General features: G+C 47.3%; 6 protein-coding genes across 11 annotated transcripts; 4 read left to right on the top strand and 2 right to left on the bottom strand.

Moving 5' to 3' along the window:
- Positions 1–63,738: 63,738 nt before the first annotated feature.
- trmt44 (tRNA methyltransferase 44 homolog) lies at positions 63,739–102,510 on the bottom strand. Its single transcript, XM_038792144.1, has 11 exons — positions 102,127–102,510; positions 97,708–97,831; positions 95,092–95,311; positions 93,698–93,766; positions 85,616–85,723; positions 81,386–81,457; positions 77,885–77,991; positions 76,975–77,158; positions 73,378–73,774; positions 66,206–66,322; positions 63,739–64,039 (listed from the first exon to the last, which is right to left on the bottom strand). Exons 1-11 carry the CDS (start codon positions 102,473–102,475, stop codon positions 63,816–63,818), a joined length of 1,971 nt encoding a protein of 656 aa, XP_038648072.1. The 5' UTR covers positions 102,476–102,510; the 3' UTR covers positions 63,739–63,815.
- A 104-nt stretch (positions 102,511–102,614) lies between these two features.
- acox3 (acyl-CoA oxidase 3, pristanoyl) lies at positions 102,615–315,764 on the top strand. 3 transcript variants are annotated; one of them, XM_038792145.1, is made up of 18 exons: positions 102,615–102,862; positions 131,841–132,049; positions 132,941–133,174; positions 148,562–148,636; positions 158,579–158,668; positions 161,600–161,743; positions 165,590–165,678; positions 197,406–197,502; positions 208,436–208,618; positions 209,767–209,889; positions 214,126–214,246; positions 243,188–243,310; positions 245,182–245,292; positions 279,779–279,894; positions 304,860–305,034; positions 310,747–310,814; positions 311,701–311,787; positions 315,438–315,764. In XM_038792145.1, the coding sequence occupies exons 2-18, from the start codon at positions 131,885–131,887 to the stop codon at positions 315,555–315,557; spliced, it is 2,121 nt and encodes a 706-aa protein (XP_038648073.1). In that variant the 5' UTR covers positions 102,615–102,862; positions 131,841–131,884; the 3' UTR covers positions 315,558–315,764. The 3 variants fall into 3 exon arrangements, with proteins under 3 accessions (XP_038648073.1, XP_038648074.1, XP_038648075.1); XM_038792146.1 differs by having other exon boundaries at positions 131,857–132,049; XM_038792147.1 differs by lacking the exon at positions 148,562–148,636.
- A 36,325-nt stretch (positions 315,765–352,089) lies between these two features.
- On the bottom strand, positions 352,090–398,059 carry htra3b (HtrA serine peptidase 3b). 3 transcript variants are annotated; one of them, XM_038792148.1, is made up of 9 exons: positions 396,989–398,059; positions 392,302–392,401; positions 388,502–388,727; positions 384,774–384,968; positions 382,951–382,983; positions 382,489–382,603; positions 380,930–380,987; positions 372,453–372,548; positions 352,090–354,645 (listed from the first exon to the last, which is right to left on the bottom strand). In XM_038792148.1, exons 1-9 carry the CDS (start codon positions 397,428–397,430, stop codon positions 354,477–354,479), a joined length of 1,434 nt encoding a protein of 477 aa, XP_038648076.1. In that variant the 5' UTR covers positions 397,431–398,059; the 3' UTR covers positions 352,090–354,476. The 3 variants fall into 3 exon arrangements, with proteins under 3 accessions (XP_038648076.1, XP_038648078.1, XP_038648077.1); XM_038792150.1 differs by having other exon boundaries at positions 392,302–392,406; positions 396,989–397,131; XM_038792149.1 differs by lacking the exon at positions 396,989–398,059 and adding an exon at positions 393,799–393,900 and having other exon boundaries at positions 392,302–392,406.
- A 68,874-nt stretch (positions 398,060–466,933) lies between these two features.
- On the top strand, positions 466,934–505,377 carry gar1 (GAR1 homolog, ribonucleoprotein). Of its 2 annotated transcripts, none has more exons than XM_038792152.1 (7): positions 466,934–467,214; positions 494,281–494,496; positions 496,645–496,799; positions 500,588–500,647; positions 501,013–501,124; positions 503,041–503,205; positions 504,781–505,377. In XM_038792152.1, the coding sequence occupies exons 2-7, from the start codon at positions 494,295–494,297 to the stop codon at positions 504,795–504,797; spliced, it is 711 nt and encodes a 236-aa protein (XP_038648080.1). In that variant the 5' UTR covers positions 466,934–467,214; positions 494,281–494,294; the 3' UTR covers positions 504,798–505,377. The 2 variants fall into 2 exon arrangements, with proteins under 2 accessions (XP_038648080.1, XP_038648079.1); XM_038792151.1 differs by lacking the exon at positions 466,934–467,214 and adding an exon at positions 467,294–467,415.
- An 11,074-nt stretch (positions 505,378–516,451) lies between these two features.
- On the top strand, positions 516,452–529,363 carry rrh (retinal pigment epithelium-derived rhodopsin homolog). The gene is made up of 7 exons (XM_038793054.1): positions 516,452–516,760; positions 517,159–517,349; positions 521,250–521,349; positions 524,626–524,779; positions 526,426–526,594; positions 528,245–528,423; positions 528,505–529,363. The coding sequence occupies exons 1-7, from the start codon at positions 516,628–516,630 to the stop codon at positions 528,608–528,610; spliced, it is 1,032 nt and encodes a 343-aa protein (XP_038648982.1). The 5' UTR covers positions 516,452–516,627; the 3' UTR covers positions 528,611–529,363.
- A 10,273-nt stretch (positions 529,364–539,636) lies between these two features.
- Positions 539,637–576,307, top strand: LOC119963290 (leucine-rich repeat, immunoglobulin-like domain and transmembrane domain-containing protein 3). Its single transcript, XM_038792154.1, has 4 exons — positions 539,637–539,902; positions 547,580–548,049; positions 563,372–563,677; positions 575,052–576,307. The coding sequence occupies exons 1-4, from the start codon at positions 539,787–539,789 to the stop codon at positions 576,101–576,103; spliced, it is 1,944 nt and encodes a 647-aa protein (XP_038648082.1). The 5' UTR covers positions 539,637–539,786; the 3' UTR covers positions 576,104–576,307.
- The last annotated feature ends 409 nt before the right edge of the window (positions 576,308–576,716 follow it).

The raw sequence follows: 576,716 nt of genomic DNA on the forward strand, positions 1-576,716 counted from the left end.
AACCCATTTTGCACGGCGTCCAATTCTCTTTTCCATTGAGGTCAATATCATCCCCTTCCCTCTGATAATAAACACTGAGTTGCAATAGATTATCTGTGATCTAGAAACTGGCTCTCATCATGCCCATTTCACGGGCATAAAACAGAGGTTAAAATATCCAGTTCGGCAGTTAGCTGCGTTCACATGTTGTGCAAAGAGTGTGCCACTTACCACAGTGGCAACGATAGAAAAAGAGGCATCCATGGCTCTTTTATTTATGCAAATTCAGAACTTAATGCCTCTTTCATGGACTCCTACGGAGAGTTGGTTTGGGCTGAACATAAGCAGAGTTCTCCTTTTGGTTCTACTGCAAAGTTGAAGATCACTGTGCATTGCCCCAATCACAATCTTCTTCTCAATCCCATTCACCCTCACAATTGCCTTCTTCACTTCCAGCAATAGTGACTACAGTTCAAAATACTTCACTGACTGTAAAGTACTTTGGGATATCCTGAGGTTGTTAAAGGCATAATGTAACTACAAGTCTTCTTTTCTATTCTTTCCTTCCAATCATTTCTCTCCTTTCAATCACCTTTGTGACCAGCCAGTACACAACTGAAGGTCACAGCCAGTAACATAATGGGTCAAAGTGCCATATCGTCAAAGTCATTCGGCCCATTAAGTTCATGCCAGCTCACAATAGAACATTCCCATTCCCACATTTTATCCCCATAGTCTTGTGGGTGCTTGAAGTCAGTGAACGCATTTTCACATGATTTCTCCCACACATGACACAACAACCCCAACCTAATTCCATGCTGCTCAATGCAGCATACTCAATCACTCACTAAACAGCACTCCCTTGCATACAGGACCCCTGCTTAATAAATAGTTTAGCCTGAGGCTTACCACTCTCTGTCTACAGATATCTCCAGCTATTCAGCTATGGTCGGTACATCACCCAAACACGTTCTCCTTTCTCTCTTGCACAGTAGAAGGGAGCAGTGCAAAGCAAGCAGGGGAGCAGGAACTCCTGCATCTCCTGATCCCTCCAGAAGTGATGGTTCCCTGTATTATGGGACTGGACTTCAGGGGTGTATGGACATATTGCTTGTGCCCCTCAAAGAAATGTTGGATGCCAGCCGACCCATGTTAAACAAGGCCGCCCCGCAGCAATAACATGGGTTATGGATGTTATTAGTGCCAGAACACTGCTGGAACTGCAAGCACGATTGACCTTCAACTATACATTTAGAAATAGCAGATGAGCTGCTGATTTTGGCGCCCTCCCACCTCCTGCATCTTGGGGGACAGCTTCTCAACTCCGACCTCACCTTCATCCTGCTATCTGGCATGATCAGCAAGCTGCTGATGGTGTGAACATGGACCGCCCTTGTCCTCACCTTAACCTAATCCGTCACCACTACCTCTCCTTCTGAACTCCTGTTTCCAGGTACACAAGAGCTTCTGCTTTCACAGCAATGGGAGCCCAGAAAAGGGCAGTAGCAGAGCATTGATTAAAAAAGGCCCTGTAACACAAGCAGCCACCAGCTCAGATACTGTCATTGTGTGTATGTTAGAAGCTAATATATAGTTTGGATCAGCACATGATGAGCAGTTAACGTTCTCTCTTATCTTCGTGGAGGTGTAGCCCTATAGCAATATAAAATCTATTATGCAGGGAATAAACACAGCCAACATTTCCATTCCGATGAATGCATGCAGGGATGCGAGGCAATCTGAAAGGAATCGTGCAGTAGAACAAACAGATTGCACGCAACAAAGAGAAATTAGATGCAACACTGAGCGTGAGTATCACAGAATCACAGAACATATAAAGTGCAGAAGGAGGCCATTCAGCCCATTGAATCTGTCCCATCCCTCTGAATAGGCATTCTGCCTAGTCCCGCTCCACTGCCATATCTCCGTAACCTGGCACAGTTTTGCAATCCAATTCCTTTTTGAATACCTCGATCGAACCTGCCTCCACTAACCTTTCAGATTGGCTCCAACCACCTTCTGGGTGAAAACATTTTTCCTCACTTTTACTCACTTTTACTCCGATGCCAATTATTTTGAATCTGTGCCCTCTGATTCCTGATGCTCTCTTGAGTGGAACAGTTTCTCACTATTGCCCTATCCATACCCCTCAGGATCTTGAATACCTCTATGAAGTTTCTTTTCTCATAGGAAAACAATCCCGATCTCTCATAACTATCCGCATAGTGACAGTTCTTTATTCCTGGAATTATCTCCTCTGTATTCTCTCCAATGGCTTGGCATCCTTCCTCGAGTATGGCGCCCAGATCTGGATGCTGTCCAGATGAGGCCCACCCACGAGTTGTAATTTTGTTTGATAACTTCTTATGTGAAACCTTATTGAAAGCCTTCTGAAAATCCTATACACCACATCCATTGGTTCCCCTTTTCTCTAATAGTTACATCCTCAAAAAACGCCAGGCTGCAAGCAGATCACAGCTAAATGAGGATTCATTTGTCACTCATTTGAAGTGAGGTGGCAGATCAGTACTGCTTCAGAGGACTATGAGGACCTCAATGAATCAGTGGGTAGGAGAGCACTGAGTGGGCATGCACCATGTAGAATCATAGAATTTACAGTGCAGAAGGAGGCCATTCAGCCCATCGAGTCTGCACCAGCCTTTGGAAAGAGCACCCTACTTCAGCCCACACCTTCACCCTATTCCCGTAACTCAGTAACCCCTGTAACCCAGTAACCCCATCTAACCTTTTTAGACACTAAGGGCTATTTAGAATGGCCAATCCACCTAACCCGCACATCTTTGGACTGAGAGTAAACCAGAGCACCCGGAGGAATCCCACGCAGACACAGGGAGAACTTGCATAATCCGCACAGTGACCCAAGCCAGGAATTGAACCTGGGACTCTGAAGCTGTGACACATTGGCTGGCTGGCCAGACAGCCAATCCTTTCATTGTCAAGAAGGAAGAATGAGTTTAGCTCCAACTTACCTTCTCTACAGCCTCTGTTCCATCTTCCCCTCATGAAGCAGACCCGGAGGCATTGACACTCGTCTATATATTAGGTGAAGCAATTGCGTGCACCTGTCATCCCAGTGAGCATGGGCCAGCATTCTGACACAGTCACATGCTCACAAAACACTTTTGAATACACGACAGATTACTGCCAATCATTTTCTAATAGAAAAGGTTCCATAAATTTTACTGAACTGTCATTACTGTCTAATTATTTAAAGAATGTTAATGCAGGGCCAATCTTGCTGTTTATGCTTCTTTGAGAGTGGACATTGCAGGCATTGGCAGGATCTCCATTGTCTAATTTTGGTATCTTGATGTCACATCAACTGTGACAACAGGATAATGCTATTTCCACAGGATTGGGCAGATGCAGGCAACGCACTTACACCAGCCCATATCAATGGTAAATGCCGCACAGACTGCAGGATTAGCAGCGCTATGCAAATCAATTTCATACCAATATTTCTATTTTATATTGACACATATTTCATTTCACAATAGGTCTTTTGTTGTCAGGCACTGGATGCTAGGCCATTACCATGATAGGGGATGAACTGGGAGTTATAGGTAACCATCACTTATGCATGCTCATGTGTTTGTGTTAAATTGACGTGCATTAACTTGATAACTCGGTTATACTGCAAAGTGAGAGAATCAGATACCATTTTCCCAGTACATGCCTTCTTATCCTGTCCCTTTTCCTGAACTCCAGTGTTATCGTCTTCCCATCAGCATTTCTAAGGACAGGCAGGTAGAATGTCTGCTGGAAACATGGGCTCACTGCTCTTGCTAAATATACATTCAGATTATTGCGAGCAAGCTCAATGCCTGGATACAGCTCGAGCAGAATCACAGCACAGTTTCTTTTAAATTAAATTAGACCATGTAAAATGGGTGCACTGCTCATTACTGTTCCACCGAAGGACACAAATAACTGCACTGAGGAATAACACCAATTCTAATTTAATTCATACTTGCAATCCAATTATCAATAAAGCATTGAATTATCATTTTATTTTTTATTTTATATATTTTTGGCTGCTTGTCTTTACCTCTGTATGCAAATAATATAGTTAACATGTGGAAAAGAAAATTTACTCTGATCACATCAAAGCATCTGTAAGCTGTAATTAATTCAGCCAATACATTAGCAATTTGATGTCCAGGTGAGGCATGAACAACAGCTCTTTTTAAAATCTACTTACTTAAATTTATCACAATCTAGCACTGCCGGATCTGTGTTATTAATATTAGGGTTTCAAAAAATACACCATTCATTTCACAAAACTTTATAACTTGTATTTTTATTCAGAAAAATATTGTTTGGAACATAGAACAGTACAGCACAGAACAGGCCCTTCGGCCCTCGATGTTGTGCCGAGCAATGATTACACTACTCAAACCCACGTATCCACCTTATACCCGTAACCCAACAACCCCACCCCCCTTAACCTTACTTTTTAGGACACTACGGGCAATTTAGCATGGCCAATCCACCTAACCCGCACATCTTTGGACTGTGGGAAGAAACCGGAGCACCCGGAGGAAACCCACGCACACACAGGGAGGACGTGCAGACTCCGCACAGACAGTGACCCAGCCGGGAATCGAACCTGGGACCCTGGTGCTGTGAAGCATTTATGCTAACCACCATGCTACCGTGCTGCCACGAGTTATTGAAAACAATGTGATTCTGCTCCAGAAAGGTACTAAGGTTATAGCTCCACGGATGTTTGAAAGGACCTGGGGAGGTATTTGGCGTGTGTATAAGGATAACACTTTACACTTTATCGGCTGAGTACCTTTCATGCTCGTCAATGTAAAGAGAATAGAAAAACATTCAAACTGGTTATAAATTGTCAGTGGGTGATACATCTCTGCACATTAACACTGACTTTCAATTGAAAAGGTATTCCACATTGTACCTGATTATTGCTGTCTCCTTCATTCTTCATTACAGCAAGTGGCTGAATTTTCAGATTTGCCGAGTTCTTGCCAAAAGTGCTTTGAGACAGAACTTCCACCCAGTGGAGTGATCCTGCCAAATTTTGTGAGGCAAATCTGATTTTCCGAATGAAGGCAGACTCCTATCATTATTAACAGTATCCAGTGGGATCTCGCCTCCTGTTATGGCAACGTAGAGAGGGAATGAGAAATGTGAAGCTGCTACATTATCCATATGGCTGCAGCGGTGTTCCCTCAGAGGGCAGGCCACTGATTTATAATTCAACTGCAGAAGAATTGAATTATGCCGAGTTGGTGTCTGAACACGTGTCGTCCAAGCTCGCTCCGAAAAGAAAAGAAAATTAATTAATCTGAAGGATTTGCTTTAAAGACCAGCAATTCCAAGATTAACCATAGAAACACAGAAAATAGGCGCAGGAGTAGGCCATTCGACCCATCGAGTTTGCTTTGTGATTCAATGTGATCATGACTGATTCTCTGGGTGCGATTCTCCCACTGCATTGCGCCCGACTCAGGGCAGGCCCAAATCGGGCTTCATGGCAGGCGCAAAATCTCGCATGAGTCACCCAACTCGTGGTGTCTGATGCGATCTGGATCACCCCCTCACTGAGCAATAAGGTTTATTTAAATATGCCGGCGCCGCATTCATCTGGTGCCCAGGATTCAACCGCCATGCTTGCGAGGCTTCAACTAGGTGTCGTTAATACTAATTTCCATAATAGTCGACCAGGCGTGGTGGCACCTTAGTAGATCGCTCAGGCCATAACACACCCACCAGCACTCAGGCACCTTGGCACTGCCAGCCTGGAACCATGGCAGTGCCAGTGAGGCACCGGGTACCTTTACACTGTCAGGGTGCTAGGCTGGCAGTGCCAAGGTGCCCAGGTGCCAGTTGGCACAATGATGGGTGGGAGCCTGGGAGGTTCCTACCCATGAAAGGGGGGGAGTGAGGGCGGGATATGAAGAGGCCGCAGAAAGGTTGAGGCGTTGAAGCATGGGGGTTCTGAAAGCAGGGGATCCTTTCAAAATGGCGCCCTGATCTCTGAGGGCCTGGTCCGACTGGCGAGTTCGGTTCCCCATTGCTGGAAAAATTTCAAAGTGTGGCCTCAACGGGGAGAAATTCCCAAGACACAAAAAAACTGCCATTGAAATCTTAGCATTGCAGCAGTAGCAAAACACCCCGTCAAACATGCCCAAAGTCGCACTTTGAAATTTCTTTGGTGAATCGCACCCTCTGTTTCAAAGAGAAATTCTCCATATCCCTGCATGCCTTTATCATCTGTCTAGTAACACCGTAATCGCAAAACGCCAGCCGGCAGGAAATCGCGCATCAGCCACAAATCAAGGCCATGCTCCGGTGCCTCGACCGCGGCATGAATGCGTTCCACGATGTGGTCATGCAAATTGTACAGCAAAGGCCAATGACAAATCACTTATGGGCCCAACCCAGTATTCTCTGGGCCTCCACATCCACCAGGCGGAAGTAATGATGGCGAGGCCCTCTTGTGGCATTTAAAATCAGGTAACAGGCCCCGTGGCAGCTAAGGGGAAGAGAGGAGGTAAGACATGTTCCCAAAGGCACAGCTGTGGGCCGCCAGTCCTGCCGCTGGCTAGGGAGCAAGGGGGTGACCATTCAGAACTCCCATCCCTCCCCAATGAACTCAATGCATTCTATGCTCATTTCGAGCAGGAAGCTAACAAAGCGTTGTCAACTGCCCCAACAGCATCGGACACACGCATACCTACCGTCACAGCCTCAGGAGTCAGATTGGCCTCCTTGAAAGTGAACCCACAGAAAGGAATAGGTCCTGAAGGAGTCCTTAGTCATGCACTCAGATCCTGCACGGACCAACTGGCGGGTGTGTTCGCAGACATCTTCAACCTCTCCCAACTCCGTTCCAAAGTTCCCATCTGCTTTAAGAAGACCACCATTATACCAGTGCCAAAGAAGAGCCAGTCAATGTGCCTCAATGAGTACCATCTGCTGGCCTTGATATCTATCATTATGAAGTGCTTCGAGAGGTTGGTCATGAGACACATGAACTCCACACTCCCAGAATGCCTTAATCCACTGTAATTCGCATATCACCACAATCGGTCCACAGCAGATACTATCTCCCTGGCCCTGCAATCATACCTCGAGCATATCAACAACAAGGACTCCTATTTATTGACTACAGCTCCACCTTCAATACCATAATCCAAACCAGGCTGATATCCAAACTCCAAAACCTAGGACTTGGCTCCTCCTTCTGCAACAGGATCCTCAATTTAATAAAAAGGATAAAAGATGAACATATAAGGAAATAACAGGATAACCGTCTACCAGACTAGCTTGAAGGGGTGGTCCAGAGATGAGACCTCTCAAAATTGAATAGCTAGGATAACACTTGAATAGTTTTACATAAGTTAGTTTATTAAGGATTGAGATTAATCATAGAAAGTATACCCAGTAATCATTATTAACCATTAAACCTGCATTTTAGGACATAGCAGTAATACGCATTTAAACCCTTGTTACAGGCATTGGGCACCATGCATGATGGGATTTAAGCTAGCTAACTTGCACACATTTTTGAGACAAATGGGATTGTGCGGTCAGCAAATTACATAGTCAACTCAGTAAACAGTTTTTATCAGTGGCCCCACAATACTGCTCAAACAAAAGAAAAGAGGAAACCAGCTTTGGCATCCTGCCCCTGGATGAACAATGTGGTGGACAGGAACTCACTGTGACACGTCGGATGGGAATGTCAAAAAAGCAACTTTAGAATGGACACAAGATCCTGGTAAAGAACAGATGGCAGGATGGGGTTAAATCATGAGCTGATCACAAGTCATCATTTTGCTTAAAGTAAATTTTACTGGATAATATAGAAGTAACAGCTCCAAGGATTGGATCAAGTCCAACTGGTGTGGGCTATTGATTTTTGGAAAATCCTATAATTAGTGTGTCTTTATCAGTGTTAGTCCAAAGATTCCAATTTAAAAAGAAATGTATCTCAAAACAGGCAGCAGGACGGGGATTAAAAGAACACAAGACAGAGAGACGCTATCCCAACAACAATACCCAACACCTTTGTGCGCTCCCCTGGGTGAGGGATTGGCTCCAGGGGGAATGGGTTATCGCTGTAGTCGTGGCTAATGACACCTATCCAGAGGTCACAGACAAATGCAGAGAGCGTCTGCCCATGCCACAACTAGGAGCATAGTCAAGCGGTGCAAGTGTGTCCTGAAGATGCGATTCAGGTGTCTCAACCAGTGCAGAGGGGCTCTCCAATATAGTCCAGGGAAGCGTCCCACATCATGGTGGCCTGCTGAGTCCTCCACAACATTGCGCAGCAGAGGTGCAATATGTTGGAGGAGGAGGATGAACACCAGGCCTCGTCCGACGAGGAGGGGAAGGGCCTAGAGCCCGGGTAGCCACAGGAGGCCGCACAACGTGTGCACCAGGCTGCCATGCATGCGATGTTCTAATTGTCTCCAGGCTCACCGATGAGGGGGCCTGGCCTCTAGCAGCTCAAACTTCCCATCCCACCTTCACATACCACCCTGCCCCACATCGGCCAGTCACCCCCCCTCCCCTCACAGTCAACGGTTGTGTACTGGGTGGTGTGCAAACATATTAAGACCTTTATTCAGGAGATATTCGAATGCTGTGTGTAGTTGATGTTTAACCATCAGCAACACTGGTGAAACTTGGGTTGTTGAGTGCACAGTATTCCTGTACGTGAGCAGAAATTGGATCAAACGTTAGACAATAAACCTTGTTGTCTAGTTACCTTCACCAAATGTTTCATCGTCTGTACAAGTCATTCAGCCAGCCCATTTGTGGCAGGACGATAAGGAACGGATTGGATGTGTTGAATTCCGTTCAGCTTCTAGTAGTATATAAACTCTTGCAAAATGAACTGCAGCCCATTATGACTCACAAGTTGTACAGGGTAACTGAATCTGCCCAAGATTTCACCCTACTGATCTTCTTACCGACTGTTGTCTTCATGATGGCAACCTCAGGCCAGTTTGAGTGAGCACCGACTAGAATGGGAAACACATGCCCATCAAATGGCCCGGCATAATCAACATGTACCCGTTGCCAGGCTCTTCTGGCCATTCCCACGGATGTAATGGAGTTAATGGCGGCAAGTTCTGCACTTTTGTGCACACCAAACACATTCCTGCCTTCTCCTCGATTTCGGCTTTTACCCCCAGCCACCAAAGTAGCTGCTGGCTATCTCCTTCACCCTTACAATCACGTGGCCTTTGTGCAATTGATTCAATACACATTTTCTTATTGGTGGTGGAATTATGACTCTTATTCCCCAGAGGAGACAACCTGCCTGTATGGATCATTCACGTCTTCGAGTCCAATGTGGCTTTGTCTCAGGGTTTGCTCCTGAAGGCTTTCCTTGAAGCACCATGTCCATGACCTCTGACAGTACTGGATTATTTCTGGTATGCTTCGTAGCTTGTCCTGCGAATACAGGATTGTTATCAACTTGCTGTTATATTACACTTTGATGTAATATGTCGTTATTCTTTGTTTTGAGATCCAGAATGGTTTGATGAGTGGATGATGAAGAAACCAGCAATCTTAAGATTGAAGCAAAACTAATAGATTGAATAACAATTAAATTAAATAGAGTTTGCACACTCTACTAAGCTATTAATAATTTATTTATTGTCACAAGTTGGCTTACATTAACACTGCAATGAAGTTTCTGTGAAAAGCCCCTAGTCACCACATTCCAGCGCTTGTTCGGGTACACGGAGGGAGAATTCAGAATTCTCAGCTGGTACGGGAATATGAACCGGCACTGTGGGCCTTGTTCTGCATCACAAACCAAGGCCGGGATTCTCCCCTACCCAGCGGGGCGGGGGGTCCTGGCGTAGCGGAGTGGCACCAACCACTCCGGCGTCGGGCCTCCCCAAAGGTGCAGAATTCTCCGCGCCTTTAGGGGCTAGGTCTGTGCCAGAGAGGTTTCCGCCACGCCGACTGGCGCCAAAACCGGCACCAACGGCCTTTGGCGCCCGCCACCCAGCGCCTTTCGCCAATCCGCGCATGCGCCGGTGATTCAGCGGCTGCTGACGTCACCACCGGCGCATGCGCGGTAGGGGGGCCTCTTCCACCTCCGCTATGTTGGATGCAGTGGCGGCGGTGGAAGAAAAAGAGTGCCCCCACGGCACTGGCCCGCCCGCCGATCGGTGGGCCCTGATCACCCCGAGCCCCCCCAGGATCCCGGGGGCCTGCTCGTGACTCCAATCCCGCCGGCACCAGAGGTGCTCCAATTCCTGCCGGCAGGAGAGGCCTGTCAGCGGCGGGACTGTCGCGGACCGGAGAATCGCCGCGGGGGGCACGGAGAATTCCGGCCACGGCGGGGGCGGGATTTACGCCGGCCTCGGGCGATTCCCCGACCTTGCGGGGGGTCGGAGAATTCAGCCCCAGTTGTCTAGTCCACTGAGCTAAACCAGCCCCCAATATTATTAATCCAGTAATCTATAATCTAATATTAACTAACGATGTACTCAGTGTGGCATCTAGGTTGCGCAGATGTTCTACTTCATTCTTTCCAGTAACCAAGATGTCATCTAAGTAACACCGGACTCCATCTAGTCCGCTTAAAATTGGGTCCATAGCTCGTTGGAACAATGCTGGTGCAGAGGTGACGCCACATGGTAGTCTGATATATATCGAAATAACTCTTTGTGTGTCAGAATCATCAATAACTGTTGTGAATCTAGTTCCATGTTCATTTGAAGGTATACTTGAATATAATGTTGACCTCCAGCCAACCCAGCGAATAAGTCATCATTCAAGGGCAGAGGGTACTTTTCTACACTCAGTGTTGGATTAATGGTGACTGTAAAATCATCACAAACGGGTACAGATCCATCATTTTCATGACAGGTACGATCAGCATGGCCCAATCACTCCTGTTCACGGGTTCAAGGGCTTCCGTTTTGACCAGACGTTCTAATTCTGCCTCTACCTTGGGTCTGATTGTGTACAGCACTTCCCTAACCTATAAGCATCTGACCTGACTTTCTTCCTTGATCTTCAGCTTTGCTGTGATATCCTTCATGCTTCCCACATCAACTTTGAAGACAATGGCAAGGGGGCAGCACGGTGGCGCAGTGGTTAGCACTGCTCCCTCACGGTGTCGAGGTCCCAGATTCGATCCCGGCTCTGGGTCACTGTCTGTGAGGGGTTTGCACTTTCTCCCCGTGTTTGTGTGGGTTTCCCCCCCCCCCCCCCCCACAATCCAAAGATGTGCACAGTATGTGGATTGGCCATGATAAATTGCCCCTTAATTGAAAAAACTGAATTTGGTACTGTAAAAAAAAATAAGATAATGGCATTTTCTTCAAGATTTTGGGTGGACCTGATTCGGAATCTGCCATTAAATTTAACTCAACTAAGTTTAAACTGATTTTCTCCAGCAAAGTTCTTCCCATTAGTGCTGGATAATTCCCTTTGACTATGTGCAAGGACAATTCTGCTGTCTATCCATTTAATGTACTGTTCCTTCGAAACTGCCTCTCAATGGAACCACTTCACTAGAATAAAACTATCTTCGAGGGTTTCAGACCAATATGTCAGAGTAATTTCTGGTGCCAATGAGATGGCTGCCCCAGTGTCCACCTCCATCTTCCCCGGCTGACCGTCCAGTAATGAGTGACCCAGCAACGTTTCTTTTCACCAACAGTAAATAGCCAGTACATTTAACGGTAGTTCAACTTCGGACTGTGAATCGAGTTCCTTCTCACGTCTTTTTGTACCATGTAGATACTTTTTCCTTTATTCAGTTTTTCATTTCATTTATTCAGTTCCTGCTTTTTGCAACTTTTGCTTGAAGCTTGTTTCTTTTCCCAACAAACGTATTCAATTTGGCCTTTCCTGCCACGATTCATGTACATGATGGGCGCAATTGTTCCACGTCGTGTGGCTGGCAAAGATCCCTTTGCACTGGAAGCATCACGGGAGTGGCCCAAAATGGGCTTTGCGCCAGGTGCCGAATCACACCTGACCCGCAGCGCCCAACACAATCTGGATCACACCGTCACTGGGCGTGATCCACATAATTACATTTAAATGAGTCATTAAATATGCACAGTCGGTTTGAGGGCAGTGTATCCCAGCTCCTGGGCATCACAGGCCACATCGACAATACCTCACTTGGGCGCCTATTAGTACTGGTCTCCACAATCAGAGATCAGGCATGATGGTGACTCCGGGGATGTCAGTGGCCATTTAAGTACCCCGGGTGTCTGGAATAGGACAGGACAGTGCAGGTTGGCACTTCTAGGGTGTTGGGCTGAGCCTGGTTGCCACGTTGGGAGTACCAGGGTGCCAAGAAGTCAAGTTGGCAATTCCAAGGGGTGGGTCCTGAGAGGAGCCATTCCCATGAAAGAGGTTGGTGAAGAGGGGTTTGAAGGGTGGGAAGATGTAGGGGTGCCATGAAGGTTGGTTGGTGAAGGGGTTCCTGAAGGGGGAAGGCCTGAAAGGGGGTACTGAAAGCAGAGGCCCAAAAGATGGGGTGGCCCTCAGCGAACCCCATAGCAGGGTATGCTCACTGAGGGGGGAGGGGTGGTGCCCTGATGCCCACAAAAAGGGATGAGTGTGGAGAATGTCGCCCCCATGCCTGGCTGGTGGGGGTAGGGTTCACGATTACATTTGTTGATGGTGTGTTGGGGATGTTGCCCCTCGTGGGTCGAAGGTTGGGGGTGTTGCCCATGTCTGCAAGGGAGGTTTCATTGTCTGTGGGTGGAGGGTATGGGAAAATCTCAAGCTCACTGTGAGATCAAGGCACCTTTTCAAAATGGTGCCCCGATCTCTGAGGAGCCGGTTTGGCTGGCAAGTTTAGTTCTCAACTGCAGAAAAAATTGTAAGTGTGGGCTAGACCTGGGAGAAACTCCCCAAGGCCAACAAAATGATGATGTATGGGTGAATACAGGTTGGTTCACACCCAAAAAGCCAGCAACAATCACCCCGCCAAACTCGCCCAAAATGACTTAGTCAGATTTGGGATGAATTGCGCCCGATATCTTTGCAGCAACAATCTGTTGCTGGGTGCCTGGTTTTTGCACACCTAGGCAAGTGCGAGTCTGTATTCAGGATTCGGCTGGCATCTTGTGAATTCTTCTGCTTGAACTCAACTGTTGAGTTTCTTTGGCTGCTAATTCCATGGATACAGCAAGTTCCAAAGCTTTCTTTAAGATCAGTTTGACTTTGGTTAACAACCAGTTTCGAATAGCTCCACTCCTGAAACCACAGACTAATCTATCTCTGATAGTATCATTTTACACGTCCCCAGATTTGCAGTGTTCATCCAGTCTTTTCAGAGTAGCTACAAGCTGTGTAATCGATTCACCTTTGTTGTGCTTATGAAACTAAAACCTTTCTGCAATGGCTAAGGGTTTCAGTGAAAAGTGGCCCTGCAATATTTCCATTATTTCATTGCATGTTTTTGTACCTGGCTTTTCCAGCTGTACCATCCTCAGAATGGTAAATATTTTCCCCCCATTATACTCTGCTACTGTCTTGTTCGCTTAAACAAAATAGTCAAATCTCTCTGCATATGAGCCCCATCGCTCTGTATTCTCATCAAACAGTCTGATAGCACCAGAAACTCTCATCATTTTAGTCCATGGGAGGATCTGGCATGTGCACAGTGCACCGTGAATTGTTAGCACTACCTTGCTTCCGTCATCCTCAAAACGAGGCAAATCTGAGCTCAGCTTGTTTTCCTTTCGTGTTTTACAAAACCCCTGCCTCGAAATTTGTTGTTGCAGGGTCATTGCTGCTCACAGCTACTAAGTTCATCTGGAGTGGGACAGGTGGAGATCTTCTTTCCAAAGTTGTTTTTTTCAGAATCCTCAATGATTCTTTGGTTCCTCTGGCGGCTGCAACTGTTGTTTTGGCTCCCCTGTCGCCGGGTTTTGTGTTGTGATGGTTTTAATTATTCATTTTTCTTTTCAGGTGCCTACAAATGCTGTTCACCTACCTGTCGCCAGTTTTTATGTTGTTTTAAAATTAATTCTGCAGGCCTCAGAGGTTCAAACAAATGAAGAGCATTATTCAGGAGATATTAACACTACAGGCTGCTATGTTACGCTGCCCATTTTCCCGTGCAAACGGCCAATGGCATTGTGATCGGTCTCTCAAAGTTCCCCTGTTCCACTGCAAGACTGCTGGTGAGGAAACACTAGAAATCAAATGAATACACAAGTGTATCTTCTAACTGACGCATATTCTGGAAAATATTACCTCAGCTTCCAAAGCCTTCATGTTATTGTGAAATTAAAATATACCACAAGGCAATATATTTTGTACTTAACATGTGGTTTCCATTACAACTCTGTTTTCTGCTAATACTCAATTGGTAATGTTTATCTCATCTAACCCAAGCTAGCCATCTGTCAATGTGCACATTTTTGAATAATGTACATAATGTTTCGAGCATCGCCGTATCATTGCCAGACTCCTTGGAGTATTTTTCCTCCCACTGCTCCGATTATACAAAACAAACAAGATAAACAATGAAATTGTTTTCAGTACATCGTAATTCATTGGTTTGGGACATTAGCATTTGACTGGATATGAATCACATATGCATGGCAAGTGACAGCATGAGAACATAGAAGGGTTAGAACTTTGGAAGCAACAATGAGAGATTTAGTGCTGGGAAGACCCACGCCTGATATACATAGGAATCAATATGGAAATGCAGGCCTTGTACCCATTTCAGGACTTTTCCATGAAATACAGTTTTCCCAGAGTAGAATAACAGTGGAGCTAGGCTGAGTCATTGAATTTATTCAAAGGAAAGTTACATTTTTGATGGAAAAAGGGGTCAAGGATTATGGGGGGGTTGGAAAACGGTAAAGTGGTGTTGAGACCACAACCAGGTCATCCATGATCTTATTGAATGGTGGAGGAGACTCAAAGGGTTGGATGACCTACTCCTAATCCTAATTCCTATGTTTGGAAGAGGTGGCAGACCTGCCCCATTCAGCATTTCCTGTCTAGAAGTACCAGACGCACTGGGCCTTAAAGGTACTGGTCCACTAAAATCCCAAGCTGAAGTTACAATTTAGAATCATAGAATCTTTATAGTGCAGAAGGAGGCCATTCAGCCCATCGAGTCTGCATCGACCCTCCAAAAGACCACCCTACCGAGACCCACTCCCCATCCCTGTAACCCCACCTAACCTTTGGACACTATGGCACAATTTAGCACGGCCAATCCATCTAATCTGCACATCTTTGGACTGTGAGGAAGCCGGAACACCTGGAGGAAACCCACGCAGACATGGGGAGAACGTGCAGACTCCACACAGACACCCAAGGTTGGAATTGAACCCGGGTTCCTGAAGCTGTGAGGCAGCAGTGCAAACCACTGCGCCACCGTGCCAGCCTGCACTACACGCAGCCAACAAAAAATGTAAGTAGTATTTTCACAATGACCAGGAGGAATATGAGGGCCCTTTCTGGCTCAACAGCGCTACTCCAGGTTGCTGCAGGTCCGTGCTCAACATTCCTCCCATTTGCCACTCCTCTTTCACCTTCCCTCCAGGATAACCATCACCCAGGCCACTGTCTCCAAGGCACGCATCCCAAATTCCCACAGCCACATGAGTGAGAGTGACAGGAGTTGGCAGATCACACACACATATTACAATGAGGTTTGAATACTAATTCAGTTTAGCCATTGGCTTCCCATTCCGTGCACATGCAGGAGGTGTCAGTTATGCGTCTGAACAGAGATCATTAAAAAAAATTAGCCCTCTGGAACTCTTTAAACACTTCAGATAGACATAGGGTGCGATTCTCCAAAATGGAAACTAAGTGTTCGCACCGTCGTGAACGCCATCACCTTCATCATCCTCACATCCTGGCGCGGACTGGGGGCAGCGCCAACCCGCGCATGTGCAGTAGCAAAGCACCAACCAACGCATGTGCGGTAGACTCACAGAACGCTCCAGCCCCGACGCAACATAGCATGGGGGTTCTGGGGCCAGAAGCGGAACAAAATAGGCCCAGGGGTGGGGGGAGGCAGGCCCGCCGATTGATGAGCCCCGATCGCGGGTCAGACCCCATCGGAGGCGCCCCCCCGGTGAAGGAGCGCTTTCCCCCGCCCCACAGGCCGCCCCCGACCCTTCGCGCAGAGTTCCTGCCGGCAGCGACGAGGGCTGAACGGCGGCGGTGGGATTCTGCCGTTTCCGCGCAGCCGTTCGGCCCATACAGCCGGAGAATCGGCGGCCCAGCCACGGACAGCGGACCGCAACCGGCGCCGCACCAAATGCATCGGCGCCGATCGTCCACACTTCGGAGAATCGCGCGCCAGCGTCGGGGAGGAGTGGCACGGTTACGGCGATTCTCCGGCCTGGCGCGGGGCTGGTAGAATCGCGCCCATAGTCTTCAAAGCAAAACGTCTTAAAAAAGAGTGGGAACCACACATTCTTAAGCCAATAAATGTGACAGTGATGCTATTTGTCCAGCTATTCTTCCTTTATCAAATTTTCCAAGGGCACAAAGTTAGTACAGCTTCAATGGGAAGAAACTAGATGCAGTCAATCCACTCTGAAACTATTGCCTATGTAGCAAATTTAACACAAATGCCCAGACCTTTTGGTCAGCGGTGTTGCCACAGCAGTCATGGACACCCATCTGGTTCACTAATGGCCTTTAGGGAAGGAAATCTGTCGTCCTTACCCGGTCTGGCCTATATGTGACTCCAGATCCACAGCAACGTGATTGACTCTTAAATACCTTCAGGGATGGGCAATAAATGCTGGCCACAGTGACGCCCCCATCCCAAGAACTAATAAAATAAAACCCCACAACCTCTGGACATCGAGATGAGAGTGCTGCCACTGCAATACAGTCGATACCCTTCTTCTTCTCTGTCATCTATTCCTCGTTCAGTAGCTCTTTAATGGCATCTTGAAAACTCCCATATGAAGAGCTCGGAATTAACTATTCTGGCCTTTAAAGCTTTATTTATTATATTAGTTGATTGCAGAATGCTAACACCTTTTCAGGCCAATAGTGGCATTTCAAAAGCCTAAAGATTATTTCTCAAAGAATAGTTTAGTAATTAGTTTCAAAATACATATGCCTTTAACTACCTTTGGCATTTATATCATTTCACAATATGTCTGCAAATGAAGGGAAGGGCACTGTCGGCCCGAATGGCCTCCTTCTGTGCTTATGATTCTATGACGTGCCAAAATGGACTTTATTTAATTGTCTTGTGCAAAACGGATGAAAAACACAACAGAACGTTTGATGCTCTAAAAGTGTAAGCAGTTTCAGTAAAATCTTCATTATGGGTCTTTCCAAGATGGCAGCCACTTCCCTCTGATCGTGGATAGCATGCTAACATTTGCTGAAATAAAAGTGATCAAAAGCATTTCATTTTAAAACAAGGTGCTAAATGATTGTTTGCACATTTCCCCCATAATTCACCCACCTTCCTTAGAAAGGAAGAAAAAGTGTATGTCAGATTTACTGAGTGAATAATATCTTTTTGATTGACAATTTCAATTGGTTTGGCTTTTAGAGCACTGATATTGTTGGATATAGATTCTACAGAGAAATACAAGATTACCCAACACTTGATCAAAAATATTCTTCACACATGGAAATTTCACCCTTCAGAAACACAGCAAGATTATAATGTGATGATTTAACATTCTGACCATGCTACAGAAAATATTCATTTACAATTGAAGGTTATTGCAACTGTAGATGAAGAAATGGAGTCAATGATAACCACAAATTCCTTAGAGATGTTCCAGCATCATCTCCTTCTGCAAACCAAACAAGGGACAGCTGTGGTGTCAGCTCCTATTGTTGAAAACAAACCAAACTGATCATAATTTATTCATGAAGTGAATGTACAAATAGGGACTGTTGAAAAAATAGACAAACAACAAGGATAAGAGATGCACTCATCAAAACTCATTCTTCTGATGTTCCCACATTGCATATAATTGTACATTGAATAATACCAATGTTTCACCTCTATTACCTCAGTTACTACATTTGTCTAAACCTTTTAAATTGAGAGCAGAATTTTTATCGATTTCTGGTATAAACTTAATTTTCACTCATTTTTGCCCATATCTTTTCATTTCCAATGTAATGCCTTTCCTTGTACTGCCATTTTATCCCTTTACTACAATTTAATTTAATATTGTATTGTTACAACACCCAGGGCTAATGCACAGTCAATTCCAGCCACACTTGAGTTGCAACATAATTTAAATTAATAAATTAATTCTTCAAAAATACCCAAAGACTTTGGTCTCTGGCTGCCCAGTCACCATTTGTAAAGTTAAACACAATTGTTTTTTATTCATAATTTTTTAAATAATTATGAGTAAATAGGCAGCAAATACAACTGGTTAACTATTATCTAATTCCTAACCCTCCCTTCTCCCCCCCCCCCCCCCCCCCCCCCCCCCCCACACACACAAACACACACTGAAGACAAACAAACACAGAGGGGAAAGAGGGGTGTGGAGATAAACAAAAAGGATAAAAGTCTTCAGATATGCATCTTCCAGTTCAGCTTAGTCTCGGCCTTCATTCAGTTGGAAGTTTTTGCTTTCAGTCTGTAATGGTATTCACGATAGATTTATCAAGTTCTCGAAACTTCTTTGGAGGTTCAGAAAACAGTGGTAAAGCAGATTTTATGGAGGAAGCGAGGGAGGGACAGTGAGAGACTCAGGCTCTTGCTCGCAACAAAGGTTAGACTCGGCGATTTGCAATCTTGATGTTGCATTTTACTCTGAGTTGAATTTCCACTCACACATCCATTGCATCATCAAAGTCTCCAACTGTCACTGCTGTAAGCCTTATCAATCCTGCTCTGCCTCTGCTCCCTGCAGCTACAACCCTCAACTGTGCTCTTGTTGTTTATAATCTTAACTTACTCCAGTGATTTCCCTGACAGTCTATCATCTTCCTCGAACATAAACTTGAGCTCACTTGCAATTTTGCTACGCTTATCTGAATTTGCAACAAGCGCCATTCAGCCATCATCTCTGTGCTCACTGACCAACACTGGCTTCCAGTCTAGCTATAGTTTTCTTTCCAATTAAGGGACAATTTAGTGGTGTCTAATCCACCTTCCCTGCATATCTTTGGGTTGTGGGTGTGAAACCCACACAGACACAGGGAGAATGTGCAAACTCCACATGGACAGTGACTCGGGGCCGGGATCGAACCCGGGCCCTCAGCGCCATGAGGCAGTAGTGCTAACCACTGCACCACCGTGCCGCCCCAGTCTGGTAATAGTTTGGTGTTAATATTCTCACATTGTTTGAAAATCCTTCTGTGACCTTGCCCTCACTATCTCTGTACATCCTCCAGACCTCCTGTCTCAGGAACTCTGCTGAGTGTGCAGATCTTTGCCCTTCTCCAATCCTGGACCCTAGGACATCCATCATTTTCCATAATTAGCAGTTGTGAGTCCTGACAATTCTCTGGAAATTCCTCCCTCTATCTCATTGCCTCTCTATTTCTTTCTCCTTCTATAAGACACTCCTTATCTGACTGTGTCACTTCCCAGAGTCATAATCTCGTAGGCGATTTGCCTAGTAGCTGCAAGTTTCCCTCCAGAGATATCAGTGCCATTGGAGTGAAGGGAGAGGCAGGGGAGAAGGTACAAACCATTCCCTCGATTTAATGATGACACCCTCAGAGCCCTCCTTCGTGCAATGTTGAACCGACGTGACGAATCTATGCCATCCAGCGGGAAGCGGAGGCATGCGAACAAAACATGGGCTGCCAGGGAGGAGGTAGCTAAGGAGGCCAACAGTGTTGGGTTGGTGCCAATGCCAGAAGAAGCTGAATTACCTCATTAATGCATCCAGGGTGTGTAAGTCGTCAATGCGTGCAGCTTTGTGCCAATGTGCTACACGGTGTCTTCATAAATGCAAGAGGAAAGTGAGTTTAACCGGAGTTCCAAGACAGCATGATACATTAAAGAGCAAAGATGGTATCATGCTCTTAAAGCTTTGGTTTAGTCAGAGAGTGGGGAACTTGGCAAACTGTGCAGGTGAGAGAGGAGCATAGCATCTGGACCGCCATGCAATTTTCTACTAATGTGCCCAGCGGCATGTCATCAGATTTGAGAGTTTGGACAGGCTGCCGGGGTAGGGGGGGGGGGGGGGGGGGGGGGGGCATGGTGGTGGTGCATCTCATGGTCTTCCCTCCATTTGAAGAGGAGAGTAGTGGCACTCGCTGGCACAGAACCATCCAGAAACATTCACAGGATGAGATTTGAGGAAGGCCTGGGTCTGGTGAGATGGCAAATGGCAGAAACCGGTAGAAAAGGGAAGAGGGGCAAGTGGGAGGGGGATGGAGGTTTGGCATGAGGCAATGAAATTTGTTTATATTTTTCTGAGACTAAAACCCTGGGAAGCTTCATAATCAGAATCAACCCCCTTACTTCTTCTCTGTCACAGGTGAAACCACCTCCGTGAACCCTCCTCCAGATTCCATGCTGCCTCTCCCCTCCGGGAAGGAGGAAGAAACCTCGCAGGATGCAGCATCATATCCTCTCTCTGTCTCAAGCACCAGGGGTGGGATTCTCTGCCCCCCCCCCGCCGGGTCGGGGAATCGCCAGGGGGCAGCGTAAATCCCGACCCCGCTGGCTGCCGAATTCTCCAGCGCCGAGGATTTGGCGGGGGGGGGGGGAACCGCGCCACACCGGACGGCAGCCGCTGGCAGACGCCCCCCCAGTGATTCTCCAGCCCGCGATGGGCCAAGTGGCCGCCCGTTTTTGGTTGGTCCCGCTGGCGTAAATTAGAGTAGGTACTTAACGGAAGGACCTGGCTGCGCGGGCAGCCTCCGGGGTCCTCGGGGGGGCGCGGGGGGGATCTGGCCCCAGGAGGTACCCCCACAGTGGCCTGGCCCGCGATCGGGGCCCACCGATCCGTGGGCGGCCTGTGCCATGGGGGCACTCTATTCCTCCGTGATGGCTGACGCAGAGATGATCCCCCCTGCGCATGCGCTGAGATGACACCAGCACACGCTGGCGCTCCCGCGCATGCGCCAACTCGCGCCGGCCGGCGGAGGCCCTTCGGCGCCGGTTGCTGTGGCGCCAAGCCCCTTCCCCACCGGCTGGCGCATCGCGAACCATTCCGGCGCTGGCCTAGCCCCTGAAGGTGCAGAGGATTCCGCATCTTTGGGGCGGCCCGACGATAGACTGGTTCACGCCACTCCATGGCGCCGAGACCCCCCCCGCCCCGCCGGGTAGGGGAGAATCCCGCCCCAGAATAGGGTTAAGGAAAATCTCAAGGCTTTTTACACGTACATAAAAAGTAAGAGGGTACCAGGGAAACTGTTGGCCCACTGAAGGACAGGGAGGAAATCTATGTGTGGAGCCAGAGGAATTGGGCGAGGTACTAAATGAATACTTTGCATCAGCATTCACCAAAGAGAAAGAATTGGTGGATGTTGAGTCTGGAGAAGGGTGTGTAGATAGCCTGGGTCACATTGAGATCCAAAAGGACGGGGTATTGGGCGTCTTGAAAAATATTAAGCTAGATAAGTCCCCGGGGCCTGATGGGATCAACCCCAGAATACTGAAGGAGGCAAGAGAGGAAATTGCTGAGGCCTTGACAGAAATCTGGATCCTCACTGTCTTCAGGTGATGTCCCAGAGGACTGGAGAATAACCAATGTTGTTCCTTTGTTTAAGAAGGGTAGCAAGGATAATCCAGGGAACTACAGGCCGGTAAGCCTTACGTCAGTGGTAGGGAAATTACTGGAGAGAATTCTTCGAAAAGTTAAGTCACACGGGATCAGAGGTGAGCTAGGTCATAGCAGGCAGAGAGTCGCAATGGAAGGGTGCATGTCTGATTGGAGGGCTGTGACTAGTGGTGTTCTGCAAGGATCAGTGTTGGGACCTTTGCTGGCCGTAGTATATAAATGATTTGCAGGAAAATGTAACTAATCTGATGAGTAAGTTTGTGGACGACACAAAGGTTGGTGGAGTTGCGGGTAGCGATTCTGTCGAGACCCTCAGCCATCGCCGTCACCTACTGCATGACACCTTGGACACCTTCAGTAATGGTGATGATGTCGTGCACCAGGCTCTCCACTGCGATCGCCACCCGAGCAGTGTTGGCCTCAGTGCCACACATTGTTGCCGCTATTTCCTGCGCCAATAGCCTCTGGGACTCCTCCAAGCAGCTATGAACCTGCTGGAGTGTCATTGACATCTCCCTTTGAATGTCCCAGTCACTCCCTCAGATCTCCATCAGCTCCGGGATGACCTCTTCTGCTGTGGGCTGGTTTAGCACACTGGGCTAAATAGCTGGCTTTTAAAGCACACCTAGGCAGGCCAGCAGCACGGTTCAATTCCTGTACCAGCCTCCCCGAACAGGCGCCGGAATGTGGCGACTAGTGGCTTTTCACAGTAACTTCATTTGAAGCCTACTTGTGACAATAAGCGGTTTTAATTTCTTCCGCAGGCTCAGCATCTGACTGGGTCCTGGGATCCAGCAGACCTGACTGCTGTCTCACCTGGGGGTTCCTGCCTCCACCTGTTGTGCATCAGCAACTGTGTGGTGCTCACCAGATTGTACCCCAGAAGCCTGCCCACTAACGGTTCCCATCGAGCTGCGTGTTTCTGCGCTGGTGGAGTGTGGGGATGGCAGCTGTGAGGCCTAAATCATGGCGTACTTGGAGCTCTTCTCTGAGGTGTTCTCCTGGGAGGCAAGAGAGGGGGCCAGGATGGGCCGGCGCAGTTGGCTGGATGACCTGCGGGAGAATGTGGTCAGTGGGAGGGATGGGTCAGTCAGTCGGGAAGGCAATAACAACTCACGGGGGCCCGGTGGTTCCTCACCTCTGCAGCGTCCGCCAGCCTCCGTGTTGGTGACCGCTCTGTCCTCAGCCACCCCAGTCACCTCTAGGGCCCACTCCTTGAAGTTGGTGAGGATTCGTATGTCTGACACACCATCGACAGTCTAGGCCCTCTCCCGGTGATTGTGGGAGAGCTTTTCCTGAGGAGACACAAAGAGGGCAGAACAATACTTTACACTACCTCAGTACACGTGACAATAAATCAAATCAATCAATCAATCATTCAGGGCTTTTTGCCCACCTGTAAGCTATGAATAATGAAGAAGTCACGACTGTCGCCAGGGTACATGATGCAAACTTGCATGATCCACTGATGATAATCAGAGACCAGCTGCAAGTTCACCGAGTGGAAGTCCTTCCTGTTGATGAAAGTGCAGGGTTATCCAGCTGGAGCCTTTATGACAACACGAATATAATCAACCTCTTCCTGCAACCTGGGGAAGTCTGCAATCACCGAAAACCCTCTGGGTCTATCCAGTTAACTTTGCTTATACAATGTGAAAGAGTCAAGAAGATTTAATTCTCTGCCCTTTGAAACATGACATCAGTGAATGCATTGCTGCAATGGTGTGCAGCAGGCTCTGTTACACCTCTGAGGTCTGCACTTTCTACCTGAAGTGAGCCTGTAGCAAAGACGTTAAGCATGACATTGGCCTTCGGAGCTACACTGGGAGCCATTGGGTGCCCCACAACATAGTTGGAGGCGATCTACCCTGGGAGGATGTCACAGAGTGATGTGACTGTGACTTTTGATAGCCTGAAATCCTCTTGCATTGTGTCTCTGACACCTGCCAAGAGAACATACATACAGTGCAGAAGATGGCCATTCGGCCCATCGAGTCTGCACCGACCCACTTAAGCCCTCACTTCCACCCTATCTCCGTAACCCAATAAATCCTCCTAACCTTTTTTGGTCAGTAAGGGCAATTTATCATGGCCAATCTACCTAACCTGCACGTCTTTGGACTGTGGGAGGAAACTGGAGCACCCGGAGAAAACCTACACAGACACAGGGAGAACATGCAGACTCCACACAGACAGTGACCCAGCGGGGAATCAAACCTGGGACCCTGCCGCTGTGAAGCCACAGCGCTATTCACTTGTGCTACCTTACTGCTCCTGATAGCTGAGTCTCCGCCTGTATACTCAAAGTGCTGCATATGCTCTTCTACGCCTCCACTGAGGATATATGATGCCTTCATTACCCACTGGATCTGGAATAGCTCATGCATCTTCATGCCACAATAGTGCATCCTGAACCACCTATTCTGCCACGGAGGTTGCGTCTCCCATCAACACCACAATGCCGGCTACTTTAATACCTTGAGTGATGGTCAAGAAATAAATAGAGCACTCAGCAGAGCACTCTGCAAGCAGATAAAAGACCTTTAATTACCATAAGTTTTAAATGGAAACTGCTTCTTGATTGAAGCATTTCAGACTTCAGCAGGAACAGAACTCAGAATTATTAGGATGAGACTCAGGGCTTAGCTGAACATTTTAAACCAGCCTTAACAAGCTTGCTCACAACAAAAACAGAAGCCCCACATGAACCCTACAAAACAGGGCTGGATTCTCAATTCTGGAGACTAAGAGACTAAGTGCTCCTGCCAGTGGAGACTCTCTCCAGGAGCCCAGGTGCAATTCCCTCTCCATTACCATGCTAATTTATGCATGGCAGGGAGTTCACTGGTTCTGTCAGAAACACAGGGCGAATGTGAATACTCCACACGGACAGTGACCCAGAGCCGGGATCGAACCTGGGACAGCAAAAATGTTCATAAACATTGTGGTGCACATCAAAGCAGGGCAATTGAGATGCATTCAAGCATGAAGGGAAAGATGGATTCTACAATCCACCAAGCACCTGTCTCTGAATTAATCAAACTGTCAACCACTGGTTAATGCAATGCATTGCTGTTCAAAATTGAATGGAACATTTGCGTTTCAATGACTGGCAAGGGATGTGTGGCCCTTTTAAGTGTACCTAGCAGTGAGGAAGCATCAGAAACTTGTAGCAGCTACTGCTGGAAACACTTTTGTCTGAGGCAGCAGATGTAAGGGAAGGGTAAATGAAAATGTAGTGATTTTTCACTGTTTTGCCGAGGCTGCTCTTGAACTTTCAGGCAGGGGTATCTGATGAGGTGCTCTGTTGGGGAGTGACTAATGGGGGCTTTTGGTTGGGGGGCTCTGATGGATGTTTCTGATGGGGGTCTCTGTTGGGGAATCTAACGTGGGTGTCGATGAGAGGTTTGGGGTTGAGGTTGGTAGTTCAGGCAGGGGTTGCAGGATTTGCATTGGGGGGGAAGGGGGCCTTCCGATAAACATTTTGGGCCACCTCAGTTATACACCGACCCACTTTACCTGCAGTGGGCTCCACCGTCTCAGGGCCACACATAGGCAAACTTGCATCAATTCCCATCGGGAGGATATCCTGCTTTTGGGTCAATGCATAACAGGAGGGAGTGAAGACTCGGGCTTCCAGCCCATTAACTGATGCAAATGGTGGTAAATCACCCATTTGCATCCTCCTGCCAGCTGATGCCATCGCCGGCAGGGTACCAGAGCATTAGAACGGGATTGGTGTCTGGCACTGATCCCGTTTTTAGGCCAACTATCCATTCCCCGTCAGATCAGGAAACGCATTACCTGCATCGGGAAATGGAGAATCTAGTCCACAGACTCTACAAGAGTATTATCACTGAGGCAACTGTTATGGGCCAGGGTTAAGAGAACCCCAAAGTGTATCATGGAGTTCACCTGACCCACAACTTTTAATAGATTGTGGTTTGGGGAGCACACGGCCCACTCTACAGGTGTGGTACAGCAGAAATGGAAAAGTATTTTTTTAAGGCAAAACAATGTTTATTCTATGAACACAAGTTAACCTTTTTAAAACATAGTGAACACCTTAGCAACCATTATTGAATGGTAGAATTCTAAAGAGTATTGAAAGTCAGAGAGATCTAGGTGTACAGCAACACAGGTGGAGAAGGTAGGCAAGAAGGCATATGGCATGCTTGCCTTCATTGGCCGGGGCATTCAGTATAAGAATTGGCAAGTCATGTTGTAGCTGTATAGAACCTTAGTTAGGCCACACTTGGAATATAGTGTTCAATTCTGGTCGCCACACTACCAGAAGGATGTGGAGGCTTTAGAGAGGGTGCAGAAGAGATTCACCAGGATGTTGCCTGGTATGGAGGGCATTAGCTATGAGGAGCAGTTGAATAAACTCGGTTTGTTCTCACTGGAACGACGGAGGTTGAGGGGTGACCTGATAGAGGTCTACAAAATTATGAGGGGCATAGACAGAGTGGATCGTCAGAGGCTTTTCCCCAGGGTTGAGGGGTCAATTACTAGGGGGCATCGGTTTAAGGTGCGAGGGGCAGGGTTAGAGTAGATGTACGAGGCAAGTTATTTACACAGAGGGTAGTGGGTGCCTGGAAATCGCTGCTGGAGGAGGTGGTGGAAGCAGGGATGATAGTGACATTTAAGGGGCATCTTGATAAATACATGAATAGGATGGGAATAGAGGAACACGGACCTAGGAAGTGCAGAAGATTGTAGTTTAGTCGGGCAGCATAGTTGGCACGGGCATGGAGGGCCGAAGGGCCTGTTCCTGTGCTGTATTTTTCTTTGTTCTTTGTTTGTTTTATCAATTCAAATACAACCCCCAAAGAATATAACACTAAGTAACCCTTAAGCTGTCCTTTTAACATCCATAAGGCTTAAAACAAACCTTTAAATAGAAGCACATCAGGTTAAAGTCACTACTGAGAGCTGTTATTAGTTTTAAATCACCAAAGGATCAATTTACAGTATTTAGATTACACAGAGAGAGTACTACCCCTTCTGGCTGTGGCTGCAGCTATCCAGCTCTGAAAATGAAACTAAAACACCCTGCAGCAAACAGCCTAAAACAAAAGTTAAAAGCTGACAGACAGCCCAGCTCCACCCACACTCTGACATCACTGATAAACACCCATTTCTTAAAAGGTACATTTCTTAAACACCTATTTCCTAAAGGTACTCTCACATGACACAACATATCTTTGCTGCCAGTTAGGTCATTAATGAACTAAAAAGGGGCAGCACGGTGATGTAGTGGGTTAGCCCTGTTGCCTCACGGAGCCGAGGTCCCAGGTTCGATCACGGCTCTGGGTCACTGTCTGTGTGGAGTTTGCACATTCTCCCCCTGTTTGCATGGGTTTCGCCCCCAAAACCCAAAGATGTGCAAATTGGTGGATTGGTCACGTCAAATTGCGTCTTAATTTGAAAAAATGAATTGGGTACTCTAAATTTTTTAAAATAATAAAATTAATGAAATAAAATGCCTACATAAATAAAATTTAAATAATGCAAGCGGGCTCCTGAATTTTAAGCCTGCCTGTATTGTACAAAACTGGCAGAATGAAGTGGGGAAGGCAAGCAGCACAAAATCATTTTAAAAAAATTAGAAGTCCGGAAGACATTACAATAATTATTTTGCTCTTCACTCCATTCTATTTGGCTCTGCTCCTTCCTGTAGACCAATACTCACATTACATGGGGAATCATTTTAACTTACTGCGACTTTTGACATAACAGGTAATGATAGATTAATTATTTAAAAAATCACCAGTTTTTGTCAGGATAGTTCTGGCTAAATGTTTGTGATCCTCACCTTTCAACCATGAATAATTTTAAATCACCCACAAGGTGTTTACTCCCACACCCTCCACCCCATTTTCCCTCTTCCCACGATATTTGAATCATATTCCTAACCAAAACTATTTAACTATTAGACCACAAGATTGGGAATTTGAGAGACTTCTTCAATGATTATGCTTGAAATAAAAGTTATTTTGATTCTTAGTCTGTGAAAGGTTTACTAATTTTGAAATGATGCCCTTTGGTTCTCTGAACACAACTCAAATTAAATATCCTGCTTAGATCTGTATCATCTATCCTTCTCAACATCAAATCAGGACTATATCGTCCCTCTATCATCTTGTGAATCTCTCCTCATAATCAATGTTGGTAAGCCTTTGAAGTGTATCTTTATAATTTGTTGATGAAATGGCAATTTTGATTAGTTTTCTTCCTGGAATTTGCATTTATATAATGCCTTTAATGTGGAATCCACTTCACTGTTGACGCTGAACCAAAGAAAATGTCAGAGGTGAATTTTGAGGGCTGTCTTAAGGGAGGAGAGAGCAGTGAACATGCAAAGTTGGTTAAGGAGGTGTTATAACCCCCACGGGGATTACCTGATTAATCTCCCTGTGAGCCTCGTGGAGTACAAGGGGCGGAGGCCCGGCAGCGCGATAATTAACTCAGTACCTTAAAACTGGCCCAGGTAGGAGCTGAGCGACAGAGTAGTAACTGGGACTGTTACTTGTAAATACTTTTGGTCATAAACCATTTGCTTGACTCTCCTTTCAGGATTCCTCTGTGACTACCAAAGGAGGGAATTCCAAAATATTAGACTTAGGCGGCTGAAGGTACAGCAGCCAGTAGTGAAGGGCAGGGTGGGATGCTTAAGAGGCCGGAACTGGAGGAACAGAGGAAGGAGTCAGGAGCTTTGCGGGTGCGGATGGAGGCGGGGTCCAGTAAGGGGTCGGGGTTGCAGGCGCTGGCAATGGCACCGCTGCCGCTAGCCCCGGGGAAGTATTCAGGGAATCGGTTGTGGCTAACCGTGAAGAGGATCTGGGGGCAATTCCGACAGCACTTCAAGTTGAGGAAGGGGTCGAGGGTGATGCCAATAAGAGGAAATCATGGGTTTGAGCTGATAAGGATGGATGTGAGGTTCCGGCAATGGGATGAAAAAGGGGTAAAAGAAATGAAGGATCTGTTTCTGGAGGGGAAATTCACAAGTTTAGAGGAGTTGGGAGTGAAGTAGGGGCTACAGCATAAGGAAGGCTTTAGGTACATGCAGGTGCAAAACTTTTCCGAGTTTCCTGGTGGAGCTGCCTACCTCGTTGCTGGAGGAGGTGCCAATGCGGTTGGGTGGGGGAGCGCGGGGAGGGGGGTTGGAGAGTTGGGTTTTTGTGGTAGGATTATGGGAGAGGATAAGGAATCTATTGAAGGGATTAGGGCTAAGTGGTAGGAAGAGTTGTGGATGGGGCTGGAGGAAGGATTATGGTGTGATGTGCTGCGAAGGGTCAATGCCTCGACCTCGTGTACGAGGCTGGGGTTAATTCAGCTAAAAGTGGTGCATAGGACGTACTTAACAAAGTTGCGGATGAGCCGGCTGTTTGAGGGGGTGGAGGATATTTGTGAGCGGTGAGGGAGGGGCCCAGCCAACCATGTCCATATGTTTTGATCCTGCCCGAAGTTTGAGAAATATTGTGGGTCATTTTTCAGCACCGTGTCCAAGGTTCTACAAATGGAATTAGAGCCGGGTACCCTAGAGGCCTTTTACGGGGTGTCGGGCCTGCCAGAGTTGCAGATGGGAGCGGGGGCGGATGTCTTAGCCTTTGCCTCGTTGATCGCTCACAGGCGATGTCACCAGAGATGGGGGGGTTGTTCATTTCGCATTTTGGAGACCTGGTTGCTGCCAAGGAGTGGGTGGGGTAGGGGGAGGGGCGAGTGTTGGGCACTGCTTGAGTAAAAATGTTGAAAATGTTGAATAAAAGTATTTTTTAAAAAAGAACTGGAGGAACAGATCATTTGTGTTGGGATTGTAGGGCGAGAGAAGATTACAGTGACAGGCAGGTTCAGGACCATTTAAATATGAGGATGAAAATCTGTAGCATTGGGGGAATCAGGAGCCAATGCAAATGAGAGAAAATGGATGCTGGTTGAGGAGGTGTAATGTAGGACAGAATACAGGCAGCAGAACCTTGGATGCGGTGTAGTTTATGCAGAGGGATACTTGTCAGACATTGAGGAATTCCAGAATTTGTGAACCAATTAATGTGAGATATTTCCTTTTGTTTATTACCTTGTGAGGCACCCTCAATTACGACGCGAGTGCGATGTCGGTAATCAAAAGGCTTTAATCTACAGAGAACTGAACAGCATCCGAGAGAAGTGTGCTCACCACATGGAGCCTTATTCTATATACTGTTTCCTGGGGGTGTAGCCAGAGGCGGAGTCCCCCCAGGGTTCCAAGCATCTTAAAGGGGCAAGGTATTAAAGGTCAGGTACCGTTTACAGCAGTTATTAATACTGTTCATCACATTCACCCCCTGTTTAAAAAAAAACAGATAGTCCGTCGGCGGGTGAAGTGTAGTTATAAGTTCAGTCTTTGTGGTGGTCTGATCGTCCGTGCTGACTTTCGCTGCTCCGGTGGTGGCGCCGTGGATGCGGTCGGTTCCGATGGTGGTATATCCGGGAGCACGGTTTACTGAGCCTTTACCCACCTTGGAGGGGGGGGTATCAGGGGTGATTAGGGTGATCAGTGCCGGCGCCGGCTGGGGGGCAGGGGGCACTATGGGGGGGGGGGGTGCTGTCGGAGTCGGCGGTCGGTGCGGGGCGGGGAGCATCGGTAGAAGGGGGGGGTCGGTGGGGAAAACATTGGGGTCGATGGGAGACTCGGTGGGGTCGGTGGGAGAGCCAGCGGGTGCCAGGTCTCGCAGGGAGACGGTATCCTGCCTGCCGTCGGGGTGCTCGACGTAGGCGTATTGAGGGTTTGCGTGCAGCAGGTGGACCCTCTCAACTATTGGATCCGTTTTATGGCTCCTCACGTGCCTCCGGAGTAGGACTGGACCCGGAGTTGTCAGCCAGGGTGGAAGCGAGACCCCAGAGATGGACTTCCTAGGGAAGACAAACAAGCGATTGTGAGGGGTCTCGTTCGTGGCCGTACAGAGGAGCGACCTAATGGAGTGCAGGGCATCGGGTAGGACCTCCTGCCAGCGGGCAATTGGGAGATTCCTTGACCGTAGGGCTAGGAGGACAGGCTTCCAAACTGTCGCGTTCTCCCTCTCCACTTGCTCGTTTCCCCGCGGGTTATAGCTGGTCATCGACTTCAGGAAGCAAAGTACTGTACACACCCCTGTCAGCATCAACGGGGCCGAGATGGAGATGGTTAGCAGTTTCAAATTCCTAGGGGTGCACATCACCAGAAATCTATCCTGGTCCACTCACGTCGATGCTATCACCAAGAAAGCACAACAGCGCCTATACTTCCTCAGGAAACTAAGGAAATTCGGCATGTCCACATTAACCTTTACCAACTTTTACAGATGCACTATAGAAAGCATCCTATCGGGCTGCATCACAGCCTGGTATGGCAACTGCTCGGCCCAGGACCGCAAGGAACTTCAGAGAGTCGTGAATACCGCCCAGTCCATCACACAAACCTGCCTCCCATCCATGGACTCCATCTACACCTCCCGCTGCCGGGGGAAAGCAGGCAGCATAATCAAGGATCCCTCCCACCCGGCTTACTCACTTTTCCAACTTCTTCCATCGGGCAGGAGATACAGAAGTCTGAGAACATGCACGAACAGACTCAAAAACAGCTTCTTCCCCACTGTCACCAGACTCCTAAATGACCCTCTTATTGACTGACCTCATTAACACTACACCCTGTATGCTTCAACCGATGCCAATGCTTATGTAGTTTTAATTGTATATCTTGTGTTGCCCTATTATGTATTCTCATGTATTTTCTTGTATTTTCTTGAATTTTGTTTAATTCCCTTTTCTTCCATGTACTGAATGATCTGTTGAGCTGCTAGCAGAAAAATACTTTTCACTGTACCTCGGTACACGTGACAATAAACAAATCCAATCCAATCCAATCCAATAGCTCGTCGTTCTACTCGAGGTGATGCCCTTGCTGAGCAGGTATTGACGCAGCTCATCGCTCATGAACGATGTACCCCGGTCGCTGTGGATATAAGCGGGGAAACCAAACAGTGTGAAGATGCTGCGCAGTGCCTTGATCACGGAGGCCGAGGTCATATCGGGGCAGGGACAGCAAAAGGAAAGCGGGAGAACTCATCGATGACGGTGAGGAAATAGATGTTGCAGTTGGTGGATGGAAAGGGGCCCTTTGAAGTCCACACTTAGTCGCTCAAAGGGCCCAGAGGCCTTTATCAGGCGGGCCTTGTCTGGTCGATAGAATTGCGGTTTGCATTCCGCACAGATCTGGCATGCCTTAGTCATGGCCTTGATCTCCCCTGTGGAGTAGGGTAGGTCGCGGGACTTGATGAAGTGGGCAAGCCAGGTGACCCCCGGGTGGCAGAGGTCATCGTGGATGGATCTCAGGCGGTCCAATTGCGCGTTGGCGCACGTGCCGCGGGACAGGGCATCTGGGGACTCGTTGAGCTTCCCCGGGCGATATTTAATATCGTACGTATAGATGGAGAGCTCTATTCTCCACCTCAGAATTTTGTCATTATTTATTTTGCCCCGTTGTGCGTTATCGAACATAAAGACGGCCGACCGTTGGTCGGTGACGAGGGTGAACCTCCTACCGGCTAGGTAGTGCCTCCAGTGTCGCACGGCCTCCACTATGGCTTGTGCCTCCTTCTCGACTGCTGAGTGCCGGATTTCCAAGGCGTTGAGGGTTCGGGAGAAGAACGCTACCGGTCTGCCCGCCTGGTTGAGGGTAGCAGCAAGGGCGATGTCTGATGCGTCGCTTTCTACTTGGAAGGGAACGGCTTCGTCCACCGCATGCATGGCGGCCTTGATGATGTCGGCCTTGATACGGCTGAAAGCTGACTGGGCCTCAGCCGTCAGGGGAAAAAATGTGGTCTTAATGAGTGGTCGGGCTTTGTCCGCATATCTGGGGACCCACTGGGCGTAATAGGAGAAAAGCCCCAAGCACCGTTTGAGTGCCTTGAGGCTACGGGGAAGGGGAAGTTCCTTAAGGGGACGCATGCGGTCGGGGTCCGGGCCTAGGACCCCATTGTCCACGACGTAGCCGAGGATGGCGAGCCGGGTTGTGTGAAACACGCATTTCTACTTGTTGTACGTGAGGTTCAGGGCCCGGGCAGTCTGGAGGAACTTCATCAGGTTTGCGTTGTGGTCCTGCTGATCATGGCCGCAGATGGTGATGTTGTGCAAGTACGGGAAGGTGGCCCGTAAGCCGTACTGGTCCACCATTTGATCCATCGCCCTCTGGAAAATGGAGACTCCGTTTGTAACACCAAAAGGGATCCTGAGGAAGTGAAACAGCCGACCGGCTGCTTCGAAAGCTGTGTAGGGGCGGTCCTGTGGGCGCATAGGGAGTTGATGATAGGCCGATTTAAGGTCGACCGTGGAGAATACCCGATACTGGGCAATTTGATTCACCATTTCCACTATGCGGGGAAGTGGGTACGCATCGAGTTGCGTAAAGCGGTTTATGGTCTGGCTATAATCCACAACCATTCGCTGCTTTTCCCCGGAGCGGACTACCAATGCTTGAGCCCTCCAAGGGCTGTTGCTGGCCTCTATGACCCCCTCTTTTAGTAGCCTCTGAACCTCTGACTTGATGAAGGTCATGTCTTGGGTACTGTACCGGCGACTCCTGGTGGCGACGGGCTTACAGTCGGGAGTGAGGTTCGCAAAGAGGGAGGGTGGCGCAACTTTGAGTGTTGCCAGGCTGCATACCGTGAGTGGGGGCAGGGGCCCGCCGAACTTCAGTGTCAGGCTCCGGTGGCTGCACTGAAAGTCCAGACCAAGCAGCAGGGGGGCACAGAGGCGAGGGAGGATGAAGAGTTTAAATTGGGTGTATTCAGCGCCTTGAATTGCGAGGTCAGCGACACAATACCCCGTGATTTGTACCGAGTGGGACCCCGAAGCGAGGGCGATAGTTTGGGAGTCGGGGTGGGTGCACAGGGAGCAGTGCCTTACCGTGTCTGGATTGATAAAGCTCTCTGTGCTCCCGGAGTCGAATAGGCAGGGAGTGTCGTGGCAGTTGACTTGAACCCGCATCATCGAGTTCCACAGGTGCTTTGGCCGTGATTGATCGAGTGTGATCGCTCCTAGTTGCGGGCCGTCAGAGTCGAACTCACAAAATGGCCGCACCGGAGTCACAAGATGGCCGCCGCCGCCGGTCGAACGTGTCGGGTTTCAAAGATGGCCGCCGCCAAGATGGCCACTCCCATGACTCGTACGAGGTTGATGACGCGTTGGAAGTGGGCGTGCCCGGCCGCAGCGCGGCCACGTTGCGGGGTCTGTGAGACCGGGAGCTTGATTTCTGGGCCTCGTGAGGGTTTCGTTTGTGGCCTTTGGGCCCAGCCAGGCAGACTTTAGCGAAGTGCCCTTTCTTCCCGCAGCCGTTGCAGATCGCGGAGCGGGCCGGGCAACGTTGACGTGGGTGCTGGCCTTGCCCACAGAAATAGCATGGGGAACCCCCAGAGTGAGCGGATCGCCGCGCCGCACAGGCCTGTAGCGTGGCCGAGTCTGGAGGGGATCGAGAGGGGTTCGCAAGGTCCGCGGAGTACATACGGAGGTTACGGTGGGCCGTTTCGAGAGAAGAGGCGAGCGTTAACATGCCCTGGAGATCCTTTGTCATGTCTTCTAGGAGCTGTTGCCGGATGTACGAGGACCTGATACCGGACACAAGGGCGTTGCGAATAAAGTTCCTGTGGTCTTCTGCCGTCACTGCTTTGTGGTTGCAGTTCCTCGCGAGCGTAGTGAGTCTTTCCACTAACTCGTCCAGCGTTTCCCCGGAATGCTGGCTGAAGGTTGAGAGCAAATGTCTGGCGTGTACCTCGTTAGTAGGTTTTATGAAGCGTTTCTTCAGTATTTCGATCGCCGGATCATAGGTCGTAGCGTTCTCGATTACGGCGGAGAGTCGGTGGCTCACCTGGCCATGTAGTAAACGCAGCTTGCGAGTGCTGTCGACATCAGTCGTTGAGGAGTCCAGATGGTCCTCGAAACAGCGGAGCCAATATTTAAAAATTTCCAGGGCTTCCGGCGACCTGGCGTCCAGGTTGAGTTTCTCCGGTTTTAGAGCGCTGTCCTTTTTGATGTGTCTGTAGATTAAATTGAGGCACCCTCAATTACAACGCGAGAGCGAGGTCGGTAATCAAAAGGCTTTAATCTACAGAGAACAGGACAGCATTCGAGAGAAGTGTGCTCGCCACATGGAGCCTTATCGTATATACCGTTTCCTGGGGGCGTAGCAAGAGGCGGAGTCCCCCAGGGTTCCAAGCCTCTTAAAGGGGCAAGGTATTAAAGGTCAGGTACCGTTTACAGCAGTTATTAATACTGTTCACACCTTGATAAAGAAACCAAACCCTAAGACAAATGGTAAATGTTGAAAATCGTCTGAAAACAAATATGAAAAGCACATCAGTCAGCATTAAAAGAGAAAAACAGTTTCAGGTGAAAGCCTGTCCTAGATCTCATGATTTAGTATTTCCAAATCTTGAGCTTATATTAACCTAGTTGTTTTTAACTGACACCATTGTTCTTGAAAATGGTTTTCTTTCTCATTAATAAATGAAATCCCATTTAATGGAAAAATTTGAGGAGGTTTGCCCAAGTTTAGCTTTATATTAGTTGTGTGAATCATAGAATTTACAATATAGAAGGAGGCCATTTGACCCATTGGGTCTACAACAGCCCTTAGAAAGAGCACGCTATCCAATCCCACACTTCCACCCTATCCTCATAACCCAGTAACCCTGCCTAACCTTTTTGGACACTAAGGGCAATTTAGCATGGCCAATCCGCCTAACCTGCACATCTTTAGACTGCGGGAGGAAACCGGAGCACCCGGAGGAAACCCGCACAGACATGGGGAGAACGTGCAGACTCCACAGTACCGAAACCGGTAATCGAACCTGGGACCCTGGAGCTGTGAAGAACAGTGCTAACCACTATGCTACCATGCCGCCCAAGCTCCAAAAATAGACTGGAGAACAATACAACAAACTCTGTGGGTGGAATTTTCTCATAGCGCCCACACCGAGACCAGAAATTCCATCCTGAGGTCAAAGGACTTTAAATGGCCCCGACAAATTTTCAGTCCTGTCCTCGACGAATCCCACGACGGGCAGACAATTTATCCCTGTGGTTCCATATCCTGGAAATATGCCAAGGAGTCAGATGAATAATTAACCCATTCGACCCTCACCTTCGTGCCTTAACTAAGAAACCATCACTGTCTCCACATCTCGCGGCCACCTCCATCTCTCCATCAGCAACCAAGCTGTACTGGTGCCAACCTGTCAAACTCCGGGGCTTCTTCCTCCACTGCAGTCAGGGTAGCCATGGTTGCAGATCCACCCCCAGTTTCTCTGCCTCTCCCTAGGATTTTGGGATCTCTGCTGTTGCAATGAGAAAGGCAGAGAGGTGTGTGAGAACTAACCTGATTGCTGAGGATAGAGGGGCGAACATTGGGGAAGGGTGGTTGTGTGGACCGGGAGTGAAAGGGAAATAGGTGAGTGTGAGTGAGTGTTGTCTGTTGAGATGCAGAATTCAGGAGGAGATTGGAGTGAAAGGAATATATAAGGTGTGTCGGTCAGAGGGGTTCTCTGAAGATCATAGATCATAGAATTTACAGTGCAGAAGGAGGCCATTTGGCCCATCAAGTCTGCACCGGCTCTTGGAAAGAGCACCCTACCCAGGCCCACACCTCCAACCTATCCCCATAACCCTGTAACCCCACACAACATTAAGGGCAATTTTGGACACTAAGGGCAATTTAACATGGCCAATCCACCTAACCTGCACATCTTTGGACTGTGGGAGGAAACCGGAGCACCCGGGGGAAACCCACGCACACACGGGGAGAAAAACAGGCTCCACACAGACAGTGACCTTAGCCAGGAATCGAACCGGGGACCCTGGAGCTGTGAAGCAATTGTGTTAACCACAATGATACCGTGCTGTGAAGGGGAAGGCCCGCGAGGTGAAAGAGTGATGACTGCTAGCTGAGAGTTGTAGGACACTCATCTTGCCAGACCTCATAAGATAAGTGAAGCCTTTCTGGCACAGTAACCAGGTGCTCGGCACCACGCTTTTACTGCAAACATCTTCTGTGCCTTGAGTGCACACAACGGCAAGTGGTACAAATCAGAGAGTCAGGTTTCCGACCAGAAAATGGCTCTGCCTTTCTGGCAGGGACTGAGCTGAAAAGACTCCATCCATTGACTCTCCATAGGGGTTGCCTGACCTCCTAAGTATTACCATTCATTTTCTTTTTATATTTCAGATTTCCAGCATACATGGTATTTTGTTTGTGACTGAATAGCGCAGCTGCGAACCAGCAGGGCAACTGATGGATTAGTTGTCACAGAACAAACTAAATCTTCTGGCAGAATAGTGCAGAGGCAATTTCCTAAATGGGATATTATTAATTTTTATTGCCAATTAGTGGCTTCAATTGAGGACAAATTGATTCTTTGTTGACCCTCATAGGTGGCTATGCAGCAAATAAGCATGATTTAATAAATTACCTGTGTAGATTCCATCATGAAATTCAAAGGTGGCCACTCCAGTTTTAATTACACTGTGACTGCCGTATTTTATGAGTCTTTGTAGAGAAAAATGAAATTACTTATGCATATTACAACCTTCCAACTATTTTGAGTTTGACTATTTCAGATCATAATCACCGCTCCCATTTTTCTGACAGCAGCAATTGGTAGCAGTTCTACTTTATTTACATCTCCTCCAGACACATCTTTTGCTTCTTTACTTGATTTAATGCCATTCCTTTTAGCCATGCCCCATTATCCCCTTTTTGCCAGTACATCTTCCTTGCTTTCGTTCCTATCAGTCCTTTGCTTTTGTTCTTTCCTCGCCTTCCCCTCCACCTTTCCCACACAACCATCATTCCCCTGTCTCCACAGAAGCTGCCATTTGTGGGTGTCTCCCCCCCTCCCGCCCTTCCAAGGATCCCCTCCCCTGCCTGGACCCAACCCAAAACTACGGTTATTTCACTGGCTTTTTCACAGTCACGGAAATACTTCTGCAGAAGAACCTTAGTTCTCGTCATTCAATTGAAAAACCTAGTACCTCTGACAAGACGATGCAACTTAAAGACCTATATGCAAATGCTTCACTCTCGTGGCCAATCAGTTAGAACTTGGTGCATTAATGGCAGGATTGACGCCTGTGCAATGCCGAGCTTGAGAGTTCAAGCCAAACCGAGAGGAACTTCTGTTGAAATCCACTTTTAAATTCAGTTAACAAACATAGGGCTGCCTGCTGTACATTTGAATAGAGTTCCTTTTAAAAGACTGCTTGGAGATAGAAAGAAAACTGGTTAGGAAACAGCCTGCAGTGTATTGTCTGTGTCAGACTATTGTTTAACCTGCCAACCTTTGGCAAAAAGCTCTTGTCCTGTTTACAAGCAAATCTGTAACTCACTGGTTTCAGAGAAGCTGTTGGTCTGTTCACATCCCACTCTTCAATTGAACTCAATAACTGAGTGCTTCAGCCCCTGGCTCCTCCCATTAACTGCATCACCTCACTAAGGCCAAATGTCTCTATCTGTATTCCCCAGGGAACCTACTCCATATAAACAAAATTCCATTAGCCCAATTTCAGGTAAACAAGGTTGGAATGAATGACAATTTCATTTTATTATGATGCTTTAATTGCACCACTGTAGCCAAAAAGCTGGCTGCCTTTCAAACCAGGAGTTTAAAAAACATGACTGCAGCAGTTGCATACAAACCTTAACTCAGGCTTTTAACCATTACTGCACCAGATATATATAATACAGTTTTTATATGAAATTCCTACATTCATCACAAGTTGTACATCTGTTTGCTTGACTAGCAACAGGGTTGATAAACACATTTTGTGGACATGGGGACCTTGGACTTAATAAGACCATAAGACGTAGGAGCTGAAATAGGCCATTTGGCCCATCAAGTCTGCTCCGCCATTCAACAAGATCATGGTCTATCTGATATCATCCTCAACTCCACTTTCTTGCCCTATTCACTTAGCCCTTGGTTCCCATATTGATTAAAAATCAGTCTATTTCAGCCTTGAATATACTTAACGACCCAGCCGCTGCAGCTATCTGCGGTAAAGAATTCCACAGATTCACTATCCTCTAAGAGAGGAAATTCTTTCTCTTCTCTGTCTTAAATGGGCAACCTCTGACTCAAAATTATGCCCTTTGGTCCTCGACTCCCACAAGGGAAAATAACCTTTCAGCATTTAGCCAGCCAAGAACCCCAAGAATCCTATATGTCTCAATAAGGCCTCCTCTCACTCCTCTAACTGCCAATGAGTACAGGCCCAACCTACTTAACCTCTCCTCGTAAAGAAATTCCTCCATAACCGGGATCATCCGAGTGAATCTCTTCTGGACTGCCTCCAATGCCAGTATGTCTTGCCTCAGATAAGGGGACCAAAACTGTTCACAGTATTCCAGGTGTGGTCTAACTAGTGCCTTGTATAGTTTTAGCAAAACTTCTCTATTTTTATACTCCATTCCTTTGAAATAAAGGCCAATATTCCATTTGCCTTCCCTATTACCTGCTGAACTTGCATGCTAGATTTTTGTGATTTGTGCACAAGAACCCCCAAATGCGTCCGTGCTGCAGTTTTCTGCAGCCTTTCTCCATTTAAATAAAAATCAGGGGCGGGATCCACCCCTACCCGGCGGGGCGGGGGGGGGGGGGGGGGGGGGTCCCGGCGTAACGGAGTGGTGCCAACCACTCCGGAGTCGGGCCTCCACAAAAGTGCGGAATTCTCCACACCTTTAGAGGCCAAGCCCTCACATTGAGGGGCTAGGCCCGTGCCAGAGCGGTTGGCACCACACTGACTGGCGCCCAAACCTGCTCCAGCGGCCTTTGACACCCGCCGCCCGGGCTGGCCGAAAGGCCTCTCCGATTCGCGCATGCGCTGGTGCGTCAGCTGCCGGTGACATCACCACTGGCGCATGCACGCTGGGGGATTCTCTTCCACCTCCGCCATGGTGGAGGCCGTGGCGGCGGCGGAAGAAAAAGAGTGCCCCCACAGCACTGGCCCACCCGCTGATCGGTGGGTCCCGATCACGGGCCTGGCCACCGTGGGAGCACCCCCCCAGCGTCCGATCACCCTGCGCCCCCCCAGGACCCCGGGGGCCCGCTCGCGCCGCCAATCCCGCCGCCACCAGAGGTGGTTCAAACCACGGCTGCAGGAGAGGCCTCCCAGCGGCGGGACTTCGACCCATTGCAGGCCGGAGAATCACCGCAGGGGGCTCGCCGATCAGCGGGTGGTGTTTCCCACCCCCGCCAATTCCCGGGTGGCGGAGAATGTCTGCCACGGCGGGGGCGGGATTTTCGGCGGTCCAGGGCGATTCTCCGACCCTGCGGGGCGTCGGACAATTTCGCCCCTGCTCCTTCATTCTTCCTGCCAAAGTGCGTAGCTTCACATTTTCCGACATTATTTTACATCTGTCAAGTTTTTACCCACTCACCTAACCTGTATAGATCCCTCGGTAGACGCTTTGTGTCGTATTCACCACTTGCATTCCCACCCATTTTTGTGTCATTCGCAAACTTGGCAATAGTACCCTCGTTTTCCTTGTCCTAGTCGTTAATATATATTGTAAATAACTGTGGACCCAGCACAGATCCCTGGGCACGACAATAGTTACAGCTTGCCACCCTGAAAATCCCCTCTTATCCAAACTATTTATCTTCTTTCTTCGGTGCATTAACATACATACAGAGGGATCAGGGCGGGCGGTTCCACAGTTCCCTAAAAGTGGTAACATAGGTGGCCAAGGTGATTAAGAAGGCATATGGCATGCCACTTATCAATGTATGTCATCATGGATATGACCTGCCAGTTGGTGGCGCCAGACATGCATCATGTGACTGACGCAACTCAGCAGTTGGTGGTAGCACGGATAGTAGGACAGTCACACTTAGAATAGCTCCCTAGAGTCTTGAATAACTTTGTTTATTTATAGATCTGTTAATTATCTTCTCACGTGCTTAACAATAAATAATCGTTCTGGTTGCACACGTTCATGTTTTGTGTGTGTCTTCATCATCACAACCCCCCCCACCCCACAATTCTTTAGTGTGTTTCATTGTAAATCCTCCCCCGGCTGGCTGAACATATCGAGAATTTTCTGTTTTCATTTCCGATTTGCAGCATTTGCCGGATCTTGATATTGATGATTGATGAGTGGGACGTCTGTGTACGGAGCTGGGAGAATTTGCGAAACCGAGCGACAAGTTTAATTTGATGAGAGTAGTAATTTAGTGTAGAGGGAGGAGGAGGTTATAAGTAATTTAAACTGAGATGCTATACTAAATATGTAACTAATTGGAGTAAATAGTTAGATGTAATAAGATAAAATTAAGATCAACTAAGGGAAGGTTTCCAATTTTAAAGGGAACCAAATTACAGTAAACAATCATAATGTTATAATATGTTTAAGCTGACAAAAAGGTAATATGAGTGAACAGACTTTTAAGAAAAATATGGAACCCTTTGCCAACAATTCCTGTTCCGAGTGGGAATTTCAAGGCATTTCATGTGTCCTAGATAACCACGTGTGCCAGAGGGGCCTTCAGTTGCTTAAACGTGAGCTCGGCTTCAGGGTTTCCAAACTCGAGGAGCAGCTGGAGTTGTTGCGGGCCATACAGAAAACCTGGACGGCATGTTCCAAATGGTGGTCACCCACCCGGCAACTGCAGTGGGTTCAGGAGGATAGCAAGTGGGAGGCCTTCTGAAAAGGTGGGACGATACACGCTATGCAGAATCTTCCAGGGAATTGGCAAAGTGATCGGATTTTAGTGCTGAATACTGGTGAGGGTAATGTTATTTCAGGGGAGTGCAGTTTGGGCACGTCAATGGCACTGTGGCTCATGATTACACAGAGGGGCAGGCAATATATAGAGCATTCAATTAAGGATTAAATAGTGGAGCAGTAGACAGGCTTTTCTGCAACCATTGGTGTGGTTCCTACATGGCGTGTTAGCTGCATGTTGCCATGGTAAAGGACATTACTGAGAGAGGGCAGCATATTTTTTTTGATAATAGTCTTTATTAGTGTCAGAAGTAAGCTTACATTAACACTGCAATGAAGTTACTATGAAAATTCCCGAGTCGCAAACACTGCGGCCCCTGTTCGGGTACACAGAGGGAGAATTCAGAATGTCCAATTCACCTAACAAGCACGTCTTTCGGGACTTGTGGTGGAAGAATGAGAACAGCTAGAAATTGTGATCCATGTGAGGACCAAGGGCATAAGAAAGGAAAGGGTTGTAGTCCTGCAGACAGAGCCCCAGGAGCTAGGGAAGAAATGAAATAGAAGGGCTTCACAGATAGGAATCTCTGGATTACTGCCAATGCCACATTTTGGAAATATAAGAACAGTGGCTAAGAGAGGTTAATGTACGGCTGGAAAAACAGTACTCGAGGGAAAACTTCAGATTCCTGGGACATTCAACCCAGGTGGTTGTTACACCTCAAAAGTGTTTGGACGTACATGCTTGCAGGAAGGTTAATTAGTACTGTGGGGGTGGGTTTAAATTAATCTGGCAGGGGCATAGGATAAAACATCAGCGAGCAGAGACAAGGTGCAAAGAGGACTGGGAAAGAAAAATTATAATAAAGAATAGTTCAGAAATAGGAAGGGGGATTAGACAGGGATAAAAATGAGGCAGAAGATGGTCTGGAGTGCATGTACATAAATGCACTTAACGGGGTAAAGAAGGTTGGTTAGCTGAAATGCAAGTTGCCAAATGGAACTATGTTATTGTGTATTGAGATAATAACAACGGCCTGACTGAAAGAAGGGGAAGATTGGGAACTTAATTCTCCTGACTATGAGGAAAAATAAGAAAGAAAAAAAGAGCGGATGTGGCAATATGAATCAAAGCAACTATTGTAGCACTGGACAGAGATGCTGCAGTTGAGGGGTAAAAGGCTCTTGGTTAGGATTAAGGAACAATAAAGGAGCATGCTACTGGGTGTTTATTTGGTGTTTATTATAAGCCACCAAATAGTGGGATGGAAAATCAAGCAGCAGCATTGTAAGCATATTAGACACCAGAAATTGACAGTTGAGATATCCTGGACGGGATTTTCCGGTCACCGACACTGAAATTGTGTTCGGCGATCGGCTGGAGAATCCCCGTTTGCACTGAAATCTGGAGTGGCGCCGCTTTTGCGATGATCCGCCCCTTCGGGGAGTATACTGCACGTCGTATGGACGGCCTCAGGATGCCACCTGAGGCCTTCCCCCGATGCTCTGCTCCCGATGGGCCTAGTTCCCGATGGCGCGGAACTCTTCTGATATTTTTTTGTGTGGACCCCGCATGATGGCTGCCCCCATTATATTAGAGTTCAGTGCCGACCCATGCACCAACACCCACCACTCTTTTCCCTTACCCTACCATGCCAACTCACCCCAGTATCCACATGGATAGATCTCAGGACCTATGCATAGATGAAATAAAACAAAGAGCTATAAAATAAAGCGTGATGTGTCACTGCAGACTTCACTTTATTGAACAGAAACTATAATTCATAAAATAAGTACTATATTTATAACTTTCAACTACATAAAGCCTTGTAACAAAACATTTCACTCAAGTGTACATTCCCTTATCACAATGAACATTTAAATTCATTGTCCTTCTTCAAAGAGTCTATAACCTCCTGTGGCTGTCAATCAAACTGTGAAGTGACAGACACCTTACTGTGATAATGGACAATTGTGAAATCAATCATGCAGTTGAAATCCAGTAATGGAAACCCTCAGGCTTATTTCAGTAGGCAGAGTGAAACAGCAAGCATTTTTAGAAAAGAATCCAGAATTTTTTTCGAAGATATAAAGGGCAGGACTTTTATATCTTTTGACAGTTTAATATTTCCCTTTGAGAGGTGCTTTTGACAGTTGGTTTTGACAGGTCTGTTGACAGTTCCAATGATCTTGGCGGTAATGGGATTATGCACTTTTTACATATGCTTATGACTACCTTTAACAATTCCATGGCTCCAAAGAGCCGCGACCTCCACCAATGTGCACCTTACCTCCCCAAAGATGTCCCGGGACCAGATCCAAAGGATGCCCCCACAATCCAAATGAACCCACAAAATTCAGACCTGCCCTTACCAGATCTAAGCTGCACTCATTGAGTTTCACCCTCTAAGGCTACAAGAATCTGGATTCAGTGGAGGCAGTTGATGATTTAAATGGCCAGCTGCCTCTGTAAACTGTGTATGCATAAAACATGAACCACCTCCATTCCCATCCTTGTGAAAATAGGAAGTGGAAGTTCCAGGTGGAACTTTCAATTTTCAGGCATTTCTGATTGTTGCGCCATAACGGAGAGGTTCTCCACTGTGGTGAAAATCAGGGCCACAGAGATTAAAATGTGATAGAAGAAATTTATGACAAATAGAATATTCCTAATACAGCAGAGAATCAAGTTGAATACAGAAAGCACACAGATCGGAAAAAAGGAATATGAAGGGTAAAGGCAGAGTACGTGTAACAGTCGAGGTGTGACAGAAAATGTATATATATTCATCAGCTGGACTACTTTATAAAGGCAATTTCTTTCTGTGCTGTTCAAAACAGACAATTGTTGAGCTGACAAAATGTCTGTAGTTGCAGCAGTTTCAAAGTAACAATGACCACGTGGACAGTGAGTCTGCTGCAGCACACTTTGAACAAAGGCAAGCCTTCGCAGATCTTAATCTCCCGTAATGGTGAATGGCCGAAGCAAAAGCAATTCTAGCACAATGGTTTTGACAAAAGAAATTCAGTTTACCAACTTTAAACCAGTGTCTCCTAGGACAAAGCAATCTTGACTCCAATTAAACACCCAGATTCCAGCCATGGGAATATACATCCTTTCTCCAATATTGAGAAGGTATGGCACATGACGTGCCCCAAGCTGCACTGTAATATTCTCCAGTGGGACTGAATCAAGCAGTTCCTGTTTGACCTCCAACGTGACCAGAACTCCAGGCAATAGCCTGTGCTGTCTACTATCATTAAAGAACAAAATCAATTATGCCTGACTAAATTGATTCAGTTCTTTAATGAAGTAACAGAGAAAGTTGATGAAGGAAGTGTGGTTCCTGTTATGGTCTTTCAAAAAGTGCTTGACAGAGTACCACATAAAGGACTTGCTAGAGCTCTTGGGATTAAGGGTACAAAAGCAGCAAAGATATAGGACTGGCTACGCAACAGAAAGCAAAGATTAATGGGTTGTTTTTCAGACTGGATGGGTGTATACAACAGTGTTCCCAAGCCATCCATTTACTAGATGCAAGGCCTGACTTTCTCTACAGTAAACATCAGGCAGCTTTGGGGTTATCAGGTCACACAGCCTGTGAGTATTCAACAGATAACCCTCTGGAATTTTTCCCTGATAAACCCTGGTTCTAAATTCCACATTGCACCTTCTGAAACAACAGAGTGTGGTATACAAGAAACTGAAACAGGGATGCAAACACAAGCAGGGCAGTTATGATTATATAACAACACATGAAATTATGAAATACAGAAATTAAAATAAAAGAAGAACCTGCTGATAAGTACCTCATTAGCCTGTTTGAATCAGTTTTGGGCGGTTTTGGGATTGACACCAGATGAATGGACTTCACTTCCAGTTGAATAAAAATCCATAAGCACCACAAGACTGTAACTGATCACTGCATGGCTATCAATGGTATAATATATTGTGCCTTCAGTAAAATTCCACTCTTAAAGGTATTTTCCACATCTTTTGGAGTGCATAGGATCAAACATGATATAGACGAGTGTGGGATTCTCAGTTTCTGAGACAAAGTTTTGACGTCAACGCAGAATTCATAGACTGTCACGACAGAAAAACTAGCTCCACACCTGCACCAATCCCACTACACTAAGGGGCTCGGACCGGCGCCACATGTAACACAATCCATTCTAATGAGAAACGGTACCGGATTTACCGGTTTCGCGATTCACGCTCAAATGCTAACAAGCTGCAGCCACATATATATACTGCACTCCCCACACACTCCATCCCAGCCAACAAGATGGCAGTAAGGAGAGCGGCATCAAGGTTCACGGACGCATAGCTCAAGATCCTCTTGGACGCCATGGAGGAGAGGAGGGTGACCCTGTACCCCGTCTGAGAAGAAGGCTGCCAGCTGTCGCCGTTCACTGTGCCTGGGCGCAGGTGGCAGATTCCGTGAGCACCGTGGGCAACGTCGCCCGGACTAGCCAGCAGTGCCGGAAAAAACTGCACAACCTCCTCAGGGCGGCCAGGGTGAGTAGGCAACACTGTCCACCTGGCACTAACCCCAGTCCAGATACCCGTAACCCGACCCCCCCCCCCACTCCACCCCCATCGAGGACGGCCGAACCCCGACCCTGCACCACATGCCGGTATCCATACTGGCCATCATGGCCGGGTGCCCTGGCCACTGAGGCCACCAGCTACCCACCCCCTGGGCTGCATGCAACGGATTGTCCAACACTGTTGTTTCCTGTTTCCCCCCGCCTCTCGATGAGAAGGCCATGCATAACCGCCGGGATCGGGAGAAGACAGGAGGGGGACCCCCGGGCCTGCTGCCCTCATCGTAGCCGAGCAAAGGGCCCTGGACGTGACCAGTGGCCCAGAGGAACGGGAGGTCGCAGAGGTGGAGCACGGCCACGGGCGAGGAAGTGAGAACCCGCTTTGTTGCGGTTCCCTGTGGCACTGGTCAACCCTCCCCAACAATCCCCACCACCCTCACACCCACATCACCTTCACCCTCACACCACCCTCATGCCAGCAGCACCACCCACCCGCACACCCACCACTCCCCACCTCCCGGCCCACGGTCCACTCTTGCGCCTTGTCTTGTGACTTGCAGGACCTGGTGGAGATGGGGTGGATCCATCAGGCACCCCCCCCTGCCCCCAGCCAGTGCCAGTGCCGGAGCTCCCCAGTGAGCCGAACAGTGACAAGGAGAGCAGCTTAGACACCAGCCTTCCGCCCGAGACTGAGGACACCCCAGAGCTCGGGTCGGAGGATAGGTCACTGACTTGCCGTCACAGCTATCTCCAACACCCTCCACCATCTCAGAGACACCTCGGATGGGCAGTTTAGTGAAGAGGCTCCTGGGACACTATCTGTTGCGCACCACTATGTTGACCCGGTACACAGGAGGTGTTAGGAGCACCCGAGGGAACTGATGGTCAGAGAATCTAACCATCGCCCCTTGACATTTAATGGCATTACCATCAATGAATCCCCCACAATCAACATCCTGGGGGTTACCATTGATCAGAAATTGAACTGGACTAGCCACATTAATACTGTGGCTACCAGGGCAGGTAAAAGGCTATGAATCCTACAGTGAGTAACTCACCTCCTGAACCCCAAAACCTTTCCACCATCTATAAGGCACAAGTCAGGAGTGTAACGGAATACTCTCCACTTGCCTGGATGAGTGCAGCTCCAACAACACTCAAGAAGCTTGATACCATCCAGGACAAAGCTGCTCGCTTGGTTGCTCCTCCTTCCACAAACATTCAAACCTTCTACCACCAACAAACAGTGTTAGCCATGTATACCATCTACTGTATACCATGTATACCATGTATACCATGTATACCGGTGACTCCCGTAGGGGAGTTGCCGGAACACCGCAGCATCTCAGACTCCCCCCCTCCTGTCCCTGGTGCATCTTGTGGGCAATGGGCAGAATGGGTCGGCACCACATTACCCCGGACACCTGAGCAGCAGCCAGACCCTTCCAGGCCCAGTCGCCCCAAAAGACGCCCGCCAAAAGGGACCCTGGTCGCAGGGGAGGAATCACAATAGGCTGCCTCCACTCCTGCTGTACTATCTGGAGAAACACTTAAACATAGTGTTAGGGCCCGGAAGGCCACAAAGTTAGGCACCAGTTAAGTTGGCACGGGTACAGGGCACAGTTTAGTTATGGGGCTAAGGAACAAATCTGTATATATTCATTCACATCAAACACCTGTTGGCACCATTACAACCTGCCACGATGGTCCGATGGTTGTGAGCGTTGGCCTGGACTGGCCGGGGTGGGGGCGGGGGGGGGGGGGGGGGGGGGGGGCAGGGGGCGGGGGGGGTGAGGGTAGGGGTGAACACTGTGGGTGGCCCAGGTTTCCCACACCCCCGGCCGGCACCCCACCCCAGGGATTTAATGCGACCATGTGATGGAATGCTCCCCTAGACCTGAGGCATCCTGCCGATGATGGAGAATCCCACTGCCCGGGAATCCTGGTGGGCTCGGTCCACATTGAAGTGGATGTATTGAGCCGCCTGGGCCTCCTTGACGGCACGGATGCATCTGTGCACCGAGGTTTGTGGGATCCCGGACAGGTCCTCACTCAGCGCCTGGAAGGACCCCACCGCGTAAAGGTTCAAGGCGACCGTCACCTTGATGGCCACCGGGAGCGGGTGTCCGCCCCCATACCCTCGCGATGCCACATGTGCCATCATCTGGCAGACGTTTCACACTGTCTCCATGCTCAGCTGGAATCTTTGACGGTATGTCCGGTCTGGCAGGTCCTCGAATGACAGGCTGTGCCTCATGTGGCGCCTCCTTGGCACCTCCTCCTCCTCGGCTGACTCTCCAACCTGGGTGGCTGCCACCTGCTCCTTTCTGCATGCTTCACTGCTACCCGTCCCGCTGTTACCCGCTCCGCTGCGGTCCGCTCCGCTGCTGCAGCTTTCTCCTCCTCCTCAAGCAGCGCCCACTGGTACAGCCATCGGGCATCCCCCAGGGCTGCGGCAACCAGCAGGAAGGCCACCATCACTGGCTGATTTCCAATATCCATTGTTTGCAGGGGGTGAAAGGCTGAATGTGAGCATGATGCATACCCTGTGCCCAACCAGGTCCACCTGGCTACATGGTGACCTTGGTTGGCACTGCAGGACATGCCCTCACATGTCCCTCCCCCACCATCCCCGCAGCACCCTGGGGGCCTCTGACCTGGTGCCTGTCCCTGATGCCATGGGTAGCATTGGCTGGCACTGCCCCCTTCAGGGCTAGGCACCACAGTACCCTTAGGGCTACTGTGGGTTGGCCCTGCGCCTGGCTGCTGGGTGAGGGGCCTGTGGCGGGGTGGGGTGTGGGATGAGGTGCCCATACAGTCCCGTAGGGGGATCACCCCAGCCACTTGGCCTGTTTCCCCCATTCCCTCCCCCCCCCCCCAACGCCCCGGCTCTGGCAGGGCCCCTCCCACCCCAGCAGCATGGCCAGTGTCCCGCCCGGTAGCGCTTAGTCGCTCCTCTCCATGTCCAACCTCCTCCCTCTCTCCCTCAGCACCCATCACGATGGCTTCATGATTTCTGAAAGCACAGGTGAACCACGCCGTCGGGAACTCGGCCTGTCGGAGGTGGAGAATCCCGGAGGCCCCGGAGAATACAGGTCAGGCATGCTAATGACATGCAAACGGTGTTTACTGTACATGCGTTAAGGAAAGCATTGGCCCATGTCAAGTTGACGGAGAATTGCAATTTGGCGTCAAATCAGCACCTGCCGCAAATTTGCCGTCAGAACGATTCTCCGCCCAATCACCTTTCCCGATACCGCGTCGGCCAACGGAGAATCCCGCTCAATTTTTTTTAAAAAGGGGAACACCTAACTTTCCTTACTTGACAACAATGACTACACATCAAAAGTACTTAATTGACGGTAAAGCACTTCGGGGTGGCCTGAGGTCATGACGATGCTATGTAAAGACAAGTTTTTTTTTCATCGTGCCGAATTTTGTCATTTATTTCTGATATACACAAACAATACCTTTTCAAAAATCAGACCTACAGTGGTTGATTTTCCTGCCAATTCCAATAATGACTGTTTACTGATTTTTGGCACTGGAGTCAATTATATTAGAATGACTCATTTTACAAAAACCGGGGGGGGGGGGGGGGGGGAGAACATGGGGCCTTGCTTTGTACCCCTGGGCTGGTCGGTCTGTGAGTGACAACAGGCCTGCTTGGCCCTTTTGAATGGCTGGTTCTCATTTCCATGCTGCATACCGAGCCAACCATCTGGGGAGATGGTTTCCGCTAGACATGGAGTATTAAAATCAAGGTCATATCATCAAAGTCTGATGCAATGCCAGGTGTTGAAAAATACCATTATATCTTCACAGGGTGATTAAAGTACCAGTTGCATGTCTGATGTCCCTCGTTGCGAGGTTAGATCCCAGCAAAGACAACGGGAACCATGGGAAAAGTGCCAAGAATAAGGAGCCACCTCCTCACAGGGTAGAATATTAAAGCAGAGGGGAAGTTAACCTGTGTTGTGCTCTTGCACCCTCTAGTGACCAATTACAACTTTTCAGTTGGAGAATGATGCACAATACAAATCTAATAGAGAAGACAAGAGGCAGAATTTTTCCTTTTTTCGATTGTTGTAGAAGGCAATAAAAGCAGCATCATCGCCAGCGGCCCGAATGGCGGCTTTCACTGCCAAATTGCTCGGGACTTTGTCGAAAAGAATTGAAGATTGAAGGGGTTGACCACACGATGTCACACTGGCGGGGGCCACCAACATCTTAGTTTCTTAAAGATTGGGACATCCTTTTTAAAGGCCGCCCTAGTATTCAAGAGTAAAATTAGAACACCCACCTCTCACCACACTCCTCATCCCAAACCCCCCCTCCAGACGTGCAACATTCCCCCGCTCACACATGCAACACCCCTGGCACTACCGCGAGGAACTACTCCATGGGTCTTCCCTTTGGCTGCCCGGGTAGTGCAAGGGGGCAGTGCTGAGGTACTGCCCGGGCGTGACCCTCTCCCCCATGAGCGATGAACTCACCTGAGCTCCTCCAGCATGCCTTCATGCCGCTGTGAATAGATAATGTAACTGAGGGACCGGGGGGGGGGGGGGGGGGGGGGGGGGGGGGGTGTATATCAGGCATATCGGCCTAATAATTACATTCAAATTTATTATAATGGGGTTTCAGATGTTGAACGTTGAAATTCTCTTTATGTCCCTGGTGGGGATGGGGACAATCACGATGAGACTTGACCATGCTGTGAAACACTCTATGGGTATCTTGCGAGATTTTGCGCCCCGTCACCATTTACACCCGAAAAAAAAAGAAGTGTAAAATCCAGCCTAGGCTAGTAATTTCCTGGAGTGCCTACTCCACTATCGCAACATTGCTGGAAATGGGTTCCTGCTGCCCCTGCAGCAAAGTTGGAGCATCAAAGTAAATTTTCTGGTAGCCGCTAAAATGTTGCATTAGTTAATTTATTGCACCATTTCTTCAAAACTGACCAGAGAAACAAATTTTCCTGATTGACGTAACTAGTTGCTGCAGAGCCTGACAAACATCATTTCAGGAGACAACATTTTCCCAAAGAACTTCAATCAGCCACATGCTTTTGTCCAAATCAACGCTGCATCGCATTACTAAATGTGAGCAATCAGCTAAGGGGATCCAGGTGTTTTCCGCCAGAAGAAAGAGAGAAATAATCAACAAAATAATTTTCAAATGCTCACTGCAAAATTGGAGACATCTGTATTTACTAAATGATATTTGCTGATTTTGTGTCTGAAGAGCTTTGTTCAAGTGTGCTCAGTAAGTGGAAACAGTAATTACTTACAGCATCACAGCTTGAGAGAGCCATGAACATTCTTACATATTTTTTTAATCACACAAACAAAACGATCGTAATGCTGAAGCCAAGGCCATTTTTGTGAGGGCCACGAAGAATCCAGCACGAGTTGAAGGATAGAAAGAAATAACATTTATTTACAATAACATATATATATATACACAACAGCAGCAGCAGCAACTCCCTTGCTGCTCACTCTCCTCTAGCCGGTTCCAAACTGGCCACTTTATTTATGCAGGGAATCTGCTAATGATTTCTCCGCCTCATTGGGGAAGCTCATACCCCTAAAGGATTGTGGGATTGCCATTAGTCCCCAGCCAGTGGTAAGCAGGCAGGTTATAACATCCCTCCCCCGCAAAGTCCAAGTAATCCACCGAAGACCCTGGCGAAGGAGGGCGTCGAACTTGGTTTGCCGCAGGCCTGACACCATTTGCACGAGGCACTGGGTGGCGTGTAACAAGATGGAGAACAGCACTTCCGTGATGAACGGCGTAACGGTTGTACATCGACAGCCCATGGGCCTGAGGACACCCCCACTGAGGCGTCCTGCGTCTCCATCTCGGAGTCCGCTGCCTCCATCATCTCGGCGTCTCTATCTCCACACGGTTCTGCAACGACCTGCGCAGGCTTTGAGTGCGGCACCAGAGGAAGATTGTGAGGAATACTCTCCACTGTGTCTGGTCTCTGTGGCTGTAGAAATGAGCTCCGGAGGCGGGAATCTTTGGAAGGGATGGTCTTCTGGGCCGAACTTGGTCGACATGCTTGTGCTGGCAACGACCCTGGGCTTGCACCTGGTAAGAGATAGGGCCCCTTCAGCGAAAGATTATGCCAGGGACCCACTGGGCACCACCAGCAAAATTCCAAACAAACACTGGGTCACCTGGCGCAAACTTCTGATTCGGCCGATGCCGAGAAAAACCATGTCCCTGCCGTTCTTGTGTGCGGCGTATTTTTGCGCCATATTGAGTATGAGGAGGGGAAAGAGCCCCCCCCCCCCCCCCCCCCCCCCCCCCCCCCGGCAACCAGACTGGTTATGTGGAATGTTAGTGGCCGGTCAAAAGGGCCCGTACGTTCACACATGTGAGACAGCTAAAAGCAGGAGTGGCCATGCTACAGGATACACACTTGAAGCTGCGGGGACCAGGTTAGACTGAAGAAGGGATGGGGCGGACAGGTATTCCACTCCAGGCTGGACTTTAAAACAAGTGGGGGGTGGCCACCCTGAATAACAAAAAGGTGGAATTTGAGGTAGGGAAGATAGAGGCAGACCTGGGAGGCAGATTTATTATGGTTAGCGGGAAACTGGAGGGAATGGCAGTGGTGTTGATAAATATATATCCCCCAAACTGGGATGATGTCGCGTTTGTCAGGAAGGAGGTGGGAAAGTGCCCGGACCTTAACTCGCACCGGTTGGATATGGGAGGGGGGTGACTTCAACACGGTCCCAGATCCGAGAATGGACCGGTCGCGTTCTAGGTCAGGGAAGGTATCAGCAATGGGGAAAGAACTGCGGGGGTTCATGGAGCGCATGGGAGGAGATTCGAGAGGCCACGGAGTAAGGAATATTCATTCTACTCTCATGTGCACAAGGCATACTCCAGGGTAGATTTCTTTGTACTGGATAAAACGCTGTTGGCGGGGATGGAGGACACTGAGTATTCAGCAATTGTGGTGTCAGACCACGCGTCACATTGGATAGACCTGCGGGTAAGCACAGGAAAGTCCCAGCGCCCGAAGTGGAGATTAGATGCAGGGCTGTTAGTGGACGACGTGATCTGTGAGCGAGTGAGGGAGGCCATTCGGGGGTATATAAAGAACAACAACACGGGCGAGACTGTGGCTGGGGTAGTGTGGGAGGCATTGAAGGTGGTTATTCGAAGGGAATGTATTTCGATTCGGGCCCATAGAAAGAAGACTGAACGGGTGGAGCTGGACAGGTTGGTAGGAGAAATCTTACAGGCTGTCGGGAGATATGCGGAGTCTCTGAACAAGGAGCTCCTAAAGGAGTGTCAGAGACTCCAAATAGAATTTGGATTCCTTTCCACAGGTAAGGCGGAGGGACAACTGAGGAGGGTAAAAGGTGCAATGTATGAATATGGGGAGAAGGCTAGCAGGGTGCTGGCGCATCAGCTGAGGAAGCAGTAGGCGGCGAGAGAAATAGGGAAAATAAAGGATATGAGGGGGAAGGTAGTGATGGACCCGGGGGGCGGTTAATGACGTGTTCCGTGAATTCTATAGTCGACTGTATGATTGGAACCGCTGGTCAGGGAGGAGGGTATGAATCAATTCCTGGAGAGGTTAGAGTTCCCAAAGGTAGATGAGGAGCTGGTGGAAGTCCTAGGGTGCCCAATTGGGCTCGGGAGGTGATAGACGGATTGGGGGCGATGCAATCGGGCAAGGCCCCGGGACCTGATGGATTCCCAGTGGAATTTTGTAAAATGTTTTCTGGGCTACTGGGGCTGCTTCTGGTCAAGACTTTTAATGAGTCCAAGGAGCTGGGAGTGCTTCCTGGCACAGCAGGATTATGGGGGAGGACACATGTTCCCGGTGGCCGTCAAGGTGATGGTCGCTCTGAACCTCTATACCCAGGGGACCTCCCAGGCGCCAAGTGGGGACCTGTCCGGGTTCTCACAAACCTTGGTGCACAGGTGTATCTGTCCCGTCACAGAGACCAAGATGCCCAGGCGGCTCAATACATCCATTTCAATGTGGACCAAACCCACCAGGATGCCTGGGCAGCGGAGTTTGCCGCCATTGCAGGGATGCCCCGGGTCCAGGGGGTGATCAACGGAATGCATGTCCCCCACGGGCCCCTGCAGATAACAGGACGCAATACACAAGCTGAAAGGAGTTCCACTCAATGAATGTGCAGCTGATATGTGACCATCAGATGCGCATCATACACATTTGTGCTCGATACCCGGGCAGTGTGCATGACTCTTTCGTCCTGGCACACTCAATGATTCCTGACATGTTTGAGGCAGCCCCTGGCTGGGGGTTGGCTCCTGGGCGACACGGGTTATCCACTGCGGTCGTGGCTGATGATGCCTATCCGGACGCCACAGTCCAACACGCAGACCCACTACAACGGCGCCTCGACAGCGACTAGGAGCATGATCGAGCAGTGCGTCAGCCTCCTGAGATGTCTTTCAGGTGCCTGGACCACTCGAGAGGTGCTCTCCAGTATGATGCTGTGAGGACCGCCTGCATCGTGGCGGCCTGCTGCTTCCTTCACAACATTACGCAACAGTGGGGAAATGTTCTGGAGGAGGAGGTGGAACACCAGGCCGATGAGGAGGATGCGGGGGAGGGCGAGGGTGAGCAGGACACAGGGCCCAGGCAGACATGGGAGGCCACAAGGCATGTGTCAGGGTTAACGCATACGGGACGCTCTGATCGCCTCCAGGTTCCCCGACTAGGGGAGTGACCGTGGTGGTGAGGGAGGTGACTGGCCAGGGGCACGGACACCGCAGCCCACCCCCACGCCTCCTCACTCCCCCGCCACCACCTGCCTACAACTCTCTCTGTGATACATACCTGCTGCACGATGGGGTGGGGGTCCTGGACTGGCAGTAACAATGGGTCTGGTCTATGGGATGGAGGCTGATGACACTCTGCAATTAGCTCTGGTGCTCCGTATTGTTTGCCAACATCTGACTCCTACCCACGGTAGCACTTTCCACCATCCACCTGGGTGGTCCCATCGAATCCCCTGAGGTGGCGGTGGTGGGGACGGTCAGGGGGGTGGGTGTGGGGTGGGGGGGATGGTGTGTGTGGAGCCCGTGCCACCAACAAGGTCCGCCCATTTGCCCCTCCCCTCAACCCCCCGATGTCCGGCCAGCCCAGACCAGCCACTCTACACACCCATCTGACGCAGCACCGAGGCAGGTTGTAACAGCGGTAACAGGTCTTTCATGGGAACAAATATTTACAGATTTGTGCCCCAGCCCCTATAACTAAACTGTGCCCTGCACCCGTGCCAACTTAATGTATCTAATTTTCCTACCTGAAGGGCCCTAATGCTATGCCTAGGTGGTTCCCCAGATGATACAGTAGGAGTGGAGCAGCCTGCTGTGGTGCCTGCCCTGCAACTGGGTCCCAATTGATGGGTGTCTTCGGGGCAACTGGGCCTGGATGGGCCCGGCCGCTGCTGGGGTGTCCCGAGTGGCATGGTGCTGCCCCATTCTGACCTCTGCTCACCAGATACACTAGGGCCAGGAATGGGGGGGAGGGGGGGGGGGGGGAGAGAGTCTAAGGTGCTGCGGTATACCAGCACCTCGGGGGGGGGGGGGGGGGGGGGTTGTTTGGTTACGGGTATAGGGTGGATACGTGGGTTTGAGTAGGGTGATCATTGCTCGGCATAACATGAAGGGCCTGTTCTGTGCTGTACTGTTCTATGTTCTATCTATAGGGCACCAACCTCATTTTAATTAATTTCCATCGATGAGTATATTATTAGCAACCTCCACCCCATACCGCCACATGATCTGCCCTCACAAAATATTCACACCTTGCTGATGTCACATTGGTGTGGTTCCCAGCAGGTTTGGCCAGATGTGAGGCTGTTGAGGGGATCCCTTTGGGGGCGCAGAAGTAAGTGTAACCATCGGGGGGTGGGGGGGGTTGAGGAAGGGGGTGGTCGAGGGATATGCCTGGGCAGAGGCCTGACACTGCCCCGTGGCAGAGGTTGGCACTGCCAGGTTGACGCAGTGGGTCCTAATAATAGGAACCCCATGGGGTGGGGGGGGGGCAGAATTGCATTGATGTGTGTTGGGCGGAAAAGAGTACAGACTATACTTCCACGGTGCTGGTGGGGGTGATATACCAGCGATGAAAGCGAGGGGTGTGGTATAAGGGAGCAAGCAGAATGCTGCCGATTGTCAGAGGTAGGGGTGGGGTAGGGAGATCAATATCTCTGTGGTGAACATTTGAGGCTGTTAGCCAACGTCTTTGAATTGATCTCACGCTTTTCAAACTTTGCATGAGAACATACTTCATCTGAATTAGCTTGAATTTATAAGGCCCCACCCGGTGTAAACAAAGTAATGCCAGCTGCAAGACCCAGCTGCTACCATTTTGTAGCCATCGCAAAGCACCCTTGGGTTTACTGGCTTGAATGCCACGGAGTTAGTCAGTAAGCCTATTCAAAATGCTAATTCACAGAACATATGTTTCAGACAGCCATTTTTGATTTGAACTGGGTGGAGTTTTCATCTTGCATGTATGTTTTATCTTTGTGATAAACCTAGGGTGGCATGGTAGCACAGTGGTTAGCACTGTTGCTTCACAGCACCAGGGTCCCAGGGTCGATTCCCACTTGGGTCACTGGCTGTGAGGAGTCTGCATGTTGGGGTGCTCCGGTTTCCTCCCACAAGACCGAATTATGTGCTTGTTAGGTGAATTGGACATTCTGAATTCTCCCTCCGTATACCCGAACAGGCACCGGAGTGTGGCGACTAGGGGATTTTCACAGTAACTTCATTGCAGTGTTAATGTAAGCCTATGTGTGACAATATTAAAGATTATTATTATGAATAAAACTGCACCAAAAACATTTTTGAAGATATCAAAAAATATGTTTTGAATGGATATTTGTTTTTTAAATTTCAAATACAAAGACGCTGCCAAATTACAGTGGTTAATGGTAGATGGTATGTTTGGCGATATGCACATGAGATTGAGTAGAAACTTTGTGGAAAACATTTCAAAACTAGAGTTCAATATGCACCCAGGTCATTTAATGCACCAAAGGCAAAAACTACAGACCAGATTCTGGTACCTATTCAGGTACAACTGGTCCACCTGGTCTATTTAGTCAATGCTAAATAATTCCAAATATTTTTGCATTTAAAATTGTAATTAATCTAATTACTTGAGTTAAGCAACACAAACATTAGCAAACTAGAAATTATTGATATTCAAATTATTTGATTTTAAGAACTGAATTAAGAGGAATATATTATTAGTTTTAAAATTAGAAACTGCCTTTCCCCCCTTCTCAGGCTGAAATAAGAATTATTCACTCCTGTTATCAATTTAGTCATTCAAATTAAATCAAAAGCTCATAGATCCAAATACTGTCGTAAAGAATGGAGCAAAATTATCCACTGCTAACGCTTTTTTAAAAAGTGTCAACGATTTTGCAAGTCTATGGATTGCTTACTGTTCTGGACAGTAAACACTGTTTGAGCAGCTTCGATTTTCTAAGTGACATTTTCAAAGGGTCGCCTTGGGTATCAATAGGAAAACAGTGTAGCTCATTGACAGGGCACCCCATTCCCATTGCTCAGAATTATTTATGGCTATAACATTTCAATCAAAGAGAATGAAAAAGTGAGAATCTTCTCTTAACCCTCTTCATATCAACAGGGAGGAATCTTTAATTGGAAGAGACATGCATGCTAGTGCATTGCCTGCAGTGAGGAAGGGTAGGAAGCAGCATTTAGAAAAACTTGTGGCACACATCACAGGATGGAGGCTGCGTGGGGGACCGGAAAACAAAGACACCCGGGGGACACTAGCAAATTCTTATCTAATTCATTGTATGCATCAGAACAATAACACACAATACACTGAAAGATGCTTTTGTCCCATCCTTTTACTGTTGCTAAAACTGTCTAACCTCTCTTCAGTTATCTGGAAGTACAGAATATAACACCTCCAATATTTCAGTGAGGCTTTCTGAGAGATCCAGTCCATTCGATTGCAGTAGGAGCCAAGTCCTTTCAAATGAGAAGTTTCATAATCACCGTACTTCTTGCAAATGTTAATTGTTTTTAGTATTTTTTTCAGAAAGTAAATAAAAATTGAATATAACCAGGCAGTCGTCAGTTTACAGGATGATCAAACCTATATTTAACTGCAGGCATCTTAACCTTTCTTTGAAAGACAAACAGAACACCCAGTGCAACTCCTTCTGTACTGTACTTGACTGTAACTAGAAATAAGTCATGGTTTTTAGGTGGCATTGTGCCAGGTGAATGGATCAGTTTAATTGTATAGCCTTCTGCACCACACCAAAGGCAATGGGACGCCATTGTTTTCATTTAACTGCATAAAGAGGAATGCAGAGCACACACGGATTTTCTACCTGATGAACATTCCATTTTTTCTTTTTCAGACTAAACTACAAGCATACCAACTCATTATGAAACCACTTTACCAATAAACATTACATTTATTAAATACAGCAACTGCTCATCAACAGGTTACCCAACAGCAAGTTTAGCATTACCTTTTGGTGGAAGCCCTTTCCCATCTGCACCTTCTGCTTCCAAACCATCTGATTAAACTTGTGTTGAATTTCATTAAAAAATTACAGTAAAATTAACGATGCCCAGTTGCAGTTACTTAAAACAGCAACATATTTAGATTCTCATAGAAATTTGCCACTGACTTCAGTGTAATCGTTCTTTTAGGTGATGGAGTGATTAAATGCGGGATGCTCAAGGGGCCAGTATTGGAGGAGCGCAGATATCCCGGAGGCAAGTTGGAATGGGGAAGAAGGCAACAGAGATGGGTGAGGCCATGGCAAGAATTTCAAAACAAAGATAGAGTTTAAAATAAGATTGTTCAAGATACAGTTTCTCTTGATCTAATGGGGCCACTTAGCCTCAAGGTTGGGACAGCCCTTCAGAAATTCTACCATGTTTGTTTCAAGGGAACAGCATAGTTAATATTAATTATATGAACAATTTATCATTTTGACCTTTGTCTGATATACACTGTGTCATAATAAGAGTCATTAATCACTTTTAACTAAAAAAAATCGGACAATCAAATTTCAATCTTATTAAAAAGGAGAATTAAAGTGCTGGATATCCTGGAGTAGAATTTCCACTTAGAGCACAATTGAGAAATTGCTCACAAAGTCTGCTTGAAATTAGCCTGGTCAGGTTACACTTCAGGTTTCCGCTGAAATTAATTTGCATAATCAGAAAATCATCCATGGAATAGCAAAATCAGGCAGTATAATAGAGTTAATTGTTTCCATTTCTTGCTTTCCATTAAATAGTCCTCCTTGAAGAATTGAAGAGTGAGAACAAAACTGAAAAGGGACTCACCAAAAATAGATATTTTAGTAAGGGTATCCAATCCTTCATCGTGTTACCTCATTTAAAATCACTGAAAATTACATTAGAAAACCATATCACACCCTATATTTTTATTGATATATAGTTTCTTAGTAAATTAAATATTTTTGATAAACAAGAACTTCTAAAACATGCCTACTATAGACTGTACGTACCTCCCATGAAAACTGGCACAATTTGAAGAGCCTTCCCTGACCAGGGCAATCTTGACCTGGGGCTGTGGCCAGTTTTGTGGTCACAACTGGACTTTGATTTTTGAACCTTGAACCAATGCAAAATATCGTAGAAAATATGAACATAACTGATTTTGGCCGTAATCACTTAACAGTTAATCTGCTGGTCTTTTGCACAGGTATGGCCAAATGGGTTCAGATTGGCATTAATATAACTGGTGGATATACAACCTCCCCTCCATCCCCTTTTTGCGTTGGTCTGTTACTAATTCAACTGGCAAAACAGAGTAGGTATGCATTTTAAATACTGCCATGCTACCGCTGCTACCAACTGCTGATGAACCAACGTAGCGATAATAAAAAGAACAAAGAAAAGAAAGTACAGCACAGGAACAGGCCCTTCGGCCCTCCAATCGTGCGCCGACCGTGCTGTCCGTCTAAACTAAAATCTTCTACACTTCCGGGGTCCGTATCCTTCTATTTCCATCCTATTCATGTATTTGTCAAGATGCCCCTTAAACGTCACCATCGTTCCTGCTTCCACCACTTCCTCCAGCAGCGAGTTCCAGGCACCCACTACCCTCTGTGTAAAAAAATTTGCCTCGCACATCTCCTCTAAACCTTGCCCCTCACACCATAAACCCTTAGTAATTGACTCCCTCTACCCTGGGGAAAAAGTCTCTGACTATCCACTCTGTCTATGCCCCTCATAATTTGTAGACCTCAAGTCGCCCCTCAACCTTCGTCATTCCAGTGAGAACAAACCAAGCTTATTCAACCTCCCCTCATAGCTAATGCACTCCATACCAGGCAACATCCTGGTAAATCTCTTCTGCACCCTCTCTAAAGCCTCCACATCCTTCTGGTAGTGTGGCAACCACATTTGAACACTATACTCCAAGTGTGGCCTAAGGTTCTATGCAGCTGCAACATGACTTGCCAATTTTTATACTCAATGCCCCAGCCAATGAAGGCAAGCATGCCGTATGCCTTCTTGACTACCATCTCCACCTGTGTTGCCCCTTTCAGTGACCTGTGGACCTGTACACCAAAATCTCTCTGTCAATACTCTTGAGGGTTCTACCATTCACTGTATATTCCCGACCTGTATTAGACCTTCCAAAATTCATCACCTCACATTTGTATCATCATAAGATACAAATACAAATTAAAATTCACAACGCCATCTGAGGAGGCGATGGTGCAGTGGTATTGTCACTGGACTAGAAAACCAAGGACCCAGAACAATGCTCTGGGGACCCAAGTTCAAATCCCACTGCTGCAGATGTGAAATTTGAATTCAGTAAAAATAAATAAATAATCTGGAATTAAAAGTCTAATGATCACCATCAAGCCATTGTCGAAAAAAAAAATCTTGTTCACTAATGTCCTTTAGGGAAGGAAATCTGGCGCCCATATCTGGTCTGGCCTACATGTGACTCCAGACCCACAGCAGTCTGATTGACTCTTAACTGCTCCCCTCAAGGGCAATTAGGGATGGGCAATAAATGCTGGCACATCCTGCGATGCCCACATCCCATGAACGAATATGAATAAAAAAATAAATTCACCTTCGAAAGGTTGTGTAGAGATCATGCTAATGACAAATCGGCTTTCAATTTGTGGCTGTTCTTTACACAGAATTACAATGCATTTAAAGTCTGTCCCAGAGTTTCAAGTTGGCATGCGAGATAATTTAACTTAAACAGTGACATTGCTTCAGATTTTATTTTGTACTTTTTTGATTGAGATGTCACAATCAAAATCCACTTAATCCTGGCAACACTTTCACTGAATATAAAAATGGCCATCCTGGTTAAACTGAGGGCGGCAGGAAAATTTCATGAGGTGAGAGAGTTTGAAATCTGAGAAGCAACCATTCAATGCAAATCAGTTTGGTATTCTTTAAATAAAAGGAAAAACACTTGGGCTAAATGTTCCCATTTCTCAAGTCCATGTTGCAGGAAGTGGCTGTGCTACACACTTAAAGGTGACGATTGCAATCTGAGGACTAAGCATATCCTTGTAGATAACTTTTAAATGCACACAACAGGGATGATTTTCAATAGCTGGCCATTCGTCACCCGACTGACTGCCAAGGCCCGCCTGATCTTATTTTCAGACAGGCATATAATTGCAAGCAACCTGCTCACTAGAAACATGCAAGAGGCTGCAAGCTAAAATATCAGCATCCGACACGGGTTGATTTTTTAATCGTGGCAATAATCTCTATAAATTGATCTGCAACAGACCCATTCATGAGGTTAAGAAAGGTGGCAGAAACCTTTGGGAATAATGGATCCAAACTTACCCATTCTTCCCAAGCTTGTCAAACTTATCATTGTAGCATTGGTCAAATTGCTCATATAATGTCTAACTAAATAGTAGACAGTACCTCTACTATGACTATTTTTGATCACAAGGGCAGAAAGAAGAGATTTAAGTTCTGAAGACAATGTGGAGAAAAGCCACATAACTCATATTTGGCATCAGGTCTTGAGCTGCAAGTATGTGAGTCCTTTAACGTTGAAAGGAGACAACTGAGAGACATCAAGTATTGTAACTGGTGCAGAAAAGGTAAATCTGAGACAGGTTGAAGTTATAGTGTGGCAAGGAGACATAATGTGTAGAATTTCTTTACAGGCAGGATGAACTTCAAGGAAGGACAGTAGAGACAAAGATAAAACTTGAATAGTTCAACAGCTAGAAAATGAAATGAAAATCACATATTGTCACGAGTAGGCTTCAATGAAGTTACTGTGAAAAGCCCCTAGTCGCCACATTCCAGCGCCTGTTCGGGGAGGCTGTTACGGGAGATGCTGCAACAGGAGACCAGATATTTTTTGATATACAAGCGGATTTCTGTCTGAAACCTCTGTACAAGCTCTGATGATCATGATGCTGTACCCCAAAATTCAGCATTATCTAAAAGTTAAGCTTCTTTTATGTAAATATGGTGCAAATGATCCAGGACTGTGCAGCACCTACTCAGTACTTAATGTTTATTTTTCGGTTAGTATATAGCTGCCAAATTGTCTTTAAATGTAGAGTTTATCACTTACAAACTGATGACATATTGTTTTTAACAAGCAGCATTCCTTCACACGATCTCCAGGATTGTTCAGCAGCTAAGCTTTGTCACTTAATACAACAAATTGAAACTTAGTGAATAAGCTGAGTGGCACAAAGCTGCATTTGCTGATTATTGGTAAAATACTAACAAAAAGCATCCATCTTTAAGGTGTTTAAATATTTCTAAAAGGTGAAAACTTTCATACATGGTGCCTCAGTGGATAGCATTGCTGCCTCACAGTTCCAGAGACCTGGCCTCAGGTGACTGCATGGAGTTTGCACATTCTCCCTGTGTCTGCGTCGGTTTCCTCCCACAAGACCCCAAAGACGTGCTTATAGGTGAATTGGACATTCTGAATTCTCCCTCTGTGTACCCGAACAGGTGCCGGAATGTGACGACTAGGGGCTTTTCACAGTAACTTCATTGCAATGTTAATGTAAGCCTACTTGTGACAATAAAGATTATTATAACTTCAGACAATGGACAGATGAATGTTTAACACATAAATGTTTAACACATATATCCAAAGATTGGTATCAGTTACATCACTCTGCTGTTAGCAGACCTGCATTGAATGGCAGAGGTTGCTGTGATAGATAAAACCTAAACTCACCGCAGCAAGTTGATTCTTGTCTCTTTAGGATTAAATATCCGTTTAATGACACAATATGCATTAATCACTTTAAATCAATCTCATTTGTATTACAAATTTAAAGTTTGGAGTCTTATTCGTTTAGGAGATTTTAAGAGTAAAATTGTATATTTTTTTACTTTTCCTTTGTTTCTTTTTTGTCCCTCGCTTAATTCAATATTTTTTCTCTATTTCTGTTCTAGTATCTGATTCTACATTGAATTCACTCACTCTAATTTATAATTCCATTTTAGTCCTCGTGCTGGTTATTATACAGTTCTTCAATCTGATTGTTTAAGGAGATACTGTTTACTTAGGCCCCATTTCCCTCACTGCACCATTATCAGCTCACACTTTCGGCAACTTACCACACAAAAAGAATTAAAAACCAAATCTGCAAGGGATATTTAACTAATGACAAACCCGATTAAATACCCAGCTACAGCAACATTTTGCAGCACCATTTGTAATTAGGAATGAACAGGAAGCAGTTCATTTAAAAACAATATATTTTATTCCTGAACACCACATTTCATCCTAAATATCCAGGAATGTAACTCAAAAGGCACTAAATATTTTTTTTTCCATTTGCACGAGGTCGCACTTCTTCTATTCCATGTGCAAATGGGCACTTTTCTGCAGCTCGGGGACATCCATCAGGATGATTTAGAAAGAACCAGCAGAGACGTGTCTTAAAAGCTTCAGAAGGTAATTTTCTTTTTGCATCTGATGACATTGTTTTTGTTTGCTTTTCCTTTGACCAGTCACGAATCTGAACGTTTCCATGGAAAACTACACGCGGAAGAGAGAATAAACATTAATTACTTTTTTCTCTATTTTTAGGTTTTTACTTATACATTTTGTGATCCAATTGTACATAGTGCTTACATGGTGCATGTAAAGGAGTACACAACAAATTGAAGATTTGTCAGATGATCTTACCTGCAGCCACAACAGCTAATACAGTTATGGTGCCTTTGATGTAATAAGTACAAAGATTCTCCACAGGAGCATTATAAAACCAAGTATGATGCAAAACCACATACAAAGATACTGGATTATAAGGCTGGTCAGGAGCGTCTTAGAGGAGGACAGGGATAGATAAGGCAGGGGTGTAGGGAGGGTATTCCAGAGCTTTGGGCCCAGGCAACCGAAGTCAGAGCCAATCAATTAAAATTCAACACTTATGCAGATCCAGTCATCATATAAACCATTTTGTATCATGAGATTTGCTGTTCTAAAACCACTTCAGAAAGCAGCTCTGTAACATAAAATTAGCATTGGAGGTTTTAATAATTCAAACAGTTACTAACCCACATTGTCAGAAATTAAATAATGACACTAAAACTGTAATGGAATGAGAATGCTTCAACACTTTTTAAGCTGATAGTTATGTGAAAATCTTACAATTTCAACATATTTCAAAACCATTTTGTCCTACCCTTAGCCATTGCAACTGGTAGGGTTGAGCAAAACACAAATAGAGAGAAAGATAGAAAAAGCTATAAATATCTAGACTTTTGCCTACTGAAACGTACAAATATACAGTATAGATGTTAACTCCAGAATATCAATGGTTTGGTTGAGTGGGCAGAGAAGTGGCAAATGGAATTCAATCCAGAAAAGTGTGAGGTAATGAATCTGTTGAGAGCAAAGAAAGCAAGGGACTACTCAATAAATGGGAAGATATTGAGAGGGGTTGAGGAAGCAAGAGACCTTGGGGCATGTCCATAGATCCTTGAAGGTGGCAGGACAAGTGGACAAGGTGGTCAAAAAAGCATTTGGAATGCACTCCTTTATTGGGCGAGGTATTGAATACAAAAACAGGGATGTAATTACATAAAACGCTGGTTAGCTCACAGCTGGAGTTTTGTGTACAGTTCTGGTCACATTACAGGGAGGATTTAATTTGCTGGAGAGAGTACAGAGGAGATTTACAAGAATGGTGTCGGAGCTTGAAAATTGCAGCTATGAGGAGAGAATAGATAGGTTCGGATTGTTTTCCACAGACCAGAGGAGGTTAAGGGTTGACCTAATTAAGGTGTGCTGAATTATGAGAGGCTTAGTTAGGGTAGACAGGACAAATTTGTTTTCCCTAGCTGAGGGGTTAGTTTCCAGGGGACATAGATTTCAGGTGATTAGTAGAAGGATTAGAGGGGACATGAGGAAAAGCTTTTTCACTCAGAGGGTGGTGGGATCTGGAATTCACTGCCTAAGTTGGTGGTTGAGGTTGGAATGCTCAACTTATTTAAAGGGTATCTGGATCTACTTCTGAAATGCTGTAACCTGCTAGGCTACAGGCCAGGTGCTGCAAAGTGGGTTTAAAATGAAAGACTAGTTTCTTTTTTCTCTTTTTTTGGCCGGCAAAGACATGATGGGCTGAATCGTCTCTCAAGTTCCATTGGTTCTCTATGCTTCCAATTCAACTCTGAAAAGTTATCTTCAAAAAGAATCATTAACTTGCAGCCTGAATTTCCATAGTGCAACTGGTTAGTTCGAGAAAATACAAAAATGTTGTTTTTGGATACAAATTGCCAAAATGTTAGAATTATTAATTCTAGATATGACCAATTAGCACCACTAATTAGATCATCAGCACATGTTGACATTTGTGTAGGCTTGTAAGAAATCCACAGAACTATAGATGCATTATCCGGAAAACTGAATAGTAGATAGAAAAAAAGACAACTGTAACATTTATTTATTTTTATAAATTCAAATCTCTAGAATTGGTATTAATAGAAAAGCAAAATTCAAGTTCACAGAGAGAAAACAAATCATTGCTAAGCCTAGTCACAAAAAGCTTTTGTCTGGTTACTTCCATAAAATAATGTGCTTATGTGCATTAAATACAAACATAGAAACAACAATTACAAAGCTGCTGAGAGTGTATGTAAATCTGAGGGAGAAATCAGAGGGGTGGGGAGGTAGCAAGATTTTCCTAAAAGAAGCCTATACCTTCAAATACTTGATAATTGTTTCTTAATAGAGTCTTCAAACCGCCACATTCTTTTTTTAACTTTTGTAACATGTCGCAGTCCAGAAGATCTGCTACATTCTTCAGAGGCAGGCTTCCTGAGGAAAAGAAAATATTGGGAATGGAGATTCAAAGCATAAGACACACCTTTATTTATGTAATCATACAATCCCTACAATGCAGGAGTCCATTTGTCCCTTTGAGTCTACATGGATCCTCTGAAAGGACACCCTACCTAGGCCCACTCCCCCCGTCCTATCCCCATAAACCCACCTAACCTTAAGACACCAAGGGGCAATTTTAGTATGGCCAATTTACCTAACCTGCACATTTTTGGACTGTGGGAGGAAATCGGAGCACCCCGAGGAAACCCCCGCAGACACAGGAAGAACGTGCAAACTCCACACAGACAGTTTCCCAAGGTCGGAATTAAACCCAGGTTCCTGGCACTGTGAAGCAGCAATGCTAGTCACTGTGCCACTATGCCACCCCTATGCCTTGGGACATCCTATAGTGTTTGGGACATCCTAAAGAAAATGAAGAACTTGAAATAGTCACTGCTGTAATGTAGGAAACAAGGCACCCAACGTGCGAAGAGATAGCTCCCACGAATACCACCAAATAAATGATCAGGTCATCTATCTTGGTTCCATATGACACTTCTTCATTGCGCACTCCCACCTGACTGCCCACGCCAACCGTTTTATGAAACAGGTAATGTATTTTCAGGGTCAACTGGCTTGCTAACAAGTCTAATTGACTCTTGATTATCTATTTAAATATAGTGGGCTGGCTGCTGATCTCAGCATATTATGGGGTGAGCACAGGGTGTGGGAAGGTGGTGGGGTGGGCACCCATTATTTTATATGTCCACTGCAGAAAACACACTTTGATGGTGCAAGTAAAATGCAACCCAAAAATAACAGTTGAAAAATGTTCTCTTGTAACATTTCACCAAGATTGCAATTGTATCTACTCCCAAACCACCAGCATTCATCACATTGATTCAGATCATATCATTTAATATCAGGCAGCTAGTTCAATTAATTTAATACATCAAAATGCATTAAATCAAATATAAATTATTTTTTTCAAAAAACATTGGTGATAATTTCACTGTACTTGCATCCCACCGATATGGCAGCAAGGTGCTGGTTTCACAGTTCTGCAACCATTAACTTGAGACTTGGGGCTATAATCAAAATATAATTCTTTTTCTCAGCTCTTAAGTAGGCTGACTGATGAACAGGCAGCAATGGCAACCGATAAACTATTAATAGGAAGTTGGATAAGCCATAGTAAAGTTTGTTAGGCAGTCATACACACAGTAAATTCTTCCTTGCTGTCCCAGCAATGAGTTACACAATTGAACTCAATTGTTTAGGTAAAACACATATTTCAAAAATAAATGCCAAAGCTACAATTTCAATGGCAAGTTTATCTTTGTTCATTTTCTGCAAAACCACAGCGAAAAGCAGTTGAGGCAAACAGCATTTGTACAATTAAAGTGGATAAACATATGAGAGAGAAGGAACAGAAGGATATGGTAATATGGTTAGATGGCAGAAAGTGGGAGGGGGCTTTCGTTAGTATAAATTTTGGTATAGACCAGTTAGACTGAAAGGCCTATTACTATTCTGTGGACTTGATGCATGACCATAATGAAGCCTGGTGGAGGTCTTCAAAATTATGCAGACGTTCTATACAGGAGCTTCTGAGGAATTATATCAGATTAAGGCCTAGTCCAGAGCATGGGGTCGTAAATATTATTACCATAAACAGTTAAATATTGCTGATAAGAGACATATTTCTCAAGCTTTTCTTCTTGTACTTATCAGGATAAACACAAAAATTTCAAATGATCACAGCATTTTATACTACAGGAGAAAAGGGGTGCTGATTGGTTGGCAAGTCGACTCTGATTTGCCATGTACAAAGCAGTCGGAAGCTTTAGGCTCCCCAAATCTATGGGTAATTCAAAACGTGTCCAAAGCTTCAATATGTTCCTTTTGTTTACATGGGACAGGTCTTTGCTTATAAAAGAACAAAGAACAAAGAAATGTATGGAGTTTCTAGCAAGAGTAAATAAGCCATGCTATGAGCTCAACTCATTATCTTAAATTGGTTGTTTTTGTTGCTATTAGCACACTTAGTTCAGCAAGTATTGCCCAAATGCGGAATCATATTTAACAGTAGACTCTTTGTTTTGGGTTTTCAAAGTGCGGATTGGTCGAGTACGGACTTTATTTTGATTTAATCATCCAATCATCAGGATGCACAATTTGAGCGCACAATGGAGTGCATTCAGGTGTGTAAAGACATTTTTTAATGATGCTGAACAAAGATCTCAAAACACAATGGGCGCGATTCTCCGCTCCCCACGCCGGGTGGCAGAATCGCGGGAGGGCCGGGCGAATCACGACACGCTGCCCTGGCACCCCCCCCAAAAAATGGGATGTTGCGGAATCGCCGCTCGCCGTTTTTCACGGCGACCGGCGATTCTCCGGCCCGAATGGCCTGACGTTCCCGACCTGTTCACGCCAGCGGCAACCACACCTGGTTGCTGCCGGTGTGAACATAGCGCGAAAGGTAAGTTTGGGGCCTGTGGGGGGCGGAGAGGGGACTGAGCACCACAGCCGTGCTCAGGAGGGGACTGGCCCGCGATCGGTGCCCACCGATCGTCGGGCCGGCATCTCCAAGGGACGCACTCTTTCCCCTCCGCCGCCCCGCAAGATCAAGCCGCCACGTCTTGCGGGGCAGCGGAGGGAAAGATGGCAACCGCGCATGCGCGGGTTGGAGCCGGCCAACCTGCGCATGCGCGGCTGATGTCACTTAGGCGCCGCCGTCACGTCATTCTCGGCGCGCCGCTTTGATGCAAGCGTCAAGGCCCGGCGGCCGAGTTTCTCACTAGCCTCCTGGGAGGGGGGGGTGTGAATAGGGTGCGAGGAGCGGCCCCCGATGCCGCGCGGGAGCGGAGAATCGCGCCCAATATCTATGTAGCGGAAATATGTATGGGGTAGCAGGTTATGGCTTATTCCATTGATTCTCGTGGAAACCAACAAAAAGCAAGCACTGGTTATAGAAGCAATCTGATGGCTATTGCATCTATTTGGGCATACACAATCTCAGTACAGGTTCAGTAAATAGTGATGCATAGAGATTGCAATGGTATAGCGATGCAGTGTGAATGTTGATGAATTCTATCAGCAGCATGTTTAAATAATCTTATGTTAAATAAGGGGTGACCTGATAGAGGTTTATAAAATTATGAGTGGCATGGACAAAGCGGATAGTCAGATGTTTTTTCCCCAGGGTGGAAAAGTCAATTACTAGGGGACATAGGTTTAATGTGCGAGGGGGAAAGTTCAGGAGATGTGCAAGGTAAGTTTTATTTTACACAGAGGGTGGTGAGTGTCTAGAACGTGCTGCCAGGGAGGTGGTAGAAGCAGATACAATAGCGACGTTTAAGAGGCATTTTGACAAATACAAATTTTGTATGAAATTTTCATTCTGTGCTTTAGATCTGGGGTCTGCCAATTCCTTGCGGCTTAAAGATTTTCTGGGTGTCCACAAAATTATATTACTGATCAGGGCCGACCTTATCAGACATGTGGCAGCTTCACTCTGCTCATGCCTTCTAGCTCACCCCAAGCTTGCCTCTGGTCAATACAGTATATGAGTGCTGTATATAAAATTAACCTTTTTTGTGACATCAGGTCTTGAGTCATAACAAGTAGTGATAACAGGCAGCTTGATTAATCACACATTTTAAAGTAAGTTGTTTGAACAGTTTGATTTATACCTTATGTAGTATTGATATATCTGCCTTCGTGATTGCAGCCCAAATTTTCATGGGGCAATCCTTAGATGAGACATCAAAAATATATGTTTCCTAATTTGTATTGTGCTTGGCTTTATTTTCCTGTATACAGTATTGATTTACCCTTATATGACTGCAACATAGTGATTTGATGCTCTGCCAATTTGCAATTGTGAGCATACAATGAAGGTTTCACTAGACGTAGGAATATAATACAGGATTCTTTCCTCACTATTTGTGTAAATTAAGTATGTGTTATAAAATCAACACTTGTGTTAGTGTTATGGGCCAGTGTTTAGAGAACCCCAAAGTGTATCATGGAGTTCATCTGACCCACAACTTTTAATAGATTGTGGTATGGGGACCACACGGCCCACTCTACGGGTGTGGACAGCAGAAATGGAAAAGTATTTTTTAAAGCAAAACAATGTTTATTCCATGAACTCCAAGTTAACCTTTTTAAAACATACAGTGAATATCTTAGCAACTATTAATTCAAATACAACCCCCAAAGACTACAACACTAAGTAATCCTTTCAGCTTTCCTTTTAACATCCATAAGATTTAAAAAAAACAAAACCTTTAACAGAAGCACCTCGGGTTTAACTTTACTACTGAGAACAGTTACCACGTTGAAAACAGCAAATGGACATTCATAAGCTTGCATAGATTCACACATATTCTGCTGTGATTGCAGCTTCTCCAAAACTAAAATGAAACCAAACCCACCCTGCAGCAAAAAGCCTAAAGCGAACGTAAAAAGCTGACAGACAGCTCAGCTCCACCCCCTCTCTGACATCACTACAGTAATAAACACCCATTTCTTAAAGGTACATCCACTACAGCTATTTATATACACACCCATTTATAAACACCAATTTCTTAAAGGTACTCTCACATGACATTTGACTAGCCGTATAGGCATTTTTACAATTATGCGCATCAACTCAAATACTTATTTCGTGAAGGAGTACTTTAACATTAATGAGGTCACTGTTTACTAAGTATAGAAATGTGTCTTCTGTCCCTAATAACTGTAAAAATTGTGGTTGAACAAACTGTGTCTTAGCCATCATGCAACAATTATAATAATAATCTTTACTATTGTCACAAGTACACTTATATTAACATGGCAATGAAGTTACTGAGAAAAGCCCCTAGTCGCCACACTCTGGCGCCTGTTCGGGTACACAGAGGGAGAATTCAGAATGTCCAATTCACCTAAATAGCACGTCTTTCGGGACTTGTGGGAGGAAACCGGAGCGCCCGGAGGAAACTCACGCAGACACGGGAAGAATGTGCAGACTCCGCACAGACAGTGACCCAAGCGGGAATCGAACCTGGGACCCTGGAGCTGTGAAGCAACAGCACTAACCACTGCTACTGTGCCACCCCAGATGGCAAGTACAGTGACTAAACCATGGTGTACAGCAATGAATACAGATAACTTGTTCGTGATGTTATGGGCCAGGGCTTAGAAACTCCAAAGTATATTATGACGTCCACCTGGGGGCAGCACGGTGGCACAGTGGTTAGCATTGCTGCCTACGGCGCTGAGGACCCGGGTTCGAATCCCGGCCCTGGGTCACTGTCCGTGTGGAGTTTGCACATTCTCCCCGTGTCTGCGTGGGTTTCGCCCCCACAACCCAAAGATGTGCAGGTTAGGTGAATTGGCCACACTAAATTGCCCTTTAATTGGAAAAAATAATTGGGTACTCTAAATTTATAAAAAAAAAAAAAAAAAAATGACGTCCACCTGACCTACAACCAAGAGCCTTCCTTTCAGGTGTGACTCATTAGTCTTCCCAGACACTTTAATCAAAGCGAGCTTTATTCTAAGAACTTAGTTAATATAAATAAAACACGCAGCAGGAATTTTTATCAGTTACAAACATATAGACTCTCCCTTAGCCGTTCCAATTCAAAAACAAAATCCCAAAAATCAAAAACCCCTTTTCAAGGGCATGGCCCAAAACTCTGCATTCTCACTTGAATGAGACTGGCTTTCCCCGAGATTCTGACCCGTTCTCACCAGCAGGTTTAAACCCTTCCAGAAAGCAAACTGTACCTTTTAAGTTACCAAAGCAGGTAGCTATAATCTGTTTACTTCTGAAATAGTTTTTAAAATGAAAATAGAGAGAGACAGGCCAAAACACTTATTTCTCTTGTATGTAGTCCACAGCAGTCACACCGGAAGCAAAACCAAAACACCTCACACAGCTACAGCCCAGAACCACCCACACAATGACACCACTGAAGCCATCTGATAAAACAAAATCCTTTCTTAAAGGGACACTTCTATGACAGTGAAAAACAAATCCAAGAAATGTGTCCTAAAATTTAAATAAGTCCTCAGCAATATTATAATTTAGATTATGGGAACAGGCCTGATTACTAATACATTTGAAAACGGGCCATTCAATGAAAAATGTTTGAGAACCACGACTGTAGCTAATGTGTATTTTTGTATTAACGTCACTATCTAGTCATTAAAAATTACCAATTGCACTATATCCAGAAAAATCTGTGATCTAAAGACTGGAGCATTTCCCTGAAGCTATGCTTCCGCAGCACCTGAACATACAATAATAATAATCTTTATTGCCACAAGTAGGCTTACATTAACACTGCAATGAAGTTACTGTGAAAAGCCCCTAGTCGCCACATTCCGCTACCTGTTCGGGTACACAGAGGGAGAATTCAGAATGTCCAAATTACCTAAGCGCACGGCTTTGGGAAGTGTACATAAGCTTGTTATATGGTAACTAACCAGTACTAAATGTCATCATCAGTGATATTTCTCAAGTAGTGAAGCTCTTTGTTCTTAGAGCAGAAAAGGACTCGGAGAATCAATCGCCATAAAATATATTATTTTTAAAAGGAAAATTGATGGCACTTAAATGTCTGTATCCAAAGCATATAAATAAATTGCTTTTTAAAATGTTACATTAATTAAAAGTGCTTCTTTTTCACACACCCCACTCCCCAACATAACTGACAAGTTTAATTTTAGACTGTATGGAAGGTAAAATTATCATAATAGCCTCAAACGCCAGTGCAATCACCACAATGGCCAAATGGATGAATTAGGACAATAAAGCATGGCATTAGAAATGGACCTTTGGTTTATTTAAGTATCAAGATAGCATTAAGAGGTTTGCAAAGTGTTATTTTGATAATGTAACAAACATTGCATTCCTGTTAACTTTATAAACAAACATTGTCTCTCCAGTCAAGAAATCAGTAATAAATGTTAAAATTATGTTCTTACAGATCACCATAAGTCAAAAAAGAATAGCAAAGGGCATAGTGTTTTATAATGCAAAATCTTACCTCCTTTGTTCCAGTATCCTGTGCTGTCTTCACAGTTGTCCTGATTTGTTTTCAAAAGTGCTTTAGCTACCTGCAGCACAATGTCATCAATAAAGTCCCGAGGTAAAGCAGCACAATTTCTAACTTTCTCCACTTTCTCTCTAGGTTTGAATCCAGCAAACCACTTATTGAACACAGAAAAATCTGCTTCACCAGAAGTACCTTGCACCATGCCATCATCAACATTTGAACAATCCGCAATGTTATGGGCAAACTGTGAAGCAGTGTCTTTCACTTCAATACAATTGGTATTGGCTCCTGTACAAGAATATCTCTCCCTAATATATTGTGTTCGTTCTTCATCCAATCTTTCTTCGCCAGAGGCCGAATATGTCCTTTGATTACCAATCAAGCAAACCTATATCAAAAAGTGGGGGAAAATATGAAAATCAAATCTGTCTGTCTTATTATTCTACTTCTTACTCACCATTGAAAGGTACAAAGAATAAGAATCAGTGGTATCTCGGCTTACAGGCAGCACGGTAGCACAAGTGGTTAGCACTGTGGCTTCACAACGCCAGGATCCCAGGTTAGATTCCCTGGTGGGTCACTGTCTGTGTGGAGTCTGCACGTTCTCCCCGTGTCTGCGTGGGTTTCCTCCGGGTGCTCCGGTTTTCTCCCACAGACCAAAAACACGCAGGTTAGGTGGATTAGCCATGATAAATTGCCCTTAGTGACCAAAAAGGTTAGGAGGGGTTATTGGGTTGCAGGGATAGGCTGGAAGTGAGGGCTTAAGTGGGTCGGTGCAGACTCGATAGGCTGAATGGCCTCCTTCTGCTCTGTATGTTCTATGTACATTTCTTTCCACAGTATGTAGACATCTGGTGCAAATCCATTGGTTGCACCTGTATCAAAGTCCTTAAAAAATGTCAGGGCAACACCTTTGTCTTAATTTTAAAGTTCCAATGTACATCTCATTCCAACATTTTACTTGGCGTTGCTATATATCCCAACAGGTTTCCTCTCTCTAAATCTGCACTAGAGTTCTGATAAATTAGTAAGAAAACTGAGTTAAAAACTGAAAATCTGCACAATATAAATAGAAACATTCCCAAGAACTAGTAGTTTATAAGAGTAGAAAGCACTAATGTAGTGGTCAGCATGCTCCTGTTTGATAGTATATAAAAAATAAACCACCAATCCTCAAAATGCAAACCTCATCAGATATGAGATATACTAACTATAATAAATGTACTAATATACAGCAACACTCTTAATTGACAAAACTTCTCTTCTTCCATTGTATTTTTTGTTCAACCACTATTTAACCAAACTATTCAAACTAATTTAAATTAATTCAGCAGGGGGATGGGAACCTGAAATGTAGCTCCAGTGTACAGGAGGTTGAGAATCGTGAGGTCATGAGTAAGGTTTCAAGGTCGCAGGAGTGTACTGGCAGGCAGGCAGGGTGGTCTGAAGTGTGTCTACTTCAACGCCAGGAGCATCCGGAATAAGGTGGGTGAACTTGCAGCATGGGTTGGTACCTGGGACTTTGATGTTATGGCCATTTCAGAGACATGGATAGAGCAGGGACAGGAATGGTTGTTGCAGATGTTTCAGTAAGCTCAGGGAAGGTGGTAAAAGAGGGGGAGGTGTGGCATTGTTCGTCAAGGACAGTATTACGGTGGCAGAAAGGACGTTTGATGAGGACTTGGTAGTATGGGCTAAGGTTAGAAACAGGAAAGGAGAGGTCACCCTGTTGGGAGTTTTCTATAGGCCTCCAAAAAGTTCCAAAGATGTAGAGGAAAGGATTGCAAAGATGATTCTGGATAGGAGCAAAAGTAACAGGGTAGTTGTTATGGGGGACTTTAACTTTCCAAATATTGATTGGAAATGCTGTAGTTCGAGTACTTTAGATGGGTCAGATTTTGTCCAATGTGTGGAGGGTTTCCTGACACATTGTGTGGATACGCCAATAAGAGGCAAGGCCACATTGGATTTGGTACTGGGTAATGAACCAGGTCAGGTGTGAGATGTGGAGGTAGGTGAGCACTTTGGTGATAGTAACCACAATTCAGTTTGTTTACTTTAGCGATGGAAAGGGATAGGTATATACTGCAGGGCAAGAGTTATATCTGGGGGAAAGGCAATTATGTGATTAGGCAAGACTGAGGATGCATAGGGTGGGGAAGGAAACTGCAGGGGATGGGCACAATTGAAATGTGGAGCTTGTTCAAGGAACAGCTAATGTGTGTCTTTGATAAGTATGTACCTGTCAGGCAGGGAGGAAGTGGTCGAGCGAGGGAACCGTGGTTTACTAAAGTAGTTGAATCACTTGTCAAGAGGAAGAAGGAGGCTTATGTAAAGATGAGACTTGAAGGTTCAGTTACTAGTTAGCTTGGAAGGACCTAAAGAGAGAGCTAAGAGGAGTCAGGAGGGGACATGAGAAGTCTTTGGCAGGTAGAATCAAGGAAAACCCTAAAGCTTTCTATAGGTATGTCAGGAATAAAAGAATGACTAGGGTAAGAGTAGGGCCAGTCAAGGACAGCAGTGGGAAGTTGTGCGTGGAGTCCGAGGAGATAGGAGAGGTGCTAAATGAATATTTTTCATCAGTATTCACACAGGAAAAAAACAATGTTGTTGAGGAGAATACTGAGATACAGGCTAATAGACTAGACAGGCTTGAGGTTCATAAGGAGGATTGGCACCAACAAATTTTCATTCCCTCCGCTACCGACAGACAATAGCAGCAGTGTGTCCCATTGACAAGATGCACTGCAACAACCCTCCTCAGACAGCACCTTCCAAACCCACGACCACTACCACCTAGAAGGACAAGGCCAGCAGACACATGGGAACAACCACCACCTGGAAGTTCCCTTCCAGGTTACCTACCATCCTGACTTAGAAATATATTGCTGTTTCTTCACTGTCACTGGGTCAAATCCTAGAACTCCCTCCCCAACACCTACATCACATGGATTGTTGTGGTTCAAGGCGGTAGCTTACCGCCATCTTCTCAAGGGTAAATGAGGGATGGGCAATAAATGCTGGCCTAGCCATCAACACCCACATCCTCAGAATGAATTTTAAAAAGAATAAAAGGCCTGAAAAAAAGAAACAATTCACAAAAAAACGCTATGATTTTCTTCAGAATAACATAATAGATATTTTGTTTCAAAAACCCATTAAGATTTTAGCCAAGGATTTCAATGGATATGTAAAAACGATTATCTGGACAAGGAAAAAATGTTCCACTAGGCTTCGACAAATGATCACTAAAACATAGTATGCTTAACCTATAAAAACCTGACTGGGACTATTTTCAAAATGTATTTTCGAAAGAATTGGACATCCTACACATAGATATTGAAATATTTAACTTTCTATATTACAGAAAATCCATAAAGAAAGCCTATTATTCACCCCTGCAACCTTTTGTCATTGTAGTGCTTATTTCAATCAAGTAGTTTTAAAACAAATATCATTTGGGAATTTAAGAAAACAATTAAAATCCACCCCCATCATCTTAGCAAATTTCATGTATACATTATGAAAAAAACAATCATTTCAAACAAAGAAAGAAAATGCTGCAGAATGAAAATCCTTCACACTAACCCGCTTTGTGGACGGAATCCGAAGGCAGTCTTCCTCGACTTTAAAACCACAAATCGAACCCACTTCAGTAATGAAATCCAGGTATGCTCTGTATTGCGTGCTTTTGGTCTGTCTTCGACAGTACTTCCCATAGAAATCAAAGAAACAACAAGGCAGGACAAAGTAACGGCATGAATAGGATGACCTGCAGCATAAAACAAAATAAACTCCTGAGTATGTACTAGAAACGTTTTGTAGTCACATTCAGTTGGAAGGACTGACTACATAGCATTTATATTCATTTAATTCATCATAGCTGGGGCAGCATGTTGGCACAGTGATTTACACTGCTGCCTCATGGCGCTGAGGACCCAGGTTCGATCTCAGCCCTGGGTCATTGTCCATGTGCAGTTTGCACATTGTCCCTGTGTCTGCGTGAGTCTCAAGTCCCATAACCCAAAAAGTTATGGAGGGTAGGTAAAATGGCCACGCTAAATTGCCGCTTAATTTTTAAAAAAGTAATCACAGCAACCCCAAATTCATTTAAATTTGCTTTAAACTTTTCTCAATAATTTATTGTTTCCGAACACAGATATTAAAACAATGGTTCTGTTTACAGGTATAAGCCAACACAGCTGGAAAAAGGATGTTGAATCAATGCACATGCAAGCTACTTCTGTCGCAATGAGAAAGAAAAGGAGAGAAAAGAAAGGAGTTGGCCAGAGACACTTATAAACAATATTGTACATTTCAAGTGTGTCTCTGTTTTTAACCGTCTTCATTAAACATTTATTTGTGTTTACACCCCAATTGCAAGTATGAAGTTACAAGCATTTACTAATATATGGAAGGGTAGTCATCATTGCAACACAAACATGCTATACATTGCTACATTGAGTTGAAATAACTTTCTGAAAAATATGAAAATCACCTTGCTGCAACAACAGGGATCCATGGTGTTAGCTCATCTGAATGGTTGCCAATTATCCAGTCCACATCCGGAAAAAGAAAGTCATCACTTGGTGTAATGGCACATTCCTAGGAAAACAGAAGCAGCTTACTATTTTTATCTTCCTACAGAGGTATGGATTGTCTACTACTGCAAACGTTCAACACTACGTCGACAGCATTGGAGCCCTGTCTATCAGAAGGATGCATCTCTGACCTCTGCTGGTTTTCCAAGATCAAGGTCATTTGTAGTTATTAGGCAGCCTCCACCCCATAGCTTTTGTTGCAAATCTGCCTACGTTGGATAGAGTTCGGCCACAGCAGGTGCCTTGTTTTTGTTGATCAAAGAACGTTGAAATTTTATTTTAAAAAGCACCATGACTAGATAATCAAATCATGCTGACATGGACTGCATGGATTTGCCAACCCTTCAAAATTTAAGCAGTAGTGGTTACCAGGCATAAACGGGTGTTCTTAATGTCTAGCTTTATTACGGCACAGATGAGTTAAAATATTCCCATCTGTGTGACAAGTGAGATGACAGCATATGTTACCACAGGACTACCATTCTTCCACCTTAGAGATCAAATAGCTGGAAAGGAAAATCTAGGCCATATTCAAATCATAATTTCTGACATAAAACAGACAATGCCAGAAATTCAGTGGGTTTGGCAGCATCTATGGAGACAAACACGGAGTCCATATGACTCCTTAGGCCATTCTTTTGCATTTATCATAATTTTTGACAGTTGCTTCTTTGGGACGAGGTATTCCACATTGGTTACAAATTTGGTACTCGCAAGTACAGTATCTACTCCATAAACAAGCTGGAATCCACCATTCTTGCCTTCACTGGCGCATAAGTGTTTTTAGTTCCACACCAACTCGGTTGATTCTTAATTAACTGCCTTTTGAAGCATATGAAAACAGGGCAACTAAGAATTAGCAATAAATGCCCGCAATGCCACATCAAGGATTCATCTTCATAAAATGATCAAATTTAATTTGACTTTTGTTCTTTTTCAGTGCAGCTAGGAACCCTTTTTTAAAGAAAATTCACTCATCAGGTTGAGGAAAGCTATGGAACATTTTCAGGTGCTATGCATTAGCTTCAAGACCTCTCCACTAAAACAGAGCTGCAGAGTGAAGCTCCCTTCAATTTTCCTCAGTTTTATACCACAGCAGATAATTTTCCATTTCTCACAGTGAAATTGTCACTTAAGTGCCAATTTTGTGAGTGGCAACTAAACCTAAACAAAAACCAAGCTGATTTACAAAGAGCCCTTACAATCGAGTTAGGTTAGATCTGAACCCTAGTCTTGTAGGTGAAAGGCCAGTGTCTGATCCACTGTATTATCTAGTAAACCTTATACTCCAGGTTCCCAATGCACGTCACCCTTTAAATTCCTTTGTTAACCTGAAGGAAACAAAATTAACCTTTTCTGGATGGAGAAGCAGATGAGCTGCTTGTACACTAAAAAGCAGTATAATGGTCTCCCCATCCAATGTCAGATATTTATTTGAATTACCAACAGAATAAAATACTGTGTTCAGCCCCTACAATGTGACCTAGCTTGCACTGCTGTGAATTTTTTTCACATCTGACATTCTAAGCACTTTAAAAAAAATTTTTTTAACGGGATGTGGGCTTCGCTGGCTAGGTCAGCATTTGTTGCCCATCCCTAATTTCCCTTGAAAAGGTGGTGGTGAGCTGCCTTTTTGAACTGCTACAGTCCCTGTGGTGTAGGTACATCCACTGTTCTATTAAGGAGAGGGTGCCAGGATTTTGACCCAGCAACAGCCAAGGAATGGAGATATATTTCCAAGTCAGAAGGGTGAGTGACTTGGAGGGGAACTTCCAGGTTGGGTCCCCATGTATCTGCTGCCTTTGTCCTTTTAAATAGCAGTGATTGTGGGTTTGAAAGGTGCTGTCTACGGTGCCTTTGGAGAGTCTCTGCAGTGCATCTTGTAGATGTACACCCTGTTGCTACTGTACATTGGTGGTGGAAGAAGTGAATGTTTGTGGAAGGGGCTTCAATCAAGTGGGTTGCTTTGTTCTGGATGGTGTTGATGCTGCACTCATTCAGGCAAGTGGGAAGTATTCCATCATACGCCTGACTTGTGCCTTATAGGTGGTGGACAGGCTTTGGGGAGTCAAGAGCCGAGTTACTCGCCACAGGATTCCTAGCCTCTGACCTGCTCTTGTAGTCACAGTATTTATAAGGCCAGTTCAGTTCTGGTCAATGGTAATTTCCCAAGATATTGATAGTGGGGGATTAAGTGATGGTAATGACATTTAATGTCAAGGGGCAATAGTTTGATTTTCTTTTATTGGAAATGTTCATTGTCTGGCACGGGTGTTACTTGCCACTTGTCATCCCAAGCCTAGATATTGTCCACGTTTTGCTGCATTTGCACCTAAACTGCTTCAGAGTCTAAGGATTCACGAATGGTGCCAAACATGAAATCATCAGTAACCATCCGCACATCTGACCTTATGTTTAAAGGAAGGTCATTGATGAAGTAGCTGAAGGTGGTTGGTCCCAGGACACTACCCTGAGGAACTCCTACAGTGATGTCCCAGGACTGAGATAACTGACCTCCAACAACCACCTTTATTTGTGTTAGGTATGACTCCAACCAGTGGAGCGTTCTCCCTGACTCCAGTTTTGCTAGGGCTCCTTGATGCCATACTCGCTCAACTGCAACATTGACGTCAAGGGCAATCACTCTCACCTCACCTCAGGAGTTGATCTCTTTTGTCTATGTTTGAACCAAGGCTGGAATGAGATCAGGAGCCGAGTGATCTTTGCAGAACCCAAACTGAGGGTCAGTGAGCAGGTTATTGCTAAGTAAGTGCCGCTTGATAGCACTGTAAAGGACCCCTTCCGTCACTTTACTGATGATTGAAAATAGACAGTTAGAGTAGTAATTGATTGGGTTGGATTTTTCCTGCTTATTGTGTGCAGGGACATACCTGGGCAATCTTCCACATTGTCAGGTAGATGTCAGTGCTGTAGCTGTACTGGAAAAGCTTTGCTACGGATGCGGTAAGTTCTGGGGAACGCTAAATCGGTAGAGTTTTATACCGTGGACTTGTGGCAAAAAGATGATTGGAATAAAATTGTGGATGCCTCTTTTTGCAGAACTCTCAAAGGTAGATTTTACAAATTCATACCTCCCACCTCCCCCATGATTTGTGCTTTGTAAATCCATCTTGGGAAAGTTTTGCTTGGCATGCTGACCTCTGCAACCAAATTCCTCTATTCCAAAGAAAACTGGTATAAACACTAGAGTGATTTTTAAGGACAAATTATAAATACAGTACACCAAATCTAAAATACGTACTACTTTTGCCAGAAATCCAACTGGACCTGGCTTGAAGTTTACATCACTACACAAGAAAGTAAGCACTGCAGCTTTGAGTTTAATGTGTAAGCAAACGTATGAAGTATGAACATATACAAATACATATCCTACTTACCTTGAGACATGTCTGTGGACCATACATATCCCAAATTCTCCTCTTCCTCACATCTATGCCTCTACCAGGATGCTAAAAGGTAACAAGTTGAAACATGATTCAACCATTGTATTTTTTTAGACACTTAACACAACTTAACTAGCAATGTCTTATTGCATAATTTAATAGTTCCTGTTTCTTTTTTATGAGATAGAATCATGTGGTAACATTATTCAAGAAGGGTGGTAGGGACAAACCAGGAAATTACAGGCTAGTGAGTCTAACTTCAGTGGTAGAGAAACTATTGGAAAAAGTTCTGAGGGACAGAATTATTCTCCATTTGGGGAGGCAAGGATTAATCAAGGATAGTAAGCATGGCTTTGTCAAAGGGAGATCATGGCATACAAATTTGATTTCATTTTTCGAGGAGATGACTAGGTGTGTAGATGAGGGTAGTGCAGTTGATAGAGTGTACATGGACTTCAGTAAGGCTTTTGACAAGGTCTCGCATGGGAGACTGGCCAAGAAGGTAAGAGCGCATGAGATCCAGGACAATTTGGCAAATAGGATCCAAAATTGGTTAAGTGGCAGGAGGCAGAGGGTGATGATCTAAGGTTGTTTTTGTGACTGTAAGCCTGTCCAGAGGTGTTCTGCAGAAATCGCCATTGGCCCTTTGCCGTTTGTAGTGTATATCAATGATCTGGATGTGAAAGTGGGAGGTATGATCAGTAAGTTCGCAGAGGACACAAAAATTGGTGGTGTGGTAAATAGGGAGGAGGAAAGTCTTTGATTAAAGGACAGGCTGGTTAGATGGGCAGAATAGTGGCAAATGGAATTTAACACCGAAAAGTGTGAGGTAACGTATTTTGGGAGGACTAAGAAGGCAAGAGAATATACAATGAGTGGTAGGACCCAAAGAAGTGCAGAGGTCAGGGATGTGCATACCCTTAGATTCCTGAAGACAGCAGGACGGGTAGATAAAGTGGTTAAGAAGGCATAATGGGATTCTTGCCTTTATTAGCCAAAGCATAGAATATAAGAGGAAGGAGGTTATGATGGAGCGGTATAAAACGCTGGTTGTGTGCAGTTCTGGTCGCCACACTATAGGATAGAAGTGATTGCACGAGAGAGGGTGCAGAGGAGATTCACCAGGATGTTGCCTGGGCTGGAGTGTTTCAGCTATCAAGAGAGACCGGGGTTGGTTTCTTTGGAGCAGAAAAGGCTGAGGAGTGACCTGATTGAGGTGCATAAAATAATGTGGAGTATTGATTGGATGGATAGGAAGGAACCTTTCCCCTTAGCAGAGGGGTCAATAACCAGAGGGCATAGATTTAAGGTAAGGGACAGGAGGGTAACCCAGAGGTTAATTGAAATCTGGAATTCACTGCCTGAAAGGGTGGCAGAGGTGGAAACCCTCTCAACATGCAAATATTTAGATGAGCACTTGAAATGCCATAACACAGAAGGTTACGGGGCAAGTGCTAGAAAATGGGATTAGAGTAGATAGATGCTTGATGGCCGGCGTGGATATGATGGGCCGAAGGGCCTCTTTCCATCCTGTAAAACTGACTCTCTCGGTTATAATTCCAAGCTTTCAAAATCATATTTTTGCCTTTCAGACTGCACAGGTTTGCAATTCATAGTTAAATGGTATGGAAAAGCATTTATTGTGCTTAAGAATATATGAATCCACCATGTAGTATTTTCAGTAAGAAGCTGGATCACAGACACTAAAGTGTAGTATGATCCATTTCATATCGTAAGATATGAAATTGCACTATGGCAAGAGCCCTTTCTCATATTCAGTCAAATCATTATTTTTTGTCCCAGGGAAATTTGCACTTATGGATTTATGTGGAAAAATACAAAATATTCTGGATGGGCGTAACTTTGACTCAAAATGTAGGAACAGCAAGAGCCAAAGTTATGATTTTTGTTGTTGTATACTCTTATTTTATTCTTTCTCCTTGACACCTGGACTGTATTTTACATGCAATTTTTTAATGGTATCAAATCTGTTACATTAAGAGAAAAGCTTCCATAATTGCATTGTGAATACATTTGGATGGCGTAAAACTTTCTAGAACATCAATTAACTTAAGGAGGGAAGTAAAGAAGGAAAATGGTGTTTATTTTGAACTTTCTTGGGCCCTAATTGTTTGCACCAATTTCTGCTTATTTTTGCTGGTTTCCAGGGTACATTTCTGTCAGCAAGACCAATGTGGAAACAAAATAGGTTGTTTGTAGTCAGCAGTGCTATCTAGTGCAATTAAACTTTAAAAAGATCTACTACAATATTAGCAGTTTACCACCGTCGTTCTAAAAATATACCAAATTTATCATTTTTATTAGAATGCTGTTGGGCCAGATTTTGCTCTGCGCAGCGAACAAATGACTGGCTTACACTTGTCCATTGGCTATGGAGTTTTGCACGCCGAGTTGCATTACAAAAAGCAGCTAGGGCACCTTGAACCCGAGTGGACAGAGCAAATACTTCAATACAACCTTAACCAAGAAAATTGAAGAAGTTTTAATGAGCAGTGCAGTCTGAACCAGGAAGTGCAACTTATAATTGTAAATTCAAGGCCGCATCAAATACAGAAAGCAAAAGAGAGAGAGGAAAATATCAAATTGAGAGAGAAAAGTAAGTTGAAATAAAACAGAAAACTTAAAGAAAATTATAGACTTTTAAAAGTAATTCTCTAATAATTAAAATCTGCAGGGGTGAACTTTTAGATTTATTAAAGTTGCTTTTCAGTGGTTATTTGGCAGTGATTAAGACTTACTATGCTGTTAAAAGAATAGTTAGAATGAAATAGGTCTAATTTATTTTTGATATGGATCAAACTCACTGCAATGTTGTTAGTACAAGTACTTCACACTGTTCAGCACATTTGAATGGCAAACCAGACAGGGCAATTCCATTTTTGCTCAGCTTATGGAGGGGCACCATATCTTGGACTGCAAATTCTGGATTTTTACATTTAACTGTGCATCTCCACTTGTGACAAGTTGCTGATAAATAATGGTTGAGCACCATTTGTGTCACCTCTCCATTATAATTATTGAATTCAGCTATTGCAAATATTACTGTTTTCTCAATGTGTGTGACTTCATTTATTAAATCCACAGATATCTATATTTGGGTGTATGTGCACAGATGAACCTCAAGTTTAATGAATTATTCTCTAATACTAAAACATTCCTTGACTGAAACAAGGAGTGTTACAAATTGTACAATCATAAATGTTATAGCACAGAAGACAGCTTTTCGGCCCATTGTGTCTGTTCTGGTTCTCCTGAAGCGCAAATCGTGTACTGCCGCTCTCTCCATGTCACTGCACATTCCTCCTTTTCAGATGAAAAATGTAGAAAATGTGTGACACAGGAGGTCACTTTGCTGATCATATCTGTTCCTGGAAGTTACAGGATTTCAGGTGCATACCCAGACAACTTTTAAATGCGTTGAGGCTATCTGCCGCTATTACATTTGTAGGCAGTGAGTTCCAGAACTCTATAACCCCCGAGTGAAAATAGTTTTCCTCATCTCCCCACTAAGGTCGTTTAGGGAGGGAAATCTACCTCCCTTACCTGGTCTGGCCTACATATGACTCCAGACCCACAGCAATGTGGTTGACTCTTAAAAGCCACTCAGTTCAAGGGTAATTAAGGATGGGCAATAAATGCTGGCTCAGCCAGCAATGCCATCACCTGAATGAATAAAAAAAATCCTTCGACCAAACACTAAATCTATACCTCCTAATCACTGCCCTCCCTAAGGGAAATCATTATATTTCTGGATACTAATGAAATCAAGGCATTTGGGGATAGGGAAAAACTGAGGTATGAGGTAGATGATCAACCATATTCTGTTTGAATGGCGGAGCAGGCTCAATGGGTCAAATAGCCTACTCCTGCTCCTATTTCCTGTGTTTCCATGTCCTTACCACCCACTCGACCCAGATGCCTCAGAACCTTGTGCATCTCAATCAAATCTCTCTTCTGCCTCCTGTGTTCCAAAGAAAACAACCTAGTTTATCCAATCTTGCTACAAATTCCAAGTGGAATTTTAGATATCCTTCAAAACAAAATCAGGAAAAATAGTCTGTATCTACTATATTTTCATGAGAGCTTTCATTAATTAAATGACTACAAGTTGCATATTGCATTTAGTAGAAAATAACATCCAACAAATATCATAGTTATTACAGACAGCACGAAGGCTACTACATCAGTTCAAATTTCACTTACTCCTTCATTGATCAAGATATGAACTAGTAATCCATTACCACATCCCAAATCAATAAAAGACTGTTTGGCAGTCAGGCCTTTTTCTGCACGCTCATCTTCCCAAAGTACCTGAAATATGATCAGAAGCAACATTAAAACAATTTCATGTGCTTTAGGAAATGGGAACCATTCTTTTATTAGGAAGAAATCAAAATATAAGCGATTTTCTTTTTGCTACCACCATATTACATAAGCAAGCATATACTGAATAAAGATGTTTCTTCGTTCCACAAACTGTTTTCAACCTACTCTCCATTATATGTACTACTCAATTTTCTCAATATCCCTCATAAAAGGTAGAGCAAAGTCTCTCTATGCCCACTCCAAAAAGGTGAGCAACAATGATAAATCAAGTAAAACTTCACCAACTAGTGAGATCCTTTATCATCTTAAACATTCTGTAAAGTCAAGAGAATGCAAACCAAGTTTATACAACCTGCTTTCATAATTTAACCCGACCAAGCTCTGTTATTAGTCTGGTAAACCTGCAGTTCCTCCAAGATTAATATATCGTTAGGAAACCAAAGGTCGTTTTAAGGGATTTATTTATATGTGCATGGGCAAACATTAGAAATAAGGGTGTGAGTTAACGCGCAAAAAAAAAAGGGTTCTGTTATGGGCAAGTATAGCGTGGTCTTTCTTGGTGCCTGAAACAGCCTTTCTATCAAACGGGACTCATGTTATTTTTGGCCACGGTCTGGAATGCCCCGCCTCCAAATCCCCCCACCCCCATTACCCACCTTATGTCTTGGGGGTCCTCAAGACCTCATCATCCCACTTCGTAAAGGTAGGACACGCCTGGGTGCATGAGCAACCTGGCAGTGCCAATGTGCCCAGGTGCCAGGATACCACCCTGCCTAAAGCCCGACCACTCAGGGGCCTCCGAGGGAATGGGAGACACCCCAAGGTGCTGTTACGCCTGGTCCACGTTTGTGTGGCATTGTGTGAGCCAATGCTAAACGGCGCCATGGTGAGTCTCCCAGGTGCAGGGGTTAATTCCCTGGCCTCGGGCGTCGACGTATTTAAATGGCTCACTTAAATATGTTAATCTGGGTCTCGCTCAGTAGGGGCAAGATTCAGATCGCCTTGTCTCGTGAGGTCTTGTTCCAAGCGCCGCAAATAGAACAAAGAACAATACAGCACAGGAACAGGCCCATCGGCCCTCCAAGCCTGTACCGGCCATGATACCAACCTTTGCCAAACCCTCAGCACTTCCTTGTGCCATATTCCTCTATAACCATCCTATCCATGTGTTTGTCAAGATGCCTTTTGAATGCCATTAATATACCCGCTTCCACAACCTTCCCTGGCAACGCGTTCCAGGCACTCACCACCCTCTCAAGAGGTCTCGTCGCATTACCGAGTCGGGTGCGACAAGGCCATTCGATCATGTCCCAGATTATGGTTTTGGGTAGGTTTAATTTAATGCTTCGGTGTCTGGAAAGGACCTGTATTTGGATTCATGCTGGACAAAGATGTTTTTATGTATGGGGGTTGGTTTCGTTCCAACTGGGATTCTACTGTGATAGAGCTACTGCATGAAAAATCAGTAGGCCAACAGTGGCTTTAACAACTTAGAGGCCCTTGTAAGGTCAAACAAAAGCTTTCCTTTGTTCTTCGAATTTTAAACTGAAAAGCGAGGACAGTTGTAGATAGACAGCCAGAGAGGGAACATCTCTCACAGCTCTGCTAAAAGCGGTGGTTTTAGAAAGCTAGCGAGGGAACATCTCTCTTAAGAAAAGCCATACAATGGAGCAAGGTCACCTAAACCTAGTTTACAAAACAAGAGAAATGAAGAGGTTTCCAGGTGATTTGAGGTTGAAAGTACGAGAACAGAGGACTGCTCAGTAAAGACAGACAGAGCTCAGAGAAATGCTGAGATGCCAGAAAGACACATGAAGTGACTTTCAGGTTTATGAGATTTTACTAAAGCCTGTGGAACCTGAATTGAAATATAAGAATTGGTGATTGGATCTCAAGTGCATAAAAGCAGTCAAGACAGAGAATTCCTGAAAAGGGCTGGTGTAAAACCTGGAATGGATTCACTAGTAGAAGTGAAGCAGATGCTTTGTTCAAAAGAGTCCTTTGGAAAACGTGGAGTTGATTATGCAATGCAGCCTACGAATGGAAACCCTTTTTACGAAAATAGATTTGAAAGTGTGTTTTGGGAGTGGAAATTGGAAACTCAGTGACAATTATCTGGGGGGGGGGGGGGGGGGGGGGGGGATTCTTCTAAAAAAAAAGAGTAGCCAATTCATTTTTTTTCCAATTAAGGGACAATTTAGCATGACCAATCTATCTACCCTGCACATCATTTGGTTATGGGGGTGAGACCCACACAAACACGAGGAGAATATGCAAATTTCACATGGACAGCGACCCGGGGCCGGGATCAAACCCATGTCCTTGGTGCTGTGAGGCAGCATTGCTAACCACTGCGCTACCGTGCCGTCCTTATAACAAGTCATTTTAATCAAACTTGCGCCACAGTCAGATTGTCCATCCATTTTATACACCACCTGATTTTACTTTTCACTAACAACAACAAAAAAATTAAAATGAAAGTGATCTGAGATTATACAAGTTATCCCTTGGATGATAAATTGCATGGCTTTTCACAAAAAAAGGTATGCACAGGAAATGGCCATTTACTGACACAAATAAAATATAACTGCAGGTGTTGGAAAGCTTGCATTCCTCTAAATTATTGCTGTTAGAGTAAAGGCATATTTATAATGTGAAACAGATTTCTTTAAAATACAAAGAAGTCTAGCATGCATATAATTTAATGATGCAGCTCATGTAACTTACATTCCATACTGCGAACAGGTTTATAAATAGCAAAGCAGAGATGACAGTATAGGAGGTAGAATTTAAAAAGTCAAAACATATCTAAATCAATACATGGAGTAGCAGAACACAAGGGTTATTAAAGCAACTATGTACAAATTACGGATCTGTATATACGATACTTGAGTTCAGTATTTTTAGCAATTGGTAAGGCCATGGTAAGGGAGCGAGAGCATCAGGTAAAAGAGCCTAAAGTGATGTTGGCACAGTGGCAGGCTGTGCCTGAACTGCAGAATGAGGCTGTGTGGACAGCAAGACTGTGCCGAGCAAACACATCTTCAATAGATCTCCCTGTCTCAAATCTTACCGGCTCAAAGCCATTGAGCTTGAGTGTGAGTAGGTAAGTGTTATGTTTTATACTGCCTGCTGGTGTCAATGTGATCTGTAGTGACATCAGCCGAATATTTGCACGGGCTTTCAGCTCACCATCTTACCCTGCAGAAGAAACATCTCTTAATAAACTCTGCATTATGTTTTTACGAACTTAGAGTGTGCCACCTTTACATTTTTTCTTTGCGCTAACAATAAAAATATAACATGGAGACTCTGACACATAAGGGAGAGGAGAGTATTATCTGGACAACTATTAAATCACAGAATGGTTGCAGAACAGGTGGTGGCCATTCAGGCCATCAAATCTGTGTCCACTCAGTACAAGAGGAACTTAGCAAGTCCCACTCACTGCGGCCCTTTTCCCTCAGGTGTTTGACCAATTTGCTTCTGAAAGCTACATACGAATCTGTCTCCACCACCCTTTCTGGCGATGTATTTCAGATTGTAACAAAATGTCACCCTTTGCTGACCATTTTAAATCTGTGCCCTGTTTCTTAATGCTTCAGCCAATGGGAACAGCTTCAATCTATCTCCTCTGTCTAGATCAGTTTAGATTTAAACACCTCTACCAATCTCCTTTCAACCTCCTCTTTTCAAAGGAAATCAACTTCAGTTTCTCCAGTCTATCCAGGTAAACAAAGTCCCTCATTCCTGGAACTATTTTCAGAAATCCTTTTGCACACGCTCAACAGACTTCACATCAAGTGTGGTATCCAGAATTGGACACAGTACTCCAGCTGAGGCCAAACCAGTGTTCTATAAAGGTTCACGATAATTTCTTTGCATTTGTACTGTTATGCCTCTCTTTGCAAAGCTCAAGATTTTTTACACTTTTGTAACTACTTTTTTAACCAACTCTGCCACCTTTAATGATCTTTACAAATATACCTCCAAGTTTATTTGCTCGGGTGCCCCTATTAGAATTGTACCCATTAGTTTATATTGTCTTTGTTCTCCCTCCAAAATCCATCACTTTGCACTTCCCTGCATTAAATTTAACCTGCCACTTGTCTGCCTATTTGATTATCCTCTCTATGGCCTCCTGAAGTCTATCACTATTCTTCCCATTGATAACTATACCACATTTTGTGTCTTCTGCAAATTTTGCACTGTACACCCAAGTCAAAGATATTAATATAGTTCAAGCAGTGGTCCTAGTACTGACCCTTGGGCATTGTATACTTTCCTCTGGTCTAAAGAAGAACCATCCACCACTACTCAATTTCCTGAAACTCACCCAATTTAGTATTCATGCAGCCACCATCCCTTTCATTCCATGAGCTTTAACTTTGCTGACAAGCCTGTTCTGTGGCACTTTTATCAACTATCTTTTGGGTACGACAGCAATTGCATTATGTTCATTCTCTGTTACCTCATCAAAGAATTCAATCAATTTAGTCAAACATGATTTTCCTTTAACAAACCTGTGCTGCCTTTTCTTAAATAATCCACCCTTTCCAAGTGACTATTAATTTTATCCTGAATTATTGTTTCTAAAACTTTCCCATCATCAAGATTAAACTGACCTGTAGCTTCTGGGTTATTGTTCCGTCACTTTTTGAAAAAGGGAGTAAAATCTACAATTGTCCAGTCTGCTGGAACCACCCCGTACCGACAGAGGATTGAAAGACTGCGGCCAGCAACTCTGCAATTTCTACTTTTATTTCTCTTTGACTTCTCTCTGCAACAAAGCCGCACAGGTTTATGGCACAGAAAGAGGCCACTTAGCCCATTGTCTTTGCGCTGGATGAAAAACGAGCCACCCAGCCTAATCCCATTTTGGTCTGTCGCACTTCAGGATACAGCATTTCAGGTGCATATCCAGACACTTTTTAAATGAGTCGAGGCTTTCTGTTTCTAGTTACTTTTCAGGCAGTGAGTTCTGGACTCCTATAACCACCCGAGTGAAAAAGTGATCTCATCTTCCCTTTAATCCTTCTACCGATCATTTTAAATCTATACTCCTTAGATAAGGTAAATAGGCCCGTCCCATCTTCTCTATCCAAACCCCCTCACAATTTTGTACACCTCAATCAAACCTCCCCTCGGCTACTTCTGTTCGAAGGAGAAGAACCCCAGCCTATCAGATGCATCTCATTCAGTCCTGGGGTCTCATCAACTTTAAGTACTGCCAGCCTTTCTAGTACCTCTACTTTTATCAATTCTTAGTTCAGCTAATATCTCAACCTCCTCCTCTCATGATGACTTTGGTAGCATCCTTTTTCTTGGAAAAAAAATAATAAAGTGTTAATTTAGTACTTCAGTATTGCCATCTGCTTCCAAGTGTTGGTTTCTTTTTTGGTGCCTAATTGGTGCCTCTTACTACCTTTTCGTTATTTATATGCCTATAGAATACTTCTGGATTCCTTTTTATGTTAGCTGCCAGCCTCTTCTCATACACTGTCTTTGCCTGTTTCCTTTTTCATTTCTCCCTTCAACCTTTTGCATTCAGCCTGGTTCTCAGTTGTATTAACAATCTGATTTCTGTGGGACAGCTTTTTCTGCTTCACTTTACTCTCTATCTCTTTCATCGCCCAGGGAGCACTGGCTTTAGTTGCCCTACTTGTCTCATGGGGAGGGATGCACATTGACTGCACCCGAAGCATCACCTCTTTAAAAGCAGCCTATTTGATTATAGTTTTGCCTGCCAATCTTTGAACCCAATTTACCCAAGCCAGATCAATTCTCAAAGCACTGAAATTAGTCCTCCTCTAATCAGGTTTTTACCCTAAATTGCTCCTTATGCTTTTCCATAGCTAATCTAAACCTTATGATACAATGATCACTATTCCCTAAATTATTCGAATATTATTATTATAAATGCTCCCCTGAAGACACTTGATCCACTAAGCCTACCTCATTCCCCAGACCCAGAAATACCTCCTTCCTCAGTGGGCTGGAAATGTACTTGGAGGGAATGTAGTATATGTTTCCAGAATGATCCTGGGACTTCAAAGGTTAATTTATGAGATTACACAACAACTAGGTTTGCAGCGCCTGGAACGTAGGTTAAGGAGGTGAATTGATCAAAGTTTTCAAGATACTGAGGGAAACAAAATAAACTATTCCAGCTGATTGAGAAATCTAAAACTTGTAGCCAGACTTTCAGGAGTGAAATTAGGAAATACTTTACAGAAAGGCAGAAGTATGGAGCTCTCGTTTGAAAGTGGCAACTGATGCCAGGTCAACTGTATATTTTATTTCTGAGAATATCCAAAGGTATTAGGGGATATAGGGCAAAGGCGAGTATATGAAGTTAGGTTGCAGATTGGCCATGATCTCAGTGACTGATGGAACCGGCTAGTGAAACTAAATGCCTTACTTTCCTTACTTTAGGCTCCTAGGTTGAAACCGTAAAAAAAACTTTGAAGAATGTTTAAATCAGATATTGCTTGTTACTGAATTTCATGCTCATAACAGTTTTATATGTATTGGTGCGAGTAGAGTTATGTTCTCTGACAGAGGTGAAAGCTTTGAGCAAGATTCTGCTCATACATATGTAGTGTCTGTTGCAATATTTGGACATTGTTAGAGAAATGGTAAATAGCAAGAACGTGATTGATACACTGCAAATAATCGACTCCTTTTCACACTAAGTTGACCAAAAGCTATTGTTTATGCCAGATGCTAATGGTAAAATGTTGAAAAGTATGGGCACTGTAGTATAAACGACTGTAACAGAACTGGAGTACAAAATGAAGCAAACCTAAAGATCATAAATTTTCTTCACATCAGTGAAGTAGTGGCCATATGAAATAGCCATGTCAGTGGTTATGTGGAATAGCTTATTATCCAATATAGCTAAACACAAATAACCTCCTTCCTAGAAAATGTGACGTAAATGTCTGATCAGAAGAGGACTGAAAATTCAAAAAAATTCAATAAACAGATATAAATGATTCAACACTCAGAACAAGGGTTTCAGTACTAGGCAGCCCATAGAAAGATCCTCTGTGGGAAGTCCTCCAGAAATAAATATCCTGGTGCTGCATGAGAAGATTTGAGGAAAATCTACATAATTTTATCTTCAGTTTTGCTGAAAAAAAGACATTTATGTCAAAGCTTTCCGTCTTGCACACATCAGGATACTTGCAAGAATATAATGCATGGGAAATTAACAGATTTATATGGTATGAGAAGTGTGTCGATTGGTTGGTAGGTAGATTCTGACCTGAACTCTGAATTTACCTGTTTGACAGTGTGCTCATTCACTTCTTTCAGGGATTAAATAAATCGATGGGTAAAGTGCACAAGAAATTAACAGTAGGGCCAAATCTAGCAATTTGCCCCTCTCTAAAATTACCTGGGAATTTCCTCGTGAATACATGTTGTTTTCATCTGAAGTCTGCCAGTAAGTTGGAAGATAGAGATTTATTGATGTTTTCCTGGTTGATTCAATGATTATTATTTCCATGGATCACACTACAAATAATTACATAAGGGGAGGCAGTGGCATAGTGGTATTGTCGTTCACCCAGTAATCCAGAGACAGAGAGGCTTGCTCTGGGAACCCGGGTTTGAATTTCGCCATGGCAGATGGTGAAATTTGAACTCAATAAAAATAAATCTGGAATTAAAAGTCTAAAAGGCAACCTTGAAACCATTGTCGATTGTCATAAAACCCATCTGGTTCACCAAAGGAAATCTGTCGTCCTTACCCAGTCTGGCCTACATGTGACTCCAGACCCACAAAAATATAGTTGACTCTTAAATGCCCCGAGGGATGGGCAATAATGCTGGCCCAGCCAGCAGCAACATGCACATGAATGAATTTTTAAAAATTGCATAAATATGTAAACCAAAAACCACAACTCAGCCAGTGTATCAAAGTTTATGAAAGTTAGGTTCCAAACAAGTTACCAGTAGGTATGTTGCAATGGCGACATCTTCATATACAAATTTTTCAGGATTCGTAACTTCAGGCCAAATCTAATTAAAATTGAATCACAAAAAATATATTAAGGAAGGGGAGAAATTGGCATAAGTCAATGACATTGCAAAGCAGCTTTTAATTGTTTGACAGACAGGGGCATGGAGTTTCCTCTCGGGACCTAATTTGCAAAATGAAAGTAATCTGGGTTAGGCTTCAATGAAGTTCTGGTCATTGTGGGTACAGAGGTTAACACTGCATTCATGAAGTAGGAGGTGCCTGTGCACTTGATTCTTTATGCAACATGATGAAAGGCCTCAATGGGTAGACACCCTCATCTGATTTGGGGGCATGGCTAGATTTGTGGGCATGCACTTCTTTGGGTGAATAGCCTTTTCAATCTATGTAAAACACTGCAGATAATCTAGCATAAATTAGTTATGGGCACAACATTAACAAGTTCAAAATGTTAATAATAATCTTTATTGTCACAAGTAGGCTTACATTAACACTGCAATGAAGTTACTGTGAAAAGCCCCTAGTCACCGGTTCGGGTACACAGAGGGAGAATTCAGAATGTCCAATTTACCCAACAGCATGTCTTTCGGGACTTGTGGGAGGAAACCGGAGCACACAGAGGAAACCCACGCAGACATAGGGAGAACGTGCAGACTCCGCACAGACAGTGACCCAAGCCAGGAATCGAACCCGGCACCCTGGCACTGTGAAGCAACAGTGCTAACCACTGTGCTACCGCCCGGTAGAGAATATACAATGGAGAATATACAGTGGGTACAGATTATAAAATGCAAATCACTGCGTTGTGATATTCATCCCTTCAATTTATAGAAGTTTATTTCTACCAAATTACATGGAAATTTTTAAATGATCAGAACTACAGGGGGAAAGGAAACATTAAGACAGGCAGTTTGTGCTATTTTGTTTAACTCCATCTGGATCTCTTAGATATCTAAGTGGAAATTGAAGGTTGTTGTGGCTCAAAATTAATTTACAGTCCTTGCTTATGTGTCATTTTTGCACATCTGATCGAGGCCATGTGAAACCAAACATTGGTATATATACTGCATTATTAAGTAATTTGAAAAAAAACTTAGGGGAAGATAACCCGAGTATCAATCCAGGAAAATGTTATATCCACAATAACCCACAGAAAAATCCATAATTTTGGCTGGACTACAAGGAAATTTGCAAATCTGAATGAGGCATTACTGTTGTTTTCACCATCTCTTAAAGGGCGTCAGAGGTCTTGGCGTACACTGTTTGTAATCTCTAGATGAACATATTATATTGTGTGCAAGGAAAAAGGACAGAATTTGAATGAAAACAGAATGGTTATGTTCAGTTATTTTTCTCAGAATTGTACCTTGACCATTTCTTTGTATTTTGATTTTAGACGGTGGTAACATTTGCTATATTTTTCCACAGAAATGAGAGACAGTGTGCTCTTAAAATAACTCTTCTTGTTCTCTGTAGACCATTTCACAATCTTTGTAAGCAATACATCTGTAAGCCATGCTGTTTTGGGATACAAAATCCCATCTGCGACCCATTCTTCAGGACACAATATGGAAACAGAAATAACCCTTTAAGACAGAGAAAGAAACCAATAAAACATCACAGAAATATTAGTAAATAAATGCCAATTTCTAGATTAAAGTTAGTTTATTACAAACGGATGGTTATCCAAATAATTTTGGTAGAAAACAATAGCTTCTGCCAATCTTTCACTGAATTTTTAGCAGATGACTTTGAAAAGTTTACTCTGGAAACTGAAGTGGACGACATGATGAATCAGAACAGATTGCTGAAATGTCAGTGTCGGGTTCAATGGCCCTAGTCCCCACGAACGCTCAACCTCAGCTAGTCCCCACACCCACGAGTGTGGTTGGCCAAAACACCCAGCTAACCCCGATTCAAGGGCCTCCCGGGAAGCTTCAGCAGGCTCCGGGATTGTTATCACTACACGAGGCACTGAACAAAGGAAACCAGTTAACTCGGATAATGGTAGTGACCCAACAAACAAACCTAGTGGCAAGACTGGAACATTACGACTTGTCCATTACGCACCAAACGGATTACGGTTGAAGTGACCAAAACAACCGAAAACAATGTAGCAATCACTAAATCTGACTTTGGAACCCTCATGGAACTCTACCACTTTCAATTCCATAATTTTAATTGAATTTAAATTCCACCAGTCTCCGTGGTTGGATTTGAATACTTGTCCAAAAAGCCGAGGCCTATGGATTATTAGTCCAGTGACATTACCACTACATATCCATCTCCCCCCTCTTTCAATATTAATAGTCATTTAGTACTACAAAATTTGGGTATTACTGAAAAAAAGACACACTATTGAAGCTTTGTCTTGCACTCATTAGGAAAGCTCACAAGATAAACCAACAGTAAAAGGAACAGCAATTTATACTGCAGGAGTGGTAATTGGTTGGCAAGTGGATTCTGATTGGTAGGTGCACTGTCATGGAGAATGCAGAAGGGGACAGTTAATTGTTAAGCTTCTGTTTCAAATTCAAATATGTAGGCCATGCATCCCAATGACTGGTGGATCTGTGGGGCAGCATGAGGGCACAGTGGCTGGCACGTCTGTCTTCACAGTGCCAGGGACCTGGGTTCAATACCGACCTTAGGTGACTGTGTGGAGTTTACACTTTCTCCCCGTGTTCGTGTGGGTTTCCTCCCACAGTGCAAAGATGTGCAGGTTAGGTGGATTGGCCATGCTAAATTATACCTTAGTATCCGAAGGTTGGATGGGGTTACAGGAATGGGGCGGGGGAAGGTCCTATGTGGGATGCTCTTTCAGAGGGTTGTTCAGATTCGACGGGCAGAATAGCCTCCTTCTGTACTGTAGGGATTCGATCATTATCAAACAGCATGTTCATTTGGCCATTCGCAACAGGCAAAGTACTGACCATTCCCAGCCAACCCATTTGCAAAACTCAAGATAGTGTCCAACATTAGATGTGATTCCACAATTGGTCAACATTTGCGAAACAATCTTGATTGTGCTAAGTATTACACTGAAAACCTATTTAAGATCATCAGTTGGACTCGCAGTGTGGCTCACTTACACATACTAAAAACTCATTCACAAGGTCCTGTCCTTTGCAGACGGAAAGGGCATGTCCACACATTGCACCTTTTCAAACTAAAGAAAAGTTTGGTGGACAGCCATTAATCATAGAATTTACAGTGCAGGCCATTCGGCCCATCGAGTCTGCACCGGCTTTTGGAAAGAGCACCCTACTTAACCCCACACCTCCACCCTATCCCATAACCCAGCAACCCCACCTAACCTAAGGGCAATTTAGCATGGCCAATCCACCTAACCTGCACATCTTTGGACTGTGGGAGGAAACCGAGGAAACCCATGCAGACACGGGGAGAACGTGCAGACTCCGCACAGACAGTAACCCAAGCCAGGAATCAAACCTGGGACCCTGGAGCTGTGAAGCAATTTAGTACATGAATATAAAAGAAAAGAAAAAGAAAATACATAATAGGACAACACAAGGTACACAATGCAAATACATACACACCGGCATTGGGTGAAGCATATAGGAGTGTAGTATTAGTTGGTTCATTCCCCATGACGATGCCCTGACCAGAGTCGACCTACCTAGTCTGAACGTGAAACAAAAACTTGGCAGTTAACTGTTCCCTGTTGCATTCTCCATGATAACACTGTTACCAATCAGAGTCCACTTGCCAAACAATCAGCAGTCTTTTCTCATGCAGTATAAATGATTGTTCCTACTGTTGGTTGACCTTCTGAACTGTCCTGAAGAGTGCAAAATGGAAAGCTTTCATATCATGTCTCTTTTTTCAGTGAAACTTTCTATATTTTCGGCACAATCCCACTGAAGGGGACTTTTACCAATTTTCTTTTTAAGAAAGACGCAACTCACAGCCATTTTGTTTTTTCTGCAGCACAGGATTTGCTGTCTGGTTGAAGACTCACCATAACAACTCATCTCCTTCAATTTGTCGAAGTTTAAAACTGTAAATATTGCTCTTCTTGAATGTGCAACTTGTTGCAATATGCCCTTCTACTGGTATAAATGTTGCTGTGTTGTTTTCAAAATCTGCAAAGGATGTAGAAGCATTAATGTAAAAGCTAATTACTGCGAATGCTGGAATCTGAAACAAAAACAGAAAATATTGGACAACCTCAGCAGATCTGAGAGCATCGGTGGAAAGAAAATGGAGCTAATGTTTCGATTCTGGATGATTCTAAGTCAAGCGTGAGGGAATGCATTTTGCAAGGTCGAATACAGGTGTGAAGTATACAGTAAATGGCAGCAGAACCCTTTGGAGTATTCTCAGGCAGAGAGATCTGGGTGTATAGGTCCACAGATCACTGAAAGTGGCAACGCAGGTGGATAACGTAGTCAAGAAGGCATACATCATGTTTGCCTTCATTGGTCAGGGCACTGAGTATAAGAATTGGCAAGTCATGTCATGCTGCAACTGTAGAGAACCTTCTTTAGGCAAAACTTTGAATATTGCGTACAATTCTGGGCGGCAAACAACCAGAAGGATGTGGAGGCTTTGGAGAGTACAGAAGAGGTTTACCAGGATGTTGCCTGGTCTGGAGGTTATTAAATATGAGCAGGTTGGATAAACCCGGATTGTTTTCACTGGAACGACGGAGGTTGAGGGGCGACCTGACAGAGGTTTACAGAATTATGAGTGGCAGGGACAGAGTGGATAGTCAGCTTTTTCCCAGGGTGAAATTACTAGGGGACATAGGTTTAAGGTGCGAGATTTAGAGGAGATACGAGAGGCAAGTTTTGTTTTACACACAGGATGGTGAGTGCCTGGAGTTCGCTGCTGGGGGAGGTGGTGGAAGCAGGTACAATAACGACGTTTAAGGAGGCATCTTGACAAATACATTAGTAGGATGGGAATAGAGGGATAGACACCAGACGTGCTAGATATACATCAAGATCAGCACAGGCTTTGGGGGCCTGTTCCTCTGCTGTTCTTTGTGAGAGTTCTTGCTTCAGGTGATGGGGTCTTCAGTGCACCTTTTTCATAGTAGGAGTGTGGTTTAAATTCTCTGGCCTGCAGCCCATAATGACCTTCTTTGCAGTTCAGCAGTATATCTTACACTCAACTTTTCCAGGAAGGGCCTTTGGCTTCATAACAGCCTGTTCTTAGATGATAAGATTCTAGCCTCTGCTTGCAAACCTTTTCTAGAGAGAATTATCGGATTCGGAACATTTCCTGTACAGCCTGTCATGTTTCTTCTGTGAACAGATTAGTACAGATTTTCCGCCAGTTCAGAAAACACCAACTTTCTGACGCAAAACAGAGTGGGAAAAAGAGATTGTCTCTCTTAGCTGCCAAAGTGAAACTGAAACAGCCTCCGGTTCCTAAACCATTTCAGTGTGAAGAGATCCAATCACTGCCTGCTAATGGGCACGGCCCTGCCTCCTGGCCCATTCATTGGCCACCATCCAAGTCAATAAAAGTGAGTCATCACTGATGGCTTTCAGATTCTTCCTGCTTGATTCAAAGATACTGGTCGTTGCTTCTGTTTGAGTTAAAGGTACAGGTTGCATTAAAGTTACAGGCACAGGTCCAGGAGCAGTGCTCCAAATGCTAGTGATTTGAAACCTGTTGGACTTTAACCTGGTGTTGTAAGACTTCTTACTATGAATTATTTTGACAGAGTAAATATGTAACTATTTCCAGTGGCAAAGGCTTTGGAGGACACAGATTTAAGATCATTTGCATAAGAACCAGAGGCAATGTTGGGGGGGGGGGGGGAATAAAATACAGAACATGATGGTGGTCTGTAATGCCTTAAATAATGGCAGAGATTCAAAATGTATGCTAAAGGGGAAAAATGTGTATAGCTGTCGTGAAGGACCAGAGTTGTAGACTAAGAGGCAGCAAATTTTGCTTCTCAGCCTTTCGGCTAAAGTCAAGCCCGAGATTAGATGTAATGCCTGTCCTTGTCAGCTTGGATCTAGTATGACTCTTTTTTGGAGACCACGAATTGGATTCAATTTGAATTGATTTTTGGAGCAAGCAAGGAGATGGATTAAGGGCTTGCCCTGCCCACTCTGCACATTGACTGTAATTCTGAGAAAGAATTCAAATGTAAAGAGACAGCACAGGTATTACTGGCCACCTTTTGTGAGGAATAAAATAATCCCTTATTGTCACAAGTAGGCTTCAAATGTGAAAAGCCCCTAGTCGCCACACTCCGGCGCCTGTTCAGGGAGGCTGGTACGGGTATAATTTTATGATTCGGTGACAAGATTATGGAATTTTGCACACAAGTTGTTATTTGAAGAGCAATGCATCAAAATCTTCATCCTCAGACATAAAACTGGTCCATCCCCATCATTGGATGGCTGCAATCGTGCTTGCTCAGAGAATCTGCTCAATTATGACCAGGTGGAGTGACAGTGTGAAACAAAGTAATTTTACTGGCTTTGTCAGAATCATCCAGACTCAAAACATTAGCTCCCTTCTCTCTCCAGAGATGCTTTCAGACCTGCTGAGATTGTCCATTATTTCCTGGTTTTGCTTCATTTTACTGGCGTTTTATTAACATGTTCTTGAAGTGAATACAGAGACCGAGGCTGTATGTTGTTTCTCTGAATCTGTTTTTGTCATAAGCAGTGTTAAAAATTGGCTCTGTTTTTTGAGATTGCAGTTTCTTGAACATGCTGTGCCCAAAGTGCATTAATGAATGGTGGTTGACTGAGTTGATATATTTTTTGAAATATAAAAATTGAAGGAGAATGTTTCCTGGCACCCTTGTTGTTCAACAAGCAGCACGGTGACATAGTGGTTAGCATTGCTGCCTCACAGCACAAGCGACCCAGGTACAATTCCAGCCTTGGGTGACTGTGTGGAATTTGCATTTTCTCCCCGTGTCTGTGTGGGTTTCGCCTGGGTGCTCCAGTTTCCTCCCACAGTCCAAAGATGGGCAGGTTAGGTGGGGTTGCAGGGGTGTAATGTGGGGGAGTGGGTGCTCTTTCAGAGGGTCACTGCAGATTCAATAGGCCAAATGGCCTCCTTCCGCACTGGAGGGATTCTATGGTTAAACACATTGATCTGGACTCTCCGCAGTCCCTCGCCGAAATCGCATTTGGCACCGGGGCAGAGAATCAACTTTTACACCGAAATCAGGCCTGCGCCAGTAAGGCGATTCTCTGGGATCCGAGAATCAGCGTTTTCACAGAGTATTCTGCGCAGCTGGGGGCCCATTGCAAGAGGCGCGCCCAGAGATCCTCTGCTCCCAACCAGCCGAGTTCCCGACGGCGTGGTTCTAACCATCTATTGCTGTTCGGGAACCTCGTGTGACAGCTGCGGCTGCCCGGGGAGGGGGGGGGGGGGGGGGGGGGGGAGGAGAGAATCGGACACAGGGTGGGGTCTTATGGGGACCGGCGGACAGATCAGGCCGGTCAGATATTAGGGCCCGCGGCTGATCGGGGAGGGGCCCACATCTTGCAACTGCCTCCGCGGTCCGAGTCTGCCACACGCTCGGCGGGCCGCTGGAGGCCGCCGCTGTGCGCATGCGGGATTCGAAACCTATAGTGTTGCGTGAATCACCCTGGGTTTCAGCTCAAACTTTCTTCAGGAATCTTAGGCGTGAAATGTCAGCGTTTTTACGCCAGCGTGGGGACATAGCCCCATTTTGGGAGAGTCCAGCCCATTGGACGAGATTCTCCGCAAATGCGGAGAATCGTAAAGGCTGCCGTGGGACAGGCCGTGACCCATGGCAACCTTCACGCCCACTTCCGGGGCAGATTCCCTCCCCCGGCGGGGCTAGGAGAGCGGCCCCGTGCGTCACGGCCCTGACATCGGTCGTCAAGGCCGCACGTCAAGTGTCACACCGGCTGACGCGGCCGATGACGTCAGCCGCGCATGCGCAGGTTGGACAACGCCAACCCGCACATGCGCAGTTGCCGTCTTTTCCCTCAGCCGCCCCGCAAGACGTGGCGGCTTGATCTTGCGGGGCGGCTGAGGGAAAAGAGTGCGTCCGTTACGTGCCCACCGATCACGGGCCTATGCCCCCCTTGGCACGGCCATGGTACTGCCGTGCCAATCAGGCCCCCAGATGCCCCAAACGGGCATCTGGCAGCCATTTCACGACAGCAGCGAGCAGGTGTGTTTGCTGCCGTGTTGAAACAGGCGTGAAGACCCGGCCGCTCGGCCTCGAAGAATCGCCACTCGCCGTTGATTCGTGGCGTGGGGGAGATAGCGGGAGGGTGTGAAAAATGCCGCTATTCTCCCACCCGGCGTGGGGGGCGGAGAATCGCACCCAGTGTTTTCAGGAATATCCCAATCCGATTCGCAGGAAATCTGACCCATGGCGGGGGTATCAGCAGCTGCAGTTAGCCCCGATTCACTCTACCTTGGAAAACTAATTCCTTGCAGCTCTCCGCCTGTGTTTTGGGAATCACGGTCCGTAACATCACCTTGAGCCTGCCACCGGCCCGCTCCCCCACCACTGCGAGGAGAATCTCGTCCAGTTCCCCGCCGGACTCACGCCTCAGGCCTGGCAGCAGCTCCGCCAAGACCGGCCTCAGGCCGGCGGCGGAGCAGTGCGCCTCTCTCTCGGCCTCCAGGCGGCAGCCGCTCAGCCGCCGGTTCGCCACCTGCGGCTTCAGCGTCCACACGTCGAGCGCGGCCCAGAAGCCGGCCTCTGCAGCGCCGGCCTCCAGCCGCTTCTCCAGCGCCGCGGCGGCGGCCGCCGACATCATCACCGCCCGCGCGCTCGGTCACCACGGAAACCGGCTCCCCCGCCCGCCTGCCTGCCCGCCCGCCTGCCTCCGCTTCCGCCTCCTGCTCGGTGACGCGCGTGTGTCGGCAGTTGAAAGGGGCGGGGTCTGTCATCTCTGCCGGGTTGTAGTGGGAGGGGGGAGGGGTTGGATTTTGGAGGAAATACTTTGTTGATAGGTCTGGCAAAGGGCTAAATCGCACAGAGAAAGCTCCAGGTCCTTGGCCGGAGGGAGATCAGAGCGAGCTGTGCAGTGGTTGTGGCCAGACTGGATCCAGTGACTGAGAAATCGAGGCAGAGGAACTGGAGAGACATTGCAGATAACTGAGACACAACACAGGAAAGTTGGGATCTTCAGTATCGAATGAAGGTGACCGAGATGTTTATAGATCTATAAACTTATAGATGTGTGTCACGATAATGTAAAGAAAGAAAGCCCTATGCTGAAATAACACATTTATTAACCTCAGGACGTCCCAAAATGTTATATAACCAGTGATGTGTTTAACCTTAGTAGCTTCTGCACAAACGCAGCAGCCAATGTGCAGATAGCAAGCCCCCAGTAATGTCAATGTGATAATGATCAGCTAATTTCATAGAGTACGCACAAATGGATCTTTTTCCGGTTGGCAACATGTAAACGAGTGGTGTGTCACGGGGATCAGTGCTGGGACGTCAACTGTTTACAATTTATATAAGTGACTTTAATGATGGGATGGAGGACTGATTGCCAAATTTGCTGAAATCACAGAGATAGGTAGGAAAGTAAGTGGTGACGAGGCTACAAAAAGATAGGACAAATGGAGTATATTATGGGTGTCCATTTTGGCAGGAAGAATAAAAAATAAACATCTAAATGGTAAGAGGTTGCTGAGTTCTGAAGTGCTGACATGAGTGTCCAAGTGCATGAATCATTTAAGACTAGTACGCAGGTACAGTGGAGTTCTTGTGGCACAGTGGGTAGAGTGCCGGCCTCTGAGCCAGAAACTTCAAGACCCACCCCTAGAGTTGATGGCCATGAAAATTGTGGTCATAACGTGGTCAAACTGGGCCAACCTTTCAACGTGCTAATTGCTAGCGGTAAGACTTCTGGCCAGCCACACTTGATGTGGAGTGGCATTCTCTGCCCCGGGCAACAGACTTGGAACCTGTTCCGGGAAATAATGGCTGTGGAAACAGATGAAAGTCTGCCTTAGCACCCCTTGGTCCGAGAAGAGAATTGGAGTGCACAGCAAGTAATTAGGAAAGCTAATAGAATGTTATCAGTTATTGCGAAATGAATAGATTTAAGGTAAGGGGCAGGGGATTTGAGGATTTTGTTTCACCCAGAGGAATCTAGAACTCACTGCCTGAAAGGGTGGTGAACCCTCATGACATTTAAGAAGCTTTTAGATGAGCACTTGAAATGCCTTGCACACAAGTACAGACCAAGTGCTGGAAAAAGGGATGAGAATAGATCATAGAATCCCTACAGTGCAAAATAATAATAATCTTTATTAGTGTCACAAGTAGGCTTACACTAACACTGCAATGAAGTCACTGTGAAAAGCCCCTCGTTGCCACACACCAGTGCATGTTCGGGTACACAGAGGGAGAATTCAAAATGTCCAATTCACCTAACAAGCGCATCTTTCTGGATTTGTGGGAGGAAACCGGAGCACCCGGAGGAAGCCCACGCGGACAACATACAAACTCCACACAGTCACCCAAGGCTGTAATTGAACCCAGGTCCCTGGTGCTGTGAGGCAGCAGCGCTAACTACTGTTTCATCCATAATAGGTGTCGATAGGTGCTTGATGGCTGGTGCAGACACAATGGGCCAAAGGGCCTTTTTTTGTGATGAAAAACTATGACTCAATGAATTGGACACAAAAGTACAGAGTTATGCTTCTGTTATACAGAGCAATAGCGAGACCACATCCAGAGTACTGAGTACAGCATTGATCACATTATTTAAGGAAAGATGTAAATATATTGGAAGCAGTTCAACAGCTGACTAATACCTGAAAAGCGCGTGTTGTGTTATGAGGAAAGCTTGGGCAGGTTAGACTTGTATCCGCTGGAGGTTAGAAAAGTAAGAGGCGACTTTATTGAAACATATAAGATCGTGAGGGATCTTGACAGGGTGAATGTAGAGAAGATATTTCCTTTTATGGGAAAATCTAGAACTAGGGGTCACTATTTAAAAATAAGGGATTGGCCATTTACAAAGTTGATGAGGCAAAATGTTTTCTCTCAAAGGTTGTGAGTCTTCAAATATTTTTAAGGTATAGGTGGATAGATTTTTGGTGAACAAGGGGGTGAGAGGTTTTCAGGGGTAAGTGGGATGTAGTTTTGTGGTTACTTTCAGATTAGACATAATCTTATTAAAGTGAGGCAGGCTCGAGAGGCCGAATGACCTACTCCGACAACTTCTTCATATGTTTGTATGTTAATTGAGGGATAAAGTGTGGTAAGTTATACAAGTATCATCCTAGATTTGTTACACAAGTCTCTGGGTTGGGATTTGAACCCACAACCTTCTGTCTTTCGTGACTCCCTGCGGCACAGGTTGTGGCATCCTTATCTCTGAGTCGGCAAGCTGTGGGTTTAAGTTCCTATACGTGACCGAACACAAAGATTTGCTGACACTTCAGTACAGAACTGAGGGAGCGTTCATTGTCACATGTGTAATCTTTCAGATGAGATATTAAATAATGCCCGTTTGCCGCCTCGGGTGTTGTAAAAAATCATCCCCTGCCATTATGTTGAAGAAGGGTCAGGGAGTTATCCCGGGTGTCCTGACTAATATTTATCCCTCTGTGCACATCACAATATCACGTTATCTGGTCATTATTAAATGTATTGTTTGTGAGTGCTTGCTGCGTGAAATTTGCTTACATTGCCTATAGAACAGCACAGAACAGGCCCTTCGGCCCTCGATGTTGTGCCGAGCCATGATCACCCTACTCAAACCCACGTATCCACCCTATACCCGTAACCCCCCTTAACCTCACTTTTTAGGACACTACGGGCAATTTAGCGTGGCCAATCCACCTAACCCGCACATCTTTGGACTGTGGGAGGAAACCGGAGCACCCGGAGGAAACCCACACACACACGTGGAGGACATGCAGACTCCGCACAGACAGTGACCCAGCCGGGAATCGAACCTGGGACCCTGGAGCTGTGAAGCATTTATGCTAACCACCATGCTACCGTGCTGCCCCAGTGACTGCACTTCTACTACCTCACTGGTTCTAAGGCACATTGGGATATGAAAAGTACTATATTAAATGCAAATTTTTATTTCTACCTTCTTTTGGCTAACTTCTTTGGGTAGAAATGTTCATCTTTGTTTGATGCTTTGACGTAATGAGTGATATTTGGGGACAGGTAGGGACCAAGTCAGAAATTCTGATTTATACAGTCTTGACTTTCACAGTTCTATATCTTGATTCTCAGGGTGAAAAGCTTGATCTATAAATGTGACCCTGGCAAGCTCCCCAAATCTCTGTGAAAGTGGCTTTTTTGTTTTTGTTTTATTTTGGTGGTGTGTTTATTGGATGCTTTTGAGACTTTCAGTGAAACAGAAAGGAACAGGACAAGTTCTTTGTTTGCATGGAATCTGATGACATGCAGATTTCTAAAGATCTACCATTACACCGAATGATGTTCGTGTTGGTGATGAGAAGACTTAGGCGATTCTCTGGAAAGCGGGAACTGCCGCGAGCTTCCCAGCCTAGTGAGGCAAGCAATGTTATTCAATGTTAATTGGTCCACTTACTGAGGCATCATGGGCTTCTCTCCGCAAATGAAAGCTCACCCCTGATTCGCCGCCACCGAGCTCGCCAGCCCCCTGCTAACAAGGGTCGAGTAGCCCTTAAGCTGTACTTGCTCAGCCAGCTCATATCAATAATGCCCAGGAGACCAGCCCCAACATTCGGGGATGCAGATCTGGGGAGGCTTCTAGACGCAGTAGAGGCCAGGAGGGCTGTCCTGTTCCCCCGAGGATCCCGGAGGGCCAACTATCGGGCAGCCAGTGCCGACAAGAACAAGGTGGTAGCGGCTGCGAGCACCGGTAGTGTGACCAAGAAGACTGGCATCTAGTGCCGGAAAAAGGTCAACGACCTACACCAGGCAGCACGAATGAGTAGACACCAACGGTCCCTCCCCCGCGCCCCCCCTCCCCCCCCAACCAAGACCTTTCCACCCCCAGTTCTCCATGTGGCCCTCACTCCAACCTCCAACCGCCCCCCCCCCCCGCAACCTCTTTCACACCCATCCCCACCACTGTGAATCACTCGGATGGCTAACAATGCCCTCTCTGTGTCTACTCAGTAAAAGCTCTCCCACAATTGCCAAGAGAGGGCTCAGACCGAGAAGCGTGTCTTGGAGGAGATTGGGGTGGCCGAGAACAAAGCAATCACCAATGTGGTGACTGACGGACTCCGCAGAGGTGAGGAACCACCTGGCTCCACCCGGAGGACCTGTCAGACGTGAGTTGTTATTGCCTTACTGACTGACCCATCTCTCCCACTGACCACATGTACATTCTCCCGTAGGTCCTCCAGCCGATGGCCCACCCTATCCCGCCCCTTCGAGGAGAACACATCAGAGGAGAGCTCCGAGGAAGACACGATCGATAAGTCACAGCTGTCATCCCTACCCTCCACCAGCACAGATATACACATCGTATGTCGCTATATGAGCGTTGTTGTAGCGGGTCTCTGCGTTGGTCTGTGGCCTATGGATAGGTGTCATCAGCCACGGCCGCAGTGGGTAACCCCTGTTAGCCAGGAGCCAACCTCTCAGCCTGTGGGGGCGCAGCGCGGGGGGGGGGGGGGGGGGGGGGTGCTTTAAGATGTCGGGAATCGCCGAGTGTGCCAGAATGAAGGAATCGTGCACACTGCCCGGGTATTGGGCGCAGAGGTGTATGATGTGCAACTGATGGTCACAGACCAGCTGAATGTTCATTGAGTGGTGCTCCTTTCGGTTTGTGTAGAGCGACTTGTTATCTGCAGGGGCCCATAGGCGAACATGCATCCCATCTATTCCCCACCTGGACCCAAGGCATCCAGGCAATGACGGCAAACTCCACTGTTCGAGCATCCTGGTGGGCATCGCTCACATCAAAATGGATATATTGATCTGCCTGGGCATATAGGGCTTCCGTGATGGCATGGATGCACCTGTGCACCGACGTCTGTGAAATCCTGGACAGGTCCCCACTCGAGGCTTGGAAGGACCCCGTGATGTAGAAGTTGAGGGCGACCGTCACCTTGACAGTCACCGGTAGTGGGTGTCCTCACCCATACCCCTGCAGTGCCATGAGTGCCATCATATTGCAGATGTGTCGCACTGACTCTCTGCTCAGCCAGAGTCATCGATGGCATGCCCAGTCCGACAGGTCCTCGAATATCAGATGTTGCCGGTACACACGAGGCCTCATGTGGCGCCTTCTTGCCACCTCCCCTCCCCAGCGTGTTGGACGGCCGGCCCTCCAACATGTACGGCTGCCTCATGCCCCTCTGCAACCTCTTCCGCTGCTGCCCGCTCTGTTGCTGCCGCTTCCACCTCCTCTTCGAGCGGCTTCCACTTATACAGCTGCAGGGCATCCCACAGAGCTGCGATGACCGCCAGGATGCCACCATTGCTGGTCGAACTCCAAAAGCCATTGTCTGCAGCGGGTGAAAGGCCAACATATTAGCATGGTGCATACTCCCGTGCCCAATCAGGTTTTACGGGCTCTGCCCCGCATGTATTTCCTCCCCCCCCCACACCCTCACCCCTGCCCCGTTGGTAGCCATCACTGTGGGGGCCTCCAGCCCAGCGCCCGTCCCTGATGCCGTTGGCTGCCACTGCCCTCGCTGGGGACTGCCATGGGTGTGGCTCTGGGTGCTCCGCTGGTGGATGGCGGCCGGTTGGGCGGGGAGTTTGGGGGGGGGGGGGGGGGGTGGTGGAGCAGGGGTGGACACACCCATATGGCCAGTATCGCTGTGTAGAACCAGGGGCCGGGGTGGTCAGTGAGTGTGCAGCAATGTGACCGCCGAAATGGCGGTCGGTGCCTGTGGGGGGGGGTCTCCCCGGCTGATCATTCTGTTGCCACCCCCCCCCCCCCAACCCAGGCAGCACGGCCAGTGGCCGCCCCGGCAACCTGCAGTCTCTCCTTTCCTTGTCCTACCTCTTCCACCTCTCTCTCAGCAGCCACCGCACCAGTTCACGATTTTTAAAATCAGAAGTGAACCGTGTGGCTGGGAACATGGCCCATCGGAGGCGGAGAATCGCGGAGTACACGGAGAATACCGTGTCAGGCCCACTAATGATATGCAACTGCGTTTGAAACCTGCACGGCGCATTTATGCCATTTTTGGGGTGCCAGAGAATCGCGATTTGGCATTAAACCGATGCCTACCCTGATTTTGGCCCTGAAGGCTATTCTCCGCCCAATCACGTTTCCCCATTTTGGCGTAGACCGACGGAGAATCCCGCCCAGGATTTGACACAATATTAAACACGAATTTCAAAAATAAAGTAGGGGTGTGAAAATATACAACATGATGATCAAAACAAAAATAAATTGACAATTTAAAAAAGAGTGAACAGGATGAGTGGGTGCATGTCCAATTCATTCCCAGGCTCAGGGTGCTCCCTCACTCTCCTGCTGTGTGATTGGGTGTTGGGGTGAGGGCGAGTGAGAATCCTGAGACTGGGTGAGCCAGACAACATTCTCTCTCACTCTCACTCTCACTCACACACACTCAAGAACGCACACATACACACACACAAATATCACTCAAATAAACATTCGCTCATGCACACAAACAGGCATAATTATTTCCCATAAATACTCACTCTCTCACACACACACACTTTCACTCACTGTCACGCGTACCGCCCCCTTCTGTCATGTGTAACCTCCCCCTCTCTCACACGCACTTTTCCTCCTAATTATGCATAATCACTTAGGCATCATTATCTCCCATAGGTACTCATTTACAAGGGTGCCCACCCCTCTCCGTCCAGCATACCCACCTCTCTCTGTCCAGCGTACCCTCTGTCCAGCGTACCCTCCTCCCTCTGTCCAGCGTACCCTCCTCCCTCTGTCCAGCATACCCTCCTCCCTCTGTCCAGTGTACCCTTCCCTCACTGTCAGGTGTACCCTCCCCCCACTGTCAGATGAACCCTCCCCCACTGTCAGACGTGTCCTCCCCTCTCTGTTACACATTCTCTCCCCCCCCCCCCCCCCACCGTCATGGATTCTCACCCCCCCGTCATACATTCTCACCCCTCCCATCATGCGTTCTCTTCCTCCCCCCGTCATGCGTTCTCTGCCCGCCCCCTCTGGCACGTGTGCCCTCCCCCTCTGTCAAGTGTGCCTTCCCCCTCTGTCAAGTATGCCTTCCCCCTCTATCACGTGTGCTCTTTCCCCCTCTGTCACGTGTGCTCTTTCCCCCTCTGTCACGTGTGCTCTTTCCCCCTCTGTCACGTGTGCTCTTTCCCCCTCTGTCACGTGTGCTCTTTCCCCCTCTGTCCAGCGTGCTCTTTCCCCTCCATCACACGTGCTCTTTCCCCCTCCATCACACATGCTCTTCTCCCTCCGTCACGTATGCTCTTCCCCCTCCATCATGTGTGCTCTTCCATCTCCTTTACGTGTGCTCGTCCCCCCACCACACGTGTGCTCTTCCACCCTCTGTGATGCTCTCTCGTGCTCCCTCTCTCTCGCACACGTGTGCTCTCTCGCTCTCTTTCTCTCTAGCAATTCGATGTACCATATGTCACTGAGCTCTTTGCACGTGGCTAAATGTAGTCTGTTTCTCCAGAAAGAAAATAGTCATTTGAAGAATGGTACAGGTTTGTAGATTATTAAACCGGGTGATGACCAAAAAGTTTCTCTTGTGATCTTTGGATCATCTTTATGGGTAAGAATTTTCAGTTGCCAGGTAACTAATGTTTGATTTATTGCCATAATTTTTGAGTTACTCACAATAAAGTAAATTAAACATATATTGTCCTTTCCATATTCTCGGGAGGCTCTGGTTTGTTTTGTAGTGCAGTCGCAAAGAATAGTGAGAAATTACTTGTTAATTTGTTTTTGGTCCTATTGGTTGAAGGAAGAAAGATTAATCAGGACACCAAGAAAAAACCCCTGTTTCTCCTTAAATATTGGCATCGTATCTATTCGCAAAAGATTACTTCTGGTGGATGTAGCATTCCCTCAATGTCATCCCTGGTGTGTGCTTAAATCCTGGAACAGGGCTTCAACAGTGACCTTCTGATTCCACTTTGTCAAGTTGATAAAATAGTACATAAAATCTTAAGAATTTGACATGTTAAGCTTCTGCTCATGCTGAGTTTGTACTTTGTTTCCCTGAGCCCATAAAGTTCTGTTATCTTATTTCATTCCAGTTCTCTTTATTTTAGTTGTACTTTAGTACAAGCTGTGATTAATTTATCATTAATACTGTTTCAGGATCTCTTGTACCAGACAATACAGTCATTCAATTGCCTTTGTGTGTCAGATTAAATTTTAAATATCGCTAAAGTTCCCTTTTTATCGAAATGTGAAATAATGTTATTCTTTTGCACAACAATATTACCAAAATTGCATTTTCAAAAAAAATTGAGCTTCTTGCAATTTTGTTTGAAGGTGTTAATTGTAGAAGAAAACATTTTCCTTTTTTAAGAGAAATTTTGAGCTCAAGTGCCTTCTAAATTAAAATAACCTTTTCGAAACGGTGGAGAAACCAAACATTAATTTTTAAAAGGTTTTAAATATCAAATGGGTGTTCTATAATTGTTCTATAAGTGCAGATTTAGATACTGAGTGAGCCTTGTTGGTGAATAACATTTGCAGCATTGCCCTGTGAAATTGATGCTAAATTGTTCTCTGAACATACTTTTGAGATAGTGAACTTTTGAGATAGTGGAATCACTGTATCAAATAATATTTTGCATCTTTGCAAAATTCTTGCCAAAGAAATATCTGTAATTTGGTTATTTCTCATTCTACATAAATAAATAGGTAACTGACAAACAAGTACATAATGTAGGTTCATATCCACTCACTCTATGGTCACAACTGGAAGTCTGTTTTGAATATTATACAACAGAATGAAAATTTACAGCAGCGGTGCTCTGAGAGGCGCTGAAGGCGGTGGTGAGAGGGGAACTGATCTCAATCCGAGCCCATAGGGACAGAACGGACAGGGCAGAGATGGACAGCCAGTGCAGGAGATGATACGGACGGCTAGGAAATATGCCGAGTCCCCGAGGGCAGAGCTACTTCGGGAATGACGGACACTGCAGGCGGAGCTGGGGTCGCTATCCACTGGGAAGGCCTGTGAAGCTCAGAAAGGCCAGGGGCGTGGTGTATGAGTACGGGGAGAAAGCCAGCAGAATGCTTGCACAGCAACTTAGGAAGAGGGAGGCGGCCAGGGAAATAGGGACGGTAGTGGACGGGGCAGGGAACCGGGTTGGAGACCCAGCAGGATTAAACAGGGTATTCAGGGACTTTTACAACAAGCTGTATACCTCGGAACCACCCCCGGGGCCGGAGGGGATGAGGCGCTTCTTAGATGGGCTGACCTTCCCAAAGGTGGGCAGGGGGATGGTAGAGGGGCTGGGGGCCCCGATTAGAGCTGAAGAAGTAATGGGGGGCCTGAAGGCCATGCAGTCGGGTAAAGCCCCGGGGCCGGACGGGTATCCACTGGAGTTCGACAAAAAGTTCTCGGGAGGGCAGCACGGTGGCCTAGTGGTTAGCATAACCGCCTCACGGCGCTGAGGTCCCAGGTTCGATCCCGGCTCTAGGTCACTGTCCGTGTGGAGTTTGCACGTTCTCCCCGTGTCTGCGTGGGTTTCGCCCCCACAACCCAAAAATGTGCAGAGTAGGTGGATTGGCCGCGCTAAATTGCCCCTTAATTGGAAAAAATAATTGGCTAATCTAAATTTATTAAAAAAAAAAGTTCTCGGGGATAGTGGGGCCGGTGCTGGTTAGGGTGTTTAACGAGGCGAGGGACAATGGGGTGCTACCCCCGACGATGTCGCAAGCCACCATCTCGCTGATATTAAAACGGGATAATGATCCGGAAGCTTGTGGGTCCTATAGGCCAATTTTCCTGATTAATGTGGACACTAAACTGCTGGCGAAGATCCTGTCTTCCAGAATCAAAGACTGGGTACTGGACTTGATAGTGGAGGACCAAATGGGGTTTGTAAAGGGCAGGCAGCTGGTAGCCAACCTAAGAAGGCTACTCAATGTGATTATGATGCCCCCGGAGGGCAGAGATGTGGAAGTAGTGGTGGCAATGGATGCCGAAAAGGCTTTTGACTGGGTGGAGTGGGACTATTTATGGGAGGTGCTGGGATGGTTTGGGTTTGGGGAAGGCTTTGTGGACTGGGTTAGACTGCTATATCAGACCCCGGAGGCTAGAGTAAGGACAAACAGGACGACATCTGAGTATTTTGGACTATACCGCGGGACAAGACAGGTATCTCTCCATTGCTGTCTGCGTTGGCCATAGCACAGCTGGCAATTGCGCTGAGAGCAGCAAGGGGATGGAAGGGAATGGTCGGGGGGGGGGATAGAACACAAGGTCTCGCTCTACGCGGATGACCTGCTTTTGTACGTGTCGGATCCAGCGGCATGGATGGACGGGATTATGGAAATCCAAGGGGAATTTGGCCGGTTTTCGGGCTACAAGTTGAACATAGCAAAAAGCGAGATGTTTGTGGTGCAGGCGAGGGGTCAGGAGAATAGGCTGAGGGAGCTACCGTTCAGGCTGATTGGGGAAAGTTTTAGATATTTAGGGATACAAGTGGCGCGTGACTGGGGCAAGATGCATAAGTTGAACTTGTCTAGGCTGGTGGAGCAAATGAGGAGCGGGTTTCGGAGGTGGGATGTGTTCCCGCTGTCACTAGCGGGGAGAGTACAGACGTTGAAGATGATGATCCGCCCGTGATTCCTGTTTATTTTTCAGTATCTCCCTATTTTCAATCCACGGTCCTTCTTTAAAAGAATCAATAAAATCATCCTGGGATTTGTTTGGGCAGGGAAGTCCGCACGGGTAAAGAGGGGGATGCTGGAACGGAACCGTAGCGAGGGGGGACTGGCGTTGCCGAACCTCAGCAACTACTACTGAGCGGCTAACATAGCCATGATAAGGAAATGGATGGTGGGTACGGGGTCGGTTTGGGAGCGGGCGAAAAATGAAATGAAAATGAAAATCGCTTATTGTCACAAGTAGGCTTCAATGAAGTTACTGTGAAAAGCCCCTAGTCGCCACATTCCGGCGCCTGTCCGGGGAGGCTGGTGCGGGAGGCTGCTTTGTGCAGGGGCACCAGCTTGGCAGCCCTGGTCACGGCTCCTCTGCTGCTCCTGCTGGCCAGGTACTCCATCAGCCCTACAGTGGTGGCGGCTCTGCGGATTTGGGGCCAATGGAGGAAGCATGCGGGGGAAGTGGGAGTGTCGGTCTGGTCCCCAATATGTGACAACCACCGATTTTTCCCGGGGAAGATGGGCGGCAGGTTTCGAGCGTGGCGGAGGGCGGGGGTGGGAAGGATGGGTGACTTTTTCCTGGATGGGAGCTTCGCAAACATGAGGGCGCTGGAGGAGAAGTTCAGGCTGGCGAAGGGGAATGACTTTCGGTACTTGCAGGTGCGGGATTTCGTACGTAGACAGGTCCCGTCCTTTCCATGCCTTCCACCAAGGGGGATTCAGGACAGGGTAGTGAGGTAGGAGAGGGGAGAGTCTCGGATATTTATAAGAAGCTTATGGGAGCGGAGGACACATGGACCGAGGACCTGAAACTCAAGTGGGAGGAGGAGCTTGGTGGGGAGTTGGAGGGAGGCACATGGGCAGACGCTCTGAGGAGGGTAATGCAACCGCAACATGTGCCAGACTCGGCCTGATTCAGTTCAAGGTAGTTCACCGGGCCCACATGATGGTGGCCCGGATGAGCAAATTCTTTGGCCTGGAGGACAAATGTGCTAGATGTGGGGGAGGACCAGCGAACCATGTCCACATGTTCTGGGCGTGTCCAAAACTCAGGGGATACTGGCAGGGATTTGCGGATGTCATATCCCGGGTACTGAAAACAAAGGTGGCGATGAGTCCAGAGGTGGCGATTTTTGGGGTGTCGGAAGAGGGTGTCGGGAGTCCAGGAGGGGATAGAGTCCGACGTTGTGGCCTTTGCTTCCCTGATAGCCCGGCGACGGATACTGTTGGCCTGGAGGGACTCAAAGCCCCCAAAGACCGAAGTATGGCTGTCTGACATGGCAAGTTTTCTCGGCTTGGAAAAAATCAAGTTCACCGTACGAGGATCACTATCGGGGTTCGCCCGGAGGTGGCAATCATTCATCGACTTCTTCGCGGGGAACTAATCGTCAACAGGTGGGGGGGGGGGGGGGGGGGGGGGGTAGAATAGTGTAGAGTAGCGGGGAAGAATAGGCGGGTCTATTTGTGAGAGAGGAACTGTTATTTGCACTATGTTTTTATAATTGGTATTTGCACACTAATGTATAATGTTACTGTTTACAATGCCAAAAAATACCTCAATAAAATTGTCTGTTTTAAAAAAAAGAAAATAGGTCGGTGCAATTCATTTGTAACAACATGGATTGGTTGAAAGCAAAAAGTGTCTGACAATCTTGATTGAGTTCTTTGATTAAATAATCGGGGGTTTCAATGGGAGTAGCACTGTTGATTTGGATTTGATTTATTTGGATTTGATTTATACCGAGCTACAGTGAATAGTATTTTTCTATGTACATTCCAGACAGATTGTTCCATACATGAAAAAACATAGGACAGACATAAATACACAGTGTAAATACATAGACATAGGTATTGGGTGAAGCATATGGTGTGTTGTGCTACTCACTCGAGAAGATGTGTAGATGTTGAAGAGATCAGTTCAGTCCATAAGAGGATCATTCAGGAGTCTGGTAACAGCGGGGAAGAAGCTGTTTTATGAAACTGTATGAGCGTGTTCTCAGACGTTTGTACCTCCTGCCCGATGCAAGAGGTTGGAAGAGAGAATAACTCAGGTGGGAGGACTCTTTGATTATGCTGCCCGCTTTCTCAAGGCAGTGGGAGGTGCAGACAGTCAATGGATGGAAGCGATTTTGCGTGATAGACTGGGCAGTGTTCACGACTCTCAGTAATTTCTAAAGGTCTTGGGCTGAGCAGTTGCCATACCAGGCTGTGATGCAGCCAGATAGAATGCTTTCTATGGTGCAGCTGTAAAAATGAGTAAGAGTCAATGTAGACATTCCGAATTAGCTTAATTTCCTGAGGAAGTGTAGACGCTTTCTTGGTCGCAGCGTCAACATGGATGGACCAGTACAGCTTATTGGCGAAGTGCATACCTAGGAATTTGATGCGGAGCCAGCAGGCAGGGATTTACCTATGTACCTCTACTGTACGTGTCTGACCATAATACATATAATACTGCGAGTGGTGACTACCACATTCACCCCCTGTTTAAAAAAAGTCGGGCGGGGGTGGTGGAAAAAAATTGTAAGTTCAGTCTGTCAGGGGCCTTGACCCTCCTCTCCAATCACCTCAGTATCGGGGGTGATGTGGGTGCCGACTTGGTCACCTGTGATTCTGGGAGCATGTTGTCCTCGTCTTCGCCACCACTGACTGGAATCAATGGGAAAACGGATCCTCCTGGGTCGGGGGCTGCGGTGAGGTTCGCTGGAGGGAGGGTGAGTGGTGCAGGGGTAAATGAGGCAACTTGGAGGGGGGGGGGCGGTGTCAGGTCAGGGGCCGTGGGTGTGGATCCAGTGGGTGCCAGGTCCTGGAGGGAGACTGTGTCCTGGCGCCCGTCGGGGTGTGCCACATAGGCGTACTGTGGGTTCACGTGTAGGAGGTGGACTCTTTCGACCAAAGGGTCCGACTTATGGGCCCGCACATGCTTGCGAAGGAGGACGGGTCCGGGAGCTGTCAGACATGTTGGGAACGAGACCTCGGAGGTGGACTTCCTGGGGAAGGCAAACACACGTTTGTGACGGGTCTCGATAGTCACAGTGCAGAGGACTAGTCGGATGGAGTGGAGCGCGTCGGGGAAGACCTCCTGTCAGCGGGATTCCGTGAGGTTTTTAGACCACAGGGCCAGCAGGACGGCCTTCCAGACCGTCCCGTTCTCCCTCTCCACCTGCCCATTTCCCCGGGGGTTTTAGCTGGTCATCCTGTTCGAGGCAATGCCCTTGCTGAACAGGAACTAATGCAGCTCATCACTCATAAAGGAGGATCCCCAATCGCTGTGGATATAGATGGGGAAACCGAACAGAGTGTAGGTGCTGTGGAGGGCTTTAATGGCCGTGGCAGAAATCATATCGGGGCATGGGATGGCGAAAGGGAACCGGGAGTATTCGTCAACCACGTTCAGAAAGTATATGTTGCGGTTGGTGAAGGGGAGGGGCCTTTGAAGTCCATGCTGAGGTGCTCAAAGGGGCAGGAGGCGTTCACCAGGTGCGCTCTGTCTGGCAGGTAGAAGTGCGGCTTGCACTCTGCGCAGACTTGGCAGTCTCTGGTGACGGCCCTGACCTCCTCAGTGGTTGGGGGCCTTGATGAAATGGAAGAACCGGGTGACCCCCCGGATGGCAGAGGTCATAGTGGAGAGCCCGGAGTCGGTCCACTTGTGCGCTGGCACATGTACCGCGGGATAGGGCGTCAGGGGGCTCATTGAGCTTCCCCGGGCAATACAAAATCTCATAATTATAGGTGGCGAGCTCGATCCTCCACCTCAAGATCTTGTCGTTTTTGATCTTGCCCCGCTGTGTGTTATTGAACATGAAGGCAACCGACCATTGGTCAGTGAGGAGACTGAATCTCCTGCTGGCCAGGTAATGCCTCCAATGCCGCACAGCTTCCACAATGGCTTAGGCCTCCTTTTCGACAGACGAGTGCCGAATTTCGGAGGCGTGGAGGGTGTTGGAAAAGAAGGCCACGGGCCTGCCCGCCTGGTTGAGGGTGGCAGCTAGAGCTACGTCCGATGCATCGCTCTCGACCTGAAAGGGGAGGGACTCGTCGACCGCGTGCATCCTGACCTTGGCGATGTCTCCCTTGATGTGGTTGAAGGCCTGGCGGGCCTCAGCCGTCAGGGGAAAAGCTGTGGACTAAATGAGTGGGCGGGCCTTGTCCGCATAATTAGGGACCCATTGGGCATAGTAGGAGAAAAACCACAGGCATCACTTCAGGGCCTTGGGACAGTGGGTGAGTGGGAGTTTCATGAGGGAGCGCATGCGGTCGGGGTCGGGCCCTGGAACTCCATTTTCCACGACATAGCCAAGGATGGTTAAGTGGTTGGTGCAGAACACGTATTTCTCCTTATCGTTCGTGAGGTTAAGGCGTTTGGCGGTCTGGAGGAATTTTGGGAGGTTTGCGTCGCGGTCCTGCTGATCGTGGCCGCAGATGGTGATGTTATCTAGGTACGGGAAGGTGACCTGCAGTCCGTACCGTCAACCATTCGGTCCATTTCTCGTTGGAAGACAGACCCCATTAGTGACGCCGAAGGGAACCCTAGGGAAGTGATAGAGGCGGCCATCTGCTTCGAACTCAGTGAATTGGCAGTCCTCTAGGCGGATGGGGAGCTGGTGGTAGGCGGACTTCAGGTCCACTGTGGAAAAGACCCAATACTGCGCAATCTGATTGACCATGTCAGATGGGAGGGAGTACGTGTCCAACTGTGTGTCCCGATTGATGGTGTGACTGTAGTCAATGACCATCCTATGCTTCTCCCCAATCTTTACTACTACCACCTGGGCTCTCCAGGGGCTATTGCTGGCCTCAATGACTCCTTCCCGCAGAAGCCGTTGGACCTCCAACCTGATGAAGGTCCTGTCCTGGGCACTGTACCATCGGCTCCTGGCGGCGACGTGTTTGCAATCCGGGGTGAGGTTCGCAAACCAGGAAGGTGGATCGACCTTAAGGGTCGTGAGGCCGCATACGGTGAGGGGTGGTAGGGGTCCGCCGAATTTTAAGGTTAAGCTTTAGAGGTAGCACTGGAAGACGAGGCCGAGTAACAGGGCAGCGCAGAGGTGTGGGAGGACATAGAGCCGGAAGTTGCTAGACTCGATGCCTTGGACGGTGAGGGTCGCGATGCAGTACTCTCGGATTTCCACGGAATGGGTTCCGGAGGCCAGGGAAACCGAACAGGGTGAAGATGCTGTGGAGGGCTTTAATTACTGTGGCAGAAGTCATATTGGGGCATGGGATGGCGACAGAGAACTGAGAGTACTCATCAACCACATTCAGAAAGTATGTGTTGTGGTCGGTGGAGAGGAGGGGCCCTTTGAAGTCCATGCTGTGGCGCTCAAAGGGGCGGGAGGCCTTCACCAGGTGCACTCGATCTGGCTGGTAGAAGTGCGGCTTGCACTCTGTGCAGACCTGGCAGTCTCTGCTGATCCGGAGGCCAGGAAGATCTTCTGGGTGTACCGCAAGGGAGTAGCGCCTTACAGTTGTGGGGTGGATGAAGCTCTCTCTGCTCCCAGAGTCAAAAAGGAGCAGCACCTTACCGTCGTGGGGTCGATGAAGCTTTCGGTGCTCCCGGAGTCAAAAAAAGCAGGGCGTCTCATGCCCATCGATCTTCACCGTCGTCATTGTGGTCGCGAGGTTGTGGGGTTGGGACTGATCCAGGGTGCTGGAGGCGAGTTGCGGCAGATGCTGGGGGGTCCTGGGCTGGTCAGTGGTGGTGGAGGTCGCGGCAGGCGACGAACGGCCAGACGAGCTGGGGTCCTGAGGCGCCGAAGATGGCGGTGCCCACGGGCCGCACGTGGCTTGCGGCATCAAATATGGTGGGGCCCACGGGCCGCACGTGGCTTGCGAGGAGGAAAATGGTGGAGCCCCTGAGTCGCACGTGGGGGGTGCAGGAATGCCGGGCCTGGAAACAGCGGCGACCAACCAGTCCTGGCCAACAGAAACAAAGTGTCCCTTCTTTCTACATCCGTTGCAGGTCGCGCTCCGCGCCGAGCAGCGCTGCCTGGCGTGCATGTTCTGCCCACAAAAATAGCACTTGGGCCCCCCAGGGTTGGCTGGCTGACACACGGCGCAGGCTTGCGGTGAGCTGGAGTCGGCAGCTGGTGGGGCCCACGATGCCCATGAGGGTGCTGCGTGGTCGTACGACTGAACGTTACGGGAGGCCACTTCGAACGGGTTCGCAAGCTGCCTAGTTCCCTCAAGATCAAGAGTACCCCCTTCCAGTAGCTGCTGGCGGACGTACACAAATCTCATGCCCGTAACAAAGGTGTCTCAAATTAAAATTTCTGTGCTGGACTGCCAAAACTGCCTGGCAGTCACAGTTCCTACCCAGGATGTGCAGGGCACGCCAAAAATCGTCCAGAGACTCAGCGGGCAGTTGCTGTCTCGTGGACAGGAGGCGCCTGGCGTATACTTGAGGATTGGTCGAACGTAATGTCCCTTCAGGAGCTCCATCGCTTCGGAGTAAGTGGGCGCATCCCGGATGAGTAGAAAAATGTCAGGGCTCACCCGTGAATAAAGGACTTGGAGCTTCTGCGAGTCTGAGGGTTCCTCAGAGGATGTTCGGAGGTAGCTTTCGAAGCAGGCTAGCCAGTGGTCAAAAGCGGACATAGCGTTGGCAGCTTGAGGGCTCAGCTGAGGCGACCAGGCTTGATGCGAATATCCATCATTTTAAAAATCTTTGCTCAATAAATTGATGCACTATCAATTACCACAAAGACGAGAGTGGTGGAATAATCGAGGCTTTATTGAGCAAAGATGTTGTGTCTCCTGTAGTTGGAACCAGAATGGCTGCAGCACCGGTGAGCACACACATTAATACGGCGCCTACTGGGCGGAACCAGCAGGCAGGGATTTACACAAGTACATCTACTTTTCATGTCTTACCGTAATACATATAATACTGCGAGTGGTGACTACCACACCTATGAGGGAGGATTCTCCGGTCTCCGACGCCGAAATCCCGTTCGGCGATCAGCCGGGTAATCCACGTTTGCGACGAAATTGGTGGCAGCGCCGCTTTCGCGATGCTCGGCCTCCTCCAAAGCGGAGTACTCTAGGAGTGCGCTGTACGCCGTACCGTTGGTCTCAGGGTGTTGCCCGAGGCCCTCCCTCCAATGCCCCTTCCCAGACTGGCCGAGTTCCTGATGGCATCGGTCGCATGTGCTATTTTTTGTTGGGAACTCAGCGTGGCAGCTGCGGACTCAGTCCAACGCCACCACAGTCGGGGGATAGCCGATCTGCAGGCAGAGGGGACTTTCGCAGCGACTGGGGGCAGTATTGGGTGTGGTCCAGGGGTCGCGACTGGGGGCAGTATTGGGGGTGATCCAGGGGTCGCAAGCCTGGCCAAAGCGGGGGGGGGGGGGGGGGGGGGGGGGGCACGGACCCGGCAAATCTACGGCCATATTGGCAGCTAGATCCGGGTGCTGTATGCTCCTGCCTGCTAGCCTCCCACCAAACGGAGGGTCGGTGGCCGTTTTGCGCCGATTTTCTGGTCGTAAAATGCCACCGTTCCCACGCCGACATCAGGACATGGCCTGAAAATCGCAGAATCCAGCCCATGATCTTAAAAGGGCATTAACAGTTTGGATGACATGTCGGGATGTCGGACCAGCCGAGCTTGGAAACGGGTGCGGAGACAGATGTTGTAGCCTTCGCCTCGTTGATCACCTGAAGGCGGATCCTGATAGGTTGGAGAGCAACCTCTCCACCCTGATGCCCTGGCGTGGGGGGGAGGACGGTGGGGGGGGGGGGGGGGGGGGGCGGGGGGGGGGGGGGGGGTGATGGGGGGTGGGCGGTGGGCTAATGTTTAGGGTTTGGTGGGAGGATGGGATCGTTGTTATTGATATGGGGATTGACATTATATTCGTTACTGATTATTGTTTATTGTTGATGGGTGTAAATTTGGGAGAAAATATGACAAGGAGAATAAAATTGAATTTGGATGTAAAATTGACTCGGAGATAGAAAGCAGAGAATAATGAACAACTGTTTTGCAGACTGGAGAAAAGTGTCCAGGGTCATGATTATAATCAATATTCTTTGCAGATGGGGCTCTGAAATTTAGTAAACAGTGGGTGGGATAGTGCAAAGGTGCACTTTCATTGATTTCATCAATGAACACAAAAGGTATCAATAAATAAGAATTGTACTGCAGCCTCATGGCTATAGCCAACTCACAGAATCCCGATTGGTTGCAAAGGCCATGTGACCTTTACTCTGCTGTTTTACCCAGAAAGGGACAATCACCACAAAACGTCGCAGAGAAGGACTTGAACATTCAGGTGAAATGGACAGATACTTGGCAGTTAAATCTAATGTCGAAAAGTGAAGGGATGCATATGAGAGACAAATAAATTCCACTGCGCAATTTAAAAAAGGGGTACAGGATAGAAAGATCTATATACACAAATCTTTCCAAGTGCTAGGACAGGTTCATAAGATTGCTTTTTAAAAAATAACGAAAAGTATGCAGGATCCTTGACTTTTGAATATAGGTGCAGAGTGCAAAGGAAATTATACTAAATCTTTATAAATCATTACTTGGCCCTCAGCTGGAGTATTGTGTTGAATCTAGGAACCACAGTTTAGGAAGGACATAGATTTAAGTAATGGAGAAAGACCAGTGGGGAGATGAGGAGAAAATATTTGATACGAGTTGTCATGATCTGGAATTCACATGCTGAAAGAGTGTGGAGGCAGGTGCCGGCACAAACACGATAGGCCTTCCAAATGTAGTACATGACTTGCCAGTAGGTTCCTCCTCATCTTAGTCCTGCCTGACAATATTTTAATTAGCTGATCTCGTGGTTTCAGGTAAGATCAGCATCAGGGCAAAAGGAAAAACAAAAGACGTGCCCGGCTGTACTTCCAACGGCAGGACTTCAAATCTGAAAAACAAACATGCAATTTATTAGTTATAGGGTATCATTGTGAATATTCTTCATTCTTTCCCCATCAGCTAAATGTCAAAATATTGGATTGGAATGTAGCATGTGCATCTGAGGTTTATAAATGACTAAATTCGCTGGCTGCAGACTGTTCCACTAAATAAACTCAAGTTGTATCAATACCACCCACCCACTCAGAACAGGATGCAATGAACTTCTTGTTGGAGTTCCCATTTACATGCATTAGCATGTTATACGTGCGCATTAAAATGCCACCTCGCTGGAATTAAGTTCACTCTCCAAACTAAGTTCACCACCAACAAAACTTTAGAACATTCAAGTTACTTGACTGAATACGAGTGGCATGCACTTGATTGGCGAGCTTCATCTATTCCATTGGCGGGATTCTCCGACACCCCCCCGGGTCGGAGAATCCCAGGGAGGCAGTGGTAATCCAGCCCCGATGCCGGCTGCCGTATTCTCCGCCGCCGGTTTTTGGGCGGGGTTTACGCCACGCCGGTCGGGGGCTGTTAGCAGCGGCCGCCGGCAATTCTCCGGGCCCCGATGGGCCAAGCAGCCATCCGTTTTTGGCCAGTCCCGCTGGCGTGGGTTACGCATGTTCCCACACAGCGGGACCTGGCGGGTAAGTCAGCTGGGGTGGTCCTCGGCAGGGGGAGGGAATCTGACCCCGGGGGCCCCCCAGAGTGGCCTGGCCTGCGATCAGGGCCTACCAATCCGCGGGCGGGCCTGTGCCATAGAGGCACCTTCCTTCCATGCCAGCCCCAGTAGGGCTCCGCCATGGTCGGCGCAGAGAAGAGAACAACCCCCCTCCACATGCGGCAAAATACGCCGGCAGTTCCGCGCACGCGCAAAATCAAGCTGCCCCTTCGTCGCATGCGTGAGCTTGCACAGTCCCTTCGCCGCCAGCTGGAGCGAGTGGCGCCAACCCCTCCGGCGTCCACCTAGCCCCCGGAAGTGCGGAGAATTCCTCACTTTCGAGGGCTGTTGATGCAGGAGTGGTTCGCGCCGGTTCTCCTGCCGGCATGTGGACTTAGTCCCCAGAAGGGAGAATCCCACTGCATGACTTTGAAGTTCAACTTTTTGGGGTCCTCGCATAACCTCACTGATATTGAGTGCTGCGAGCAAAAGCTGTGCCAAGGCTGGACATGGACGGCAGGCTATGGGGGAAGAGGGGGGAGGAATTTCTTAGAGAATGGAGTCGGTTGTCTCGATGGTAGAGTCCTGGGGGGTGAAATTGGGGTGCTGGTAAACTTGGGCGGTGAGAGTTTGGTCGGTGAATAGGGGAATTTGGGGTAATAGGGTCCAGGGCAAATGGGGGGGGGGGGGGGTTTAAGGGTGAGTGAGAAAGGAATTGTGATATTCGGGGTGGGGAGGGGGGGAAGTTGGTGGGTGACGGGGAGGATAGAAAGTGATGGACCAATTTTGGAAGGTGAGATGCACCATTGTTTGAATCTGACGTTGATCATGCAGTTAGTGATGCATTAGCATCTCATACCTCCGCTTGTATGCCCTGAGGTGTGGTTGCTCACATCTGCCAACTTCTCCAGTACAAGTGCCGCTAGGACTCTGGAGGAATAATGTGGAGATCCTGCCCTTCATTGATTGAATGGCTATCTGGGTGTCATTTAAATATGATGCCAGGAACCTGAACTACATGAAGTAATGGCCGCTTCCTGCCCTCCCACCACGATATTTGCCAAACTCCTCGTGGATGCGGAACTAATGGGCTGAACAGTGGAAGACGGGTGTGTTCTGTACCCAACAGGAATCACACCGACTTTCCTGGACACCATTGATTCCACCCAATTCTCAATATTAACTGTATTTTGCTCAATAATATCAAAATTTCCAATAATTTTCAAAAGGCATTTACTAAGATAATACACCAAGGTTAACACACCAGTTGAGGGCACAAAGAGTTGGGGTAATATATTAGCATGGATAGATGATTCATAAACGGACAAGAAGCAAAGAGCTTGCATAAATGGGGCATTTTCAAGTTGGCAGGCTGTGATTAGTGGAGTGTTGCAAGGATCAGTGCTGGAGTCTCAGCTATTTTACATCTACATTGATGACTTAGATGTAGAGTCAGACAGTAATGTATCTTAAGTTCACCGACAATATAAAGCTATGTGGAAATGCAAGCTGTGAGGAGCACTGAAAATGCTCAGTGGGCAGCAAGGTGGCAGATGGAGTATAATGTGGCAAAGTGTAAAATTACTCAGTTTGGCTGTAAGAAAGAAAAGGAAAATATCTTTAAAGGGTGTGAAACTTGTTTATGTTCAGACACACTTGGGTATACTCGTACAAGGAACACAGAAATTTAGCTTGCGGGTACAGCAAGCAATTAGGAAAGTAAATGCCATGTTGGTCTTTATTGCAAGGGGATTGGAGCACAAGAATAAGGAAGTCTTACTATTGTATAGGGCTTTGGTAAGCCCACACCTGGAATTGTGCACACAATTTTGTTCTTCATGTTTAAGGAAGGATATACTTGACTTGGAGGCAGTATAGCGAAGGTTCACGAGATTGGTCCCTCAGGTGAGAGGATTTAACCTTTATTATTGTCACAAGTCGGCTGACACTAACAATGCAATGAATTCACTGAAAATCCCCTAGTTGCCACACACCAGCGCCTGTTCGGGTACGCAGAGGGAGAATTCAGAATGTCCAATTCACCTAACAAGCACTTGTGGGAGGAAACCGGAGCACCGGAGGAAACCCACACAGACATGGGGAGAACGTGCAGACTCTGCGTAGACAGTGACCCAAGCAGGAATCAGACCCGGGACCCTGCTGCTAACTGTGCTACCGTGCCATGGATTGTTCTGTGATGAGAGCTGAGTAAATTGGGTCGATGTTCTTTGGGATTTAGAAAAATTAGAAACATTCAATATTATGAATACGCTTGACTGTGTAGACACTGAGCCATTTCCCCTGGCTGGGGAATCAAAAACAGGGTGCACCGTTTCAGGATAACAGCCAATTATTTAGGACTTTTAAAAAAAATAATTTTTTGTTATGGGATGTGGGCATCCCTGGCAAGGCCAGCTTTTATTGCCCATCCCTAATTGCCTTTGAAAAGGTGGTGGTGAGCTGCTACCTTTCACCTCTGTACCTCATGTGGTGTAGGAATACCCACTGTGCCGTTAGGGAGGGAGTTCCAGGTAACAGTTAAGGGACGGTGATATATTTTCAAGGCAGGATGGTGAATGACTTGGAGGGGGACCTCCAAGTGGTGTTGTTCCCATGTGTTTGCTCCCCTTGTTCGTCGAGGTGGTAGTGGTCGTGGGTTTGAAAGATGCCGCCTAAGGAGCCTTGGTGAGTTCTTACAATGCAACCTGTAGATGGTATACACTCCACTGTTTGTTGATGGTGGAGGGGTGAATGTTTGTGGAAGGGGTGCCAATCAAGCGGGCTACTTGATGAAGACTTGAGATTAGGATAAATTTATTCACCTGAAGGTTTGTGAGACTTTGAATTCTCTACTCCAGAGGCTTATGGATGCTGTATTATTGAATGCATTTAAGCCTGCTGTAAGAATCTACCGTGCGGTTTAAGTGTAGTCTCGTATACACTTCAAAACTCAGGAGAATTTAAGTTACACTTCTTGGATGCAAAATAAAAATCTTTTATTGTGTCTCTTGATTATAATTGAGAGACTAAGATCTTCTTGTGGTTACAAATCAAATGAACCAAAAAGCACTTGTCAGCAAAAGACTTTAAGAGAAATAATTGGCTTAATGGTTTACAATAGATTTAACTTTCAAAAATACAGTAACGGTTCTTTGCTTAAAGCAAAACAGCTTGCGCGAACTTCAAGAGTGAGAGTGGAAAAATGAAAGTGTGAAGTAAAGATAGCGAGTAGTTAGATCTAGTGATCCTGGATGGAAAATTGCTTCCCGAACCTCTATGTTTAAGGAGAATGTTATCAGTCTGACTCCATCTGTCCCCACCCCTGCAATGTGCTGATTGGCTTGGATGGGTTTCAAATACATTTGGTTGGATGGTTAGTTGTCAATCATCAATGTGCAACATATATTCGGATATGTGGATCAGAAATTGGCTAGTTGAAAGAGTGGATCAGAAATTGGCTAGTTGAAAGTGTGGATCAGAAATTGGCTAGTTGAAAGAGCGGATCAGAAATTGGCTAGTTGAAAGAAGACAGAGAGTGGTGGTTGATGGGAAATGTTCAGAATGGAGTTCAGTTACGAGTGGCGTACCACAGGGATCTGTTCTGGGACCATTGCTGTTTGTCATTTTTATGAATCATGTAGAGGAGGGCGCAGAAGGATGGGTGAGTAAATTTGCAGACGACACTAAAGTCGGTGGAGTTGTAGACAGTGCGGAAGGATGTTGCAGGTTACAGAGGGACATAGATAAGCTGCAGAGCTGTGCTGAGAGGTGGCAAATGGAGTTTAATGTGGAGAAGTGTGAGGTGATTCACTTTGGAAAGAATAACAGGAATGAGGAATGTTTGGCTAATGGTAAAATTCTTGGTAGTGTGGATGAGCAGAGGGATCTCGGTGTCCATGTACATAGATCCCTGAAAGTTGCCACCCAGGTTGATAGGGTTGTGAAGAAGGCCTATGGTGTGATGGCCTTTATTGGTAGAGGGATTGTGTTCCGGAGCCATGAGGTCATGTTGCAGTTGTACAAAACTCTAGTACGGCCGCATTTGGAGTATTGCGTACAGTTCTGGTTGCCTCATTATAGGAAGGACGTGGAAGCTTTGGAACGGGTGCAGAGGAGATTTACCAGGATGTTGCCTGGTATGGAGGGAAAATCTTATGAGGAAAGGCTGATGGACTTGAGGTTGTTTTCGTTAGAGAGAAGAAGGTTAAGAGGTGACCTAATAGAGGCATACAAAATGATCAGAGGGTTAGATAGGGTGGGCAGCGAGAGCCTTCTCCCGTGGATGGAGGTGGCTAGCACGAGGGGACATAGCCTTAAATTGAGGGGTAATAGATATAGGACAGAGGTCAGAGGTGGGTTTTTTACTCAAAGAGTGGTGAGGCCGTGGAATGCACTACCTGCAACAGTAGTGAGCTCGCCAACATTGAGGGCATTTAAAAGTTTATTGGATAAGCATATGGATGATAAGGGCATAATGTAGGTTAGATGACCTTTAGTTTTTTTTCCATGTCGGTGCAACATCGAGGGCCGAAGGGCCTGTACTGCGCTGTATCGTTCTATGTTCTATATGTTGCATTCTAGTTTTCGCTGGTTTATTGCTGACTGTGCTTTTATCTGAATTCTGAACAATAGGGGTGTTCATGTAGTCATGGCGACCTTGGGTATAGCTGCATAGCTTTTGCTATTAAAACAATGGTCAGTTTATGATATCAGTAAAAATGTTGCTTAAGCTCTAGCTAGTTTCTTTGAATGTTTCAGATTCTGTGTTTTGCCACTGCAAATTCTGCAAGCTCTGTGTATTTGTAATCTAAATTATGCTTCAAGTTATATGATGAAATCCATTTTAAAATGGATTTTAAACTGGGCTTTAGTATTTACATTAAAATGGCTAAATCAATTACCCTTTTACCTATCAGAAAGAGCCAGTTTCCTTCAACTGCTGTAGACATATTTTCTGCCTGTTAGAGAATCCAGCTTTAATTTTTCAGGCAACGGACCTTTAATTAGTTATGACATGGAACTTCTGTCCATCTCCAGGAGAAAGTCCTGCATCATGGAGTTGCCAGCACTCCGAGCCACCGGGACTGGTAGCCACTGCTGGTATTGCAGGTGGCCACAGGAGAAGAGAAAAAATGGATGCTCCTGTGAATGCGAGTCTAATTCACTTGTCTCTCAGTCCGGAAGAAACGATCTCGAACACGTCCGTACTTTAGAATATTCTTTATTGCGATCGGGGCCGCTCTCTAGGTATTCCAAAGAACCACCTCTCTGAGAGTGCCAAAGTCTTGCTCAAAGCACCCTTCTTTTATATGTTTTTTTAAGGGGTTGTCTCTTACATTCACTTGAGCTTGCTCCAATACAGATTACAGCTTGTTTTTACCAAATGTTTAGTACATGACATGATTAATTTGTTATTGTCATATTTTCAATACATAATCTTACAGACATTGAGGTAGACATTTTGCGGTTGTCTATTGGCACAAAAGCGTATAGCAATTTTAGCCTAATTAGTAGCTTAATTGGTAAATGGTAGCTATAATTGCAAGCGGCCTCCATATTTTATATCTCATCATCCGGCCATTTGCCTTGTTTCTCAAGGCTGTGTGGCTTATAGTCACACTCCCTTACCTTGAACATCCTGCAATGACTTCAATAACATATTCTTACATATTCGTTTAATTTGTGATGTCCCACCTGGCTCTTTCTGTTTCTGGCTATTAACCCTTGCTTCACATCCTCACTTCCCTGCTTCACATTCTCACTCCGGAACCCTGGTAATTCCAGGATTACGCTGGGGCTGGCCTGGCCTTGAGGGCGGTTCAGTTTGGATAGGGCAGGCTGGGTGCAGGGAGGAAAAACATTGGGGGGAGCCTCTGATTGAGGTATTTGATCAGATGACTAAAAGTTTGGTCAAATAGGCGGGTTTTAAATAGTGCCTAAAAGAGGAAAGGAATATAGGGACATGAAGAGGTGTAGCGTATCCCAAACTAAACAACTGAAGGCAGGGCCATCAGTAATGGGGTAATTAAAATTGGAGATGCACATGAGATTGAATTTGAGGAACGTAGCTATCTTTGCAGATTGTGTGCGATTGGAGGAGATTGGACGTATATTTGACATACAGTGGCTTATTTTGAACATTTGTGCAATAGCTTCTCCAAGTTGTTTTTATTTAATATATTAGTGTTAGTTTTAGTTGAATAGATCATACTTTGTTGAATAACGAGCACATAACAGGAAAAAGCCAAGCACTGATTGGCTTTGAGGTAGTTGCTGGCTCTTAATAGTAACTTCTCATTTGCCCAGTGAAAATTGGTTATTTGTATAAACATGATGGCTGACAAAGTCATTGAAGACAGCCATTACTGCCTGATGAATATAAGCATTATCCTTACTATAGATATAAAATCTCACTTTCTGTTATGTCATAAGAACATAAGAACTAGAACTAGGAGCAGGAGTAAGCCATCTGGCCCCTTGAACCTGCTCCGCCATTCAATGAGATCATGGCTGATCTTTTGTGGACTCAGCTCCACTTTCCGGCCTGAACACCATTATCCTTAATCCCTTTATTCCTCAGAAAACTATCTATCTTTATCCGAAAAACATTTAATGAAGGCAAGGAATTCCATAGATTCACAACCCTTTGGGTGAAGAAGTTCCTCCGAAACTCAGTCCTAAATCTACTTCCCCTTATTTTGAGGCTATGCCCCCTAGTTCTGCTTTCACCCGCCAGTGGAAAAAAACCTTCCCACATCTATCCTATCTATTCCCTTCATAATTGTATATGTTTCTATAAGATCCCCCTCATCCTTCTAAATTCCACCGAGTACAGTCCCAGTCTATTCAACCTCCCCTCGTAATTCAACCCCTTCAGCTCTGGGATTAATTTAGTCAATCTCCTCTGCACTCCCAGTGCCAGTACTTCCTTTCTCGGGTAAGGAGACCAAAGCTGAACACAATACTCCACGTGTGGCTTCACTAACACCTTATACAATTGCAGCATAACCTCCCTTGTCTTAAACTCCATCCCTCGAGCAAAGAAGGACAAAATTCCATTTGCCTTCTTAATCACCTGTTGCACCTGTAAACCAACTTTTTGCAACTCATGCACTAGCACACCCAGGTCTCTCTGCACGGCAGCATGTTTTAACATTTTATCATTTAAATGATAATCCCTTTTGCTGTTATTCCTACCAAAATGGATAACCTCACATTTGTCAACATTGTATTCCATCTATCAGACCCTAGCCCATTCACTGAACATATCCAATTCCCTTTGCAGACTTCCAGTATCCTCGGCACTTTTTGCTTTACCACTCATCTTAGTGTCGGCTGCAAACTTGGACACATTGCCCTTGGTCCCCAACTCCAAATCATTTATGTAAATTGTGAACAATTGTGGGCCTGAGGGACACCACTAGCTACTGATTGCCAACCAGAGAAACACCCATCAATCCCCACTCTTTGCTTTCTATTAATTAACCAATCCTCTATCCATGCTACTACTTTACCCTGAACGCTATGCATCTTTATTTTATGCAGCAACCTTTTGTGTGGCACCTTGTCAAAGGCTTTCTGGAAATCCAGATATACCACATCCATTGGCTCCCCGTTATCTACCACACTGGTAATTCCACTAATTAGTTGGGCACGATCTGCCTTTTATGGACCAATGCTGCTTCTGCCCAATGGGACAATTTCCATCCAGATGCCTCGCTATTTCTTCCTTCATGATTGATTCCAGCATCTTCCCTACTACCGAAGTTAAGCTCACTGGCCTATAATTACCTGCTTTCTGCCTACCTCCTTTTTTAAACAGTGGTGTCATGTTTGCGAATTTCCAATCCGCCGGGGCCACTCCAGAGTCAAGTGAATTTTGGTATATTATCACTAGTGCATTTGCAATTTGCCTAGCCATCTCTTTTAGCACTCTGGGATGCATTCCATTAGGGCCAAGAGACTTGTCTACCTTTAGCCCCATTAGCTTGCCCATCTCTACCTCCTTAGTGATTGCAATCATCTCAAGGTCCTCACCTGTCATAGCCTCATTTCTATTAGTCACTGGCATGTTATTTGTGTCCTCCACTGTGAAGACCGACCCAAAAAACCTGTCCAGTTCCTCAGCAATTTCCTCATCTCCCACTATTAAATCTCCCTTCTCATCCTCTAAAGGACCAATATTTACCTTAGCCACTCTTTTTTGTTTTATATATTTGTAGAAACTTTTACTATCTGTTTTTATATTCTGAGCAAGTTTACTCTCATAATCTATCTGACTCTTCTTTATAGCTTTATTAGTAGCGTTCTGTTGCCCCCAAAGGTTTCCCAGTCCTCTAGTCTCCCACTAATCTTTGCCACTTTGTATGCTTTTTCCTTCAATTTGATACTCTCCCTTATTTCCTTCGATATACACGGTCGATTTTCCCTCTTTCTACTGTCCTTCCTTTTTGTTTGTATAAACCTTTGCTGAGCACTGTGAAAAATTGCTTGAAAGGTTCTCCACTGTTCCTCAACTGTTTCACCATAAAGCCTTTGCTCCCAGTCTACCTTAGCTAGTTCTTCTCTCATCCCATTGTAATCTCCTTTTTTTAAGCACAAAACATTAATGTTTGATTTTACCTTCTCACCCTCCATCTGTATTTTAAATTACACCATATTGTGATCGCTCCTTCCGAGAGGATCCCTAACTATGAGATCATTAATCAATCCTTTCTCATTACACAGGACCAGATCAAGGACCGCTTGCATTGCTTTCAGTGTGCATTATAAGTTGTGGATCCAGTGTTTTTACTTCCTGGATTGTCATGACAAAAGCTCTTTTATGCTATTATTTACAGGTCGAAATATTTTCAGTTTTAGATTAACACACGTTGGAACAGAGATGAGTGCAACAAATCCTGGAGAAGACCGCACTGAGGAAAATACCTTGGATTCACTGCTGCTGGATTTTCCCAGTGGTCCATTGGATTTATATCGGAAAAAAACTTCTTTTAATTGGAAGGAATTGGCCCTATTTTGGGATGGAGAAGAGATTATCAGAGCAAAGGTAAGATGTCAGAAAATAATGATCTGGGCCATTGGTTCACTTGGCATGGTGCAAAACCTGGGGACAGAAATTCTGCTATCCTAATTGCAGGAATTGAATTGGGGAGGGAGGATGATTTCTGTCCATTCCTGATCCCACTTTGTTGCAGCACAGTATTTTTGTAGGATTTGATTGTAATGAAACATATTGTCCTTCATAATTATTTTGACCTCCCTTCTGTAACCATGGAACAATTTGAATAAGGTAATCAATCTCTCTGGAATTGATTACTGTTCATTTCTCCTCTTGATCATTTGTTGTTAAGGTCCACAATTGTACCAGTGTCTATTCTCGGTTTGCATAAAATCTACTGGGTTATTTGGCACCGTAGACGGATTCCTGCAGAAGGCCAGAAATACCTTCTCTCCCAAAATGATCCACAATACCTGGAGAAAATTAATGAATGTGAGCAGAGAAGTGTTCATTTCTTACCGCTCCCATACCCTCAGGACAATTTCTGTTTTATTTTAATCACTGGACAAGAAATCTGAAAGGCCCAGTTTCTGCCTTTAACTATTTTTCTCCCTCACCTGGCCAATATTTTGAACCCCCGCTTTTTGTACCAAAATCAGCAGGAAATGCTCCCTCTGAAATTATTGGACTACATGTTTGATGTAAGTCACTCTTGATGATTTTGCAAATGTGTTTAAGTTGGTGTATAAGGTGTTTTTTTTCACTTTAAATAATTTGATAAATCTCAGTTGACATTCAATTTCTGAAGGCTACCATGTCAGTTCTCGGTGATTTAATTGACCGTCTGAAACTCAACATTGACAGTTTAATTTTGTGCACATATGGTACTTGGGCAATTGTAAAAATAAGATAAATTATTTTCCTTTTTCCTATTAATAGCAAGATGTATTCAGAACTTTGGAAAATGATCCACTTTTTGCTCATCAACCTGGAGAAGATCTGTCTGTGGAGAAATATCGTGAGCTGACGTTCATTCGCTGTAAACGACTGTTTGAGTATGACTACTTGACATTGGCAGAAACAGTACAAAGTCCTCTAAAGTTCATTGCAGTTGTTCATTGTTTATACATGTATGACTGTTCACTAGCTAGTATGTACAGTCTAAGTAAACAGGTAAGTGCCTTGTAAAAATTCATAATTCTATTTAGCTGCTTGACAAATTAAATATAATCTCTAGTTCTTTTGATACAGATTGAATATAGAAGTGACAAAAGCATGAAAGAGAGTTTCAGCAGCAATGGGCTCTGGATGGGGCAGAAATGGTCAATGTTATGGAGAATGGATACAGCGGGGCGGCGGAAGGATAAAGAGTGCGCGGGGTAAGTACCCGCTGCCCGCGATCGGTGCCCACCGATCGCGGGCCCATGGCACCCTTGGCACGGCCATGGTACTGCCGTGCCAATCGGTGCCATGGTTCCCCAGATCGCGACTTTATGGCCCTTTTTACGAATGGTCAGACCAGATGTGTTTGACGTTCATAAAAACGGTCGTAAAGGGCTTGGAATTTGGCCCATCGGCCAGCTGAGAATCGCTGCTCGCCGTAAAAAAACGGCGGGCAGCGATTCATGTCGGGAGGCGGGCATGGGGGGAGAATAGCGGGAGGGCGTCAGACCAGCATGGCCGTAAAAATTTACGCCGCCCACTATTCTCCGCACCGTCGTGAGTGCGGAGAATTGCGCCCGTGGTCTTTGTAACAGAGAGCATAATGGGACAGAAATTAAACTTGGTTTCAAATAGGAAGATTGATCTTCTCAATGTTTAATGAGAGGAAGTTGGGCTCATTTAGACTGGATATCGGACAAGCAGTCTGACATAGAGGTAACAAAGGAGTTGTGAGCGGTAGTGGAGAAGTACAACTGTGTGTTACTAACGTGCAGGTGAAAGCTGATTTAATATCTATGGATGATGTTGTCAAAGGGAAACATGAGGAAGAGACCAAGGTTAGATTTGTGGGGAATTCTATGAGTACAGTGTGGGGGTGGGAAGAGAAGACATAGCTGCTCGAGATGCCCTGGCTGATTGAATAAGTAAGAGTGGAACCAAATAAGGCTAGTGCCATGGACTTCATGGTGTGGTTGGATTATCTATTGTAAGAATATAGCCACTCGAGCTAATCTTATCAATCAATAGGTCCGAGTGTGTAGTTTCACAAGCTTTAATACTTTATTATCTTGATATATATCAATTAAGGGAGGGATACAAGTTCTATAGGCCACATACTTAACATAAATCAGCCTGCTGGATGGAATCTTGGATGCCCAGAGTTTGAATTTGAGATCCCAAGTCCAGCCCACTACCCTCAACACAAGTTTTTGACACAAGTTATGATGTAAACTCTTTGTCGGTCACATCGTAGAAACTAATTTGCCCAGTTCTGTTGCAGTGTCGACTTTACCTCTGCATTTGCCTATCATGCTCACCTTGTTTTAAGTATTTTAAACTTATATCATGTGTTATTTAAGGATCTATTGTTTACAGCAGAACAGCTAATTGTGTACAAGTTGTTTATATTTCTTAGACTTATTCTGCAAAGAGGGGTTTTAGATAGATGCGGTACCTTCAATACTAAACTCCTGATGCTTTTTTTTTGCCCTTGTCAAGTTAAAAGCCATTGTCTGCTATTACCGCACAATTGTCTCAAAGGTTGCAGAGAACTCGAGGAGGAGTAATACAACAATTATCTGTAACTTTGGTGAGGGCTGTTTCAATACTGTGGCAGAGTCAGAACCTGATTGGAGAGATATTCAAACGGAATAACACAAAAGATGGTCACAGAATTGGGAGTGATAGCACGAGGGAGCATGGAGATGTAATACTAGTTTGCAAAGACAAATTGACCAATGCTGGGAATTTTGAGGGACAGCAGTGTTGAGGCCTTTTTTTTAAAGTATGTTTATTAAGGTTTTACTTTTTTTGCAAACAATACAACAAAACAACAAAAATGATACATCACAGCAGGTAAAGAAAAACTGACCAACATGCATAAATACAGAGGGACAGGAGAACAGCAACGTAACTGGCTCGATACAATCATTAGACATAACTAGATGCCTCTGTAAGCCCCACTAGAGAACAAGGAAGATGTAGGAAGAATCCATGAAAACATGGTAAAATGGTGCACGCCTTCCCATGCAGCGATTGCTTGCAGTCACCATGAGAGTTCACGCCATGTTTGTCATGCACCAATAATATCTCCCTCAACGCCAGCTGCACCAGACGCACCAATGACACACCTCCTCATATACCAGACAAATTTGCACCCATGCAAGAACCAATTACAAATTCATTATGTCCATCTTTAACAAAAAAGGAAAAAATAAACAAAGAAAATATGTTAAAACCCCAGTTCTTAAGGGATTATTATGATCCTGGACCACACCCCCAACAGTTGCTAGGATACCGCACATAAACCCCGATATTTTATTTGTAAGACTGTGATGAAGGGATATTTCTCTGTAGGTGTGACTCCATGTACAAATAGGGATATAGTATGTTAAAATAAATATTATTACTCACAGGATTAAATTAACTTTAACATCATACTAGGAATATCTTTCAATTACCACTTAAACAATGTTTAACAATAGAATGAAACACTTCAACTCCTATTACGATCCCAGACCAGACCCCATCAGTGGCTAGGATACTGGACAGAAACCCCAATGTTTTATTTTCATTTTTATAACTGTGAGGAAAGGATACCTCACTCCAGGAGTGATTTCACAAAATGGGGATATGGTATATCAAAATAAACTTTATTACTAACACAGTATCAAGATCACATAAGAAAATAGCTTTCAATTACTCCTTGAAGAATGCTAATCAATACATTGACACAATAACCCTTAACTGCTATCTTTATTGCCACTCAAACACCAAAACCATCTCCGCAGTCAGTTCACTTTTACATAGTAAGCAGACTCAGATATATTTGCTTAAGAGATGTTCTTTGAGACCGTTTTAAGAGATAGACCTGAATCCCGTCAGAACAGTGCATGATCTCACCGGCCCTTGGTAAGAGCACCCTACCCAAGCCCAAACCTCGATCCTATCCCTGAAACCCAGGAATCCCACCCAACCTTTTTGGACACTAAGGGCAATTTAGCATGGCCAATCTACCTAACCTGCACATGGACTGTGGGAGGAAATCAGAGCACCCGGAGGAAACCCTTGCATACACAGGGAGAACTTGCAGACTCCGCACAGACAGTGACCCAAGCCGGGAATCGAACCTTCGATCCTGGAACTGCAAAGCAACAATGCTAACCACTGTGCTACCGTGGCGCCCTAGCTGAAGTCTTCAGAAACTGTGTTCGTGGTTTTACTTTCAGGAAAAATTTAACATTCTCTGCTAAAATATCTGATACTCAAGCTCTTCCCATTGGTTACGTCATCTTATCAAGCTGAAACACAATGGGCGTAATTCTCCATTCCAGCAGCTAAGTGCCAGTGCCAACGGAGAATCCATGGGTGGTTCACCACAGGAAAATCGGCGCGAATCCCTCACCGATCCCAGTATCGGTGAAGGGCTAGCACCGGCGCCTCATGAACCACCCATGGATTCCGTGTAAAATGGCCAGAGAATGGCCGGGTCTCAGGCCACGCACGCACAGGGCTGGCGGCCTGCACCGGTCACGCCTCAAACATGGCACCGGCTGTGCTGGAACACTAACCCGCTCACTCTGACCCCACAGCCCACCCCTTGGCCAGCCCCCACCAGTACCCCCAGCCCTAGCAGAAGCCCCCCCGGCCAGGGGCACGGATCCCGGATGAGTGTGGTGGCGCTGGACATTGTCCGCAGGTGGCACGCTGGTTTACTGACCGCTGGGACCACACGTGATCCATGTTGGTGAGAACTCGGCCCATTGGGGGCAGAGCATCATGAGTGCACCTGCTGATGATATGCAAACGGCCTTGCGACTGCGCGCGGCATGTGTCCCAATGACGTCGGTTTGGAGGGGGCGGAGCATCGCAAACCGGCAACAAACGAGCGCATGCCCCGATTCCGGGGTCGGACTCCATTCTCCGCCTGATCGCCAATCTTTATTTCGGCTTCGGGCTACAAAGAATCCTGCCCAATGTATCTAATTAACTACTCCTCAGGGAACCTTCTTCACGCAAACAAAAATCCATTAGCCCAAGCTTTTACATTGCTTTAATCATACATCTGGTTCCCAAAAACATACTTTTAAACCAGGATTTTTAAAGACACTATTGCAGCAATCAAACATACATTAAACCAGGCTTTTAACACTTACTGCACCAAATACATTATAATACAATATATCTGAAATTCCTAAATTCATCACATTGCTAACTGATATCTTTTTATCTCCAACCAAGCAAACCCATCTCTGGTCAAAACCCACTTTTAAGTTCAGTTAGCAAACCCAGGAATACTTGCTGTCTGGAGATACCTTGGATAAACTGCTTTGAGAGAGACAAATCCTGCAGGAAACAGCCTGCAGATTCTTCCCTGTGCAAAACTACTGTTTAACTTCCCAGCATTTGGCAAAAGCTCCTGGGAGCGATTCTCCGCCCCCCACGCCGGGTGGGAGAATAGCGGGAGGGCCTCCTGACATTTTGACGCCCTCCCACTATTCTCCCCCCGCCCCCGCCATGCCCGACCCACGCCACGAATCGCCGCTCGCCGTTTTTTTACAGCGAGCGGCGATTCTCCGAGGCCGATGGGCCGAGCGGCCGGATTTTCACGCCCGTTTCAACATGGCAGCAAACACACCTGCTTGCTGCCGTCGGGAAACGGGCACCAGGGGCGGGATTCTCCCCTACCCGGCGTGACGGAGGGTCCCGGTGTAGGGGAGTGGCGCCAACCACTCAGGGGTCGGGCCTCCCCAAAGGTGGGGAATGCTCCCCACTTTTGGGGGCCAGCCCCACGCCGGAGCAGTTGGCACCAAAAGACTAGTGCAAAAAACCGGCGCCCCCGGCAGCGGCGCTGGCCGAAAGGCTTTCGCCGGTCGGCGCATGCACGATGTGGGTTTCTCTTATTGCACCCAGGGCACTAGCAACGGAGTCTGAGCCGGGGGCCCCGATGACGGGCCTGGCCACCGTGGGGGCACCCCCCTGGGGTCCGATCGCCCCCCCACCCCCAGGACCTCGGGGGCCCGCTCACGCCACTGATCCCGCCGTTACCAGAGGTGGCTCAAACCTCGGCGGCGGGAGAGGCCTCCCAGCGGCGGGACTTCGGCCCAACGCCGGCCGGAGAATCACCGCAGGGGCCTCGCCGATCGGAGTGGCGAGATTCCTGCCGCCGCCACTTCCCGCGTGGCGGACAATCTCTGCCGCGGCGGGGGCCGGATTTTCGGCGGCCCCAGGCGAGGGTCGGAGAATTTCGCCCCAGATGTTCGTTTGGGGCATTTAGGGGCCCGATTTGGATGGGAGCACCGCGACTGTACTCTGGAGGGGACAGGCCCGCGATCGGTGCCCACCGATCGTAGGGCCAGCATCCAAAACGGACGCACTCTTTCCCCTCCGCCGCCCGGCAAGATCAAGTTGCCACGTCCTGCCGGGCGGCGGTGGAGAAAGACGGCACCGTGCATGCGCGGGTTCGTACCATCTGCGCGGTGAAGTTATCCGCGCATGTGCGGATTGGAACCGGCAACCCGCGCATGCGCGGATGACTTCACATTCTCGGCACGACGAGGTCGCGGCTGGGAAAGACGGAGGCCCGCTCCTAGCCACCCGGGTGGGACTGAATTAGGTGCGGGGAGCGGGCTCCAAGGCCGTCGTGAACCTTGGCCGAGTTCACGACGGCCTTCACGAATTCGGCCCCCTGCGGAGAATTCCGCCCCCTGTTTTGTTCAAAGCAAGTTATTTAACTGAAAACTCAACATCTGACTGCTTCATCCCTTGGATCCTCCCATTAACTACATCATCTCTAGCCCACTAACTTAGCTATGACCATCTTACTAAGGCTAAACACAATGGCCGGAATTTTACCAAAGAATTTCTTTTGTCATTTTGGGCGCGTTTGGCGGGGTGTTTCACGCTAAATTTTTGGGTGAGATCCAAACCGCTATTTAACCAGACAGTGATTTGTCTTTGTAACCCCCCCCCCCCCCCACCCAAGTGAGGACCCCCTGTTGCGGAATCACTAAGGGTCCCCCTTTTCAGGTTTCTCCACCCCCCACTTACAAGCTCCCCTCATCTTTCAAGACCCCCTTATCCGCCCTCAACCTTTCTTAGGCTCCCTTATACCTGGCCCTATTCCCCCCCCTTCATAACCTCCTTGATCCCCCCCTTTCATGGGCATGGTCCTGACCCTTGGCAGTGCCACCCTGGCACTGCTACTCTAGCACCCTGGCAGTGCCAGGCTGGCATTTCCAAGGTGCCCAGGTGCCAGAGGGAGAGCCAGGGGGCTACTCTGCCCTGTCTCCGGCTGCGCGGGGTCTTCAACGGCCTGGTGCCATTACGCCTGTACAAAATGGCATCCGTTCGAGGCCTCGCTGGGGAGGCCGTTAGCTTCCAGGTGCTGGCAGACATATTCAAATGATGTGTGTGGTTGAATCTTGCAAGAGGTCTCAAGCGTTACGAGTCTCGCGAGAGTCTTCTTGGGAAATTTAATAGCCTCGTGGCATCACCAAGTCGGGTGTGATGAGGCTGGTAAATCGCGCCAAATGTCTAATTATCTGCTCCCCAGGGAACCTTCTTTCTGCAAACAAAATTCCATTAGTCTATTAAGGTACAAAATATACATAGTTGGAATGAATTATGATCTTTTAAGACATCAAAATTGCATGTTCTGCGGCCAAAGAGTCTTTTAAACCAAGATTTTTTAAAACATTACTGCAGCAGTCACGTACACAGACTAACCCCAGGTTTTAACCATTACTACACTAGGTACGTATAATACACTATATATCTGAAATTCCTACATTCATCACAAGGAGTTAAATGTACAGAACTAACATCATTCCATATATGTGTGCAGAGAGGACCGGCAACAACATGTTCAAATTATGATCAATGCCTCCAGGACCTCCCAAGGAAAGCAAAGGAAGGAGAACTAGAACTACTAGAAACAAAACAAAAAAGGATGAGGATCCACCCATGATTCCATAAACCCATATGAGGGGAAGGGCTCCAACAACGTAGAAACATGGCAAACAGTCTGGGCGAGATTCTCCGTTTGGGAGACGAGGGGCTGGATTCTCTGTTTGGGAGACTAAGTCCCCACCGTGAAAACGGTGGTGTTTTACAACAGGAAAACTGGCCCCAGAGACCCGCTAAATAAGGGGGACCCCTGAGACCTGCTAAATAAAGGAGACCCCTGAGACCTCTGAAATAAATGGGTTCCCCCCCCCCACAGAACCCCTAAATAAAGGGACCCCCAGCCCCAGAGACCTCAATAATGAAACCCCCGAAATAGATCCCTCTCAGAGACACCCATTCCCCCAGAAATGATACCCTGAGAGCAGTCCAGACAGAGGCAGTGAAAAAAATTACTGCTGTAATAGGCAGCAGGGTAGCATTGTGGTTAGCATAAATGCTTCACAGCTCCAGGGTCCCAGGTTCGATTCCCGGCTGGGTCACTGTCTGTGTGGAGTCTGCACGTCCTCCCCCTGTGTGCGTGGGTTTCCTCCGGGTGCTCCGGTTTCCTCCCACAGTCCAAAGATGTGCGGGTTAGGTGGATTGGCCATGCTAAATTGCCCGTAGTGTCCTAATAAAAGTAAGGTTAAGGGGGGGGTTGTTGGGTTACGGGTATAGGGTGGATACGTAGGTTTGAGTAGGGTGATCATGGCTCGGCACAACATTGAGGGCCGAAGGGCCTGTTCTGTGCTGTACTGTTCTATGTTCTAATACTCGCCGTACACCTGCTGGCTCAGACCTAGGAAGCACCAAGTGTCAATTTCTGGAAAGAGAAACCAATCAGCTGTGTATAAACCCCTCAAATCCTTGAGCTGCAAGCCATTCATTCATTTCCCTTAATAGGTTGTAATTAACAACTTCCCCATACCTACAGCGGTCACTCAGCTTTACTCCATTCACCTTCTTTCACGATTGATTAACTCAAGTGCTTTAACTACAATGTTTATAAACATCAACCACTTCAATTTCCAGCTGACCACTTTAAAATCACTCAAGCGTGACGTGAGAGTAGGAATTGTTAGACTAAGCCAGATTCTGAGTTTGCGACCCATCAAGGGCTCCGCAGGGATGATTCCTGTTGTCACATGCGGCGTTGTGCGATAGTTAAAAAGGAACCACGCTAGCCACGTGTCCACAGACCCGTGGATTGTTTCTCTGTCATGCCTTGGACGTTGTAGAGGCCATCTTGCACACCTCCAGCCATTGAGAGTAGGCTTTCACAATCACAAGGAACATGGAACCTATGAACAGTCCTGCAAAACCTGCGTGTAAGCGCACCCATGGACGTCCTGGATGTTCCCATGGATGCAGTGAGGTCGCAGCGGGTGTTTCTGATGTTCCTGTCATCACGGGCAACTGCGCACAACCTTCTCAATCTTCCCATCGATACCGGGGGCCACCAGTTATTTTATTTTAGATGCACCTGGATGACCACTGTGGAGGTCTTGCAGCAGGGTTTCCTGGCCTCCGGTATCGATGGGGATATCGAGCATGTTGTGCGCAGTTGCCCGCACCAGGGAGGATGACCACCTGAGCTCCTCACAATATGGCGCCGTCTTCTATACTGAGCTCAAAATGGCTTCCTTCTTCCTGCCACTCATGAGGCAAAGCTTCGCCAATCCCAGGTCCCGCTGTGTCCATGCATGTACCTGAGCAGCAGTCACCGGCAAGGTGTCCTTTAAATTGAGCATCGCAATCACCTCATCCGCTACTGGTGGTAATGGGGTGCTCACGTCCAATGGCTGAGGACGTCGGCATGGGAAATTTGCATTCCTAGGCGGTGCAAGAAGGAATATTCGTATCCCGTGAGCAGGAGCACCCAACGCTGGATCCAAGCCAATGCAATCAGTGGCATTCCCTTGTCCTCCCTGAAAAGGCTAAGCAGCGGCTTGTGGTCGGTTATTACCACAAAATGTCGCCCATAAATGTACTGATGGAATTTCATTATTCCAAAAATTACTGCCAAACCTTCTTTCTCTATCTGAGCTTAATGTCACTCTGTCTCCGATAGAGTCCTTGAAGCAAACGCAATGGGTCGTTCCATGCCATCATCCCATCTATGCACCATCAGTACCACCCCTATACCATAGGAGGAAGCATCGCATTTCAATATTAGGGGCCTAGCTGCATCATAATGCATAAGAAGCTGCGTGGAAGACAAGAGCTTCATAACAGCAACAAAGGCTTTGTTGGCGCCTCAGCACCATTCCTTCTCCTTTCTCAATGGTACTTGAAACGGAGCCAACAGAGTGACCAAATTGGCAATGAAATTTGCGTAGTAGTTGACCACAGGCAAAAGCGACCGGAGCTCGGTGGCGTTCTTTGGGGTCCAGGGCCTCTATTATTGCATGAACCTTATCCTCATTTGGCGTTGACCATCTCTGTCCACCTTGTAACCGAGATAGGTCACCGCTTTAACGCAGAACACACCTTGCTCCTCTTCGGCCGGGCGATGACATGGGAAAACCGCCGGAGCACTTCCTGTAGATTACCCATATGTTCTTTTTCTGTAGACCTCGTAGTGAGCAAGTCGTCCAAGCAGACAGCCACCTTTGGGAGACCCTGCAAAATGTCCTCCATCACCCACTGAAAGATCGTCAGGATTGATAAGTCCCCAAAGGGAAGGTGGGTGTACTTAAACAACTTGCATTGAGTATTAATGGTGGCAAATTTTCTGGACTCTGGATCTAGCTCCACCTGCAGATGTGCATGGCTCATGCCCAGCAGCTTCAAGCTAATCTGGCAATAAATCCAATACTCAGGGCCTTGGGTATCGGTCCAAACGTGAGACTCTGTTCACAGTGAATTTGAAATCTCCGCAAAGACGGACAGTCTTGTTGGGCTTCAACACTGGCATCACAGTCGCAACCCATTTCTCAAACTGTACCGGGCATATGACCCTTGATCCTGCAGGCGCCGAAGTTCTGCCTCGACTTTTGCTGGCAAAGCATAAGCTACAGGGCTCGCCCTAAAATATCAGGGCTGATCCACATAAATATGGGCTTTGGCCCCTTTATTCTACCCAGAATCTCCTGGAACACTTTGGGATATTTACCCAGCACTTCGTGTAGGCTTCCAGTTCCAATCTGACGCATAACCGGTCTTGCCCCAACAAATTTGGTCCTGGTTCCTGCACGACAACCAACGACATCGAACTGACTGCTGCCCATGCATTACTGGAATCATGGTGGTCCCCATGATTTTTAAAGGCTCTCCAGTGTAGGTCTCCAATCTTGCTATGGTATCGCGAAGTGTCAGCGACATGATCCCTGTATTAAGTCGGCGAAACGTATGGAGGTATATAATGGAGGCGACTGTACCAATGTCCATTTCCATTGTCACCGGATGCCCATTGACTTGTAGCATGACCTGAACCGATGCAACATTTGGAGCCGTGACACAGTTTAGTTGCATCAGGCAATCCTCCCCGTCCGGGGTGCCCACATTCAAGGCCCTAGATGGTTGTCGTGGATGGTGTTCTGTGCACCCATCCTGTGGGGGGGGGGGGGGCTCCTTATTTAGGGGGGGGGCTCCTTATTTAGGGGATCTCTGGAGTGGACCTCTTTATTTATTTAGGGGGATCTTTGGGGAGTCTCTTTATTTAGGGGGTCTCGGGGGGGGGGGGGATTTCTCTATTTAGGGGGTTGAGCAGGAGAAAAGACAACAATAAATAATCGACAACAAAATCACAAGGGAGTAACGTCCAGAATTATTGAAGATTTGCAGGATGGCAACACCATCAGTGTCGTGTGTAAAGACCAAAGCCATGGCAGGATCAGCGAACTCTCCTCGGGGTCTCTCAAGGATTCCAACGAACTAAGCACCATCACTTCCATTATGTGCCACTCTGATGCCCACACAACTCCAGCTGAGGCCGGGGTGGGGGTTGGGGATGACTCAACCCGATCAGCCACCTCTAACCCCTCACCATGAGAATTGGATAATATAGGGTCAGTGGTCGGTGTGCCCAACTGACCCCATGCCTGAAGCTCGGATACATTGTGCTCTAACCTGATGCACCAGCCTCTAAATCAAGATTACTAAAGCCATGGCAGCCAATTTTCAAACTCAATTGGGAGCTCACCTCCCACCTCTCGCCAAGTACCAGGTTCACGGACACTCCTCGTCCAACTCCCTACCTCCTAAGCCCCGCGGGCTAGATGACACATCATGCAGCAGATCTTAATGACTTGAAGATGGGCCCTCGCCATGGAAAGTGCTCCTTCGAATGCATATATTCTCATGCGCCTCCCCAGGATACCTCGCAGATCTTCAAAATGAGCTCTAAAGACCTGCGCCACACAGCCAAGGTCCTCATCCAGAACAACATTCTCAATGCGGCTATCATCTGGATGCACACAGCACCGCTGGGGTGAAAGGACACTTACCAGCACCACGCCACTGCAAACTGGGTCCCACCTCAGCCAATTCCAATTGCCACTGTGAAATGAGGATTCTCTCCTCTTCACCAAACTCCAATCAGGATCCTTCAGGGACATAGCGTGAGACATATATCCCCAAAACAATATGTACCAGGATAAAGTAATATATTACAAGGTGAACAGAGCCTGAGCTTGCGAAAATGCAGCAGCTCCTGCGCTCACATCACGTGACCCCCTGTTTTAGCAGTTTTAAAATGAAAGAGCACCTGTAGAGAGGCAAGATTTGGAGTATCAGCTAGTGTGGATGTCAAGAAAGAAAGTCCTGTGGTCAATATTTCAATGAATGTAGGTTCAAAGAAGTGGTTCTCATGCACAAGATACATTTTTAGAGGGCATGAAGAAAGCTGGGGGAAGAACAATAATGTGAGAGACAAAAATCTGAGATTGGGTAGAATCATAGAATTTACAGTGCAAAAGGAGGCCATTCAGCCCATTGGGTCTGGACCGGCCCTTGGAAAGAGCACCCTAATTAACTCTCCAATCTATCCCCATAACCCAGTAACCCCACCTAACCATTTTGGACACTAAGGGCAATTTAGCATGGCCAATCCACCTAACCTGCACATATTTGGTGTAAAATAGGGACAGATTTGGCGTAATAGGTGAAAAGGCAACTTCAGCAGAGGCAACTGAATGGATAGTATTGATTTTAATAATGGAAAAATACTCATTTGTTTTTGGAGGTGAAGGTAAAGGTGGAAATGAGAAAGGAATTTAAGTCGATAGTTGATAGCCGGATCACCTATGCTCTTCAGGATAATCTTGCAGTAATGGAAGGTTTTGGAAGAGGAGCATGAGCTTGATGGTACAACTAGATTTGATTATGAATGGTTTAACCAATTGTGCACCAGATACTCTGAAGTCTGAGCTTGTTGGTAAAGTGGGAGAAAAAATAATGTTATGACGTTTCATAGAACATAAGATGCAGAAGGAGGCCATTCGGCCCATCGAGTCTGCACTGACCCACTTAAGCCCTCACTTCCACCCTATCCCCGTATCCCAATAACCCCTCCTAATCTTTTTGGTCACAAAGGGCAATTTATCATGGCCAATCCACCCAACCTGCATGTCTTTTGACTGTGGGAGGAAACCGGAGCACCCAGAGGAAACCCAGGCAGGCACGGGGAGAACATGCAGACTCCGCACAGACAGTGACCCAGCGGGGAATCGAACCTGGGCCCTTAGGGGCGCGATTCTCCGCCCCCCGCACCAGGTGGGAGAATAGCGGGAGGGCCTCGCGACATTTTTCACGCCCTCCCGCTATTCTCCCCCCCCCCCCCCCCCACGCCCGACCCACGCCACGTATCAACGGCGAGCGGCGATTCTCCGTGGCCGACGGGCCGAGCAGCCGGGCCTTCACGCCTGTTTCACCATGGCAGCAAACACACCTGCTTGCTGCCGTCGTGAAACGGACGCCAGATGCCCATTTGGGGCATCTAGAGTCCTGATTGGCACGGGAGCACCACGACTGTGCTCGGGAGGGGACAGACCTGTGATCGGTGCCCACCGATCGTCGGGCCAGCGTCCAAAACAGACGCACTCTTTCCCCTCCACCGCCCGGCAAGATCAAGTCGTCACGTCTTGCCGGGCGGCTGAGGAGAAAGACGCCAACTGCGCATGCGCGGGTTGGCGTTGTCCAACCTGCGCATGCGCGGCTGACGTCATCGGCCGCGTCAGCCGCCGTGACGCTTGACGTGCGGCCTTGACGACGGTCGTCAAGGCCGTCGTGACGCACGGGGCCGCGCTCCTAGCCCCGCCCGGGGGGGAGAATCGGCCCTGGAAGTGGCCGTGAAGGCTGCCGTGGGTCACGGTCTGTCCCACGGCAGCCTTTACGATTCTCCGCATCTGCGGAGAATCTCGCCCAAGTGCTGTGAAGCCATAGTGCTATCCACTTGTGCTACCGTGCTGCCGTAATTTCATTAGAATGTTGTTCTGAAACCCAAGATACAATATGGAATTCTTATGTATTTGGGACTGTTGTGGATCTCTTGACTTAAGTCACTTTAAGCAAGTCACTACTTACAACGAAATGTACAATGTGTACCTCTCAGCATACAAACTGGTATTTTGCATGCACTATTAGGTATAGTTTTCCAGTTTTCAGTCGGTAGATTGTTCATACTTTTATGAGACCATACTTCAAAAATAATTCAGTGTCTTTGAAACACTCTGAGAACACAATATGTAAATATAAGTAATTTGCTAATGTGTCATGACTTCCAAAAAGGATTTTTCAAAGAAGGAATTAGCTTGCTTTTATACAGCACCATTCATGTCCCGAGGACACCCCATATCACTTCATGGCTAATGTTAACTTTTAAAATATTGTCCCTGTTGTCAGAAATATAGTTATGAGAGCAGGTATAATGGCCAGGGTATTATTGGGAAGCCCACAGATTTGTACTAGAATCCCTCCTGTTATACCTAAATTGCAGTTTCAATGCAAAGTAGCTTAACTTAGTTTTCGGATAGCATGGATAGTTGGGACATTTTAATACTCCAAAATTATTATTTGGATCCCGGGCAAGAACCCAACTATTTGCAATTTGTAAAATTGTGAGGAAATATTACTGCACCACACGCGTGATAACACTGACCCATGGGTATCTTTGATGTTAAAGCAAACTTTAATTTAAGCATAGATTAAACTACATTAATAATAGATAAATAGCTTTACAGTTTATAATGGCTCTTAAGTGAAAGAAGAAAAAAACATGAACTTACTTACTAAACCTACCTCTGTATTCCAATTAAGCAATCCAATATAGTTCAAATATCACTCAAGAATAAAGTTAGCAACCAAGTTCTTACTTGCTTTTCTCTGTGCAAAATCTTTTTCAGACAGATCTGGCACCTCCCCTTAATTACATATTCTGTACTCAAAACATAAGGTATTCTTCTGTCTCTTCCCACAAGATGCCCCATGACTTGTTTAGCCAGGACCAAACACAATACCCTTCATAAATTATCTAGACCCCAGTTGTCCTTCAAACTTAAACAATATTACATTAGCAGAACACTTCACCTGCAAAAACAATGATCACCTCACTTTTATGACTTGTTAATCACGGCTTTAGCAGACATACTGGGCGAAATTCTCTGGGGAGAATCGCCTGGGGCCGCCGAAAATCCCGCCCCCGCCGTGGCAGTGATTCTCCGCCACCCGGGAATTGGCGGGGGCGGGAATCACGCCACTCCGATCGGGCCGATGTCCCGCTGCTGGGAGGCCTCTCCCGCCGCCGAGGTTTGAACCACCTCTGGTGACGGCGGGTTTGGCGCCGCGACCGGGCCCCCGGGGTCCTGGGGGGGGGGCGCTGGGCGATCGGACCCCGGGGGGTGCCCCCACGGTGGCCAGGCCCGCAATCGAGTCCCCCCGCTCACACTCCGGGCCAGTGCCCTGGGTGCACTCTTTCTCCTCCGCCGCCGCCACGGCCTCCGCCATGGCGGAAGCGGAAGAGAAACCCACATCGCGCATGCGCCGGTGGTGACGTCAACGGCAGCTGGCCGCTGACATCACCGCCGGCGCATGCGCTGACCGGCGAAAACCTTTCGGCCAGCCCCGCTGCCGGACGACGGGTCTGAAAGGCCACTGGCGCCGGTTTTTTGCACCAGTCTTCTGGTGCCAACCGCTCCGGCGTGGGGCTAGACCCCAAAGGTGCGGAAAATTCCCCACCTTTAGGGAGGCCCGACCCCGGAGTGGTTGGCGCCACTCCCCCACGCCGGTACCCCCCGTCACGCTGGGTAGGGGAGAATCCCGCCCACTGTCTGTGTGCATCTTAACCCGGGTTTTAATAACATTACTGCAAAAAATATGACATTTTCTTAGATTCGTCACACTAATTTCTTACATTTCTATTCATGAACTAAATAAAATCAAATGAATAGATGAATAATGATTTTTCAGTGAAAACTGCATTCATCAGAATTTGAGCTGTATTTCTATTAATTTCAGTTTTTTGGAGGGAGCGTTGTCAATTCCGGATCTAATAGGCATCATCAATTTTTAGAGAAGTTGCTCAATATGGAGGTATGTTTTTTGATCATTTGTTAAGTCAGTGGTTTCAAATTTATTGTGTTTGGTATGCATTGTAAATAAAAAACATACGAATTCGGAGCAGGAGTAGGCATCTCGGCCCCTCAGACCTGCTCCCCCATTCCATAAGATCATGGCTGATCTGATTGTAATCTCAATTCCACATTCCTGCCTACTCATGTTAACTTTTCATCCCCATGTTTATCAATAATCTATCTATCTCTGCTTTAAGAATATTCAAAGACTCTGCTTCCACCACCTTTTCAGAAAGAGAGTTCCAAAGACTCGTGATCCTCTGAGTAAACAATTCTCCTTGTCTCTGTCCTAAATGGGTGACCCTTTATTTTCAAACAGTGACCCCTTTCTCCCACAAGAGGAAACATCCTCTCCACATCCACCCTGTCAAGACCGCTCAGGATTTGTATTTTTCAGTCAAGGCACCTCTTACTCTCCAAAACTCCAAGCTCTCCTCATAAGACAACCCTCCTGTTCCAGTTATCAGTCTGGTAAATCTTCTCTGATCCGCTTCTAACACATTTACGTCTTTCCTTAAATAAGGAGACCAATAGTGGACTCAATGCTCTAGATGTGGTTTCTACAATGCTATGTGTGGTGTTCTTTGTGTTGCTTATTTCAGAATGGTTGGCATAGAGTTCACAAAGACCATAAAAAGCTACAAATTTATTAACATTACTCATTTGGATTTGGCACGTACTCCTAAAGAAGACACAGTTGATTATTACCTTTTATACACACATCTACAGCTAATCTTAATACTGATATAAACTATGATCTGCTCTCACTCACACTATTTGTACTTCTGACTCTCTCTAGATAACTCCTGCACATACTCTCCCACAAGGCTTAACATCACTGCCTTATGTACCTATAACTGTAGCTGTCTCTGGTGGCTACACTAAACACTTCATTAACCCTTGCAGTTCTTATAGTTATGATAATACGACACTATGTACAACCAAAGTATAACCTCCCTACTTTTCTATTCAGTTCCCCTCACGATACACAATAACATTCTACTAGCTTTCCTAATTACTGACTGTACATGCATACTAACCTTTTGTGATTCATACACTAGACACCCAGATTCCTCTGCACATCAGGACCCTGCAAACTCTCACTGTTTAGATAACATGCTTCTTTTTTTATTCTTAGTGCCAAAATTCACATTTTTTCGCACTGTACTCCATTTGTCAGATCTTTGCCCACTCACTGAACCTATCTATATCTCCTTATGTCCACTTCATAACATACTTTCCTACCAATCTTTCTGTCATTAACCTTATGTCAAGAACCTGTAGTGCCTAATAATCCATTGATCCTAGTATCGAATATACTCAATAATTTGAGCATGTGTAGCCCCTGGAAATCTAAATTAAAAACACTGGAACTTTCTACTTCAGAAAATTTTAAAATGCTGAACAAACATTTCTCACCATCTCAATCCTAAATGGCTGACCTCTTATTTTGAGTTTGTTAGCTCCAGTCCTAGACTCTCCAGCCATAGGAAACAGTTTCTTAGGATCTACTCTGTCAAGTCATCTCGAATCTTGGGCACAATTCTCCCACAAAATATAATTTTGGGTGAATTTGGTGCGGTGTTTCCTGCCGGCTTTTTGGGTGAAGTCCAGATCTGGATTTACCCACACTTAGTGTGCGAACTAGCGACTGTGGCCCACCGGAATTGGGGCGGGAGGCGGCCGGTAGATCCCGGAGAGGCCTCCCCCGGGACTCCTGACGGACGTTATGCCTTGCGAGATGTAACCAGATCTCGCAAGACATCGTGATCTGGGTCCTGCCCATTCGGGACCCAGTCTCGCACGGCTAAGTGAGTTTAAGAACCCACTTAGCTGTGCTGATGCCAGGTCGATTGGCCACCTGGCATCTGTCAGCCAGGTGCCGATCTGTACTGGTTGCCACAATTGGGATGGTATCTGGAGCGGGGTGGTCTCCCAGGTGATCAGAGGCCATCAGGTGGTCTGCCTCCGGGCAGGCTGGCACCCTGGCAGTACCGTCTGGGCACCCTGTCTGTGCCAGACTGGGGCACTACCAGGCTGGCAGTGCCAAGGTGCCAAGCCGGGATTGTGCCCATGGCAGGGATTGGGCCTGAGGGTAGCCTGCCCGTATGAGGTGGGCTGTGAAGGGGCCTTTGGACTCCCCAACAGGTGAGTTGGGGGGGATTGCATCGGGGGGTGGGGGGGTGGTCGAGTGATCGGTGCGCCATTTCAAAAAGGCGTCCCGATCTCTTCCTGCACTGAGGAGCTCTGCTCGTCAGAACTCCGAGCAGGAAATTACGCTAAATGCGGCCTTGGGGGATGTTCCCCAGTGGGACACGAAAACAAGACAGAATGGCTTTAGATAGTGGGGTTAACGCCTGGAACGACCCCGCTAATCCTGCCCAGAACGGATTCTGTTTTAATTTGTTTAGATCACGCTCTTCGTTTTTTTTGGGGCCTTGGGGAGTTTCTCCCTGGTCTAGCCCACACTTCAAAGTTTTTTCATCAGTCGGGAGCTGAACCCACCGGTGAGACCAGCTCCTCTGAGATCAGGGTGCCATTTTGAAAGGGTGCCCTGATCTGCAAGTGAACCTATGGACATTGCCACCCCCCCCCCAACAGACATGGACATTACCCACCACCCTAAGTGTGAGTACACTTATGTTATGGGCTTGCTGAGGGTCACCCTTTCAGACTCCACACCCCTCTTTTTTAAACACTCCCCTTCACCCACTCTTTCATAGGCATGGCCCACCTCAGGCCCTGACCCTGGAAGTGCCAATCAGGCATGGCAATGCCCCTGGCATTGCCAACAGGATCCCCAACAGTGCAAAGTTGGCACTGCCAGGATACCGATGTGCCAGAGCACTGCCCTGTCCCCGATCGTTTAGGGGGCTCCAATGGCCTCTGAGACCCCTGGAGTGGCCATCACGCCTGGTCTCTGCTTGTGGAGACCAGTACTAATCGGTGCGTAGTTGAGGCCTGGCTGGTGCAGCCGGTGACGCCTGAGCGGCAGGAGAATGTGACCTCAAATAGTCTGTTTACATTTTAAAATATTACCTGGGACTTCTGGTGGCGACCATGGAGTAAACAGTCGCATATTTAGCAGCTCCCGCTCATCGTGGTCTTTTAACGGCTTTTAAGCTGGATTTCCATGGGAATTTTTAAACATAAATGGATAAAAGCCAAAGGAGAAGAGGACAATCCCTAGTTTATGGAGCTGCGCCCAAGACACAATCGTAAAAGAAGAAATCAAAAGTTGATTGGGAGTGAAGTTCAGTGTTTGGTGGATGCAATGGCAGAGAAGCAGAGTTCGACCACGCCAGCTCAATGGACGATGGATCAGTGGGTTAAATATTTGGATGACAAGTTCGCCCGGCATCGTAAGGAGTGTGCGGAGGACCTAACCCAGGCGGTGGCCTCAATTAAGGAGGTGGTCGACCGGGTGGAGGTGTAAGTGACAACTCAGGGACAGGCGATCCAAAAGTTGCAGGAGTTAGAGGCAGAACAAGAGGAGCAGTCCACTGCGATGGCAATGGAAATTAATATCCGACAGGATTGGCATAAACGGCTGTTGGAGAAGGTGGAGGACCTGGAGAATCGTTCTTGCAGGCAGAATATCCGGATCGTCGGTTTTCCAGAGGGAAAGGAGGGAACAGATGCCGGTGCTTATGTGGGGAAGATGTTGGAGAAGATGCTTAGGCAGATGCGTTCGACAGGCTGTTAGAGGTGCACCGGGCTCGCAGGGTGCTCATGCGAAAGCCCCAGGGGCGTGAGGCCCCGAGGGCGATGGTGGTGAGGCTGCATCGGTTCCTGGACAAGGAACGCATTATGAGGTGGGCCAGGCAGACAAAACGCTTCATGTGGGAAGATTCTGAGATCCGGGTGTATCAAGATTTGGGAGCAGAACTCGCAAAGAGGAGGGCGAGTTTTAATAAGGTTAAGGCGGCCGAGTATACGAAGGGAATAAAATTTGGACTACTCTACCCAGCCCGTCTGGCTGACCTACGAGAACCGGGAACTATATTTTGGTTCGCCGGAAGAAATGGCGGTTTTCATGAAGGACAATAATCTGGTAGAGGCATAATGACTTTAAAATCTAGATGGTAGTGGGCTGAGTTAAAAGTTTTGTGTTGCTTTATATTTTTAAAAATCTCAGCCTTTCACTGTGGGAATCAGGGAAAAAAAAGGATGTCTCGGATTGATTTGATTTTGATCTGCTGCTGTATGTACCGTAAAAGAGTTTATAAGTATCAATGTTCTTGGGGTGGGGTGGGGAGAGGGGGGGGGGGGGGAGAACATAGAACAGTACAGCACAGAACAGGCCCTTCAGCCCTCGATGTTGTGCCGAGCCATGATCACCCTACTCAAACCCACGTATCCACCCTATACCCGTAACCCAACACCGCCCCCCCCCCCCCTCCTTAACCTTACTTTTTAGAACACTACGGGCAATTTACAGTGCAGAAGGAGGCCATTCGGCCTACCGAGTCTGCACCAGCCCTTGGAAAGAGCACCCTACTAAAGCCCACACCTCCACCCTATCCCCGTAACCCAGCAATCTCATCTAACCTAACGTCAATTTAGCATGGTCAATCCACCCAACCTCCACATCTTTGGACTGTGGGAGGAAACCGGAGCACCCGGAGGAAACCCACGCAGACACGGGGAGAACGTGCAGACTCCACACAGACAGTGACCTGGGAATCGAACTTGCCCTGGCGCTGTGAAGCAATAGTGTTAACCATTATACTACTGCGATGCAAAAAAAAAATTATTCTGTTGTTCTCGCCTCTGTTTGGAGGTGATGGGACTGATAAGATGTTGTAAAGGGAGGTGAGGTGGGCCTCTGCTCCCGCACCTTGGGGGATTCTTTGTTTGCTTTCTGTGTTTGTTGCTATTGTTTTGTGAACTTATGTGAAGAGGGGGGGGGAGGGGGGGGGGGGGGGGGGGTCCAGCAGGTGGTAGGATGCTAGGCGCCAGGGGCGGGAGCTGCTCGGCTAGCTGGGAGAGCTGGTTCACGGGAGCAAAGTGGGGGGAGAGCTGAAGAGAGACGTGGGAGAGGGGAGAGGACGGCTGACGACTAGGGGACTTTTAGGAGGTTGGAGATGAAGACCAGATGGCAGTGGCTGCCAGGGGGAGGGTCAGAGGAAGTGTGGGACATGGGCTAAGGGCTGGCCTAGGAAAGGTCATGGCTGATCGACAGGCGAGGGAGGGGGGGGCAGGAGCCCACCACACCAGACTGGCTATGTGGAATGTTCGTGGACTGAATGGGCCGGTCAAAAGAGCCGTGTGTTCGCACACTTGAGACAGCTAAAAGTGGGCGTGTCCATGCTACTGGAGACACACTTGAAGCTGGGAGACCAAGTTAGACTGAAGAAGGGATGGGCCGGACAGGTATTCCATTCGGTACTGGATTTAAAAACGGGGGGGGGGGGGGGGCATCCTGATTAACAAAAGGATGCAGTTGAGGTGCGGAAGGTAGAGGCAAACCGGGAGGCAGATTTATTGTGGTTAGTGGGAACCTGGAGGGAATGGCAGTGGTGTTGGTAAATATATATGCCCAAAACTGGGATGACGTCGCGTTTGTCAGGAAGGAACTGGGAAAGATCCCAGACCTTGACTCGCACCGGTTGGTTATGTGGGGGTGACTTCAACACGGTCCGAGATCCGAGAATGGACCGGTCGAGTTCTAGATCAGGGAAGGTAACAGAAATGGCAAAAGAACTGCGGGGGTTCATGGAGCGCATGGGAGGGGTTGATCTGTAGAGATTCGAGAGGCCACGGAGTAAGGAATATTCATTCTACTCTCATGTGCACAAGGCATACTCCAGGATAGATTTCTTTGTACTGGATAAAACACTGTTGGCGGGGGTGGAGGACACTTAGTATTCAGCAATTGAGGTGTCAGACCACGCGTCACATTGGATAGACCTGCGGGTAACACAGGAAAGTCCCAGCGCCCGAAGTGGAGGTTAGGTGCAGGGCTGTTAGCAGACAACGCGATCTGTGAGCGAGTGAGGGAGGTCTTTCGGGGGTATATAAAGAACAACAACACGGGCGAGACTGTGGCTGGGGTAGTGTGGGAGGCATTGAAGACGGTTATTAGAGGGGAATATATTTCGATTCAGGCCCATAGAGAGAAGACTGAACGGGTGGAGCTGGACAGGTTGGTAGGAGAAATCTTACAGGTGGACAGGAGATACGCGGAGTCTCCGAATGCAAAGCTCCTAAAGGAGTGTCAGAGACTCCAAATGGAATTTGGGCTCCTTTCCACAGGTAAGACAGAGGGACAGCTGAGGAGGGTAAAATTGGCAATAAATGAATATGGGGAGAAGGCTAGCAGGGTGCTGGCGCATCAGCTGAGGAAGCAGGAGGCGGCGAGAGAAATAGAGAAAAAAAAGGATATGAGGGGGAAGGTAGTGATGGATCCGGGGGCAGTTAATGACGTGTTCCTTGAATTCTATAGTCGATTATATGATTGGAACCGCTGGTCGGGGAGGAGGGTATGAATCAATTCCTGGAGAGGTTAGAGTTCCCAAAGGTAGATGAGGAGCTGGTGGAAGTCCTAGGGTGCCCAATTGGGCTCGGGAGGTGATTGACGGATTGGGGGCGATGCAATCGGGCAAGGCCCCGGGACCTGATGGATTCTCAGTGGAATTTTATAAAATGTTTTCTGGGCTACTGGGACCGCTTCTGGCTTTTAACGAGTCCAAGGAGCTGGGAGTGGTTCCCCCAACGCTATCACAGGCAACAATCTCTCTCATCTTGAAACGAGACAAGGACCTGGAGAGCTGTGGATCGTACAGGCTGATTTCCCTTTTGAATGTGGATGCTAAATTGCTGGCAAAGATCTTGGCCACCCAAATAGAGGATTGTGTCCCAGAGGTAATCGGGGAGGATCAGACGGGATTTGTGAAGGGCAGGGACCTGATGTCCTATATTAGACGGCTTGTTAATGTTATAATGATGCCAGCAGAGGGGCGCGATGTTGAGGTGGCAGTAACCATGGAGGCGGAGAAGGCTTTCGACCGGGTGGAGTGGAAGTACCTATGGAATATTTTAGGCAGGTTTGGGATCGGGCAGGGATTTGTGGATTGGGTCCGGTTGTTATATCAGGCTCCGGTGGCAAATGTAAGAACCAACCGAGTCCAGTCAGAATACTTTAGTATTCTTTAGATGGCCGCTCTCCCCATTACTGTTTGCCCTGGCCATAGAGCCCTTAGTAATGGCCGTTAGATCATCGAATGCCTGGCGGCGGATAGGGGTGGGGGACTGGAGCACAGGGTCTCTCTCTATACAGACGACGGGGGTGGAGGGTGGGGGGGTGGGGGTGGGGAGTGCAGCACAGGGTCTCTCTCTATGTGGATGATTTACTGCTCTAAGTCACAGAACCAGTGGGGGGGGGGGGGGGGGGGGGGGGGGGGGGTGGGGGGGGGGGGGGGGGGGGCATAAATCATGGAGATGCTAGAAGAATTTGGGCGGGCGATTTTCGGGTTACAAGTTAAATAAGGGAAAGAGCGGGATGTTTGTGATCCAGGCACGGGGGCAGGACAGGAGTCTGAAGGAGTTACCTTTTGAAGTGGCTGAGAAGAGTTTTAGATATCTGGGGATTTAAGTGGCTAAGGATTGGGGGTAGCTTCATCAGTTAAATCTGGGCAAGGAGATCGATTAAATGAAAAGGGACTTCCGCAGATGGGACATGCTCCCGCTGGCGGGGAGGGTCCAGACCGTGAAGATGATGGTCCTTCCGAGACTGCTCTTCTTTTTTCAATTATCTTCGGACTTTTGTCCCAAAGGCTTTTTTCAGGAAACTGAACGTGGCGATGTCGGATTTTGTGTGGGCGGGTAAACCCCGAGAGTAAAGAAGGCACTCCTGGAACAGGGTCGCGGAGAGGGGGGCTTGGCACTCCCGAGCTTTATTAACTATTACTGGGTGGCCAACGTATCGATGGTCAGGAAGTGGGTAGTGGGAGAGGGGTCGGTTTGGGAGCGAGTGGAAGCAGCATCCTGAAAGGGTACGGGTTTTTTTACTAACGGTGCCTCTGCTGTTCTCGCCGGCCCAGTACTCTACAAGCTCTGCGGTTGTGGCAGCCCTGAGGGTGTGGGGGCAATGGAGGCAGAAAATGAGATTGGAGGGGGCGTCAGTGTGGTCACCGATTTGTGACGACCATCGGTTTTCCTCGGGGAGGGGGGGGGGTGAATTGTAGTTCTTTGAGGAGGCGGAGGAAAGATGTGGGTGGTTTGTGGGTAGCCCGACGAACCATGTACATATGTTTTGTGCATGTCCGCAATTGAGGGGATTCTGGGAGGGATTCGCGGACATTATGTCAGAAATCATTATGTCAGGAGGGTAACGCCGAGTCCAGAACTGGCAATACTTGGGGTATCGGACGATTCTGGGGCCAAGGGGGAGGAGGGAGGCCGATGTCCTGGCCTTCTCCCATGTGGCCTGGAGACGGATTTTGCTGGGATGGAGGGACCCGGCCCCCCGAAGGCACAAATATGGGTTAGTGATTTGGCAGGGTTTCTGAGTTTGGAAAAAAATCAAGTTCGCCTTGAGAGGATCAGTTCTGGGATTCGCCCGGAGATGGAGATGTTCATCGATTTCTTCAAGGAAAATTGAATGTCAGCAGTACGGGGGGGGTAGGGGAAAAGGGAGGGGGAGGAAAACAGGAGGCATGGCAATGTTCGATAAGGACAGGGAAATTAGTATATGGGTAATTAAGGAATAGGGCGGGGTTAGTAGGGGTCGTTGTTTTCCGTTTTTTGTTCGTTTAGGTTGTTTTGCGTGTGCCAGCCCGCGTGGTTTTTTAAGAAATGTTAATGTGTTAAACTGTGAAAATTACAAATGCTTCAATAAAATATTTTCTAAAAAAAAAATATCGTTACCTGGATCATGTTGGATGCCGTGGATTGGGTGACTTGTGCGTGGTTGCACCCTGCGCGAAACCCAATTTTTGGGTCTCTCCCGCAATGCTCCCGGCATGCCCAGATCAGTGCTGTGCGCAAGGTGGTGGGAAAATCGTGACCCTTGTACATTTTAATGAGACCACCACCCATTCTTCTAAAGTCCTGAGAATATAGGCCCAGTCTACACCATCTCTCCTCATGGAACAGCGCTCTCCTCCGAAGAATCGATGTAGTGAACCTTCGAAGACACGTATATCTTTCCTTGGGTATGAAAACAAAAACTGCACAGAGTACTGCAGAAGTGGTCTCACCAAAGCCTAATGTGCAGCATTACTTCCTTACACTTGTATTCCAACCTTCTTTTAATTAAGATCAACATACTGTTTGCTATTTAAATTGCTTGCTGCACATGCATTTTTTTTTCATTCGTTCATGGGATGTGGGATTCGCTGGCTGGGCCAGCATTTATTGCCCATCCCTGAGGGCATTTAGAATCAACCACATTGTTGTGGATCTGGAGTCACATGTCGGCCAGACCAGGTAGGGTTAGCAGATTTCCTTCCCTAAAGGACATTACCAATGGGTTTTTAACGATAATCAACAATTGTTTCATGGTCATCATTCGACTTTTAATTCCAACTTTACCTACTCTGCAAAAGGTGACGCACTGAGGCCGTCCCAACAGTGTTTTGGAGGTGGCGAAGCATATGATTTCAGAGTAAAAAGGGATTCTCCGCCCGATCGCCGATTACGAGAATCCCGCCCCCTGTGTTTATAATGCACAGTATACCTGTCTGATGTAGCAAAGCCTGGGGACTAATGAAAGTAGCCTTGGAATCTTGCTCTCTGTTCTCTTTGTCTCTGATTTTTCTATCACTTTTTTCTCCCATTACTCTAACTTCATTTTGGTTCTCCACACCTTTTAAGAGTTCCCTTGAAATCCTTTTTGTGCATTTTTGGAAATACTTTTTGCTTGATGCTTTCTTGTTGCATTTATTTCTTGATTTAGATCTTTGGATGTTTTGCTTTGACTGAGTTGAGCCATGGCAGCAACGCTAGAGCTATGAGGACAACGGCAAAATATGATCCCAGAACTCAGGTTTGTCCCCTGGAAAATAATTGACTGCCTGTTTAGAGTATTTTATTTTTTGACTATTCTGAGCTTTATAGCTCTCTAATTGGGAGAAGAAATAATGGGCCATAACTTCTGAGCTACCCGGGTCGGATTGGGTGGATACCCCAATTATGCTCTGGGGAAACCCCTCTCAAAAGTTCACAGGAAAGGTTTGTAAGGCCCAGAGTGCAAACGTTCCCTCCAAACCATCCAAAACTGTGATTTAAATTACGATCTTTGGATGGTAGAGACAGGGCAATGGCAGAGAAGCAAAGTTCGACAACACCAATAGTTATAAAACTACCCCAATTTAAAGCATATTTTAAAAAAACATTGGGCGAAATTCTCCGACCCCCACGACGGGTGGGAGAATAGCGGGAGGGCCTTCCCGACATTTTTGCCGCCCTCCCGCTATTCTCCCCCCCCCCCCCGAAGTCCCGAACCGAATCGCTGCCGCCGTTTTTTTACGGCTGGCAGCGATTCTCAGCTGTTAGATGGGCCGAAGTCCCAGCCCTTTACGCCGTTTTCACGAACGGCAAACACACCTGGTCTTGCCGTTCGTGAAAACGGCGTCACAAACTCGCTATTAATAACCATGGCACCGATTGGCACGGCAGTACCACGGCCGTGCCAAGGGTGCCATGGGCCCGCGATCGGTGGGCACCGATCGCGGGCAGCGGGCCCGATGCCCGCGCACTACTTGTCCTTCCGCCGCCCCGCAGTATCCATTCGCGGGGCGGCTGAGGGGCAACCCGGCCCGCGCATGCGCGGGTTTCGCGCAAAAACACGATGACGTCACCCGCGCATGCGCGGGTTGGAGTATTCCAAACTGCGCATGCGCGGCTGACGTCATATGACGCGTCAGCCGGCGCTAACTCCAGCAAGCGGACTTAACGATTTTCGTTAAGCCCGTCTTGCCGGAGCCTACGGCGTCGGGCTGCTAGCCCCGACTGGGGACCAGAATCGGTCCCCGGTCGGGAAGGGGCGCGCTGCCGTAAAACCCGCCCGGGGTTTTACGGCAGCTTTACGATTTCTCCCGTTTTGGGAGAATCTCGCCCATTTTTTTGCTGTTCTGGGTCCAGGTGAACAATGGTATAATAACATTGATCCGACCATCAATTCACATGAAACAAGGAGTAGAAGTAAACTGTGGCTTTAATCGATTAGAACAGTGCCTGCCTGCAACTGCTCTGCCACTGAGAGCCGCCTACAGGGCTACTGCTCTTTATACCTCCCCTCAAGGGGAGGAGCCAGGGGCGGGGCCCACAAAGGCACCAACATAATACATCACAGGTAATACCTTACAATGGTCCATAGGTGGAGGGCAGGAGTGTGATACAGATATATTTATGGTGAATGGTTAATGCAGTACATTCACCACAAACATACTGAGCACATTTAATGTAATAAAATGTCCCATGATACCTCATAGGAGTGCTTTCAGACTAAAATTGACAGAAAATTCACATAGAAAATGGTCAGTCTCAGCTGATCCTTGGGCTTTGGAATGCTCAAACCATTAAAATAGTTCTTAACAATGTGATCAGTTAGTTATTTGAAAACAAGCTTAAAAAAAATTAAATATTAGTGTGGGATTCTCTGGTCCACCCACCGCGTTTTCCTGGCAATTACAATAATTACTGTAATGAAATATTTGTTATCCTGACTTGCTCTTTTCCCTTCATAATGGTTAAAATTAGAGAGAATTGTATCACTCCCTGATATCACCACCATCCTAAAACAGTAGAATCACTGAAGTTGGTGACCTGACAAAAGAAGCGGTTGCAGAGTAGGTAAAGGTGTTTTGTTTAGAATGTGGCTGTACTCCATATAGTTTATTTTGAAGGCGGTAAGATTATTCTAATCAAGTCACTTTTATGGCTTCATACTGTGCAGGGCACTAGTTTTATCTAAAGTTTACTTGTGAATTTTTAATGAAAAACATCATTGGACTGTTAATTTTGTACACTATTAATAATATATGAAAGAAAGAAAACTATGCCGAGGCAAAATAAGTAGTCTTGATTTAATTTCCATTGTAGGTGTTCATCTACCAGTCCATTGATAGATCTATTTTCAGGAACCTTCTACCCCCATAAGGAACCCTTTCCCCCCTTAAACCCCCTCCCCATTTTCTCCTCATCACTCGAGAAGGTGTTGAATCTAACCGTCAGTCTGGTCGACATGGCAGCCACCTGCTACTTGCTCAAGTGACCATTCTAAATGATGACTGCCGGTTAAGTTATTCAACTTTGGAGCGCAACCTAGCAAATTCAGACCTTGTACTCTTATATTGTCCACAGGAACCAGTGGAAACCATTTAGAAATGGGAATATATACAGATTTCCTTTGTGAGTGCTCTCTCTTTTATTTCTCTCTCTTCTATTTCTCTCCCTCTTCTTTTTTTAAACATCTTTTCTGACTCCTCCCTCTGCTCCCCATATCCCTCAAATTTTCCCCCTCATCTATCTCCCTATCTCTGTTTCATATATCTCATGGAATAGTATAACACAAAGAGGCTTTAATAAGGACACGGGAGTCCACAATGAGTAAAATAAGAAACAAAGTTTATTTACAAAAACGATATGTACACTATCCCAGTAGATCCCTACCCGGTTCCCTTCTAGTCGGTGCCTTACTGGCCGACCTTTTATACAGTGATTAATGAGATACCCGCCCCTAGTGGGGGAGCTTGTACTCCACGAGGAGCATGAGAAAGATGAGCACTCCCAGGCTTTCAGCCCATCGGGTCTGTGGTCAAGGAACAATTAGGGTATTTGACCTAATTTGTAATTGACATTTTTGTAGCTTATTACATACAGAAATCAGCAATAAATGTTCTTATACATTTGGATATGGAAACCAACAATAATATCAGTAGTTTTTACATGGGTCTTAATTTTTCTGGAATATTAGGAATTTATCATCAATTCTCCTGACTTTGAAGCAGCCAAGTTCTGGGTTGGAAACATGGGGAAAACTGCCACACATGCTGTCGTATTTGCACAACTCCACACCCCTGATGGAGTCTATCGAGGCCTTCATTCTTTTATTATCCAGGTAAGACTTTCTTTTAAATGAAACTCCTATTAGCGACTGTTTGCTTTTCCACAAAATATATAGGCAGCATTTATTAAAGCATGGCATAAATTTTACTTTAAAGATTGTTTAAAAAATGAATGGGAGAAGTCTGACAACTATAGAAACAGTGAAGGAAGTATTTGCTAGACAACAATCTATTTTGAACCTTATGTGTGCCTGATTTTCTGACTTTCTATCAATATGTAAACAGGAAGATATTGGTAAAAGTAAATTTGAGACAATTAGGGGCAGTAATAGATGAAATTATAATGAGATTAAAGAAATGGCAGAGATATTAAACAAATATTTTCTACCTGACTTCAGGAGGTAGAAGAAACAAAAAGCATTCCAGTAGTAGGGAGCCAAGAATCTAGCAAGAATTAAAAATTTAAAAGAAAAGAAATAGTACTGGTGAAATTAACGCAACTAAGGAGCAACCAAACCCCGATACTTGGCAACCTGCAAACTATGGTTTCATAAAAGGTTGCTGCAGAGATATTGGAAGCAATGGTTTTGACTTCCAGATTCAAGAACAGTTTACAAGGAATCAAACGAAGCAACATAATCTCGCTATTGAAGAAAGGAGGAAGAAAAAAAATGGAGATCTATAACCCAGTTAGCCTAACATCAGTTGCAGGTAAAATGCTAGAATCATCAGAACACTTAGAAACTCACAATATAATAATATAATTCGGCAGAGTCAACAAGAGTTTTGGAAAGGTAAATCGTGTTTGATGAATTTTGATTTGTGAGGATGTAATGAGTAAAACAAATAAGGGGACCCAATGAATGTAGTGTATATATTTACAAAATACTTGCAAGAAGGTGTCACAGAAAGGCATGTTACAAAAAATAGGATTCATGGGATTGTAGGTAGCGTATTAGTAGGAATCGAGGATTGGTTATTGGACAGAAAACAGAGTTGGAATAAATGGGACATTTTTGTGTTGGCAGGCTGTAACTAGTAGGGTATCATAAGGACTTGGGCCTCAGCTGTTTACAATCTGTGTTAATGAATTAAATAAGGGAACTAAGTGTAACTTAGCTAGATTAGTTGATTTAAAGAGGGAAATTAAGTGGTGCAGGCACCAAAGAGACTGCAGAGGGATATCAGCAGGTTGAGCGATTGGGCAAGAACGTGGCAAATGGACTGCAGTGGTGCAAATTGTGAATTTATCCACTTTGGTGCAAACATTTTTTTTAAATAGTATTTTTTGAATGATGAGAGATTGGGAAATGTTTGCATTGTTCTTGTAGATGAATCACCAAAAGTTAGCATGCAGGTATAGCAAGCAATTAAGAAGGAAAATGATAAGTTAGCTTTTATTGCAAAGGAATTGAAGTATTAGAATAAATAAATTCTACTATTATATATGGTATTGATGAGGCTACGTTTGGAGTGTTGTGTGCAGTTTAGTCTCCTTAAGTAAGAAAGGATGCATTTGCCCCAGGGAGGATGCAATAAATATTCATTAAACTGAATACGGGGATGGGGGAATTGTCTCATGAGGAGAGATTGTGTTGATGAGGCCTGTATTCCCTGGAGTTCAGAAGGATGAGAGGTGATCTAATCAAACCATATAAAATTCTTAAGGGACTCGACAGGGTAGATACAGAGGAAATGGCTGTGGAATCTAGTATATGTGGCCATTGTCTCAAAATAAGGAGCCGGCCATTTAGGACTGAGATGGGAGAAATTTCTTCACTTAAGAGGAAATGAAAAAATGAAATGAAAATCGCTTATTGTCACGAGTAGGCTTCAATGAAGTTACTGTGAAAAGCCCCTAGTCGCCACATTCCGCGTCTATCCGGGGAGGCTGGTACGGGAATCGAACCGTGCTGCTGGCCTGCTTGGTCTGCTTTAAAAGCCAGCGATTTAGCCCAGTGAGCTAAACCAGCCCCTGTGAGTCTTTGTAATTCTCAGTCGGAAAGAGTTGTGAATGATCAGTCATTGAGTATATTCAAGCTAGAGGTTGGTATTATTTTTGGATCCTCAGGGAATTAAGAGATATGGGGAGAGTGTGGGAAAGTGGAGTTGAGGCTAAAGATCGGCCATGATCTTGTTGAATGGTAGAGGAAGCTCAAAGCCAAATAGCCGCCTCTATTTCTACTGTTTACCTCCCTGGTGGTACCTAACATATGCTGGGCACCTCAGTACATTGGCTTGGCGATGCCAATGACATTACTGGGAACTCAGCAGCATGGGGAACTCAACAACTTTACAGCACTGTATGAAAACATAATATTGAATAAATTTGTTTCAATGAAGTCATGTTCTCCAATTACGTAATTTTTAAATGCTTGGGATACTAAATATGATAAATCCATTGTGGATCTATAGCCAGATGTGTATTTTATAAATGCAATTACTGCTGTTGAATATGTGCATTCATTAAGCAGTTTTATTGTTTTGATTGAGATTGACTTTCTAAATTGATGGCTAAATTGTTTAACAAAGAAAGCAATTTGTTAGTTTTCATCTATGGCCCAGATCTTCAGAGCAGCAGCAACAATGGCCGGTTTGCCAATGTGCTCAAATATTCCCCTGACTCAACGCTGCTCTGCATTTCACAGAAATCTGAAGCGCAGAGTCTCTTGGTGAACTCCATCAGAGCAGAGTAGGCAACAATTTGTTGGCATCGAGGGCAGCACAGTGGCTAGCACTATTGCTTCACGCCGCTGAGGTCCCAGGTTCGATCCCGGCTCTGGGTCACTGTCCGTGTGGAGTTTGCACATTCTCCCTGTGTTTGCGTGGGTTTCGTCCTCACAACCCAAAAGATGTGCAGGGTAGAGGGATTGGCCACGCTAAATTGCCCCAATTTATTTTTTAAAAGTGTGTTGGCATCCAGCACTTCTAGATCAGGGGCTGGATTCTACCCTACCCGGCGGGGCGGGGGGTTCCGGCGGGATGGAGTAGCGTGAATCTCACCGGTGTCGGGCCGCCCCAAAGGTGCGGATTTCTCTGCACCTTTAGGGGGTCAAGCCCTAACCTTGAGGGGCTAGGCCCGCGCCGGAGTGGTTCCTGTCCCGCCGCATGCACCGGAACGTCAGCGGCTGCTGATGTCATCCCCGCGCATGCGCAGGGGAGGGGGTCATGTCCGCGTCGGCCATCGCGAAGGCTGATGCCCGACGCGGAAGGAAAAGAGTGCCCCCCTGGCACAGGCCCGCGCGTGGATCAGTGGGCCCCGATCGCGGGCCAGGCCACGTGGGGGCACCCCCCAGGGCCAGACCGCCCCGCCCCCCCCCCCCCATGACCCCGGAGCCCACCCACGCTGCCAGTCCTGCCGGTAAGTGAGGTGGTTTGATTCACGCCGGCGGAAGAGGCACTACAGCAGTGGGACTTCGGCCCATCGAGGGCCGGAGAATCGGCGGGGGGAGGGGCCTGCCGACCAGCGCGGTGCAATTCTCGCCCCCGCCGAATATCCGGAGCCCGAGAATTCGGAGGCCGGCGGGGGCGGGATTCCCGCCGGCCCCCGGTGATTCTCCGACCCGGCGGAGAGTCGGAGAATCCAGCCCCAGGTGTAGGATGGATGGATTGAGAGTAAGACTTTGTCCCAATAACATGCCTCTGCTCCAATTTCATAGTAAAAGTGAGAAATGCCACTGAGTTCCCAGCCATCCTTGACATTTCTCAAATTAGGGATAATAGGCTAATGCACATTGGAATATTAAATTAATGAAACGTAGGACATTTACAGTTCGCATCTGCAGAAACCTTTCTGTTCATCGGTCCTGGTATGAACTTTGGTTTCAAATGCGAAAGACCAATTTCTGATCCACTGTCTTCTTTTAACTAGATTTCCTTGTAAATCAAAATGTATTTAGATCAGAGATCCGAAGACCCTACTTCCAATGCCTGGATTAATGCTTGGAGATATTGGAAAGAAACTGGGATTAAATGGGATAGACAATGGGTAAGAATGATTTATTTTATGTGACATCTGATTTTCATGCTCCTTGTTGGTTTTCTTAATCCTTTTTTTGTTAATCTCTGTTTCTTGCTTCCTAAATTTAATATGCAATGATTTGACACAGCAAACTTTTTACGTGGTATAAGCAAAGTACATAACCAATTCAAAATTAGGCCAACGTTTTGCAATGGGAAACATTGTTTGTGCTTTAACATAGAAATTCCAAGATGCTTTTGAGTGCCAAAATCAGACAAAAATGGATGTCATACTGAGAGTAGACAAATAGAGAGAAAGCAAGAACAAGCATTTATATAATGCTTTTCATAACTGCAGGAAGTCTAAAATTATCTGCTAACTTGAAATATTAATTGAAAAAGAAGTTTCTCTCTCACTGCAATTTGCATGTCTTACATACCACTTTCTTATTGTTTTATGTCTTCTCTTTTTTCAATATTTATCTTTTACTCTTCTTACTCTGGCTGTCAGACTTTTTTTTCTTGTTGTGATGTCAACATACATGTCTCTGAATCTTCTCCTCACTCCGTCTTACCTTTTTCCCTCTGTCACTTCTAATCTGTAGCTTTACACGTATATTTAGCTTTTTTAATGCATGTAGCAAGATGGTAAACACCTTTAAAGCCGAAGCTGTGCAATGGAATCAGGAAGTGACACATTGCTGGTAGGTGTTGGGAAAGTGAGAGTGAGGCGGAAGCAAGATGGTGGTGCGATTTGGCTTTAGCACATGGGAGGCGTTAGATGTGGGAGTAGGAACTAGGAGGAATTCTAGAATGATTACTACACAGAAGGATGCTAGTCAGTATGCCATAGCCACTCTGACTCTTTACAAGAGGAAATTGGCAAGACCCACTCTGCTGCCTTTTCTCTTACCCTGCAATTTCTTTCACTTCAAATAATTATCCAATTCTGCTTTAAAAGCCATGATTTAATTTACCTCCACCACGCTCTCACGTAGTGCATTCCAGATCCTAAACATTTGCTGCTCAAAAAGAGGTTTTTCCTCAGCCACCTTGGTTCTTTTGCCATTCCCCTTTTAATTTTGTGTTTTCTATCACTTATCTTCCTCACAGTTCACTAGACTTCCAACTTTATCATCCATTAGTTTTGAAATATTGCCTTGCACCTCCAAGTCTCGCTCATTAATATCTGTTCAGAAACGTAGGTCTAACAGAGAGGTGAAATATACCGTAAATGGCAAAACTCTTGGGAAAATAGAAAGTCAGGGAGATCTGGGTGTGCAAGTCCATAGATCTTTGAATGTGGCAACACAAGTGGACAAGGTAGTTAAGAAAGCATACGGAATGCTTGCCTTCATTGGACGGGCATCGAGTATAAAAACTGGCAAGTCATGCTACAGTTGCAGACAACCTTTGTAAGGCCCCACTTGGAATATTGCGCACAATTCTGGTCGCCACACTACCAGAAGGTTGTGGAGGCTTTGGAGAGGGTGCAGAGGCGGTTTACCAGGATGTTGCCTGGACTGGAGGGTGTTGGCTATATGGAGAGGCTGAATACATTCGGACTGTTTTCATTAGAAAAACGGAGGTTGAGGGGTGACCTGATAGAGATCTACAAGATTATGAGGGGCATAGGTAGAGTGGATGGGCCAGCACTCTTCCCCAGGGTGGAGGGGTCAGTCACCAGGTTTAAGGTCCGTGGGGCAAAGTTTAGAGGAGATGTGCGAGGCAGGTTTTTTACGCAGAGGGTGGCGAATGCCTGGAACGCGTTGCCAGCGGAGGTTGCGGAAGCAGATGCATTAATGGCATTCAAAAGGCACCTCATCAAACATATGGATAGGATGGGTATAGAGGGGTAAGGAACAGGGTTTTGGAAAAGATTGGTATCATGACCGGTACAGGTTTGGAGGGCCGCATGGCCTGTACCTGTGCTGTATTGTTCTTTGCTCTTTGACCCTGATGCCAACCCCTGGGGAGCTGTGCTATATAACGTCCTCCAGTCCAGAAAAAAACCACTGTTCTCCATTTCCTCAGCAAACATAGTATCAATGCGGCCTCTGTCTTTTTTATTCCATATACTGTAGTTTTGGAATAATTCTATGATGTGACACTTTTTAGAAGTTCATGTATACTATTGAACTGCATTACCGTCATCAACCTTCTCTACTATCTCATCAAAAACCTTAATTAAGTTAGTTAAACAGGATTTGGCCATAACAAATACATGCTGGGTTTCCTTAATTAATCCACATCTGTCCAAGTGACTGTAAATTTTATCCCTGGTTAATGTTTCTAAAAGTTTGCCATTACCGAGATTAAGCTGACTGGACAGTAGTTGCTGAACTTACCCTTGCGCACTTTTTTCAACTTAAAATGATTTCTATCTCCAAATGAAAATGAATGAGGCAGTTCAGGAAGGAACCACTTGAGGGCTTTGGGGGTGATCAGAGGGCATGGAATCTGAAACCCATTAAAGGGTGAAGGAGGGAGGATATTGGCGACTATTGGGTGAACTGGAGTGTCGGCACACTTGTTAGTAGGCTAGAAGTTTGCATGGTTGTAGGACCTCCAAGAAGTCTGAGGAAAAATGGGTGAGGACTGAAGTTCGGAAAAACTCAGGATGTTGTGGAATAATAAGAGAGCACTAAGGACACTGATGAGCAGTAATTTATAGCCCTCTGCCTTTGTGATTGGCAAGACTGGGATTTGGGATACTTTATGCTTTTAATAGGTCTGATGAATGGGCTAAGGGAGTGGGATAGATTTAAGGCTGACAACATTTAAAGGGAGGGTTTGGGAGAGCTGTAGGATTGCAATTCTGAGGGAGCATTGATATTATTTTTTCATAGTATCTTTAAAAAAAATTGTTGGGGTGGGGGGTGTTTCAGCTAATGTCCTTTTAAGGGAATCTGTTGTCCTTATCTGGTCTGGCGTACAGACCCATAGAAATGTGGTTGACTTTTAACTGCCTTCTGAAATGGCCTAGCAAGCTACACAGTTTACAGGCATTTAGAAGTAGCCAACAAATACTAACCTTACCAGTGACATCCTCATCCCATGAAAGAATAAAGAAAAAAAGCTGGAAGATTGAGGGTAGAAGTAAAAATTAAGGGGCTGGATTCTTCGTACCACGAGGCTGAAATCGTGTTCGGTGATCGGGTGGAGAATAGATTGCCTTGGCGAAATTGCGGCCGACGCTGGTTTGCCATGCCCCCCCCCCCTTGCAAACTGACGTAATCGTGACGCACGTCGCGCATCGATTCAACAGCGTTGCCGCATCATTGGTCGGCCTACCTGAGTGTGCACGTTCTCCCCGTGTCTGCATGGGTTTCCTCCGGGTGCCCCGGTTTCCTCCCACAAGCCCCGAAAGACGTGCTGTTAGGTAATTTGGACATTCTGAATTCTCCCGTATACCCGAACAGACTCCGGAATGTGGCGACTAGGGGCTTTTCACAGTAACTTCATTGCAGTGTTAATTGTGAGAATAAAGAGCATTGTGGCAATTGTGAATGATCGAGAACAAGAGGATTTAAGCTAATTGGCAAATGATGCAATAGTGACATGAGGAGAAGGTTTTCCATGCAGCGAGTGGTTAGGATCTGGAATGCACTTCCCGAGTGTGCGGAGGAAGCGGGGTCAGTTGAGGCCTTCAAGAAGAAATGGAATAATTATCTGAAAATAAATAATGTGCAAGGCTATAGGGAGAAGGTGAGGGAGTGGCATCAGATAATTGCTCCTTTAGTGAGCCAGCACAGACACAATGGGAGAACATTCAAAGTAGGAGCAGAAGTAAGCCTCCAATACCATACTCATCTCCTTTTGTGCTAGTTATGACTCCAGCCACTGGAGAGAGAGTTTTCCTCCCCTTCCCCATTGATTTCAGTTTTATTAAGGCTAAGTGCCGGCTCAAATGGAGAATTCACGGGCGTTTTACAATGCTAAAATCGGCGCCGAACCCGCACCGATTCCAGAAACGTGTGGTCGGGAATTTGGCCCATTGGGGACGGAGCATAGCCATGCGCCGCGCAACGCGATTATGCCACATCCGAGAGGGGGGAGCATAGCTGACCGGCGTCAAACTGGCGTCGGCCCTGATTTGGGCGTCAGAGTGGATTCTCCGCCCGATCGCCGATTACGATATCGGCAACGGAGAATCCCGCCCAAAATGTCTGCTAAAGGTGTGACATTTTGCAGGGGAAGTGTTTTGATAATAGATATTAAAAGCCATTTTACCTGTTTGCAGATAAATAGCAAATGAAATATAACAATTTGAGCCTGGCTAACCAAATCAAGGCAAATCTTATAACAAGAGATAAAATAATGGTGTGTGCTTTCAGTGCAGCTGGTGTGAGGGGCCAGGTCTGTCTGGACAAAATCGATGCTTCCAGGGCTCCAAGCTGAGCAGAAGGTTTTCAGCTTGGCCTTAAATGTCCTGTCTCAGGGCTCTACACTAAGATAAGGAATTAAATTTCATTTTCAACTGTATACACAAGTGGTATCTGAAATATATGAGTTTGCTTAATTGAAATGTAGAGTCAGGTTACAGGAAGCAAGTAAAGATGTCATAACTTAATTGTTGAGCTGTTTTTTTATTAATGTGCTTAATTCTGTGTTCAAATAAAAGTTTGTTTTAATATAAAATGCTGTCTATTGGTCAGTATTGAACAATTTCACACTTCCACTTGATACTCCATGTGCCAGATTTTTGCCCACTCACTCAACCTATCTATATCCATCTACAAACTCCGCAATAACATTTCCCCACAGGTTTACCAAATGCAATTAGTTGGGCTCTAATCCGGGATCTTAATCAAAATTGGGGCTCTGGTCCGGACATCTAACACTCTACTAAGCTTTGGTGAAACAAGCCCAGCCTTTCCAACCTATCCTCATACGACAACCTGTTCATTCCAGTTATCAATCTAGTTAACCACCTCTGAACTGCCTCCAACACATTTATATCTTTCCTTCAATACAGAGACCAGAACTGCACACAATATTCACTATGTGGTCTCACCAGTGTCCTATAATATGATTGATAATATCCTTATTCATATGTTCAATTCCTCTCGTAATAAAGGATAGCATTCCGTTATCCTCCTTGATCACATGCTGCACCTGCATACTAACATTTTGTGACAAGAACACTTCATTCCCTCTGCACTTCGAAAGTTGTTTTCCATTCAGGTAAAAAGTGAACAATTTCACACTTCCACTTGATACTCCATGTGCCAGATTTTTGCCCACTCACTCAACCTATCTATATCCATCTACAAACTCCGTATGTCTTCTTCACAACATACTTTCCTCCTCATCTTTGTGCTATCTGCCTTTGCTCCCGCCATCTAAGTCATTGATGTAAATTGTAAAAAGTTGAGGCTCCAGCACAGACATCTGTGAGACTCCACTCACCACAACCTACCAATCAGTCAAAGACCCATTTTAAACTGCCAGGGGCACTGCTGGAGTGAGGCTGGAAGTGCCAGGATGCCAAGGTGCAAGGGGGCCTTGGCATGTAGAGGGGAGGTTCCCGGGGCCTCCCCAAGGTTGGGGGTTGTGCGGAGTGTCACGAAAACAGGGGGGGCGAGAAGATCAGGGCAGCCGTTCAAAATGGCGCCCCAATATGAGCGAATCTCCCCGAGGCCAAAACAATAACAAAGTGCCATTGACACCCCGTTAAACATGCTGTTCGGCGGACTTTAATGCAAATCTGCTGAATTGCATCTCGTATGTCTACAGGCACCCCTCTATCCACAGCATGTGTTATTCCTTCAAATAACTCTAAGAAACTGTTTGAACATGATCTCCCTTTCATAAAACCACGCTGGACTCTTCCCAATTTCCTTCAGTTTTTCAAAGTGTCCAAGTATAACTCTCACACCAACCCCATGACAGATCTCAAGCTAACTGGCCTATAATTTTCTGTTTTCTGCCTCCCTCCCTTCTTGAATAGAGGAATCGCATTTCCTACTGTCCAGTCTGATGGAGACTTTCCAGATTTTAATGAATTTTGTAAAATTTACATCAACGCTTCTACTACCTCTTAGCCACCACTTTTAAACCCAGAATGAAGTCCATCGGGACATGGAAACTTTTTAAAAAATATATTTGTATTGCCATTTTTCCAACTTTAACAGCATAACACATAAAGCACATGATATTTACAAAGTAGGAGCTCAATGTGTCTGTTATTTACAATCCAGTTTGTGTCTTTTGTACAACGGTTTTTACAAATGGTTTCCCCAATTCCCCACGTTTCCCCTTCCCCTGTTGGAGGCATGTTCCCCCCCCCCCCCCCCCCCCCCACCCCCCGCCGTTCCCTTATTATCTACTATTAACTCCCCATTCTCACTCTAGAGGACCAACACTCACTTTACTTCCTTTTTTCCTGTTTAAATACCTGTAGCTAGCTTTCTCTCATAGTCTAATTTCTTTCTTCTGATAAACCTCTTAGTCAGTCTCTGCTGTTCTTATATTCTGACCAATCATCTGACCTGACATTCACCGTTGCACAGTTATATGCATTTTCCTTGTTTGATGCTTTCCTTAACTTCTTTAGTTAACCATGGGATGGTGGCTCCTCCCTTTAGAATTTTCCTTTACTGCACGAATATACTTATTCTGCGTATTCTGAAATAGCCCCTTATATGTTTGCCACTGCTTTCCTATTGATCTATCCCGAAGTCTAGTATCCCCATTCACTTCACCTAGCTCAAGTTTCATGCCCACATAGTTGCTCTTTCTGTGAATCTTTTCTGCACTCTCTCTAATACTTCCACATGTTTCCTAAAGCGTGGTGTTTGGAGCTAGACATATTACTCCAGTTGAGGCTGAACCAGTTTAACATAACTTCCGTGTTTTTATACTCAATGTCCATATTAAGTACTGAGGTGGAGGCAGCCAGCTGCCTACCTAGTCCCGTGGCCCTCGATGCCCCTTGCAGGCATCCTCTGAGGCCAGAGGGCCCCAGTTCTCTTGTCGGCTGCACATTCACATGCTGTGCCGCTTTGTCCCATGTACTGACCTGGAGACGCAGCCTCATCAGAGAGGTGAAACTCGGGGGAGCTGGTGGCAACCGTCGCCAGTCCGTGCGATGGGTCGGGGTTGGCACACGGTGCCCCCTCCTGCCGATTGGTGCCCATAGGGTCCTGGGGTTCACCTTGGGATGGGGGGGGGGGGCAGCAGGTTCGAACCCTGGCTGTCCCTGCATCAAATGGTTCTGCCAGCCCTGGCGGTCGCCTGATGCCTGCACCATCGTGTCGACACCCTCGTCAATGCTCCTCAGTGACTAGGACATGCTCTGCAGTGCTTTGGCCATGCCCAGCTGAGAGCGGGACATGTCTCGCAGAACCTCATCAAGGTCAGCATGGTACTGGGTGACATCCCCAGAAAGGCGGTTATTCAGCCATGTCTATCACCGACTGCGCGACGCCTTGGACACCTTCACTCATGGTGCCAAAATCGTGCACCAGGCTTTCCACTGCGGTCACCATCCTTTCCACTGCGGTCACCAGCCTAGCAGTGTTGGTCTCGGTGCCAGTCATTTCCAGTGCTATCTCCTGCAACCATAATCTCTGTGACTCCTGCAAGTGGCTATGGATCTGCTGGAGCGACGCTGACATCTCCCTCTGAATGTCCCGGCCCTCCCTATCATCTCCATCAACTCCGGGTAACCCACCTCCAGAGGCTCAGCATCAGGCTGGGACCCAGCAGCACTCCGACTGTTGTCTCGCCTAGGGGCTCCTGCCTCCACCAGATGTCCATCATCAGCAGTGTGATGCTCACCAGATTCTGCCCCAAATACCTGACCCCTAATATTTCCCACCGAGGTATGTGCTGATGGAGGGTGGGGATGACAGCTGTACCGCAACTATAACAGTTACATCCTCAGAGCTCCCCTCCGAGGTGTTCTCCTCGGAGTCAGGAGAGGGTATCTCCCGGGATGGGCCGAAACCGTCGGCTGGAGGACCTGCAGAAGAATGGACAAGGTCAGTGGGAGGGATGGGTCAGTCAGTAAGGCAATCACAGTACTCGCGTTTGACAGGTCCTGTGGGTGGATCCCGGTGGTTCCTCACCTCTGCAGCGTCCACCAGCCTCCACATTGGTGACCGCCCTGTCCTCGGCCGACCAGTCATCTCCAGGGCCTGCTCCTTGAAGGAAATGAGGATTCTGATGTCTGACACCCCACCGCCAGTCTCGGCACCTCTCCCGCTGATTGGGGGAGACACGGAGAGGGCATCGTTAACCACACGTGGGGGTCAAAGTGGCAGAAAATGGAGTGTGAAGGCATGGTTGGGTGGGGGCGGTTGGATGGCTGGGGGTCGCTTGGGCGGTTTGGGGGGGTGGCTGCTCCCTTGGTAGAGGGGGTTGGGCATTGGTGTCTGCTCACTCAAGCTGCCAGTGTAGGTCACGTGTTGTTCCTTGTATCTTAATAAAGCTCGTAGTCTTAAAGTTGAAGTAGCTGCTTTATTGTTAGTTAGTTCTCTCTTCAGTGCTTAACTTAAAGTTACATCTATGCTGCTAGTCTGTCTTGCTACCAGCTCCCGTTCCTGTGAAGTGTGTCCTGACTTCCTGTTCGTGTGTATTTATATCTCTCCCATGCTCCCTCTAGTGCTTGCTCAGTTGTATTGCATCTACACAGATATAAAATCACCACAGGTCATTGACCTTTTTAGAACATAGAACATAGAACGATACAGCGCAGTACAGGCCCTTCGGCCCTCGATGTTGCACCGACATGGAAAACATCTAAAGGCCATCTAACCTACACTATGCCCTTATCATCCATATGCTTATCCAATAAATTTTTAAATGCCCTCAATGTTGGCGAGTTCACTACTGTTGCAGGTAGGGCATTCCACGGCCTCACCACTCTTTGCGTAAAAAACCCACCTCTGACCTGTCCTATATCTATTACCCCTCAATTTAAGGCTATGTCCCCTCGTGCTAGCCACCTCCATCCGCGGGAGAAGGCTCTCGCTGTCCACCCTATCTAACCCTCTGATCATTTTGTATGCCTCTATTAAGTCACCTCTTAACCTTCTTCTCTCTAACGAAAACAACCTCAAGTCCATCAGCCTTTCCTCATAAGATTTTCCCTCCATACCAGGCAACATCCTGGTAAATCTCCTCTGCACCCGTTCCAAAGCTTCCACGTCCTTCCTATAATGAGGCGACCAGAACTGTACGCAATACTCCAAATGCGGCCGTACTAGAGTTTTGTACAACTGCAACATGACCTCATGGCTCCGGAACTCAATCCCTCTACCAATAAAGGCCAACACACCATAGGCCTTCTTCACAACCCTATCAACCTGGGTGGCAACTTTCAGGGATCTATGTACATGGACACCGAGATCCCTCTGCTCATCCACACTACCAAGAATTTTACCATTAGCCAAATATTCCGCATTTCTGTTATTCTTTCCAAAGTGAATCACCTCACACTTCTCCACATTAAACTCCATTTGCCACCTCTCAGCCCAGCTCTGCAGCTTATCTATGTCCCTCTGTAACCTGCAACATCCTTCCGCACTGTCTACAACTCCACCGACTTTAGTGTCGTCTGCAAATTTACTCACCCATCCTTCTGCGCCCTCCTCTAGGTCATTTATAAAAATGACAAACAGCAACGGCCCCAGAACAGATCCTTGTGGTACGCCACTCGTAACTTTTCCGGCCAGTTCTCCTGGTCGCTGCCTTGGGGATCACCCTCTGAGACCCTCGGGGGATCAGGACATCCCTCCTGGCCTCCACCGCGTGCAGGGACCTCCCCAGGTCAGCATACTCTAATCTTGGGGCTGGTCTCCTCAACGCCATTATTATAAGCCAGCTGGGGTTGGCTGAGCAAGTGCAGCTTAAGTGCTGCTCAAATTTGTTGGGGGGGGGGGGGGGGGCGGGGGAAGGAGGGGGAAGGAGGGGGGGAGAGAGCTGGCAAGCGCAGTCCTGGCAAATCAGCTGGCGAGCTGTCAATTGCAGCAAGAAGCCATGAGGCCTTGTTAAGTGGATCAATTAATGTTGAATGGCGTTGACGGCCTCGCTGGGCTGAGCACCGGGAACTCTCAGTGCTTCCCGCTCGCTACAGCACTTAGAAATTTTCCAGAGAATCCCGCCTGATGTTTTCTCTTGTGCAAGAATCTAGAACCACAGGTTATTCTTCAAAAATAAGGGGTCACTCACTTAAGACAGAGATGAGGAGAATCTATTTCTCTCAGAGGATCATGAGTCTCTGGGACATCAAGGAGCCTTAGTAAAATTTAAATCAATAGGTAATGGGGGGAAGCTCTCAGTAGCTGGAGTCACAACTAGTACAAAGGTGTAGTATTGGAGGCTGCTTCTCTCAACCCTGCAACATTGCTGCAGGCGTTCCTCAGGGCAGTGACCCATGTGCAACCATCTTCAGTTGCTTCATCAATGACTTTTTTTCATCATAAAGTCACAAGTGAATGTCACTGATGGGTGCACAGTTCTATTCACAATTTCTCAGACAATGAAATAACCCATACCCTAATGCAGAAAGACATGGGGCCAGATTCTCCGATTCTGGGGCCATGAACAGTGGCGTTTTAGGCCAGAAAAATGATCAAAACGGCTATCAATTCCTCGTTTTGCTGGGGGCTAGCAGGACGGCAGCGTAGAGTATCCGCCGAGCCGGTGGGAGAATTGCCACGTCCGTGGCCGCGCATGCGCACGGTGACAGCCTGCAGAGGCTGCGCCATGCTATGGCGGACACAGCCCGCGGACCCAACCTGCGGAATAGTGCCCCCCCTTTGTTGCTCCTTCTGGGTGAGTGTGCTTTACACTCAATTTGGCTGTTTTATTCCTTAGCTCTAGATTCGCCAGGTATCGTAATGATACCGCCACAAGATTCAAGTTCAAGTTCAGACCAATGACTCAGTACACCAGTTAGTAAGTTCAAACAATACAGGTGTATTATTACACAGTTATTTACTACTCATGCATATAAAACTAAAAGACTAGGCTATTCCTACCACTAACAGGCCAATACTTATAAGGGAACTGCCGTATCAGGGAAAAATGGCCTCTTGCTTTGTCCTGGATCCACAGGTTTCCAGTTGGTGTGGACTAAAGGGGTCAGGAATGTCTACTCTCGTAGCGTGCATTGTATGACACTTACTTGATGGTGGCTGCTGACCAGGCCTCCCCTTCTCAAGGTCTTCTGCTGCAAAGGTGTTCTGCTGGGAGGGCTGGCTGGTCAAGAAGAAAGAATCAGTCCTGGGACCTGACTTTTATAGGTCCCAGGGGCTTTGCGTCCTTCTGGGCGGACCCTCTCTAAACCTGCAATAGATTGGGTCTCTTCCCAATCGATTGATTTGAATTTCCCCAATAACGGGGCTGTTCCTCGATCACCGGGCGGTTCCTTCCACCTTATTGGTGTCCTTTGTCTCAGACTCCACTGGTGCCGGGATGTCTGACCTTCTATAGAATGTAGCGATTGCAGTTAACTGTTGTGTCCATTGTGCCTGGGAATCACCGTGAATCGCTCACTTAATATGCACAGCTTGTTAGTTACAATTCTGTCTGGTTTCTGTAGCAGCTAGAATACACGGGAAATCTGCAAACTGCTTGTTTCTTTGCCAATGTCCATTTTTCCCTGTAACCTTTGCGTTCTTCCATTTTGTGCGAGGAAGTGGCCAACCCAGGTGGCTACACTTTTGGCCAGCTCGCATGCCTGGCCCATCCCCCCACAGTGCCCCCAGCCCCGAATAATGTTCCCCCGCCCGCAGATCGGCCCTCTCCCGATTGTGCCATCATGCTGCGTTCTCAACGGATGAGATCATGAGCGACCCATGCCATTGGGTACTTTACCGGTTGGGGGCAGAGCATTGGGGGGGCGGGTCTCGGGCAATGTCCTGAGGCCGTCGATACGTGGCGCGGCGTACTGTCCGATTTGGTCAGAAACTAGGATTTTACAGCCGTTCGCCGAACTCGATTTCGGCCTCGGCGACCGGAGAATCCAGCCCAAGGTCTACAGCTAGCCTTGGGCTAATAACTCAAAAGTTATTCATCCTCATCACTTAAGTGCCAAGCAATGATTATCTCTGACAAGAGTCAAATTATCTCCCTTTGACATAAAACGGGACAACTAAGACCTAATCTCCCAGCGTTAATACTGTAGGCCACCTTTCACCAGAAACTTAATTGGACCAACTGCACAAATATTATGACCATGAGCAGGTCAGAATCCAGGGGCAGGATTCTCCCCTACCTGGCGGGGCGGGGGCCCCGGCGGGACAGAGCGGCATGAATCACTCCGGCGTCGGCCGCCCTAAGGGTGCGGATTCCTCCACTTTGGTGGCGGGGGGGGGGGGGGGGGGGGTGGCTGGCTGGCGGCAAAGGCCTTTGGAGTCACGCCAGCCGGGGCCGAAGGGATTCACTCGGCCGGCGGGAGTCCGCGCTTGCACAATGTGGGGGGGGGGTCTCCTACGCGTCGGCCATGGCAAAGGCTGACGGCCGCGTGTAGGAAAAGAGTGCCCCCACTGCACAGGACCGCCCGCGGATCGGTGGGCCCCAATCGCGGGCCAGGCCACCGTTGGGGCACCCCCCGGGGCCAGATTGCCCTGCGCCCCCCCTCCCCCACCACAGGATCCCAGAGACCACCTCCAGGTCCCGCCGGTATGGGATGTGGTTCAATTCACGCCGGCGGGACCGGCATAAAAGCAGTGGGTCTTTGGCCCATGGCGGGCCGTAGAATCACCGGGGGGGGACCGGCGCGGCGCGATTCCCACCCCCGCCAAATATCCGGTGACGGAGAATTCGGCGGCCGGTGGGGGCGGGATTCATGCTGCCACCCGGCGATTCCCACCCCAGGACTTATGTGGTACTGGTAGCACAGTAGTTAGCACTGTTGCTTCACCGCACCAGGGTCCCAGGTTCGATTCCCAGCTTGGGTCACTGTCAGTGCGGAGTCTGCACGTTCTCCCCCATTTTGCGTGGGTTTCTTCCGGGTGCTCCGGTTTCCTCCCACAAGTCCCGAAAGACATGCTGTTAGGTAATTTGGACATTCTGAATTCTCCCTCTGCGTACCCGAACAGGCACCGGAATGTGGCGACGAGGGGTTTTTCACAGGAACTTCATTGCAGTGTTAATGTAAGTCTACTTGTGACAGTAAAGATTATTATTAAATTATTAATAACCCATCTCCTGACTCTCCAGCTTTTCCACCACCGCAAAGCTCGTCAGAAGTGTGATAGGATATTATTCTGGCCTGGATGAGTGTAATTCTCACAACACTCTTGAGTCAACAAAAAGCATCCAAAAAAGCAGTCTGCTTGATTGGCACTCCATCCACCACCTTAACATTTACTTCCTCCACAATTGGTGTAAATGATGCAACATGTGTACTGTTGTACTGTGTATCAAATGCACTGCAGCACTGAGCCAAGAATTTGACAGAATCTTAACCTATAACCTCTACCAGCTAAACAAACAAGTGCAGCAGGCGCATGGAAACTCCACACAACATTTTCACTTGGTCCTTTATCACAATTTACTCATCCCTACCAAGTCAAAACCCTGGAATTCTCAACGTAGCCTAAAGAGCAGACGAGTGGCAGGTGGAATTTAATAGAAAGCCGAATGAGATGATGCATTTTGACAGAAGAAATAGGGTGAGTTGATATAGACTTAAAGGCACTGTTCTACAGAGTGTACAGAAACAGGGCGGAGGAAAGACTATTGAGAGTGGCTCGCAAAACATATGAGATCTTGGGCTTCATGATTGAGGTATTGAGTACGAAAGCAGGGAAGCAATGCTGAACCTTTATAAAGTAATCATCTGGCCACAAGAGCAGCGAATTTAGTTCTGGTCATGACACTTTAGGAAGGTGTAAAGTCCAAAGATGTGCAGGTTAGGTGGATTAGCCATGCTAAATTGCCCTTGGAGTCCAAAAAGGGTAGGTGGGGTTACTGGGTTGCGTGGATAGGGTGGAGGTGTGGGCTTAGGTAGGGCGCTCTTTCCAAGGGCTGGTGCAGACTCAATGGGCCGAATGACCTCCTTCTGCAAAAAAAATTATATGTGTATTTTGAGAAATTGAAGAGACAATTTACCAGAATGGGTTCCGAGATGAGGGAATTTAGCTACAAAATTAGGTCAGAGAATCTGGGAATCTTGGAACAAAAGAGGTTGAGGAGAGATTTGATAGAGGTGTACAAGATTATGGGCGGGATTCTCCATCCAGAGATGCCAGAATCGTGAAACTTGGCAAATCAAGTGTGAGCCGAAAATCATGGCCGGCGCCAGAATGCCGTGCTCCAGTGCCTCGACAGTGGTGTTGATGCATTCCACTCCACACGTACAGTAAACGCTGCAGGCACATCGTTAATGGGCCTGACCTGGTATTCACCTGGGCTTCCATGATCATCCACCTGGAGGAATCACCGACAGAGGGTTTTAAAAATCGGGAAACTGGTGCCTTGGTTGCTGAGGGAGAGAGAAGGCAGGGCATGTTCCCAGAGGTGCGACTGTGGGTTGCTGGTCCCGCCTCTGGCATGGCTGGCTGGGGAGGGTGTCGGTGCATCTGCCACAGCTGGCGAGGGGCAGTGCTGGGGTGACCCCGGGACCGGGATGGTGTCCACCATGGGCCACCATTGCCGTGGCCTGCGAGGCATCCTCCTTGCTGCCAGTGAGCGGCCACCATGGCCCGTATTGCGTAGAGCGACACAGGCTACATGGATTCAACCACACCCCCACCCACAATTGGACGCCATCTACCGACAGGACATCACGCAGCTCATCCAAGCGGAACATGCATCGTACGCCCTACAAGAGAGGGCTGGACGGGGGCCACAGGGCGGACCACTTGCATGGGTAGTGCCAGCCACCGGTACCCCTTCATAGGGGGCGGGTGCTGGATGGAGAAGCAGCGTGTCGTGAGCACACCTTATTATTAAAGCTCCGTTAGTTTTTGACCCTCCTTGCTTCCTAATGTCAGTTCTTCACAATGCACAATAATAGTACAATACTCCTTTACTCCCCACCTCCCCTTAGCCAATACAGATAGATTTAAAGGTTAATATGGAACACAACGTACATCTTAACCTACAATGGTCTCATTAACTCAAAAAGTCCCTTTAAGGCACATAACATGACTATTGTCAAATACATGCACTCCACTCTGAACCCAAGTTAGTATCTGTGGATTTCTCCTCAGAATCCCCCAGATAATGTGTTTCCAAACTCCATTTCCAAAAAACACGCTTTAAAATCTTCTCATAATAATGCTTTCCTTTTGCGGTTTGCATTCCGAAATCGAGACCAGATTTACAAATTAGTCTTAAATAAAGCTTCCGCTTCACCTTTCACAGCAAATCCAGGCCAGGATTTTACAACAATCACGTTGGGATTTTTTTTCTTAACCTCTGTGCAAGCTATCACAATTACTTTAACTCTAGATTCCCAGACTACTAAAATTACATCAAACGTTTCATCTACTGTCTTCTGTCCCACTTTATGTTTTTAAATATATTTTGAGTACCCAATTTATTTGTTCCAATTAAAGGGAAATTTAGCGTGGCCAATCCACCTACCCTGCACATCTTTGTGTTGTGGGGGCGAAACCCATGCAAAGACGGGGAGAATGTGCAAACTCCACATGTCAAGTGACCCGGAGCCGGGATCGAACCTGGGACCTCGGTGTCGTGAGGCAGGAGTGCTAACCACTGCACTACTGTGCTACTCTTTCTGTCCCACTTTAAATCTTGTTACTGCAATTGCAACTCAGAACACTTTGTTCACTCTTTCTTGAATTCTTTTGAACAATACTTTGGTGTCTGTTCACTTAACTCAAGACTTCTTGGACACTTCTCTGCATTTCTCTAGTTTACTTAACTAGCTGGAATTTAGATTTCCAGCATCTGTTTTCTTAACCATTACTCCATAATATGGCTTTTCTTCCAGCAAAGCTGAGAGTGATGTTCCCTCACTAGCCTTCTAAACCAACTGCTCTTACCAGATCTGAGAACCAGGTTCTCTCTCACTACCTTTCTCCAACTGCCCACAAATTAGATAAACTAAAACTTAAAAGCTTCTCCACCATTCAAGGCCCCAGTCTCTAAGCACAATAGAAACACATTTGGAACTTAACCAACCCTCAGCATGAATCTAACTATAAGTTTTACTCTTATAGGAACAGACACATTAAATTAAACCCACTTAAATCTATACTTTATTTCTAATGTTTACCAATTCAAATATAAATCCCTTATAAATTCCTTTATTTTCCTAACAGTGCTGAGTAGCCTCCTTCTATGCAATTGTTTTTTTATATATATATGTTTTTTATTGGGTTTTTGAACAAAGTATATTTACCGTTATGTACACAGGATAAAAGACATATATATATACACATGTATAGAAGAGAAGGGCACACCCAAACATACCAAAGAAAAGAAAATAGTAAATAATAAAATAAATTTAAAAATACAATAAAAAAATAAAATAGAATAACTGGTAGGGTATTGTGCACCAGCTCAACAGCAGCAACTCTGTACACCTGGCAAAATTATTTACAACACATAAGTGGCCGACTGTTGGTGGGGGGGGGAGGGAGGGGGGGGGGGGGGAAGACTGGGGAGGTAAATATACATTTGGGTGCCGGAGAAACAATTACAGTGGGCAATACTCAAATGGGTTTGGTGTTGGTGTCGTGCTTGCTTCTCCAGGACGGATCTCGCTGCTGATGGCGACTTTCCCCTGATTCTTGGCTACCTGGCTGTAGAAGCCAGGTATTTTAAATAGACTTAATATAGGTAAGAAGACTGTTTAAGACAGAAATATTAAATCCCAGTTTTAAAATGAAAGAAATATACAACTTCCAAACTCAGACATGTGTTTGGGAAAAACAGAACCACTGATAAAAACATCACATTCCATGTCTGAGTTTGGAAGTTGTATATTTCTTTCATTTTAAAACTGGGATTTAATATTTCTGTCTTAAACAGTCTTCTTACCTATATTAAGTGTATTTAAAATACCTGACTTCTACACTGGCTATTCTTCCGCTTGTTCGTTGGCCACAAACACGTCCCGGAACAATTGCGTGAATGACCGTGGTAGTGCCTTCACCATGTGTACTGTCACTGATTCACCATTATCTTCTTGAGGGTAACTAGTGATGGACAATAGATGGACAATAAAGCTGGCCTTGCCAGTGACGCTGACACTGTAAATTAATTATTTAAAAAGAAAATCAATTCTTTATGGATGGGAGCCAGGAGAGTACTGGGGTAGAAGAACAAGACTTAGAGTGGAGATAGAATGAGAATAGTGGAACTGTGGATAATGGGGAGTTTATGTAGAGAGATTAACAGGAAAAGAATTGGAGAAGATGGATTAGATTTGTATTCATTTAAAACTTACCCACTTGCACAACATTAATACTAGAATGAGCTTGAAGATTATATTTCTGGGGTTGAGAATATCATGGAATTGTGGATAAAGGCAGAGAGGCAGACAATATTATGAAGACAGTCTTAGTGATGGAGATCAAGTGGATCTCTGGTTCATATAAGGCGCCGTGGTTTGCACAGTTGGGAATTACATTTTAACTAAATTCTGTTGTCGCCTATGGAAAACGTTGCTGTGAAATCCAGCAATAATGCGAGCCATAATCATTAAATATTTGATAGAGACATACTTGATGAGGGGGGAGAAAGAAAGTCAATTTGTGGAAGATAAAAATGAGCATATACTTTTTATTTACTTTAGTTTTGCTTTCTTGGTGCCATTTCCTTGATTTGTTGTGTACACAAAGTAAATAAATAAACCTTATTCAAAAATAGTCTTCACCTTCAAAAATGTCTGAAAATGTTTTTTGGTATTTCTGATCTTAATATTCGTGTTTTCTTAAAATTACTTTCCAAAGTAAGTGTAACTTTACTAAATATAATTACCATTGGTACTTTCTATTCTGCATGACTCAATTTCCAAACAAGCGGGTTCAGCAAGAATACTTGGCTTAAAATTTTAGTGAACAATTTAATGCTGAGGTAATGTTTTAACTGATGTACCCAATATCTTTTTAAGTAGTAATGGACCACACGTTACTTTATACACATGGATAAGTTAAGCGGAAGCCTATGGCTTCACCACAAGGTGGCAACATTTATCTTAACTCCGAGTTCGTACTGTCTTCTTTCTAATGAGATGCTCAGCCTCCTTTCATCAGTTATCACTGCAGGCACAACTGTTGCTGTGAACTCACCATGCAGGGAATTAAAGGCATGAATACTGCTCCTACTACTCACCCAGTAAATTGTAACACCAGTTGTGGCCATCTAAAATGGCCACCTGCAAAGGGTAATGGGAGTTGTGGTCAAGCTGGGACACAGTGCACAGCCCCTGTGTATTGTGCAAAGGAAAAACCAGACCAAACTGAAACCTGCACCTGTTAAAGGTCAATCATCGATTTCCCCAGGACAATAGACTCAAATCAAGGAATAGCAACAGTAGCAGACTCCCCGGCGCCATCTCCCCTTATTTGGAAAGGCATATGCACTTGGAACAATAACAACTCGGACCCGCCCAGCCATCAAGGTACCGGCCCCTAATTGGCCGGTATTGATCAGAATGATTGAGACTCTATTGATCAATTGGAGCCTGAGGTAACCCCGCCCAAAAGGGTGAGAAAGAGAAGAAGGATAAGAAGCCCTACGCACTAGGGATCGGTCTGTTTTGGGATTGGCCTGTGCCCACACCAACTGCAACATAACGACCAGCCAAGTTCAAGACCCGCGATCGCTACCTGAGAGAGGCGAGCCGCAGCCGAGACGAGCCTAATGATTTCCAGCCGACACACGTGGGGACTCCGATCAGCCTTATCTACCCACACAGAGCCGGTCATCCAGAAGTTAAGTAAAGGTCATCTTAGTTATAGATGTAGTTTAATCCATAGCCGCGTGTATTATTGCAAAGAGAGATAAGTCTTGTGTTCAATAATAAACTGTCCTTTGAACTAACATACTGGTTGTGTGGTAATTTGGTCAATACAAGAAACATACTCGCTGCTTGTGGTTATTATTAGCAACAGGGTGTATGCATGCAATCTCCTTGATTTATTTGTGTTTGAGTAGACTAATATGGGGCATGCTTCGAACATGATGTTGAGAATGCATTGCATAATTATTGATTGATTTACCCTGGCAACATTCACTGCTGAAATTAATTAAATAATAACACTTGATACTTCGCTGGACTTTGATTTTTGGTGCCTAAAGCTAAATTTTGCAGGTATAATATCCAACATGCCGTTACATTGTACATATATACAGATAGATTTTGAGGCACAGAAAGTAAAATTTAGAAGAGAGGAGCACATGCTTAATTTACAGCCTGGATAATTTTCCTTCCCTTGACTTAATGAAATTAAAATTGGCCAGGCTGTGCTGTAGGCTTTGCTCTGCTCCCTTCTCTGCTGTACACAGGTGATGAATTATGCAGACAATAACACCAAAAGATTACCCCATAGTATCCTTATTCTTTGTGAGAATTAGGCAATGGAACACAGTGAAATGTCTGAACATCTGAGAAAGGACAAATGAAAATGGATAACAGCAAAATGGTTCAAGACTTGGCACTAAGAAGAAATTGTCCATATTAGGGTAATTTGTACTGGGTGAGTGCAAAGTCTGAATGGACAAATTACCTTTCTTGTTGCATGCTTCCTTTTCTGACAGCATATTGGACTTCTTCAGCTGTTCATTACTGAAATCTACAGTCTCGTGGATCGAGACTTCCCTCCAGATGGGCCAGGTAGGCACATTTTCTGACTGGTCACCAAGATAATCATAACCCTGAATTTCAACAGTTCAACGCTTGGATACAGTTTTCTAAATGTGGACTAGGAAACATTTCCCTCTTGGTTGTAGCATTCTCCCACCTGTATGTAGTCCATGCACAGCCTCTGGGCTCAATTCAACTAAATGGGTGTAAAGACCCATAGCGAGCCCGTTTAGCTGCATGTTTCCCGGCGCTTGCAACGCCGAGGAACACATGTCTATACAAGCAACTCTCATTGTATAAGGGGCCTCAGCGGAGAATACGCACTGACGGTGCACATAGCCCTGTTTTGTATACTGGGAGTTCCGCAGTGTAGCAAGAGATCATGACGTCCCGATCTCCGAGGCCCCCGAAGCGATCCACGACATCCCACAACTTAAACACACTATGGGAAGATCCCTGGCCTGAACACAGCCTGCTCAACATGCCAGTTTGGCACCTTGGCAGTGCCAACCTGGCATGCTGCAGTACCCATGCCAGCTGGCAATTTCACCTTGGCAGTGTCAGGCTGGCACACAGGTGGCATAGCCAGGGTCCCATGTTGGCACTATCAAGGTGCCCAGGTGGTGCCAGCAGTGCCAGGGCACCACCCTTTGATCATGCAGCTGGGAACCTCCGATTCCCTGGGACACCCTATGAGTTCCGTTCCGTCTGGTCCCCGTTTGTGGGGTCCAATGCTAAATGACACTCACCTGAGATTTCCAAGGCGAAGGGGATGAATCCCAAAGCCTCAGGTACCTTGGGAATTGAATCTGCACATTAGAGTGAGACTAATTGTCTTGCTCTAATATGCATATTTGCCAAAAAATGATCCTACCCACAATGGGCGGAATTTACATCACAATATCTCATTAGAATGCGTTGGATCTCGCAAGGTATTGTGAGCTAGGTAGAAGCACAGACGCCCTTCTTTTATTGGCCACATTGCACCACAGCAAGCTGACTTTTAGGCATAGTGTTTTTGAAAACTCACCACTATTCTTAGAATTTCCCCTATACCAAAAAGGGCCGACATTCTAAATGGTCAACAGGGATTCTCACTCCTTGACTCCGATGCAGGCTTCGGTGGATGCTATTCAGGTCAAACTATATTTTCCAGGTATCCCCCGGTATAACTCACACCTTCACCCAAGATTTTATCTACTTACCACTTAGTAGCATCAATGCCCTGGGTCCTGCATTGCTAAGTAAGTAAAGTAGACTTTAGGAATAACCACTATTTCAGGTTAAATTAAGTTATTTTATTATTATATTTTTTCTTTTAAAAGCTGCAAACACTTTCTTTACAGAAAGCTGAAAAGATCTTGCTTCTGGATCCTTCTGGTTGGTTGAAGGGACCTTCAGGCCCACCTTGACAATCAATCTTCTTTAAAGTCTGGTCTTCTTGAGATGTATAGCTGTTTAAGCTTGGCTGCTTGTCTCATCTTTCCCATAACCAAGCTGGCTAAGCTGAATATTCTTCTCTCCTCTCTCTGAGTTCTCCACTGCTTCTGCTTCTGCTCCTTGGGTTTATATTCTCTTTCTAACAATTATTAAATTTGTATTACCTTATTGTAAATTAACTTATTTCACTTTGATTGTTGAAAAGTATCTTTGATCTAAACATTCTAATACAACTAAGTATTCATTTTGGGCAAGGCCTCACAGATCTGATTACATTGTCCTTTGTGATGTTCAAAGTTCCTTTGTGATATTCAAAATGCTTTGGTTTCAAGAGGTGTTACTTTTAATTCCTGTCATTTCAATAGGTTAATTTTCCAATTGTGTCCCAGCTCATAATTTTGATTTTGATTTTAAATTATGTTTCTCGTAGACAGGTTGTCTCCAATTTTCTTTAATTTACCTGATATTAGCAAAATTTCACACTTAAAATTGACACCAAATTCAACTGAACCTAATCCTTTCCTTTCCAGTTGTTTACTAAGAGAGTTAATTTTAATGAAGGTGTGAAACATTGCTTTTAGCTGTATGCTAAAAATTCACTTGGTTATAACTTGAAAGACGTGCCTGTTTTAAACATTTGTCACTTAATTCAACTGAAACCTTCATCCATGCTTTTCCAGATGCTTCCTAAGATAGTTACTTTTAATGAAGGCGTGAACCATTGTTTTTAGCTTAATACAAGAATCCTGTGTGTTTGCTAAGCCTGCTTGAGAGAAAGAATCTGCATTTTATAATCTTGCTCTTTGCAGCTGCTATTAACCCTTAATGGGATCTTTCCCGGTATCCTCTCAGGTTTCTCTTAGACCAGATAGTGCCAGACCTCCATGTTTCAAATGACACATTTTTCCGTATTTTCAGCAACAAAAGCGTGGCCATTGGATCACGCCCTCTGTATTCCATTCGGTTTAGGCACCATGATGATCGGGGAGCTTCAAACACTAGAACTCACCTCTTACGGTCATTATGGGTGACACAGTAGTCAGCACTGCTGCCTCACAGCCCCAAGGACCCAGGTTTGATTCCTACCTCAGGTGACTGTGGAATTTGCACATCTTCCTGTGCCTGCGTGGGTTTCTTCCGGGTGCTCCGGTTTCCTCCCACAGTCCAAAGATGTGCACGCTAGGTGGCTTGGCCATGCTAAATTTCCCCTTAGTGTCCAATGGTTAGGTGAGTTTGCAGGGAATTGCGTTTAGGTGGGGTGTTCTTTCGGAGGGTCGATGCAGACTCAATGGGCCGAACGGTCTCCTGCTCTGTGATGGTTTTATGAAATTCTGCAGTATATACTCAATTTCCTCTATTCCTGTAACAACTTAGCTGGACTTAAGCTATATGGATGCTGTTCGATTGGAATGACGTCCCCCCATACCTACATCATGTATTGCTATCTGCATTCTACCTCATTTATTCCTGCAAATACATTTATAGGTATGCAGTAACTTTCAGTTCGCATCGGCTCTATTCTGGGAGATCACTCAACCACTGGTTTAAATTTTCCAGTACTTTCTCATATAGGGAAATCACTGTCAGAATTTGACCCCTAATCTTCCCCAGGCCTTTTTACTAATAAGACCTCCTGCTTGTTCTCATCTCCTCTAAACCATACTTCTTTAACATGTTCACATGACACATTCTATGCGATTGACGTCTATCTGGGATGCATAGTTTACCTCATTCAATTTCCTTTCAATGTGATATGGCCCAGTGAATCTAGCTTTCAGGGGTTCCCTGACACAGGTAATAACATGAGCATTCTTTCTCCTGTTGAAAAAGTACGAGTCTGGGTCCTTCGTTTCACCCATTGGTTTCATTTCCTGTTGGGCTGTCTTTGCAAGTTTTCTCGCCACCTCACAAGCCCCACTCAGTTGTTCCCTGAAATTTGTGACCTAGTCTCATGTATTTATAGTGACTTTTCACAAATTAGTTTCAATGGTCCCCTGACCCCATGCCCGTAGACCAATTTGAAAGGACTAAATTTGGTCGACTCATTTGGTGTATCCCTAATCGCATATAATAAAAATGGAATCCCTTTGTCCCAATCATGCGGGTAATCTTGGCTATAAGTCCTCATCATGGTTTTCCAGGTTTGGTGCCGCCTCCACCTCTTTAGTCCTCCCTGGGGCTCTCGATGAAAAGCTGGTTATTTGTACTGTTTGATCTCCAGGCTATTCAGGATCTCTTTGAATATTCCTGACATAAAATTTGACCCTTGGTAAGCTATATCTTTTTTTTTTTATTAAGGGGCAATTTAACATGGCCAATCCACCTATCCTGCACATCTTTTGGGTTGTGGGGGTGAAACCCACGCAGACACGGGGAGAATGTGCAAACTCCTCATGGACAGTGACCCAGGGCCGGGATTCGAACCCGGGTCCTCAGCGCCATAGGCAGCAATGCTAACCACTGTGCCACCGTGCTGCCCTGGTAAGCTATATCTTGATAAATAATTTGATTGGCTACCGACTCCTCTCCTAGTGGTAATGGTTCTGAAGGGTATGGCTTCAGGGAATCGGATGGATATATCCGTGGTGGTTAGCAAACATTGATTCCCACTTTGTGTTCTCAGCAACGGCCCTATGGAGTCGATCAGGACCCTTGTACAGGTTCTTCAAATGCTGGGATAGGGATCAAAGGTGCTGGCTTGATTACAGCTTGCAGTTTCCCTATTACCTGACAACGGTGACTACATCCTTGTATAGCCCTGGCCAATAAAACTGTCTTTGAATTTTGCCTGGGGTTTTCTTTATTCCAAGGTGTCCTCCCTAATGGAATCTCATGAACTATCCTCATACTCTCTTTCCTATTCTCGGAAGGTAATACAGTTTGGCGTACTTCTGCCCATTTTTCCTCTGCATTAATATGTGGTGGTCGCCATTTTCTCATTAATACGTTCTCCTGTACATAGTAACACTAAAGAATGCATTGAGCTTCCAATGCTGAATACGCATTCTGCTAGAGTTGTTTTAATTTTGAGTCACTCTGCAACCTCTTTGAATTGAACACATTGGGCTATTCTCAGTGCCTGTCCCATTCTCATTTAGATTGCCCTCATGATTGGGACAAAAGGATTCTATTTTTATTATATGCAATTCAGGACGTACCAAATGAATCTACCAAATTTAGTCCTTTCAAATTGATATACGGGCATGGAGTCAGGACACCATTGAAATCATACCTCCCCTCATCCCACCTCTTAAGGGAAAGGCATTCCGGGCCAGAACCCTTGCATGGCCAATCTGGCAACTGGATAACTTGGCACTGCCAGTCTGGCACCCTGGCAGTGCCAAGGTGCCCGGGTGGGAGTGCGAGGGTACCACCCTGTTCAGAGCCTGACCACGCAGGGGTCTCCAGTGACCAGGGTGACTGGGAGGGTTTCAATATTTTACTTACGCCAATATTTCACAGAACTACTTTATATATTGGATGGCACGGTAGCGCAGAGGTTAGCACTGCTGCCTGACGGTGCCAAGGACCCGGGTTCGATGCCGGCACCAGGTCACTGCCCATGTAGAGTTCACACATTCCATGTCTGCGTGGGTCTCACCCCCACAACCCAAAGATGTGCACAGTAGGTGGCTTGGCCACACTAAATTGCCCCTTCATTGGAAAAATAAAAAAAGGGGGAAAAAATGATTCTTTATGTTAGTATAGTTAGATCAGTCTGTATTTTTTCATTGGTAGATTTGCCTCAGTAGTTTCAAATTTATTTTCATTATAAGAATATTTAAGTTTCAGCTATTAAAATGTTGAAGTGTGAAGTTCAAGTGAGTTACTTGAATTGAATTGAATCACATAGACATGTACATGAATAACATTTATGTGATATATTTGTTAATTAGTTGACATTGCTCGTAGCAAATGTATGACGCACTGTTTTGTATGATGCACTGTTTTGTAAGGACAGAAACATATTGCATTCTGCTGCTAAGGTGAAGAATGCATTAGTCTATTGATCTGAACTTTATAAGCCACCATAGGCAGGAAAGCAAGCAGTTCAATGTGTAAATTTGGGCCCTGTGTTATCTGCAGCTTTACTTGTGTTCGCCTACTCCTGCCCCCAACATTATTTTAAGCGCAGTGAGACAGATGTTGTGTGGGCTGTTCGTCTGTGGCCCAATTGAGGCTCCAAGTGGGCAATTAATGCCCAATTAAGGGTCTCATTCTGCCATCCCTCTGATTTAACGGATGGTGGGAGACGCTTTAACCCTAGGACTGCTGGCCAGTTAAGGGGTAGTGGGGTGCCTCTCACTGGGTCTCCAGTGCCTCTGCTCCTACTCCCACTGCAACCCTTTAGTTGGCTGCCAGTTCTTTGAGGTGGAAGTAACTCCTGGAGCTGGATGGACGTCCAGCCTAATATACTATTTATAGGGCTGTCACCTGAAAAGTTAATGCGGGTGAGACAACTAAGCGGAGGCAGGAACGTTCCTGCCATTTACACTGCCATTTACATTGGAGTGTGGAAAGCCCACCCTTCAGCATGTATCCAGGCTATAAAATCTATTTTCTGTGGAGGAAATTCTGCTGAGTCAGGTCTTAATTTTTCAGATTATAGATCAAAACTTTGCTTTTTTTTAAAAATGTGATTGATATCATCTGTCACTCAAAAAAGTGCTTACAATGTGACTTTTGTATCAATTAAGTTTCTTAACAACTAGAAAATGGTAGTGTATTTATATTGGAGCCCTTCCCTAATAACTCTGAAATAGTGGTTGACTAAGTCATACAGTGTGCGGTGTTTGGAAGAACATCCAGTTATTACTCAGGCAGATCAGTGAACCATATTTTGTTTTTTTAACCCTTGCACTAAAGTACAAACAGGAACTCTATACTGTTGACACAAATGTGGTAACTGGCATCATGGACTAATCCACATATTCACTGCAATGCTAAACCACAAGTCTGAAGTTATTTCAATAAAACAGTTCTTTCCTTTCAGACTAAATTGCAAATTTGAGTATTTCTTTTAATTTCAATCTTTTTAGTTTACTCAGATATTTACCTATACACTGTTACTCTAATTCAGAGTTTAGTTTCAAATTCTGTTTACAGTAAGTCTAGAAATAGGATCCACAAACGGAAATAAATGAACAGGAAAGCAGGCTCCTGCACCCAATTTAATATGTTTCATACTATTCACCTGAGGAAGGAGCAGTGCTCCGAAAGCTAGTGTTTGAAACAAACCTGTTGGACTTTAACCTGGTGTTGCAAGACTTCTGACTGTGCTCACCCCAGTCCAATGCCGGCATCTCCACATCACATTAATACGAGTTATATTTACAAATGCTGCCACATGCTGAGTGAGGATGGAGGAGAGGATGTAGCGAGGCTTGTTACTTTTGTATTGTTACTTCGTATTAGTATACTAAAATAGGACATTATTATTTGAAGTCATGTGCTTTTCTGCCGTCTTGTACAACGCAATAATGTATAAGTTGGAGTATACAATTTGTGCTTGCTCAATACATTTCAATCTCAGCCAAGCCAACATCATGTGAATAAGATCAAAATGAAGTCAAGCTGGTCAAAGATTGAATCAATCTGCATTGCTGTTCCATTCACCCTTGTTGCTATTAATCTTCAAACTCTATAATAATTTATTTTGGGTGAAAAATACTTTCTCTAATAAATAGCAAAATATGAAAATATGTGATATAAATAAATTTGGTTGCTTTTGGAATGTATAAAAGTTGTGGTAGAAGAAAATTACCAACAGACAGGCATTATGAAGTAATAGCTCTGGGTTATTTTTCTCCCTCTCTTTGCCTGCTTCATTTGAACTTTTATCAGGTGGTTGAAGTTTTCAGCTCTACATATGGCTGTTTAAATTTTGTATGGCGACTGCTTTCACAACCAGCAAGTCATCTGTGGTCAGTGCAGCAATTATGTAACATTACTGAATCCTAGTTATTGGTTATTAGACTCATACATTGGACATAGGTATAAACAACAGCTTTTTTTGCACTTAATAAACGTTTAGTAGCAGCATCACAATCATTAATTATTATCTCCTGTGCAAACTATATTGAGGGCATCAAGAGAAATGATGGTTAGTACATGCACTGTTATGGACCCTGTCGGTGTACCAGGCAGCAGGAGAAAAATGGATAGGCAGATATACACATAAATACAGGCCCAAAACTGTATTGAAATAATAAGCTTAACTTGATGAAATAAAGGGAAGGATTCAGTAATATGTGAGTCAGCATCCACAAGGATCACATTTTGAGGGAATTAGTATTATGTAGATTAATCTTCAGTCATTCACATGTCCATGAATTTCCAAGATGTACTTCCTGTGCCTCTGCTTGGATAATCAAATAACTCCTCATATACTATTTAAACATTACTTTGAGTTATCTTTGAGTATATTGTTGAATAAATTCCTATTAATTATTTTAAGGATACAGTTTAATATTAGGAACTTGGCAATAGATTCTAATCCTTCAATTGTGTTTATGATCATTCCAAGGATCCATTCTTTGTGTTACTTCAAAATTGCATAATTCAGAGAAGAAAAGGAGGAGAATAAGGAAAAAATTAGGAAGTTTTCATTGAACAACCAGAAGTTGGAATTCATAGCAAATAACAGCTCAGTTTTACTGAAAATATGAAACGTTATATGCAGAAAATGAATCTGAAATACCAATACTTTGAAAATGACCTAATACCTCCTTTGACACAGAGGAAATGAGCAATTTTCCAAGTCATTGGGAGATGACGTCTGTCATGACTTCTGACTTTATTCCAAATTGCCATAGTACAACTACAATCTGGGTCTTGTTTCCCTACTGTCTTGTGTGTTTCTGTCCAGTAATCTTAATTTAACTAAAAGGTATATGCAACTTACTTTTTCTCCCATTTGCAGAGTAACTTTATACGTAAAATTTGGAGTTCTGACCAGCATAACAGTTTGTTTTTGAGAATATGCAATAGCTGTTTCCAGATGGTCTGCTTCAGTCACCATTAGAGTGAACAAATTGTTAAAATGCTGTTTGTGAGGATATGCCAAAATATTTTTGACAACGTTCAGCTCAACCTTGTGCATATAGTCGTACAATCCTTGAGGGAAACATTTTTGCCCGACGTATTTAAATATCATCCACATGTTTTTTTCTCTGCCAGAAGTAATTGGTGTTTTCTCAAATGCATCCAAATTCCTGTGGATTTTAATTTATCAGAATAAATAAACTTTTCAGAAAAACATTTGTGCCTAGAAATAATAAATTTAGATTTTACAGGAGAAACATAATTTAGGATAATTTCAATTGAAAGTACAACAAACGCATGCCATCTAGTTCCACTATTTTAATTGTGGAGGCAACGGAACCTCATACCTGCCATTGCACTGAGTAGGGATTAGCCTCTTTCCCAGTGTTGGATTCAATCCTTCTGGTGTTCCCTGCCCCGGACCCCAACCCCAAGAAGATTCCAACAACGAGGCAGCAAGGGATAGCGAAGGGAGTCCCTGATTCTCTTGTGCACAGTCCAGGCACGACCCTGACTTTCCATTACAGCTGTCTCCACCGCCCTCCACCATCCCAGAGACGGTCACCTTGGGCATTGGTGAAGAGAGCCTGTTCTGTTGGGACACTATTTGGTGTGCACCACACACATGCAGCGGTACATCGGGTGGAGGTAGGAACCCCTGAGTGGGAGGACAGTCAGATGGCGGCATGACCCCAGGGTCCCTGTCCAACAGGTCTCGGGCTTCTGGAAAAGGCGGTCCCATCGATAATGAAGATGCAGACACTGAGCAAGGGATCACATGAAATGAAAATCGCTTATTGTCACGAGTAGGCTTCAATGAAGTTACTGTGAAAAGCCCCTAGTCGCCACATTCCAGCGCCTGTCCGGGGAGGCTGGTACGGGAATCGAACCATGCTGCTGGCCTGCGATTTAGCCAAGTGAGCTAAACCAGCCAGGGACTGTCAACAATTATCCAGCATCTGCAGATGCAATTGGAAGGGTCCAACGGCCTGCACGGGCAGGAGGCGGTGCCGACATTGCATGCTACCCAGGCCAACAACACACGGGTAGCCCCTGTGATGGAATCCATGGGTCAGGATGTCCAAGACCTGGGGTATGGTGTGCGGGCAATGACCGAGGCACAGTCCCTGTGCTCCATGACCGCGAGCATTGAGACCCTGGTCGAGGCGAGAGCAGGCCTCCAGGCAAGGCCAGGTAGCAGGAGAGCCACAAGTGTTCGCTCTGGTCGCACTCCCGTCCCACACGCAGAAGTCCAGGGGACATCCGGCAATCCGAGAGAGGAGGAGGTGATGGGGCCCATGCCAGTCAGCCTGAAGGAGGTGACGGATCACTGCAGCCCCTCAGACACCCCCCATCCCTGGCGCATCAATGGACAGCGGGCAGAACAGGGTGGCACCATGCTATCTGGGACACTCGAGCGACTGTTGAGGCCATGCAGGTCCTCGAATAACAAAACCTGATGCAACGCCTCCTTCCCACCTCCTCCTAGCCTGTTGGGCAGCCAGCTCTCCATCCTCATTGGCTACCTCCTGTTCCTCTGGGGCTCCATGGCTGCACGGTCCATCCTGAACAGCTCCTGCTTGTACAGCCTCGGTGTATTTCCCAGGGCTGCGGTGGCAAGGATGAAGGCAACCATTCTGAAGTACATTATATTCAGGGGTTGAAAGGCAGACACGCTAGCTTGGTGCTTACCCCCATGCCCAGCCAGGTCCAATGGCTAAACGGTGGTCCTGACCTACCCCCACACGCCCCCTATCTCCCCCATTCCCACACCCACCCCTGGACGTTTCCCCGGCACTTTGCCCTCTGGACCACACCCCTGGCTTCGTCAGTGCCCAGCACCATGGAGGCCTCTGGCCCCAGCATCCCTCCCTGCTGGCAGGGCTACTGGTGGCTAGCACTATCCATGCCAGAGGTATGCTCTGCGCCGCCCCCCCGCCTCAATCCGGTGCGCTCCTGTAGGAGCTACTGTGGGCGTCCGCCTTGGGTGGATTGCGTGATGCCCTGCTGGCAGGTGGGGCACGCTTGTGATCGGGTTACGGGAATGGGGTGGAGGAATGGGCTTAAATAAGGTGCTCTTTCCGAGAGCCGGTGCAGACTCGATGTGCCGAATGGCCGCCCTCTGCACTGTAGACTCTATGATTTCTGTCTTGCAAGCCGCGGAAATGGCAGTCAGTGCTTGGACACCCCGGTCCCGCGGGGTTGGTCACCCTGACCCATGGCCCAGCCCCTGGTCAATCCCCCGCTACATCCAGCTACACCCTTCGGTCCTGGAAGATGCACCCCCACACCACCCAGCCAACCATGCCAGCGGCAGGACTGGCAGCCCACGGCCGTGCCTCTGTGAACATGACCTACCTCCTCTTTCCCTCAGCAGCCAAAGCGCCTGTTTTCCGATTTTTGAAACCACAAGTGAACCATTTCTCCTGGCGGAGGCGGAGCAGCACGGACGCCCCGGAGAATACTGGGTCAGACTCTATAATGATATGGCAATGGTGTTTACTGTACATACGGAACAGAATGCATTCGTGTTGCTGTTGAGGTACTGGAGCATGGCATTCCGTCGGGCGCCCTGCGCCGGCCACGGTCTTTGACTCACACGCACTTCTCCACCCAATCGTCTTTCAAGATTCCGACATCGCTGGACAGAGAACCCCGCCCCATGACGGGACCTTATGTTATGCCAGTAGGGGCTGGTTTAGCACACCTGGCTAAATAGCTGGCTTTTAAAGCAGACCAAGGCAGGTCAGCAGCACTGTTCAATTCCCGTACCAGCCTCCCCGAACTGGCGCCGGAATGTGGCGACTAGGGGTTTTCACAGTAACTTCATTTGAAGCCTACTTGAGACAATAAGCGATTTTCATCCATTTTTCATTTCAGTAAAGTACATTGCTTGCTCCGGAACAAAGAACTGATTTGATGACTGGGTGCTTTTGACAAAGAGTGATTCTCACTTGGAGCTTTCATATATCCAGCCATCCCTCATTTTTTGTAGTTTGTCCTGGAGTCATGTTGAGTCCCTGTTAATTACTAATATAAATAAGGGTCAATTCTGGTTATTGCACAGTTACCTTATGGTATGCAACTAGCATAATATCTCCAGTTTTTATGGAGCACACAATGGCACAGTGGTTAGCACTGCTACATCATAGTGCCAGGGACCCGGGTTCGATTCCTACCTCGGGTAGCTGTCGGTGTGGAGATTGCGCATTCTCCTCGTGTCTGTGTGGGTTTCCTCCCGGGTGCTCCTGTTTCCTCCCACAGTCCAAAGATGTGCAGGTAGGTGAATTGGTATGCTAAAATTCCCCCTGTGGGTTACAGGGTCTAGGTACGGTGGTCTTTCAAAGTGTCAGTGCAGACTCAATGGGCCAAACGGCCTCTTCCTTCTGCAGGGATTCTATGATTGTAAATGGGGGAGCACTTTGCCCATTCATGCAACAAATTTCCAATTGATGTCAGTTACATGCAAGGTGCTGCCAGTAGGACCTCACAAACTGTAATTCAATGTGATTCTCTGTTTGTTTTAACAGATTTGCTGTGTTCCACAATGTTAGAATACCACGAGAAAATCTACTAAATAGAACTGGAGATGTGATGCCCGAAGGAACTTATGTAACTTCATTCAAGGTGTTATATAGTAGCCAAAACTATCCTTTAAAATTTATAATTGTCCTTTGCTTTGTGGCAGCATTTAATTATCTCCTACTGTCATTTAGGGGCTGACAAAGAAAGAATGGTGGCCATAGCCCTGTTGTACATCACACAAAAGTTCCCATATTATCAAGTGTGGGGATCTGCTGTGCCCCCTGATTATATATAGCCCATCAAAATACTTTTTACAGCCTCGAATGTCATACATGAGATCAGGAAAGGTGAATCGGTTGAGAGTCTGCATGGAAAAAGCCATTGCCAAATAGATTAATCCTTTCAATTAGTTCTATGCTGTTGAAGGTGCACTGCTGCCTTTCTTAGCAACTGATATTATTTCTGCTTGATTTAAAAAACAAAGAACAATACAGCTGTAGCCACCTGGGGTGACCACTGCCCAACACAAAATGGAAGATTGCAAGGAATGCAGGGAAAATGGACATGTTGCAAAAGCAAGCAGCTTGCAAAGCGCTTGTGTATTCTGACTACTGCAGAAACCAGTTCTGAATGCTGCAGAAACCAGACAGCACTGTGAAAGAAAACAAGTTAGCATACTAATGAGGCGATACCGGGCGATTCCCAGGTACAATGGAAACAAGTTAACACAAATCGATAAGGTAAAGATAGATAGTTTTTTGAAGAATAAAGGAATTAAGGGTTTTGGTGTTCGGGCCGGAAAGTGGAGCTGAGTCCACAAAAGATCAGCCATGATCTAATTGAATGGCGGAGCAGGCTCGAGGGGCCAGATGGCCTACTCCTGCTCCTAGTTCTTATGTTGTTATGATACATTAAATGGAAGGCCAGACTTCTCGGCGCCAAAAAAAGTCCAAAACAATAAGTCCCAAGAACCACCCAGGGATCGAGGAACTGCCCCGTTATTGGGGAATTCAAATCAATCGATTGGGAAGAGACCCAATCGATTGCGAGTGTATAGAGAGTCCGCCCAGACCCTGAGAGAGGTATAAGACAGAGACCGCGACCCCAGCTCTCTCTCTCTGCCAGCCTCTCCTTGACCAGCCAGCCCTCCCAGCAGAACACCGTTGCAGCAGAAGAACCTTGAGGAGGAGAGGCCTGGACAGTAGCCGCCAACACGTAAGTGTCATACAACGCACGCTACGGGAATAGACACTCCTGACCCCCTTGGTCCATAACTACTGGAAGCCTGCGGACCCAGGACAAAGCTAGAGGCCGTTGTTCCCTGATCCGGCAGTCCCCTTATCCAGATAAGTATTAGTGGTAGGATTAGCCTAGTCTTATAGTTTTATATGCATGATTAGTAAATTACTGTAATATAATAAACGTGTCTTGTTTGAACTTACTAACTGGTGTATGGATTTATTGCTTTGAACTTCAACTTGAAACTTGTGGCGGTATCTTAACGATACCTGGCGACTCCAAAGCTACGGAACGAAACAGCCAAATTGAGTGTTAAGCACACTCACCCAGAACGAGCAACATTTAGTGGCGACATCCGACGGGACTCGATTAGAAGTGCCCCCCCCCCCACTCCAAGAGAACCCAGAAATTTGAATTTGAAATCCAATTGGGAAAAGAAAAAACCACAAGTGTTCAAGTAGTTCAAATCAATCCTCATAATTCGGAAGTGTGTTTTTGCATGCGTAACTAACAGGGTTGTAAGGTAAAAGCGAGAGATTTTTGTTGCGACAAACTGTCGGGAGTTTATAATTCGGAACATAGCGAAAGCCGTACCCATATTTTATAGCATTGCCTTATTATCCCTCGTTCCAAATTTAAGAGAGCATAGGAGAAAAAAGAAATGGCTATGCAGGCAATGGAACGCCTCATGAACCCAGAATAGTTTGTGGTCGCAGCGACCAACAGCAGTCGAGTAGGTCAGTGTCCCGTTTGGGAGCTGGAACTCAGGAAGTACCTCAAAGGGAATGGATGGCCCCTTTGGAATGAGTTTTGTGTGAATGAGGAGACAGGTCTAGGGAGTATAGGACATACTTGGTGGGAGAACCTATCTGAAATTCACAAGATGAGTTTAGGTAAAGCACATAAGCCGATGGCAATTGTGTCCTGCTTGGCACAATTGCGAGGCACAGAGGAGGTCGTCAGGACGCTCTGAGCAGAGTTAGAGGAGAAAAACAGAATGAGCAAAGTGGATGTCAGGGACATCGAAAAGGAGAATTTAGGATTACGGCAACGACTGGCAGATAAGGATAGAGAGGTGGATGATGCCAAGAGGGCACATCAGTCTTGTCTAGCCCATGTGAGCAGTTCTCAAGTTCAGTACGAAAAAGCCTATCAAGATGTGCAGCATGCAGTCTTGATAAGAGAAGAAGCAGAAAAACAGGTAGAGACACTGAAAAAGCAGTGCAGCGACCTAAAGGCAGCTTTAAGGGCACTCCACGCTGCCACTACTGAGCAAAGGCAAAGCACCGTAGACCACGCCAAATGTAGGAAGCAGATCGCGGAGCTGCAATCTCTGCTTTCTGTGTAGAATGGCTTCCAAGAGACCTTTGGAACACAATTAGAAGAAGAAAATGCCCCAGATCGGCAGGAATTAAGTGAGACAGCGCAGCGATATGTTCAGGGAACATGTGCGCTAGCAGCGCAGCAGAAAAGGAAAGCGCCCCAACCCCCCACAGATCAGATAGCACCCGCACCAGTGAACCCAGTCACGACCCAACGAAACGCAACCGCAGAAGGCGCACCCGAGATCGCATACACCAACCCCTTAACCGTGACACAACTAAGGGACGCGTGTGAGAAAATCACCCCGTTCCTCCCCACTGCAGACCCCCACCAATTCTTTGCACGAGTGAAACAACAGACGACCATGTACGGCCTGGATGAGCGAGAGCTGGTTCAGCTCACAGTTTTGAGTTTAGACTCATCATTTGTAGCAGCCCTCCCCGACCCACAGAACATTGGAGGAGGCACCCTCGAAGAGATGCATACAGCTATTTTAGACGCAATAGGGTACAACAGAGGAGTCCCAGTCGAAGGCCTAAATAAGTGTAGGCAGAAAAGGACCGAGCACCCCACCGCATTCGCAGGAAGGCTGTGGATTCACTTGACTGCAGTTTTCGGTGATTTAGACCGCGCACATTTGACCCGAGATAACATGGTTAAATGGACCTGCACTATCATCTCCCACGCCACAGATGCAGGACAGAATGTCTGCTCCAATTATGACCCCTCAGAAGAGTCCCATAATGAAAAATGGCTATTGAAAAGATTGTCCCGCGCTTGGGAGCAATCTGTCCACGGCAATGTAACATTAAAGAACCACGAAGAAGCTCAGGCTGCAGCAGATATTCAGGCAGTGAGAGCACACCAAAACCCTGCATGGGTAAATGAGGGAAAGAACAGCCCCCCACAGAAGTCGCAGGAATGTTTTAACTGCGGACAGTTAGGGCATTTTGCGAGGGAATGCAACGCCCCGCAGAAATCTCAGAGAGGCCAGCAGACAGGCACTCTGAACAAGAACAAAGCGAAGCCTATCCATAGTATAGGGATGCAGTCAGGACAGACCAATGTGGACGGAACGGACTGACGGTGTTCGGGCTCCCCAACTTGGGTCTGTGACACCCTCTGGTACACATCCGGACGACCGGTGGTCACGGCGAAAATTCAGGGAAAGCCCATAGAATTACTCTGGGACACAGGAGGGTCCCGCACGACCATTAATTCCTCCAGTACACCACAGGCAGACACGTGGCCCACTACAGCCACAATAACCCTCAGCGGCTTTACAGGTCACTCACAGCAGGGACACATTACAGCCCCTGTACCCATCCAACTAGAGAATATCTCCACCAGACACCCCGTTGTTTTAGTTAATCTGCTCCGCACAGCAGAACACATACTGGGCATTGACTTTATGAATGCCCACAGCCTGTCGTTCGACCCAGTAAATCAGTGTGTCTGGCGAATGGCGAAATCAGACAGAGCACCCGTAACGCTCACAGAAGGAGAGTACGCAAACAGGATTAGCGCAGTAGGCGACTATTGTTTTGACCCGACCATGCTTAGCACGGACAAACAGGTTAGGGCAGTATTGAACAAGCACAGGACAGCATTTGCCAGTCACCGGCACGACTGCGGCAGAATGACTGGACAAGTTCAAATTACAGGACCTGACCCGAGACCACAGAGACAGTACAGATTTCCCCTCGAAGCAGAGGGAGAAATTGGAAAAGTTATAGAGAGCTCATTCGAGCAGGGTGTACTTAGGACAGTAGCCTCGACTAATAATGCCCATATTTGGCCAGTGAAGAAGCCCGACGGATCATGGCGTCAGACCATTGATTATCGGGAACTCAACAAAGTTACCCCAGCAGTAGCCCCCACGGTAGCAACAAGTCCCGAGACCATGCTCAAGCAGGGACTCCACTCCAAATATTTCACGGTATTGGACATTAGCAACGGCTTTTGGTCAATCCCATTGGCAAAGGCGTGCCAGTACAAATTCACATTTAAAGGTCAGCAGTACACATGGACATGCCTCCCACAAGGATTCCACAATTCCCCCTCCATTTTCAACCGACAGCTGGCAAATGGACTAGCAAAATTTTCCCGACCCGAATGTCTGGTACAGTATGTGGACGACCTATTACTGCAGACAGACACCAAGGCAGAGCACATCACGCTGCTGTCTGAACTCCTGGAACTTCTGAACTCAATCGGATGTAAAGTTAACCCCAGAAAGGCCCAAATATTGGAGAATAAAGTGATGTATTTGGGTACAGTCATCACGCACGGCAAACGTGAGATCGAGTTCAAAAGAATTGACTCGATCGTCAAATTGCCCCTTCCCCAAAGTGTTTCAGCCCTCCGGTCATTTTTAGGACTGGTTGGGTATTGTCGGAACCATATCAATGGTTTTGCGACCAAGGCAGCCCCACTATCTGACCTCCTTAAGAAAGGAGCCCCTTAGGAATGGCTTCCACAGCATCCAGAGGCTTTGGAGATTTATAGAAAGCCCTTAGCGCAGCACCTGCACTACAAGTTCCAGACCTGCTCTCCCCCTATGCAATTGAGGTAGCAAGCACAGATCTGACCCTCTCGGTCGTGCTCCTTCAGGAACGGCACGAGCAGCTATGACCAGTGGCTTATGCCTCCAGACTGTTAGACCCAGTAGAGCAAGGATTTTCAGCCTGCGAAAGGCACCTGCTCGCGGTATTCTGGGCAGTACAATACTTTTCTTACATTACCGGACTCAACCCCATCACCATTTTGACCGAACACACCCCCACACAGTTACTTTTAGACGGATGACTGAAGGACGGTTCAGTGATAAGAGCAGCTAGATGGACACTTCTGTTACAGGGACGGGACATAACAGTTAAACGGACCAGGACACACACATTTTTAGCAGACAACCTCCAATACACAAGACAACCCCATGATTGCGAAGTAGTAGCCCCCCTCCACAACACAGGGCCCTTCATTGCTAAGACGTCCCCCAGGAAGATAGGGAATTCAAGCCAGGGCCCCCAGCACACAGACACGTGTGCCCCCTTGAAGATTTGTGTGGATGGTTCATCCACTGTTTTAGATGGCGAACGCATCACTGGATGCGGAATTTATGTGGAAGATGCGCAGGGACGCGCACTAGAGGAGTTAGCATTAAAGTTACCCGGTCACTTAGGCGTGCAGGCAGCAGAGCTCGTGGCTATAGCATACATAGTGGACCACCCAGATTCGTTCCCCAGCCCAGCAGATATATATTCGGATAGTTTATATGTCTGTAACAGCCTCACAGATTTTCTACCCCTGTGGAGGACAAGAGGTTTTGTCTCCGCGGACGGAAAGCCCCTTCCATCAGCCCCATTACTCCGCCATATCCTAGAGAAGGCAAAGGATAGGACGTATGGCATTATTAAAGTTAGAAGCCACCATCTATCATTCCCCCCTGGAAATGTGAAAGCCGACGCACTGGCTAAAGCAGGTTCCAGGCGAGGTCATTTTTGGACACCCCCAGCTAGCACACCAGCTAGCGTCCCTGTGAGTTCCGTTCAGGTCTCACAGACAGACATAGAGGATTTACTACAGGCACAGAGGCAGGACGCAAATCTCCGGGAGAATTTAAAAGGAAACTTTGTGGCCCAGTACGACAAATTCAAACATGCTTTGACCACACATGAGGGTGTGATTATCAAAGACAAGTTGTATGTGGTTCCTGAGAAAGACAGGAATCAAATGATTGCCTTTTTCCATGATGGTCATGGACACCAAGGGATCGACCCTACCACAGCCCACCTTAGGCAGCTCTGTTGGTGGCCCAATTTAAGAGACGATGTAACGCACTACATTGAGAACTGTTTGATTTGTGCACAGAATAACCTGAAGAGGTATTCAAAGAAGGCACAACTCAGCCACACTCGCCCCCTTAATGGCCCCTGGACTAACCTCCAGATCGATTTTATAGGTCCATTGCCCCCTTGTAGGAATGACTATAAATATGTTCTGGTGGTCATAGACACGTTTACGAAATGGGTAGAGGCATTCCCATCTCGTACAAACACAGCAAAGACAGCTGCAAAGATCCTAACGCACCACATCTTTACTAGATGGGGACTCCCCAGAAGTATTGAATCAGACCAGGGATCTCATTTTACAGGACGGATCATGAAGAACGTCCTGACCATATTTGGCATTAAACAAAATTTCCACATTGCGTATCACCCCCAGACAAGCGGAATAGTGGAACGCATGAATCGGACTCTAAAATCGACCCTTAGAAAGATGGTACAGGAGAACAATTCAACTTGGGATTCAGTGCTCCCATTCGCACTTATGTTTATACGAAACACTGTTTCAGCATCAACAGGTTTCACCCCACACACACTCTTGACCGGACTCCCTATGAAAGGATCTGAATTCCTTTTAGGACTCGACATGACCAGCCCAGAAGTGACGGCCCTCACACACGAGACAGCAGTAAAACAATTAGTTGAAACTGTAAGGTCGGCTCAGTTAGCTGCCGCAGTAAAATTGGGTAAGAAACGGAAACAGAGCAAGGCTTGTTTCAACAGGACTGTCCATACCACAGAATTTCAGGTTGGCCAACAGATAATGTTATCTGTGTATAACCCCAGCACGTTTTTGGCCCCAAGATTTTCCGGCCCATACTCAATTTCAGATAAAATCAGCCCGTCAGTATACAAGATAAAGTACCCCAACGGTACAACTGCGTGGTTCCATATTAACCAGTTAAAGGCATATGGAACACAGTCCAACCACTCACACCATGTCCTGCTAGACGCAGCAGAACACCTCGCTCCGCCCACAAGAGACACATTTCTACCCTCCCCCTCACAGACCAGTTCCTCATCGGACTCGACCTCGACTCCGCCCATTGACTTCATACCACACCCCGAAACGCCCACAAGCTGCCACAGCAGAGACAGCGACTGTGACTTTGACGACAGCCACAGCACGCCTCTCTACTGCCCTGATACAACAACCCAACTACAACCCCAACTACAGTGATTTAGAGATCACTTATATTAAAATACCAGACCCACACCCAGCCCCACCGCCCAACTATGACGACCCCGACGACGTTCATACAAATTTCGACCCCACGATTTGGCACAGGGACAATTCTTGTAGACTTGTCCGAAATGACGAGAGTGACCCCCGGTCACAAAACGCTAAAATTGCATGCCTGATCCATACAAGGGTATGGGATCCGGGAGAAGAGGATGACTCTGAGTCTGACTCCCGACACGGCAACCCCTTTGCGACCCTGTTCGCAGAGAATGAAGAGAATTGAGGTGTCCAGATGATGTAAAAAGAGGAACCGCTTGAGAGATAAACGGTGTCCTTTCTGATGGAATCTGCACGCATGTTGGAGATGTTTGTTTGTTTGTTTGTTAAATGTTTGTTTTTGGAGATTGGCCACTCGGTTTTCAGCTGAAAAGCTTGTGACCACCTCACATGCACGTTAAGTTTGTCCGCAGATATCTCTGAGAACTTGTCTCAGCTGCAATGCCTGGAGCCCAACTTAAGGCTTCACCCTTCTCCCCACTAGGAGCATCTTGGCTCCTCCTTTTTTAGGTGCCCCTCTATTCTGGGAATAGAGGCTGCATATCCACGATGAACACATTCATGCCCATTCATTCTTGGTCGCTCAGGCAGTGGAGAAACGACTTTGAGGACCCGCCCTGTCCGAGGACCCCCCTCTGGTCAGCTAAGCTCGGGTACAGCACAGCACGCCCTACCCGGGGACTCCATTCAAATCTTACCCGTCGCGGCCCATACGCAACTCATTCGGATATCTCATTTCTAAAGTTTGGTTTCATTTTTTGTTTGAGGTAGCCCTTCGGCTGCCATTCCTTATGCTATTTACATCCAGGAACATTGGGATGGTAAATCGCAAAACCTGCGAGACGGCTCGCAGTGGCACAGTTGTTAAGTGTACGTCTGGTCCTAAATTTGCTTTTGAAAAAAGAATGAGGGGAGTCACAGAGTGTGACTTGACCATTCATTTAAGGGACAATTGGAATAAGAGGACAGATACACTAACATTAAAGGTATTAAACGGATCATTGACAGATACTATGCTTGATCCCATAGCTTTCAGACGTTCGAAGGAGGGATCAGAGCAAGATCAGCAATACAAAAGGACTGAAGGAAGAGAAGAAAGAAGACCGTGATGAAGACCTATATGTTTTTAGTTATTGTTTTTGTATTTTTGCGCGCGGACGCAAACCCTTTTTCCCCTATGACCCCCGCCGTTAAAGTTTCCCAAACAACGACTACTCAAAGCCCAGTAATGAACAGCGATGACCAGAACTGGTGCACAAAATTTATGAATTGGTACTCCCTATCATATGTTGTAGAATCACTTTTGGCGATAGCAGTTCTCTGCATCGTAGTACAGACACTCAGGTTAAGAAAATGGAGAAGGAGAGCCTCCCGCTCTTGCGCCTCGACCATATACAGAGTACAATCCCCAATTTTCGGCTTCCACCAGTCCCCCCAACCCCTTGATGTGTAATGAATGATTTAATTTTCAAGTTGCTGTTGTAAATAAAGACCTTTTCTGATGTATTGTGATGTTCTGAGTTCGACTGCCGAGCCAGAAATGGAATGTAATGATAATGTTTTAAGGATAGGAAGTTAGAATGTTTAAATGTGTAAGGGAGTGTAGTTTACAAAGGAAAGTTAGAGGTTCCCTAGTAATGCATGTCCCCTTTGACATAGCGCCAACCAGAGACTGTTAGATAAAAATTTTGTGCCATAATTGAGGAAAGTGTAGAGGCCATGGGACTTGCTGAGATCAGGGAACACAAAAACACCGAACTTGGGTGATCCTTCATGATTTCTCATGAGGATCACAAGGAGGGAGTGTAGCCACCTGGGGTGACCACTGCCCAACACAAAATGAAAGATTGCAAGGAATGCAGGGAAAATGGACATGTTGCAAAAGCAAGCAGCTTGCAAAGCGCTTGTGTATTCTGACTACTGCAGAAACCAGTTCTGAATGCTGCAGAAACCAGACAGCACTGTGAAAGAAAACAAGTTAGCATACTAATGAGGCGATACCGGGCGATTCCCAGGTACAATGGAAACAAGTTAACACAAATCGATACATTAAATGGAAGGCCAGACTTCTCGGCGCCAAAGGAAGTCCAAAACAATAAGTCCCAAGAACCGCCCAATGATCGAGGGATTGCCCCGTTATTGGGGAATTCAAATCAATCGATTAGGAAGAGACCCAATCGATTGCGAGTGTATAGAGGGTCCGCCCAGACGCTGAGAGAGGTATAAGACAGAGACTGCGACCACAGCTCTCTCTCTGCCAGCCTCTCCTTGACCAGCCAGCCCTCCCAGCAGAACACCGTTGCAGCAGAAGAACCTTGAGGAGGAGAGGCCTGGACAGTAGCCGCCAACACGTAAGTGTCATACAACGCACGCCACGAGAGTAGACACTCCTGACCCCCATTAGTCCATAACTACTGGAAGCCTGTGGACCCAGGACAAAGCTAGAGGCCGTTGTTCCCTGATCCAGCAGTCCCCTTATCCAGATAAGTATTTGGCCTATTAGTGGTAGGATTAGCCTAGTCTTATAATTTTATATGCATGATTAGTAGATTACTGTAATATAATAAACGTGTCTTGTTTGAACTTACTAACTGGTGTATGGATTTATTGCTTTGAACTTCAATTTAAAACTTGTGGCAGTATCTTAACGATACCTGGCGACTCCAAAGCTAAGGAACGAAACAGAGCCAAATTGAGTGTTAAGCACACTTACCCAGAACGAGCAACACAGCACAGGAACAGGCCCTTCGGCCCTCCAAGCCTGTACAGGTCATGATACCACTCTTTGCCAAAGCCCTTAGCTCTTCCGAGTGCCGTATCCCTCTATACCCATCCTACCCATGTATTTGTCGAGATGCGTTTTGAACACCATTAATGTATCTGCTTCCACAACCTCCCCTGGCAGCGTGTTTCAGGCATTCACCACCTTTGTAATAAAACCTGACTTGCAAATCTCTAAATTATGCCCTGACGAACGTTAAACCTATGCCCCCTAGTGACTGACCCCTCCACCCTAAGAAGGAGTGCCTGCCCATCCACTCTATCCATGCCTCTCATAATCTTGTAGACCTCTATCAGGCCGCCCCTTAAACTCCGTCGTTCTAATGAAAACATTTGAATGTTGAACGTGTCAGTGACTGTAAGGCTGCAGCACCTATAGATTATGTTGATTTCCAGCTGGAGGTATTCCTCTGAAAACCACTTTTCAGTGCCTTCTGAAGAATAAAAGGGTCACCATAGGCATTTGAGATTGTGCTTTATAAAGACATTTTAGTTAGAAACACGCTTGCTGCATTCACAAAGAGTAATCAAAGGCAATTTTCAATTCTTACAGTGTAGAAAATGGTACTTGTCGCTGTTACAATTATATATTTTTATTCCTTGTTAGGATCCTAATCGTCAATTTGTTGCTTCTCTTGGAGCACTATCGATTGGTAGAGTGACAATCACAGGACTAGCAATCGTGTATCTTAAGTTATGCTTGACAATTGCTATTCGCTATTCTGCAGTGCGTCGTCAATTTGGACCAACAGATCATGAGGAAATACCAGTGCTTGAATATCAATTGCAGGTACCTACAAATGTTAAGTATGATGAGGAATAACCATCTACTGTACTAGGAATACATTGAATTAAAATCTAATCTTTATTGTCTTGTTCTTGAGGTTGCATTTTTCTTATCTAAAAACAAGTTAGCAATGTCATTGTTGTCTATACAAAGAATGCAGTATTGAAAGCATTTGGTTTGTATATTGTGATGGCTTTTTCTTAACTCCACATTTAAACAATATTTCAGTTTTTAAAATATCATCGAGACCAATAATAAAGGAGTCACAGCAATTCCCAGGTAAATCAAAACTTTTGTATGTAATTCACAGTGGGTAGCACTGTTGCTTCACATCTCCAGGGTCCCAGGTTCGATTCCCGGCTTGGGTCACTGTCTGTGTGGAGACTGCACGTTCTCCCAGTGTCTTCGTGGGTTTCCTCCAGGTGCTCCGGTTTCCTCCCACAAGTCCCGAAGGATGTGCTGTTAGGTGAATTGGATATTCTGAATTCTCTCTCTGTGTACTCGAACAGGTGCCGGAATGTGGCAACTGGGGTTTTTCACAGTAACTTTATTGCAGTGTTAACGTAAGCCTACTTGTGACAATAAAGATTATTATTATTAATTCTGTTCTTCTCAAATCTCTGCATACTCATCCCTTTCTTATGCAAGAGAATGTCTTTGAGTGGGGGAGTCTGTATGGCTATGAGGATAATGAATAATTCCCTGCACTTTGGGGATTACTGCTACATGAACTGCACATGCGGTAGCTGTACCTCACTTCCACTTTCTGGCTGGCACTATCACATTATTTTGTGGATGCCATGGAAAGTTTGTACGGAGCCCTCAAAAGTCAGTTTGAGAACGACTGCACGAAAGAAACCGAAAATTGCTCCCTGTTCTGAAACCCAGTCCTATAGCTTGTCACTTTTGTCCAATTGGAATAAATGATTGCTATAAATGTTACAGCATTTCCACAGAGATTGTTTGTTCTCCACCATAGCTTCAACAGAAACCTTAGAGAAATGGCAAAAACATCTGTTTACCCTGTTTCTTCAAACCGTCTTCTAGAGTTACAGCAAAAACTCAGGCAACTCTGCATGGAATTTATTTTTTTTAATCAGTTATTTTTCTTACATCATACAATTTAAGTGAAATATTTTCCTTTATTTTAGCAATGGCGTCTTATTCCCTATTTGGCAGTCTCGTATGCACTAGACTACTTTTCCAAGTCACTGTTCATGAACTATATTGAATATCAAATGGGAATGTTGATGAAGGACAAGAGTGAGAGACAGGTCGGTACTATTACAAATTGGTACACAAATATCATGTGCAGCTGGATCTGATTTGAAAATTTGCTAAAACATTTAAGCAATACATATTAACAATTATTTTCCCTGTCTTAAGAGAGCAACTAACTGATTTGGGTAAGCAAATGATTGAAATTTATTGCCAGATTCAGTGAGATGACAATATCTAGGGCGCAATCTAACGGAAATGTTTCTAAGTGTTATTTCAAGGCGGGTTTGGCTGTGAATTTCTCCACGGCTCTGTTGGTGAGTTTCCCACCACTATCTAACCACACTTACCCAATTTTGTGGGTCCTGGGGATTTTCTCTCTGGGCTAGCCCACATCTAGAATTATTTTCATAATTGGAGAGCTGAAAGTGCTGGCCAGAATGGCTCCTCAGAGATCGGGCCACCATTTTGAAAAGGTGCCCCAATCTCTAAGTGAGCTTGAGGGTCCCCCACACACCCCCCCCCCCCAACCCCACCCATGGGCAATGTCACCTCCCCCCCCCACGCACATGGGATCCCGCTTTGGGGTTGCTGATGGCCCTTTTTTTGGGTCTTCCCACACTCCCTTTCGGAACCCCCACCCCCCCTCAGCCACCGTTCAGAACCCCCATCTTTCATCCATCCCCAACCTTCCAGATGCCCCTTCATTATCACCCCTTCATCCTTCCTTTCATGGGCATGGCTCCACTCAGGCTCCGGCCTTTGGCAGTGCCACACTGGCACCCGAGCATCATAGCACTGTCACCTTGGTAGTGCCACCCTGGTACATTGGCAGTATCAGTGCCAAGGTGCCAACCTAGCAGAGCCAAGGTGCCTGGATGCCAGAGGAAAAGCTAGGGTGGCACCCTGCCCTGTTCCTAACCACCGAGGGGTCTCCTCTGCCCTGGGAGACACCTCCCAGGTGCTGTGACGACTGGTAGTAATTGGCACTTGCGCAATCTCACACTAGGGAGCCGATTAGATCACAGAAGGTTGTTAGATCGGCCTTCTGTCTCCCGCAATCTAACCAGCTGTTAAATTGCGCCTCTAGATTTTGTTACCAGCGTGCAAGAGCATCATTGCAACATTAGAATCAACAATCGAAAATTGTTCCAATGCTGACTCTGCAATTTTCTTCTTATCTGATGACCCTTCTAACATTACGGACTGTATTTTCCAGTCCCTACAGCGTGCCTTTTGAGGAGGGGAGGGGAGGGGGGGAGGAGAGGAGGGGGGAGGAGGGGGGGAGGAGAGGAGGGGGGGGGGAGGGGGGGTAGGTGGGGGAGGGGGGAGGGGGGGGAGGAGGGGGGGAGGAGAGGAGGGGGGGGGAGGGGGGGTAGGTGGGGGAGGGGGGAGGGGGGGAGGGGGGGGGAGGAGAGGAGGGGGGGGAGGAGAGGAGAGAGGGGGAGGAGAGGGGGGGGAGAGGAGGGAGGGGAGGGGGGGGAGGGGGGGAGGGGGAGAGGAGGGGGGGAAAGGAGGGGGGGAGAGGAGGGGGGAGGGGAGGGGGGGAGGGGGGAGAGGAGGGGGGGAGGGGGGGAAAGGAGGGGGGGGAGAGGAGGGGGGGAGGGGGGGAAAGGAGGGGGGGAGAGGAGGGGGGAGGGGGGGAAAGGAGGGGGGGAGAGGAGGGGGGAGGGCGGGTGAGGAGGGGGGAGAGAGGGGGGAGAGGAGGGGGGGAGGGCGGGTGAGGAGGGGGGAGAGAGGGGAGAGAGGGGGGAGGGGGAGAGAGGGGGGAGGAGGAGGGGGGGAGGGGGGAGAGGGGGGAGGAGGGGGGGGGTGGGAGGGGGGGGTGGACGGGGGGAGGAGAATGGGGGGAGGGGGGAGGACGGGGGGGAGGGGGGGGAGAAGGGGAGGGGGGGTGGGGGGTGGGGGGAGGAGGGGGGGGCTAGCAGGGGGGCAGGTAGAGCTCCCAGATCTAGCTGCCGATATGCCCTGGAGCATTGCCGGATCTGTGGCCGCGCATGCGCACAGCGTCGGCCTGCAGTGACCGCACGTGCTTCATGGCGGACACAGCCGCGGATTCTTCCCCCAAATTTTGGTCATTCTACTGGTTCATATCTGATTTTATTGCTTTCTAAAACTTTTATCCCACACATTGCTTTTTATACAATACTCTATCAATACTCTAGCTTTAATTTCCATCAACAAAATGGTCAACTTGTAAATCCTTAGAGATTCCCGTGACATTCTAAAATTTGTTTGAGGAGAAACTGTGGGCGGAATTGTCCGCTCCCACACTGGTTGGGAGAATCGCGGGAGGTCTGCTCTCGCACCTCCCACGATTCTCCCACCCCCCCCCCCCCCCCCACCCCCCCCCCCCCCCCCCCCCCCCCCCCCAAATGGCGTGTTGCGTTTTGCGTTTTGCGACACGTCGCTCGGAGAATCGTGATTCTCCGGCCTGGATGGGCCGAGCGGCCTGCCGTTCGCAACTGGTTCACAATGGCGGCAATCACACCTGGTCGCTGCCGTCGTGAACATGGCGTGAGATGCCCGTTTGGGGCTTGTGGGAGCGTACAGGGGACTGAGCACCACGACCGTGCTTGTGAGGGGACAGGCCCGCGATTGATGACCACCGATCGTCGGGCCGGCGTCTCAATGGGACGCACTCTTTTCCCTCCGCCGCCCCGCAAGATCAAGCCGCCACATCTTGCGGGGCAGCGGAGCGGAAGACGCCAACCCGCGCATGCGCGGCTGATGTCATTAGACGCGTCAGCCACGTCATTCTCGGCGCGCCGGGCCTTGCCGCCAGCGACATGGCCCGGCGGCCGAGTTTCACGGCTTGGTCCTCCTAGCCCCCCGGCGGGGGGAGAATAGGGGGCCAGGAGAGGCCTCCAACGACGTCGTAAACCTCCCCAGGTTTCACGACGGCGTCGGGCCTGGCGGAGAATTCCGCCACGTTTCTGTGGGGATGGGTAAGGTATTTCCAATTACCAGGATATCAATTTGCCATCAATCTAAAAGTTAGATATGACTGCCTGAGAAGAAAACTGGCTTTGTCCTCTGTAGCTCACCTTGAAGACAGTCATTCAATTTATGATGTATTCTCTAGATTGACTTCCAGTAAACTTTCACCACATGAACAAGTCTGTCCATGGCTGTGGAAGTTACCATGGCTCTAAATTTTTACTCTTTGGAATCCTTCCAAGCCATCACTGAGGACATTTGCCAACCAGCCAGTCATCATTGTGTCCAAAAAAAAAACACTCGTTTACCAGAGGAAAACAAAATACATTCTTTCTGAATAGGATGTAGCAGCATAAGATGATTCGGCCATTTCCTCCACAGGCAGGGCCTCAAGGATAGCATATATGACAAGTCATTCTTCGAGCCCATTCTTTGGGCCTCACGGTAGCATGGTGGTTAGCATCAATGCTTCACAGCTCCAGGGTCCCAGGTTCGATTCCCGGCTGGGTCACTGTCTGTGTGGAGTCTGCACGTCCTCCCCGTGTGTGCGTGGGTTTCCTCCGGGTGCTCCGGTTTCCTCCCACAGTCCAAAGATGTGCGGGTTAGGTGGATTGGCCATGCTAAATTGCCCGTAGTGTAAGGTTAATGGGGGGATTGTTGGGTTATGGGTATACGGGTTACGTAGGTTTAAGTAGGGTGATCATTGTTCGGCACAACATCGAGGGCCGAAGGGCCTGTTCTGTGCTGTACTGTTCTATGTTCTATGTTCTATGTGAAATGAATGAAGAAGATATCTGTTCCATTATTGTCCAGATAATTTTGATTCACACCAATTTAATCATACAAATGAATGCTGGGAATATCAAGGATGCCTTCATTTTATTAAGATGAATCAATCGTGATTTCTGGGAACTGAGGTTACCCTTTAAAATACAGTATTCTGGTGGAATATGTCATTATATTCGAGCAGAATCCCACTATTTGTACAGATTGAGAGTTGGGGAAGGCGTGCTAGATAAATAACCTCAAAAACCAAAGCCATTTAGTACAACTTGCACAGTTTGGCCATCGAGAGAGAAACTAGAATGTTTGGTAGAGAAAGATAATGAGTAAGTGAAACAGTATATATCCTTTTTTTTCTCCTGCCACCCAAAGATCAGATGGACCAAGACGGAAAATCCGGACTAAGCGAAACTGTATGGCAGATTTTCTACTTGTACACCCCTAGTGTGAAGCCTCGATTACTAGGAATGCTTGACAGAATGTTCTCTTGAAATTAACTGCATTGCTCTTGAAAAATATATCTCACAACTGCAAACACTTCTCACATTTTTTTATTTTTTTAAATATAGACAGAGCTCAGTAAAGAAATGCATGCGCTGTCTAGTGCCAGTAAATCTCTTGCTTCATGGACAGCTCAGCAAGGCATTCAAGAGTGCCGTGAAGCTTGCGGTGGTCATGGCTATCTTGCAAGTAAGTGCTAATGTATGTAATAGAATCTCAGAAATAATGATTATTGATTGGGTTTGTATTGAATTCATTAAATCATGAGGAGACAGTCTTGATTCAAAAAAGCTGTTTTGGCAACTAGACGTGATTAGCATCTCAACCTCAACAGTATTGCAGTTTGAGGAATTGTACTGCAGTAATAAAATGGTAATTTTGTTGAATGAAATCATCCAGTAAATCCAGCTAGAACCATACAAATTTGGACAACAGCTTATATTAATGTAAGAACATAGTAAAATGTTGCATAGTGCTGTCACAAGATACCAAGCACATAAGGGGCTATGAGGGGCGAGGACCAAAAGCTTTGTCAAAGGGGTGGTTTTTAAAGAGAATCTTAAAGTAGGAAAGGGAAGAATGGAAGCAGAGAGGTGTAGGAAGGGAATTCCTGAGTATAACACCTTAACAACTGAAGACAAGTTGCCAACGGTGGAGTGATTGAAGGTGGAGATGCTCAAGAAGCCAGAGTTGGAGGAGTGCAAATACCTTGTGATGGTTGTAAGGCTCGAAAAATTACAGACGGAAAGTGACGCAATCTGGTGGGAATGAGGAACTTAAAATGGGTGTAAGTAAGAAATGGGGCGGGTGAAATTAATAGACCTTATAAGTGACAAATCGCCTGGACATGACAACCAGCATCCCAGGGTCTTAAAAGGGGTCTCTGCAAAGAAAGTAGATGCATTGCCTTTAATCTTCCAGAATTCCCTAGATTCCAGATCAGACTTCAGAAATTGGAAGGTAGCAAATGGAACACCACTTTCAAGAAAGGACAGGAGAGACTAAACAGGGAACTAGAGGCCAGTTAGCCCTGACGACAATAGTACAGAAAATCCTAGAATTTATTATTAGAGACATGGTAACGGAACACATCGAGAATCATAATATGATTAGGCAGAGTCAGTACAGATTTATGAAAGGGAAATTGTGTTGAACAAATCTGTTAAGAGTATTTTGAGGTTGCAAGTAGCAGGGTCACAAAGGGAGAATCCATGGATCTAGTATATGCGGATTTTTAAAAAATCATTCAGTAAGGTAGCACAAGGCAGATTATTGTACAAAATCAGAGCTCATCACATTCCCCACATGTTTGTGTGGGTCTCACCCCCACAACTCAAAGATGTGCAGGGGAGGTGGATTGGCCATGCTAAATTGCCCCTTAATTGGAAAAAAATAATTGGGCACTCTAAATTTTAAAAAAATCAGAGCTCATGGAGTTGAAAGTAAGATATATGCATTTAGGATTGGTGAACAGATATTTTTGAGTCAGTATGCTATAACCAACAGGATACAGCAAGGATCAGTGCTTGAGCCTCCATTTCTTAAAATCTATATCAGTGACTTGTATCATTGGACAGTGTACTGCAACTAGACCTGAGTGTCTTCTTACACCAGTCACTAAAGGCAAACATGCAGGTACAGCAGGGGATAAAGAAGGCAAATGGTAAGTTGGTCTTCATAGTGAGAGGATTCGAGTCCAGGAGCAGGGATATCTTGCTGCATTTACTCAGGGCCTTGGTGAGGCCACACCTGGAATATTGTGTACAGTTTTGGTCTCCTTATCTGAGGATGGGTGGTCTTGCTCTAGAGGGAGTGCAGCGAAGGTTTAACAGACTGATTCCATGGATGGCGGGACTGAGTATAAGGAGAGATTGAGTCAGTTTGGATTGCATTCACTAGAGTTCAGAGGAATGAGAAGGGAATCTCATAGAAGCCTATAAAATTCTAACAGGACTAGACAGGGTAGATGCAGCAACGATGTTCCTGATGGTGGGTGTGTCCAGAACTAGGGGTCAGAGTCTGAGGATATGTAGTAGACCATTTAGGATTGAGATGAGGAGAAATGTCTTCACCCTGAGAGTGGTCAGCCTGTGGAATTTGTTAGTAGTTGAGGCCAAAACATTGCATGTTTTCAAGAAGCAGTCAGATATAGCATTTCAGGCGAAGGGGATCAAACGATGTGGGGGAAAAGCAGGATTAGGCTATTGGGTTGGATGATCAGCCATGATCATAATGAATGGCGGACCAGACTCGAAGGGCCAATTGGCCTCCTTCTGCTCCTATTTTCTATGTTTCTATGAACAAAGAACAAAACAGCACAGGAACAGGCCCTTCGGCGCTCCAAGCCTGTACTGGTCCTGATTCCACCCAATGTATGCATCAAATTTTTGATTTCAATGTCAAGACATGAGCCGGAATTCTCCATGCTCCACCTCTATAATTGGGAAGCCCAATCAGGCGGAGAATAGAGCACCGGCTGAAAACTGGTTCGACGCCAGATGTCAGACCTAGAAGACCATAACACATAGGAGCAGAATTAGGCCACTTGGCCCATCGAGTCTGCTCCGTCATTCAATCCTGGCTGATGTTTTTCTCATCCCCATTCTCCTGCCTTCTCCCCATTGCCCCTGATCCCCATATTAATCAAGTCCCATTGCCATTCTCCGTTCCCCAGCCAGCTTCAGTGCGCTACCTGCCCTGCACTGGTGGGACGATGAAATTCATGATGAGCACAATTAACGGGCAGGAAGGCTGATTCTCGCCTCTATCCACGGTGATGCTCCGACCCAACAGCAGGAAGCGGTGGTGCGAGTGGTTTCAAGATGTTCAGAGCATTGATAATGTGCCCCTTTGTCACTGTTGGGCTGCAGAGAGTGGGTCTCCCAACAGTTCTGGGGGTTGGGTGGGCTTGGGCTATGGGTGAGGGGTTGATCCTAGGACCCCCTGCTTCCTTCCCCCAACCAGGACGGGAGCCTTCTATCTGACCTGCCCATTTCAACAGGGCAACCGGAAGGTCACCCTTGGCATGATGATCTCAGGCTGCCCTCTGCTCAACGGCATCCTCCTGGTCTGACTTTTTTAATTCTGAGGTGTCCTGCACATCATAAACTCCTCTGCCTGACAGCTGAAGAGCAGTCCAGGCAGTCCAGTGAAAAATCAAAGCAGAAACACTTTCCCTTTCCAAATATCTGCACCCTCCGCCAAAAATCTTTATAACAGCAGGTGTGACAAGCGCCAGAGGCTTCCTTGAAAGCGCACAGCACTTGAAAAGGTTTCATATCCCGCACACCCTTTGAAATGCAAAGCGTTCATTCAATTTAACATAGCAACACCTTTCACTAGCCTATGATTGATAGTTTAATGGTTCAGACACAGCTGCTTTGTCATTTATTTATTTATCTTTCCCTTCATGTTTGAATGCATTTCCAGTACCCTAACTCAATGTTTATGAACATTCTTGTTATGATTGACAGCTCCTCACCACCCCAAAGGAAAGAGTAAACATTTGGGTTGTGGAGGGCAGGAGGACCTACCGGTGGACTTTGTGATCGGGCGGCCTTTAAATGGCGGCCCGATACAGGAATTGAGATGGAATCCGGCGAGCTCTCCGCCATCTGTACATTTGCATGGTGAAGAGTCAGACTCACACCTAGGCGCTGCTCCCAGCATTTAAACTCCCAAACAGAGAATCCCGGAGAATCCTAGCCATGGGGCTGCATTCTCCGTTCCTGTGGCTATGTCCACAGGATCGGCCTGGTCTTACGATCAGAAAGTCGGTGCTGCCCCAACACTGATCCTCCATCCGGTGGGGGGGCTAGCAGCCGAGCAGTGTAAAGTGGCTTTACCTGTGGATACGACCGAAGAATGGCCGGGTCCATGGCCGCACCTGCGCACGGCGGCCGCGCCGTACAATGTGGCGCCGGCCATGTGCGGACCCAGCGTGCCAAAAGCTGCCCTGCTGTAGCCAACCTCGCCACCCCCGACCATCCTCCACCAGTCCCCCAGCCTCCGCCAAAGCCCTCCCTGCCGACAGAATGGCTTCTCCCCACCACCCCTGACGGTGGCGGGGCTGGACTCAGTCTGCAGCCGCCACGCGAGGTTCCCTAACGGTGAGAGCACACACGAGCGACGCTGTCGGTGACTCGGCCCATCGGGGGCGGAGCATCGGGGAGGGCCTAAGGTGACGTCCTGAGGCCGTCCATACAGTATGCAGCATACTCCATGAGAAAGGCGTTTTTGAGGGGAAAGAACATTGCCAAAGTAACAGCGCCCCCGAGTCTGGCATAAACGGGGATTCTCTGGCCCATCGCTGATCGGAGAATCCCGTCCACGATCTTTACTGCACAACAAATCCGAGAAAAATGCAAGGGACACCAATCGCTGTACGTGGCCCTTTCCAATGTTTTGAAAGCCTTTAACTCTGTCAGCCATAAAGGCTAATGGAATGTCTCGCTCAAATTCGGCTGCCCTCAGAAATTTGTTACCATCCTCCATGCGTCTATGACATGCAAGCCATGATCCTTAACAATGGAACTACTACCGACCTATTTTCATTAAGACTGTGGTCAGAAAAAGCTATGCCATTGCATCAATTCTCTTCTCCATTTTTTGTGCTGAAAAACTGCACCTTACCTCCGGAAAACTACCCACAAGTGTGGAGATACTTTATAGACCAGGCAGGAAACTCTTCAACCAAGGCTGCCTTCAACCTAAAATCAAAATCACTCTAGTATGCAAGTGACATATGTGTGAACTCACTCAGAAACTGAACTCCAAGTCATTGTCGATTCCTTCTCTGAAGCATATGAAAAAAATGGGCCCTTACCTATACACCCAGAAAACGAAGGGTCTCTTCCAACGAACTTCCACACCACAACATCTCCCCTCATTGAATCAGACTAACAGCGAGATCCTAGAAAATGTGGATCGTTTTCTGTATCTTGGGGCCTCCTCTTGCCCAAGGCAGACATAGACGATTAAATTCATCATCACCTCCAATGTCCAGCAGGGCCTCTGACCAATTGCAGAAAAGAGTATTTGAGGACCAGCATTTCAAACCCAAGAGTAAGGTCATGGTTTACACTTCACTGCTCTACTACAGACAACATACAGCAGGCACCTCAAAGCATTTGAGAAGTACCACCAGCCATGCCTTTGCACGCTTCTCCAAATCCAGTGATAAAAAGGTGGTCCAACAAAAATGTCCTCTTCCCAAGCCAAGATGACTGGTAGCACAATGGTTAGCACTGCTGCTTTAGAACGCTAGGGAACTGGGTTCAATTCCGGCCTTGGGTGACTGGGCAGTTTGCACTTTCTCCCCGTGACTGCGTGAATTTCCTCTGGGTGCTCCAGTTTCCTCCCACGGTCCAAAGGTTAGGTTGATTGACCATGCTAAATTGTCCTTTAGTGTGCAAAGATTAGGCAGGGTTATAGGATTGTAGGGGGATGGGCCTAAGTAGAGTGCTCTTTTTAGAGGGATGGTGCAGATTATATGGGCCAAATGGCCTCCTGCGCTGTAGAGATTCTATGCCCACCCTCACTCAGAAACTGAGCTCCAAATCATTGTTGATTCCTTCTCCGAAGCATACGAAAAAATGAGCCTTTACCTAAACACCCGGAAAACTAAGGGTCTCTTCCAGCCAAAGCACACACCACAATAATAAATCGTTAATAATAATAATTGTTTATTGTCACAAGTAGGCTTCAATGAAGTTACTGTGAAAAGTCCCCAGTCGCCACATTCTGGCGCCTGTTCGGGGAGGCCGGTACGGGAATTGAACCCGTGCTGCTGACCTTGTTCTGCATTACAAGCCAGCTGTTTAGCCCACTGTGCTAAACCAACAGCTCCACTCATCCAATAAGGCCAAAGGCGAAAACCTACTACGCTGTGTAGGACATGTCGTTCATGTGCCTGACACCAGACTACCAAAGCAACTGCTTTACTTGGAACACGGTCATGACGGGTATTCCCAGGAGGGCAACGGAAGTGCTTTAGGAATGTCCTTGAAACATTCCTGAAAAGGTAAACACCCCTGCTGACTCATGGGAGTCTTTAGCATGGGACCACACAAATTGGAGAAAATCAGATCAAGACACAGTGGAAAGCCTGGTACATGATGTCAGCAGCATGAGTGGAGGTGTCTAAGCCGTAGCTCAGCCAGTGACAACCATGGATAAGGGCCTCGGCACCATGTCCAAGTTGCTGGAGGACATGTCCCAGACCCAGCTGGATCTTTTTGAGGTACTGCAGAGCATGACGCAGTCTCAGGTGGGCATTGCCGAGGCACTTCAGAGCATGGTTAGACAGATGGTTTGTAGTTGAGGACCAAGTGCAATGTGTCCAAGTTTGCAGATGACACTAATATGAGTGGTAAAGCAAAAAGTGCCGAGGATACTTCAAGTCTGCAAAGGGATTTGGATAGTTTAAGTGAATGGGCAGTCTGGCAGATGGAATACCATGTTGACAAATGTGAGGTTATCCATTTTGGTAGGAATAACAGCAAAAGGGATTATTAGTTAAATGATAAAATATTAAAACATGCTGCTATGCAGAGGGAACTGGGTGTCCTAGTGCATGAACATAGAACAGTACAGCACAGAACAGACCTTTCGGCCCTCGTTGTTGTGCCGAGCATTGTCTGAAACCAAGGTGAAGCTATCCCACTCCCTGTCATTCTGGTGTGCTCCATGTGCCTATCCAATACCCGCTTAAAATTTCCTAAAGTGTCCGACTCCACTATCACAGCAGGCAGTCCATTCCACATCCTAACCACTCTCTGAGTACAGAACCTACCTCGAACATCCCTCTGTATCTCCCACCCTGAATCTTATAGTTATGCCCCCTTGTAACAGCCACATCCACCCGAGGAAATAGTCTCTGAATGTCCACTCTATCTATCCCCTCATCATCTTATAAACCTCTATTAAGTTGCCTCTCATCCTCCTCTGCTCTAAAGAGAAAAGCCCTAGCTCCCTCAATCTTTCCTCATAAGACCTATGCTGCAAACCAGGCAGCATCCTGGTAAATCTCCTTTGCATCCTTTCCAATGCGTCCACATCCTTCCTATAATGAGGTGACCAGAACTGCACACAATACTCCAAATATGGTCTCACCAGGGTCATGTATAGTTGCAACATAACCCCGCTGCTCTTAAACTCAAGCCCCCTGTTAATAAACGTTAACACATTATAAGCCTTCTTCACGGCTCTATCCACTTGAGTGGCAACCTTCAGAGATCTGTGGACATGAACCCCAAGTTCTCTCTGTTCCTCCACATTCCTCAGAACCCTGCTGTTGACCCTGTAATCCACATTCAAATTTTTTCCACCAAAATGAATCACCTCGCACTTATCAGGGTTAAACTCCATCTGCCATTTTTCATAGCTCTGCATTCTATCAATGTCTCTTTGCAGCCTACAACAGCCCTCCACCTCATCCACTACTCCACCAATCTTGGTGTCATCAGCAAATTTACTGACCCACCCTTCAGCCCCCTCCTCCAAATAATTGATAAAAATCACAAATAGCAGAGGACCCAGCACTGATCCCTGTGGTACACCGCTGGTAACTGGTCTCCAGTCTGAAAATTTTCCATCCGCCACCACCCTCTGTCTTCTATGTGATAGCCAGTTACTTATCCAATTGGCCAAATTTCCCTCTATCCCACACCTCCTTATTTTCTTCATGAGCCGACCATGGGGAACCTTACCAAACGCTTTACTAAAATCCATGTATACGACATGAACTGCTCTACCTTCATCTACACAAGTTACCTCCTCAAAGAATTAAATCAAATTTGTGAGGCAAGACTTACCCTTCACTAATCCGTGTTGACTATCCCGGATTAAGCTGCATCTTTCCAAATGGTCATAAATCCTTTCCTTCAGGACCTTTTCCATTAATTTACCGACGACCGAAGTAAGACTAACCGGCCTATAATTACTAGGATCATTCCTATTCCCTTTCTTGAACAGAGGAACAACATTCGCCACTCTCCAGTCCTCTGGCACTATTCCCGTGGACAGTGAGGACCCAAAGATCAAAGCCAAAGGCTCCGCAATCTCATCCCTTGCCTCCCAAAGAATCCTTGGATATATCCCATCTGGCCCAGGGGACTTGTCGACCCTCAGGTTTTTCAAAATTGCTAATTCATCTTTCCTCAGAACATCTACCTCCTCCAGCCTACCCGCCTGTATCACACTCTCATCCTCAAAAACATGGCCCCTCTCCTTGGTGAACACTGAAGAAAAGTATTCATACAACGCCTCTCCTATTTCTTCTGACTCCATGCACACGTTCCCACTACTGTCCTTGACCGGCCCAAACCTCATCCTGGTTATTCTTTTATTTCTCACATAAGAGTAAAAAGCCATGGGGTTTTCCTTGATCTGACCCGCCAAGGACTTCTCATGTCCCCTCCTAGCTCTCCTAAGCCCTTTTTTTTTTTTAGCTCATTCCTTGCTACCTTGTGACCCTCAAACGACCCAACTGAACCTTGTTTTCTCATCCTTACATACTCTTCCTTTTTCCTCTTGACAAGACATTCAACCTCTTTTGTGAACCATGGTTCCCTCTCACAGCCTGCCTGGCAGGGACATACCTGTCAAGGGCACGCAGTATTTGTTCCTTGAACAAGCTCCACTTTTCATTTGTGCCTTTCCCTGACAGTTTCTGTTCCCATCTTATGCTCCCTAATTCTTGCCTAATCACATCATAATTACCCCTCCCCCAATTATAAACCTTGCCCTGCCATGTAGCCCTATCCCGCTCCATTGCAATAGTGAAAGACACCGAATTATGGTCACTATCTCCAAAGTGCTCTCCCATAAACAAATCGGACAACTGGCCCGGTTCATTACCCAGTACCAAATCCAATGCGGCCCCCCCTCTTGTCGGCCTATCCACATATTGTGTCAGGAAACCGTCCTGCACACACTGTACAAAAACTGCCCCATCCGAACTGTTCGACCTATAGAGGTTCCAATCAATGAGTCGTAGAAAGTTGGTTTACAGGTGCAACAGGTGATTAAGAATGCGAATGGGGTTTTGTCCTTCATTGCTAGAGGGATGGAGTTTAAGACTAGGGAGGTTATGCTGCAACTGTATAGGTGTTAGTGAGGCCACACCTGGAGTATTGTGTTCATTTTTGGTCTCTTTACCTGAGAAAGGATGTACTGGCGCTACTGGCGCTGGAGGGTGTGCAGAGGAGATTCACGAGGTTAATCCCTGAGTTGAGGGGGTTGGATTGTGAGGAGAGGTTGAGTAGACTGGGGACTGTTTCGTTGGAATTTAGAAGGATGCGGGGGGATATAATAGAAACATATAAAATTATGAAGGGAATAGATAGGATAGATGCGAGGAGGTTGTTTCCACTGGCGGGTGAAAGCAGAACTAGGGGGCATAGCCTCAAAATAAGGAGAAGTAGATTTAGGACTGACCTTAGGAGGAACTTCTTCACCAGAAGGTTGTGAATCTATGGAATTCCCTGCCCAGTGAAGCAGTTGAGGCTCCTTCATTAAATGTTTTCAAGATAAAGATAGATAATTTTTTGAGGAATAAAGGGTTAAGGTGTTCGGGCGGAAAAGTGGAGCTGAGTCCACAAAAGATCAGCCATGATCTCATTGAATGGAGGAGCGGGCTCGATGGGCCAGATGGCCTACTCCTGCTCCTAGTCCGTATATTCTTACGTCCCAGTCGATGGGGGTCGTGTCCAGGTCTCAGGTGGACTTTGCCAGGGCGCTCCAGAGCATGTCCCAGACACTGAGGAGCATCGCTGAAAGCGGCGACACCATGGTGCAGACGTTGGGGAACCGCCAGGGATGGCCGAGTCAGATGACGCAGGGACTTCCATAGCTCAATTCACCTGCCCCTCTGTCCCAAGATGGCCCCCAGGACCCTAAGGGCACTGACTGCGAGGAGGAGGTGCTAGGTGCCAACCCGGAACTTCCCTACGGGGTGGCGACAGCGACCACCAGCTACCCCAGGTTCCCCTCCTGACAATGGCGCGTCTCGGAGTCAGCCTCCGGAACAGGGTGGCATGGCGAGGCAAGTGCCACCATCAAGTGGGCCAGGACCCAGAGCCCCCAGAGGACGAGTGCCAGTGGAACCAAAAGCCACGGGACACAGTAAACAGCAAGCTACCTCCACCTCTGATGTGCATCCCAGGGACACTCCTAGATGCAGCGGAGAGCACAGAAGGCAGGTCGAGGATCTCTGCCCAGCTTCAAGACACAGCAGAAGAATGAGTGAACACCTATTTTCGGATTCCCCCTCAGACAAAAGGGGTTTTGGTAACAAATACATGGCCTCCAGACATGAACAATAAACAGTCAATCGTGTAACAAAGCTCCCAGCAATTGAGCCAATTCGCCCTCCCCTGCCTGCAGTGCCTAGCTGCAAAGCATGGAGGAAGAACGAGTGAACATCCCTTTCTGAATTCCCACCTCAGACAAAAGGGCTGCAGCTAATAAATACATGGCTTCCAGACATCAAACAATAAACTGTCAATAATGTAACAAAGCTACCAGCATTCAAGGCAACTCGCCCTCCCCTTCCCACAGCTGCCAGTCGCAAGGCATGACGGAAGAGCAAGTGAACGCCCCTTTCCGGATTCAAGACCGCCAACAAAAGGGGCTTCAGCTAACAGACACACGGCCTCCAGACATCAACCAACAATACAAAACTCCTCCCAGCCCCCCGCAGTAGGAGAGCGGGGTGGGAGAGTGAGAGCACCCCGGCCTAAGCACTGGCAATACGTCATCTTACTCCCTTCCTTTCCTTGCTCCAGGCCTCAGAAGCAAAAAGGAGCTGCAGAAAACAAGCCCCAGGCATTAAACAAGAAACAGCAATAATGGGAGCGGCACGGTGGTGCTGTGGTTAGCACTTCTGCCTCACAGTGCTAAGGACCCGCGTTTGATCCCAGCCCCGGGTTTGATCCAGGTCACTGTCCCTAAGGTGTTTGCACACTCCCCCTGTGTTTGCGTGGGTCTAACCCCCACAACCCAAAGGTGTTCACGGTAAGCGGATTGGCCAAATTGCCCCTTTAAACAGAAAAAACAGCAAAAATACAGTAGCTCGCATACGACTTCCGAACATTAAACAACATGCAATAGTATAAAAGGCACCAGCAATTTACATGGCCTCCAAACCGGAAACAGAAAACAGTCATCATCGCATTAAAGCTGCCAACATCCTTCAAAGGCATGTCTTCATGACCTCCAAGGCATCCAATTGAGGTGAGCCACCACCCTCCTCCTCCTGCAGTCCTGGCATCTGGTCACCTGCTCCAGCCCTTCGAGCAGGCCACAGAAGCAGACGAGGCAGGAACAACACACAGCTTCCAGACATAAAATATTGAACAGTCAACAGTCCAAATAAAAGCACCAGCAAATGGCAAAGCAACCTTTTAAACCTCCAGAAAGTTGTGCAGTTGCTTCGGGCCACCACCCTTACTTCCAAAGTGCCAGCTGCAGGGCACCTGACCTCCCCCCTCTCCTTGCCCCAGGCCACAGAGAAAGAGGCAGTAACAGCAGTGCATGACTTCCAGACATGAAACATTGAATAAGCAGTAGTACAGACTCACTGCCTGGGATCGAAGATAGCTACTCACCTCTTCGGATCCCCACAGCAGCAATTCTGCCAGTTTCACGTTTTTAAAAGGTATATTAATCAGCGCCCGCATGATCGCTTGTTGGGGAGGCGGTTAGATCATGGGAGGCCATTAGATAGGGGGTTGTTCCACTTAATGGAATGGAGATTGGCTTTAATTGGTGATTATTGGTTCTTGGGTATGGGTATATTAAATCGCCAACCGATCGGCGCCTAGCGCGGATCCCGATTTTGGCCTCTCCCGCGATCTAACGGCCGCGTCGCGCTCTCGCTCAAGCGCAATGTGGTCGTTAAATCGCACCCAAGGTCTTTGGAGAGAAAAGGGAGACTGGAGATGGGGTAGTAGTTTGAATGGCGCGGTCTTGGGTTTTTTATGAGGAGGTTGATGATAGCAAATTTAAAAGAGAGGGGTTTGGGTATTAGTCAGGAAGGGAAGTTGGATGGTTAGTAGTTTAGTGGACATTGGTGGGTCAGAGGTGGGTCTCATTGGCAAGATGAGGGCATGAGAGGAAATGAGAATTCAGGGATAGGGCAAGAATGTTTAGGCCGGTGGGCTAGCTGATGTTCTCAATCTTACTAACATTTACTGGAGGTGGGCGTGTAGGAGTTGTAAAAGGAGATTAAGAAGATGGATTACAGTGGAAAAAATAAGTCAGATAATGTTTGCATTCCAGGATGATTTTGGAATAGTGAGAATTTTTGGCGGAAGAGAGCAGGGCCAGATAGTACTTGCAGTGTTCAACCAGCAGGATTGAGGGGGGAAGGTATGTGGATGGTGATTGATATAAGGAAATGGTCAGAGTTGGCCTCATCTGAGATTGACACAATGGGAGTAGCGAGGCCACTTGCGATGTGAACATCAAGGGGATCGTTGTGAATATGGGTTGGGGAGTTTATATGGAAGAATTGAATAGGGGAGTTTAGGAGGGCAGTGAGCTCTGAATCGAAAAAGCACAATGAGCCAGTCAAACTATTGAGTCCTGATCCCATCGTCCATTTTGGAGATGTATGCAGCATCCCAAAAATTGGCTCAAAATATGTTGAAACCCAGAATCATAATTATTCATTTACAGAATCATAATACCATTGAGCTACATAACACAGAGATGTTAAGACCCAATTCTATGTGGGGTAGCTGCTAATATATCCAAAATTAATCTTCCTGCCCGACTCTCTCCCCATGGTCCAATTTCTCCCTTTGCTGCAAATATATATCTAACATTCTCTTGAGCGGTTCCCAACCACATCCTTCAGCACAAATTCCCTGCTCCAACCACAATTTGTATAAATAAATTTCCTACTCTTTCCACTATTATTGACATTTATAAACTAATAACCCCGGGACTTGCCTCTGATACAACAGTATGACTTTTTCCAATTTCTCCACATCAGCCATTCTGTAGCCACTCTGAATTGGTAGTTTTAAGCTATGGAACATAGCCTACTCAGAACTGAATTAAAATCACTTGAAGTGGCACCTACAAACATAAACCATTACTTGCTGGAACTGACCTGAACTTTTTCAGGGGCAAGTATAATCTTGTACATAAAAAGCAAGAGGGTAGCCAGGGAAAGGTTTGGCCCACTGAAGGACAGGGGAGGGAATCTATGTGTGGAGCCAGGGGAAATGGGCGAGGTACTAAATTAATACTTTGCATCAGTATTAACCAAAGAGAAGGAATTGGTGGACGTTCAATCTGGAGAAGAGTGTGTAGATAGCCTGGATCACATTGAGATCCAAAAAGACGAGGTGTTGGGCATCTTGAAAAATATTAAGGTGGATAAGTCCCCAGGGCCTGATGGGATCTACCCCAGAATACTGAAGGAGGCAAGAGAGGATTGGATTGGATTTGTTTATTGTCACATGTACCAAGGTACAGTGAAAAGTATTTTTCTGCAAGCAGCTCAACAGATCAATAAGTACACGAGAAGAAAAGGGAATAAAAGAAAATACATAATATGGCAACACAAGATATTGCAACACAGGAAATTGCTTAGGCCTTGACAGAAATCTTTGGACCCTCACTGTCTTCAGGCGATGTCCCGGAGAACTGGAGAGTAGCCAATGTTGTTCCTTTGTTTAAGAAGGTTAGCAAGGATAATCCAGGGAACTACAGGCCGATGAGCCTTACGTCAGTGGTAGGGAAATTATTGGAGAGAATTCTTTGAGACAGGATCTACTCCCATTTGGAAGCAAGTGGTTGTATTAGCAGGAGGCAGCACAGTTTTGTGAAGGGGAGGTTGTGTCTCACTAACTTGATAGAGTTTTTCGAGGAAGTCACAAAGATAATTGATGCAGGTAGGGCAGTGGATGTTCTCTATATGGACTTCAGTAGGACCTTTGACAAGGTCCCTCATGGCAGACTGGTACAAAAGCTGAAGTCACATGGGATCAGAGGTGAGTTGGCAAGATGGATACAGAACTGGCTAGGTCATAAAACAGTAAGAAGTCTTATAACATCAGGTTAAAGTTCAACATGTTTGTTTCAAACACTAGCTTTCGGAGCACTGCTCCTTCCTCAGGTGAATGGAGCAGCGCTTCGAAAGCTAGTGTTTGAAACAAACATGTTGGACTTTAACCTGGTGTTGTAAGACTTCTTACTGTGCTCACCCCAGTCCAACGCCGGCATCTCCACATCATAGGTCATAGAAGGCAGAGAGTAGCAATGGAAGGGTGCTTTTCTGATTGGAGGGCTGTGACTAGTGGTGTTCCACAGGGATCAGTGCTGGGACCTTTGCTGTTCGTAAGATATATGAATGATTTGGAGGAAAATGTAACTAGTCTGATTAGTAAGTTTGCGGACGACACAAAAGTTGGTGGAAATGCAGATAGCGATGAGGACTGTCAGAGGATACAGCAGGAGTTAGATCGTTTGGCGACTTGGGCAGCGAGATGGCAGATAGAGTTTAATCCAGACAAATGTAAAGTAATGCATTTTGGAAGGCCTAATACAGTTTTGTGAAGGGGAGGTCATGTCTCACTAACTTGATAGAGTTTTTTGAGTTGGTCACAAAGATGATTGATGCAGGTAGAGCAGTGGATGTTCACTATATGGACTTCAGTAAGACCTTCAGTAAGGTAGGGAATATACAGTGAATGGTAGAACCCTCAAGAGTATTGACAGTCAGAGAGATCTTGGTGTACAGGTCCACAGTCACTGAAAGGGGCAATACAGGTGGAGAAAGTAGCCAAGAAGGCATATGGCATGCTTGCCTTCATTGGCCGGGGCATTGAGTATAAAAATTGGCAAGTCATGTTGCAGCTGTACAACCATAGTTAGGCTACACTTGGAGTATAGTGTTCAATTCTGGTCGCCACACTACCAGAAGGATGTGGAGGCTTTAGAGAGGGTGCAGAAGAGATTTGCCAGGATGTTACCTGGTATGAAGGGCATTAGCTATGAGGAGAGGTTGAATAAACTTGGTTTGTTCTCATGGAACGAAGGAGGTTGAGGGGCGACCTGATAGAGGTCTACAAAATTATGAGGGGCACAGATAGAGTGGATCGTCAGAGACTTTTTTCCAGGGTGGAGAGGTCAATTACTAGGGGGCAGAGGTTTAAGGTGCGAGGAGCAAGGTTTAGAGGAGATGTGTGAGGTAAGTTTTTTACACAGAGGGTAGTGGGTGCCTGGAACTCGCTGCCGGAGGAGATGGTGGAAGCAGGGACGATAGTGACGTTTAAGGGGCATCTTGACAACTACATGAATAGGGTGGGAATAGAGGGATATGGACCCCGGAAGTGCAGACTATTTTAGTTCACACGGGCAGCATTTTCAGCGCAGGCTTGGAGGGCCAAAGGGTCTGTTCGTGTGCTGTACTTTTTCTTTGTTCTTTGTTCTTGTGCCAAAATACGTCCTAAATTTATTGTTTGCAGCTTCTATATATAGCAGGCAAATTGTATTGACATCATAATGCTCACAATGAACGATGGGTAATGGACCAATCTAGATGCCCATTTCCACCAGAATGTAGTGAGTTTTTATTTATAGACTCTATGCTGCGACGCATTGCTAATTGAGCATTGGTGTCTAACTCATGGATCAGAACTTTATACTTTCCCACTGGCAGGTTTCGAGGCAGGGGTTAGGGTGTGTGAAATTAAAGGGACGGGATTCTCTCCGGGTTCTGCCCACCCAACGTCACAGCGATTTTATGCTGGGGTGTGAAAGCCCTCAGATGAGAAGCTCGCCCTTGCCCCAATTGAGGCCCTTGGCCTCTTAAGCACCATTTTCCTCCCAGCCTCAATTCCGGTAGGAGAATTGAACTTCCGTGGTAGGAGCCCAAAAATCCTTTATTTTTTGGACAAGAAGGTGCAGGCAGTGGTGGGAGGATGGACACTCCCGTCAGAAGCCCCTTTCTGTGGTTGGGCGCCATCCTCTCCCGTCCCCTTAAGCTCAGTGGTCTCCAGACCTCCCTTCCTGCACCCCACCTGCTCCAGCATCTCCTCTGCAACCTCCTCATTCCTTCCCTCCCCTCCACACCCTGGGATCCTTGGTCTCCGGTGTCTAGACTGAGGTTTCAGACACCCTCATGTACTTCCTATTCAGTCCGCTGCAGTTCTTCAGGTACTGGAGAGCCACCGGCCAATCTGATTGGCTTGAAACTGTCTAAGGCAAGACTGCCTCCTGAGTGAGGAACAGAAGTCCTGCCTGTAGCCACTTAATACTTATTCGAGCAAGAAATGAGCACTTCGAGTTGGTCGGGATGTGTTCCCTGCCAACTCTTCGAATTATGGGAAGGGAGACCTCGCCAACTGAAAAATTCAGGCCACGATGTTACTCCTTTGGGTTAGCATTTGACATCTTGTGAATAAAACAGCTTCTTCAGACATACCTATATATATTTGATTCACGCAGAAGTGGTGCAGATGTTCAGAGACCTATGGCTGTCTTGTAATGGAGCTATTTGCAAGACTGAATGACAATTATCTTCCATGCTTTTGACAAAAAATGATGGACAAATATGTACAAATATTAAAGAGGGTTTACACGGTTCCTCCATCCTCTTCCAGAATGTTGTGCAAATAAAGTCATAAAACAGTAATTTTCTGTACTTGCCTCAGAAGTCATGATTCTTGGACCCCCGGTCATTAAACTGTGACTGTTTGACCTTGTTGCCCTAAAGTGAAATCTGCTAACCATGTGCTTACTGCTAAATCAAAAAAAAAGTTTAATAACCAGTTTCTGAAAAAGAAAGGCCAAGTGTTTATTTTCTCCTTGAAGGCTACATTCATGATCATCAGAAAATCTTCCATGATTAAGATATATAATAATAAGTAAACACTTTGGTAGTAGAGATATCTGCGTCTACGCCATGTGAGGTCCCTTCATATTTTGGAGTTCTTTCAATATTTTCTCAACTGATGTTTGAAGCCAAGTGCTATTCGGCTTAACATTGCAGCTGTTGCAGTCTTTTGTCTTTCTTTAAAATTATCCCCTTGAAGTTCATTCTTTTATTTTATGTTTTATGACAGCATAAACCTCTTCTCTCCAACACTCGCACGGAGTCCAAACTTGGTATTCTTGCAAACTTGTATACTCTCCAAACTGTGCATTCCAGACCCTGCACTTTCTATACTCCACTAAGGCCTCCACTGATTTGCTCGCTTGTACCTGCTAAAAGCTTCCCGTCTTTCTTATCTAGTCCTGAATATTCCTAGATATCCAGGGTTTTCTGGGTTTGTTGCTCAAATGTTTTACTCTAAAGGAAACATGTTGGGCCTGTACTGTCCCTGTTTCCTTTTTGAAAGCCCCCCCCCCCGCCACTGCTCGGCTGTAGATATTTCCACAAGAAGCTGATCACATTCTACTTTGGCCAGATTCTACCTTATTCTAATAAAATCTGCGGACAGGACCTAACAGCAGCTACACTGCATGGCTGCACCAAGAGTAGCGTCCATCCCGATCTCCCTGCGGATTAATGGACACCCAACCTTCAAGGAACTCGACACTGGGGCAGCCGTACGTTCAACCACATTTGGTCTGACCTTCTATCGCTGCTCCTGTCGGACACCAATGCGAGGCTGGCCACTTTACATGGGGGAACCGCTGGCAATAGCAGGTACTTCAATGATTCCGGTCAAGTATGGTCAACAGTCTGCAAACATTCCTCTGGTGGTGGTCCACGGGAGCGGTCCGAGCTTGTTGTGGCATGACTGGCTACTTGTGGTTAGATTGGCAGTGGCTGTGCCGCATGCACCCACATGGACCTGAGGGTGTTCTGACGAGGTTTCCATGGAAGAAGTACAAGCAATTCTGCAGGCTTTTGTACCAGGTTGCCGAATGGAGCTCCATTCGTTCCTGGGAATGGTAAACTACCATTGCAAGTTCCTCCCAAATCTGGCCACCACTTTAGCCCCCCCCCCCCCCACTGTTTGTTGAAGAAAGGGCAACACTGAGAGTGGGGCCGAGGTCAGCAAACGACTTTCGTTGAGGTGAAACAACAACTCCTCATCAAGACTGCTAACCCATTTCGACCCATCCTAGCCAATCCTGTTGACCTGCGACGCTTCTCCGCATGGCTTTGGAGCCCTGCTGGCCCATGAACGTTGGCCGATGCAGAGAAGCGGGATGCGCTGATCAAGAAGGAAGGTTTGGCTGTCGCTTTCAAAGTCACGAAATTCCATCCATATGTCTACAGGTATCGCTTTGCTTCACCATTCACATGGACTACGGGCTGGAATCTCCGCCCCTCCGTGCAACATTTCTATTTCACCCCGCCGGCGGGATGCTCCATTATGCCGGCCAGTCAATGGGGTTTCCCATTGTGGGGCTGCCCCACACCATCGGGAAACCCCCAAGTTGCCGGCAAAATGGAGCATCCCGCCGGCAGAGAATCCAGCCCCTCAAGTCCTTCCTATGGCTCTTCAAGAAGGATCAGGTCCTTCCCCCCCCCCCCCCCCCCCCCCCAGCCATTGCTTCCAGCCACAAACAGCGATGGGCATTGCTGATCGCAGCGTATGACTATGTATTGAGCACCACTCCAGGACCAAGATTCCCCATGCCGACGCATTAAGCCGACGGCCTGAACCACCATAGTGAAACTCCAGCACATTTTCAGCATGCACGGCATACACGAGGTGCTGGTATCGGGCAACGGTACGCCATTTACGAGTGTCTGCCAATGGGATCTGTCACAGGAGGACCGCCCCATACCATCCAGCTTCGAATGGTTGGCAGAGCGAGCAGTGCAAATGTTTCAGCTTGGCATGGGATTCTGGGAGACCCACTTAGCAAGGTTAGTATCCTACTACCAGACAATCCCGCATGCCATGACGGGCATCGAGCCAGCCGAGATGTTGATGGGTTTCCGCCTCCGCAAAACGTTTGAGTTTCGTCCTTTGGCGGAAAAGTCCGCCATGCTCAGGACCGATACGCGGCAGACACAGGTCACCGCAGGCCACTGTGGGAGTTCATACCAGAAGATGCAGTAAACGTGTAGAACTACGGCCGAAAACACCGCTTGGATCCCGGGCGAAATGTTTTAGTGAAGCAGGTTCAGTTTCTTACCAAAAACGGTCACAGGGCCGTGGGTCTAATCACCATGTGGACCATCTCCAAAGCCGCGTGCCCGATACATCTGCCCTTCCGGCTGTTGATTCAGATGTCCCATTTTCACTGCTGCCCCAGCCTCCCTGTCTGCACCAACGCCCCGGCTCTGCCAGTTGCCAAGGAATCAGCGGTATTTATGAGGACACTGAGATGCCGGGCAAGGAACCGCTTAGCTCCGACTCGGAAACCGAGATGGACATTCTGCCATCGCTGGAATGCCCCTGCCGGCTCTCATGGTCATACCGGCATTGCCGCCACCACCGCCACCCAGACACTTATCACGTAAACGCCATTCGTGACGCTGTGAGGTCAGCGCCCGCACGCCATCCTCAGGCCCGGCACACTTACCCATTGGATGTGGACATTCCTCCGGACATAGATCGGGAGGAGTGTTATAACCCCAATGGAGGTCCCGGGATCAGGACTATATGATATCCTATGACATCTCGGAATATGATCTTCCTGTTTAAAGCAGGCAGGCCTTCCCCTTTAAGGGGGCGGGGTTTCTCCTTTGCAAGGAGAGCCCCAGTTGTATAAAAACCCCGGCCTAGCTGCAGGTTGGGGTAGGATACCCTTGGGGGAGTGGACGAGTAGTGTAATTATATCAAAATATGTTCTGTAATGTCTACAATTGTCTATGCATTCTGCCTACCATGGATTTAACAGTCTCAGTTGCTAACTTTTCAAATGACTTAAACGTAAAAAATACTCCTCTCACCATAACTTAGTCTCCTTGTCTGATTCTAAATTGGCCTACTTATCTTTGTATTACTTATAATTACTTATCACTTTACTTTATTCTGCTGGCTCTGATTTTTACTCATCCCTGGTGCTTCTCAGTTAATTTGTTTTAACTAGAGCAGGACACCGTTCCCAGACTGCTTCACTGCGATGCCGACTGCAGGACACTGTTCCCACACTGCTTCACTGCGATACTGACTGCAGGACATGGTTCCCAGACTGCTTCACTGCGTGCTGACTGCAGGACACTGGTCCCAGACTGCTTCACTGCGATGCTGACTGCAGGACACTGGTCTCAGACTACTTCACTGCGATGCTGACTGCAGGACATGGTTCCCAGACTGCTTCACTGCGATGCTGACTGCAGGACACCGTTCCCAGACTACTTCGCTGGGATGCTGACTGAAGGACACTGATCCCAGACTGCTTCACTGCGATACTGACTGCAGGACATGGTGCCCAGACTGCTTCACTGCGATGCTGACTGTAGGACACCGTTCCCAGACTGCTTAATTGCAATGCTGACTGCAGGACACCAGTCCCAGACTGCTTCACTGCGATGCTGACTGCAGGACACCAGTCCCAGACTGCTTCTCTGCGATGCTGACTGCAGGACATGGTTCCCAGACTGCTTCACTGCAATGCTGACTGCAGGACACGGTTCCCAGACTGCTTCACTGCTATGCTGACTGCCGGACACCGTTGCCAGACTGCTTCACTGCGATGCTGACTGCAGGATACCGTTCCCAAACTGCTTCACTGCGATGCTGACTACAGGACACCGTTCCCAGACTGCTTCACTGCGACGTTGACTGCAGGACACCGGTCCCAGACTGCTTCACTGCGATGCTGACTGCAGGATACCGTTCCCAAACTGCTTCATTGCGATGCCGCCTGCAGGACACGGTTCCCAGACTGCTCCACTGCGATGCTGACTGCATGACACCGGTCCCAGACTGCTTCACTGCGATGCTGACTGCAGGACACCGTTCTCAAACTGCTTCACTGCGATGCTGACTGCAGGACACCGGTCCCAGACTGCTTCACTGCGATGCTGACTGCAGGACACCGGTCCCAGACTGCTTCACTACGATGCTGACTGCAGGATACCATTCCCAAATTGCTTCACTGCGATGCTGACTGCAGGATACCGTTCCCAAACTCCTTCACTGCGATGCTGACTGCAGGACACAGTTCCCAAACTGCTTCACTGCGATGCTGACTGCAGGACACCGGTCCCAGACTGCTTCACTGAGATGCTGACTGCAGGACACAATTCCAAAACTGCTTCACTGCGATGCCGCCTGCAGGACACCAGTCCCAGACTGCTTTACTGCGATGCTGACTGCAGGACACGGTTCCTAGACTGCTTCACTGCGATGCTGACTGCAGGACACTAGTCCCAGACTGCTTAACTGCGATGCTGACTGCAGGACACAGTTCCAAGACTGCTTCACTGCGATGCCGCCTGCAGGACACGGTTCCCAGACTGCTTCACTGCAATGCTGACTGCAGGACACCGTTCCCAGACTGCTTCACTGCGATGCCAACTGCAGGACACCGGTCCCAGACTGCTTCACTGCGATGCTGACTGCAGGACACCATTCCCAGACTGCTTCACTGTGATGCTGACTGCAGGACACGTTCCCAGAATGATTCACTGCGATGCTGACTGCAGGACACGGTTCCCAGACTGCTTCACTGCGATGCTGACTGCAGGACACCGGTTCTCAAACTGCTTCACTGCGATGCTGACTGCAGGACACGTTCCCAAACTGCTTCACTGCGATGCTGACTGCAGGATACCGTTCTCAGACTGCTTCACTGCGATGCTGACTGCAGGACACCAGTCCCAGACTGCTTCACTGCGATGCTGACTGCAGGACACCGTTCCCAGACTGCTTCACTGCGATGCCAACTGCAGGACACCGGTCCCAGACTGCTTCACTGCAATGCTGACTGCAGGACACCATTCCCAGACTGCTTCACTGTGATGCTGACTGCAGGACACGTTCCCAGAATTATTCACTGCGATGCTGACTGCAGGACACGGTTCCCAGACTGCTTCACTGCGATGCTGACTGCAGGACACCGGTTCCCAAACTGCTTCACTGCGATGCTGACTGCAGGACACGTTCCCAAACTGCTTCACTGTGATGCTGACTGCAGGATACCGTTCTCAGACTGCTTCACTGCGATGCTGACTGCAGGACACCAGTCCCAGACTGCTTCACTGCGATGCTGACTGCAGGACACAGGTCCCAGACTGCTTAACTGCGATGCTGACTGCAGGACACAGTTCCAAGACTGCTTCACTGCGATGCTGACTGCAGGACACGTTCCAGACTGCTTAACTGCGATGCTGACTGCAGGACACCAGTCCCAGACTGCTTCACTGCGATGCTGACTGCAGGACACCGGTCCCAGACTGCTTAACTGCGATGCTGACTGCAGGACACAGTTCCATGACTGCTTCGCTGCGATGCTGACTGCAGGACACCGTTCCCAGACTGCTTCACTGCAATGCCAACTGCAGGACACCGGTCCCAGACTGCTTCACTGTGATGCTGACTGCAGGACACGTTCCCAGACTTCTTCACTACGATGCTGACTGCAGGACACCGGTTCCCAAACTGCTTCACTGCGATGCTGACTGCAGGACACAGTTCCTAGACTGCTTCGCTGCGATGCCGACTGCAGGACACGGTTCTCAGACTGATTCACTGCGATGCTGACTGCAGGACACCGGTCCCAGACTGCTTCACTGTGTTGCTGACTGCAGGACACGGTTCCCAGACTGCTTCACTGCGATGCTGACTGCAGGACACGGTTACCAGACTGCTTCACTGCGATGCTGACTGCAGGACACCGTTCCCAAACTGCTTCACTGCGATGCTGACTGCAGGACTCCGTTCTCAGACTGCTTCACTGCGATGCTGACTGCAGGACACCGTTCTCAGACGCTTCACTGCAGTGCTGACTGTAGGACACCGTTCCCAGACTGCATCACTGCGATGCTGACTGCAGGATACTGGTCCCAGACTTTTGTTTTCAAAAAATATACTTTATTCATAAAATTTATAATAAACATTACAGAACATTTTGAATTGTCTTGACTGAACATTTCCATCAAAGTTACACATTCCCTTGTCTTTCTTCCATTCAATTGGGATGACATTACACACATATCCCTCTTTACACTACAATTCTTTCTTAAATATTCACATCGTCATGTGTCTTTTGTACATTGGACTGTTAATGACCCAGACCGAGGGGTTCTACACTGTTACCCACCCCTCGGTGTACATTTGCTGGTAAGACCTTACACAGTGGTCTTTCCCAATTGCGCCTTGGCGGCAGCTGCCCCAAGCTTGAGTGCGTCCCTCAGCACGTAGTCCTGGACCTTGGAATGTGCCAGTCTGCAACACTCGGTTGAGGACAATTCTTTGCACTGGAAGATCAGCAAGTTTCGGACAGACCAAAGAGCGTCTTTCACCAAGTTGATGACCTTCCAGCAGCAGCTGATATTTGTCTCGGTGTGTGTCCCTGGAAACAGTCCGTGTAGCACAGAGTCCTGTGTCACAGAGCTGCTCGGGATGAACCTTGACAAATACCACTGCATCTCTCTCCAGACCTTCTTTGCAAAGGCACATTCCACAAGGAGGTGGGTGACCGTCTCATTTCCCCCACAGCCACTCCGAGGGCAGCGTGCAACGGTGCTGAGCCTTCGGGTGTACATGAAAACTCTGACGGGGAGGGCCATTCTCACCACCAGCCAAGCTAGGTCTTGGTGCTTGCCAGTCCCAGACTGCTTCACTGCGATGCTGACTGCAGAACTCTTGAATTGATGATCAACTTAGAAAAAATAATGGAGGATGAAATAGGAGACACATTTCAAAAGGTAAAATCCCCCATTTAGGGCCAGAAAGAATTGCCTAGGCAATCTCAATCAACTGTGGGGAGTATAAGATGAAATGTTACTAGGGGGAAGGGAAGAGGTGACGAAGAGTGAGAGAGTGAAGCTAACTGGCATTAAATCATTGGTTAAGGAGCCTAATCAGCCACAGTCTGTCTCATATAAAAGCGACTAAAGAGAACTAATTTGATCCCAGTGATGAGGGATAAAATGCTACAGGAATCATTATTTGAATCTCATCAGGATGAGGATAACATTTTACATTCTAAGTATGTGTGCATGTGCCCAACCCAGTATGTGAAATCATGCGAGAAGACATTAGGTGTGCACTCATGGAAAATTTTGGTCAGTGGGTAAGTGTGAGGGTCAAAAGCACACCTGCTGACAATTAAGCAGGCAAGTTAGCCCATTGAGGAGTCAGTTGAAAGCTATTTTAAGTGGCCCATCTTACTTTATGGTTGGCGGGTGTGTCAATTGGCCAGGCAACCTTAACATTTCAGCTGCAACTTCGATCCAGCATCAGATGAAATGTCATAGCTGATTAAAATTCAAAATGTTCCTGGGGGCTGAGGTCTGTATTTAAATGTGGTGCCAAATACTGCTGTGGCTTTTCATTGGGATTTAATTTGAAAAAGACTGCAGCTCCCTGAGACAGCTCTGCAGTAGCCCTCCCCTTGGGGGAGCCCATTGAAGCACCAGCCCGCACCCTCCCTTTTCTCAGCCCCTGCCCTCTTCCCACCCTCCCCTGCGCGCTTAGCTTTTCTCAGCAAGTTTTTCATGTTGGCTGAGCGTTTATTGGCCAGCCAATGTGAAATCATGTGTCCAATGGGAGCAAAATTCAAGCCAAGGTATGCTAAATTAAAGGAGGACCTCCTTGAAAATGGCAGCAGGAACGTAAACCCTTCTAGCCATTCTCAAGGACAGTTAAACAGATTTGTTATAATTGTATAATTATCATTTTGCAAGGGCTGTTTGAAATCTGAGAAAAGGTGGATAGAAACAAGTAAAGAGGTTCACACCCCAAAAGCAAGTGCCCTTAGTTATAGGGAACTATTACAATAAAAGAACAAAAGATCTGACCAGATAGGGTCCACGCACCTCAGCAGCATGAAGAACGACTCTATGAACAAATCTGACAGTGCCCTGTCCAACCCATGTATCTGCACCCACTCCGATATATCATAGAATTTACAGTGCTGAAGGAGGCCATTCGGCCCATCGAGTCTGCACCGGACCTTAAGAAGAGCATCCTACTGAAGCCCACGTATCTACCCTATCCCTGTAACCCAATAACCCCCACTTAACACTTTTTGGACACTAAGGCAATTTAGCATGGCCAATCCACCTAACCCACACATCTTTGGACTGTGGGAGGAAACCGGAACAATCGGAGGAAACCCACGCAGACACGGGAAGAACGTGCAGACTCCGCACAGACAGTCACCCAGCCGGAAATCGAACCTGGGACCCTGGAGTTGTGAATCAACTGTGCTAACCACTATGCTACCGTGCTGCCCATGGGTGTGGGCAGACTATGCATAAACAATAGGAAAGAAAAATAATTATCTAATCAACACCAAATGTCTAACACAAGAATTGAAATAAAAACATTTAAAGTCTCCATGGTCCAGTGGAAAATCTTATGAACTCGGGATTTTCAGGCAAGCCAATGGCTGGGGCAGCATGTAAAGCCATCAATTTTAAGGTGGGACCTGCAAATAAAGTCAACTTGTATTTGAACACAATGGGATCAACCTGGAATGGGGATAATGGCACATAACATAGTTGTGGACATGCACAACAGCTATGGATGGAAGTGGACAAAACCAATCAAGTTTTGCTTATCCTGGAGAGGCCTGGATTGTGACTTCAGCAGGACTCAATGATCTGGAAACCCTAAAGACCAGGATCCCAAAGTTACAAGCAGATAGTGGCAGGTAATAGGGAAACTTTCAACACCCATAAACGGGATTGTGGAACGGTGACGTGAGTGTACGTTAGAGTAGGAAGGGTTACTGTGGGCGGAATCTTATCCGAATTTGACAAAGAGTCAGACTTAGACTGAAAACTGGCTTATAACTCTCCAGTTGCACGGAGCAGTTTTCTCTTCGAGCCTAATGAATGGGCAGGGTTTATGCCATCACTCTTTCAGGGTGGAGCCTCATAGAGCTGGCACCTGCCTCCACAGATTGAGGCGCCATCTTTAAAGGGCGCAGCAGTCAATGATTTAGCCTAACAGCTCCCACCATGGAAGCATGACCCCCCCCGCCCCACATGGGGTTTCACAAGGGCCCACCCCTGGCACAGGTTGGCAGTCCAAACCTGTCACCCCCAGGGGCTATACTTAGCAATGTGCGCCCAGACGGGACCCTTTTGGTTGCTTCTCGTTTTGCCACAGCTATTGTAAACTTCACGTTAGCGAGGTATGACTATTTAGTGAGGGGGGATCATGTGGCAGGGGAGGCCTGTTAATATTTAAATGTATTAAAATACATTTGTGGGCATGAACCTCGTGACCTTGCTGCCAAGGGGCAGAGAAAATCGAGAAACATGGGGCTGGATTCTCCGTTTCGGAGACTAACTCCCCACGCCGATGTGAAAACAGTGGTATTTTACGCCAGGAAAACTGCCGTAAAACAGCCACCGATTCCCCGTTTTGCTGGGGGCTAGCAGGGAGGCATCATAGAGCTTGCAGCTGTAGCTGCTGATATGGCCCTGAGCATGGCGGCCTGCAGCGGCTGCGCCGTGCTCCATGACGGACTCAGCCCATGGTCCCAGACCGCAAAAGTAGTGCCCCCTTCAGCCGCTCCCGTGCCCCGGACTGCCCGCCCACAGTGCCCCCAGCCTCGAATGATGTCTCCCCCTGCCCGCCCGTGGATCAGCTCTCCCCCAACTGAGTCCGGAGCCGCCACACGAGGATCCCAGATGGTGTGAGCACACATAACCTACGTTGTCAGGAACTCGACCGGTCAGGGACAGAGCATCATGGGGCATTTGATATTGGGGCGATTGATAATCGCCGCAATATACTCCAAGAGTACGCCGCTTTTCAGGGGGCGGTGAATACAAAAAACAACGCCGCTCTCGATATGGGTGACAAAACAGATTCTTCACCCTGTCGCCGAACGTGATTTCAGCATTGGGAAGCGGAGAATCCAGCCCATGATTTCTCTGGAGAGAATCGTGTTTCCTGAGTGTCTCCGGAATTTCCGCCCGTGTCACCATTCTCTCTGATGGTAATTGGGGGCTGAAAATTGTCCCCTTTGTCCCAAGCTCAGAAACAATATTCCTTCCCAAGAGAGACAGAAAAGGATCTGGACAGACCGTATCATTGTTGTAGATCAGGGAGTCTTGAGGTATTGGGTCGCTCATCAGTTCAGCTATTTGGCTTGTTAGAAAACCAGGAAGAATGTGGCAAATGATCATCAATCACAGAACCCTTCACAAAAACTTCCCGCCTGGGCATCCATTGTGGCTGCAATTGGAGAACTAATTGACATAAAACCAAAATCAGCAAAAATCTTTACCATGTTAGATATTTCAAATAGATTCCGATCAAACCTCCTGCTTCCAGAGGACCAGTACAAGTTTGCCTACAGTTTTGTCAGTTGCTGTTTTATCCTGCACAATGGCTCTTGTAGGGGTCCTATTGATTCCCTTGGTTCCTATTTCTTTTATTTTGTCAGTATTGTTTTTGGTCTATGGACCGTTAATGGAGGCATACCTTTAATTTAAGCAGAGGAAGTAAGGAACTCAAAGTGTCAAAATAGTATCCTGTTATGAAGTTTTGTATTTTTGGGCAGAAGAACCCAGACTTTATGGCACTCAAACTCAATAGATTAGAGGGGTTTGTTTCGATTGTTTGGATGGTGGACAATGGATTGGCCAGGGACAGTATTCTGCATGGCAACGGACAGCAGTTAGTCCCTGTCAGGTGTGTTTTTTTAGAGAACCCAGGAGAAGTAACTGGGGCCTCAAGGTGGAACCAGCTTTCTCTCTCTCTGATCTGCTGCCTACTGGCTAAAGGCAGAAGCTTCTAGACCTGAAAGAAGAATCTCTCTCTCTCTCTCTCTCTCTCTCATTCGAATGCTGGCTGCCTACAATTTCTGTGAATCTTTAATGAAAACTATTACAAGCTGAAAGAAAAGATAATATCCATCTGAAAGTCTACACTGAGAAAGAAACTAACTGGAAGATGTCCATCTGAAGAACAAACTCTTATCCCTTTTACTTTCATCATTATTTTACACCCCTCTTTCCCCTCTCTGTTTGTCTGTCTGTCTGTGTGTGTAGAGGGTGGGGGTTAGAGATTAACCGGTGTATTTGTAGTCAATTTAATTATAGTTACTGTTAATAATAAAAGTTAACTGTATTTAAATTTACAAACCTGGTAACTTGTTATTGGGCAGCCGAAGACCTTGGGTATTAATTTCAACCGTTTTGCGAGTTAAGTGGGACTGGAAGCGACCAGTGGAGCTACACTTCGTCTGTGAACTTGAGATAATATCAACATTTTAATTCAAGTAGAAACTATTATTTTTATACCTTTTTCCTTACAGACCAATGTTGGGTTCATATTATGGAATCAAAGGGCTTAAATATTTTATAAATAATATTCATTAAACCGTTCCCATCAATTATAGCCCTTTATTAATTGTTCCATGAAACTTGATGTTATGGATTAAACAAAACAAAAGTCGAGGCAAATAATGTACAATGTCAAAAGTGTTGTACTTGGTTATGGTTGAAACACTTTTTGTTTTAAACTTCTCATCAACCCATGTTTTCCATTTCCAGTGCTGGTGTCATTCATATTGATTAGTTGTACTCAAAAACAAAAATAAACTACCACCAAGAACTGACTTCAGTTCAAACATGCTTTGTCATCTTAATTTGTACAAGTCTTAGAACAACGCAGCTAGCATGTTGGCACAGTCGGTAACACTGCTGCCTCACAGCGCCAGGGATCCAGGTTCAATTCCGGCCTTGGGTGACTGTGTGGAGTTTGCACTTTCTCCCCGTATCTGCGTGGGTTTCCTCCGGGTGCTCCGGTTTCCTCCCACAGTTCAAAGGTGTGCAGGTTAGGTGGATTGGAATATTGTCCCTTCCTGTCCAAGAATATGTAGTTTAGGTTACAGGGATAGGGTGGGGCATAGGCCTAGGTAGGATGCTCTTTCAGAGGATTGGTGCAGACTTAATAGGCTAAATGGCCTCCTCCTGCGCTGTAGGAATTTGTGATTCCAACAAAAGTGCAAGCTATTGAAGCAGCTAGGAGTAATATTATTCCTCATCATCAAATATAATTTGCATTACAGTGAATCGTATTGGGGACATGAGAAATGACAATGATCCTAACTGTACATATGAAGGTGACAATAATGTCCTACTACAACAAACCAGCAACTATCTTCTCGGTTGGATAAAAGCAAAACATCAAGGTTAGTTCAGCATCATCACCACTCATTCATTTTCTTCAACAGTAACAGACTTGCTGGACCTGTGTCAGAATCATGTAAAATATTAAAATCTCTATACATCTAGAAGGATTATTATGATTGCCTTTTGATCAGCAGGAAATATACCTGTGAGAAAGATTTTTTTTTAATTGATGCTCAGGATGTGGGCATTATTGGCAGTTATTGATGTCTAAGGGGTGATGATGCCTTCTCAAACTGTTGCACCTTATTTTTTGTTGTGCTTTGATATAGCTGGCTAGCCTGCTGAAACACTTCAAAGGGCAATTAAGAGATACCCACGTTGATATGGAACTCAAATCCCAATAGTCCAGGCTACTTGACATGAACATGTTACAACATGATCACTTTTACTGATGTTAGCTTTTTATTTTCAGATATTTTTCAAATTATAATGAAATTTTCAAACTATCTTGGTGAGATTAGTCTGTGAATTATTAGTTCAGGCCTCTGGGTTATTAATCCAGCAACTACTAAGCAATTGTAGCCCAAAAAGAACTTTGCTGTACTAGTTTTATGCCTCATTATGTTGAAATTAAAGGTAATTAAAGTTATGTACGCTTACTTAAAAAGCTGCTGGTAAGTTTATGGGTTTTGCATGATGATCCCCCTTTCAGAATGGTAAATATACTTGTCAAGAATTACTAAGAACTAGCCAGCTTTGATGAGCAGTGCATTACCACAGACCTGGTTAATACCTTGTTAGAAGACGTGACAGGATCATTTTCAAATTTGAAGATGGACCCTAATTGCTGAATTGATTCATCCTTTGGTAGTATACTACATATCTCTTAAATTGATTAACTATATTTAACAGTTTATATAAATTTTATGCTACATTTGAAAATGGAGGGAAGAAATATTGTAAAGATATTCCGTAATAATGCAACAAGGATATCAATGAAATAATATGTGGCCAAGCAACATCAAAGTTCAGAATTATTGCACTTCTGGACTTGTAGTATTATCTATATTGCTTCCCAATTTTAGAATAAACTTTAGTGCAGTCCCACAGAATCATAAACCACTTAATATGCGAGTGAAGCAGGTTCAAAATAAATTGTGTCGTGATGACATCTGTTTCACAATTTTTTCTGGTTATAGTCAGTTTCAGAATTCTCTGAATATTGTTATTCTTGTGTGATATTGGGAATGTTCCCAGAAATTTATTTTGGAAAGATTTTTTCCAAATTTAACTTATTCAAGATGTAAGCTGTTATGTTCCTCAGGAATAAGTAGGGTTTAAATTCAACATTGTGGTGCCTGATTTCAGCATGAAAAGGGTGCACCAATAGCTACTTTAGTCGGGCAATGTGCATGGCTTAGCTAATGCTAAGTTGGTCAGGGCCCTTTATTGTGGGCAGCTCTGGCAGGCACCTCAAATGAGCACAGGCCTTTTCTCAATGTTCAGGTTCCTATGTCTGTTTCCAACTTGGATACCTAAATTTGCAAGCGCCAGTCAATATAGCCAGGACTTCATTTGCTTCATTAGCTGTTCTAAAATGTGCTTTTTAGTGGGGTGATCCTCCTGATGCAAGGCAACAACTGCAGATTGCTGCCTCCTCACCTCTCACTCCATCCCTCTGAATTTACTTTGCCACTTGTCAAAATTGGTTAAGCTCTGAAAGGTCAATTGTGTTAGAGCATCTGGTGCCCAAAGCCCCACCAAAATTGTGATGATGAAGCTCAAGTACAAATTTAGGAGGTTCATAGACCTCTGCATTCTAGCACACCATTGCTGCACACTGTTGGAATTGCACATGGCTTTGGGTGCTAACTATTTTCGGCCACTGTCCGTTGGTTAAATTATTTTTTTTAAATTTTCTTATTATTAGATGGTGTTGCTATCAAGTCCCCATTGCACTCAGTTGACTTTCTGGAAGATTTTAATTCTATTCTCAACCAAAGATTCACAGCGACCACTGATGAATATATGGATTCTTCAGGTATGATGTTAATTCACTTTCTTGCACATCCAACCATTTTTAAAACAATAACTTGCTTTTACATAGTGCATTAGTGTAGAAAAGCACAGAGTGCAAGGGAAATTTGACATCAAATTGCCAAACAAAGAAAGATTAGGAAGTGGTGACCAAATGAGAGCAATCTGAGAAGTAGATCTTAAGGTGGATCTTGAAGGATTTGGAATATCAAAGGGATGTATGGAGGAAATTCCAGAGTATGAGGCCCAGGTGGCTGAATGTATATTCTCCAATGACAGGTTGAGGAGAGTAATGCTGGATGCAGTTGAATAGAGATTATGGTAGCGGGGTTGTTGGGGTTTGGGGAAAGTAGAAAAGTCTGTGTAAGTGAAGGTGGCTAATGGGGAAGATGAACTTGGTAATCAATAGGATATGGGCAGCAGGGTTTGGATGCACTGACCATTGACACTGAAGTTGGCCAAGAAAATGTTGGAATAAAGAAGGTTGAAGAGTAACTACAGTATGAATTTATTTACTCAGTAGTTGGATTTGTGTAGTGCGTAAATAGATAATATTATGAAGGTGCCAAGAGTGGATCTGGGGTTGGAACTCGAGTCTTGGGACAAATGGAATGCCAAAATTGCAAACAAGTGCTTTTGGTCTCCGATAACATCCACCGACTAAAATTCGTGGCAAAGGTATGGTGACCTAAATTGGATAGGTTCCAAAAATAGGCTCAGGGATCGCAATATACAGTTAACCTGCACCTATTGAATTAAATGGAGGCTGAACTACAGCTTTGAGCATGAGTTAGTCTGCAGCACATTACGGCTTTATCAGGTGCCGACAGCTGTACACAAAGTGAGCCTGGCCTGGGAAGCAGTGAAGAATGACGTAATGTGGGAGAGAGCATGTTCTCTCTGTATTAATTTCAAAAGTTAGTATATGAGGGAGAAATAATACTGCAGCTTGCCTTTTACCTTCAGCAAGTTTATTCTGCATGCAGTTCAGCAGAGGCACAAACTCTTTATGGTCTCCCCACTACAGCTGTTCTAACTGTGCCCATTTATACTCTTTGCAGGTTGAACTAATAACTATCACCGATCTTTAATAAAGCGATTAACAAAGAGCGGCATGGTGGCTCAATGGTTAGCACTGTTGCCTCTTGGCGCCGAGGACCCGGGTTCATCCGGCCCCAGGCGCGTCACTGTCCGTGTGGAGTTTGCACATTCTCCCCGTTTCTTCGTGGGTCTCACCCCACAATCTAAAGATGTGCAGGGTAGGTGGATTGGCCATGCTAAATTGCCCCTTAATTGGAAAAATTAAAATAAATAAATAAATAAAACAATTAGCATAACAATATAATTGCCAAAGTATGAACCTGCTGATATATTGACACATTAGCACACTGGCCCAGATAGAGGAGATGACCTGTAGATTAGATTTAGATTTATTGTAACGTGTACCAAGGTACAGTGAAAAGTATTGTTCTGCATACAGTCCAGGCAGATTGTTCCATCCATAAAAAACCTAGGACATACGATAAATGCACAATGGAAATACATAGACATATACATTGGGTGTAGTGCTACGCAGTAGGCAAGATGTGTGGAGAGATCAGTTCAGTCCGTAAAATGGTCATTCAGGAGTCTGGTAACAGCGGGGAAGAAGCTGTTTTTGAATCTGTTAGCAGTGCGTGTTCTCAGACTTTTGTATCTCCTGCTCGATGGAACGGGTTGGAAGAGAGAATAACCCGGGTGGGAGGGGTCTTTGATTCTGCTGCCTGCTTTCCCAAGGCAGCGGGAGGCGTAGACAGCGTCGATGGATGGGAGGCGGATTCACGTGATGGACTCTGTAGTTTCTTATGGTGTTGGGCCGAGCAGTTGCCATACCAGGCTGTGATGCAGCCAGATATGATGTTTTCTTTGATGCATCTGTAAAAATTGGTAAGAGTCAATGTGGACATGCTGAATTTCCTTAGTTTCCTGAGGAAGTATAGGCGCCGTTGTGCTTTCTTGGTCGTAGCGTCGAAGTACGTGGACCAGGACAGGTTTTTGGTGATGTGCAGACCTAGGAATTTGAAGCTGTATCCAAAGATGTCCCAGAGACTCTCCAAACATAAGAAGAGCGGTGGGAACAACATTTACTCAAACCCTATGGACACTGATGTTGTGTCAGAAGAAGTTCAAAGGCCTCACATGAGTAGTCTAGGTCACTGAATGCGCTTTCAAATGCAATATCCTACCAACTGCATCACTAACCTCCCAATCCTTATTTCACATATCACTCACCTACTGACAATTGTAGGGCAGCACAGTAGCGTAGTGGTTAGCACAGTCTCTTCACAGCTCCAGGGTCCCAGGTTCGATTCCTGGCTTGGGTCACTGTCAGTGTGGAGTCTGCACGTTCTCCCAGTGTGTGCGTGGGTCTCCTCCGGGTGCTCCGGTTTCCTCGCACAGTCCAATGATGCGCAGGTTGGGTGGATTGGCCATTCTAAATTGTCCTTAGTGTCCAAAAAGGTTAGGTGGTGTTCCTGGGTTATGGGGATGAAGCGGATAGGGTGGAGGCGTGGGGCTTAAGTAGGGTGCTCTTTCAAGCTCTGGGAAAGACTTGATGGACTGAATGGCTTCCTTCTGCACTGTAAATTATCTGAATTCTGTCAGTCACTGACCAACGTTCTTCATCAGTCAAGACTGATCGCAGTCTTATGCATTTAACACTGCTACAAGCTTCAGACTCCCATCACAAAGCTTGTTCAGCCTGCTGGCTAGCAAATTGTGAGAGCCACATCAGCCAAACATTGCATAACACTCACTGACATTCATCCCTCTTTCTTACAGGACAAAATGTTGCGCATCCATAGGCAACAGGAGCTAATCAGAGGGGTATATTTGTGCCCTAATTCCAGTCGGGGAGACAGCGCTGGCCACTACTGGATAATAATCTTTATCTTTATTGTCACAAGTAGGCTTACATTGCAATGAAGTTACTGTAAAAAGCCCCTCATCACCACATTCCAGAGCCTGTTCGGGTACACGGAGGGTGAATTCACAATGTCCAAATTACCTAACAGTGCGTCTTTCGGGACTAGTGGAGGAAACCGGAGCACCCGGAGGAAATCCACGCAGACACGGGGAGAACGTGCAGACTCTGCACAGACAGTGACCCAAGCCGGGAATCTAACCTGGAACCCTGGAGCTGTGAAACCACTGCTAACCACTGTGCTATCATGCTGCTGAGAATCTGACCAGCAGCAGAGCTGAATCAATGGTGATGGTATCCTCATTTCTAATGCCCCTTCGAGTAATCCACTTCAAACTCATCTCACATTTCTTCTGATTTACAAACTATAGATGGTGTAAGCATGCATCTCTTGATTTCCCCTTCTTCCCTCAGCACAGGCATGGCCTTCTGCCTTACTGCATTCCAATAATGCAGCCTGCACAGGTAATGGAGAAGCGGGAAGAGATGGTGATGATGACATACAATCATTCGATTTCACAATTCGGACACTGACAAATTTAGAACATAGAATTTAATGTGATCTGCATGTGGTGACAGACCAGACACAGGCTACCTGCAGCCAGGATTGGGGCAAGGATATCACAAGTGCAAGCTTGCCAAAAGGTAAAGTCTTACACTAATTCTGCTGGAGAGGACTCGGATGAAGACTTTGATGGCGGTATGGTGTAAAAGGATGATAGGTGCACAATGCTTGGTGCATTGGGAAGCCTATCGTAAAGCCTACATACAACATCAAGCAGCTTGGGCAGCACGGTGGCCTAGTGGTTAGTACAACCGCCTCACGGCGCTGAGGTCCCAGGTTCGATCCCGGCTCTGGGTCACTGTCCGTGTGGAGTTTGCACATTCTCCCCGTGTCTGCGTGGGTTTCGCCCCCACAACCCAAAAATGTGCAGAGTAGGTGGATTGGCCACGCTAAATTGCCCCTTAATTGGAAAAAATAATTGGGTAATCTAAATTTAACAAAAAAAAAAATTTTTTTTTAAAACATCAAGCAGCTTGAGGGGGTCTGCCACCAGTTTAACACATTTGAACAGAGCTTGGAACCCAACTGTCCAGCCAACTCCTTGAGCACACTTGTATGTCCATCCATGACACAACCTCCCTTGGCTGCTGTCTCAGATTTCATTGGAACTTCCACAAGAAATTTAGTGCAGTGCAAACTTGTACTTGTACCATGAAGGCTCAGACTCATCTGATGGGTGGCACAGTAGTTAGCACTGTTGCTTCACAGCGCCAGGGACCCAGGTTCGATTCTCGGCTTGGGCCACTGTTTGTGCGGAGTCTGCATGTTTTCCCCGTGTCTGCGTGGGTTTTCTCCAGGTGCTCCTGTTTCCTCCGACAAGTCCTGAAAAAGGCTCTTGTTACGTGAATTGAACATTATGAATTCTCCCTCTGTATACCCGAACAGGCTGTCAGTGTGGCGACTGTGGGATTTTCACAGTAACTTCATTGCAGTGTTAATGTAAGTTATTTGTGACACTATTAAAGATTATTATTATTATTGATTGCAGATAGCAGTTTTCAAATGGGCTTGTAGAATATCACAGCAGTCCAGCAATTTATTCTCCATCATATTTCTGGGACACCACCCCAAGGAACCCCCTCAGGAAGGCAACGTTAGTGCTCCCACCCCAGCTACTCCATCAGTGTTGCCTGTCAACCAGCTAGCCCATTCTGCTGCCGCTATTGCTATAATGGTACAGTCTGAAACTGGATCTTATCGTTGTCCAGTTAGTGAAGATTTTGCTCCAAGACCATCTGCAGCCCCTTGCCCTGAGATTCAGCAACTTTCCCCGCCACCTATGCTGCATGCAGGGGAGAGTGCTGTGTTGGTAGGCAAAGGCAAAGACTACATTAATTGAATTCACAACACCAGCACATATTATGACCTTCGCATTTAAGGCATTTAGTCCCTTGAGCCTGTTCTGCAATTCAATGAGATCATGGCTGATCTGTGAGTTACCTCCACATAATTGGTCTTTGCCCCATATCCTTTGATGCCTCTGGTTAACAAAAATCTATCAATCTCCAATTAAAATTTAACAATTAAGCTAGCATCAGTTGTCTTGCAGAAGAGAATTCCAAACTTTTAACACTTTGGGCAGAATTTTCCAGCCCGTCATGCCAGTGCAACCTTGCGATCCCACCAATATCTTGAAAACTTCTATCAAATCATTCCTGAACTCTCTAGATCCCAGGAAATATAATGATTCATGTAATCTCTCCTTGTCATTTAACCCTTGAAGTCCAGTTAACATTCTTATAAATCTGCGTGCACTCCTTCCCAGGCCAACTTCTCCTTCCTAAGATATAGTGCTCAGATCTGCTCATGGTGGCCCAGTGTAGTCTAACCATGGTATTTCATAGCTGTGGCAGACAGAAAAATTAGCATATCTTTGTGATTATTTTCTGTACCTGTTTATGACATCAAGGCCTCTTGGATCTCCACTGTTTCCACCTGTTCACCACTGATAAAGTACAGAATACTCTCTGGACCCAAAATGGATGACTTCACACCTTCTTACATTGAAAGCCATTTGCATAATATTTCTTCAAGATGCTGAGATTCGTCGCTGTTTAGTTATTTTCTTCACTATTATTTATAGTGAGTACTTACCTGTCCCTCCTTCAGTATTAATTTTCTTAAGCTATCCAGGATGCAAGCCTCTTTACTTTAAATACAGGGTGATAAGTTTATATTTGTATGCAATGTGGCATGATTCCACTTATAAATTTATTTTGGAATGTTATTTTGTGGTGGCTATCATTTTAGCTAAAGAGACGCAGTCTTTCCCCTCCGCCGCCCCGCAAGATCAATCCGCCATGTCTTGCGGGGCAGCGGAGGGGAAGACGCCAACCATGCATGCGTGGGTTGGAGCCGGCAGCCGTCGTGACGTCAGCCGCGCATGCGCAGGTTGGAGCCGGCCAACCTGCGCGGCTGACGTCACTTAGGCGCCGCTGTCCCGTCATTCTCGGCGCGCTACATTGACGCAAGCATCAAGGCCCGGCGGGCGAGATTTACGGAGCGCCGCACCTAGCCCCTGGGGGGGGTGAATAGGGTGCGAGGACTGCCTCCGAGGCCGTCGTGAAACTCGGCCGAGTTCACGACGGCCTTCCCGATGCCGCACGGGAGTGGAGAATTCCGCCCTCATCTGCCAAATCAGATACTAAGGTTGGGAATGGCCATGTTCACCTTCAGACACTGACCAGTAAGAGGGCTGGAGACAGTGGGTGCGATTAATGTGACAATATCAGTGGGTATGATTCTCCAGAAAGATTTCTTTTTTTTTCTTTTTTTAATATATTTAGTCTACCCAATTATTTTTTTTCAATAAAGGGGCAATTTAGTGTGGCCAATCCGCCTACCCTGCACATCTTTGCGTTGTGGGGGCGAAACCCACGCAAACACGGGGAGAATGTGCAAACTCCACACGGACAATGACCCAGAGCCGTAATCGAACCTGGGACCTCGGTGCCGTGAGGCAGCAGTGCGGAAAGATCTCTAAGTGTGGTAGTCAGTGGGAACTGCTGCTTGATTCCCAGCAATCAGATTAGTGAGGCCGGCAACGCTATTCAATGTTAATTGGTCCACTTAACGAGGCCCCAGAGCTTCACACCGCAAATGAAGGCTTGCCAGCAGATTCCCCAGGACCGCAGTTGCCAGCCCCCTGCTAACAAGGTTGAGCAGCACTTAAACAGCACTTGCACAACCAACCCCACTAAACACGCAGCCAGGGCGGCGAGACGACCGGCCCCAAGGTTTGGAGACGTGGACCTGGGGAGGCCCCTCGATCCGGTGGAGGCCAGGAAGGATTTCATATTCCCCCAGGGGTCACAAAGGGGGAGCCACATGGCAGCAAGTGCCGCCTGGGATAATAATAATCTTTATTGTCACAAGTAGGCTTACATTAACACTGCAATGAAGTTACTGTGAAACACCCCTAGTTGCCACATTCTGGCGCCTGTTTGGTTACACAGAGGGAGAATTGAGAATGTCCAATTCACCTAACCGCATGTCTTTCGGGACTTGTGGGAGAAAACCGGAGTACCCGGAGAAAACACATGCAGACATGGGGGAACATGCATATTATTCACAGACAGTGACCCAAGCCAAGAATCGAACCTGGCGCTGTGAAGCAGCAGTGCTAACTACTGTGCTACCGTGCCGCCCACATGATTTTGCAGTTGAAGTTGCGGTCATCAGCTCGGGAACCGTAACCAGGAGGACTGGCCTCCAGTGCAGCAAAAAGGTCACCGACCGACACCAGGCAGCACAGGTAAGTTGACACTCCCCACCCCTAACGTGACCAGCGTCCCCCTCCCCAACCCTCTCTTTGCCCCCAGAACCCACTCTTCTCTCCCAACCCTCCATTTGACACCCAACCCACCCTTCACCCCCTTCCCACCACTATTCACCCCAACCCTCCCATCACCCCAACCCCCCATCCCCCTACCACAACCATCAATGTGAGCCGAATGTGTGGCTAACGATGCCCTCTCTGCACCTCCGCAGGAGAAGTTCTCCCACAATCGTTAGAAGAGGGCCCTGACTGGCGGAGGGCTGCCGGATATAAGAATCCTCACGACCTTCGAGATTCGGACCCTGAAGGTTACGGGATTGGCCAAGGACAGAGTGGTCACCAACGTAGAGGTGAAGATCCACCGGGCCCAGCTGGGTCCCAGCCAGATGCTGAGGCTCTGGGACAGGTTTACCCGGAGCTGATGGAGACTTTGGGATGTGGGACATCCAAATGGAGATGTCAGCGACACTCCAGCAAGTCCATAGCTGATTGGAGGAGTCCCAGAGGCTACGGGCGCAGGAAATGTTGTTGTTAATGCCTGGCACCCACCGAGGCCAACACTGCTAAGGTGGCGATTGCAGTGGAGAACCTGGTGCATGAAGTCGGCAGCATGAATGAAGGTGTCCAAGGCGTAGCGCAGTCTGTGACGGTCATTGCTGAGGGTTTTGGTAGACAGCCCGACTCGATGGGGGACGTGTCCCAGTACCAGGCTGGCCTTGATAAGGTGCCGCTGGACATGTCCACGGCCGGGTGTGCAATGGCAGGGGATTGGTGGTTGGCTCGCATCGTGGAACAGAGACAGAGACAGAGGCATCATACTGGTTGTGGTGAGGGTGTTTTATTGCTCCACGTATAAGAATGGAAATTTCCGAGGTGCTGCGGAGCTTTTCCCAGTCGCAGGTGGGCATTGCCGAGTCACTTCAGAGCATGGCCCAATCACTGAGGAGCATTGCTGAGGGCGTCGACACCATGGCGTAGACATTGGGGAGCCACTAGGGCTGGCAGAGCCAGATAATGCAGGGGCAGCCGGGGCTCAATCCCAGCTGTCCCGCCATCCCAAGGTGAACACCAGGGCCCTATGGAGGGCATCGACCGGGAGGAGCAGGCGCTGGGTGGCAACCCGGACCTATCCTATGAAGTGGCAAAGGTAGACACCAGCTCCCCCAGGTTCCACCCCTCTGAGGATGCTGCGTCTCGCAGCCAGCACCTGGAACAGGGCAGCACAGCTGTGAATGTGGAGCCCCCAGAGGATACCCACTAGGGGCATCGAAAGCCACCGGACGAAGTAGGCAGCTGGCTTCCTCCACCTCTGATGTTCATCCTGGGGATGCACTTAGACGTAGCGGTGGAGCTAGGATGGCCAAGCTCATCGAGGAGCACTGAGGACACTGGGGGGGAATGTGGTGGGTAAGGAGTGGAGTGCTCATTGGGTGGGGGGGGGGGGGGGAAGGGGCATTGTGGGGTGTTAAGGGGGACGAGGGAGGAAGGATGGCCAAAATGGGGCAGCAACCATCGGGAGAGTGGGACAGTGGTGTACCCTTGTACACGGAACAATAAAACATCCTCACCACAACCAGTATGATGCCGCTGGCTCTGTCCCACGATGCGAGCAAACACCAATCCCCTGCCCATGCACACCCGGCCGTAGACATGTGCCAGGGGCTGGGGCCCATCCCTTGAGTAATTGAAGGTTGGCCGCTGGATCTGTGGTGCTGATCCCACAGTGTTCAAGCACAGTGTCCATGCATCAAAGTGTGATTGGGATGCAATGAGTCCCACATGCTACATGGCCCGTCCACCCATGGATCCACTTGGGATGCGTGAAGTGCTCACTGAACAATGATTGCTAATTCCCTTTAGCAATTGCCTTCATTCACAAGGCCAGAGGCCTTCACGGTCAGTCGGAATGATGGGTGGTCAGGAAGGGGTTGCCCCTGGTAGGGGAACACATGGTCCAGTGGTTGGCATGGTGCCCCAGCGCACGTCTGGAACCCCCCCCCCCCCCATGCAGAGCCCCTCCCCAACTCTGATAACCCCAGCACCCATGGTGGCCCAGAACAACTCAGACTGCACCATCCTTCCCCCGAGCACTGAGGCGACATGCCCAGTGCCCCTGGACTCACTGCCTGTGAGCAAAGATAGCTGCTCACCTCCTTGGCTCCCCACAGCAGCCCACGTGCCCAGTTTGCGCTTTTCAAAAAGAGTACTAATCGGCGCCAGCGTGGCCGCTTGTTGGGGACACTGCTAAATCATGAGAGGCCGACAGCATGGTGTCGCTCGAGCGCAAGGAGGCCAGAGAATCGTGCCCAGAGTCATGTTTCAGGCACATTTAGCAGGGTGTTTCTCGGTGCCCACAGCACCAAGAACGACACCGCTATATAACGGCATTTGCTGATTTTTCCGGAATGCCCCATCAAGGCCGCACTTACATCATTTCCGTTAAATCATGCCCAGTGTCCAAGGAATAGAATTTATTGCAAGGGCCAAAGACAAAATGGCTTTGATCGTCTCAGTATTTAGTTGGAAGAAATTCAGGACTCGATATTTAACAAGCAGCATGACAAATTAGAGATGTGCAGGTTTGAGAGAAGTAGTGGCAAGGTGCAGCTCAATAAAGTCAGCGCACATGTTATATTTAGGCATTGTTTTTTGCCTATATTATCTGGAAGGTGCACAAGTAGTCTCGAATAATTCACCTGTGAATGTCCCTTGAGTGAAATTTGTCAGGTATCTTAGTAATACTTAGCAAAGTTAGGCTTTCATAGAAATGACTAGGATCACTGATGGAAGGATGTGCAAATCCGTACTCCCAGGAGGAATTATTTTCATTTATCCATCTCTCTCTTTCACCCATCACGTTCCCCAATGGCAAACTTCAGATCCAAAATTTGCTGTGGCAAATCACATGTCTTATCACTCCATAGCATTGCTTTCCCAGGATATTTTCTTTTTAGAAATATAGGCATTTTTCCACAATGTTGCTTTTAGGTATGCAGATATTAAAACAGAAAAATAAATAATTTCCAGATAGCTTTGCAAGGCTTTCCCACAGCCTTCTGCCATTATTATTATTGAAATAGGTTGATGAATCACTTTCTGGCTTTTTTGCATCCTGTTTGCAAGCAGTTCAGGGTTCTTTTTCCAGACAGCTGGAACCAGCTGAGACAGCCATACTGTTCCCTTTCCTGGTGCATGCGTATCTAATTAACTTAATCAGAGCCTCTTAACATTTGGCTTAAATTAAGTTTGAAATGTGAATGTGCTAAATGGCAATTGTTCAGTGACTTTTTGTTATAATAGCTCTTCTAAATTGAATATTTTCTTATTGCAGCACTTGGCTTTCAGGAGGATTATAATATTGTATATTTTCTGCCCTTGAGTATGAATGGTGTCAAAGACAGGCTCAAGTTTTTTTGGGGGGGGTGAAGGTGGAACAAAGCACAACTTGGTCAGTTTAGTGAGTAAATTTTTATGACACGGTTACTGTATCTGCATTTTTTAAGCTGCTTTCAGTTTGTTGTTTTTACTCCCGTCTTACCAGGGATTGGGAATTCACCACCAAGTTACACATGTTTGAGCTTTCCATTCTGGAAGCACGTACGGTTGTTTAAAGAAATCAAAAATAACCAAATTCAAGCCACAAATGACTAGATCACTGGAAAGTAAGTCATATGTTTCCTGGATAAGGGGAGTAGTTGGAAGAAGCTGAATTGAATAGATAAATATATATTTTAAAATTTCCGCCAACGTCTCAAAATTTTCTTTTCTATTTCACATGGACTTCCTATATTGGGGATGTCCAAATTTTGGAGCTTTGCTAATGCAGGCAATCAGATTCACCAAGTCCAGACAAGTAGTTTTGATTTTGTGCAATAGTGTAAAATGGGTGATAAATCAGCAGCCCATATTATATCTCTTCTGATTTTTATCTCTGTTGACTTCACATCTGTACTCTATATAAGCTTAAAAACATGAAATAAAATCAACGCATCCTATACCTGCAAAGGGACATACTGAAATAGATTTCATAGAATTTACAGTGCGGAAGGAGGCCATTTGGCCCATCGAGTCTGCACTGGCCCTTGGAAAGTGTACCCTACTCAAGCCCACACTTCCACTCTATCCCAGTAGCCCCACCTAACCTTTCTTTTTGGACACTAAGGGCAATTTAGCATGGTCAGTCCACCTAACCCTCAGGTCTTTGGACTGTGAGAGGAAACCGGAGCACCCGCAGGAAGCCCACGCAGACACGGGGAGAACTCCGCACAGACAGTGACCCAAGTCGGGTATCAAACCTGGGACCCTGGAGCTGTGAAGCAACTGTGATAACCACTGTGCTACAGTGTCGCCCTAATGGGCAGGAGTTTCTGCACAACCCACGCAGGTTTTTCGGCGGCGGAGGCAGCCTGCCAGCGGGATCTCCTGGTCCTGCCATTGTCGATAGGATTTCCTGTTGAATGGACCCCTTGGTACCGGGAACCCCAAAGCGGGGGTGCGCCGCCGGTAGGAGAGGAATATCCTGCTGGTGTGAACAGCTGGTAAATTCCACCCAATGCCATTCAGTATCCTGAATTCTGAAGCTAGGGCTCCCTTAAACTGAACTATTAGCTAAAAATAAACTGTTAAAATTGTATAGTATGCTTCCAATGAATAACTTACCAAACTCTTCATATTATACAAAGTATAAAAAGATTTTCCAATGGAAGAGCTGTGTGATATCAGTATACAATCACCTCCAATCTGAAATTTAGAGTGCTAAATATGGAGTTGGATTCTCCGTTTCTGCAGCTAAGTGCCATCTCCTGGCTCCCGTGCCGTAAACAGCCAGAGAATGGCCAGGTCCGTGGTTGCACATGCGCCCGGCGACAACCTGCAGTGGTCGTGCCATACAACATGGCACCGGCCGTGCGCGGACCCGACTTGACAAATACCGCCCCACAGGGCACCCCCTGACTACCCCCCAACAGCCTCCCCAGCCTTGTGGGAGCCCCAAGGATAAGGGCATGGGAAGTTTAAAAACTAAAGTTCTCAAACTTGCTCACTTCAAGTTTTAGGAGAGGCAGTTCAGAAAAGTGAGTGACTCGTCCAGTTTCAGGAGGTGTGCAGTTTCAGGATGTGCTTTGCCACTGTAATTTCTTAAGATGGCTATGTGGCACCATTTTAACACATGGAGGCAATGGCAAGTAAAACGAAATGAGCAGGGCTGATTCATGAGATAACTATCTTTATTACATTGCATATAGATCAGGACGAGTACAAGTGTCTCCCATGGTCTAATGAGCTTGTCTTGTAGATGATCAGATCTAGTAAACTGAGAGGCTCGCCATATGCCCCAACTCCCCACCAATGTCTATTCCATTCCAGCCTCCAAACCCCACACGCTTTTCCTCCACCCGGCAATGTCAGGCTTAGCTGGGCATCTGGCTGTTGACCTGTCTGGTTGTCAGGTGGGAAACCTCTTGAAAGAAATTTAAAGTCATTCTGCAGTTGATTTCTACAATACATCTAATAAGTCATTCTTCTATATCCAAAAATCCTCCTTCACAATGCCTGTCCAGACGTGCATAAATCTTGAGCCCATGTCTGAGCATGGAAATTAACTAATTTCTGTGCTGTCCCAATAGTAATTCACCATCTGCTTTCCCATGTCTCCAACATAATTGCATACAAAATAAACAACTTTTGCAACTATCAGGGAGTATATGAGAGTTTTGTATGCCCTATGTCAGATTAATTGGAGGATTTTTCATCTCAGAATTCTAGCTCCTATTTTAATATTTCTGAGCTTGCCAGGTGATCCATTTCTGAGAGCTAAGGATAATTGAGTGATCAGTTCTCAAGCCTTTGCCTATGCTGCTGCTAAGTCAGCCACCAAAAGGCGGTTTCGTTTTGAAGAATTCTCATACTGCTTCCTCACTTGATCATCTCATTCCCAGTTGCAACAGAATGACCAAGGTCAGCAGGAGATGAGCCAGATTACCACTACTTTACGGTGCTATATATTGATACTTATCCAACTGGAATGTATAGTTCTGATTCAAGGTGATCCTTTCGAGTAGCCATCAAGACCCAAATTGATTCTTTTTAAATCCCAGATTATCAGAAACTTTTCAAATAAATAACAAATATCATAGCAGCAGTAGGTAATAGGGCTTTGCTAGAAAATACTTTGTGATGTGATTCTAGTATTGTTTTTACAGCTGTTTTACAGCAAGTGAAAGTACTCTTCACAATAGTATGAGATAATTTCATTTGGACAGCTGGAATTGGGTGTAACAGTGGTTTTTCAACCTCATTAATTCCATTTGCAATTTTTATTTCTGTATGCTTCGAACCCACTGATGTTCATATTTCAAAAAGTTGTTATTGGATATTACCATTTACTGAAATTTTTGAATATCAATCAACATATGTTTATAATCCTAAGCAGTTTCTGCACAGTATTTTCAGTTAGTTGCAATGTGAACAAAACAATAGTTTTGTTTTTCAGACATTGTCTTTCTTACCTTTACCCATGACCATTCCAGTTACCGTCTCCAATTTCTCTCCCTTCTTGTGCACATTCCTAATTCTCTCTTCTGCCTTTTCTCATTGTTCCTATTTGTTTCCAAGGATTTTTCACACTTCTGTCATTTTTTGGGAAGCCTCTCCTTCCTTCTGTTTCCCAACTACTATTTTTGCCTCTCGCCAACCTTTTCTGTATTGATCTATTTTTGAATGCATCACTCCCTTATTTTCAATTTTGTGTTCTATTTGGTTTCTTCGCAATTATACCTCATATCCAAGGGCAGGATTTTCTGTTCTGGGCTGGGAGTTCGATGTCAGGTTCATATATGGATCCTTACTCCACAGTGTCAGGAGCAGTAACCCAAAATCGATCATTTGCCAATTATTGACCAGAGGGTGAACTTGCAATCCAACTAGGGGCTTTTGACAGTAACTTCATTGAAGCCTACTTGTGACAATAAGCGATTATTATTATTTTTATTATTAAGGAATAGCGGTTAGTGTCTGAGGCTGAAGGGCTAGTGATGATGCATGGCAATCCAGCCGCTTAAGATGGAAGCTGTCAAGAGAGAAAGAATGGGTGCATCACAGTGGAGACTAGATGAAGAAATTTAATTTTAAAATAAACTGCAGCTGACTCGCCATGATTGTTGAGGGGCAGAACCCCTATTAATTTATCAATTGAGGTTAAGTATGTTGAGGTGGAGAGCTTTGATTAAATGGTTACATAAGCACATATGAAGAAACACTTATTGACATGGAGCAGAATTTTACGGCCCTGTCATAGCAGAGATAGGTCCATAAAATGCGGCGGGCCATTCAAAAGTCCATTGCTTTCAGCAGGACGATAACATCCTGCCAGTGTAAAATTCCACCATGGTATGGGCCATATGAGGGGGGATACCTGAAATGTTTCACTCTGTGTATAAATTTGTTCCAAGTAAAGACTGGTTCTGGCTTCTTCTTTTACCAATTGACCATCAAGGCAATAACATGGAATTCATTTTTCAAACATAATATTCCAACCTTTGTGGCCATTGTGGAAAATGGCAGAAAGCAAATGTAAAGTGTCAGGGTATGATTACCCTCTGACGTTTTCGCAGTCTGAACCATATGACTAATGGAAGAATGAAGTGGATGCATGAACACTGGGTTCCGTCCCTACCTAGGAGGAAATGATGTAATGCATTGTCGCTTCCGAACAAAAGTAAAATCAGAAGCAAAGCATGTTGCGAGCTGAATGCTGTCAGTTGGACACTGATGAAGGTTTGAATCACCCATTAGGGTTCATGGATGAAATTTACAAGCAAAATGATCTATCAAAAGCCTATGAGACATGGTCAGATTTTGAAAGACAAATGGTAGTTACCTGGAGGAATAGATCATGGATTTTAACAGACAGCATTAAAGATTGAAGAAGTTCAATTTTGAGACTCCGCGTTGAGCGCGAGCATTTAAATAGCTGGATTGTGCTGAGGTATCACATATAATCGGTTCTAATGACGTTCATTTCCCAGAGAGAGAGACTCTTGGTTGGATCAGATGCGCTTTACCTTAAAAACATTCCTATAGAAGCAGTCATTCCCTTGGTGGAACAAATTGACTTCCCAAGATGTCACTAAAACAGGAGGACTCCATGATTGATATATTTTGAGATTGCCCAAAAGTTACAGGCAGGAATTATTATTATTTTTAAAAATATTTTTATTCTCCTCGTTTTTTCACATTTGTTCCCAAATTTACACCCACCAACAATCAACAATGAGCAGTAACGAATATAATATGAAATCCCCGATCAACAACAACAATCCCATCCTCCCACCTACCCCCAAACAACTGCCCGCATGTTAACGAAATAATGAAAAGGAATCAGGAATCACCTGTAGTCACCATTAACACATACAGTACCCCCCCCCCCCCAAATGTTCAAGGTAATCCAATTCTTGAAAGTGCATAATGAATAATGCCCATGAATTGTAGAACCTCTCCATCCTTCCCCTCAGTTCAAACTTAACCTTCTCAAGACTCAAGAATTCCAGCAGGTCCCCCCGCCACGCCAGGGCACAGGGTGGAGAGATTGCTCTCCATCTCAACAGGATCCGCCTTCGGGAGATCAACGAGGCAAAGGCTTCAACATCTGCCTCCGCACCCGTTTCAAACCCCAGCTGGTCAACAGGCAGGAATTATGAGGGTAAAATAATCTTTAGTAGATCTGGATATCACCGCAGAAGACAAAATTGAAACAGCAATAATAGGCAAACGAACCCCAGCAATGGCCGGGGAACTTCTAACAGATACTTCAGGTGTGACGCTGAATATCATTTTGCGATAAACTATCCACAGTAGAAAAGCAGGGGCTAGATTCTCCATCAGCAGGATCCTCCGTTTCGCCGACAGCACACACGCCCGTGAATTTCCTGATGACGTGGGGGTGTCCACAATGGGAAATCCCATTGGCCAGCTGCGGGACAGAGGACCCCGCTGTCAGCGGGGGCGCGCCACACCAGGAAACGGGACAGAGAGTCCTGCCCAGGGTCTATGAAGTGCCACATAAAACAGAATTTTGAGGCTGAAGAAGATGCTGATGTTCAATTTCAAGGAATTGCAATAGTCACATGGAGCTTTCAGTCCAGTGATGAGTATGCTCATCGCTGACTTATTCAACTCTGCTGTGTTAGAAAGTGTTGCCCCTCAACAGTGTGTGGAACATATTGGTTAAAATGTTACCTAGATTCACTCAGTACTGAGAATCAATGCAAGATATGAAAGTTCTATTGTTTTAGGTTTGGCCTAAAAAGGGTCACTAAAAAGATTGGTGATTGCATGCAAGAAGCTGGAGTAAGATACTTTGACAATACTGATGTAGAGGGCAATTTTCAGTATGCGTTAGTCATCAACAAGGGCGTGGGCACAAAGTACAGTGAGAATCGGGAAACGTGATTCTCACCGGCGAGGTCACGTTTCCCGATTTTCCAAACGCCTTGCCGGTGACAAAACGAGGTTTCTGCCACAGATGTTTGAGAAACTCATTTGAATGAGTAAACAGGTAATGAGCCCTCCTACCAGGACTTTCCCTCCATCATTGAATACTAATCAGGTAGCAGCATGATGTCAGGCCAGCTGTATACAAACGAGAACCTGGCAACCTCACCTCCGAAGGGGATATCAAAGGTGAGCACTCGGGTCGCTAGAATTCTCCAACAGTGCCAATTGCAAAGGGAGCACCGGAGATGGCGCGGAGGGACCCAGATAAGTGCAACTCGGGGCAGAGGGCTGGCTTCAGTTTCGGCATCTCAGAGATAGGGTTGCTATCAGGCCTTAGTGACCTTTCATGGCTTTGAGCCTCTAGGTTTAAAGGGGTGCAGCAGCTGGTTTGCTGTGTCCTCCTTGCTGGGCTTGTGCTGATATCACAGCTGAATCTAGAAAGCAGCTGGAAAGTGGGCGTGAGCAGGTGAATTCACAGGGTCAGCACTGGTGATTATTGTGAGATTCATGTGTGTGGTTGCTCAAAATGCCTGGCTGGGCGGGAAGAGTGGGGTCTCTGAAAAGGGATGGTTCCCAGCCTCAGGAGGACTGAAGGACCCTCGCCCAGGGGCAAGGACGAGTGTAGTCAGAATGAACTTCCATATTCAGGTTGAATCATGAAGTCTGAGCACATGAGCCGTCTGGAATTTCAAGGCCACTGGTTATGGAGGCCAAGCTGTCAGGTTGTCACCATGGGTGACTGGATGTTCAAGCTGAAAGGCTCATTTAATTCGCAGCCCATGAGAGCTGGGAATGAGAGTGTCATCTAAGTATGAAGCTGACTGGAAATTGCAGTCTTCACATGCATAAGGTGTGCCTCGCCTTGCAAAAGGAGAGGCCAGTGCCTAATTAGCTCCTTGACCCTTGGAGAGTCAATTCTGCCACTTTAATCATTATTGCAACACTCATTGGCGCCCAATAGTTACATCTTTAGAAGCCTAAGCCCCTGGTGCAGAGAAGGGAGTGTAAGGAGGAGGACCTCTTTGTGTACCTGTACCTGCTCCTGGGTCTGGCCAAACTTGTCATCAACAGGTCCAGGCAGCGGGCCATCGAGGGGATATACTGCCCAACCGTCTGCCCGTGTACCGCAGTTACATTCACGGCCAGGTATCTCTGGAGAGGGAGCAAGTGCCTATTGGGTGCCACAGGTGCTGGAGTGCCATATTGACCCCTTTAATCATATTTTGGCTTGCTATTTTAAGTCTCATTTGTGATTCGCTTTTTGTTTAAACCGGTTTCCCTTGATGATGGCTGCTAACAATAGAGAATACATTAATAAGAGAGTCAAATCAAAATAAATTAGATAGTTGGAAAGAATTTGAAGTTTATTTTTCACAGTAACTTCATAGCAGTGTTAATGTAAGCCTACTTATGACAATAATAAAGATTATTATTAGTAATAGTAGTTGTAATATCAGATAGGGTCCAGCCAGCCTTATTACATAGATGGATTTGTACTGAATAGGTGCTTACAGATGGTTGCTTGGGGTTTTGAAAAGCAGATGTTAGAGCGAACTCTCCAATGACAGAAAAGGTAATCCTGAAAATCCTTTTGGCCATATAGTTCATGAAAAATGTGTTATTAATAAGATTAAAGTGGAAATTAAGATTGAGTGTCAGGCATCAGGGGCTTTTCAATACAGGCAGTTTAGATATTAAACAGAATAGGTCTGGAACAACTTTAAATCAGAAATCCTATTTAGAGAGTGTTACTCCCAGCCTGGTTAATCATGTTAGGTCATCACAGAAAGATGATGTTACACCAAAAGAGGAGACAAAGCAGTTGCAAAGTTTGATTGCTCAGTTGAGTTGGTTATGCATTCAGACAAGACCGAATACTAGTTTTGATATATTAGAATTAGATATTATGATGAAACGCCCTCAAGTCAAGGATGGTTTAAGGACACATAAAACATTCAAGCATGCATCTTTCCATTTTTTTAGCTTCTATCGTTGGGTGATCCAAAGAATATGAATTTAATAATTTTTGACACACTAATTTTGCTGATATTCTAGTGTGGCTGGTTTCAGATTTTTGGGTGAAAATGGGAAATGTCCTTTATCCTGGGAAGCTAAGAAAATAAAAATGGTTGTTAAAGGTGCTGTAGCTGTGGAAACGCTGGCTCTTGTGGAACCTGTAGATTTGGGATTCTATTTGTCAAATATTTCAAGGGGATTCCATACAATGAGCATACTAAAGTAAATTTGCTCATTGAATCTTACATAGATAATCACTTCTTGTGTGATAACATACTCTGCAAAAAGTGTGTGAAAAAGATTAAGGATTCATCTTGCTGCCTTCAAATAGAAAGAACGGGGGCTGAATTCTCTGCAGCCCCGCGCCGAAATCGCGTCTGACGCTGGGGCAGACAATCGACTTTTACGCCCGAATCGGGCCCGGCACCGCTCCCATGATTCTCCAGTCCCCGGAGAATTGCTCGCACGCGAATCACGCCGCGCGGCTGCGGGGGGCCATTGCCAGAGGCCCTCCCAGTGATACTCCGATCCCGACCGACCAAGTTCTCGACAGCATGGTTCTAACCACATCTGGCTGGTTGTGACTCACATGCGGCGGCTGCGGACTCAGTCCACGGCCGCCCTGTTGGGGGGCGGGGGTGGTCCATCACCGGGGGGGGAGCCTTATGGGTGGCCAGGGCAGCGATTGGGCGGGTCGGATGAAACGGGATCGGGGGGACCTAGTTTCTTAGTGCTGGTCCACGGTCCAGTCCACCATGGCGCTCGGTACAGCCGCTGAAGACCGCTGCCATGCGCATGCGCGGACCCGGAACCGTAAGTGTGGGTGCCGATATCCGCAGCCAAAGCTGCATGAAGCTCCCTGGGTCCAGCCCAGGAAATCTAGATCAAATGGGTTGATGCAAGTGATCAATTAACTGATTGTTTTACACAAATAACTACTTTGTATAAAGAAATTGTTGGAGATCTTGGAAGAGGGGTGTCTCATAATGACTCATTCTGCATTGTACAGAAAATCAAAAAAAGTTCTTCTCTGATTTGTTTTGAAATATGGGGCTGAATTTTCTGCCTGTCGACATTGGCAGCTGGAATTGTGATTGGAATTGAATTGGATTTGTTTATTGTCACGCGTACTGAGGTATAGTGAAAAGTATTGTTCTACGTACAGTCCAGACAGATGATTCCAAACAAGAAAAAAACATACGGCATACATAAATACACAATGTAAATGCATAGACGCAGGCATTGGGTGAAGCATACAGGAGTGCGGTACTACTCAGTAGAGAAGATGTGTGAAAAGATCAGATCAGCCCATAAGGGAGTCATTTAAGAGTCTCGTGACAGTGTGGAAGATGCTGTTTTTGAATCTTTTAGTGCGAGCTCTCAGACTTTTGATCTCCTGTCCAATGGAAGAAGTTGGAAGAGTGAATAAGCCAGGTGAAGGGTCTTTGATTATGCTGCCTGCTTTCCCAAGACAGCGGGAGGTGTAGGTAGAGTCAATGGATGGGAGGCAGGTTTGCATGATGGACTGGGCTGTGTTCATGACTCTGTAGTTTCTTATGGTCTTGGGCCAAGCAGTTGCCATATCAGGCTATGATGCAGTTAGATAGGACGCTTGGTGGACAGCACAGTAGCACAGTGGTTAGCACTGTTGCTTCACAGCGCCAGGGTTGGGTTCCTGTCTGTGCGGAGGCTGCACATTCTCCCTCTTAAAGAAATAGGGAATAAGTTAATAGTATCAATTGAAATTAAGTATATACAGGTGTAGGGCATAGATTAGGTTGTTACTTCAGCAGTTGTAAAATGAGACACTGAAACAGTGTGTTGGTTGCGTGTGGACATATAAACTTGTAATGTTTCTCTCTGTCAATAACAAAGTAAACACTAGCCCTGTTTTCTTTCTTCACCTATTGGCTATCATGGCTATAACAACACTCCACTGGCCAGCTAGTGGCCATAGCTGTCACCCTTGTGGCTATGACAGGTGCAGCGGGTGTGTGCCTAGCTGGATTAAATGTAACTTCCCCAACTCCACCCCCTTGTTTAACTAGCCATGTTTCGGTGCAGTGTGGTGCCTGCTTGTGGACTGGAAAAATTCTAAGAGGCCCTTTAATTACCTCTGTTAACTACTTGCCACCAGCAGGCACGTATCCAATTCTGGAATGGAACCTCGCCCAATGTAAGTGCATACTAGGATTTCAAACATATGCTTTCCATGATTTTATATCCGTAATTGGAATTGTGGTGTGGTGCCTCACCACTGGGACACATTCTGTGAATATACTCGCACACTAATGGTTGTCTGTCCATAAATGTAAAATGTCCCAAAGAATCACAGAGAACAGACACTCAAATAGCTAATTTGCATTATCTGGTTAAGAAGGCTCTATGCCAGGAGAACCGTCTCATCAAAACGGTCTTCAAATGTTTGAACGTTGTTTCAAATAAAATGGGGATTTCTCTCTCATTTCTGCTCGCACAAAATGATCTTATCATGTCGCAGGAAAATTAATATGTAAAAACACCGGGCGAGATTCTCCGCAAATGCGGAGAGTCGTAAAGGCTGCCGTGAAACTGGCCGTGTTTCACGGCAGCCTTCACGCCCGTTCCCGGGACCCGATTTTCTCCCCCCCCCCCTCCCCCAATCGGGGCTAGGAGCGGGACCCCGGGAATCACGCCGTCGCGGCCTTAACGACCGTTGTTAAGGCCGCGCGCCAAGCCAGCTCCAAGTCGCGCATGCGCGGGTGACGCCATCACGCTATTGACGGAACCCGCGCATGCGCGGTTCGGCATTTCTCCACCGCTGCCCGACAAGATGTGGCGGCTTGATCTTGTCGGGCGGCGGAGGGGAAATAGTGCGTCCCTTTTGGACGCAGGCCCGATGATCGGTGGGCACCGATCGCGGACCTGTCCCCTCCCGAGCACAACGGTGGTGCTCCCGCCCCAAACGGCCCTCTGGATGCCCCAAACGGGCATCCAGCACCCGTTTTTACGAGGGCAGCAAGCAGGTGTGTTTGCTGCCGTGAGAAAACGGGCATAAAGGCCCGGCCGCTCGGCCCATTGGCCGCGGAGAATCATGACGTGAGTCGGGCGAGGGGGGGTGAGAATAGCGGGAGGGCGTGAAAAATGTCGGGAGGCCCTCCCGCTATTCTCCCAACCGGCGTGGGGGGCGGAGAATCGCGCCCGCCATCTCTTTGTAGAAATTTCTATTTTACAATGGTGTTCTGAAAATTGTCTAAAATTATTTATTTTAACAAATATTACATAGAATGTATGGTACAGAAACAAGCTACTTGGCCCAGTTGGCCTCAGCCGGTATATATATTCTCCCTATTCTTTCCTGGTATCAGAGTCCAAGCGCAATTAGGGATGGGCAACAAATTCTAGTCCAGCCAGCACTGCCCACATCTCAAGAATTAATTTTAAAAATGTAGGTGTTGCTGGCATTTGTTGCCCATCCTAATTGCCTTTGAACTGAGTGACTTGCCAGGTCATTTTAAAAAAGCAGTTAAGATTCAACCATATTGCTGTGTCAATTTCTGAGTCCTGACACCACCTCAGGAGCTCCGGCATTGGATTCAGTGAGGGTGCGCTGCACTGCTCCTTTTAAAGTTTTTCTCCGATGCTCCGCCCTCCAAGTTCGCTGCCTGGAGACTTACCCTGTGTCCCTGCGTCTATCCTCACACTCTATTACCCTGTGACTCTGCCGGTATCTTTGTGCTCTTTTACCCTGTGTCTCCACCGCTATCTTCATGCCCTATTACCCTGTGACTCTGCAGGTCTCTTCGAGCTCTTTTACCCTGTGTCTCCAGCGCTATCCTCACACTCTATTAACCTATGACTCTGCCGGTCTCTTCGTGCTCTTTTATCCTGTGTCTCTGCCGTTCTCCCAGCGCTCTATTACCCTGTATCTCCACCGCTCTCTTTGTGCTCTTTTACCCTGTATCTCCACCGCTCTCTTTGTGCTCTTTTACCCCGTGTCTCTGACGCTCTCCTTTACTCTGTGTCTCTACCGCTCTCCTCGCGTTCTTTTACCCTGTGTCTCTGCCGCTCTCCTCGTGCGCTATTACTGTGTCTCTGCTGATCTCCTCACACTCTTTTATCATGTGTCTCTGCCATTCTCCTCATGTGCTTTACCCTGTGTCTCTGGCACTCTCTCATGCTCTTTTACTCTGTGTCTCTGCCGTTCTCGCACGCTTTTACACTTTATGTCTCCGCTGCTCTCCTTGTACTCTTTTATCCTGGTCGAGGAGCATTCTCGCGATGACCTTTCCCGTAGCGGAGAGTAGAGAAATCCCTCTATAATTTCCTCAGGCAGACCTTTCTCCTTTCTTGAAGATGGTCACATTTAAGGCATCTCTGAGATCATCTGACACACTCTCTTTCTTCCAGACAAGGGTGATGAGGTTGTGGAATCTTCTCAAGCGTGCATCTCCGCCGCATTTTAGTAATTCTGCAGGGTTTCCACGTGCGCCAGAGGCCCTGTGACTTCACGGCTAACAGGGGTTGCGCTGAGATGTTGGCGAGTAGCGTGTTGCAATGGTGAGTGGTGTCAATCCTGGATCTTCTGATTGTTGTCGTCGAACCAGTTTGGCTTTTCCTGGTTGAGAGCCCCTGTGTCTCCTTGCAGGTGCTGACTATGGTGGCTTTTTAGGCAGATTGGCCCTGTGGGCGTTCTGCGGCTCTGGCTCGTTGGTTGTCGCCAGGTTAGCTGTGAGGTGCCGAGTGAGTAGCTCTTTCTTTTCGGGGTCTTTAAGTCCTGTGACATTGAAACTTCTGCGGCAGAGTTTCTTCTGCCTGTGCCAGTTTGGGGCCAGGTTGGTGGAGGTGGTAGATCAGATTAATCAGTGGTCAGTCCAGCAGTCATCGGTTCCGGTCGTGGCGTGGGTGAAGCAGACATCTTTTCGGTCCCTTGCCCGGGTGATGATATAGTCGATTAGGTGCCAGTGCTTGGAGCGGGGGTGTTGCCATGAGGTCTTCTGCTTGCCCCTTTGCTGGAACAGGGTTTTTGTGATGACCAGGTCATGTTTTGAACATTTTGTCAGGAGGGGGACTCCATTGGCGGTTGTTTGCCCCACGCCTTCCCTGCCTAACACGCTTTTCCAAAGGTTTGCGTCCTTCCTGACTCTAGTATTGAAGTCGCTGAGGAGGATCAGCTTGTCTCCCTTTTGGGATGCGGGACAGTGTTTGGCCGAGGTTGGAGTAGAATACCTCTTTTGTCTCGTCTGTTGCATCTAAGTTTGAGTCGTTGGACGGGGGGGGGGGGGGGGGGGGGGGGTTTGGGAGATGCTTGTGTGTGGTGTGGTGTGGTCTTTGCACACCAACCACAACAAGGTCCCAGCAGAGCAAGGTCTTGGCCCAGTGGTAGGGAGATCCGAGACGCTAACACATACTCATCAGCCTCCGCCCATGTGCTTGTCAGTAACATCATATTTAGAGCATGATGTCATTTCATTTTCACTCCCCCTCACGCCTTTCAGTCTTGCCCCTGTTTGCACTTCTCCTTTCGCTCCCCTGCTGCTCCTCTCACCCTGCTGCTGCTCCTCTCACCCCGCTGCTGTGCCTCTCGCCCCGATGCTGCTCCTCTCACCCCTGCTGCTGCTCCTCTCTCCCAGAGGCTGCTCCTCTCTCACCGTTGGCACGGTGCAGGGCACAGCTTAGTTATAGGGGCTAGGGCACACAGACTGTTTATATTTGCTCACAATAAACACCTGTGACCATATTACAACCTGTACCGGTACTCTGTCTGATGGGGATGGGGTAGTCTGGGCTGGCCGGGTTGGGGTGAACGGTGCAGGCCCTGTGGTGGGCCCGTGCTCCCCACCCTCCTACCCACTCGCCACCCCACCACCATCACCCCAGGGATTGCGTGTGACCGTGCAATGGAATGGCCAGCCCACGTGCAGGGATCACCCAAGAGGAAAGTGCTACTGTGGGCAGGAGTCAGACGATGCGTAGCACCAGAGCTCATCGCAGAGCGGGTTGTCCTCACCCTCCATCCCATGGACCAGACCCATTGTTACTGCCAACCCAGGACCCCTCACCCCATAGTGCTGGAGTTATGTATCAGGGTGCAGGTGCAAGGGGAAAGTGAGGGGATGTGGGTTTGGGATGTGGTGGCCACCCCCCCGTCGGTGAACCTGGAGGTGATTGGAGCATCTCGTGTGCGTTGGCCCTGGCTGGTGCACACATTGTGTGGCCTCCCGGGCCCCATGTTCTGCCCATCCTCCCCCTCCCCTGCATCGTCCTCGTCGAATGTGGCCTGCCCTTCCTCCTCCAACGCATTGCTCCTCTGCTGTGCGATGTTGTGGAGAATGCAGCAGGTGGATCTCTCAGCATCATACTGGAGGGCCCCTCCAGAGTGCTCCAGGTACCTGAACCATGGCGTAAAGGAAAATGCTGAAACACAACAGTTCAAGCAGCACCTCGAGAAAGTTTGTTTGTGAATCCTTCAAACCTGAAAAATGAGGCCCATAAATCCCTACAATGCAGAAGGAGGCCATTCAGCCCACTGAGTCTGCACCGACCCTCTGAAAGAGCACCCCACCCAGGCCCACTCCCCTGCCCTTTCCCCGTAACCCCACCTAACCTGCACATCTTTGGACACTAAGGGTCACGTTAGCATGGCCAATCCATCTAACCTGCATATCTTTGGACTGTGGGAGGAAACGAGAGCAGCCGGAGGAAAACCATGCAGACACGGGGAGAACATGGAAACTCCACATAGTCTCCCAAGGCTGGATTCCATCCCAAGCCTCTGGCGCTTTAAGACACACTGATAACCACTGTGCTACTCCTGTCTGCCTGTCCAGACAGGCAGGCTTGTTACTATATTGTCAGGAAAAAGAAGAGGAAGATATATGAAATATAAAACAGAAAATGGTGGAAAAACCCAAGTATGCAAGTGTAAACTACTAATTTGGATATTAAATTAGTGGACTTTTAGGCTTTGAAAAGGGTAACATGAGGCAGAATTTTACAGTCCTCCCAAGGTGGGTGCTGAGGCGTAGGGGAGTATAAGACTGAATGGATGGGATTTCCCCCGGAACCCACCCTCCCAAAGCCAGATCCAATTTCACACTTGGGCAGGCAGGGTCTGTGGCGGGATTCCCGCCTCTTCATCTATTAAGGCCCTTAAGTGGCCAGTTCAGGGCCTTATCCCACTCAGTCACGATTTTTAGACTGGTAGGAGCAGGTAGGGTGGGAAAGTGACAATTAAACTTTTCCTCATTTCTGGCAGGAAGGGAGGGGGGAACGCCTCTCCTAAAGGTTCCTCCGGTGGCTCCGGGCCAACACCCCCCACCCCACTCCCTGCCCGTGTACCCCCCTGACACCACGATCACCCCTCTCCAAACCAATAGCTTCTGTCCACTGCAAAGCTGTGTCTGGCCGGGTTGAAGGGATGTCGGCCAGTCTGCTTGAGCATTAAATAGCAGTGAAACTTCAAGAGTTGGCAGCTCCGCGTCACGCACCAACTCTCAGGATGGCTTGCGCCGATCGCTCGCCATCTTTAAAATCCTACTCATATTAGCTCTTCTGTGTTTGTGCTTTTAATAATTCATATCTCAGTATGGCAACCATGCTCCAGATTTGCGAATCAAGTTCCTCTTTGAGATGTTTTGTCGTCTACTTTTTGTTTGTCCAAGCATTGATGAGATGAAGAGTAATAGGGTATATTTAAATGATTGGTGTGTCTTCAGTCAAGTTAAATGCTACACTTAGGCCCTATGCTTCTTTCCAACTTTATGGGAAAAATCTATCTTTGGACTCACTTCGAGCCACTCTTGATGATGAACATGAAGCCCCCCACCCAGACTATATTCTGACTGCCATCCTCAGTACTTCTTCCAAGTAGTATTCAACATGGAGGAGTACTGAGAAATGGCAGTAATTGGTGATCAGATTTCCTTGCCTAGGTTTGACCAGATGCCATGAGACATGTAATCTGGAGTCAGTGTTGAGAACTCCCAGGGCAATTACCTCCCCACTGTGCCGTTACCTCTGGTGGGCTCCTTTTGACAGGGTAAACCAGAGATGCTGATGGTGGCAACTGGGGTATTGGCTGTAAGGTCAGTGAGTATGATCACATCAGGATACTGTTTGACAAGTCTTTGGAACAACATGTCCAAAGTTTGGCATAAGCCCCTAGATGTTCTGGTGGACTTTACAGGGTCAAAGGGCTGGGTGTGTTGTTCTGTACATTCTGTATTTTTGGCCATTTAATACATTTCTCTGAGCTGAGGATTAAACCTTGAATGGAATTTGTGAAGATATTTTCAAAGTTCTGATGCATATCCAAATTGCCAAAGCCTTTCCTATCCACAGTGATTACTATTTTTCAGGTCAAAGGTTATATTTCACACAGGCAAATGCTAAGAGAATACTGTCATTTTACTTTTGCAATAAAGCATCTTTCAAACACCATTGTGTGAGCTGACACTTGGTTACATTTTAGTGAGAAAAATCAAGCATTTTATAATGTTACAAAAGTCTATTCCACTGCTGAAGCAGTTTAACATAACCTATGTTGCCATCCCTAAGTATCCATTTGTTTGAGGGTGGCATGGTAGCACAGAGGTTAGCACTGTTGCTTCACAGACCAGGGTCCCAGGTTCGATTCCCGGTTTGGGTCACGGTCTGTGCGCAGTCTGCACGTTCTCCCGGTGTGTGCGTGGGTTTCCTCCGGGTGCTCCAGTTCCCCCCATAAATCCCAAGAGATGTGCTGTTAGGTGAATTGGTCATTCTGAATTCTCTCTCAGTGTGCCCGAACAGGAGCCGGAGTGTGGCAATATGGGGATTTTCACAGTGACTTCATTGCAGTGATAATGTAAGCCTACTTGCGACACTAATAAAGATTATTATTATTATTAGTATAGCAAATAGGCATCTTAAAAAAAAGTTACTTATTTTCATTAATTGCAAGGCCTGATGGGATGACTGTACAGATCAGGCTGAGTGTTGGACGAATGAAGAATTTATAAGTTATCAAATCTGTTTGCATATCCCAACTTCTGTACAATGCTGGTGACATACAATTTCTTTATTGTTTAGTACAAATTTGGATTTCAATTTACCAGGCATGGAAATTGTCAGCTCAGGTCAATTATTATTCATTCATTCTTCGAGACTGTAAAAATAAGGACTCTACATCCGTTTTTGTTTTACAAATTGAACATAATTTATTGTTAAATGACTCAGTCGTCATTCACATTGTGGTTGAATTAGCATAGGTATGGAGTTACCAGCATTCAGGGTTGGGACTAAGGCATATGTGTTCAATAATATACATGAGTTTTTCCTGGCAGATGTTTGCTCATAATGTAATATATTAAAGCATATGTGAGGTCATAATTATTCAACCACAGGGACTGAGGCTAACAGAAATGTTTCAGTCCTGCTCCACCTAACAACACAGGTCATAATTTGAACCTGGAGCCTTTGTGATTTGTACAGATCAGGAACATACTGCAGAATACATTTACTATTGGGCCCCGGAGGAGCAATCCGAATATTTCGAATATTTGCAACTTAAATCATATATCTTTCAAATCTCCAAAGCAAACTGCAATAAAAGTAGCTATCAGGACACAGTTCTAGTAGTTAAAATGATGGTATATTATTTTTCTCTTTTACTTCAGAGTTATTCATAACCAAACATTACTGGGGTGAATCTGCCAGGGTGCCTGAGTGACACTGCTATGGTGCCAGGCTGGCAGGATACCAGGGGAAGTGCCATGATACTTGAATCGGAGAGTAAAAAGTCTCTTCACTACAGTTTTGATTCAATCTGTGGGTCAATGGTGACAGTTATGTTACAAACATCAATCTTTGGCCGGAATTCTCCAGCCGTTCGCTAGCGGCGTGTTTCTCTGGTCCCACTGGCAATGCAACGTGCCCGCAGGTTTCCCAGTGGTGTGGGTGGCATCAGTGGAGATTCCTATTGACACCAACGGGAGCAAAGAAACTCACTGTCAGCGAGACACGTGCTGCCGAGAAACACACGGCTGGGAGGCTTGAGAATCCCATCCATCATGTTTGGAATATGGACAGGATTCTCAGTTTAGGCGACTAAGTTCTCCCCTCCGGGGTAGGATCGCTCCCAGTCTGCGCTGGCACTGGGAGCAGTGCCCAGGAGCGATTGAACCTTACCATGCAAATGTATGCACAGTGGGATTTTTCGGGATTCTGTTCAGAGGTCTGGCAAGCCCCTTACACCTGCTGCCTCAGACAGAAGTGTTGAAAGTAGCAGCTGTTGCTTCATAGAAAGCCAAATCATATCACATACAGCCCCTCAGATTCTTTGATCTGCAAGGCTTCTTTGCAATTTCAAAGAGAAATAGTTTCAGTAGACTAACACTGACAGCTTCCAGACAGCCAGGTATTTGGGTTGTTTATTTTCATTTCCATTCAGGCATGAATGCATCTCAAGTATCCAACTGTGAAGCTAACTACAATGTTTATCAGCATCTAGGAGATAAGTGCTTTCACTTCCTCTTTTTCTCAGCAGAATGCATTTAACTTATTTTGATGTGGTGAGAACCTATCAATTATAGCTAGATGTTTATAAATATTGTGGTTAGCTACAAAGTAGGGTACCTGATAGACTTTGGGGGCACCAACATTATATACATACCCCCTTGACCCCCATGGGGTCCACTGTGCCAGGGCTACGCTTGGAAATCCTTAATCCAATCCACTCCCGCGTGAATACTGGCCGAGAGGCCTGGAGCATCATGGGGGCAAGGAGAACTGGGTTTCCAGCCTATTAATTGAATGCAAATGGTTTCAAATGACCTATTTGCATCCTCCAACCAGCGCGTGGCGGGTAGCTTTCTGCCCTGCCCAGCGGGTACAGGAGCATCAGAAGCGGCGTTGATCCCGTTTTTTGCCTGATGCTCGATTTTCTGTCAGATCAGAAGCCCCTCGACAGTCGGCGGAGAATCCACTCCATATGTGTTTGGTATTTTCTATATTTGTTTGAAGTTGTAAGTATCTACAACGAGTGGTGTGGCAGCTGCTGAAGGAATTTTTGCTGATTTCAAGGCTTCTGCACAAACCATTTGGTCCCAAAAATGATAAAAGAGTAACTATTATCCGTGGAATTCAGCACGATTTGGAGAATGAACAGAGTCCACATAGAACAGTACAGCACAGAACAGGCCCTTCGGCCCTCGATGTTGTGCCGAGCAATGATCACCGTACTCAAACCCACGTATCCACCCTATACCCGTAACCAAACAACCCCCCCCCCCCCCCCCCTAACCTTACTTTTAAGGACACTACGGGCAATTTAGCATGGCCAATCCACCTAACCCGCACATCTTTGGACTGTGGGAGGAAACCGGAGCGCCCGGAGGAAACCCACGCACACACGGGGAGGACGTGCAGACTCCGCACAGACAATGACCCAGCCGGGAACCGAACCTGGGACCCTGGAGCTGTGAAGCATTTATGCTAACCACCATGCTACCGTGCTGCCCATGACAAGCGTGACAATCAGCAGGAAGGGGAGGACAAGGGCTTTCAGCAGGTGATCATATCCAATTGGGAGTTTAGGGAGCATTTCAGTTACCTGAGTCACACCGAGCAACATGCTGTGAGACAGCTGTGCTTCTCTAATGATAATCTTCCTGAAGTCTGCCAGTTGCTACAGCCACAGAGGACCACATTGTCTAATACTGTGAAAATGGAAAAGACTATGAACTTTGATGCTCCAGGCCAGAACATGCGATTGTTTCGAAATCTTGTAATTTTCCATCCATTGTTGCATATTCAGAGAGCTAACTACGTTTTATTATTTCTTGCCAGAGAGAAACCAGCAAAACAAACACAATTTTGGGGTTCCCTATAGTGGAGGCTGCCATTGACCTATCGCTTTGTGGGTGCTGAATATCAACTTTTCACTATACTGAAACAGAAAGGGATTCTACTCTCTCAAAGTCCAATTAATGTGTGACCATATGCAGAGAATCATGTGGGTCAATGACCTGTATCCTAAAATCAGTCATGATGCCAGCTGCATCTGGTTTCCTCCCACAGTCCAAAGATGTGCAGGCTAGGTGGATTGGCCATGCTAAATTGTCCTTGGTGTCCAAAAGGTGGGGTGGGGTTATGGGAATTGGGTGGAGGCATGGGCTTGGGTAGGGTGCTCTTTCCAGGGGCCGGTGCAGACTCGATGGACCGAATGGCCTCCTTCTGCACTGTAAATTCTATGAAATTTGAGCAAACCAAGAGATGGCTACTGGGCAACAAGGGCTAGCCACTGACAATGTGACTGTTGATTCTTGTGTGCAGCATACATTCAACAAAAGCCACGCTGCCACAAGAAATGTGATAGAGCAGACCATTGAAACAATGCTTCCACCAGAGCTTGAACTGCTCAAAAGGTGCTTTCCATTACCAGGGAGAGTTGGTATCAAGATTTGTAATGATCTGCTGCAAGCTGCATGACACTACCTCACCATCATAAGGAGCAGCCCTTGCTTGCAGCTGTGCGGCAAACAGCTCAGGTGGAAGAGTATGAGGAAGAGTGGAAGAGAAGAGACAACTTCAAACTTATTTTTCTGGCCAGGGCAGACTGTCCAGAAAACGCTCTGTTCCATGTGACACCAGTAACTGCAATCCTGATGCCCCAATCACCAACGGCTGCATTTGGTACCCTCCCTCTCTTATAAAACATCACAGTGTTCACTTGCCCTCAGTGCCAAATTAATGCCACCATGTAATAAACATTAGAAAACTAAATTTATTAATAAAATAATTCAGTATTGCACTCACTTCAGCAAAACACCCTTGTGCATTCCCTTAGTATCCACCTTTATTTTCCTTCCCTGTCTTGGTGCTCCTATGCAGTGATATTCCCATGGCTGCAGCATGGCTGGAAGAAGGTTGCTGACGTTCAATGGTAGATGGCCTTTGAGAATGACCTCCTGCAATTCTAAACCCAGAGGGCCTGATTGTGGTTTGCATCATCTCAAGATGGGCGACAGCAAAGGGCACTGACAAAGCAGCACGATTTGGAAGACACATGATGTTGTCTGCCTGAGAGAGGACAGCGGGTTTGTGCCCAATTAAATCACTGTCACACCCCTGGAATGATGCGTCGGCAATCCTAGTAATCTGTCGCAAGACATTGTGCACCCGAAATCCTGTTTGGATACTGTCATTTATAGCTATAGTGGCAGCAGTCTGAGCCTGCATGACAACAAGCTGACGTTGCATGATTTCAGTGAGAATTTCCACTGCAGTATACAGGCATTTGGTGAAAGCTGCTTGTGCTACAGTGGAAGCTGTGACATTGGCCAGCAGACTCTACACTGTTGTTTGGTTTACAGTGTGTTAATTAAGTTGGCCTCAGTGCTGGGAAGGATGGATTCCAAGCTCTGTGAAAAGCCCTGTCCCAAATTGATGCTGAATTCCTACAATATCTTGATGTTGACTGCAGACTTGTCAATGCACCAAACGTGTTCCCTTGGGTCCTCTGCTCCAGAGCTTGTTTGTGACTTCAATCTCTGTTGAGAAGGCAACTGCTCTATCCTTGCCCTGGCTGCAGTTCATTCATGTCCAGTGTCTTCATGCCCCTAACCCAGAGGCTGGTTTAGCACAGTGGGCTAAACAGATGGCTTGTAATGCAGAACAAGGTCAGCAGTGCGGGTTCATTTCCCGTATCAGCCTCCCCGAACAGGTGCCGGAATGTGGCGACTAGGGTTCACAGTAACTTCATTGAAGCCTACTTGTGACAATAAGCGATTATTATTATTATCTTGTCCAGATGTTGCCTTTATGCTATCTTCTAAATTACACTTAATGTCAGTATCTGAGTTGGTGGCTGCGAGTCTAAAATGTGGTATGTCTTCATCATCACCGTCTTCTTGCTGTTTCCTAACTATCAAGAGAGGGTGCTCTTCATGTGTATCTGTGAGGAAGGCATAAGGGTAAGGTTGTGTATGAGGTGGGGTGGGAGAAAGAGATACATGATTACACTGTCTTCTCCTTGTAAATCATGGGCTGGATTCTCCATTTAAGTGGCTAAATGCCAGTACCTGCGGAGCATGTGTGCTCTTTTATGACCACAAAATTGGCGTGAAACCCTCACTGATTCTTGGACCGGTGAAGGGCTAGCACTGGTGCTGGGTGAAATTCCTGCTTCCCATGCCGAAAACGGAAGGTCCCGGGCCACGCATGCACATGGCTGATGATCTGCAGCGGTCGCGCCATAAAACATGGCCCCTGCCGTGCGCGAACCAACCCGCCATCCCCGACCCTACTGGTCACCCCCCCCCACCAGTCCACCCAGCCCTCACTGAAGCCCCCTCAGCCAGCGGCACGGATCCCAGCTGAACACAGTCGCAGCCGCCACACCGGGTTCCTGCAAGGCTGAGACCACACATGTCCCACACCATCGGGAACTCGGCCCATCGGGGCAGAGCATCATGCGTGGGCTAGCTAATGATACGCCAACGGCGTTGCAACGGCTCGCGTCATGATGACCCCAGTTTGGAGGGGCGAAGCATGGCTAACCGGCGTCAAACCGGCACCAGCCCCGATTTCGGCATCGGAGCCCATTCTCCGCCCGATCGGCGAACAATATTTCAGCATCGGGCAACGGAGACTCCTGCTCCAGAAGACAGTGTGGGATGAGGGGAAGGTTTGATATGAAAAGCAGGATTAGGGATAAGGATACTGTCACCTTCAATTGTTTCAGCCCTTCTACTAGCCACAGCTTCAGCACTGGACATCTCAATAAAGGTTATCACCATCCCTCCATGGTGGTTAGGAAATGTATGCACGCCTGTTCTCTTCTCCGTTATCTCCTGCTGCTTCCAGTTATGTGCTAGTTTGAACTGCAAGAGGGAGATAAATGCAATGGTGACTCATGGTTTTGCATCCAGACTTAGCATGTTTCCTGATTGATAGACATTGTTGGTAGGTGAATGATGGGGGTGTGGTGACTTGTTGTGGTCCATTTGATAGAGTATAGCATTTCAAGATGCATTCACTGACCTTGACCATTCGAGTGAGGTCATTGAACTTCTTGCAGCACTGATTTAAGATCCTCAGAGTTTCTGGCATTGACCTCCACATAACTGTCTGCTCTCCTACCTTCTTTCTATCTCCTCCACCTAGACCTCCAATGCTGTGTCTGAAATCCTTGGCTTCCTTGCACTCCCTGTTTCAATGTTTTCCAGATCAGATTGATTTCCTGCATTACTGCCAGCACCTGCTCCATTCACAATTTACTCCCCCCCCAAATTCACAGGGTACATGTTATCTTCAAACGTTCAAGCTAGCTTTAAGTGGTGTTAGCTACATAGGTTATTGGTCCCCATTTTGAAGCATCAACCAATCAATAATGTGGTTTAGTACCAGGTGAACATTTAAATCAATTAAAACAGCAGGCAGCATAAAGTTGTCACATTGCCTGCATTACATTGAATGGGCACAGGTTAATCATGCATCATGATGCTTGTGGCTATTTTTGGGGCTTTTGAATTTAGCCCACAAGATGTCTAATTGCTTTCACAAAGCGGGGGATTAGATACGAAGCAGGAATAGACAGAAAGCTAGGAGTGTCAACCAAAGGGAGGAAGTTTAGGAAGAAAACTGAAGTGTCATGATGCTGAAAGCTCTGTCTCTAATGGAAAATATTGTTTAAGAATTTATTTTCACTTGTTTTTCAGTTGCTTTGGCTGCGTACAAATGGCTTGTTTGCTACCTGTTGCGTGAGAGCTTCATGAAGCTGGATGATGAGAAAAAATCAGGAAAATCAGATTTTGAATGCAGAAACAACAGTCAGGTAAATGGTTTGTGGTGAGAAATCATGGAAGTGGCTATATCTATGCAGTCACTTTATTACCCAATAATTTAACAGTTTAGTAATTATTTGATCAAAGCTATGTTTTGGAGATGAGAGAGGAAATCTGGTATGAATAGGCTTGTGTTATGACTGCACTGGGAAGAGGAAGTCCAGAAATGGTACCCACATTTTCTCATCGGGGAGTAAACAGATGTTATTGCACAGCCTTGTTGAAGAGAGAATAACCAGATATATTTAGAACGTGTTAACATAATTACATTACTTTAGGAGCACTTAACAACACACTGGAAGTTATACACACTGGAGCTCCTTAGAGAGTTTTTCCTTTTGGCTAGCTGAGGCTAGCATAAATAGTAAATAAAACACACTTCTTGAAGGAGTCCATGATGTGTGATTTACAGGCCAGAGTTTTAAGCTCCTACCCCAGCCCCCAATGGGTTTGGAGTGTAAAATGGAATGGTTGGGATTCCTTCTGGAATCCCGTCTGCTCTGACCTGGACGCAATTTAACGCCAAGGTGGGCAGGGCCTCGGATGGGAAGTCCACCCTTGCCCCAATTCTGACCCAGCAACAGTCAGGAGAGATATTCCTCTGTAATTGTCACAGGGCTAGCGGTTGCTCTTGTATTTGTAGATGTGAACAATGAAGGGTTTTTTAAAATCCTGTAGAAAGACGCCTTGCTCACATGTGATCTGGATGAGCTTTCTGAACAACTGTGATCCACTGTATTTATAGATCTCATTTGAAATTCGATCAGCTCCAGGGGCTTTGCCTCTTGATAATTGGTGTAAAGCTTTCTCTGTTTCCAGCAATGCGGGTGGAGCGCCGAGAGCACCTGGGACAGCTTATTTATAGCTTCATCATTGATGTGGGATGGTCAGTTGAGGATGTTATTGAAATGCTTGGCCCATCTTTCCAGGATTCTCTGTGAATAGCATGGTTACACCAGCACTGAATAACCGAGAAGAGCTAGCTCACTGATGACCAAAGACCATCCTGACAGATTCATAGAAGCGCTTCATGTCATTTTTGTCAGCATAGGTTTGTATTTCGCCTGCCTTTTGACTCAGCCACTTGTCCTGCATCTCACAAAGTCTGCGTTGGACGGTGTTGCAGATGTTGTTATATGCAGTTTTTTTTTTGTCTGTGGACTTATCATTTAGATACGCTCTATGTAATTTATATTTTTCTTCAAGAAGATGCTTGATCTCAGCGTCATTTTCATCAAACCAATCCCAGTGTTTGCACCTAGTGAGATCGAGTGTCTCGTAAGCTGTGGCATACACAGTATTCCGAAGAGAAGCCCAGATGTCCTCGGATGTTGTCTGAGGGGGTCTGAAGATCATTTAACCTCTTCTCAGAATCATTAGTGAGCTGCTGTTGGATATAGTCAGTCTTCAGTCTTGAGATGTTCAGGCGCTTGGGAATCTTCTGCCCGAGAGTGCGTCGCTTTGGCTGAACATTTTAGAGATGGCACGTCTGTGGTCAGTCCAGCAGTTAGTGCCATACATGGCCTTAGTCACCCTTACATCCTGTCTGCCATTCTTCCTGACAATTACATAGTCGATGAGATACTAGTGCCCAGAGAGAGGGTGCTTCCAGGACATCTTATTTCAGTTTGGGAGATGGAAAACTGTGTTGGTGAGAAGAAGCTCATGTTCAGCACAGAATTTCAGGAATAGAAAACCATTGCTGTTGCCTTTCCCAACTACATTTTTGCCGATAACGCCTCCCCAAGTTTGGTGATCTGTGCCGACTCTGCCGTTAAAGTCACCGAGTATGTTCAGCTTGTCTGACATTAGTGTCGCTGTAGTCAGGAAGTGGAGGTTTTCATAGGATTTTTCCTTGATGACTTCAGGATTGGTCACTGGGAACATATGCGCTGATGGTAGCTTGCTTTGTGCCTGCCAGTAGGATCTTAAGTGACATGTGGTGGTTATTTAGACCCTTTGGGAGGATGGTCAGCTTGTTCACCAGTTCATTTTTGACTGTGCCAGATTTGCGGCAGTCCCCTTTGGCATGACCACTGCAGAAAGCATATCCTGGCCCTATTTTCCTGAGTTGACCTTCCTCTGCGTGGTGCGTTTCGCTGATTGCGGCATTATCAACTTTGTATTGGACTAATACTCTGCCCACTAGAGGAGTTCTCCATTCTGGTCTATCAGTTGTCCATGAGAATGCACACATTCCATGCACCAAAAGCGGATGTGTCATATTTGCTTTCTTTCTCTTTTTCATATTGCTACTGTTAAAGTGAGAAACATGCCAGCTATAGTAAACTGGCCAGGTTTTGGTAAAGATAGCAATTTTTGGGACACTTTTCTAGCCCCTTCATCAGATTGCAGAGATGAGCAGTGCGGTCAAGAAAAGGGCTGCTCAGTGACTCAGGTGGCTGCCAGATTTCACCCCTACTTAGGTTCAGTGAAGGACGACCCTGTGGACTGTGCCACCTGTGTGCAGGTTTGCAGCTACAGCTCCTGGTGAATCACACCTGCTGCTTTGTCACCCACCAATCTCAACAGGACTTGAGGTTCAATGGGTGTATGAAGATGACTTACGTGTGAATTTGATTTAGGTGAGGAAGAGTTGTGCACCATCAGCCTCAATCTCCACTCCCATGTCTGCCTGTATCTAATGGCAGGACAGAGTCCAAAGGGCTGGAGGTAGAACAGGGCACAGTGGATGACCAGGACACCTTCAGATATTTGTCTGGCTCTTCATGTTCCACAACACGTTGCTGATTCTGCCTTCCAGCCTCCTGAACCTATTAGTGGTTCTCTCTGCACTGTCTGCCAGGAATATACTTCACATGCTCAGTTAGACCAGCTCTGTCTCACCATCAATTGATTCAATTTGAATTTGAATTGTTTTTGTGGAGCAAGCAAGGAAATGGATTAAGGACTTGTCCTGTCCAATCTACGCATTGAATTTGTAACTTCAAGAAATGAATAACATATGGCAACAAAATCCCTGACATTCTTCCTTCTCTCTTGCAACAAAAGGCGGCTCACAACAGGAGGGAACAAAGTCGATCTGAAAGGATACAGACACATCTGTGTCACCTGAGCCTTCCGGAGGAGATTTGTGAAAGCTTAAGAGGTAGTGGAGGGTGAGCGAGTGCTGTGCCCTCATAATAGTCAGTTGTGGAGGCCCCAGCAAGTCAAATGTGAACACACACTCCAATGAGCAGTGGAGGACTTCCCCTCCACTGGGCAAGTAAAAAGGCCAAAAGGTGGAACTATTGCTTCAGGACACAAGTGGTCTGCTCCATTATGCTGCTTAACTCTTGTTATGGATGACCTATCTTGCACATATGAGTGGCTGAGGGGAGTCATGAGTCAGATACACACAAGGTCATCGAACTGAAGCATTGGGCTGAATTTTCCTAACCCTTTCGACATAAACTGGGAAGGGAGGAGGGCTGGTAAAAACTCGGAAGGGAGGAGGGCTGGAAATATGGCAGGAGAAGGTGTAGAGATGGGAGCCCAATGTCTTCCTGACGAGGTATATTGACAGCAATGGGAGCCTCAGCAATGCAGGCCCCTACTGGGCTGTCAATTGAGGCAATTAATTACTCAATTAATGACCACTTCCTTCCCATACTGGCAGTTACCCACCTTGGGAGGGCCTGCTGCCGCATTTCAGATCACCAGCTGAATCCTACTGGCCATCTTCCACTTGAGAATGGAGCATGCTACAATCTTTCAAACCAGTGGCATCTTCCCAGAATCAGTCAGCGCATCATAAGGCAGAACACAGACTCCATACAATAAAGAGCACATGGGTTAGTTTCAGCAGAGTGGCCACTCATAACCTGGCTCCTTCTCCGGTCAGTGCTGACACCAGAACCTCCACCAGAGAGCGAGCATGGGGCCCAGCATTCTACCACAGCACCTGGCCTGGGAACATTCCATTCCCCAGGAGAAGTAACTGCCACTCACGACATAATGCATCATCTTGGAAATATTGTGCAGGGCCAACATCTTATTCGGAAAACAGGGAATAAGCCTGTTCATTGTGACTCTTCTTTTCAAAGCACTAGCCCCATTGCCTCAATGAATGACATCCCTCTCAGTTGGAATCTTTTTTCTTCCTGGCATCAAGCAAAGCACTGAGGTTGCAGGCCTCACACATTTGCACATGCAACATCAGCACCTACATTCAAGATGACGTAGAACAAACAAAGACAGAAACAAACTCACTCTCCCCCCCCCCCCCCCCCCCCCCCTCCTTTCCCTGTTTCCTTTGCCACTGATATTGTGGTGCATGATGACGTACTCGTACACATGTACAGACTGGATACTAGCAAAGAATGAATAATCACGTTCTAAACCCCTGGATTACTTTCTTTGGCCATTGGGAGATTGATGTCGATTCTGATAGATTCCCAGCCATTTCAGGAGGGTTAGCAACTGGATGCACAAATGAGAGCTGGGATGGGTTCAGGTCAGGTGGTAATATGGCATAGGATGATTCCACTCGAGCCCATCGAGATTCCACTGACCCTCTGAAAGAGTACTTTACCCAAACTCACTCCCCCGCCCTATCTCATTAACCCCTTACTCTAACCTACACACCTTTTTGGACACTAAGGGGCAATTTAGCATGCCCAATCCACCTAACCTGCACATCTTGGGACTGTTGGAGGAAACCGAAGCACCCGGAGGAAACCCACACAGACATGGGGAGAAAGTGCAAACTCCACACAGACAGTGAGCAAAGGCTGGAATAGAACCCGGGTTCCTGGCACTGTGAGGCAGCAGTGCTAACCATTGTCCCACCATGCCACCAAACATATCTGCTGCTCTTGTCCTCCTGTGCTATTGACTCATCCATTAACTAATTTTTCAAGAAACTGGAAGAAACAAGAGCCTTAAACCTGAAGCTGCAGAATAGGAAAAAACAGTGACATAGCTCAAATCCATGCCGAATAAATACAAATTTGGTGGTACAAAAGCTGCAATTATACTCCAATATCAAAATTAGGATTATTTTTAATGCCGTGAATGCCCAATTTATTTAATGAATAAATTGTAACTTTTGACATTGCCAAAAGTTGGATGGACATATAACTTTAAATTGCAAGATCATTGTGTTGCTCTGTAAGCTATCTTCAGAGATCCAAAGCAACAGCTGAATTCACTCAATCTTTTACTTCTGATCTCACAAGGAAAACATTTTCTGAAGGGGATGTTAACTGATGGCAAAAAGTGTGTGTTGCGTTGCGTAGCAGCAAATATCACAGTGAAAACAGACATTAAATCCATAGGAAATTCTGCTTTCGGCAGATGTTGAGCTAACACTAAAGAAACAAGTTTGTTATTCACATCTTTTTTGTGAGTCATTTAAATGTGTAATCAATAACCAATCCTATATTTCGATTTCTAATTTGACAAGTATCACCGGTTTGATTTGCATTGTAAAGTTTAACAGTAATAATTTTATCTTTGTCAGTCAGTGATTATTTCACTGTTGATATCCAACAATATCTCCACCAGCGGGATGGGCCTGAGACTTAAGAAAAGTTGTTTTTGTACTTTTTTTGCCAAAAATAAAGCCACATGGCTAATTAAGTACAGATGAAGATGACAAACTCAATTGACATTAAAATGATTTAAGGAATGCATAAAGAATATGGAGTCAAAAGTAACTTATTTGCAACATATCTATAAATCTGTGCAATGCAAAATCTGGAATGTGTTATGGGTGAACAAAATACTCCAGTACAATAATATTTCTTACATTAATTGGGTTGAAACATTAATATTTTGTTATCTGTCACTATCCAGGACACAGCAGTTCTGCTTGATTGGTACTCCATCCCTGTCTTAAACATTCATTTCTTAAACTATGGAGTACTGTGGCTGCAATTAGTAATACCTACAAGATGCACTACAGCAACTCACCAAGGTTTCTTCAACAGCACCTCACATACCGATGATCTCTATCATCTAGAAGGATATGGGAAGTAGGTCCATGGTGAACCATCCCCTCCAAGCCCTAATTGATTCTTCTTTGTCACCTGTTACAATATGGGAGCATCTTGACAATTAGACTTAGGCAATAAACATTAACCTTGACAATAGCACCTGAGATTGAATTCAAAAAATTGATCCCGACAGAAATAAGTCTAGTTTGTTTTTTTCTTATAACATTGCTCTCAAAGTGCATGCACCTGCAGTGAATGCCCATAGCATAATACACATTACACTCCTTTTCAGATAGTGGTCCAATTTATTTTTGAAGGCCTCAGTTGACCTTGCCTCAACCACACTCCGTGCATTCCAGATCCCTATCCACCTGCTGCGTGAAAAAGATTTTCCTCATGTTGTCATTGTTTCCCTTGCCAACTACTGTAAATCTGTGCTGTCTGGTTCTCTGTTCTTCCACAATGGGAACAGTTTCTCCCTACCTACTCTGTCCAGACCCCTCATGATTTTGAACACCTCCATCAAATCTCTTCTCAAATTCCTTCAAGAATAGCCCCAACTTCTGTAATCTTTCTCCATAACTGAAGTTCTTTGTCCCTGGAATCAATCTCATGAATCCTTTCTCTAATTCATTCACGTCCTTTCTAAAGTGTGCTAGTCAGAACTGGGTGCAGTACTACAGACAAGGCTGAACCTGTGATTTACACAGGTTTAACACAACTTCCTTGTTTTGGTACTCTATGCTCCTATTGACGAAGCCCAGGGGCTTTGTATCAGCAGGCTAACCTTGCACGACATCAGATTGAGCTTCCACTGCAGCACCCAGATTTTCAATGACTCTTGTTTGTGCTGTAATGGAAGTTGCTGCATCATTGTTTAATCTGCAAGTGAAATGGAAAGGGGTGCGCTCCAAGTTTTGTGTAAAGCCCGATGCCAAATTGGTGTTGGACTCCTCCATGCTCATTGACCTGACTGCAGGTTTGCTGGCAGATTTGCCAATGCACTAAACATTCAACTGCCTTCTTCAGTTGACCGTCCCTTTGAAGTCCTTATCTGAGTCCTCTGCAACATTACCCATGTATGATCACATCCTCCGGCGAGCTGGCCCCTGTACTACTCCTGTCCCCTGCCCTGTCAAGAGTACAGTTGTGGCCAATGTTCCACCATGTGCAGATCCCACCTGTATCTAGCCTCTGACGTTTGTGCACTGTCAACATATGAATAGATGGCTGCTCGTATTAAAGGGAGCGATGATGTTTCTTAACAGAAAATCCTGAAAATACTTTACAGATCTGAGAATATCTGTAGAGATAGAGTTTCAGAAGTTCTGATGAAGAAATATTGACCTGAGATGTTAACTGTTTCTGTTCCCACTGATGTTTTTTCTACAAGCCTGGCCAAATGAGATATCTCTTTCTCTTCACCTCCTGCACTAAGGACTCCAGTGCTGTGAAATCTGGGAGCATATTCTCTTTCATGTTGTGCTATTCTTGTGGCCTTTCCAGGTCAAAGTTACTTTGAATAACCTCCACTATCTGGTTCAGCCCAAATCGGCCTTCCCTTTAAGAGGTGTAGGCTGGCTAAATAGAAAAGTCCAGCTTGAAATCATACTAGCCTCTCATAGTAATGTGACCCTATTCAGGGGTGCAGCCACTTAACAGTGGGCTTGCGCGATTATTATTTAAATTAGCAGGTAATTGCCTTGGTGCACTGTCAGACAGGTTGAGGGCTGGGCTGGCTGCAGATGGGACTTTGGGGAGATTGGCGGACAATGGGCTTGGGCCAGAAACCCGGTTCAGCTAGCACTCACTGCTCCGGTGCCCCATCTCTATCCCACTCCACACCATTTCTCTCCACCTCCCATTCTTCCCCACCCACTGTTCCCACGGTTTGGTGGGACCGTGCGATGGAACGGCCAGCTTGCTTGCAAAGATTACCCAGGTGGACGGTCGAAAGTGCTACCTTGGGCAGGAGTCAGACGTTATCAAATGATGCAAAGGACCAGAGCTCATCACAGAGTGAGTTGTCACCATCGTTCATCTCATGGATGCGACTTGCTGTTAGTGCCAACCCAGGGCCCGTAGTGAGGCAGGTAGGAACCACGGAGGGGGTTGCAGGGGGTGGTCCACCGGGGTGGGGACGTGGCAGGGAGGGTGTTCATGGGAGGGGGTGGTCGGCCGGGTGGGGGTGGGATGGGGTATCCGTGCCCCTAGACAGGTCCCCTAGTCAGTGAACCTGGAGGTAATTAGAACGTCCCATGCGCGCCTGCCCAAGCGCACACGTTGTGCAGCCTCCTGTGCCTGCCCGGGCCCCATGTCCTGCCCATCCTCCTCGTCGGACAAGGCCTGACATTCATCCTCCTCCTCTAACATGTTGCCCTTCTGCTGCGCAATGTTGTGGAGGATACACCAGGCCACCACAATGTTGGAGACTCTCCTTGCACTCTACTGGAGGGATGTCGAAGCACCATTCGATCACACCCATGGTTGTAGTAGAGCTCCGGTGTGTCTGTGGCCTCTGGAGAGGCATCAACAGCTAAAACCACAGCGGATAACCCCTGTCACCCAGGAGTCAACCCGTCAGCCGGGGTGCACCTCAAAGAGGTCAGGCACCGTCAAGTGTGCCAGGATGAAGGCGTTGTGCACACTGCCCAAGTTTTGGGCGCTGATGTGCATGATTTCGGCTGCCCGTTCATCAACTGGAACACCTTTTGGTTTCTGAAAATGGGCCTGTCATGGGCCGGTGCTTGTAGAGCGAAATGTATCAGGTCGATCACTCCTGGACCCGGGATCTCGGCGATATCAGTGAATCCTGTTACCCAGGCTCTATTCACATTGAAATTGATATATTGTGCCAACCGAGTATATAGGAGCTCCATGACGGCGGGACTGCACCTGTGCACCGAGGTCTGTGAGATTCCAGACAGTACCCCACTCGGCACCTGGAAGGACCCCGTGATGTAAATGTTCAGGGTGACCGTCACCTTGATGGCCACCGGGAGCGGATGTCCTCCCCCATTCCCCCGCAGTGCCTGGTGCGCCATGATCTGTCAGATATGTCGCAGATATGGGCTGCGTGGTAGCACAGTGGTTAGCATAGTTGCTTCACAGCACCAGGGATCCAGGTTCGATTCCTGGCTTGGTTCACTGTCTGTGTGGAGTCGGCACGTTCTCCCCGTGTCTGCATGGGTTTCTTCCGGGTGCTCCGGTTTCCTCCCACAAGTCCCAAAAGACGTGCTTGTTCGGTGAATTAGACATTCTGAATTCTTCCTCGGTGTACCCAAACAGGCACTTTTCCTGAACGAGGGGATTTTCACAGTAACTTCATTGTAAGCCTACTTGTGACACTAATAAAGATTACAATTGCTGTCCTCCTACACAGCCGGCATCTTCGATGGCATGCCCGGTCCGGCAGGCCCTCGAATGACAGACGCTGCAGGTACATATGAGGCTTGATGCAGAGCTTCCTTCCCACTCCTCCTCGTCCTGTTGGGTGGCTGGCTCCTCATCCTCACCTGCTGCCTCCTATTTCTCTGGGGCAGGCTCCACTACTGCAGGATCCCCCTCGAGAGGAGTGGTGCGGGGGTGTTGGGGTGGATGGTGGGGGATGGGGTGGTGGGTGCATTCATATGGCCGGTATCACTCTGCACAGCCACAGGCCATGATGGGCAGTCAATGGGGTGCGCATGAAGATGGCTGCCCTGTAGGCCGTAGCAATGGCAGTCCGTGCCTGGGCATCCCAATGCGCGGGGGGTCAGCCCGGCCCCACGGCCCATTCCCTGGTCACCCCTGCTTCCCCGCTTGGGCCTGGCAAATGTCCGTCCCCCCTCACACCCAGCCCTACCAGTGGTAGGACCGGTAGCCCACATTTGTGCCTCTGCATGTCGAGGCACCGGAGCATGGCATTCTGGCGGGCACCTGGTGCCGGCCACTATTTTGTATTTTGGCCTCTCGACCGATCGCCTTTCCCAATTTCGGTGTGGGCCGATGTAGAATCCCGCCCCTTATCTGTGGACTTTTTGACAGACTACGCAGTTTTGGTTGATTTAATTCCAAGAATATGCCTGCAGGTCCCTAAATCTGACTGTCAACCTGTATCCAAATTTTCTTGGCAGATGGTCACTTTCCGTCAATCTGTTAGAAACTCTCCCAGTATGATTTCTCTGTAGTTTGGTTTGGAGACTGTTAAACATAGTGCTGAGCTTCTGCTGAAACTGCAACTCAAACTTCATTGAGACATTGTTTTTTTGTCAGTTATTAATTTTCCCAGACAAAATAAATGTGCTTGTGGTGCCTCGCTTTTTCTTAAGTTATGTGGTTCTTACTCTATTACCACATGTGACACAAATGAATGTTGTTGCGAGTTGCCAATAACATTAGTAAAGTTAAAAGAGTTTTTTAATGCCTCGTAAATAATTAACTACATATACAGCAGGCTTAATCAGACGCTATTGTGAAATTTCTTCCCTTGTCTACTTATAACAGCGCACTCAGCAAAATGAAAAGCATCTGGCCTCCGTTTGCTGTTCTACTGCACATTTAATGCAATAAATGAATTTAACAGGCCTATAATTTTGACAGTTTATTTCCACAAAAATGGAGGAATATGTGCAATATAAAATGTAATGATCTGAATATATCAGAGATAAATTGTAATGTTATTGACCATACTAATGGAGGGGATTTTCCGGCTGTTCTGGTGGGATCTTCCGGGCTTACCGACCCCATACCCCCGCCACAGATTTCCGGGCGGTGGGGGGGTTGATTCAATGGAAAATCTCATTGACAACTGCAAGACCAGAAAATCCCCCCACTGGCCAAGAAACACACTGTGGGCGGCATGAACCCCCCCCCCCCCACTGCAATATCTCACCACATCACATAAAGGTATCTGTGATTACATATTCCACATGCAATTGTTTATTTTCTTAACTACTGATATTACAGATGAGGGACTACTTCAAACAGTTTTTGAAACTAAGTGCGGTGGTTGGCAGGTTCCGCAATATTTTTCCCAGAGGGCAGCGTGGTGGAAAATCGTGCTCAGTTTTGCCCTCGCTTGCTCATTAATTATGCATAGGCGTGTTACTCTGAAGCATGGCCCCTGCATGTCTGCCCCACCGACCACCCTCAGCACGGAAGCATAGTGGTTAGCACTATGGCTTCACAGTACCAGGGTCCCAGGTTCGATTCCCAGCTTGGGTCACTGTCTGTGCGGAGACTGCATGTTCTCCCCGTGTCTGCGTGGGTTTCCTTCGGGTGCTCCGGTTTCCTCCCACAAGTCCCAAAAGATGTGCTGTTAGGTAATTTGGACATTCTGAATTCTCCCTCAGTGTACCCGAACAGGCGCTGGAATGTGGCGACTAAGCACTTTTCACAGTAACTTCATTGCAGTGTTAATGTAAGCCTACTTGTGACAATAAAATATTATTATTAACTCCAACGAACCGCGCAGGCCTCTGGCTGTGCGGCTGAAGGCTATTGCTAATAGGCAATTGACAGTTGAGAAGTGACAACTTCATACATCCCAAGTGGATCCCCATGGGTAGACAGGCCATGTAACATGTGCGGCTCATTGCCCAGCATCGCAATCACACCTTCATGCATGGACACTGTGCTTGGACTTCCAGTTGCGGCTATGCGGAGCTAAGCCGCACGTTCGGCAGCTCCCGCTTTAAAAGGACTTGTGGACTCTTTTAAGGGCCCCAACTGAGCTGATTCGACGATTCCCGGTGGATAAAGGGGTCTGGAGCAAAACCCCCCCGGGATTTATGGTTCAGATTCGAAGTGGGGCGAGGAGAAAAACGGCAGCAGCTCCCCTGGAAAAGCGGGGGAAGGTGGACAAAATGGCGGCCGGTGGAGCCCCTGAGGAATGGAGGCAGTGGGCGGAGGAGCAGCAGGCGGCCCTTCTGCGCTATTTCACGGAGCTGAAAGGGGAGTTGTTGGAATTCCTGAAGGTGACGACGAGTAAGCTGCTGGAGACCCAGGCAACCCAGGGTGCAGCGATACTCGAGTTGCAGCAGCAGGCCTCTGAGCGCGAGGAGGAGGTTTCGGCCCTCGTGGGGAAGGTGGAGATACACGAGGCACTTCATAAAAAGTGGCAAGATCGGTTTGAGGAGATGGAGCTTCGGTTACGGAGGAAGAACCTGAGGATCCTGGGCCTCGAGGAGGGGCTGGAGGGGTCGGACCTGCCAGCCTATATGGCCGTGATGTTGAACTCGCTGGTGGGGGCAGGATCCTTCCATCTGCCCCTGGAGCTGGAGGGTGCCCATAGAGTGCTGGCCAGGCGGCCTAAGGCGAATGAACCCCCGCGGGCGGTGCTGTTGCGGTTCCATCGGTTCAGCGACTGGGAGTGTGTTCTCCGATGGGCCAAGAAGGTGAGGAGCAGTAAGTGGGAGAATTCGGTAGTGCGTATCTACCAGGACTGGAGTGCGGAGGTGGCCAAGCGGAGAGCCGGGTTTAACCGGACGAAGGCGGTGCTCCATGGAAAGCAGGTGAAGTTCGGCATGTTGCCACCTGCGCACCTGTGGGTCACCTACAAGGACCGGCATCACTACTTTGAGTCCCCAGAGGAAGTGTGGGCCTTTGTGCAGGCTGAAAAGCTGGACTTGAACTAGAGATTGGGGGCTGTGGGAGTTTTTCTATTCTATTCATGTATCATTGTTTATGCTGTAGCGGGTTATTCTGCTTGTTTTTGTTTTTTCTCTCGCTTTCGGACGATGTGGGTTATGGTTTCGTGTTCTAAGGGGGGTACTGGGGTTTTTGGTTGATCTGTGTCTTTGTTTGTATGGAGTTGGTGGTTGGGTTGGGACTGCGGTTTGGGAGCTGCGTTGGTGGGGTGGGGCAGTGTGAAAGCGCGGGCTTTTCTCTGGTTTCCCGCGCTCCGGGACGAGAGGGTGGAGCTGGTGGCGAGGGGCGTGGCTATTAGACCGGGTTTCCGGCGCTGAAGCGGTGCCCAGGAGCTGATGCAGGGGAGGAGGGTGGACCTCATATTGGGAGGGGTCGGAGTTAGAGTGGGAGCTGCCGGGGTCAGCAGAAGTCAGCTGGCTCACGGGAGTACAGTGGAGGGAGAGGCGCGGCTAGGAGGGGTCCTAGCCTGGGGGGGGGGGGGGGGGGGGGATACCGGGTTGCTGCTGGATTGGCCAGGGAGGAATTCGGGGGGGGGGGGGGGGGGGGGGGGTCGGGGGTGAGGTTCTATCGCCATGGGAAACGGGCCGAATGGGTGATGGCCAGGGGCGAGCAGTCGATGGGTTATGGCTAGTCGAGGGGGGGCGGGGTGCCCCTGATCCGGCTGATTACGTGGAACGTGAGGGGGTTGAATGGGCCGGTTAAGCGGGCCCGGGTGTTTTCGCATCTGAAGGGGCTGAAGGCGGACGTGGCCATGCTCCAGGAGACCCACCTGAAAGTGGCGGACCAGGTCCATCTGAGGAAGGGGTGGGTGGGGCAGGTTTTCCACTCGGGGCGCAACTCGAAGAACCGGGTGGTGCCGATCCTGGTGGGGAAGAGGGTGGCGTTTGAGGCGTCTGAGGTTGTGGCTGATAGTGGCGGCAGATATGTGATGGTGAGCGGTAAGCTGCAGGGGGAGAGGGTGGTGTTGGTTAATGTGTACGCCCCAAATTGGGATGATGCTGGTTTCATGAGGCGTATGTTGGGCCACATTCCTGGCCTGGAGGTGGGGGGCTTGATCATGGGGGGGGACTTCAATACGGTGTTGGATACCCTACTGGATCGTTCTAGTTCAAGGACAGGCAGGAGGCCAGCGGCGGCCAAGGTATTGAGGGGGTTTATGGACCAGATGGGAGGAGTGGATCCCTGGAGGTTCGGGAGGCTGAGGGCTCGGGAGTACTCCTTTTTCTCCCATGTGCACAGGGTTTATTCCCGCATCGATTTCTTTGTTCTGAGCAGGGGACTGGTCCCGAGGGTGGAGGAGGCCGAATATTCGGCTATCGCGATTTCGGACCATGCTCCGCATTGGGTGGATCTGGAGATGGGGGAGGCGCGGGACCAGCGCCCGCTTTGGCGTCTGGACGTGGGGTTGGTGGCTGATGAGGAGGTGCGTAGGAGGGTTCGGGGATGTTTCGAGAGGTACCTCGAGGTCAATGATACTGGGGAGGTCCAGGTGGGGATGGTGTGGGAGGCTCTGAAGGCAGTGATTAGGGGGGAGCTGATCTCCACCTGAGCCCATAGGGAGAGGGGGGCGAGGAGGGAGAGGGAGAGACTGGTGGAGGAGCTGTTGAGTGTAGATAGGAGGTACGCGGAGGCCCCGGAGGAGGGATTGCTGGGGGAACGGCGTAGCTTGCAGGCCAAGTTTGATTTATTGACCACCAGAAAGGCGGAGACACAGTGGAGGAAGGCGCAGGGAGCGGTCTATGAGTATGGAGAGAAGGCGAGACAGGATGCTGGTGCACCAGCTGCGTAAGCGGGACGCAGCTAGAGAGATTGGTGGAGTGAAGGATAGAGATGGGAATGTAGTGCGGCAGGGGGCAGAGGTCAATGAGGTCTTTAGAGACTTCTATAGGGAACTGTACCGGTCGGAGCCACCGGCGGTGGGAGGGGGAATGGAGAATTTTTTGGACAGGCTCCGATTTCCAAGGGTGCAGGAGGAGCAGGTGGAGGGACTGGGGGCGTCGATCGAGTTGGAGGAGCTGGTCAGTGGGATTGGCCACATGCAGTCGGGGAAGGCGCCGGGACCGGATTGGTTCCCGGTTGAATTTTATAAGAAATATGCGGACCTGCTGGGCCCCCTGTTAGTCAGGACCTTTAACGAGTCATGGGAGGGGGTTGTTCTGCCCACGACGATGTCTCGGGCACTAATCTCCCTGATCCTGAAGCGTGATAAGGACCCCTTGCCGTGGGGTTCATACAGGCCGATTTCACTGCTGAATGTAGACGGCAAGTTGCTGGCGAAGATCTTGGCCACTAGAATAGAGGACTGTGTGCCGGGGGTGATACATGAAGATCAGACGGGTTTTGTGAAAGGGAGGCAGCTGAACACTAACGTGCGAAGGCTGCTAAATGTGATAATGATGCCGGCAGCAGAAGGAGAGGCGGAGATTGTGGTGGCTTTGGATGCGGAGAAAGCCTTTGACAGGTTTGAGTGGGGGTACTTGTGGGAGGTGTTGGAAAGGTTCGGGTTTGGAGTGGGGTTTATTAAATGGGTGAGGTTGCTGTACGAGGCCCCGATGGCGAGTAGCGACAAATGGGAGGAGGTCCGAGTACTTCAGGCTCCACCGTGGGACGAGGCAGGGGTGCCCCCTGTCCCCCTTGCTTTTTGCGCTGGCAATGGAGCCTCTTGCCATGGCTCTCAGGGAGTCGAGGAGGTGGAGGGGTTTGGTGCGAGGTGGGGTGGAGCACCGAGTGTCGCTGTATGCGGACGATTTGCTGTTGTATGTAGCAGACCCGGTGGGGGGAATGCCGGAGGTGATGGAGATTCTTGCTGAGTTCGGGAGTTTCTCGGGATTTAAATTGAACCTGGGCAAGAGTGAGCTGTTTGTCGTGCACCCGGGAGATCAGGAGAAGGGGATTGGTAGGCTCCCGCTAAAGAGGGCAGTGAGGAGTTTTAGGTACCTGGGGGTTCAGGTGGCTAGGAGCTGGGGGACTCTGCACAAGCTCAATTTTACTAGGTTGGTGGAGCAGATGGAGGTGGAATTTAAAAGGTGGGACATGCTGCCGTTGTCGTTAGCGGGTAGAGTACAGTCCGTTAAAATGATGGTGCTCCTGAGGTTTTTGTTTCAGTGCCTCCCCATTTTCGTTCCGAGGGCCTTTTTTAGGAGGGTGAACAGCAGCATTCTGGGATTTGTTTGGGCGCATGGGACTCCAAGGGTAAGGAGGGTCTTTTTGGAGCGGGGCAGGGATAGAGGGGGGCTGGCGCTGCCCAACCTCTCTGGGTACTATTGGGCGGCTAATGTCTCGATGGTACGCAAGTGGGTAATGGAGGGGGAGGGGGCAGCATGGAAAAGGATGGAGATGGCGTCCTGCGGAGGCACGAGCCTGAAGGCACTGGTAACGGCTCCGTTGCTGCTCCATCCAACGAGGTACACCACGAGCCCGGTGGTGGCGGCCACCCTCAAAATTTGGGGGCAGTGGAGGCGACATTGGGGGGAAGTGGGGGGCTCGGTGGAGGCCCCGCTGTGGGGGAACCACCGGTTTGTCCCAGGGAACATGGATGGTGGGTTCCTGGTGTGGCACAGGGCGGGCATTAGGAAGTTCGGAGACCTGTTTATTGACAGGAGGTTCGCGAGCCTTGGTGAACTGCAGGAGAAGTTTGAGCTCCCCCCGGGGAATATGTTCAGGTACCTCCAGGTCAAGGCGTTTGCTAGGCGACAGGTGGAGGGGTTCCCTTTGCTGCCCCCGCGGGGGGTAAGGGATAGGGTGCTTTCGGGGGTGTGGGTCGGGGATGGAAGGTGTCTGACATCTATCAGGTAATGCAGGAGGTGGGGGAGGCGTCGGTAGAGGAGCTGAAGGCTAAGTGGGAGGTGGAGCTGGGGGAGCAGATTGAGGAGGGGACATGGGCGGACGCCCTGGAGAGGGTGAACTTCTCCTCTTCATGTACGAGGCTTAGTCTCATCCAGTTCAAGGTGCTGCACCGGGCCCACATGTCCGGATCTAGGATGAGTAGGTTCTTTGGGGGCAAAGACAGGTGCGTCAGGTGTTCGGGGAGTCCAGCGAACCATGCCCATATGTTCTGGCCATGCCCGGAAATGGAGGAGTTCTGGAGGGGGTGGCGGGGACGGTGTCGAGGGTGGTGGGATCCAAGGTCAAGCCAGGTTGGGGACTCGCGATATTTGGGGTTGGGGTGGAGCCGGGAGTGCAGGAGGCGAAAGAGGCCGATGTCTTGGCCTTTGCGTCCCTAGTAGCCCGGCGGAGGATCTTGCTACAGTGGAAAGATGCGAGACCTCCGAGTGTGGAAACCTGGATTAATGACATGGCGGGATTCATTAAGTTAGAAAGGGTCAAGTTCGCCCTGAGGGGGTCGATACAAGGGTTCTTTAGGAGGTGGCAGCCTTTCCTCGACTTTCTGGCTCAACGATAAGGTACTAGGTCAGCAGCAGCAGCAACCCGGGGGAGGGGGGGGGGGGGTTAGGGGGATAGTGTTTAAGTTAATTTGCTTATTGTTAATTTATTCTGTTATTTATTGGGGCTGGGGGGGGGGGGGGGGGGGTTTGTTATATGCGTTGTTACGGGTGCCGGGGGTGTTTATTGTTATTATTGTATTGTTTTGTTGATATATATTTTTCAAAAAATGTCAATAAAAAATTTTTTTTTTTTTAAATGGACACTGCTTGAACACAGCGGGAGGCAGCACCACAGTCACAGCGGCCAATCTTCGATCACCCAAGAGACGGGCCCCAGCCCCAGGCACATGTCCGCGGCCAGGTGTGCGTGGGCAGGACGTGTTGGGTGGGGGCGAGGGGGCCATGTCTATGGGGATGGGGCATGGGATTGATGGTTGGCCCGCATCGTGGAATAAAGAGCCAGAGGCGTCTACTGGTTGTGGTGAGGGTATTTTAATGTTCCTCGTACAAGTCTACATCATGTTAGGGGTGAAAATATTCACTCGAAGGCCTGAGTGTAAGTAAAAAAAGCAGTTTATTATGTCAGAATTCTGGGAGACAAGGTCTGGGGACTCTGCAGCCCCGACAGCACTTTATCCCACTTGAGCTAAAACTCACACAGGTTAATATACAGATTCAAGGGGCGGAATTAGTTGTTTTCTCATTTACATACAATCAATCAACTATATTCGCGTCACACTTATTACATGCAGTCAATCAATTTTTCCTAGCATCCCACTTATCACATATATGGTTAAAGTGGATGTCGTCTTACCCACCCCTAACTTCATTCAGAAGTCATTCAAAACTAACATAATAATGATGTGTCCTGTCTACAGCCTTAGACCTTGAGCTTATCAAGGATACATTGCAAGTATTGTTCTGTAAAGTTGTTATCAGCGGCTGTTGGGACACTCCCTAGACATACCCATACTTGGGTCTCATGAGACAGTTTACAGGGAATGTGGCTTGTTCAGCCATTTTGTGTCTTTCATATCACAAAATAGCTAACAGCATTTTCTGTCTTTTCTGATATTAACAGCATTGTGTATACACTATCTATTTCTACAAATTGCCTCTTCTAAACAGGCATCTAAGCCAATGAGTACCTTTTGTTTCATCAGAACTATTCAAAAGTAATATAGGAGCACAAATGTAGTTACAGGGCCACCTATAATTTATATCATAGTCCAGTATCACAAAATGCCTTCCAACACTGCCCTACTACATCATTGGTTCTGCCCCACCATTCCCACCCTCCCTCCCTAAGAGACCTTAAGACCATAAGACATAGGAGTGGAAGCAAGGCCATTCGGCCCATCGAGTCCACTCCGCCATTCAATCATGGCTGATGGGCATTTCAACTCCACCTACCAGCATTCTCCCCGTAGCCCTTAATTCCTCGCGACATCAAGAATTTATCTATCTCTGCCTTGAAGCCATTTAGCGTCCCGGCCTCCACTGCACTCCGCGGCAATGAATTCCACAGGCCCACCACTCTCTGGCTGAAGAAATGTCTCCGCATTTCTGTTCTGAATTTACCCCCTCTAATTCTAAGGCTGTGCCCACGGGTCCTCGTCTCCTCGCCTAACGGAAACAGTTTCTTTGCGTCCACCCTTTCTAAGCCATGTATTATCTTGTAAGTTTCTATTAGATCTCCCCTTAACCTTCTAAACTCCAATGAATACAATCCCAGGATCCTCAGCCGTTCATCATATGTTAGACCCGCCATTCCATCATATGTTAGACCCTCCATCCCCCCACCCCCCCACGATGTCCCTTTCCCCCCACACCAAAGCACACTCCACTCCTTAGCCCACACTCCAGTGCCCTGAGTGATCCCCGATGTGCTTGGCCTTCCTTGCTCTACCACTATGTCTAGGTGTATCCCCAGGATGCACAACAGAGATGGAGGCAGCCGGCTGCTTACCATGCCCTGTGGCCTTCGATGCCCCTGGTGGGCGTCCTTTGGGGGCTCTGGGGTCGGAGGGCCCCGGAGCACTTGTCGTTGCACAGTCGTGCCACCCTGTTCCAAGTGGTGGCTGTGAGACTCGGCCTCAATCCCACCAGAGCAGACGGTGAAATTTGAATTCAATAAAAACAAATCTGGAATTTAAAGCAATGGCTCATGATGACCATGAAACCATTGACAATTGTCCTTTAGGGAAGATGATCTGCCGTCCTCATCTAGCCTTGTCTGCATGTGACTCCTGACCCACAGCAATGTGGTTGACTCTTAAAAGGCCACTCAGTTCGAGGGCAATTAGGAATGGGCAATAAATGTTGGCATTGCCTGTGCACCCACATCCTGAGAATGAATAAAGAAGAAAGCAATGCTGCTGACGTCATACACCACTGCGGTCGCCACCCAAGCAGTGTTAGCCTCATTGCCACTCATTGCCGGCAACATCTCCTGCGCCTGTAGCCTCTGGGACCATGCCAATTGGCTATGGACCTGCTGGAGTGTCACTAACATCTTCGTCTGAATGTCCCAGCTGCTCCCTAACATCTCCATCAGCATCGGGTAAATATGTTCCAGAGGCTCAGTATCTGACTGGGACCTAGCTGGGTTGTGGGACCCAACAGCTCTCCAACTGTTGTCTCGCCTGGGGATTTCTGTCTCCACCTGATGTGCATCAGCAACTGTGTGGTGCTCACCAGATTGTGCCCCAGAAGCCTGTCCACTAACATTTCCCGATGAAGTGCTTGTCTCTGCGCTGCTGGAGGGTAGGGATGACAGCTGTGACTCATCAACTGTTCCATCCTCGGGCAGCATGGTGGCGCAGTGGGTTAGCCCTGCTGCCTCACGGCGCTGAGGTCACTGTCTGTGTGGAGTTTGCACATTCTCCCCGTGTCTACGTGGGTTTCATCCCCACAACCCAAAGATGTGCAGGGTAGGTGGATTGGCCATGCTAAATTGCCCCTTAATTGAAAAAAAAATTAATTGGATACTCTAAATTTAAAAAAACAACTGTTCCATCCTCGAAACTCTCCTCCAAGATGTGCTCATGGGAGGCAGGGGATAGGGCCACCCTAGGTGGGCCTTCGCCGTCGGAGGACCTATGGAGGACCTATGGGTTACGTCCGTTACGTCCACTCCAACTTCGTTCCAGATGGCACTGGCTGCCCTGTGGCTCACCCTCCGGGACCCTCGACATCCCTCCTGGCCTCCACTGCATCTAGGAGCCTCCCCCGGTCCACGTCCCCAAACCTTGGGGCCGGACCTCTTGGCGCCATGGCTGCGAACTGAGCGGGGTTGGTTATACACGTGCTGCTCGACCTTGTTAGCAGGGGGCTGGCGAACACAGTCCCAACAAATCGGCTGCCAAGCCTTCATTTGCAGCGTGAAGCTAGTGAGGCCTCGTTAAGTGGACCAATTAACGTGAATAGTGTTGGCAGCCTCGCCAGGCCGAGCGCTGGGAGCTTGTTGCAGCTCCTGCTGACTACCACAAGTAGAAATCCTTCCGGAAAATTGTGCTCTACTGCTCTCAAAGAGACATGGATCTATGGAATACCCAAGAGTGCGGTGGATGCCAGGACATTGATTACATTTAAGGAGGAGATAGACAGATTTTTAATTGGTAAAGAATTGCAGAGTTATGGAGAACAGACAAGAAAGTGGAGTTGAGGCCAAGTGGGGTTGAGGCCAAGAGGAGATCAGCCATGATCGTATTGAATGGCAGTGCGGGCTTGAGGGGCTGAATTGCCTACTCCTGTTCCCAGCTCTTATATTCTTGAATTTGTGCTTCTTGTAATTGTGATCCCCATATTCTAGCGTAGCATCCAAAAGTATCGCTGTTTCCTTTTTCTGTGTAATGTCATATGCTTTAGTATTGGAAATGGTCCAAACATCACGTTATTTTCTCCTCCATCAAGTCTTGACTTTTTTTCTAATTTTAATGGCGCAGCTCGTAATTCTCCAAAGAATTATCTTTTCATCTCCATTCCCTGCAGCAAAGGCAAGAAATTCATATCACTTTACCATCCAGCTGACCATTTGTTCTTGATAAGAATAATTTCCAAATAGATCATAAGCTTTTAATCCAACTGTAAAATTCACTGGGTTCCTGGAACACTGGAAGGTACATGTCCATGTGAGTATCACGCAGCTAACTAGATTTAAATCAAATTTTGAAAGGGTTTCCTTTTAATCTGCTATTGTTTTCCTTTTAAATATTAGTTTTGTGGGATGAATTGGTGTGTGCTTGTTTCCATCTACTCTTCAACACTGGTGTTTAGTTAAGCAAAAGCAGACAGCAGTGCTGGAGGCACTGCTTATTGTTATGTTTTCATAATTAATGTTCTCTTATCACATACTGAAGTCCTTACAAAGGTGTACACACTGGGAATTGTGCTTGGTTTTCTGTATTCCCAAGCACTAATATACTCTCTCAGCACCTAAAGAATTCTCCTTGGTTTCTTTAAAATGTCGTAATTGGCATGCTTTCAGCAGACACTGAATGTCTTTCAAAATCAAAGTCTCAGAACCTGTGGGCTAGAAATTAGCTGTGTTTTTTTGGGCTATTTGTGACCTGCCTGCACTCGTTCAGATCAAGATGGGCAACATGTAAAGTTTGTATCCACCTCATCTGTATGCTTGTAGCTCTAGATGGTGTGCCTCCAGCACTGCTGTCTGCTCCTCAACGCTGCCAATAAGTTCTGCACACGACAGGACGGCCCAGCAGCATTGTTTGCACATTGTGTAGTGCAGACAGCTTGCTCTCTTAAAAGCAGACTGTATTTTAAAGGGAAACTGCAAAAAAGTTACTGGAGTTTAAGTTCTTGAAAATTGAATATTAGAGCAGACAGAGGGATGTAAAGTGACAAATTAAATGCTGAAAGCATAGGATGAGCAACTGAGCAGCAAGCAAGGGGCCATTGTCCTGCGGAGGGTGGGGGGGACACTCAAAGACCACCCTCAGAATGGCGTAGGACCTCATGGCCAGGAAGACACTTGCAGGCATCTGGACCAGAGGACCTGACAACAGTACCACAAGAGGTCTTAATGACCTCACATGTACTCAAGGTCAATAAATGCAACTGCGTATGACATCTACCCACAGCTCCACTAGCACCTCATGCTGTTCAATGCACCATATGTCTATCACTCCCTCGTACTCACAACTTATGCCTAACAGCCAGTTACTCTACCTTACCTTGCATACCTACCAGTGCTTCCACCTCACAGCCACCTCTCCGTGTTTCCAGATATTCCTCCAGATATTCACCCATGGCAGGCACTTCACCCTGCTGTCTGCACAACCATTGACATTTTGCCCATCTCCTGTAAGACTTGGTGACACACAATAACATGGAGCAGAGGAGAACTAATAGGGGAACAAGATTGCCTATATTTTCTGATCCCCAAGGAGGAGATGATCCTCTGCTGATGCTGCGACCATGTACCACTTGCTTGCCACTCCAGCCACCTTCCCTCACAGAAATCTTTCCCTTCTGAATTCCTGCTTTCAGACACCCAAGAACTGCTGCCTTCCAAGTCATAGGAGCACCAGAATTAGGAAGGAGAGCAACACCAAAACACTATCGAAGAGGCTTTGTCACTTCATCTCACATTCACAGCCATCAGCTCATGTACTGTACACATAACTTCGATGGTAGCATAGAGTTGTCATCAGCACACGGTGACTCACCATGCAAGCAGGCTAAAATTCACAAATGGTTTATCTGCCAGTTCAGTGAAGGGCAATGTGTCTGCTGCAGATTAGGACCTCAGTGCAGAAATGTACACTGAAATGCGTTAGTTGGCCTGCCGACGGTCCTCTGTCACAGTCAGGGAGCATAGAGGATTCCAGCTCCAATTTGACAGTGGGAATAACACAGTGCTTTTCCTCTCCGCTGCCTCTGCTCTATCCCCTTGGCATCCTGCAGATCCAGAGGCACCGCCACTGCTGCCCCCAAACCTGGCTTATCCGATGAAAAAACGTTGAACAGATTGAACCTATACCCATTGGAGTTGAGAAGATCATGAGAGGTCTTGATTGGGTTGATACCAAGAGGATGTTTTCAGTTGTGGGAGAGACTAGAACTAGGGAACATAGTTTCAAAATAAGAGGTCTCCCTTTTAAGACTGTGAAAAGGAAACTTTTTTTTTTCTTGAGGGTGGTTAATCTGTGGAATTTTCTTCCCCAGAAAGCAGTGAAAGCTGGGTTATTGAATTTATTCAAGGTAGTGTTACACTTTTGATAGACAAGGGAGTCAATCACTATGTGGTACAGACAAGAAAGTGGAGTTGAAACCACAACCCATGATCTTATTGAATGGCGGAGCAGGATCGAAGGGCCAAATGGCCTACTCCTGCTCCTATGTCCTATGTTGCTGTGTTGCAGCCTTTGTGTAACTGAGTCACCGAATCCTGTGCCATCCTAGTGAGGATGAGACAACACTCTTTGACAAATGCAGGAACACGCCTCCAAAAACACTTCAGAGTACTTCTGGAAACTTTAGATCATAGATCACCATAGAATTTACAGTAGAGAAGGAATTTACACTGGAAAAAGTTCCAAAAATACCACACCTGCAATCAAGGTGCCCAACTCTTCAAATATAGCTACTCTAGGCCCCATTGTGCAGCTTCACGCTTCTTTTCTAATGATCTTGGCGTCACAGCAGCCGATTGGGTGTGATGTTAGGACCAAATCAACATCTCCCCATGTGTACAGGGTCACCCCATATTCTTGCCAAACACTGTGCAGCAAGAGGCCAACAGGAAATGCAGGTAAGTTACTGTAGTGGTGCCCCTTATGGCCAAAGGTTCCAAGTAACTACTTGACGCGCAATTACAAGGGATTTTGTTTGGCTGTTGAAACTTTACCTTGTTCCTGAAATGGCTAAGTCACCTTTAAGGTTGATCACATTGCCTTTTGATTAATTAATCTTTTTTTTAATGTTTATATTTCTGTATATTTATTTTCTTGCACTTTAAGTTCAACGCCCTCCCCACCACCAACTTTTCGTCACCCCCGCCACCCAATTCCATATACAACTCCCTAACTAGAAGATTGGGGAGACAACTTATTTATAGACCTGAGGCGGGATTCTCCCGCAATCGGCGGGGCAGGCAGTACCGGCGCCAAAGAGTGGCATAAACCACTCCGGCGCTGGGCCGCCCAGAAGGTCCGGAATGCTCCGCATTTCCTGGGGCTAGGCCGGCGCTGGAGTTGTTGGCGCCACGCCAGCCGGCGCCGAAGGGCCTCCACCGGCTGGCGTAGTTGGTGCATGCGCAGGAGCGCCAGCGTGTTCCGGCACATGCGCAGGGGGTTTCTTCTCCAGGACGTCTCAGAGGGAAAGAGTGCCCCCACGGTACAGGCCTGCCCGCAGATCAGTGGGCCCCGATTGCGGGCCAGGCCTCCATGCCCCCCCCCCCCCCTAGGGCCGTATCTCTCTCTCTCTCTCTCTCCCCCACCCACCCCCCCGAGGAGTTCGCAAGCCGCCCACCAAGCCAGGTGCCGCCGATATGGACCTTGTCTAATCCATGCCGGCGGGACTGGCCGAAAACGGGCAGCCATTCGGCCCATCGGAGCCCGGTGAATCGCTGGGGACCAGTGCCAACGGCCACCGACCAGCGCAATCCCCGCCCAAAAACCGACGCCGAAGAACTTGGCGGGCGGGATTTACGCCGCCCCTGAATTTCAAGACACCTAGTAAAAGTCAAATAAGGTCATCATATGTGCAATATTTCAATCAATAGTAATTCTGAGACTGTGTATTTACTGCAAGGTTAGAATGTAATGAAGCTGCATTTTCTCAATTGCTGGGGGCAACAACCTGCTACCTGATTTTTATTTTAAATTCATTTTTTACCCTGTAATCCTGCCTTCGTCTTGGTGTGCCACAGTCCTCGTCAGCCTAGACTCTAGCTACTGGTTGCTGCCATTGAAAAAAATTAATAGATTAACAGTTAGTTTCTACGGTTGTATGAAATTATTATTTTTTCCCCTCTAGGTGTATTACTGCAGATCTCTGGCAATTGTATTCATTGAGTACAATGTGTTGCAAAGATTTCACGATTTTATTCATAATTCTGACACACCAGTCAAATTGCAGCCTGTGTTAGAGCGGCTCAGTTCTTTATATGGTCTGTGGGCTCTTACTAAACATACAGCAGTGTTGTACCAAGGTGAGTATGATTTGAATTGCTATCATTTGCCTTATTTTAATTTCCGATGACCACAGTTAATACAGGATTTGACTATGTAAAGTTGGCAGGCTGTATTATACTGTCTGGTTGTGGGATGCCCTTACGTTCAGTCTGTATTTATGCTCAGGAAGGGCCATCATCCTGGACTGTCAACAGCTATAATTTTCTCCAATGTTTTAGCCTTCTCATCATGTCATTTTTTATCTTTCGTCATTACAATTGGATTTCACTCTTTTCTTCCTGAGCATTCATGTCTCACTTCCGAACCAATGTCTCCAGCCTAAAGTATGATGAACTTAGAAACACTTCCCAAACAATGTTTGATGGAAAAGAAATCAAGCTGAAGTAAGAGAATCATTTTTGCATTATGGCTGGCCAATTGTAGATCATGACACATTTAGTTAGATGAATCATTTATTGGAAAACTAATTTGCTACATTCTGGATCTGACCATGTGAGCATGCAGTGCAATTAAAGGTTAAGGTACTTTCTGCTGCCAAAACTACCAGTGAAATGGAAACCACCTCCACCAACAAGAACTGGACTTCCTGCACTCGGCATAAGTTTGGAAATCTCACCATTAAGCTTGAGGTTGGAGGGATATCTTCTGAAGATGATTGGGGAGGATCAGATGGAGTTTGTGAAGGGAAGGTAGCTGTTCATGAATGTGAGGAGGTTGCTGAATGTGATCATGATCCTGTCTCCGGCGAAGGGAAAGGAGATGGAGGTGGTGGTAGCACTGGACGCAGAGAAGGCATTTGATCGGGGTTACTTGATGGTGATATTGGAGAGATTTGGAATTGGGCCAAGGTTTTTGCTGTGGGTGCAGCTGTTGTACAAGGAGCTGATAGCGAGTGTTTGCACTAACAGCATAAACTTGGGGTACTTTGCACTGCCCCGGAGTACAACGCAGGGGTGCTCTATGCCCCCCGTGTTTGCATTGGCTATAGAGCCCTTGGCCATTGCACGAAGGAGCTCGGGGCTGTGGAAGGGGATAGTGATGGGGGTTGGTGGAGCATGGGGTGTTCTTACACACAGATGATCTGCTATTGTTGTATATCGTGTTTGCATTGGCTATAGAGCCCTTTGCCATTGTGCTAAGGAGCTCGGGGCTGTGGAAGGAGATAGTGATGGGGGTTGGTGGAGCATAGGGTGTCCTTACATGACGATGATCTGCTATTGTATATCAGAACTGAGCACGTCGCTGGTGAGTATAATGGAGCTGCTCCAAAGATTCGGGATGTTCTCGGGGTATAAATTGAATTTAGGCAAGAGTGAGTATTTCATGGTCAGGGGTTGGGGCGGGAGTGGTGGGCTGCCATTCCGTTTGGTGGCAACCCATTTTAGGTACTTGGGGGTAGTAGGTGGCCCAGGATTGGGGAAGAATCTGAAAATGTAATTTTGCTGATTTGGTGGGGAGAGTGAATCATAGAATTTACAGTGCAAAAGGAGGCCATTCGGCCCATTGAGTCTGCACCGGCCCTTGGAAAGAGCACCCTACCTACGCCCACACCTCCACCCTATCCCAGTAACCCCTGCTAATCTTTCTGGACACTAAGGGCAATTTAGTATGCCCAATCCACCTAACCTGCACATCTTTGGACTGTGGAAGGAAACCAGAGAACCTAGAGGAGACCCACGTAGACATGGGGAGAACGTGCAGACTCCGCACAGACAGAAACCCAAGCCAGGAATCAAATCTGGGACCCTGGAGCTGTGAAACAATAGTGCTAACCACTGTGCTACCATGCTGTCCCCGAAAAGAAACCACTCATCCTAACCTTGGTCAGATGAGCCCTATGTACCACATTAAACTGGATCAGGCTAGGCCGTGCACAGGAGGACATGGAGTTTACCCTGCAAAGGACCTCACTCCACCCTGCTCGTCCAAAATAGGTCCCAATTCCCCCTCCAAATTTGCCTTTACTTCATCTCCACCGACTCTGCTGACAAGATCTGACCGTAGATACCCAAAATACTCCCTCCACCTGACCAGGCTAATAACAGAATCCTCCTCAACAGGGAGGACGGTGGAGACAAGGGAAATGAGGGGGAAACCTTTCGCAGGGGCAACAGGTAGCACGGGGAAAAGGTAGAGGCGTGGGGCTTAAGTAGGGTGCTCTTTCCAAGGGCCGGTGCAGACTTGATGGGCTGAATGACCTCCTTCTGCACTGTAAATTCTATGATTCTATGATAATAAGTTCCAAATCTGGAAGTATTGGAACAAGTTCGCCCAGAGAGTTGAAACTTTATATATAGCTCCTCAAAATGGCAAACCGCCACTCCATTAACATGTCCCCAAACCTCTCCGACCTTTCCGCTCCCACGACCTAAACATTGAGTCTAAACTCAACGCCATACAAATATGGTGACTACAGATAGGGGCCAACAATGACATGGAACTAAGCTTAAAATGTTGTCTAAATTACTTCCATATCCTCAGGGTGGACACCAGCACCGGGTTCGAAGAAAACCTCGCAGGGAAGAACGGAAATAAGGCAGTTACCAAGGCACCCAAGCTAGAGCCCCTACAAGAACGCGCCTCCATCCATCCCCATATGGAACTCTGATCGCTATCTCATTCCAACACCTTCTCAATGTTGGCCGTCCAATAATATAAATCAATGGCGGCAAGGTAGCACAGTGGTTAGCAATGTTGCTTCACAGTGGCAGGGTCCCAGGTTTGATTCCCGCGTGGGTCACTGTCTGTGCGGAGTCTGCACGTTCTCCCCGTGTCTGCGTGGGTTTCCTCCGGGTGCTCCGGTTTCATCCCACAAGTTCTGAAAGACGTGCTTGTTCGGTGAATATTCTGAATTCTCCCTCTGTGTACCCGAACAGGTGCTGGAATGTGGCGACTCAGGGATTTTCACAGTAACTTCATTGCAGTGTTAGTGTAAGCCTACTTGTGACAATAATAAAGTTTATTATTAGATTATTAATTGGGTAACGCTAAACCCCCCAACTCTCTCTCCCTCTGGAGAAATGTCTTACTTATCCTTGGGGTCTTGCCCACCCAAACAAATGATGACACCAACTTGTTACCCGAACAAAAAAGTATTTGAGAAAAATGGGAAGATATTGACTGCTCCCTGCATGCCACCATCGGAAGTTCCCAGATCATGGCTGATCTTAACTTCACTTTCCTGCTTGCTTCCCGTAAACTTTGATTCACTTGCAGATCAAAAATCTGTCTGTCAGCCTTAGGTTATGGACAGGAGGGGAATTAATTTAAAACAGGCCTGATTTCTCCTCTCACCTCCTGTCAGGAAATATAAATTGTTTTCTGCCTTTTTAAGTATTTTCCCCACTCCTCCGTTTTGGAGTGTTCCAATCCTCTATTAATCATGTGATATGACTCCCCCTTCTCCACCCTGGTTTTGACAAAGAATGTATAATCCTTTGTCTAGATGCTTGAGATAATTTTTGTTACAAACATGAATAATTTCAAAGCATATTTCAAGGACCTTTGTCCTATCAGACAGATAATGGTCATTGGCTGGTTCTTACTCTGGAATGGCTTTGTGCAATCCCTTTGGAATTTGGTTGCTACAAGCACAGAGTTAGTGCTTCTTCAGAGGGAATGAGTTTTTAGCTACTCTGAATGCCAGGAGGGCCCTGGTGGTTGAGTAGTAGGGTGAGTTTTTCCAGCCCTTCCTGCCAGCAGTTCCCCAGTGGCAGGACAGGTGAGCCATGCAAGTTGCCATTTACTTTGGTGGGACCAGAAGATCCTGCCAATGGTGAGCATTTTATTCAATGATCCAGCCTCTGCTGCTCACTGGACAAGAGAATTCCAAAGACTAGCAATTCTCTGAGGGAAGAAATTCCTCCTCATCTCCGTCTTAAAATGGGAGACCCTTTATTTTTAATCTGCACCTCCTGGTCCTGAATTTCCCAGTGAGGGGAAACCCAGGATTCTCCGGCCATTAGGATTCTGTGTTCCCGTCGGAAGTGCACCCCAGCCCACAGGTTTCCTGGCTGTGTGGGGTGGCTTCAATGGGAAATGTCATTGACAGGGGTCAGGAATAGAGAAAGTCGCCACCAGCGAACAGTGCACCGCCGAGAAACACACAGCTGGGGACAGGAGAATCCAGCCCATTGTCTCAGCATCTACCCTTTCAAGCCCCCTCAAGAGTCTTGAATTTTTCACTAAGATCTCCTCTCATTTGGCAAAACTCCAATGAGTATAAGCCCAACCTGCTCAAGCTTTTCTCATACGATAACCCGTCATCCCAGGAACACATGAGTTCCCAATGGCAAGACTGGGCCACACCCAGGAACCAGCCCAGTGAACTTTCTCTGAACTGGTTCCAAAGCAAGTGTGTATGACCTTGATTAAAGTGATTAAAACTTTAAACAGCCATCAGCTGTCCCTCAGTTCATGGATTACATCTACTCAGGGCCACAGGTTTCTGCCATTGGTCTTCATATGACAGAACAGGCAAGACATCCCAAGGAGTAGTGGGATCCAGAGTGTATTATTTGCTTCTTTTCTTTCCTTCTCTGCTGTCTCTCTGTCTCCTAATTAAGGCATTTGGACTCGAAGGATGTTGCAGCTCAATTAACAAGATGTCGCCATTTTGACCGGTAGGAAGCCCTCCCAGTCATTAATGTCGGCTGTGCTTCAAGGAGAGCTTCAGAGTGTCTTTGAAGCATTATGTTGTCCTTCCCTGGCACGCTGATCATTTGAGAGTTGAGAAAACAAGAGCTGGTGGGGGAGACACTTGTCAGCCATCCAGAGACAGTGTCCAGTCCATTGCACTTGATTTTGCAGGTGTTTTGCCTTAATGCTTATGGGGCTAGTTTGAAGAAGGACACAAGGGGCGGGATTCTCTGATCCCCCCCCCCCCCCCGCCTGATCAGAGAATCGCCGGGGGAGGGCGGCGTGAATCCTGCCCCGCCGCTTCAACGCCGGCTGCCGAATTCTCCTGCGCCAGTTTTTTGGCAGGGGCGGGGATCACGTCGTGCCAGTCGAGGCCGTTTGCAGTGGCCCCCCCGGCGATTCTCCAGGCCCCGATGGGCCAAGCGGCCGCCCGTTTTCGGCCAGTCCTGCCGGCGTGGATTAGACAAGGCCCATACCGGCGGGAACTGGCTTTGAGGGCAGCTTGCAGAGTCCTCAGGGGGGCACGGGGGGGATCCGGCCCCAGGGGGTGGCCCCCACAGTGGCCTGGTCCGCAGTCAGGGCCCACTGATCTGCGGACGGGCCTGTGCCGTGGGGGAACTCTTTCCCTCCACGCCGGCCTGTGTAAAGCTCCACGATGGCCGGCGCAGCGAAGAAACTACCTGCGCATGAACAGGAAACATACCAGCAGTTCTGCGCATGCGCCAGAACACGCTGGCACTTCTGCGCATGCGCCGGCCGGCAGAGGCCCTTCGGCGCCGGTTGGCGCGGAGCCAACCACTCCAGCGCCGGCCTAGCCCCCGGAAGTGCGGAGGATTCTGCACCTTCCGGGCGACCCGACGCCGGAGTGGCTCACCCCACACTTTGGCGCCGTTACGTCCTGCCCCGCCAGTTGTGGGATTATCCCGGCCAAGAAGTGTTTCACAGTCCTATTGAATCCGGAGCATGTGGCGGTACCCAACAAAAATTTAATTTTATTCCTGAAATAATGTAGGATTTTGTTTTGATCAACAAGTAACTGTACCTTATAATCTGCAAACAACTAATCATGTTAATTCACTGTTTATTTACAGGAGGGTATTTCACCGGCAACCAACCTGCAAGAAGATTGCAAAATACTGTTCTGAATCTCTGTGCACAGGTTGTTATATGCTGCTAATATGCTAATCAGTCACAATTTGTGTTAAATAAATACAATCTGGGGAAAGAAAATAGCTTAACAACTATATAACTAGTTCTGGAAAGTTTTGATATATCTGTTCATATGATGTTTAAAATATTAAAAAATGGGAAAACATGTTTCAGAGGAAATTATGCAATTGTTTCGATAGTATTCCTCCTCTAGATTTTTGGTTCGATTCCTGCATAGACTGACAAAAGGAAAGTCTCTTCTCTTTGCTGACCATTAGGCCCCCATGTGAAATATGTTTGCACAAACTAAACTCAGTTCCAAGTAGACATCGGCTGACAGCACAAAATAGCCCCAAACTTGGCACTAATCTCACTAGGATAGACCACCAGATGGAAAAATGTCACATTGATTTAATAAGAGAAGTTATTCTAAACTTGAAACTGCAGCATATTTTTGGAGCAAAGAAATGGGAACTATATTTTGTATCTTAACTATAGTGCACCTGCTTTATCATTGCTTATTGCTGAAGTTGCTACTAGATAGCCAAAATGGAAAGCCATTTCCCTGCACTAGAATCTTGATGAGTACAAAGAGCAGCAGTGCCTATTTCTGTTGTTATTTTATTGTAAATATTTGAAATAACTTCAGTCTTGCAAGATCAAATAATTGTCCATTATTATTAACTACTGTTTCAGCCCAAACCTCACTGGTTACAATGTTCAATTAATATTCTGTATAATGAACAACTGCTATTAAAAGACCATTCAAATGAAAGTTCAAAACACAACTTTAGTTCACTCTCTAGTTTAAAAAGCAGATCCAGTACGATTGTTTTACAGTAAAATTAACATTTGCAGCATGGCTACCAAGTACAATATTTATTTGTGTTAAATAGCTGAAGGATGATTCAGTGGCTTTAGTGGATGTCCTCGCTCCTCCTGACTTCATTTTGAATTCACCAATTGGGAAAGCTGATGGAGAGGTAAAGCAATTTTGTTTTCCCTTAGTACAGTAGGCTGTGCCTTTTTCACCTTACACTCCTGAATATGCTATGTGAAGAAAGAGTCCAAAGATTTATGACATAACAAGGTAGTCACCAATGTGTTAATCACTAAGGAATTTCAAATTCATGAGCAGCGTTACTCGCAACTCCATTTGGAATTTCATAGCTTGTCAAAACAAGTTGGAAAATGAGCAATGAAGGATTACGATGAAATGAAAATCGCTTATTGTCACGAGTAGGCTTCAATGAAGTTATTGTGAAAAGCCCCTGGTCGCCACATTCCGGCGCCTGTCCGGGGAGGCTGATACGGGAATCGAACCGTGTTGCTGGCCTGCTTGGTCTGCTTTAAAGGCCAGCGATTTAGCTCAATGAGCTAAACCAGCCCCTGAATATTCTGGGCTGCGATCTTAACATCAGTTCAGAAACAGTAAAGGTCAGTAGGAAATTGATAGTTGAAGAATACAAAAACGATTTCCATAGCTTTTAGTATGATTTTAGAAAGAAATGCTTATTTTATATTTATAATAAAAGTCCTATGTTAATAATGTTGATTGTTGGTCAATGAGACAAATATTCGAAACTAAGCCATGAATAATTGCCTTAAGCTTTTTTTAAATGCATTTTATTACAAACATGTATCAAAACAGATTACAGAGAATAAACACCCCGGGAAACATACTTCCCAACAATCAACTATACAGTCTGCATAGATTTTTCCACTTTTTCACCCCCCTCCCCCACGACGAACAGCCCCTCAAACACGGTCACAAACATCCCCCACCTTTCCTCAAGCCCTCCTAAAGAGCCCCTTAACTCATACTTTATCTTCTCTAATCGCAGGAAGTCATACAGGTCACCCAACCAAGACGCTACCCCCGGTGGCGATGCCGACTGTCACTCCAGCAAAATTTGTGGGTGTGCAATCAGAGAGGCGAAGATGAAGACATCGGCCTGCCTCCTCTCCATGAGCTCTAGCTTCTCTGAAACCCCAAATAACACACCAAAGAGTCCAGATCCACCTCCTCCTTCACTATCCTAGCTAAGACTGTGAACACTCCTACCCAGAATCTTCCCAATTTTTTGCAACCCCAAAACATGTGCGCGTGATTCTCTGGCCCCCGCCCACACCTCTCACACTCATCTGCTACCCCCTGAAAGAATGCCTTGAGCTTTCATATCAGTAAAGCAGTTTTTTAAACTTATTGCCAGTGACCAGGCCATTGTCAGTGACCAGGCAAGTTAAAGAAGGTGAGTGTGTGGCAGGAAGACTCTGGCACAGCAAGCCACCATCATTGCAACACTATAAAGGGGGAAAGCAGCAATAAATAGGCCAGCCACAACGTGAAGCAAGCCCGTGAAGAAATAATTTTAGAGATTTTACAATGAGAGGGACTTAGTGCCATTATACTGAGGTCATTTGGAGAGATAAAGGACGGCATTAACCTTTAAAAATTTTCCCATTTGATTTGGGAGTTTTCCTGCTTGAATCGAGCATAGAATGCATTGAGTTCATTGGGGAGGGGTGTGCTGCTGCCAGAGATTCTACTTGGCTTTGCTTTGTAGCCCGTTATGACGAGAGTCCATGTCGTTAGTCTGCGACTCTAGCTAAGTCTAGTATTGTCCCTTGGCATCCCTGATGGCTTTGTGGACGTCGTAGCTGGATTTCTTGTATAGTTCAGGGTTGCCTGTCTTGAATACCTCAGACCTGGCCTTCAATAGGAAGTGAATCTCCCAATTAAACCATGGTTTCTGGTTGGTGAACATCCTACATTCTTTGGCATGTAATCTTCTATACACTTGCTGATGTAATCTGTGACGGTTGACCGCTGAGTTCTTGAATATGGACCAGTCCACTGACTCCAAGCAGTCACGTAGGAGCTCTCCTGTTGCTTCGGATCAGCATTGCACGACCTTCTTAACCGGATATTCTGCTTGTATGCGGGGAGAAGGAGCACTGCCTTATGGTCCAATTTTCCGAAGTGCGGTTGGGGGATGGATCGGTAGATGCCCTTGATGTTTGTGTAGCAGTGTTCAGGGATGTTGGGGCCCCTGATGGGACAGGGTATGTATTGGTGGAACTTTGGCAGTACACTCTTGAGGTTGGTCTGGATTACGTCCCCGGCCACAATGAACAATGCCTCCGGTAATTCTGTTTCTCTTATTTATGGCGGTGTATAATTCATCAAGCACCTTTTTCACTTCTGCCTGGGGTGGGATGTAGACTGCTGTGGTGATGGCAGAAGTGAACTCCCGTGGAAGGTAGTATGGGCGGCACTTCACAGTCAGGTATTCCAGGTTCGGGGAGTAGTAGTTCGCCAGGGTTGCCATGCCTGAGCACCAGGAGGAGTTGATGAGGAGGCAAGCCATTCCATCCTTCGCTTTGCCGGATGGCGCCATGCGGTCCATCCGGTGTACTGAGACGCTGTCAGGTTGTATGGCACAGTCCGATGAGGCATGAGTGAGCCATGTCTCCATAAAACAGAGCACACAGCAGTCTCTTGCTTTCCTCTGAGAGGTAAGTCTAACATTAAGCTCGTCCAACTTAATTGATTGCAGCCTGATTGATTGGCACTCCATTCTCAACCTTTCACTTGCTCTTCCACCAATATACAGTGGCAGCAGTGTGTACCATCTACTAAGATGCACTGCAGAAACTCAACAAGGTTCCATAGATATCACCTTCCAAACCCAAGACCACTACCATCTAGAAGTAAAAGGGCAGCAGATACATGGGAACACCACTACCTGGAAGTTCCCTTCCAAGCCACTTGCCATCCCAACTTGGAAGTATAATACCAATCCTTCACTGTCACTGGTCAAAATCCTCCCTCCCTTGCAGCACTGTAGGTATATCGACTACCTAGAGACTGCAGCGGTTCAAGAAAGCAGCTCGCCACCATTGTCTCAAGGGCAATTAGGGATGGGCAATTAATGCTGGCCCAGCCAGTGACCCCAACATCCAATTAGTGAATTGTTAAAAATCTTCCACTTGGCATTCAGGCAGAAGAGGTTTGTTATGGATCAGAGACTTTTACACGTGTTGTGGACTCTGTCATTATTGATTAATGGAGCCTTCTTCTCCCTTTAGTTGTCCAACTGTGAATCACCATCCATGACTGCATATATCAGAGTTGCAGAACTTTATCGTCTACTGAAGTGTTGTTGAACAAACTTCTCTCAATCCATTTGATTTAGTTATACCTCATTTCATTCAAAGTTACAGAACTAACTTCTGGTATGGGGTATTTCAAAATCCAAGATCAGATCGTATTAAACGTGATTATTCTGTGGTCACTTTCCCCAGGAGTGCTATGACTTCAAAAATATAGTAAACTTATTCTTCATTCAAAATTTGTTGTCCATCCTGTAGCCAAGTGCCAAATGAGAAATCAGCAAAATATGTTTATATTTTCTTTAAATTGCTTTTGCGCTTATTGAAAGAGTAATTCAAAATTTGGCTGGAATAGCTTCTTTATTAACCAACAATAATTGCTTCACGCAATATATAAAACAATTCTGGAGAACTGCTTTGTCAGGTTCTTTGGTAACTATTTTAGCTATTTTGTTCATTCTCTCTGGAGTTTTTAATTTTAAGAAATCATGGATTTGTTGCTTTTCTGTCTCTGCAGATTTACAAAAACCTGTGGGCAGCAGTTCTTCAGGGCAAGAATGTACTTGAGAGGCCATCGTGGTGGCTTGAATTTTGTGCCAACAAGCCTTCGGTTGGGAGCATGAAGTCAAAGCTCTAATTTATCTTCCATTTAAATACACAATTCTAAACCAAATTATAATTAGGGATTAATCAGCTGTGATTTCTAGTTAATGACAGTCAGCGTTGCACACAATTAGACTGTAATTAATTCTTTACAAAGGTTTGCAGAAACAAACAGTCCCAAGGGTAAATTTTGCACCAAGTGCACCCAACAAGAAAAAGATTGCAGGACTGGGGGTAAAAATTGGGGAAAAGAAAAGACTTGCATTTATATAGATCCTTTCACAGCCACTGGCCATCCCAAAGAGCTGTGCAGCCAATGAAGCACTTATTAAGTGGTGTCACTACTGTAATGTGGGAAACACACAGCAGATTTGTGCAAAGCAAGCTCCCACAAACAGCGTTGTGATTATGTCCAGATAATCATTTTTTGTGTGATGTCAGCTGAGGGATAAACGTTATTGACCAGGACACAGGTACAACTCCCCTACTCTTCTTCAAAATAAGATCGGAGAGGGCAGATGGGACTGCCAAAAGATGGGCACGTTCAACAGCGCAATAATCACTCAGTGCTGGAATGTCGGCCTGGACAGTTGTACTCAAGTTCTGGAGCAGGACTTCTACTCACAACCTTCAAAGGCTGGAGTGTCACCACCTGAGCCACAGCTAATGCTTAACAAATTTTTATTGTGAAATGTATAGTTCAGTAATTTAAAAATGAAAAGCAAGATCCTATTACAAATATTTCTAAGCCTCCGTTTGGCTCAATTAGGAAATGTTTCACAAGAGTCCGAAGATTATGGATTCAAACCCCCAACTCAGAACTTCAGTAAATTGCCTAGGCTGATAAAGAGCAGCAAATTGTTAGGGTGTCATTCTTTAGTTGAGACATGAAACCGAAGTCCAATGCTCATGCAGGTGTAAAGCATCCCATGGTATTATTTAAAGCACAGGAAGAAGTCTTTCAACACCAGGTTAAAGTCCAACAGGTTTGTTTCAAACACTAGCTTTCGGAGCACTGCTCCTTCCTCAGGTGAGTTCACCCGAGGAAGGAGCATTCATCTGAGGAAGGAGCAGTGCTCCGAAAGCTAGTGTTTGAAACAAACCTGTTGGACTTTAACCTGTTGTTGTATGACTTATTCCTGTGCTCACCTCAGTCCAACGCCGGCATCTCCACATTATTTAAAGAACAATGGAGGTTTTGCTGCATTCAGTTTGTCAGTTGCAGTTGCCCACATAACAGTGACTGGACTTCAAAAATAATTAATTTCAAAGATGTGAAGCATTTTAGAACTTCACATAAAATTGCAAGATCATTCTTCAGCTCTCTTCATTGATTTAAAATATCGCAATTATTGCTAACTTCAAAAACGAAACTAATAAACTTTACTTCCACTTGCCTTATTGTGAAGAATTTGGATTTTTTTTCCAATTAACTCTTTAATTAATATGACAGCTTTTGCTCTGAAATAGCAATAATGAAAAATGAATGTGATTGCCAACCATTAAACTGTTTGAATTTATGTCAGATGCATACCATTTAAAATGCAGGGAAAATGCAATACATACATGCTTAAGTAGGGTGCTGTTTCCAAGGGCCGGTGCAGACTCGATGGGCTGAATGGCCTCCTGCACTGTGTATTTTATGATTCATGGATACTACAAAGTACTCAAAGTATCAGGGAGCAATGAGTAAAATGAAAGCTTATTTCAGTTAAGGACAGTAATGTAATAATTGTCACATTTAGTTAATCAAGCACTATGTACTAGATTCTCCGATTGTGAGGCTATGTCCTCACGCCGGCTTGGGAACGGTGGCGATTTACGCCCAAACATTCAGCAATCATCCGTGTAGCTGGGTGCTACCATTCTGGCAGCGTAGAGCACCCGGCTCTAGCTGCCGGTACGACCCGGAGAATTGTCGGGCCCGTGGCTGCACATGCGCACGGCGGCGGCCTGCAGTGGCCGCGCCGTGCAACATGACGCCAGCCGCTCACGGACCGAGCCTGCGAAATAGTGAGCCCCCCTTTGGCCGGTTTACGCGCTCTGGACCACCCCCCAACAGTGCCCCCCCAGCACCTGATAAAGTCTCCCCTGCCCATAGATCAGCCCTCCCCCAACTGTGGCTGCGCTGGACTGAGTCCACAGCCATCACACCGAGTTCCCGACGGATGAGACCACACGCGACTGAAGCCGTTGAGAACTCGGCCGGTCGGGGGAGGAGCATCGGGGGGGGTGGGCCTCAGGCAAACTCCGAGTATGCCGCTTTGGAAGGGGCAGAGCATCGCAAAAGCGGCACTGTCCCTGATTTAGTTGTGAATGTGGATTCTCCGGCCGATTGCCGAACACGATTTCGGTGTCAGCAACCGGACAATCCCGCCCCGTGTTTACCATGCATTTTTGTTAAACTACCAGTACATGATGTCTGTGTGAAAATTAAAAATAATTGTGAAATGTTAAGATTTCTTTAAAAAGAAATGTTATTATTACATGACTTGTAACGTTTGTTGTGATTGTTAAAATTAACCTGCTTTGGCAACTCTGATTGTATAATTAAATTATTTTACAAACGCAAGTGATATGGTTACTGCTTTTGAAATATGGGCCGGGATTCTCCCCTACCCGGCAGGGTGGGGGGTCCCGGCGTGATGGAGTGGCATGAACCACTCTGGCGTCGGGCCGCCCCAAAGGTGCGGAAGTCTCCGCACCTTTAGGGGCGAAGCCCTAACATTGAGGGGCTAGGCCTGCGCTGGAGTGGTTGGCGCTCCGCCAGCCGGCGGGAACGGCCTTTGACGCCATGCCAGCCGGGGCCGAAGGGACTTCGCCAGCCGGCGGAAGTCCACGCATGTGCCGGAGCGTCAGCGGCTGCTGACGTCATCGCCGCGCATGCGCAGGGGAGGGGGTCAATTCCGCCTCCGCCATGGTGAAGACTATGGCGAAGGCGGAAGGAAAAGAGTGCCCCCACGGCACAGGCCCTCCCACCGATAGGTGGGCCCCGATCGCGGGTCAGGCCACTGAGGGGGCACCCGGGGCCAGATCGCCCTGCACCCCCCCCCAGGAGCCCGCCCGCGTCGCCTGGTCCCACCGGTAAGGTAGGTGGTTTGATCCACGCCAGCGGTAGAGGCATGTCAGCGGCGGGACTTTGGCCCATCGCGGGCCGGAGAATCGCCTGGGGGGGGGGAACCGGCACAGCACGATTCCCACCCCCACCGAATCTCTGGTGCCAGAGACTTCGGGACACGGCGGGGGCGGGATTGATGCCGGCCCCCGGCGATTCTCTGACCCGGCGGGGGGTCGGAGAATCACGCCCATGGTTCTGATTCATTGAGCATGAAGGTTACCCTCAGGAGATACTATAGCCTGTGACACGCATTGAAAATTTACCCTTTACGAATATTAGTGTTAGTGCCAGGCTTTTTGATGCTCTTTGAGCTGGAATATAGAGTTTTATATTTGTTACAGCTGAAAAATATCAGAACATGGTCGTGATTCGGACAAGTGCAGAAAATATGGTCCGTATATTGACAAGTGCAAATTTTGTAAGCTGGGTGAGTGGAGCATTGAGAAACCTAGCTCATGGAATTTTGATTCCACAGAAATAAAAACAGAAAGTGCTGGAAAAACTCAGCAGGCCTGGCAACATCTTTGGAGAGGGAAACACAGTTTCTGGGTACGATTCTCCCCTTACGTTGCACCTCCCGGTATTCCCAGAGATTAGCAAGAGAGAACCTAAATGCAGTTGTGCTTCGTTTAAAAATTTGAGCAACAGTTTAGCAACCTTCCTGAGAACAAAACATTTCCCCTTCACCTGTTCCTAGGCGTGATGTGCAAACGCAACCTCCATTTGAGCATCTCTCGTCCTCAGCTTCAAAAAGGACAATCTTCCAGCAAAGAACTCCAGTAGAAGCACCTTCAAAGTCATTTCATTAAGTAAAGCTGTTCTGTTTCGTTATCTAGCTGCAATCATGTCCCCTCACTTTTTGTAAGAGTATAGCTTTAAGAATGAAGGCCATCCACTTAACACCCAATAGCTCACCCCCTTAATCCTCATGTATTTCCAATGTATGATCCTGCAACATGCTAGGAGAGCTGACATTAAAGGCAGAATTTTCCTCTCCTCAGGTGGGGACTTGGAGTTGGCAGACTTTGAAAATAGTAGGGAGCTGTGCGCTGGATAGCTCCTTAATGCATTTGTTCTGCCAGGATCGTTTCCCAGAGGCAGGCTGGTATGCAGATTGGCAGCACATTGAACTGAGACGGAGAGCCAATTTATATAATTATGGCACAAATTTGGGTGATTTAAAGGGCTCACCAATACTTTGTTTCTAGTGGAGAGGCCTTTACTGCATGGAAGTGGGGACGACTTCTCCGCATCAGGCCCGTGGAGCTATTGGAGGTTCTATCTCCCAAAAGGAGGTTGGCAACAGCAAAGACTGCACTGCAAACACACCACTGGTTGGATTTCCTCCCCACTATGAGGGGCCTGCTGACTTGCCTCTTCTGAATATATATTTTAAGTTTATATCTCTCAGGCCACGTTCATTTTGAGTCACCTTTTACAGTGGGGCTGCAGAGTTCCCAGCCATGATTGATTGGGCCAGCAGCATGGGAGCTCACCAACCATCCTGGATTGGACAACAAGGGCAGAGCTGACCAATTAGGTGTCCACTTCTAGGAAAGTAGCTCCTCTGGTCTGGTCCCCAGCAAGTGTGTGCTCATGAACCTCCATTTGGTCAAGCAACAGGATATCAAAACCAAAAAATAAAATCCTGCCCTAAAAATTTGTTAATGATTATCAAAGACCAGGCGTCATGGTGGTGCAGTGGTTAGCACTGCTGTCTCATAGCACCGAGGATCCGGGTTTGATCCCGTGCCCGGGTTACTGACCATGTGGAGTTTGCACATTCTCTCCATGTCTGTGTGGGTCTGACCCTCATAACCCAAAAAGATGTACAGAGTAGGTGGATTAGCCATGCTGAATTGCCCCTTAATTGGAAAAAAAAGGGCACTTTAAATTTTAAAAAATGATTTTCAAAGACCAGATACCCAACCAATGGTCCCTGCAAGTCCTCCTCCTCACCATGAGTGGTCAACCACTCTGAGTGCAGAAATGTTCAAAAATGTTGATTTGGAAATGTCACAGCAGACACAGAATCATAAATGTTGGCCATTCACAATAAAAATGTACAGCAGGCAATGATAGTGGTTATATAATTATATTCATACTAAACTTTATCTATTTTCTTAATTTAATAGACAGGTTACTATTGCTGAATTTGCATTCTTGGACTTGCACAAATATCTGCCTAAAATTAAAAGCAGCGCATTGCTTATGTGATGTCAGGAAATGGACTAAAAGGATGCTCTGTATAGAATGTGGCAGTATTTCTCTCATGAAGGCACCTACTGTGGAATTAGTGAATGGCAGATTGCCAGGGACATTTGCCATCCTGGCATTGGCATAAACTCTTTATGAGGGAATAGTTTGGAGATGAAACAAAGAACTCAATTTAACGAGTTTCTGGAACTATGTCAGCAATGTTGGTCAGTGTGAATGTAATAGAAAGTGTATATTAATGTGGAAGCAACAGTCCGGAAAAACTCTTGGAAACTTGGTTTAAAAGGCTCAGTATTGTCCAACGATAGCATAATGAGACCAATGGGGAAGCGAGTACTTCGTAAACTCAACATACAAAAAATTCCTTGTGCTGCTTGACAGCTATTTTAACCCCACTGGTATCTGCTTAAATGGGCAAATTAAATCTCATGAGATTTAAATGGACTATTACACTGATTGGGATCAGGCCAATTTTACTGTCTCATTGGGTTGGGTGTACTACACATTACCATAAGAAAAGCTAAACAATCTTAAGATTACCCATAATGACAGTAACTTTTATAGCAGTAACTTTTAAAGCAGGGATCAGATTGTATCATTAAATATTGACCTATTATTGACCTCAAGCATAGACATTGATCCTCGACACCGCAGATGCCATGTGCTGGGATTCTCCGATCCCGCGCCGGGTTGGAGAATCGCGGGGGGGCAGAGAATCTGCGCCAATCCCGCCCGCGCGGTCGCCTCCCTGCTGGTCAGGGGCTGTTGAAAGCGGCCCCCGTGGCGATTCTCCGCACTCGACGGGCTGAGTCCCGCCGGCGTGGGTTATATATGGTCCCACCCGGCGGGACCTCGAAGTTCTGGCTGTGGGGGCTGTCCTGGTGGGGCGGGGGGGATCTGACTCCGGTGGGGGGGGGGGGTCCTCCATGGTGGGCAGGTCCGCGATCGGGGCCTACCAATCGGCGGGTGGGCTAATTCCGGGCGGGGCCTATGTTCCTCCGTGTCGTGCCCCTGTAGGGCTGCGGCATATTTCCCGGGGCCGGTGCGGAGACGGCAGCCCATGCACATGCGCGGACCGCGCCAGCCATGTCGCGCCAGCTTTCGAACGCACAGCACTCCCACTGTTGTACTATCCCCCTAGGAAGGGGTGAATGCCTGGGCCTGAAGGCTCGTTGATGCCGGTTAAGAACAGAGCTTAAATTCCAAAAAGTCCATTCCATCCTTGGATGTGCAGCAAGGCAGCACTTTTGGTTTCCAACCTGCTACAGCCCAAAAGTATATAAGATGTAGGAGCAGAAGTGGGCCATTAGGTCCATTGGATCTGCTCCACCATTCAATGAGGTCATGGCTGATGTGACGTGATAATCCTCAATTCCACTTTCCCACCTTATCCCTATAACCGTTGATTCCGTCACTGATTAAAAATCTGTTTGTCTCAGCCTTGAACATACATAAGGACCCAGCCTCTACAGCTCTCTGCAGTTAGAATTCCATAGATTCACTATCCTTTGAGAAGAAATTCCTCTTCATGTCTGTCTTCAATGGGCAACCCCTGACCCTGAGATTATGTCCTCTGGTACTCGACTCTCCTACAAGAGGAAACATCCTCTCAGAATCTACTCTGTCAAGCTGCATGAGAATTCTTCATGTATCTACAAGGTCATCTCTCATTCTTCTAAATTCTAGTAAGTACAGGCCCAATCTACTCAACCTCTCATAAGAAAATCCCTCCATACCCTGGATCAACCTGGTGAACCTTCTCTGGACTGCCTCCAGATAATGGGACCAAACCTCATCACAATATTCCAGGTGTAGTCTAACTGGTGCCTTGTATAGTTTTAGCCAACACTTCCCTATTTTTATACTCCATTCCCTTTGAAATAAAGTGCACCATTCCATTTGCCTTCACTATTACCTGCTGAACTTGCATGCTAGCTTTTTGTGATTTATGCATGAGGAGCACCACATCTCACTGTGCTGCAGCTTTCTGCAATCTTTCCATTTAAATAATATTCAGCTCCTTTATTCTTCACACCAAACTGCATAACTTTTCCTACTTTATATGCCAAGTTTTTGCCCACTCATTTAACCTGCCTATATCCCTCTATCCCACCACTTGCCTTCCTGTCCTTTTTGTGTCGTCCACAAACTTGGCACTAGTGCATTCACTTTCCTCATCCAAGTCATTAATATATATTGTAAATAATTGTGGACCAAGCGTGGATACCTGTGGTACTCCACTAGTTATAGGTTGCCATCCTGAAACTACCCTCTTGGGGATAGTAACCTTTGTGTGGTACCTTCTCATCAAACACTTTTTGGAAATCCAAGTATATTACATCTACTGGTTCCCTTTATCTATCCTGCCATTACCACCTCAAAGAATTCAAATAAAATTGTCAGGCATGATTTCCCCCTTCATGAAGCCATGTTGACTCTGCTTGATTATATTGTGTATTTCTAAATGCTCTGCTATTACATCCTTTATAGTGGACTCTTAACATTTTCCCAATGACAGATGTTAAGCTAACTGCCCTTTCGTTACCTTTCTTTTATCTCCCTTTTTGAATAAGGGTGTTTTGGCAGTTTTTCAATCCTCTGCGACCTTTCCTGAATTTAAGGATTACTACCACTGCATCCTCTGTATCTCTGTAGAGACTTTCTTTAATATACTGGGATGCAGAACCTTAGGCCCCAGGGACCTATTGGCCTTTAGCCCCATTAATTTCCTTAATACTTTTTCTCTAGTCATAGTTATTGTATTTATTTCCTCCTCCCCTCTGCCCCTAGATTATTTATTATTTTTGGAATGTTATTGGTGTCTTCCAGTGCAATGTATTTATTTAACTCCTCTGCCATTTCCTGGTTCCCCATTTTTATTCCCCTGGTCTCATTCTCTAAGTGGCAAATATTGCACCTATCCCAATTCCTGTGAAAGGGAATTTTGATATAAAGTGACATGGGTACTCAGTCCTGAGGGATCTGGGAATTTCAAAGTAGCAGCTTGCTGCTCCATCGGTGGGAAGGGGAGGAAATGAAAGTCCTCCTTTTTTCAAAGTGACTGTAGCGGAGTCAAGAGGCCCAGTGTTATCGGTCCTAATTGTACCAGGATAATAACTCAGGTTTGCCAGCATTACACAGGTAAAGATGTGGAGCTGTTGGAACCTCAATAATCTTTATTATTGTCACAAGTAGGCTTACACTTACATTGCAATGAAGTTACTGTGAAATTACATCATCCCTTAAGTCCCTCTACACCCTCTAGCATTGCATGTTGGGGAGAGGGCTGGTCCTAGAAGTACCTGTCCCCCACCCCACCCAGTCAGAATATTCAATGTTTATAGAAGGGGCACAGAGACAAGTGGAACTGGATCCTGATCCAAATTCTGAGCTCCTCAGGATCAGTTATTGTACTCCTTGACCAAATGGCTGTGATTTTCAAACCCTTCCCATCAATGGGATTGGAAGCTGAACTCCTTGTGACAGGTTCCCTGGCACCAGACCGGGTGAACCACGCAAAACAACGAAGACATCGGCGGGACTGGGAGATCGTGGTGGCAGCCAAGGGTGGGCCACATCTACCACCAGAAAACAAATGTGTGGGTGGGAGGGGCAGAAAATTTCACACAAGATATTTTGTTCACCAGCAAAGAATGATATTTCTTCATAATATGTTGAATAACTTCCTACTAAGATCATGGAAACTTCCACTTTAATATTACTAATGCAAAATCATTGCTTTCTTTGCTCCTTTCGGAAATGAGAGCTTTTGAGACACTATTTTAATAATAAATAAGATCAATTGACACTTAAGAACTGCTAAATTCTCACCTGAGGGTGAAGGACCAGGTGAGACTTAAAAAGGGCTGGGTTAGTCAGGTGTTTCACTCTGGATTTGACGGAAGGGCTCAAGGGGTAACGGTAATGGTCAGCAGAAGGGTACGCTTCCAGATGGAGACGGTGGTGGCAGATCAGGGGGGTAGATCTGTGCTTGTGACAGGGGCGCTGGAGGGGAGGTTAGTGGTGCTGTTAAGTGTATACGGTCCCAATTGGGATGATGTGGGATTCGCAAAGAAGGTGGGGCCATTCCCGACTTGGACACACGCAAATTGATAGTGGGGGGGGACTGGAACTTGGTGCAGGAGCCAAGGTTGGACAGGTCACGGCCGCGCTCGCTGATCCCATCGGGGGGCGAAGGCGTTAGCTGGGCTAATGGTGGAAATGGGGGGGGGGGGTAGACCTTGGAGGTTTCTGCACTAGAGGCAATGGGAGTGCTCGTTTTTCTCACAGTCCATAAGGTAGACTCGCGGATCGACTTTTTCATAGTGGGGAAGGCTTTGTTGGCTGGGGTTAAGGGGTCGGAATACTCGGCAATTGCAATGTCAGATCATGCTCTGCATTGGGTGGATATGGTACTGGAGACGGGGGTAGCACAGAGGCCGGGGTGGAAATTAGATGTGAGACTTTTGGTAGACCAAGGGTTCTGTGACAAAATTGAAAAGGTAATTGAATATATAGGTTTCAATTGTACGGGTGAGGTCGAAGGCAGTTTGGGAGGCTCTAAAGGCGGTGGTGAGGAGTGAGGTGATCTTGTTTAAGGCCAGGGTGGACAAAGAGGAGAAGTTGGAGCGGCAGAGGGTAACAGATGAGATGTTGGAGGTAGATAGGAGTTATGCAGAAGATGGGGACCCAGTGAAGCTGGAAAAGAGGAAGGAACTACAGGCAAGCTTTGACCGACTATCTACCAGGAAGGTGATGCACCAACTGAGATGCATAATGGGTGCAGTTTATAAACATGGAGATAAGGCAGGGTATGTTAGCAGGTCAGCTCCGGAGAGAGGCAGTGGTAAGGAAATTGTTCAGCTGAGGGATAGGGCAGGGAAGTAGGTGGTGGCTCCGGATCTGATTAACAAGGTTTTTGAGGATTTTGTGGGAGGTTGCACAAGTCAGAGCCACCTGGGGGAGACCGTGGGATGCAGGAATTTCTAGATGGGTTGGAGTACCCAAGGTTAGGGGAGGGGGACAGGGCTACATTATAAGGAGCCATAGTGGAGCAGGAGATAAAGGATGCGATTGGGGGGATGCAGTCGGGGAAGATGGCAGGGCCGGAAGGGTTTCCAGTGGAATATTATAAAAAATTCAAGGATAAGCTGGCATCCCTGATGGTGGGGATGTTTGAAGGGGTGTTGCCACAAACTTTGGGGCAGGCATTGATTTCCCTGTTGCTAAAAGAAATAAGGATCCGACGGAGTGTGGGTCGTATAGGCCCATTTCACTTCTGAATGTGGATGCAAAAGTATTGGCAAAGGTACTGGCCGGTAGGCTGGAGGAGTGCCTCCCGAGGGTGACAGGTGAGGATCAGACGGAGTCCGTGAGAGGGAGGCAGCTCTTTTCTAACGTTAGAAGGAAAGGGTATTGAACGTTGTTCTGGCACTGGCAGAGGGGAAGGAAACAGAGGTGGTTGTGGCATTGGACGCTGAGAAGGCGTTTGACCGGGTAGAATGGGGGTACTTGATGGCAGTTCTGGAGCGGTTTGGGATTGGACCAAGATTTGTGAACTGGGTTAAGCTACCATATAAGGAGCCGAGGGCAAGTGTCTGCACAAATAACATCAGCTCAAGATACTTTTCTCTCCACCGTGGGACGAGGCAGGGATGCCCTATGTCCCCCCTGCTGTTTGCACTCGCGATTGAGCCATTGGTCATCGCATTAAGAAGTTTGGGGCTACGGAAAGGAATAGTGCAGGGGGGGAGGGGGGGGATAGAGCATAGGGTGTCCTTACATACCGATTACTTTGCTGTTTTATGTGTCAGAACCGAGTGTGTCGATAGGGGGAATATTGGAGCTGCTTTGAGTGTTTGGGTCTTTCTCAGGGTGCAAACTAAGTCTAGACAAGAGTGAGTATTTTGTGGTGTCTCGGCCGGGGGTGTGGAAAGGGGTGGGGGGGGGCTGCCATTCCGTAGGGCAGGGACTAACTTTCGGTATCTGGGGGTGCAGGTTGCCCGGGAGTGGGGGGGGGGGGGGCTCCGCAGGTACAACATTTCTAGTTTGATGGGGAGAGTGAAAGCTGATCTGGCAAGGTGGGATGGTCTCCCTCTGTCACTGGCGGGTCGGGTACAGGTGGTTAAAATGAACGAGTTGCCACGATTTCTGTTTATTTTTCAATGCCTACCGATTTTCCTGCCAAAGGCTTTTTTCAGAGAGATTGAGGGAAGGATTACTTCATTCATAATGGGAGGGAAGATGGCCAGAGTTAGAAAGGTGCTGCTACAGAGGGGAAGGCAGGCAGGGGGTTTGGGTCTTCCAAACCTGATGTATTACTACTGGGCGGCGAATGAGGGGAAGGTGCGGAGCTGGGTCAGAGGGGTTGATTCCCAGTGGGTCAGAATGGAGGAGAGTTTGTGCAGGGGATCAGGATTGAAAGCACTAGTAACAGCGCCGCTCCCGATAGCCCCGGGAATGTACTCAGGGAGTCCGGTAATAATAGCTTCATTGAGAATTTGGAGGCAGTTTCACCAGCACTTCGGGTTGGGGGCAAGGTCAAGGGAAATGCTGATTTGGGGGAACCACAGATTCGAGACAGGGAGGTGGGATGGAAATTTTCGGAAATGGGAGGAGAAGGGGATTATAACACTAAAGATTTGTTTCTTAGGGATCGGTTTGCAGGATGGAAGGAGCTGGAAACAAAGTATGGGCTGGTGCAGGGGGAAATGTTTAGATACATGCAGATTCGAGATTTTGCCAGAAAGGAGATACAGAGCTTCCCAGTGGAGCCGGCCTCCACATTGCTGGAGGAGGTGCTGACGACAGGGGCTCTGGAGAAGGGGGTAGTGTTATGGGTCAAGGTTTAGAGAACCCCAAAGTGTATCATGGAGTTCACCTGGCCCACAACTTTTAACAGATTGTGGTATGGGGAACACGGCTTATTCTACAGGTATGGTACAGCAGAAAATGGACCAGTGGTTTTTAAAACAAAACAATGTTTATTCTATGAATTCAAGTTAACCTTTCTTAAACAAACAGTGAAAATCTTAGCAACCAGTAAATCAAATACACCCCCAACGAGTAAAACACTAAGTAATCTGTATGCTGTTCTTCTAACATCCAAAAACTTAACAAACCTCTAAACAGGAGCACATTAGGGTTTACAATCAATACTGAAATCATTATAATTCTGAATTCACCAAATGATTAAGATAGTCTTTGGATGGCAGACTTCAGATGCAGCTCCCTGAACAACATGACACACCCACGCTCTTCTCAAACTGTAACTAAAAGCAGAAGTGGAGCTCAGCTCCACCCACACTCTGATATCACTCCAGAAACATGAGCAGCTCCATTTCTTAAAGGTACATTTCTTAAACACCCATTTCTTAAAGGGTACTCTCACATGACACCTCCCCCCAAGAAAAAAAAAGTAAACCATCAACTTCAAGATGGTTTCATTTTTCACCTTTTCACCATCCTTTAAGAAACGCACACAGTAAATATACTTTTTGTTTCAAAAAAACAACATGCAAACAGGTATAATAATATAGTCCATTTTTTTACCGTTCTTCTTCCTCCAACTGAAATTTGTCTCGATTGACAATCTATTTGAACAAGAAGATCTCTGCACGATCCGTCCGTTGCTCTACGCCTCGGCATTTCTCTTTAAAGTCAGATACTTTAGTTCAATCTGGTCACAGAGTCCCTTGCCATACTCCAACACAGGAGCATTGGTTATCACAGTTTTCAGGCAGTAAAATGCCTGTTGCAAGTCCGCTGTCCATTGAAATTTTCAATGTTTCTTAAGCAAGTCCATCAGTGGAGCAATCATGCTACAAAATTTTGCACAAATGTTCGATGAAATCCACTCATGCCACAAAATCGCATTATTTCCTTTCGTCTTGAGGGTATCGGAAACTCCTCAAGGAAAGTGATTAGGGCTTTTCCAAATTCACTTTTGGCTAGGTTTATCACCAAACCTGCCTCCTGAAGTCGATTGAATAACTCCATCAGATGTTTTAAATGGTTTTTCCATGTCTGGCTGAAAAGTACCGCACAATTGGGTAATCCTGAAACAACGTTGTTAGGTAATCGTTGAAATGTGGCTGGTGTGTTTTTCATGCCAAATGGCATAACTTTGAATTGGTATATACCATCTGGAGTCACAAAAGCTGAAAACTCCTCCGCCCTTTCGGATAAAGGTACCTGCCAATAACCTTTAAGTAAATCCAATTTGGAAATAAAAGCTGATTGTCCCACTTTCTCAATGCAATCCTCCAAATGTGGGATAGGATAAGAGTCCATTCTTCTAACTGCATTAACCTTTCTATAGTCCACACACAACCATTGGGTACTGTCTGGTTTTGGTACCATCACAATGGGTAAGCTCCATTGGCTGCAACCCACTTCAATTATGCCATTTCTAAGCATACTCTCAATCTCTTTCTTAACCTGTGCCAATTTTAAAGGGTTAAGTCTATATGAATGTTGTTTGATTGGAACAGTATTTCCCACATCTATATCATGTGTAGCCATTTTAGTACTTCCCAATTTATCTCCACAAACTTGCCCATGTGATATCAATAACTCTTTCAGGTCAGTTCGTTTTTCCTCTGGAAGATAACTCAACATTTTTTCCAAATTTTTAAGAACATCCTCATATTCCAATTTAATTTGAGGTATGTCAAATTCACAGTCGCTGGATTTGGTTCATCACTTTGAGTTAGAATCATTAAAACCTCCTTTTTCTCTCCTTCCCTTTCAAAGTACCTTTTGAGCATATTCACATGACACACTCGGTGAGTCTTCCTTCTATCTGGTGTTTTTACCACATAATTCACCTCAATTAATTTCCTTTCAATCTGATAAGGTCCACAAAACCTTGCTTTTAAAGGCTCACCTACCACTGGTAACAACACTAAAACTTTATCTCCACTGGTAAAACTACAAACTTTGGATTTCTTGTCTGCAACCCTTTTCATCACATTTTGTGCAACTTTCAAATGTTGTCTAGCCAATTCACCTGCTCTATTTAATCGTTCCCTAAAATTTGACACGTAATCCAATAATGTAATTTCCGATTTCTCACCCACCAATTTTTCCTTAATCAATTTAAGTGGTCCCCTTACCTCATGACCAAAAATTAGTACAAAAGGACTAAATTTGGTTGACTCATTAGGTTCATCCCTAATTGCAAACAGTACAAATGGAATTTCTTTATCCCAATCCTCTGGATAATCTTGACAATAAGCCCTCAACATTGTCTTTAATGTCTGATGCCACCTTTCTAACGCTCCCTGCGATTCTGGATGGTACGCAGTTGATTTAAATAATTTTATTCTTGAGCTATCCAAAACTTGTTTGAATAACTTTGGGGTAAAATTTGATCCTTGATCCGACTGTATTTCTGTGGGTAGAGCATATTCAGTAAAGAATTTTAGTAATTCCTCCACAATCTTTTTAGCTGTAATATTACGTACTGGAATGGCCTCTTGAAACCTAGTAGACAAATCCATTATCGTCAAAAGATATTGATTCCCACTTTTGTTTTAGGAAGCGGTCCTATGTAATCAATTAGGACCCTTGTAAAATGTTCCTCAAATGCTGGAATGGGTATTAAGGGCATTGGTTTTATCACTGCTTGAGGTTTCCCGATCACTTGACATGTGTGACATGATTGACAAAATTTAACTACATCTTTATGTAGTCCAGGCCAATAAAAATGTTTTTGGATTTTAGCTTGAATTTTCCTTATTCCCAAATGACCTCCCACTGGTACCTCGTGTGCAACTCGCAACACCTCCTTTCTATACTCTACTTGATGAACTTCTGCCCACTTTTCATCCGCCTGCATATGCAAAGGTCTCCATTTTCTCATCAAGTTATCACTTTTACGGTAATAACACTCTGGTTCACACGCAGATTCTTCCGTGTATGCTTTCTGATACATCTGTTTTATTTCTATATATTTTTGTTGTAACTCCACCAATTTTCCTGAACTAAAAATATCCTCCTCATCCTCCACCTACTCTTGTACTTTTTCACCCATCTGATCAAAAATCGTTTCTGATAATTGCACTTCAACTTCATCTTCACTCTTTGGTTTCTCCTCTTGTCTTAACCTGTGACTTTGCGACATTGTTACTACACAATCCGGAAAAATCCCAGGATATTCGTCCTTCAACACTTCAATTGTCTGATTTTCCACTTGCTTATCAACCACAGTAGGTATCACTCCCACTTGCAATCCAGCTAGATCATTACCCAAGATAAACTGTATTCCTGGACAAGATAGTTTATCTATTACTCCTACTACCACTTCACCACTCTTCACTGTACTTTCCAACCTTACCTTATATAATGGAACGCTCCTCCTCTCACCCTGAATTCCACATATTACCACCTTTTATGGCAACATTCTTCCCAAACTACATAACTCCTCATCTCTTACCATTAAAGATTGACTAGCTCCCGTATCTCTTAAAGTTGTGACTTCTTTACCTGCTCCTCCTGATACACGTGAGTAAACTTTACCCACACAAATAAATTCTTAAAAGAGATATGGCACCTTCTTATCAATCACCTCTGGATCAAGCTGTACAATCTTTTGCACCTCCTTCGCTTCACTTGGGCTTTCCTTTACCACTTTAACAAACCCCACTGTCTTATCCTGTTTTACCACATCAGCCTTCCCAGTGCTTTTCTTCAACCAACCAACACTGTGACTTTACATGGCTTAGTTTATTACAGTGAAAACATTTGAAACTTTTCATGTCTCTTCCACCCCCCTGGATTTATTTTTTAATCTGAGGTACACTCTCCTTATTATCTCCCATCAGATCACCTTTACCTTTACCATTTGAGTATTTCTCATATCCCCAGTTTCTATCCCTCACAGGCTGAAACTGATGTCTGAAACCAAGTTTTGATTTATGAACTAATTCATAATCATCTGCCATTTTGGCTGCTAATCTCACAGTTTTAACCCTCTGCTCTTCCACATGACTTCTCCCTACATCAGGAATTGAATTTTAAAACTCCTCCAAAATTGTAATTTCTCTGAGAGCTTCATACGTTTGATCTATTTTCAAAGCCCTTATCCACCTATTAAAATTACTCTGCTTGATCCTTTCGAACTCCATGTATGTTTGACCAACTTCTTTCCTTAAATTTCTAAACCTTTGTCTGTAAGCTTCAGGCACTCGTTCATATGCACCCAAGATGGATTTCTTCCCCTCCTCATATGTTCCAGATACCTCCTCCGGTAATGATGCAAACACTTCACTAGCTCTTCCTACCAGCTTTGTTTGAATCAGTAACAACCACATGTCCTGTGGCCATTTCATTTGTTTAGCTACCTTCTCAAATGAAATGAAAAAGGCTTCCACTTCCTTCTCGTCAATCCTTGGCAATGCTTGAACATATTTAAATAGATTCCCACCAAGCCTTCGACTTTGACGCTCTTTCTCACTATCCTCATCACTATCATCCAACTGTACGTTTCCCTTTACGTCTGCCAATTTTAACTGACTGTCATGTTTCATGGCCTTTTTCTGAAGTTCAAACTCTCTCTTTTTATCTTTTTCCCTGATCTGTATCTCCCTTTCTCTTTCTTTTTGTTCTGATAGGGCCATTCTTTCATTTCTCCTTTCTTCTCTCTCCTTTTCTTTTTCCTCTCTCCCTCTTTCATATTTAAGCTGCTTTAATTCTTTCTCATGTTTCATTTGTTTAATTTGCAACTGAATTTTTGCCATTTCCAATGAGTTAGAATGTATCTCAGGCAAATTTAAATGCTCAGCCACCACCATAATTACCTCATCTTTTCGCATTTTGTCAGGTAATGTTAACTGCAATGTTTTTGCCAAATCTAACAGTCTGCTTTTAGTCTCTGTCCATAAGGTCCTGCGTGTGACTGTCCCCACCCCCAAAAACGTCTGAGCCTCTGAAAGAGCCATTGTCCACAACACACCCCACTTAAACTAAAATACCACACCTGAAAAGCACCCACAATATGCTAACCCCCTCACTGTCTTTAAGTTCATGGAGCCAATCCAATAGATAGACATTTATTCCCCTCAAGCCCCCAATTGTTATGGGCCAGGGTTTAGAGAATCCCAAAGTGTATCATGGAGTTCACCTGACCCAGAACTTTTAATAGATTGTGGTATGGGGAGCACACAGCTTACTCTACAGGTATGGTACAGCAGAAAATGGACCAGTGGTTTTTAAAACAAAATAATGTTTATTCTATGAACTCAAGTTAACCTTTCTAAAACAAACAGTGAAAATCTTAGCAACCAGTAAATCAAATACACCCCCAAAGAAAAAAATACTCAGTAATCTGTATGCTGTTCTTTTAACATCCACAAACTTAACAATCCTCTAAACAGGAGCACATTAGGGTTTACATTCAATACTGAAATCATTTATAATTCTGAACTCACCAAATTATTAAGATAGTCTTTGGATGGCAGACTTCAGTTGCAGCTCCCTGAACAACACAGACACACCCAAGCTCTTCTCAAACTGAAACTAAAAGCAGAAGTGGAGCTCAGCTCCGCCCACACTCTGATATCACTCCAGAAACATGAGCAGCTTCATTTCTTAAAGGTGCATTTCTTAAACACCCATTTCTTAAAGGGTACTCTCACATGACAGTTGCAGTTGTGTCAGCGGTTTACGGAGCTCTTTTGCAAGAGGAGAAGGCGCCACTGGAAGGGACCGAAGCAAAGTGGGAGGAAGAGTTGGGAGAGGTTATGGAGGAGGGGTTCTGGTGTGAGGTGCTCCGGAGAGTGAATGTCTCCACCTCGTGCGCGAGGTTGGGGCTGATACAGCTGAAGGTGGTGTATAGAGCACACCTCATAAGGGCGGGGATAAGCCGATTCTTTGAAGGAGTAGAAGATGTGTGTGAACGTTACGGGGGGGGGGGGGGGGGGGGGGGGGTTGGCGCTAATCACGTTCATATGTTTTGGTCCTGTCCAAGGCTACAGGATTATTGGAATGAGACTTTTAGGGTAATTTCTAAAGTGGTGCACGTGAAACTGGACCTTGGCCCCCGGGAGGCCATATTCAGGGTTTCGGACTAGCCAGGGTTTGAAACGGGTGCGGAGGCAGATGTTGTAGCCTTCGCCTCGTTGATCGCCCGAAGGCAGATCCTGATAGGTTGGAGAGCATCCTCTCCACCCTGTGCCCTGGCGTGGCGGGGGAACCTGTTGGATTTCTTGACTCTTGAGAAGGTTAACTTTGAACTGGGGGGGAAGGATGGAGGGGTTCTACAATTCATGGGCATTATTCATTATGCACTTTCAAGAACTGGATAACATTGAACATTAGTTGGGGCGTGTGGGTGGGAGGGTTGGGGGAGAGGGGCTGTGTGTGTTGATGGCGACTATGGGTGAACCCTAATTCCTTTTTGTCATTTGTTTGTGTGAACTTGCGGGCTAATGTTTGGGGTTTGGTGGGAGGATGGGATCGTTGTTATTGATATGGGGATTGACATATTTGTTACTGATTATTGTTTATTGGTGGTGGGTGTAAATTTGGGAGAAAATGTGAAAAAGGAGGAGAATAAAAATACTTTTAAAAAAGAACTGTTTTCCCAGCATTCTCTGTTTTTATTTCACATCTCCAGCATTCGCAGTTCTTTCTTTTTATCACAACTATTAAGAAATGTGTAGTTTCTAATTCTACTTCCCGTCACTAAGCATTGGGCGTTCACAATTGTGTTCCAGAGGGCTAGTATCGGTGAACTGCAGGTAAATTCCATAAACTGATTCCTCACCATCGATGTCTTTCGTTCTTCATATTAGGAAGAAAATTGAGTAATTGGACTTTTCTGTTTGTTACAGTTCCAGTGTTGCTAAAATGAAGCCAAGTTTTCATCGACAAAGAGCCAACACATTTGGCTCAGAGCAGACAACGATGTTGGTCTTTTTCTTATTTGACAATGATTTGGAACAGAGTTGAATATTTTTATACAAATTAGTCAAGCTGCCAAATGTAAAATTCCAGCTCTTCTAACTGCTTTTACATTGCATGTTACCAGTTTAAGAAACTTTACCAAAGTATTTATTTTGTTGTTTGACAGTTGCCATTCAAAATGATGTTTTTTTCCAAACAATATACTTTAGATACAAAATTTGTAAAACTGTATATCATTATGCTTCAAATGTAACATTGTGGACACCCCAAAAAATGACTAAGTATCATTAAGGGCAAGTTTTGTCGCTGTGTCTTTGATTGTCTATTCATAGGTGACACTAAACTTTGAACATACCTTGTAAAGGTGGCCAACCTCACCACAAAGATTACAACACTTGGTCTCCTTGCATTCCCTTGTTGACCTTTCAGCTTGCAGTTTCTGCAGATGGTTGTGGTGCAGTTGGAGGTCAGATGTCCAGATTTGTCACTAGTGCAAACACTCTGAGCTGGCCCACCTACAACAAGTACCTATAACTTCCTCCAATGGCAAATCTGGAGAGAGCAAAGAGGATGATTTACTTTACATCCACCTTCAATGTTACCTTAACCAGCCATTTGCTGGTCCAAATCCCAAAATGGTCTTGACCTCACTGCTATTTCTAGCCCTCTTGAAGTACTGACATTATAAGCAAACCCACAGCAAGGAAAAGTAGATTGTTCATGTGGATTGTCACTGTGTGATTCCATTGTGATAACAGTATAAACAGCGGCTTCGCAGTGTGAATGAACAGCAGATTCTCCGTTCCCGCTACTTGCCAATGGATTTTCCCGTTGTGGCCACCCCACACCATCGGGAAACCCGAGGACGTGGGTGAGCTGCCGGTGCAACTGAGAATCTCACTGGCGGAGAATCCCACCCTCAATGTCAGCTGCATGAACACCGCAGCACTCAAACAGGATCTTGTTCACAATGAAGTTTCAGTCCACTGGCATACCTCCTTCTGAAGTAGTCATCGCCCTAATGCTATCACCCACCTCCTTTTTGGAACTCTGGTGAGGACATTCTGGAATGCCATAACATCCTGCACCACCGTGGAGATTCACCAATCACAACAAATAATGTGTCACAACCCAGATCAAAGAGATGCCACACATGATCATAGCCAAGATGCCAGAAAACAATTGATAGCTGGCTTCAAGATAGGAAGCAGAAAGGACAGAGGGACAGAAGGTGGGCAGTGGTGTTCCACAAGAGGCAATGCTGGGATCACTGCTGTCATAATTCTCTGTGTGTGTTGCTACCACTGCTGAGGTGACTGCTGGCCACTGAGATTGCTCTGTACACATGAAGCGGTTCGTGCAGATTGCCGATGTCATTCCAAAGCATCTAGAGTGGTAAACTGCCAGATACTTTTCCTTGTCGAGGATTTGCTTACGTTCTTCATTCATCAGCAAAGCCTGAAGTCAGATACTTATCCATTGAGTGATTCAAAAGTAGTCATGTGGCTTAATTGATAAGGGATTTGACTTTGGGATAAATCATGATTATTAATGATGAGGATGACAGCCATGTCACAGTTAATGGCAATCTTGCCTTCATCACAACGTTTTTGGGTCTTTAGTTAACATGATGCTGTATTCTTTATTGTGAATAATTGAGCAGCACCATCTTTCTTAAAGGAAGCCGTCTGAATTGTCACTGGCAGCAACAATACACTTGAACATGTGTGGTACCGAGTAAGAGTTGCATTACATTGAGTTAGTGTCAGACCCACCCTTCACAATTTACATTAACAATTTGGACTTTGGGATCAGAAACACAGGGCGGGATTCTGCATACAGCGACGCTAGAATCAGGAAACGCGATTGGGCAGAGAATTGTGTGTTAGCCAAAAATCGAGGCCGACACTGGGCATCTGACAGAATGCCATGCTCCAATGACTTGACAGCGGCTTCAATGTGTCCCACGCTGCATGCCAGCATGGGTGTGCAAATTGCACGATAAACGCTATTGGCATATCATTGACAGGCCCAACCCAGCAATGTCCGGGCCCTGCAATGCTCTGCCTCTACCAGGAGGAATTACCAAAGGCAAGGTTACCTTGCGGTATTTAAAATCGGGAAACAGGCACCGTGGTTGATGAGGGAGAAAGAGGTGGTCCGTAAAGTGTCCAACGTTGCTATAGTATGCTGACAGTTGTGCCGCTGGCCGGGGAGCTTCTGCCAGGGCCAGAGGTGTAGTGGGGGATGGTCAGGAGATAGACCATGGGGTCGGGTAGACGGGCATGGACCACTATTTTCGCAGACTGCAGGGCAGCCATACGTCTGCACACACCGCTGACTGCCCGCTGTGGACTTAGCGCCACGAGTCATAAAGGTGTCTCCCCAGCCCCCCGCCCTAGGTACCTTCTAGCCCCAGCCGACCCATCAACGGGATGGCTCCAGTGCAATCAGCACCATATTCTTGGCTGGGATGAGGGTGTGTGGGGAATGGCGTACCTATATGCAGCTCCTACTTGTCAGACTCTCAAGTGCCAATCCTGACACTGGCTAAACACACAGCAGCATGCGTGGAATTGCACTTGTTCCATGTGGCGCCTGTGTTAGTCATTAGGATGTCCTGAATCACTCCAAGACCGGCGTCAGCATTTAGGGCTGGATTCTCCGAACCTGCCACAGGATTTGTCTGGTTTTACGACCAGAAAGTTGTCGCCGCCCCCGCACCGATCCTCCGGCCGGAGGGGGGGCTAGCAGCCGTGCAGCGTAAAGCTCCCGGCTTTACCTGCGGATACAGCCGCAGAACGGGCCGGTCTGTGGCCGCGCATGTGCACGGTGGTGGCCTGCGGCGGCCGGACCCTGCAACATAGAGCCGGCCACGCGTGGCCTGGCCTGCCAAAGACTGCCCCCCTGCAACCAGCCTCGCCACACCCGGACCACCCCCCACCAGTCCCCTCAGCCCCCGCCGAAGCCCCCCGTACCAGCGGAACGGCTCCCCCCTCCTCCCCCCCCTCCCCCGACTGTGGGGACTCAGTCCGCAGCTGCCACGCGAAGTCCCCGAACATTGTGAACACACGCGAGCGATGCCATCGAGGACTCGGCCCATCGGGGACAGAGCATCGTGGGAGGGCCTCAGGTGATGTCTTGAGGCTGTTCATACGGTGTGTGGCGTACTCCACGAGTATGCCATTTTTGAGGTGATGGAGCATCACAAAAATGGCGCTGCCCCTGATTCCAGCGTAAACGTGGATTCCCCGGCCGATCGCCAAATGGGATATCGGCATAGCGATCGAGAATCCCGCCATTAGTCTCTCAAACGGAGAACCTCCTCACAATTTCTGAATTTGCAGATGACACCAAATTTGAGTGAGATAGGCAATACTGAAATGGATAATTGTAAAAATGAAGCTCAACACAGATGTGAGGAAATGCGTTTTCACAGGAAGAATAGGGAGGTCACATATTACTTAGAAGATGCAAGTCTCGGTGGGTAAAGGAAGAAAGGGATCTCAGAGTACAAGTATATCAAGTACTAAAAGTTGTGCCACAGGTTAGCAAGGCCATAAACAATAACAATTACTGGCTTCATTGCTAGAAGGATAGAATTAAATTGAAAAGTTATGCTAAACCTGTATTGACCCTTGGTTAGATTATACTCAAACCACTGCGTGCAGTTCTAGTTGCCAAATGAATAAAAGGATATTAAAGCACTGGAGACAGTGGAGTAAAAATGTACAAGGATCATATCAGAATTGCATGGGTATATATATCAGGAACATTTTCTTTTGAAAATATAAAGCTGAGGGCTGACCTGAGAGAAGTCTTTAAAATTCTGAAAGGTATATATAGATTAGATATCGACTCGGTGGGATGTATTATACACTGAGGATTATACACTGATGGGTTATACACTGAGAGTAGGCTCCTCACAACTCAACATAAATATCAGGGGTGTTTCCACCTCCACTTGGCTGACTTCCCCTGCTTTAATTTCTTGGCCAGTGGACGTTTAATTGTTACAATGTGAGACCTTTGCCCATCTCCAATAAGAAATCCACTGCTTGGAGTTGCCAGGCAATTGGAGCCAAAAGCTCTGCAATACCAACTGCGCCATCAGGGCCAGTGGCCACTGCTGGTACTGCAGCTAGGACAAGGAGCAAATGTTCAGCAAGGAGGGTGCAAGTGTGGGGATGCACATAAGGCAGGGCACTGTGGGGTGGGTGGATGCAGGAAGGAAAACTATGGAGGGGTGGGTGGTGCCTTGAATTGGCAGCTGGGACCCAGAAAGAAAGCACCCCCCCCCCCCCCCCCCCCCACCATGTTTTCCTGTGAGCTGCACAGACCTCTCCCGCAACCATTTAATCTGGGCAGTGCTGGGATGAGGCCCTTAGGTGGGCATTAATTCTCTACGTAAGTGCCTCAATTGGGTGATGGGAAATTGGCACAAACAATGCCCTCCCCGCCACTCGTAAAATTGTGGGCAGGTTCCAGTTGGCCAGCACCAGGCATGCTGCCAATGACATTGCACCTGCTTTACTGCTTGCAGGTAGCTTGTAAATTCCAGCCTAAAATTTCCTCTTCTGAGGAAGAGCGCAGCAAGAGGCCATCAATATAAGTTCACCAAGAAATCCAATAGGAAATTCGAAAGGAACTTTGTTACCAAAGAGTGGTGCAAATGTGGGACTTGCTTCCATAAGCAGCAATGCAGCTAACAGTACGGTGCATTTAAAGGAAGTTGACAAATATAAGAATGAGAAAGAAATAAAAGTTTACGACGATAGATTTAAATGAGGCAAGGTAGGAAGAAGCCCAAATGAAGTATGAGCTGGATAGGCTGAATGGCCTGTTTCTGTGCTTTACACCCTACCTGCCAGATATCCTACGTAATCCAAATAATCGAAATGGAACTTGATCCAGAGTTTTTATTTTGATTTAAGTGAGTTCTAAGTTGTTTACAGAATTAGCCATCATGGTGAAGAATACAGACAGTTTTGGGACACTGGAAATTAATATCTTTTCGGCATTTTCAATTATAATGCAGGGTTAGAGTTTCCACTTTGTGTGCATTGGTCAATGATGATACCCAGGCCTGTCTTCATTTTGAACCGTGTTGAGTTTCTGCTCAAATTCATTTACATACCACAAAATTGGCCACGAACAAGCAAAATGGGGCAATGCTTTAAAGTGTATTTTTAATGACTTTCCTTTAAAATGTTTTCCTTTATGTATTTAAAAATGGCAACTGTAGTTCAGTGGTTAGGACTGCTGCCTCACAGCACCAGGGACCCGGGTTCAATTCCGACCTTGGGTTACTGTGTGGAATTTGCACAGTAACCCCATGTCTACGTGAGTTACCTCCGGGCGCTCCGGTTTCCTCCCACAGTACAAAGATGTGCAGGTTAGGTGGGGTTGTCGGGATGGGGCAAGGGAGTGGGCCTAGGTAGGGTGCTCTTTCGGAGGACCAGTGCAGACTCAATGAGCAGAATGTCGTCCTTCTGCACTGTAGGGATTATATAAACATGATGTTAACAACTTAGAATTGTTTTTTTTTTCACAAAAGATAAACTTGTAATATCATATTATTAATCCACAATCTCGGAGCAAGCTAATAGTTGGGGGAGATGGTGGAGTGGTAGTCATTTCACTGGTCTGGTAAGTCGTAGACCATGTTGTATTCTTTGGGGGCATCAGTTCAAATCTCACAAGGTGCTGGTGGAATTTTAATTAAGTTAAATAAATCTGCAATGTAAAAGTAAGTCCCAATAATGAAACTATCATCAATTGTTCTAAAATCCATCAGGTTCACCGATGTCCTTGACAGAAAAAAATATGCTTTTCTTAACGGCCTATGTGACTCCAGACTCAATATGATTATCCCTAACTGCCCTCTGACAATGCTTGGAAAATCACTTAGTTCTAGGATAATTAAGGATGGGCAACAAAGACTGGCCTTGCCACTGACCCTCACATCTCATCAAAGAATAAAATGAGATTAAATTTAATGCACTTTTAACAAAATATATAAAAATCATTTTTAGTCATATCGGAGTACATTATTTAGCTTCTTTGTAAGTTAAAACAAAAATTACATTTAAAAGCTTTTAAAAATGTATTTTGATATTGTTAGGCCCAAAAGAATCAACTAACCAGTAAGTTTAATAGCCTCCATGAAAGCCTGAAAATGATCTTAATTATGGAAACATAATGAATGAGGATTAATTTACCCTGAAACTATGGCCAGTTTAGTGTGCGGCATCAAATTAGCACAAAGGGTCACAGAAACTGAAATTGTGCTGTTGCGCCAGTCGGCTTGATTTCAGCCAAATTGGGCTGGAACATCTAAGCAAATGGAAATTCCTGACCACATTGTTTTATAACCTGAAATACCGATGCTTGAGAAAGGCAAATACTTTTCTTGTCATTTTTTATTGTCTTGAAATTCTGATTGTACCCGCCAATGTCGGATTATCTTGCAGGTAGCACTTGAATAAATATCGTAGGGCTGAACTATATCTTAAAGGGAATTGTGGTTGTGTACACAAGTATCTTCCCTGTATGGTACATTAGAAATTGTTTTGCAGAGTCCACCCCCACAGATCAGAGAGAATATTACCTCCCAAGGCCCTCTACCACTTCATGTTGCCCCCTTTGGAGACATCACTTGAAAACACATTAGTTTTCACATGAACTCTGAAGAAGAGTTATAGGGACTCAAAACTCTGTGTCACTCTCCACAGATGCTGCCTGACTGGCTGAGTCTTTCCAGCATTTTATGTTTTTATTTTATATTAGTTTACACATTTACACTGACAAAACCAGCTCCACCTCACTACGGCATTAGGTGGCATTGTAGACGGTCCAGATGATGGCATAAAATTACAAGGGGATATGGACAGACTGGGTGAATGGACAAAATTGTGGCAGATGGAATTCATTGTCAGCAAGTGTGAGGATATCCATTTTGCACCGAAAAAGGATAGAGCAGTGTACTTTCCAAATGGGAAGAGGCTACGTACAGAGGATGTCCAAAGTGTTACAACCCCTTGGGCTAGTGGTCTGGTCAATTCCAGCCCCACTTGACCTGGAGTCGCAACATAATTGAAATTAACAAATCATTCTCAGAAAAACACCCAAAGTCGCCCTTGGCTGCCCAATACCTACAGTCAACAGGTTGGTAAATTTAAACACAATTAATTTCATTAATAACAATACTTAAATACGCAGCAAATACAACTGGTTAACTATCATCTAATTCCTAACCCTTTTTAATTCACCCTCCTCTACATACACACACACACACACACAAGACAGACAGACAAACACTGAGGGGAAAAGAGGAATGTCAATATAATAATGAAAGTAAAAGGGTCTTTGTTTCATATGGTTGTCTTCTCGCACACCTTCCTTCAGTCTCGGCTTTCAGTTTGCGGTTTCTGCTTTCCGTCTGTAATGATTTTTGCTGCAGATTCATCCAGGTTCTCTGTAGGTTCGGAAATACAGCCTTTCTGGAGAAAGAGAGAGTGAGACTCACAGCTTCTTCTCTGAGCGTCCAAGACCCAACCGTTCTATAAATGTGATGGTAGGGGCAGTTGATTACCTTTTGTCGAGAGGCAGATTGAGTCCAAGCTGAGATGAAGATTGTAGCTGCACATAAATAGAAAACTCTGGGAATGCTCAGCCAATCAGGCAGCATCTGTGCAGAGAGAAAAGGTATCACCGATTCAGCTCCGTGACCTTTACTTTAGCGTAAGCTCCTAATGACACCTCGGGTGGGATTCTCCGTCAAGCCCGCCCCCGCCATGTCCCAAATTCTCCGGCACCGGAGATTCAGCGGGGGCAGGCATCGCTCCGCGCCGGTCGGCGTGCCCCCCCCGGCGATTCTCAGACCCGCGATGGGCCAAAGTCCTGCCGCTGTCATGCTTCTCCCACCGGCGTGGATTAAACCACCTACCTTACTGGCGAGAGCAGGTGGCGCGGGCGGGCTCTGGGATCCTGGGGGGGGGGGGGGCGAGGGGTGATCTGACCCCAGGGGGTGCCCCCACGGTGGCCTGGCCCGCGATCGGGGCCCACCGATCGGCGGGGGGGCCTGTGCCATGGGGGCACTCTTTTCCTTCCGCCTTCGCCATGCTCTTCACCATGGCAGAGGCGGAAGTGACCCCCTCCCCTGCGCATGCGCAGGGATGACATCAGCAACCGCTGACGCTCTGGTGCATGCGTGGACTTCCGCCGACCGGCGAAGTCCCTTCGGCCCCAGCTGACATGGCTCCAAAGGCCTTTCCCACCAGCCGGCGGAGCGCCAACCACTCCAGCGCGGGCCTAGCCCCTCAATGTTAGGGCTTGGCCCCTAAAGGTGCGGAGACGTCCACATCTTTGGGGCGGCCCGACGCCAGAGTGGTTCACGCCACTCCATCACGCCGGGATCCCCCGCCCCGCCGGATAGGGGAGAATCCCGGCCCTCCTCCTTCGAAGATGAACAGAATGGGCACTGATGAAGGGACTTTGCGGGTGCCTGCAGCCTTTCCCTTTAATGCAAAAGACCCTGCTCCATGTCGGCAGACAGACATTCTGCCGTCCTGCACTTGTTGGGAATTCAGACCCCCATTTCAAAGAAGTTTTTTTTCTGCTTACATTGCCATCTTTTGTTAGTTTTAGTTTTCAAAGTTTAAGTTTTTGATGAATCTTCGTCATCAGCAAAGAAACGAAAAACAACTCAAACCACGACCCCTCTTGTGTTAGCAAATGTTGTATTTGGCAAGAGATGCAAGCTCTGTTGGCCACATTGTCATGACATGCATGCAATTTGCTTGCTCACTCTCCCAGTTAGCCAAAGAACAGTGCACATGTGAGCCAGAATGAAAGGGAGAAGCAAACCGCAACAGGATGAAAACCTGAATAACTAATGAAAGCTCTGTACTTCCAATATGGGAGCCATGTTCAAAAAGGATGCAGATATCATGGCCGGGATTCTCCGAGCCCGCGCCGGGTCAGAGAATCGCCGGGGGAGCGCGAGAATCCTGCCACACCACTCCGACACTGAGCCAGCGAATCTCCGACGACCAGAGAATCGGCGTCATTCGCGCCCACGCGGTCACCGCGGTGCCAGTTGGGGGCCGTTGAAAGCGGCCCCTGCAGCGATTCTCCACACTCAATGGGCTGAGTGCCCACCGAGCCCTGCCGGCATGTTTTGGTGTTTTGCATATGGTCCCACTCAGCGTTCTGGCTGCAAGGGCCATCCTGGTGGGGGGAGGGGGGGGGCAGGGTGATCCGACTCCGGGGGGGGGAGGGGGGGGGCCTTCACGGTGGCCAGGCCAGCAATCAGGGGCTACCGATCGGCGGGTGGGCAAATTCCGGGGGTGGTCAGCTATGTTCCTCCACGCCGGGCCCCTGTATGGCACCTCCATGTTGCGCGGGGGCCGGCGCAAAGACGGCCTTGAGTGCATGCTCGGACCCGTGCCGGCGGCAGGCGCATGTGGGGACCCGCGCCGGCCGTGCAAGGCCGGCTTTCGGCACTGGAGCAGCGCACAGAACACTGGCGCCGTTCTAGCCCCCGAAGAACGGGAGAATTACTGGGCCTGGAAGCCCGTTGATGCCGCCGTCGCTCACGCCGGTTTTGACGCCGGCGTCAACACTTGGCCGCGATATCGGAGAATCCCGGCCATTGTCTTTCAGTGCTTGGAAACAGTGAGTTTGTCAGTACGTCTGTTGTGGCAGATTCAAATAGTCACATGATATGATTGAGCACCCTTAAAATTGTTTTAATGAACAGAATTGCAGAAGTTCAAATTAGTTTCATTAAAAGTATTAAAAAGTACCACAATCTGATCAAGGTCCCAATAAGCACCATGACAACATGAATCCACCATTGTTCAGAATATGAATAGTATAGCAGTCATCAGAAAACAGTAGAAACCAGAGCTGATTAAAAGTGTAGATCACATTCCAATACACAACAAACATCTAAAAAGCTTCATATTCACAGCTATGTTGCATATTGATGATTGACAACTAACCATACAACCAAATGCATTTGAGACTCATCCAAGCCAATCAGCGCATGACAGGGGGAGGGACATATGGAGTCAGACTGATAACATTTTCCTTAAAGATAGAGGTCCGGGCAGCCATTTTCCATCCAGGATCACTCTATACATTTACCTAACTACTCGCTATCCTGATTTCGTATTTTCATATTCCCACTCTAACTCTTAAAGTCTGCGCAAGCTGTTTTTGCTTTGAGCAAGAAACCATTACTGTATTTTGAAAGTTAAATTTGTTTGTAAACTACTAAGTCGATTATATCACTTAAAGTCTTCTTCTGGCAAAGGCTTTATTGAGAACATTTGATTTGGAACCACAAGAAGATCTCAAAATCTTAATTATAATCAATAGACAAAATAAAAGATTTCATTTCGCATCCGAGACGTGTAGCTTAAATTTCTCCTGAGTTCAAAGTGTATACGAGACTACACTTAAACCTCATGGTAGATTTCAACAGGCACTATGGAAATGTACAAGGGTAATTGCCGGATATGATATTGGATGCGTTTTTGAATAGAATTTACAGTAAATGGCTCTTATTTCAACAGTGTAGCCAACAGGATATTGTGATGGTCCATAACAGGGGATTGGTAAAATATGGACTGTGGTTCAATGTGATTTGGGATTGAACTCACAGTGACCAGAGTTGAATGATGCACTCAGACAACCTGTTAAGGACCTCAATGTGTAGAATACCTCCTCCCCTTCACCTGCTCTTCCTTCTGAAGTGAAAATCTTTGGTGGCAAGGCCAGTGCTCTCATGATGGCCAGGCCATCATAAAGTGGGACTCCTGCTCCAGTGAGTAATAGAGGACTCCATCTGCTGGTCGAGGCAGAGTAGCCATTGCTTCAGTTGCTCAATCGTCTGCTCAATGATGATCCTCATATCATAGATATCACATAAGTTACAGTGCTGAAGGAGGCCATTCGGCCCATCGAGTTAAGCCCAAAGCTCCACCCTATCCCCATAACCCAGTAACCCCATCTAACCTTTTTGGGGGGCACTAAGGGCAATTTAACATGGCCAGTACATCTAACCTGCACATCTTTGGCTGGGTTCTCATTGCATGATTGCTGGTTGGGTTGCTGAGGGGAGTCATCAACCAGGTGTAGAGCAGATAGTCCTGGCTGCCAAGAGGACATCCTCAAGTTTGACCTGGTAGCTGGAAGATTACTGGAATAACAGACAGGAGCAGAATTAAGGCATCATAATGGCTACCAAGGTAGTAGGTGTTCACCAGCATGATGCGGTGTGCGTGGTGATACAGGAACTGCACATAGTAAGTGATAACCTTTCTGGATTTGTTATATCTTGCTGTTGTGATGTGGCACCCACAAAACTTCATGTATTAAACGATTGCTGCCGACACCATGAAGAAACCCATTACCCAGGAAAAACCATGGGTGTCCTTCATCTGTCTAGTCAGGGAGAAGGCAATGAAATTCCCTCTCCATCACCTCAATGATATTGCAATGGATGGTTGTTAGATATTATCACCTGTTCCAACATGGATGGATCCTGATGCAAAGGAATTGAGAGCCACACCTTCATGGTCACTGGCAGTACCATCCTTGCCCTGCTCTGAGACTGCAAGTTCAGTCCCAAGACATGGCAGAATCCACTGGGCATCTACCTGAATCATAGATGCCAAGAACACTCCTTCTGGGTTAGGTGGCAGTGATAGAAGTGCTCCTGGACAATACTAGATGGACAAACCTCCTGATGAGAAGTTTGTCCAAACTCCTCCCATCGCCCCCACCACTCCAGCTCCTCCTCACTCTGGGAGCAGCTTGGCTTCTTATTTTCTGCCTCTGTCCCATCTCTGTCTGACACTGCAGCGGATGGGGGAGTGTAAGTACAGCATCCTGGACAGGAAGCAAGTGGTGTGCTCAAAGTCCTTGCAATGTAACCAACAGCACTGAGAGGACCCTTTGTGCTGCTGAACACATTTTCATCTATATGTGTTTAAGAGAGAGCATAAGCTGCAGCAGTGATTAGCACTGTTGCTTCATGGCATCAAGAACCCGGGTCTGATCCTGGTCCCAGGTCACTGTCCATGTGAAGTTTGCACATTTCCCCGTCTCTGCATGGGTTTTGCCCCCACAACCCAAGGATGTGCAGGGTAGGTGGATTGGCCACGCCAAATTGCCCCTTAATTGGAAAATGAAAAAAAAAAACAAATTTTAAATCAAAATGTTGCTTAACCAGAAGCAAGCAGGAGTCGACAAGCACATGTGTGAGTAGGGTATAGGGTAAGGGTATGGGCAGTAGAGTTTTCAATGAAAACAAGTTTATGAAGGGTAGAATGTGAGAGACTGCATTGAAAGAGTTGATACTTGAGTTAACAAAGGCATGGATGAGGGTTTCAGCAGCAGATATGCTGAGGCAGGGGCAGATTCAGGTGATGTTACAGATGTTGAGATGGGCTGTGTAGCCACCTGGGGTGGCCACGTGCCGATTACAAAATGGACACTTTGCAAAGAATGCAGGGAAAATGGACAATGTTGAGAAAGCAAGCAGGTGCAAGGTTTGTCTGTTGATTGGAGCTGTAGCTCCCAGACAAGACCGATACTGCAAAGCCATTACCATACTAATGAGCCATATCCGGGGACAAAAGAGAAACATTTAGGTAAACGATACTAAAGCAGACACCCCGGTACCAGAGGAGACTAGAACAAAGCAGGCCAACGGCCACCTAGGGCCCGCCCAGCAATCAGAGCAGCCACCCCTTTATTGGAGGAAATCGATACCGATGATCAGGATACGGTCCAATTAATTGGGACCAAGTTCAAGGCCCGCCCAAAATGCGCGAAGCCCCTTCGGGTATAAGAAGAAGCCCCCAAGAGAGAATCGCTCTCTTGGCCTTGGCTCTCAGCGAGGAGAGACCTGCCTAGCAGCTGCACCAGAACAAGTAAGTCCAAAGTCAACGCACGCTACGAGACAGACGCTCCGAGCTACTATTCCGTACCAGCTCGACACCAGCAGCCTCAGAACCGGACAACGGCCATTGTTCCTCTGACTGAGTGGGCGCCCAAAGCTAAGTATAGGCTTTAGTAGTGGTGATAGTTTAGTTGGTAGAGTTTGTGCATGAGTATAATTGATTGTGTGTGTAAATAAATGAGTATTGATTTCGAACTTACTAACTGGTGTATCGAGTCTTTGATCAGTATTCGGTTTTGAACCTTGTGGCGCTATCGAAAGATACCTGGCGACTATTGAGCAAACGTAATTAGAATTAAGGAAGGCGACCATATTAACCGCCATAAACAGAGCCAATTAAAGAAAGAACACAATGAGCAACAGCTGTCTCAGTCACGGTAGTATTGTGGATAGCACAATCGCTTCACAGCTCCAGGGTCCCAGGTTCGATTCCGGCTTGGGTCACTGCCGATGTGGAGTCTGCACATCCTCCCCGTTTGTGCGTGGGTTTCCTCTGGGTGCTCCGGTGTCCTCCCACCGTCCAACGATGTGCGGGTTAGGTGGATTGGCCATGCTAAATTGCCCTTAGTGTCCAAAATTGCCCTTAGTGTTGGGTGGGGTTACTGAGTTATGGGGATAGGGTGGAGGTGTTGACCTTGGGTAGGGGGTAGGGTGCTCTTTCCAAGAGCCGGTGCAGACTCGATGGGCCGAATGGCCTCCTTCTGCACTGTAAATTCTATGTTCTATATGCGGTCAGAAGCTCACTTCTGGGTCAAACATGAAACTAAGGTGGTAAACAGACTAGTTTAATCTCAGATGGAGTCAGTAGCTCAGGGACTTATATGATCACAGGCACTGAATACAGTAGGCATTATCTGAACTGCCAAGGGAGTTTGGGTGTGTGCAGGGAGTTCAATTCCCAAAAAGTGAAGTGAGGTTGGCAACTCAACATCTTCAGACCTTCTTCCAGGTTTTACCAGATGGGTTTGAAGGCGAGCAGGGAACCCCCATGAAGTTCCCAATGGCAATGAAGTTCTGTTTGAACCGATTCTCAGTCAGGGTCACTAAGGTAAGAAAACAGCAGAGTGTTTCTTCAATGAAACTGACAGGCTGGGAAGCCTTTGATCAGTAAAATGGAAGAGCTGCAACCATGGCCAGGTGAGAGGCCATTGCTTATAGCATTCCTTCTCAGAGAGTGCATTCAGTTCTTGATGGCCAACATTTTGTTCATTTTTTCATGCAATGTGAGCTCGTATTTATTGTCCATCCTTAAATGACCTTCAGAGTGAAGTGATGAATCATCTTACTGAACTACTGCATTCTATGTGGAGAATAGCACCTATTTTGCACTTCACATATTTGCATTGGAGACAGTTCTGAGAAGGTTCATCCGGTTGATTCTTGGGATGAAGTTGTTTTATAAGAAAAGGATGAACAGGTTAGGCCAGTGCTCATTGAAGGTTGGAAGAATGAAAGTGGATCTGCTGAAAATATAACATTCTGAGGGGTTTGACAAGGTACATGCTGAGATTGAAGTTTCCCCTAGTTTCATAATCTCGACATGGGGGCACAGTTTCAGAATATGGAGGTTCCCATTTAAGAAGATGAGAAGGAATTTCTTCTCCAAGAGGGTTGTTAATCTTTGGAATTCCCTACCTCAGACAGCATTATACACTGGATCATTAAATATATCAAAGATTGAGTTATCGAGATTTGTGGGTTGAGGGAGGCATACATAGATAATGGGGGAATAAACAGGAACATAAATTTGACTGGGGCCAAAGGCCTACTCCTGCTCCTATTTGTTATGTCTTTACGTTTATGTACTCATGCTGACTGATCTTCAGTGGTTCTTCCATACTGTCAGCCTTCACAATGGATTGGGAGCAGCTTATGCAGCTCTACCTTCCACCTCTGATGAGGAACGAGATGAACACCAACAGCAACTGGAGTAGGATGAACTCCAGCCTGCAGCACCAGCTGCCTTCTCTGCAGCCATGTGCCACTCTACAGGCCATAGGGTCCAGCGTTTAGCTTTGTAATATTCCTGTGAGGTGTCTTTGGAAGTTTCATTAGTTAAATGTGCGTTTATCAATATGAGTTGGTGTTGATGGTGATGTGTGAGCAGCAGCAATTTACAAGGCTCAGGTTTACACAGCAAGTTGTTTTTGACATCAGCAGCTTCTTGGATCAAGACCTCCCTCTCAGTAGACCAGGTGGGCATACATTGTTCACGGCATTTAAAATGCCTGCCACTGGATAGTCACCTCCAGCACTACCCCCCCCCCCCCCCCCCCCCTTCAGGTTCTCAGCCTCTCCCTGCAATTGGGTACTCCCTGGAGTACGCCACTCGGCCCCTCAAACTTGCTGCACCATTTGGTGCGTTCACGGCTGATCTGGCCACACCTCCACTTTCCTGTCTGTTCCCATCATCTTTACACCCTTGCTGATCAAACGTCTAACTCAGCCATGAATGTATTCAGTGACCCAGCCTCCACTGCTGGTGAAGAGGATTCTACAGACTCACAACCCTCTGGGAGAAAACAGTTTCCTCACCTTAATCTTAAGTGGGAGACTTTTTAAACTGTTTCTCCTGATTCTAGGCTCCCGCTCAAGAGGAAATATCCTCTCAGCATTCACCCTGCTAAGTATCCTCAGAACCGTACTTATTTCAATAAGATTGCCTCTCATTCTTCTAAATTTCAAAGGGTGTAGGCCCAACCTGCTCAGCAGAATGAGTGAAGCTTCAAGGTTGGCTAGTCTGAGGATAACGGTGCAGGAGAATTCTAAGGAAATCAGGTTGTCTTGGTTGGCATACTGATGCTCACCTTTCCTACCTCCCGAGACCTGTGGTGATATGCATCACTGTAGATACACAAGGGGTTAATGTAAGTACACGTAGACTAGCTAGACACTAGAGGGAGCACCAGAGACATGACACACACTCAACCAATAGGTCAGTAAGATAGGACATGACCAATGGGCATTCACGATACACACAGAGGTGACACTACCACAGGGGGGCATTACACCAACCCATATGTAAAGGACACAACACACATGATCTTCCTCTTTCCAGTGGAGACACTCAGTGAGTACAGACACAGGGTTGATTCAACATCACACCCACCACGTGGATTGTAGCAGAGTGGTCTGTCAGTCTGAGTAGCTATAGAAGGCTTAACAGTAGAGGCGAATCCGAGTGTGAGAATTGTAAATAGTTTAATAAACGTGTTGAAGTTATCTCCATGTCTAAACATTCCTTTGTCAGAGTGAACATCAAGGAAGCAGCTTATGCTACACCAAGAGCATAACAAGACATGTTTTTTTTTTAACTTCGCCATGTTTATTAAACTATTTACAATTCTCCTACCCAGATTTGCCTCTACTGCTAATCCTTCTATAGCTACTCAGACTGCCAAACCAGTCTGCTACAATCCACATGGTGGGTATGATGTTAAATCAACCCTGTGTCTGTACTATCTCCACTGGAAAGAGGAGGATCATGTGTGCTGTGTCCTTTATATATGGGTTGGTGTAATGCCCCCCTGTGGTAGTGTCACCTCTGTGTGTATCGTGAATGCCCATTGGTCGTGTCCTATCTTACTGACCTGTTGGTTGAGTGTCTGTGTGTCATGTCTCTGGTGCTCCCTCTAGTGTCTAGCTAGTCTACGTGTACTTACATTAACCCCTTGTGTATTTACAGTGATGCATATCACCACAAGACCCTGGATCCTCTTGCTGCATAGTCTCCAGGTTGGAGGGAATGATATTCCTGCTGCTCACATCCTCAGCCTCTTTCATCTATGCCTGCTGGGTTTGAGGTTTTCTTCTCTTCCTCCTGTGCATGGCAAATGGCACCTCATTTCAGTCTCTCAGATCCTGCTGCAGAAAGCTCGAGTTTAAGACACAGAAAGGCCGCCTTCCCACATTTCCTCTCCATTCCTATAGTTGTTGCAGCCTCAGGATCTCTGTGCAGTAGAACTTTCTGACCCATTCCAGTATCCCTTTGACTATAAATCCCTTGACGCATTTGGCATGTCGTCCTGTCTTCCCTTTCAGATTGGACAGGGCGCTCAGTAATGGGATACTGGGGCCCAGTTAAAGAACATCAGCAAAGCCTGCTTCGTTGACAGATGAGCTCCCGGTCAGCTATGTGCCTCCTCACTGCCTGTGGGTCGGTGGCATTGAAATTCTATTTGATAACTTTAGTCTTCTCATTAGCTATTTGGAAGAAATGTCTGTTAATTCAGTACCAGATGTAATGATAGCGGAAGAGTCTAGGGAAGTGGTTGTAAGGTAGAGCAGTATAGAGCTAAATTTGATGGCCGAAGTAGCGCTTTATGGATAATGATTTCACAATACAGCGTTAATCATGTGGCAGTTTAATGGCCCAAAGTGTGTTACTTCAGAACAACATAAACCTGTCATGTTATCTGATTACAGCATATCATCACTTCAGAAAGTATACCTGCACTATTCATCATAGCATTTCTATTGTTACTCTAAACTTCTATTGTTTATGAATGGCTAGATTCTTTACATGCTTTCTCCAAATTACATTCTTTTTTGTACAAAATTGTCTCTGTGAAAAGGTTTGTTGGCATGTTCAATATAAAATACTGTATATTTATCATTTTAAAGGACATTCAACAAAATGTATTTTCCAAATCTATGATTTGCCTGAGGAAGTTTAACCCTTTGCAGCCTGCATGAGTTTAGTGCGCCACTAGCATTCCAAAATTAATAAAACAGATTTCTAATGCCATAATGGTTCGGTGCAGCGCTCGGCGTTTGCAGAGATAGGCCTGGAATCCAGGTGGAGTCAATATGCGTGAGCCGTAAAGAAGGCAGCATACCCAGCATGTCCAGGGTAAGAATGGCCCAGCCCTTTATTGCCATAATTGTTCCCAGAAAGTCCCAATCAAACCCAACCAGGCAAGAGTGGGCATTTGGCAGCAGGAGACCACAACCCCTGGACAATGGTTCAGTCGGTGAAGTGGGTGGTTCAGTCGGTGAAGTGGGTGGCGGTGAAGGGAGGGGAGGGGGTGCTTTGTTTGGAGACTTAGTGTCCCTTCGTTCTCTTCTGGCAGGTACGCTTGAGGGGGTGGCAATGTTCAGGTGTTCAGCTAAGCTTGTCGGTCATGTCCTGATGATGTTATAGGGATTAGTCTGCATATGTACAGATGGACCCCACTGCCATTCAGTGAATATTCTCTTCAGAGGAACAAGTTAAGATCAGGAAGTTAGCGGATTAATGCCTGCTCTCATTTTAAAGGCGCTCTATCCCTACCTACCTAATTTTAGTGGTGGACGAAGAGCAGGCCTGAGGCATTACAATGTGCGCCAACATGAAAATCTGGATATTTTTACTGCACTGGGTAACATTGGTTCGCTCTGCACATTCAACTTACAGGGTGTATTTAGGGAAAAAGTAGGGAGGTTGGCTGAATTGAGGTTGGATCAGGACAAAGAACCTGAATAAAATGGTTTGTCTTCATTTCACACTGCAGTCAGCCAGATTGAGAGGCTCTAAGAGCAAAATAAGTGTGGATGTTATAAATCTGACATATAAACAGAAAAGGCTGGAAATACTCAGCAGGTCTGGCAGTATCTGCACAGAGAGAAACAGATTGAGTTTTCATCTGAACTTCTGATGATGGGTCACTGACCTGCAATACTGGGCCAGGGATTTTCTGACCCACTGTGGTGCGACCCGCCACTGGGGATGCAGCAGTCGAACCAAAAGTCTTTCGACGGAACCGGACGACCCTGGCAGTGGGCGTGGCTGGAAAAGTCCCACCCATTAACACTGAATCGTGCTTCCAGATCTGTTGGATATTTCCACATTAAGAGGCTGGCTGCCAAGAAGATAGAGCTTTCAGGCTGTAGTCACAGGTGGTAAGAGTGATATCGTGGGTTCTGAGGTTGGGCTGGATGGAGTTGTAGAGTGGATGCCTGAGGGATTGGAAGCTGGAGTGGGATTGGTGGGTGGGGGATTGGAGGGTGGGGAACAGTGGGTCAAAGGCCTCATGGGGGAAGGTTGGTTGGAGAGATCAGAAGTGTTGTGCATGAGGATTTAGCGAGATAGATATGCTGGATCTTGCAGCTGCGGGTAAAGGCACTTACCACCTGGATTCAGTGTTCCTCGCTCTCCTTGAGCTGCCGGGTTTCCCAAGGCCCAGGAAATCCAACCGTTCAGAGTTAAATCTGAAACCATGGATCGACATGGGCTGCTAGCTTCATTATAATATTTAAATTGCTAATCCTCCTCCTGGCAGCGAGGTGTTCCCCAACCCCTCCTCCACAAACCTCACCTCGCCCCATTAAAACTGGAAGTGGACAAGTGGGAGCTGAAAGTCGTATCCTGAACCCTTTAACCTCCCGCTTCATCCAATCCAGCCCAACCTTCAGGGTTAAAAGTCCCCTCATGCCTCTCAAAACTCAAACGCATGCAAAAGATGTACACCCACCAACATGGCAGAGGATAATAGTATTTATCAGTTGTAAGTGCTAAGCATTTCAACATGGGTAGTGGGGTGGTGTGGTGGGGAGGTGGCATTTAACCATCCGCTGGCAAGCTTAGCAGGATGTAATCTGGAGAGGTGGCAATGCCCGAAGGTGACTAGCAGCATTGTAAACAACTGTCTTACTCCACTTTGCCATCTGTTCCAGCAGCTTGATTGGTCCTTAATAGAGAAAACAGCAACGGGGAATATTCCAGGCTGGAAAGGGTTAATTATGCTGGCTGCGTTTCAATCACTAATGAGATTGGGTTCGATATTAAAAAGTATGTCATCGTTTCCTCGACGAACTTCGAGGAGCAGAGGGAACTCATTCTTCACGGCTTCCTGCAAATCATTTGTCGTCTTCAGGGGGACTCCATTCACTTTGACAATGACATCCCCATCCTGGATTCCACCCCTGGAGATAAAGGAAATGGATATACATCAAAATGGGACAACAAGCTGATGTTAAAATAATTACTTCAACAGGTAGAAAAGGTTTCACTGTGTAAAGTATTCACTAAACACGAGCAGTGAGTGGTGCCCCTCATGCCGACGGCATCTTCCGCTCCTGCCGAAGTTAATGGACTTTTGAACTTCTCGCCGCATTTTCCGGCCCCTATGACGAGGCTGTAGAATTCGCCCTGGGGGGTTACTGTTTAAAAATAAGGGGCTCATCCATTTAATGCAGACATGAGGAGAAATCCGTTTCCCTCAGAGGGTTGTGAGTCTCTGGAACTCTCTTCCTCGAAAGAGGGTGGAGACAGAATCTTTTGAATATTTTTAAAGCAGAGCTAGATAGATTCTTGAAAATGAAATGAAATGAAAATCGCTTATTGTCACGAGTAGGCTTCAAATGAAGTTACTGTGAAAAGCCCCTAGTCGCCACATTCCGGCGCCTGTTCGGGGAGGCTGTTACGGGAATTGAACCGTGCTGCTGGCTTGCCTTGGTCTGCTTTCAAAGCCAGCGATTAGCCCTGTGAGCTAAACAGCCCCTCTTGATGAGCAAGGGGGTGAAAGGCTATTGGGGGTAGGCAGGAATGTAGGGCCGAGGTTAAATCAAATCAGCCATGATTTTATTGAATGGTGGAGCAGGCTTGATGGGGCGTGTGGCCTACTCCTGCTCCTAATCCCTATATTAAAGTATTTTTCTCCCAGTTTAAACAGGGCTGGAGTTCCAACTGGTTCAGTGGGCAGTAGGGGTTCCTTTGGTGTCTGTTGCTGCAATTCTGTGACAATTAGGAGGCCTCCAGAATCAGAGGTGCACCCAAAAGAACAAACAGACTCCATGGCCTTGATTTTAACACCACCCACCCAGACAGGTTGGGGGTTAATATATTGGGATTGTTATGGTGGCCATGAAGGACACAGGGGATCATCAATAGAACTGCCCATGGGCGTTGTGTTGTATAAACCTTCCTACTGAGCGGGAGGGAGCTTGCCGAATGGGAAACGAGCAACATGAGTTTAAAGCGCGCTGCTTCAATCTGGGCGAATATTCTGTAGGCCCATGAGCTTGGACTTGTGCGCTTTATGCCGTGGCTGCGGCATTTTCCGTTCTGTAAATCAAAGGGAATGGTGCCGGAAGACTGGCCTTGGCCAGTTTATTTCTGGGAATGAGGAACCTGACCCAATTTCTGCCTGGTTAAAATTTAAACAAACACAAATCAGCCTATCCCAAAAGAAGCATAGCCTTGTTAATATTCAAAATTCAATAGTAGACAGAAATCAGGTCCACACTGTGGGATTCCCAGCTGTACATCTGGCATACACTCGATGTATGGCCACCTTCTGTGCCGTAATGACTCACTGACATCCGAAGCAAGAGGCATTGACGGGCAAATGTAAGCGCTGAACACCTACTCATTTTATCATTCATAATGGTGCATGAGAAGCAGGAGTGCTCCTCACAAGCCTCACAGGAAGCCTTTGGCCTTGCCCATCTTCGATCGATACAATATCCTAGCTTCCACCATACTTCCATTGGTGGCCCTAAGCCTTTAGCCCCTACTAACAGCTGGGAAATATTCTCACTCCTCCCAGCTGTGTCCTCCTGCCATTCAATTGTCCTCATTCCTACCAACCCTGCTCTCCACATGGCCAGTTGTCAAATGGGAGCCTAAGATTATTTAAATGAGGCCCTACCAATCAAAGCCTCCATGCCCCAGACCTTCAGACCTTTACCCCACATTATGACCGTTCTTCGCTGACTCACTGGTTTAGCTCACTCGGCTAAATCGCTGGCTTTTAAAGCAGACCAAGCAGGCCAGCAGCACGGTTCGATTCCCGTACCAGCCTCCCTGGACAGGCGCCGGAATGTGGCAACTAGGGGCTTTTCACAGTAACTTAATTGAAGCCTACTCGTGACAATAAGTGATTTTCATTTCATTTCATTAATATTGGATGTGATGATATGATCTGCATACTCGTCTGCCATTGGGCCAGAACGTCGGCTTACCATTGGCCCTGGTCGGTCATGTGCCTCTTGACCGATTGGCCGAGAGGCTGAGTTAACCACGCCTCTATCAACGAGGTATAAATGCTCAGAAGCCTGACGATCGTCCCTTTCCACTGTAGATGATCGCCAGGCTGTGTTCTAGTTAATTAAAGCCTGACATTGGTAAATCACTCGCCTCGCGTGCAATCGATGGTGCATCAATTTAATTAACTACAACTTTGAAGATGGAGTTCCGCATCAAGCCCGAATGCCTCCGCATCAGCCCGCAAACTCCGAACTCTACAGAACTTTTCAAACTCTGGCTGACTTGCCTCGAAGGGTTCCTGGCATCTACAACCACCCCCCCCCCCACCGGGGCACAGAAGCTGCACGTCCTCCACTCCAGCGTGGGTATTGCCGCTTACTCAATAATCGAAGACGAAACAGATTATGATGACGCTATACGGAAGCTAAAAGGACAATTCCTCAAACCGATCAACAGGGTATTCGCTCGACATCTGTTGGCCACCAGAAAGCAGGTCCCCGGTGAGTCTCTAGACCAATACGCCCGGGCCCTCTGTGCCCTGGGGAGAGGTTGCGCCTGTGAAGCGGTGTCCGCTACAGAGCACATGGAGCTACTCGTCAGAGACGCTTACGTGGCTGGGATGCTGTCTCCCGTGATCCGCCAGCGGATGCTGGAAAGAGACAAACTCAGTTTAACGGAGACACTGACTCTCTCCGCCTCCCTGGAGGTCGCAGATCTAAGCGCTCGCACCTATGACCCTGGCCAGGCCGCCTCCTGGCACGCTTCCCACCAGCTACCCACCGCTCCCGGCCTCCCTCAGGCTTGTGCCGCGGGGCGCCCCGATAAATCCGCGGGGCCCCGCTGCTACTTTTGTGGGTACGCTAAGCACCCTCGCTCGCGCTGCCCAGCCCGCTCCGCCCTCTGTAAGAGCTGCGGGAAGAAGGGCCACTACTCCACGGTCTGCCAGGCCAAATCGCTGGCTGCAGCGCTTCTGGAAGCTGCACAGCACTCTCCCCCCCTCCCCCAGGCCTCTGCAAACGGCCTGTGTGCCTCCCTCTCTCCCCCAGGGCCGCCCCAACCGCTCCCGACTCGCGCCCCGCCGGCTGACATGCGCACCTCCCCGGCCCCTCCAGGCCTCTGCCTGCCCGCCGCGCACGTTTCTCCCCCCCGCCCCCGGGCCCTGGCGCCCGACCGGCTCGCCTCTCCGGGCCTCCCTGGTCCCTGCCTGCCCGCAGCGGCCCTGCTTCCCTCGCTCCCGGACCCCGGCTCCCCCCACCCCCGGGCCCCGGCGCCCGACCGGCTCGCCTCTCCGGGCCTCCCTGGTCCCTGCCTGCCCGCAGCGGCCCTGCTTCCCTCGCTCCCGGACCCCGGCTCCCCCCACCCCCGGGCCCCGGCGCCCGACCGGCTCGCCTCTCCGGGCCCCCCGGTCCCTGCCTGCCCGCAGCGCGACTCGGCTCCCCCCCGCCCCCGGCCCCCCGCACCCGGCCCGCGCGCCTTACCTCCGCCCACAGCTGATGCACCTAGCCGGCGTCCTGGAGCCGGCTTCCGCATCCCCACAGCTGATGCACCTAGCCGGCGTCCTGGAGCCGGCTTCCGCATCCCCACAGCTGATGCACCTAGCCGGCGTCCTGGAGCCGGCTTCCGCATCCCCACAGCTGATGCACCTAGCCGGCGTCCTGGAGCCGGCTTGTGCATCCCCGCAGCTGATGCCGGTCACTCACCTCTTGGAGCCGGCCTGCGCGCCTCTCCGCTCACAGCGCCGGCAACGCTAGCTCCGCCTCCAGCGGCCACGAGGGCTTCCTGGGCGCCGCCATCTTGGGGTGCCGACCCCACGTGCGGGTCCTGGGCGCCGCCATCTTGGGGAACAGACCTCACCTGGGGATCCTGGCCACCGGCTTCCACATCTGCCACGCAAGGTCCCTCCAGCATGGAATCGGACAGCGACGACGGATTTTCTCCACGGCTCGCGGCCGTTCAACTCGACCAGTCTCATCCACGCACGCTCGCCAAAACGACTACGCTGATCCACCTCAACGGCCACAAGACGGACTGCCTGCTGGACTCCGGGAGCACGGAAAGCTTCGTTCACCCTGACACGGTAAGACGCTGCGCGCTCCCTGTCCATCCCGTAACACGCAAAATCGGTTTAGCCTCAGCTTCGCACTCCGTCCGCATCACCGGGTGCTGCATCGCGGACCTCACGGTCCAAGGGAAGGTTTTTAAAAATTATAAATTCCTTGTCCTCCCTGACCTTTGCGCACCGGCACTCCTAGGACTGGACTTCCAGTGCAACCTGCAGAGCTTGACTTTTCAATTCGGCGGCCCTATATCCCCCCTCACTGTCTGCAGCCTCGCGTCCCTCAAAGTAGACCCTCCCTCCCTGTTTGCTAACCTCACCCCCGATTGCAAACCCGTCGCCACACGGAGCAGACGGTACAGCGCCCAGGACCGATCCTTCATCAGGTCCGAGGTCCAGAGGTTGCTGACGGAAGGGGTCATCGAGGCCAGCAACAGTCCCTGGCGAGCCCAAGTGCTGGTGGTCCGGACGGGGGAGAAAAACCGGATGGTCATCGATTATAGCCAAAGCATCAATCGGTTTACGCAACTGGACGCGTATCCTCTCCCCCGTATCTCTACCATGGTAAACGAGATCGCGAGATACAAGGTCTTCTCAACTGTGGACCTTAAGTCCGCTTACCACCAGCTCCCCATCCGCGCGAGTGACCGACTGTACACCGCGTTCGAGGCTGACGGGCGCCTCTACCACTTCCTTAGGGTTCCGTTTGGCGTCTCGGTCTTCCAAAGGGAGATGGACCGAATGGTCGACAAGTACGGATTACAGGCTACCTTCCCGTACCTTGATAATGTCACCATCTGCGGCCACGACCAGCAGGACCATGACGCCAACCTCCAGAAATTCCTCCAAACCGCAAAACTCCTTAACCTCACGTACAATAAGGATAAATGCGTGTTCAGCACCGACCGCCTAGCCATCCTCGGCTACGTAGTGCGTAACGGAGTGATAGGCCCCGATCCCGAACGCATGCGCCCCCTGATGGAACTCCCTCTCCCCAATACCCCCAAATCTCTCAAACGCTGCCTGGGGTTTTTCGCATACTACGCCCAATGGGTTCCCAACTACGCGGACAAGGCCCGTCCCCTCATGCAAACCACGACCTTCCCACCGTCGACGGAGGCCTGTCAGGCCTTTAGCCGCATCAAAGCGGACATCGCAAAGGCTACGATGCGCGCCATCGACGAGGCCCTCCCCTTCCAGGTCGAGAGCGACGCATCTGAAGTAGCTCTGGCGGCCACCCTGAACCAAGCGGGCAGACCCGTGGCCTTCTTCTCCAGAACCCTCCAGGCTTCCGAACTCCGCCACCCCGCTGTGGAAAAGGAAGCCCAGGCCATAGTCGAAGCCGTGCGACATTGGAGGCACTATTTGGCCGGCAGGAGGTTTACCCTCCTCACAGACCAACGGTCAGTAGCCTTCATGTTTGATAATGCACAAAGGGGCAAGATCAAAAATGACAAGATTTTACGGTGGCGGATCGAGTTGTCCACGTACAACTATGATATCTTGTATCGTCCTGGGAAGCTCAATGAGCCTCCTGATGCCCTGTCCCGCGGTACCTGCGCCAGCGCGCAGATAGACCGCCTCCGCTCCCTCCACGCGGACCTCTGCCATCCAGGGGTGACCCGCCTATACCACTTCATTAAGGCCCGCAACCTGCCCTACTCTATCGAGGAAGTCAGGACAGTAACCCGTGACTGCCACATCTGCGCCGAGTGCAAACCGCACTTCTACCGCCCCGAGCACGCACACCTGATCAAAGCATCCCGCCCCTTTGAACGTCTCAGCATTGACTTCAAGGGGCCCCTTCCCTCTAACAACCGCAACATTTACTTCCTGGCGGTTGTCGACGAACACTCCCGCTTCCCCTTTGCCATTCCCTGTCCCGACATGACCACATCAACCGTCATTAAGGCCCTACTCTCCATCTTCTCGCTGTTTGGCTACCCCGAGTACATTCACAGCGACCGGGGGTCCTCATTTATGAGTGACGAGCTGCGTCAATTCCTGCTCGACAGGGGCATCGCCTCTAGCAGGACGACCAGCTATAACCCTCGGGGTAACGGACAGGTCGAGCGGGAGAATGGTACCATCTGGAAGACCATACTACTGCCCTCCGGTCTAGAAATCTCCCTATTTCCCGATGGCAAGAGGTGCTCCCCGATGCGCTGCACTCTATCCGCTCACTGCTCTGTACTGCTACTAATCAGACACCTCATGAACGTCTTGTTTTCCCCAGGAAGTTGTCCTCCGGATCCCCTCTCCCGACGTGGCTGGTCACCCCCGGGCCCATCTTGCTCCGGAAGCATGTGCGGGTGCACAAGTCCGACCCGTTGTTGGAACAAGTCCAGTTACTCCACGCTAACCCGCAGTACGCGTATGTGGAGTACCCCGACGGTCGGCAGGACACGGTCTCCCTCCGGGACCTGGCACCCGCCGGCGTGCAGCCCCCCCCCACCACAGACCCCCCCTCCCCTTTTTCACCCCAGCACCCCACTCAGCTTCCCCATCCCTCATCCATGGCGTCTCCGCGGCCAGCTCAGGTGACGGAGACTACTCCAGGTTTATCGCTCCCGGACTCCAGGACATCTGCAGGACCATCAGCCGATCCGACGACACCTCCTCCACTACGGCGCTCGGCCAGGACGTCAAGGACCACCAAACGACTGATCGAATCCTTCTAGAGTTCTACGGTCCCATGGACTTCCTTTTGTAAATATTGTTATGTCTGGGCCAGTGGCAAGCCCCCAAATTCGACAAGGGTACGGAGAGAAAATTATTCTCCTGACGGCTACTCATATCATCAGTTCTTCCCCCCCCCCCCACCCCGGGTCTCGTTCACACACCCCCCCCCCCCCCGCCTTCCTTCTCCGTAAGGGGTGAATGTGATGATATGATCTGCATACTCGTCTGCCATTGGGCCAGAACGTCGGCTTACCATTGGCCCTGGTCGGTCATGTGCCTCTCGACCGATTGGCCGAGAGGCTGAGTTAACCACGCCTCTATCAACGAGGTATAAATGCTCAGAAGCCTGACGATCGTCCCTTTCCACTGTAGACGATCGCCAGGCTGTGTTCTAGTTAATTAAAGCCTGACATTGGTAAATCACTCGCCTCACGTGCAATCGATGGTGCATCATTGGATCCATTAAATTTTTTAAATGATTTGCTTGCAATGGCTCAAGTCTTCACTGTAAATCCAGCATTGAGGATTGGAATACATGACAGGTGGATTACTGGAATTTATTCTTCCTGAGACTTCAAGGTGTACGTTGAGTCTGAAACTCAATCTCCGCTATCGGCAGGCTTTGAGGCAGCGTAGGCGGGGCGGGGTCGGGAGCGCAAAATGGAAGGGATGTGCTTCCTGCCTTCGTGATTTTTCGCTGCCCGCCATTGTCCCAGCTGGCCATTTAAGGGCCTTTTACACCCAGCCTCAATTTTTAGAGTGCAGGGAAAGCATTGGGCGGGAGAAGGAGTGGGGAGAGGGCTGGGTGTGGCGTCTCTATCAAAAGCCTCCTAACTTGGGGCACCCCACCCCTCCCTCCCCTTCCTTAAGATCTGGCAGCCACTGAACCTCCTTCCCTCTCCAGCCACTACCCCAAATCTCAATCACCCACTTTCCAATTGCCGAAATCTTACTAACCTTCCCCACCCTTACCTTTCCATTCATGCACTTCCATTTGCTGCAAGGACTAGAAAGCTGCCAGCTGCCAATCAGTTTAGCTGCCAGCCAATCAGATTGGCTGACAGCTCCCGGCCAATCAGATTGGCTGACAGCTTCCAGTCAGTCAAATTAGCTGACAGCTTCCAGCCAATCATATTGGTTGACAGGTCTCTAAGCGGGGCTTCCTCCCATATGATGAGTGCAAGTCCTGTCTGCAGCCAATTGACACTCATTGGAGAGCGAAATGGCCACAAGGCAGACAGAGCCTTTGGATGGCGTGTTATAGGGCCAATCAACTGATTAGAAGAACTGAAACTAATCAAGGAGTAAATCAAAGGGGGCCACTGCGACAAAGAACAACCGGAGCGCAGCTCAAAAAGGAACAAAGAGGAACAGAAACTTAAAACCATCAAACCAAAATGCAAAAATTGGGGTCAATAAATCAATCCAACCCCTGCGGTGCCCACCGAGCACGGAAGGCCTCGATTGTGCCCGTGGAAGGCAGGGAGGGAAACACTGCCACCAGAGATGACCTGAACTTGAGCAATCTCCTTCTTTCACTTATTGATATGATTAGTCTACAAAGTACCTATAATAATTAACGCCGCATTTGTCATTCTCATCCAGTTGAAGAATCTGTTTACAAAACTGATTCGCTACTGGGTTTAAACACTGGATGTAGATTGATTAACGGTACAATCAATTTTGTAGCTTCAATATATATCTATCACTAATTAAAGAAGCAGCATTAATCTAATTTACACTTGTAGAAGTCCAAAAGATTCTTCCATCTAAGATTCGGGAAATATGATCCCGAATAAAAGGCTGGAAAAAAAAATGTGTGCGCAACTTGACCTTAACGCTAACATGAATAGTGCACTGCATTTCTTGGCCAAATCTTCCTTGGAATGGTAATCATAGTAAGGTTGTCACTCAGCTCCTTTTTACTTACCCAAGATTGGAGCTGTACATTTCGTGTTCAGACTTCCAACCTGGGCCTGCTGAGAAATGTGCAGCGTGGCTGCTCCTGGAGTTCCTTTCAGCACAATTGAAGCCACTCCCCTTTTTACAGCACTAGCTGCCATAAACCAGCAAGCTTAAAGGACCCAGCCACTTTTACAAGAGAGTAGATAAGTGTGCAAGGTAAGAGGTAGGATGGATTCAGGTGGTCGGGGCAGGGTATGTCAGGTAGTCGGGGGAAATACAGGGGTTCTTTCGGCAGTGGCAGCCCTTTCTCGATTTCCTGGCGAAGGGGTAGAGAGTGGTCGGTTCTGCAGCAACCCGGGGGGGGGGGGGGGGGGGGGGGGGGCTTGGTGATGGTTGGGGGGTGTGTTTTTGCAGCGGTGGGTTTGTTATGTTATTTTCTTCTTGTATTGCTATTTGTTATTATTTATTTTGGGGGGTAGAGTTCTTTTCTTGTTTTGTTTTGGCGTGGAAACACACCTTGTTTGTTTTAAATTGCGGGGAGAAAATTTGTTATTGTTATTAAAAAACTTGAATAAAAATTTTTTTTTTTTAAAAAGGTAGTCGGGGGAAAGGAGGGGTGGGTCAAGACATAGATATTAATGAGTTAGAAGTGGTTTTACTTCTAATTTTTCCTGGGTAACTATTCTGCTAAGAGAAAGAGGGAACTATCCAAAGTCTCCAATTTAAGTTGGAGTATTGGATGTTTCCAGCGCAAGGTAATTGTCCATCTGAAGTTCAAACTTCCTGGATAATTCCCACGCAGTCCTTGCGTGGGGACTTCAGTGCATCTTCTAGGGTACCTCTGGGTAGATCTGAGCCCTTATTTCAGGTTAACTTGTTGTCAGAAACCACATGATAGCAACTCCCTCTCGCCTCGTCCCATCAACCAAGATGATTGATGTTTTGTGAGTTTCGGCTCCTGGTTATTTCAATGTCCATGACATTCTCCATTTTCTGTGCAAACTTTCAGGCATTCAGTGCATTCTTCAAATTCCACATGGTAGTGCACATCGAGCATCCATCAGCTATTCGCTGCTTTAACAACTTCTCACTGCTGTGTATTTTTCCTCTCCTATACGCTAAGATGTCAGGCATCACCTTAGCTGCTGTGTGTAAGCTGGAAAAGATAATGTTGTCCCTCGCCTCCAAATGGCTATCTCACGTTCATGTTACTAAATCAAAAGTCAAATTCTGCAGCTTGGCACTGGGGAAGATATTAAGCTTGCTGTCAAAGTGAAAACAAGGCACCATCAATTTTACAGCTGGGTAGAAAATTGGAAGTCTGGGAATGTACACCATCCATAGGCATACCTCCAACAGAGGAGAATAAATCAGACTGCATCTGCAGGTATAGGACCAAATTCCTGAATGCATTTTACCAGCAAGGAGCTTTGTCCAGTCATAACATATATTAGGGAATTAAAGGTGCACTATTTCCTGGCATTCCATAGAACTTTTAACCAAAAAAACAGGACTTTCAATCCGACTGGCACTTATGTTCCATACATGTGTCTTCCCAACCTTCATCTAAACTATCAGCATACCTTTCTATTCTGTTCTCTTTCACGTACCTAGTTAAATTCTCCTTAAATACGACTATGCTACTCTTTTTAATTATTACTTGAGGTAGCACATTCCACATCCTCAGCACTCCTTGGATGAAGCAGCTTCTCTTAAATTTCCCATTGAATTTATTATTGACTACCTTATATTCATGCAGCCTTGTTTTGATCATCCCCACAAATGGAAACATTTTCTCCACATTTCCCCTATCTAACCTCTTCATAATTAAAAATATATATATTTCTTTAATTTCCTCCTTTTTTCACATTTTCTCCCAAATTTACACCCACCAACAATAAACAATAATCAGCAACAGATATGTCAATCCCCATATCAATAACAACGATCCCATCCTCCCACCAAACCCCAAACATTAGCCCGCATGTTCACATAGAAAAATAACAGAAAGGAATCAGGAATCACCCATAGTCACCATCAACACACACAGCCCCCCTCCCTCCCAACCCTCCCACCCACCCTCCCCAACTAATGTTCGATGTGATCCAGTTCTTGAAAGTGCATGATGAATAATGCCCATGAATTGTAGAACCCCTCCACCCTTCTCCTCAGTTCAAAGTTAACCTTCTCAACAGGCAAGAATTCCAACAAGTCCACCCACCACGCCAGGGCACAGGGTGGAGAGGCTGCTCTCCATCCCATCAGGATCTGCCTTCGGGCAATCAACGAGGCGAAGGCTACAACATCTGCCTCCGTACCCGTTTCCAACCCTGGCTGGTCCGACACCCTGAATATGGCCTCCCGGGGGCCCGGGTCCAGTTTCACATGCACCACTTTAGAAATTACCCTAAAAACCTCTTTCCAGTAATCCTCTAGCTTTGGACAGGACCAAAACATATGAACGTGATTAGCGGGCCCCCCCCCCACCGCAACATTCACACACATCTTCTACTCCTTTAAAGAATCGGCTCATCCTCACCCTCGTGAGGTGTGCTCTGTATACCATCTTCAGCTGCATCAGCCTCAACCACGCGCACGAGGTGGAGGCATTCACTCTCCGGAGGCATCTCACACCAGAACCCCTCCTCCATATCCTCTCCCAACTCTTCCTCCCACTTTGCTTTGATCCCTTGCAGTGATGCCTTCTCCTCGTCCAAAATAGCTCCGTAAACCGCTGACACTACCCCCTTCTCCAGTGCCCCTGTCGTCAGCACCTCCTCCAGCAATGTGGAGGCCGGCACCTCCGGGAAGTTCTGCATCTCCTATCTGGCAAAATATCGAACCTGCATGTATCTAAACATTTCCCCCTGCTCCAGCCCATACTTCGCTTCCAGTTCCTTCAAGCCTGAAAACTGACCCCAAGACACAAATCTTTCAGTGTCTTAATCACCTTCTCCTCCCATTTCCCAAAATTTCCATCCCACGTCCCTGGCTCAAATCTGTGGTTCCCCTGAATCGGCATACCCTTGTTCCGGCCCCCAACCCGAAGTGTTGCCGAAACTGCCTCCAAATTCTCAAAGAAGCTATTATTACCAGACTCCCTGAGTATTTTCCCGGGGCTATCGGGAGCGGCGCTGTTGCTAGTGCTTTCAATCCCGACCCCCTGCACAAACTCTCCTCCATTCTGACCCACTGGGAATCAACCTCTCTGACCCAGCTCCTCACCTTCTCCACATTCGCCGCCCAGCAGTAATACATCAGGTTCGGAAGACCCAAACTCCCTGCCTGCCTTCCCCTCTGTAGCAGCACCTTTCTAAATTTGGCCACCTTCCCTCCCCATATGAACGACGTATTCCTTCCCTCATTCTCTCTGAAAAAAGCCTTTGGCAGGAAAATCGGCAGGCATTGAAAAATAAACAGAAATTGCGGCAACACGTTCATTTTAATCGCCTGTACTCGACCCGCCAGTGACAGAGGGAGACCATCCCACCTCGCCAGATCAGCTTTCACACTCCCCACCAAACTAGAAATGTTGTACCTGTGGAGCCCCCTCCACTACCGGGCAACCTGCACCCCCAGATACCTAAAGTGAGTCCCTGCCCTATGGAATGGCAGCCCCACCTACCTCTGCTCACACCCCTGGCCGAGCCACCACAAAATACTCACTCTTGTCGAGATTCAGTTTGAATCCTGAGAACGACCCAAACACTCAAAGCAGCTCCAATATTCCCCCTTTCGACACACTCGGTTCCGACACATATACCAGCAAGTCATCGGCATACAAGGATACTCTATGCTCTATTCACCCCGCACTATTCCTTTCCATACCCCCGAACTTCTTAATGCGATGACCAATGGCTCAATCGCGAGTGCAAACTGCAGGGGGGACATAGGAATCCCTGCCTAGTCCCACAGTGGAGAGAAAAGTATGTTGCGCTGATGTTATTTGTGCAGACATTCGCCCTCGGCTCCTTATATAATAGCTTTATCCAGTTCACAAATCTTGGTCCAATCCCAAACCGCTCCAGAAATGCCATCAAGTACCCCCATTCTACCCGGTCGAATGCCTTCTCAACGTCCAATGCCATAGCCACCTCTGTTTCCTTCCCCTCTGTCGGTGCCATAACAAAGTTCAATACCCTTTAATGTTTAAAAAGAGCTGCCTCCCTTTCACGAACCGCGTCTGATCTTCACCTATCATCTTCGGGAGGCACTCCTCCAGCCTACCCGCCAGTACCTTCGCCAATACTTTTGCATCCACATTCAGAAGTGACCTCTTCATAATTTAAAGGCCCCTATTAGTGCTGTTTCCTCTACCTTAAGTGTAGTCTAACCAGCGCATACAACAAAAACACATGGTTGAAAATCAAACACTGGAATAATAACAATAACTTGAATTTATATAACACCTTTAAAGTAACACCCAATGCACCTCACAGAGGTATTAAAAATAAACAAAATGACAATAAGCCACATGAGGAAATATTAACTCGGTGGAAATGGTGATTACATAGAACATACAGTGCAGAAGGAGGTCATTTGGCCCATCAGGTCTGCACCGACACACTTAAGCCCTCACTTCCACCCTATCCCTGTAACCCAATAACCCCTCCTTTCCTTTTTGGACACTATAGGTAATTTAACATGTCCAATCCACCTATCCTGCACATCTTCGGACTGTGGGAGGAAACCGGAGCACCCCACGCAGACACAAGGAGAACGTGCAGACTCCGCACAGACAGTGATCCAACGGGGAATCGAACCTGGGACCATGGTTCTGTGAAGCCACAGTGCTAACCACTGTGCTACTGTGCTGCCCTTAACAGTAGATTTGAAGGGCAGAGAGAGACAGAACTCAAGGTGAGAGAAACCATAACAATGCCAACTCACATGGGAGCTAGGAAGGGGATGGGGTGCAATTAATGTGATAGAAATAGGGCCACGTGAGCAGGAGGTGGGATAAATGCTCAGCTCGGATATGGCAGGTCATCTTCGAAGTCAGGTGAAGGGAGGACCCGTTAATGCTTTGTGTGATCTAACCAGATCTGGCAATGGAAGATTAAGCTAGTATTTTAACCATATTCATTCAAGCCTGTATCCCTTGGCTTAAGGAGGTAGATATGAGAGCTGTACACCTATTGGATATGATGGAACAACCAGGGTGAGAGGAAGCAGAGGTTTTAACGAGAATCGAGTTAAAGGTAGATTTGAGGGTGTGGTTGCACAGTTTGGTAGCTGTAGAAATGTCATGGCGAATGAGAGGACCAAAGTCGAGACAATTAGAACTTTAACATAGTGCAAAGCGGAACTATATGCAACAACACTATGAATGAATGGACCTGAACAATCAGTTACAACCATTCACAGATATATCTGATGATACAAATATTAGTTTATTTCTTCCAGGCTGTTGGACTGCTAACAACCAGCTAACAAGTCTGATTTTTCCTTTGTGAGATATTCGAATATATTCATTAAATCATTTACTTTAAACAGACTAACAACTTAATTGTGACACAATATGAAATGATACTGTACATTAACTGTTCTTCTTCTTAGGCATTCCCTCGACCGAGGATGGCTTTCTCCACTCTGAGATTCTGGTTCCTGAGGGGGCAGATGGTATTTGAAGAGACGGGATGGGTGAGATTCTCGAAATCTGGTACACTCCTTCCGCTGTTTGCGCTTGGCCTCCACTTGGGCGTGTCAGAGATGTTTGAAAAGACTTGCATCTTCGCGGATCCTTCTTCTCCAGTCTGAGTGGTCTCAAGCAAGAGACTCCCACAATTTGGTGGGAATGTTGCATATTTTTCAGCGAGGCTTTGAGGACATTCTCTGCTCCCATGGTAACCATCGTCCTGACGAATCTCAGAGTAGAGAGAGCATTCTCTGCTCCCATGGTAACCATCGTCCTGACGAATCTCAGAGTAGAGAACTCATTTTGGCAGTCATGTTTCAGGCATGAGGATGATGTGGCCTGCCCAACATAACTGATTGATCATAACCATCCCGATACTGGGGATGTTAGCCTGAGAGAGAACACTGAAATTATACCGGCGACAGTGCTTGCGTTGTTGTAGTGTGTGAGGGGGGGGTGGGCTCTTGCATGGGGTGGGGGGAGGGGGGGGCTGTTTGAGGATGGGGGTGGGGGCGCTTATTTAAAAAAAAATTATATTGGTGGCTTTTAAAAATGTTTTCGACTATCAGATGAACGATATGGCAGAGAAAGCTGCCGTTGGAGCCGACGGCTTCCACGTCGTTTTTCCTACCGCTGTGACACTCTACCGAAAAATGGGAAAATGCCTGCCAATGTTCCTCTGGCGATTCTGTTGTTTCTTTCAGGAGATGCCCGGTGGAATTTTCAGGTGTTCACCATCAAGGGAAGACTTGTGACATAGTGCGTGGCATCCCTATCCGTTAGCCAGAAACTCTGGGTTCGACTCCCACCCCAAGAGTTGATGGCCATGGAAGGTGCGTTCATAATGAGGCCGAACAGGTTGAGTGTGTCAACCTGCAAAACCATGGTAGCACAGTGGTTAGCACTGTTACTTCACAGCACCAGGGACCTGGCTTGGGTCACTGTCTGTGCAGAGTTTGCGTGTTCTACCCGAGTTTGCGTGGGTTTCCTCCGAGTGCTCCGGTTCCTCCCACAAGTTGAGGGGCTGGTTTAGCTCACCAGGCTAAATCTGCTTTTAAAGCAGACCAAGCAGGCCAGCAGCACGGTTCGATTCCCGTACCAGCCTCCCTGGACAGGCGCCGGAATGTGGCGACTAGGGGCTTATCACAATAACTTAATTGAAGCCTACTCGTGACAATAAGCGATTTTCATTTTTCACAAGTCCCAAAAGACGTGCTTGTTAGGTAGTTTGGACATTCTGAATTCTTCCTCTGTGTACCTGTAGTGTGGCGACCAGGGGATTTTCACAGTAACATCATTGCAATGTTAATGTAAGCCTACATGTGACAATAATGATTATTATTACCCCAGGCGGCACTTGCTGCCATGTGGCTCATCGTCTGTGACCCAAGGGGGAAATAGGAAATCTCCCGAAAGACGTGCTGTTGAGGTAATTTGGACATTCTGAATTCTCCTTCCGTGTACCCGAACAGGAGCCGGAGAATGGTGACTCGGGGCTTTTCACAGTAACGGCATGCAGTGTTAATGTAAGCCTACTTGTGACACTAACAAAGATTATTATTGTTATAAAATCCTTCCAACATGCCAACGGCTGGTGGGAGAGACTCCTGGTCAGCTACACTTGATGTGGAGTGGTGGCCTTCCAGCTATAAGTCCCTGGCGGCAGACTTAGATCATAGATCATAGAATTTACAGTGCAGAAGAAGGCCATTCGGCCCATCGAGTCTACACTGGCCCTTGGAAAGAGCACCCTACTTAAGCTCACACCTCCGCCCTATCCCCGTAACCCAGTAACCCTACCTACCCTTTTTTTGGACACTGAGGGCAACTTAGCGTGACCAATCCTAACTTGCACATCTTTGGACTGTGGGAGGAAACTGGAGCACGCGGAGGAAACCCACGTAGACACGGGGAGAACGTGCAGACAATGACTCAAGCCGGAAATCGAACCTGGGATCCTGAAGCTGTGAAGACACAGTGCTATCATGCCGCTTGTGACCTGTTCTGCAAATTATTGGCTACGGAAACAGAGGAAAGTCTGCCTTACCTAACATTAGGTATGGAAGAGAACTGGAATTGGAAATTCAAAACCACAAATGATATAGTCAGAATACATAGAGAGAAAGTGTTCCTATTTGTGGAAGGATCGAGGACCAGAGGGCACTGATTTAAGGTGATTGGCAAAAGAAGCAATGGTGACGTGATAAAGCTTTTTTTACGCAGCGAGGGTGTGGTGGAGACAGATTCAATTGTGGACTTCAGAACAGAATTGATGATTTACCTGACGAGGAAAAGTTACAGGACTATAGGGAAAAGGCAGGGAGGTGAGAGCCGGCATAGACACAATGGGCTGAACGGCCTTCTTCGGTGCTACAGCTATTCTATGATTTCACACAGGAACGTACTGATAACACAAGCTTGGATCTTGGCTGCAGTGTCAGTAATATATAACTTAACAGCCAATGTGATAAAAGCAAAACACTGAAAGTGCTGGAAAAACACAAGGAGTCTGGCAGCATCTGTGAGGAGAGAAACAGAGTTAACTGAATCCAATATGACTCTTCTTCAGAACAGGTCATAGATTGGTTGAGTTTTTCCAGCACTTGCAGTTTTTAATCAGATAATGTTATTAACTCCCCAAATAGACACTTTAAATCTCCAGCATCCACAGTATTTTATTTTTGTTTTAAATGCTATATAGAATGATCAAAGTGTGAGACCAATCATGCAGTTTCCAGATCCAGGTTCTCATGAAGGGCAAGCAAACTCTGTCGGTCATGATAAGGCACGCAAGTCAATGGCATGAGAGCCTTCCATTGAAATAACAAGGGGCTCAACAGACTTGAAAATCTGTAGGCAGGAGATAAATCTGAGCCAAATGACTTCACATAAATTTGTCACACTTGCGACAGAACACGAGGAAGGTGATGCCTGGTTTGGAGAAAGTTGACAGGGTAAGCAAAGGGCATCATTCTCAATTGTACTGTTCGATATCACCTGTCAGACATTTTAAGCTGTGCTGTGTTCTAGATGGGCATTCTATTGTGCCACGATGTTTTGATGGAGATGCTGAATTGAAGTTTGATCATCACATTAGGGGCTGGTTTAGCACAGGGCTAAAGAGTACGGTTCAATTCCTGTACCAGCCTCCCCGAACAGGCGCCGGAATGTGGCGACGAGGGGCTTTTCACAGTCACTTCATTTTGAAGCCTACTTGTAACAATAAGCGATTTTAATTTCATTTCATTGTACAGACAACAGGAGGTATGCAGATTATTTTGTCAGTAGTTTCCTCGGGTGCTCCTGAACATCTGCCATAATAATGGCTGAAGCCCCAGAGGAAGAGCAGAAATGGCTGTTTTGTGCATTGCTAAGGAATCTGCAGCCTTTCTTCCACTGATTTATTTTGTTATTTTTTGCTGGAGATATTTTTGCAAAGTACTCAAAGGGATGGAGCTTACCTGTAAGCTGGTGAATCTGGAATGACTTCATGTACGAAGATGCCAGCATCAATACTAGGAAAATCGGGGTTTCTTTGTTTCAGTTCTTCAATAAGGCTGAAGAAAAGATACGAGCAAACCGTTGACGCAAAGTTAGAGAAGTAGTAAACCATTTTTTCTGTCCAATGTCAAGATAATTTAAGAGAGAATGTCAAGGAAATAAATCCAAAATTAATGCGAGTGAAATCCCTTCAGTACAATTTAATATGAAAACACTGAGTGTAAACAGCCTCAGATTCACGTTTACAAATAAGTTGCAGCATATTACCACCAACTAATGGTTGCATCCTGAAAGAAAAACATGACAGGATGGAATTCCTGGTGGTGTCTCGATTTGACCCTGCGAGCTGCGACTTTAACCTGCTCCTCTGAGCAGGCTAGAAAGGAACAACGGATTTGAGGGAAACTGATGTTGTTTCCCCATCAGGTTAATATAACAGGATTGAGGGGCTAACTTCAGATATGGCCAAAAATGGTAAATCTTTTCACTTTTTTTAACTTGCGTCGTAGCAATGCTCATACACAATCCAATGAACCCCTACAGTGTAGGAGGTCATTCTGCCCATCCAGTCTATGCCGACCCTCCGAAAGAGCACTTTACCTAGGCCCACTACCCCACCCTATCCCCGTAACCACACTTTGAGGAGGTAACTAAGTGTGTTGGTGAAGGTAGAGCAGTTGATGTCGGATACATAGATTTCAGTAAGGCGTTTGATAAGGTTCTCCATGGTCGGATCATGAAGAAAGTAAGGAGGTGTGGGATAGAGGGAAATTTGGCCAATTGGATAAGTAACTGGCTATCACATAGAAGACAGAGGGTGGTGGCGGATGGAAAATTTTCAGACTGGAGACCAGTTACCAGTGGTGTACCACAGGGATCAGTGCTGGGTCCTCTGCTATTTGTGATTTTTATCAATGACTAGGAGGAGGGGGCTGAAGGGTGGGTCAGTAAATTTGCTGATGACACCAAGATTGGTGGAATAGTGGATGAGGTGGAGGGCTGTTGTAGGCTGCAAAGAGACATTGATAGGATGCAGAGCTGGGCTGAAAAATGGCAGATGGAGTTTAACCCTGATAAGTGCGAGGTGATTCATTTTGGTCGGACAAATTTGAATGCGGATTACAGGGTCAACAGCAGGGTTCTGAGGAATGTGGAGGAACAGAGATATCTTGGGGTTCTTGTCCACAGATCTCTGAAGGTTGCCAGTCAAGCGGATAGAGCCGTGAAGAAGGCCTATAGTGTGTTAGCATTTATTAATAGGGGCTTTCAGTTTAAGAGCCGTGGGATTATGCTGCAACTGTACAGGACCCTGGTGAGACCACATTTGGAGTATTGTGTGCAGTTCTGGTCACCTCATTATAGGAAGGATGTGGAAGCATTGGAAAGGGTGCAAAAGAGATTTAGCAGGATGCTGCCGGGATTGGAGGGTAGGTCTTATGAGGAAAGGTTGAGGGAGCTAGGGCTTTTCTTTTTGAAGCAAAGGAGGATGAGAGGCGGCTTAATAGAGGTTTATAAGATGATGAGGGGGATAGATAGAGTGGACGTTCAGAGACTATTTCCTCGGGTGGATGTAGCTGTTACAAGGGGGCATAACTATAAGGTTCGGGGTGGGAGAATAGGAGGGATGTCCAAGGTAGATTCTTTATTCAGAGAGTGGTTAGAGTGTGGAATGGACTGTCTGCTGTGATCGTGGAGTCGGACACTTTAGGAACTTTCAAGCAGTTATTGTATAGGCACATGGAGCATACCAGAATGACAGGGAGTGGGGTAGCTTGATTTTGGTTTCAGACAAAGCTCGGCACAACATCGAGGGCCGAAGGGCCTGTTCTGTGCTGCCCTGTTCTATGTTCTAACCTGCACATCTTTGGATGCTAAGGGGCAATTTAGCATGGCCAATCCACTGAACCTGCACATCTTTGGACTGTGGGAGGAAACCGGAGCACCCGGCGGAAATGCACGAGGAGAATGTGTAAACTCCGCACAGACAGTCATCCAAGGCCTCTGGGCCCTAAAATAAGGCCACCCATCACCCAGGTTTCTACTCCGCACCACCCCTTCCCACCACCCCGATTGTTGGACCTTCTCAAACCTTTGAAGCACAAAATACTAGTATGCAGGCACAAGCAATTAGGCAAATGGAATATTGTTTATTGCAAAGGGTATGGAATATCAAAATAGGGAAATTTTGTTACAGTTATACAGGGTATTGGTGAGACCACATCCGAAGTACAGCATGCAGACTGATTTGGGCTCCTCAAGGAAGGATATAATTGCATTGGAAACAGTTCAGAGAAGGTTCACTTGATTCCTGGAATGGAGGGCTTACTTTATGAGGAAAGGTTGGACAAGTTGGCTCCGTATGAAGAAGAATGAGAAGTGATGTTACTGAAACATTTCAGATGCTGAGGGAACTTGAGAGAGTGGATAATGAGTGATGTTTCCCCTTATGGGAGAGATTAAAACTCGGGGGCACAGTTTAAAAGTAAGTGGTCTCCCATCTAAAATTGAGATGAGGAAAATGTATTTCTTCATGCAGATCCTCAATCTGTGGAATTCTCTTTCTCAGAGAGCAGTGCAGGCTGGGTCATTGAATATAGGTTGAATTAGATCAATTCTTGATTGAAAAGGAAGTCAATGTATTTAAGGGGCAGGCAGGAAAGTACAGTTGAGACCACAGTCAGGTCAGCCATGATTTTAATAAATATTGAAGCAGGCTTGAGAGGCTGATTGGCTTACTCCTGCTCCTGATTTGGATATTTGTGTGTCCGTACATGTGAAACTCGCTCCCCGCAAACTCTTGCTGGTCAACATTGAATCATAGAATTAACAATGCAGAAGGAGGCCATTCGGCCCATCGAGTCTGCACCGGCGCTGGGAAAGAGCATCCTACCCAAGCTCACCATAACCCAGTAGGCCCACCTAACCTTCTGGGACCTTGAGGGCAATTTAGCATGGCCAACCCACCTAACCTGCACATCTTTGGACTGTAGTAGGAAACCGGAGCACCCGGAGGAAACCCACGCAGACACGGGGAGAATGTGCAGACTCCGCACAGACAGTGACCCAAGCTGGGAATCGAACCTGGACCCTGGAGCTGTGAGGCAACTGTGCTAACCACTGTGCTACCGTGCTGCCCCGTGCTACCACCTGCCTGCCAGCTGCTCTTTCCTGCTTCATTCAGGCAGGAAAATGACCTTACATATCATGCCCGGGAGTTTAAATCTGCCAGATCTAATATTGCACCACTTATCTCAACCACGTCTGATTCCTCGCCCAATTAAAGATCAAATCTCACATGTAATCTTCAGGCAAAGTGGCAGATAATTGTACTAGGGACTACAGATGTAATTTAGTTCCAATTACAAAGTGATATATTTGTTCCTATTGCAATGTAATAATTTCACTTTATATCATGGTCGACATTTAGATGGCAAAAATTACTTCAGTATGGAAGCAGAGAAGTAGAAATGGTGGGAACAACAGAGTTTCTCAGCAGTTCTGCCTCAGGAGCTGGGAAATGGAAAACTGAGGTGCCATAACTCCCACTGTAGGCTAGAGGTGTGTTATTACAGATTTACATAGCAGGTTCCATTTAATGGATTTTATAATTTAGAATGTGAAAAGTCGAAACAAAACTGCACAAAATAGTGACAAAAGAAAGTTAGGTTTGCAGAAAAATTAAGTGTGTGAAAGTAATAGCTTTAATATCCAGCAGAGGGCAGTAGATCGGAGCTGCTGATTGGCTGTTGCGGGGAAAATTTGCATCAGTGCCTTGAGGTCACTGCAACCATAACGTGTACTTGAGCAAGACGCCCTCCGTGTTCAAGTGAAGGCAAGCATCCAGCAGAGGGCAGTAGAGTGGAGCTGCTGATTGGCTGTTGCGGGGAAGCAAAAATTACTTCAGTATGGAAGTAGAGAAGTAGAAATGGTGGGAACAACGGAGTTTCTCAGCAGTTCTGCCTCAGGAGCTGGGAAATGGAAAACTGAGGTGCCATGTTTGTGTGCTTCATAGAACCTTTTGCCGAGTCCATCAGGAAGGATCCGGGTATAAAAGGAGTGACGATCCCAGGCAGCGGAGGCATGCAAGTCAAGGCCTCCCTGTACATGGACGATGTCGCCGTTTTCTGCTCGGATCCCACGTTTGTACGCAGACTCTTGAATGCCTGCGACCGTTTTGAACTGGCCTCGGGAGCCAAGGTAAACCGTGGCAAGAGCGAGGCCATGTTCTTTGGGAACTGGGCCGACCGGTCTTTTGTCTCCTTCACTGTCAGGTCAGATTACCTGAAGATGCTGGGGATATGGTTTGGAGCGGCTGGGGCATGCACCAAAAACTGGGAGGAGCGCATTGCCAAAGTAAAACAGAAAATGGGCTGGTGGGAGCAACGCTCCCTCTCCATTGCGAGCAAAACCCTGGTCATCAGGTGTGAGGTACTCTCGGTGTTACTGCACGTAGCGCAGGTCTGGCCCATTACCTAACCCTACGCCGCAGCAGTCACCCGGGCCATCTTCAAATTCATCTGGAGATCCAAGATAGACCGTGTCCGAAGGGACACCATGTACAAATCTCTGGATAAAGGAGGGAGGAACATGCCCAACGTCGCCCTCATCCTGATGGCCACCTTTGTGTGCAGCTGCATCAAGCTGTGCGTGGACCCCCGGTATGCAAATACCAAGTGTCACTACATACTGAGGTTCTACCTGTCCCCGGTGTTACAAAGGATGGGCCTGGCCTCATTGCCGCGGAACGCTCCAAGTAGTTGGACCGTGCCGTACCACCTGTCCCTCGTGGAAACATTTTTGAAGAAAAACACCTTTGACCACAAGGCAATTAAGCAGTGGTCAGCACGTAATGTCGTCGAGGCCCTCAGGGAAAAGGAGACTGTGGAGGACATTGGATGGTTCCCTGAGCAGACTGTCAGAGTCATCTGGCAGAACGCCTCATTACCAGAACTTACAAACAAGCACCAAGACCTAGCTTGGTTGGTGGTGAGAAGGGCCCTCCCCGTCAGAGTTTTCATGTACACCCGAAGGCTCAGCACCGTTGCACGCTGCCCTTGGAGTGGCTGTCGGGGAAATGAGACGGTCACCCACCTCCTTGTGGAATATGCCTTTGCAAAGAAGGTCTGGAGAGAGATGCAGTGGTATTTGTCAAGGTTCATCCCAAGCAGCTCTGTGACACAGAACTCGGTGCTCTACGGACTGTTTCCAGGGACACACACCGAGACAAACATCAACTGCTGCTGGAAGGTCATCAACTCGGTGAAAGACGATCTTTGGTCTACCCGAAACTTGCTGATCTTCCAGTGCAAAGAATTGTCCTCGACCGAGTGTTGCAGACTGGCACATTCCAAGGTCCAGGACTACGTGCTGAGGGACGCACTCAAGCTTGGGGCAGCTGTCGCCAAGACGCAATGGGGAAAGACCACTGTGTAAGGTCTTACCAGCAAATGTACACCAAGGGGTGGGTAACAGTGTAAAACCCCTCGGTCCGGGAGGTCTCCAATACTCCAATGTATAAAAGAAACATGATAATGGAAATATTTAAGAAAGAACTGTAACATAAAGTAGATATGTGTGTAATGTCATCCCAATTGAATTGAAGAAAGACAAGTGAATGTGTAACTTTGATGGAAATGTACAGTCAAGACAATTTGAGATGTTCTGTAATGTTTATTAGAGATTTTATGAATAAAGTATATTTTTTTTAAATAAAAAGTTGCGGGGAAAATTTGCATCAGTGCCTTGCGGTCACCGTATCTTGAAGGTGGTTTGTGGAGGAGCTGTTGTCAAGTGACAGTGGACTGCCTGCTGTGATAGTGGAGTCGGACACTTGAGGAACTTTCAAGCGGTTATTGGATAGGCACATGGAGCATACCAGAATGACAGGGAATGGGATAGCTTGATCTTGGTTTTGGACAATGCTTGGAACAACATCGAGGGCCGAAGGGCCTGTTCTGTGCTGTACTGTTCTATTTTCTAATATATTACTGATAAATTTGAAATTTCCCAATTAATCCAGATCCAATCCGAACCAGAAGTAGCTCCACGGCTGTGCGCTAAGTGTTAAAACTACTGAAGTAGATTCACATCTATTGGGCCGGATTCTCTGATCCTGAGGTTAAGTGTTGACGCCGTTGGAAACGCCATCGCATTTCCTGATGCCGTCAACACGGCCCCAGGATCAGCAACTCTGGCTCCTAGAGGGGGCCAGTAGGGTGCTGGAGCAGTTCACGCCGCTTCAGCTGCTGGTCCGGCCGTGGAATGGGTGTCGGGGGAGGCGTGCATGCGCAGTGGGTCCGGCGCGAACCCGCGCCTGCGCAGTCCCACCGGCATGATTTGCATGGAGTCTCCCATGTCCGGCCCCGACCCAACATGGTGCAGGAGTACAGGCGCCTGCGTGGAAAAAAGGAGGCCGGGTGACAGCAAGGCCGGCCCGCCGATCGGTGGGTCCCGATCGCGGGCCAGGCCACAACGGAGACGCCCCCGGGGTCAGAACCCTCTCCCCCACCCACAGCCGCCCCCGGACCCTTCAACGTCGAGGTCCCACCGGCTTAGAGCAGGTTAGAATGGCGTTGGCGGGACTCGGCTTTTCTTTGCGGCCGCTCGGCCCATCGGAGGCCGGAGAATTGTGGGGGGGGGGGGGAGTGGGCGCATTGAGCGCTAGTGGGCCGAATGGCGCCTATTCTCTGCTCTGCTGAGAATCGCATCCCAGTGTCAGGGCGGTGTGGCTCGATTCGCGCAGCCCGCTGACGATTCTCCGACCTGGCATGGGGTCGGAGAAGCCCGCCCATTGACTATAACACAGCAGCATCATTGGACAGAAGTGTTTGACAATTCAACAGGGAGGTTCCTTAGGCAGCACCTTCCAAACCCACGACCACTATCATCTAGAAGGACAGGATTAGCAGATACCTGGGAACCCCACCATCGTGATTTGGAAATATATCACTGTTCCTTCACCGTTAATGGGTCAAAGTCCTGGAACCCTCACCCTCGTAGCACAATTGGTATACCTACACCTCAAGGACTGCAGCCGTTTAAGAAGGCAACTCACCACACTATCTAAAGGGCAGCTAGGGATGGGCAATAAATGCTGGCCTAACCAGCCACGCCCACATCCCGCAAAAATAATTAAAAGGTAATGTTTGTTGAAAAGGAGTCCAATTCATAATTAAAGACAAATTAATAGTTTTCTGAACAGCACAGTTCTCTGCCAACTGCTTAATTACGATTACAAAGAAATCCTACTTCTGTTTCAGTTTTCTATTGTAAGGAGAAATAATCAATGTTATGCTTGTGATTGGATATGGGAAACATGCTTTCTGGAGTGAGATAGCATTAAGTATGAGAACAAAACTCACTGGCTGTAATTTTCAAATCACAACTGCACCCATTCCACCCCCCGCACCCACCCCTCCCACCCCGCCCACACTCCTCCACTCTCTCTCCCTCTCCCCCCCAACGATGTTAATTTAGAACAAGGGCAATAATAGAACTAAAATTGGATGGGAAGCAAACTGCCAAAATACCACTGATTATCCACCTGTTCAAATTGACAGCAGAGCTCACACCAGAACCAAGTGCGAGACTACTGGATAAATGCAGATCAGGGTCAGATTATGTAGAGAGGATCCTGTAACCACTTTCATCTCTGTCCTCACTGCTTCTGCTATGGGTGGCATGATAGCACAGTGGTAAGCATGTTACTTCACAGTTCCAGGGTCCCAGGTTCAATTCCCAGAATGGGTCACTGTCTGTGCGGAGATATGGGCATGTTGTCCCCATATCTGCATGGGTTTCCTCCGGGTGCTCCTGTATCCTCACACAAGTGATGCTTGATGCGACCATCAATTCACTCGGAGACTCGAGTTGGAGTAAACAGTAGTTTTAATCAGCTTACAACTTTGCCTGCCTGCTACTGTACAATACTGAAGGCGGTCTGGCAGGTCAGCTGCTCTTATACTTCCTATAAGGGGCGGAGCCATGGGCGGAACCCGTACCTGCTCCACATCTCCCCCTGTGGGTGAAGCCACACAGTGGCCCATAGATGGAGCCCACAGGGTTAATAGCCAGGTATAATGCAACACAGTATAGTGGTGAATTAATAGTGTTTATACATTCACCACAGTGCTGTTGAGGTAATTTGGACATTCAGATTTCTCCCTCCGTGTACCCAAACAGGAGCCGGAGTGTGGTGACTGGGGGCTTTTCACAGTAATGGCATGCAGTGTTAATGTAAGCCTACTTGTGACACTAATAAAGATTATTATTATTAGATCCTGATTCCACACTGCAAGTTGAAACGCAGATGTTTCGATCATTAAAGGGGATCATCAACTGCTCTCAGCTTGCAACTTTCTCCATGTTTTAAGTGCCATATTGAGTGTAAAGAACAGTTTTGAAAAGATAAGGAACAGAGTAAAGCTTATAAACTTACGCAGGAGTTATAGTCAGCATTCGCACACCAATGAAACGCTTTTTCATGCTTGTGACATCTTTATTAAGCAGAAAGAAAAAAACAATTACAGTAAATTGCCTAATAAATTCTCAATTTATTTTTAAAATATATATCTTTGAAAATAAAACTCATGTGGTTATCAACATCTACATCGTCTGCATCAAGTCAGCACATCAATTTTGTTCCGAAAGTCTTGAGTGTTAAGTCAACCAGCTTCTTGAGTCAACCAGCCAAGTGGAGAGTATTCCATTAAAGTCCTGACTTGCGCCTTGTAGGTTGTCAACAAGCTTTTGGGAATAAGGTGGTGAGTTAACTCACTTCAGAATTCTAACCCTCTGATCTGCTATGGTGATCACTGCCTGATGCTTGTGTATTACAAATATTCCTTGCCACTTTCCAACCTAAGGGTGTCCAGGTCTCACTGTATACGCACATGGACTGTCTCTGAGGAGTTGTCAATGGTGCTGAACATTGTGCACCCCACTTCTGATCTCTATGATGGAGGAAAGGTCATTGGTGATCAGCTGAAGATGGTTAGACCTAGGACACTACCCTGAGGAACTCCTGCAGCAATTACCTGGGACTAAAATGATTGAGCTCCAACAACCACAATAACCATCTTCCTTTGCCAACTCGTGGAGAGTTTTTCCTCTGATTCCCATTGATTTCAGCTTTGCTAAGAGACCCTGGTGGAACTCAAACTGATCATTAGTGAGCCGGTTTATTGTTGAGCAAGTGGCCACTTGGAAGGACCGTTGACGATCCCTTCCATCACTTTGTCCCAAATAAACATTTACATGTGATTTTGTTTTCAAAGAGGGAGGTTATTTGTATCAGTACTTTTTATTTTTTTATGTCGGGATTGCACATTTTTGTTTCAGGATGCAACTGATCTAGAGATCCAAATACCTGCTATTATTGAGACATGTTGAGGTTGGCTGGTTCAATTAGGTCTTTCTGCAACTGAACTAGGCACCACACACTTCTAAAAATACAGTTGAACATTATGTACAAAGAAATGTTCTGCAGATTTTTGGCATGATTTGTTTCACATTGCCGTTCAAATGTTTGAGACAGGAACTCAATTTTTAGGGTGCAGAGTTGATTTGCCTGGCTCGGTTCTTAAGTTAAGTTTTCTTTCTCCCTTCCATCTTCCTACTTTTTGTTTATGGAAATACATATCGGAATGTGAATTTTTGGTGGTGTTACATCTCATCTGGCATTCTTCAGACCACGACACTTTTATAAAGTGGACACTTATGGGTTTGCATTTTTGACAACATTTCAAGAATTATTTCTAATTTTACATCCAATCTTCTAATTGCAGATTTTTTCTGCCCCGAGCCTTTTCCCACACTACTGTCCAGAACATCTGCTTCCTACTATTAGTCTGGCCAGTCATGTTTCACACATTATAGTACATATTGCACATTGCTATTTGCTTCTTATTCTTGCCACAGTCAAATCATACTTTCAAACTGTAGTATGTTCCACCCTAGAAAATAAATCAGCTTAATTCATGAACTCAAAATTCTTACCTTTGGTTTGTTTATTCTGAGAATCAGTAAGAAACATGGCAATGCGATCTGATGGAATTGCAAAGGAAATTCCTGCAGTGACTTTCAGTGTATTTATCCCTATAACCTCGGCATCCTGTAGGATTATAATTTTTTTTAAAGATTTAAAGAAAACTGCAGGGTGTATTCTAAATATCACTCATTGTATTTGCTGCCGTTAGATTCAGAGGATGATATGTGCTTTGAAGTTTTGCATCGCATATTTATTTTTGCAACAGATAAACCCGTGCTAACTCTTAAAGCGAAACAATTTGCCAACTTCCGGATGTTCGTATCTAATCTGTTTCTGAAGAGCTTAGTAAATAGCAAACACACCCAAAACACAATGCAGTAGAATATATTGCGGTTTTATTTTTCAAATAAATGCTACACATTGTAGATTGGCATGTGAAAGATAATGAAATGACCCATAATTGGGCTTACCAAATTCACCAAAGGCCCTCCCGAGTTTCCATACTTCAATGATGTGTAATATGCAGAAAAGAGCAAAGACAGTAAGTACACATAAAGTACATGTATTGAATGTTTGACTTTAGCTCTGACAGCTTTATCTGGATCACTAGTAACTCCCAATTCAACCATGCAAACAATCAGTCAGTTGAGTTGCACTTCACTAAAAACAAAGTACTAATAACTTGGCTCTCTTTCAATTATGTTTTATCCTTCAATTGATGTATTCTTACTATTTTTTCCCCAGTAGGTCGTGATGGTGGCATGAATCCAGTCATGGTGACATATAGATCCACAGGAGGTGACTCTGGGTGTTCCATTCTACTAGCTATTTTATATTGACAAGTCCTGACAATGAGTTACACTGACTAACCTTGGGCCATCGCATTTGACATCAAATCTGCCCTCATCTGATGTTTATTAAAATGTGCAGATTTCCTCCCAGTTACAGGCTAAACGAAAGAACGGCGAATGCCATTTATGGATGTCTTATTTCAAGTCACATGGGGTAAAACAAGATGGAAAAATATAACTGGTCTTACTCTGGTTCAAATTCAATGCACTGCCACCTTCTGCAAAGATTCCACGGTTATTTAGTAAATCATGCTTAATGCAGTGGATGGGTTCAGAACAAAATATTGTGTTTGTGTGAACACCTGCTGACTGCATCAGTCAACTTTATTTTTCCTTTCTATTCAAAATATATTAAGCAGTTATAATGCCTGCCGTGACTACTTTGTCCAGTGATTTTAAAAAGCAAATGCAGAAACATGTCATGCTTTTGAACAGGTGTGTTCTCCAAAATCTAAGTGGTGTGTTTTAGATTTAAATTTGCCACCTTTGGATTGCTATCGCTTTGTTTTAAAATCTACTCTGGTTCATGCAAGGCAAAAAGAAAATGTTTCTTTAATTGTCATCATAATTATTGGTAACTTCCTAAGACAGTAATTCTATTCCCATCCAGCTTATTCCAGAACTGGTTTCATTAAATCATACAGAAATATTCAATGTTTGAATAGGAATAATGTCCTCTTCAATGGTTTAACCGTCACTGAATCCATTGATTTCCATGTCCATGCAAAATTAGATCAAGAGCTTTATAATAAAAATACCAGCATTTCAAAAGATGATGAAATATCGCTCTCTCCTTTTTGGAACTCATTGAGTATAAACTTTATTGAAAACAACCTGCTATATAACATCAGCTTTGAATCACTAGCAAAGCCCACATAAACATTTGATTAAACACGCAACATTAAAATGTGTATCATAAATGTGTTAACGTTTTGGCTGCCAGAGTGCATACTTTTTGGCAACTGTTTGGTAAAGATATAACTTAAGAGCATGAGGAATGTTCTTCTGTCTACCTACTATAACACTGCTGGTTCTTGGATTGTTTAGCCAAAGTTAAATCAGTTGTGGAAATGAACTGGTCAACATTGAATAGCGGGCATGCAGAATGGGATAGATATTCTGGAATTTTATTTGATTATTACTGGGAGTCTGGAAGCATTTATGTATAAACTTGTGCTGAAGATTAAATAAGTGCCATAAGAGTCCAAGATATGGTGCTTTGAACAAGTTGCATGGACTGAGTGATCCTTTCTCACTCTGCTTTATTATCTTAAGTCCTTGCTGGTAAATCCAGGAACTGTATTGCCTATGTCTCTGGGGCAGAAATGATTGTGGTCTGCAACTAAAGCTGCAAAAGCAGCACAAAAAAGGACTGCTAAACCAGATAAATATCTCAGGTTATATCATCACACTTGGAAAATATTTTGGTACATTGCACCTACATTGATTATGGCATCTGTCTGAATGTAGTCCATGTCTGAGTCCTTTAGACCCAGCTCTCGTCCATCCCTCTGAGCAGAGCTGACAATTCCGGTAGTCACAGTATTTTGTAAAGCAAAAGGACTCCCAATAGCAACTACAAATTCTCCTGGCCTGAGGTCGACAGACTGACCTAGAGATAGCACTGGTAGCTTTCTCTGCAAAATATTAAATAAAATCAAAGTTCACAATGTAATTTTATATAATAACATCCTGTTTCTCATAGTCTCAGAAATAAAATGTATTTTATTTGCAAAGTTGTATAAATAGTAGCTTTCCTTCCCTTATGATATAGCAGTCACTAGACTTCAAAATTACTACATTGGCCGTAAACCACTTTGGGAAGTTGAGAAAATATAACTTGCTGAATAAAGTGGTCTTTCATCTTTGTGACATCACAAAATGTTCCGTAACTTTAAATATAGTGTATTTATGGATTTAAACATTGAGAAGTGCTACAATTTGAACATGCAGACATCTGTTATGTCCATTTGATTTCAGTTGTGAGGAATTCCTTTCTAATTTACTTAGACCTGATAATTGTGAAGTCAGAGGTCTTCCTCACTTGTGGAATAAAATGGAAAAGATACCACCATTCATCTCTATCCTTTACCATATTTTTGCCATGTACAATGAAGAAATTCATTTCTGCTTGTTACAGCATTTTGATTGTGGAAGTAAGGGGCGGGATTCTGTGATCCTGAGGCTAAGTGTTGACGCCGTCGGAAACGCGTCGCTTTCCCCGACGGCGTCAACATGGCCTCAGGATCAGCAATTCTGGCCCCTACAAGGGGCCAGAAAAACACTGGAGCGACCCACTCCTCTCCAGCTGCTGATCCCGGCGTCAACTGGGTGCCACGGGGTCTGTGCATGCGCAGTGGCACCAGCGCCAACGTGCGCATGCGTAGCGGCTCCCTTCTCTGCGCTGGCTCTGACGCAACATGGTGTAGGGCTACAGGGGCCGGCATGGATGAAAGGAGGCCCTTTCGCGGGCCAGGCCACAACGGAGGTCCCCCCGTGGGGTCGGACCCCTCGTCCTCCTCGGCAGGCTGCCCCGGACCCTTCCACGCCGAGATCCCGCCGACTGAGAGCAGGTTAGAACGGCGCCAGCGGGACTCGAGTGTTTTGTTGCAACCATTCGGCCCATCCCGGGCAGAGAATCACCGGGGGGGGGGGGGGGCCATAGAGTGGCCTCTGGCTGGCGCCGTGCCTACCACGCCGGCGCCAGTTCTTCACTCTGCGGAGAATTGCGTCCCGGCGTCGTGGCGCGATTTGTACTGGTCGCGGCTATTCTCCGGCCCGGCTCCGGGCTGAGAGAATCCCGCCCAGGATTTCAGTTTGCCATTGCCTAGCCTAATTACACAATAAAACACTTTATTGGAATTTCTGTCTGAATGTTAAAAAGAAAATGCTACTTTCTCCAAGTTGCTCACATGCTACCTTGTTCAGGGACGAATAATGTTGTTTTAGCAGTGTCAATTAAAGCACTTATGTTTGGACAGTGTACCGCTGCTTCATGATACCGAGTGACCCAATAGCGCGGGTTCAATTCCTGTACCAGCTGAGGTTATTTATGAAGGCCCCACCTTCTCAACCTCGCTCCTCATCTGAGGAGTGGTGACCCTCAGGTTAAATCATCGCCAGCCAGCTCTTAAAGGAGAGAGTAGCCTATGGTCCTCTGGGACTATGGTGACAGTTATATTTACATTGATATAAGTTGATCTCATGAGATAATGCAAGGTCATCTGATTAATTTAGCATCACAGTGTTTACGGCATACTGTATAATATACAGCATCTCCCAACAGATTGCCGATCATCTCAAAGCTCAGGGATAGAAATGTCCGCAACAATACTGAGATAATGGATGGCATCCTTCCAACGTACAACTTTATAAGATCGGCTGCCATGTTTGCTGCAGAAAGGAGCCTGTCCCCTTTGCAAAGTAGTGCAAAAGCAGCCTCAACAACCCGGGTAGAGAAAAACAGAGTTCTCTCTTATCTATAACCAGTTCCTGTGTGCAGCTGAGTGAGAAATGTGTTAAGTCTCAGAGAATGTGATGACTGGGGCTTTTCACAGTAACTCCATTGAAGCCTACTTGTGACAATAAGTGATGATTATTATTATATTATACAGTAAACACATTTATAATTATAATAACCTTAATTGTCACAAGGAGGCTTACGTTAACACTGCAATGATGTTACTGTGAAAATCCCCAAGTCGCCACACTCCGGCATCTGTTCGGGCACACCGAGGGAGAATTCAGAATGCGCAATTCACCTAACAAGCATGTCTTTCGGAACTTGTGGGTGGAAACCCACACAGTCATAGGAAGAACGTGTAGACTTGGCACAGGCAGTGACCCAAGACGGGAATCAAACCTGGGACCCTGGTATTGTGAAGCAACAGTGCTAACCACTGTGCTACACTTGTTTCATATTTTTAGGCATTAAACAACCCTAGCACCTGCCCGATGCACTGTCCTTCAATGCCACCTACACTTCCATGTCACACTACTTTGTATTATTTGCAATTGGCACACAGCAGGTCGCAGCCCTTAGTACTAAAGATCACCCTGTGCACAGTGTACATGAGCACTATGGCATTTCAGTAATAGCCAATTAGACTTCAACCAGAATCTGGAATTTTGGCAGGAGTTATCTTTCCACAAATAATCAGTTTATTTTGAAATTGGATGTCTAGCGGTTTAGAAAATGCGAGTGAGGTTGATCTTGAGAGCTTGGACAAATCATATAATAGCTAATCAGTAGCCGGTTTCACACCTTGCTCTATTCTCTTTCCCTGGAAGGCATTAGAAAAGAAAATTGGACGAGTGTAAAACACACTGCTGATTTGCTTTTTCCTGTTTCATGCTATTACTGAAAAGCAATTTCATCCCTATTGCTTCTTTAGTTCAGGGTTCTAATCCAGAATAGTAGATGGGAATGAAAGTCTCTTTTCTCAGGTAGCTGTAAAACTCCTGTGTAAGATGCGGTTAGACTTTCTCTATAGGGTATGTTTCAGCAATGGTTAGCGGAGAATTTGCAATCTTACACGAACTTCTCAACATAGAATCTTTACAGTGCAGAGGAGGCCATTCAGCCCATCGAGTCTGCACCAACCGTCTGAAAGAGCACACTACCTAGGCCCATTTCCCACTCTATCCCCTTAACCTCACCTAATTGCATGTCCTTGGACACTAAGGGGCAATTTATCATGGTCAATCCACATAACCTGCACATCTTTGGACTGTGAGAGGAACCAGAGCACCCAGAGGAAACTGACGCAGACACGGGGAAAAAGTACAAATTCCACACAGACAGTTATCAAATGAACCTGGGTCCCTGGCGCTGTGAGGTAGTAGTGCTAACCATGAGCTTATTGGGAAATGGATAAATCATACTGACAAGGTGGGAATTTATTGTGGAGGGGGGATTCTCTGCTGAGTTTGCTAGTTACGATGTTTCAGGTAACGGCATAGAGCCTGCATCTGGCCTAGTGAGCACCTGACCTGCAAATACTTGATATTGTCATTTGGTGTACAGGTTTTTGTTCACAGTTACTTCAAGTATTAACACTTTTTATTTTAAGAAGGTCAAAATATGTCAAAAGAAAAATGAAGAAACAATGTAAATAACAAGACTTAATTTCCTGACGTTCAAAGTTTCACCAAAAGATGGTTTGCTTACCTTTGGATTAATCTTTATTGTTGCTATGTCTGATTTCTTATCCATATCTTTTATTGTTGCTTCATAGTTTTTTCCATCATGTACCTGCACCTTCAGCTGTTGTTGACCTGACGCTATAGTGTTGCTGGACACTACTACATGAGCGTTGGTCACAATTAGCCCACTATCTGATATTATAAAGCCAGAGCCACTGGATAATGGGATATTTCGTCTCAAGAGAGGATGCCTGTGTTTGTGGGTAAAATTGAAACAAAACTGACAGATTTTCTACATTCTTTAGAGTGTGGAAAGAACATTTTTCATTGCCAATGCTCAAATTGTATGAAATCTGTATTCTTACTAACGTTTTTATACTGTTTATTAAGAAAAAGCTGCAGAAGCAATTTTCTACAAATTGAATATTTTATTAGAATTATTGTAATTTCTAAGTATTTAAATTTCATAAAAGATAGGTGTTATTTTAAGCAAAGCATTCATCACTATTGCCACTATTAAATTACATTTTGCCACTGTTAATCTTCATAACCTTTCGCTTCTTGTTACTATGAAATGCGACAGCCAAAATGACAATCGTCAGCAAGTAAAATTAAAACTCACAATGGTAACAGTCTGTAATGGGTAAACCTGTCTGGGAAAGCTCACTGAAGCAGAAGACTTTGCAACAGGATAAAATAAACTAGATGAGAGTAAGTTCAAGTGCATTGCATAATAGGGCATTGGTGAAGCCACAGTTGGGGTATTGTGTGCAGTTTTGGCGTCCTTATCTGAGGTAGCATGTTCTTGCTATGGAGGGAGTGCAGCGAAAGTTTACCAGGCTGATTCCTGGGATGGCGGGTCTGTCATATGAGGAGAGACTAAGTCATTTAGGATTATATTCACTGGAGTTTAGAAGAGTGAGAGGGGATTGCATAGAAATTAGACCCATTTCCTAACCATGGCAATATTGGCCGTCCAGTAGGTAATTCATCATGTTTGGCAGTGCCAACCACCCCCCACCTCCGTCCCCCACACTGCCCCCAACCCAGGAAAGCCCTCCTGATCCGCAGGGTCTTCCCAGCCCTCACAAACCGAGGGATCAATGCTTTGATTTTCTTGAAAAATGACTTAGGGACGAAGATTGGGAGGTTCAGAAACCTTGGCAGCATTGTCATTTTTATTGTCTTCACCCTCCTCGCCAGCGGCAGCAGCAGCATATCCCAATTCTTGAAATCCACTTTCATCTGCACCACCAGCCGAGCCAGGTTCAACTTATACAGCGGCGCCCACTTCCTCGTCACCTGGATATCCAAATATCTAAATCTCGCCCCCACCACCCTAAATGGCAATTCCCCTAACCTCCTCTCCTGCCCTCTAGTCACAATCGGGGATACATCGCTCTTCCCATATTCAACTTGCACCCCAAAAGCCGTCCAAATTCCTCTAAAATCCCCATTTTGCCTCCAAAACTGCCAAACGGGTCTGAAATATACAGCAACAGGTCGTCCGCATATAATGAGACCATATGCTCGGCACCCCCCTCACTCAATCCCTCTCCAGTCTCTCGATGCTCTAAGCGCCATTGCCAGCGGTTCTATCACCAAGGCGAAGAGCAACGGGGAGAGCGGCTACTCCTGCCTCACTCCCCGGTGCAACACAAAATACCCCAAACTCACTCGGTTCATCCGGACATTCGCGACTGACACTTTATACAGCAAGTGGACCCAATCTACAAACCCTTGCCCGAACCCGAACTGCCCAACACCTCCAGCAGGTACTCCCACTCCACCCGATAAAACGCCTTCTCCACGTCCATCGCCACCACTAACTCTACTTCCTGCCCCTCCGATGGCATCATGATTACATTAAACAGCCTCCTCACGTTTGCCGTCAATTGCCTTCCCTTCACTAACCCATTTGTTCTTCACCTATCACCCCCGGGACGCAATCCTCGATTGGAGAGGTGAACACCTTTAACAACAGCTTGGATTCTACATTCAGTAATGATATTGGGCGGTGTGACCCACACTGCGCAGGATCCTCAGCCTTCTTTAATATCAGAGAGATGGAAGACTGCGACAATGTGGGAGGCAAATCCCCTCCTCTCCCTTGCTTCATAATACATCCTCACCAGCAATGGCCCAGGTCCACCCCAAACGTTTTGTAAAACTCCACTGCGAACCCGTCCTGTAGCCTATAGCCTTCTATAAAACACCTCAAACATGCCATTTACCCCCTCCAGGTCCATCACCACCTTACCCTTATCATCCCTCACTCTGCCAATCTACCTCACCGCCTCTTGCTTCCTCAACTGATGAGCCAACATCTTGCTCGCCTTCTCTCCGTACTCATACACTGCCCCTCTGGCCCTCCATAACTTTCCCACCGCCTTCCCCATAGACACTAGCCCAAATCCATCTGGAGCCTCTGCCTCTCCTTCAACAGCCCTGCCTCTGGCGCCTCCGCGTATCTCCCATCCACCGTCAATATCTTGTCCACCAGTCTTACCATCTCTGCCTGCTCTGCCATCTCCCTGTGCACCCAAATTGAAATTAACTCCCCTCTAACCACCGCCTTGAGCGCCCCCCCACAACATGGGGGCCATGAAATCCCCCGCATCGTTTAGCTCCACATAGCCCCGAATGACTGCCCGCACCCGCTCACACACCTCCTCATCCGCCAACAACTCCACATGCAGCCTCCACTGCAGGCGCTGTACCCAACCCCCCCCCCCCCCCCCCCCCCCGGCTAGGCCATGTGCAAATCCACCCAGTGCAACACGTGGTCCAAGTTCACAATCGCTGAATATTCCAAGTCAGCCACTCCTGCCTGCAATGTCTTATCTAGCACAAATTAAACCAATCCGGGAGTACACCCAATGCACATGGGAGAAGTATGAAAACTTCTTCGCCCTCCCAAACCCCCACGGATCCACCCCCTACCCCCATGTGTTCCATGAATCCCCTCAGCTCCTTTGCGACTACCGACACCCTCGATGACTTGGGACTCAACAGGTCCAAGCTGGGTTCTATAACCATATTAAAATCCCGCCCCACTCCCCCATAATGAAACGAGTAGGTTTCAATGAAGTTACTGTGAAAAGCCCCTAGTCGCAACATTCCGGGTCCTTGTCCGGGGAGGCTGGTACGGGAATCGAACCGTGCTGCTGGCCTGCTTGGTCTGCTTTAAAAGCCAGTGATTTAGCCCAGTGAGCTAAACCAGTCAAATCAACCGGTTCAAGTCCAAGTCAGGAATCGCCCCGAACACCTGCCTCACAAAATCTACATCATACTAATTTGAGGCATAAACGTTTATCGGAACCACTGGCATCCCCTCCAACTTTCCACTAACCATCACATATCTCCCCACCACGCCAGCCACAATGCTACCCACCTCCAACGCCACCCACTCATTAACCAACCCCTCGTCTTCACGTCCAGCCCCGAATGAAACAGCTGCTCCACCCATCCCTTCCTCAACTTCATCAGGTCCCCTATCCTTAAGAGCATCTCCTGGAAAAATGCCACATCTTCCTTCAGACCTCTCAGGTGCACAAACACACGCAACCGTTTGACCGGCCCATTCAGCCCTCTCGCGTTTCATGTGTCCAGCCTGATCGGGTGGCTCCCCGTCCCCTTTCCCTGCCGATCAGCTATATCTGGGCCAGCCCCCAGCCCACGTCACGTGACCCTTCAGGCCTGCCCTCGGATGTCAGTGATGAGCATGTCCCAAGATAGATATTTTCAAAATCTTATTAATTCAAATATACAATATGGTGTCTTAAATTTCTAATACCGTGTGCACATTATTCTTGACCAATGTACCTTAAGAACAGCTCTATGTGAACAACTGCAGGTGCGATTTTCTCCACCACATCGGCGATAAAATTGTATTTATATCTTGGGCTGTTTGGATGTGAATGACCTATACTACGCAGAAAAACGTTGCATTTTATGAAATTCATATCATTGCTCACATTTAAAATCAGATACATGTAAACAAAAAAAACACAGTAAATCTCTTGAGGAAGGTCGGACAGGACTGAATTCAATGATTTTGTTGAAATATTCTCAAATATTCATTATGAATTGTCATAAAATATCACTTTTACAGTTCAAAACACCAACATCAACTCATGATGGAGTAATGAGGCATCAGATTTACTGTTTATTCATCTAAGAAACTATCCTGATATATAATACATCAATGAAGAAAATACACCTAGTGGCATAAAACAGCTCACAGTTACAGTGCACAACTCTGAGATGACCACCATAATTAGAGGATAGAAGTACATTGGTAAGCCTCAAGAATGATCAAAATGTAGAAAAAATATTCTTTCTTTCCATGAATTAGTGGGTGTGTGGAACATACTCTCAGAAAAACAGTTAAAATGTCAATTATCTCCTTTTAAAAAAAATAAATATCTGGTTTAGAATTAGAATTTGAGGTTTAAAGGATAAGTATAGCCACTGATAATCAAATATGTTACAGAGTATCACGATTCCAATGATAGTATAGAAATGTCATCCTTGCAACACAAATGGTCTGTGTTGATTATAGGTTGGAATGCTGGATTAATGTCCTTGAGTTTTAGTCAGTTAACCTTCGGGCCAGTGAAACATGCCAGAGAATTTATCTTCAAAATTTAGTTAGTTGAGGTAATCCTGCTTAATATAGTTGCATAAAGTGTCTTTGTGCACCGTCTTAAAATAATGTATAAAGAAATGTTATGCAAACTGATGTGAAATTAAACCATTTCAATTTTGTTTATTCTCAATCAAATCCTTCAGGCGATCACGTGGGATTGATAGCCTTATACAATATAAATTATACAGATGCCATAGGATTGTTATGTCATGGAAGGAGTCCATGCCAGCTCTCTTAATCTCCCTCACCATCAAAGGAGCCCTGGCTTTGGGTTCTCAACCTTTCATCCTTGTTGGCAAGTTCTTACCCTGAAATAGTTCATCCTTAAAAAGATCACCCATGTCCCATCACAGTTTTTCCTGTCAGTCTTTGGTTTTATCTAACCCTGGCTAGATCATCCTACTGAACATAGTCCTCTTCCAATTTAGATGTTCTACAGTAGATTGTTGTAAAACCCAATTGGTTCATTAAAGTCCTTTCGGGTAGAAAACCTTCAAGACCCGTATATGTGACTCAATTGCTCCATCAATGATTTAATTTTCCTGATAAGTGGCGTAACGGAACCACTACTAGCAGTCCAAGAAGAAGATTCACCATCACCTTTTCAGGGCAACTGCAGATATTGCAAAATATTGCTAACCTAACTCTTATGATATAATGATCACTCTTACCCAAGTGCTTCCCTTAGACTCTTCATCCACTTGGTACAGCTCATTCCCTAGCACCAGATCTAGGAATGCCTCCATCTTATTCGGACGAACAACATACTAGCCAAGGCAGTCAAGTTCTCCTGAATACATTTTAGAAATTGCTCCTTTTTATCTGTTATCCTATTAACCCAAGAAAGATTAAGTGTATCAGTTTTTTCAAATGATACTAAATAAGGATGTTGGCCATCAGAAAGGTTGATTAAAATTAAAATTTAATTAACCAAGGCAACATAAGATGAAATACTGCACTGAACATTTTACTGCTCACTTTATGTACCAGGAGGGTATAATATGACTGCATCTATTTTTATGGAAAGTATTTTTAATAGTATGTTTCAAAACCTGCCATTTGTTGACAAAGTTGAGAACAAAGCTGTTTTCAGATGATACTCACTATACTTAAATATGAAACTACAGGTAGCAAAAGTTCCTTTGAATGGTTACTGTGCTAAGGAAGTAGTGAGGTAGATGGAAATACTCTGTGTTCTCCATATTTATTTGCATTTGGTTACTGGACAAAGTAGTTCTAAAGGTAAGGCAGACAACAGAAATATAATGGTATTTGAGGGTTTGTACATGGTGGCATTAAATATAAAAGCAAGGAAATGATGTTGAATTAAAAGATATTAGTTAAGCTACAGTACAGGCAGTTCTTGTCACCCTTGTATCGGAGGATGTTATAAAAAATTTTATCATTGGCGAGATTGAAGTACAAGTAGTTTAAATGTGAAATATCATTTCTAACCACTTATTAATAAAATCTCCCTACTTATGCTTCACCCTATTGGGATTTTTGGAAATTGCTGGAGCTTGTAAAAGACCAACCATTTTGCCTTAGCTACCTGAAAGGAAATTGCTGTGCTGCTCCAAATCACACATGGGAACTATATCAACGTTCCTTCACTGTTGCTGGGTCAAAAGTCTGAAAGCCCCTTCCTAACAGCCCAGTGTCTGTACCTGCACCACAGGGACTGCAGTAGTTCAAGAATACAGTTCGCCACTTCTTCTCAGCGACAATTAGATATGGACAATAAGTTACAGCTTTGGCAATGATTCCTCACCTCACATGGATGAATACAAAAGGAGAATGTTGTGGCTCCATTATTGTGGGAACAGAAATTAGGATCATTTTTGTTTCCAGTTGCCAATGCTAGGGCTCCAAAATGGGAAAAAAAATACATCAGTACTAGTCAGGTGAAAGATCTTTTTAAATGTAACTTCTGCGCCATCACACAAATGTTGCATTTTAAGTAATACTTTTCAAGATTTTTTCAACTTTAATCTGTGGGGTGTGAGCATCATAGACAACGGCAGTACTTATGACACAGTCCAATTGCCTCTGAGAAGGTGGTGATAAGCTGCCTTCATAAACTGCTGCAGTTGATATGGTGTAGGTACACCCACAGTGCCGTTTGGGAGGTAGTTCCAGATTTTTGATCTAGGGACAGGGAAGGAACACTGATGAAGTTCCAAGTCAGGAAGTTACGTGACCTGGGAAGTTGCAGGTGGCAGTGTTTCCATGTATCTGCCACCCTTGCCCATTTAAGGAGAGGCAATGGTGTAGTGGCATACGTTTAAGGGGAGTCAATGGTGTAGTGGTATAGTCACAAGACTAGTAATCCAGAGTCTAAGGTTCAAATCCCTACATGGCAGGTGTTCAAATTTTATTTCAATAAAAATCTAATATTAAAAGTCTAGTGATGACTACTTCCTTGAGGGAAGGAAATCCGGCATCCTTACCTAGTCTGGCCTACATGTGACTCCAATTTAATAATTGTCTCAAAGGCTCTGCGCCAGACCGTTTTGATGTGTTATTAATTTGATAGTGATGTGCCTATCCTATTTGTCTATCTATTTGTAATGTTCCCTAGCCCTACAATCCTCTAATTTCACACAGCCGAGTATTCCTGGTTTTATTCATTCCACCATTTGTTGCCATGACTTCAGTTGCCTGTTCCCCAAGCTCTGGAACTCGTTCCTTAAACAAATTAGCTTATAGGTTTCCTACAATAATTATTTTTATTACCATAATAATTTTTATTATTGTGACAAGTAGGCTTAAATTAACACTGCAGCGAGGTTACTGTGAAAATTCCCTAGTCACCACATTCCGGCACCTGTTCAGGTACACAGAGGGAGAATTCAGAATGCCCAATTCACCTAACATCACGTCTTTCGGGACTTGTGAAAGGAAACCTGAGCACCCGGAGGAAACCCACATAGACATGGGAAGAACATGCAGAATCCACACAGTGACCCAGGAATCAAACCTCGGAACCTGGCGCTGTGAAGCAACAGTACTAACCACTGTGCTACCGTGCCGCCCTAATACAGCAGTGGGGGGAATGGTGGTGTCACGGGATTAGTAATCCGGAGGACAGGCTCATACTTTTTGAGACATGGCTTCAAATCCCACTGGGGCAGCTGGTTGAATTTAAATTCATTTAATAATTTAGAAAAAATCTGGATGTGAAAACTAGCCCATGAAACCATCATTGATTCTCACAAAAATCCATCTGGTTCACTGATGTCTTTTAGGAAAGGAAATCTTCTGTCTTTACCTGGTCTGGCCTACTTGCGGCTCCTGATCCAAAGCAATGGATTGACTCTTAACTACCCCCTAAAATGGCTGAGCAAGCCATTCTGCCCAAGGGCAATTAGGGATGGACAAAAGCCAGTGACACTTACAACCCATGAAAGAACAAACTGAAGAAACTAAGTGACTCCACTCCAAAAGTACAGTACTTCACTCGTTGGAAAGCATTCTGAAAGATTATGACCACTTTGTGATCAAAGACCACGCAAACACAAGTCTTTCTTTTAAACCACTGGACTGCACTTTCCTCCTTTAGGACATTGTAAAACCTGCCTCTTTGACCAGGTATTCCTGACGTGTCCGGGTGGCATGTTTAGTTTTATCGAATGCCTCCATGTGGCACCTTGGGAATTATTAAAGGCGCTTTTTAAATGCAAGTTGTTGCTCAAGTTGTTGTTGATATTGAAAGGTTACCCATTGTAATGTTCTTGTTACAAATTGATGAAGACCCAGCTGGCTACTGGGATATAAGGATCTGTAACAATACTTGCCAATAACTTCTTAAAAATTTGCCATCGAGACCAACTGTTAGACATTATTAATGGATTGGTTTACCTGCTCTGCATGCGCCCTTGTGAACTTGAACGATCGGCGGCAGCCTCAGCTGCAGGGCTCTCCTGCTGACCATCTTGAGTTTGCACGGGTTGTCATAGGTGTTGGTGTCGCTGGCGCACACCTTGTAGTTGAGTTTGCACCGGCAGACGCCGGGTCCCTTGGCCAGGCGCTTGCCGCCGAGCAGGGCCTTGCAATGCATCCCTTCCCCGCAGCTGACATCGCTCGGCCGCCCGCAGGCGTGTCCCTCCCCGGCCGCACACACCAGGCAGCAGTGACAGGCATCCTGCACATAGCCATTCAGACAGCTGGGGCTCGGGCACTTGGAGACATCGCAGCGCTGTGAACACGGCGGCTGCTCCGGGGAGGAGGACACGGCGGCCGCCCCGCGGCTCAGAGTCGGCAGCAAGAAGCCCAGGAGGAGACTGGCAGTAAAACTCGCCATTGCTTGTCGCACAGACACGAAACTCAATTCATGTACCGAACAGATAAAACAGATTTAAAACAATAACAAAAAAAGCTTGTTCAGAGCAAATTCCTGACTTAAATTCCAAGCATTAATTATTTCGAGCAAAAAAAAATCATTAATCGAACTTGCTTAACGAACTGAGTTTTGTAATGTGCAGAAGTCTAAAAGTATTCTATTTTGAGTACCTGGGAAGTATTTAAAAAAAAGTTTTACAGCATCAAAACCGAGCACGATAAAAGATGAGCAAAAGGCCGATCGGTGCTGCATTCAGGACTTTTGTTTTTCTAATTCTGAGCTGTTAACCTCGCCGCAGTAAAACAAACAAGAAGCAAGCAAATCCTACCCACTGAATAGCGGACAGACAGCCTCTGCAAAGGCTGCCCAGTGAGAATGGTGTGCAAGGCTAGAAAGCAAATGGTCATAAAGAGAAACCGCGCTGAGATTTTCCTCTGACTCACCAAACTGCAGCCGATGTTTATGAATTTGGGAGGGTTGCTGCAGATCCCCGCAGCTGTTACTTTGACCCAACCCACACTGACCCAGACTGAGAGGTTCCACATCTTTGAAAACAACTATTCTGTTTAGGCGCTTTACTCTTCCGCACCGCCAGCCCGATAAGCGAAGTAGCTTCCCCAAAATAAATAGGCACTTACTTATAGAAGTCAACATCAAAGTGAGTACTTTTAAAGAAAATCTAATCTGCGGGAGGTAGTTTACATACACACACACACATGAAGGTCTTACAGCACCACGTAAACAATGTGCTTGCATATTGGTTACATTTTTTGTAAGCAAATTTGCATCAAGTTGACCCCAAACATATCTGTAATGCATTTAATCGAACGCAAAAGAAAGGGACCTTGTTTTGCCTTCTTCAGTTCCCACCCTGAAGGCAAGTCCTTGGCCATTTATTTATTCACTGGACCACGGCTGAAGTGCTAAGGATGGGGCAAGAATGTAGGGTCTGAGTCTACCTCAGCGGAATAGGGGACCGAACCCCATCTTATTACTCTGACCCAAACGCTAGCCTTCTGGCCAACTGAGCTAAAACCTATCAGTTATTCGTGTTAAATCCAGCAGCCAATTAACAACATTTGAAGCTGAAGTAAAATGTGTATTAAGTCCGCGGCTGCGGGCTTGGCAAAAGAGCGGGAAACAGGCCGGAGCTGAGGCCGGTACGTCCCCGCTACTGGACACCTTTTTCCAGAGATGGTCGGGCATCGGATCGCCCTAACGGCGGAGGGCAGACGATTGCGGCTGTCAAGCAGCAGGTTGACGGCACTCTTCAGCTGATTATTGTTTTTTTTTTAAAGAATTTTACCAGGGAAGGGAGGGCTCAGCAACAAGTGGAGTGGAGGGTGGAGCTGGAGAGCATTGAGTGTTGCAGCTTCAAAGTCATGTAGGCTGACTACAGTTCACTGGGCGGAAACCCAACTCACAACTTATTGGAAGGATTCCCCAGGGCCTTCTTTAGGAGAGTGACTAGCAGTATTTTGAGCTTTGTGTGGGCACATGGGACTCCGAGAGTGAAGAGGGTGTTCCTGGAGCGAGGGAGGGATAGAGGCGGGCTGGCGCTGCCCAACCTTCTGGGGTACTATTGGGCGGCCAATGTGTCAATGGTGCGTAAATGGGTGATGGAGGGGGAGGGGCGGCGTGGAAAAGAATGGAGATGGCATCATGTAGAGGTACGAGCCTGGGTGCCATGGTAACGGCGCCGTTGCCGCTCTCCCCTAAGAGGTTTACCACGAGCCCGGTGGTGGCGGCGACCCTAAGAATCTGGGGACAGTGGAGACGGTATAGGGGGGAAACAGGGGGCTCGATGGAGGCTCCATTGGGTGGCAATCATTGGTTCATCCCAGGGAACAGGGATGGGGGATTTAGGGGGTGGCAAAGGGTGGGCATCAGCAAATTGAGGGACCTGTTTATTTGGCGGGAGGTTTGCGGGCCTGGGGGAACTGGAAGATAAATTTGGGCATCCCCAAAGGAACATGTTCAGATACTTGCAGGTAAAGGCGTTTGCTAGGCGACAGGTAGAGGGATTCCCTTTGCTGCCCTCGCAGGGGACGATGGACAGAGTGCTTTCGGGGGTGTGGGTTGGAGAGAGGAAGGTGTCTGACATCTATAAGGTAATGTAGGAGGTAGAGGAGTCGTCAGTGGAGGAGCTGAAGGCTAAATGGGAGGAGGAACTCGGGGAGCAGATAGAGGACGGGACTTGGGCGGATGCCTTGGAGAGAGTCAACTCTTCCTCCTCATGTGCGAGGCTTAGTCTCATCCAATTTAAGGTGCTGCACCGGGCCCACATGTCCGGGACTAGGATGAGTAGGTTCTTTGGGGGTGAGGACAGGTGCATCAGATGTTCGGGGAGTCCAGCGAACCACGCCCATATGTTCTGGGCATGCCCAGCACTGGAAGAATTCTGGAAGGGGGTGGCGGGGACGGTGTCGAGGGTGGTTGGATCCAGGGTCAAACCAGGGTGGGGACTCGCGATTTTTGGAGCTGCGGTAGAGCCGGGAGTGCAGGAGGCGAAAGAGGCCGGTGTCCTGGCCTTTGCGTCCCTAGTAGCCCGGCGAAGGATCTTGCTGCAGTGGAAGGATGCGAGGCCCCCAAGTGTGGAGACCTGGATCAGTGACATGGCGGGATTTATAAAATTGGAAAGGGTCAAATTTGCCCTGAGAGGATCAATACAAGGGTTCTATAAACGATGGCAGCCTTTTCTGGACTTCCTGGCTCAAAGATAGGTATCTTGGTCAATAGCAGCAGCAACCCGGTGAGGGGGGGGGGGGGGGTGTTCGTTCTTGTAGATTCTATTATGTAACTTAATATTGTGTTAATTTGCGTTGTTGTTAATATGCTGTCTTGTTCATTGAGATGGGGCGAATGTTTATGATTGCTATTATTATTGTTATTTTTGGTATTTTATTATGGTTCATTGTTGTATAAATTCAAAATTTTTCAATAAAAATTATTTTTAAAAAAAAACTTATTGGGAGGACCTCTCTCAGATCCACTTCATCTCGAGCAGGCAACGTTAGGGGACATCCAGGGTTCTAACTGTCACTGGGTGGTGTGCAAGTCTGAGTTTCAGTCCTGCAGTGAGGAGGAGAATGGGAGTGAGAGGCAGGTTCTGTCACATGGAACTGGGGCTGCAATAGCCAGAAGAGCAATAGCTTCATGAGGCTGCCAGGGGACATGGGCGAGGGCACTCAGAGGGCCGCTAATGTAGGCTCATAGTCACACACTAGTTTACAGACAGACTTTGTGGAGATGCTGGAGCAATAATGTCTCTGAAGGCTGTATCTGCCCAGGCAATTGGTGGCAGTTCTATGCAGAATGCTGGGGAAGAGGTGAATGATAATTGCTTATTGTCACAAGTAGGCTTCAATGAAGTTACTGTGAAAAACCCCGAATCGTTACATTCCAGCACCTGTTCGGAGGCCGGTATGGGAATTGAACCTGCGCTGCTGGCATTGTTCTGCATGGCAAGCCAGCTATTTAGCCCACTGTGCTAAGCCAGCCCCAAGCTGGTTAGGCATTGGGATGCTGTTAGGCCAGTTGCTGTGAAGGTGACTGGCGCTCAACATTTATGTCTCAGCATCAATCCAGGAATCCTCTGGAGACATTTGTGGAATGTCCCAGTCAGTAGCATTCACTGCATCAAAAGCAGATAGTGGATATCTTGCAGGGTAGGGAAATGCATCAGGTATCTGACCAATCAGTCTGAGAGGGCTATCGGATTCAGGACCAATGTTGGATTCCCTCAGGTGCAGTGCATAATTGACTGAATGGTTGTGGCCATCAAGGCTCCTGCAGAGCAGGACAGGTGACTTCCAGAAAAGAAAGGGGTTCTACTGACTGAATTTATCTCCAACCACTACAAGTGGGCCTGGAGCTTTGTGCATGGTTCCTGGAAGGCTGCTACGGCTCTTACATCCCGAGACAGTCCCGAGTGTCTCAGCATTTCAGGCAACCCAAGAGCCTTCGTAGATGGAAACTGGGTGACAAGGTATGCACGAAAGACACAGCTCCTTACACCAGTACGCAGCCCGACCACAGAGGCAGAGGATTCGCACAATTGCTGCCTTTGACTACCAAGGCAACCATTGAACAGGCAGTTGGCCTTCTGAAAACGATGTTCAGTTTCCTGGATAGATGGCCTTTAGTTTTTTTTCCATGTCGGTGCAACATTGAGGGCCGAAGGGCCTGTACTGCGCTGTATCGTTCTATGTTCTATGTTCTATCTGGGGGAGCCCTAAAATGTGTCCCTTTTAAGGGTTTCTTGGATTGTGGTGATATGCTGCGCCATGCACACTCTGGTGTTCTCGAGGGGAGTAACATTGCAGAATGCTGCTCAAATTAAGCACCCTCCATGCCGCTTCCTCCACTGACAATGGGTTTGAGGAGGGTTGGAAAAATGCAGACATTGGAAATGCACCCACAGAATTGATGCCAAGAGGCAATAACATGAGTCAGGGAGACACACAACTTATTCATAAGCAGACGTTTCCCCGAGATACCATTAAATGCTCCTGAAAACAATTCACCTCTCTCCCCTGACACAGCCACGGTGGTCTTTCATTTAGCACCCTAACTTGGGCTGGCCTTGTCATTATATTAATCTAAGGTATAAATTCACATTTCCCTCATCATGCGCACACATTTTATATTTGAATTCAAGAGCTCATATGTGTTGACAGACAATTGGTGCAGAAATGAACAGATGAACCTTACATAATGCATTGCAAGATCTTTAAAGTAGTGGATATATCTAATATTTTGGCATTCAGCAATATATCTATCACCCAGTGATACCACAAGTGCTAACAAGGTGGATTTACGGAAGGGCTTTTGGACTCCTATGCTTTGCTCTTATGTCGCCTGCAGTTGTGATGGCTGTTTACCTGCCCTGCTGCAATGCATGAGATGACAATGATGCATGGTTCCTGGTTGCCTCAGCCCTGGTAAGTCTGGCATATGCAAAGGGCTGTCTGCCTCTGTTATCAAGGCTTCATGAAGGATTGTTGCCATCATCAAAGGAGCCGGGAAGCTGCTGTCAACATTTGACAAGAGAAGAGTTCCCAGTGGCTTCAGACAGACACGCTTCCATCCTTAAAAGCTCATCTTCTAATTCCGCGCTTATCTGGAGTTGTTAAACAAATGACAGAGACCATAGGACTTGCAGTCATCTCGTCTGCACATCACTCAACATGAGTAATGGATGAGGCCATAATATGGAGCTTGTTGTAATCCTACTACATATAATCAATGGGATGCTGCATGTGTATGCACATGGGAGCGAACATCCTCTGGAAACATTGATATATCTCCATACATTTCACTCTATCTGCGTGAAGCTAAGCGTCGCTGAGCCCTTCCTCAGTCCTTTGATGGAGTGTGGCTGCAACTATCATTGTCTTTGCCATCTGTTCCTGCATGAGCATTTGTGCCATTCCTTCCAACTGCATGTCATTGCTCACTGATGTGGGAGTATATGTACTGGTGAAGTGCAGAAGACGGATATGATGCTGTATCCTTAGATGGCGGGGGATCTTCCCCTGAGGTTTCATGTGATTCTAGAGACATAATTGGTCCCTCGTCCTTGATGAGGAACTTGATCATAGTTTGAAAATCACTAGTTTTAGTGTCACTATCATTTTGAAGTTTCAATTGATATGTTCTTAAGCATTTTCTGCTAAAATTGATGGAAGCCATTTTACTAAAAACTAAACCAGCATCATTGGAGACCAGTCAGATTAGTTAAGTAGACAGCATTAATTGTGAGACAATTAAAGAATAGATAGGTTCAGTAGACTGGAAATGTAATTTGGTACACAGAAGTTTATAACTTTGATAATTATAAACATATTATTAACTCTTGATTATTAATACAGACTCTTAAAGTGCTGTGGGAATAAGAATTTAGTGTACTTCTCAGGCCACAGAATGAAAGAGGCAACATGACTAACCTTGGCTAGGAGGACTGAATAGGTCCTTGTCTAAGGGGCCTCAACTCCAAATGACAGACAGCTATGTTGACCCATTATAGGTCGAGACCCAGCCTACCTCACGATAAGAGAACTTTGAGAAGAAGCATTTTATTAAAGCTGAGACAATGTGCATAATTAGCTGAAAACTAATGGGTTAATTCTTATTTCATTATTGACAAGTTATAGACCAAAGCCATTTTTCTAACAACTGGCTAAGACAGGCTTTTAATATTTTACGGTATAATAAAGGGGTCCAGAGAAGCCATTTAGAGTAAGGACAGGCGGGATAGAGAGACAGAAGGGCAGAGAGATGCAAAGAGAGAAGAGAGAAGGAAGAGAGAGATGGTGAGGGAAAGATGTGGAGAACGAGGGGGAGAGAGAAATGTTTATGGAGAGGCATTGAGACCTGTTTTCAATGACATCACTTTACAACTTGGTCTGAGAAGAGTGGTGAGAAGTCTGTTCAATTGTTCAAGTTAAGCATTCTCCTCTTACTTTTAATGACTGTTATTTGATGCTTTCCAAGGGTGGCATGTGGCACAGTGGATAACACTGGGACTGCAGAGCTGAAGACCCGGGTTCAAATCCTGGCCCTAGGTCACTGTCCATGTGGAGTTTACACATTCTCCCCATGTCTGTATGGGTTTCACCCCCACAACCCAAAAGATGTGCAGGTTAGGTGGATTGGCCATACTAACTTGCCCCTGAGTTGTAAAAAAAAAAGTAATTGGGTATTCTAAATTTAAATTAGAAAAAAATTCAGTGATTTCCTTCTACCTTTCTGTCTCGATGCCTTTTTATTGGTTAATAGAATCTCTACAGTCCAGAAGGAAGCCTTTCGGTCCACCATGTCTACACCGACCATTTGAAAGAACACTCTATCCGTGTCCACTCCACCCTATCCCCGTAACCCCATACCCTAAACTGCCCTGCACATCTCTGGACACTAAGGGGTAATTTAGCATGGCCAATCCACCCTATCCCCGTAACCCCATACCCTAACATGACCTGCACATCTCTGGACACTAAGGGGTAATTTAGCATGGCCAATCCACCTACCCTGCACATTTTTGGACTGTGGGAGGGGACACAGAGGAAACTCACACAGGCAAGGAAAGTGCAAACTTCACACAGTCACCCGAGGCCAGAATTGAACCCGGTTCCCTGGCCCTGCGAGGCAGCAGTGCTAATTACTGTGCCAACCTGCCGCCCACAATAAATTTTCTGAATTCACTGTTTAAAGTATTCTTTCTTGCCATATGATAAAGTCTCTAGAATCTTACGTGATTTAGGATTGCGGGGTTATTGCAAACAAGTGAACCCCGTAATTATTAGTTCATATGAATCAAAGCATCTTATAAACTTCATGGCCGGGATTCTCCGCTATCCGGCGGGGAGGGCCGTATCGGCACCCAGGAGTGGCGTGAACCACGCCAGCATCGGGCTGTCCTTCCGCACCTTCAGGGGCTAGGCCGGCGCTGGTGGGGTTGGTGCCACGCTAACCGGCGCCGAAGGGCCCCCCGCCAACTGGCGCGAGTTGGCGCATGCGCGGGAGCGCCAGCGTGTTCTCACGTGATCCTAGCGCATGCGCAGTGGGGTTCTTCTCTGTGCCGGCCATGGCAGACCATTACAGCAGCTGACGCGGAGGGAAAGAGTGCCCGCCCGGCACAGGCCTGCAGATCGGTGGGCCCCGATCGTTGGCCAGGCCACCTTGGGGGACCCCCCCCCCCCGGGGTCAGATCCTCCCGCGCCACCCTGACATTCACGCCCGGCAATTCTCCGGCCCGGCGGGGTGGTCGTAGAATCCTGCCCCATGTGTTCATCAGGATTCACAGGGCACCATTGTTGGTGCTCATCAAAATTTTTGATGCCTGCACACATTGCTGTACTCTCTGCTGCTTCAACCTACCTATTTCCATTGCCTTCTCCATTCAGCTCACTTCAGCTATGAATGACACACCACCTCCAGCTCTCCTCTGATCCCTGGCATTGTGAGTTTGCATGTCCTACAATCACATACATACCAAATACCCACAAATCCCTCATATTTCCATAGAGTATGTCTGTCAATGTCAGCTTCCTTGTCCAATATCATGTGAGTGGGAGACGTGCTGTAAGCAGCCATTCAGTGTAGGCAACTCTGACTGACCACAGGCCTTCTGTGTGATCTGCTCTGCATCTCATTGTAGATGCTAGTACCTGGTTATGGCCAAATCTTGAACTTACCACATGGGTTCACATCTCACGGTGCCATTTATGATTTGCAGGGATGCATGCTTGCTATAATGAATACCCCTCACCTTGTCAGACTGCATCAATTCATTGAAATGCTTACAGCACTGCACTCATATTCGTGTAACCACCCTATGTCTGCTTCTTCAGCCACCTCCAGCCATGCTTTCTTGGTGAGGCTGGCTGGCCTCCTCCTGCCCCCTGAAAAGAGCAACTCTCTCTGTTCCCTCATACCACTAGTGAGGTGTCAATGCACATTGGTGCAACCCTTCCTCTGACCTCAGGCATTCATGATCATCCTCCCTTCTTCAGCAATGCTTCCAATGTCCTCTTTCGGATCAAGAACACAACCAACTGAATTTAGCAGTGTGCCAGAGCAAATTAAACCCAGTTCCAGGCTAGTCAACTGATCAAGGAGGGGAATGGGATAACTCAGTTATGGGCCAGGGTTTAGAGAACCCCAAAGTGTATCATGGAGTTCACCTGACCCACAACTTTTAAGAGATTGTGTTATGGGGAGCACACAGCCCACTCTACAGGTGTGGTGCAGCAGACATCTAACAGCATTTTTTAAAGCAAAACAATGTTTTAAACAGTTTTAAAACATACAGTGACCATCTTAGCAACCATCAATTCAAATAGAACCCTCAAAGAATACAATACTAAGTAATCCTTAAGCTTTCCTTTTAACATCCATAAGACATTAAAAAAACCTTTCAACAGAAGCACATCAGGCTTAAATTCACTACTGAGAACAGTTATCACACTGAATTTACCAAATAATCAAGAGATAGTCTTTACATGGCAGAGAGAACAACATTACACCTTCTGTGGCTGACTGCAGCTCCAACATTGAAATGAAACCAAAAAAACAGACGCACTCAAGCTTTTCTCAAAGTGAAACTAAAAGCTGACAGCCAGCCCAGCTCCACCTGCACTCTGACATCACTGCAGTAATAAACACCCATTTCTTAAAGGTACACCCACTACAGTTATTCTATAAAAAAAAACACCCATTTCTTAAAAGTACTCTCACATGACACTCACCTAATGCAGAAATTAAGAACCTCTATTTAAAGGTACTCTGGCAGTACCCACAATACCAGTAGTGATTGCACTCTAATGGGGCGGAGCAAATACCTACAGAATGGATGGAACATATGTAAAGGTTATCCCCCCAAACCCTCCACTCCCAGATTGTTCCCTTGAGGTGATGACTGATGCAGAATGAAGCTCTCTTCCCTGAAGATAACAGGATGTGGCCAGGCAGCCTCACCAAGCAAGAGTGGCTGCACATTGAGGCCATCAGCAGCACTGAAGTGTGGGGCCGAGGACCTGAGTTGAGTGAAGGAAAGGGTTTTTTTAAATTTAAAGTGCCCAATTCATCTTTTCCCAATTACGGGGCAATTTAGCGCACCCTGCACAACTTTGTGTTGTGGGGGTGAGACCCATGCAGACACGGGAAGAATGTGCTAACTCCACATGTACAGTGACATGGGGCGGGGAAGAGTGCAGGAAAGGTGTGATGGCCTTCTGACTCCAACAGGTTTAATGTCCTACAGCTATCAGCTGGCATCATCGCTCTGTCAATTCCCTAGCATTCTCCTGCACAGTACTCCTCTGACTTTCATAGAATCATAGAATTCCTACAGTGCAGAAGGAGGCTATTCGGCCGATCGAGTCAGCACCGACCCTCCAAAAAGTACTCTAACCCAGGACTACTCCCTGCCCTATCTTCATAACCCCACCATTGGACCCTAAGGGGCAATTTAGCATGGCCAACCCACCAAACCTGCACATCTTTGGACTGTGGGAGAAAACCAGAGCACCTGGAGGAAACCCACGCAGACACCGGGAGAACATGCAAACTCCACAGGGTTACCCAAGGCCGGATTGAACCTGGGTGCCTGGCGCAGTGAGACAGCAGTGTTATTCACTGTTATACCTGGGGCTGGATTCTCCGCAGCCCCGCTCTGAAATCGCGTTTGGCGCGGGGGCGGAGAATCCAATTTCACGCCGAAATCGGGCCCGGCGCCAGTCTACCGATTCTCCGGGACCCAAGAATCGGCGTGTTCGCGGAGTACTCCGCGCATCTGGGGGCCCATTGCCAGAGACCTACCCAGCAATTCACCACTCCCAACCGGCTCGTAGAATAAATGAAAGAGGACTTTAAAAGATGGGACATGCTCCCGCTATCACTGGCGGGGTGTGTACAGACCATGAAACTGACGGTTCACCTCAGATTTCTGTTTGTCTTTCAGTGCCTCCCCATTTTCATCCCGAGCGCCTTTTTTAAACGGGTAAATAAGGTTATTTTGGGCTTTTTGTGGGCGGGCAAAACCCCGCGAGTGAAGAAAATGTTGCTGGAGCGCAGTCAGGGGGAGGGTGGGTTGGTGCTGTCGAACTTTTGTAATTACTAATAGGTAGCTAATATAGCCATGATTAGGAAGTGGGTAGTTGGGGAGGGGTCAGTGTGGGAGCAGATGGAGATGGCGTCATGTAAAGACATAAGTTTGGGAGCACTAATATTGGCACCTCTTCCTTTCTCGCCGGCCCGATACTCTACAAGGCGGCTCTGAGGATCTGGGGGCACTGGAGGAGATATAAGAGAGCGGAGGGAGCGGAGGTTTGGACCCCGATTTATAATAACCATTGGTTTGTACCAGGTAGGCTGGTTGGTGGGTTCTGAAGATGGCAAAGGACAGTGTGGTGATATGATTTGCATACCTGTCTGCCATTGGGGCAGAACACCGGCTTACCATTGGCCCTGGTCGGTCATGTGCCTCTCGACCGATTGGTCGAGAGGCTGAGTTAACCGCGCCTCCTTGCCGAGGTATAAATAGTCAAACGTCCGGCGGTCGTCCATTTTATTGTAGACGGTCGCAGGGCTAAGTTCTAGTTTATTAAAGCCTAACTTTTGTAAAGCAACTCGTCTCTCGTACAATTGATGGCACATCAGACAGGAATTAGGAGGATGGGGAATTTATTTATAGATGGGAGCTTCCCCAGCTTGAAAGTCTTGGAGGATAAATTTGAACTGCCAGCAAGGAATGGGTTTAGGTATCTGCAGGTGCGAGACTTCCCGCTGCTGCCGCACCCACGGGGGATACAGGACAGTGTGGTCTCCAGTACCTGGGTGGGAGAGGGGAAGGTATCAGATATCTACCAGGAACTTTTGGAATCAGAGGAAACCCTGGTGGAGGAGCTGAAAGGCAAGTGGGAAGACGAGCTGGGGGGGGGGGGGGGGGGGGGGAGATAGTGGCGGGTCTGTGGGCGGATGCCCTCAGCAGGGTTAACACACCCTCATCATGTGCCAGGCCCAAGTTTTTCGGGGTAGAGGACAGGTGTGCGAGGTGCACGTGAAGCCCAGCAAATCATGTCCCCATGTTTTGGGCATGCCCAAAGCTTAGAGGAATTTGGCAGGGATTCACTAAGGCGATGTCTACGGTACTCAAAACACGGGTGGTGCCGAGTCCGGAGGTGGCGATCTTTGGAGTTTTCGGAAGAGTCGGGAGTCCAGGGGGTGAAAGAGGCTGACGTCTTGGCCTTTGCCTCCCTGGTAGCACGGAGAGGGATCTTATTAATGTGGAGGGACTCAAAGCCCCCGAGTGTAGAGACCTGGGTTAGTGACATGGCTGGGTTTCTCAGTCTCGAGAAAATTAAGTTCGCCTTAAGAGGGTCAGTAGTAGGTTTCACCCGAGGTGGCAGCCGTTCGTTGACTTTCTCGAGGAAAATTATAATATCAGCAGAAGCAGAACTCCAAAGGAGTGATGTGTGAGGGCCAGACTGTTGTTTTATGGTTGGGGTGTGTGGAGATTGTGATGGGGTGAAAATGTTTATTGTACCATGTTTATGTCGCTGTTATTGTTGTTATTATAAAAACATGCAAATACCATAATAAAAATATATTTGTTTAAAACCATGCTCCTATCGCCGTCTCGCTCCATTCCTCACAGTCACCCTCCTCAAATGTTCAGCCGACATCCTCAGTAATCAGTTCATTTCACATCCCTCTCTGGGCGGTACAGTAGCAGAGTGGTTAGCACTGTTGCTTCACAGCACCGGAGTCCCAGGTTCGATTCCCGGCTTGGGTCACTGTCTGTGCGGAGTCTGCACATTCTCCCTGTGTCTTCATGGGTTCCTCCGGGTGCTCTGGTTTCCTCCCACAAGTCGTGAGAGACGTGCTGTTAGGTAATTTGGATATTCTGAATTTTGTCTCCGTGACCCGAACAGGTGCCGCATTGTGGTGACTCGGGGCTTTTGCCAGTAACTTCATTGCCGTGTTAATGGAAGCCTACTTGTGACAATAAAGATTATATATAACTCTCTGTGCTGGATTTTGTGATTGCAATAGCAGCAGAACAGCACAGCAACTTCTACTGTGCACACATGAAAACAGAAAGTTATTGGGCGGGATTCTCTGCCGGCGGGATTCTCCATTTTGCCAGCGTACGGGGGTTTCCCGACGGCGTGGGGCTGCCCCACAATGGGAAACACCATTGACCAGCCGGCGTAACGGAGAATCCCTCTGGCGGATCGAAGCAGAAAAGTGGCGCGGGGGCAGAGAATCCAGCCCGTGATGTTTGACAACACACCGGAGCAGCATGAACTGATGGTGCCACCAACCAGCTCTTTAAAGCAGCAGGGACCTGACTGTCCACATATTACACTGGATTTCATGTGGATCTGTTTTAGAGCAGACACACTGCCTGCGCAGGAGTGGATCCACTATTCCAGGAAGGCACTGGCATTGATACAGAGCAGAGGAGCGAAAAGTTTCTGAGGTCTGAGTGCAGATATTTTAAATGTTGAGTTTTATTCATTAAATGTAACTTATGAGCACGGCTTATCAGGCTAGTTAAAAGGATTTAAATTATTTTGCTTTTTTATAACAAGACTGAAGTAACTTTTTGAAGATCTTTAAATGTATATGACGTTTTAATCAAGTTATTTGACTTTTTGATGTCCCAAAGTAAAATACTCTTTAGCAAGATTAATGTGACTCATAGGAGACCTTTAGATGTCTGATTTTTTAATAAATATTTATCTGACTTCTTTTATATGTCAGTGTAAAGCTTTCATTAGTAGGATTGAAGTGACTTTTAAAAATCGATCAGATCTTGTAAATCCTGCTCACATGCCTATGGCATGCCAAGTGGTGGAGAGGGCAATCGGGGCACTGAAATGAGGGGCGGAATTCTCCGACCCCCGCAGGGTCGGGGAATCGCCCGGGGCCGGCTTAAATCCCGCCCCCACCGTGGCCGGAATTCTCTGCCACCCGGGAATCGGCGGGAGCGGGAATCACGCCCTGCCGATCGGTGCGCTACCCGCGGCGATTCTCCGGCCTGTGATGGGCCGAAGTCCTGCCGCTGACAGGCCAATCCTGTCAACGTGGTTTAAACCACCTCTGTGCCGGCAGGATTGGTGGCACGAGAGGGCCCCTGGGGTCCTGGGGGGGGCGCGGGGCGATCGGACCCCGCGATCGGGGCCCACCGATCGGCGGGTGGGCCAGTGCCGTGGGGGCACTCTTTTTCTTCCGCTGCCGCCACGGCCTCCACCATGGCGGAGGCGGAAGAGAGACCCCCCTACCGCGCATGCGCCGGTGGTGACGCCAGCGGCCGCTGTGAACCGGCGCATGCGCGGATCAGCGAAGGCCTTTCGGCCACCCCCGACGCCGGGCGGCGTAGCGCCAAAGGCCGTTGGTGCCGGTTTTGCCGCCAGTCGGCGTAGCGGAAACCACTCCGGCGTGGGCCTAGCCGCTAAAGGCGCGGAGTGGTTGGCGCCACTCCGCTATGCCGGGACCACCCCGCCCCGCCAGGTAGGGGAGAATCCCGGCTGAGGTTTCTGGTGCCTGTGCATGTCATGGGGCACTTTACAGTACTGTTTTGGAGTTAGTGTTGAGAAACAGTGGTTGGCACTGTTGCTTCACAGAAGCAGGGTCCCATGTTCGATTACCGGCTTGGGTCACTGTCTGTGCGGAGTATGCATGTTCTTCCCGTGTCTGTGTGGGTTTCCTCCGGGTGCTCCAGTTTCCTCCCACAAGTCCCGAAAAATGTGCTGTTAGGTGAATTGGACATTCTGAATTCTCCCTCTGTGTACCCAAACAGGTGCTGGAGTGTGGCGACTAGGGGCTTTTCACAGTAACTTCATTGCATTGTTAATGGAAGCCTACTTGTGACACTAATAAATATTCTTATTATTATTATTATTATGTGGTGGCGTGTTTGCATGCCATCACACAGCCAAGATTGCTCCAGACATCGATGCAAAGGAGGATTCCAGCATAGTTGATGCTGGAGCCATGCCTCATGGACCAGCAGAGGAAGCCCTGACTGCACATTTGGGCTTTGAGAGTGATAATATTACACCTCCTCCCCCAGGAAATCAGGCAAAAAGCACAGTACAGATGAAAGTTGAAACAAATGCTGTTTTATTTCAGCAACAAAGGTTTGTTGCAAGACATTTGGGGTAGTTATCGCTGAACAATGTTAATCTTCAGCTGCTTAGTGGAAGACTTTTAATACAATTTGTGTTAATGAGCTATTTTCTGAAGTAGCCTTAAATGTTTCATGTTCATAAAATTATATTGAACAGTTTAGAAGCATTGCAGGAAAGAACGATTGACACTAATGGAACACAAACAGGAAATGATAATACTCAATAAATAATGCAACCTAAACATTTTCTCAAAATACCAAAAAAAATCACCCTGTCACCTTTGCCATATGGTCACCACCACAAAGGGGAGGTGAGAAAAATAAGTCTACTTTGCAATGGATGGTACATTAATTCTCCCGTGTCTTCCCTGCATACTTGACCTGACCCCTCTTGTGACAAAGCCATGCCCGGCTGCCAATAACTGATTGCTGGGGTACTGCTGCCCAGAAGATGCATCCATTAAAAGTGCTGCTGCCAGCTGGTGGGGCTGCACTATTCCTGGAACCGTCAGGAGCAGTTCTATTGGAGCTATTTGTATTACCGCTGGATCAGCGTCTGGTTAGCTTCTGGTTAAGGTCACGAGCAACACTCTGAATGAGATGAATCTGCCTTGTAGCAGTCAATGCTTCAGTAGGTCTTTGAATAGAAATGGCCAGCTGCCGACAAAGAGTTGTCTTCAACTTCCTCAACTCCTGACCATGACTTGCCACCTCCTGTCTAATGTCCAGAGAGTCAAGCTGCCTATCGTGTTGACCTACCAGTACATCCTTCAACCCTGCAGTGAGCACCTCGTCATTGGGATTTCCCAACATGCCACCTCTCAGTTACCCCAGGGAATTAGCTCCATGGAAGGCATTTATCCATGACTCACTGTGAGTAGAACCAGAGAAGGGTTTCCTCTGGGTGCTCCGGTTTCCTTCCACAGTCCAAAGCTGTTCCAGTTAGGTGGATTGGCCATGATAAAATTGCCCCTTAGTGTCCATGGGTTGGGGGGATAGGGCAGGGGAGTGGGCCTCTTTCTTTCAGAGGGTCAGTGCAGACTTGATGGGCCAAATGGCCTCCTTCTGCACTGTAGAGATTCTATGATTGAGAGGTGGTGATCTGAGTATTATCGCTGTTTCGCAGCCTGCCGGCTTCACCCTCCTGAAGGTGCAACATGAAGATTGGAATAGCAACATCAATGTTCCTCCCTCATATCCAGTGTGTGTACCCTCCTGCTTGTCTGGATGCCACTCCGCTGCCTTGCTCAGTTACCGTTACACTTTCCTCAGTGTCTTTTCCTGGACACCAACTTCTGACTCACCACATGTCCAATGTGTCCAAAGACAGCCGTCCATTTGACAGAAGAAACATTTGGCATGATGATGTATCTTCATTTGTCACATTACACCTATGTTCATGCAGGACTTAAACATTCAACTGGGGACACTCCCCTTTCCTCACTCCAGTTTCTGCTTAGCTACCAGTCAGTAAAATATAACCAATTCCCACCAGCTGACTGACCCTCTCCAGACTTGGTAAGAACCTTTAGAAAGACCATCCAACCCTGGTCAGTGACTGGCCCTGGGCATTATGTGCTATCTCACTCTAAACAGACATGCAAAATTTATCTTTGTTGATTTGTGTGACTGGTTGTGAGATTTGGAGACAGTCATTCATTTAAGTCAATTCCACACCTCTACTCTTTGGGCGGCAAATAAGAGATATTTCAAGCAATTGGTGAGTCTTCTTTCCAAAGGCACTTATATTTTTTTAATTTATTAAATCTTGGGACATTAGTGCTGCTGGCAAGGCCAGCATTTATTGTCCACCCCTGATTTCCCTTTAGATGGTGGTGGTGAGCTACTGTCTTGACTAATTTGCCAGTGTTCTTCGAAGATGTAACAGTCCAAGTAGATAATGGGGATCCTGTAGATGTAGTATATCTGGACTTCCAGAAGGCATTTAATAAGGTGTTGCACAAAAGGTCAGTGCACAAGGTTAGATCACATGGGATTAGGTGTAATTTATTAGCTTGGGCAAAAGACTGGCTAACTGACAGAAGGCAGAGAGTCAGGATAAATGGGTCTTTTTCTGGTTGGTAAGATGTAACTAGTGGGGTGGCACAGGCTTCAGTTCTCAGATCCCAACTATTTACAATCTAAAGTAATGACATGGATGTCGGATTAGAAGGTTCTATAGCCAAATTTGGAAATGGCACTACAATAGGTCTACAAGCCATGGCAGAGCGCCAAAAATCATAAAGTTTGTGCAACATTACCCGGCAGTCCATGAAATAGTGATGTTAACCATCACAGTCTCGTTGACCTCCTTCCACACCAAGATGCCAACTTTTCAAGCCACCTTTTACTTAGGGGTGCTAATAAGCCTCCACCTCATTGAGAAGTGTGTGAGGTTTTCATCACTAAAGTTATGACATTTCTCCCTCCAGGGTCTCCTGCCAATGCAATATTGTCATCTGCACATGGTCTGTGTAGGCGTCGCTGTTCCGCACCCAAAACATGGGGTTTGTCGGCAGAAGATTTATGCAAGTCTTTACATCTTAAGTTTTTTAATATTTTATTGCCGCAAATTATTAAATTATTAAATTCCTATGACAATTTTCAAACAGCACTAGCACCAAACAATAACTGCATTCTCACCATGACTGGATTGACTCCCCTTCCTAGTATATTACTAATGCTACAACTTGGAAACAGAAAATTCTGGAGGCATTCAATACAAGATGCTGCCTAAATGCCTCCAAGATTTTCTGTTTGTTGGTTTGCTGCTTTAAAATAACTACTTTACGTCTGCATTAAAATGGTGCAAAAGATTTTGTTTTGACACTGCATGAATTCAATCTAGCAGTGTCATGTCTATGAAATCCCGTTCTGTTGCCAGTCCGGCACAATGTGCTCATGGTTTCGTTGAGTCTGTAAAACAATAAACATGGTGGAGAAATAGTACAACAGCGCATGCGCGGTGTTGGCAACAAACATAATCTTCATCCTTCTCTCATTTGCCTTTTGGGCTGCCACCTTTCTTTCAAGAAGCAAATAAATGAATACTTTTCAAATAACTGTTTATTTTCCTTAGCTTATCTTTTGACAGAATGCCCAAAGCATTTTTAAAAGCGTTTAAGAGTTTTAACAGGTTTATTAAATTATATCAAAGTGTTCGCAAGCTTAAAGCGTTTAAAAACACAACAAAGCATTCACCTTCCTTTCAGTATTTGAGCCATTTGCACAGAATTGCAGAGCCTCAGGGGGCCTTCTTTCAGAGGGTCAGTGCAGACTTGATGGGCCAAATGGCCTCCTTCTGCACTGTAGAGATTCTATGATTGAGAGGTGGTGATCTCAGTATTATCGCTGTTTCGCAGCCTGCCGGCTTCACCCTCCTGAAGGTGCAACATGAAGACTGGAATAACAACATCAATGTTCCTCCCTCACATCCAGTGTGTGTACCCTCCTGCTTGTCTGGATGCCACTCCGCTGCCTTGCTCAGTTACCGTTACACTTTCCTCAGTGTCTTTTCCTAGACACCATCAGCGACAACTTCTGACTCACCACATGTCCAATGTGTCCAAAGACAGCCGTCCATTTGACAGAAGAAACATTTGGCATGATGATGTATCTTCATTTGTCACATTACACCTATGTTCATGCAGGACTTAAACATTCAACTGGGGACACTCCCCTTTCCTCACTCCAGTTTCTGCTTAGCTACCAGTCAGTAAAATATAACCAATTCCCACCAGCTGACTGACCCTCTCCAGACTTGGTAAGAACCTTTAGAAAGACCATCCAACCCTGGTCAGTGACTGGCCCTGGGCATTATGTGCTATCTCACTCTAAACAGACATGCAAAATTTATCTTTGTTGATTTGTGTGACTGGTTGTGAGATTTGGAGACAGTCATTCATTTAAGTCAATTCCACACCTCTACTCTTTGGGCGGCAAATAAGAGATATTTCAAGCAATTGGTGAGTCTTCTTTCCAAAGGCACTTATATTTTTTTAATTTATTAAATCTTGGGACATTAGTGCTGCTGGCAAGGCCAGCATTTATTGTCCACCCCTGATTTCCCTTTAGATGGTGGTGGTGAGCTACTGTCTTGACTAATTTGCCAGTGTTCTTCGAAGATGTAACAAGCCAAGTAGATAATGGGGATCCTGTAGATGTAGTATATCTGGACTTCCAGAAGGCATTTAATAAGGTGTTGCACAAAAGGTCAGTGCACAAGGTTAGATCACATGGGATTAGGTGTAATTTATTAGCTTGGGCAAAAGACTGGCTAACTGACAGAAGGCAGAGAGTCAGGATAAATGGGTCTTTTTCTGGTTGGTAAGATGTAACTAGTGGGGTGGCACAGGCTTCAGTTCTCAGATCCCAACTATTTACAATCTAAAGTAATGACATGGATGTCGGATTAGAAGGTTCTATAGCCAAATTTGGAAATGGCACTACAATAGGTCTACAAGCCATGGCAGAGCGCCAAAAATCATAAAGTTTGTGCAACATTACCCGGCAGTCCATGAAATAGTGATGTTAACCATCACAGTCTCGTTGACCTCCTTCCACACCAAGATGCCAACTTTTCAAGCCACCTTTTACTTAGGGGTGCTAATAAGCCTCCACCTCATTGAGAAGTGTGTGAGGTTTTCATCACTAAAGTTATGACATTTCTCCCTCCAGGGTCTCCTGCCAATGCAATATTGTCATCTGCACATGGTCTGTGTAGGCGTCGCTGTTCCGCACCCAAAACATGGGGTTTGTCGGCAGAAGATTTATGCAAGTCTTTACATCTTAAGTTTTTTAATATTTTATTGCCGCAAATTATTAAATTATTAAATTCCTATGACAATTTTCAAACAGCACTAGCACCAAACAATAACTGCATTCTCACCATGACTGGATTGACTCCCCTTCCTAGTATATTACTAATGCTACAACTTGGAAACAGAAAATTCTGGAGGCATTCAATACAAGATGCTGCCTAAATGCCTCCAAGATTTTCTGTTTGTTGGTTTGCTGCTTTAAAATAACTACTTTACGTCTGCATTAAAATGGTGCAAAAGATTTTGTTTTGACACTGCATGAATTCAATCTAGCAGTGTCATGTCTATGAAATCCCGTTCTGTTGCCAGTCCGGCACAATGTGCTCATGGTTTCGTTGAGTCTGTAAAACAATAAACATGGTGGAGAAATAGTACAACAGCGCATGCGCGGTGTTGGCAACAAACATAATCTTCATCCTTCTCTCATTTGCCTTTTGGGCTGCCACCTTTCTTTCAAGAAGCAAATAAATGAATACTTTTCAAATAACTGTTTATTTTCCTTAGTTTATCTTTTGACAGAATGCCCAAAGCATTTTTAAAAGCGTTTAAGAGTTTTAACAGGTTTATTAAATTATATCAAAGTGTTCGCAAGCTTACAGCGTTTAAAAACACAACAAAGCATTCACCTTCCTTTCAGTATTTGAGCCATTTGCACAGAATTGCAGAGCCTCAGGGGCGGGATTATCCCCCCCCCCCCCCCCCCCGATTGGAGAATCGGCGAGGGTTGGCGTGAATCCTGTGAATCCTCGGCAGGCTGGAGGGCTGCCCGCCTGACTGGATGAGGAGGAGGAGGAAGTTGAGGAGGAGGTGGTGGTGCCACGGAGACGCCCTATCAGGCCCCGTGTTTACCGGCCCCGCTCGTCGTTCCAGGACCTCACAGACCGGGCATGCAGGAGGAAACTCCGGATGAGCCAGGAAACCGGCGCCCATATCTGCCACCTGATGGCACACCTGGCACTGCGTGGCATTGGGGGAGGACACCCTCTACCCGTGGCCATCAAGGGTACAGTGGCCCTGAATTTTTATGCCGTGTGATCATTTGAGGCGCCGAGTGGGGACCTGTCGGGCATCTCGCAGGCATCGGTGCACCAGTGCATCCTAGCAGTGACAGACGCCGTATGTGCCATTGCGGACCACAAATCCAGCTCCCTGTGAACCGGGCCAGCCAGGATGCCCGGTGTGGCGCTAACAATTATACTCAAAGCCGAGAGACTAGTACAATAGAGGCTTTATTGCTGTACGATGTTGTCCCTCCATCCGCAACTGTAGACTGAGGGTCTGAGCAGCTCTCATACATTTATACATAAGCTCCCGGTGGGCGGAGCTAGCCGGCAGGGGCTGACCGGAGGAACCTGTATTACAGGTACAGGCATACATCCCCCTACTGCAGTACACATAACTACAGTGGTTATCTCACCACATTCACCCCCTGTAAAAATGAGTCCGGCGGGGGTGACATGTAACTCTAATACAAAGGATGCTATTTACAAGAGGGTCCAACAAGGAAAATCAAGAGTCCATCCGGTTAGCAGGTTACAGGTTGAGCCGAATCGGTGGTCGGACGTTCCGCTGTGATCGGCCTAGCTGTGGTGGTGACGTCGGCACAGGCGGTGATGGCCCCGATGGTGCAGGTGCTGGCGGTGTTGGTGCTGGCTGCTGGCGGGATGACTCCGAGAGCAAGCCGAAATCTTCCATGTCCTCCAGGGTGGGCAGGGGGATGAGGGATGGACCTGATGGGGACGAATAGGGGGGCGCTGGGGTTGGCGCAGGAAGGGGTGTGGGCATGGGATCGGCACCTGAGGGAGCCAGGTCCCGGAGCGAGACTGTGTCCTGGCGGCCGTCGGGGAACTCCACGTAGGCATACTGAGGGTTGGCGTGGAGAAGGCGTACTTTGTCCACCAGGGGTTCCGCCTTGTGGTGCCGTACATGCCTACGGAGAAGGACTGGGCCCGGAGTCGTGAGCCAAGTCGGGAGCGACACTCCGGATGTGGACTTCCTAGGGAAGGCAAAAACACGTTCATGGGGTGTACTGTTAGTTGCGGTGCACAGTAGTGACCGAATGGAATGGAGCGCGTCAGGGAGGACCTGCTGCCAGCGAGCGGCTGGGAGGTTCCTGGACCGTAGGGCCAGCTGGACGGCCCTCCATACCGTCCCGTTCTCCCTCTCTACCTGCCCGTTTCCCCGGGGGTTGTAGCTGGTCGTCCTGCTGGAGGCGATACCCCTGCTGAGCAGGAACTGACGCAGCTCATCGCTCATGAATGAGGATCCCCTGTCACTGTGGATATAGTCGGGGAAACCGAACAGGGCGAAAATGGAATCCAGGGCCTTGATGACGGTGGCAGACGTCATATCTGGGCATGGGATGGCAAAGGGGAACCTAGAAAATTCATCGACCACACTAAGGATGTAGGTGTTGCGGTCGGTAGAGGGAAGGGGCCCTTTGAAGTCCACGCTGAGGCGTTCAAAGGGGCGGGATGCTTTCACCAGGCGCGCGCGATCTGGCCGGTAGAAGTGCGGCTTGCACTCCGCACACAACTGGCAGTCTCTGGTGACTGTCCGTACTTCCTCGACGGAGTAGGGCAGATTGCGGGCTTTGATCAGATGGTACAAGCGGGTGACCCCCGGATGGCAAAGGCTGTCGTGCAAGGCACGGAGCTGGTTCACTTGTGCACTGGCACATGTACCTCGGGAGAGGGCGTCTGGGGGCTCGTTGAGCTTGCCGGGGCGATACAAGATCTCGTAGTTAAAGGTGGAGAGCTCGATTCTCCACCGCAAGATTTTGTCATTCTTGATCTTGCCCCGCTGCGTGTTGTTGAACATGAAGGCTACCGACAGTTGGTCAGTGAAGAGAGTGAATCACCTGCCGGCCAGGTAATGCCTCCAGTGCCGCACCGCTTCAACGATTGCCTGGGCTTCCTTGTACGATGTTGTCCCTCCATCCGCAACTGTAGACTGGGAAATCGTACAGCAATAAATTGTGGCGCTAACAATTATACTCAAAGCCGAGAGACTAGTACAATAGAGGCTTTATTGCTGTACGATGTTGTCCCTCCATCCGCAACTGTAGACTGAGGGTCTGAGCAGCTCTCATACATTTATACATAAGCTCCCTGTGGGCGGAGCTAGCCGGCAGGGGCTGACCGGAGGAACCTGTATTACAGGTACAGGCATACATCCCCCTACTGCAGTACACATAACTACAGTGGTTATCTCACCACACCCGGGCAGTGGGCTTCACTGCAGCAGCCAGGATGCCCATGGTCCAGGGGGCGATCGATGGGATGCACGTCATCGTGCGGCCACCTGTGGATAACATGGCCGTGTTCACGAATAGGAAGGGGACCTATTCCATGAACATTCAGGTGGTCTGCGACCACCGCATGATGATCATGCATGTCTGCGCCCGGTACCCGGGCAGTGTACATGACTCAGTCGTATTGGCGCAACCTTTCATACCCACCATGTTCAAGGGCGCCCCCCCCCCCCCCCCCCCCCCGCCCACCCGCCCCCCTCCCCACCAGCTGAGGCACTGGTTGCTGGGTGACAGGGGTTACCCGTTGTGGTCGTGGCTGATGACGCCTATATGGAGGCCACAGACTGACGTGGAGAACTACAACGATGCCCATGCAGCGACCAGGAGTGTGATAGCGAGGTGCTTTGAGCTGCTAAAGATACGCTTCAGGTGCCTGGACCATTCTGGAGGGGCCCTCCAGTACCCGTTATATAGGGTTGGCCGCATCGTTGTGGTCTGCTGCATCCTGCTACATAGCCCAGCAGAGGGGCGATGTGCTGCAGGCAGAGGAGGGGGAAGGGGAGGAGCAGCAAGACAAGGGGCAGACCTCCCCAGATGAGGATGATGGGGGCAATGGTCAGGACAGACGGGCTGGACATGGATGGGAAATTGCCCACCGTTACTGGTTGGGCCAGCGGACACGGGACAGGCTGATAGTCGCCCTGTTCACGGACTGGGGGGGGGGGGGGGGGGGGCGTGGGAATCGCCAAGTATGGGCACAGACTGCACACTACGGAACCAGCCTACCACGCTCACCCCACCCACCCATCCACCACCAACCGCCCACCCACCCGCATACCAACCTCACCCCACTTACCCACCAGCCTACCACCCTCACTCCACCCATCCACCAGCTTACCACCCTCACCCCACCACCATGCACACCACCCCTCCATTGCACATCCACCTGCGGCACAACGGGCCGGACTCACACGGTCGCCGGTGGAAGTGTGTCTATTGCAGGCCATGGAGGATGATGACAAACCGCTCTGCGATGAGCTCTGGGCACTACATTGTTGGACAATGTCTGACCCATGGCAACAGTATCACCCTCCACCCGGAACGTCTCTTCATGCAGCCGTGACACTACAGCGCACGTTCCCTTCGTCTGCCCGGGGGGATGTCAAGGGCGACCCGGTGGGTGGGAGGCACACTCACCTGAGGCTGACATTCTATTACCCCTCACACACCCACTGGCACACACCTCACACCACACCCCTGCACTCATCGCTCAGAGCACAAAGGCAGCTTCTGCCGGTCTTAAAGTGATTTTAATAATAAACAGTTCATACATGTGCCCCAGCCCCTATAACTAATCTGTGCCCTGCACCCATGCCAACTTACTCAGTGTCTAATTGTTTGGCCTTACAGGCCATTTGACTACTTCCAGGTGGTTCCCCAGACGGTACAGCAGAACTGGAGGTGGACTCCTGTGATTCCTGCCCATTTCCTGGGGCGTCCCGCCCTAGATGGGCCAGGCCGCTGCTCAGACGACTGGGATGGTGAGCTGCCAGCCTGTCCTGCCTGTTGCCCACCAGATGCACCTGGGACGGAAGGAGAGGAAGTCCAAGGTGTTGCGGTGTTCCGGGGCCTCACCTACGGGAGACACGGGAGAAAGTTTGCAGCCATGGAGCTCAGGGAGTTGGCCATCCCTGTCTGTGTCTGGGCGATGTCGGCCAGCACCTGAGCAATGGTGCCGATGCCCTCAGCGATGGTCTGCAGAGACTGGCCCATGGCCTGCAGAGACTGGCCCATGGCCTGCAGAGACTGGCCCATGGCCTGCACAGACTGATGTGTTGGGCAGGCTGGGTCGATGTGGCCTGCACTTGATGCAGTGTAGCGAGAGGCAGATTTCCAACACTTGATGAGATGCAACACGATTTTATTTAACATCTCAACTATTATACATGTTTAACAGTGGGTTAACACTATGCTGACTTGACTGGAGACCTAGTACTAGCCTGACCAGACTTACTAGCTACCGCATGGTGTTCGCACTGGCTATGCTCACGAGCTCTGACTGTCTCAGAGGCTGGGTCCCGAGAGAACGGGAAAACTGGTGCCCTCTGGCTTTATAGTGGTCGTGTGCTGTCTGGTGATTGGCTGCTCTGTTCTGTGTGCTCACTGGTCATCCTGTGTGTAAATCACTGCCTGTCTGCACTCCATTATATACAGAGATGTATATTATGACATCTACCCCCTTTGTTATATATTGTTTGTGTTCAGATAATAAATATTAAGGTGCATGTGCGTGTGGATGTGTATATGTGCGAGACTATATACAGAATGTGCCAAAATGAACTTATATATATAGGAAGGTGTCGCTAGTGCAGATATAGGGCAGGTGAAATGGTAAAAACGATATCTACAGATGTCAAAACGATGAGGTAACAAAGTTGTGCAAACATTCAGTCTATAAGTTTAGTCTCTGTGGCGGGCGACGAATTCTGGTTGACCGCCTCAAGGGTGGGTCAGGGGCCGCCTGCACTTGGATAGGCGGGACTGCCGCCAATGCGGTGGTCGCAGAGGTTGGCAGGATTGCTGGTAGATCGGTGGCCTCGTGGTAGGTCACGTCCGGAGGAAGCATTGTGTGAGGCAGGACATCACGGTTGGGTGGCGGGCGCGGAACTCTGCGCAGCGCCCGTCTGTTGCGTCTTAGGAAGGAGCCATCAGACATGCGGACGAGTAACGAACTCGGGGCCACTTGCTTGACCAACACAGCTGTGGCGGGCCAGCCACCATCAGGCAGCTGTACACGAACTCGATCAGTTGGGACCAGCTCAGGGAGATCCGTGGCATGAATGTCATATGCTGATTTCTGTTGGGCCCGAGACTGCTGTATCTTTTGTATGACCGTGAGGTTGTCAAGATCTGGAACATGGATGGCTGGAACCGTGGTTCGCAGAGTGCGATTCATGAGCATCTGCGCTGGAGACAACCCAGTGGATAGCGGGGTTGCTCTGTATGCCAGCAGCGCCAGGTTGAAGTCGGAGCCTGAGTCTGCAGCCTTACATAGTGATCTCATGAAATGAAATGAAAATCGCTTATTGTCACAAGTAGGCTTCAAATGAAGTGACTGGGAAAAGCCCCTAGTCACCACATTCCGGCGCCTGTTCAGGGAGGCTGGTACTCATCACCGTGAGTGGTATCCCATGCCTGGCAAATGTTTCTTTGCATGCTTTAATCACCGCCGTTGATGTGAGGTCAGGCAGTTTCATCACTTCGGGGTGTAGTCGACCAGGAGGACACCGACTTTGGACCATGGGAGGTGTAGCTAGCGAAGTTGGCCACTGCCCGACACAAAATGGAGAATTGAAATGCATGCAGGGAAAACAGGACAATGTAAGGAAAACAGGCAGGCTGCAGAATCTTCCTGTGTATTCTGCCTGAAAAGAAAGCAGACAGCACGGAAACCAGCAGTTTGCATATTAATGAAGCGATCCCCGGGAACAATGGATACAACGATTAGCTACATTTGGGACATTCTATAGCAGGTCAGACTTCCCGGCACCAACGGGAGTCTGAAACTAAGGAGACAAACAAGCCAGGAAGAACCGCCCCACAATCGAGGGACAGCCTCAGTATGGGGGGGATTCATACCAATCGATTGGTATGAGATCCAATCAATTAACAGTAAGCTCGGGATCCGCCCAAAAGGGCGCGAAGCCCCTGGGGCCTATAAAAGTCAGGTCCCAAGTCCAGTTCGCTCTCTTAGCCGGCCCTCCCAGCAGAACACCTTTGCAGCAGCTCTCTAAGAACTTGACCGTAAGAACTTGAACTTGAAGGAGAGGGCTGGCCAACAGCTACACCAACAAGTAAGTGTCCAACCAACGATCGCTATGAGAATAGACACTCCTGACCCCTTAGCCCGTACCAACTGGGAAGCCTGCAGTCTCAGGACAGAACGAGAGACCATTGGTCCCTGATCCAGTGGGTTCCCTTATCGAAGATAAGTATTGGCTTATAGTGGTAGGTATAGTTTAGTCCTCTAGTTAGTTGCATGAGTATCGATTTACTGTGTAAATAATAAATGGGTTTGATTGAACCTTACTAACTGGTATATTGAGTCATCGATCTGAACTTGAACTTGAACCTCGTGGCAGTATCATAAGGATACCTGGCGACTCTAGAGCAAAGTAATAAAACAGAGCCAATTGAGTGTAAAGCACACTCACCAGAACGAACAACAGAGGTCACTATCTCATGTTGCTGCAGAGTTTATTTGGGTTGAGCTGGCTGAAATTTCTGACATGTGGGGCAGTTGAGGACCGTGTTGGCAACGTCCTGGCTGATGCCCGGTCAATAGACTGCCTCCCGAGCTCTGCATCGACATTTCCCGACCCCCAGGTGACCCTCATAGAGTTGGCCGAGCACCACAGCTCGCATGCTCTGAGGAATCATAATTCTATCGAGCTTCATGAGGATGCCGTCCACCACCGTCAGGTCGTCCTTGACGTTGCAAAACTGGGGATACTGTCCCTTCTGCCAGCCATTCGTGAGGTGCTGCATCACACGCTGTAGCAGAGGATCCTTGGCCGTTTCCTCACGAATTTGAATGACCCTCTCATCAGAGGCCGGAAGGTTGGAGGCACAGAATTGCACCTGCGCGTCGATTTGGCATACAAAGTCAGTCTGCTCACACGGTGTGGAGATAGACCTGGAAAGGGCATCTGCAACAATGAGTTCTTTGCCTGGCGTGTAGACAAGTTCAAAGTCGTAGCGGAGTAGCTTGAGAAGGATTCGTTGTAACCGGGGCGTCATGTCATTTAAGTCCTTCTGGATTATGTGGACTAGCGGCCTGTGGTCCATCTCAAGCGTGAATTTTGGGACGCCATATACATAGTCGTGAAACTTGTTGATTCCCGTTAGGAGGCCCAGGCATTTCTTCTCAATCTGAGCGTACCGTTGCTCAGTGGGCGTCATGGCTCTGGAGGCATACGCAACCGAGGCCCAGGAGGACGACTCACCCCGTTGGAGGAGCACCGCCCCAATACCGTCCTGGCTCGCATCAGTGGATATTTTGGTCTCCTTGGTAGGGTCGAAGAATGCCAGAACCGGGGCTGTGGTGAGTTTTGCCCTCAGCTCACGCCATTCTTTCTCATGAGTGGGCAGCCACTGGAATTCCGTCGACTTTCTGACGAGATGGCGGAGGGCTGTGGTGTGGGACGCCATGTTGGGAATGAACTTCCCGAGGAAGTTGACAATCCCTAGAAAGTGGAGGACCGTCTTCCTGTCCTCTGGGATCTTCATGGCATTGATCGCCGAAACCTTGTCAGCATCTGGCCGCACGCCTTGCTGCGAGTTGTGGTCACCAAGGAATTTGATTTCTGATTGACCGAACGAGCACTTTGCCCTGTTGAGTCGGAGGCAAAGCTCGTAGATTCTGTGGAATGCCTGCTTGAGGCGATCGATGTGTTCTTGAGGAGTTGTGGACCAGGTTATGACATCGTCAACATACACGCGCATCGATACCCTCCATCATCTGTTCCGTGATGCGGTGAAATACCTCTGAGGCAGAGATGATGCCAAAAGGCATCCAGTTGTAGCAGTAGCAACCGAACGGGGTGTTGAATGTACACAGCTTGCGACTGGATGCATCCAGCTGTATTTGCCAGAACCCCTTGGAGGCGTCCAGCTTTGTAAAGAATTTGGCATGAGCCATCTCGCTGGTCAATTCTTCTCGTTTTGGTATCGGGTAATGTTCTCTCATGATGTTGTGGTTTATATCCTTGGGGTCGATACAGATTCGAAGCTCCCCTGACGGCTTCTTGACGCAGTCCATGTAACTGACCCAGTCCGTAGGTTCTGTGACCTTTGATATGATGCCCTGGTCCTGGAGGTCCTGCAGCTGCTGCTTGAGGCGGTCCGCACGGCACCCGACGTGGTGCGTGAACCACAGGGGTGGCATTTGGTTTGAGCAGGATTTTGTATTGGTATGGGAGTGTGCCCTTCCGTCGAACACGCTGTGGTACTGCGTGATGATGTCATCAATTTTAGCCTGGAAGTTTTCATCAGGTGAGGCCGTCGCCTGTGAGGATGGCATGTTGTGGATTCGCTGAACCAGGTTCAGGAGCTTGCAGGCCCGAGCACCGAACAGGGATGCTCTGTCAGGTCCTACGATCTCAAATCGCAGTGTTGCTTTAAATGACTTATTGGAAACTCCGAGTTAGCATGAGCCACTGGCAGCTATGGCATTGCCATTGTAGTCAAGGAGATGGCAGGCCGGTGGAAGAATGTTTGGGCTGACGCGGATGGTGTCGAGATTGGATTTCGAGATGAGGTTCGCCGATGCGCTGGTGTCCAGCTTGACACGAGTCTTGCTGACTGTGAGGACAGCACACCACTCATCGCCAGGATCCACGCTGAGGATGGGGAGGTGCTTCGCTATCTTGGAGAAAGGCAATGCATGCTTCGTAATGATGCCCACCCGGTATGGGGATTTGAGGTACACAGCATCAGGATCTGGTGGGCTGTCGGGGTCGGAGTCAGGCATGACCTACTGTATTGAACGGATGCTTCCGCGCCGGGATCGCTGGATGCTGGGCAGTGGAGCAGATCTGCAAAGGACTGCGTAGTGGCCAAGCTTGCCACACTGTAGACAGCGTCGTGATTTTGCCGGACATTGCCGCTTTATATGGGTGGAGCCACAATTCGGACACGTCATGACGCCAACGTCAGCGCATTCTGTGTGCCAACGCGCATCCGCAGTGTGGTCAAACGACGTAGGCACCTGGGCAGGCTGGTCGTCGGTCTCGCCGTCCCCTCAATCGTGGCGTGCATGCGCAGGAGCCCTGGAAAAGCGCGCGAAATGGCCACTCTCGGCGATAATTAGGCCCTGCATTTGTGCGATGGCCTGCGCCTGTTCCGCCTTGTGGGATGTTAGCTTTGCCAATCCTGCCGCCCTGATGTGGGAGTACCGATTGTTATCATGTTCGTGGAGAACGCACGTTTCGATGGTGATAGTGAGGGTGAGCTGCTTGACTTTCAGGAGCTGCTGGCGAAGGGAATCGGAGTGGACCCCGAAAACGATCTGATCCCGGATCATGGAATCAGTTGTCGAGTCAAAGTTACATGACTGCGCAAGGATGCGGAGATGGGTCAAAAAGGATTGAAAAGGTTCATCCTTACCCTGAAGCCTCTGCTGGAAAACATACCGTTCAAAGCTCTCATTCACCTCAATGTCGCAGTGGCTGTCGAACTTCAGCAGGACTGTTTTAAATTTTGTCTTGTCTTCGCCTTCAGCGAATGTAAGGGAGTTGTAGATGTGGATGGCGTGGTCTCTGGCTGTGGAGAGCAATAGTGCGATCATCTTGGCATCTGATGCGGCCTCGAGGTCGGTGGCTTCAAGATAGAGTTTAAACTTTTGTTTGAAGATCTTCCAATTTGCACCAAGGCTGCCGGCGATGTGGAGCTGCAGAGGAGGGCGGACGTTTTCCATGTCACTGGATGGCTGTTTGCTGGTCAACGCTGATTTACTCAAGGAAGGTCCGTCAATTTTCAGCATCACTACCTGGTACCATGATGTGTTGGGCAGGCTGGGTCTATGTGGACTGCACTTGATGCAGTGTAGCGAGAGGCAGACTTCCAACACTTGATGAGATGCAACACGATTTTATTTAACATCTAAACTATTATACATGTTCAACTGTGGTTAGGTTAGGTGGATTGGCCATGCTAAATTGCCCGTAGTGTCCTAAAAAGTAATGTTAAGGGGGGGGGTTGTTGGGTTACGGGTATAGGGTGGATACGTGGGTTTGAGTAGGGTGATCATTGCTCGGCACAACATTGAGGACCGAAGGGCCTGTTCTGTGCTGTACTGTTCTATGTTCTATGTTCTATGTGGGTTGACACTATGCTGACTTGACTGGAGACCTGATGCTAGCCTGACCAGACTTACTGGCTACCACATGGTGTTTGCACTGCTAGCTCACGAACTCTGACTGTCTCAGAGGCTGGGTCCCGAGAGAGCGGGAAAACTGGTGCCCTCTGGCTTTATTGTGGTTGTGTCGTCTGGTGATTGGCTGCTCTGATCTGTGTGCTCACTGGTCATCCTGTATGTCAATCACTGCCTGTCTGCACTCCATTTTATACATAGATGTATATTATGGCAGGGATTGGCCCATGGCCTGCTGGGACTGGTCCATGGCCTGCTGGGACTGGCCCATGGCCTGCTGGGACTGGCCCACAGCCTGCTGGGACTGGGCCATGGCTTGCTGAGACTGGCCTATGGCCTGCTGGGACTGGCCCACAGCCTGCTGGTGTAGATTCCTGGTTAATTTGCTGTCAGTCTAGATTCAATAAAATCTGAGATGGATTTGCAGGTATCATATCATTTAATAATAACTAACTTGCAAGGCTGCATCAATCCATAGAGCTACAGGACACACATACTGTCTTCTGTAGACACCAGGACTAAAGAGAAAGTATACAAAGAAACTTCTGCTGATATATTCAAAATCACAGTAAGATTCACATATAAGCTTCCCATTGGTCATTCTATACACCTCCTGACCTGGCCCTATATCCTAATTGGTCACTTTGCATTGTAACCCCAGCATCCTTTTCACCTTGCTCACCATGAGGTTCCCATCCCCCGATAGTTTCAAACAGGCTTTGGCTAAATCTCTTTGTCCTTTATCTGTGAGCTCACGACCATCAGACCGGCCCTACTAACATCCTATCTTAACTAATAATTCTAATTTTATCACATTCATTTATTTATTTCCTCACTGGGACTGGGCCATGGCTTGCTGAGACTGGGCCACGGCCTGCTGGGACTGGCTCATGGCCTGCTGGGACTGGCCCACAGCCTGCTGAGACTGGGCCACGGCGTTGAGCACCTCTGCGATCTGCTGCTAGCTCAGGCTCATGGCTGCCTGTGAGAGGGCAGCCATGTCCTGGTTCACGGACGCCTCCCGCACGGAACGCCCCAGCCCTTGCATACTGCAACCCATGTCTGATACCGTCGCACCCATTGCCCCTACCGCGGACGCCACCCGTGCGGTTTCGGCCTGGGTGGCCCACAATACCGGCACCACTCCCTGCTCCAGCACACGGGTGGACTCCTCCACCTGCGACTGCAGCTGCCACAAAACGTGCCGCCACCCCTTTCGATCGTCCCTTGGTCCATGACTGCATCGTGTCTCTGGGTGGGTGTGGTAACTCCAGGAACTCAGGACCCATCTGGGCGGCAGATGGTTGCTTGCGCCAGCCTGCTCTCCGACCGCCCGGCCCCTCGGCTGCTCCTACCTCCACCTGCTGTACCGGGACAGCTGTGTTATGCGCACCAGTTAGTGCCCCAGATGCCTCATTGCTAAAGTGCCCAACCGAGATGAGTGTCTCTGTGATGGTGGAGGGTGTAGGAGATAGCAGTGGCGCAGTGTCGTGCTCCTCATCCGCCCGAATTCCGGGGTCCCCTGGAGTGGCAATTCTTGTCCATCCGTCCCCTGTGTGGGTGACGTGTGCGTCAGTGTCCTGTGCGTCAGTGTCCTGTGCCTTGGTGTCCTGGGTGGGTGTGTCCTGGGTAGGTGTGCCCTGGGTATGTGTGCCCTGGGTAGGTGTGTCCTGGTTAGGTGTGTCCTGGGTAGCTGCACCCTGGGTAAGTGTGTCCTGGGTAAGTGTGTCCTGGTTAAGTGTGTCCTGGGTAGGTGTGTCCTGGGTCGGCTGCGACGGGGGCCTGTTCCTACGGCTGCCCCCCTCATCGCTGGGTCTGTCCCACCGGCGGCGCAATACTTGGACTCGATGAGGGCGGTGTCTCCCTGGTGCTCCAGGTCTGCCCCTGGCTCGTGGCCGACCTGAATCATCCTGGGGGCATCGTATGCCTGATGGGCTGGTTCTGTCTCTGGCTCGTGGCCGCCCTGGATCATCCTGGGGGCGGTCAACATCCGCGGGGACGGGTGGGTTGCGTTTGGTCCTGCAACACACAATACAGCATTGCATGGTTAGACACAAAGATGGGGATAGGGGGTGGAGGGACATGGGGGATATTGGGGAAGGGGGATATGAGGACATGGGGGAAGTGGGATATGGTGATATGGGGGAAGTGGGATATGGGGGAAGGGAGATGGGGGAAGAGGGATATGGGGGATATGGGGATATGGGGAAGGGGGATATGGGGGCTATGGGCGAAGGGGGATATGGGGAAGGGGATATGGGGGAAGTGGTATATGGGGAAGGGAGATGGGGAAAGAGGGATATGGCGGAAGGGGGAGATGGGGATCTGGGGGAAGGGGGATATGGGGGACGGAGGATATGGGGATATGGGGGAAGGGGTATATGGGGGCTATCGGGGAAGGGGGATATGGGAGATATTGGGGAAGGGGGATATGGGGAAGGGGGATATGGGAGATATTGGGGAAGGGGGATATGGGGAAGCAGATATGGGGGAAGGGGGATATGGGGGAAGGGGGGCAGGTAGTGGGGGGTCTCACTTGGTGGTGCGACCCCAACCTCTGCATCCGCAACCTCCCGGTCCTCGGGTCTGAATGCAAGTTCCAGGGCCCTCTCCTCATGGAAGGTGAGTAGTCGCAGTACAAGTGGACCCCCCCCCCCCTGTCCTCTCAAGCTCCCGGTTGTTGTGAGGGGGACGGGAGGGTGGCAGGGATAAAGGGCAACAGTGTTAGGCAGACAGATACATGTGGACCAACGGTTGTGTGTATGTTGGATGAGGTTCACAACCCATCCTGCCACTGTAGCCTGCATGGGTGGGTTGCACTGTGGGCTGTGCCATCCATCGGAGGGGGGGGGGGGTACTCATCCTGGCTGCCCTGACAACGTAATTGACCTTCTTGTGACACTGGATGCCTGTCCTTGCTGTCATGGCCACGGCACTGATGGCCTCTGCCACCTCCCTCCACAGGTGCTGGCTGAGACGTGGTGCGACCCTGCGGCCGTGTCCGGGGTACAGGGCCTCTTTCCTCTGCTCCACTGCGTCCAGGAGTGCCTCGATGTCCCGCTCCTGGAACCTCGGCGCTGCACGGCAGGCGACCATTTTGACTGGTCTCCCGGGGAGGGGGGCGTCTTTTGTGCTGCAATGCGGTGGGAGGGCCTTTTGTGCTGCGACACGGAGGGGGGGGGGGGCGCCCTTTGTGCTGCAAAGCCGAGTGGGTGATGGGCGACGCTGCCGCGAATGGCACCACGCCGCTGCTAGCCCATCCCGGGTCAGAGAATTCCCAACGTTTTGGGGGGCCCGACGCCGGAGTGATTTGTGCCGTTTTTCGCGCCGGGTTCAGGCCATCGCGCCAATTCACGGAGAATCCCGCCCCAGAGATTTCCTCCAGAGGGCAGAGCGGGGGGCAGCAGAAAAAGGGGTCGACCTAGGGATAGTTGGATGATGGACTAACCCTTTTAATCCTAATCATTGTTGCTCGTTCTGGGTGAGTGTGCTTTACACTCAATTGGCTCTGTTTTATTCCTTAGCTCTAGAGTCGCCAGGTATCTTTATGATACCGCCACGAGGTTCAAGTTCAAGTTCAGATCAATGACTCAACACACCAGTTAGTAAGTTCAAACAAGACACGTTTATTATTACACAGTTATTTACTACTCATGCATATAATACTAAGACTAAACTATTCCTACCACTACTAGGCCAATACTTATCTGGAATAAGGGAACTGCTGGATCAGGGAACAATGGCCTCTTGCTCTGTCCTGGATCCGCAGGTTATTCTTTGAACGCTGCCTATTCGGTTGCTAATATTGTGGGGTATGATTAATTTTTATTTGCTAACATCATTGGCAGGAGAAATTTTACCAGAATTTCATGTTGAATGCGTTCAGATATTTTAATATTATGGGCTAATTCTTTTTTTTTCATTTGTATTCCCGGAAGATAATAGTTATTCTGTATTTCCTAATGCAACTATATTTTCCTATGTCGAAAGTTTCAGCTGGTAGCCCGTTGGAGGCGATACTATTGTAGAATTTGAAATGACATGGAGCCTGACACATTTTAGATGGGTCTCTCTCCCCCCCCGGCGGTAAAATCCCAGCAGCGGGGGAAGGAGACCATTAAGTGACCAGTAAGTGACCATTAACTGGTCACTTGTGGGCCTCAATTGCCTCCCCTTCAGCTGGCAAAATTGAGGCCAGGATGGGGGTTGGGCGCTTGGAATGGCAGCGATGGTATGGTGCCCAATTTTACAACCCTCGCCTTCTGGGTGGGTGGAGCGGGGGGGGGGGGGGGCTAAAATCATTAATTTCATTAAGTTATTCTTTATTTTTACATTTTTCTAATTAAGGGACAATTTAGCATGGCCAACCCACTTACCCTGCACATTTTTGGGTTGTGGGGATGAGACCCCGCAGACAAGGAGAGAATGTGTAAACTCCACTAGTACAGTTACCCGGGGCCGGGCTCGAAACCGGGTCCTCAGCGCCGTGAGGCAGCAGCTCTAACAACTGCGCCATTGTGCCATCCTCATTAAGTTATTCAATCATGCAACAAATCGGTGCACTTAAAAATATTGAATCTGATGATTTTTAATTGAGTGATTGTGAAGATTTATCGATTTAATTTTGGAAATTCATAGGAACATTGGAAATTTTGGCAGGAATAGGCCATTCGGTCCATCGAGCCTATCCCCTATTCAAACATATCATGGCTGATTATCTAACTCTACAATTTTTCTCATACTTTTTCCCCAATACCACAATATTCCTTCACGTTATTAGGATCCAGAAATCCTTCAGTTTCCTTCTTGATCATGCTCACTGATTGAACTTCCAGCCATCTGGGATAGAGAATTCCAAAGATTCATCACCTTCTGAGTGAAGAAATTCCTCCCTGTCTCAGTCTTAAATGACCTGCCCCTTATTCTGAGACTGTGTCCCCTGCTTCTAGACTCAGCAGCCAGAGGAAACACCCACATCCACCCTGTTACATGGGGCAGCACAGTAGCACAGTGGTTAGCACAGTTACTTCACAGCCCCAGGTTCGATTAACGGCTTGGTCACTGTCTGTGCGGAGTGATCGGAGGCCCCCTAGGAGTCACCCAGGCCATCGGAGGCCCCCGAGTGGTTGGGCTCTTGGCAAGGTGGTGCCCTGGCACTCCTGATGCCATCCGAGCACAGCCAGGGTGCCCAGGTGGCCCAGCCAGGCTGGCAGTGGCTGGCAGGGTGTTCGCCGCAGAGGCCTCCCCTCCCAAAAAAACAAAGTCCCGTTTGATAGCGGGGTCATTCTCGGTGCTGCAGGCTCTGAGAACACCTCACTATTCGCGCCCAAAACAGGACACTTTGTTTTTCAAAAATCGTGCCCAAAAAGGGAATCAGATGAGAGCTATTACCAGGTGGCTGGATGACAATGGACTGGCATTTGAGGAGGATGGTGTTGTCAACTGCATCAAAAGCTGCAAAGAGGTTGAGAAGGATGAGGGGGGATAGTTTACCATTGTCGCTGTCATATAGGATGTGAATTGTGACTTTGATATGAGTCCTTGTGGTACTGTGGCAGGGATGGAAACCTGATTAGAAGGATTCAAAGACATGCCAGAATTTAACGAGTGGCTGTGGATATGCGATACTCCCGCTGTGCCACGAAATAGAGCGTGATGACATTGGGAGAGTTCCTGAAATCATCACGCCACATCACCATATTTCGGTGAGTGGCATGGCCAAATATCAGCAGCCTGCCCAACGTCAATTAAAGGGACAGTTTACCCAATTAAAAAGGCAATGCAACTTTAAGCAATATTTCAACAGTTGATGTGTGGGCTGGAGGGCTATAACGTTGAGGATGGAGAAAAGAACCTGAAGGTAGAAGTAAACATTTCTTCTTCTTGGACTTTCTGTGAACCATATTGCTCATTTTTCTTTCTGGGATAAGGAGGCTTCCGTCCTTAAAGAGCTACTTACAGACTGGCCACAGCATCATTAAATTTGAATATCAGCAAACCGATAGTTTAAAAATGGGGATTGTGTCAGGTTGAGGCTCTCCCTCAGATGAGGAGGAAAGGAGAAGGAGAGAGAGCAGGCCAGCTGGCTGGAGGCATCATCAGTGTGTCTGCCCGCAACAGAGGGTAGCACACCCTGAAGTGATTGAAGGCCAGTGAGGCCTCCAGGGCAGAAGGGGCCAGCAGAGGCACCATTGCTTTGATGGTAGAGTATTCCGAGTTAGATTCAACAAGCTGGACATGACAGAGAGGCAATGCAGAAGAAGGATCTGTCCCTGAAAGAAGACAGTGATTTCCATCTGTGAAATGATTGGGCCTGAGGTCGCATTCAACTATGCTGGTGGGCACCATATACAGCGTCCTGTAGGGGATCTCTGTGATGTGTCACAATCTGGGTTTGAGTAGGGTGATCATTGCTCGGCACAACATCGAGGGCCGAAGGGCCTGTTCTGTGCTGTACTGTTCTATGTTCTATGTTCTAGGTGTCTCATCCATCTCTCACATTGGCAATGCCCTGCTGAGGTCTGAAATCTACAGCACAAAAACCCTTGATTGAGCTGCTGGAGTTGGCTCTTCATGAGAGTCACCAATCTCTCGCTGGCGGATCTGTGTGTTCCGAGCAGAGGGTGATCGCAGTGCTCATACCCTGCATGTGCTCCTCCATTGTATGGACCAGGTTGTGTATACCCTTTAGAAGCTATGCTAGATCTCTACGTACCTCCCATTGGTCAGCAGGAATTGACTGTCTCTGAAGAGAGTCCTGCCACTGCACAAAGCCCCAGATTTGTTCCCCTGGCCTTCCCAGTGTCCTTACTGGTGACCTTTTAAACCTTCCACCCACAGGTAGCTTCATGGAGGTGCCACCCCCCCCCCATGACCCTGCCCTCCAACCACATTAGCCCTCTCAGCGAGCGGCTTCCATGCTGCTGGCTGTTAAGTGGACAGACAATACAGCGGCACGGTGGCACAGTGGTTAGCACTGCGGCCTCACAGCATAAGGGACCTGGGTTCAATTACTGGCTTAGGTCACTGTGTGGAGTGTGCACATTCTCCTTGTGTCTGCGTGGGTTTCCTCCGGGTGCTCCAGTTTCCTCACACAATCCAACAATGTGCAGGTTAGGTGGATTGGCCATGCAAAATTAACCCTTAGTGTTCAAAAGGATGTTTGGGGGGGGGGGTTATTGGGTTACAGGGATATGGTGGGTCATGGATTGGATTGGATTCGATTTGTTTAGTGTCACGTGTACCGAGGTACAGTGAAAAGTATTTTTCTGCAAGCAGCTCAACAGATCATTCGGTACATGGAAAAGTACATGGCAGCACGGTAGCATTGTGGATAGCACAATCGCTTCACAGCTCCAGGGTCCCAGGTTCGATTCCGGCTTGGGTCACTGTCTGTGCGGAGTCTGCACATCCTCCCCGTGTGTGCGTGGGTTTCCTCCGGGTGCTCCGGTTTCCTCCCACAGTCCAAAGATGTGCAGGTTAGGTGGATTGGCCATGCTAAATTACCCTTAGTGTCTAAAATTGCCCTTAGTGTTGGGTGGGGTTACTGTGATAGGGTGGAGATGTTGACCTTGGGTAAGGTGCTCTTTCCAAGAGCCGGTGCAGGCTCGATGGGCCGAATGGCCTCCTTCTGCACTGTAAATTCTATGTAATCTATGTAATCTAAGTACATGGGTGTTCTTTGAGATGACCGGTGCAGACTCAATGGGCCGAATGGCCTCCTTCTGCACTATAGTGATTCTATGATTCTATGATTCAGACAACATGTGATTGCCTTGGCTGCCGGCATTCGGGGATGTGGACTTTATGAGTGTGATCTATCCAAACGGAAATAGAGTTCCATATCGAGCAAGTTTAGCCAGGTGCTTCCCGGCGCACAGAACACCAGAAACTCCACGCTATTGTACGGAAACCTGTTCCCATTCGGTAGATTGGGTTGCAGCGGGGAACACCCTGACGAGATTGCACTTAGTCCCATTTTCTGCACTGAGGAGCTCCGCTCGCTGGAACTCCTGAGTGCAGCTCCGCTCGCTGGAACTCCTCAGTGCAGCTCCGCTCGCTGGAACTCCTCAGTGCAGCTCCACTCGCTGGAACTGCTCAGTGCAGCTCCGCTCGCTGGAACTCCTGAGTGCAGCTCCGCTCGCTGGAACTCCTCAGTGCAGCTCCGCTCGCTGGAACTCCTCAGTGCAGCTCCACTCGCTGGAACTGCTCAGTGCATCTCCGCTCGCTGGAACTCCTCAGTGCAGCTCCGCTCGCTGGAACTGCTCAGTGCAGCTCCGCTCGCTGGAACTCCTCAATGCAGCTCCACTCGCTGGAACTGCTCAGTGCAGCTCCACTCGCTGGAACTCCTCAGTGCAGCTCCGCTCGCTGGAACTCCTCAGTGCAGCTCCACTCGCTGGAACTCCTCAGTGCAGCTCCACTCGCTGGAACTCCTGAGTGCAGCTCCGCTCGCTGGAACTCCTCAGTGCAGCTCCACTCTATGGAACTGCTCAGTGCAGCTCCGCTCGCTGGAACTCCTCAATGCAGCTCCTCTCGCTGGAACTCCTGAGTGCAGCTCCGCTCGCTGGAACTCCTCAGTGCAGCTCCGCCCGCTGGAACTCCTCAGTGCAGCTCCGCTCGCTGGAACTGCTCAGTGCAGCTCCGCTCGCTGGAACTCCTCAATGCAGCTCCGCTCGCTGGAACTGCTCAGTGCAGCTCCGCTCGCTGGAACTCCTCAGTGCAGCTCCGCCCGCTGGAACTCCTCAGTGCAGCTCCGCTCGCTGGAACTGCTCAGTGCAGCTCCGCTCGCTGGAACTCCTCAATGCAGCTCCGCTCGCTGGAACTGCTCAGTGCAGCTCCGCTCGCTGGAACTCCTCAATGCAGCTCCGCTCGCTGGAACTGCTCAGTGCAGCTCCGCTCGCTGGAACTCCTCAATGCAGCTCCGCTCGCTGGAACTCCTCAATGCAGCTCCACTCGCTGGAACTGCTCAGTGCAGCTCCGCTCGCTGGAACTGCTCAGTGCAGCTCCGCTCGCTGGAACTGCTCAGTGCAGCTCCGCTCGCTGGAACTCCTCAGTGCAGCTCCGCTCGCTGGAACTGCTCAGTGCAGCTCCGCTCGCTGGAACTCCTCAGTGCAGCTCCGCTCGCTGGAACTGCTCAGTGCAGCTCCGCTCGCTGGAACTCCTCAGTGCAGCTCCGCTCGCTGGAACTCCTCAGTGCAGCTCCGCTCACTGGAACTCCTCAGTGCAGCTCCGCTCGCTGGAACTCCTCAGTGCAGCTCCGCTCGCTGGAACTCCTCAATGCAGCTCCGCTCGCTGGAACTCCTCAATGCAGCTCCACTCGCTGGAACTCCTCAGTGCAGCTCCGCTCGCTGGAACTCCTCAATGCAGCTCCGCTCGCTGGAACTGCTCAGTGCAGCTCCGCTCGCTGGAACTCCTCAATGCAGCTCCGCTCGCTGGAACTCCTCAATGCAGCTCCGCTCGCTGGAACTCCTCAGTGCAGCTCCGCTCGCTGGAACTGCTCAGTGCAGCTCCGCTCGCTGGAACTCCTCAGTGCAGCTCCGCTCGCTGGAATTCCTCAGTGCAGCTCCGCTCGCTGGAACTGCTCAGTGCAGCTCCGCTCGCTGGAACTCCTCAGTGCAGCTCCGCTCGCTGGAACTGCTCAGTGCAGCTCCGCTCGCTGGAACTCCTCAATGCAGCTCCGCTCGCTGGAACTCCTCAATGCAGCTCCACTCGCTGGAACTGCTCAGTGCAGCTCCGCTCGCTGGAACTGCTCAGTGCAGCTCCGCTCGCTGGAACTCCTCAATGCAGCTCCGCTCGCTGGAACTCCTCAATGCAGCTCCTCTCGCTGGAACTCCTGAGTGCAGCTCCGCTCGCTGGAACTCCTCAGTGCAGCTCCGCCCGCTGGAACTCCTCAGTGCAGCTCCGCTCGCTGGAACTGCTCAGTGCAGCTCCGCTCGCTGGAACTCCTCAGTGCAGCTCCGCTCGCTGGAACTGCTCAGTGCAGCTCCGCTCGCTGGAACTCCTCAATGCAGCTCCGCTCGCTGGAACTCCTCAATGCAGCTCCACTCGCTGGAACTGCTCAGTGCAGCTCCGCTCGCTGGAACTGCTCAGTGCAGCTCCGCTCGCTGGAACTCCTCAATGCAGCTCCGCTCGCTGGAACTCCTCAATGCAGCTCCGCTCGCTGGAACTGCTCAGTGCAGCTCCGCTCGCTGGAACTCCTCAGTGCAGCTCCGCTCGCTGGAACTCCTCAGTGCAGCTCCGCTCGCTGGAACTCCTCAGTGCAGCTCCGCTCGCTGGAACTCCTCAATGCAGCTCCGCTCGCTGGAACTGCTCAGTGCAGCTCCGCTCGCTGGAACTCCTCAATGCAGCTCCGCTCGCTGGAACTCCTCAATGCAGCTCCGCTCGCTGGAACTCCTCAGTGCAGCTCCGCTCGCTGGAACTCCTCAATGCAGCTCCGCTCGCTGGAACTCCTCAATGCAGCTCCGCCCGCTGGAACTCCTCAATGCAGCTCCGCTCGCTGGAACTGCTCAGTGCAGCTCCACTCGCTGGAACTCCTCAGTGCAGCTCCGCTCGCTGGAACTCCTCAATGCAGCTCCGCTCGCTGGAACTCCTCAGTGCAGCTCCGCTCGCTGGAATTCCTCAGTGCAGCTCCGCTCGCTGGAACTCCTCAGTGCAGCTCCGCTCGCTGGAACTCCTCAATGCAGCTCCGCTCGCTGGAACTCCTCAGTGCAGCTCTGCTCGCTGGAACTCCTCAGTGCAGCTCCACTCGCTGGAACTGCTCAGTGCAGCTCCGCTCGCTGGAACTCCTCAATGCAGCTCCGCTCGCTGGAACTGCTCAGTGCAGCTCCGCTCGCTGGAACTCCTCAGTGCAGCTCCGCTCGCTGGAACTCCTCAGTGCAGCTCCGCTCGCTGGAATTCCTCAGTGCAGCTCCGCTCGCTGGAACTCCTCAGTGCAGCTCCGCTCGCTGGAACTCCTCAATGCAGCTCCGCTCGCTGGAACTGCTCAGTGCATCTCCGCTCGCTGGAACTCCTCAGTGCAGAAGGAGATCAGGACAACATTTAGAAATGGCGTCCCGATCACTTGAACCCTGTAACATGACCCCCTAACTCCCCCAAAGCCCCAACTCACCTATAAGGGGGTTTTCAGGCCCCCACAACTCCCTGCGCCTGCACAGGGCACCCCTGGGCCTGATCCCCGTCAGGAGCAAAATGCCAGCTTGGCACCTCAGCACTGCCAGCTTGGTACCCTGGCTGTACCCCTGCCAGCTGGCAGTGCCAACTGGGCATATTGAGAGTGCCAGGACGGCAGCCAGGCTGGCAGTGCCAAGGTGTCTTCATGGCACCAGCAGTGCCAGGGTGCCACCCTGCCTAGTAGGGAAGCACCTGGGCGCCTCCAACCCCCTGGAAATCCTCCATAAGTGCTGGTCCGTCTGGTCCCCATTTGCACTGAATGTCACTCATCTGAGATCTCCAAGGCAAAGGGGATAGATCAGAACGCCTTGGTTCGATCATGGGAATGCACATTAGAGTGAAACTATCTTTCTCACTCTAATATGTAGATTTGCTAAAACGTGATCCACAATAGGCAGGATTCACATCATGCCATCTCGTGAGATCACATTAAATCTCACGCGTCATGGCAAGCCGGATAGATCCCGGAGGAGGGGTCTCCCGTCATCTGCCAGCCACATCATGCCACGCTGCCTTTCAGGCGTAACGAGGCCGGTAGAGAGCGCCCTACATCCGTTTTCCTGGCCTTCCGATTCAATCCGGTGGTACACATGCCAACAGGAAAATAATTCAGTCCATGGAGTTCCAAAAAAGATGAGCACGGATTTGGCAAGTGATAGCACTTCCAATACTTTAAAAAATGGAGGTTGGCAATAGTTTGCAAGGGTGAAGGAGTCAAGTGTTTTTTTTGAGGAGCATGATGATGGTGACAGATTTGAAGGTGAGAGAAACAATATTTGAGGAGCGAGAACAATAACAATATCAGTTAACATGGGAGCCAGGTAGGGAAATTGATTAGAGTGCAGTTTGGTGTGAGTTTTATACATTCGAACGTGATTGGCGTGGTTTCCATCAATGAATGCAAAATGTTAAAAAATTTCAAATTTTGTCCTAATTTAGTTAAGTTTCAGAAGGAGTCTACAAAACACTGAAAAGATGGTGTCGTGGCAATTGTACCTCATTTCCAAGAAAAGCCATTGGTTGCTTAGTAACACTGCAGAATGGTAAGGCTTTTGAGGGGCATTTAATCACTGAGAAACCTAGTTTAAGGGCATCAGAAGAATGTCGCCAAGGTGAGAAAATGTAAAAGAAATAAAACAAGGTAAACCAAGAAATATTGAGCAGGAACTGCTTGACTACAGGAGAAGAGAAAGACTGAGGGTTGCAAGATGGTTTTCAGCACCTACGAAAAATGAATTGGAATATCAAACTAAGCTGAATCTTGACTGTAAAGTTTCCATTGCGTTTGACGACGGCGCGAACAGGGCCCAGGCACGACCTATTCTGGCCCTCAGAGGGGGCCAGCATGGCGCTGGAGCTATTCACGCCACTCCAGCGTCCATACGCGGCGCTAAATGGGTGCCGCGCCAACCCGCACATGGGCAGTTGGGGCAGCTCAATCCTGCGCATGGGAGGGGAACTTCTTACGCGCGCCGGCCCCGTGCAATATGACGTGGGTGTTCAGGGGCCGGCCGCGGTGAAATGTAGGCCCATGGGGGGGAAGGGGCCGGCCCGCCAATCGGTGTGCCCCGATCGCGGGCCAGAATCTTCGGAGTCACCCCCGGTGAAGGAACCCCCCTCTCCCCCCCACAGGCTGCCCCCCATGCGTTCCCGCAGAGTTCCCGCCGGCAGCGACCAGGTGTGGACGGAGCTGGCGGGACCCTGTCATGTTAGAGCGGCTGCTCGGCCCATCCGGGCCGGAGAATCGGCGCTCGCCGTTTGCGACGATTCTCCGACATTCCCAGCGCGATTCGCGCGGCGCTAGTTTCGGGGGGTGGGGTGGGAGAATCTTGTGCGGGGGTGGCGTGGTGTGGCGCGATTCGCACCGTGCCCTGGCAATTGTCCCACCCGGCGGGGGGGGGGGGGGGGGGGGCGCAGAATACCGCCCAGCAAGTCCGGCTGCATCTGTAGGGGAGAGAGAAAACAGATAGTAGCATTGGTAAAATAAAGTTTGCAACTGAGAGAAAGTGAGTAGAGACACAGGGTTGATTGACCATCACACCCACCATGTGGATTGTAGCAGACTGGCTTGTCAGTCTGAGTAGCTATAAGAGGATTAACAGTAGAGTCGAACCCGAGTAGGAGAATTATAAATAGTTCAATAAACGTGTTGATGTTATCTCCACGTCTGAACCTTCCTTTGTCAGAGTGCACATCAAAGAAGTCACTTATGCTATGCCAAGAGCATAACAAGACATGGGACCAGGAGTGGGGTAACTGTCTCGATCCATATAGCTATAACTCAGCATACAGTGACAACCAGCAACAATACCCAGGCAAGATGTTTGAGATCCTGGTTCCGCAGCGGCTCCAGTGCCACGGCAATCTCCACGAAAACTGGCGGGCATTTCGGCAAAGGTTTGAGATCTTCCTGGTAGCAGCTGACCTACAAGACGTGGCCAATGCTGAAAAGACAGAGCTTCTGCTAACCATCGCCGGTGCCAGAGCAGAAGAAACCTTTTAAAAATTCAAGTTCTCCAAAGGGCGCAACAGGAGCGACTTCCAGCCAGTCCTGGACAAATTCAGTAAATGCTGCGAGGAAAACACAGTCAAACCAACAGAAAACAGTAGGAGAGGCGCCAGTACTTACCATGAGGACGAGATCCCGGAGCAGAGAACGACAATTTTGATCGGCGGCCATCTTAGTACAGGTACTGCACATGCGCAGTTGCGCGAGAAGCGCACAGAACAGGAATGTCCGTTTGCAAGAAGCCGTGCATGCGCAATTGCGAAATCCGCCCCCAGTACAGGAACAGCGATATGCGCATGCGCAAACACTTTCTACGACTAACGTCACACGCTTCGTGATGTTAGAGGCCCCAGACCACGCCCATTTAAAGGGGAAATATCCCAAAACTCGAAAAAAAATTCTTAAAGCCGTAAAACAAGATTCTTTCACCTGGAATGACAGCACAATGCCTGAAATTCAACCAGTAGCTGAAAGTAACCTCCACAGAACCCTGCAACAAGCAGTTAGCAGTCTTTGAATACTACGACGCCGACCTTTATTTCTTCTTTGGACACCAATGCCAGCTCCGACACAAACAGTGATGATATGGTCCTAGAAGACTACGACTCAGACGAACCTTTCGCCTTGGGAGGTTACTCCAGTACCAAATCCGAACCACAACTAGACGTGTTGTACATTCAAGACTCCGATGACGCGTTCTTCGAATTTGAGGATCTTCAGCCCAGCACATATGACATCCCGACTCGTGAGTGCAGGATTATGCTGCAGCCTGACACCGAGAGACAGAGAGCGGTACAAGCCCACAGAGAGCGGCCTGCTGCCACATAGAGAGTGGTCCACGCACAGCTAAGGGTTCCCGACTCCACACAGACAGTGGTCCATGCACCGCAAAGGGTCCCAACCTCCACACAGAAAGCGATGAAAGACTCAAAAGAGAGACAACTGCACGTCTCCACACAAGAAGTGACTCGAGTGACACAAGCCTCCACAGCGAGCTCGTGGACAGCCTCCATGATAAAAGCAACTCAAGACTCCAAAGTGCATTCCTTGCCTGAACATGACCATGAGGGTCCAGCAACCTCCTCTGAGCAACCAGCAGCAGACAATGCAAGTCTGCCATACTAAAGTGGACAACAGCAAGACTATGACAGTCTGCCACGCTCAAGTGCACAACAAAGCGACTATCACAGTCCACCCATATTGTTTGAGCCACCAGAAGAAGACTCCGACAGTCTACCCAGCCCAAGTGAACAACAAGAAGCTACTGAGGCTCTACCCACTGTATGTGAGACAAGTGACGACAGCATCCCACTTCCCATACAAGATGTGCAGTGTGACAGACCTCAGCTAGTGTGTACAGAGGCACTCGACGATCACAGTGAGACCACTGGTGACTCCTGTGACACCATGTTACTTCAAACCTCACTCGCTCGAGCCTTTCCACAAGCAAATGCATCCCTGAATGTTTTGACTCCAGATGGGGAGCATCGACAAACCAACACTGACTCAGGTGAAACAGACCAGAATCGAGACGGGGAGCATCGACAAACCAACACTGACTCAGGTGAAACAGACTAGACTCCAGATGGGTAGCAACCAAACGCCAACGCTGATTCAAGTAAGCCGGACTTGACTCCAGACAGGGAGCGCCGCAACCTCAGTGACGGCACGCTCAAGGTGACAGCAGATGTCACACCGCACACTGACATGAGTGACTGTGTGAAGGATTCATATTATCCACAGCATGTGGTCCTTGAGCGCAGCGAACACAACAACAGGACCATCCAACACAACATCACAATCTATGAAACCCATATCACAGACAACGACACAACGCGTACCAAAGGCAACATCGTCGACAGCAAGCATGACAAAGACTACACCAATGGAACTATGACTAGTATGACATGGTAGAACTCTGCCCACGAGGGACACTGTTACTGTTCAGCTCAGTACATACCATGGCTGGAAGATGCATCTTCCCACTTCATGTGTGCTGCACTACCAACAGGCAACCTGGATTTCAGGACAGATGCCATCCAACATCGCTATCACAAGCATCGGAAGAAAAAAAGGCTCCAAATCAGACAACTAAGTGATTTGACCTCTTCTTGGTTCCTTATGCACACGGACACTGATGGCGTTCACAAGGACATGCCACCGTCAAAATCACCAACTCACCAACCCAACAAGAAAGACATTCAACCATGATAATTAATGGGTTTGGACTCACACATATGATTTGGACTTATTGTTTAATCACTGTTCTCATGACTTGTACATACCATCACTTATCTACCTGTTTTTGTTCAATTTTCTTTAAGTGTACAGAAAATATGTAACACGACAAAAGGGGGATGTGGTGATATGCATCACTGTAAATACACAAGGAGTTAATGTAAATACATGTACACTAGTTAGACACTAGAGGGAGCACCAGAGACATGACACACAGACACTCAACCAATAGGTCAGTTAGATAGGACACGACCAATGGGCATTCATGATACACACAGAGGTGACACTACCACAGGGGGGCATTACACCAAGCCATATATAAAGGACACAGCACACATGATCTTCCTCTTTCCAGTGGAGACACTCAGTGAGTAGAGACACAGGGTTGATTCAATATCACACCCACCACGCGGATTGTAGCAGACTGGCTTGTCAGTCTAAGTAGCTATAAGAGGATTAACAGTAGAGTCGAACCCGAGTAGGAGAATTGTAAATAGTTCAATAAACGTGTTGAAGTTATCTGAACCTTCCTTTGTCAGAGTGCACATCAAGGAAGCCGCTTATGCTACGCCAAGAGCATAACAAGACAGTTATCTAATTGGTTTAATCAATACCGATTGCTGTATTTGTCAATGTGTGTTATTAATTTTAAACTAATAATTAACCATAAATTCAGCATCTGAATGACACGGTAAATCAGATCAGAATTATTTTAGCCCTTTCATTCTATTTCTAATCTTGCAAAAAATAAGTCCTACACAGTGCTGAGCAAGAACTAGTTATATATGTGGAATTTTCCCTTGTTTATAATGCAGGGATTGTGGAATTCTGCTCTGAAACATTCAGTCAGTATCAGGTCAGGATGTTGTGGTTAGCATCAATATAGACAGTGACTGGTGAACCACATAATATACCAGCAATAGAAAATAGTGGTTTCAGTGAATGGAGGGCATTCATTATCTCCTATCATTAAGAATCACTTTTAGTTCATTTTGGTCAATTTTGTCATATTGACTGTGGATAGCACAGTTCACTTAAACCCGTTCCTCATGGTTGTTAGTGCTATAAAAAGAATATTGATCAGGATTTTCTTTTTTAATGGTCATCTACCAGGGAGAAACATTTCCTGCCTTTGCTTCATGCAGCTAAAAAAATGTTTCCAAGAATGTTTATGATTTTGCTGTGCATAATTCCCCAAACTGTTTTCCAGAGAAATTAGGTAAGGCAAATTATGGGCATAAATCCAAGATGTGATTATTTTTATTTGACATGCTCATTTTTATTCCCCTCCCCTCTCTCCATTTTTAGCTCTGCTTATGTTGCAAAGCCTGACCCAAACCCAAGTGATTATCTCCGTCCAAACGTCTACCAATGACACTACCCAGCTAGAAGTGGATAAGAATGAATGGAAGTCAGCACTGTGGAAGGGAACATGTTTTGTCATTCGATGTTTTCCCCTGATTGCAAGAATAACATTGAACTTAATTACAGCTATGTCCAATCAGCTCTGGGTACTGAGTCGGATTTGCAAATTATCGGGTCGTCATGCTATAGCAAACATATGGTTTTGTTGGGGAATTTAATAGCTTCCTTTTAATGTTGCTCTTGGGAAATGGAATGTGATCTATAGAGGTTGAAAGGGCCATGTGCCAGAAGAGATCCTCTGAGCAAAGTTAAAGTAAGAAGCATGTACTTTAGACATTCCAGCTTTCAACTCAAATTTCAGGAACATACTGTCAGAGCTATCATTACTATTACCACTGCTGTTCAAAATGCTCCACCCATGAATGTATTCAAAATTTATGTATACGCGAGACAAAATTTTATTGGTAAAGATATGTGACTTCTATTCTATAGCCAGTTCAAAGCTTGGTTGATCCAGGTCAGTTTACAGATAGATTAAGAAAATAGAAGACAATCATAGAAGTAAAATCCATTGGCTCACTGGGAAGTTTCTGGTGGCAAATTATGATGACTCCAATAGTAGCTACATCCTGTTCTGGAATGCTACCCCACCCCTGAATGGGGGCCTGAATGGGGGGTATTTAATGGAGATGATTGGGTCCCTCTTGATGAGTCTCGCATCGCCTCTTTTCAGAAAGGCCTGCCACGTTGTGCTACACAGGCATTTAACTGGGCAGCCGTGGGCCTTTCCTGGGATCAAGGATCGCGGGAGCAGAAGTCCTGCTCCGAGAGCTGTTGGCCAATCAGAGTCACACCACCGGACAGAGAGTTGGTTGCTGCCACACAACGCCCAAGATTATTGTTGGATTCGAGGTGAGAGGCGACTGATGGTGGGAGGGGTTGTGGGCGAGGGGTGTGACTCTCAGCGGGCTTCTCCTTTCTCTATGTTGGGTCAATTTACCAGCCACTGAGTGCCTTTGAACGAGGGAGCCCACAAGCAAACCTGCATGGGTTTACTTGTTATGCTCCTCGCATGGCAAGCCACCTGCCCGCTACTGTGTTAATGCCAGTGGCAAGGGGGGTTCAGACCGTTAACTGTGTGTTACTTGCCCACTTAGAGGCCTCAATTGGTGGTAGAATAGGAAAACCATCCACACGGCTCCCACCAAAGACTTACTCAGGGTGGTGGTGGGATTGTGGTAGAATCACCATACATCACCCTCCTGCCTCATTAAAAGCCCTGACACCAAAATTGCCATGAGGGAGTTCTGCCCTGACATCCGGGTGGGGATCCTGGCGGGTGGATTTCCTGGCAAAAGCGAAGGGTACTCACTCTGTGAAGAGGTGAAAACCACTAGCCTAGATTTTAAGACAGGCTGCAAAGTTAAGAATCCCAGTCTATTAACACAAAAACACAAGGAAACTCTCTACTTATACCTGCCGCTCAACTCCAAACAACATTAACCCACCTCTCCGGCCGCACAATTCATTGTGCCGTACTTCAATGCACCTGCAGCCTATAGGGATGGCACTATCAGCTAGAGTACCTCATCAGTGGTGTCAGATGATGCAAGACCATGTGCGCGATTTTCCCACCGTGTTGCACCAACCCGGGAGCGCCGGGTGAATTGCGGGAAAGGCCTAAATCGAAAATCGGATACCCACTGAGGTCATGGCTGATGACACCAGTGCAGAGACCCGTTACAATCAGGCCCACACTGCCACCGTGTGTCACTGAGCAATGCATCAGGCTACTTAAAATGTGGCTCCGGTGCATGGACTGCTTTGGTGGGGCCCTACAGTACACTTCCCAAAGGGTCTCCCGCTTGGTGGTGATCTGGTCTGCCTTCCGTAATCAGGCACAGTAGCGGGGTGAGATGCTGAAGGAGGATGGGGAGGAGGCTGAGGGACATGCAGCCTCATCTGAGGAGGAGGAGGGCCAGGAGGGGTTGGAGGAAAATCCCAAGGAGGAGCCTGAGGAAGACAGGTGATGGCAGGGGTCCAACATGCCAGGAGGACCAGAGAGGCCCTCATTGTATCCAGATTCTCCCAGGACAAGGCTGTATCTGTAAGCTCAGCATTCCACCCCTTCCTAACCACTTACAAGTGTCTATGTAACATCACTCCAGGATGATGGGCCTGTATTGGCACTGTCAGCGGGTCATTATATACGGCAGGCGAGTGAAGACCACTCACTGTGAGGAAAGCTCTGGTGCTCCTCAGGATCCGATTAAGTCTGACTCCTATCTTTCTGCTGACAATGCACTCACACCTATCCTCATGACGGAGTGTGCATCGGGGGCTTTTGATCTTCAACCATTGTACTGGTGGAGGAGGGAGGGTGTTGGGGATGGGGGGAGCAGGGGTGGGGGGGGGGGGGGGGACAGTGCAGTCAGGCCTGCTGTGAATACTAAAGTGGCAAATGCTTCACATGTAGTAGATATGAAATATTTTAATGGCAAACATTTTTATGTGACAGAGTTCCATCCTCCCCAGCTACAGATAGTGAATTCACCAGTGCCTACTCTTTGTCCTCACTCTTCTTGATCTTCTATGGTCTAGTGCTACACCTAGCTGTGTCCCAGGATGCAGATCAGAGGTGGAGGCAGCTTTCTGCTTTCCAAGCCCTGTGGCCTTTGATGCCCTTAGCGGACGTCCTCTGGAGGGTCTAGAGTGGCCAATTTATCAGTGTCACAGGTGTCGCATGCCACCCTGTTCTACCGTTGCCCTTGAGATGCACCAATGTCAGGAGGGGTGGATTCAGAAGACCACCGTACTCTCCTTGCTGGAAGGCCCCGGAGTGCGCTCCAATGCTTCCTCCTCCCTGACGGTGCCCATACGGCCCTGGGTGATTCCATTGGATGGAGGGACAGCTGGATTGAGCTCCACAAGCCTCTGAGTCATTTGGCGCTGTCAGTCCTGGAGACTCCCCATTGTCTGTACCATGATGTCAACGGCCTCAGCGATGGTCCTCAGTGATGCCATGCTCTGGAGTGCCTTGGCAATGTCCACCTGCATTTGGGACATGTCCCTCATCAACTGGGACATGCTGTTGAGGCTTTCAGCCATGGTCGTCACAGACTGAGCAATGCCTTGGGCACCACTGCTCATGACGTCATGCTCTAGGTTTTCCACTGCGGTACCCTAGCAGTGTTGGCCTTGGTGCCAAGCATTGTTGGCACCATTTCCTGAACTTGAAGATTTGTGACTCTTCCAATCAGCCTTGCAGTCACTGAAATGTCCCTGACACCCCGCTCCTGAATGTCACGGCTCTGGTCTATCATCTGCATCAGCTCTGGGAGAACCTTGACCAGAAGCTCAATATCTAGCTGGAACACAGCTGAGTCCTGGGATCCAGCAGACCTCCAACTGCTGTCCCCTTTGGCTGTTCCTGCCCCCACCTGATGTATATCAGCAACTGTGCGGTGCTCATCAGCTATTGCCCCCGAATGTCCACTAATGTCACCCACCAAGGTGTGTGTCTCTGTGCCGGTGGAAGGTGCAGGTGATAGCTGTGATGCCTCGCCTATATTCTCCTGGCGAATTCCGCCGGCGTGAATGGACGATAAATTCCAGTCTTCACCAGATTTGAATCTTTAACTATTGCTCACCTTCACTTGCAGCTAATTGTTGCAAACAAGTATTCTTTTCCAGGACTGAAATCCAACTATGCTGCTGAAGGCAAACCAATTATTGTATTGACACTTGTTTGTGATTACTGTGTAATTTGTTAGCTCTATCGCATGAGATGCATTAACACATGGTGATATTGGGTATTGCACATTTCTCCAGATTGTGCAAATGTTTTGTTTCATGGAGCCGGAATGCTGGAATTTAATGTACATTGGCCGGGATTTTCTATCTGGCAGCAGGTTTTCCAGTGGCGGAGGCGGCTTGCAGTAGGCTGCCTGCGGGATCTTCCGGTCCCATTGAAATCAATGACCATTTGTGTTTGGGGGGGGGGGGGGGGGGGTCGCCTTCAACGGCGCTGGAAAATCCCACTGCCGGGTTGGGACGGAAAATCCCGCCCGCTGTCTTTATGTGGATAGGCCATTGCATTTGAGAATGAGTATTTGGTGAAACATTTCAAAAAACAAAACGTTAAAAAAACAACTGAATCTGAAGGTTATTATAAGAAACTGTTCAGTTCTTAAGGGCTTAATTATTCAGACCAGCTATTAAGGAAATGGCCAGAGCAAAAAAAAATACAGATCAAGTTTGGATGTTGTTGATGAAATTGATTCAAGTCCATGCTATAATTTAAATACTGTTCTCTGTGGTACTTGATGCTATACAGCAATAATGCTCCATCTAGTGGATGAAGCTACAAACGTAGGTCAGAAATCTATTCTTGCCTTGATTACATTGGGCGAGATTTCCAGCCCTGGTGTTGCCGGCCATCATCCCGGTAGGATGAGAAAACAACAGCTCTCCAAATTGTCCAGTCCGGCCGACCACAATTTCCATTGGAGTTAGGGTCAACTGTTTCTCTGGAGATTCTGCTAATTTTCCCTTGTACTTGTGGCAGCCGATTGGTAGGCTTCCATGAAAATTCTACCAAATTGCTTCATCAAAACTATCACTACAATTCTGGAACAAACCAGAAGTGGAAAGTTCAACACATCGCAATCATTCTTGATAAGCTTGCAACATCTACCTGTCTGATGGCCCACAATCAGCTGCACACTATTTTGCATGATTCTGGTCACCGAGGCCCTCCTTGCAAAAACTGGACAGTTCATTCGATTCATGACAGCTGTGGCATCACAGATATAAATGACAGTGGGTTTCATCTCCATCGCCAGATTCCCCCTGATGCAGGACATCATTGATTGCACCTATATGGCCATCAAGGCACCCGATGACCGAACAAGCAGATAACAAGAAGGGTTTCCACTCTGTTCAATTTGGTGTTTGATTATGTGTGTCTGTTGACTGCTCACTGTGTATGGCTAGTTATGCCTGAGCAGGGTCACTAAGAGATAGGGTCGCACATAGTGGCGAGCCGCAGTAAGCATGAAGATAGACATTTTAAATAATTGAATCAAGTTCCTGCACACATAGGGCAGGATTTTCCAGCCGTTCTCACCAGCAAGATATTTCAGTCCCGCCAATGGTGGCATCTGCTGCAGGTTCCCTGTCAGTGGCAGGACCGGACGATCCCACCGCCGGCCAATGGAGGGCCACCTCAAAACAAGCTCAATCTGAAACCACCTTCGCACATGACTGGGACTTGAGCTCTTTAAATTACTTTAATTATATAGCTTTTGAGTTCCATCTCCAGTCGCTGTTAAACCTCAGAAGGGAACCAGGACTCCAGGTTAACACTTCTTCTGTTTACCACTTGATACCTAACAGGTAGCAACAGAAAGAAGGACATTTAATTATTTTGAGCCATTTGAACTTCTATATATGTGCCTGTAAGACTCATTCATCTCTATATGCCTTCTTCAATTGTGGAAGTCATCACTTCCGGAAAGATGGATCACCCTGCAACCATTTCAGCCTGCGAAGGAATACACCATTGAACATTTTCATTCTGGACTCACATAAAACCGTAATTCGTATTTTTCTGTTTGTCTTAGCCCTGAACGCTTTTCTTTCCATTATCCCCCTTTTATTGTATGAATGCAAACGTGGAGACGTTGCAAAACCTCTTCCCGCATTTTTGAGCGGTTACTAAATAAATTAACCCTCTGATTTTACCCTATCTTGAGTTTGCTGTAGGGGTATTAATAGAGGATTGGATCGCTTCGAAACTGAAGGGTTGGGGAAAGTATGCCAGCACTTATAAAAGGGGAAATCAAAAATCAAAACCACCTTTCTGTTTATGGATCAGTACTGAATAGAAAAATCAGATCTATTCTAAATGAATAAAAGCAAAATACTGCAGATGCTGGAAATCTGAAATATAAACAGAAAATGGTGAAAAAAACTCAACCGGTCTGGCATCATCTGTGGTGAGAGAAAGAGACTTAATGTTTCAACTCTGTGTGCCTCTTCTACAGAGCTGAAGAGGAGCAGAAATTAAATGGATTATTTAACTGGAGAGAGATATGGAGAAGATGGAGCAGAATAGGAGGTCAGGAATAGGTGTGATTTCAGGAGAGATTGACAAAGATGTCATGGTGACAAGACAAAGAAAGTGTGAACGGTAGTGTTAAAGACTAAAGAAGGTGCTAATAATGGAATCAAAGTGAGGTAACAGAACGTGTTTACAGCAGAACAAGGGTCATCAGCACTTTGTGAAAGAAAAACAAGGTACAGATGACCCTTTCGGGGAGGGAGTTGGGAAAAATCAAAATGGAGGCGAGAGCTCATTGTCTGAAGTTGGTGAACTCACTGTTAAGCCCAAAGGCTGTAAAGTGCCTAGCTGGAAAATTAGGTGCTGCTCCTCCAGTTTGGTTGGACTTCACTGTTCTAAATTAAACCCCTTCTTGTCCATAACAATATTATTGCCAATTAAAACTTTGAAACTATTTTCTAATGGAGAATCTTTGAAGAACTGCATGCTAGAAGCTGCGTATGTGTCCATAGTGGCAAGCTTTTGTAAATACTATCCTCCAAAAACCAGTCATTGAAAGAATCAATGGTCTCAAGAATGACTTTACAACCCCAAGACCTGTCGGGAAGGGTCAAGCATTCATCAAACATCTTTATTATGGTGCTGGATATTGTCATAATATACATCCATGTATATGATGGAGTGCAGACAGGCAGTGATTGACACACAGGGTGACCAGTGAGCAAACAGAACACAGCAGCCAATCACCAGACAGGACACAACCACTATAAAGCCAGAGGGCACCAGTTTTCCCGCTCTCTTGGGATCCAGCCTCTGAGACAGTCAGAGCTCGTGAGCAGCAGGCAGTGCAAACACCATGTGGTAGTCAGTTAGTTGGTCAGGTTAGCCTCAGGTCTCCTGTCAAATCAGCATAGTGTCAACCCACAGTTAAGCATGTAATATAGTTAGATGTTAAATAAAATTGTGTTGCATCTCATCAGGAAGCCTGTCTCTCTCTACACTGCATCAAACGCAGTCCACATAGACCCAGCCTACCCAACACATCAGATATTATGGAGTCCAAATGGCCGATTGTGGAGAGGTGGGATATTTCATTAACATATTTAAGTCAAACTCCTTCTATGCAATTGGGAGCCCAGATTTAAAGCTGGCTACTGTTGTATAAATTGCCCAGGTGTCAGGAAACTGAAAGTCAAAGGTACGTGGAAGCTTCAGGGTCCACAATATGACACAATATAAGTGTTTCTACTAGCACTCCTTATGGTCTCCTTATAGGCTAAGTGAGGCCTGGACTCCTAAAGAATCATTCAGCTTCACCTACATTGGTCATGGCCACTTTCTCTTGACTGCTGTAATGTCTTCACTTGCCCTCCAAACCATGTTGGACAACCTCCCCCTCCATCCCAATTGCCAACCCATCCCCGAGGCTCACCAGCTGTGGCGTCGTACTGGTTCTCTCTCCTGGCTGATGACCAGACTGTCAGATTGTCCAATTTCCAAACAGGAAATGAAACAACAACAAACGGTATCGCCATTAGTTTCAGTAGGACCTCTGGGACCCAAGCCTTCCTGGGTTCTTCAGCCATTCATGACTTTCCCACAACCTCCCAGCCTCCCTGTAAGTAGTGCAGCCAATGAATTAACTGAAAATATGAATGGTCAACTCTGTAATGGATGTGTCTCAGCTGGTAATATTTAGTTTGCGAGATCAAAGAATATTTGCATAACAGAGGAGCTTGCACAATTGACAATGACAAGAGACGTAACAAGCCTGTTATCTTTATTATGGTGCTGGATATTAGCTCAGGAAACATTGTATGTAAACCAGATAAAAGCTGTGAGCCTGCCACACATGTAGCATACTTAATGGTGGGCAAAAAAGCAGTGGCAAAATTGAAACTAATAATGTAAACGATCAACCTAAACCAGTAATTTTGTTATTTCTGACAGCTTTTTAAAACAAAAAGATCTGTGTAATAAAACTCTGAAATGTAATCATATGAATGTTGTTATGAAAATTGTATGTTTTGTTGGATGTTCAGGTCTCAACTACTGGCAGTTAAGTCAGCCGTTAGAAGAATATAAAAATTGAGGAGCTGTTTTAAAATAACACTTGAATTGCGAGGTGAAAGGGAAATATATTGATGATCTTGTTTTCATGGTGGATATTACAGAACACCTAAACTCACTCAATGGAGGTGTTGTGGCACAATGGGTAGCATCCTTGCCTCTGTGCCAGATGCTCCGAGCTCGAGTCCGACCCCAGGAACTGAAGGCCAAGGAAGGTGCGTTCATAACACGGCCAGACAGGTTTGTGTCAACCTGTAAATCCTTCCAACATGCCAATGGCTTGTGCACCATAATTCTCTGGCGAAAAACTAGCGACCTGTTCCAGGGTGAAGTAGCTATGGAAACAGACAAAAGTCTGCCATGCACAGTAAGTGCGGGAAAAGAATTGGATGGAAACTGCAGAATGCAAGGGCACAACCAGGAGGTGGCTGACTACAACGTTCAGATCTTTGAGACAGATCTTAACTATGGGAGAAGCAGTGTCCCATACTGAGAAGGCACGATTTCCTCACTTGAAATCACGACGTGGTATTGTTTGGACTCAAAGTCACAAAATTGGTATGTGGCCAAAATTGCTGAATGTAGAATGTAGAAAAGAATTTGAAGAAGATTATAAGATGTAGGAGCAGAAGTAGGCCATTTGGCCCATCGAGTCTGATCCACCATTCAATGAGATCATGGCTGATCTGCTATAAGCCTCAACTCCACTTTCCTACCTTATCCCCATTCCCTTACTGATTAAAAATCTGTCCATCACAGCCTTGAACATACTTAATGACCCAGCCTCGACAGCCCTCTGGGTTAAAGAAATTCCACACATTCACTACCTTCTGAGAGAAGAAATTCTTCCTCATCTCTATCTTAAATGAGTGACCCCTTAAATGAGATTATTTCCTCTGGTCCTAGATTCTCCCACAAGTGGAAACATACTCAGCATCTACCCTGTTAAGCACCTGTGAATTCGATGAGCTGGATTCTCCGCTGGCGGGATTCTCAGTTTTGCCAGCAGCTCACCCACGCCCGGGGATTTCCCAACAGCGTGGGGCTGCCCACATGGGAAACCCCATTTGCCGGCTGGCGACACGGAGAATACCGCCGCTGGCAGGGGTGCGCCATATCAGAAAATGGAGAATCTCGCACCATGTCTCAATAAGGTGCCACTCATTCTTCTAAATTCCAAAGAGTTCATCCTTTGTTATTTCTTACCTCCACCAAATGGATTCTACATCTTCCAATCCAAGAGCATTTCTTGCTCTTGTACTTATTCCGTATTGTACTAACAAAGCACTACTCTTTCCTTCCTGCCTGTCTTTATGAAAAGTCACATACCCCTAAATTTTTAGTTCCCAGTTTTGATCTCCTTGTAACCACATCTCTGTAATGTCTATAAGATCATACCCAATAACCTTAATTTGTGTTGTCAATTCATTTATTTTATTCTGAATGCTATTTGGATTTAAATAAAGAGCCATTATATATATATAATAGCTTATTGTCACAAGTAGGCTTCAATGAAGTTACTGTGAAAAGCCCCTAGTCGCCACATTCCGGTGCCTGTTCGGGGGGGCCCGTACGGGAATTGAACGCGCGCTGCTGCCTTGTTCTGCATTACAAGCCAGCTATTTAGCCCACCATGCTAAACCAGCCCCTATAATTTAGCGTTGTTACCATTTTTTCCCTTTTTGACCACATTAGTTGCTTTTTTAAATGTGTGTACACTCTGTCCCTCCCTGTCATAGTCTGGCCATCATGAGCTAAATAGCTGGCTTGTAATGCTGCCGTACCCTTTTGCTTTATAAGGCTACATGTCCCCCTCTACAGAACTGCTCCCCGCCCCACCCCTCTTTTTAGTTTAAAGCCCTCTCTACTTCCTTAGTTATGTGGTTTGCAAGAACACTGACCCCAGGACAGTTCAGATGTAGGCCATCTCAACAGTGTCTGACCTAAGAAACCATGAAAGAAGGTTTGGAATTTCCAACACACCGTTTTCTGTCAATGTGCAAGATGTACACCAAACAAAATTTCTGTGTGCCACTTTTGTTGAAGGACAATTTTTTCACATTTTGATATCGCCAAACTTAATCAATACCTGGCACGAAATGATTCAAAACCGAAGTTCTTGACAGCAAAATTCTTTGCAAGGGCATGTCTGAACAAATATTTTCTGTCAAATATCAACAAGTCTAGACCACATCCACCAGCAAATGTCACAAACCCAATCCAATATTCAAGATAACCTCAGCCCAGTCACTTGCTATTGTTGCAATAGTTCAAACTAAGGGATGCCAGATATTGGGGAGCAACAATAATATAAGCATAGAAGATCTCAATGTAATTAAAAGGCGATATAATTTATATTAATTGAATTCTATTTTAATAACTTTTTTCTGAAGGTGGCCATGTCTCTTAGAATATTAGATCAGAATATTAGATCAGGCCCAACATATAAAATTAGTTTGCGTGTTCTAGAACCAAGTTGCAGATTTGGTATTCTGATCTCTAAACCAAGCAGGTCCACACTACTCCAGGATGCATTTATTAACAAACCATCCAACATTGGTCCAGATCAAAAGTTCGGAATTATGTGCAGCAGTGATTTAAAAGCAGCCGTAGCAGAGATCAGTCTTTGATACCGGCAAACAAAGAGAAAAACTCAAAAAGTGAGATCCTGACCACTGTAGAATGAGGGATGGAGTCGGGAGCACAGAATTGGCAAAAGGCCAGACTCTGTGCCCCCAGGACCCTTTATAGCCCTATGCCAACTCAGTGCCAAGCCATACCAACCCGTGTCCCCCACCCACCACTCTTTGCCCTTACACCAATAGGACAACTTACCCAGTGTCCAACATGGACACACTGCATGGATAGACCTCAGGACTCAGGACCTATAATCCATGCTGAGATTAAATACATTCTTAAGTGTCTATTGAATTCACTATATCAAAGAAATGCACACGGATAAAAACCCGGTTCTACATTTAACTTCCTTAAATTGCTTATGAAATAAAGCATTTGTATTCATAATTCCACTTCAAATAACTTGTCTGGTGTCCACTGGTGGTGGGAAGCCTTGAGATGACACCCCTGAGCTGCCGGCTGGTGCTCCTCTGCCCTCTCGGTGCCCAATGGCACCTCCATGTGTCCCTGAGGATGAAGAGCACCTGGAGGGAGGTCCTGGTGCCTTGTTCTCCTTTGGCCTAGTCACTGCCATACTGAGTACATGGCCAGAGTGAGGAATGCAGGTCTGAGCATAGATCATAGACTTGACTTTCCATGGCAGTCACTAACCCCTCGATGGAGGAAGCCATTTGCTCCAATTCCAGAGCCATCGCAAAGCCCAAGACATGGATGGAATTCACCACCGCCTGGGTGAGGTCCTGCATAGTCCCCAGCACCTCTGCCATATTTCCCCTGCCTGTTGCTGCATCACCAGCAGGCTTATTATGGTCGAGACTAGAGGTCCATCATCGGCCAGGGGCTCAGTGTGCGCCTGAACCCCAACAATTCTCCCATTGTCAGGGACCTTGGCTGACACAGCCTTCTTCAGCTTTTGGGATGTATCTGTGATCACCAGTATGTACCCCTGATTCTACACGCGAGTTCTCGAAAACCCACAGAAGTATAACTAAGTTAGTGGAGGATGAGGGAGAGGCCGATGATGGTGCATTCTCTGAATGTTGTAGATCTTCATCAAAGGTGGAGTCATCGGTTTCTGCTGTGGCTTTGGCCTTCTTTGCCTCAGGCAATAACCTGCAGCGACGAACAACAGGAAAGACACTGAGGAGAAGCTATCAGGAAACCACAGTTTTATGTGTGCCTCTGATTTGCCAATGTATCAATACCAGGTTGGGGGCATTCTCACTCCGCTGGCTGGTCCAGCCCAGCTGTCTGCAGTGAACTGGCCGTCCTGCTCTTCCACAATCCCCAAGGCTTCCTCTGTACACGGTATTCAGACTTTCAGTTTGGGCATTCCTCCTCCTCCCGTCTTCATCCTCTCCACATTGAAGGTCTCCTTGTCCTGCGTGACAAATTGGAGACTTAGTGACACTTAACTCCCTTGACTCAATGCATCCCCATGCCACATACTGGCCACACATTCTAACTGGTACTCAGTTACCTTATAAAGCATAATTGTCACATGGTCTTGTTTCTTTTGCCACGTGGGACTCATGATGACCAGGCATTTCCCAGTCTGGCCTCTCCCCCCTTTGCAAAGTTCCATTACTTGATACCCTTATGAGAGACCCATTGATGCAATGCCGCATTTCCAGTCGATAAAGATAAGCAGAATGTGACAGAAAGGGACAAACTATTAGTTAATAAGGTCAACTCAGGAAAAAATGGTCAGAAATTAAAATTGGAGGCACTTTATCTCACTGCGCAAAGAATTAATAACAAGATAGGTGAATTAATCATGCAAAATTAGAAATGACTGGGTTTGATCCAATAACCATTAGAAGTGCGACTGCTTGGTGACAGGTTTGACAACAAAATATTCCAAAGCACTTGACATTATAAAATAACTGACAAAAAATGGAAAGGGGAGGAAGGGGTGATGGGTGGTGATGGTCATAGACCTGATACTAAAGGATGACATAAGGACAGTAATGAGGAAGCATCTTGGAGCAGAAGGTCAGGAATTACAATCAGTATGGCTGGAAGTAAGAAATAAAAAAGGGAACAAGAACACTATTGCAAGTAATTTTGCTATTGGACAGAGTATTAATTTAAAAAATAAGAGTTCATAACAATGGTAAAGAAATAATTGTGGGGCTTTGATCTTCATATTGACTGGAAAAATCAGATTGGCAAAAGTAGTTTGGAAGGAGAGTGTACAAATGCAGTCAAGACCATTTCCAAGACCAAGATATAGTGGAACCAACAACAGAAGAGGCTATTTAGATCTTGCTTCTTGTCTTGTGCAACAAGATGGGGTTAATTAGTAATCTCATGACAAGGGATGCCCTGGGCGAGAGTGATCATAATATGGTAGAACTTCACATTGCGGTCAAGGTGGCGTACTTCAGTCCACTAGAGTAATAAACTCAAATAATAAAATGAATTCAATAAGTATGAAGGGTGGGTTAGCTAAGCTAAATTGGAAAAATGGATTAAAAATTATGATGGTAGATAAGAAACTGAACATTTAAATAAGTATTTCAGAAATCTCAATGAAATGAACTCTCTGTGGAAAAGATGATACACCAGTGGCTAACTAAAAACGGTGGAAGGTTGTATTAGATTTAAAGAAGAGTGGTGGGATTCTCCGTTGGCCGATGCCACAATTGGGAAAGGTGATTGGGCGGAGAATTGATCGTGAGGACAAAATTGTGGCTGCCGCCGGGTGCCCGCCAGAATGCCATGCTCCCGTGTCTCGAAAGCGGCGTCGATGTTCTACTCTGCGGGTACAGTAAACGCCATGTGGGGCCTCCGCGATGCTCTGCCCCCGCTGGGAGGAAATAACAATGGTGTGTTTTACTTGTGGCTTCAAAAATCGGGAAACAGATGCCATGGCTGATGAGGGAGAGAGAGAAAAGGTAGGACATGCAGATACATGACTGTCAATCGTGGGCTGTCAGTACTACCACTGGCTTAGCTGGATGGAGGGGGGGGGGAGAGGGGAGGGAGGGGGGTCTTTGGCAGGCTGTGGGCGGGGGTGCGGCAGGGGGCAACTAGGGGATAGGCTGTGGGGTCGGGGTGACTCCCCATGGGGCCGGGGTACCCAGGCATGGATCACCATCTTGCTGCGCACCCCACTGACCATCCACCATGGCCCATGGTTGTGTAGTGTGACACCAGCCATATAGGTGTTCCAACCCCACCACCTCCCACACTCCAACCCCACCCTCCACACCAGCAACCCTGCACCCCAGCCCCCCACTCCACCCATGAACCCGTACACTGCCCCCGACCCCACCAACTCCACCTCTCCCTGAACCGGCCACCACCCGCCAGTGGGACAGTATGCAGCTCACCTAAGGGCAATGTCGCAGTAGCTTCTGCAAGAGGGTGCTGGACGGGGGCCATGGAGCATATCACTGGCGTGGGTAACGGCAGCCAACTATACCCCTGGCAGCAGGGACTGGCGCCAGGGCCAGAGGCCCCCACAGTGCCAGACCCCCGTTAGACCTGGTCGGGCACGGGGGTACGCACTATGCCAAAATGTCTGAATTTCACCCATTGCAGACAATGGCTATCGGAATCCAATCATGAATGCAGGCCTTCACCCTGGCCGCTACAGCCCTGGAGGACACACTGAGGGTATACGAGCAGGAGCTGCTTGAGAAGGAGCCTGTCCCAGAGGAACAGGGGCCAGCTGGTGAGGATGGAGAGCCGGCCCCCCAACAAGCTGAGGAGGTGATGCGAAAGAGGCACAGCATCAGGCCTCATGTGTACCAACAGTCCTGTCATGCGAGGACTTGCCAGACCTGGCATGCCATCAAAGACTCTGGCTGAGCAGGGAGACAGTGCAAAATATCTGCCAGATTATGGCACACCTGGCCCAGGCGGGGGCATGGGGGTGGACACCCACTCCCGGTGGCCGTCAAGGTGACGGTCACCCTGAACTTTTATACCACCCACAGGGTTCTTTCAGGCGACGAGTGGGGACCTGTCCGGCATCTAACATTCCATAGCAGAGGCTCTAAATGCCCGGTCAGCACAATACATTAAATTCAATGTGGACAGAGCCCACCAGGATGCCTGGGCAGCGGGGTTCGGCATCATCACTGAGATGCCAGGGTCCAGGGGGTGAGAGATGGGATGCATGTTATCCTACGAGCACAAACCGAAAGGTGTTCCACTCGATTAACATGCAGCTGGTATGTGACCATGAGATGCGCATCATGCATATCTGCACCTGATACCTGGGCAGTGCGCATGACCCCTTCATCCTGGCACACTCTTCGAGGTGCACCCCTGGAGGGGTTGGCTCCTGGGAAACTAGGGTTATCCGGTGCAGTCATGGCTGGTGACGCCTAGCTGGGGGCCACAGACCGACGTGCAGACCCGCTATAATGATGCCCATGCAGCCCAACATCTTCTAGCTACCAGACGACAAATTCCGGGGGAAATGGCTAGACGCATTGTACCACGCACTGCTGGTACTAGGTAGGAACTGTGACTGTCCGCAAGTTTCAGCCAACGACCACACCGAACTTTTAATCCGGGACGCCTCTGTTGCAGGTATGCTGTCCTCTTAGATCTGCCAGCGGCTGCTGGAAAAAGAGACACTAAGTCTCAAGGAGGCAAGGGTCATCGCAAGCTCCTTAGACGTAGCCTCCCGCAACGCCCAAGCGTATGTCCCCGACCGTGCGGCAGCCCCATGGGCAGCGTGGACCCCACCCGCAGCCGATTCTGACGCATCCCCCAATCCCCCACAAGCGTGTGCCACGCGGCTGCCAGGCAACCCCGGGGGGCCCCGATGTTATTTTTGCGGGCAAGCCAAGCACCCCGGCAACGCTGCGCGGCCCGCTCCGCAACTTGCAAGGGCTGTGGAAATAAAGGTCATTTCGTGGCGGTATGCCAGGCCTGGGCGGTCGCCGCTGTCTCCGGGGGCAAACCGGGGCCGTCGCCATTACTCTCATCGCAGGCCACGTGCGACCCATGGGCACCGCTATCTTCGATCCCGCGAGCCACGTGCGGACCCCGGGCGCCGCCATCTTGTTCCCCAGGGACCACGTGCAATTCATGGGTGCCGTCATCTTGCCCACCCCCGGCCATGTGCGACACGTGGGCGCCGCCATCTTGGCTGGAGTCTCAAGACCCCGATTCGGATGACCGCACACCGCCTGAGGAATCCCAACCAGCTTCTGCCACAACTCGCCTCGGTGACTCTGGACCAGTCTCAGCCCCGAACTCTTTCGACTGCTATGACGATGGTACTCATCAACGGACACGAGACATCCTGCCTGATTATGGTAAACCACTGTTCCACCTGTATTAGGTGATGTAAGGTAGGACCTGTACTCCAGGTTCACCAGTAGCCCCTGCCTGCTGGCTCCGCCCAGTAGGAAGAGCGTGTCCTCTATTCAGCAGCCATTTCGCCACCTGCTGTGGGAGGCCACACATCTTACTGCAATAAAGCCACAGTTGTACCCAACCTTAGTCTTTGTACAATTGATCATGCATCAATTTATTGCAGTAAGATTTTCTAAAAGATGGACCTCCAAGTCAAACCAGATCGCCTGCAGCTGGATCCGCACTCAAGCGACGCCAAAAAGAACTTTAATCACTGGCTAGCTTGCTTCGAGGCCTATATCAACTCAGCAACCACCCCTCCGACGGAGGCTCAGAAGATACAGATCCTGTACTCAAGGTTGAGCTTCAACATGTTTCCGCTGATCCAGGACACCCCGACCTACGCAGAAGCCTTGGCCCTCCTCAAAGAAAACTACGCACAGGCACATACTCACCACTCGCTCTCAACTCCCTGGTGAGTCCATAGAAGACTTCTGGCAGGCACTAATCCCACTCATCTGGGACTGGGACTGTCAGGCCGTTACGGCCACCGAACATTCCAACCTTCTTATGCGTGACGCGTTTGTAACGGGGATTGGGTCGGACCTCATACGCCAAAGACTGCGAGAAGGGGCCACGCTCGACCTAGCTGAGACTAAAAAGCTAGCACTCTCCATGACGGTCGCCTCACGTAATGCTCAGGCCTACCCCTCCGGCCGCGTGGCCCACCCCTCCTATCCCTCGTGGACCCCACAGACGGCCGCCCTAGCCGGGCTTCACCCAGCCAGTACGCCTGCTCCACACGCCAACCCGCATACCCCAGGGGTCTCCGATGTTACTTCTGCGGCCAGCAGAAGCACCCCCGCCAACGCTGCCTGGCCCGCACTGCCATTTGCAAGGCTTGCGGCAAAAAGGGGCACTTCACCACGGTGTGCCAGGCCCGCGCAGTCGGCGCTATCGCCCCCTCCCCCCGACCTACACACAATGGGTGCCGCCATCTTCACCTCCCCGGACCACGCGCAGCCAGTGGGTGCCGCCATCTTGTCCAGCCCCCGCAACGTGCGGCCCATGGGCGCCGCCATTTTGTCCCCCACAGGATCTTCAGGCGCCGCCATCTTGTCTTCCCCACAGGACATGGACGCCGACAGCATTCCACGACCTGGACCCCCCACACTCTCCATCTTCTGACGCCAGCGACGACTGACTGCACCTCGCCTCAGTGACGATCGACCAGTCTCGTCCGCAAAACCTGTCCACTGCTTCGACCAGTGTGAGAATCAACGGTCACGTGACCTCTTGCCTGCTGGACTCTGGGAGCACCGAAAGCTTCATCCACCCGGATACGGTAAGGCACTGCTCCCTCGCGGTCCACCCTGCCAATCAAAGAATCTGCCTGGCCTCCAAGACCTTCCAAACCCAGAACCACTACCATCTAGAAGGACAAGAGCAGCAGATATCTGGGAACACCATCAGCTGGCGGTTCCCCTCCAAGTCACTCACCACCCTGACTTGGAAATATATTGCAGTTCCCTCACTGTCGCTGGGGCAGCATCCTGGAACTCCCTCCCGAATAGCACAGTGGGTGTACCGACACTTCAAGGACTGCAGCGGTTGAAGAAGGCAACTCACTACCACCTTCTGAAGGGAACTAGGGATGGGCAATAAATGCTGGTCTGATGCCCAAATCCCAGAAATTATTATTTTTTAAAAATTCCATTTCTATGATTTCATTCTCATGACTACCATGTCAGCAGGTCATGTCTTTTTCAGATCATGCTAATTACATTCATAAACATTGGCAGAATATGGATGTTGGTCTGTGATGCCAACACAACCCAAAGCAGAAGACGTGGACAACATGTAGACTTTATCTGATAAGTGGCAATAACTTTTGTACCACACAAGCACCAGATAACACCCATTTCCAAGGTGCAGTGTATCCAAGTTTGCTGATACAAAGCTGGGTGGGAAAATAATCCATGAAGAAGAGACAACGGGCGGGATTCTCCAACCCCCAGCCTGGTCGGAGACTCCCCGGGGGGCGGCGTGAATCCCGCCCCGCTGCTCCGACGGCAGCTGCCGAATTCTCCGGCGCCGGTTTTCGGGCGGGGATCACGCCGCGCCGGTCGGGGGCCGTTGGCAGCGGCCCTCCCGGGAATTCTCCAGGCCCCGATGGGCCGAGTAGCCACCTGTTTTCGGCCAGTCCCACCGGTGTGAAAGAGACATGGTCCATCCCGGCGGGATCTGGCTTGGAGGGCGGCTAGCGGAGTCCTCGGGTTGGGGGCGCGGAGGGATCTGGCCCCGGGGGGGGGGGGGGGGGGGGCATGGTGGCCTGGCCCGCGATCGGGGCCCACCGATCTGCGGGCGGGCCTGTGCCATGAGGGCAATCTTGCCCTCCGCACCGGCCTCTGTAGAGCTCTGCTGTGGCCGGCGCGGAGAAGAAACCCCCTGCGCATGCGCAGGAAACACGCCGGCGGCTCTGCGCATGCGCCAGAACATGCTGGCAGTCCTGTGCATGTGCCAACTCGCGCCGGCTGGCAGCGGCCCTTCGGCACCGGTTGCGGAGGATTCCGCAACTTCCGGGCGGCCCGACGCCGAAGTGGTTCATGCTGCTCTTGGCGCCGGTACGGGCTGCCCCACCAATTGCGGGAGAATCCTGCCCAAAGTGTTTGTGAAAGGATATAGAAAAATTAAGTGACTGGGCAAGAAGTGGTATATTGGAATATAATGTCCACTTTGGTAGAATGAAACACAAATACTTTTGAACAATGAGAAGCTGGTAAATGTTAGATATTCTGAGGGATATGTGCATGCTTGAACAAGAAAGCTAACATGCAGGTATAGTAAATAATTAGGAATACAGAAGTTATGTTGGCTTTTATTGCAAGGATGTTGGAGTGCAAGAGTAAATAAGTCTTGCTGCAATTTTATCTGGCTTTGGGAAATTACACCTAGAGTGCTTGATATAGTTTTGTCTCTGCAGCTAAGAAAGGTTCACTCGATTGAATCCCTGGGTGGGAAGGCTGGCCTCTCGGGGGGGGGGGGGGGGATTTGTTGTGTTCTGTTATCTTGTCTATCTGGTGACTAAGTCAGAATGATGTTTAATTGATGCACACGTGATTAAGTAACAATATGAATCTTATACAGACCAAGTTATTACATAGTTTCTCTAGACTCTATTGAAACTTGACTTAGTGTGACTGTCCTTGTGTACGCCTTACAACTTTCTGAGGCTGGCCGGATGACACCTGACTGATATCTTGTGCCACCTGCTAGTGGGAGGTCACACTGCTGAATATCTGTAATATTATCTACAGGCATCACCACAGGGTTGAGTAGTATGTGTTGATATTTTCTGGTTTATATTAGGACAAGAGGAGATCTCATGGAAACATATAAGATTCTGAGAGGTCTTGGCAGGGCTGGAGAGCCCAGAAACAAGAGCTACACTTCCAGTGGCAGCCATTGAGTGAGCTATGCACAGGGCAGCTCCGGCTCGAGGCATTAGTTTTGGTACTTTATACCCATTAGCAGGGTAGTTCCAGCAGAAACATGGAGCAGAAGGTGTAGGAGCAGAAGTTCTCCCCAGGATTGGCATGTCTACTGGCTATCAAACCCGGCAGAAGACAGTTAAAGACCTGGCTAAGAGGTTGGAGGAGACATGTGGTGCAGCACCAAATGTCAGAATGGCGGAGGAGGAAGGGTCGTGATTTTATTTTTACAGGAGACACATCAGGTTTTTCAGGAGAAGGATCAGGTTAGGCTGAGGAAGGGATGGGTGGGACAAGTATTCCACTCAGGGTTTGATTCAAAGTCAAGGGATGCAGCCATTTTGTTGAGCAAGGGTTTGTGTTGGCCAGAGAAGTGCAGGACCCGGAGGAAAGGTATTTGATGTTGAGTGGGATGCTGGAAGGGACACCAGTAGTGTTAGTTAACGTATATGCACCTAATTGGGACGATGTGGGGTTTGTAAAGGGGTTACTGGGGGTGATTCCGGACTTGGATCCGCAAAAGTTGATTATGGGCGGAGATTTCAACTGTGTAATGGAACCAAAGATGGACAGGTCAAGCCCCAAGTGGCAAGTTCGAGGATGACGAAGGGGCTGGGAGGGTTAATGGAGCATATTGGGATTGTGGATCCGTGGAGGTTCAGAGAATACTCCTTCTGGGGCTGGTTTAGCACAGTGGGCTAAATAGCTGGCTTGCAATGCAATACATGTACTCTAGAATTAATTTGTTTTGTGGTGAGTCGTGGAGTGCTGATGGAAGTGGTGGGGGTGGAGTATGCGGGAATTGTGATTTCGGAACATGCGCCGCATTGGCTGGAGGTCAGACTCAGTTATGGACAGGTGCAGTGGCCAGGGTGGAGGTTGGATTTGGGACTATCAAAATATTTATCAGCAGTTTTATTACCCACACGGATAAGGCGTTTTTGTGAAAAGGTGAAACTGGCGATTGGGAATTATGTGAAGCTTAATCAAAACAAGGATTTGGCAGCCACGTTTTGGGAAGTGTTGAGGACGGTGGTTCGTGGTGAGATTATTTGATTTAAGGCTCACAGGGTTTGGAGGAGGAGGAGGGAGCACAGTTGTGCGAAACATTTGAGGTGAATAGGAGATACTCGGACGCCCCCTCAAAGGAGTTAAGGGAATCAAGGCATATGGGGATCAAATGGGAAAGTGAGTTAAAGTCAAAGAAGTGATTATCTTTTTGAGTAGCCTACTTCTGCTCCTCCTTCCAATGTGGTTATGACTCATGCATAGGATGTGTGATCTGGAATCCCTCCCACTTGACTCCAAGTAACCTTGTACTATAATACCATGGTTGTATTGAATGGCGGAGCAGGCTCAAGGGGTTGAATTGCCTAATCCGGCACCTAATTCTTACATACCCAGCTCTTATAATGGCCCAATGGATTGGGTAGACAAGAATGGGAAGCTTATCAGCACCTCGCTTTCATAGGCTGCATTGCTTCAGCTCCTTCAATTCCAGCATATTTTACATTCTTTAATTCATCGCTCTTGCCCATCTGCGCTTAAAGTTTCTCAACATGGGCAACCTACATACTGTGTCCCGACAACATTCCAAATTGGGAGCCCCCATTCCACATTGGGTTTGCCCCCATCCACATTGGTTTGGGAGACCCCGCCCTGCCCCGAAACTTTCCCTTGAGGATTTCTCAGTGACTTGGTGGAGATTCTTAAATAGGATGATGGGCCTTCTACTCATCCGAAGCAGCTGGCGAACGAAGTAGGCACAGCTGTAATTCCCCTCTGCTTCACGCAGAGGGAGTCCTGGTTCGCTGCTGATACAATGCATGCATTCTACCGATGGAGGGCGCACGACCGCTCTGGATAGTATTGTTGACGGCGGGGGAGCGGAGAGGACGGGCGATATTTGTAATACGGCAGGTCACAGGTCGGGGGGCGTCCAAAAACTGTCGTAAAACAGCTGTTTAAAAAAAATCTTTGCAAATCGGGAAGAAAAAGTCAGTATGAATCGAATTTCGAATCGGAGCACGTGTCCCTGAGTTGTGCAATGGCAGATATTTTAAAAATATATATATAATTATATGTTTTCTATTATAAAGGCACGGGCTTTGTAAGACGACCCAGTGAGAGAATTGTAAGCGCTTTTGCGTCTTGCAGCGGGGGTTGAGTGCACGTGGCTGGAGGAGGGGGCAGAGTGCGTGCTCCGGGCAACGTTCTGCATCTGGGCCAAGGTTGGGTGAGTGAATGGAGCCACGCGCTGTCAGTAACAAATGTAACAATGTGCTACAGGGCGACTGTAGCCACATTGCTCAGAGCTATACAGGCAGCAGGTTCTGTGCACACACTTGTCATCCCTTCAGGATCACGCTCCCCAGACAAGGCATGGATCGCTCCGCAGCCCAGACACTCTTTACCAGGAAGGCTGTCCCAGAAGCCGGTTGGACGATAAGCTGGCATTCCCTCAGTTTTTAATCTTTCCTTTTTTTTGATTACGTGCCTTAATTGTCCTCTGCAGGAATTGTTTTCGTTTTACAATCGCGGTATTTAAAGGACTGAGTTGAGGAGAGGTCGATCCCATCCCCATAAACACCCTAAACTAATCTGTTGTTGCAGTAATTCCAGTTATTTCTGGTTCAATTAAGTAAAATTGAGTTAAAGTCTATTCTGCCCCATAAAGTAACAAAGTAGTCTGCAGTCCGGTACCCGTGATGCATTGGTGGACTAATGTAGGCCTCTCTCGAAACTTTTTTTTAGTTCATTCATCGTTCTTTTCTCCTTCTTTCCACTTGGAAACCAATAATTGTATCACTATTTTCCAATTGTTCTACACTGAGTGGCAAGAACTTGAATGGCATGTTTAATCATATAGAAAATGTCCTAAAACTGCTCGATGAATGAATACTGATCTGGGAAGAAAAACTCATAAGTGTGTCAGAAAACTTGTCTGAATCAGATTTCAGTGGAAAGGGATAATGTGAGTTGAGGGTTTCATGGAAAGAGAGTTCCGGAAAGTATGACCAAAGTGTCTGAAAACCATCTTGCGGTTATGGTGAATGTAGATGTGAATAGGTCAGAAGTAAAGAAACCTGAGCGGTGGAGGTTTCTATGGCATGAAGAGATTCCAAAGTGGTTAGGGCAAAGCTGTGGACAGAGAATATACAGGATCTGAGGGAAGGGGGAAGTTGAAAATGTTGTGGCGGTGGAAGGAAATGATCTTGCTGATGGATAGAATAAGGGTTTTAAGCTTGGGTCATACTTGATACAGAAGTGTCATGGTAGCACAGTGGTTAGCACTGTTGCTTCACAACGCCAGGGTCACAGGTTTGATTCCTGCTTAGGTCACTGTGTGGATTCTGCACATTCTCCCTGTGTCTGTGTGGATTTCCTCCGGGTGCTCTGCTTTGCTCCCACAAGTCCTGAAAGACGTGCTGTTAGGTGAATTGGACATTCTGAATTCTCCCTCTGTGTACCTGAACAGATGCTGGAATGTGGTGACTCAGGGATTTTCACAGTAACTTCATTGCAGTGTTAATGTAAGCCTACTTGTGACAATGCTAAAGCTGCTTATTATAATTATGCCAAGTTCCACCTGAAAGAATAGCCAGGGAAATGGATGACATTGGCTCATTCACTGAGAATGCATTGTCAGTTCAGGGAGCTGAAGGGTTTGAGAAGCACTGGAAGGGTATGAAAACAAAATGCTCAAAACAATTCAGGCAACGTCTGTTGAGGGGAAAAAACGGGTCGCTGACTTTTTCATCTGAGCGGACTGGATGAGGAATTCCGAGATACCTTAGGAAGATTTGCTCTATGGTGACACAGTAGTCAGCACTGCTGCCTCATAGTTCCAGAGACCCGGGTTAAATTCCAGCTTTGGGTGGCTGTCTGTGGAGTTTGCCCTTTCTCTCCGTGTCTGCGTAGTTTTCCTCCGGTGCTCTGGTTTTCTCCCACAGGCCAAAGAAGTTTAGGTAAGGTGGATTGGCCCTTTAGTGACCAAAGATGTAGATGTGCAGGTTATAGGGATAGAGCGGGGAAGTGGGCCAAGGTAGGGTGCTCTTTCAGAGGGTCCGTGCAGACTCAATGGGGCGGAATGGCCTCAGTCGGCACTGTAGGAATTCTATGGTCCTATCAGTACATCCCTGTGAGATGTAGACAGTTCAACTTGGGCAGAGAGCTGGGAAGCAATGTGTTGAACAGCTTTAGAAAGGAACTGGAGATTGAGAGGGTAAAAAATAAGGAGGGTAAATAGGTCAAGTCTATTTTGAAGGTCAGAGGTACAGTCTGAGGAATGATATCGGTTATCATGAGAACTGAGTCAAGAAAGGATCAAGAAAATCGTGTCTTGTGAACTGAAGTTGGGAAATGACGAGGGTTTGCATACAAATAACGATGGAAGGGAAAATACACCATTTATTCAGCCTGTTGTGATGCCTTGTGCATAATAGTTTATTTTCCCCACGCTGTCCAAAAGCCATCTAATCTGGCAGAGGTCTAATACAAATCGAAACCGAGGCCAATTGAGGAGGGGGATGGGGGCGGGGAGAGTATTTTTCAATCCTTTTAAGAAATCCGAACCACTCCACATGCTCATTGAGGTTTTGGAGATTGAGTAGCAGCTAGCTCCACTGTGTTCCATCCGCAAGGTTTATAAAAAACATCTTTTTATTGGCATTTTCTAAATTTATGAACAGTTACATACACTGTTGGCCGTGTTTATTTACTGCATTATGCAGGAAGGTTTGTCTTGTCCTTCCCTTAATTTGCCCTATTTGCATTCTGCCGCCCTCTGCCTTACTGTGTGGTCCCTCCCACACCTTAGCCCACCCCTCCCTGCCCCCCTCTCTTCTCTCTCCCCTGCCCCCCTCTCTTCTCTCTCCCCTGCCCCCTGTGTCACCCCTGTTCCCTCCCCTTCCTCTTCCCCCTCTCCCTTTCTTTTCTTTCCCCCGTCGTCTTTGGCTGTGCTTCCGCCATGATTGTTGGGGGGGGAGGAGGGCGGGGGAAGATGGCCCCCCGGGGGGGAGAGAGGGCGGGGGAAGATGGCCTCCCCCGGGGGGGAGGGGGTGGTGTGCCCCCACTCTTGTTCCTTTTTGCGTCTTTCCATCCTTTTCTCCTCTCTTTCCCCCTACCCGCCCGCCAGGTTGCGAGTTTCTATGGTTCCCCCCCCCCTGTCTTTATTTCCTTTATGCTTTCCCCTTTCTTTCCCGTTTCCCATCTTGCTCATTATTGCTGTCCTCGAACATGTTCTGGAACAGGCCGACGAACTGCCCCCATGCATTTAGGAAGCCTTCCTCCAACCCTCGGATGGCATACTTAATCTTCTCCTGGATGGAGGAATTCCGACACATCAGCTAGCCAGTCTGCAGCTGTGGGTGGTGCTGCTGATTGACAACCGAGCAGGATTCTCCGGCGCACGATTAGGGAAACGAAAGCTAGGGCGTCGACCCTCTTTCCCTTGTGCAGCTCTGGCAGCTTCGATACCCCGAAGATTGCCGCCATTGGGCATGGCTGTCCAGAACCCAGTAAGTTTGGAACATGCCCAGAATATATGGGTGTGGTTGGCCGGGCCCCTCTGGCACTGTTCACATTTGTCCTCCACCTCTGGGAAGAACCTGCTCATTTGGGTTCTGGTCAGGTGCGCTCTCTGCACCACTCTGAACTGCATGAGGCTGAGTCTTATGCAGGAGGAGGTGGAGTTGGCCCTGCTCAGTGTCTCGCTCCAGAGTCCCCAACCCAGTTCGTCCTCCCATTTCCATCTGGTCTTGTCCAGCGGGCTCTGTCCAGTATCTGTCCATACATTTTCCCACAGAGTTCCCCCTCCTTCCTGTCCGTGGTCAGCAGGTCCTCCAATAGTGTAGTCTCCGGGGTACCCTACTGTCTCTTTGTGGAGGAAGTGTTTTATTTACAGATGTCTCATTTCCTGTCCTGTCGGTAGTTCCCGCTCCTCCATCAGTTCATCCAGTGTCGCCAGTCTGTGCCCTACGTAAAAGTCCAAAAGTGCTCCCGCCCCGTCTCCATTTCCTGAAGGTGGTGTCTAGCATGGCTGGGTGGGAATTTGTGATTGCCGCAGATGGGAGCCATGGGGGACATCTTAGTTAGCCCTAAGTGCTGCCTTGGGGCTTGATGTGTATTTTGCTGAGGAGGATGGGAGTTCTACAGTAGCCAAGGCCTGGAGGGTCATCCCCTTGCAGGATGGCCTCCTCAATATGTACTCACTCTGAGTTGGGTTAGTTTACCCATCTCCTCACTCTTTCCGCTGTTGCTGCCCAGTGATAGTACTGTCGGTTTGGTAATGCCAGGCCACCCTTGATTTTCCTCCTTTGCAGTGTCAGTTTGGGAATTCTCGGGTTCTCTCTCCCCCTCCCCTACCCACACACACGCACACACACTAATGCCATTATTAAGCTGTCTACGTTTTGGAAAAAGGCCTTTGGGATGAAGATCGGTATGGATTGTTGCACGTTTTACTGTGGTTGTAAAACGCGTTTATTGGAGTGTATTAACACGCCTCCGAGTTCGACGTGTGCTTAACACTACTAGGCTCTGTTCTATGTAATTATTTAGCTCTGGAGTCGCCAGTTGCCGTATAGACAACGTCACAAGTATTCCAAGGTCAAGTTCAAAGTAATAAAGACGATACACCGATTAGTAAAGTTCAAACGATCAATATTTATTATACAGTTATAATAAATACTCATGCACACTAAGAGACTAAGCTATAACTAAACTTTAAGTGAACAGAATACTTATCTAACAGGAACAGGCAAGGTCAGAGAACGAGGCCTTCGTCCTGGTCTTGTACTGCAGCCTTCAGCAAGCGTTCTGGTACTTGGGTGTCCAGTGGGCTTGGATCGCGTAGCGAGCGTTGAACTTACGGTTTCGGCGGCTAGTGCTCAACGGCTGGAGTCAGGATGCAAGATGTCAGTCAGAGCCGGAGCACGAGTTTAACAGACCGGGCTCTGTGGGGAATTTGCTTTTATACCCCTCTCTAATGTCCTTGCCCCCTTCTAGGCGGGCTCTACCTTTCGGTACCGATTGGAACGTTTCCAAACGGCTACCTTCGAAATCCTCCAATGCGGGGGCTTCCCTCGATGTTGGGGGGTGGTTTCGATATTCGTTACTCTGGTGCCATCCTGTCTGCTCCACCAATTAAGTGCTACATTGAGATGGAAATGTTGCCATTGTGTGTGCCTGGATCTGGGCTGCCTCATCAGAATGTTAAGCGCTTTGCCATTAACACCTTTGGCTTGGAGATCTGCACCTGGCCAGAAAACTGGTTTGCTGCTTGCAAAATGCTAATTAGTTGAGAGCAGGCTGTCTGTTCTCACTAAACAGGCTTTCCCTGCTGTCTTCCATTTTAGTTTGGCTCAGTGTCCATTTTGCGTGACCAGCATGGCTACATTCCCTCCTTGTGATCCTCACAATCATACTATTGTGAAGGATCACCTATGTACTTTGCCTTCCTTGTGTTCTGACCTCTTGCCAGTTCCTGTTCTACTCTATCTTAAACTATGGGAAGAAGAAAAAAAAATTTTAACTAACATCTCTACTTGGCCCTATGTCAAAGGGACATGCATTACTACAACTGGGAACCTCTACCTATCACTATTAACCTTAACCTTAACTTAACATTTCATCACTCTAAAATCTTAACCATTCACACCACAACATCACACTTCCCAACTCGGCAGTCGAGTATGGAACAATATAATACATGGCTGAACCTTTTATTTACAGAGTGTTGTAATCAGTGAGGGGTTGAGGGGTTTGGTGGAATCCGAAGATGGGGGATTGAACTCTATAGATGGGTGAGGTGCTGGAACGAGAGGCTCTCCTCTTCCATTTCCTCAACCTGAGGGTCTGCACTAGTATGATGAGGATTGCGATCACCAACAGTGATTCGATTATATAGGACATGGAGTACCACGTCATGAATTTAGTACACCAGGTCTGAACCTCGCTGATCAGAGCTGAGCACTGGGGGTTTGTTGTAATTGAAGCATTTACGGTGGGGGTTGTGGGGGAAACGTGTCTTGTTTCCACACATATACATATAACATTAAACAGTAATAAGTGGGCTTCCATCATTTTGCTGTTTTTCTTCTTTCTCTTCCTTCTTCCTCCGGTATTGACAATCCTGGCTTCGACCTCTGTCTCGTCCTTTGAAACCTTTGGGATCAAGCACAGTATCTGTCAATACACAGTTTAAGACCTTTACTTGTTAGTGCATCTGTCTTTCAAAACCCAATTGACCCTTTAAAATGACTGGCTAAGTCACACCCTGTGACTCCCCTCATTTTTTTTTTCAAAAAGCGAATTTAAAGACCAGCATACACCTAACAATCCTTCCTTCTGCGAGCCGTCTCGCAGGCTTTGCTGATTTACCATCCGAATGTTCCCGGATGTAAATAGCATGTGGGATGGTGGCCGAAGGGCTACCTAACGTAAAATGAAAACAAACTTTGAAACAAACATCCGAATGAGTTGCGTATGGGCCGCGACGGGTACGAGTTGGATGGGATCCCCGGGTAGGGCGTGCTGTGCCATACCCGAGCTTGGCTGACCAAGGGTTGGTTCCCAGACAGGGCGGGTCCTCAGTGCCGTTTGTCCACTGCCTGAGTAACCTGGAAAGAAAAACGGGTATGAATGTATTTACCATGACTTGCAGCCTCTATTTCGCCGAATAGAGGGGCACCTAAAAAACCAAGGGAGCCAAGATGCTCCAACTGAGGACATCACTGAAGTTCTCAGAGATATCTGCGGACAAGCTATTTGGCGTGTGGCCTTACAACTTTGGAAAAGATCTCCAATCAAACCGAAGTTCTCAAAAGTTTCGGCAGACAAACTAACGTGTATGTGAGGTGGTCACAATCTTTTCAGCTGAAAAGAAGATGTCCATCCTCCAGCTGAACAATGTGCAATCCTGAGACAAACAAACATAAAACGAAGACAAACATACGTGCAGGTTCCATCAGAAAGGACATCGTTTCCCTCAAACGATTCCTATTTTACATCATCTGGACACCTCACTTTGATTCTGCCTCTGTGAACAGGGTCACAAAGGGGTTGCCGTGTCGGGAGTCAGACACCGTGTCGTCCTGCTCTCCCGGATCCCACACCCTTGTGTGGATCAGGCATGAAACTTTGGAATTGTGTGACCGGGGGTCACTTTCATCATTGCGGACAAGTCTGTAGGAATTGTCCCTGTGCCATTGTGTAGTGTCGAGTGTGTTGTCGGGGTAGTCGGGGTCGGGTGGTGGTTCTGGATATTTGAGGTAGGTGACTTCCATGGGGTCAATGGAGTCGGGGTCGTAGTTGGTGCAGTGTGGGCTGTATGGCTGTGTGCTGTCGCTGTCTTCCGAGTCAGTGTCAGTCCTGCTGTCTCTGCTGTGGCAGCTTGTGGGCGTGTCGGGGCGTGGTCTGTTGTGGTCAGTGGGCGGAGTCGTGGGCGAGTCCGTGGATGAACTGGTCTGTGAGGGGGATGGTGGAAAAGTGTCTCTGGTGGGCGGGGTGAAGTGTTCTGCTGCATCCAGCAGGACATGGTGAGCATGGTTGGCCTGTGTTCCATATGCCTTTAACTGGTTTATATGGAACCACGCGGTCTTCCCATTAGGATACTTTATTCTGTAAACGGAGGGGCTAATTTTGTCCGAAATTGAGTAGGGACCGGAATATTTTGGAGCCAAAAAACTGCTGGGGTTATAAACAGATAACATTACCTGTTGCCCAACCTGGAATTCTGTGGTGTGTACGGTCTTATTGAAACAGGCAGTACGTTGCTGTCGGCGTTTCCCTAGCTGGACTGCGGCTGCGATCTGTGCAGACCTCACAGTCTCAACTAGATCTTTAACTGCCTTTTCATGTGTGAGGGCCGTCACTTCGGGGCTTGTCATGTCCAGTCCTAAAAGGAATTCTGTACCTTTCATAGGGCGTCCGGTCATGAGTGTATGTGGTGTGTATCCTGTAGATGTGGAGACAGTGTTCCTTATGAACATAAGTGCAAAGGGGAGCACTGAATCCCATGTGGAATTATTCTCTTGAACCATTTTCCTGAGGGTCGTTTTTAGGGTCCGATTCATGCGCTCCACAATCCCGCTGGACTGTGGATGATACGCAATATGAAAATTTTGCTTTATACCGAATATTGTCAGGACGTTCCTCATGACCCGTCCTGTAAAGTGAGATCCCTGGTCCGAATCGATACTTCGGGGTAAACCCCATCTCGTGAAGATGTGGTGGGTCAGGATCTTTGCTGCTGTGTTTGTTCGTGAGGGAAATGCCTCTACCCATTTGGTAAAGGTGTCGATGACCACCAGAACGTATCTATAGCCATTCCTACAAGGGGGCAATGGACCTATAAAATCGATCTGGAGGTTTGTCCAAGGGCCGTTAACTGGGCGAGTATGCCGAAGTTGTGCCTTCTTAGAATACCTCTCCGGGTTATTCTGAGCACAAATCAGGCAATTCTCAATGTAGTGTGTGACATCAGTCCTGAGATTAGGCCACCAACAGAGTTGCCTGAGGTGCCTCGTTGTTGCATCAATTCCCTGATGCCCGTGTCCGTCATGGAACAAGGCAATCATCTGATTCCTGTCCTGCTTCGGGACCACATAAAGTTGGTCCTTAATGATCACACCCTCATGTGTGGTCAGTGTGTGTTTAAAGTGCTCGTACGCAGGCACAAAGTTTCCCTTGAAAACCTCCCTGAGGTCTCCGTCCTGTTTCTGTGCTGCTACGAGATCTTTAACCTCTGTTTGGGAGACTTGTACTGCGCTCACAGGGGCGCTAGCTGGTCCGCTAGCTGGGGGGGTCCATAAGTGTCCTCTCCTGGAACCTGCCTTAGCCAATGCGTCGGCTTTTACATTCCCAGGGGGTGATGACCTATGGTGGCTGCGAACTTTTATAATGCCGAAGGTCCTGTCCTTCGCTTTCTCTAGGATATGCTGGAGTAAGGGGGCTGATGGAAGGGGTTTTCCGTCTGCGGAGACAAAACCTCGTGTCCTCCACAGGGGCAGAAAATCTGTTAGGCTATTGCAGACATATAAGCTGTCTGAATATATGTCTGCTGGGCTGGGGAAAGAATCGGGGTGGTCCACTATATACGCTATGGCTGCTAGCTCTGCTGCCTGCGCGCCTAAGTGACCAGGTAACTTCAGAGCTATCTCTTCGAGAGCGCGCCCCTGCGCGTCCTCTACATAGATGCCGCATCCTGTGATACGCTCACCATTTAAAACTGTGGAGGAACCGTCTACATAAATCCTCAAGGGTCCACACGTGTCTGTGGGCTGGGGGCTTTGTTTCGGGTTCCCTATCTTCCTGGGGGGTGTTTTTGCTAAAAAGGGTCCTGTGTTATGCAGGGGAGCTACAATTTCACAGTCATGGGGCTGTCCGGGGTATTGGAGGTTGTCTGCTAAATATGTGTGTGTGCGTGTCCGTTTTACTGTAATGTCCCGTCCTTGTAAAAGTAGGGTCCACCTAGCTGCCCTAATCTGGCTAACTGAACCGTCCTTCAGTCGACCGTCTAGTAGTAGCTGTGTGGGTGTGTGTTCGGTTAGAATGGTGATGGGGTTTAGTCCGGTTATGTATGAAAAGTACTGTACTGCCCAGAAGACAGCAAGGAGGTGCCTCTCACAGGCTGAAAATCCTTGTTCTACCGGGTCTAACAGTCGGGAGGCATAAGCCACTGGTCTTAGCTGCTCGTGCCGTTCCTGAAGCAACACGGCCGAGAGGGTCAGATCTGTGCTAGCTACCTCGATTGCGTACGGGGAAAGTTGGTCAGGGACTAGCAGCGCGGGTGCTGCACTAAGGGCTCGTTTTAACTCTTCCACAGCGCCTGTATGCTGCGGAAGCCATTCCCAGGGGGCTCCTTTCTTAAGGAGGTCTGAAAGTGGGGCGGCTTTTGTCGCGAATCCGTCTATGTGGTTCCGACAATAGCCAACCAGTCCTAAAAACGACCGGAGGGCTGAAACATTCTGGGGAAGGGGCAATTTGACAATCGAATCAATTCTTTTGAATTCGATCTCGCGTTTGCCGTGCGTGATGACTGATCCCAAATACATCACTTTACTTTCCAATATTTGGGCCTTTTTCGGGTTAACTTTACAGCCAATTTCAGTCAAGAGTTCCAGGAGTTCGGCCAGAAGCGAAATGTGCTCTGCCTTTGTGTCTGTCTGCAGTAGTAGGTCGTCTACATACTGTACCAGACATTCGGGTCGGGAAAATTTTTCTAATCCACTTGCCAGCTGTCGGTGGAAAATGGAGGGTGAATTGTGGAATCCTTGTGGGAGGCATGTCCACGTGTACTGCTGAGTTTTAAAAGTGAATGCGAATTTGTATTGGCACGCTTTTGCCAATGGTATGGACCAGAATCCGTTACTGATATCCAATACCGTGAAGTACTTGGCGTTGAGACCCTGCTTGAGCATGGTCTCGGGACTAGTAGCTACCGTTGGGGCTACTGCGGGGGTTACTTTGTTGAGTTCCCGATAATCGATGGTCAGACGCCATGATCCATCGGGCTTCCTCACTGGCCAAATAGGGGCATTGTTGGTGGAGGCTACCGTTCTCAGTACACCTTGGTCCAACAAGCTACCTATAACCTTTTCTATTTCCACCTCTGCTTCAAGGGGAAATCTATATTGCTTTTGCGGTCGGGGGTCCTGTCCGGTAACATGAACTTGTCCAGTCATTCTGCCACAGTCATGACGGTGACTTGCAAATGCTGTCCTGTGTTTGTTTAGTAGGGCCTTAATTTGTCGGTCGGTGTGGAGTGTCGTCAGGTCGAATGAGTACTCTCCCACTGCGCTAATCCGATTAGCGTAGTCTCCTACTGTGAGGGTGGCTGGTGCTCTGTCTGATCTAGCCATTCGCCAGACACACTGGTTCACTGGGTCGAACGACAAGCTATGAGCGTTCATAAAATCTATCCCCAGGATGTGTTCTGCCGTCCGGGGAAGATTTACTAGAACTACGGGGTGCCTTGTGCTAATGTTCCCTAGCTGGATCGCTACGGGTGCTGTGATATGTCCCTGCTGCGAGTGTCCGGTGAACCCGCTAAGTGTAATGGTGGAGGTGGTCGGCCACGTGTCTGCGTGTGCCGTGGTTGTGGAGTTAATGGTGGTGCGGGATCCTCCTGTGTCCCACAGTAACTCTTTGGGCTTCCCTTTGACTTTCGCTGTGACTACGGGCCTCCCTGATGAGTCCCATAGTGTGTCACAGACCCAAGTGGGGGAGCCCGAACACCGTCAGTTCGTCTCGTCCACATTGGTGGGTCCTGACTGTACTATCACATTGTGGATGGGTTTTGCCTTACTGCGGTTCAGAGTGCCTGTCTGCTGGCCTCTCTGAGATCGCTGGGGTGCATTGCACTCTTTTGCCCAATGCCCTAACTGTCCACAGTTATAGCATTCCTGTCCTTTCTGTTGAGGGCTGCTCTTGCCTTCATTTACCCATGCGGGCTTCTGGTGCTCTCTGACTGCTTGGATATCTGCAGCAGCCTGAGCCTCTTCTGGGGATCTAACTTTTCCTTTTGCCTGAAGCGATTGCTCCCAAGCGCGGGACAATCTTTTCAGGACCCATTTTTCGTTATGGGCCTCTTCTGAGGGGTCATAGCTATTGCAAGCGCTCTGTCCTGCTTCTGTTGCGTGTGAGATAATTGTGCGCGTCCACTTAACCATGTTTTCGCGGGTTAAATGCGCTCTATCTAACTGTCCGAAAACTGCGCTGAAATGAATCCACAGCCTTCCTGCGAATGCTGTGGGGTGTTCGGATCTTTTCTGCCTGCACTTATTCAATCCTTCTACGGGGTCACCTCTATTGTACCCGATGGCATCTAAAATGGCGGTGTGCATCTCCTCTAGGCTGCCTCCTGCCACGTTCTGTGGGTCGGGGAGGGCTGCTACTACACTTTGGTCTAAACTCAGCACGGTGAGCTTAACCTGCTCTCTCTCATCCAGGCCGTACATGGTAGCCTGCTGTTTTACTTTAGCGAAAAACTGGTGGGGGTCTGCGGTGGGGAGGAACGGAGTGATCTTTTCACACGCGTCCCTTAGCTGGGTTACTGTTAAAGGGGTGGTGTAGGTTATGTCTGGGGCGCCTTCTGATTCGGCTTTTCTCTGCGTGGTTACGGGATTCATGGGTGCGGTTATGGTCTGAGCTGTGGGGGGTTGGGGTGCCTGTCGTTTCTGCTGAGCTGCGGGCGCACATGTTCCCTGAACATAACGCTGCGCTGTCTCGCTTAATTCCTGCCAATCTGGGGCATTTTCCCCATCTAACTGTGCTCCAAAGGTGCTTTGGAAGCCATTCTGCACCGAAAGCAGAGATTGCAGTTCCGCAATCTGTTTCCTGCATTTCGCGTGGTCAACTGTGCTTTGTCTTTGTTCGGTCGTTGCAGCATGGAGTGCTCTCAAAGCTGCTTTGAGATCAGAACATTGCCTCTGCAATACCTCCACCTGCTTTTCCGATTCCTGTCTTATCAGAACGGCACGTTGCACGTCCTGATAGGCTTTCTCATACTGGGTCTGGGAACTGTTCAGATGAGCTAGACAAGACTGGTGAGCCCTCTTGGCATCATCCACCTCTCTATCCTTCTCTGCCAACTTCCCTTTTAATTCCAGGTTTTCTTTCTCGATGTCCCTGACATCGACCTTACTCATCCTATTCCTCTCTTCTAAATCTGTCCGGAGCGTCCTGATGACCTCCTCTGCGCCTCGCAACTGTGCCAAACAGGACACAATCGCCATCGGCTTGCGTGCTTTACCTAGATTCTTTTTGTGTATTTGAGAGAGGTTCTCCCACCAAGTATGACCTATACTCCCGGGACCTGTCTCCTCATTTGCACAAAACTCTTTCCAAAGGGGCCATCCCTTTCCCTGCAAATATTTGCGGAGTTCCAGCTCCCACGTGGGACACTGGCCTACTCTGCTACTGCTGCTGGTCGCTGCGACCACAAACTTTGCTGGATCCATCAGACGTTCCATTGCCTGCATGGCCATTTCCTCTGACTCTCTTTGTATAATTTGGAACAGGGGGTTGTTGGGGTGGTGTTTCGAGAAACGGGTACGGCTTACGCTATTTTCCGATCACAAAACTACCGAAAGTTTGTCGCAACAAAAAGCTTTCAGTTTTACCTTACAGCCCTGTTAGTACGCATGCACTAAACACACTTCCGAATTACGCTTATTATTTTGAACACCTTGAATACTCGTGATTTTCTTTACTTTCTTACTTTCTCTGTAATTTGGAGTTCTAATTCAAATTTCAGGGTCCTGGACGGTGTGGGGTTTCCACTTACAACCGTGTCCCGGCGGAGTCGCCACTAAATGTTGCACGTTTTACTGTGGTTGTAAAACGCGTTTATTGGAGTGTATTAACACGCCTCCGAGTTCGACGTGTGCTTAACACTACTAGGCTCTGTTCTATGTAATTATTTAGCTCTGGAGTCGCCAGTTGCCGTATAGACAACGTCACAAGTATTCCAAGGTCAAGTTCAAAGTAATAAAGACGATACACCGATTAGTAAAGTTCAAACGATCAATATTTATTATACAGTTATAATAAATACTCATGCACACTAAGAGACTAAGCTATAACTAAACTTTAAGTGAACAGAATACTTATCTAACAGGAACAGGCAAGGTCAGAGAACGAGGCCTTCGTCCTGGTCTTGTACTGCAGCCTTCAGCAAGCGTTCTGGTACTTGGGAGTCTAGTGGGCTTGGATCGCGTAGCGAGCGTTGAACTTACGGTTTCGGCGGCTGGTGCTCAACGGCTGGAGTCAGGATGCAAGATGTCAGTCAGAGCCGGAGCACGAGTTTAACAGACTGGGCTCTGTGGGGAATTTGCTTTTATACCCCTCTCTAATGTCCTTGCCCCCTTCTAGGCGGGCTCTACCTTTCGGTACCGATTGGAACGTTTCCAAACGGCTACCTTCGAAATCCTCCAATGCGGGGGCTTCCCTCGATGTTGGGGGTTGGTTTCGATATTCGTTACTCTGGTGCCATCCTGTCTGCTCCACCAATTAAGTGCTACATTGAGATGGAAATGTTGCCATTGTGTGTGCCTGGATCTGGGCTGCCTCATCAGAATGTTAAGCGCTTTGCCATTAACACCTTTGGCTTGGAGATCTGCACCTGGCCAGAAAACTGGTTTGCTGCTTGCAAAATGCTAATTAGTTGAGAGCAGGCTGTCTGTTCTCACTAAACAGGCTTTCCCTGCTGTCTTCCATTTTAGTTTGGCTCAGTGTCCATTTTGCGTGGCCAGCATGGCTACAGGATCTAAACAGGAAGAGGACCCTTGGCAGTAAGCACATCTTGATCGTCTGAACCCTCTCCTGCAGGGAGAGTGGGAGTGAGCCCCACCTCTGTAGGTCCTTTTTTACTTCTCCACGAGACTGGTCAGATTCTACTTGTGGATCCATGTCCAGTCGTGTGCTATCTGGATCCCCAGGTAGTGGAATTTGTTCTGGGCCATTTTAAACGGGAGCGCCTGCCAGCTCAGCCCCTCCCAAGTTTGGGTTCAATGGGAATGCCTCACTTTTGCCCAGATTAAGTTTGTAACCTCAGAAGGTTCCAAACTCTTTCAGGATCTGCATAATTGCCTTCAGTCCTTCCTGCGGCTTCGAGACATGGGAGAAGGACGGTAGCATAGTGGTTAGCACAGTTGCTTCAAAGCTCCAGGTTCGATTCCCGGCTTGGTTCACTGTCTGTGCGGAGTCTGCACGTTCTCCCCGTGTCTGCTTGGGTTTCCTCCGGGTGTCCCGCTCCTAGCCCAAACCGTTCCAGTACCTCGAGGAGGTAGTTCCATTTGACTCTCTGAAAGGCCATTTCTGCGTCCAGGGAGACGATCACCTCTGGTGTTCTCTCCCCGGGGGATGTCGTTATTACATTCAGCAGCCTCCTGATGTTCGCGGTGAGTTGCCTACCCTTGACAAAGCCCGTTTTGTCCTGTGACCACCTCTGGTACACAACCCTCCAGCCTTTTGGCCAGGACCTTTGCGAGTATTTTCATGTATACATTCAGTAGCGAAATGGGTCTATATGATTCGCATTCTGTCGGGTCTTTATCCTTTTTGGGTATGTGAGATTGTGGCCTGCGCTAGCGCAGAAGGCAGAGTGCCCCTTGCCAGCGAGTCCGAGACCATGTCTCTTAGGTGTGGAGCCAGGGCTTGCACACATATTTTTTTATAGAGGTCTGCTGGGAACCCGAGGGGGGGGGAGGTGTACAGTCCTCGGTAGAAGGTGTCGAATGCCTGATTGACCTCTTTTGGGTCTGCTGTCAGTCTGCCTCTGCTATTCTTTACCTGCGCTAGTTCCTTCGTGGCTGCGTGCTTTCTCAGCTGGTAAGCCAGTAGGCGGCCAGCCTTGCCCCCCATGTTCATAGAAGGATGCCCCGTGTCTGGCGGATTTGGTATAGTGCCTTCCTGATCGATAGCAGGTTAAAGTCCATTTGAAGCTTTTTCCTCTCCGCCAGCAGCTCTACGGTCAGGGGCTTGGAGTGCTTTCTGTCGACCTCCAAAATGGAGTCGACCAGCTGCTGCCTGACCGCCCTCTCCCTGTCTCTATATGCCTTGTAGGCTATAATCTCTCCTCTAATCACGGCCTTCAGTGCCTCCCAAAACGTGGAGGGTGAGACCTCCCCCGTCTTGGTCGTTACTAACGTGATCGCCTGTGGCCCGAGATGTTTTTTGGCAGATGGCCAGGATGTCCGCGGGTCGCTACCCACGGCCCATCTCCAACCATACGTCCATGTAATGTGGAGCGTGGTCGGAGATGATGATCGCGGAGTATTCCGCTCCTTTGATCCCTGGAAGCACCGATTTTCCCCACTGCAAAGAAGTCGATACGAGTGTACACCTTGTGCACTTGCAAAAACAACGAAAACTCATTTTCTCCTGGGTGTAGGAACCTCCATAGGTCCACTGCCCCCATCTGCTCCATGAATATTCCAATTCCCTCGCCATGCCAGTCTTTTTCCAAACTCTGGGGTATGATCGATCGGTCAGTGGGTCCTGTATGCAATTCAAGTTGTCCTCCCTAATCAGTGGGAGTGTGTCAATGTCGTGAATTTCTGCCGTGGTCTTTTTTATAAATGCTGTGTCGTTTCAGTTGGGAGCATACCCGTTTACCAGTACGACCGGTGCCCCTTCCAGGACGCCGCTGACCATGACGTACCGTTCCTTCTGGGCCCGTAACCGTCTTGGTCTTCGTAAACCTCGTGCTCTTGCTGATCAGCATGGCTAGCCCTCGTCCCGTAACATGATTAGTACGTCTGTCCCACCCAGCCCTTCCTTACCCACAGTCGGTCCTTCTCCCTCAAGTGTGTCTCTAGGTAGATTATGTCAGCCTTCAGGCTTCTTAGGTGGGCGAAGGCTCTGGATCTTTTCACCGGACCGTTAAGTCTCCGTACCTTCCAGGCAACAATCCTGGAGGGTTGGTTCTGACCCCTCCCTCACCCCCACCCCCCCCCACCCATCCTGTGGGATCACCCATACCTGCGCGGTGGACGCGCCTCTGCACTTCGGGGTTTCCCTTTGTAAGGGGGCCGTCCAAAATGGCCATGGTCGCCGTTCACGCCATGACGTTGGGCCCCTGCGCTCCGGGGTTTCCCTTCTCCCAGGGGGCACCCAACATAGCTGCCAACTGTGTGTATGCCATGGTTGAGCCCCTGTGCTCCAGAATCTCCCTTTGCCCAGAGACTGTACTGGGTGGATGCTTGCAGCGATTCCTTGTTCTGAGTCCTTGGTTGTGGTACTTTGTAGCCCTATTGCTGTTCCTTTTCTAGCTTTGTTCGTCCCTTTGTCTCCCCCCCCCCCCCCGGTCCCTCCATTCCTGTGCCCCCACCAGTCCCTCCCTTTTTCCCCCTCTCCTGTATATCCCTCCTTTGTCCCTCTTTCCCCTGTTTCTATCCCAGTTTGCTGTCCTGCCTCTGTTAAGTGGTTCCCCCCCTCTCTGCCTGGCGCCTTCCCCCCCCTGTTAGGGGCGCGCTGCAGCCCTGCTTTGTTGCATGTCCCCGGTGCTAGCTGCTAACTTTCTTGCTAGTGCGGTGACCCCCCCACCACCCCCTCGGGAGTAACTGTCTCGCTTCTCCCTTGCCAAGACTGCGTTTTTCTGCCCCCTTTTCCACCATCCTACCGTGCGCTTCCCTCGCTTGCGCTCCCTTCTCCGCGACTCTCGTTCCCTCGTGCTGGGGCCAGGTCTACCCCTCCTATGGCAGTCCCACGGGTAGTGATTTGCTTTTTTTTTCAGGGTGCGCTCGCTGGGGTGGGGGGCGTGGGGGCCTGCTCCCCCCCCCTCTGTCGGCGTGTTGTTGCCCCTCGCCAGGGGCCCCGTATTTCTACTCTCGCTGTTGGTTTTCCGGCCCGTGTTACTTGTTTGCTTCGAAGAAATACTCTCTTCCTTGGTATGTGCAGAGTTTCGCTTGGTACAGCATACCAAAACACACATTGTTCTTGTGAAGAGCTGCTTTCGCTCGATTGAATTCGGCCCGTCTCCTGGCGAGATCTGCCTCAATGTCCTCGTAAGTTCTAATGGAGTGTCCTTCCCATTTGCAAGTTCTGTTTTGCTTGGCACAGCGCAGGATTGTTTCCCTGTCTTGGTACCGGTGCAGTTTAGCTATAACTGCCCCTGGGTGGTCACCTGCCCTGGGCTTCGGATGCAGCGACTGGTATGCTCTGTCCATTTCTTTTTATTAAAAATGTTTTTCTCCATTTTCACATTTTCCTCCAAAATTCCCACCCTGCCCCCCAAACAGTAAATGGTAACAAATACAAAGTCAATCCCCTTAACAATAACAACGATCCCATCCTCCCACCACCCCAAACAACGGCCCACCTGTCAATATATGCATCCAATAAAACAAACCCTCCCATGGTGGAAACAAAAAAAAGAAAGGAGTCCGGGACCACCCATGGACACCCTAGTGTCCACTCCTCTCTTTCCCCCCCCCCCTACCGGCCCCTGGTCACCCTAGAATCCACCCCCCACCCCAACTCAACGCCGTCCAACCTCCGAAAGAGTACGGTATGTGATACCCAAGAGTTGTAAACCCCCCCCCCCCCCCCCCAACTTCTTCTGCCCACTGCCTCATGTAAAACTCCTTCCCCCGACCTCTGTTCCTTCCCCCCCAACTTTCCATTCCGGCTAGATCACTCAGACCCTGTTCTGCCAGGCTCCGATGGCCGCAGCCCCTCACTCCCGTTCACTGGCCGGTTTAAACCGGCCAGCGTGGAGGCCCCTTCCCGGGTCCCTTGCCCGGCCCAAGGAAAGCCCAGAAATCCCCTTTTAGCACGCACACCCCGCATATCCACCTACACCCCAAAAGAGCCCTCGCTTCGAGTGCAAATCCCATCACTTCCCTTGTCCAAATATATACACCATTGGCTCCTTTAGCCCATACACCCGGACGCAGTGAAACAAAAAAAAGACGAGACAAAAAAGAAGAAAATACAGTCCTGAGGTTACATCGGCACATGGCCATTTCTCAGTTCTGCCGCAGTCCTTCTGCCTTCGCAAACTCCTCCGTTGCTTCCGCCGTTCCAAAATAAAAGTCCTTGAGCTTTTAAGTCACCCTCAGCTTCGCTGGATATACAATGCCGCACTGCACCTTGCTGACGTACAGTGCCCTCTTCACCCAGTTGAAAACAGCCCGCCTCCACGCCAGCTCCAGCCCACTGCACCACCCGCTTCTGCTTGGCCCAGCACAGGACCTTCTCTTTCACACAGTACCTACGGAAGCACAAAGTCACTACTCTTGGTGGCTCACCCGCCTTTGGTACAGGCCTCCCCGACCAATGAGCCCGATCCAGTTCATATCGGGATCCTCCCCCTGCCCCAATAGTTTCGCCAACATAGCGGTGATGCACTAACAATTGCACACACAAACACAAAACGGTACAAAAGAGGCTTTATTACCGTGAGATGTTATTCCCTCAAGTGGAGCTGTAAAATGGCAGCTCAGGAGACCTCATGGATATTTATACTGCTCCCTGTGGGCGGAGCTAGCCGGCAGGGGCTTACCGACAAACTATGCAAGGGTTTACCGACAAACCTGTAATAGCAGGAACTATTGTACATCCACTAATAGAGGCACACACATACATATATACAGTGGTATTACCACAAGCGGCAAAATACTCCGTCAGCCTCGGCCCTTCCAACTCCTTCGGGCAACCCCACAATCCTCATATTCTGTCGCCTGGACCTGTTTTCCAGGTCTTCCAATTTTCTTTGCAGATCCTTGTTCACCTCCATCACCTTCCACATCTCCTTCCCCATCGAGGTAAGTTGATCACTTTGCTGCAACACCGTCTCCTCCACTTCCTTCAGCACCTCCGCCATTGCATTCGTGACCGCCGTCGTCACCGGGGAAATCGCCTCCTCCACCAGCACACTCAAAACCTCCCTCATCTCCTTCCTCATCGCCTCCAGGTGTTTTGTAAACTGCCTTTCGAATTCTGCAGCCATTTCCGTAGTTATTTCTTCAGCCTTCAGCAATGCGGCCTCCCCTGGTGTTCCAGCATCCTTTTTCCGTGGTGACCCCGTGGTGACCTCTCCACTCCCCGACGGGCCCTCAGCTGTTCTTTTACCGGCCGTTTTCTTGCTGATCCTGGACATCTTCTACTATTCCTCCGCCGTGCCTTCTCCCTGCCTTTGACACCTCCCGTGGACCCTGGGACCGGGCTTAAAGCCCCGAAAATACTGTCCCTGATCGGGATCCCGCCGTTGCGTGGCCGCCTTCCGCCCGCCATCACCGGAAGTCCGTGCTCTGTTCATTTCTGGTGGTATGGGGAAAGTTTCCCTCCCCAGCATCTTGGCCACATAGGCTTTGGGGTTTCTACCCTCGATCCCCTCTGGTAGGCCCACTATCCTGACATTTTGTCGTCTTGAACGGTTTTCCTGATCGTCCACCCTGCCCTTCAGGCTCTCCTGCCCAGTCTCGCCACCTCTTTCTCCAGGGCCGTGATCCGGTCGCTCATGTCAGTCACGGCTTTTTCCAACTCCTTAATGGTCGCCTCTTGGGCTTGCAGTTTCTTCTCTGTTCTGCCCAGGGTGAGCAGAACCTCCGCCAGGGCCTTGGCCATTGCTGCCTGTATTGCAGCCTCTATGTCTGCCCTAGCCTCTGTCTTGTTTTCCTGCTGATGTTCCCGCAGCGCCTCGGCAAAGGCTGCCTTCCAGTTCCCCTCTGGCCCGGGGGGGGGGGGGGGAATACTCCTGTCTGACCAATTCTTTTTGTTGTGGCGAGGCTTCCGTTCCCCCGCTTTGTGCGCTGATTAGCTCGTCTGAACGGGCTCGTGTATTGCCCCGTTTGCTTTTGGTGCCCTTTCTCCCTCTGCTTTGGCTTCCTTCTGGCATTTCTCTTCCCACCCCCCTTCTACAAAGACTCTTTCCAGGTAAGTTTTTTTTTCAAGAAGTGGAAAAAAAAAGAAGAAATTGTCTCTCCCTTTAAAAGTTTTCTTTTCAAAGTTTTTTTTTGGAAAAAGGGGAAGTTCTTTTCTTTTTCTCCTCCTCACTCACCCTGGGTCGAGAGAGACAGAGGCCTCTGGTCGGGCCGGGAGTCCCCCTTTGTTCCACCGTCTGCCTCGTAGTGGTTGTCGCCGGGGGGGGCGGGGGCTGTCGGGGAGGTGGTCGCAGGTTGTTCCTGCTGGCTCGGTTCCCGCTTCGGTGCCACTTCTCATCGACCGCCCACGTTCTGCTGTGCGGGGGGGTGGGGCTATTTCGGGCTGGCTCGCAGGGGCGGGGGAGGTTGTTTGCAGGTCATTGCTGCTGGCTCGGTCCCTGCTTCGGTGCCGCTTCTCCCCGGCCGCCCACGTACTGCTGTGCGGGGGGGGGGGGGGGGGGGGGGGGGGGGGGAGGTGGCTTGGTCGGGCCGGCTCGCAGGCCTGCGCTCTGATGCACTAGCTCCGTGCGGGGGTGGGGCGCGACTCTCCCCGGCCGCTTCCAAGTCTCCGGCTCCTCTCGCACACCTTTCCCTCCTTTCCTCCCACGGGCCCCAGCTTACCGGTCTGGTCCCTTGCGGCCTCTTCTCTTTTTCCCCTGCTCGTACCCCTGGGTGAGCGCTGCGTGGGTCCTTTCTTTTATTTTTCTCCTCCTTTTTTTTTTTAAGTGCACAAAATATAAAAACCAGGGTTATGAAGAGGAAACCCCCCCCAGGACATAACAAGCAGAAAAAAACAAAAAACAAGAAAAGCAAGAGGAAAAAGAAAACCTTGAGAACATAGATCTGTTGAGAATTTTATGAATGGTACATTTACCGATGTGGAAACCCTGCCGATCAGCGTTTGCTGGCAGAGAAGGAATGGGTGAAAGCCAGGGAGGCCAGGAAAACCGAACAAGTAGCGCAGTCGTCACTGGTGTCAAATGATTTTCAGTTTCAATACTGGTGCGAGTGATGCTTATGTGGGACTGAGCCAAGCCTCAGCGGTACACCAGGATCTGGGGTGTCAGTTGGCTGCTGTAGAGCACTTTTGGTGGGGGCGGGCGGGGGAAACAGCAAGTGTCATTGTCATAATGGGAACAAACAGCATAGGTAGACGAAGGATGAGGTCCTGCAGGCATATTTTAGAGAGCAAGGGAAAAGATTAAGAAGCAGCATCTCAAATATTGAAATCTCTGACTACTCCTGGTGCCATGCGCTAATCAGTATAGAAATAGGAGGGTGGAGCAGATGAAGCTGTGGGTGAAGAGATCGTCCAGGAGGGTGGACTTTAGATTCCTGGACTTTGAGACTGGTTGCTGGGGAGATGGGACCTGTACAGGCTGGGTGGGTGGCACCTGAACAGTACTGGGACCAATTTCCTTGTTTGATAGTTTTATTGGCGAGGGTTTAAATTACATTGGAAGGAGAGGTGGGAACACCAGGAGGTAATAATAGAGAGGAAAACAAGATGCATAAAAAGTTAGGAGAGGCAGCTAGCACTAGAGTAAGAAATAGTAAGGTATTAAGAGGGGTAAGTAGCGTTGCAATAACGTCTAAATTAGGATTGCCGTGCATAATACTAGTGAGCTACAGGCACAGGCAGCCATGTGAGAGCATGATGTTTTGGCAGTTACGGAGACCTGACTCAAAAATGGGCAGGACTGGGTACTAAATATTCCTGGATTCAAGGTATTCCAAGGAAAGTAGGAACAAAGATCGCAGGGGAGATGGTGATTTTAATTAAGACTATTACAGTGCAGGAGAGAAAGGATGCCCTGGAGGGATCAAAGGCCGAATCTGTTTTTGGGTGGAGCTAAGAAATAGTAGACATACCATTATACTGTGTATTCTATAGGCCACCAACTAGTGGGAAAGATATGTAGGAATACATTTGCAATGACATTGCAGAGTGGTGAAAAAATAGAGTCGTAAAATGGTGTACTTTAATTATTCTGATATGAATGGGATAGTAATCGTGTAAAGAGCGGAGAGGTAGAAGAGTTTCTAAACTGCGTCCACGATGAATTTTCTGCAACCTATGTTTCCAATCCGTGTGTGCGTGGGTTTCCTCCGGGTGCTCCGGTTTCCTCCCACAGTCCAAAGATGTGCAGGTTAGGTGGATTGGCCATGCCAAATTGCCCTGGGTGTCCAAAAAAGGTTAGGTGGGGTTACGGGGATAGGTGGAGGTGTGGGGATAGGGTGGAGGTATGGGCTTAGGTAGGGTGCTCTTTCTGAGGGCCGGTGCAATCTTGATCGGCTGAATGGCCTCCTTCTGCACTAAGTTCTATGATCCAGTGAAGACTTTTGAATCTGGTTCTGGGGAATGAGGTGGGCAAGTGAATTAAGTGTCAGGGGGTGAACATTTAAGGGATGGTGAATCTTGGCATCACATGGTTTAGGTTAGTAATGGGAAAGACAGAGCATGCATACAATCCCTACAGTGCAGGAGGCCATTTGGCCCATTGAGTCTTCACCAACCCTATACCTGTAACCCCACCTAACCTGCACTAACCCTTGGACACTAAGGGTCAATTTATCACGCAGACACTGGGAGAATGTGCAAACTCCACACAGTCACCGGAGGCCGAATGGAACCCAGGTCCCTGGTGCTGTATGGCAGCAGTGATAACCTCTGTGCTGTCCTTAATCCAGAGTAACAATAATCTATTGGGGGAGAGCTTAATTTCAGTGGTGGGATACCGAAGCTGGCTGAAGTAAATTGCAATCTAAAGGATTGGCAGCCAGAACTGTAATGGAAGAAGGAGATAATTCAGGTGTAGTTGTGGTATATTTCTCGGAGGGGAACGGTAGGACAAATAACCATGAGAGGCGAAGAAGAAAAGGTATGTCAAGATGTTAGTTTGATAATAAAAATGAGAACCAGACTGAATGTACAAAATTTAGAGGTGAAGTGAAAACACAAATGAGAAGCATCGAGAGTGTGAAAAGAAACTGGCAGTTAATATAAAAAGGAATCCAAAATCAATTTAATGGCAAATAAATGGGCAACGGGTTGTGAACGGAGGAGCAGGGCCTTAATGGACCAAAAAGGTTTACACATGGAGACGGGGACCATGGATGAGGTACTGAGTGACTACTTTGTATTTACCGAGGGGGAAGATGCTGCTGAAGTCATGGTGCAAGAGAAGTAATTGAGACACTGGGTGAGCTGAAAATTGGTATAGGATAGTCTGGCTGTACTAAACTGATTAGGATTTAGTACAAGCTCCAGGCTGGCTGAGATGCTTTGGAGAGTACTGAGCAAAGTAAGGGTGGAAACTAGAGAGGCACTCTCTAATTTTCCAATCCTGTTTAGAGGACTGGAGAGTTGCAATGCTACATCTTTGTTCAAAAAAGAGTGTAATTCTACAGGCCGATCTGTTTAACTTTGATGTTGGGAAAGTTTTTCCCAACGATAATCTGGGACAAAATAGTTGCTTGGACAAATGTGGATTGTTTAAGGCAAGCCAAATTTACAGATTGTTCCCCTAACAACCATATCTGGATCATTAATGGAAATAATAAACTGTAACAATCCTCGCTCTGATCCCTGTACTAACGACCTGCCTCCAGATCAAAATCCCCCTACAACTTTCTCCTTGGGGCCTTCCAGCCAGTTCTTGCTCAAAGTGCAGAAGACTTTTGTGAATACTTGAAGCTTTGATCTTGTCGAGAACCGCCTTATACTTGATGTAGGTTTACCTCAGTTGCAATATTGGACTTCATCAAACAATATCAATACTGCGAGAATTGTTTTCATTTGCGATGGATTATCTGAAAAGGTGGTGGAAGCAGATTTAATAGCCTTCAAAAGAGAATTGGGTAAATACTTGAAAGTACAAATTTGCAGGGCTATGATAAAGGGTAGAGATTTGAGCCATCTAATTAGCCCTCTGAGCAATAACAACGGACCAAAAGAAGCAAAACGTCGCAGCACAGTCATGTCAATTGGCTCTGATATGTAATTCTCTGTCTAAATAATCATATAGCATCCCAATGATTCCCTCAAGAATATTTGTTATTCCCGCTATTCAGTGGCCTCCTTCCAGTCTAAAGAAACAACCCGAGCTTCTAACACGCTGATGAAATACAGGCCGGTGTTGACACTCCTCTCTCGAGATTCACAGGTGGATATCATCTGGATTGGCTGTCCTGACTTTTATAATGTGCTGAATTTTATCTGAAACATTCCTAATATTGGCTAGAATATTTTGGCTGTCCTACCTATTTATTTTATCTGGATGCTGAATAAACTGAAATGGTGGGTATCATGATTAGCATGGGGCTGAAGGCATAATCTACTTTGAGGCCAGGGGAAAGAGACATGGGCCTGAAATTTCAGGATAGCGAGCGCTCAAAGTCTGTCATCCAAAGAGTCGGTGGGGATCACATCTAGTGAGCATTGATTGGCAGCAGGCGGAACTTCTAACTGCACTTGGAAGGAACTCCTATCTTGGAGAGCTATCGGCCTATCCTGGCACAGCGCTGCAGTGGTCAGAAGATGTCCTGCAATGCCGTGCCTGAGACCAAGTCCTGGAACTGCATTGACGGAAAGTATTGGGGTCACAAGGGGGGTGATCACGCTGTCAGTGGATGGGCGGTGTGGAGTTCTCCGGTCTTAAGAGGGGAGGGTACCCCAGTCTGAATGGACCTTCCAATCGAGGCACTTTAAGATCATCGAGACTGGGTGAGAAATAATAGGGAGATGGGTGGATTTTCTGTCCGATGCCCTGTCCGCCCGACAGTAAAATCTCGTCTGGCTCAGGTTGGATCCAGAGGGAATCCTGTTGCTGCTATTTTTTTTTTAATGTTTTATTGGGTTTTTGAATAAAATATATTTACCGTTATGTACACAGAATAAGAAATATATATCATTCATAAAGAGAAGGGCTCAGCCAAACATATACAAAAAAAAAAGTTATAATAAAAAATAAAATAGACTAACTGGTAGGGTATTGTGCACCAGCTCAAAGGCAGCAACTCTGTATAACTGGCAAAATTATTTACAACACATAAGTATGCAACTGTTTGTGGGGAGACTGGGGAGGTAAATATACATTTGGGTGCCGGAGAAACAATTACAGTGGGCATCACTCGAATGGGTTTGGTGTTGTCACTTGCTTCTAAATGGATCTCGCTGCCGTTGTTGCCTCGCGCTCACCTCCATTTCAGCCGTTCCTCCCGTCTTTCGCCTGTATTCTCCTTGTTCTCTGTTCCTGGAGATGCCAAGTTTGCTATCATGTGCCGTGCCCTCCTTCCGGCTGTCATTCCTCCTCCCCCCCCTCCCCCCCAACCTCCCTGGTTCTCCCCTCTTGTCCTCTCTTATTCCCTGTCCCTTCCCCCGGCCCTGTGGTTTGCCTTTTCTTTCCTCTTGGGTTTAGCTGTCTCTCTTTTCCCCCCCACCCCAAGCCCTCTCCCGGTCTATCTCTCCCTCTTGTGCTTTGACTACTTTCCCCTGACTCTTGGCTACCTGGCTATTCTCCTGCTTGTTCGTTGGCTTCAAACAGGTCCCGGACAAATTGTGTGACTGGCTCCCACGTTCTGTGGAAGCCGTTGTCTGACCCTCAGGTGGCGAATTTGATTTTCTCCATTTGGAGAGATTCTGAGAGGTCGGACAGCCAGTCTACAGCTTTGGGTGATGCTGCTGACCGCCAGCCGAACAGGATTCTACGGTGGGCAATCGGGGAGGCAAAGGTGTCCGCCCTCCTCCCCAGGAATAGGTCTGGCTGGTCTGAAACCCCGAAGACCGCCACTTTCAGGCATGGCTCCACCCTCATCCCCACCACTTTGGACATTGCCTCGCAGAAGGCTGTTCAGTATCCCGCAAGTCTGGGGCAAGACCAGAACATGTGGACGTGGTTGGCCGGCCTCCTTGGCACTGTTCACATCTATTCTCCACCTCTGGGAAGAACCTACTCATTTGGGTTCTTGTTAAGTGGGCTCTATGTACCAGTTTTAACTGCGTCAGGCTGAGCCTTGTGCACGTGGAGGTGGTGTTGATCCTGTGTAGTGATTCGCTCCAGAGTCCCCACCCTATTTCAGTCCCCAGGTCGTCCTCCCATTTCTTTCTTGTTGCATCCAGTACGGTGTCGGCCCTTGCTACCAGTAGGTCATACATGTCGCTACAATTCCCTTTATCTAGTATGCTTGCATCCAGTAACTCTTCCAGTAATGTCTGTCATGGCGGTTGTAGGTACATCCTAGTCTCCTTTCGCAGGAAGTTGTAGATACCTTGGCTCGTTCCCCCTGGCTAGCTGGAATTTCTCTGTCAGTTCGTCCAGTGATGCGATCCTGCTGTCCATGTAAAAGTCCCTGACTGTCAGTGTCCCTCCGTCCTGTCCCCACCTTTTTGAAGGTGGCATCAGTCAGCGCTGGTTTGAAACTATGGTTGTTGCAGATGGGAGCTTTGTCCAACATTTTGGTCAGGCCAAATTGTTGGTTCCAGGATTGGAGGGTGGCTATCACCACCGGGCTGCTGGAGTGTTTTTTGGTGTGGTGCCTCATCATTTTACTTCACTGCATTTCCTGGAAGCAATCAAGTCATGATTTGTTCTTGTTGGACTGAAACCTACCAATTAGTTGACAGTCTTGAATATGTTCTGAGATGCGTTGCCAGTCTGACAACAAGCATTATCTTTATACCTGTCTGCCTCAGATAATTAAAATGGCCCATCTTTGCACTGTTTTATCATTAAATGTATTATGACCTACACAATACCCTGTTGGAACAATACCATTTGAAAGTGCTGAAATCAGATGGCTCTGCTTGCCTCTTAGCAACCCATTCATGGTGAATTCTGAACCGTAGGATTTACTGTATGCTCTGTTCCAGTCTTTCATTGAAAGGAATCGATACTCGCCTGCTGACTAATCCTTTTTTTCTTTCCTTTCAGAATTGTTGATTGAAATGTCTTTTCGTGGAGGCAGGGGCGGAGGAGGAGGTGGTTACGGCAGAGGAGGAGGCAGCTTTGGTGGAGGAAGAGGAGGAGGAGGCGGCTTTGGAGGAAGAGGCGGTTTTGGTGGAGGAAGAGGAGGTCGCGGTGGTGGAGGTTTCCGTGGGCGAGGAGGCTTCAATAAATTTGATCAGGGACCTCCTGATTACGTAGTAGGTAAGAACGTTACAATAGTCTAAAATACCACTATCCTGAACCATTGCGGTTCCGGTAAATATTTGAAATACTTCTGTGGTTCAGTCTTAATCCACTTGGCATAACAATCAAAATTTTTCAGGGATTAGTCAAGCGGATTGGCTAAAGAGGTTACCAACTATTTGGTATCTGTTGATGACACAAATAACTTAAATGCTGCAGCAGGTAATGCTTCAAGTCTCATGCCGTCCCTAGTTTAAAAAAAGAAGAACTGAATGTTGAAGAATATTCTTATTGGTGATGGGGTATTGGTTTTCTCTCTATTCTGCACTTCCTAAAACAAATAGTAATGATCTACGGTGGTGCAGCTTGAAATAGTTCACATCCAAATGCCTCATTGTTATTGTAGTCCTTGCTTTCTAAAGAACATTGCCTCTATGAACTAGCATGAATTTTCCTTGTGCATTATGCACCGTTGGTTACTTTCCACACCAGTGTTAATGAAGTGAGGTGGCACATATAGGTGCATCTCCTCTGTGTGCCCGAAGACACGCAGTGTGTGATGTCACGATGCTAGTGACCTGAGTGAGTTGATAAAATGTTAGGTTACTAAATTGGGTCAACACAATAGTTGTAGTGGCAGTAGCCCCAATACAACGTGCTTTGTATGTGAACAGGACATGGTGAAGAGGAGGCGGAGATGTTCTGCAAGGAGGAAGGAGAAGGCCCTACCCGCAAAGGATCTTCTGGGAGATCCAGTCCTTCATACCAATGAGTCAACAGCAGTGCTGAGGGGGGGATACTAAAATAGACCCATCAAAACAATATATCCATCTTAACTGTCCATTGCAAAGTTCTCTTGTTCACATCAAACAAAACACCAATAGAAAATACCTTTAGCCAACAGCTTTATCTAATATCGCATCAATGAAACAAAACAAAAACCTAATTCTTTTTGCATCACCATTGTGCCTGGCTTTGTCTGATCTAGCTACAATGTGCTACTCTGGTGACCACCGAATGGCTAGTGGAAGGCTGCTGCCTCTCACAAGGGAGACTTCAGCTGGTCTTCCACAATGCCCGAGAGCAGCATTGGGCATCAAGAGCTCAGCTTCAGACAGCACCATCTCTGCATGGGTGAGAGCAATCAGGGCTGGCTGGCCGAGTGGCAACAGCCGAGCACAGAGATTGACATTGGTGGGGACACTGCTATCATACTGAGAGAGAGCAGCTGAGTCACGCTCCATGGCCTCCGTGCATTGGCCCCAGGCTGGAACCTCCGCAATTCTTAGAACCTTCTGGAAAATAGATTTCTGTGAGAGGCTAAGACTGTATGTTCTGCTGGGCAATGATATCAGCACCCACGATGTCAGCAATTGTAGCCTGCATGGCAGCAGCCAGGGATCTTGTGACCACGATCTGAGTTTCCACTGAAGCACTGGCTCATTGGAAGCTATTTATGCTGCAGTGCAACTCAGATGGTGATCATGCGATCCTTGGTTGTGTTGCAGTGACTAGCAGACACACCACCATGGATCAGTCTGGATGTGCTGATCTGGAGTTTCCATGGCTGAAAGGATGGCCTCTAAGCTGTGCATGATGCCCTGTGCCATGTTGAAATCGACTCCTCCCATGATGTGACCTTGTTTGTGATCTGTCTCGTCTGACAATGCATTGAGCATCTCACCATGCATTATCATGGTTTCCCTGCAGTTAATCCCAATGAGGTCGTCTTCTGAGTTTCCTGTAGGTGAAACTGCCTGTGAAATCACTCTCTGGGGAGTTTGTACATGAGCTGACCTATTGGCCTGCCCTGGGTGCAGCCATAAGTGGTCGATAACTCGCCGCACTCTGATCTCAACTCTATATACTGGCCTTTTAAGGTTCATGCTGTGCTGTTATCTGAACTGGCAACTGCAAGTGTTAGGTTCAGTAAGTATCCAATATTTACAGTCCTTTAAGAATCATTTGCAGGAGATTCTTGGTGACATTGACGGAGTCTGGGTGGAGCGGTGAATCGGCACACTTTTGCCTCCTGTACGTGAACAAAAAATAGTGGGATGAAAATAATGGTGTGTTTAGTTCTGTGTATATCATGGTTTACATTAAATCTGCGAATCAGAATGAGATTATACTTGTCTAACACTTGCTATTTTTTTAAAAATACAGAATTAGGACATTTCATGCATCCTTGTGAAGATGAAATTGTTTGCAAGTGCACTTCAGAAGAAAATAAAGTCCCCTATTTCAATGCACCGGTTTACTTGGAAAACAAAGAACAGATTGGAAAAGTTGATGAAATATTTGGGCAGCTCAGAAATTTTGTATCCTTTTTTTTTGAGTTGGTGTTGGGAAAGACCCTGAACTAATGTGGCAACTCATAAATGTCGATTTACGATACAAGGCTATAATAGTGTATTGAAGGTATAGTACCAGCCAGTATTATGCTTCTGTCCGGCTCATTCGAACGGCACTCCTATCACATTATCTGACTGCACACTAGGTTAAATGTGGGCATAGTTTTTAAAATCTGTTCGTTTTACATTATGGCAAAAATCCTAAATAGAAACATGGATGATGAAGCTGAGGAATTCTGGGCTGGGGAACTGTTTGACTTTGCACTCTGCTCTCAGCAACAGGTTCAATAAGGGTTAGCCACTTCAAGAAAAGTAACTCTTCCTGCACGTGAGGTTTTCATTTTGGCTCGCTTACTATGCTGGGATTGTTTCGAATTGTGGTATCGACCCTTTTCCTCAATAAACCATGTCCTTAAACCCTTTCTTCTCTAGTCAGCCCAAACCCACTTCTCCGTAACTAATCTCATCCAATACCTTTACACATTCTCCCTACACTGGGTATAATGTGGGTTATGGGTGAGACAGGGGCCCATTTCTGAGAATTAAAATCAAAACTAGCCAGCTGCTTTGTTGTCTTTTGCTGCTTTCGAGTGCACTGTTGATAAATACTGTACCAAGACCTACGAAGGTTGTGGCAGACCGTCAACGCAGAACCCATACTTTTAAAGGATTAAAGTGTTGTGAAAAGTGAAATCACTTTTTCCAATTAAGAGCCAGTTTAGCGTGGCCAATCCTGCACATCTTTAGATTGTGGTGCGAAGCCCACACAAACACGGGGACAGTAACCCAGAGCCAAGATCGGACCTCTGCCGTGAGGCAGCAGTGCTAACCACCGCCACCATGCTGCCCTAAAAGTGAAACAGTCATAAAGAATTTTCAATTATCTGGACAAAAAGCAATCATTAAAAATGTTTTTGGCTGAGTTGGATGCAAACACAAGTTGCTGCAATTTGAATCCTTTTGTGTACTGACGCCTGATGCACTGGTACAAGTTTTTTAAGTGTGAATTTCCCCCATTTAGTTTTGCTTCCTCTTTACACTCCCTTCTGCTTGCCTGTCATTTGGCTGTGCTGCTTTCGGGAGGATGGGGTGCGGAAACGTAACCGGCACCCTGGACCCCGCCAGCCGCAAACACCTACCATGCACAAGGGCTGACGTCTCCCATCGGATCCCAGGATCATTCGGCAACAGCCGCCGACCGAGGAAGCGAGGGAAACGCAGCGGTCTGCAGGTTAGACTGAAGCAACGCGGTTTCAAGACCCCTCTCACCAGCATACTCCTGGCAAACGTCCAAGCAATTGAAAACAAGCTGGATGAACTTAACGCCAGACTTGCCTCTCAGGGAAGTAAGAGACTGCTGTGTGCTCTGTTTCACAGAGAAATGGCTCACCCCCGCCTCACAACTGTGCCATACAACCTGAAGGCTTCTCTATTCACTGGGAGGACCGCACGGCATCTTCAGGAAAAACAAAGGGTGAAGGGGTTTGCCTCCTCATCAACTCCTCCTGGTGCTTGGATGTGGCGACCCTGGCGACCTACTGCTCCCCGGACCTGGAATACCTGACCGTAAAGTGCCGCCCATACTATCTTCCATGTGAGTTCACTTCAGCCATTATCACAGCGGTCTACATCCCACCCCAGGCAGAAGTAAGGAAGGTGCTGGATGAACTATACACAGTCATAAACAACTACGAAACAGAACACCCGGAGGCCTTGTTCATCGTGGCCAGAGACTTCAACAAGGCCAACCTCAAGAGTGTACTGCCAAAATTCCACCAGCACATCTCCTGTCCCATCAAGGGGGCCTACCGTTCCTTCTCCCGGCTTACAAGCTGAAACTCAAGCGGGAGAATCCAGGTTGTGCAGTGCTGGTCCGAGGAGACAGAAGCGCTCTTACGTGACTGCTTAGAGACAGTGGTCTGGTCCATATTTAAGAACTCACCGACTAACTTAAATGAATATGCCACCACCGTCACAGACTTCATCAGCAAATGTGTGAACGACTGCGTGCCAAAGAAAGCAGTAGTTCAACACCATAATCCCAGCCAAACTCGTATCAAAGCTCCAAAACCTGGGACTTGGCTCTCCACTCTGCAACTGAATCCTCGATTTTCTGACCAACCGACCACAATCAGTAAGAATGAACAACAACATCTCCTCACAATAGTCCTCAATACCGGTGCCCCGCAAGGCTGCGTACTTAGCCCCCTACTGTACTCCCTGTACACACACGACTGCGTGGCAAAACTTGGTTCCAACTCCATCTACAAGTTTGCTGACGATACGACCACAATGGGCCGGATCTCGAATAACGACGAGTCAGAATACAGGAGGGAGCTAGAGAACCTGATGGAGTGAAATGAAAATGAAATGAAATGAAAATCGCTTACCGTCACAAGTAGGCATCAATGAAGTTACTGTGAAAAGCCCCTAGTCGCCACATTCCGTCACCTGTCTGGGGAAGCTGGTACGGGAATGAACCGTGCTGCTGGCCTGCCTTGGTCTGGTTTTAAAAGCCAGCGATTTTAGCTGAGTGAGCTAAACCATCCCCTAGTGGTGTACTGACAGCAATCTCTCCCTCAATGCCAGCAAAAGAGCTGGTCATTGACTTCAGGAAACAAAGTACTGTACACACCCCTGTCCGCATCAACGGGGCCAAGGTGGAGATGGTTAGCAGTTTCAAATTCCTAGGGGTGCACATCACCAAAAATCTGTCCTGGTCCACTCACATCGACGCTATCGCCAAGAAAGCACAACAGCGCCTATACTTCCTCAGGAAACTAAGGAAATTCAGCATGTCCACATTAACCCGTACCAACTTTTACAGATGCACTATAGAGAGCATCCTATCGGGCTGCATCTCAGCCTGGTATGGCAACTGCTCGGCCCAGGACCACAAGGAACTTCACAGAGTCGTGAACACCGCCCGGTCCATCACACTAACCTGCCTCCCATCCATGGACTCCATCTACACCTCCCGCTGCCTGGGGAAAGCGGGCAGCATAATTAAGGATCCCTCCCACCCGACTTCCTCACTTTTCCAACTTCTTCCATCGTGCAGGAGATACAGAAGCCTGAGAACACGCAGGAACAGACTCAAAAACAGCTTCTTCCAGACTCCTAAATGACCCTCTTATTGACTGACCTCATTAACACTACACCCTGTATGCTTCATCCGATGCCAATGCTTATGTAGTTACATTGTATATCTTGTGTTGCCCTATTATGTATTTTCTTGAATTTTGTTTAATTCCCTTTTCTTCCCAAGTACTGAATGATCTATTGAGCTGCTTGCAGAAAAATACTTTTCACTGTACCTCGGTACACGTGACAATAAACGAATCTCATCCAATCTAAATGTCAGAATGAGAAGGACAAATTGTATGGAAGTTTATTCCTGGGCTGGTCAGAGCAATTTGTTTGCAGGATTTCCAACTTGAGTACAGGCACAGAGACTGTGATGCAAATTAAATACTTCCATGGTACTTTTTTTCTTCTTTAAAATTTTTTTTAGAGTATCCAATTCTTTTTTTCCAATTTAGGGGCAGCTTTAGCATGGCTGATCCATGTACCTTGCACATCTTTTTGGCTTGTGGGGGTGAGACCCACACAGACACTGGCAGAATGTGCAATGTTAACTTGTGTTTAGACTACAGTTGTTGTGTTATGTGGTGTATGATTGAAGTAGTCTCTTATTTGGTTACAATTACGTATAAAGTAATGCTATCTAATTTACCCTTAACTGAAACTAACAGTATTTTTCAGTTAAATTATCAGATAACATGAAAGCTACATCCTTTAAGAAACTACAAAAGGTGGGTTTTCTAAGGAAAATTTGAGCAAGTTATTCTGCTTTTGAAAATATAAGTGATTGCGGAATGATGGGGAATATTGTATAGATGCCGAAGAAACGGGGCTCGGTTAACGGCTATTTCTCCAGCTCTGGTAGAAATTTGAATTTTTACAAATGGGCCAGAAAATTCTATCTCACGATATTTGGATGCCCTGCAAATATATGAACACCATATAAAATCCCGAAATACAACTGTGAAAATACTCTCATTATTAGTTTCTCTTTCTTTTTTGGAGCAAAGTAAAAGCAGCTTTTTAAAAATGGAGCAAACGTATGTAAAACCACCCCTTTTTGGCTGCACTTAGTTTGATCTTTCTTTTCCTGTAGTTTTTTGTTGATCCAGCAAAACTACTCCCGCTTCAACGATTTTTGCCCCGGCCACCTGGTGAAAAGGGCCGAGGTAGGGGAGGTCGTGGAGGAGGAAGAGGAGGTCGAGGCGGTAAGAAGTTCTACATTAATTGATCTCATCGGTAACACTGGTTACCTTGGTAAGAGCAGTAGGTTTGTTGTGCACCATAAGGCAGGCGGAGATTAATGGAGTGAGGAGTGTTGTATTCCTGATAACCAGTCGGTGAAGGGGGAAAAAAAGCTAATCTTGGTACAGATTTATTTCATAGATATCATAGAATTTACAGTGCAGAAGGAGGCCATTCGGCCCATCGAGTCTGCACCGGCTCTTGGAAAGAGCACTCTACCCAAGGTCAACACCTCCACCTTATCCCCAAAACCCAGTAACCCCACCCAACACTAAGGGCAATTTTGGACACTAAGGGCAATTTATCATGGCCAATCCACCTAACCTGCACATCTTTGGACTGTGGGAGGAAACCAGAGCACCCGGAGGAAACCCATGCACACACGGAGGATGTGCAGACTCCACACACACAGTGAGCCAAGCTGGAATCGAACCTGGGACCCTGGAGCTGTGAAGCAATTGTGCTATCCAGAAAGCTACCGTGCTGCCCGAATTACAGTGTGATTCATTACACATCCATACCTCATTGCTTGATTGCACCCTCCCTCATGTAAGTGTCTCTTGTGCGCTCAAGTCACCATCCAATCAATGCCATCCACTTCTGTGTATACTTAGTTCAATTGATATGGGTTGACCACATGCACGTGAAGTTTCTAGTTTGTTGATTGAATGACAAAATAAAGGTGATGCTAGAGTTAACACTTTTTTTCCCCCATATGACATTTCAACCATTAGATGCAAGTACAGTGATAATAGAAGAATGCTAATTAGTCTCTCAAAGCAATTAATGTTTGTGCCCTAACGTATGAAAAGCATCAAAATGAATGTTGGGGTCAAGGTAGGACAAGGCGAGCTTCTCCCATGAGTCACACATTAAGCACTCGTAGGGTAACTGCAGCCCCAGCTTGGCTACAGCAGTCCACACTGTCAGATCTCGTTCGATTATAATTGAGAGCGAGCTTTACTGTGTAACCTGGATTCAATATATGCTGTGGTGTGATAATGAAAAAAATTGCATTGAAAATGTCAACTTAAGATTTTGTATGCATGCAATAAAGTTTCTTAATTCATTTAAAAAAAATATTTTTCCTGATTGGCTCAGCAATGAGGTTTTATTTTTAAAGGGATGATTTTAAGGTGGTTTCAACTACTGATGATGTAGTAAACCCCAGGCAATTTCTATGGAGTTATTTAGAAACGTTGATTGTGCCACATCAGCAAATTTGGCTCATTGTTTCAGATCGAGAAAGAGCTTTCTAGTCTTAATACCCTTTCACAATTCCTTAGATCGTTTTTTTTTATATGACTTAGAAGAGATATTGAGGTTGTTGTGCAATTTACTTTTCCATATGCCTGTGACATTCGGATATGGACTTGAAGGGCCGAATGGCCATCTTCATTGTCATAATAACCATGCTACCAATCTGAGCTTTAGCTAAAAATTAGGAGACGCCTTTTTATATGGTCTCTGGAAAATGTTATTTCTGTAGTTGACAGGTAAATTTTTTAATGTGGATTTTTTTTTTTTGCTCAGAAACTTGACTGTCAAATTTCATACCTTGCCTTTTTACCCAGTAATTCCAATGAGGAGCCATAACTCACCAAAACATTAAATACACCGTTTTGATGTTTTATGCTTTGAAAACAGATTTTACTAGAATTACTTCCTGAATGTGTATAAACTTATTTGGGAATTTTGTTTCTGTAAAGTTGAAGTTCAGCAATCCTTGGGAATGATTACTGAATATTTTATTCGTAGTTGTAAAATTTAAGCTCTTATTATTAAAATAAATTGAGCCAGTGACATTTTTGAATCTAAGAACTTTGATCGATTACATTTTTTTTTTAGTCTTATCATTTAATTTTTGCTTCTTATCCAGGTGGTTTCAGGGGAGGCAGGGGGGGAGGCGGTTTCAGAGGAGGCAGAGATGGAGGCGGTTTCAGAGGAGGCAGAGATGGAGGCGGTTTCAGAGGCGGTTTCAGAGGAGGCAGAGATGGAGGCGGTTTCAGAGGAGGCCGAGATGGAGGAGGACGTGGTTTTAGAGGTAAGCGCGAAGTGCCAGAAAATGTCATGGACTGCCGTATACCTTCAATAGTTCACAATCCCTTTTCTCATTTAAACGTTTCCAATCCTTTAAACAGTTGTACAACATTTGGGTAAAGTTCCATAGATGTTTGAACCCAGAAGGAGGTCACTTTTCCCATCTTAGCAGTGGCAGCTCTGAGAGTGACCTGAAACTAATGCCATTGCCCCCTCTTCTCCATCGTAGCTCTATCTTTCTCTCCTTTTTTTGGTATTTATTGAATTTTACCAATCCAGATCCAATGTTGTCTATGTAAGCCACTCCCTGTGGCAAGGCATTCTACATTGCAACAAATGTGTACATAAAGAAATTTCTCCTATTCTTGCTCATCACTCTTGGTGACTATCTTAAATTGAAGAATCCTTGTCACTGACTCCCAAACCAAAGGGAAATGAGCATTAGGGTTCACTCCCTTCAAATCTCAGTTCAATATTTGAGCATTCCTGAGGAAATAGCTCTAGTATCTCCAGTCTCCCGATATATTTAAGGTTTTCATAGAACCCTGACAGTGCAGAAGGAGACAATTCAGCCCATTGAGTCTGCATCGACCCTGCAAAAGAACGTCCTATCTAGGCCCACTTCCCTGTAAACCTGTAACCCCATCAAACCTGCACATCTAGGACACTGAGATGAAATTTAGCATGCCCAATCCACCTACCCTGCACACCTTTGGACTTTCTCTTGCATCGTCCAAGTGAGTGTACACAAAGTGTTCTCCAACTCTTTTGCCCTTTCTGTAATGAAGTGCCCAAAATTACACATCCTGCTCTATAACTGGGATAACCAATGTTTTCTTCATAATTACTTCTTTACATTGATACTTTGTTCTCCTACTTATAAAATCTCAAATTCTATATACCCTTTTTAATGTTTTTTACCTACCCATGCATTCTCAGGGAATTATATGCATTTATGAAGTACATGTCCTACTGCTCCAGCCAATTCCGTTCGTTCATCCATATCCCACAATAATGTTCTATTGCATTGTATGGTTCCATTGGCATTTTGTTGCCATAATGAATTACTTAATATTTTAAATTGCATTTGCCACCGTTCCATTTATTCCAGTTGATAATCCATTTTAAAATCTTTTACCATTCTCCTTGCTGTTTTCCCAAAATCTCCCACTCCTGTGGTCACACAACAAAGATTATGTTTCCTATGCCAAAGTTCAAACTCTTTATATATGCCAAGAAAAATAATGAACCCAGCGTTGATCCTCAGCTACATTTCCCAGCCTTCTCCAGTCTGAACAACCATTTGTCCTAATTCCCCATTTCTTGTCTGTCAGACATGTACGTTTATACCTGGATATTTCTAACAGGCCTCCAGTGAGACACCCTGTCAAATGCCCACCGAAGGCTCATCTGCTGCATTGCTTTCATCTGCCTAGTTTGTTCCTGCAAAGAAGTTCAAGCACTAACCATTTCCAGTGGGGTCACTTGTAGATGTGCAATGTTATCCCTTGTATATAGCTTGTCATGATTTGTTCTGTTACTATGTTTGTGATTGATATCCCATTATTTCCCCTAATAGGTGGAGGCGGAAGGTGAAATTACAAATATTTGAAGATTGGGCAGCAACCCACAAGTTTTAATCCTCCTTATTTTGCCAGATATGAACTGCATCAAGTTGAAGTTTTTTTAAATAAAAAATTGTGGTCTATTGTATGCGAGATGTTTTTGTATTATTTGCATAGTGACAAACCACGGCCGGAATTCTCCGGCCGTTCACTGGCAGCGGGATTCTCTGGTCCTGCCAGCAGCGCAGCACCGCCTGCGGGGACAGATATTGCCGCCGCCAGCGAACGGTGCGCTGCCTCCCACTGCCTAGAATCATGTGACTGGGAGGCTGGGGAATCCCGCCCTACATCTGTATGTATTGATATAAATGTATTTAAGGGTCCAAGGTGCCACTCCATAATTTGTTTATAAAGTGATGGAAATATCAATGCAACTAGTTCTGAACACATTTGTGCACATGTATACAAAGAAAGTAGTTAGTATTGAACCAAGTAGTTTGTATTGTACAATGTTCTACTGATTATAAAAAAAATAACTTGGTCTATAAAATAGTACAGTTTGAGAATGTTTCAGGACAACCTTTCTTTTAAAATAAATGTTTTTACATAAACTTGTGAGCATATTTTTAGCTGAAAGTCATCTGGCTGAGACCACGCACAAGTAGTCCAAGCAGGGTGCAATTGTTGGAACTATGTTAACATAAAACGTTCAAACCTTTTCAGTCTGGGGGGGCTGAGAGGGTGCCCCATTAAATATTGTGCTTAATTTTTGAAAAGTCATTTATCCAAATGAAAACAGTCTTGAATTGTTGCCACATGGTAGCAAATTGCATGCTAGCACCCAAGTAAATCGGTGGAAATGGTTTATCTAAATCCTCCATTTGCATCCCCGAAAAGTGTGAAAGAATGCTTTTACAGTTGGCACCATTTTCTCTGGATGGGAAGTTTTAGATACCTCGATGGATTCTTTGGGTTTGACATGAGGAACTGGTAAACTCTGAAAACGTAGGATGGAAATTAGACTGCACATTTAAAAATTCTGGCTCCCATAGATCACCTATCAAAATTAGAACTAACAAGTTCACCTTTTAATATTGTTCCGTTGTATTTGTAGAACCTTTTGTAACAATTTTACCTTGGATCAGTTTGACTCTTGTAATGGTTATATCACCCTCCTGGCTGAGTCCCAACTTCTCTACATCCTAAGCTTAAAATCTAGGTAATCTTTGTGTAAAAAGCTTGAGAAAACACCGCAAACCCAGTCTGATAATTGGTTTTGCCCCTGGACTTTTCTCCTTCAGTTCTGACTCCAGTCGTCAGTAGAAATGCAACATCGTTATTAGACCTCTTTGGGTTTTTTTTTAAAAGGGCGAATTGTCTAATTTTAAAAACCACCTAACGGATCCATCATTACATATTGACGGACACACATTTGATTGGAGACAATTATGAAAGAAATTCCAATATTTTAAGGGTCTTATTTAATCTACAACATTTCTCGGAAACCTTCCCTCCAAATTCTCTTTCAGTCCTATGAAACCAATCCGTTTTTTTTTAGACTTTTATTTGGGCGGAATAGATTTTTTTTTCATATGTTCCAGAAAATTGTTAACAAGGTTTTCTAGATTTTGAATATTTTGTCATGCAAACTTAATAATGAACTGCTAATCATGTAGACTGAACCAATTGCACTGCTTTTTTAAAAAAAAGATTGAATTATTTTTCTCGAGCTTGAAACATTTTTAATAGCACACGTTTGAATTAATCTTTATTTGTCACTTCCTAATGGTTGCAAGTAATTTAAATATTCATGCACATGAAAAGCATCTGAGAGTTTTGCTTTTGAGATTTAAAATGTAGACCTACAGTTTGTACATTGAACTCCAACATCCTATTGTATTCCCAACTTTCTCTCATTGTACAATATAGAAATGGTTGGAGAATTCAGGAGGCCATAGGGAAAATAATGCTCAGATGTTGGGGGGGAAAATTCCCAATTACAACGTAAAAGAATTCTCTTCCGTTATTTGTGCAGATGTATTATTTGACTTCAAAATAATTGTTAGAATCACAATGTAATTCCAGCTGAAAGAGACGGGATGGGAAGGGAAAATCTCATGTGGATTTAACAAGGGGATGATCAGAGGCAGGAAACCACAGCTAAGGGAGATTTATCTATCTTAAGCAAAAGATCTTAAAAATAATCCATTAAATGGAAGGAAACTTTGAGGTATGGTATGAGCTTGGAGAGTGGAAAGGACAATGGGCACACTAGGAAATTTAAGCATGGTAGGAGCAGCAGACATAGCTAGTGTTGAAAAGGGGGCCCTCGTTTCCTCGGATACTGGTGCCAGTATTGGCGATGAAGAAGGAGCTGTACTGATGGAATCGAATCGTCTGAAAGATATTAAATTGTTGCAACAATGGTTAAATAGGGAGATGGCAAAGGCTTTAAACCTGTAAGGTGGGAGTAGGAATCTACAGGAAATGAAACAAGTCCAAATATAAATTCAACAGCTGAAAGGGTGGGCATAATTCACCATGCAATAATTATAACTAGAACGGGTGTGTAAAAAGATGGTTCAAATTGAGGTTGGAGGAATTAAAAATGAGTTAAATTATCTTCAACAATGTAGTGTTCATAATAAAGTGAGGAGCTGGAGGTAATTTGTTGAGCCAGAGATACTTGAGCTAACAGATATGATTACCGAATAATGAACACACGGAGCTAAGCATTGCAGGGTTGAACATTTAAAAATGATGGAGGTGAAACAGCTGTGTTTATTAGAACTAATAGCAGCAGAAAAAGTGACAACCATCAGTAAGACAAACAAAGTCCATGTGGTTGGAGATAAAGGATGTGTTCAATCATACTGACAGGAGGACTAAAAAAGCTGCTCATATTGTACAGTAAAAGATATATAAAACCAAATTAGGGATGAGTTTAATAAAAGACAAGCAATGGGGATTACCCTGAAATAAATTGGTCAGATAAAAGTGATAAGAATGGAGTTCCTACTATGTGTAGCAGATTCCTTTTTAATCCAATAATGGCAATGAAACAACAGATTTTTTTTTCTAAAAGTAAAAAGGAGGCTAATATCTAGGCAATAGCGACCATTATATACTCTTTGAGTTCAGAAACATATTTGGCAATTCTCATTTATATTGTTGCGACAAGAGTAAATCAGGCTGCAAACTTTCATTACTAACTCATCTGAGTCCTTAAGACCTACAAGCCACAGGCCAGGTGTGTGATAGAATATTCTCCACTTGCCCAGATCAGTTTGGCTTCAACAACTAAGTTCAACATCATCCAGAATGACATAGCCCATTGGATTGGCACAATTATCCATTAATTTGAACATCTGCACCCTATGACCAACACATTGGCTGCAGTGTGTGCTATCTGAAAGGTGCATAGCAGCCAGCTGATTCATCAGCACCTTCCAAACCCATGACCTGGAGAACAAAGCATTAGGTGCATGGAAACACTGCAACCTGTAAATGCCCCTTCAAAATGTGCACCTCTGATTTAAAATCTCCATTGCTTCATTGCAGAGTCAAACTCCCACAGTGGTTGTACCTATTTAAAACTGCATTAGAAAAAAGTACAGTGCCAGAGGACGGAGAATAACTAACATATCACCTATATTTAATGAAGGGGAGAAAACATGTCCAGAGGACTCTAGGTCAGTTATCTCAATGTTGGTTGGAAAAATCATGGAATCCTTAATCCAATGTTAGAATGAATAATCCATCAAATGGATTTCAAAGAGAAAGTCTTGCTTGATCAGAATTGTTAATAGACAAGGATAATGCAGTAACTGCCATTTATCTAGATTTCCAAAGGCTTATAAAGGATACCAGCATCGTTAGGGTACGAGTAGTATTGACTCCAAAAGCAGAGAACAGGTGAAAAAGTAGCATTTCAGAATGGCAGGAAGTGGTAAATGTGGGCCCACAAGGGTCAGTCCTGGGGCTACTGTTGTTCACAATGTATATTAGATATTTAGACAATGGAATCAAAAACACAATTCCTAAATTTATGATGACGGCAAGAGTCTACACCAGGGGTGGGCAAACTACGGCCCGCGGGCCGCATGCGGCCCGCCAAAGGTATTTGCGGCCCACCAAGTCATTAAAAAAAAAAAAAATTTTTTTTTTAAGGTTAATGGGGGGGGGGGGGGGGGGCTGTTGGGTTACTTACTGGTATAGGGTGGATACGTTGACTTGAGTAGGGTGATCATTGCTCGGCACAACGTCGAGGGCCGAAGGGCCTGTTCTGTGCTGTACTGTTCTATGTTCTATATGAGGCGCCCAGAATCATAACCGGGTGAAGTAATTATTTTACTTAATATACTATGCGGCCCTTTGTGAATTGTGAATTTCTGAATGTGGCCCTTGCACGGAAAAGTTTGCCCACCCCTGGTCTACACTGATGACTTCCAAAAAATATTTGCAATTGGGCTGTAAACTCCTCGGAATTGCCATCAGTATTGGATTGCCGCTCTGTGTCCAATTTCCTGCATGGTTAATTGGGAAGTTCCCTGGGGGGTCAGGGGTGCGGTTGGAGTCCTGGGCAGGTTGGGTTGAGGATGTGGGTGGTCTGGGTCTTTACAATAGGTGTCCAGAAATTTTTCTGGGTAACTATTGATGTGACTCAGTCGGAATCATCCAAAGTTTGCGATTGAAAGCACATTTTTGGAGGGTTCCCAGCACAGGATAATTTCCCAGAGGAAATTGGCTGTCCTAGGCAGTTGTCATGCAAACCCTTGTGAGGTTCTGAGAGGGATTCCCCTGCATATCTTTGCGGTACCCCCAATCTGACATTGGGCGGCTCAGAAATTAATGTACCTGAAGAATGGGCATTTCATTGACAAATGAGTTTCAACATACATAGATATGAGTTATTGCACTTTGGTGCCAAAAAGCAGGATATTACTTGGGAAATAAAAATCTAGATGGGCAAAGGGCTTTGGAAGTACAAATACACAAATCACTAAAAGTAGTATTGCAGTTTGATAAGGCAATTTATAAAAAGCAAACCAAGTTTGGTAGGCTGTAACTTGGGGGTGTACCACAATGATCAACACTTGTGGCTCAACTATCTATATTCATGACTTAAATAAGGGAACTGAGTATAAAATATTGAAGTTTGGTACAAAATGGACGGGACGGTAAATAGTGAGGAAGAGACTAGAGGGATACAGATAAGTTAGGTGATGGATTACAATGTAGTGAAGTGTGAAGTTATTTATTCACTTTTAGCAAAGGAAAAATAGGATCTATTTTGAGCAGTAAGAGACAAGGGAACGTTTGCACGCAAAGGTATCTGGATGTCATATATGAATCACAGAATATGTACATGCATTTATAGCAAGCAATTGGGAAGGCAAATGATTTGTAATCTTTGTTAAAATGGAATTTGAGGATATGAATAAAGAAACCTTGTTATCGTGAGGATGTCTTGTGGCATGGTGGCTAGTGTACCTGTCTCTGCAGAAACTCTGGTTCAAGATCCATCCCAGGACTGACAGCCAAGGAAAGTGCATTCGTAATGTGGCCAAAGCGGTTGAGTATGTATCAAACTGCAATCCCTTCCAACACATGTCAATGGCAGGCGGTAAGAGTGGGATAGATTCCTGGTTGGCCGTGTGATGGAAAGAATGTTAGAACCTCTTTCACTAGCCATAATAATAATAATCTCTATTGTCACAAGTAGGCTTACATTAACACTGCAATAAAGTTGCTGTGAAAAGCCCCGAGTCGCTACATTCTGGCGCCTGTTCGGGTACACGGAGGGAGAATTAAGAATGTCCAATTCACCTTACAGCACATCTTTCGGGACTTGTGGGAGGAAACCGGAGCTCCCTGGCGGGGACAGTGCAGACGATCAAAATGAACGTGCTGCCGAGGTTCCTCTTCCTGTTCAGATCCATACCGATCTTCAACCACAAGGCCTTCTTCCAAAACGTAGACAGCTTAATCATGGCATTTGCGTGGTGGGGCAAGAATCCAATAGTTCCCAAACCAACACTGCAAAGGAGGAAAATCTGGCCTGGCATTACCAAACCTGCAGTGCTACCACTGGGAAGCAATGGCGGAAAGAGTGAGGGGATGGGTAAACAAACCCAATTCAGAGTGGGTGTGGATGGAGGAGGCCACCTGCAAGGGGACGACCCTCCGGGCCTTGGCTACACCCGCCTCTCAGCAAAATGCACATCACACCCAGTGGTAGCAACTATACTGAAAACGTGGGCCCAATTAAGACAGCACTTTGGGCTGACTAGGATATCCCCCATGGCTCCCATCTGCAGCAACCACAAATTACCCCGATCCATGTTAGACACTACCTTTATAATAATAATAATATTCTTTATTGTCACAAGTAGGCTTACATTAACACTGCAATGAAGTTAATGTGAAAAGCCCAGAGTCCTTTAGGAAATGGAGACGGGAAGGAGGCTCACTGACAGTTAGGGACTTTAACGTAGGGCACAGACTGGCGACACTGAACGAACTGACTGAGGAATGCAAACTGCCGACCGGACAGGAAATGAGACACCTGCAAATAAAGCACTTCCACCGCAACAAGATAGTCGGGTACCCCGGGGCCCCAGAGACTACACTATTGAGGACCTGCTAAATACAGACAGTAAAGAAAGGGGACTATGTGGGAAAATGTATGGACAACTACTGGACAGAGCCTGAACACCACTGGACGAGACCAGACGGAAATAGGAGGACGAACTGGGGACAGAAGTGGGGTGGGGACTCTGGAACGAGGCACTGAGCAGGGCCAACTCCACCTCCTCCTGCGCATGGCTCAGCCTCATGCAGTTCAAAGTGGTGCACAGAGCACACCTGACCAGAACCCAAATGAGCAGGTTCTTCCCGGAGGTGGAGGATAAATGTGAACGGTGCCAGAGGGCCCGGCCAACCACACCCACATGTTCTAGGCTTGTCCCAAACTTGCTGGGTTTTGGACAGCCTTCTCCGAGGCAATCTCCAAGCTTGTGGGGGTGAGTGTGAAGCCACGTCCAAATGTGGCAATCTTTAGGCTATCAGAGCAGCCAGAGTTACACATGGGGAAGAAAGCCGACGCTTAGCTTTCACTTCCCTAATCGCACGCCGGAGAATCCTGATCGGCTGGCAATCAGCAGCACCACCCACAGCTGCAGACTGGCTTGCTGACCTTTTGGAATTTCTCCACCTGGAAAAGCTTAAGTATGCCATCCGAGGGTTGGAGGAAGGCTCCTAAATGCATGGGGTCAGTTTGTCAGCCTGTTCCAGAACCTGTTCGAGGCCAGCAACAATGAATAAGATGGGGAAACGGGAAGGTTAGAAAGAAAAGGGAGAGGAGAAAGGAAAATAAAGGCAGGGAAGGAACCACAGGAACTTGCAACCCAGGGGGAGGGCGTGGAAGAGGAGAAAAGGCTGGAAGGACACAAAAAGGACAACATGGGAAGGAGGGGGCAACCCCCACCCCATAATCACAGGGGAAACAGCTGAAGTTGATGGTGGAAGAAAAGAAAGAGGAAGGGGGGAAACCCTCAAAACAATGAGCAGAAGGGAGACAAGGGGACGTGATGGGGAGAGGGCAGGGAGGGGCGGGCTGGGGAGGTGGGGACGGGGACGGGAGGGACCACACGCCGAGCCAGAGGGCGGTAGAATGTAAATAGGGGAAATTAAGGGAAGGAAAATACAAACCTTTCTGCATTGTACAATGAATAAACACGGCCAACAATGTACATAACTGTTTATAAATTTTGAAAATGCCAATAAAAAGATTTTTTTAAAAGAATGTGTCCATGGTGGATCTACCCAGCACCCGGGACTGAACGACCTTACCTCGGAAACATCAAATGGGCGCCATTAGCACTGGTCTCCACAGACATAGGCCAGGCGCACCGGCACTTGTGGGTTTCCCAGGCGACCACTGGGTGGTCGGGGTCTGGGCAGGGTGTTATCCCACCAGGCACTGCCAGCCTGGCACCTTGGCAGTGCCAGCCGGGCACCCTCTCAGTATCACCTGAGTACTACCTTTGCAGTTAAATGGGACTAATTGCGGCCATGGAACGGCGTTTCTCACTGAGGCTCAGAAGTGAAGCAGAGTCCTGTTTAATAGCAGGGTCGTTCTTGGCGCTGCCAATGCCGGCAAAAACCTGGCTAAACGCGCTCGACACGGGCCTATGTTTCATTTCCGTTCACTCGCACCCAAAGTTTCCACACAAACGTCTTATCAACAAACTATTTGGTAAGGATAGTCAGGAGAGTCCATCCGCATTCCCATGAAGGCCTGACTAACAATACTTGATCATGTGTGTGAGTGCTGACAAGAGCCTCTGCATCCTGCTCCCTGCCATTGATGGAATCCCACTATGCGGTACAATAATCATTGTTAGTGGACAATGGTTCATCAATACAGTGAATTTGCTCCCATACAGAAATCAGAAGATCCATTTTATGTCAAAAATGATTCCTAGGGCTTCTTTCTCTACCTGCATATAATTGAATTCGACCTTATTCAAGGTCCTGGACATGAAGGCTAATAGTTTCACTTCATCTGTGGGCTTTATGTGGGAAACCACCGCCTCAAGCACATAAGGTGAGGCATCTCATGCAAGTTGCAGGGGCAAATTTGGATCAAAATGTGTCAGGATTTCTGGCTTGAGTAGCACCTTTTTGGTTTGCGCAAATGCTCCCCCACATTGATCCAATCATGTTCACTTTTTATTTTGACACAGTAAATTGTGTAAGGGTTTTAGAATATTAGCCAGATTAGGGATAAACCTTCTGTAATAATTTAGTAAACTCAAGAAAGATGGAGGTTGGGTGACATTTTGAGGTGCAGGCGCCTCGATAATGGCTTCGACATTCAAAGGTGACTTGTGCAGTCCCTTAGTGTCGATGGCATGACTCGGATATTCAAGTGAAGGTGGGAAAAATTGACACTCGTCTTTTTGGACTCTTAATCCCTAATCTACTAAAGTGTGGCATCTAGGTTGCGGAAATGTTCTTCCTCGTTCTTTCCAGTAACAAAGATGTCATCTAAGTGACACTGGACTCTGCCTAATCGGTTTAAAATTTGGTCCATAGCTCGTTGGAACAAGACTGATATGGAAGTGATGCCAAATGGTAATCTTTTATATTGAAATAACCCTTTGGGTGTCACAATCGTGAAGACGAATCTGGATCTATGTTCATTTGAAGATATGCTTGACTGAGGTTAATTTTAGTGTTGGCTTCCAACCAACCTAGCGAATAAGTCACCAATGAAGGGTAGAGGGTACAGTTCTGCACACAGTACAGGATTAATCGTGACTTTATAATCACCACAAATGCGTACAGATCCATCTTTTTTCATCACGGTATGGCTGGCGTGGCACAATCACACATCAAGGACTCCCATATTGATCAGTTGTAATTCTGCCTCTGCCTTGAGTCTGATTGTGTATGGCACTGACCTAGCCTTTAAGCATCTCACCTGACTTTCATACTTGATCTTCAGCTTTACGGAGATTTCCTTAAGGCTTCACAGCTCACAGTTGAAGACAATGGCATGTTCTTCAAGATTTTGGGTCGATGTGATTCGGAATCTGTCATATGATTCACCTCGGCCCAATTTAACCTGACCTTTTCCAGCCAAGTTCTTCCCAGTAGTGCTGGATAATTTCCTTTAACTATGTGCAAGGACAAATCTGCATTCTGTCCATTTAATTGCATTATTACATCAATACAGCCCCTCAAAGGAATTACTTCTCCAGTATAGGTTTTTAACACCATCTTCAAAGGTTTCAGAGCAATATGTTGGAGTTTTTCTTAATAAACAGTTTCTGGTATCAACGAGACAGTTACCCCAGTTTCTACTTCCATTTTCACCAGCTGGTTGTCCAGTAATGAGTGACCCAGTTTGTTTCACCAGCAATAGCCAGTACCCTTAATGACACCTCATCGTCGGACTGTGAATCAAATTTTTTCTCACGTCCTTTTTTACCACGTGGATGCTTTTTCCTTTAATCAGTTTCCCAATTGATTTATTTGGTTCTTGCTTTTGGCAACTTTTGCCTGAAGTTTATTTCTTTTTCCAACATGCATGTTCAATGTGTCCTTTTCTGCCATAATTTCTGCACATGATGTCTTTGCACCAACAATCTGCTGCTGAGTGCTTGATGTTTGCACACCTATGGCAAGTGCGAGTCTGTATCTGTGTTTGAGTTTTGACCGACATCCTGTGAATTCTTGTGTTCAAACTCAACTGCTGAGCTTCTTTGCCTGCTAATTCCATGGACTTTCAGTGACTTCAATAGCTCTCTTTAAGGTCAGGTTGCTTTCGGTTAACAACTGCTTTTAAATAGCTTCACTCCTTAAACCACAGACTAATCTATCTCTGATGGTATCGTTTAACATATCCTCGAATTTGCAGTGTTCAGCCAATCTTTTCAGGGCAGCTACAAACTGTGCAATGGATTCACCTTCTTCATGGTTGCGCTCATGAAACCTAAACCTTTCTGCGATGACTAAAGGTTTCAGCGAAAACACAATTTCCACTATTTCATATTAGGTTCTCGTATCTGGCTTCTCCAGCTGTACTGGATTCCTCAGGAGATTAAATGATCTCCCCCCCCCCCCCCCCCCCCCAACCCCCTGCCATTATGCTCAGGAAAGTTGGGGCTTTTATATCTGTTGTTGTATTGTTCACTTGAACAAAATATTTAAATCTCTCAGTATATGAGCTCCATCGCTCTGCATTCTCATCAAAAGGTTGCACAGTGGCAAAAATCCCTGCCATTTTTACGGAAGGACCTGCATGTGCACAATGTGCCACACGTTTTTAGCACTATCTTGTTTCCTTACTCCACAAAACAAGGCAAACCTGAGCTCAGCCTGTTTTCCTTTCGTGTTTTACAACATCCCCGCCCCTAAATTTGTTGTTGCTGGGTACTTGCTACTCACGGTTACCGAATTTGTTTTGGGAAGAGCACGTGGCGAGCTGCTTCTCAAAGTTGTTTTCTTCAGATTCCGTGATGATTTGTCGTTTCGACTGGTGGTTGCAACCATTGTTTGGCTCCTCCATCGCCATCGCCAGCTTTCATAGTTATTTATTTTTCCTTTCAGGTGCCTACAAACTCTATTCGTTTTGTTTTTTGCCAACAAATGCTGTTCACCTACCCTGTCGCCAGATTTTATATGGGGGTTTTAAAATTAAGTCTGCAGTCATCAGAAGTTCAAACAGGCAAAGACCTTTAATACTAATAGCTTACTGCCGCAAGTAGGCTTCAATGAAGTTACTGTGAAAAGCCCCTAGTCCGCCACATTCTAGTGCCTGTTCGGGGAGGCTGGAAAGGGAATTGAACCCGCGCTGCTGGTCTTGTTCTGCATTATGAGCCAGCTGTCTTAGCCCACTGTACTAACCAGCCCCAGTCAAATGAACAATACCTTTACTCAGGAGACATTTGTTTCGGCTGCTAGGTTACACTGCCCCTTTGCCGGATGATTTTATCTGATTGGTCTCTTAAAGTTCCCCTGTTCTACTGCAAGGCTGCTAGTGAGGAAAGACTAGAAATACTATCAATACACAACAAGCATCATGTGACTTAAATCTCCTACAAATAGTTCTCTGCATGGTAAAGTACCAGATCTGTGGAGCTCATTGTTCAAGTAACAAGGAGTTTGAGTTCCAGCTTTTAAATCCCTTTCACTGGTTGCTCCAAATAACCTTGCCGCGGTCACAGTGAGAGAGTCTTTGTGGGCAGGAGACAAGATTTTTGTCTCCAATTTTACTCTTGAATAGAGTAGATAAAAAGTTCTCTCTTAATTTTATTTTGGAATCACAAGCATTTTCTCACCATTGTGATATGGAAGATGCTTTCAAAACCCTACCTGGGAATATTACCTTCAACTCCTCCATAGGCACCGCTGAAATGGAATCCAAATCTGTCTTCTCTCAAAGGGAGCACAACATTGTTGCAGCTTATTTGATAACTGCAGGTACTTACTTGACTGTTCTCGTTTAAAAGTACTTCTGGAAAGTGAACAAAATCATGGTTAAATATTTTGAAATACATTGCAGCTTAAGATGCTAGAATGTATTCAATTGAATTTTTTTACTTTGGTCCAACAATGAAACTTAAGCAGCCAACCTATGTTTTGATTACATAGAAATGAATTGAAAGAATTTATGAAATGTAAGCTCCACTAACTCATAGCTGACACACATAATAGTGGTAATAAGTTTGTGTCAGGCAATCAACTGTGTTTTTCCTGTTGACAATATGTAAAAGCTTGATGCCATTGTTGAAGAGCTGCAGCTCCACACATCTTAAATGCGCTTATTTTGATAGCAGTGGAAACATTAATGAGAAACTTGACTTTGTGTTTCATTGCAGGAGTATTAAGTCTGCTCAGCAACATAGTAGTGTTAATGATGTTTGTTAAGTTCAGAGAGTTCCGCACAGCCACCAATGCAATTATCGTGAATCTGGCTTTCACTGACATTGGGGTGAGTGCCATCGGTTACCCAATGTCAGCGGCGTCAGACCTGCACGGCAGCTGGAAGTTTGGCCATTCGGGCTGTCAGGTCAGTTTGCTGACAGAAAATGTATTTTTAATGTAAGGGAGAACAAAAAACATTTTTATCGAATTTGTGAAATGTACTCAGTTCTAATTATTACCGTTTCCTCCCTGCAGAATTGTTTTGGTAACTCGTACCTCCCTTTTCTCCCCTGTTGGTCCCTCTTTTCTCTCAATTTGGTGTGATAATTCTTTCACTGTCACGAACCAGAAAATTAAATTTAAATACCATCTCCCGAGGTAACCCATCCAAAGCAATATATTCCAATTAACTTAATCAAAAGTACATCTCATCAAATCTGCCACTGGAAATCATTTATAATTCTCTTTCTTACAAGAGTTTATAAATTTGTCTTTGTTTTGCTTATCTGATGGTAGTGACGGGGTGCAGGCAGAAGAGAATTTTTATTTGATACAGACTAAAATGTGTGAATGAATGTGAGCTACTCTTCTGATTCATTGCAAAAATGCTAATACCCTTGCGAAAGCTATGGGTTAAATCTTCCTGTCTCCAGATGGTTGGAGACTGAACACACTACTATCAAAGATGTGACATTATGATAAATGCACAGAACTGTAAGGGTTAATGTTATGTCCAAATCAGCCACTCGAGGGAGCTAGATGCAGAACTATATAAAGCATCAATGCTAAGCCTTCTGGGAGAGTATTGAGTAGAAGGCTAGAAGACAGACCACAGGAAAGATGGTGTGAGTGAGAGCAGATCATAGTTATCGTATTAGTGTAGAGATTAGTAGTAGATGAGGGTAGATTGTATGTTTATTATCAACTGTGTATTATATAGGAGCGAGTGACAAATCCAGTTAAGTAGTGTAAATAAATCTTTAGCTTTGTTCAATATAAAAGCTAGTTGTGGTCTTTGTGAACACTACGCTAACCATCCTCGGATCAGAATCATAAAGAACACCACAAAAGATGCGAGTCCTATCACACAGACCTCCATGGGAATTACCTGGAAAGTTTGAAATTCAAATTGGGAGTTCCTCTGCTCCCTGAGACCCTCCATGAATTACTCCAATTCCGAGCGGGAGTTGGAGGCTTGGGACAGTTAGACAGTACCCACAAAACTGTAGACAGATTGAAACTTAGTCCAATACTTGCTAACTGCACAGCTAATCCCCCAATCACATCCCTTGAACACCCTGTCTCTAACACCCTGACTATACACTTGACCCCTCTGAATTAACCCCTTGATCCCCTGACTACCCCAACCTCCTGACTATTCTACCAATCATTTGACTACCACCGATCCAATCCAAACTGACCTGGCTACCCCTCTGATCCGCCCCCCCAACACTGAATGGATCCCACTGTGCCCCGACCAGACCCACCTACACCTGTCACCCTGACCTGACCTCACTTGATTAACACCACTGACCACAAAACTACCCCCATTGACCACCCGAACTGAACTTACCTTACAGTAGCTAACACAGCGCCGGGAACTTAGGTTTAATTTTGATCTTGGGTGGCTGTCTATGTCGAGTTTGCACATTCTCCCCATGTCGGACCAGAGCTGGGATTTTTTTCAGGAGGGGGAGGATAAATTTGGGCTGGGGATGTCTGTTGGGTTAGGGGATGGGGGTCTTACTGAGCAGGGAGGGTGTCTGGCAAGGTCGGGGCTGGGGCAGGGCGGGGTCTGGCCAGAGGGGTTTGGTGGGGGGGGGGGGGGGTGATGTCCTGGGCTTTGGCAGGAGTCGCGTATGGTCAGGAGGTGGAGTGAATGGGTAAGTTCGGGGGTGGGGGGGGGGGGGGGGGATATGGGATGGTTGTGTCGGGGGAGGGGTGGTTGGTTTGCGCAGATGGGGGAAGTGAGGTCGGACCGGAGAGTGGTTTGGGTCGGGGCAGTCATGTCAGGCTGGGGAGAAGTCTGGGTTGGGAGGAGGAATTGGGTTGGGCTGGGTCGGGCCTGGGAGCGGGGTTGGGTCAGAATAGAGGTCGGTTGGGGTTGAGGTCAGCTGGAGATGTCAGGCAGTGGGGGTCAGGTCGGGTGGTCAGGCAGTGGGGGTGGTGATGTGATGGGTCGCCTGGGAGGTCGTGCGTGTGAGAGGAGTGTCCAGTACAAGGCTGGCTCTGGGTGTTTAAATAGTTACTCTGGAGTTAGAAATGTTTTTTCCCTTCTAACTCTTTCAGAGTAACTATCAGGGTAAAGCTGACAGAACCATCTGAGGTTAGTGATTTAAGTCGCTTCTGTCAGATGGTTCCCAACCCGGTACAATTCTCTAGAGGAAGTTAGCACTTCTGTGTAATTATCGGGTAAACCCTTACATGAGAACTTCCTAGAGCAATTCCCAAGCGCAACATTGAGGTGCTCCTAAATGCGACGCTGGGGAACCAGGAAATTATTTTGTAACTTTGTTGACACATAATTTCATTTCCATTATTCGGCCAGGCAGCCATCTGTCCTGTCACAGACTTTGCCTTTTATTTATTGCCCTCCTCCCTACTTTCCTGCCCCTGCATTTGCCTACATCTAATGCTAACTCTGATTTTCTCTCCACAAATGTTGCATGACCTACTGAGCATTTACTGTATTTGTTTCAGATTTCCAGCATCTGCAATCTTTTACTTTTGTCTTTCATTTCCGCGACTGTTCTTGTACCCAAGCACTGTCATGGTTTTCACTCTATCAGATATATAAATGATAAAATGAACAAAAATGAATACTAAAAAGGATGTACATTGGTATAATGGCCGGAATTCTCCAGCTGTTGTGATACTCTGTTCCTGCCGGCCGTGCACCTCCACCCGGGGAGGGTGTATTTAATGGAAATCCCATTGACATGCGGCAGGAAGAGAGAACCCCGCCACCAACTATTGCGATCCCTGACTGGACGGCAACAGTGGCTAGGATACTGGACTAAAACCCCAATATTTCAGTTGATTTGAAACACTATGCAGAAAGAAAATGATTCGCTCCAGGGATGATTACATGAATAAATAGGGCTAGGTTATTTTTGAAACAAAACTTTATTAGGAATACAATATTAACTTCACACCCGAAAAATATAGCTTGCAATTTACTCCTTAAACACCACAACTCAATTTCACATTAAACAAGAAAAGAAACATACAGCTCTTAATCTATCTTACTGTGGCAGAAGTGTTGACTCAACATCAGACAGATCAGAATTCAACTCCTCTCTCCAAGGTTTTCTCCAAAAAAATCTGTCTCCCTCCAGTTTTCTCCAAAAACTGCCTCTTTCCACAGCTTTCTCCAAAAACTGCCTCTTTCCACAGCTTTCTCCAAAGCTGCTTGTATCCATCTGTCTCCATAAACCATCACTCTTTCAAAATGTCTCTCTGCATTCCTTGGCTCTACCCAGCAACAACCTCATCTCCCTAAGCTAAAAAACAAATTCCCTCTGCAGGCTGCAAAGCACTTTAACTCCCCAGGGACTTCCCTAGTCAAACCATCAGTCCATTAGCCTAGACTGAAAAATACATTCATTTGCCAATTTCACCTCCTGGCTGTATAAAACACCCAGGCCCTGCAAAACGGAATTCTTTTTTTAAAAAAACATGACCACAGCAGTCAAGCACACTCTAATCCCAGGCTTTTAACTATTACATTTCCCAATACTAAGAACCCAATATTCCTTAAGTCTTCCAGTCGCCACACAGCGAACAGCACTCCCTTGAGAAACATGCGTTTGGAGGATCAAAGAATCTAGCCCCATATCTTTGATCACAAAGCATTTAACATAGAATAGAGCATTTTAAGAACTTTGGAAGCTCTCCTTACTTTCCTAATAGTGGCATAACTTTCATCTGAAGTAGCAGAATAACATCTAAAGGAGATCAACCCCTACAATCTCAAAACAATTTTGTCCATTACACTGAATGCATTTCTCTGCCTGTTTTAACGCATGTCTTATTTTATTTTCAGGCTTATGCAGCTCTAAATATCTTTTTTGGAATGGCAAGCATTGGGTTACTTACTGTAGTGGCTATTGACCGGTACCTGACAATTAGCAAGCCTGAAATAGGTAAAGATATAACATATGGAATTGTCAAGATATTGATATTGACATGAACATTTTCATCCTTTATCTGGGTCAAAATCCTGGAACTTCCTTCCTGACAGAACTGTGGAATTGCCTACACCATATGGGCTGTAGCAGTTCAAGAAGACAGGCTCACTACCATCTTCTCAAGGGAAATTAAGGATGGGTATTGAACATTGGTCTTGCCAACGATGCTTACATCCCATGAATGAAATTTGAAAATACAACTTTCACAGATCCTGCTTTTGAAACAGATATACAAACATCGGGCGGGATTCTCCGACCTCCCCGCCGGGCCGGAGAATCACCGGGTGACGGCGTGAATCCCGTCCCCGCAATTCTGCGGCGCCGGAGTTTTGGCGGGGACGGGAATCACGCCACGCCAGTCGGCAGCCGCTGGCAGCCCCCCCCCCCGGCGATTCTCTGGCTCGTGATGGGCTTAGCGGCTGCCCGTTTTAGGCCAGTCCCCCGGCGCAAATTAGACCTAGTACTTACCGGCGGTATCTGGCTCTGCGGGCGGCCTCCGGGGTATTCGGGGGGGCGCAGGGGGATCTGGCCCCGAGGGGTGCCCCCACGGTGGCCTGGCCCGCGATCGGGGCCCATCAATCCACGGGCCGGCCTGTGCCATGGGGGCACTCTTTCCCTCCGCACCGGTTGCTGTGGACCTCCGCCATGGCCGGTGCGGAGACTAACCCCCCCGCGCATGCACTGGGATGATGCCAGCACAGGCTGGCGCTCCCGCGCATGCGCCAACTTGCGCCAGCTGGCGGAGGCCCTTCGGTGCCGATTGGCGCGGTGCCAGCCCCGCTGGCGCCAGCCTAGCCCCTGAAGATGCGGAAGATTCCGCACCTTCCGGGCGGCCCGACGCCGGAGTGGTTCATGCCACTCCACAGCGCTGTGACTGCCCTCCCCGCCGGGTAGGGGAGAATCCCGCCCATAGACTATGTAAGAAGGTCCATTAATAACAGTTCAATACAGATGTACACTACGCATCACAGATGGAATCTTAGAATTTTGTTTGCCTCTCTCCCTATTTGTACCAATTTTTAAGATTCTCTCTCTGTTCAGGCACCTGAGGGTGAAGCATCGTTCCCTGTGCTAATGTCTGAGATTGCTCACACGTCTCTGTTTGTGAGAACAGCCTCTGGGATTTGTGAGAATGGTTCAAATTGAACGGCCACATCCTTTTTCTTTCCCTACCTGTGAAGATGTGTCTGTTTTCCTTTCGATCTTTTCTCCAAAAAGCTCAACTGCGATGAGAAATTTGTCAGATGGAGAAACCTTAAAAATAGCATCACACACTGACATTTCCTCAGCACAGTGCAGTTAAGCACAATTGGGCTGTCATGGGACATCTTCAGACTTGACTATTCCAATGCATTCCTGGTTGGCCTGTCACGCCTCAATTCTCCATTATCTTGAGGGCATCCAAAACCATGCTTTCCCTATCCAAACTTGCACCAGGTGCTGTTCACGCATCACACATTGACTCCCATAAGCAAGGTTTTTGAATTTCAAATTCTTATCCTTACTCTCTAACCTCTCCAGGGCTGCATCTCTCCCAAGCTCTTCTTCAGTCAAATAACCCTCTGAGATATCTGCAGCCGCCTTCCTTTCGCTTCCTGAGCTTTCTTGGCTTTAGTCACTCTGCCATTGACGGCCACACCTCACTGCCTAGGCCCGAGGCTGTGGAATTCACTGATGAAACCCCTCTGCCTCTCTACCTTTCTTTCCCCCTGTAAGACTCCCTATTAAGACCTATCTCTGCTGCCTCATGGCACGGAGGACCCGGGTTCAATCCCGGTCCCGGGACACTGTCTGTGTGGAGTTTGCACATTCTTCCCATATCTGCATGGATCTCACCCTCACAACCCAAAATTGTGCAAGGTAGGTGGATCGGCCATGCTGAATTGCCCCTTAATTGAGAAGATTTTTTAAAAAATGAAGACCTAGCTCTTTCACAAAGCTTTTGCTCATCTGTCCTAATATTGCCACATGTGTCTTGGGCTGGGATATCCTGATCGCGCCATGATGGGTTTCCTCATGGTGGACGGCATTTAAATATCCGTTGACTTCGCCGACATCAGAAGATCCCTCGCGCTGGTGGGAGGGACCGAAAAATCTCACCCATGGTGTCTAATTCTGCTTCATATCATTCCTATGAAACACTTTGGGGCACTTTTTTACACAAGAGGCACAATATAAATACAAGTTTCTTTCTTCTTTTAAGTTAGAACATAGAACATACAGTGCTGAAGGAGGCCATTCGGCCCATCGAGTCTGCACCGACCCACTTAAGCCCTCACTTCCACCCGATCCCCATAACCCAATAACCCCTCCTAACCTTTTTGGTCACTGAGGGCAATTTATCATGGCCAAACCACCTAACCTGCTCGTCTTTGGACTGTGGGAGGAAACCGGAGCATCCGGAGGAAACCCACGCAGACACAGGGAGAACGTGCAGACTCCGCACAGACAGTGACCCAGCGGGGAATCGAACCTGGGACCCTGGCGCTGTGAAGCCACAGTGCTATCCACTTGTGCTACCGTGCTGCCTGAAGTTGTGTTGCTTTCAACTCATTTTTCCAAATAGTAAGAATGTAACTCTGACAAAACAGGAAACAATGAAGAAGTAACTTCTCCGATGCTTTTCCTTTGTGTGGTTTCCATAATCTGTGATGGACATGGAGTCATCTAGCATGGCAGCACCAGTATCTGCTACCCCTGGCATGATCTAATGACATTTTTGTTTCGCTTACACTCTGAACAACCATTTCCACTGTCTTTTGAAGTAAACTCTTGATTACTAATTGGGTCATATTGTAGCAGACATCGCTGGTCCCCTGTTTCTACTGAGTGCACGGGTAACCAAAGCACTATAGGTGAAACAAAAACAGAAAATTCTGGACAATCTCAGCAGGTCTGACAGCATCTGTGGAGAGTGAACCGAGCTAACGTTTTGTGTTTGGATGACTCTTTGTCAAAGCACTATAGGTGAAGATTTCCTTTGTGTTCTAGGTGTAGTAAAATCCATAATTTAATAAATTTGAGGTACACCAAGCCCAGAAAAAAAGTTGACATATTTTTATTACACAAAATTGCAAACAAATTCAAGTGACGTATATGTCGCAATACAATCTTCTGGTTCAGTTCTCGTGGTTATCATCCTGTAACATGTATTGTTTCGTAGTTAGCTGACTTGTCTACAGTTGTGTCATCAGTCGCAGTGGTCCATTAATCAATAAATGTTTTCAACAGGAAGGAGGATGACCGGTGCCACCTACACAATTCTGATCACAGTGGCCTGGGTGAATGGTTTATTCTGGGCTCTGATGCCAGCAATAGGCTGGGCAAGTTATGCTCCAGACCCAACAGGAGCTACATGTACCATCAATTGGAGGAACAATGATTCGTACGTTTTCTTTTGTTATGTTCTCTGTATATTTGTTTTAATTAGAACATTGGTCTTGTAAACCAATATTAAGCTTCATGTTAACGGTCTCTTTTATCCCCCATCGATAAATTCTCTATTTCAGACATTGAAAATCAAATAAACATAAATACAGTGTGTAATGGGAAATATTACCTTGGGGATTGTTTTTAATTAAAAATTCTCTCAACCTTTAGGTTTAAAATAATTTCTTTCTCCTCCATCCATTTTCTTCAATTCTCACTGAAGGGTGTTGACATGCTGATGACACAAGCTGTGGTTGCTTGTAAATAGCGGGTAGGTGCTGCAAATACACACTCTTGCATTGATAAACAAGGTCTGGTTTAGCACAGTGGGTTAAACAGCTGGCTTATATTGCAGAGCAAGGCCAGCAGCGCGGGTTCAATTCCCGTACTGGCCTCCCCGAACAGGCACCAGAATGCGGCAACTAGGGGCTTTTCACAGTAACTTCATTGAAGCCTACTTGTGACAATAAGCGATTATTATTATTTAATATCAAGTCTATCGGCGGGTACTCTTTAGTACAGCTTGTGGAGGAGCAACATGCATTTGGCTGTGTATGTGCGCGCTTCCAAAATTACTTTCCGATTTACACCATTATAAGAGTGAGCGTCAATCTCAAAACAAAATCTGTGCCATTTAGTTGCCCATATAAATCAAATCCAGAGTTAAAATTTATAATCAATTGCTCTTATCTTGTTTTTGAGTATGAAGAGGTCTTGTTTGCTATGCAGAGTGATGGTGCACCTATTGAAACAACATGGCCTCCACTGCTACTGTCTCTCGCTCTCACGTAGATCATTTCATGTTCTTTCAGCTACAATGCATGGAAAGAATGCATGCACACATGCAGCACTTTTCTGTTTTCCTGTTCTTCATCTTTCTCCACAACACTTCACTCACATTGCACGTGACAGACATGGGCGATAGGGAGAATATATTTCTTGAAAGGGCAGGAAAGCTATTTTTTCGAATGTTGACTCCCAGTTTCTGCTTCAAGTGACAAATTACTGGCCACCTGGGACGGGTTCAGGAGCAGGGGAGAAGCCCAGCATGTAACCATACTTGGGCCTCCGATAGGAAAGGTAGGGGTGCCTCCCTCACGGGCTCCATTTCCACATCAGATGCCCCTCAAAGTCTGCCCCCTCGGGTGCTTCCTCAACCCCTTCGTCTCTCCATCAAAACATCCCAACCTTCTCTCCCACAACCCCCTCCCTCAACCTTTGGCTCTCATTTTTCTGGCCTGCCATGAGATCCCTCTGGCACTTTTCACATGCAGCATTTTCTCTCTTTTCCTGTTCTTTATCCCCCTCCACAGCTCTCCAGTCAGATTGTACATGACAAGCATGATAGGTAGGGAGAAAATATTGAAATGAAAGGGCAGAAAAACATTTTGTTTAATGTTGACTCCCAGTTTCTGCTTTTCCTTCACACTTCTGACTTAGTCGAGTTTAGATTTGGGGGTTGATGTAGATCCATACCGATCTGAGGATGTGGAGTTTGCATTATTTAGTTTGCAAAATGAGGCATAAATGTCTACTCAAGAGAAATTAAACTTCAACCAAACTTGAGAATTGGTCTGATTCATTGCATGGCTTTGTTTCCAGGCTGTTTGTTTCCTATACCATGACAGTAATTGCGGTTAATTTTATGGCACCACTGTCGATCATGTTCTTCTGCTATTACAATGTGTCAAAAACAATGAAAAGATTTACGCAACACGATAGTCTGCAAAATATAATCTTGGATTGGTCAGATCAACTGGATGTGACAAAGGTAAGAAAGTTACCCTTTCAGAATTCAATTACAATGGGCAGAATTTTGCTGGTCCTCTACGTGTGGGTTTGAAGGCAGTGGAGGTGGGGGGGGGGGGGGGGGGGGTGCTATTAAAATCCATGGGTGGTCTTCCTGCCATGCTTCAGCACTCCCCAACCAGCCAAAAATTTTATGTGGGGCAGGAGAAGCCTAGGACAAATTACTCATCCTCACCTTAATTGAGGCTCTTAAATAGCAGATTAGTGGCCAGTAGGGATGAGTTCAGGAACAGGGGAAAGTCCAGCATGTCACCTTACTCAGGCCTTAAAGAGGAAGGGTAGGGGTATCTCCCTCACAGGCCCTGTTCCACATCAGGTTCCCCCCAATGTCTGCCCCCCTTGGGTGATCCTTAACCCCTTAGCCTCTCCATCGAAACTTCCCACCCATATCTCCCCACCGCTCCTCCCCTCCCCCGCTCTCCTTTGGCCCTCACCTTTCCTGTTCGCCATGAGAACTCCGACACATACCTGGTCCTGGGCTCTGGGACTTAAAATCTGGAGACTGCTTGTAGTCCTAGTTCTAGCCAGTGTTATCACTAGTGCAGTTGGGATAACCAGTGCTGCCGGCCAATAAGATTGGCTGACAGCTCACTAAGCCAGAGCTCCAACTGAGTCAGAGGAGAACTCCTGTGTTCAGCCAATTAGTGCTTTTTAAAGTATTAAATTAATGTGGAGCTGTTGTAGGTGGGGATGCATTCCCCACCGTGCCTTTGGGTGGTGGTGGGGTGGGGTGAGGTATTGGGAGGGGGATGCTGGTGGGACACCCCACCATCTTTAGGAAACAATATGGTGTAATCTAATGGAAATTTAGGTCTTTGTTCAGTATCATCCTGCCACCTTCAAAACAGCTACCATCAGCTCCTTCTTAAAAATCCTGCCTTCAATTCTCTGCCCATCCCTGCAATCATATCGTTTGACTATTTCCAGTCTGGTTTTCATCCATATAAGCATAAAGACCTCATTATGCAATTTTTGCCTGCAACATGGCATGTTGTCACTTCTTGTCCTTTCTGAAGTTTATGCAGGTACAGTGTCTCAAAATCAGCAAGCTTGGCACTAAGACCCTGCCGGATTTCGGAGCATGGTGTATTTCAGATCCGGTGGTTAGGGCAGTCTGGGCCATGGACTGGTCAGGTCAATCTGGGTTGGCTGGAACCAAGTGTTAACTCAGACCATGAGAATGGACTGGCATGCATGTGGTAAAGGATATAACCAATCAGGTGCCACACCATGCCAATGTAGAGCCTAACTGAATTGTTCAGTTTTTTAAATATTCATTAAAATTGAAACATGAGCATTCAAGAAGTGTTTGGTTTTGAACAACTATGGTTTATTCTCTGTATTTCCGACACTACTCTGTCATAGTTCAAATCTTTGCTGTCTCAGCACAATCAGTACATAACCGAAGGATTTTCCTCCCATTCTATGCAGTCAAGGCCTGGTGTGCTCCCAAATCTTCCACTTGTGCTCACATTCTATTCTTTATTGAAAGGGTTTGTGGCCTCAGGTCTTCTCATCCCCCAAAGTATGTTTGATGATGCATCACAATGGTCAAAAGAGCAATGATGAACACAAATAAAATAAATCTAACTTGTTTTTCCCTTTCTCACAGATGTCTGTTGTGATGATTGTGATGTTCCTTGTGGCTTGGTCTCCGTACTCCATTGTGTGCTTATGGTCTTCTTTTGGAAATCCCAAACACATTCCACCTGCAATGGCAATTATAGCTCCACTTTTTGCAAAGTCATCCACTTTCTATAATCCCTGCATTTATGTCATTGCAAATAAGAAGTAAGTGTTTATTTCCTTAGCGATTTAGAGGCTTTTTTGCTCATCCAGAATATATCCATGTACATTTCTTCTGTTTTTCAGGTTTCGGAGAGCCATCATTGCAATGATATGCTGTCAGACTCAACAGGATTTAACTATCAGTCACACTCTGCCTATGACCATCTCAAAGGGACCTTTAACTGAATAAAACTTAAATGCCCCACAATACTTTGCTCCACTGCCATACTTTTTATCCAGTGCCCTTCATTTTATCTTTCTACTGCCCACTGGCTGGAGAATCCTGCCCGAGGTCAATGGAGTTCTACATTGCACGCGGCTCGCCCATGGTGTTCTTGCGGCGGGTGGGGTGGGAGAATCCAGCACTATGTCTTTTTATCTTTGATACTCTTAACTTCAAACTGTGTTCTAAATCCTGAACCTTAATGAGGAACTTTCCTACATCTACTTTTTTCATATCCCTGAAAAGTTTAAAGACCTTTATTTGACTCTCAACTGCCCTCTCAAAGGCAATTAGGGAGGGGCAATAAATGCCTCATAATATACTCCTCTCAAAACAATCAGCCTGATAGGCCCCTCATGATTGGTTCAATTACCAGTGACCAAAACTGAAAGGGACAATCTTAACTGTGCCCACAATTGGGGCTGGACTGCTATTTTAACCCAGGGGTGAACGGGAAAGTCAATGTCCCTTTCCGATCAAGTCATTTTTTTGGAAAGAAGTTGAGGACTAGAAGGGGCCCAAGGAGATGTTTTTACTTCAACTTTGCATAGTATTGTCTCCTTAGTTGTAAACTAAGTTTAGTTGTAAAGATGTAAACACCAGAAATGGACAGGTTGTCTTATGAGGAAAGGCTGGAGAGGTTAGGTTTGTATCCACTAGAGTTTAGAAGAGTAAGAGGAGACTTGATCAAATTTTTAAGATCCTGAGGGGTATTGACAAGGTGGATGTGGAGAGGATGTTTCCTCTTGTCGGAGATTCGAGAACTAGGGGTCATACTTTAAAAATAAGGAGTCTCTCATTTAATAATAATAATAATCACTTATTGTCACAAGACCGAGATTTGGAGAATTTATTTCTCTCAGAGAATCTCTGGAACTGTCCCTCAAAAGGCAGTGGAGGTAAAGCCTTTGAGTATTTTTAAGGCAGAGCTCGGTCTACTCTTGATTAATAAGGGAGTGAAAGGTTATCGGGGCTAGGCACGAATGGGGGATTTAAGTTTTTACAATCAGATTGGCCATGGTCTTATTGAATGGCGTAGCAGGTTCGAGGCCGAGTGGCCTACTCCTGTTCCTAATTTGTATATTTGGATGTAACTTCCGTTGAAAAGCCTGGAATCTTTCTCAATTCCCCACAAGGTGAATTCAGTACCTCCCACCCCTTACCCCAAATGTTCTTCTCACCCATTCTGCAACAACCGTATGACAATTCCAAACTCAGTCCCAGCCACTTAGGCAGCCTATATGATCAATTATTGAATTATACAGTTCTATGTCATATAATTTTGAAATTCAAGTCGATAATATCCCTATATTACTATTGCCCACCAGATTTGCAACCTCCTCAAAACAATAAATTGATTACGCACAACCTACTGTTTCTAAAACTGCACAGCTTTCACCAGTTCATGGAATTTACAGTGCAGAAGCAGGCCATTTGACCCATCGAGTCTGCACCGGCCCTTGTAAAGAGCACCCTACTCAAGCCCACACCTCCATGCTATCCCCGTAACCCAGCAACCTCACCTAACCTTTTTTGGACACTAAGGGCAATTTATCATGGCCAATCCACCTAACCTGCACATCTTTGGACTGTGGGAGGAAACCAGAGCACCCGGAGGAAACCCACGCAGACATGGGGAGAATGTACAGACTCCACACAGACAGTGACCCAAGCTGGGAATCGACCCTGGGAATCTGGAGCTGTGAAGCAACGGTGCTAACCACTGTGCAACCGTGCCGCCCCTCACCATCTTTAAACCGGCAGCCTGCACATTTTCCTGTTCTTTCTTAGAATCTGATCTTGGCCTTTCTCAGCCTGCCTCTTCTTATAGATGACACTGTCGTGTTCCTTTCTCCAATATGTTAACTTTTGTACACTTCCTTGCCCCAGACTCATTAAATAGCTTCCTTAGTTATTTATACTGAGTTTGCTCTTTCATTCTTGACTTACTAATTCCAAGGATAAATTGCTTTTGCACCTTAACAAAAACTTTATTTTTCCTATCCTATTTCAATACTTTATATTCATTTTTAAGGTCCACATGGTTCGCTTACTGCATTCCTTACACCTTAAAGTCAACTCACAGCATTATATTAGGTTCCTTTTAAGTTCAGTCATTATCTTTACTCTGAAAGTAATGGCTTCAGGGCTGAGATCCTCTGGGTCCACCCGCTAAGTGCCTGCAGAACCAGGCATCAGGCCAAAATCAGGATGTGTCCTGGGCGGGGTCCCTTCGCAAATCTCTGTGCCTGCCCTGCCGGCTTTAGAGGGTTTCCTGATATCCCAATCAGGCTTCCCACCCTGACGTGACCAGGCCATGCAATTAACTCATTAGAGCTATTTTACCATCATTGACAGGCAGGTTACACCTTTCACAAGCCAGCTGGCATCCCCTCCCCACCACCCCACCCACTACCCCCCCCCCCCCCCCCCCACCCGAGAGTCCTGCGGCTTGCAGTCTGAGGTAACAAGGTGGTAAGTGCCCGCCCAACAATTGCCGCCATGGTGCCCAGTGGGATCCTTCATGGGAGGTAGGGGTCAGGGGGTCTTGTGTTGGGCTGGAGGGGCTCAGGCCAGGGAGCTTCCCTGGGATGGAGCTCGTTTGGCTGCTCTCCCCATCTGCAGCCTTTAAAGCCATTAAACAGTCAGCCAGTGTGTAAAAAATAAAGTTTACTCATTATAAAGTGGAAGTGTCCTCATCTGTAACCTCAACCATTTATCAGTCATTCAGTGTCTCAGAAATACACATCCCTCACAATAAAGTGAAAGTATTCTCATCCGTACCCTGAGACCCTTTAAAAAGGGTCTGACAGTATGCCAAGTTTAAAGGTCTGCGAGACAAAGGTAAAAGTTATCCCTTTAAAGCGGTGGAAAAATAATCAGATTGTTTATTTTCAGAGCTCTGTAGGGATCTATTAACTCAGGGTAGCAGGTGTTCTCCTAACCACAGTTTATTTTAACAGTCTGCCTCTTTGTTCTGAAGTGCTTCCTAAAATGTGCAGCTGTCAATTTGTATGGCCTGGATTGTAGTATCACCATTTTAAGTGACCATGTTATAAATTGTAACTACTCATTGCTAGATCATACTAAAATGTTTATTTGTGCATTGAGTACAATGTATTTTGAAGATTGTCATTATTTAAAAAACGAGTAAAATTAACTTCTAACATTTCCATATTATCTGAAGTCCTGAAAGTTGGATGCGATGTTAAGTAATCCATTCGAATCTTATTTTGTGAACAGCTGTACTTGAGGAAATCTAAGCCAATGTAAATTGCAGTCATTAAAGTCAAATTTGCCAAAGCTGCCATGATGTTTATCAATTGAAATACATCAAATTAGCCCAAGTAGAAAAGTAATCTCATGATGTGTTTATATGAACTTGAATGGAAATCATCACTTATATTGAAAGCTTTCAACACAGCATATTATCACTCTGCTGTATGTAAAGCTGTACGTTTCAAAGCGGAGTTTATAATCCTGCCGAACAACCATTCACATCAAGGTCAGTGTATGGATTGCAGACTGTCTGCAAATTAAAACATGGGCATACCTTTGTAACAGAAATGTCTGTATCTCCCCACTGATTAACACTGGCCACTAGAAAGAGATAACAGAAATTGGTGGGAACGTCCTTCTTGGATATCTCTACTAGCCCAATCAGTTAAACAAGTGAGGAACCCCTTGGGAAATTTATAAGGATATCTAATGATTCTATACCTGCATGTTGCCACTTAATTTGGGAAATTGTTTCAATATACTCGGAATTTATCTGATGTGTTCATGTTATACTTAAGTTTGTTGGTTACACTTTGGGAAACAAACTACTGAAACACACTTTGCCTCTCATTTACTAAGAAGGCAAAAGATATGAGTATTGAATATTGTATTGTACATTTTGTCCACATAAGGCTACCATACACATGTACAAGCAGGGGGAGTCTTGGAGGAGAATAAAGGAATCAATGGTTTAACAGTACCTGCAATTCTGATTCGGAATGCATCTTGTTGCATCTCATACTAGACCACACACCTGTGATCCAAGCATGATGCAGTGCCCTATGGCTGTTAATGTAACTTCCACTGAATCACAAGCAGCAGCCACCCAAATTAACGTGGACTGCTGCAGTGCAAGCATAGACTACTGGCAGTATCACTGTCCATTGCAGTATGGAAAGGGTCTTGTAGGGGGTCACTGCATGCCAGCAATCTGTCCTCCAATAGATCACAAGGATAGATAAAGTACCGCCTTGTGAAGTGATGGTGACTCCATGAAGCACAAACCTGTTGTCCTCTCTCAGGAAGACAGCATTTGTCCTCCCAGACTTGTTACTCTGCCTCTTGGGGTCACAGCTAAGTCAGCAGCCTTCCAGCAGTCATGCTGCATTCATTGAGGTAACACTGCATAAGAGCACAAGGAAAGACAACGGCTCATGGAAAGAGAGGCCCCAGGGAAATGCACAAGGATAATTAGTTGACTTTTGTATGTAATATGGCATAATTACATATATAAATTCGGTTTGAAATGCATTATTTGTATTAACATTTATTTTTTGCACCGTGGCCAAGCTGATACTATGATGGTCAGTAACAGAGGGAAGGTAAGGTGTAGGATTGTCGGTGAATGGGGATTTGGGATGGCACTAATTGATATCGCGCACAAATAACTCATTCATGTATAACTCAGGGATATAGGGGCCGCCTAGGTTTCTTTCTCCTGTTGTCTTCCTCATTGTTCTCTTCATTTCCCCCTTTTTTTTCATTTCATGCTCCTTCTCCTCAGCTGCTTGCCAAACAATTGATGGAAAGGGCTGACCCAACACATGTGCACCACACAGCAGACCACCAACAATCTTGACACCCGCTTAGCAGAACTCTACAGAGCTCCTGTAGAGCGGGACAGACGGCTAAAGTGCCATACAACACCCTGTAGGCTTTTGCAACTTGATACAACTATATGAAGCACTTGGAGAATCATGGCAAATGCCAGAAAAAATCAAATCAAACAGCATCTAACCTGCAAGTAGTTAATGATCCCTTTAGATTGCACTGGTGGTGCAAATATGTGCTCAGTTGTACAAGGTTAGATGGAGCTTCATACACCTAAATAGGACAGCTGTTGTCAGATCTGCCTGCTCTGCTGGTTGAGCTCTGGGCAGGATGGTACCCTGACTCTCCCTCTAGCACCCAGGCACCCAGGGCAGCACGGTAGCATTGTGGATAGCACAATTGCTTCACAGCTCCAGGGTCCCAGGTTCGATTCCGGCTTGGGTCGCTGTCTGTGCGGAGTCTGCACATCCCCCCCGTGTCTGCGTGGGTTTCCTCCGGGTGCTCCGGTTTCCTCCCACAGTCCAAAGATGTGCAGGTTAGGTGGATTGGCCATGATAAATTGCCCTTAGTGTCCAAAATTGCCCTTAGTGTTGGGTGGGGTTACTGGGTTATGGGGATAGGGTGGAGGTGTTGACCTTGGGTAGGGTGTTCTTTCCAAGAGCCGGTGCAGACCCGATGGCCTGAATGGCCTCCTTCTGCACTGTAAATTCTATGAAATTCTATGACACTGCCAGCCTGGCACCTTGGCACTGTCACCCAGGCACCCTTGCAGTGCCAATATGCCCAGGTGCCAGGTTTGCCATGCTAGGGGTTGGGCCATGGATGCCTTGCCCACAAGAGGTGGGGAGAAGGTGGGCTCGAGTACCCTGGAAGAGGTATGTTGGTGCAGCGCAGGTCCAGGGGCCGTGATGGGGTGGTTGAATGGTGTCGAAAAAGATCGGTGCGGCATTTAAAAACGGCGCTCCGATCAGCGAATCATCTTCCAGCACTGGTGAGCTGAGCTTGACAGTGCAGGAAATGATCTAAGTCCGGCCTTGGCGGGGAGTTCCCTGCCCTGGCCAAACAAAAAGCAAAGTGCTGTTAAACAGCGGGGTGCTTTACGGCGCTACAGGTCTCGGAAAACACCCTGTTACACGTGCCCAAAATGGGACTCTGATTTTGTCCCATTAAATCATGCCCAGAGTCTACAGAGATCTCAGAGACACTGGTTAAAATAATCTCAGATCGTAATCAGAGAGAGGTCATGTGACCCAGCTCTTGGCTGTAAAATATACTGGATTTGATCTGATGGTCAGGCAGACTGCCACAAGGGGCAGAAGAGGGTAACAGCCTCACCCCTCTTTCTCTGAAACTTTCCTCATTGAAGCTGAGCTGATTGTGATTTGAAAACCACCAGAAGACCTCATTGCTGTGAACTGAGAGTTGTTCAAGGAGGATTCTGAATCAGCAACACTTTGTCCAAGAGAAAAGAAAATCGACGACGGCAGAATGACTATTTCAAACGAAGCCCAAGTACCAGCCGCTACTGTGGAAAAGATTTGATACTCTGTAAAGTTTTATTTCTTTTTTTGAGTGTTTCAAGGGTCAGGAGTGAGTTGAGGGAAGGGGAAAGGGGGCCGGGGGTTTGTATGTGGTGGTTTTGCATGTGGTTTGTTGGACATATTTGTACATTTTAAACCTTATATTAATAACTTTTGCATTCTTACCTGAGTGAGATTTTACAATAAAATTAACTCTTTATTTGTTAACTTAAGGGGCTTGACTGGCTCATGTTTTACACTGAGCTATGCCCAGTTAAGTGTAGATAGATTGAATTGGCAAAATTACTTCCTTTTAAAATTCAAACTCTGTTACAACCAACCCAGGAATGGGACAAAGAGAGGAGTCAGTTCACCCCTCCTAAACTGGTCAGATCACAGTGTGGAACATTTTATATTCCATTGACAACCTTCTGAATTGTAATCACCAAGTCTTCAAATATTGGTACACCCAGGTAGAAATTCAAAGAGTGAAGCAAAAGATAACAGGCGGGATTTAACTAATTGTGAGCAAAGTCCCATAGTGAGCATGTTTAGCCGTGTGTTTCCCAGCGCTTGCAGTGCCGAGGAATACATGGTTATACAAAGCGATTTACGTTGTATAAGGGGCCTCAGCGGGAAATGTGCAGCTGAGGCCGCATATAGCCTTGTTTTGTACACTAGGGAGCCCCGCTTGTCATGTCTCCCCAGTGTAGTGAGAGATTGGGACACCATTTTTAAATGGCCCCTGAAGCGGCCCCAACCCACGCAGTCGGAACGCACTATGGGAGGAACCCCAGCCTCCCCGCCCAACACCCACACAGGGAACCCTGGCTCGATCGCACGTGCACAAAAATGCCAGCTTTGCAGCTCCAACCTGGCACCACCCCTGCCAGCTGGCAGTGCTGCCTGGGCACTTTGGCAGTGCTCTACCTCTGCGTCTCGGTGTTTCCCCGGGATGCACATCAATGGAGGAGGCAGCCAGCTGATTACCATGTTGGTGGCCCTTGATGCCCCCGATGGGCATCCTTTGGGGCCGGAGAGCCCCGCCGCACTTGACAATTGCACATGCACAGCCGTGCCACCCTGTCCTGGGTGCTGACTGTGAGACGCAGCGCCGTCAGGTGGGTGGAACTCAGGGGAGCTTGTGGCCACCATCAACACTCTATAGGAAGGGTCCGGGTTGGCACCGAGCACTCCCTCTACCCGGTCGGTGCCCACAGGGCCCTGGGTTCATCTTGGGATGGAGGGCCAACCGGTTTGAACCCCGGTTGCCCCAATGTCTTGTGGCTCTGCCAATCCTAGCGGCTCCCCAACGTCTGCATCATGGTGTCGACGCCCTCGGCGATGCTCTTCAGTGACTGGGACATTTTCTGCAGTGACTCGTCAATACCCACCTGCGACTGGGATGAGCTCCACAGTGCCTTGGCCATTCCCATCTGAGACTGGGACATGGCCCTCAGCACCTCATCCAGGTCAGCCTGGTACTGGGTCACGTCCCCCATCAAGTCGGACAGTTTACCGAGGTTCTCAGCCATGGCCATCACTGACTGAGCCACACCTTGGACAACTCTTCTCATACTGTCGACGTTGTGCACCAGGCTCTCCACTGCGGTCGCCACCCTGACCCTGTTGGCCTCGGTGCCATGCATTGCTGGTGCCATCTCCTGTGCCCGTAGCCACTGGGACTCCTCCAATCGCTATGGACCTGCTGGAGTGTCACTGACCTCCCCCTCTCAATATCAGGGCCGCACCCTATCATTCCACAGGCTCAGCATCTGACTGGGGCACAACTGGGTCCTGGGATCCAGCAGATCTCTGACTGCTGTCTCACCCTGAGCCTTACTGCCTCCACCTGGTGCTTGCTGGAATGTGCCCCAGAAGCCTAACCGCAACCGTTGCACCACCAAAGTGCGTGTCTCTGCACTGGGGGAAGGTGGGGATGACAGCTGTGATGCATCATTGGTGGCATCTTTGGAGCTCTCCTCTGAAGTATTCTCATGGAAGGGGGTGGACCACACAGGATTGGGCCGTCACGGTGGGGTGGAGGTCCGCCGGAGGAATGGCCATGAGGTCAGTGGGAGGGATAGGTCATTCTGTATGACATTAACAACTCATGTGTGACAGTCCATCTGGGTGGGGCCCAGTGGATCCTCACTGCGCCGTGACCAACCTGCATTGGTGACGGCTCTGTCCTTGGCCACCCCCATCACCATCAGAGCCCATTACTCGAAGGTGGTGAGGATTCTGATGTCCGGCACCCTGCCGCCAGTCTGGACCCTCTACAGACAGCCGTGGGACAACTTCACAACTTCTCCTGTGGGGACACATAGCTGCACACATGGTTCACCGTGGGGGGAAGGGGTGGTTCTGGGGTGACAGTGGTGGTGGTTGAGGAGGGGGCTTGGTGTGGGGGGGGTGGGGGAAGAAGGTTTCACGGAGGGTTTTGGGCAGGGAGCGGCATGGGTGGGCCAGGGCATGGCATGACGCCGGGTGGGGGCAATGCCAGGTTCAGTCTTGGGAGGAGGAGGGGGGTAACTCACCCGTGTGGCCTGGTGTAGGTCATTGACCTTCTTACGCCACTGGATGCCAGTCCTCCTGGTCATGCTGCCTGAGCTGACAGCCGCCGCGACTTCCTCCCAGACAGCACTGGCTGCCCTGTGACTGACCATTCCAGGACCCTCGGGGACCAGAACATCCCTCCTGGCCTCTACTGCATCCAGAAGCCTCCTGAGGTCTGCATGCCTGAATCGTGGGGCTGGTTGTCTCAGCGCCATGGCTGCGAGCTGAGTGGGGTTGGCTGTGCAAATGCAGTTGAGATGCTTCTCTACCTGGTTAGCGGGGGACTGGCAAGCGCGGCACCTTTGAATCGGCTGGCAAGCCTTGATTGGTGGTGTGAAGCCTGGGGGCCTCCTTAAATGGACCAATTAACGTTGGATTGCGGTGATGTTCTCACCAGGCTGAGCATCTGGAAGCTCGTGACAGTTCCTGCTCATTACCACACTTAGAAATGTTTTCATTGAATTGTGCCCATACATTTTACTATTTCCCCTGCCAACTATTTCTTGCTTGAGAATGGCAATTTGGTGCCAGACTGTGGACAGTTCAACACCATGGGCTTGGGTCGAGAAGGGAGTGACAGTCTGATAAGACCCATTTCATGTAGGGTCTTTACAGTCAGCGGAGAGTGGGGAGGAAATCTAAATCTCATCAGCTGGATATGAATTTGAGAAATATATGGCCGGGATTCTCCAAAATCCCAGCCAAGAGTTAACACCGGTGTCAACGAGCCTCCAGGCCCAGTCATTCTCCCCGTCCTCGGGGGCTAGAACGGCGCCGGAGTGCTGTGCGCTGCTCCGGCAGCGGAAGCCGGCCTTACACGGCCGGCACGGGTCCACGCATGCATGCCATGGCCGGTGAGCGTCCGCGCATGCGCGCCATGGCCGTCTCCGCGCCAGCTCCCGGGCAACATGGTGGAGCCCTACAGGGGCCCGGCGCAGAGGAACTTAGGCCCCCATCCGGAATGAGCGTGCCCACCGATCAGTAGCCCCCGATCATGGGTCTGGCCACCGTGGGGGTCCGTGGAGTTGGCTCCCCCTGCCCCCAACCCCCCCCCCCCCCAACCAGGACGGCCCCGCAGCCAGAAAGCCGAGTTCCCGCCAGGTAGGACCATACGCGAACGACACCGGCGGGCCTCGGCGGCGCTCGGCCCATTGAGCGTGGAGAATCGACGCGGGGGCCACTTTCAACGGCCCTGACCGGCGACGCGGTGACCGCGCGAGTGCCGGAGAATCGCCGTCCCGCCGCCGGAGCAACATGGCGGGATTCGCGCGACCCCCTGCGATTCTCCGACCTGGCGCGGGCTCGGAGAATCCCGCCCATAGCAATTATCTGACACAGCAGTTTAAAAAACATGCCTGAAGTCAGTGAAATTTTAAAAGTTTATCTGTCATTCTCAATTATACCTTCATTCGATTATTAGCTTTAGTTTAATTTAAGATTAAGTGTCTCATGTTTTCTTTCTAATAAATGGTGTTCATTTTAAAAATGGTTTGCACTCTCACTTTAGTTAATTTATGTGTTACAATTATTGCCTCTGACGTCAGAAATCTAATGGGATCCATGCTTCAGCGTGCTTGATTTTGTATACAAAGTACTGTGATATGTCTGTGAAGTGGAGGACTGATTCAAAGAGCACTTTAATCAGTTCAGTCACCTATTTAAAAGTGGATCTTCCTCAGTGATGCACCATAATTAATAGCCAACTCCTTGGGCTAAACCATTTTCCATTTATTTCAGGGAAATGTTTTCATTCTGCAATTTTCCTGTAGGTAGTTAGAATTGGCGAATTCACTGTAACAATGTGCTCAACAAATCTTTTTTATTTTGTATAGCTTCAGGATTTTTTTCTCACAATATACAGATTCCCACGATAAATTCTGAATTATTGGACAGCAAATCAAAATTTTAATTTACTAACTCTCATTTAAGAACATGATTTAAATCTGATGCACTGGCAAAGTCTCAGTCACAAAAACACCTGGATACTATATTTACGTGACAGAAACACGCATAGGTTATTTTCTGTCAGGTAATGAAACAATACGTCACTAAGTACGTCTGACTGAAAACTAAGCTCTTCCCAGGGATACCTGAAGGTTACTTGACCTACAAATCTCAGCTAATCCCAAGTAATCCTCTGTTTCCAAATGGACTTCTCTATGTACTGAAATAGAAGACGCGTTGAAATAGGACCTAAAAGCTGTATTTATGCCTAGTTTTGTTTACTTTGAAACATGTATCTGATTGCTGTCTTTTGCTCGTTGGCCACAATTTTCACAGAAGTATCTTCCATCTGCCCTTCCCAGTGTACGTGTATTTTTCACAGTAGAAGTGATGGCACTGGGACCAGGTAAGTCAATTAAAATGAATAGACAGCGGATAGTAATAGTTTTATAGCTCGACAATGCTTCGTAAAATGCAAAATAACGAGTTAAATTTTGAATCCCGTTACTATTCCAAACACTCCTGCAAAAAGCACATGTTTAAATAATCTCAAATAATCCTTGCAATGTTTTTTCTTGATGCTGTTCAACAGTGTGAGCATGTAATTCATTTTCACTCCGCAGCAATGTCAATGAAAGCAACCATTGCATTACAATGCACTTGCACTGTAGATTTCAGCATCTTATAACACAATGCCAATAAGACAGGGGTATATTTTCAATTTTTCCAAATTTAAAATATTCTGTTCCTTTAATTATTTTGCATCAATAACGTTGAGTGCGCTAAGACGTAAGCGCTAACTTTACAAATAGTCTTGCCAACAGGAAATGCACATTGGGGATCTGGACATGTGCTTCCAATAATTTTTCCATCCATTAAAATTAATGCATGAAAAATTGTTGGGGGAGGGGTATATGTCTTTCATCTTTCCTTCCTGTTTACTGATTTAGTAGAAATAGAAATATATATGAAATGGGGTTTTGCAACAGTGGGAAAAAAACAATTTCTAATCTTCATCTGTTGCTTCTCACATCACTTTTGACTTTCATTCTTGGTTCTAATTCCATCACCCTGCTCTCCCGAGTGGGAATCTCACTCGGAAGGAATGTGGATCGGCGGTGTGGTTATACTATGGCCCCAATACTCAGGCTAGAACCCCTCACAAACACAGCTATCCGCTGGAGTTTGGAAATAGCCCTTTAGGGTCCATGGGTTGGGGAAATGTGTTGCCACAGGGCGCTTATTTTTTAATTAAGTTTTGTTTTATTTGTTCATGGGATGAGTGTGTCGATGTCAAGGCCAACAGCTTTAGTTCATCCCTAATTGTCCTCAAGAAGGTAGTGGTGTGCCACCTTCTTGAACTGCTGCTGTTTAAAATTCATGGCTGGGATTCTCCCTTGGTTGGCGGCGAAATTGCAAAATGTGATTGGGCGGAGAATCGGTTCCAACGGCAAAATTGTGGTGAGTGCCGATTTGACACCTCGACAGCAGCGTCATTGCATCCAGAATGCATGTACAGTAAACACCGTTCGCATGTCATTAGTGGGCTTGACCTGGTGTTCTCCGGGGCCTCCGCGATGCTCCGCCTCCAATGGGCCGAGTTCCTGACGGTTCACTTGTGCTTCTAAAAATCGTAAAACCAGTGTTGTGGCTGCTGAGGGTGGGAGAGAGGAGGTAGCATATGGCGAGACGTGACTGTGCGTTGCCGGGCCGGTCACTGGCCGGGCTAGCTGAAGTGGGGGGGGGGGGGGGGGGGGGGGGGGGGGGGGCACACTGCCATGGCTGGGGAAGAGGGGGTGTGATGGGGGAGTGGCCGTGTGAACTCCACGGAACTGGGGCAGTGTCCAGTCATGGACCGCCATTGCCGCGGCCTGCAAGGCAGCCATCTTGCTGCACACCCCACTGACCACCAACCTTGGCCCCTGATTCTGCAGAGTGTCATCGACCGTATGAGTGGCCCCACCCCCCACACCCCCTCACCCCACCTTCCTCCTTACCCCCCTTCCACCCGGCCACCATCCGCTGGCAGGGTATCAGGTGGCTCCTGCAAGGCAATGTTCACTGTAGCCGGAGGGGGGGGGGGCTGTAATACGTACCACTGGTAAGGGTAGCGCCAGCCAATGGTACCCCGCACATCAGGGACGGGTGCCAAGGTCATTGTGCCAGGCACAGATGGGGCCAGGTGTGCAGGGATGTGGGAGTGGGGGACATGCAGAGTCCGCAGTGTCAACAGGGGCCACCATGTAGCCCATTGGACCAGGTTTGACATGGGGGTATGTACCATGCTAACATGTCAGCCTTTCACCCACTGCAGACAATGAATATTGGAATTCAACAAGCAATGGAGTCCTTTCTGCTAGTCGCCGTAGTGCTGGGGGATGCCCTGCGGCTGTACAAGCTGGCACTGCTGGAGGAGGAGGAAGCTGCATCAGCGGAACGGTGAGCAGCAGAGCGCGTCGCAGAGGGACAAGAGGCAGCCGCGCAGGATGGAGAGCCGGCTGCCCAACAGGCCAAGGAAGAGGAGGTGTGAAGGAGACGCCTCATGAGGCATCTTGTGTACCGGCAGCGCCTGTCATTCGAGGACCTGCCGGATCGGGCATGCCGTGTAAGACTCCGGCTGAGCAGTGAGACAGTGCGACATGTCTGCCAGATCATGGCGCACCTGGCACCGCGAGAGTATGGGGGTGGACACCCGCTCCCGGTGACGTGCTGGAGGAGAAGGAGGAACACCAGGCCTCGTCCGATGAGGAGGATGAGAGGGCGAGAATGAACAGGACATGGCACCCAGGCAAGCATGAAAGGCCTTATGACGTGTGCAGTGGCCTTGGACTTTCTGATCGCCTCCAGGTTCACCAACTGGGTGGGGGAGTGGGTGGGGCAGGGGGACTGGCCAGGGGCACGGACACCGCATCCCATCCCCATACACCTCACTCCCCAGCCACCCTCCCGCCTGCAATTCCCTCGGTGATACATACCTGCCGCACTACGGGGTGCATGGGTTGGCGGCACCAATGGGTCTGGCCCATGGGATGGAGGATAACCGCCCTGCAATTAGCTCTGGTGCTCTGCAACGTTTGACAACGTCTGACTCCTGCCCATGGCAACACTTTCCAATGTCCACCTGTGCCCCCCCCCCCCACCCTGAAACACCCTGCCCAACCGGCAGCCACCCACCGGGGGACCACCCAGGGCAACATCCACGACAGCCACCAGTGAGGGCAGTGCCAGTCAATGGTACCACTGGCAGCAGGGATGGGCGCCAGGTCCTGGGGCACCAACGGTGCCAGATATTGATGGGGCAGGGGTGCGGGTGGGGGAGGGACAAGTATGGGCGGAGCCCACTGTGCCAACCGGGGCCACCATGTCGTCCATGGTACCTGGCTGGGCACGGGAGTATGCACCATGATAACATGTTGGCCTTTTACCCCCTGCAGATAGGCGTTTGGCATTCAACCAGCAATGCTGGCCGCCGTGTAAGATCCTGGACTGGAAGGACCCCATCACGGAGAGTTTCAGGGCGACCGTCACCTTGAGGGTCATCGGGAGGAGGTATCCTCCCCAATACCCCCGCAGTGCCTGGTGTGCAATCATCTGGCAAATGTGTCACACTGTCTCTGTGCTCAGCCAGAGTCTTCGACGGCATGCCCATCCGGCAGGTCGTCTGCAAGATGCCCTGCGGCCGCGTGAGCGGGGACTGCTTGGAGAGGACGGGGAAGCTGCAGCAGTGGAGCAGGCAGCAGTGGAGCAGGCAGCAGTGGAGCAGGCAGTAGAGGAACAGGCTACAGAGGGGCAGATGGCAGGCTGGAGGGCCGACTGCCCAACAGGCCGAGGAGGAGGAGGGTGCCAAGGAGGCGATGCATGAAGCCTCGAGTGTACCAGCACTGCCTGCCATTCGACGACCTGCCGGACCGGGCATGCCGTCGAAGAATCTGGCTGAGCAGAGAAACAGTCCGACACATCTGCCATATGATGGCACACCTGGCACCGCGGGGGTATTGGGGAGCACACCTGCTCCTGATGACCCTCAAATGACGGTCAGCCTGAACCTCTATGCGAAGGGGTCCTTTCAGTCCGGGATCTTACAGACCTCGATGCACAGGTGCATCCGAGCCGTCCTGGAGGCCCTATATGCCCAGGCGTCTCAAAACATCCAGTTCCATGTGGACTGAGCCCACTAGGATGCCTGGACAGCGGGGTTCGCTGACATCGCCGGGGTGCCTCGGGTCCAGGGGACGATAGACGGGATGCATATCGCCCGACGGGCACCTGCGTTTAACAGGCCGCTCTACACTAAGCGAAGGGGATACCACTCAATGAACGTCCAGGTGGTCTGTGACCATCAGCTGCGCATCGTGCACCTCTGCACCCGATACCCGGGCATTGTGCATGACTCCTTCATCCTGGCACACTTTGTGATTTCTGTCATGTTCGAGGGGCATCCTCCCCCTGGCTGAGGTGTTGGCTCCTGGTCGACAGGAGTTACCCACTACGACCGTGGCAGGTGACACCTTCTGGAGGCCACAGACAGATGCGGGGACCCGCTATAACGACGCCCATACAGCGACCAGGAGTATGATCGAACGGTGCTTTGGCATCCTGAAAATGCGCTTCAGGTGCGTGGACCGCTCTGGAATGGCCCTCCAGTATGATGCTGAGAGGGTCGCCTGCATCGTGGTGGCCTGCTGCATCCTCCACAACATTGCGCACCAGTGGAGAGATGTGCTGGAGGAGGATGAGGAGGAAGGGTAGACCAGGTCCAACGAGCAGGATACGGGGGAGGGGGACGATGAGCAGGACATGCGGCCTGGGCAGGAACGGGAGGCTGCACAACGTTACCACCAAGGCCAACACATATGCGATGCTCTGACCGCCACCAGGTTCACCGATTAGGAGGGCGGGGGTGGAGAGGGGGCTGGGGGCTGGCCAGGGTCAAGGACACCAGATACCAGACCCACACCCCCTCACCTCCCACACTGCCAACCACCCGCTTACGCATCCCTCCATTATACATACCTGCGGCGCTATGAGCTGGGGGCCCTGAGTTGGCAGTGACAGCGGGTCTGGTCCATGGGATGGAGGATGATGACATCTCTCTCTGTGATGAGCTCTGGTGCTCCACATTGTATGACAATGTCTGACTCATGCCCACAGTAGCACCTTCCACCTGGGTGAACCCTGCATGCGAGCTCGCCAGTCCATCACATGCGCCCCGTTGAACCACTGGCGTGGGGGTGCTGTGGATGTTGGCATCCAGGAGGGCGAGGGGGAAAGAGGAGGAGGAGGCAGGATGGGAGCCACGGTCCTCCCAGAGGGCCTGTACTTGTCCCCCGCCCCTGTACCCCTGCCCCGGCCAGCCCAGACCAGCCCACCCCTACAACCATCAGACAGAGCACCGAGGCAGGTTTTAACGGTGTTTATTGTGTGGAAATATATACACAGTCGGTGCCCCAACCCCATATAACTAAACTGTACCCTGCATCCGTGCCAACCTAACTGGTGTCTAACTTTCTGGTCTTACTGGCCCTAACACTACGCCTCGGTGGTTCCCCATCCAATACTGCAGGAGTGGAGGCGGCCTGCTGTGACTCCTGCTTTGCGACAAGGTGCGCATCTCCTGGGGCTACCCGGCCTGGATGAGCCTGGCCACTGCTCGTGGTGTCACCCTGTTCTGCGTGTTGCCCACTAGATGTACCAGGAGGGGAGGACAGGAGGGGGGTAGTCCGAGGTGGTGCGGTGTTCCAGCACCTCTCCTGTGGGAATCACCAGCACGGGTCCCATCACCTTCTCCTCCCTCGGGGTGCCCGATAATCCCCACCCTACTCCATTGGGTGGGGTGCGAGCAGAGCCATCCTCTGAGGCCCCCACCCCCGTCACCTAGCCGTGCCAGTATGGAGGCCCGCTCTGGCCTCGGCCAGGGTACGCACGCTCGCGGCCATGGAACCGCCTGGGACTGCACACATCAACCAGTGATTGGGTCACCTGCCTCTGGGACTGGGCCACCCCCCTCTGGGACTTGGTCACGCCGCCCAGTGTTTGCGTAATGCCAGCCAGCGCATGGGCAATGCCGCCGACGTTCCCAGCCATGGCCTTCTGTGACTGGGCCACGCTGAGGAGCGCCGCTGCAATTTCCAGGTGGCTCTGGCACATGGTACCTGTGAGAGGGCAGCCCTGTCCTGAGCCTCGGCCCCCGCCTGCACAGAATGCCCCAGGTCTCGGACACGCTGATCCATAGCCAAAACCAATGCCTCCACCGCGGATGCCAACCGTGCGATGTCGGGCTGGGTGGCACACATGACCATCACCACCTCCTGCTCCTGCATGCGGATGGAGTTCTCCACCTGTGCCTGCAGGTGCTGGATGCGGGCCGTCATCCCCTCTTGTGGTCCCTGGGGCCCTGCCTGTACCTGCACTGTGGCTGGGAATGGATGTTCCAGAAGCCCGGGACCCGTCTGGACGGCAGCTGGTTCCTGGGGCCGGCCTGCCCTCTGACCGCCCGGCCCCTCAGCTGCTCCTACCTCCACCAGCTGTACCGGATGAGATGAGTGGTGCGCACCAGATAGTGTCCCAGGAGCCTCTTTAGTAATACGCCCAACCGAGGTGATAGTCTCTGAGATGGTACAGGGTGTAGGAGACAGCTGTGACGGAAAGTCAGTGTCCTCCTCCGATCCGAGCTCTGGGTTGCCCTGTGTCTTGGGCGGAGGGCTGGTGTTCAGGCTGCTCTCCCCGTCAGTGCTCGGCCCCCTGGGGGGGGGGGGGGGGGGGGGCACCAGCTCTGGTGCTGGCTGGGGGCGCAAGGGGCTCCGGATGGACCGGCCCTATTTCCAGCAGGTCCTGGAAGGCACAAGATGACATGTATGGTTAGACAGCGGGCCGGGGGGTGGGGGGGGGGGGGGGGGGTGGGGTGTAGAGAGACCGGGTTGGGGGTGTGTGCGGTGTGAGGAGGTGGGGGGTGCGGGTGGGGTGAGGGAGGTGAGGGGGGGCTATCCACACATTTATGATGGGGATCCGCAACTAAGCAGGGTCTCACTTCCTTGCACGCTGCCAAACACCGCCTCGGCAACCTCCCTTTCCTCCGGGCCGCCGACCACGGCCAGTGCCCTCTGCTCGGGCATGCTCCCGCTCCTGGCGGTTGTGCAGAACCTTCTTCTGGAGAGGGAGGGGAGGGGGCAGCAAAACCGTTGGACGTTCTGATGCATGCAGCCCAGGGGTTGGGTGAATGAAGGCCTCAGTGGCCAGGGCACCCGGCCCATGACAGCTGGCATGTGGGGCAGGATGTGGGTTCGGCCGTCCCCCGGGGGGGAGGGGCCGGGTTACGGGTGTGTTGGGAAACGGGGTTAGTGCCAGGGGCATGGAGCGGCCAATCCACCCTGGCTGCCCTGAGGAGCTTGTGGAGTTCCTTCCGGCACTGCATGCCAGTCCGGACGACATTGCCCACGGCACTGACTGTCTCTTCCACCTGCGCCCAGGCACAGCGAACAGCGGCAGCTGGCGGCCTTCATCCGGGCCGAGGTGCAGGGTCATCCTTCTCTCCTCCACGGCATCCAGCAGGGTCTCCAGATCAGCGACCCTCAACCATGACGCTGCTCTCCTTCCAGCCATCTTGTTGACTCTTAAATGGGTTTGTTAATTTCTGAAAAATGCTTTACTTCACAGGTCTTCCTGTGAGCCTAAATCAGTGGCCTACTGAGCTGTGTTGAATTTCTTTTTAATGAGCCATCAAAAATCCTAATTGATAATTCACAAGTGACAGTGGGATGAAAGTGATAATTACATTGAAAAACATTTTTCCTCATGGCAGTAGTAATTTAAAAAAAAAAATCCCATGAGCTTTTAAATTACAGATTTAAATTGCTGATGTTATCATTTACGGGGGCTTAAGATGAACTATCCAGTTCTGGTGTTAATAACAGAAGAAGCCACAAATCTTCTAACAGATCTGGAAGCTGTTACATGAATAATGTCGAGATTAAAGTCCTTTCTCTTGAATGGGTTATTGAACTAGGTTAATTGCAAGTGAAACAACATGAAGGATATTCCAGGAATAAAGAGCCACCAAATAAACCAAATATTTTCCTTTTTTCAGGTCTGTATTGTGCAACGACCCAGATATGTCTGAGGTTCCTGTCAATGTTCCACTGGAGACAGTTAAACTTCGTGTTGAAAAGACTGTTGTTCAACTACTTCCACGTGAAGCATTTTATTATCTTGTGGATTTAAGATATCTCTGGTTAACATACAATGCCATCAACACCATTGATCCTCGTAGTTTTTATAACTTAAAAGAACTCCATGAATTACGCCTTGACGGAAACATGCTGTCTACTTTTCCTTGGAATTCACTGCTGGAAATGCCAAATCTTCGAACTCTTGACTTGCATAATAACAATCTATCAAACATTCCTGCTAATGCAGCACGATACCTCAGAAATATAACCAATTTAGATGTATCTAGCAATATACTCACCACACTGCCACCTGACTTGTTAGACATCTGGCCTGCTGACCCAAGATATCAAGAGTTTGACAGAGATCCTCTGCAGAGAGTAATCCTAGGTAAGTGCAAGTCGACTCCTTCTGCAAAAAGGCAAGAAACAAGAATAATAGCAAGGTGCATTTGTAACATAGGAAGGTGTCAAGAATGGTTCACCACAGGCGAGGGAAGGATGTGGAATTGAGCATGAAGATTATGAAATCAACATGCTGGAATGGAAAGCCAATAGAGTGAATGAATAGCTGGGTATTAGATGAAGAGGAGCAGGAGTTAGAGTAGCAATGGATGTGGCTGCAGGAGTTCTGGAAGAGGTGGAAGAGAACAATAATTAAAATAACAATACTGTTATCAATGGATTTTAGTAAACAGCAGTCAACAGAGGTTCCGAAAGGAAAGATTGTACTTGGTCACATGCCTTGACGTTTTTGAGAAAGTGGCACCCCAACCTGAATGTATCTGAGAATCTAACTGATTCAGTACTGGGTTTTATTCCAGCAGGGTGTCATGGTGGCACAGTGGTTAGCACTGCTGCCTCACAGCAGCAGGGACCCGGGTTCAGTTCCAGCCGGTGTGGAATCTGTATGTTCTCCCCGTGTGTGCGTGGGTTTCCTCCGGGTGCTCCGGTTTCCTCCCACAGTCCAAAGATGTGCAGGTTAGGTGGATTGGCCATGCTAAATTGCCACTTAGTGTCCAGGAATGTGCAGGTTAGGTTACAGGTATCGGGCGGAGTGGATCGGTGCAGACTCAATGGGCCAAAGGGCCACCTTGTGCACTGTAAGGATTCTATGATATTACCTTATGGTCTTGAAATATTTTATATTATAATAAGAATTTTCTATTGAGTTTCAAAGTGTTTTAGTTAAGTCCAGAACTTGGGTCTTACATCTAATCAAAGCAAATTATGTAGGTATGAGGAGCAAATTGGTTACGCTAGAACGGGAAACGACATGAAAGGATATAATAGTAAATACACAATGGCTACTATTTAAAGAATTTATAGATCATTTGCAAAGGTACATAAAGGCGCAAAAGCCCATAGAAAAAGTGGTCCAATCTGTGTTGACAAGAGGAGTTAAACATAGTATAAGGCCAAAAGGTGAAGCTTATAATGCTGCCAAATAGAGTAATAAACCTGAGGCTTAGCAGTTGAAAATTCAGCAAAGAAAGAGTAAAAAACTAATAAGGAAAGAGAAAAGAGGAAATAAAAGTGGATCGGTGAGACAAAACGAACATGTTTCTGTAGGCATGTAAATAGGATGAGATTAATGAAAATGAATGTGGGCCCATTAGAAGCAGAGAAATGTGATTTATAATGGGGAATAAGGAAATGACAGAAACAGTTAACAAATACTTTGGCTGAGTATTCCAGGCCTTTCGACAATGGGCTGGAAGACAAGGCAACTAGCAAAATGCGGGGGAAGCTTGTCTTCATTGACATGTCACATTGCCAGCGACGGGAAATGTAATGGTTCGGATGCCTGCCAGAAGGCTAATTGAGCCACCCATGCCAACCATATGAAGGTGTTGACCTCGTAGTATTCAGGCCGATTGGTTTGCCAACAAGCTGAATAGCACATTAATTATTTATATGTATACTGGTGATACAAGTTAGATGGGACAGTAATTGCTGAGGAGGATGCAAAGAGCCTGAAGTGAGACCCATAGAAGAATCCATAGAATCCCAACAGTGCAGAAGGAGGCCATTCAGCCCATCACTAACTGTCTGAAAGAGTACTGTTCCTAAGGCCACTCTCCTTTTTTTAAAAATAGATTTTATTCCAAACATAACGTGAAAAATTGCACCACCATCCAAAAAAACAGCTCAAGTAGTTTGTCATTTTCCCCTTTTTCAAACTTGCCCATCTCAACCCTCCCCCAAAAAGACCCCCCCCCCCCCCCCCCCCCCCCCCACCAGCATAATCCCCGTCCTTACCCTAGGCAACAAACAAATCTTTAAACACAGTTAATTTTAAATCTGAGATAGATTGTTTTTTGGTAAGCAAAAATATTATGGGACATGGGCCATCTGGAGTTAGGTTACAGATCACCCATGAACTGATTGAATGGTGGCACAGGCTCAAGGGGCTGAATGGCCTACTCCTGTTCCTATGTTCCGAAGTTTCTATATAAACAGCAGCCATCACACACAAAATCCCTCCTGCGACCCTCTAAGAGCAATTCTAACTTCCCCAATTGCAGGAATTCCCTCATGTCCCCCAGCCATGCCAACCCCCTTGGTGGTACCGCCAACCTCCACCTTAGCAGATTTTGCCGCTGAGCAATCAGAGAGGCAAAGGCCACTCTCCTCCGGTAGCTCTGGCATCTCCGACAGTCCAAACATCAGCACCAGCGGGCATGGCTCTACCCTACCCCCATGATCTCCGACAATGTCTCAAAGATCAATGCCCAAAACTGTACTAGCTTTTGGTGGGACCAGAATATATTTATGTGATACCCCGGCCCCCCTGCGCACCTCTTGTATCCAGTCTCCACCTTGGAGAAAATCCCATTCATCTGCACCCTCATCATATGAGCTCAGTGGACCACCTTGAACTGTATCAGGCTCATCCTGGCACATCCAAGATGTTTCAACAAGATTAGGGAGGATGGTAAAAGAGGTGGGGGGGTGGCATTGTTAATTAGAGATAGTATAACAGCTGCAGAAAGGCAGTTCGAGGGGGATCTGCCTACTGAGGTAATATGGGTTGAAGTTAGAAATAGGAAAGGAGCAGTCACCTTGTTGGGAGTGTTCTATAGGCCCCCCAATAGCAGCAGAGATGTGGAGGAACAGATTGGGAAACAGATTCTGGAAAGGTGCAGAAGTCACAGGGTAGTAGTCATGGGCGACTTCAACTTCCCAAACATTGAGTGGAAACTCTTTAGATCAAATAGTTTGGATGGGGTAGTGTTTGTGCAGTGTGTCCAGGAAGCTTTTCTAACACAGTATGTAGATTGTCCGACCAGAGGGGAGGCCATATTGGATTTAGTACTTGGTAATGAAACAGGGCAGGTGATAGATTTGTTAGTGGGGGAGCATTTTGGAGGTAGTGACCACAATTCTGTGACTTTCACTTTAGTAATGGAGAGGGATAGGTGCGAGCAACAGGGCAATGTTTATAATTGGGGGAAGGGTAAATACAATGCTGTCAGACAAGAATTGAAGTGCAGAAGTTGGGAACATAGGCTGTCAGGGAAGGACACAAGTGAAATGTGGAACTTGTTCAAGGAACAGGTACTGCGTGTCTTTGATATGTATGTCCCTGTCAGGCAGGGAAGAGATGGTCGAGTGAGGGAACCATGGTTGACAAGAGAGGTTGAATGTCTTGTTAAGAGGAAGAAGGAGACTTATGTAAGGCTGAAGAAACAAGGTTCAGACAGGGCGCTGGAGGGATACAAGATAGCCAGGAGGGAACTGAAGAAAGGGATTAGGAGAGCTAAGAGAGGGCATGAAAAATCTTTGGCGGGTAGGATCAAGGAAAACCCCAAGGCCTTTTACACATACGTGAGAAATATGAGAATGACTAGAGTGAGAGTAGGTCCGATTAAGGACAGTAGCGGGAGATTGTGTATTGAGTCTGAAGAGATAGGAGAGGTCTTGAACAAGTATTTTTCTTCAGTATTTACAAATGAGAGGGGCCATATTGTTGGAGAGGACAGCGTGAAGCAGACTGATAAGCTTGAGGAGATACTTGTCAGGAAGGAAGATGTGTTGCGCGTTTTGAAAAACTTGAGGATAGACAAGTCCCCCGGGCCTGACGGGATATATCCAAGGATTCTATGGGAAGCAAGAAATGAAATTGCAGAGCCGTTGGCAATGATCTTTTCGTCCTCGCTGTCAACAGGGGTGGTACCAGAGGATTGGAGAGTGGCGAATGTCGTGCCCCTGTTCAAAAAAGGGAATAGGGATAACCCTGGGAATTACAGGCCAGTTAGTCTTACTTCGGTGGTAGGCAAAGTAATGGAAAGGGTACTGAGGGATAGGATTTCTGAGCATCTGGAAAGGCATTGCTTGATTAGGGATAGTCAGCACGGATTTGTGAGGGGTAGGTCTTGCCTTACAAGTCTTATTGAATTCTTTGAGGAGGTGACCAAGCATGTGGATGAAGGTAAAGCAGTGGATGTAGTGTACATGGATTTTAGTAAGGCATTTGATAAGGTTCCCCATGGTAGGCTTATGCAGAAAGTAAGGAGGCATGGGATAGTGGGAAATTTGGCCAGTTGGATAACAAACTGGCTAACCGATAGAAGACAGAGAGTTGTGGTGGATGGCAAATATTCAGCCTGGAGCCCAGTTATCAGTGGCGTACCGCAGGGATCAGTTCTGGGTCCTCTGCTGTTTGTGATTTTCATTAACGACTTGGATGAGGGAGTTGAAGGGTGGGTCAGTAAATTTGCAGATGATACGAAGATTGGTGGAGTTGTGGATAGTGAGGAGGGCTGTTGTCGACTTCAAAGAGACATAGATAGAATGCAGAGCTGGGCTAAGAAGTGGCAGATGGAGTTTAACCCTGACAAGTGTGAGGTTGTCCATTTTGGAAGGACAAATCTGAATGCGGAATACAGGGTTAATGGTAGGGTTCTTGGCAATGTGGAGGAGCAGAGAGATCTTGGGGTCTATGTTCATTGTTCTTTGAAAGTTGCCACTCAAGTGGATAGAGCTGTGAAGAAGGCCTATGGTGTGCTAGCGTTCATTAGCAGAGGGATTGAATTTAAGAGCCGTGAGGTGATGATGCAGCTGTACAAAACCTTGGTCAGGCCACATTTGGAGTACTGTGTGCAGTTCTGGTCACCTCATTTTAGGAAGGATGTGGAAGCTTTGGAAAAGGTGCAGAGGAGATTTACCAGGATGTTGCCTGGAATGGAGAGTAGGTCATACGAGGAAAGATTGAGGGTGCTGGGCCTTTTCTCATTGGAACGGAGAAGGATGAGGGGCGACTTGATAGAGGTTTATAAGATGATCAGGGGAATAGATAGAGTAGATAGTCAGAGACTTTTTCCCCGGGTGGAACACACCATTACAAGGGGACATAAATTTAAGATAAATGGTGGAAGATATAGAGGGGATGTCAGAGGTAGGTTCTTTACCCAGAGAGTAGTGGGGGCATGGAATGCACTGCCTGTGGTAGTAGTTGAGTCGGAAAATTTATGGACCTTCAAACGGCTATTGGATAGGTACTTGGATTAGGGTAGAATAAGGGAGTGTAGGTTAACTTCTTAAGGGCAGCACGGTAGCATTGTGGATAGCACAATTGCTTCACAGCTCCAGGGTCCCAAGTTCGATTTCGACTTGGGTCACTGTCTGTGTGGAGTCTGCACATCCTCCCCGTGACTGCGTGGGTTTCCTCCGGGTACTCCGGTTTCCTCCCACAGTCCAAAGATGTGCAGGTTGGGTGGATTGGCCATGACAAATTGTCCAAAATTCTATGATTAACTTAGGACAAAAGTTCGGCGCAACATCGTGGGCCGAAGGGCCTGTTCTGTGCTGTATTTCTCTATCTATCTATCTATCCTGGCACACGGAGAAGTTGAATTCACCCGATACAAAATTTCACTCCAGGCAAACCCCCCTCCCCCACATCTCCACCCTCACTCCTCCTCCCACTGCCCCTTTATTTCTTCTAATGCCGTTTGCCCCATTTCCAGTCGCCACCCATAAATATCAGCAATCCTCCCTTCCCCCAATTCATCATCTGATAACAATCTACCCAATGGGGTACGACTCGACAGCTGATGGAACGAAGGGAGCTCCTTTCGCGCAAAGTCCTGCACCTGCATGTGTCTGAATTCAGTTCCCTGCAACTCCTCCAACCCTGCGAACCTCCCTTCCAATGAGCAAGTTCCTAATCTGCTCAGCCCCCTCCCTACTCCAACGCCTATACATGGCGTCCATCCCTGCTGGTACAAACCTATGATTCCCACATATCGGGGCCAGAACCAACATCCCCCCCCCCCCCCACTCCAAAGTGTTGCCTGAGCTGATTCCAGATGTTAAGGCATGCCACCACCACTTGGCTCGCTGGATACCTGACCGGTGAAAATGTGAGAGGGGCCGTCGCTAAAGCCCTTAAGCACGCCCTCACCCACAGGAGGCCCCCTCCATCTGTACCCATTCCAACCCCCACCCTCCTCCCACCACCACCGCTCCTTTTCCACCCATTCACCGCATTCTAAAACTTGGCAGTACCATCCCTCCCGCACGCCATCCCCTATTCAAGAAAGCCCTCCGAATCCTGGCTGTCTTCCCTGTCCACACAAAGACCGAGGTTAGCTTATCTACCCTCTGAAAAAATGCCTTGGGGAGGAATATCGGGTGGGACTGAAACCGAAACAAAAACCTCAGGAGAATGTTCATCTTTATGGTCTGCACTCGCCCCGCCAAGGACAACGGGATGGCTTCCTATCTCTTTTGATACCCCCTTCACCCTCCCTACCAAGTTCCATTTGCGCTCCATAGCCCAATCATGAGCACCTGAATCCCCAAAAAACTAAACATTGTTTTGGCCAGCTTGAACGACAGGGCTTCTAAGTTGGCACTTCTCTCCTGGACAATCACCGGGAATGTCTCACTCTTTAACACATTGAGTTTGTACCCTGCAAAGGCGCCAAACTTCCCTAACAGGCCCGTTATCTTCTCCATGCATGCCAGTGAGTCTGAGACATACAGCAACAGGTCATCCACATAGAGCAGCACCCTGTGCTCCCTACATCCCCTTTCAATAACCTTCCATTCCTTTAATGCCCGCAACCTGATAATCAGAGGCTCAATAGCCAATGCAAACAACAGCGGGGAAAGTGGGCATCCCTGTCTCAAGCCCCTCTGCAGCCGGAAATATCCTGAGCTCACTGCAATGGTTCTTACCCTCGCCGTGGAGGTGGGTAAGAGATGAACGCAGGCCCAAACCCAAACCACCCCTGGACCACAAACAAGTACCTCGTTTCTAAGCCTTCTCTGTGTCCATTGAGATAATAACTTCTGGCACCTTCCGTCCAGATTTAGTCATCACCACATTCAACAACCGCTTGATGTTGCTTGACAATTGTCGCTCCTTGACAAAATGCGTCTGATCCTCAGAAACTACCTCCTGCACACACCCCTCCATTCACCTCACCAACACCTTAGCCAGCACCTTCACTTATTTAAATTTAAATTTAGAGTACCCAATTTTGTTCTTTCCAATTAAGGGACAATTTAGCATGACCAATTCACCTACCCTGCACATCTTTGGGTTGTGGTGGTAGAACACTCCCCTTGCACAATAGAGCTGACCCGCACCTTCCCTGTCGACATCAGATCAAGCTCCACCTGCCTTTTTCTCTCTGCAAACAACTCTCTAGTCAGGGTCACTAAGTGTCGCCGATCCACCAACCTCTGTCTCTCCGCCCTCTCACCCTTGTCCCTGTTGGTCTTTTAAGATATTACGACCCCACGGACCACTGCCTTCAAAGCGTCCCAAAACATGGAGGGTGAGACCTCCCCATTTTGGTTGAACTCCACTTGAGGGATTCTCAGTCGGTGGGATCCTCCGCTTTGCTGGCAGTGCACGCACACCCGTGGGTTTCCTGACCGTGTGGGGTGGCCACAACGGGAAACCCATTGGCCGGCTGCGGGAACAGAGAATCCCTCTGCTACCGGGGGCTTGCCATGCCAGAAAACGGGTCTGGCAGGTCGAAGAACCCCCAGCACATATTCCTCTATTGCTGAGGCAACCTTTTCACAGAACTTCTAGTCCGCCAGGAGCACCAAATTGATTCTCCACGGGGGTCTCTGGGCTCGGCCTGTTTCGAACCTCACGTTCACATAGTGTGGTGCGTGGTCCGATATTACAATCGCGGTGTATTCCGTCCCCACAATCGCCGAGAGTATAGATTTCCCCACCACAAAAATGTCTATTCGGGAGAACACCCGATGCACATGGGAGAAGAAAGAAAACTCCCTCTCTCTCGGATGCCTAATCCTCCACAAATCCACCTCCCCTCCCCCCGCATATGATCCATGAATACCCCCAATTTTACACCAATCCCGAAGCTACCAATGACTTGGGGCTCGACCTATCCATCCTGGGTTCTAAAACACAGTTGAAATCGTCCCCCCATAATCAATTGGTGCGAGTCTAAGTCCAGAATGGCCGCCAACCATTTTTAATGAATTCCGTATTATGCTAATTGGGTGCATAAATATTAACTAAGATGACAGGGGCAGCACGGTAGCATTATGGGGCAGCATGGTAGCATTGTGGATAGCACAATTGCTTCACAGCTCCAGGGTCCCAGGTTCGATTACGGCTTGGGTCACTGTCTGTGTGGAGTCTACACATCTTCCCCGTGTCTGAGTGGGTTTCCTCCGGGTGCTCCGGTTTCTTCCCACAGTCCAAAGATGTGCAGGTTAGGTGGATTGGCCATGATAAATTGCCCTTAGTGTCCAAAATTGCCCTTAGTGTTGGGTGGGGTTACTGGGTTATGGGGATAGGGTGGAGGTGTTGACCTTGGGTAAGGTGCTCTTTCCAAGAGCCGGTACAGACTTGATGGGCCGAATGGCCTCCTTCTGCACTGTAAATTCTATGTTATTCTATGATAAGGCTCCCCCGCTAAGACCCCGCTCACCATCACGTATTGCCAATGAGGGTTCCACACCTCATTGTCAGCCACAAATACCACCTTCTTGCTGAACAAAATTGTGACCCCCTTAACTGAGAATCAAACTCTGAGTGGAATGTCTGCCCCACTCACCCCTTCCTTAATCTCACCTGGTCCTTCACCCTCAGGTGAGTCTACTGCAGGAAAACCACGGCTGTCTTTAAATTTTTCAAATGTGCAAACACCCGGGATCGTTTAACTGGGCCATTCAGCCCCTGCACATACCACGTCACCATCCTCACCAGGGACCTGTGAAATCAACCTCTATTAAGGTTCTCCATCCCAATCTAACAAACAGCTCCCAATACCTCCGGGCACATCTCTCATTCGGGCCTACCCAAAATGGCCTTGGACCAGTCCTCCTGTAACTCTTGCTGATGTCTGGCAGTGGGCTAGGCGATGATGACACACCGAACTCAACCATACTTTCTATTGCAGCTTCATAAGAGTCCTCCCCCTCTTGAGTTGGAGCTTTATTTGACTTCTGCCAGGTACTGTACCGTTATGGAGGAGAAACTGACACCCTCCAATTATCCTGCATTTTTCCCAATAAAGCGCCCATTAACGGAGTAGAAAGGGTCTAAACCTAACGCTCCAAGCAGGAGCCACCTTGTGTGCGACCGATCAGCTCATGGCTGCCACTGGAAAATCTAGGCCCACTCTCCTGTCCTATTCCTATGACCCCAAGCTTCGAACAACTAAAGTGCCATTCAGTATAGTCCATTTAACCTAAACAACTGTGAACTGTGAATTTGAAACCAGAGCACCCCAGCGAAAACCCACTCAGACACGGGGAAAATGCTTAAACTCCACACAGACAGACCCTAGGCTGGAATTGAAACCAGGTGCTGTGAGGCAGCAGTGCTAATCACTGCACAGCCATGCTGCCCTTCCAGGTAGATTGAGTAAGTGGGCAAGAACATGGCAGATGGATTACAATGGCTTGGATGTTCCAGTCCTGACGAAAGTCAATGGACTTTTGGTTGCCTCTCCAAATCTTCCATTCCTGCACATGATGGCTCCTGACATGGGGGGAACTGGAAAATCCAGGCCAATGTGAAAAAATGTCAAATTTCCACCTTGATTGGAAAAATAAAACAGTATATTTTTTGAATGGTGAGCTAGTGGGAAACATTTGCATTCCGAGGGAACTTGGAAGGCAAATGGTATGTCAGTATTTTGTTACGAAGGTATTGGAGTATAAGGGCTGGTTTTAAAGGTGGAGGGTGACATACTACCCGGAAGAAAAGTCGATGCTAAACTGACTGACGTAGGCTGTCCCACAGTCATAACATGCCGGGGCCAGCCTGGAGTACCTGAGGGGGATTCTGATTGACCGGAAGCTCTAACCATCCCAGCAGCTCCAGATCTCAGTAGTAGCTGCTGCTGGGACTTTAAGGAGGCCTGTTGCGATTGTTGATGACATCTAGACCCAGGTGGAATTTGGACCTTTCCAGCAGGAAGGGATCTACTATCCTTGGAAGGGGGGTGGCGAGGGAGTTCAGGGTTTGGTTTTAGAGGCCAAGTGGGGAGGCACAAAAGGGGGTGACATCTTGGAGGAATACCACCGATATTCACAGGGCACTCCCAGAATGATGTACCCAGCCTTCCTTCCTGCCTTTTCCACAAATTTGTTCAAACTGTGCTTGTCTCTCTCATCCACATGCCACTGTTCAGCGTATTATGGCAGTGGCGGATCGTTGAGGGGCTTATTAAAGGCCCTCAATAAGCCTAAGGATAGGTGGGTTGCCACACTCTTCTTCTCCCACTCTGAAATATGAGGACTGGGTTGGGTGCTGGGTGTGAAGGCAGTGGGCAAGCCACCCAACATATTTTACATGTCGCCCCCATCACGCCAAAAACAGTCAATGGGGGGGGGACTGCGAAAGGCTGTAAAATCCAGCCCTAAGAGTAAAGAAACCGTACCACATTTGAGGCAATGGTTAAGCCACAACTGGAGCTGTGTGCTCAATTTTGGTATGTTCATCCCTAAAGACGTACCCCAGAGGGAAATTATGAAGGTTCACCAGACTGGTTCCTAGAATGAGGCTTTTCCTCAAGAGGAGAGATTGTGTAGACTAGGCCAGTATTCTCTGGACGTGAGAAACATATAAAATGGGGCTTGACAGAGTATATTCAGAGAAAATGTTTCCCCTGAACTTAAAACATTAGGTCACTTTCACAGTCTCAGAAAAAGGGGTCAGCTATTTAGTATTTAGATGAGAAGAAATTTCTTCACATAAAAGGTTGTGAATCTTTCCAATTTTCTACCTTAGAGAGCTGTGGATTCTCAGTCATTGGCCATAATTCTCCAGCTATTGGGATTCTCTATTCCTGCTGGCAGTACACCCCTGCTTGCGGGTTTCCCAGCGATGTGGGAGCTTCAATGGGAAATCCATTGACAGGCTGCGGGAAGAGAGAATTCTGCCACCAGTAAACAGTGCGCGTTCAAGAAACGCCCAGCATGGGGACAGAAGAATCCTGCCCATTAGGTGCATTCAAGGCAGGAGGGCAGGGAATTAAAGGTTATGGGGTCTCCCAGCGCCAGGGACCCGGGTTCAATTTTGGCCTTGCGCTACTCTCTACGTGGAGTTTTCGCGCTCTCCCCATGATTGCGTAGGTTTCCTCTGGGTACTCCGGGTGCTCCGGTTTCCTCCCTCAGTCCAAAGATGTGCAGGTTAGGTGGATTGCCCATGCGAAATTGCCCCTTGGTGTCACAAAAAAGTGCAGGTTAGGTGTGATTATGAGGATAGGGCAGGGGTCTAATTACGGTGCTCTTTCAGAGCGTCTATATAGACTTAATGGGCCAAATGGCATCCTTCTGCACTTTTGGAATTCTATGGTTCTACGGGATAGTGTGGGAAACTGGAATTGAGGTCGAAGATTGGCTGAGGTCTTGTTGATTGGCAGAGCAGGCTCAAAGGGCCAAACATAGAACATACAGTGCAAAAGGAGGCCATTCGGTCCATTGAGTTTGCACCAACCCACTTGAGCCCTCACTTCCACCCTATCCCCATAACCCAAGAACCCCTCCAAACCATTTTGGACACTAAGGGCAATTTAGCATGGCCAATCCACCTAACCTGCACGCCTTTGGACTGCAGGAGAAACCGGAGCACCCAGAGGGAACCCACACAGACACGGGGAGAACGTGCAGACGCCACACAGACAGTGACTCAGAGGGGAATCGAACCTAGGACCCTGGCGCTGTGAAGCCACAGTGCTATCCACTTGTGCTACCCTGCTGCCTACTCTAAATCTTGTTTCTTATGGTCTTATGTTCTATATTGTGTAATGTATTGGAATAAATCATTAAAAGGAAACACGACCATTGCCTGAAATTTTCACAACGATTGTTCCAAATTCTTGCTGTAAATCAGTGATTGATGGAAATCCTGGAGAAACAATGTGAACTGAGACACAAAGAAATTGTTTAACTTTTGGAGACAGAGCAAAGAACAGTTACAGGATTGATACCTAGTATTAATGATCTGGGATATGAGGAAAAGATGTATCTGAAAGTTATATTAGGTTACAAAAGGTAACTCAGTTGGTAGGACTCTTGCCTCTCAGTCAGAAGGTTTTGGACGAGGGATTAAGCCTGTTGTTCGGAAAAGGCTGTTCTCAGTGTTTTGGATGAAACTTTAAACGCTCCATCTGCCCTCGGTTGGATGTGAATGATCCCTTGGCACTATTTTGAAGAACAGTAAGTGAATTATCCCTGGTGTGCTGCCAAATATCTATCTCTCAATAAAAATGACACAGATTTTTTTTCACCGGGCAGCACGGTAGCACAAAGGGCAGCATAAGTGGGTAGCACTGTGGCTTCACAGCGCCAGGGTCCCAGGTTCGATTCCCCGCTGGGTCACTGTCTGTGAGGAGTCTGCACGTTCTCACCGTGTCTGCGTGGGTTTCCTCCGGGTGCTCTGGTTTCCTCCCACAGTCCAAAGATGTGCAGGTTAGGTGGATTGGACATGATAAATTGCCCTTCGTGATCAAAATGGATAGGAGGGGTTATTGGGTTACGAGGATTGGGTGGAAGTGAGGGCTTAAGTGGGTTGGTGCAGACTAGATGGACCAAATGGCCTTTTTCTGCACTGTATATTCTATGTCTATGTATGTAGATTTCTAGCCATTATCACATTAGCATGTGCGGAAGTTCACTGTGTGCAATTGGGTTCGTCATTACAAAAATATCTACACTTCAAAGGTACTTTGTTATGCCCTGTCGTCATGAAAGGCACTATATAAATGCAAATATGGTTTTCTTTTTGAGTTCTGTCAAATAATTATTGAAACAAAGCCCTAAGTGAATACTTAGCTCTGTATTGCTGCCACCACTATTTGCTTGAAGGCTGTTGCTTTTTTGGAAAGGCTGGGTATATGGTGGATCCGAATATTGGGCATTTCACCTAGCTACTGATTATTTGTGACTTACCTACTTGCACTTCCAACTCATGGTCACGCTTTCTGCATAATCCCAGTCTATTATTGGCTGCGTTTTTATCAAATTTATTCTTTCACAGGATGTGAGATGTGGATATAGGCCAACATTTATTGCCCATCCCTAGTTGAGAAGGTGGTGATGAACCTCCTTCGTAAACATTGAGGGCCATGTGGTATAGGTACATCTGTTGGGGTGGGAGTTCCAGAATTGTGACCCAGCGACACTGAAGGAATGGCGAGAGAGTTCTGAGTCAGGATGATGAGTGGCTTGGAGGGGAACTTGCAGGCGGTGATGCTCCCATGTATCTGCTAGCCACATCTTTTGAGGAGGTACAGATTGGGAATTTGGAAGGTGCTGTCGAAGGAGTCCTGGTGGGTTGCTACAGTGCATCGATTATATTGAACACACTGCTGACACTGTGCATTGGTGATGGAAGGAGTGAATGATTTTTAAGGCGATGTAAGGCATGCCCATCATGCTGGCTGGTGTTCAGCTTCTTGAGTGTTCTTGGTGCTGCACTCATCCAGGCAATGGACAGTATTCCATAGCACTCCTGATTTGTTTTAGTAGTTAGTGGGCAGGCTTTGGGAGTCAGGAAGTGAGTTACTTGCCACATAATTCCCAGCCTCTGAAGTGCTATTATAGCTCTTGCTTCTGTTTCCTAATTTGCAAATCATATTGTTAGGTGGAAATCTCAGCCTTCATCTATCCTTAAATTCATTCTCAGTAGGGGGAGAAGCTGCCTGTTTTATAAAGCCATGATGTGGAGATGCCGGCATTGGACTGGGGTGAGCACAGTAAGAAGTCTTACAACACCAGGTTAAAGTCCAACAGGTTTGTTTCAAACAATAGCTTTCGGAGCGCAGCTCCTTCCTCAGGTGAATTCACCTGAGGAAGGAGCAGTGCTCCGAAAGCTAGTGTTTGAAACAAACATGTTGGACTTTAACCTGGTGTTGTAAGACTTCTTACTGTTTTATAAAGGGCATTACTCAAATAGCTGCCTTCTGTAGAGGTTGCTGAATGAGTGTCTGATGTTGGTCTCTGAAAATATATATATATTTTTTTAATTTAGAGTACCCAATTAATTTTTTCCAATTAAGGGGCAATTTAGAGTGGCCAATCCACCTACCCTGCACATCTTTGGAAATGTGGGGGCGAAACCCACGCAAACACGAGGAGAACGTGCAAACTCCACACGGACAGTGACCCAGAGCCAGGAACGAACCTGGGACCTCAGCGCCGTGAGGCTGCAGGGCTAACCCACTGCGCCACCGTGCTGCCCCCTGTTGGTCTCTGAAAGGGGGCTATATGGTAACACCTGCTCCCTTCCCCTCAGAAACAAAGCCCATATTGGTTCCTATGTAAAGAGGCTGAACTTAAATAAAACATTTTGCTTTTCATGGGTCCAAGCCATGAACCCAACATGGTGGAGCCTATATCTGCCATTTGACAGCTGATATCACTCCTTGTAATAGCCGTCACAGGCTACTGAATAACTGAGGAAATAGGAACTCATTGTGGTGGGTATCTGCAACCTCAGGTCTGACCCTTTTGACCTTGCTTACTGCAGGTGGAAGCTCTGCTCCTTACAAAACCCCATTGATATCTCATTGTAAGCCAGGATATGGCCAATCTGACCCTGACCTAAAGTGCAACCCAAACCTGCCACAGAGACATCAGAATGTAGCGGGGTGACACATTTTCACCCCATCATATCGATCATTATTGCTGTAATATTAAACCTAGGTGAAACTCAGTCAAGGGTGTATTTGCCGGGCTGTTCCTATGGAATGAAGAAAGCATTCAATTGCAAAATATCATTGTCGGTTCATCCTGTACAGTTTCAGAGATTAATTACATTCGATAGCCAAATGGAACAAGTGAACTTTTTAATTGGGCAGCCTAATTTTTTTAAATGAGCAGTCCTACTCCTGCTCCTAATATTGTGCTGGCACAGATAGATTCTTGATTAGCAAGGGAGTCAAAGGTTACAGGGGGGTAGGATGTTAAGTGGAGTTGAGGCCCAATCAAATCAGCCCCAACTTTATTGAATGGAGGGACAGGCTCGAGGGGCTGAATGGCCTACTAATTGGTGTGTTTATATGTCTGAAATTTTGAGAAAGGTGATAGTACATCTGCATGCACAGACAGGATGCATTTTCGTAACAAATTTTGGTTTGAGTAAATATTGATGTGAATGCCTCACGAAACAAAGATTTTGTAGACCGCGAAGAAAATGCCTGCGATCATTTTATTTATTTTCAAAAAAAAGCAATGGTCTTCAACACCTTTCTCTTCCTTAGGTTTCCAAGACAACCCATGGTTCTGTGACTGTAGGATTTCAAAGTTAATTGAACTTTCTAAATCAGAAGAAACGCCAGTTATTCTCATGGACGCTCTACTGACATGTAGCGCACCTGATAATATTGCAGGTGTTTTATTCCAGAGAGTTGAACTTGAACAGTGCCTCAGACCAACAGTTATGACTTCAGCAACCAAAATAACATCACCAGTTGGAAGTAACGTCTTGCTCCGCTGTGATTCGACAGGATTTCCGACGCCATTGCTGGTCTGGTTCAGGGAAGATGGCTTACCAGTTAACCATACAGGTAATTCGTCCAACAACAATTTGGATTCACATAGTGGGTGGGATTCTCCATTTTGCTGGCTGCCCGGGGGTTTCCCGCTGGCGTGGGACTGCCCCACAATGGGAAACCCCATTGACCAGCCAGCGTAATGGAACATCCCGCCGGTGGGGTGAGGTAGAAATGTGGCGCGGCAGGATGGAGTATCCCGTCGAGTGTCTTTGATATAGTAAAACATCCCAAGGCACAAACAGAATGTGACACCGAACCACATGAGGGGATAGTAGGACACATAGTCAAAGAGATAGATTTTAAAGAACATCTTCAAAGAAGATAGAGGTAAAGGTGTGACAAGGCATTAGAGAGTGATTTCCAGTTTTTATAGCCCAGGCAGTTGAAGTCACAGCCACCAAAGACGGGCCAATGAAAATCAAGAATGCTCAAAAGCCCAGAATTGGAGGAGCACAGAGATCCTGGAGGTTATAGAAATAGAAGATATTACAGAGGTAGGTAGGGACAAGCCATGGAGGGATTTGATATCTGATATGATTAGTTTAAAACTGAGGTGTGGATGGGGCAATATAGGTTGGTGAGCAGGTGGGTGATGAGAGAATGAGATTTGGTGTGAGTTAGGATATGGACAGCAGAGTTTTGGATGAGCTCAAGTTTATGGAAGATGGAAGATTGGAGGTTAGCCAGGAATGATCAAGTCCAGAGGTAACAAAATGGGATGAGAGATTCAGCAGCGAGTGAATAGAGACAGCGGTGGGGATGCACGATGCTGTGGAAATGGAAGTAGGTGGTCTTGATGATAGAGCTGGAAACACATCTGAAGGTCAAATAGGATGCCAAATTTGTGAATTGTTTGGTTCAATCTCAGAAAGTGACTAGATTGAGTGATTGAGTGAAGAAAAGAGTATGTGGCGAGAACTGAAGACAATGGTTTCAGTCTTCACAATATTTTTTTGGTGGACATTTCTGCATTTCTATGGCTGCATGTTGGACAAACAGTGTGGAAACCCAGAGACAGTGGAGGGTTGAGAGTGGTGAGGTGGAGTTGGGTGTTGTCTGCATACGTGTGGAATCTGATGTGTTTTCGGATGAAGTCGCCAAGCAGCAACATTTAGATGAGAAATAGGAGGGGGGCAAGGATAGATCCTTGGAGAACTCTAGAGGTAGCAATATAGGAAGATAAGCCAAGGAAGGTGAATCTCCTGATATGACTGGATAGATAAGATTGGTGCCAAGTGAGTAGTTTACCTATAAATCTGGCTTCGTGTGCAACCCCGACACAGCTATAAAATGGAGGAGGAGCATTCTGGAGAATGGTGTGGTCAACCATGCCAAAGGTTGCAGGCAGCTTGAGAAGTATAGAATAGAATTTTTAACTTTGATAGCTGTTTCAATGCCGTGGCAGAGGCAAAAAAACAGGTTCAAACGTTGGAATTCCCTAAAATATGGCCATAGGCTTGGAAATTGCTGATTCAAAGTAGTATTGGTGGAGTTATTTTTCTGTTTGCCTTCTTGATGGCTGGTGGTAAATAGCTTGGGAAGTTCAAAAGATTAAAATGTTGCTTAGAAAAGTGAAGTTGGAGGTGGGGTGACATTATAAACGTTGGCGCAGAACTTTCAAACCAAAATGACCAGGAGCTTGCATTTGTTCACACTTCTAACATAGAAAAATGTCTTGAGGTTCTTCACAGGGTGGTAGACAGAAAACAATTGACACCGGATCAAATAAGAAGGCATTAGGGCCAGTGACTAAATGCCTGGTCAAAAAGGGAAGTTTATAGGAGCAACTTAAATGAGAGGGAGATGGAGAGGCAGAAGAATTTAGATTGGGAACTTTGGATCTTAGGTTCCAGATGGCTGAAGACACTATTTCCGACAGTGAGGTGAAAGAAGAGGGGTTGTACAAGAAGCCAGATTTAAGAAGGAGATGAATCTGTGATTTAAGAAACGAAACAAAACGAAAATCGCTTATTGTCACGAGTAGGCTTCAATGAAGTTACTGTGAAAAGCCTCTAGTCGCCACATTCCGGCGCCTGTCTGGGGAGGCTGGTATGGGAATCGAACCGTGCTGCTGACCTGCTTGGTCGGCTTTAAAAGCCAGCGATTTAGCCCAGTGAGCTAAATCAGCCCAGGAGATGAATCTGTGATTTAAGAAGGGGGTGAATCTGTGATTTAAGAAGGAGATGAATCTGTAAAATCCTTTAAGGTTATGGATGCAGATTCTTCTGAATTTCCAAACTTCAATGGGATGAAAAGAAGCTAGGCAACTCCAGAATTGGAAGATCAGACAGAAGGTCAACAATAGATCCTCTTACATTTATTTCACCTTAATGCTGATTCACAGAGTGTGAGAAGAAGCATAAGAATAATTCTTCTTGATGCCTGGTGGCGGACAGTTTGGGAGATTAAAAGATTAAAATTAAATTTGCAACGTAGTAAGATAAACACCCTAAAACAAGAGTAAAATAAAACTCTAATTAATGCCCGTCCTCTCATATGTTAAGTCCTATCTGATCCTTGCTTTACAAAACCCTCTGGCCAAACTTCACAAACATCTTACTTTATCGGCTGAAAACATATAATTAGACACTCAGAATCACATATGTTACCATGCGGAAGGAGGCCATTTGGCCCATCATGTCGGCACCGGCTGCCCGAATGTATCATTCTCCCACCCTCTCCCTCTGACCTTGCGCATCCTTCCTTTGCAGATAACAGCCCAATTCCCTTTTGATTGCTTTAGTTGAATCTGCCTCCACCTCTCTCTCCGGCAGTGCATTCCAGACCTAGCATGAATAGGTTTTTCCTCATGTGCTTCTACTTTTGTAAAAAAACATTTAAAACTATGTCCTTGGCCTCAATCCTTTCACGAATAGCTACAGTTTCTCCCTATCCACTCTATCCAGAGCCCTCATGATGTTGAATACATCTAAGAAGTCTCCTCTCGGTCTTCTCTTCTCCAAGGAAAGTAATCCTAACTTTGCAGGCATGAGTGGGAGCGGCACTGTGGGGTGGAAACGCTGTTGATACGTCTGTGATGGTGGTGAGGGGGATTGTTCAGGGGGGAAGCAGGAGGAGGGTTTCCCTTCAGTGCTAATCAGGCACCCTTTAAAGATGGTGCCCCGATATCTCTGAAGTTGGCGTTGCCTGCTCTACCAGGCCCTGTCCATCAGAGCGATGGCGCAAACCCCGGCCACTCATTTTAAAAATATATATTTTTATTAAGGCATGTGTATATACATTAAACACAAACCAACACAAGAGTAAGAACAAACAAAAACCTCATAATAAATAAATAACTACCTGAACGACCCAACCTTCCTGTCTTTTCCTTCCTCCCCTCCTGCCTTCTCCATTTTAACCACTTTATTCCCACCGTCAATAATGCCCCATAATTCATGTCCCTGCAAGAGGCTGCCTCCATCTGCTCCCACGCTGACCCCTCCCCCACTACCCACCTCCTTACCATCACAATATTTGTTGCCCAATAATAATTTACTATACTTGGCAAGGCCAGTCCGCCCCAGCCCCCCTCCCCCTGCATCCCAGTTCCAACAACATCTTCTTTACCCGTGGGGATTTCCCCGCCCACACAAACCCCAAGATCAGAGCATTAACTTTCCTAAAAAATGTTTTTGGGATGAAGATTGGGAGGTTCTGAAAAACAAACAACAGCCTCGGGAGCACTGCCTGCACCCGCCCTGTCAGTGATAGCGGGAGCACATTCCACTTCTTGGAATTCCACCAACCATGTCAGATGCAATTTGTGTCGCCATCCCCGTGCCACCTGGATGCCCAAGTATCTGAAGCTCACCCCCACCACCTTAAATGGCAGCTCGACCAACCTCCTCTCCTGCCCTCTGGCATCGATCGGGAAGACCTCACTCTTCCCCATGTTTAACCTATATCCAGAAAACCGGCCAAACTCCTCTAGAATATTCATAATTCCCCCGATACCTCCCCAGTGGGTCCGAGATATAAAGTAAGAGGTCATCCGCATATAGCGAGACCCTGTGCTCCACCCGTCCCCTGCACTACCCCTCTCCAACTTCTTGATGCTCTAAGCGCCATTGCCAGTGGCTCTATTGTCAAGACAAAAAGCAACGGGGAGAAGTGGACACCCCTGCTTTGTCCCACAGTGTAGCCTGAAGTACCCAAACTCACTCGATTCATCCGAATGCTCACTACTGGTACCCTATACAACAAACAGACCCAGTACACAAACCCCTGCTCGAAACCGAACCGTCCCAACACTTCCCCCAAGAGCTTCCAAAGCACCCGATCGAACGCCTTCTCTGCACCATTGCAACCACTACCTCCACATCCTGCCCCTCTGGGGGCATCATTATCACATTCAGCAATATCCTGATGTTCGCTGCCAGATGCCTCCCTTTACACACCCCGTCTGGTCTTCCCCTATCACCACAAAGACCTCAATTTGCGTGGGCACGATCTTTACCAGGAGGGAGTTCCCCCTTATCTCTCGCCTCATTATATGCTCTTACCAACAGGGGCCCCTGGTCCCTCCCAAACTTCTTATAAAATTCCACAGGAAACCCACCCGGGCCCGGGGCCTTCCCTTCCTGCATTCCGGCCATACCATCCATCACCTCCACCAGTCCAATGGGGTCCCCCCAGCCCTCCCAGCCCCTCCATCAGATCCTCCTTCAACTTGGGGAACTCCTACCCATTTAGGAATGGCTGCATTCTCTCTCCCCCCCACCCCCCCTCCCCCCTCCTTGCCGGGGGCGCAGAATCATAGAGCCTCTTTTAAAGTTCATCTAAAATCCCATTCACCCCCACTGGTCCAAAACCACTCTTCCCCTCCCACCCTTCACCATTCCGATCTTGCTTGCTGCCTCCTGTTTCCTAAGTTGATGAGCCAGCATCCTGTTTTGTTATGCTCTTGACGTAGCATAAGCTGCTTCCTTGATGTTCACTCTGACAAAGGAAGGTTCAGACGTGGAGATAGCTTCAACACGTTTATTGAACTATTACCAATTCTCCTACTTGGATTCGACTCTCCGTTAATCCTTCTATAGCTACTCAGACTGACGAACCAGCCTGCTACAATCCACGTGGTGGGTATGATGTGTTGAATCAACCCTGTGTACTCACTGAGTGTCTCCACTGGAAAGAGGAAGATCATGTGTGCTGTGTCCTTTTTATATGGGTTGGTGTAATGCCCTCCTGTGATGGTGTCACCTCTGTGTGTATCGTGAATGCCCATTGGTCGTGTCCTATCTTACTGACCTATTGGATGAATGTCTGTGTGTCATGTCTCTGGTGCTCCCTCAAGTGTCTAGCTAGTCTACGTGTATTTACATTAACCCCTTGTGTATCTACAGTGATGCATATCACCACACATCCTACTTGCCTTTTCCCCGTACTTGTACACTGCCCTTCTGGCCCTTCATAACTGCCCCACTGCCTTCCCCCTGGACATCAACCTAAATTCCCTCTGGAGCTTCTGCCTCTGCTTCAACATCCCTGCCTCTGGATCTCATCCACCAACCTTGCAAACTCTGCTCATTCCGCCTTTCCCTATGCTCCCAGATCAATATGAACTCCCCCCTGACCACTGCCTTGAGCACCTCCCATAGCGTCGCGGCCAAAATCTCGCCCCTTATCATTCAGGCGGCACTCACCCATTCTTACACGTCCTCATTCGCTAGCAGCCCCAGTGGGTGCTGCACCCCCCTCCCCGGTACACTTGCAGGCCCACTCAATGTGGCGCGTGGCCTGAAACCACAATCGCCGAGTACCCTGAGTTGACCACCCCCACCAGCAGTGTCTTGTCCACCACAAAATAATCAATCCACGAGTACACCCTGTGCACATGGGAGAAGTACGAGAACTCCTTCGCTATCGGCTTCCCAAACCTCCAGGCATCCACCCCACCAGGCGCTCCATGATCCACTTCAGCTGCTTCGCCACCGCCGACACCAACCCCGACCACGGACTCGACCGTCCAAATCTGGTTTAATCACCGTGTTAAATTCCACCCCACCCCTCCCCCCCATAATCAACTGGTGTGTCCAGATCTGCAATCTTCCCCAGCACCCGCTTCATGAACTTCACATCAGCCTAGTTTGGGCCATAGACATTCACCAAGACCGCTGGCAACCCCTCCAGCTTCCCACCCACCCTCACTAACCTTCCTCCCGAATCTGCCACTAAATTCCCCACCTTAAATGCCACCCACTAATTTCTCAGCACCGCCACCCTCTGCGTCTTCATGTCCAATCTAGAATGAAAGACTTTCCCTACCCATCCATTCCTTATCCTAGTCTGGTCCCCAACCTTTTAGTGCGTTTTTTGCAAAAGGCCACGTCCGCCTTCAAGCTCCTCAAATGCGGAACATGCGCGGCCGTTTGACTGGCCAATTCAGCCTTCTTACATTCCACGTGACTGGTTTGGTCGGGGGAGGGGGGACATCCTGCCCCCTCCCCTGCCGATCAACCATGTCCCTTCTTGGGCCAGCTTCTGGCTCTTCTCACGCGACCCTCCAGGCCCACCCTCGGATGTCCACTGTCACCAGCTCCTTTCTTGCTGCACCACAGCAGCCACACCTTTGCCAGCAGCCCCCTCCTTAAACAAAACAATACCTCATTCCCCTCTGCTACACTAACCACCTGCCCACCCCCCACTGCGCTCCCATTAACTTGCCGCCCAGCTGGCCTGGCAGCCCCCGCCCATGGTGCCAATCATCCTACCCCCACTGATTCGCCTCCCCCTGGCTCACAAACCTCCATAGAGCAAACAACAATGGAATGAGAAAAATGTGCGGTACCCTCCACGTTCCCCAAACATCCCACCACAGAATCCAACAAAACATCTCAAAGAAGTGAGGTTCTCGCCTAACCATCAAACAAAGGCACTAAAAAGGAGATGGCAGGGAAAACCAACATCTACTCACACGTCCTCCACAATTCAATGCCCTCCCTCTCCTGCCAGTCCATTGTCTCTTAAAAACTCCACTGCCTCCTCAGGTGTCCCAGAATAATGCTCTCGGTCATTCTATGACTCCCAGAGGTGGGCCGGGTACAGCGCCCTAAATTTCACCCCTTTCTTAAAGAGAGCAGACTTCACTTGATTTAATCTGGCTCTCCTCTTGGCCTGTTCCATGCCCAGATCCTGGTACACCTGGATCTCATTACCTTCCCAGGTCCACCTCCTCGTCTGCCTGGCCCACCTCAAAATCATCTCTTTGTTGAGGAATCGGTGGAGCTGCACCACTATTGTCCTCGGCGACTCGTTCGCCTGTGGCTTCCTCCTCAGTGCCTTATGCACCCAGTTGACTTCCAGGGGCCTGTCGAAGGCCCCCTCTCCCATCAACTGCTCCAGCATCTTGGCTACATATCAGCCAGCATCTGCTTGCTCGATGCCCGTTGGCCTCCCCACGATTCTTAAGTTGGGTCTCCCGCATCATCCCAATTTCAGCTGCCATTGAGGTAAGCTGCTCCTCATGCTCCCCCACCGCCTCTTCCACTTGCTGGATCGCATGGCCCTGGGTCTCCAGCCTCTGCTCCACCCAATCGACCCCCGCTCTGAGCAGTTCCACCACCTTGGCCAGGTCCTCCTGGGCTCCCCTCTTCTGCCAGCTGAACGTCTCATTTAAGAAGTCCACCAGCTGCTCCATTGACCACTGGGCTGGTGGGGCTGACCCTTTACCCTGCGCCATCTTCATCTGTGGCGCACAAAGAATTTCTTGCTCCAACAGCTCCTTTCATTTCAACCTACTTCTGACCCATGGATCCATCCACCAACACCACCAATGGGGTTTAACTTTCCTCCACCACCTCTATGCCTTTTGCACAGGCTTGGGTAGGGTGCTCTTTCAAAGAGCCGAATGGCCTCCTTCTGCACTGTAAATTCTATGATTCTCAAAACATCCGCCCAGCAAATGGGGAAAAGAACTGAAAAAACCGCCTCGAGCGGGAGCTGCCAAATGTGGGACCACTCACTCCATGGCCGCCACCGATAGTCCATTCATTTTTATTTTATTCGGAGAGGGTCAAGATCTGGCGAGAAAACTGATCATGTAAAAAAAAACAAAAGAAGTTTTCAGGATATTTGAGAATACCAAAATGGAAGTGAATAATCATTAGGGCAGTGGCTACAATAATGGTCACAGTAGTAAATTTTGAGACGGCTTTTGAAAGCAAGGAAAGAGGTTTCAAGGCACAGAAACTTAAGATGAATCCAGAGCGCAAGGTCACGTTAGCTGAAGGCTGAGTTCAGGAGATACACCAGCGGATCTTCCAGTCCTCCCGATGGTGAATCCCTGCTGCAGGTTTTCCGATGGAGTGAGGTGCATAGAATGGGAGGTTCTGTTGACGGTGGTGTGATCATCTGATCCTTCCACCGGCCAATGGCAGGCCACCCTCAAAACATCCCGCCAAAATATACATATTCAGATTTTGGGAAGAGAGAAACTATTCTGGGCCATAGACAACAGGTACTGTAGAGCTAAGTCATGGAGGGATTTGAAAAGACAATAAAGGTTTGAAAGTCCATGACAGATGTTTGATTGCAAAGAGTGACTGAAAAGGGCCAAACAACATCGCTGGGATTGTCACTTGATAGTACAGAATTAGAATTTTGCTGAAAAGAAAACCGAAACATTTTATTTTGTATTATTATTAGCACATGCCATATTTCTAAGCTAAATATGGGTGGTCAGTGGGCGGGGGGGGGGGGGGGGGGGGGGGGGGGGGGGGTGGTGGTCAGTAGGGATGTTGGTTGGTCTGTGAAGGGGGTTTGGGTGATCGTGGGGGGGGGTCGGATAGTTGGAGGTGGTCAGCGGGGGAATTGATTGTCCATTGGGTGGGATGGGTAGTCAGGTGTTGGTCAGTGGGGGGTTGGTGTTTAGTGGGGGAATTGGTTGATCATGTGTGGGGGGGGAGCTAGTCCGGGGGCGGTCAGTGGGGGAGTGGTTAGTGAGTTGGTCAGGCCATCTGATTATCACATGCGAATGTGGGGGGGTGGGGGAGGTCCTATGTGGTTTGAGAGGTGAGGTGTTGATACTATTGTTACCTCAGAGTTAGAAGTGGTTTTAATTCCTCAAACCTTTCCTGGGTAACTATTATTGTAAGACAGATGGAACCATCTGAAGTTTAGGGTTTAAGTCACATTGGTGATGGTTCCAATTGCAATGCAATTGTCCAAATTAAGTTTGAACTTCGTAGGCAATCCTTACCTGGGCATTTTCGGTTGGAAGGTGAGGGCGTCCCCAGCACCAAGACCTACATACTTAGAATCACACTGGCACTGAAATCCATACATGATATTGTTCAATTGTGTGGTAGGCAGAACCTCAGAAAAATCGAACAACAAATTAAGCAAGCTGGTTCACACTGCCACCATGTAGCTATATTTGATATTCTGGTATTTTCCACTAATAGGATGCTGCCATCAGCCAAATAATTGGCTGATTGAATAAGACAACATGTTCCTTTGACGGTTTGTAATAGGCAGAGTACAGATTGTTCTCAAATACTTGCAAAACCCAAATTAAAATGCCTATTGTAATATGTGATTCTCTGATTGGGCAGGACTTGCTGAACAATCCTGAGTGCGCTAACAGCTACATGAGCAAACAATTTAAGATAATCTGTCAGGCTTATAACAGGGCTCATTTACATTTGCTATAAGTGATATATATGCACATACAGGGACCTGTTCTCTGCAGACAAATGACATATTTTCAAGCCTTGTGTTTTTATGAATTACCCAGAAGCTTGGGGAGTCTATAATTCCCTGTTCTTTTCTCCTTGCCAATGACTTGGCCAATCAGAGTCTACTTGCCACACAATCAGCACCCTTTCGTCCCATAATATTAATAGTTGTGATCATTTGAAATTTGGCATTCTTGCATTTGTCGTGATGACGAAAAGCTTCGGTAACAGGTCTCTCTTTTCAGTAATACCACAGGGATTGTGAGGTGGGTAGATGCCCAGGACATTTCCAGTGAGATACGCCAATAGCACTTTTAGTGCTTTATTCCCATCAATGCCATGTCACATCAGCTGTTTCTGCCAGCGGGACCTTCAATGAGGAGTGATCCTCTTTGTTAAATCTCACATTAGTACCTACGTTCCTGTGTTGGGTTTGGGGTGGGGTCAGTAAGATGGTTTCTTCCTGTAAAGTGCTGCTCTCTGGGATATATGAAATTGAGAAATGGGCTAAATTATGGAGACGAATGCTATTAAATGACTTTTGAACCTCACGATATGCGAGATCAAATGTTCCTTTCTGGGGCGGCATTCTCCCCTACCCGGCGTGACGGAGGGTCCCGGAGTAGGGGAGTGGCGCCAACCACTCAGGGGTCGCGCCTCCCCAAAGGTGGGGAATTCTCCCCACCTTTGGGGGCCAGCCCCGCGCCGGAGCGGTTGGCACCAGATGACCGGCTAAAAAACCGGCACCCCCGGCAGTGGGGCTGGCCAAAAGGCTTTCACCGGTCCGCGCATGCGCCGGCATGCGCGATGTGGGGTTCTCTTCCACTTCCGCCATGGTGAAGGCCGTGGCAGCCGCGGAGCAAGATAGCGCAGCCAGGGCACTGGCCCGAAGTCTGAGCGGGGGGCCCCGATCGTGGGCCAGGCCACCGTGGGGGCAACCCCGGGGTTCGATCGCCCCCTGCCCCCCCAGGACCCCGGGGGCCTGCTCGCGCCGCTGATCCCGCCGTTCCAGAGGTGGTTTAAACCTCGGCGGCGGGCGAGGCCTCCCAGCGGCGGGACTTCGGCCCATCCGGGCCCGAGAATAATTAAGCCTCAATAAACAACGGCATCCCGCCGGCGCCAGCCGTTCTCCGAGGCTGGCGGCGGGATTTGAAGAACGGCGTTTTATGACGGGTGGGAGAATTTTGAACATGGCGAGAGTCGGATTATCGGCGCCCCCGGGCGATTCTCCGACCCTGCGTGGGCTTGGAGAATTTCGCCCCTGAACTATTCTGCCACAAACGCAACAGCGACTGGGATTTTCTGTTCCTGCTAGCAGCGTGCATCGTAGCAGGTGGGAGCGGAAAATCTGGAGAGCAGCCAAAAGTCCGTTGACTTTGGGCAGGAAGTTCGGGTCCCAAATCGCACATAATATTTTTGTCTTCACATTGCCTGCCATAATTTTTTTATTTCATTCTGTGATACCATCACTGGCTTGGAATTGTCTTAATATGTGAAATTCAGTGGATTAAACACAGCAGAGGACAAGTTTCAAAATTTGTTTGACAATAAGTAAGAATACTTCCAGTTTTAGATCAGTTGTATTTAATTATGATGAAAGTATTAAAATACTTCGATCGAAAAGAGCAATTAAAGTTATTCTTTATTATTATTGTTACTCTCTGCTAAATAATTTTCCTACTACTTTAAAATGTTTTTTCTTTCAGTCATCCAAGAATCACCAGCAGATGGAATCCGATGGTCAATAATAAGCTTGACAGGAATTTCCCATAAGGATGCTGGTGAATATCGATGTAAAGCAAAAAATCTGGCAGGGGCATCAGAAGCATCTACTACTGTCACTGTGGAAGGGGCCGCTACCACAGCTCCACCCCAGAGGAGAAACCTTTTAAAGAAACCCAGTACGGAGCAAAAGAATTCTACCCAAACAAATATGGAGCAACAGATGGAAAGTTTGACAACTGTAACGCTGTCCACTCTCTCTACCACGGCACCGTCTAAGAAAAAGGTCCCTCCCGTTGACCAAGCTATGCCTGTGGCAGACGAAAGAAAGCTCACCAAGGTGCAAGTAGAGGGAAACTCAAACAAAGTGACGCAACAAGCCAACGTGGACAAGAAAGAAAGTTTTTCTTTAAATACGACCACAGCACCAGTGCAAAACATTGTTATCAAAAACCTGAGAGTTATCAGTGAGACGGACCAGAAGGTCTCTGTGAGCTGGAAGGTTTCAGATTATAGAAGTGGCGCTGCCTTAAATGTTCTCTATTCAAAATATGGTGAGAAGAATGTGCAGAAGATCAACGTAGACCCTAGCAAAAACAAAATATCAATAGGCGGATTGAGGCCAAATACAAAATATACAGCATGCATATGCCTAAAGGGAATCCGACCTAAAAAAGAACAATGTGTAGTTTTCTCAACAGAGGGAAAACCCAACACAAGTAGCCATCGAACTCTGTTGACTGTTATTGGTGTTATTATAGGTTGTTTTATTACAGCGGGACTCCTTTTTATGCTGTGGTTTGTGATAGTCAACGTTCACCGCAACAGGAGGAAAACAGCAGAACAGGAGCTAATCAGAGATTCTTATATGAAATTTGAAACACTGTCACATAGACCACCGCCAGTGAGTAGAGGGAATGACCTATCTGCTCGGCGTGATACTGAATCCCAAAGGCTACTGTTGTGCCCGAGATCCAGCATAGATTCACAATTGACTTGCAAAAGTGACGGTTCTAGGTCTGAGTATCTTTTCTGATTTACGCAGCACACTGACCCTATACAACATCTGCCTGATATCTGCCTGTTTTCTGACTGTCTGCTAATGTATGTACAGTGAGAAACACATATTTATATAAGATCATTGTTTTTCAAACCGTATTCAATATATCAATTGTTATTTCATACTGAATATAAAACTTCATATATCTTTATAATAAAATTGTGGCTATTGTGACCATCATCTACATTGTGAGCTTCAAGAATTTCTGTCAATTTTCTTCCTCCTCACTGGTTAAGTGTTTAAGCCTCTGACCTTGATAATGTGCGGGAGAACTCTACTGGCCTAAGTGATGGTCAGGAAGTGATCTCTGCTTATAACTTTGCCAAAGTATCCTGAAGTTTATTTTAATTTTATGTGGGCTTTGCTGGCAAGTGCACCATTTATTACCCATCCCTAATTGCCCACAAGGTGGTGGTGGTGAGCTTCCTTCTTGAACTACTGCACTCCTTGTGGTGTAGGTATACCCCCAGTGCTGTAAGGAAAGGAATTCTAGGATGTTGACCCAGCAGCAATGAAGGAATGGTAATATATCTCTCAATCAGAATGGTTTGCAACTTGGAGAAGAACGTGGAAGTGGTGGAGCTACCAT

This window comes from Scyliorhinus canicula, chromosome 3 (genome assembly GCF_902713615.1).
Source record: "Scyliorhinus canicula chromosome 3, sScyCan1.1, whole genome shotgun sequence".
Taxonomy (NCBI): domain Eukaryota; kingdom Metazoa; phylum Chordata; class Chondrichthyes; order Carcharhiniformes; family Scyliorhinidae; genus Scyliorhinus; species Scyliorhinus canicula.

Excerpts from the sequence above, each read along its gene's own strand:
- rrh (XM_038793054.1), top strand. The coding sequence starts at position 516,628 with ATGGAAGATGCTTTCAAAACCCTACCTGGGAATATTACCTTCAACTCC. Across the intron at positions 516,761-517,158 it reads AGCTTATTTGATAACTGCAG|GAGTATTAAGTCTGCTCAGC; the intron begins GTACTTACTTGA and ends GTTTCATTGCAG. Across the intron at positions 524,780-526,425 it reads AATTGGAGGAACAATGATTC|GCTGTTTGTTTCCTATACCA; the intron begins GTACGTTTTCTT and ends CTTTGTTTCCAG.
- LOC119963290 (XM_038792154.1), top strand. The coding sequence starts at position 539,787 with ATGTATCTGATTGCTGTCTTTTGCTCGTTGGCCACAATTTTCACAGAA. Across the intron at positions 539,903-547,579 it reads AGTGATGGCACTGGGACCAG|GTCTGTATTGTGCAACGACC; the intron begins GTAAGTCAATTA and ends TCCTTTTTTCAG. Across the intron at positions 548,050-563,371 it reads TCTGCAGAGAGTAATCCTAG|GTTTCCAAGACAACCCATGG; the intron begins GTAAGTGCAAGT and ends TCTCTTCCTTAG.
- htra3b (XM_038792148.1), bottom strand. The coding sequence starts at position 397,430 with ATGGCGAGTTTTACTGCCAGTCTCCTCCTGGGCTTCTTGCTGCCGACT. Across the intron at positions 388,728-392,301 it reads CACATAGAGCTGTTCTTAAG|GCATCCTCTCTTGAGACGAA; the intron begins GTACATTGGTCA and ends CCACAAACACAG. Across the intron at positions 372,549-380,929 it reads ATGCTGACTATAACTCCTGC|CCTTATTGAAGAACTGAAAC; the intron begins GTAAGTTTATAA and ends TCTTTTCTTCAG.
- gar1 (XM_038792151.1), top strand. The coding sequence starts at position 467,361 with ATGGATCGCTCCGCAGCCCAGACACTCTTTACCAGGAAGGCTGTCCCA. Across the intron at positions 500,648-501,012 it reads CCTTTAAGAAACTACAAAAG|TTTTTTGTTGATCCAGCAAA; the intron begins GTGGGTTTTCTA and ends CTTTTCCTGTAG. Across the intron at positions 501,125-503,040 it reads AGGAAGAGGAGGTCGAGGCG|GTGGTTTCAGGGGAGGCAGG; the intron begins GTAAGAAGTTCT and ends CTTCTTATCCAG.
- trmt44 (XM_038792144.1), bottom strand. The coding sequence starts at position 102,475 with ATGATGTCGGCGGCCGCCGCCGCGGCGCTGGAGAAGCGGCTGGAGGCC. Across the intron at positions 77,992-81,385 it reads GTCCACAGACATGTCTCAAG|GAATGTGCCATTACACCAAG; the intron begins GTAAGTAGGATA and ends CTGTTTTCCTAG. Across the intron at positions 66,323-73,377 it reads AGGATACTGGAACAAAGGAG|GAAGCCTGCCTCTGAAGAAT; the intron begins GTAAGATTTTGC and ends TCTTTTCCTCAG.
- acox3 (XM_038792145.1), top strand. The coding sequence starts at position 131,885 with ATGAGTGCAACAAATCCTGGAGAAGACCGCACTGAGGAAAATACCTTG. Across the intron at positions 158,669-161,599 it reads AATATGATCCCAGAACTCAG|GAATTTATCATCAATTCTCC; the intron begins GTTTGTCCCCTG and ends CTGGAATATTAG. Across the intron at positions 165,679-197,405 it reads TTAAATGGGATAGACAATGG|ATTTGCTGTGTTCCACAATG; the intron begins GTAAGAATGATT and ends TTGTTTTAACAG.